This window comes from Curcuma longa, chromosome 3, assembly GCF_044706935.1.
Source record: "Curcuma longa cultivar G26 ecotype Majalengka, Jawa Barat chromosome 3, ITB_CL_G26_1.1, whole genome shotgun sequence".
NCBI lineage: Eukaryota > Viridiplantae > Streptophyta > Magnoliopsida > Zingiberales > Zingiberaceae > Curcuma > Curcuma longa.
This window is the reverse complement of record NC_133863.1, coordinates 6967156-7519758: the sequence shown is the minus strand read 5'-3', so window position 1 is coordinate 7519758 and position 552603 is coordinate 6967156. Positions and strand designations below refer to the sequence as shown.

The 552603-nt window shown below is 38.0% G+C and overlaps 81 protein-coding genes, 2 long non-coding RNA genes, 1 other non-coding gene and 7 pseudogenes across 112 annotated transcripts in view; 41 read left to right on the top strand and 50 right to left on the bottom strand.

Moving 5' to 3' along the window:
- Positions 1-5558: 5558 nt before the first annotated feature.
- On the bottom strand, positions 5559-7210 carry LOC141824651 (alpha-humulene 10-hydroxylase-like). Its single transcript, XM_074711974.1, has 2 exons — positions 6266-7210; positions 5559-6191 (listed from the first exon to the last, which is right to left on the bottom strand). Exons 1-2 carry the CDS (start codon positions 7193-7195, stop codon positions 5571-5573), a joined length of 1551 nt encoding a protein of 516 aa, XP_074568075.1. The 5' UTR covers positions 7196-7210; the 3' UTR covers positions 5559-5570.
- A 7927-nt stretch (positions 7211-15137) lies between these two features.
- On the bottom strand, positions 15138-16872 carry LOC141824528 (alpha-humulene 10-hydroxylase-like). Its single transcript, XM_074711836.1, has 2 exons — positions 15905-16872; positions 15138-15822 (listed from the first exon to the last, which is right to left on the bottom strand). Exons 1-2 carry the CDS (start codon positions 16832-16834, stop codon positions 15199-15201), a joined length of 1554 nt encoding a protein of 517 aa, XP_074567937.1. The 5' UTR covers positions 16835-16872; the 3' UTR covers positions 15138-15198.
- Positions 16873-30129: 13257 nt separating this feature from the next.
- Positions 30130-31788, bottom strand: LOC141824163 (alpha-humulene 10-hydroxylase-like). Its single transcript, XM_074711407.1, has 2 exons — positions 30853-31788; positions 30130-30764 (listed from the first exon to the last, which is right to left on the bottom strand). The coding sequence occupies exons 1-2, from the start codon at positions 31783-31785 to the stop codon at positions 30144-30146; spliced, it is 1554 nt and encodes a 517-aa protein (XP_074567508.1). The 5' UTR covers positions 31786-31788; the 3' UTR covers positions 30130-30143.
- Positions 31789-40499: 8711 nt separating this feature from the next.
- Positions 40500-41382, top strand: LOC141822855 (uncharacterized). Its single transcript, XR_012601371.1, has 3 exons — positions 40500-40637; positions 40789-40959; positions 41053-41382. It is a non-coding gene; the product is annotated as an uncharacterized LOC141822855 (long non-coding RNA).
- A 4332-nt stretch (positions 41383-45714) lies between these two features.
- LOC141823585 (dirigent protein 2-like) lies at positions 45715-46266 on the bottom strand. The gene has a single exon (XM_074710881.1). It carries the CDS (start codon positions 46264-46266, stop codon positions 45715-45717), a length of 552 nt encoding a protein of 183 aa, XP_074566982.1.
- A 3075-nt stretch (positions 46267-49341) lies between these two features.
- LOC141822834 (dirigent protein 22-like) lies at positions 49342-50153 on the bottom strand. The gene is made up of 2 exons (XM_074710147.1): positions 49767-50153; positions 49342-49667 (listed from the first exon to the last, which is right to left on the bottom strand). The coding sequence occupies exons 1-2, from the start codon at positions 50108-50110 to the stop codon at positions 49472-49474; spliced, it is 540 nt and encodes a 179-aa protein (XP_074566248.1). The 5' UTR covers positions 50111-50153; the 3' UTR covers positions 49342-49471.
- A 5638-nt stretch (positions 50154-55791) lies between these two features.
- On the bottom strand, positions 55792-56976 carry LOC141825319 (NAC domain-containing protein 104). Its single transcript, XM_074712708.1, has 4 exons — positions 56959-56976; positions 56617-56775; positions 56251-56525; positions 55792-56141 (listed from the first exon to the last, which is right to left on the bottom strand). Exons 2-4 carry the CDS (start codon positions 56765-56767, stop codon positions 56013-56015), a joined length of 555 nt encoding a protein of 184 aa, XP_074568809.1. The 5' UTR covers positions 56768-56775; positions 56959-56976; the 3' UTR covers positions 55792-56012.
- Positions 56977-58818: 1842 nt separating this feature from the next.
- Positions 58819-60733, bottom strand: LOC141825719 (uncharacterized). The gene has a single exon (XM_074713104.1). It carries the CDS (start codon positions 60731-60733, stop codon positions 59132-59134), a length of 1602 nt encoding a protein of 533 aa, XP_074569205.1. The 3' UTR covers positions 58819-59131.
- A 217-nt stretch (positions 60734-60950) lies between these two features.
- Positions 60951-67501, top strand: LOC141825389 (uncharacterized). Its single transcript, XM_074712773.1, has 10 exons — positions 60951-61243; positions 61319-61431; positions 62311-62518; positions 62593-63148; positions 63223-63474; positions 63584-63775; positions 63861-63935; positions 64055-66490; positions 66895-67207; positions 67309-67501. Exons 1-9 carry the CDS (start codon positions 61095-61097, stop codon positions 67168-67170), a joined length of 4257 nt encoding a protein of 1418 aa, XP_074568874.1. The 5' UTR covers positions 60951-61094; the 3' UTR covers positions 67171-67207; positions 67309-67501.
- Positions 67502-69169: 1668 nt separating this feature from the next.
- On the top strand, positions 69170-73364 carry LOC141823250 (filament-like plant protein 4). The gene is made up of 4 exons (XM_074710511.1): positions 69170-69211; positions 69912-70032; positions 71034-72859; positions 72981-73364. Exons 1-4 carry the CDS (start codon positions 69179-69181, stop codon positions 73257-73259), a joined length of 2259 nt encoding a protein of 752 aa, XP_074566612.1. The 5' UTR covers positions 69170-69178; the 3' UTR covers positions 73260-73364.
- A 106-nt stretch (positions 73365-73470) lies between these two features.
- Positions 73471-80499, bottom strand: LOC141823247 (uncharacterized). The gene is made up of 11 exons (XM_074710508.1): positions 80111-80499; positions 79882-80002; positions 78751-78836; positions 77477-77861; positions 77296-77396; positions 76887-76953; positions 76169-76396; positions 75325-75777; positions 75022-75094; positions 74141-74407; positions 73471-74061 (listed from the first exon to the last, which is right to left on the bottom strand). Exons 1-10 carry the CDS (start codon positions 80497-80499, stop codon positions 74160-74162), a joined length of 2151 nt encoding a protein of 716 aa, XP_074566609.1. The 3' UTR covers positions 73471-74061; positions 74141-74159.
- A 47-nt stretch (positions 80500-80546) lies between these two features.
- Positions 80547-82401, bottom strand: LOC141823249 (pathogenesis-related thaumatin-like protein 3.5). Its single transcript, XM_074710510.1, has 3 exons — positions 82135-82401; positions 81060-81729; positions 80547-80940 (listed from the first exon to the last, which is right to left on the bottom strand). Exons 1-3 carry the CDS (start codon positions 82190-82192, stop codon positions 80793-80795), a joined length of 876 nt encoding a protein of 291 aa, XP_074566611.1. The 5' UTR covers positions 82193-82401; the 3' UTR covers positions 80547-80792.
- A 78-nt stretch (positions 82402-82479) lies between these two features.
- Positions 82480-83891, bottom strand: LOC141823248 (uncharacterized). The gene is made up of 3 exons (XM_074710509.1): positions 83331-83891; positions 83000-83185; positions 82480-82920 (listed from the first exon to the last, which is right to left on the bottom strand). Exons 1-3 carry the CDS (start codon positions 83838-83840, stop codon positions 82630-82632), a joined length of 987 nt encoding a protein of 328 aa, XP_074566610.1. The 5' UTR covers positions 83841-83891; the 3' UTR covers positions 82480-82629.
- A 2672-nt stretch (positions 83892-86563) lies between these two features.
- Positions 86564-91125, top strand: LOC141825041 (ribonucleoside-diphosphate reductase large subunit). The gene is made up of 17 exons (XM_074712409.1): positions 86564-86791; positions 86878-86939; positions 87118-87205; positions 87405-87668; positions 87752-87992; positions 88078-88154; positions 88728-88898; positions 88985-89077; positions 89154-89303; positions 89453-89539; positions 89624-89788; positions 89872-89991; positions 90064-90266; positions 90337-90486; positions 90568-90715; positions 90820-90903; positions 90985-91125. Exons 1-17 carry the CDS (start codon positions 86564-86566, stop codon positions 91081-91083), a joined length of 2430 nt encoding a protein of 809 aa, XP_074568510.1. The 3' UTR covers positions 91084-91125.
- Positions 91126-91483: 358 nt separating this feature from the next.
- LOC141823891 (protein LIKE COV 2-like) lies at positions 91484-94996 on the top strand. Its single transcript, XM_074711091.1, has 7 exons — positions 91484-91701; positions 92870-92922; positions 93001-93110; positions 93693-93860; positions 93999-94096; positions 94238-94364; positions 94719-94996. The coding sequence occupies exons 1-7, from the start codon at positions 91597-91599 to the stop codon at positions 94823-94825; spliced, it is 768 nt and encodes a 255-aa protein (XP_074567192.1). The 5' UTR covers positions 91484-91596; the 3' UTR covers positions 94826-94996.
- Positions 94997-95448: 452 nt separating this feature from the next.
- On the bottom strand, positions 95449-97011 carry LOC141823889 (protein BYPASS1-LIKE-like). Its single transcript, XM_074711090.1, has 2 exons — positions 95654-97011; positions 95449-95562 (listed from the first exon to the last, which is right to left on the bottom strand). Exons 1-2 carry the CDS (start codon positions 96891-96893, stop codon positions 95537-95539), a joined length of 1266 nt encoding a protein of 421 aa, XP_074567191.1. The 5' UTR covers positions 96894-97011; the 3' UTR covers positions 95449-95536.
- Positions 97012-97390: 379 nt separating this feature from the next.
- LOC141823081 (tubby-like F-box protein 8) lies at positions 97391-102482 on the bottom strand. 2 transcript variants are annotated; one of them, XM_074710352.1, is made up of 6 exons: positions 102081-102482; positions 101893-101965; positions 100907-101360; positions 99602-99689; positions 98470-98602; positions 97391-98386 (listed from the first exon to the last, which is right to left on the bottom strand). In XM_074710352.1, exons 3-6 carry the CDS (start codon positions 101261-101263, stop codon positions 97654-97656), a joined length of 1311 nt encoding a protein of 436 aa, XP_074566453.1. In that variant the 5' UTR covers positions 101264-101360; positions 101893-101965; positions 102081-102482; the 3' UTR covers positions 97391-97653. The 2 variants fall into 2 exon arrangements, with proteins under 2 accessions (XP_074566453.1, XP_074566454.1); XM_074710353.1 differs by lacking the exon at positions 102081-102482 and having other exon boundaries at positions 101893-102061.
- A 2741-nt stretch (positions 102483-105223) lies between these two features.
- On the bottom strand, positions 105224-105814 carry LOC141823083 (histone H3.2-like; annotated as a pseudogene).
- Positions 105815-106226: 412 nt separating this feature from the next.
- LOC141825739 (uncharacterized) lies at positions 106227-106822 on the top strand. Its single transcript, XM_074713126.1, has one exon. It carries the CDS (start codon positions 106393-106395, stop codon positions 106639-106641), a length of 249 nt encoding a protein of 82 aa, XP_074569227.1. The 5' UTR covers positions 106227-106392; the 3' UTR covers positions 106642-106822.
- An 87-nt stretch (positions 106823-106909) lies between these two features.
- Positions 106910-108664, bottom strand: LOC141822655 (uncharacterized). Its single transcript, XM_074709989.1, has one exon. It carries the CDS (start codon positions 108632-108634, stop codon positions 106937-106939), a length of 1698 nt encoding a protein of 565 aa, XP_074566090.1. The 5' UTR covers positions 108635-108664; the 3' UTR covers positions 106910-106936.
- Positions 108665-109286: 622 nt separating this feature from the next.
- Positions 109287-111879, bottom strand: LOC141825031 (cyclic nucleotide-gated ion channel 4). The gene is made up of 6 exons (XM_074712396.1): positions 111239-111879; positions 110947-111162; positions 110562-110875; positions 110140-110485; positions 109977-110063; positions 109287-109895 (listed from the first exon to the last, which is right to left on the bottom strand). Exons 1-6 carry the CDS (start codon positions 111695-111697, stop codon positions 109380-109382), a joined length of 1938 nt encoding a protein of 645 aa, XP_074568497.1. The 5' UTR covers positions 111698-111879; the 3' UTR covers positions 109287-109379.
- Positions 111880-113584: 1705 nt separating this feature from the next.
- On the top strand, positions 113585-117408 carry LOC141825331 (uncharacterized). Its single transcript, XM_074712718.1, has 4 exons — positions 113585-113738; positions 115306-115376; positions 116769-116855; positions 117190-117408. Exons 1-4 carry the CDS (start codon positions 113630-113632, stop codon positions 117217-117219), a joined length of 297 nt encoding a protein of 98 aa, XP_074568819.1. The 5' UTR covers positions 113585-113629; the 3' UTR covers positions 117220-117408.
- A 437-nt stretch (positions 117409-117845) lies between these two features.
- LOC141825671 (WD repeat-containing protein ATCSA-1) lies at positions 117846-124191 on the top strand. 2 transcript variants are annotated; one of them, XM_074713056.1, is made up of 9 exons: positions 117846-118159; positions 119711-119968; positions 120043-120202; positions 121453-121628; positions 122775-123021; positions 123172-123320; positions 123432-123521; positions 123612-123683; positions 123901-124191. In XM_074713056.1, the coding sequence occupies exons 1-9, from the start codon at positions 118010-118012 to the stop codon at positions 123958-123960; spliced, it is 1362 nt and encodes a 453-aa protein (XP_074569157.1). In that variant the 5' UTR covers positions 117846-118009; the 3' UTR covers positions 123961-124191. The 2 variants fall into 2 exon arrangements, with proteins under 2 accessions (XP_074569157.1, XP_074569156.1); XM_074713055.1 differs by having other exon boundaries at positions 123172-123326.
- A 376-nt stretch (positions 124192-124567) lies between these two features.
- Positions 124568-128322, top strand: LOC141823940 (vesicle-associated membrane protein 727-like). Of its 2 annotated transcripts, none has more exons than XM_074711148.1 (6): positions 124568-124671; positions 125140-125380; positions 125455-125650; positions 125846-125966; positions 127809-127871; positions 127963-128322. In XM_074711148.1, exons 2-6 carry the CDS (start codon positions 125191-125193, stop codon positions 128104-128106), a joined length of 714 nt encoding a protein of 237 aa, XP_074567249.1. In that variant the 5' UTR covers positions 124568-124671; positions 125140-125190; the 3' UTR covers positions 128107-128322. The 2 variants fall into 2 exon arrangements, with proteins under 2 accessions (XP_074567249.1, XP_074567250.1); XM_074711149.1 differs by lacking the exon at positions 124568-124671 and adding an exon at positions 124727-124806.
- Positions 128323-128500: 178 nt separating this feature from the next.
- Positions 128501-130955, top strand: LOC141825005 (pentatricopeptide repeat-containing protein At4g33990-like). The gene is made up of 2 exons (XM_074712368.1): positions 128501-130438; positions 130813-130955. Exon 1 carries the CDS (start codon positions 128501-128503, stop codon positions 130376-130378), a length of 1878 nt encoding a protein of 625 aa, XP_074568469.1. The 3' UTR covers positions 130379-130438; positions 130813-130955.
- On the bottom strand, positions 130901-138337 carry LOC141825003 (zinc finger CCCH domain-containing protein 45). 2 transcript variants are annotated; one of them, XM_074712367.1, is made up of 8 exons: positions 137936-138337; positions 136801-137244; positions 135342-135504; positions 135068-135178; positions 134082-134150; positions 133166-133252; positions 131358-132235; positions 130901-130979 (listed from the first exon to the last, which is right to left on the bottom strand). In XM_074712367.1, exons 1-7 carry the CDS (start codon positions 138325-138327, stop codon positions 131396-131398), a joined length of 2106 nt encoding a protein of 701 aa, XP_074568468.1. In that variant the 5' UTR covers positions 138328-138337; the 3' UTR covers positions 130901-130979; positions 131358-131395. The 2 variants fall into 2 exon arrangements, with proteins under 2 accessions (XP_074568468.1, XP_074568467.1); XM_074712366.1 differs by lacking the exon at positions 130901-130979 and having other exon boundaries at positions 131120-132235.
- Positions 138338-140772: 2435 nt separating this feature from the next.
- LOC141825233 (uncharacterized) lies at positions 140773-142679 on the top strand. Its single transcript, XM_074712617.1, has 2 exons — positions 140773-141287; positions 141925-142679. The coding sequence occupies exons 1-2, from the start codon at positions 140773-140775 to the stop codon at positions 142472-142474; spliced, it is 1065 nt and encodes a 354-aa protein (XP_074568718.1). The 3' UTR covers positions 142475-142679.
- A 118-nt stretch (positions 142680-142797) lies between these two features.
- LOC141823450 (pentatricopeptide repeat-containing protein At1g08070, chloroplastic) lies at positions 142798-144611 on the bottom strand. The gene has a single exon (XM_074710732.1). It carries the CDS (start codon positions 144388-144390, stop codon positions 142840-142842), a length of 1551 nt encoding a protein of 516 aa, XP_074566833.1. The 5' UTR covers positions 144391-144611; the 3' UTR covers positions 142798-142839.
- A 2000-nt stretch (positions 144612-146611) lies between these two features.
- LOC141823179 (glycolate oxidase 3) lies at positions 146612-149561 on the top strand. Of its 2 annotated transcripts, none has more exons than XM_074710441.1 (12): positions 146612-146735; positions 146855-147021; positions 147417-147541; positions 147704-147750; positions 147915-147992; positions 148103-148227; positions 148296-148362; positions 148458-148520; positions 148658-148727; positions 148803-148903; positions 148983-149087; positions 149172-149561. In XM_074710441.1, the coding sequence occupies exons 2-12, from the start codon at positions 146885-146887 to the stop codon at positions 149346-149348; spliced, it is 1095 nt and encodes a 364-aa protein (XP_074566542.1). In that variant the 5' UTR covers positions 146612-146735; positions 146855-146884; the 3' UTR covers positions 149349-149561. The 2 variants fall into 2 exon arrangements, with proteins under 2 accessions (XP_074566542.1, XP_074566541.1); XM_074710440.1 differs by having other exon boundaries at positions 148983-149096.
- An 806-nt stretch (positions 149562-150367) lies between these two features.
- On the top strand, positions 150368-153893 carry LOC141823451 (putative beta-1,3-galactosyltransferase 2). Its single transcript, XM_074710733.1, has 11 exons — positions 150368-150693; positions 151241-151343; positions 151549-151613; positions 151728-151936; positions 152018-152081; positions 152334-152406; positions 152520-152640; positions 152912-152999; positions 153088-153213; positions 153292-153401; positions 153570-153893. Exons 1-11 carry the CDS (start codon positions 150593-150595, stop codon positions 153716-153718), a joined length of 1209 nt encoding a protein of 402 aa, XP_074566834.1. The 5' UTR covers positions 150368-150592; the 3' UTR covers positions 153719-153893.
- A 157-nt stretch (positions 153894-154050) lies between these two features.
- LOC141824271 (protein transport protein SEC23 E-like) lies at positions 154051-162237 on the top strand. Its single transcript, XM_074711530.1, has 12 exons — positions 154051-154978; positions 155133-155306; positions 155979-156140; positions 157486-157628; positions 158394-158469; positions 158580-158752; positions 158838-158916; positions 159975-160052; positions 160251-160412; positions 160494-160757; positions 161094-161198; positions 161752-162237. Exons 1-12 carry the CDS (start codon positions 154199-154201, stop codon positions 161896-161898), a joined length of 2343 nt encoding a protein of 780 aa, XP_074567631.1. The 5' UTR covers positions 154051-154198; the 3' UTR covers positions 161899-162237.
- An 827-nt stretch (positions 162238-163064) lies between these two features.
- LOC141824505 (uncharacterized) lies at positions 163065-165952 on the bottom strand. 3 transcript variants are annotated; one of them, XM_074711809.1, is made up of 3 exons: positions 165535-165952; positions 164969-165103; positions 163065-164880 (listed from the first exon to the last, which is right to left on the bottom strand). In XM_074711809.1, exons 1-3 carry the CDS (start codon positions 165949-165951, stop codon positions 163261-163263), a joined length of 2172 nt encoding a protein of 723 aa, XP_074567910.1. In that variant the 5' UTR covers position 165952; the 3' UTR covers positions 163065-163260. The 3 variants fall into 3 exon arrangements, with proteins under 3 accessions (XP_074567910.1, XP_074567911.1, XP_074567912.1); XM_074711810.1 differs by lacking the exon at positions 164969-165103 and having other exon boundaries at positions 163065-164883; XM_074711811.1 differs by lacking the exon at positions 164969-165103.
- A 1576-nt stretch (positions 165953-167528) lies between these two features.
- On the top strand, positions 167529-168606 carry LOC141823584 (sm-like protein LSM8; annotated as a pseudogene).
- Positions 168607-169109: 503 nt separating this feature from the next.
- On the top strand, positions 169110-170531 carry LOC141822857 (N-terminal acetyltransferase A complex catalytic subunit NAA10-like). Of its 2 annotated transcripts, XM_074710165.1 has the most exons (3): positions 169110-169247; positions 169336-169398; positions 169694-170531. In XM_074710165.1, exon 3 carries the CDS (start codon positions 169723-169725, stop codon positions 170365-170367), a length of 645 nt encoding a protein of 214 aa, XP_074566266.1. In that variant the 5' UTR covers positions 169110-169247; positions 169336-169398; positions 169694-169722; the 3' UTR covers positions 170368-170531. The 2 variants fall into 2 exon arrangements, with proteins under 2 accessions (XP_074566266.1, XP_074566265.1); XM_074710164.1 differs by lacking the exon at positions 169336-169398.
- Positions 170532-172336: 1805 nt separating this feature from the next.
- Positions 172337-182306, bottom strand: LOC141825336 (uncharacterized). Its single transcript, XM_074712722.1, has 20 exons — positions 182027-182306; positions 181832-181920; positions 181609-181718; positions 181479-181533; positions 179966-180054; positions 178683-178749; positions 178527-178589; positions 178230-178400; positions 178050-178143; positions 177889-177968; positions 177724-177799; positions 177579-177622; positions 177241-177308; positions 176762-176847; positions 176487-176644; positions 175090-176392; positions 174428-174708; positions 173650-173841; positions 173399-173555; positions 172337-172780 (listed from the first exon to the last, which is right to left on the bottom strand). Exons 1-20 carry the CDS (start codon positions 182136-182138, stop codon positions 172485-172487), a joined length of 3591 nt encoding a protein of 1196 aa, XP_074568823.1. The 5' UTR covers positions 182139-182306; the 3' UTR covers positions 172337-172484.
- Positions 182307-185121: 2815 nt separating this feature from the next.
- On the bottom strand, positions 185122-186431 carry LOC141825407 (xyloglucan endotransglucosylase protein 6-like). Its single transcript, XM_074712789.1, has 3 exons — positions 186212-186431; positions 186012-186112; positions 185122-185930 (listed from the first exon to the last, which is right to left on the bottom strand). Exons 1-3 carry the CDS (start codon positions 186381-186383, stop codon positions 185310-185312), a joined length of 894 nt encoding a protein of 297 aa, XP_074568890.1. The 5' UTR covers positions 186384-186431; the 3' UTR covers positions 185122-185309.
- A 944-nt stretch (positions 186432-187375) lies between these two features.
- On the bottom strand, positions 187376-191115 carry LOC141825405 (uncharacterized). The gene is given in 3 exon segments (XM_074712788.1): positions 187376-187862; positions 187952-191031; positions 191033-191115. Coding segments are annotated over 3 exon segments (3483 nt in total). The 5' UTR covers positions 191101-191115; the 3' UTR covers positions 187376-187527.
- A 1888-nt stretch (positions 191116-193003) lies between these two features.
- LOC141825408 (uncharacterized) lies at positions 193004-194118 on the top strand. Its single transcript, XR_012601507.1, has 2 exons — positions 193004-193111; positions 193891-194118. It is a non-coding gene; the product is annotated as an uncharacterized LOC141825408 (long non-coding RNA).
- A 400-nt stretch (positions 194119-194518) lies between these two features.
- On the bottom strand, positions 194519-201134 carry LOC141825406 (protein PAT1 homolog; annotated as a pseudogene).
- A 1495-nt stretch (positions 201135-202629) lies between these two features.
- Positions 202630-209595, top strand: LOC141825724 (nucleolar complex-associated protein 3). 2 transcript variants are annotated; one of them, XM_074713110.1, is made up of 14 exons: positions 202630-202671; positions 202777-202957; positions 203206-203378; positions 204551-204747; positions 204901-205109; positions 205208-205310; positions 205589-205752; positions 206638-206776; positions 206990-207160; positions 207233-207369; positions 207602-207916; positions 208242-208381; positions 208822-208919; positions 208990-209595. In XM_074713110.1, exons 2-14 carry the CDS (start codon positions 202803-202805, stop codon positions 209497-209499), a joined length of 2511 nt encoding a protein of 836 aa, XP_074569211.1. In that variant the 5' UTR covers positions 202630-202671; positions 202777-202802; the 3' UTR covers positions 209500-209595. The 2 variants fall into 2 exon arrangements, with proteins under 2 accessions (XP_074569211.1, XP_074569212.1); XM_074713111.1 differs by having other exon boundaries at positions 202645-202671; positions 202797-202957.
- A 657-nt stretch (positions 209596-210252) lies between these two features.
- LOC141825243 (membralin-like protein At1g60995) lies at positions 210253-220198 on the top strand. Of its 2 annotated transcripts, XM_074712627.1 has the most exons (15): positions 210253-210313; positions 210415-210635; positions 211609-211671; positions 211982-212416; positions 214164-214245; positions 214329-214390; positions 214512-214606; positions 215374-215453; positions 216020-216100; positions 216703-216819; positions 216910-216995; positions 217101-217207; positions 218090-218181; positions 218257-218333; positions 219453-220198. In XM_074712627.1, exons 2-15 carry the CDS (start codon positions 210471-210473, stop codon positions 219894-219896), a joined length of 1986 nt encoding a protein of 661 aa, XP_074568728.1. In that variant the 5' UTR covers positions 210253-210313; positions 210415-210470; the 3' UTR covers positions 219897-220198. The 2 variants fall into 2 exon arrangements, with proteins under 2 accessions (XP_074568728.1, XP_074568729.1); XM_074712628.1 differs by having other exon boundaries at positions 210288-210635; positions 211982-212342; positions 214174-214245.
- Positions 220199-220668: 470 nt separating this feature from the next.
- Positions 220669-224004, top strand: LOC141824288 (uncharacterized protein At4g15545-like). Of its 3 annotated transcripts, none has more exons than XM_074711547.1 (10): positions 220669-220997; positions 221083-221151; positions 222128-222181; positions 222257-222323; positions 222612-222656; positions 222747-222998; positions 223078-223123; positions 223200-223278; positions 223377-223478; positions 223717-224004. In XM_074711547.1, exons 1-9 carry the CDS (start codon positions 220728-220730, stop codon positions 223467-223469), a joined length of 975 nt encoding a protein of 324 aa, XP_074567648.1. In that variant the 5' UTR covers positions 220669-220727; the 3' UTR covers positions 223470-223478; positions 223717-224004. The 3 variants fall into 3 exon arrangements, with proteins under 3 accessions (XP_074567648.1, XP_074567647.1, XP_074567646.1); XM_074711546.1 differs by having other exon boundaries at positions 222582-222656; XM_074711545.1 differs by having other exon boundaries at positions 222582-222998.
- Positions 224005-224492: 488 nt separating this feature from the next.
- Positions 224493-227504, bottom strand: LOC141825135 (uncharacterized). Its single transcript, XM_074712524.1, has 4 exons — positions 227188-227504; positions 225662-225784; positions 225056-225171; positions 224493-224818 (listed from the first exon to the last, which is right to left on the bottom strand). The coding sequence occupies exons 1-4, from the start codon at positions 227482-227484 to the stop codon at positions 224656-224658; spliced, it is 699 nt and encodes a 232-aa protein (XP_074568625.1). The 5' UTR covers positions 227485-227504; the 3' UTR covers positions 224493-224655.
- Positions 227505-227946: 442 nt separating this feature from the next.
- On the bottom strand, positions 227947-245172 carry LOC141823481 (uncharacterized). The gene is made up of 15 exons (XM_074710767.1): positions 245058-245172; positions 241499-244668; positions 239743-240984; positions 238230-239570; positions 236860-238062; positions 235441-236673; positions 234307-235254; positions 233171-234118; positions 231786-233018; positions 230681-231652; positions 230292-230534; positions 230043-230201; positions 229288-229431; positions 228592-228738; positions 227947-228503 (listed from the first exon to the last, which is right to left on the bottom strand). Exons 1-15 carry the CDS (start codon positions 245116-245118, stop codon positions 228264-228266), a joined length of 13284 nt encoding a protein of 4427 aa, XP_074566868.1. The 5' UTR covers positions 245119-245172; the 3' UTR covers positions 227947-228263.
- A 3715-nt stretch (positions 245173-248887) lies between these two features.
- On the top strand, positions 248888-259748 carry LOC141825124 (uncharacterized). Its single transcript, XM_074712515.1, has 13 exons — positions 248888-249265; positions 251691-251741; positions 252696-252826; positions 252911-253027; positions 254210-254332; positions 255376-255428; positions 256163-256338; positions 256985-257038; positions 257536-257645; positions 257781-257894; positions 258153-258281; positions 258584-258651; positions 259544-259748. Exons 1-12 carry the CDS (start codon positions 249089-249091, stop codon positions 258609-258611), a joined length of 1263 nt encoding a protein of 420 aa, XP_074568616.1. The 5' UTR covers positions 248888-249088; the 3' UTR covers positions 258612-258651; positions 259544-259748.
- Positions 259749-262304: 2556 nt separating this feature from the next.
- LOC141824847 (urease accessory protein D) lies at positions 262305-265282 on the top strand. The gene is made up of 8 exons (XM_074712180.1): positions 262305-262463; positions 262570-262635; positions 262739-262813; positions 263114-263158; positions 263343-263576; positions 263936-264018; positions 264620-264788; positions 264862-265282. The coding sequence occupies exons 1-8, from the start codon at positions 262344-262346 to the stop codon at positions 264982-264984; spliced, it is 915 nt and encodes a 304-aa protein (XP_074568281.1). The 5' UTR covers positions 262305-262343; the 3' UTR covers positions 264985-265282.
- Positions 265283-266058: 776 nt separating this feature from the next.
- On the bottom strand, positions 266059-270369 carry LOC141823234 (putative cinnamyl alcohol dehydrogenase 5). Its single transcript, XM_074710497.1, has 5 exons — positions 270195-270369; positions 268186-268299; positions 266977-267490; positions 266494-266647; positions 266059-266401 (listed from the first exon to the last, which is right to left on the bottom strand). The coding sequence occupies exons 1-5, from the start codon at positions 270314-270316 to the stop codon at positions 266199-266201; spliced, it is 1107 nt and encodes a 368-aa protein (XP_074566598.1). The 5' UTR covers positions 270317-270369; the 3' UTR covers positions 266059-266198.
- A 1994-nt stretch (positions 270370-272363) lies between these two features.
- On the bottom strand, positions 272364-275825 carry LOC141823383 (ALA-interacting subunit 3-like). 4 transcript variants are annotated; one of them, XM_074710661.1, is made up of 10 exons: positions 275594-275825; positions 275410-275529; positions 275184-275329; positions 274883-274941; positions 274706-274780; positions 274499-274615; positions 274331-274401; positions 273872-274169; positions 273245-273534; positions 272364-272689 (listed from the first exon to the last, which is right to left on the bottom strand). In XM_074710661.1, exons 3-10 carry the CDS (start codon positions 275269-275271, stop codon positions 272635-272637), a joined length of 1053 nt encoding a protein of 350 aa, XP_074566762.1. In that variant the 5' UTR covers positions 275272-275329; positions 275410-275529; positions 275594-275825; the 3' UTR covers positions 272364-272634. The 4 variants fall into 4 exon arrangements, with proteins under 4 accessions (XP_074566762.1, XP_074566763.1, XP_074566764.1 ...); XM_074710662.1 differs by having other exon boundaries at positions 275410-275503; XM_074710663.1 differs by having other exon boundaries at positions 275410-275521; positions 275594-275607.
- Positions 275826-277092: 1267 nt separating this feature from the next.
- LOC141823382 (DNA mismatch repair protein PMS1) lies at positions 277093-285217 on the bottom strand. The gene is made up of 14 exons (XM_074710660.1): positions 285046-285217; positions 284739-284982; positions 283783-284106; positions 282378-283526; positions 281832-282082; positions 281613-281739; positions 280966-281034; positions 280693-280766; positions 280391-280456; positions 279060-279163; positions 278768-278949; positions 278328-278425; positions 277479-277514; positions 277093-277392 (listed from the first exon to the last, which is right to left on the bottom strand). The coding sequence occupies exons 2-13, from the start codon at positions 284964-284966 to the stop codon at positions 277508-277510; spliced, it is 2679 nt and encodes an 892-aa protein (XP_074566761.1). The 5' UTR covers positions 284967-284982; positions 285046-285217; the 3' UTR covers positions 277093-277392; positions 277479-277507.
- Positions 285218-287615: 2398 nt separating this feature from the next.
- Positions 287616-288676, bottom strand: LOC141822811 (uncharacterized). The gene is made up of 3 exons (XM_074710133.1): positions 288623-288676; positions 288463-288538; positions 287616-288379 (listed from the first exon to the last, which is right to left on the bottom strand). The coding sequence occupies exons 1-3, from the start codon at positions 288662-288664 to the stop codon at positions 287616-287618; spliced, it is 882 nt and encodes a 293-aa protein (XP_074566234.1). The 5' UTR covers positions 288665-288676.
- Positions 288677-292221: 3545 nt separating this feature from the next.
- On the top strand, positions 292222-297041 carry LOC141824254 (vesicle-associated membrane protein 724-like). The gene is made up of 5 exons (XM_074711509.1): positions 292222-292810; positions 294646-294787; positions 294870-294990; positions 296468-296530; positions 296622-297041. Exons 1-5 carry the CDS (start codon positions 292606-292608, stop codon positions 296778-296780), a joined length of 690 nt encoding a protein of 229 aa, XP_074567610.1. The 5' UTR covers positions 292222-292605; the 3' UTR covers positions 296781-297041.
- Positions 297042-299518: 2477 nt separating this feature from the next.
- LOC141824016 (poly [ADP-ribose] polymerase 2-A) lies at positions 299519-308437 on the top strand. Its single transcript, XM_074711237.1, has 18 exons — positions 299519-299754; positions 299837-299987; positions 300067-300188; positions 300787-300868; positions 301553-301785; positions 301885-302014; positions 302558-302613; positions 302742-302815; positions 303825-303871; positions 303975-304024; positions 304732-304794; positions 305673-305753; positions 306258-306368; positions 306519-306594; positions 306796-306938; positions 307017-307090; positions 307968-308073; positions 308168-308437. The coding sequence occupies exons 1-18, from the start codon at positions 299632-299634 to the stop codon at positions 308258-308260; spliced, it is 1815 nt and encodes a 604-aa protein (XP_074567338.1). The 5' UTR covers positions 299519-299631; the 3' UTR covers positions 308261-308437.
- Positions 308438-309353: 916 nt separating this feature from the next.
- Positions 309354-309975, bottom strand: LOC141825570 (late embryogenesis abundant protein Lea5-like). Its single transcript, XM_074712950.1, has 2 exons — positions 309822-309975; positions 309354-309724 (listed from the first exon to the last, which is right to left on the bottom strand). The coding sequence occupies exons 1-2, from the start codon at positions 309872-309874 to the stop codon at positions 309514-309516; spliced, it is 264 nt and encodes an 87-aa protein (XP_074569051.1). The 5' UTR covers positions 309875-309975; the 3' UTR covers positions 309354-309513.
- Positions 309976-311477: 1502 nt separating this feature from the next.
- LOC141823583 (FCS-Like Zinc finger 17-like) lies at positions 311478-311928 on the bottom strand. Its single transcript, XM_074710879.1, has 2 exons — positions 311738-311928; positions 311478-311661 (listed from the first exon to the last, which is right to left on the bottom strand). Exons 1-2 carry the CDS (start codon positions 311926-311928, stop codon positions 311478-311480), a joined length of 375 nt encoding a protein of 124 aa, XP_074566980.1.
- A 5240-nt stretch (positions 311929-317168) lies between these two features.
- LOC141822710 (glycine-rich domain-containing protein 2) lies at positions 317169-322921 on the top strand. Of its 3 annotated transcripts, none has more exons than XM_074710045.1 (8): positions 317169-317423; positions 317505-317628; positions 317705-318103; positions 318205-318468; positions 319016-319533; positions 319614-319738; positions 320008-320153; positions 322366-322921. In XM_074710045.1, the coding sequence occupies exons 1-8, from the start codon at positions 317203-317205 to the stop codon at positions 322852-322854; spliced, it is 2286 nt and encodes a 761-aa protein (XP_074566146.1). In that variant the 5' UTR covers positions 317169-317202; the 3' UTR covers positions 322855-322921. The 3 variants fall into 3 exon arrangements, with proteins under 3 accessions (XP_074566146.1, XP_074566145.1, XP_074566144.1); XM_074710044.1 differs by having other exon boundaries at positions 319605-319738; XM_074710043.1 differs by having other exon boundaries at positions 317705-318115.
- A 1028-nt stretch (positions 322922-323949) lies between these two features.
- On the bottom strand, positions 323950-325898 carry LOC141823582 (flap endonuclease GEN-like 1; annotated as a pseudogene).
- A 6129-nt stretch (positions 325899-332027) lies between these two features.
- LOC141823976 (isochorismate synthase 2, chloroplastic-like) lies at positions 332028-340010 on the bottom strand. Of its 3 annotated transcripts, none has more exons than XM_074711190.1 (15): positions 339741-340010; positions 339045-339313; positions 338050-338167; positions 337785-337901; positions 337530-337676; positions 337012-337086; positions 336866-336934; positions 335913-336031; positions 334927-334984; positions 334723-334833; positions 334286-334370; positions 333320-333417; positions 332839-332931; positions 332679-332756; positions 332028-332326 (listed from the first exon to the last, which is right to left on the bottom strand). In XM_074711190.1, exons 1-14 carry the CDS (start codon positions 340008-340010, stop codon positions 332682-332684), a joined length of 1704 nt encoding a protein of 567 aa, XP_074567291.1. In that variant the 3' UTR covers positions 332028-332326; positions 332679-332681. The 3 variants fall into 3 exon arrangements, 2 of the variants coding, with proteins under 2 accessions (XP_074567291.1, XP_074567292.1); XM_074711191.1 differs by having other exon boundaries at positions 337530-337682; positions 339741-339935; XR_012601421.1 differs by having other exon boundaries at positions 332679-332931.
- Positions 340011-341988: 1978 nt separating this feature from the next.
- LOC141825400 (uncharacterized) lies at positions 341989-345312 on the bottom strand. Its single transcript, XM_074712782.1, has 4 exons — positions 345176-345312; positions 344583-344798; positions 343804-343915; positions 341989-343390 (listed from the first exon to the last, which is right to left on the bottom strand). Exons 3-4 carry the CDS (start codon positions 343804-343806, stop codon positions 342455-342457), a joined length of 939 nt encoding a protein of 312 aa, XP_074568883.1. The 5' UTR covers positions 343807-343915; positions 344583-344798; positions 345176-345312; the 3' UTR covers positions 341989-342454.
- Positions 345313-347752: 2440 nt separating this feature from the next.
- Positions 347753-355597, top strand: LOC141825094 (peptidyl-prolyl cis-trans isomerase FKBP16-4, chloroplastic). Of its 4 annotated transcripts, XM_074712487.1 has the most exons (10): positions 348157-348238; positions 348316-348404; positions 349449-349504; positions 349584-349639; positions 351229-351286; positions 351529-351603; positions 351739-351828; positions 354581-354658; positions 355314-355354; positions 355429-355597. In XM_074712487.1, the coding sequence occupies exons 1-10, from the start codon at positions 348234-348236 to the stop codon at positions 355454-355456; spliced, it is 576 nt and encodes a 191-aa protein (XP_074568588.1). In that variant the 5' UTR covers positions 348157-348233; the 3' UTR covers positions 355457-355597. The 4 variants fall into 4 exon arrangements, with proteins under 4 accessions (XP_074568584.1, XP_074568585.1, XP_074568586.1 ...); XM_074712483.1 differs by lacking the exons at positions 348157-348238; positions 348316-348404 and adding an exon at positions 347753-348011; XM_074712484.1 differs by lacking the exons at positions 348157-348238; positions 348316-348404 and adding an exon at positions 347753-348011 and having other exon boundaries at positions 354581-354663.
- A 1133-nt stretch (positions 355598-356730) lies between these two features.
- Positions 356731-357096, bottom strand: LOC141823580 (LOB domain-containing protein 10-like). Its single transcript, XM_074710878.1, has one exon. The coding sequence runs from the start codon at positions 357094-357096 to the stop codon at positions 356731-356733; it is 366 nt and encodes a 121-aa protein (XP_074566979.1).
- A 2773-nt stretch (positions 357097-359869) lies between these two features.
- LOC141825700 (homeobox protein HOX1A-like) lies at positions 359870-366704 on the top strand. Its single transcript, XM_074713085.1, has 9 exons — positions 359870-360055; positions 360814-361437; positions 361548-361710; positions 361811-361934; positions 362020-362132; positions 362267-362824; positions 363441-363794; positions 365782-365871; positions 365963-366704. Exons 2-9 carry the CDS (start codon positions 360938-360940, stop codon positions 366383-366385), a joined length of 2325 nt encoding a protein of 774 aa, XP_074569186.1. The 5' UTR covers positions 359870-360055; positions 360814-360937; the 3' UTR covers positions 366386-366704.
- A 734-nt stretch (positions 366705-367438) lies between these two features.
- LOC141823323 (tubulin alpha-3 chain-like) lies at positions 367439-370435 on the bottom strand. 2 transcript variants are annotated; one of them, XM_074710595.1, is made up of 6 exons: positions 370254-370435; positions 369314-369528; positions 369037-369236; positions 368029-368537; positions 367814-367934; positions 367439-367728 (listed from the first exon to the last, which is right to left on the bottom strand). In XM_074710595.1, exons 1-6 carry the CDS (start codon positions 370364-370366, stop codon positions 367573-367575), a joined length of 1314 nt encoding a protein of 437 aa, XP_074566696.1. In that variant the 5' UTR covers positions 370367-370435; the 3' UTR covers positions 367439-367572. The 2 variants fall into 2 exon arrangements, with proteins under 2 accessions (XP_074566696.1, XP_074566695.1); XM_074710594.1 differs by having other exon boundaries at positions 367439-367934.
- Positions 370436-371786: 1351 nt separating this feature from the next.
- Positions 371787-377282, top strand: LOC141824923 (putative protein S-acyltransferase 14). The gene is made up of 7 exons (XM_074712271.1): positions 371787-372152; positions 372786-373032; positions 373140-373231; positions 374318-374441; positions 374545-374630; positions 374706-374771; positions 376871-377282. Exons 1-7 carry the CDS (start codon positions 371943-371945, stop codon positions 376988-376990), a joined length of 945 nt encoding a protein of 314 aa, XP_074568372.1. The 5' UTR covers positions 371787-371942; the 3' UTR covers positions 376991-377282.
- Positions 377283-378257: 975 nt separating this feature from the next.
- On the top strand, positions 378258-380137 carry LOC141825591 (polyadenylate-binding protein RBP45-like; annotated as a pseudogene).
- A 3245-nt stretch (positions 380138-383382) lies between these two features.
- LOC141824604 (uncharacterized) lies at positions 383383-388605 on the bottom strand. The gene is made up of 6 exons (XM_074711919.1): positions 388440-388605; positions 386460-387050; positions 385430-385530; positions 384755-384838; positions 384551-384661; positions 383383-383722 (listed from the first exon to the last, which is right to left on the bottom strand). Exons 2-6 carry the CDS (start codon positions 387037-387039, stop codon positions 383672-383674), a joined length of 927 nt encoding a protein of 308 aa, XP_074568020.1. The 5' UTR covers positions 387040-387050; positions 388440-388605; the 3' UTR covers positions 383383-383671.
- A 581-nt stretch (positions 388606-389186) lies between these two features.
- On the bottom strand, positions 389187-391778 carry LOC141824502 (protein BOLA4, chloroplastic/mitochondrial-like). Its single transcript, XM_074711805.1, has 2 exons — positions 391615-391778; positions 389187-389872 (listed from the first exon to the last, which is right to left on the bottom strand). The coding sequence occupies exon 2, from the start codon at positions 389829-389831 to the stop codon at positions 389286-389288; it is 546 nt and encodes a 181-aa protein (XP_074567906.1). The 5' UTR covers positions 389832-389872; positions 391615-391778; the 3' UTR covers positions 389187-389285.
- A 534-nt stretch (positions 391779-392312) lies between these two features.
- On the bottom strand, positions 392313-397548 carry LOC141824065 (tobamovirus multiplication protein 1-like). Its single transcript, XM_074711298.1, has 11 exons — positions 397343-397548; positions 396167-396257; positions 396034-396086; positions 395393-395485; positions 395225-395296; positions 394498-394570; positions 394373-394418; positions 394230-394293; positions 393171-393224; positions 392973-393050; positions 392313-392622 (listed from the first exon to the last, which is right to left on the bottom strand). The coding sequence occupies exons 1-11, from the start codon at positions 397505-397507 to the stop codon at positions 392530-392532; spliced, it is 882 nt and encodes a 293-aa protein (XP_074567399.1). The 5' UTR covers positions 397508-397548; the 3' UTR covers positions 392313-392529.
- Positions 397549-397684: 136 nt separating this feature from the next.
- Positions 397685-398572, top strand: LOC141823579 (small ribosomal subunit protein mL103 (rPPR7)-like; annotated as a pseudogene).
- A 217-nt stretch (positions 398573-398789) lies between these two features.
- LOC141824264 (chitin-inducible gibberellin-responsive protein 1-like) lies at positions 398790-401796 on the bottom strand. Its single transcript, XM_074711520.1, has 2 exons — positions 401705-401796; positions 398790-400640 (listed from the first exon to the last, which is right to left on the bottom strand). The coding sequence occupies exon 2, from the start codon at positions 400605-400607 to the stop codon at positions 398934-398936; it is 1674 nt and encodes a 557-aa protein (XP_074567621.1). The 5' UTR covers positions 400608-400640; positions 401705-401796; the 3' UTR covers positions 398790-398933.
- Positions 401797-404009: 2213 nt separating this feature from the next.
- Positions 404010-405565, top strand: LOC141824265 (putative GPI-anchored protein At4g28100). Its single transcript, XM_074711521.1, has 2 exons — positions 404010-404790; positions 405069-405565. The coding sequence occupies exons 1-2, from the start codon at positions 404218-404220 to the stop codon at positions 405423-405425; spliced, it is 930 nt and encodes a 309-aa protein (XP_074567622.1). The 5' UTR covers positions 404010-404217; the 3' UTR covers positions 405426-405565.
- Positions 405566-407888: 2323 nt separating this feature from the next.
- On the top strand, positions 407889-409603 carry LOC141823578 (putative serine/threonine-protein kinase PBL23). The gene is made up of 5 exons (XM_074710877.1): positions 407889-408264; positions 408340-408521; positions 408613-408802; positions 408885-409276; positions 409370-409603. Exons 1-5 carry the CDS (start codon positions 407889-407891, stop codon positions 409601-409603), a joined length of 1374 nt encoding a protein of 457 aa, XP_074566978.1.
- A 197-nt stretch (positions 409604-409800) lies between these two features.
- Positions 409801-412820, bottom strand: LOC141823577 (microtubule-associated protein TORTIFOLIA1-like; annotated as a pseudogene).
- Positions 412821-414213: 1393 nt separating this feature from the next.
- On the bottom strand, positions 414214-415021 carry LOC141822800 (uncharacterized). Its single transcript, XM_074710124.1, has one exon. It carries the CDS (start codon positions 414999-415001, stop codon positions 414306-414308), a length of 696 nt encoding a protein of 231 aa, XP_074566225.1. The 5' UTR covers positions 415002-415021; the 3' UTR covers positions 414214-414305.
- Positions 415022-429433: 14412 nt separating this feature from the next.
- On the bottom strand, positions 429434-435507 carry LOC141824290 (uncharacterized). 2 transcript variants are annotated; one of them, XM_074711549.1, is made up of 8 exons: positions 435469-435507; positions 434939-435206; positions 432629-432700; positions 431728-431789; positions 431473-431653; positions 431236-431334; positions 431064-431153; positions 429434-429946 (listed from the first exon to the last, which is right to left on the bottom strand). In XM_074711549.1, the coding sequence occupies exons 2-8, from the start codon at positions 435200-435202 to the stop codon at positions 429821-429823; spliced, it is 894 nt and encodes a 297-aa protein (XP_074567650.1). In that variant the 5' UTR covers positions 435203-435206; positions 435469-435507; the 3' UTR covers positions 429434-429820. The 2 variants fall into 2 exon arrangements, with proteins under 2 accessions (XP_074567650.1, XP_074567651.1); XM_074711550.1 differs by having other exon boundaries at positions 431503-431653.
- A 2521-nt stretch (positions 435508-438028) lies between these two features.
- LOC141822871 (pentatricopeptide repeat-containing protein OGR1, mitochondrial-like) lies at positions 438029-439856 on the bottom strand. Its single transcript, XM_074710177.1, has one exon. It carries the CDS (start codon positions 439854-439856, stop codon positions 438096-438098), a length of 1761 nt encoding a protein of 586 aa, XP_074566278.1. The 3' UTR covers positions 438029-438095.
- A 2053-nt stretch (positions 439857-441909) lies between these two features.
- On the bottom strand, positions 441910-446440 carry LOC141824267 (malate dehydrogenase, chloroplastic-like). The gene is made up of 2 exons (XM_074711523.1): positions 446362-446440; positions 441910-443503 (listed from the first exon to the last, which is right to left on the bottom strand). The coding sequence occupies exon 2, from the start codon at positions 443489-443491 to the stop codon at positions 442262-442264; it is 1230 nt and encodes a 409-aa protein (XP_074567624.1). The 5' UTR covers positions 443492-443503; positions 446362-446440; the 3' UTR covers positions 441910-442261.
- Positions 446441-447696: 1256 nt separating this feature from the next.
- On the top strand, positions 447697-454308 carry LOC141824250 (putative serine/threonine-protein kinase At1g54610). Its single transcript, XM_074711500.1, has 7 exons — positions 447697-448175; positions 449247-449531; positions 449783-450100; positions 451851-452072; positions 452619-452713; positions 453058-453160; positions 453827-454308. The coding sequence occupies exons 1-7, from the start codon at positions 447798-447800 to the stop codon at positions 454118-454120; spliced, it is 1695 nt and encodes a 564-aa protein (XP_074567601.1). The 5' UTR covers positions 447697-447797; the 3' UTR covers positions 454121-454308.
- Positions 454309-466916: 12608 nt separating this feature from the next.
- LOC141824932 (uncharacterized) lies at positions 466917-472433 on the top strand. Its single transcript, XM_074712280.1, has 4 exons — positions 466917-467184; positions 470605-470920; positions 471825-471883; positions 472174-472433. The coding sequence occupies exons 1-4, from the start codon at positions 466920-466922 to the stop codon at positions 472212-472214; spliced, it is 681 nt and encodes a 226-aa protein (XP_074568381.1). The 5' UTR covers positions 466917-466919; the 3' UTR covers positions 472215-472433.
- Positions 472434-475182: 2749 nt separating this feature from the next.
- Positions 475183-480805, bottom strand: LOC141822817 (putative E3 ubiquitin-protein ligase RF298). Of its 2 annotated transcripts, none has more exons than XM_074710136.1 (3): positions 480686-480805; positions 478193-480228; positions 475183-476013 (listed from the first exon to the last, which is right to left on the bottom strand). In XM_074710136.1, exons 2-3 carry the CDS (start codon positions 480200-480202, stop codon positions 475498-475500), a joined length of 2526 nt encoding a protein of 841 aa, XP_074566237.1. In that variant the 5' UTR covers positions 480203-480228; positions 480686-480805; the 3' UTR covers positions 475183-475497. The 2 variants fall into 2 exon arrangements, with proteins under 2 accessions (XP_074566237.1, XP_074566238.1); XM_074710137.1 differs by lacking the exon at positions 480686-480805 and adding an exon at positions 480507-480577.
- A 2133-nt stretch (positions 480806-482938) lies between these two features.
- Positions 482939-490532, bottom strand: LOC141824261 (uncharacterized). 2 transcript variants are annotated; one of them, XM_074711516.1, is made up of 3 exons: positions 490256-490532; positions 485650-488690; positions 482939-483167 (listed from the first exon to the last, which is right to left on the bottom strand). In XM_074711516.1, exon 2 carries the CDS (start codon positions 488455-488457, stop codon positions 485725-485727), a length of 2733 nt encoding a protein of 910 aa, XP_074567617.1. In that variant the 5' UTR covers positions 488458-488690; positions 490256-490532; the 3' UTR covers positions 482939-483167; positions 485650-485724. The 2 variants fall into 2 exon arrangements, with proteins under 2 accessions (XP_074567617.1, XP_074567618.1); XM_074711517.1 differs by having other exon boundaries at positions 482939-483127.
- Positions 490533-490697: 165 nt separating this feature from the next.
- LOC141823576 (pentatricopeptide repeat-containing protein At3g58590-like) lies at positions 490698-494823 on the top strand. Its single transcript, XM_074710876.1, has 3 exons — positions 490698-490785; positions 491612-491893; positions 492789-494823. The coding sequence occupies exons 1-3, from the start codon at positions 490698-490700 to the stop codon at positions 494810-494812; spliced, it is 2394 nt and encodes a 797-aa protein (XP_074566977.1). The 3' UTR covers positions 494813-494823.
- Positions 494824-497480: 2657 nt separating this feature from the next.
- Positions 497481-505705, top strand: LOC141824638 (callose synthase 12-like). Its single transcript, XM_074711961.1, has 2 exons — positions 497481-502911; positions 504937-505705. The coding sequence occupies exon 1, from the start codon at positions 497556-497558 to the stop codon at positions 502908-502910; it is 5355 nt and encodes a 1784-aa protein (XP_074568062.1). The 5' UTR covers positions 497481-497555; the 3' UTR covers position 502911; positions 504937-505705.
- LOC141825825 (small nucleolar RNA J33) lies at positions 500539-500618 on the top strand. Its single transcript, XR_012601574.1, has one exon. It is a non-coding gene; the product is annotated as a small nucleolar RNA J33 (small nucleolar RNA).
- A 2707-nt stretch (positions 505706-508412) lies between the features above and the next one.
- On the bottom strand, positions 508413-512902 carry LOC141825759 (ras-related protein Rab11B). 2 transcript variants are annotated; one of them, XM_074713146.1, is made up of 3 exons: positions 512648-512902; positions 512472-512588; positions 508413-509113 (listed from the first exon to the last, which is right to left on the bottom strand). In XM_074713146.1, the coding sequence occupies exons 1-3, from the start codon at positions 512668-512670 to the stop codon at positions 508684-508686; spliced, it is 570 nt and encodes a 189-aa protein (XP_074569247.1). In that variant the 5' UTR covers positions 512671-512902; the 3' UTR covers positions 508413-508683. The 2 variants fall into 2 exon arrangements, with proteins under 2 accessions (XP_074569247.1, XP_074569246.1); XM_074713145.1 differs by having other exon boundaries at positions 512472-512902.
- A 538-nt stretch (positions 512903-513440) lies between these two features.
- On the bottom strand, positions 513441-514530 carry LOC141825505 (putative 3-hydroxyisobutyrate dehydrogenase-like 2, mitochondrial). The gene has a single exon (XM_074712889.1). The coding sequence runs from the start codon at positions 514516-514518 to the stop codon at positions 513544-513546; it is 975 nt and encodes a 324-aa protein (XP_074568990.1). The 5' UTR covers positions 514519-514530; the 3' UTR covers positions 513441-513543.
- A 4886-nt stretch (positions 514531-519416) lies between these two features.
- LOC141824968 (protein RADIALIS-like 6) lies at positions 519417-519963 on the top strand. Of its 2 annotated transcripts, none has more exons than XM_074712319.1 (2): positions 519417-519689; positions 519784-519963. In XM_074712319.1, exons 1-2 carry the CDS (start codon positions 519446-519448, stop codon positions 519786-519788), a joined length of 249 nt encoding a protein of 82 aa, XP_074568420.1. In that variant the 5' UTR covers positions 519417-519445; the 3' UTR covers positions 519789-519963. The 2 variants fall into 2 exon arrangements, with proteins under 2 accessions (XP_074568420.1, XP_074568419.1); XM_074712318.1 differs by having other exon boundaries at positions 519781-519963.
- Positions 519964-525637: 5674 nt separating this feature from the next.
- LOC141824862 (polygalacturonase At1g48100-like) lies at positions 525638-527948 on the top strand. The gene is made up of 7 exons (XM_074712193.1): positions 525638-525694; positions 526001-526132; positions 526349-526504; positions 526647-526682; positions 526789-526996; positions 527150-527340; positions 527556-527948. The coding sequence occupies exons 1-7, from the start codon at positions 525638-525640 to the stop codon at positions 527946-527948; spliced, it is 1173 nt and encodes a 390-aa protein (XP_074568294.1).
- Positions 527949-531254: 3306 nt separating this feature from the next.
- Positions 531255-532541, top strand: LOC141825614 (MYB-like transcription factor EOBII). Its single transcript, XM_074712997.1, has 4 exons — positions 531255-531390; positions 531475-531604; positions 532196-532386; positions 532432-532541. Exons 1-4 carry the CDS (start codon positions 531255-531257, stop codon positions 532539-532541), a joined length of 567 nt encoding a protein of 188 aa, XP_074569098.1.
- A 10380-nt stretch (positions 532542-542921) lies between these two features.
- LOC141825402 (cinnamoyl-CoA reductase-like SNL6) lies at positions 542922-544551 on the bottom strand. Its single transcript, XM_074712785.1, has 5 exons — positions 544272-544551; positions 543855-544021; positions 543567-543770; positions 543319-543472; positions 542922-543220 (listed from the first exon to the last, which is right to left on the bottom strand). Exons 1-5 carry the CDS (start codon positions 544531-544533, stop codon positions 542922-542924), a joined length of 1086 nt encoding a protein of 361 aa, XP_074568886.1. The 5' UTR covers positions 544534-544551.
- Positions 544552-546079: 1528 nt separating this feature from the next.
- Positions 546080-547599, top strand: LOC141823315 (histone H2A variant 1-like). Its single transcript, XM_074710584.1, has 3 exons — positions 546080-546135; positions 546325-546441; positions 547200-547599. Exons 2-3 carry the CDS (start codon positions 546334-546336, stop codon positions 547494-547496), a joined length of 405 nt encoding a protein of 134 aa, XP_074566685.1. The 5' UTR covers positions 546080-546135; positions 546325-546333; the 3' UTR covers positions 547497-547599.
- A 3061-nt stretch (positions 547600-550660) lies between these two features.
- The window catches only part of LOC141823314 (uncharacterized), a 3691-nt gene continuing 1748 nt past the window's right edge, over positions 550661-552603 (bottom strand). Inside the window, exons 2-3 of the mRNA XM_074710583.1 lie at positions 552348-552603; positions 550661-551265 (exon numbers count right to left, since the gene is read on the bottom strand). The exon at positions 552348-552603 is cut by the window's right edge and continues 52 nt beyond it. Coding sequence (XP_074566684.1) covers positions 550916-551265; positions 552348-552603 — 606 coding nt within the window. The 3' untranslated portion in view covers positions 550661-550915. The remainder of the gene's footprint in view (positions 551266-552347) is intronic.

Sequence of the window (552603 nt, the reverse complement as noted above, 5' to 3'; positions counted from 1 at the left end):
AGTGGTCGAGCAAGGAAATTTACTAAATGAAAATCAATAAATTTCATTTAGTAGGTCAACATCTTCTTCACCTCACTTAATGTTTGTCCAATTAAACATTAATAAGAAATTTTGAAGAATCTTAAAAGTCTTTAATTTGCCTTAAATTTCCAGCTATTGGAAACATTATCCATGTTATAGGCAACATTTTTTTACCAATTAAAAAGAACAATGATGATATTTATTTGAGTACATAGAATCAATTCAGTCTTTGGATCAATTACAATTTAAGTTAAGTAATGGTTAGATTAGCTCAACCTCCTTAAATTAATCATGTTAATTTAAGCTATTTTGGCATGTTTAAGATATTCCTCTTTGATATAGAAAAAAGAGCAATGATATGCAGCATGAAAAAATGCAGCATGAAATCAACATGACACACTACATGTATGTGTGCATGTATGTGGGCACTGCATGCAGTGGGTCCCACATACATGCAGTGGGACCCACAACCATGCAGTTGAGTATGTCATGTTGGTTTCATGTTGTATTTTTTCATGTTGCATATAATTTCTCTAGAAAAATCTAGTCAATCCCTCCTCCCCCAAATGTAGCATGAAACTCAACATGACACACTCCATGCAATGGTGCCCACATCCATGCAGTTGGGTCCACATCCATGCAGTTGAATGTGTCATGTAATTAAGTTTCATGCTACATTTTTCATATAGCGTATCATTTTTCTTAAAAAATATATATTTAAGTCGATTACAAATATCTCTAATATATAATTTACTAATTTATCTTATAAAAATCACTATCTTTCATTTTCCATAATTTATAACCATACATAACCGCATAAGTTTCAATGAATTTTTATTTTTATAAAAGAAAAAAATATTGGTGCAATAAAAAAGTCTAATTGGGTCATGATTGAGTAGATGGTTGATGGTTGAAAGTCTAATAAGATATTAACATGAGAGGTGAAGTCTAAGTAAATCATTAAAGATTAAACATTTGGCATGAGATATGAAATTCAAGTAGATCAAGGATAATCGGATACTAGATAAATGAAGTCCTAATAGATTAAGGTCAATTCGATACTAGATAAGATAAATATTTAGCCTTAGTAAGGCTGAAAATAGAGGTATCAGTCGACTGCTGTGAGTAGCAATAGACTGATGTATCTCTAAACCCTGAATTTACGATTTAAGGAAGTTTTGTTGCATGATTAGTCGATTGATAGGTTTGATCAATCAATCTGATAGACACATCAGTCGATTGATAACTTCGAGCAATTGACTGATGCCACTGTAGCAACAAATAAATTTTTGAAACTCGACTGAACAACTCAACTAATGGATATCAATCAATTAATAAACAGTAATAGTTGATTGATGTCACTGTTGTATCTTTCACCATCAAACGGCAGACGATTCCTAAGATAATCCTATATAGTGACATTAATTTGAGTAGTGGCACCAGTATTTGCCCATCAAATGTCATGAGAAACTATAGCTAAATTGACTTTAGAACTAACAAAGTTGAGAAAAATATCTTTCTTTATACGTCAAGTGGCATATTGGGGTAATCCTTTCCATATGACTTTTTTCTTGCAAAAGTAACATGTTGGTTTCTTATCCTGTTTCACTTGCACTTTATGGCTTGAAGCATTAAAATCTGCAAGTTTGCTTACCCTTATTTATTGTCATTTTTATTTTTCTTATTCTTACTCTGAGTAGTTGTTACCATATGAATGAGTAATAAGCTTATTTAATGTCTATTTTTCCTTTTGAGTGTTATAATTGATCTTAAAAAGAGTGAACTGTGCAGAAAGAGTTCTCAAGATGAAGTGCACTAACATTCCTTTAGACATCTCCAATTTTAGTGCCTTCAATTTTGTTATCATATTGGACATTTTCATAATGTACTCTTTGATGTTTTCCTTCCCTTTATATCGCATTGAGACGATGTTCGATAAAATAGTAGACATCTCAACCTTTTCATTTGAGATGAATCGACTTGCAATATCATTCAAAGATTTAGGCCCTTATTGATTTTAAAATTGGCAGTCTCATGATAGTTAGACCTATGTGATTTGATCGCTACCACTTGTCAAAATCAACTTTTTTTCAATAGTGCTAGTACTAAAAAAAATGATAATCCCAGTAGCCACATCTCTGGGGGTGGTCGGCCCGGTCCCACGGAAGTTTCCCATCGACCACCAAGGTAAATCGAGAAGCGCATACGGCGGTCAATCCAGATGCCCAGCATCCTTTGATTGCGTTCCCCATTTGGAGGAAAATTCCTGCAAATACGCCGTAGTTGGGGATCGAACTGCGGGTCCCTAGGTTACAACCTGGATGTCCTACCGTTGCACCATTGCCCCGGTGGACCAATAGTGCTAGTACTAGATAGAGTTACAAGTTGATCATGCCTGAGTACATAGTCTAAGTCTATGTAACACAAGACGCTCTTAATGTGCTCTTTTCATTGGACAAAATTTGTGTCCATGAGCACAGGAATGTTGCTAATATTGGCAGATATTGAGTTTACTAAATTGAAAAGAGAAAAAAATAAAAAACCAAAAGCATACAAAATAGCATGTTAATAGATTTTCTTTTATTGAGATACTTGACATGACATTACAATTTATCTTTGAATTAATTTATAATTTGTTAATTGGTACTGAAAAATAAATTATAGATCATGATTTTCCTTAATCGATCATACAATTGATTTTGGAATTTGAACTAGTTTAATTAGTTATGAATTTTTGTTAATTGGATGATATCATAATTTTAAATAATTAAATAATTTGTGAGAGATCAATTTTTTTATTAATCTTTTGGGTATAAAATTCGTACTTAATGATGCGACCAACAGGATCACCATATCCATGCATCAAAAATAATAGAAATTTAGATGATGTAAGGGTTAGAAATAGGAGAACGAGCATGTTGACTAACTAATTAGTGAACTTAAAGTCCAACTTAGCTTGCTTGATTGATTGACAGGGGAAATTAAAAGGACGTCAATATGTCTTATTATGTGAAAATTAAACTGATTGAGTTCGATTGATGAGAAAAAAGTTTGTCAATAAATTTCTAGATTAATTTAGAAAAAACTGTCCTAATAAAATACATTGAAATTGAAATATTTTGTAGGTATACTATGCAAATAATTGAACCGTGTTGGTTCATAAAACGTCAGAAGCCATCGTACAATTTGGCCTAAATTTCAAGCTATTATTGGAGTTTATAAATTATCAACAATAATTACTTTGACTAATTAAAAAGAGCAATGACTAATATATAATTTTTTAATTTATTTTGTATAAAAATATCTCTTTAACATAGGATATGCATGTTTTTCTTATAATATATATATATATATATATATATATATATATATAGATATATATATATAAAAGACTATATAAGATTCTGCAACATCATATTTGGAGATGAAGTGACTATGACAGAGGAATTATGGGCTCGACAAGCACGATGAGTGGTGATCTCCTTGGTGTACTCGTCTCAAAAATATGGGCTACTATAGCCCAGCCCAAATATATATTTTTTATTATGGTGCATTGAAATCTAATTGATCAAATGGTCGAGGAAGAATATATACCAAACGAAAGATCAATAAATTTCTAGATTATTTTAGCCAAAACTGTCCTAATAAAATATATTGAAATTAAAATATTTTATCGATCAACACTTAATGCAAATTCTTGAACCATATATGTTTATTCGTAATAAGAAATTTTGAGGGAAATCATATTTAGATTCATTGATACAACTTAATTACCCCTGATGACAATCATATTAGATTCCTGACTTCTAGCAACCGGTCCAAATTTTTAAAAATATTCCATAATTAAATCATTTAGATAACTTCAATATGATTCTCAAAAGTATCTTATAGTTCCTGGGGTAATGGTGCAATGGTAGGACATCCTGATTGTAACTCAGGGACCCGTGGTTCGATCCACAGCTACGGCGTATTTGCAGGAATTTTCCTCCAAATGGGGAACACAATCAAAGGATGCTGGACATCTGGATTGGCCGCCGCCGTATGCGCTTCCCGATTTACCCTAGTGGTCGGTGTGAAACTTCCATGGGACCGGACCGACCACCCTCAGAGATGTGGCTAGTGGGATTATCATTTTTTTCAAAAGTATCTTATAAATTATTTACTTTAACAAAATCTACATTTTGTTAATGATATTTATTTTAAAATATAGTTATAAATAATTTTTAATAATCATACTTATTAAAAATAATTAATTTTGAAAATAAAAATATAACCATTTATCATGATAAATTTTATAAATATCATTATATTTATAAATTAATAAACATATTAATTATTTTTTTATCCTAAATTTCTTCACAGCGCCGTCTCCTTCCTTCTTCGCAACAAGCTCAAAGGTAATCTTAAACTTTTTATTTCTTGTTCTGCAAAAATTTTCGTCGTCGATAATTAAAGAGCTTAGGCAGCGAACACCGATCGCTCAAGAGGTGGCGGGCGAGGCAGCGAGCGGCGGTCGCTCGTGAGGCGGCTGCTACCTCGCCAGGCAACGAACGACCGATTCGTGAGCGGCAGTCATGAGCGGCCGCCGCTTTGCGTGTGACAAACTCGCGAGGCAATGAGCGGCCACGTCGATCGTTGCCTCGCCAGGCAGCGCCCGGCCGCTCGCGAGGCGGCTAGCTGCAAATGCCTCTGAATTAAACTCTTATGTGCCTCCTTAATTTGCTCCTGATTAATTTGATCTGATTTACTGATTATCAACAATGAGTGGAGAGTGGAGACTCATCATGCCGCACACAATAATATTATACTATTTTAATTAGTTATTAATAACTATAAGAACTTTTTATAATTTTGTATTGGTTGAATCTGAGAGTAGACTGTGAATACAGAAGAGAAACTCTTTAATTCTGTTTGCTAAACTAAAAAGCTTGCTTTAGTTAAGCTTTGGATAATTATACAACTATATATGTTTGTGATGTATATTTTTTTCCTCAAATTTAGTTAGTTACACAATTCTATCAAGGAGTGGATTTATTATATTTTTTATAGAATTTAATAAAAACAAATGTCTTGTCACATCTTCACTTTGAATTATTAATCTATTATTTATTATTTCATTGAATCTGTGCAGCAAGTCGATTCTTATTATGGCGCATTGAAATTTATGTTGTCGAGCTGAGGACGAAAATTTACTAAATAAAAATTTAATAAATTTATAGATTAATTTAGAAAAAACTGTCGTAATAAAATGCATTGAAATTGAAATATTTTGTAGGTCACTACTATGCAAATTCTTGAACCATGTTTGTTCATAAAACGTCGAAGCCATCATATAATTTGGCTAAATTTCAAGCTATTGGAGTTCATAAATTATCGATAATAATTTCTTTGACTAATTAAAAATAAAAGAGAAATGACTAATATATAATTTATTATTTTATTTTGTATAAAAATATCTCATTAACATAGGATATGCATGTTTTTCTTATTATATATATAGATATATATATAAAAGACTATATAAAGCGTCTCCAATATCATATTGACTCTCACAGAGGAATTATTGGCTTGGCAAGCACGAGGAGAGGTGATCTCCTTGGTGCGGCAATCCCAGAAATCTCCATCATGTCCAAATCTTCCATCTTCATGCCTTGAGGAAGCTTCCAGTCGAAGTGGAAGAGGAGGTTAGCCAGTGCAACTTCCACGGACGACAACCCAAATGTCATGCCGGGGCAGATCCTTCGCCCTGTACCAAATGGAATGAACTCGAAGTTGAAGCCCTTGAAATCCACCGAGCTGCCCTCAAATCTCTCTGGCTTGAAGCTTTCTGCATCAGAGCCCCAGTACTGCTCATCTCTACCCAGTGCAAATGCATTGATGAGCACTCGAGCTCCGACAGGCACTCGATATCCCATGACCTCGCACGTCTCTCTGCATACTCTCGGGATCAACAGTGGAGCAGGAGGGTGGAGCCGCAGCGTCTCCTTGATCACCAAATTTAGATAACTGAATTTGGGGATGTCACTCTCTTCTTCGAGCTTGGTCTTCCCTTGCATAGCCTCCCTCATCTCCTTTTGGACTTTCTCCATTGCCTTGGGGTTCTTGATCAACTCTGACATAGCCCATTCAATAACCGTTGATGATGTTTCCGTCCCTCCCAAGAATATTTCCTAAAGATAATAAGCTATTAGCAATCGAAAGATATATAATAAACATTCTTTATATGTGTATGTGATTCATTTACCATGATGATGGCCTTGACGCAGTTGGATGTGATTGGGAATTCTTGATTTTCTTCATCTTTAAGCTTGAGAAGTACATCGATGATTAGATCCTCCTCCGCTGGCTCGGCGGTCAGTGCAACTTGACGCTGTGCGATGATTTCGTCGAAGACTTTGTCGAGCTTTCCGCGAACTCCCTCTAACTTTGACTTCAATCCCGTGAGAGTGTCGAAGAATTTGATCGAGGGGTACATATCAGCCACTGCAAAGTTGCTTATGTAGCTAAATGCCTCCTTCACCAGGAGCAAGAACTCCGCCTGCTGTTTGCATTTGTCGCCAAACGCGGCTCGGATCACAATCGCATTGATCATGGACATCGCCATCTGGCTTAGATTAATGACAGGTGTTTCAGCAAACGCCTTGCGGGCGATCTCCACCGTGAGCTTACGGACTGCATCCGCGCGGATGGCGGCGTAGGACTTGACGCGCCGGGAGTTGAGCATCTCCATGGCGTAAATCTTCCTCCCCTGCTTCCAGTTGCCACCGTAGGGGACCATGCCGACTCCGTTCCCGCCGTAGAACAATATTCTGGAGAAGGTCAAGTCTGTGGGTCGGTCAGCAAATTTGAGATCATGGCGCTTGATGATCTCCTCCACGGCCTCCACGGACGAGGCGACGACTTGGTCAACTTGTCCGAGTCGGAGACAGATGAGGGGGCCATAAGTTCGGGCGAGTTGGAGGAGGATACGGTGAGGGTTGTCGCCGACGAGTTGGTGGATGTTTCCGATGAGGGGAAGCCTGGGCGGGCCGGGTGGGAGAGGAGCTAATACTACTTGTGCTCGTTGCTTATGCACTCTGCTCCTTGATCTCATTATCAGTATAGTTATGAAGAATCCGAGGAAGAGAGTGATGAAGAAGAAAGGGGAGAAGAGGGAATTAGCTTCCATGGCCATGCAAGTGGATCGAGTAGTAATAAGCACTTAAATGCTACTGTTTGTGATCCGATTGAGTGAGCTCTCTTCCTTGCATTGCATGCATTTATAGAAGATCAAGCTCACTTAGTCATCACTTAGTCATCACCGAATGCTCTTGTACAAGTTAAAATGCATACTTCTTTCACTAGCTAGTGAACCCTCGTGCCCCTCCAAGTCATCACTTAGTCATCTGAATTATTTGTACACACATATATATATATATATATATTGATGTCACTGTATTCCCCCATTTCAATTATTTGTATGATTTTGAATCATTTTGAAATTTGAACTAATTTAATTTGTTATGAATTTTAGTTAATTGTATATATCTTAATTTTAAATAACTAAATAATTGGTGATAGATCAATTTTTCTATTAAGTTTTTGAGTGGCTAGGGATTAAATGAAATTTTCAATTTTTTAATTAAATAATTATAATAAAAATATTATTATGTTAGGATTCACAAAATAAAATATTTTATAAAATTTTGTATTCGAATGATACAGGCGGAGTAAGAAGTTTAGCGAGCTAATTGATGAGTTAGTCTAATTTAAATATATTGTCAAACATTAAAAATGGAGAGATTATTGGTGCAATCAACATAGGTGAAGGTTGTCCATGCTCGAGTTGGATTTTGATATTTAATCAAAATGTTAGTTAAATATCAAGCGGATCATAGTTGATCGGATACTTGACAATCGATCAATATGGTGTATGAGCATGAAGGTGAAGAAGAGTCAAGTAGGTTAAAGTTGACCAGATACTTTATGGAGGATTGAACACTTAGTATCGATGAAATCAACATATCCCCACAATGGTATGATATTATTCACTTTGGACCTAAACTCTCATGATTTTATTTTTAGGTTTTACCCAAAAGACCTTAATCTAATGAAGATATTTTCCATCTTATAAACTCATGATATTTTTCATGTATTTCCAATGTGATACTTTAAGTGTAATCCCAACAACGAGAAGTCCCAATAGATCAAGGTGGATCAGATATTTGGCAACGAAAAATCTCGACAATCAAGGGTGACCAAATGTTAAGCAAGAAAGTCTTTGTAGGGTGAACCCAATTATATACCAAGCAAGACATGATTTAAGCCATGAAAAGGTTGAACTTAGGGTTAGCTAACCGTAAACTTCAAATTCGGGGTTCAAGGGAAGAAAAGGAGGTTTGTTGTGTGATCAAGCAATTGATGAGGTTCATCAAACGATTGGTGAGCATATCAATTGATTACTCGAAGTCAAAAGCTTGCCAAGTGATATTGGTCAGTTCGACTGAGCATTATCAATCCAATTGATTAGGATTTAAATTTCAAGTAACCTCAGCCATCGATCCTGTGTCAGTGATCATTCAACAAACATTCAATAGTCATCAATTGATTGGTGAATAAGGTCTATCAATAGTAGGCGAAAATTAGCTCGAACAACAACCGTATAAATAGGGCTTCGTTTGAAGAAGAAGGTGTTGATTCTTGAAGTTTTGGAGATGAAATGTTGCTACATTTTCCATCATCAAGAGACAATCCAAAGTGATAACAAAGCATTCAAAGCAAAGTTATTCAAATTGTAAAGTGTTTTACTTTTCATTTGTATTTTGTTCTTTGTGTTTGTGTTGCTTGTAAACAATAAATGTTGTAAGAGGGTTCTCCGTCTCCGGAAGATATCTAAAAAAGAGAAGGAATAGTGGGATAGATCCCTAGGACTAGGCTTTGGAATAGTCATCTTGGCGGCAACGAATCAAGTAAAATAGATTTGTTTTGTGCTTGTGCTTTCTTGTATTTGTATTTTATTCCCCTGCGTATTAACTTTTTGTAGACGAACATGAAATTGAGATGAGATAATTGAAGTTATTCACCACCTTTAACTTGCACGGATCCTAACATCTTATTCTTTTCACTAAATCCAGTTTGGAGTATCCAAATTAATCTCACACAAATCCATTTGAAAAAGTGGTCTAGGCAGAAATTTATTAATAAAAAATAATAAATTTCATTAATTTAGTAAGTCAACATCTTCCACACCTCATCTAATGTTTGTCAAATTAAACATTAATAAGAAATTTTGAAAAACTCATTCATTTACCTTAAATTCCAAACTATTTAAAAATAAGATATTCTTCTTCGACTCCAGCTCTGACTGACCTCCTCAACTTCATGACCGAGCTCATGTCCAACTCCTTGACTAACTCTGCCCATAGCTCGGATCAGTACCCAGCTCAGTTCTGCACTCGACTCTTAGACCGTTCGACCGCCTGATTGCTCGAGCTCCCCACTCTAGCCCAATGGTCGACTTCTAAATTTAAGAATAACCTGATTTATCCAAAAAAGAAATAGAAATCAAATTTCATCGAAAAGATAGTATAATAAATGTATCTTCTAAATTCAAATAGATATTATTTCCTAAATAAAGTTGAAAAATACATTATTTCTACTTTGGCCTTCTTTCTGTTTTCCGCATAGATGTATCTTTCACCATCAAGCGGCAGTTGGCTCCTAAGATAATCCTACATAGTGATACTAATGTGAGTAATCGTAACATCAGTATCTACCCACCAAGTGTCATAAGAAACTATAGCTAAATTAACTTTGGAACTAACATAGTTGAGAAAAATACCTTTCTTTATACGTCAAGTGGCATATTGGGGGTAATCTTTTTTCATATGACTTTTCTTTTGCAAAAGTAATGTGTTGATTCTTTATCCTGTTTCACTTGCACTTTATGGTCTGAAGCCCCAAAATCTATAGTTTGCTTATCCTTATTTATTATCTTTTTTTCTTTTTTTATTCTTACTCTAAGTAGTTGTTACCCTATGAACATTTTTAAATAATGTCTCTAGCTTTAATCTCTTCTCCTCCTCTTGCACACATGGAGTACTAAGCTCATTTAATATCCACTTTTCCTTTTGAGTTCAATAAAAAACCAAACTCACGTCAAAATAGAGCACATGTAAAAGTATACAAAATAGCATGTTAATATATTTTCTTTTATTAAGATACCTGACATAACATTACAGTATATCTTTGAATTAATTTATAATTTATTAATTGGTACTCAAAAATTATAGCTCATGATTTTTCTTAATCGATCATACAATAGATTTTCTTTTGAGCCGATATATTGTGTATACAACATACTTCAGCAAAAAATGAAATCCGTCATCCAAGCGGTCTCACACGGTCGGTCCCACGACCAGATGTGATGAGGTAAATCGAGAAGCTGTAGTTGGTCACAACGGGGGAGAGCATTGTCGAGATTTGATCTTTGTCCATTTCAATAAGTCTGTCCTATCGTAACCAACTCAACTATACGCCGAAAGCCACATACAACTATATACAAGCTATATTAATTAATCATTATGTTCACACTACATTAGTCAGCCACACTATATTAGAAAATCTTATGTTGTAAATATATATATTTGACTGTGTTACCTGATTTCGATTATTTCAGTAAGTGGTAAACCTATTTGTATGATTTGAATCATTTTGGAGTTTGAACTAGTTTAATTAGTTATGCATTTTAGTTAACTATAATTTTAAATAATTAAATAATTGGTGATAGATCAATTTTTTTTATTAAATTTTTGGGTATAAAATTCGTACTTAATGATGCGACCAAACCATATCCATGCATCAAAATGGTCTTCCTATATGCGTCTTAATAATTCCAACCTTTTTTCTTCACATGATGTTTGAAAAATAAAAGAATTTTAAAATAATAGAAATTTAGATGATGTAAGGGTTAGAAATAGCTAGGAGAACGAGCATGTTGACTAACTAATTAGTGAACTTAAAGTCCAACTTGCTTGATTGATTGACAGGGTAAATTAAAAGGACGTCAATATGTCTTATTATGTGAAAATTAAACTGATTGAGTTCGATTGATGAGAAAAAAGTTTGTCAATAAATTTCTAGATTAATTTAGAAAAAACTGTCCTAATAAAATACATTGAAATTGAAATATTTTGTAGGTCAATACTATGCAAATTATTCAACCATGTTTGCTCATAAAACGTCAGAAGCCATCATACAATTTGGCCTAAATTTCAAGCTATTGGAGTTTATAAATTACCAACAATAATTACTTTGACTAATTAAAAAGAGCAATGACTAATATATATAATTTTTAATTTATTTTATATATAAATATCTCTTTAACTAACTTAGAATATATTGATGTCGGAGGATTTGAAGATTTTTATTATTAATTTAGATAATTTTATTTTTAATAATTTATAAAAAATTTGGTATTTATAGTAGTTTTGAAAATTTTTATTTTTTTAGTTTAAGATTTTTTAAATTCATTTAGGATTTTTAGGATTGAGTTATTAAGAATTTTTCTTAAGATTTTATATTTGAAGTCCATTTAAGATTTTTAGGATTTCGAGTTTGTTAAAAAAATTTCTTTTTTTATCATGAATCTTTCTTTTCGAATTTGTTAAAATATTTTTCTTTTTATTACAAAACATTCTTGGGGTCTGGGTATATATATATATATATATATACATCTTATGAATTGATGTTTATGAAGAAGAAGTTTTATTTAATAATATTTAATTTTTTACAATATCGTTTATTTTCATATTTCTCGTTATTCTTTCGAATTAACAGATTTTAAAAGATTATTTCTAGTATTCGCAGTCAAACCAATAAATTCAATATTATCCATAAGATAATCACTATCTCGTCCGACGTCAGATATACATATTATATATATATATATATATATATATATATATATATATATATATATATATATATATATATATATATATAAGACTATATAAAGCGTCTGCAATATCATATTTGGAGATGAAGTGACTATGACAGAGGAATTATGGGCTCGACAAGCACGATGAATGGTGATCTCTTTGGTGCACTCGTCTTAGAATATGGGCTATCATGGGCTATAGCCCAGCCCCATTGCCCAGCCCAAATATATATATTTTTTATTATGGTGCATTGAAATCTAATTGATTATACCAAACGAAGGATCAATAAATTTTTAGATTATTTTAGACAAAACCGTCCTAATAAAATATATTGAAATTAAAATATTTTATCGATCAACACTTAATGCAAATTCTTGAACCATGTTTATTCATAATAAGAAATTTTGAGGGAAATCATATTACATTCATTGATACAACTCTATCATTTCAGTACCAACTTAATTATACCGCGCGACAATCATATTAGATTCATGACTTCTTCTGCAAAAGGTGGATCCGCCACCTTAGCGGCTCACATGGTCGGCACCACGACCATCTGTGAGGAGGTAAATCGAGAAAGTGCAGTTAGTTACGACGCAGGAGGGTATTGCCTAGATTCATGACTTCAATTCTAGCAAGCGGGTCCAAATTTTTAAAACTATTCCATAAATAAATCATTTAGATAACTTCATGATTCTCAAAAGTATCTTATAATTATTTACTTTAACACAATCTACATTTTCTTAATGATCTGAGTATGTGCAAATGCCTCTGAAACTCTTATGTGCCTCCTTTGCTCCTGATTAATTTGATCTGATTATCAACAATGGGTGGAGACTCATCATGCACAGAATATTATACTATTTTAGTCATTAATAACTATAAGAATTTTTTATAATTTTGTATTGGTTGAATCTGAGAGTAGACTGTGAATACAGCAGAGAAACTATTTACTTACTAAAAAGCTTTAGTAAAGCTTTGGATAATTATACAATTATGTTTGTGATGTATTTTTTCCCCTAAAATTTAGTTAGTTACACAATTCTATTACACAACTAAGTAGAGTAGGGTTGTAAATAAATCAAGTCGATGAGTTAAGTTTTATGGGTTTTAAGTTTACTTTTTGATAAGGTAATTGAGTGAGTCTAAAATGTCCAAACTATTGAAATGATTGTTTAAGTTTAATTTAGTTTTTTATAAGCTTGAGCTTGATTCAAAATTTAACGGAGTGGGTCAACCGAACGGATCCAACCTAAATTAACAACTTTAACAACGAACATAATACTATAAAATTGATTGGTCAGTTCGACTGTTAATTAGCAATCGATTGGAGACTTCTAGCAATCTATTACAAAGGGAAAAAAAAAAGAGTTGTTTTATAGGTTTAAACGTTTAGATTTGATAGTAATCAATTGGTGAATGTAAGCAATCGATTGCTAAGTGGAAATTAACCAAAATGCAACCTTATAAAAGAGGATTTCGAGGTCATTTGAAGGTGTCAATTTTTTAGAGTTTAAAAATGAATGATGTTACATTTCCTACCATCAAAAGGCAAACTAAAGCGATAATAAAGCATTCAAAGTAAAGATTTGTTTTCATTTGTGTATTATTTTATATACAACAGGTGTTGTAAGAGACTTCTTCGCCTCCGGAAAGTATCTGAGAAAGAGAAGGTTAATGGTAATTATCTGTTAAGACTATGCCTAAGCCGTAATCGCTTTGCAAGGCAATGAACCAAGTAAAATTGATTTATCTTTGTGTGTTTTCTTTTGTTTTGTATTGTTTTATTTCCGCTACGTACTAATGCATTGTAGACGAGTGCACAAAATTGAATTGAAACGAAGTGAAGCTATTTATCCTACTCTAGCTTGTACGAGTCCAAACAGAGTTATCTAAATTTGTTCATTTTATTTTATGTTATGTATATTAATAAACAAACATAAGTTCTGATCAAGTCGGCTACTAATTATAAATTTTTTCATGAGCTTTAATTCATTTACAGTCCTAAACAAAGTAATCTTTAATTTCTACAAAAGGTAAAATCCGCCACTTCAACAGTTCCACACGGTCGGTTCACAATCATTTATGAGGAGATAAATCAAGAAGCTATAGTTAACCATGATAGAAAAAAATATTATCTCAATTTTATTGAGATTCAAACTTTTATCCATTTGTGTAACAAGTAATCTCTAATACTAGTCAGTTTAGTAAGTAAACAATATTGGCGATGAAGGGTGGAGAATACACACTTCTACATTCACGAGAAAGACATGCGACTGCCAATTCCACGTTGGCCTACTCGGTGGAGCTCCACCGTGGCGGCACGGCGGCTGGCTTCGGGAACATCATAGTCTTCGACAACGTCATCCGCGAGGAGGCCGATCGATCCACCCGACCGGAAATCTATTTATTATGAATTTTTAGTCAATTGGATGATAACATAATTTTAAATAACTAAATAATTGGTGATAAATCAATTTTTTCTATTAATTTTTTTGGTATAAAATTCGCACTTGAATGATGCCACCAACAGGACCACCATATCCATGCATCTATTAAAATGGTCTTCCTATATATACTCTTTAGTTTCCAACCATTTATGTCCTTAGGGCATGGTACCGCGGTAGGACATCTAGATTGTCATCTAGACACTCGTGATTCGATCCCCAGCTACGGTGTATTTATAGGAATTTTCTTTCAAATGGACCGTTGCATGCACTTCCTGATTTACCCCTGGTGGCTGTTGGGAAATTTCTATGAGGTTGGACCGATCACCGTCAAAGATAGTCAATGAGGCTAATTGAGATTTATTATCATTAGTTTCCAACCATTTTCTTTACATGATGTTTGAAAAATAAAAGAAATTTACATGATGTAAGGGTTAGAAATAAGAGAACGAGCATCTTGACTAACTAATTAGTGAACTTAAAGTCCAACTTGCTTGATTGAGTTCGATTGATGAGAAAAAAGTTTGTCAATAAATTTCTAGATTAATTTAGAAAAAACTGTCCTAATAAAATACGTTGAAATTGAAATATTTTGAAGGTTGATATATAATATGCAAATTCTTGAACCATGTTTGTTCATAAAACGTCGAAGCCATCATACAATTTGGCCTAAATTTCAAGCTATTGGCGTTCATAAATTATCAACAATAATTTCTTTGACTAATTAAAAAGAGCAATGACTAATATATAATTTATTAATTTATTTTGTATAAAAACATCTCTTCAACATAGGATATGCATGTTTTTCTTATTTACTTTGACAGAGGAATTATTGGCTTGGCAAGCACGAGGAGAGGTGATCTCCTTGGTGCGGCAAACCCAGAACTCTCCATCATGTCCAGATCTTCGATCTTCATGCCTTGAGGAAGCTTCCAGTCGAAGTGGAAGAGGAGGTGAGCCAGTGTAACTTCCACGGACGTCACCCCAAATGTCATACCGGGGCACATCCTTCGCCCTGTACCAAATGGAATGAACTCAAAATTTAAGCCCTTGAAGTCCACCGAGCTACCCTCAAATCTCTCTGGCTTGAAGCTCCCTGCATCAGAGCCCCAATACTGCTCATCTCTACCCAGTGCAAATGCATTGATGAGCACTCGAGCTCCGGCAGGCACTCGATATCCCATGACCTCGCACGTCTCCGAACATACTCTCGGGGCCAACAAAGGGGCAGGAGGGTGGAGCCGCAGCGTCTCCTTGATCACCAAATTCAGATATCTGAATTTGGGGGTGTCACTCTCTTCGAGCTTGGTCTGCCCTTGCATAGCCTCCCTCATCTCCTTTTGGACTTTCTCCATTGCCTTGGGGTTCTTGATCAACTCTGACATAGCCCATTCAATAACAATTGATGATGTTTCCGTCCCTCCCAAGAATATTTCCTAAAGATAAGAAACTATTAGCAATTTAAAGATATATAATTAATAAACATTAATTCTTTATATGTGTATGTAATTCATTTACCATGATGATGGCCTTGAGGCAGTTGGATGTGATTGGGAATTCTTGATTTTCTTCATCTTTAAGCTTGAGAAGTACATCGATGATTAGATCCTCCTCTGCTGCCTCGGCGGCCAGTGCAACTTGACGTTGTGCGATGATTTCGTCGAAGACTTTGTCGAGCTTTCCGTGAACTCCCTCTAACTTTGACTTCAATCCCGTGAGAGTATCGAGGAATTTGAGCGAGGGGTACATATCAGCCACCGAAAAGTTGCTCAGGTAGCTAATTGCCTCCTGCACCAGGTCCAAGAACTCCGCCTGCTGTTTGCATTTGTCGCCAAACGCGACTCGGCTCACAATCGCATTGATCGTGGACATCACCATCTGGCTTAGATTAAGGACAGGTGTTTGAGCAAACGCCTTGCGGGCGATCTCCGCCGTGAGCTTACGGACTGCATCGACGCGGACGGCGGCGTAGGACTTGACGCGCCGGGAGCTGAGCATCTCCATAGCGTAAATCTTCCTCTTCTGCTTCCAGTTTTCACCGTAGGGGGCCATGCCGACTCCGTTCCCGTCGTAGAGCAATATTCTGGAGAAGGTCAAGTCTGTGGGTCGGTCAGCAAATTTGAGATCATGGCGCTTGATGATCTCCTCCACGGCCTCCACGGACGAGGCGACGACTTGGTCGACTTGTCCGAGTCGAAGACAGATGAGGGGGCCATGAGTTCGGGCGAGTTGGAGGAGGATACGGTGAGGGTAGCCGCCGACGAATTGGTGGATGTTTCCGACGAGGGGAAGCCTGGGCGGGCCCGGTGGGAGAGGAGCTAATACTACTTGTGCTCGTTGCTTATGCACTCTGCTCCTTGATCTCACTATCAGTATAGTTATGAAGAATCCGAGGAAGAGAGTGATGAAGAAGAAAGGGGAGAAGAGGGAATTAGCTTCCATGGCCATGCAAGTGGATCGAGTAGTAATAAGCACTTAAATGCTATTGTTTGTGATGGGATTGATTGAGCTCTCTTCCTTGCATGCATTTATAGAAGATCTAAAGCTCACTTAGTCATCACCGTATGCTCTTGTACAATTTAAAATGTATACTTCATTTACTAGTCAACCCTCGTGCCCCTCCAAGTCAACTACATATTTCTTTGGCTGAAGAACCAGTAATTTGAATTATATGCACACTTATATAAATTGATGTGACTGTATTCCCCGATTTCAATTACTTGTATGATTTGAATCATTTTGAAATTTGAACTAATTTAATTAGTTATGAATTTTAGTAGATTGTAGGATATCTTAATTTTATATAACAAAATAATTGGTGATAGATCAATTTTTCTATTAAGTTTTTGGATGGCTAGGGATTAAGTGTTGTAAGAGGCTTCTCCGTTTTCGGAAGATATCCAAAAAGAAAAAGGAATCGTGGGATAGATCCCTAGGACTATGCTTTGGAATCGTCTTGGGTGATAACGAATCAAGTAAAATCGATTTATTTTGTGTTTATATTTTCTTGTATTTGAATTTTATTTCCGCTGTGTATTAATCTTTTGTAGATGAATATGAAAATTGAGATGAGGTAATTAAAGTTATTCACCCCCTTTCACTTGCACCGATCCTAACATCTTGTTCTTTTCACTAAATCCATTTTGGAATATCCAAATTAATCTCACACAAATCCATTTGAAAAAGTGATATAGCAAGAAAAATAATAAATTTCATTAATTTAGTAGGTCAACATCTTCCTTTTCTTCTGCAAGTCCTCACCTAATGTTTGTCCAATTAAACATTAACGGGAAACTTTGAAAAACTCATTAATTTACCTTAAATTTCAAACTATTGGAAAATAAGATATTCCTTTTGACATAGAAAAAATCTAGTCAATCCCCCATCGAAAAAAATCACTAATATCTCTAATATATAATTTAATAACTTATCTTGTAAAAATCACTATCTTTTATTTTCCATAATTTGTAGCCACGCACCACACAAAACCCCACAAGTTTCAATGAATTTTTATTTTAATAGAAGGAACAAAAATAAATTTGTCTTGTTCCTCCTTTTTCAAATTTAATTATGTACGAAAATCAACTTACACAAACTAAATTCATATTAGGCAAATTAATTTTGAGGATTGATTTAGTAGACAAATTAATCAATTTTATAGAAAAGTGTGTTTTGATAGTTGTTATGGGTTACTTTACTTTGGTAAAAAAAAAAGTCAGGATCTGGATCGATTGGTGGTGACACGTCAAATACAATACCTGACTCCGTGCCTAGCTCCGACTCTAGCTCCGACTCACCTCCTCGACTTCATCATCGAGCTCATGACCGACTCCTTGATTGACTCCACCCATAGTTCGGATCAATGCCCAACTCGGTTCAACACCCGACTCCTAGACCGCTCGACCGCCCAAGCTCCCCACTGTAGCCCAGTGGCCAAGCTTCGGTTTGGCTCTATGATCAACTGACGCCGCGACCTACTCAGGTCCGCTCGGGGTCCCACTCGACGCCCCACTCGATGCTCCACTAACTCTGCTCCCGAATGAATTTGTGATCTCCTAACTAGAGATCGATCTCTTAGTCATCTCATCCTCTTTGAATCTGCGCTTCCGCTCAGACCACCGTCAGAAGGACACGTGCAATGATAAACTATTTGATGGTGACTCACCTACCTCATTAGTACAGCATGATTAACGCCAGTATGGTTCTAGACTAACCGACCATGGGTGATAAGACTCTTAACTACCACAGTGATGGGATATTTTCTTTACTAGCGATTAGATATTTCCTCTGATGACCTCATATAATTATTCCGCTTCTCATGGGCACAGGTACACACAGGAAAACACATACCATCTTCTGCTCTATCTTCATCTCCATCCTTCGTCGGAGAGCTGATTTGAATGTCGAAGCGGTCGAGCCAGGACATCCCTTAGCCTCCATTCGCACTCTTCTTCTTCTCTTTGCAGCTGGACAGGAACCCCACTATCGTCTCTCCTCAGGTCCTGGGTCCTACATGAGTCCATCAGCATCAAAGTTCAATGTCCGGTGATTCAGCAGGGGAGATGATCTCAAGCAAGCAGGAACAATAGTTGATTAATTAGTGATTGTGTTTGACGTCAAAGAATTTGAAAGTAGAGATAGACTCGATCGACTTGTCAAATTAAAGAATTTGTCTCGACGTGGAGTCTAATTGATTAAATGACGATGCAGAAGAGATATTCAAAGTTGACGATTGGACTTGTGCATAAATAAATTGACATCTGGACGTGGAGTCCAATTAAATGACGATGCAGAAGAGATATTACGACTGAATTTGTACATAAAGAATCGTATAATTAAGACATTAAGTTGATGTTTTGTAATTACCTCCGATCCTTCTTAATCTCGACGACTACCACCTCTCTTCCAAGTATACATCTTTCAGAAGTCAACATTCATGATCCTCCAAGTCAAATTTGTGGATGTGTGAATATTTAATTATAAGCCCATGATATATGTAAGGATTAGAAATAAGTCTGAATATCTAATGGACCTAATTAAAAGTCCAACTTGAATTGCTTGGTTGATGACTAGGGAAAAGGTCGATATCTCTTAAATTATTAATCTATTATTCTTTTCACTGAATCACTTTGGTGCTTGCAAATTAATCTCACACAAATTCACTTGAAAAGGTGGTCGAGCAATTGGAAATTTACTAAATGAAAAATCAATGAATTTCATTTAGTAGGTCAACATCTTCTTCACCTCACTTAATGTTTGTCCAATTAAGCATTAATAAGACATTTGAAGAACCTTAAAAGTCTTTAATTTGCCTTGAATTTCAAGCTATTGGAAACATTATCCATGTTATAGGCAACATTTTTTTTACCAATTAAAAAGAACAATGATGATATTTATTTGAGTACATAGAATCAATTCAGTCTTGTGGATCAATTACAATTTAAGTTAAGTAATGGTTAGATTAGCTCAACCTCCTTAACTTAATCATGTTATAGGAAATATTATTTTTTTTTAAAAATCATTAAAAATTTTTTGGATAACTTTATAATTCTTAAAAGTATTTTGGTATATATGTTTAAGATATTCCTCTTTGATATAGAAAAAATCTAGCCAATATGACGTCGGACAAAATAGTGATTATTTCATAGGCGAAAGATTGGAGGAGAATTGGGGAGAGAACAAGTTCAAGAAGTTGGAAAAACAGATAGAAGGCCGCGACGGCGCCATTCTAGATTTTTGTCAAAAAAGAAAATTTTTTATTAAACAATCAAACTGATCGTAAACGGCTAAACACGCCTATAAATAGGCTATAAACCAAAACTCTAACTTGACAAAGTCAAAAATACTAAAAAAACTAAAAATAGAAAATTACTATAAATAGTAAAAAATAAGTTCGGAGGTGCATCCGACCATACCTCGTTCTGATTTCCGAGTCAAAAGTTATGACCCGTTGAAGTTCGACTCCTCATGTGTTGCCTCTGCATCACAATCCCTCCCCCAAATTAAAAATATATATATTTAAGTTGATTACAAATATCTCTAATATATAATTTACTAACTTATAAAAATCTCTATCTTTCATTTTCCATAATTTGTAACCATACATAACCACATAAGTTTCAATGAATTTTTATTTTCATAAAAGAAAAAAAATATTAGTGCAATCGACCTCTAAATTGACTAGGTTGATTAAATTTAATTGACAAAGCTTAAGTTGATTCGAATTAAATTTCGATAAATGATCAATATATTTATTGATGCAAGTGAGATGCTTAAGTGAAAGAAAATTAAGATTGTTGGAGGAGGAGATTGTTGATATAATTGACCTTGAAGTAGATTGATCAAGATTGTGAATTGTTGAGTGAAGAGTTAGTAGGTCAAGATTAATCGAATATTTGATAGTGAAAAAGTCCAAGTGGGTTATGATTAATCAGACAATTGACAATTGGAAGTCCATTAAAGAGTTGATAAGGAGAAAGTTTGAGTGGGTCATAGTTGGCCGAATATGTGATGTTCAAAGTCCAATAAAGATTTGACGAGAGAAAAGTCTAACTAGCTATAGGTTATAATTGAGCGGATGCTGGACGGTCGAAAGTTCAATAAGGTATTAACATGAGAGGTAAAGTTTAAATGGATCATTAATTAAGGATTAGACATTTGGCATGAGACCTGAAGTCCAAGTAGGTTAACGGTAATCGGATACTAGATAAATGAAGTCATAATAGATTAAGGTCAATTGGATACTAGGTAAGATAATAAAGGTATCAGTCGATTGCCACTCATTAGCAATCGACTGATGAATCTCTAAACCCTAAATTTACGATTTAAGGGGGTTTATTGCATGATCAGTGGATTGATAGGTTTGATCAATCAACTGATAGACACATTAGTCGATTGATAACTTTGAGCAATTGATTGATGATACTGTAGCAACAAGCAAATTTTTAAAACTCGATTGAACAACTCAACTAATGGATATTAATCAATTAATGAACAGTAATAGTTGATTGATGTCATTGTTGGATCAAGAAAGACTAGAGATGGGGTGAATTTCGTATTTTAAAACTTTTCTTTTCATAATCAAAGATAACAGCGGAATGAAAACACAAAAATAAACAAATCAATTTTTACTGTTCACAGTTCAATGATTGCTACTCCGAGATCCATGACCTTTGGATCATTTTTGATTGGGCAATCTACTAAATTTCTCCTCTCCAAAAACTTTCGAAGAATGAGGAAAACTCGTACAAGAATGAAGAGAATAGTACACACTACTACTCCCTTTAAATGGAAATGGAAGAAATTAAGTTTACTTATAACAAAGAATGTAGCATGTAGGCGAAGGTTGTTGGAGAGCCTCATGGAGTAGCAGTAGATTGTCTTGCACAGGCAAAGCAGCAGGTGAGAAGGACTAATCGTTCAGAATTGATACAGAGCCTCGGATCTCGAAGCTTCTTTTATAATCTTTATCAGATCAATCCTTTCGATCATGCTGAACTTCTTTATTAGGCAACTAGACCTTCGACTTTCCTTGCGTGCTTGTTAGTTCTCATTCGATTTGATCTTACCATATTTTATTGATCGATTAATAGACATACCGGTTGACTGATAAATACTATTTCCTTTCTGAATAGATCTCATCTTATCTGATAATGCTTTCCATATGTGTTTGGTTGATTAATCCTACTAATCGATTGACTGAACATCTATTTTCTTCTTTGCTGGATTCAGTTCTGACTCGTGCATATCTGCATTGATCGATCAACCAAACCACTATATTCGATCAACAGAACCCTTAAATTCTAGACAACTTTATTTTATCTGCAAAACAGAGTTAACACAATATATAATGGTAATCCTGCAAGACAGAGTTAGAACAGTTTATGTATGTATGGATCATCCAGTTTATGTTTGCATGGATCATCTAACAATTTAGACGGTCTAATTTTGATTTAGAAACCTCCGTTAATTTCTTCAGTCGGATCAACGTCTAAGGTTGTTCTAACCGGGACACGTGCTCACCGCCTCTCAATTTGAAAGAAGTAGTAATGAAAAATATTATTCTTTGATTTACCAAATATGCTAGTCCGGTCAACCGTGCGTTGTCGATCGAAAACTTTATTTCGGTCACACTTGATTGGAATTCACTCCTCGACTTCTCATTATATAAAGTTTACTCCTTTAGGATTTTTCTCTTGCAAAGTATCCGGTCACCCTTGACCTAGTTAGATTTTTTTCTTTGCTAGTCATCCGGTCAACCTTGATCTCACTGGACTTCTCTTTTGACTAAGTCGACCTTGACCAAACTCTATTAAATATATTGTCAAACAAACAAAAATCCTAGAGGTCAATTGTACCAACAGTCACTATTGCAGCAAATAAAAGATTTCTGAGTCAGCTACGACACTGACTATTTGTGTATTAATCGACTGATGAACAATAACAATCAACTGCTTATGGTTCAAGCTGAATAGGTAAGAGTCATTCTGTAAGTGTAATGATCGAGTTTAGTGTAACGATCGAAGGATTTCAAGGATATTTTCATCATTGATTCTTAAGGGTTTCGAAGAAGAGTACTGTTTCTGATGCAAGACTGACATAGGAGGAGCTGAACTTCGATGAGTCGTAACTTTTGACTCGGGTATTAAAACTAGCTGCGGTTTACAACAAATCAAAATTCTTTCAGAGATCTATATTTGTTATTAGGTAGAACTTGTAATAGGCTAGTTTCGGGTCTAAAAAACACCATTTAGTACCTTTTCAGAGGCTTCAAATAGTTTTATTACTATTTTTAGTATTTTTCATTTTTAGGGTTCAAGGGTTTTTTTAGTTTTTGCAAGTTGGGAATTTGATCTATTTAAATGTTTGTTTAGTTGTTTTAGGTATTATCTTTTATTTTGAATCAATATTTTTTTGGCTAAACCTAGAGATGACTTCTCTTCGTTTTGGTGATTTCTTGTCTTCTCTAAAATTCCTCTATGAAATTCTGTAGGGTCCCCAAGGATGTATGTATCTCCACAATGGCATGATATTGTCCACTTTGGGCCTAAGCCCTCATGGTTTTGTTCTTGGGCTCTCCCCAAAAGCGCTCATTCTAATAGAGATACTTTCCATCCTTTTTAAACCCATGATCTTTCCCATGTGTTTTAGATGTGGGACTATGTTTGCACCTTTGCAACCCAACAATCCCCCCTCAAACAAAGGACCACAGACCCCCCCCTCAAACGGAAAGTCTCCGTTTGATGTCTGAATGTTCGACCCACCAGGACTTCCTGCCTCTCGATCCACCCTGACCTACTAGGACTTCCTGCCCAGCCGCAACCAGGACTTCCTGCCCAGCCGCAACTAGGACTTCCTGCCCCTCGGTCCACCCGACCTACTAGGACTTTCTGCCCAGTCGCAACCAATGTAACACCCCCCCTCTTTCTTATACTAATAGGGAGACGTCACATACTTTAAACTTTCCTTAACTTTTACTTATTAAATAAAATAACTCAAATAACTTTTCTTTTTCTGTTTAACATGCGGAAGCAAAAGAAATAAATAACTTTTTAGACATAAAATAAATATTTATTTAATTTCTTGATCTTATTCCGCGGTTCCGTCGACACCACACATCAAACACTTTTCCAGCTGCCTCCTCTTTCCTAAAACTTTTCCTTTTATTTATCTGCAATATGAGGAACGCAAACTATAAGCAACGCTTAGTAAGTACATCATCTAACTCACAAAAACCATAGAAAACTTCGTAATAACTGATGCTATTATATGAAAGAAATGCTGGAAATGACATGGGAAAAACTTATATTATATATAAGTGAAAATAAATAAACATCCTTCTTTGGGCCCAGCGAGGTATCACTTAAATTTCTTGTGGGCCTTGTGCCCAGAATTCTTTGTGGGCCTTGTGCCCAGAATTCCTTTTCTTATGGGCCTTGTGCCCAGAATTCTTTGTGAGCCTTGTGCCCAGAATTCCTTTTCTTATGGGCCTTGTGCCCGTGGGCCTTGCGCCCGATACCCGCCTGTCTAAAGTAAAATACTTTTCTTATACTTCTTATATCATGCAATTTGGAAAGAAACAATTTACACATGCTTTAACATAAAATGATGTCATGGAAATAATACTTTATGCATGCTCTACATACTATGGACAGAATAAAGAAAACAACGGAGCAACTCATACTGCAGGTGAGAGATGTACTTACCTTGTCTGCTCACTAGGTTTTAATGCTAAGATTTGTGAAATCGGAGACCTTCTCCGAGGTGCTCTAGCGCCTTCTTCGCGTGACCTAGAAACATTATAACTACAACTTAACCGAAATCATTGACCTAATCTAATTCTTTGATTAATTGCCCATTAATTATTTAAGTCTCAATACTTTAATTAATTATCTAGTAATCCATGATCTAACCAATTCCCTTAAATGTATACTAATTAATCACTAAACTAATCATTAATGATTGATTAACAAATTATCATATTTCATTAATCAAATAACCTTTAATTACCTACTTAATTATCTGATTAATATATTAATCATCTTAATTAATCAGATTATTTATCACATATCATCTAATCACTTTAAACTAACCCTAATTAGCTAATGATCTTAATTAATTAACCTAATTAACCCTTTAATTAACTTACCTTAATTAATTAATCTAGTTAATTAATCGTCTTCTCCACGAACAGGGCAGACGCGGCGTCGGCTGCTCCTCTTCCACGAACGGCGTCAACGGCGGTCAGGGGAGCGCTTGGCGGCGGCGGCGGGTCCGATCTTCTCCACGCGGCAGCCGGCTCACGGCGGCGCTGAGCCTCGTCGGTGATCAGAAACAGAGGAGGTGGCGGCTGCTGCTTCTCCACGCGGCGGGCGGCCAAGCGCGCGGCGGAGGCTTCGCTAGGTTTAGGGATCTCGGCCTCCTCTTATAGCTCTCTCCGTTCCGAGTTTTCCGCCGGCGGAATCGGCCGGTGGCGGCGGGCTGGGCGCGGTTGCGCGGACGGGGTCTCGCGGCGCAGGAGGGAACGAGCGGCGGGCGGTGTTTTAATAGGGAATGCACAGTAATTACCCGATTAAATCTAAACCACCGATTAACTAAATTAAAACCGGTTAAATCCAATTAAAACCTAACCCATTACTATAGCGAACCGGATTTAATTTTGGTTCGCTTGGTTCACTAACCAAACGACTTCCGATTTGACCCAAACTAATTTTGTTGGATTCATCTTTGCAAGACGAATCTTTTCACCTATTTTATCCTATCAAAACCTCTTCCAGTACGAACCAAATCAAGTTAGTTCAATTTGATCCAATCTTGGTTCACTTGGTTCGATAATCAAACGACCTCCGTTTTGGTTCAAATAAATTTTGTTTGATTCGTCTTCGAAAGACGAATATTTTCACCACATATGTATATAACATAATTACTAAATGAAATTCCTCCTATTCTAAATCCAATTAAAGTCTAAAAATTGGGAAAAATAATACGGGTGTTACACAGGACTTCATGCCCCCACAACCAGGTCCACCCAACCTACTAGGACTTCCTGCCCAACCGCAACCAGGACTTCCCGACCTTCCTGCCCGGTGTCTGGTCCTCTTGATTCAAACACGGGAGCCCCTACTTCCTTTGTTTTTAAGGTTCAACCCACATGGTTAGATCCGGATCATGGCTCATCCGGCGGTTAGTCCGGTGAAGAGCGGTCTTGCTCTGATACTAATTGTAGGGTCCCCAAGGATGTCTGTATCTCCACAATGGCATGATATTGTCCACTTTGGGCCTAAGCCCTCATGGTTTTGTTCTTGGGCTCTCCCTAAAAGGCCTCATTCCAATGGAGATACTTTCCATCCTTGTTAAACCCATGATCTTTCCCATGTGTTTTAGATGTGGGACTATGTTTGCACCTTTGTAACCCAACAAATTCTGCTTCTAGAATAATTGATATTCTATCTGATATCAATTGCATTCCTAAACCTCAAAAGATAATTCAAAAGCATTCAACAGCGAGTAAATCAATTTGTAAAGTAGTTTATTTTTATTATTTTACATTTGTACCTTTGTTTTGTATTGTATTATCGGTAAATTTAATCATCAAGTGATGCAGGGGATCCAAGTTTTGAGAGACAATAATTTTTGACTTGGATTGAACCATATAATTTCTAATATATCAAATCAAAATTTATTAAAAAATTTACAAATAATTATCGATGTAATTCGTAACAGCCCAATCTCAGGTCCAAAAAATATCATTTAAAGCCTTTTCAGAGGCACTAAATAAATTTTGTTATTATATTAATTAGGGGTATTTTCATTTTTCGCATCATTAGAGTTTTGTAATTATTTACATCTTTGTTTAGTTGCTACTAGGGTATTATTTTTTATTATTGAATCAATTTTATTTGGTTAAATCTAGAGATGACTTATCTCGTTTGATACGATTATTTGTCGTATCAATATGTTCACTAAAATTTTACTATAAAAATAAGTCATCAGAATAACTATTATTTGTCGTCACATGAGAAAATCAATTGGAGATCATCAAGATGATACGATTGAGGGTTTAATTACTTCATTTAACATTCCCTGTGCATGTTTTTTTATTATATATAAAAGGCTATATAAAGCGCCTTCAATATCATATTTGGAGTTTGAAAATGTTTAGAGCTTGCGACCTTTCATGAATAAGATATAAGTAGTCATATCATAAGTAGTCATCTATGAAACTAATAAAGTATGTTTGATAATTTCAAGAAGTCTTAGGAAATAGTTCGTGTGTATTAGTTCCAAGACCTCACTACATTTCTTTTGTCAGTTTATGCATATTACTGTGTCATCTTTGTCAGTTGTTTTCCCTTTGATGCACTCTATACATACTTAGAAGGACTGTCATATTAAGGAAATCGAGAATTTCTTCTAACATCAACCTCTCTAGATGTGGTTTGGATATATGCCCTAAACACCTATGTCACAATATGAATGAATTCTCGTTAGTCACTTTTCGCTTTGTTCCTATACTATACATTATTTCATTCTTAGTATTAGTAGAAAATATGGTGTTTAATTTATACAACTTATCAATTAAGGAACCACTGCCAAGCAATATTGAATTTTAAAAAATACTAAAATTTTTATTTTCAAATAAACAAGAATAACTTGATTTATCCAAAAAAGAAATAGAAATCAAATTCTGTTGAAAAGATGGTATGATAAATGTATCTTCTAAATTCAAATAGACATTATTTCCTAAATAAAGTTGAAAACACCTATTGTTTCTACTTTGGCTTTCTTTCCGTTTCCCGCATAGATGTATCTTTTAGTATCAAGCGGTAGTCGGCTCCTAAGATAACTCTGCATAGTGACACTAAGTGAGTAGTAACACCAGTATCTACCCACCAAGTGTCATGAGAAACTATAGCTAAATTAACTTCAGAATTAACAAAGTTGAGAAAAATACCTTTCTTTATACGTCAAGTGGCATATTGAGGGCACTTTTTTTTCATATGACTTTTCTTTTACAAAAGTAACATGTTGGTTCTTTATCCTGTTTCACTTGCACTTTATGGTCTCAAGCCCCAAAATCTACAGTTTGCTTACCCTTATTTATTATCTTTTTTCTTTTTTATTCTTACTATGAGTAGTTGTTACCATATGAACGCCTTTAAATATCTCTAGCTTTAGTATCTTCTTCTCTTACACACATTAAGTAATAAGTTCATTGAATATCCACTTTTTCTTTTGAATTTTATAACTGATCTTAAAAAGAGTGATTGCACAGAAAAAGATATCAAGACAAAGTGCACTAACATTCCTCCAGACATCTCCAATTTTAGTGTCTTCAATCTTATTACCATATTGGACATTTTCATAATGTACTCTTTGATGTTTCCCTTCCCTTTATACTGCATTGAGACGATGTTCGACAAAATAGTAGGCGTCTCAACTTTTCCATTTGAAGTGAATCAACTTGCTATATCATTCAGAGATTTAGCCCCTTATTGATTCTAAAATTGGTAGTCTCATGATACTTAGACCTATGTGATTTGATCCCTATCACTTGTCAAAATCAACCCTTTCTTCAATAGTGCTAGCACTAGATAGAGCTATGGGTTGATCATGCCTGAGTGTATAGTCTAAGTCCGTATAACACAAGATGACCTTAATGCCCTTTTTCCATAGGGCAAAATTTGTGCCCATGAGCATAGGAATGTTGCTAATATTGGTAGATATTGAGTTCACTAAATTGGAAAGAGAAAAAAAATTAAAAAAACAAACCCACATCAAAATAGAGCACATGCCAAAGTATACAAAATAGCATGTTAATAGATTTTCTTTTATTGAGATATCTGACACAACATTACCATTTATCTTTAAATTAACTTATAATTTATTAATTGACACTCAAAAATTATAGCTCATGATTTTCCTTAATCGATCACACAATAGATTTTTCTTTGGACCGACATATTATATACACAACATACAACTATATATAAACTATATTAATTAATCATTATATTCACACTACTTTAGTCAGCCACACCATATTCGAAAACCTTATGTTGTATATTTGATTGTGTTGCCTGATTTCAATTATTTCAGTAAGTGGTAAATCTATTTGCATGATTTAATTTGAATCATTTTGGAATTTGAACTAGTTTAATTAGTTATGAAGTTTAGTTAATTATAATTTTAAATAATTGGTGATAAATCAATTTTTTCTATTAAATTTTTGGGTATAAAATTCTTACTAAATGATGCGACCAAACCATATCTATGCATCAAAATGGTCTTCCTATATGAGTCTTAATTTCCAACCTTTTTCTTTACATGATGTTTGAAAAATAAAAGAAAATTAATAAAAATTTACATGATGTAAGAGTTAGAAATAGGAGAACGAGCATGTTGACTAACTAATTAATCAACTTAAAGTCCAACTTAATTTCCAACCCTAAACTTAAAGTCCAACTTTGCTTGCTTGATTGATTGACAGGGGAAAGGACGTCAATATCTCTTATTATGTGAAAATTAAACTGATTGAGTTCGATTGATGAGGGAAAAAAAATTCTTAGTAGGAAGATAAAAATGTATGTGCATCACTACATTATATTGCATTATTTAATACTTTTATCAAATTATACTTTTATCATATTAGAGGGATGACTAGATAAATTGAATGGTTTTATTTTTATTAGAGGGATGACTAGATAAATAGTTTCAAGGAGTGGATTTATTATATTTTTATAGAATTTAAAAAAACAAATGTCTTGCCACATCTTCATTTTGAATTCCAAATCTTAAATTAATTATTAATCTATTGTTTTTTATTTCACTGAATCCGTTCAGCAAGTCTATTGAAATCTATGTTGTCGAGCTGAGGACGAAAATTTACTAAATCAAAAATCAATAAATTTTTAGATTAATTTAGAAAAAACTGTTGTAATAAAATACATCGAAATTGAAATATTTTGTAGGTCAATACTATGCAAATTTTTGAACCATGTTTGTTCATAAAACGTGGAAGCCATCATACAATTTGGCTTAAATTTCAAGCTATTGGCGTTCATAAATTATCAACAATAATTTCTTTGACTAATTAAAAAGAGCAATGACTAATATATATAATTTATTATTTTATTTTGTATAAAAATATCTCTTTAACATAGGATATGCATGTTTTTCTTATTATATATATATATATATATATATATATATATATATAAAAGTACTATATAAAGCGTCTCCAATATCATATTGAGTCTCACAGAGGAATTATTGGCTTGGCAAGCACGAGGAGAGGTGATCTCCTTGGTGCGGCCAACCCAGGAATCTCCATCATGTCCAAATCTTCGATCTTCATGCCTTGAGGAAGCTTCCAGTCGAAGTGGAAGAGGAGGTTAGCCAGTGCAACTTCCACGACCGACAACCCAAATGTCATGCCGGGGCAGATCCTTCGCCCTGTACCAAATGGAATGAACTCGAAGTTGAAGCCCTTGAAATCCACCGAGCTGCCCTCAAATCTCTCTGGCTTGAAGCTTTCTGCATCAGAGCCCCAGTACTGCTCATCTCTACCCAGTGCAAATGCATTGATGAGCACTCGAGCTCCGGCAGGCACTCGATATCCCATGACCTCGCACGTCTCTCTGCATACTCTCGGGATCAACAGTGGAGCAGGAGGGTGGAGCCGCAGCGTCTCCTTGATCACCAAATTTAGATAACTGAATTTGGGGATGTCACTCTCTTCTTCGAGCTTGGTCTTCCCTTGCATAGCCTCCCTCATCTCCTTTTGGACTTTCTCCATTGCCTTGGGGTTCTTGATCAACTCTGACATAGCCCATTCAATAACCGTTGATGATGTTTCCGTCCCTGCCAAGAATATTTCCTAAAGATAAGAAGAAGCTATTAGCTAGCAATTTAAAGATATATAATAATAAACATTAATTCTTTATATGTGTATGTAATTCATTTACCATGATGATGGCCTTGACGTCGTTGGATGTGATTGGGAATTCTTGATTTTCTTCATCTTTAAGCTTGAGAAGTACATCGATGATTAGATCCTCCTCTGCTGGCTGGGCGGCCAGTGCAACTTGACGCTGTGCGATGATTTCGTCGAAGATTTTGTCGAGCTTTCCGCGAACTCCCTCTAACTTTGACTTCAATCCCGTGAGAGTGTCGAAGAATTTGAGCGAGGGGTACATATCAGCCACTGCAAAGCTGCTTATGTAGCTAAATGCCTCCTTCACCAGGAGCAAGAACTCCGCCTGCTGTTTGCATTTGTCGCCAAACGCGACTTGGATCACATTCGCATTGATCATGGACATCGCCATCTGGCTTAGATTAATGACAGGTGTTTCAGCAAATGCCTTGCGGGCGATCTCCGCGGTGAGCTTACGGACTGCATCCACGCGGATGGTGGCGTAGGACTTGACGCGCCGGGAGTTAAGCATCTCCATGGCGTAAATCTTCCTCCCCTGCTTCCATTTGCCACCGTAGGGGACCATGGCGACTCCGCTTCCGTCGTAGTCCAATATTTTGGAGAATGTCAAGTCTGTGGGTCGGTCAGCAAATTTGAGATCATGGCGCTTGATGATCTCCTCCACGGCCTCCACGGACGAGGCGACGACTTGGTAGACTTGTCCGAGTCGGAGACAGATGAGGGGGCCATGAGTTCGGGCGAGTTGGAGGAGGATACGGTGAGGGTAGCCGCCGACGAATTGGTGGATGTTTCCGATGAGGGGAAGCCTGGGCGGGCCGGGTGGGAGAGGAGCTAATAGTACTTGTGCTCGTTGCTTATGCACTCTGCTCCTTGATCTCATTATCAGTATAGTTATGAAGAATCCGAGGAAGAGAGTGATGAAGAAGAAAGGGGAGAAGAGGGAATAATTGGCTTCCATGGCCATGCAAGTGTTTGTGATGGGATTGAGTTAGCTCTCTTCCTTAGCTTGCATGCATTTATAGAAGATCTAAAGCTCACTTAGTCATAAACGATTCCTCTTGTACAATTTAAATTGCATACTTCTTTCACTAGTGAACCCTCGTGCCCTTCCATATTAGAAAACATTATATATATATATATATATATTTGACTATGTTGCTTATTTCAATTATTTCAGTAAGTGTTAAACTTATTTGTATGATTTGAATCATGTTGGAATTTGAACTAGTTTAATTAGTTATGAATTTTAGTTAATTATAATTTTAAATAATTAAATAATTGGTGATAGATCAATTTTTTCTATTAAATTTTATCCATGCATCAAAATGGCCTTCCTATATGAGTCTTAATTTCCAGCCTTTTTCTTTACATGATGTTTGAAAAATAATAGAAATTTACATGATGTGAGGGTTAGAAATAGGAGAACGAGCATGTTGACTAACTAATTAAACAACTTAAAGTCCAACTTTGCTTGCTTGATTGATTGACAGGGGAAATTAAAAGGACGTCAATATGTCTTATTATGTGAAAATTAATTAAACTGATTGAGTTCGATTGATGAGAAAAATAGTTTGTCAATAAATTTATAGATTAATTTAGAAAAAACTGTCCTAATAAAATACATTGAAATTGAAATATTTTGTAGGTATACTATGCAAATAATTGAACCGTGTTGGTTCATAAAACGTCAGAAGCCATCGCACAATTTGGCCTAAATTTCAAGCTATTATTGGAGTTTATAAATTATCAACAATAATTACTTTGACTAATTAAAAAGAGCAATGACTAATATATAATTTTTTAATTTATTTTGTATAAAAATATTTCTTTAACATATTTGGAGATGAAGTGACTATGAGAGAGGAATTATGGGCTCGACGAGCACGATGAGTGGTGATCTCCTTGGTGCACTCGTCTCAGAAACATGGGCTTTCATGGGCTATAGCCCAGCCCCATTACCCAGCCCAAAATATTTTTTTATTATTATTATGGTGCATTGAAATCTAATTGATCAAATGGTCGAGGAAGAATATATACCAAATTAAAGGAAAGATCAATAAATTTATAGATTATTTTAGGCAAAACTGTCCTAATAAAATATATTGAAATTAAAATATTTTATCGATCAACACTTAATGCAAATTCTTGAACCATATATGTTTATTCGTAATAAGAAATTTTGAGGGAAATCAAATTACATTCATTGATACAACTCTATCATTTCAGTACCAACTTAATTATGCGACAATCATATTAGATTCATGACTTCAATTCTAGCAAGCGGGTCCAAATTTTTAAAACTATTCCATAAATAAATAATTTAGATAACTTCATGATTCTCAAAAGTATCTTATAATTATTTACTTTAACAAAATCTACATTTTCTTAATGATCTGAGTATGTGCAAATGCCTCTGTAACTCTTATGTGCCTATCTCCTTTGCTCCTGATTAATTTGATCTGATTATCAACAATGAGTGGAGACTCATCATGCCGCACACAATAATATTATACTATTTTAGTTATTAATAACTATAAGAACTTTTTATAATTTTGTATTGGTTGAATCTGAGAGTAGACTGTGAATACAGATCAAGAGAAACTATTTAATTCTGTTTGCTAAACTAAAAAGCTTTAGTAAAGCTTTGGATAATTATACAACTATGTTTGTGATGTATATTTTTTTTCCTCAAATTTAGTTAGTTACACAATTCTATTATACAACTAAGTAGAGTAGGGTTGCAAATAAATCAAGTTGATGAGTTAAGTTTTATGGTATTCAAGTTTACTTTCTGATAAGGTAATTGTGTTGAGTGAAGTCGAGTCTAAAATGTCTAAATCATTGAAATGATTGTTTAAGCTTAATTTAGTTTTTTATGAGATTGAGCTTGGTTCAAAATTTGACGGAGTGAGCCCAACCCAATAGATGCAACCCAAATTAACGACTTAATTGGTGGCACTATAACAACGAACAGAATGTTATAGAATTGATTGGTCAGTTCGACTATTCATTATATTAGCAATCGATTGGAGACTTCTAACCATCTATTACAAAGGTTAAAAAAAAAGAGCTGTTTTATACGTTTAAGTGTTTAGATTTGATGACAATCAATTGATGAATGTAAGCAATCGATTACTAAGTGGAAATCAACCAGAATGCAATTTTATAAAAGAGTGTCAATTTTTTTAAGATTTAAAAATGAAATGATATTGCATTTCCTACCATCAAAAGGCAAACCAAAGCGATAATAAAACATTCAAAGTAAAGATACATTAATCTTATAACGTTTTGTATTTATATTATTTTTATTTCTATCTTTGTTTTCATTTGTGTATTGTTTTATATACAATAAGTGTTGTAAGAGGTTTCTTTGCCTTCGAAAGGTATTTGAGATTGTAAAAGATTTCTTTACCTCCGAAAGGTATTTGAGAAGGGAAAAATTAATAGTAATTGTCTGTTATGACTAGGTCTTGGATGTAATCGCTGTAAGAATTTTACGATGTTACTTGTTGTTGCATGATTACCCGGTTGGGATAGCTTGTGTCAGAGGTCATTATCGTAACTGTTTACAATTGTTTTGTGAGGCGATGAATCAAGTAAAATTTATTTATCTTTGTGAAGTCAATTAAATAGTAATTTAATTTGAAAGATCAAATTCGAATACGTTTGCTGTTCTCCTCCCCCCTGGTCAATTCGCCGCACCTGAGGGCGGAAAATGAGTGGAAATTAAGGAATATAAGAAGACCATTTTGCATTGCAGTCTTGTTGCCTTGTTGGCATCATTCATCTATGAATTTTATAATATTTCCATAAGTAATAATCTTAATTTATTACAAATAGTTTAATTAAAAATTTCATATATTAATACTCTTATGTAAAAAAGTGGAATCCGTCACCTTAGCGGCCTCACACGAGGTCTCACGACCATTTGTGAGGAGGCATATATTAATACTCAACGTAACCACACTAAAAACTTAATGGAAAAATTGGCCTATCACGGATTTTTTAGTTATTTAAAAATAATATCATCCTATTAACAGTACCAAAAGAAAATTCAAAACTGAGCTAAACTTCAAATTCTGAAATGATTCAAATCATACAAATAGATTCACCTCTAATTGCCGAAATAATTGAAATCAGGCAACACAACGACACAAATACATATTTTTTTTATTAGATTAGTCAAATTAATTCATTGCTTTAGAACTTTAAAAGTAGTAAAAGATATATTAATCCATTGTTTAATCACCTTAACATCACCGATTGACTATATATGTTCAGTGTATTGATAAAGATGGTGGTCTATTAATTCCCCCAATCAGTCCACATTGTCTCTTATTTCTAATCCTTAATTAGATCACGGTCTCTTAATTATTTTCTTTGTGACGATACTTTAATAATTATTTATGGAAAGAAGGCATTAATCACACGATTTAATTTGTTTTACCTAACTATATATATATAATTACTGTGTTCATATAATTGATCAGATTATATTTAGTTGACTTGGAGCAGGATGAGTGTCGATTAGTGAAAAGAAGTAAGCAATTCAAATTTTACAAATATGATCATGAGAAGGCGGCTATGGACTAAGTAAGCATTACGCACGTGGCTTCGGGACATAGCTGAGTTGGTTACGACGCAGCAGAGTTGCAGAAGAGGACAAGAGTTCGAATCCTGACGAAGCCAGGCAATATCCTCCTGCGTCGTAACCAACTACAATTTCTCGATTTACCTCCTCACAAATGGTCGTGTGGGGCCGCTAAGATGACGGATTCTACCTTTTTACAGAAGAAAAGTAAACTTTACGTATTCTATAAAAAAGCAATAATACACTACATGAAAAATGTAGCATGAAAACACAACTTGACACACTCCATTGAGATCCATTGTATAGAGTGTGTCATGTTGTATTTTGATGTTACATTTTTATGTAGCGTATTATTTTTCTTCTATAAATGCATGCAAGCTAAGGAAGAGAGCTCAATCAATCCGAACCTCGAGCACAAATAATTAATAGCATTTTAAATGCATGCTTTGCTACTGCACTAGCATGGCCATGGAAGCTATTTCCCTCTCCTCCCCCTTCTTCTTCATCACTCTCTTCCTTGGCTTCTTCGTAACTTTATCGATAAAAAGATCGAGAAGAAGAGTGCAGAAGCAACGAGCACAAGTAGTATTAGCTCCTTTCCCGCCCGGCCCGCCCAGGCTTCCCCTCATTGGAAACATCCACCAGCTCGTAGGCGGCAACCCTCACCGTATCCTCCGCCAACTCGCCCGAACTTACGACCCCCTCGTCCATCTCCGACTTGGACAGGTCGACCACTACCGTATCCTCCGCCAACTCGCCCGAATTTACAGCCCCCTCGTCCATCTCCGACTTGGACAGGTCGACCAAGTGGTTGCCTCGTCTGTGGAGGCGGTGGAAGAGATCATCAAGCGCCATGATCTCAAATTTGCTGACCGACCCGCCGACTTGACCTTCTCCAAAATATTGACCTATGGTGGTCGTGGAGCCGTCATGTCTCCGTACGGTGGCTACTGGAAGCAGATGAGGAAGATCTTGTTAGAATTAGCTCTTAGTGTCAATTCGGATTGAGTTGGACTCGAGTTAGACTCAAGTCAACTCAGATTGTGTGAGACTCGAGTTGGACTCAAGTCACACAAGTCAAATTCTTCTCAGTTGTCCGACCATGGGATGAACCCTTCAAGTCAAACCTTTTATGTATTTGATACTCGGAGCAGAACACATTACCCATGACAACAAACCGGGCCTGCTTTCATCAAACAGAAATGCAGCATAAAGTCGGAGAATCACCAACGGATGTATAAGTAGAATCGTGTCACCAGTGACTTCTCATGCTGGCATACATGTCGGAAATAACTGGGCAACATCCTGATGAGTACCTGGAGTAGACTAGCCATCAACATTCATGGGAAGATGATCAATTCTACTCAAACACTTCAACTTTAGAGAATGAGTAATGCTCACATGAGAAATACAGAGAGTGTGACATTGATACACAAAGTTATATTCAAAAGGGCAAAAGTTAAACCACGATGCGTTTCCTTGGCATAATTTGATATTTATCTAATGTTTGTTCAAAGTTTATCGATGAGAGTGGAGTCTAGACTAGATACATGCATTTCCTGTAGAATGAATCAGTACGAGCAGACTGGTTACTCGACAGTTCTGGTTAACTCAATCCCTCGTGTACAAAAGTCGGATAATATCTAACCTTCAGTTCTGATTTTTTAACTGCATGTCTTGATCACGAAACGATCATCCTGCGTTAGAAAAAACTAAAAAGAAGCTACCGCTTTTCCCAGGGGATGAAAGCTCCCTCAATGCATCATTTCCACAAATGGCTAGCATGTAATCTGCTGGATCCACTGAAAACAATTTTCTTACGCGCCTGCAATCCAGGAACCAAATCAAATAGAAATTCCCTTATGCTTCGTAAGTGCACGCTGATTAAATCGGTCCACAAAAAAAGTACCTAAGGCCATAGGGCAATAGTCTTTCCAACGGAACTCCGGCGACGGGTGAGGAGGAGTTATCTTCGTGCGACGCCGGTCCTTCCTCGACTGGTCTTTGACCGTGATTTTAATAGAATCCGATCACAATTTAGCCAGAAACGGCGCTATCACTGCCGATTTTGTTTCCGGCCGAATTCCATCGGATTCCAGTCACAATCCGGCCGGAATCCAATGTCGGACGGAGCGCCGGTGAGTCAATAGCGCCCGGGGCGGTGGCCGACGATGGCCGGACGGCACGGCATGGCAAGAGCGGCCGTGGGTCATGAGTGTCGCGCACGGATCACAGATTCATCATCGTACAGCGTAGCGTATATATATATATATATATATATATATATATACCGGCGTCGGATTCCGGCCGGATAGTGGTCGAAATCCGGCGAATTTGATCAGAAACCTCTGATTGCGGTGCCGAGCCATTTGCGGGCGAATTATAGCCGATTTCCGGCCAAATCGCAGTCGAAGCCCGGCCGCGGAAGGACTGTCGGCCGCCGGTGGTCCTTCCTCGGCCGGTCTCCCGCCGCGATTTGGCCGGAAACCGACCACGATTCGCTGGAATCGCGACGAGCAATGGCCGCGTCGGATTCCGGCCGAATTACGGCCGGATTCCGGCCACATCTATGTGCACTCAATTTTTTTTTTTAATTTCCATTTCTTTTCACTTAAATACTCTGTCTTACATTTTAAATCTTAAATTTAAAACATTATACCCTAAATTTAAAAAAAAAAAATCAAAAAATTAATACTAGTTGTGCACAGATGCACATAGCCTGATAAGGCAATTGTTATTTAATTAGCTAGCCAGATTAAGATGAAATTATTAATATGGATTTCTCATGATGCACGTACATAGCTAAGAATGACAGCTATAACATCATCTTATATAAATGATAATAAAGGGAGACTATATATACAAGACAAGCATTGTGTTGTCTGGAAAATATTGAGATGTGCCAAGTTTGAATGGATTATCAATAATAATATTCTAAAATTTTTAAAACAGTTTAAGTACTTTTAACTTATTTATTTGAAAACTAATAATCGAATAAAATGGAATGATGCAATTTTAAATTGGGTAGTTTCCTTTACAAGCTAAATTATTGAATTAAGCTAGACTTCAGCATATATAAGCTAGCGTTGAGTTCCGTTAGTGCCACTGACGCCCCGGCACCGCCCGGTGCCGCCGAAGATCCCGAGCTCCGGCAGTCTGCCCATCGGTCGTATCGCCTCGATCGGCTAGCTGTACCTCCCGGCCGCGTACGCCATCTTCAGCACGGTGAGGCCGGAATCTTGGGGTCAAACTGGAGCCCACCCCCAAGCCCTACTCCCTGCCGATGACCGGCGAGGCCGACGACGTTGCCATGCTGTTGCCGGAGGTGGCGTCGCGGCGAAGCTCCACCACGTACACCATCGGGTCTACGTTTCTCTTGCACGTACAATATATTATATATAGATTTGACTTCCAGCGTAAATATGAAAAGAGTTCTTCCTCAAATTGCTTTATTTTTTTAATATGCTTTTGTTCTATGATCAAGAAGATTCAAATATGAGGCGTATTAGTCAAGAATTTAATGTGAATACTTTATTTCTTGCAGCAAAAAATAATACTTCTATGCACAATTTAGATATCATTTTAGAGCTTACTTGTTTTATTAGAAAAATGTTATTAAATATTATATCAAATTGTACCTGATGCATTATATGATTATATGTGTCATAGGGTATTTGCCACAATATAATGGATGTTGAGATCAATTTTCAACCGATGTAAAATACCTCCTCCTTGCAAAAGAGTCAGTGTATGTTAGGACAAAAGATCTTCCATGATTTATTCCTTTTCAGATTACGTGAGATTAAAAATATATATATATATAATTATAAAATTAGTTAATTAATTTGCTTGGACTAGCCATTTCTATCAAATAAATATAATTGGGCATGTCCAAATCTCCTTTTTCAATAAAGCCATAATGTCCAATAATACTTATAAGTGATCTGCTGGGCGACGAACGGTGGGCTTCGCGTGGGCGACATCCTACGTGGCTTCCACGTGGCTGGGACCGACCGCGCTCGCGTGCAGAGAAAAGCCTCGTCTCCGCGATTCTTCTCAAGTCCTAACAGAGCGCGCGATTCCTTCCTCCAACCCTACGCGATCTCCTCCTTTCTCTTCGCCGCCGCAACCCTAACCGCAGAAAAACCCCGCTCGCGATCTCTTCTCCGCAGAAAAGCCTCCCTCCTCGCGATCTCTTCTCCGCAGAAAAACCCTAACCCTCCGCCTACTCTTCGCCACCGCAAACCTCCCTCCTCCGCCTAAACTCCCGATTCTTCCTCCAAGCCCTAACCTGCCGCCATTGCTCGCCATTCCTTCCTCCAAGCCCTAACCCTCCGCCAGTGCTCGCCATTCCTCTCCTCTCCTCCGTTTCTCTTCGACGTCGAAAACCCTAACCCTCCTCCGCCTTTCTCTTCGCCGCCGCAGTCCTCCGCCTTTCTCTTCGCCGCCGCAGACAGATCGAGCCCTAAGCCCCGCCCCGATTCTTCCTCCGCCGCAGTCCTCCGCCTTGCTCTCTTCTCCTCTGCAGTGCCGCCGGCACTGCTCGCTGCCGCGCAGGTCCCTTGCTCTCTCCTCCTCTGCCGCGCCGCCTGCACTCCTCGCTGCCAGGATCTGCTGGGCGCCTTCTGCTCGCCGCCGCCTGCACTGCTCGCTGCCAGGATCTGCTGGGCGCCTTCTGATCGCCGCCGCCAACCTCTGCTCGCCGCCACTACTCCCTCTGCACTAGGGTATAATTTAGGGTTTAAATTTTATTTAATTTGGAATTATTTCACAGCATTTATTTTAAACTGGTATGGTTTATTTCACAGAATTTGGTCTCGTGCCTTTGGTCTCTTCTCCCTGCACACCTAGGCCATCAAATATTAGCTTCATGTTCATTTTGTTTTACTTTTGAACTTTTGTATGTGTTTAGTCCCTATTGATATTGGAAGTGGTGGTGGGTTTGAAATCTAATCAAGGTTAATAATGAAGATTGAAGAGAATGAAATGCATGCATTACAGGATATGGTTCATCTTTGTGATATTTGATGATCTTGGATAGTTGGATTATTGCTATGAAGTAAATTGAATTTATTTTCATCTATGTAAGAAACATTCCATAATTCAAGAATTAGTTTCTGCACAGTGTTACATTGCAAATTTTGCAAATTGCTAATTGTGGCATTCTTTAGGTCATTGATGAATATGATGAACAATCAGAGGTGGCAGATCGACTGATAATAAGGGTGTGTTTCTTTCATTTTACTTATTAAATTTGACTAATAATATTAGACAGGTTTCACGTTGGGATCAAATGAAAGGCCTACATTCAAATAATGGTAAACAAAGATTACACCTTTAAGCTGCCCAACCAACTCTAGGGTGTGATTTGTGCAGGCAGTGCCACTGTTTCACTTCTATAAAAATGGAGTGCTGCTGGAAGCATTTCCAACCAGACACAAGGAGAGGATTGTAGCTGCCATTCTCAAATACACTTCTTCGGCATAAATGTGCATGTCAAAGATGCTGTGAAGCATGTCAAAGATGCTGCTTCACGAGCTGCAACAGGTTTTGTATTAACATTCATTTTGCCTTACTGATCACTGACCATATAGTAAGTTTAGCTGCTACATTTGTAACCGAGATCTTATTTCTTTCTAGGTAATCAACCTGCAGTGATACAGCATTCCACTTCTTTGTGCATACTTGCCATGGCTATTTCTTCGGAGGCTTGAAACAATGTTGTAGTTTGCCATCTAATGAGCTCCGCCCATGCATACTTGCCATCTTGATGTATTCCGTGATGTTCATCTTAGTTTTTTTCTTCTATAAATGAAACTTTAACTTGTTCCCCATGGCATCTGGGGATCACAGGGAGATAAGCTTGTATATTTGAGGAACATTTGTTAAGCCTGTACCTCACTTGTTTGATTTAAGATTTCCTTGTTGGTAGAACAGGTCAGTGTGTTGTTCAAAGTCTCCTTTGAAGAAGATGTAGGAGAAAAAGATAACTTGAGAAGGAAAATGCTGAACAGTGTGTTTCTAGTATTGTTCAAAATAACTTGAGTTTAAAATAATTTTATAATAGTAAAAAATGATTTTATAAATAATTATAAAATTTTCAAAATGTACTTACTAATTAATCGATTACAAATAAGGATCGATAGCAAATAAGGATGAGATCCCTAATTTTTATTCATGTTATTTAGGAAAACGATCCAAGTTTGAATCTGGAATTCCATATGTGACTGCCCGAGGTCATGCATGCAGCAATTTTAAGCACTTTGTATTCAACTTCACAAACTAAAATTCATCTTTATGTAGCTAGCCATTTGTTTTTTATTTTTTTTGGTGAGATGTGCTACTTCTCTTTGATTCACAGATTCGTACATAAATGTGCTAGAGTTATACTCAAATATCTCTTTGATTCACTGCTGTATATATATATATATATATGATAGGCGGAAGTTGCACTGGCTGATCACCTCCTCTTCCACTTCGACTGGAAGCTTCCTCAAGGCATGAAGATCGAAGATTTGGACATGATGGAGATTCTCCAAACTTGATTTGAAGGAGCTTTATATAGTTTTTTATATATAATAATTAGCTAGAAAAACTCTTAATTAATTGTTGTATTAACGAATATATAAGAATAAAAATTATTCTACACTAAATTCACCACCATTATCAATTCCAAATCACTTTACAAAATAGACTCATGTAAATCTTAAACTATAAAAAGATTTTAAAAATTAATCTTAATATAGTTTCATATTCCAAATAGTCAACTTTAATTTTTAATAAATTATTTCCCAAAACTTATAATTCCAAAATTATTTCCAAAACTTTAGCGAAAAAAATCCTTCCTTGACCACTACATGCATCAAGTGGATTAGCAACATCAGAATTGACATATTTATGGATTCGTTGAAAAGAATAATAGATTAATTATATAATTGCCAACGCAAACACTGTGATTTATTAAACAAATGTTTTATTAATTAACATGAAATTAACTTTGCCAACGCAAACACTGTGATTAATTAAACAAATGTTTTATTAATTAACATGAAATTAACTTTGCCAACGCGCGTCAGACTCCATGATGCAGAACATGAGCGACGAGCTCCCAGACGAGAGTTTCCTGGGTGGCACCGACGACCTTTGACAAGACGTACCCCTCGCAGACCGGAACCGCCCGGTGCCGCCGATGATGCCGCGCTCCGCCTGCTCGCCCGACGTCTTTATCAGCCCAAACACGGAGAGGGAGCTCCCCTGGTACTTCCCGGCGGTGAACACCAGCTCCAACACGGTGAGGCCGGAATCTTGGGCCAAACTCGAGCCGACTCCAAAGCCCTGTTCCCTACCGATGGCCGGCGAGGCCGGGTCAGCCTCGCATCGCGGATGACGTTGTCGAAGACTATGATGTTCCCGAAGCCGGCAGCCGTGCCGCCCTGGTGGAGATTCACCGAGAACGCCAACGTGGAGTTGGCTGTCCCTAGGTTTTTCTCGTGGATGTAGAAGCGTATGTATTCTCCACCTTCGTCGGCCGAGGCAGAGGCGCCGTTCGCCGGAAAGAGGACGAAGAGGAGGAGGAGAAGGAAGGGATATGGAGACGATGAGGCTGCAGCCATTTTGTGATTAAATTGATAATATGAATTAAGGATGGAAAACTACTGAACTACGAGGTGGTTTATATAGTCTCTTTTTTGTCAACCCCACGTAAACCTTCAAAGAAAAAAATAAAATTAATATATATACGTAAATAATTGATATCGTTCATTACTCAAAAGTTACAGCAAAAGCTTTTTTATATCATTCTGAAATATAATTTAACCTCGTCATTGTTATGTAATCATAAAGAAAGTACTCCATGTGAGGTGACAACAGAAATATATAATTGTATATTATAGGCTTTGAGATTCTTAATAATAATAATAAACTGGCAGTTGCAAGTTTCGATAATGACTTCTGATCGAATGCCGATGTGCTATATATATTCAATTATGACAATTGATAAAAAAATAAATTGTGGAATCTGTTTGCATATTTTATTATATATATATACAGTTTTACTCATTCTTGAATAACTCATAAACATCTAGTATTAATTTTTTTCAATTATTAATATCGATAAAATCAAAATATCACCTTAATGTGCAAGGATGCAAGTACTTCACCATTCATTTAAACTCCATATGCTATATATATTCAATTATGACCGTTGATAATAAAATAAATCGTGGAATTTGTTTGAATATTAAAAATATTAAGTAGGATGCCTAAAGGAGATATATATAAAAATAATTGTTGTATCATGATATTTTATTCTTGACCAACTCATATGATATTGTCCACTTTAGATTAAACTATCATGATTTTCTTTTTTCGCTCAACTCAAAAAGTCTCATACCAATAAAGATATTTTCCATTTTATAAATTCATAATTTTTTTTTTAACCTATGTATTTTTAATGTGAAACTTTAATTATATCCCAATAATTTTCATTTTTTAACCTAAATATTAAATTCTAAATCATAAACTTTAAACCCTAAAAAAATTTTAAAAATAATTCTTAAGCGCTCACTGATCGGTGACCGGACGGCGGCGCGACGGCGGTGGAAACGGCGGTGTATATATATATATATATATATATATATATATATATATATATATATATATATATATATATATATATATATATATATATATATATATATATATATATATATATATAGGGGAATAATATGTTGCTCATGTTATCCTGCTTACTCTATCTATGTGCACTCAATATTTTTTTTTTATTTTCACTTCTTTTAACTTAAATAATATATATGTTCTAAATTCTAAATCTTAAATTTAAAATATTATATCTTAAATTAAAAAAAAATAAAACTAAGTGCGCACGGATGCACATAGCTTGATAAGGCAATTGTTATTTAATTAGCTAGTCAGATTAAGATGAAATTATTAATATGGATTTCTCATGCTGCACGCGATGGATAGTATACATAGCTAAGAATGACAGCTATAACATCGTCTTATATAAATGATAATAAAGGGAGACTATATAGACAAGACAAGCATTTGTTGTCTGGCCAGAGAATATTGTGATGTGACCACTTTGACTGGATTATCAATAATAATATTTTAAAATTTTTAAAACAGTTTAAGTACTTTAACTTATTTATTTAAAAATTAATAATTGAATAAAATGGAATGATATAATTTTAAATTTGGTAGTTTCCTTAATTTACAAGCTAAATGATTGCCATTGACGGCCCGGCACCGCCCGGCACCGCCGAAGATCCCGAGCTCCGGCAGTCTGCCCATCGGTCGTATCGCCTCGATCGGCTAGCTGTACCCCTCCCGGCCGCGAACGCCATCTCCAGCACGGTGAGGCCGGAATCTTGGGGTCAAACTGGAGCCCACCCTACTCCCTGCCGATGACCGGCGAGGCCGACGACGTTGCCGTGCTGTTGCCGGAGGTGGCGTCGCGGCGAAGCTCCACCACGTACGTACACCATCGGGTCTACAACATATTATATATAGATTTTGACTTTCGATCCTGCGTAAATATGAAAAGAGTTCTTCGTCAAATTGCTTTATTTTTTTATGCTTTTCTTCTATGATCACAAAGATTCAATTATGAGGCATATTAGTCAAGAATTTAATTAATGTGCAATACTTTATTTCTTGCAGAAAAAAAAAATAATACTTCTACAATTTGATATCATTTTAATTTAGAGCTTACTTGTTTTATTAGAAAAATATTATTAAATATTATATCAAATTGTACTTGATGCATTATACGATTATATGTGTCATATATAGGGGCTGCCACCGTTGCTACTTGCATTAGTATTTGCCACAATATAATGGATGTTGAGATCAATTTTCAACCGATGTAAAATACCTTTTTCAAGCAAAAAGAGTCATTGTATTAGGATAAAAAAATCTTTCGTGATTTATCTCTAGAATAAGTATATATTAACAAATTATAAAATTAGTTAATTAATTTGATTGGACTAGCCATTTCTATCAAATAAATATAATTGTCCAAATATCCTTTTTTTTTCGAGAACCCCATAATGTCCAAATAATACTTATAATTATATGTATTGCACAGAAATATACATACCTGGCACAATTATTTGTATGTTATATATACATACATACATATATATAAAAAAGTTAAACTTAATAATAAGCTACAGAATTTTCATTTTATACTCCAGAGAGTTTTAAAATAAATATATGTGAAGCTAGTGAGACTATAGATTTATTTTGTTTTAATTTCCTGTGATAAATATATTGTGTGTATTACTGATGGTGACGCAAAATATAAGCATCGAGCTCCCAAATGAGTGTTTCGTTTGTGCCGCCGACGACCCTGGACAACACGTAGCCCCTCGCCAGCCTGAACCGGCCGCTTCCGCCGACTATCCCACGCTCCGACGCGCCGCCCGTCGACCTTATTGTCCCGAACAGGGAGAGGGAGCTCCCGTTGTACCTTCCGGCGGTGAACACCAGCTCCAGCATGGTGAGGCCGGAATTCTGGGCCAGACTGGAGCCCACCCCGAAGCCCTGCTCCCTGCCGATGGCCAGCGAGGCCGGGTCCGCCGTCTCGCGCAGCACGTTGTCGAAGACGATGATGTTGCCGAAGCCGTTTCCGTAGGGGGTGTCCCGGCGAAGCTCCACCGCGTACACCATCGTGCCGTTGGGCGCGCCAAGGTTTCTCTCGTGGAGGTACAGGTGCAGGTACTGGTAGTCGTCGCCGGAGGCAATACTTGTGAGGAATGTAGCGTGAATGAGAAAGACGAAGAAGAAGAAGAAGAAGAAGCAGGAGCAGGAGGACGAGGGTGAGGAAGCCATTGATGTGTCCCAGCTATAGCTCAGTGCAACGGACGTACGTGGTTTATATAAGCTGAGGGAAATTTTCTTTTGCCCCTCGAATTTTTGAAAATTTTCACTTTACTTTGCCCCTCGACTATTTAATTTATTGTTTGGTTGGTGATTTGGTATATCCATCAATTATCCTTTTTATTTACTTGTCAAACGCTCAGCCATACACATTTCAAAGGTTGCTATCGACAAATTAATGATGATCATATAATAATATATACGTATGAGCTTAATATATTGTCTAGCTAGTTAGGTGGATCCAATATATGATGTTTACTTACCTTGATCACGCGAAGAGGGATTATCTATGATAGTTTATGGTTCAATTAACCTTAAGTACATCAAATCTAGGATATATTCATGGTGCATGCATTTAACACTGGTTGTAGTTTTGGCCTTGTTCAAGCTCATTTAATTTAAAGTGCGTGGAATAATTAAGTTAAGTCTAATTAGTTTAAACGATAAGGACATATAATTAAGGTCTCTCTTCTCCTTTATCAATTTCTTTCGTAGCAATGATATCTTTTTCTCTCTTTTATTTTTGACATTCATAGGCACTAGAAATTTCTTTTAATTAAAAAGTTAATTATAATGGCTATGAAAAAACATTGTTTAGGGAGTGGAGACGACAACAAGGTCACCTGTGTGTTTGGTTCTCTTTTGTAAACTATATATAAAACTAGATGTAATACTTGAAAACAGATAGGGTGAAAATGAAAAAGGTTAATAAAATATTAGAGGCAAAATGAAATTACGTCGATGGTGGCCTGGGAGTGATATGCATGCAACAGCTATCGTTAATTACAAAACAATGAAAGCAATTAATACAATAAAAAGACAATATTAATGAATAATTACAAGGACAATTTAAAAAATTATCAAGGATGCATACGTGTAAGTAAATGATTCATATACAATAATGTTAAATTAATACAAAAAAAAGGAATTACGATGGTCTTTAACCTGCACCTTCTTAAATAATATTTTACATAGCAATATATGGTTGGTGGATCGGAAGAGATGATATCATTGCTTGCGTATTTAAGAAACGTTCTCGAAGTACCAAAAGGTTGTAGAATTCAAAGTGCAAGAATATCACGACTTGGAGTATTATTATACATTTAAATTCATTATCAAAGTAGACGAGATCACGTTCTATTATAAATAGCCTTAAATTTATTATAAAAAATTCCAACTGTTAAAAAATTAATACAATAAATCAATTGCTTAAATATACTTATGAAACAATTTTAATTAGATATGAGTAATTAAGCCAACAGTAGTCATCCAATTATTATTTTAATTGATTGCTAGCTGCTCCATTAATCTTGATCATAATCATCGATAAATCTATTGATCATAATGATAACTTTTTTGTGTTATAATTGAAAACCAATTGACTGATCCTATTTAAAGTAATCGACTTCTATATATATGTCATTAATCGTCGATTGTTCTCTTGAATATTCTATACATAAATATTAAGTTCGTTGGCTAATTGATTGAGTCACCTATCCACTTAACTCAACCCTCAATTATTTCAGTTGACTAGCCTAAATCACAAACCCTCGAATTTGAGATTTGAGGTTTTACTAGTATACTGAGTTATTAGTATTAATCACTAATCTACTAACCGATTGAAAAGTCTATTTCAATCAACTGAACTTTGATTAATTCTAGTCATTTCTCACTAATCTACTAACCGATTGAAAAGTCTATTTCAATCAACTGAACTTTGATTAATTCTAGTCATTTCCAAGGCTAAGTTTGCATTTAAATCTAATCCTTTCAAGCTTTACATTTTCGCTTAAACCCTTTCTTCTCATAGAGTTTTATCTTTGTAACAAGAGGCTTTTCAATCAAGCCTTTGGGATTTCACCATGTCATGAAGCTTGTTGCCTTTGAAATTTCATTTGCCTAACATCATGTCCTCATCAATTTGCTAAGACTTTGTTGTCATGCCTAGCATTTGATCATTGGCGATATATTAAGACTACATTTGCCAAATCAAAATTTTCATGTGCCAAGTATCCAATCCTTATTAACCTACTTGGGTTTTCATTTGTTGATGTTGCAATACATGATAAGTTTTATGCTTTTGCACACTTGGCTAAGTAGGGTTTGAATCTCAATAAAGACAAATATTTTAGAAGTTAACTTTTGAATGTGCATTGGTCATGCTTCTGATTTACCGGATAAGCAAAGTAGGAGGAAGTTTGTTAATTAACTATTATAAAAAAAATAGTTGTACTCCTAATTTAAACTTTGGTTAAACATCAAAATCATATATCAATCATATACGTAAGGTTTAACACTAACATAACACATAAACTTATAAAACAAAGATAGAAATAAGAACAATGTAATTATTGGAGCTTGTTTTATTATTTAAGGTTTTTTACATTTTAAAACTAGCCAGTGAGTTTGATATTACAAACTTTTTAGTTTGTTTTGAGAGTTTTTTTAATCTATTTACAAATCTAATAAAAAATTTATTAATGAACATCGCTCATGTATAAATTTTATTTATGAATATTATTTATGATCACTATTTATAAACAATTGATCACAATCTTTGTTCATAAATATTAATAGACTAATTATATGTGTTTAAATTTGTTCATTTAATTTAATAAATTATTCAAGTCTTTTCCTTTAATTAATCTTATATATATTAAAGGAACATAAATAAATTTTTAATAAGTCTTTTTATCCCGAATTTAAATGCCTACGGGGTACAATCCAGAGCTACAAATATCATCATGCTATGTCACCCTTAGCTTGAGTATTGACAGTGATTCGTCACCTCAATGATAGTTAGAGATTTATATATGATGGAAAATGTTAATTTTTGTTCTTGATCTCCTCGTATTTCTAATCGATACATATTTTAATTTGAATCCTATGGATAATATATTACACATCCAAATCAATATACTTTTGGAAAGAAACATTTAAAAGCCACAAGCAAATGATTTATTGTCTCTGGCCGACTCAATGCACACAAACAGTGACATTATTATTCATTTGAAAGGGATAAAGGTCGCCCTCAAGGACCCTATAGCTAACAAGCAAACCTTACGATTTCGTCCATGATTAACAATAATATTGAGTAAATGAATAACATTGAGTAACGAATTTATTAATTACGAGGTTGATTAATTAATTAATTATATTAATGTCGAGGACGACGATGGGCAGCAATGTAGGCGTTCATCTCCCAGGTCGTAGTTGTGTTGGTGGTGGCAGCCACGCTTCCCAAAATGTAACCTCTGGCCATCCGAAATCGCCCCGTGCCGCCGATGATGGTCCGGTCCGATATGCCGCCGGCGGGCACCCTCCCGAACACAGCGAACGAACTCCCGTTGTACCTTGTAATTATATATATATATTCGATCGATCGCCTCAAACTGTTAAATTCTTCTAGAAATCATTTGTTTTGTTTTATTAATGTTCTTAACTTTAATTACCTGCCGGTGGTGAAGAAGAACTCCAAGGCCGTCAAGCCGGAGTAGACTTGCAGATTCGAGCCGACGCCGAGGCCCTGCTCCCGGCCGAGCAAGGGGGAGTCCGGCGACACCCCCGCCCGGAAAACGTTGTCGTAGACCACCACATCGCCGAAGCCGTTGCTCCGGTTTTCGTTCACCACGAAGATCATCGTCGAGTTGGGCACGCCGAGGTTGATCTCGTGCAGGTAGAAGTTCAGGTGCAAAAACCGAGTCCGGCGAGCCAGGGCCGCTGGTGGCGACGTGAAGAGGACGAGGAGGAGGAGGAGGAGGAAAATGAAGGAGCATGACGACGACAGGGCAGCCATTTGCAGGCAAAGCTAAATTTATAAGCTTAATGCTGATGATTCAGTAATGCTTACACTTTCTTTGCTTGCATGGCTCATCATGAAGGTGGCTTATATAGCGAGTGATAAATGTTGTCGTTGATTTGAATTGCATTTCCTAATATTCAAACACTTAGCGGTTTTTTTACGTCGCCTAGTACCAAAGCCGGGTCTAACACGATATATATATATTGGAGATGAAACTTGAATCTGTCAACCATAATGAACTTCAATTTGCTTCAGGTGGAGCATATATACAAGAAATTACTAGATCTTGCTCGTTTGAAGTATTCCATGTTTAAAGATGATGAAATGAAAAATATATATATAATTGTTGATGTGATAATTAATGATTAGATATGAAATATCTAAGAGATTTTAATTTTTAATTAATATAATATTATTGGCTAAATTTAGTAGGATGTATATTCTGATTTAATAATTAATAAATTTATATTTACTGATAAAAATAAATTCATCAGGCTATTTAATCTCTTAAAGAACCAAATAAAGTAACGGACTCTTTGTCTTATACTGCAGCATTTACCAAGTCTATATTGTATTATATCAATTCTTTTTACGCTGTGATATTTGTCAAACATATATTTTTTTCTTAGTGAAAATAGATAAAATATTATCATTGCTGCGCGCGTTAGTACGTGATTGCAGGTTTTGATTTATAAATATTAATGTGTTTTGTAAAAGAGTAATATATATATTAAAGCCGGTCTGAAAAGATCTTGTAAAAAAGGTTAATTATTATTATTATTATTATTATTTTAATAATTCAAATATTTAATTTTCATCCGTTCATCAATTAATCAGTGACTAAGGTCAATCGATTGATAGGCGAAAATCAGCTCGAATACTAACTGTATATATAAATAAGGTTTTGCTTGAAGACGAAGATATCGATTCTTGAAAGTTTGGAGATGAAGTATTGCTACATTTTCCACCATCAAAGATAATTCAAAGTGACATCAAAATATCCAAAGCAAAGTTTTCTTCAAATTGTCAAGTGTTTTACTTTTCATTCGTATTTTGTTCCATGTTTGTGTTGCTTGTAAACAATAAGTATTGTAAGAGATTTCTTTGATCTTCGGAATATATCCAAAAAAGAGAAGGAATAGTCAGATAGATCTCTAGAACTAGACTTTGGAATAGTCTTCTTGGATGGTAGCATAAACCAAGTAAAATCGATTTGTTTTGTACAATTGTGCCTTTCTTGTATTTGTATTTTATTTATGCTACATATTAACTTTTTGTAGATGAGCATAAAATTGAAACTAGGCAATCGAAGCTAGTCACCCCTTCAAATTGTCAAGTGTTTTACTTTTCATTCGTATTTTGTTCCATGTTTGTGTTGCTTGTAAACAATAAGTATTGTAAGAGATTTCTTTGGTCTTCGGAATATATCCAAAAAAGAGAAGGAATAGTCAGATCTCTAGAACTAGACTTTGGAATAGTCTTCTTGGATGGTAGCATAAACCAAGTAAAATCGATTTGTTTTGTACTTGTGCCTTTCTTGTATTTGTATTTTATTTATGCTACATATTAATTAACTTTTTGTAGATGAGCATAAAATTAAGACGAGACAATCAAGCTAATCACCCCCTTTAACTTGCACCGATCATACCATCTTATTCTTTTCACTGAATCCATTTTGGATTCCGCAAATTAATCTCACACAAATCCATTTTAAAAAGTGGTCGAGCAAGAAATTTATTAATTAAAAATAATAAATTCCATTAATTTAGTAGGTAAACTTTCTTCCTCGCCTCATAATTTTTGTCCACTTAAACGTAAGAAATTTGAATAACTCATTAATATTCCTTAAATTTCAAACTATATATTGGGGAAAAAAAATCCATCTTAAGATATTCCTCATTGACATAGCAAAAAATATAGTCAATCATATCCCCCATTGAAAAAATCTTTAAATTGAATACAAATATATCTAATATATATAATTTAATAACTTATGTTGTAAATATATATTTGTCTTGTTCCTCCTTTTTCAAATTTAATTATGTACGAAAATCAACTTACACAAACTAAATTCACATTAGGCAAATTAATTTTGAGGATTGATTTAGTAAACAAATCAATTTTTTTATAGAAAAGTGTGTTTTCAAATTTAATTATGTACGAAAATCAACTTACACAAACTAAATTCACAGTAGGCAATTAATTTTGAGGATTGATTTAGTAAACAAATCAATTTTTTTTTTATAGAAAAGTGTGTTTTGATGGTTGATTAATTAGCGATTGAGTTTGTCAAATCAAAGAATTTGAAAGTAGAGATAAATTGAACTTGTCAAATTAATTAAAGAAATTTATGTGGACGTGGAGTCTAATTAAATGACGATGCAGAAGAGATATTACGACTGGACTTGTACATAAATAAAATAACACAAATTCATTAATTGCATCATCGATCAGGAAGCCAAGTAAAAGTTATTAAGGTTACATGTTATATATATATATTCAAGTAACGTATCCAGAAATTTTGACTTAATTTCAAACTGGACGGACGGATCAGAGAGCTGCATGCAGATGCAGATGACATTCGAAGTTGCTGTTTTAAATTAAATTAGTATTTATGATCTTAATTAAGTTTATGTTTTGTAATTACCTCCGATCCTCCTTAACCTCGACGACTACCACCTCTCTTCTGTTGCGGCTTCCAAGTATACATCTTTCAAGTTAAAGTCAACACTCATGACCCTCCAACTCTTCTTCAGTAAAAAAAAATAGTTGATCTTATGATCATCTGTGAGGAGGTAAATCTGAAAGCTGCAGTTGACCACCACGAAGAAGGGCATTACCGAGATTTGACTTTTGTCAATTTCAACAACTTTATTTCATCGTAATCAACTCAATTATACCCCAGAACGATGACCCTCCAACTCTTCTGCAACTTTGCTACCAACTCAAATATGTTGATAAGTGTGTGATGTGTATGCGATGAGTGATGTGGCTTCCTCCTGGATAAGCCACGTGCTGATAATCAAGAATCAAACGGAGATTAAGATTCGTGCTCACTTGGCAGTACGAGTTAAACATATATACTGCGACATTTACCAAATCTATATTGCATTATATCAAATCTTTTTACGTTGCCATATTTAATTTGTCAAATATATTTTATTTTTTCTTAGTGAAAATAGATAAAATATTTTATCAATATTTTTTTTTATTGTAAAAGAAAGTTAATTATTATTATTATTTTGATAATTTAAATATTTAGCTAGGTTCCATCCGTTTATTTTTATCTACGGGATAAATTCAGAATATAATTTAAAAACTAATTAAGCTACAAAATTAAATTTCTTGTGATAATATTTTTATTATAATATTAAAAAATAAAAATAATTCTGAATTTAATTTATTAGCTATTAAATTGCCTTGTTTTAATATGCATGTGTGCGTAGCTCTGAATTCATGCAGCGACATTGAATGTCGACGAGGGTACAGAGCTAGCTGTGAGAAAGCAAAAGCAATAAATATGAGGATTTATCCTGTTTTTAATTAATAGCTACTGTTGCCAAGTCATACAATCTTAATCTCATCTTCCCCAAGCAGACAACGATCTAGGAAACCCGGCACCTGCGGGATTCTCCGAGACTGTTGGAGTTGCCGCGTTGGCGGCGGCGTAAAGATATAGAAAAATTTGACAATGACGTAATAGCATATTGATATATATCATTTATATTTTAAAAATTGATATATTCGATATTATATAATATCATATTACCATTTTTGATATCAAATATAAAATTTATTAAAATATTAAATAATTTTGTTTATAAATTATTTATTTTTCGATTAAGTGATATTGAATTTTGAAATCCACATATTGGTTTTCAAAATCCAATACTAATATGGTGCTGAATTTTAAAATTCAACATCACATGGTATTAGATTTTGAAAATAAACATCAATGTGACGTTGAATTTTAAAAATCAATACTACATATATGTGGTGTTGGATTTCAAAATCAACATCAAGTAATCCAACACCATTATAATTGGGCAAATATTTTATTTCTTTTATAATTTTAGTATATTGAAAATGTCAAAATGCTGAATAAATTTTTGTATGAATGAAATAAAATTTAATCATATCAACAATTTTATATACCGAAGTTTTGATATATCTACAATATTCATATATATTTTTTAAATAACAAAGTTTTTAGTGCGGTATAAATTATGATATAGAATTATCCATACGGTATAGTATATCACTTTTGGGCTTAATTGTCGGACAAGTTTGCAAGTGCAAACAGAAAAAGAAAAAAAAAGATTGAAAGCCCAACTTGCTATAAATATGGTATCCGCATAAGGAGTGAGTATTTGGTCTGGGCCAAAACGCGATCTGGACCAAGGTTTTGAGATTTTCACTTTAATTAATTAAAATACAATGAAATTTGGATATTAATTTTCTAGGTCAAATTGAAAAAATTCTGAGCTAAAAGGAAAATTTTAAGGATGAAATTATAAAGAGAAATATTTGGACTGCAAAACGGTGGCATGGGTTAGGAGTGAAATTAAATATTTTGATAAATTCAGGGAACAAGTGCAAAGTGAATTTATGGGAATTGAAAACTTTAATTTAACAAAGCAAAATTGATAAATGAAATGACCTTGTAAACTTCGTAGTGTATTTGTCTATTCAAATACATTTTAAAAATAATAATAATAATTACACACGACATTTGGACATTTTAGGAAGAATATAAGTAATAGCATTTTGATGATTAAAAAACAAGCTTAGTCAACAAATTCTTCATGATTATACCAAACTTTCAACAATAACACCTAATTAAAAGCATGTGAGTTCAAATTAATTAACATATTTAACCCCAAAGCTAAGGCATTGATGCACGAATTAAGGAGTGATTTAGCTCGTAAGGTGGCATCATCATGTCTACGTACAAAAGCAAATGATTAGGAGTTAGACAAGAGTTACCAATCAATTAAGAAATAATCCACTATTTTTCAAAAAAAAGATACATGCAAGTAATTTTAAATTATTTTTACAATGATTAAATGTGGACTTTATAAGTTAGGCCTAAGCCAAAGCAAAGATAAAGACTTTAACAAGTTTGGCACAAGTCACTTCCATAACACATGCCAATGAATAAGAGGGGAGTCACTTCGATTGTGATATCACAGCACACTTTGTGGAGGAGAAATGATCGATATTGATTTGTTTATTTTCTAATTCCGTGCATTTTATTTCAATTTCAATTTGTTTCTTTAATTTCATTCTTGAAGATAAGAATAATGTATGCTCTTATGATGATAATGATCTCACTTAGAAAAAAAAATATTTATAGACTTACCTGAAAATAAACATTCTAATTAAAAAATATATTAATATAAATATTAATTATTAAATGATAAAAACCAAATATATAATTTAATAGAAAGGTACAAATTTTGTTTCCTCACATCTCATCTTTATTTTCTAATAATTAAAATAGCCAATTTAATTGACACTTAATTCAATCGTTATCATCAAACTCCTTTAATTGACAACCAATTCATTATGATCATGAACTCCTTGGGGATTCAAATTACTTAAGTTGTACTTGTAATATAATTAATCACGTAGTGCTTAAGAAACAATCACGTTTAAACTACACCTTTAATTAAGACACTGGTGCAGAACAAAATTACTTTATAATTGTTCGAGCTATCTTTAATTAAACTTTATTCTAATTCAAACAACTATCATACGATCGATAGCTTTACACCCTACTACAATTACAAATTCAAAAGACCATCTGCAGATTCTTGATATGAGTGTTCAGTTCTTGGTGTTCTAGTAATAATGAACTAGATTGATCGACAACTCGATCGATCGATCGATCATCCTACTTGGGCATGCTGATTTCTTCCAGATCGTCCAACGATAAGAACACCTCGTCCAAGCACGAAAGCTCGTTCTCCTCCACATGGAAGAAGCTCGCCTCGTACACTCGACAGACCACCAAGTTAAGATCCTACAATACATATATAACAAGCACAAGCATCAGTATCGCTACTTCGCTAGTTTGATGATCAGCCCATGGATTGCTAAAGCCAATTAAAGAATTAAATTCCATAGCTTACTCTTCTCTTCTTGCTTCCTCTCTTCATGGATGAGCTGCTCTTGGTGGCGCCGTCTATCAGTTGGTATTCGTGCATCACCCAATTGGTCTTTATGCCCTCAGGGGCTTGGCCTGCGTAGAAGACGAGAGTAGTCTTCATGCCCACAGCCCTGCCTCCGCTGGTCACCGTCTCTTTAGCTCCGACCGGTGTCCAATGCCCGCTCGGAGAGATCCGATTCGGGGCGGCTGCATGGCTGAAGAAGTACCATTGGCAATTGCCTCCTTGCAGGGCTTTACCTGAAGACACATGTGTATTTATATATGATCACAATTATCTAATTAATACTAGCTAGCTAGAAGAATTTTAAGAATTAATGAGATCGACGACCATTGAGTTCCCATGGATCGAAGAGCCGTCGATCGAGGTTGGGGATGATGTCGGGGTGGCACGGGAGGCATGAGGCCTTGCGATGGAGGAAGTGGACGACGAGCTCTTCATCAGTGGGGAAGAACCGGAAACCGGGAGGGAGATCACTCATCTCTCTCTCTAAGAAAGGAAGATATCAATGAATGCCAATGCAAAGTATATAGTAATGCTAGCTGCTGTGGACTTGTGAGTTTATATATACATATATATATAATACGGTAGCTAGGATTGTATGGTGGTGCTAGCAGACGTGATACACAAGGCTAGCTAGCTAGCTGCTGATCGAAAATGGAGGAGTCAGACCTGATGGCAAAGTTGGAGGTGGAGGGGGCCGAGGCCGATCGACATGGGCAAGTAAGAGCAGTTGGCAATTGTGTTGTGGGGGCAATTATACGCCTAAAGCTTATCACAAACCTATCGCTTTCCAGATCCCATGCTCTACTTTGACTGCTGCTGCTGCTGCTGCAATTGCAAACCATGTGTGTACATATAAGCATTAAACAATTAGGGGAGAGTTGTTGCATTTGTTAGTTGAGAGTTGAGAAAAAAATATAGCAACCTCGGGCCATATCTATGACTATGCCAGTTGCTCACCTCCCTTCTCTATCCAAATCTCCGTGGAGTAATTCTTTATCCGCCATTTCTCCACCTTCGCCTGTCCACCTTTCTCGTGGGTGGACAACTGCAGTTCCACTCGACCTGCACATTAAAAACAACCATTCGGATATATACAGTAGTGAGACCACAAGCAGTATGAGGAAAGAAGAACACATGGTGCTATAGATGATTTAACAAATTGCCTGTTGATTTCGTGTGAGAGATCAATTATTGCGAGGCTTGTTAAAGTGGAAGCAGCATGGTCTATTAAGTAACCGTGGATCTAGAGCAACAGGTGCAAAGTAATGAAATGACAGCAATACTTTGCCCTTTTTCTCAGTAATGGCCCATCGTACATGATAGGACAGAGGGCATCAAACGAAGGGGCTACCGCTATACATGATACATTCGAAGCCGAGTAATCTCTCTCCTCCTAATCCTAAATGTTCACTGTATAAAGCAAATTATGTTAATCACACCTGCTGTACTTTTTTATACTGACTGACAGTCAGTAACCATGTCGACTATCATCTGCATGCATACCTCATGACAATGTAATGAGGACGTCATCTGTGATGCCTTTGCTCCATGATATATTATAGAATTGGTCCCGAAGGCTCCAAGAAAGAAGGGATGGATGGTGGTGACAAACTTGAACGGGAAGCCATGATGCAGAATATGATACTCTTGCCTTATGCTGGTGTCAAACCAGGGGAATGATTGCTGCAGCTAATAGTCATCAAACGTAGAAATGGATACACTTTTGGAGGGTCACCTGCAAATTGACATGGTGCACCATGGTGACAAAAGTGAAGAAAAAAACTATGGGCATTGGGGCGTTCTTGTGAGAAAAGGAAAAAAAAAAAAGAAGAAGAAGAAGAAGAATACCGTGGGCATCCTGCGAAGGTGAAGCTGTTCCTCCACTGATCTGTTGACGTAAGTCTGATGCAAGGAACCAAAGTCCACTGTTGTTGAGCCATGGCAAGAATGCCTGTTCTTCTTTTCATCAAATGTGAACAATTTTTCCCTGCAGGTTCTATATGCACGTCATACCATTAATCATTTAACCCAAAATGGGCAAATATGGGAGACATATAGATTGAAGGTTGACTCAGAACTCGACATTCTTCACGGAGAACTTAAAACCAATGGCCTGCTTTCTCATAAGCCTCATGCTACTAATAGATAAGGCAACTAAACTGAATCATTCAATAGCAAAGATTGGTCCAGACAGGTAGATGTGTTTATTAGTTTCTGAGAAAGCATTTGAAAAATTCTATCTATATGGTATCGAGGAATTAGTCAGTTGCAGCATCAATATAGAATTTGTGATTAAGTACAATTCTACTGTATTAACATAATGGAAATTAGTATAATGTCTTTAGTACTCCTCAAGCTAAGCACAAATCATTCCCCATCAGTATTTAGGAAGAACTGCTGAACCATTGAGTTAATCTTTACAAAAGAAACCTTGACTTAGTTTCCATCTTATTGTAGTTGAATCTCAAACAACCAATCCAGTTAGCATAAATTGAAGCTGTATGGTCTCATCATTTTGTTTTTCTAGCCAAAAACATAATTTAATTAGATGAATAGAAAGTTCATTCTAGTGGCATCAAGCTGCTTCTGATACTCATGATGAGGATCATCTCATTTGTGAAAAATTTATCCAATAATGGATTAAAGACACAAATAATAAGGTACAAAATCCTTAGTTTCCTAGATCACCTACTGTGACTGCGAAAACTTATCTTTAGAGCAAGCCTCAAACAGACAAAGAATTAACCTTATGCTTCGTTGGCAAAGCTTTGGCACAACAGTAAAGTTGTTGCCATGTGAATTAGAGGTCACAGATTCAAGTATCGAAAACAACATCTTGCTATTGGGTACGATAGATCCTTCTTTGGGATCTGTATTGACGAGAGCTTCGTGCATCATATTGATGAGAGCTTTGTGCATCGGGATGTCGTTTTTTTTCGTTGGCAAAGTCAACTTTTGCTCTAGCCTCCATTGCAAGTGATAGTTCCTGAATCTTGCAAGAAGTGCTCCTCCTCATCTTGCAAGCAAGCACACCAACCTGTTCTCTTAACCCAATCTGCAACAATTTATCCCTAAGCATCTCACAAGTCTCGGGATATGGAGGAATTCCCTCATCCACCATCTTCTCAAAAAAATGACAAGCCTTCTCAAGCTTCCCCTTCTTCTTGCACAATCCATGGATCATTACGGAATACGATGGTGCTGCAGGGTAAAAACCTCTGCCCTTCATCCCATCCCAAACTTCCATTGCTCGATCTGTTCTACCTACATCAATCAACGTCTTCAACAACATGTTGTATGTATGCCGGTCAGGCAAGCAGGCATCCTTGTCCATTCTCAGAAGCAGCCTTAGTGCTTTATTGATCTCATGTAGTTTGCAATGAACTGCCAGCATTGTGTTATAACTCCAAACATCAGGCTTAGCGCCTCGCTCAATCATCTCGTCGAGCAACTCATAAGCCTCATTCATCTTCTCTTTCTCACATAGAAGTCTAATGACACAATTGTAAGTGAAGACGTTGGGCACAAGGTTATGCCTTCTCATTCTGTCAAGCACTCTGGTGGCAGCAAACTCATCATTGGCTGCACAGGCAGCACGGACGAATGCAGCATAGGTGCCTGCGTCAGGCTCGAGCCCATGAGTCTTCTGCATCTCAACCAAACGCAAATGTGCCTGATCGAGCTCACCTCCTTTGCAGAGGGCTAAAATCAAGGAGTTGTAAGCGACAACGTCAACCAGGCATCCTCTCTGAAGCATTTCATCGAACAGCCGCAGGGCTTCCTTCGGGTTCCGCGAGTCTGCCCATCCATTGATCAAAATGCTAAAAGTTTTTTTATCCACAGGGAAGAGGGACTTGAACTGGTCGAAGAATGACTGTGCGGCTTCGACGAGGCCATTTCGGCAGAGGGAAAAGAGGAGCTGTTGGAAGTCCTCGAGGTCCGGGTGGAGGCCGAACTCAGTCATCCTTCTGAAAGCTCGGACAGCATCGTCGGGGAGGCGGGCACGAGCGTAGAAGCGGAAGAGTAGCCAGAATGTTTCGGGCCGGACGAGGTCGCCGCCACGTCCGTCGTCTCGGAGCTCGGACAACAGGGACCACAGGATAGGGAACTGTCGGGCAGCGCCGAGGGCGCGGACTAGAGCAATGTGGGCGGAAAGAGAGTGGCGGAAGCCAGGGAGCGCGGAGGACCAGAGGAAGAAACGGTGGACGGAGGAGGGGAGGTGGCGGCAACGCCTGAGGACCTCTTCCGCGGCTTCGGGAGTGAGGGAGGACGCAAAAGGACGGAGCGTCGCATGGAGATCGTGGTGGGGGGAGCGGTGATCACTGAGGACACGGCATAGTTCGCCGACGAGAGCTGCGTCGGAGGAGAAGGCGGGGCCGCCGCATCGCGGACGGAGAAAGGCATGGCCTTTGGCGAGCGGAGCGAGTCTCCTCACGGCCATCGTCGTTTCTCAAAGCAGCCTCCTCAAGTGGCAATAACCATTCTCCCCCAACGGGCCAAATATGGGCCTCCTACTGGGTCACATGGACTCGATCATACGGCCCAACCCACTTCAATATTTATTGTTTTTTAAACTCGAATTTAATTTAACTGGAAGTGAATCGCACATAAAGAATTTCGATTTAATCCAATTCGTAGCTGCTCCCGTAGTTCTCGATCATTCTCTTCCGTCTACAAGAAGGCTTCGGAGTTCGCCGTAGCAGATCTCGGCGGAGAAGATTCCTCTCTCAAATCTCGATCCGTCTCTCTTCCTCACGCTTCCGATCCAAACCCTAGACGAGGAGCAGCAGCTGCTGGCGGGGATGGAGGGCGGCTCGGGAGAGCTCCAGTGTGTCGGGAAATTGGAGATCACGAAGCACAAGCCCGTTGGGTTCCTCTGCGGTACCCTCCCCGTCCCCACCGATTCCACCTTCCGTATCTCGCAATCCGCTCTCCTGCCGTCCCCCCAAATGTGCGCTCCTCCTCTACTCCATCTGCTATTCCTTCTCGGTTTCGATCTTGGTTAACGTTTCTTGAATGGGTGCAGAACTGGAGTTCCACGATACCAGATGCTTCCGGCGGAGACCGATCTCAATACCCTGCCTTTGTTGTCTAACCTCCCGGAGAAAGTCTTCCCTTCCTCTGGGAAGACAAGTGAAGGTGCCCCTTTCTTTACTGGATTCCTTCTTTTTGCACGAAATGCTCAGTCTTTTTAGGAGATCGTAACACAAAACTTATGCATAGATGATGCTAGGCTATAGAAGAAAAATTGGGAATTGTTTTTTAAAGGTCGATGTCGTTAATTTTTCAATCTCCCCATTCCTCTTATCTTCTCGAATTGCTTCCGTATGAAGGGAAAACAATGTGGATTATCCCAACTTTGAATGCCTTGTTTTGTTTTTTAATTTGATTTGTTAATTATGATTGTTTCATACTTGTCTCCATCTTTGTTGCGACTGTGGTTTGAAAACTTAGTAGTAGAATAATTTATTTATTGGATATCCGTTATACCTCTTCTTAGTTCAAACTTTATAGTTCCTAAGTAGTTGAACACGATAGAATTCTATATGTTACGGTAATTTACCACAGATGTTAACACTATGAAGTATGAATGGATACGATCCAATTATCAGAAAGGTATGAATGTGTAATTGAATTTTTTTTTGTCTTTTTTGATTTATAGTGCTATTTTCTTAATGCATTTCAAATTTGTTTGAGCTTTAATTTTATTGATTTACAAAATTCAATCTGTTCTAAACTAGCTGCTAATGAGCTTTGGTTATTTTCTACTGCAATTCTCTTTTTTCCTTGTCTGCAATTGTGATTATATTCTGATCCACAAAGCTAGAGTTCTTTTATGAACACAAATATGGTCCTTGAATCGTATTTCTGTAGAAATTTGAACTGACCCTAAACATGCTGCATGTTGTGGATCACCAGTAGGCCAATTGCTTTCCTATAGTGTGTATACATTCTCCTATTTGACCATGCAACTTGAAAATTTGAAAAATTGGACTTCTTTTTTTTTAATGCTTTCAGGGTTTCATATGGAGAGCATCCCAATTATCCAAAATTTATCTCAGAAGTGTGAGGCTCTTGCTGTATCTGGTCTGACTGAGTATGGTGATGAAATAGACGTGGTAGCTCCTGCTGACATTCTTAAGCAGATTTTTAAAATACCTTACTCCAAGGCTCAGTTATCAGTCACTGTTCAACGTATTGGAAACACACTCATCCTTAATACTGGGTAAGCTTTTAAATTAGTCTCTAATAATTCACATTTTATTTAACTATCATAATGTTCAACTTTTATCTCAATAGCCCTGATTTTGAGGAAGGAGAAAAGGTTTTCATAAGACAGAGCAATCATTCTAGAAGTTCTGATCCTTCAATTTTCTTAAACTTTGCTATGCACTCTGTTAGAGTTGAGGCTTGTGACTGCCCACCTAGTCACCAGCCGTCGTCTGCAGAGCAGTCGGATTCTACCATCTTACCAGGACATTTTGGACAACGAGAGGTTCCTTTGGTTTCTTCTGCAGATGCTCATGCTAGTAAGTCTCAATATCTCAACCAAAATGCCAATGGCACTCGAAAGCCTTCTCATGGGAATCGAGATGCATATTTCTGGGATAGAAAGCAGAACAATCAAAAGACTAGAAGACCAGATCCTGTTAAAAAATCTTCAGAAGTTGGTGAGAAGCCCAGATTGCCAATGGAAGACCATGATAAGTTTAAGAGACTGGGAAATAGTGGCTTTCTGAGGGTCTTATTTTGGCAATTTCACAATTTCAGAATGCTTTTGGGTTCTGATTTGCTTCTGTTTAGCAATGAGAAATATGTCGCAGTAAGCCTTCATCTATGGGATGTCTCTAGACAGGTGATGCACAAGCTTCTGTTTGTTTCTTTGAACTTTTTTTTTTGGCTTGTCCTTCACTCTTTTTGTTCTGATAGGTTACTCCTTTGACATGGCTTGAAGCATGGCTTGATAATGTAATGGCTAGTGTGCCTGAGTTAGCTATCTGCTACCATCAAAATGGCGTCGTTCAAGGCTATGAACTTCTAAAGACTGATGATATCTTCCTCCTTAAGGGCATCTCTCCAGATGGAACGCCTGCTTTTCATCCAGAAGTTGTCCAAAAAAATGGGCTTTCAGTGCTTAGGTTTCTTCAGGATAACTGCAAACAAGATCCTGGTGCTTATTGGGTAAATATTATGAAATTTAAGGATATCCTTAATTTTTATTTTTAATCTGTTTGTCACTTGTTTTATGGCATCATGATACTTGCTTAATGTCATTGAATTTCACTGTCAGCTCTATAAGGGTGCAGGAGAAGATGTAATACAACTGTTTGATCTATCTGTCTTACCTAAAAAACATTCAGATGATGGTCATGATAAAAGTTGTAATTCTTTGTCATCATTGATGAGCAAGGGAAGAAGAGATTCATTGTTTTCTCTTGGCAAACTTCTGTATCGTGTTGCTCACAGATTGTCACTTTCAAAGGTAACTGAACTACAATTTTTTAGTCTTTTTGTTTGTTTTTGCTAATTATTTTTCTAAACAGTATATTTTACTTGGTTTTCTTTAGGCATCTGATAACAAAGTGAAGTGTGCACAATTCTTCAAGAAATGCTTGGATTTTCTTAGTGAGCAGGATCATCTAGTATGTTGCTTGTTTTTTTGCATTAAGCTTTGTTTCTGTCTTCAGTTCACTTCAATTGATTTTGATTTGCTGCGGTAACATAATCTTGTATTTGTCTAATCATGCAATTTACATGCTAGGTTGTCCGTGCATATGCTCATGAACAATTTGCAAGACTAATTTTGAAATGCTACGAGGAACTTGAATTTACATCAGAATCTTTTCTTCCAGAGTCAGAAGTTACTGTTACTGACTTGGAGGAAGAATCTTCTGATTTTTCTCTAGAATCAAAATCCGAAAATAAGGGATTGTCTCATGATGCTGGATGTGGCACATTGAACGAATCTGGGATGGTAAAACTCAAAACAAATATTCAGTTATCTGCAACCACTGAAATTGGAACATCAGAAATCAAGGTCAGTTCTAGATCACATGATAGCTTGGTGATGTGCCAGGATGCAAGTTCATCACCTATAGTTAGAACAGTTGCTGATCCAATCTCCTCTAAGTTAGCTGCAATACACCATGTGTCCCAAGCCATCAAATCTCTCAGGTGGAAGCGTCAACTGCAGAACACTCAAGGTGAATTGATAGACCACGGGAACAAAATTCATGACCGATCATCCTCTGTCAGTTTCTCTATATGTGCTTGTGGTGATGCTGACTGTATTGAAATTTGTGATATCCGCGAATGGCTTCCAAAATCTCGAATTGATCGCAAAATGTGGAAACTTATTCTTTTGCTGGGAGAGTCATATCTATCTCTTGGGGAGGCTTATAAGGAGGATGAGCAATTGCATCAGACTCTCAAGGTTGTAGAATTAGCTTGTTTGCTTTATGGTTCAATGCCTAAACATCTGGAGGATGCACAATTTATCTCATCTATCACAAGTAGCTCAGCATGCAAGCTCAAGTTTGACAGAGATACTACATATATAGTAACAGATGCTGTAGCAGATTTGAACACAATGCTCAATGAGGATGCTTGTTTCAATAGTCAACTTTCTCCTACCAGTTTATTCTGGGCTAAAGTATGGACACTTGTTGGGGATGTATATGTGGAATATGATAGAATAAATGGTAGAGATATATCAGTTCAAGCTAAAAATAACACATTGAAAAGTGAAGCGCGAATGCCAAATGAAGTTGTGAAGGAGGTTAAACGTCTGAAGAAGAAGCTGGGACGGTATAATCAAAATTGCAGTACTTGTTCATTGATGAACTGTAGCTGCCAGAGTGATAGGGTGAGCAGTGGAAACAGTGCAAGCAGTAGTTCTGGAGATTCTTCCTCATTTTACTATAGAAAACAGAGCAGAAAATTACCTTTGAGAAACTTTTCATATTCTCTTTCTGGGCAAAATCAAGTTAATAAAAATCCATGTAAGGTAGGTATATCAAAATCGAATGTTTCTGAATCCAATGATTTTCAGGATACTAAATATAATGATGCACCTACTACTGGGTTAAAAGGCAAGGAACTGAAAGAAGGGTTTCCTCAAACAAGTGTTGGTGGTAATAACAGTGATATGGATGTTTGCTTAGGGAATGCTGAAGAAACTGTTAATTATCAACCGTGTAATACAGATTCTTCCAAGGCAAGGAGTGGAGGCATTTTTAAATTTCTTGAAGGTCCTAAGCCTGGAGATGTTGAGTACAATCTATCTGCAGCTGTAGATTGTTACAGTGCTGCCAGTAAAGTGATGGACAGAGCACCTCCTGATTTAGTTGAATTTAGTTCTGTCCTGAAGAGGTGGGGTTGGGTGTCCAATGAACTTGGCCGATACAGACTGGAAAAGAAGAACTTAGTCGATGCTGAAATTGCATTTGCAGATGCTATAAAGGCATTTAAACAAGTTTCCGACCATACCAATATTATATTAATTAACTGTAACTTGGGCCATGGGAGAAGAGCATTGGCTGAAGAGCTAATTGTTAAAATGGAGGAACTCAAGAGACATGACCCACTGCAAACCGCATACAAACAAGCTATGAAATCAGCTAAGTCTGAGTACATAAAATCCTTAGAACACTACAGCGCTGCTTTGGCAGAATTGAACTCCGTTCGGGAGAGGGTCGATGCTTCTATGTATAATGAAGTACAAACCCAGTATGCTAACACTTATCTGAGGTATGGAATGCTTTTGGCAAAGGAAAGTGTAATGAGTGAGGGTTATGATGTGGGACACATGGATCTGCTGCTTGATGATAATAAAAATAAGGAATACCAAAAGTATGCCATTTCTGCGAGTGATGCTTTTAGGGAGGCTTTGGCAACATATGAAGCTCTTGGTGAACTGCGTAAACAAGAGACTGCTTTTGCTCAGTTCCAGCTTGGTTGCTATTACAAGAATCTATGCTTAAAGTTCCTTGATTTGGATCACAAACTAGTCAATGATTCTAAATGTCAGGACAAAAATAAGAAAAAGGCTAAATGGTATGCTTCTTTAGCAGAGAAAAATTGGGAGAAATGCATCACTTTCTATGGTCCAAAGATATATCCTGTTATGTACCTTAATATTCTTGTGGAGCTATCATCCCTTGAGTTGTGCCTTTCAGATTCATTACGCATAAGCTCAGTATGTCACTCTAAACTTATTAATTATTTTATTTTGTTAACCAATAGCTGTGTGGTCTTTGAACTAGCATGACCCCTTGACTTTGCTTTCCTGTTCTAATGGTCAGAAGGCTATTTGCATTTGTTGTTCTATCACAATCATGATGTTTTTCTAAGATCCATCGAAGTCGTATTTGCTTTTTGTCAATATGATTTCTGACTATTAACTAGATTATTTGGCCAGAAGTTGTTTGCTATCTGATTATACAGATAAGTTGCTTTGTGGTAACTGCATTTGCAATTTTCTTTACGCTTTTCATGTTTTTTGCTGGAAGAAGTTCAAAACCACTTTATGTCTGAAATCAATTACAGCAACAAGATTCGTTTACTTTGCAACAAATTTATCACAAAATTTCTATGCATCAGATGATGGAAGCTGCTCTAAGCCACCTGCTCGAAGGTCGCCATGTTGTTGATGCGGACAACAATTGTTCACTCGATGAGACTTCCGAGATCAAAGACAAGCTCTGGAATCAGTTGCAGGCCCTGCTGAAGGGCATGCTGGCCTTTTCCCGCTCAGGTAACGCAAATAAATCCAGAGCAACTGGTCAGGTGGGAAAGCTTAAGAAAATGTATAGAATAGCATTGAGGCCAGCCAGTCTGCATGAGTTGCACGCGATGCACAAGTTATGGGTATCGTAATAACATCATCTTATTTAATCTGTCAGCATTGTGGAAGGTAAGGACGATTGTGATACCAACTGTACCTCTTTGTTACCCTTTTGGATAATTCTTATTCATGCCTGCAATTTTTATTTTATTTTCTTTTTTTTTTTGTAGGAAACCCATCAAGATCATGACACTTCATATGGAATCAAGGCCATCATGTTTAGATGTGGTCATTACCTTGTACTTAGCGAATTAAGCAAACATCATTTGACGTGCTTTGCTTTCTTCTAATCTTAGTTAAACTAATACCAACGTTTGTATTTTCGTTATTGTTAATGAAGCGAATGTTCTATCTTAACGTAAATTTGGGACAAAATTACCTTCTAAATTCGCACTAACGCTATGTTTACTTCACATAAGGGATGAAGAAAAGAAAAGAATCCCTAGGGAAAATAAATCCCTAGGGAAAAGAAAGAAAATCTCAGCACCTCCAGAGTAAACGAAGGAAAGAGGATCCACACACGGAGGAAAGGATCCACACACTGTAGCATTTTCTCTGCCGCGACAAAACAGGCGCAGGGTCTTCTTCCTCCTCGACAAACGGAGGAAAGCATCCCATGCTTCGGCCGAGCACGATCACCGCTGGCAGCGTGGGAGAGAAGTCGCTGGAGGAAGCTTGCTGCCGGAGAGGAAGCTTCCTGCCCCTTTCCCTTTTCCCTTGCATGGAGTCGACTGCCGGAGAGGATGTCGCCGGAGGAAACTTGCTGCCGGAGAGGAAGCTTCCTGCCCCTTCTCCACCTCTACCAGGTGCTTCATCTAGTGTGCCGGCGGCGAGCAGGGGACAGCGACAGAGGAGAAGAAGAAGAACCGGCGGCAGAGGAGGAGAAAATCGATTGCGCCGGAGGAGAAGAAGGGAAGAATCGGGTGTGGTGCGAGAGGGATTTCGCGGAGTAATTTTTATTTTTATTTTTTTCCGTCCGTCCGTAGCTTTCCGCCCGATTTTGGAGTGACCGATTTTGAGGAGAAATTGATCCGCTGATGGATAGAATTTCTATCCTTTCTTAAAAAGTTGTAAAAGTAAACGATGGATGGATACAGGATACATACTGAGGAAAATTTTCCTTTGATTTACTTTCCATCCTCCCAAGTAAACAGAGCGTAAGATTACTCAATGTGAGATATCACGATCATCTATGAGGAAGTAAATTAAGAAATTGTAATTGGTCACAATAAAGGAGAGTATTGTTCTGTTTCGTCAAGATTCAAATTCTTTTTTTTTTTAAATTATTTCATTGTATGCTAGTCAATTCAATTGTGCTAGTTGATCTAGGGGCACAGAGATTTATTCAAATCAAGGTAAATCAACTATTGATTATAGATGACTCGGTTTTATAGAAGCTTCTCATAAATTTTTTAAATTCTTCTGATATAATGAAATTTAAGAGTCCCACCTCTTTCTTTATTGCTCTCTCATGTAACAGTGTTGAAATACTAATCGTTCACTCAACATGCAGGCGAACGAACCCATTCATGGTCGGTGGACCGTGGTCCTGCCCACACAGCAACTGCCTTTTTGTGGGAAGAAGGAAAGGGGGCCAACGCGAATTCAAAATTAAATTAGACATTTCGACTTCCCGAGTCTACTACATCCGCTGTGATATTCGAACAGCCTACAGGAAAAATTCAACCGTCTATTCGCTTCTTGTTTTTGATGTACGATGTAGATGTGGCTGAGCTTCGCTGTGCGGTGTGTGTATATCTGACAGCGGATTCCCTCGCACGGAATCTCCGCTGCCATGTCCCTCCTCAGGGCTCTTCGTCTCCTTCCTCGTTCTCTCTCTTTCGCCTCCTGAAACCACCGTATCGACGCCTCGCGAATGGAGTTCCTTTCCTGCTCTTCTCCCTTATTTTCGCTTCTTTGAATTCGGATTCTTTGTCGATAAATGTTTGCATTCGAGCGTGGATAGGCGAGATTTGATGGGTTTGGGGGCGCATTCTTTCTGCCTCGACGCTGTGTGAGGAGTTACAAATACTGTTGAAGATGAACCATAGCGAGACGGAGAGCTCGGCATCGGTGTGTTTTCTCATTTTTTTTCCCTTTTTTTTGTTCGAGTTTTCATCTTAGAGTACTATTGTTTCAAAGGCGACATTTTTGGAATAGTACTCATCTGGGCGTAGCAAAATATCCATTCATTTGATTCATCTTTGGTTCCGTTTTTACTATTCCCTAATTCTTCCCTCAAATTTCTCTCTTTCTCATTCCTGCGGTATGTAGAGAAGTTATGATCTTGTTTTGCCAGGCTTCTTCGAGCATTATGGTTCAGCAGTCCAGTTTAGTAGAGCAATGTGGTTACAAAAAACTGGCTTTGTTACTTGCTTCTGTAAATGCAAATGTGGTGTGCTTGACAGTTCATGAAAAAGTGCTTTGATTCTCTATGTAGCTATTCACTAGCAAATTTAGAAAAGGGAAAATAATATACAGCTTTTGATGAATTTTTCTGACCAATCTTTCCATACTTGTGTCCATTATTGATCTTGGCAATTGAATGCGAAGAGATGCTTACTGCATTTGCACACTGACGGATATGTGGCTTCTCACTTACTATCAAAAAATTTATACTGTGACAATATAATTGCTCATGTCATAAGATAGTGTTTCTTATCTCTTAGTGTACCCAATTGTTGAAATGGTTTTATCTGGATTTAAGAAATGTGGACAGTTTTTGAATTAAATAATTTGGAAGTTGATTGAATATCTGAAAAATTAATTGCAGGTACAAGTGGATGGAATTCCTGAGAGTCTCACTGAGAGGCTATATGTTGCTCTGGAGAGAGTGTCTGCTAAAGAGGAATTGGTCAAGCAGCATGCAAAAGTTGCTGAAGAAGCCCTTTCAGGTAATTTGTTTTCATTTATCTAAGTACCTTAATGTGCAATCAATTGTGACATTTCAACTGAAACTTGTTTATCTATTTGCACCAATCATGTGAAGTGGATAATCTGGGACTGGAGTAAAGTATGGTTGGGGATTACCATATCATCTTCTTCCTTGTACCACCTCCCAGCTCAAATGTAATGTACATGCTTACTAGCATGGAACGACAGTCATGTGCCAACAATCAGAATTGTTCAACTCTGGTTACTCACATAATGACCTGAATGGCCATTGCGAATTTTAGTCAGCTTATCATGTTCTTACATATCACAGAAGACATGATGCGTGCTATCCATTAAAAGATGTTCTTGTTCCTTTTATTAATTAAGTTTATAGGCTGTAAATTTGCTTAACTTTCTTATATCCCCATACACAATATGATGCTAGAGGCTATAGGCTCCTGATACTCATTTATTTGCATCGATTAAAATTTCCTTCAAAATATAAACTGTCACATTAAGGATCATGCAATTTTGTGATGATGTCTCATAGGTTTGAGTAATCTCCTCTCTCATGTAATATGGGGAAAAAAATCAAAATAATCATGTTTGATACTGAGGAAACTAGTTGAGTAGATATCAAATGGGACGTTTTCATATGATGGGTTTGATGTCTGCTTGACACAGATTATACACTGATGGGCATTTGACAATTGTGTGATAAATTCGTAATGCCATGCTGTTTCTTTTCTTATTAATCAAGTGTTAACAGTTATAAGCAATCTTTTGAATATTGATGCAAAAAAACTACCAGACTGTTAAACAAAACCTCATTTTTGAACAGATCCAACATATTTATCAGGAAAATAACAGGTAAATAGATATTTGAGACCAGAAATTATATGCATTGTTGTCCAAGTTACATACTGTAAGCTGGCTTGTAATGTTCAGCATGGAAGGGCTAATTGAAACATCTATGATACACTTTGTTGCTTAGTGATGAAAATTTCAATTATCTTGCCAGGGTGGGAGAAGTCAAAAAAGGAGGTAATATCAATAAAGCAGCAACTCAAAGCTGCAATACAGAAGAACACCTCCCTTGAGGAAAGACTTGGCCATGTTGATGATGCCCTCAAAGAATGTGTCAGGCAACTTCAACAATCAAGAGAAGCACAAGAGGAGAGAATCCAGGATGCTATCATCAAGAAAGCCTCTGAATGGGTGTCTCAGAAATCTCAACTCGAAACCTGTCTAGCTGAACTCCAAGCCCAGCTGGAAGCTAAAACCAAAAGCTGCACCTTGCTCAATCATGAGCTTTGCTCGAAAATTGAGATTCTAGAAAAGGAAAATGCCTCATTGAAAAGTGAATTAGTGTCTTTACATGAGGATCTCCATACCCGAACACTAGATATGGAACTCAGTATCAGAGCTGCAGAAACTGCTAGTAAACAACATTTGGAAAGCATTAAGAAGATGAGAAAGCTTGAAGCTGAGTGCCGAAGCTTACGTTCTAGAACACATAAATCATCATTGGTTAATGATTCTAAACTCATTTGCAATTCGTTGTATGGTGAGTCTCTTACAGACAGCCAGTCTGATAGTGCTGAAAGGTTGTTTAGTCTGGACAATGACTTCAGCATTCCAGATTCATGGGCGTCAGCTTTAATCACTGAGCTCGATCAGTTCAAAAATGAAAAGAAAACTAGCAAAAATCTTAATAGCCCTGTAGAAATTGACCTGATGGATGACTTCCTCGAGATGGAGAGGTTCGCTGCACTAACAGAAGCTGACTATGGAAGTTCTTCTTTGGAGCACGAAGCTGATTTGGATGTTGGTAATCTTAGACAGATATTACCTAGTAATGTCGACAGTATGCTTCAGCAGATAGCGATGCTGGAAGAGAAGATTGACAAAATGGCAATTGAAAAAGAAGTATTGGAGACAACTTTAGCTGAAACCAACAGCCAACTGGAGATTTCTCATGATGAGCTTGTAGTAGTCAAAAATGAATTGACTGACTTGCATGGGCAACTCAGTTGGGCTAGTGGTGAAAAGAACACTCTAGAGGTAAAACTAGAAATATTAGAGGCAAATAGAAAGAACATGGAACTTGAGCATGAAGCTGCATACAAGGAAATTATGGATCTAAAACATAGAGTTGAACTATTGGAGGGAGAAGTTGAGGTAGAGAAGCCATTGATTGCAAAATTTAGCAGTGGATGTAAGAATGCTGAGGCAGTAGACTTGGAAGACAAGAAAAATGAACTTGAAAATAAATATGCATGCTGGGTAAGTACCATGTCAGACGAGAAGATGAATTTGTTAGAGGAAGCTGAAGAAGTGAAGATAATGTCTGACAGATGTGCATATAAATGCCAGAAAATGGATATCTTTGAACCAAAGAAAAAGGAATTAAACTGTCCGGTCGAATTAGACACAATTGGATCTCCAAAGCTTCATGATAGGTTTGATCTAGCTGAAGGGAAATCTGAAACGTTTTGTGCACAGCTTGCAGCAAATCGTCCAATTAGGAAAGTCATTGATGCAAAGGCAGATTTACCATACCGGGAAGTTGAAGAGGATACATTATTGTCTGGAGAATGCAAGTCCGATACAGATTTTTCAGAGGCTAAGAAAATAGAACTTGTCGTGCAACTCGAATTAGAACACATGGAAATACGGAACCTGCAAGATAAGGTGCTTATTCTGGAAAAACAAATGGAGAAAGAGAAGGCATTGACTGTAGAATTTGCAACAAGGTGTCTTACACTGGAAGAACAATTATCTCGCAAAAAGCAAGATGATTTGCAGCAGTTCACAAACTCAAATGAACGACCGACAATCAGACAAGTAATTTACATTCATTTTATCTTGCATTTCATGATTACTGGTTGAGTTCAAAGTTTTACATCTTTCGAAATATGATCGTACTTCTTCATGGATTCATCTTAACTACTTGATGGTCCAGCAGGAAAATGAGATTGCTCAGGCTGCTGGAAGGCTTGCAGAGTGCCAGAGGACCATGGCTGCCCTTAACTTGCAGCTCAAATCATTAGCTACTTTGGAGGATTTCTTGCCTGAGGCAAAGACACCAGAATCAAATGGTGAGGTAATGGAAGAACTTAAAGGGGAGCCCAAGATATTAGATTTTAGCAGCCCCCTAGAACAAATAGGTGGTCAGTCGGTTGTTTGCAGTGGCACACAGGATTTATCATTGTCGCAGTCGCAGAGTTCATTCCCCCATAGGTGAGATAATCTCACAGAAAAACAATATTGTATTTTCCAATGAGAGATGAGTCTGAGACAATTTTGTGGGAGCTTCTGTAATTTGTTTGACAGATGCACAGTTGCTAGTTCTTCAATGCAAAATCTGTGGAGCTGAAATTAAAACTCTTGTTTTGAATGTTTAACATGCATAGTTGAAGTTTAAAATTCTGAGTCATGTCATCTGCGGAGTGTAGTTTACTTAGTTGGCTCATTGACTGGCATGTGAAACTTTGTCAGTACAAACAATATTAGAGGTCACTGACTCCAGAGCCTTCCAACTTTCACAAGTTAAGCTTTTGTTCCCATCAAGTCAAAAGGTTCGATCTTTGAAATGTCTCAGGTCCATTTTCCGTTCGCTTTTGCAAGCATGGGGGCAGCATTGGCATGGTGTCCATGGGCATGATGCAGCTGGAGCTCGTGATAATTGATTTTGAATGTTCAGGTGCTGCTTCTGATAGAGTTGAGCTGATAAGAGGGAGAGATCTTTTTGAACAAATTCTTGTTGGACCTGGCTCTGAATCGGTTTATGTTACAAATCTAAGACATACTGTTTAACTAGTGTACAATTATACTATTCAAAAGTTACAATTTTACTGACAATTTGCAAGCTTTTGTCACCCATTCTATCAATGGACAATGGCGAGCCTACATTACTCAAAACTCCAATAGAAATATCCAACACTAGTGACGATTTAATCTCTGACATATTTACAGTGATGATATCCGACACGAACACAATGGAGATTGAGAGTTCACGTATAAAAACTTTTAATGGATCTCTCTATCTGCAAATAGAACTGGGCAATGATCAAACTAACAATCAGTAAAAATGCCTTGTGTGGAACAAGAAAATTGTTTCATTACCACACCAAGTGTAGTAGTGCTACTCCACCCAGTTAATGTCCAGGTCTTTCAGTTTCATGAGCCATTTTTGTGTATCTTGAGCAATCAGTGGCTTGCTTGACCTCTTTTCTTGGGTGGTGGGTTCACCGGATGCAGTGATATTGCTCTGCTCATCTTGCTCGACAACGACTGATCTTCTCCTAGGGTATCTCAGTTCGAGCGACAGGAGGCGGGAAACCTCCTGAAGCCCTCCCCATTTTTCTAGAGCTCGAGCTATGTCATAGCGTCCTACCAATGTGTAGACGTAGAAAAATGAGAACCAACCAAAAGAAATGAGCCAGAGTATGGAAATATAAGTCCATTATCTTCCCAGTTAGGACTGTAGGTGAATAACATATTCGTATACAGAATTGATACACAATTGTTTATGTTCATTTGGTATGCAAAAATATACAAAATTTAAGCATAAATGTTAGTGAGCTTAGTTCGCTAATATTCAGCAAACATATTTACAAACTAATCTAAGGCTCAATTAGGATTTTTTTTTTTACTTTTTTAATTCAATTAGAGTAACAATACAATGCACTATGCATTTATGATGCAATTTGTCTATTATTTATTATATCTAGTCCAAGATATATATACGGATGAATATCTACCTATTACAAAGCGAGGCTTATTAAAGCATGCTTAAATGCTGAAAGGTCTATAACCTAAATGTCTTGATATTTGCATTTTGTATTGAATTGGACTCTCTCCAAGAGAATAACAATTAAGAAAGTTTTGTCCTACTCTCTAGTCTGCTCGATTGCTACTATACAAATCAAATTAAAACTTTTATTAATTGACCACATTAACCAATACTCAGGTAAATATTAGTAGGAATGTTCTTTGTTGCTAACCTGCACGCTCCAAAGACCTCCTAGTTGGCATGTAAGCAGGATCCATCCCCCAGTTTTTCTGGAACCAACCGATCTGTAATTTTACAAATAATCAGTAACTAACATGGCTTGCTGGAGATGGTTAAATCTAAAATACAATAGATTCTAGAAGAAAGATTCAGCCTGGTTCCCTTGATGATGATCGAGATTCTTATGCACAAGGAGAAAAGAGTGGGACTGGCAATGATCTACTATCTAGCTTTAACTGGCAAGTGGGGAAAAGGAAAAAGATAACTAAAACTGCTCGAGGAATTTCCATTTTACCTCCTCTTGTAGATTTTCTAGGTTATCCCAGTAACCTCTGGGTTTTCGATGTTTATAGGCAAGGGACAAGTTCATCAAGTTTGCAATCCTCCTAAATCCACCCATGCGAGTTATTGCCTTCTCGATATCCACTCTTCTGTGCATCCGAAGCTGCTTTCTCATTGGCATAAACCCAGCTTGACCATATTTTGAAATAAATGCTGTAAGCTCTGTCTTGAGAATTTCAATATCTCCCTGTAAACCAGGGACTTTTGGTCTTTGCCGAACACTACGCAAAGAATTACCATGAAGGGCAGACTGATCCAATAATGCACCCTCACTGTTGTGCAACGAACTATCATCTGGATCAACATGGTTGTCAGAATGATTCTCTTGGTCACTATTTGCAGATACTTTTTTTTCGACAAAATCACGGATGGAACATAAATTTGATGGTAGATCTTCATAAATAACCTGAAAAATAGAGATCTTTATTATTATTCATCAAAGACAACAAAAAAAGCACTTGCAAAAGACCAACTAAATTACTGCAATTTGTAAGACCAGATTAACAGATCACAAGATGTACAGCCATTTGACAGTAATTACTTCAACAACTTGAGATTTAGTAATATCTAAAATGTCTAATATGATTGATATTGTTATTCTGCTGATAAATAGACCTCATTAGTGGAAGGGAAAAAAAAAGTATTCAAAGAGTCATTTGGCAGATTTTCAATATCTAGTATCATGATCATGAAGGTACAAATGTAGCATCATTGCTTCCTTCCATGAAGTTGTAAAATAAGTATCACAGTGGAAGTATAAATAAGTATCACAATCAAAGTATCAGAAAAGCATAGACCTCCTCCAAGATAGCTTCTGAGAGGAATGTATCTTTGTGCATTCTTGATTCTACAGTATACTTCAACAAAGTATGCTGATCACCCAGCTGTTCCAGAATCCAATTCCCCCGAAATGAATCAAAGTCTCCTTCAACTTGCTCAAATTTGATTTTGTGCTCATAGTCTTCACATAAATCTAAAACCACGCGTGCATGAAGCACCATATACAACAGGCCTTTGCAACCCTCCTGCAAACATAATTTACTGAAATTTTAAGAATGTAAAAGCTACAAAGCTCCCAAAACATTTCAAGACAACTAATTCCATGAAGACAAAAGATGATGGTTTAATCAGAAATCTTTCATCAACAATCAAAGCATTACTACAGCATGACAGACATCAGACATTATTTCCAGGCTGTGTCATATCATGGACATGTTTAACTTTTAGATTGTCAACACGTCATCTCAGTATTGCTCTCGAAGCTCAAAACCATAATGATAGACAAAAAAAAAATGGAATTCTTAACCTTCCTTTTGAAAAGGTTGCAATTTTAACCACTAAGAAGGCCAATGAACAAACAATTAGATTTAGCATCACTGTATCTAAGAAGTGAACATGTAAGATTGTCGAGAACAATATTTTACCTTAAATCATAATACTAAAGACTCAATGAAGTATTGGTCAAAGGCAGTGGCAGTACATGACAACAAAAGCTGCAAGATAGTTTGTTTCTACCTGTAGAATGCGAACCTTGTTCTTATCTCTATATAGAATTTTGCTAATTGCCAAATTCGGAACAATCCTGTCATAAAAAGGTTTAATTAAGTGCAAGATAAAGAAACAAAAGTGACAAAAATGAACTAATGGAATAAGAGATTGTGTAAACAGAGGTTGAGGATAAAAAGAAAAACGAGTTGCTGATCACTACTAAAAATAAATAAGTACGAGAAGCATCACAATATATGTTAAGTTTATCACTTGACATTGAGAAATGCATGGCAGTATATAAATTCTGTTCTGACATCTCAGAATGGACATTGAAAAAAGCCTATTAAAAAAAAATAACTTTGCTACATTGAAGGGGAAAACACTTATGAAGAACAATTCATAGCAACCAATGAAAGTAGAGGATAAAGACCCTTACTCAGGTAACGTCTCGTATGCAGTTAAGACACTCCAAACTTCTTGAACTGGTGCCTTGATGGTAACACTAGCCATAACACATCGATGAGCCCCTCCATTTTCCTTCATACATAGTCATTAAGTAAACTAAGATGTGAATCAATATGTAATAAAAGCAATACTAGTTTAAGGTAAATGATTACCAACAGGCCATCAATTCTACGAAGATGAATTTCATCGACCATGCATTGCCTATCAAGCCTGCATGCATTTCCATAAACACCCCACTTTGCACTTGGCTCAGTCGACGGTGAAGAAAGCACAGAACCTAAAGGCTTGGCAGGTTTCTTTAAGCTATTAGGCAGTCTCTGAGTCTTGGATGATGAATATAAGGCCCTTAAAGTTGTATTCATTCCATTCGTAGACATGATTTCCTTCTGAATTTCTTCAAATATTCTCTCAGCTCTCCAAGCAATTGCTCGCAGATTTACTGGAAGATCAGATCTGATAATTCTCTCAAGAAAAATTGTTGGAAAGTTAAATCTCGGCACAACAGTCACTTCGTAGGATAAAGTTGCCATTGAAGACCTGTAAGACTATGAATTAAATGAAAGCTGCAGCATATAAATTCTTTGAACAATGCATATCAGCAGATGAAGACAGAAACGTTGCTAATCTTTTTAAACGTTGAAATATGTAGATAATATTTCCATCAAATAATTCACAAAGCAAACAACGTCACAGTAATAGTTCATCCATTCCCATTGACAAAAGCATTGTGTATCCAATCAATCAACCAAGCTTTATAGTTCACACATTATCATCAGATCTTTTGTTGCATGCCCCTTGTCTAAGCCTTTCTTACGACTTAGGTAGCTGTCAAACAGATTATCATTAAAAGCAAAGGAAAAAAATTGTAACACATGGAAGGCACGACATGAACTACAACATGACAACTTTGGGATAGTTTGCTGATTTGATCATCAGTTCTAAATCTTTTGGAATGTTGCCAAGATCCCAGGAAAGCTAGCATTGAGGAAAGGGTTCAGTACAAAACATTTAACTCGACAATTGTTTCAACTAAAAAATCAAATATATAGTTGATGATTCACAAGTGTAACCAACAGAGGTAGAGTGTTGCTACCAACCTACCCTGAAAATTCATGAGTCTATACAACTACCCAAATTTAGAGCATAATTCATTGCCATTGGATTAACGAACCCACGTAAGGGAATTCCAATCTACATATACCAAGCAAAGTGAACCTCTTGAATGTGATTGTTGGCAAGTCAATTATAATCTTATGATTATAGTCATGGTGAACTGATTAAAAATTCAAAAATGATTGCAACTTTCATTAGCAAGTTAATAGATAGACAACTCATAAAAAATGTGCAGAAAGAAAAAAAATGATTAATCGCTTTGCAAGAGTAGCATCAATTGGAGTCAGAAGAAAATGGTGCTAGTCAAACATACCTTGGGCCTGCTTTCACAGTCCATTTCCCTTCAAACTTATTAAAATCTCCATCAACCATTGAGAAGTGAAGCTCACTCCCATTAACCTATGCACAAAAAAAAATCGTGGTATGTATGTTGATTCCTAATTCAACAAATTTGAGAAAGTAAAATGGGATCAGCTGTCAAATTGACAAGCCAAATTGATATATTGCAAAATATGTGAGGCAGTTGCCACAGACCAAAAAAATGAAGCATAACTCACATTTTCTGACTAAAATGGATAATATGCAACAAACAGATCCTTCTTGATTGCATAACACCTTTTTGTTATTCTTTGACTTTATAATGAAACTATATCTGCCAAACAAAATGTATAACTACACAATGCATCAAAGACTTTCATTGAAAAGAAATATATAACTTTCTGGATAAAAAGATCCTGTGTCGGTATCTTTATTCAGTTTTCTGACAACATTTTTGCTCAGATGAAAGGATCCTGACAACTTTTGATGACAATGTGAATTAATTTTCTGTGACTATCAATACAGAACACTTACAAACAGTGTCCACACTTCAATATATAGAATCCCAGTGTATGGAGTTGTATCAGGCCTGATGTTTTTACTGTTTAATCAAACAGAAAACTTATGTTTGGCAACATACGTATCTAACAAACCTTGAGAATTGAGATTACTCAGAAAGGAAAACTCTTCTCAACTTACACAACCATCAGCTGCTGGATAAACAAACTATCATGTACCATCTTCATTTCTTGATTAACATCATCACACAGAATTACTCTTTGGCAAATAATAGTATAGTGGAATTATTAGTTTCTACCTTGTGATTAGTGATAATCACGGTTTGACGAATGCATTTAAATTAGAAAGTGTGCTCTAACAATTTGGATCTTAAGTGTGCAGCTAAGGTAATTTGTAGATCTTACTCTGCGTGATGAAATAGGGAGACTCGATATGGATTTGGAGTTGAGCAGAGCTAAGTGGGGCTATCGTTCAATGTGCCAAGGTGTCGATCACAAAAAGTCAATAAAGCATTGAAGGCCATGTGAGCATTGCCTAATTTAAACTAAAAAAAAATGAAGGGAAAAAAAAGCTCTAAACTTGTTACTTTTGTTGATAATGCACATACCGAGTTTGGAAATTCCTGGAGGTCCAAGACCACCCGAGCCTCAATGTGCCAATAGAGCGCACGCTGCAACCCTCTCTGCTCCAACCATATACGCCCCTTATGTGGACAAGGAATCCTCTCACTATATCGCATTTTTTTTTGTATTATTAAAAAAAACAAACAAAGCACCAAAATAGCAACGAAAAATTTACACTTTTTAACCTAACCATCTCAGGAGATCAATGAATACCTATAGATGAGATTGGGGATGAAATCGGCGAGCCGCTCATAATCCGTGAGGACGCTCCACACCGACTCGACGTCGGCATTGATGAGAATCCACGCCTGAACCCGCCTCTCCCGCCAAGAGACAACGTCGACCTCACAGTGCACTTCCTCCGTGCCTCCTGCGGATCTTTCCCCTCTTCTCGCTCCTTGCTCTTTCTTCTTCCCCTTGTGTGGCTGGTTCTTGGGGCTGGGATCGGCTCCGCCGAGCGATCGGGAGAAGAAGGCCCTGCGATCAGGGAGGGAGCTGGGAGGATGAGAGCAGAGGAAGCCTGGGATTCTCCCGGCGGAGAGGTACGGGGAGTGGAGGCGGCGGAAGGCGGCGGGTGGGTGCGGTAAGGCAGAGGCTCTCATGGGAGTGAGGCAGCGAGGCGAGCGCCGGCGCCGGTGCGAACTAAAAAACAAATGAGCTTACTCATTTAATATTTTTAAAAAATATTTATTTAAATTTTGTGGCTGAGATGGATTGGATCAGGAACCAACGCTTACAGCCACTCGTGGCCCTGGAAGTATCATTTCATACTGTTCTTTGTAAAGCAAGCGCGCGCACAAACAAAAAACAAAAAACAGGACTGTGATTGCCAAGGAATATCTTGCATCCCTAATTACTGTGTTTTCGAAAGAAGAAGAAGGTAAAGAATCGGTTGTCACGGCTTCAATGATGGCCACAACAAGCTAGCAGAGCATAAGAGCAGCGGAAGCAGCCATTTCCCTGGGGATGATCTTCCAGGCGATCCACTGCAAATTAGCTTGTTGATGTGGTAGGTGCAGACTCTCTGCTTCCGCTTCTGGATGCTGCGATTAGCAAGTTATGAGTACTAGAGAGAACTTTTACCTTACAATCTAATGACCCAGTAAACAAACAATCGACGATCATTTATTCGTGAAAGATTGATTCGCTGATTCAAGAATACCTTTTGGAGCAGAAAGACACAGTGTAATCGGCGCCGGTGCATGTAAAGATGCTTGTCGGATCGTCGTATGCGTAGCTGTAGGCGGCGGGGCACGCCTTCTTGAAAAGCTTCGAGTAGGTCGTGGGCTGGCAGGAATCCGGGAGGCCGAAGGCGCCTCGGCAGCAGTACTGATCGGCGTTGAACACGTCGCACGCGCTCCGACAGGCCACCGTTTGGCTGTCCGCCTTCACCGCAAGCTCCGCCGGGCAGCTCTCGCGGAGGTCGCCGTCGCAGCCGGCCGCGCTGCAGTTGCCCCCATCTTGTGCGTTCACCGGCGTCACCGTCACGGGCAGGTTGAAGCCGTCGACGAGGCTGACGTCGAAAAAGTCGAGGGAGGCGAGTGTGAACTCGGCGAGAGTGGCCGGAGTCTGGCCGGAGGCGACGCACTTGAGGGCGCTACCGCAGGCGCCGGTCTGGCACGAGCCGGTGCCGTCGCTGTCGAACTTGCAGCCGGTCCGGCCCCAAATGCGACCGATCCACCCCACAGGGGCGATGAACACAGCAGATTCGCCGGGCTTGAGGGCGAACCCACCGCCGTCAAAGTACTCCCCCGGAGTGATTCCCGGCCAAATCGTGGTCTTGCAGTAGTTGACGACGGTGAAAACTCGCGCCCCTTCTGTCCTCCTCGCTCCTGTGCCCAAACACACAATAAACCTCATAGACTGATATCCTCACTCAAAAATTCCATAAAAGAGCAAAAATTAGCTTCTACGGAATCAAATTCCAACTGATTCCGTCCTCAGAGAAAAGGAATACCAGATAAGAAGAACAAGTTCTTTTTTATATAAAAAAAACGCTTTTCGAAACCAACTCCCAAATCAATTGGCGTGAGAACGTAGTTCCTCGCAGTGCTTATTAGAAGAAAGATTCAAAAAAAAAAGTGGAAAAATAAAGGAATTATTTCGGAAAGGGAACAGATCTCAAATCGCGATCATAGGGCATGAATCACACCTGATGAAAAGGGAACAGATCTCAAAAAAATCAAAAAGAAAAAAAGTTAGAAATCAATCCCAAATCTAATGATCGAATCCGATACCTGACAAGAAGAGGAAGGTAAGAAGCCTGAGGAGGAGTTTGCCATGCCGGTGATCCATGTCTCCGTCGTCGACGTCCCACGAGTAGTTTTGTGATAACCGATGATCACAGCGAGGAGAAGAGAAGGAAGAAAAGGGAGGAACGCAACCTTGGGAACGAATCAAAGAGAGGAAGCAGAGAGACACAGCGATTGCTTGCTTGTTCGCTCGATCGAAGAGGAGCGTGTCTTACTCTTCTCTGTGTGCATTCCATCCTTGCTCTGACTCATCTCTCACCTGTTATCTCTCCCACTCCTTTTTGCCCTTTTTGAACTTTTTTTTTTTGGCGTTGGAGGGAAATAAACAAATATTCCTTAAAAAGGAGAATTATCATAGTTCAATATTAAATAAATTGGTTGGCTTACAAAAATAAATATAAAGCAGGGCATTAGTAATATCTTGTAGCTACTACTAAAATAAAAAAAATACAAAATTATAAATATATTGCTTCTCCTTTATCAGTCGTACTGACAGGAGTTCTTCAAGGAGACAGGGGAGCCGAGCTTTGCGGGGTCAAGGCTGACCTGGCACTGAACGTCCACGTGGAACCTGGGCTTAACCAGCTGGCCCAGCACATAAGCCCTGGCCTTGATCACGAAACGGAGGGTTAAAGGGATCGGGTTCGGCTGATTGGGCTTCCCAGATGGGCCGGCGAGGCTCGGCCCGCCTCCGTACAAAGGCACCTTCGTCCCTTCCACCACCGCCACCACGTTTCGCTGACTCTTCCTCGACTGGTAAAAATTCTTCATCTGCAATTTATATATATATATATATGCTTTATTTTTGCAAGTAGAAAAGAGATTGAAAAGGAAGGTTGTGAATTATTACGTCTCCGGTGGCCAGAGTGAGCTGGCTGTAGTCGAGCTGGAGGGACGTGGCGCTGACGTGGACGCCGAAGAATGTGCCGGTGTTGCGGAAGGCGAAGCTGACGGTGGAGTTGAGGGTAGACATGTCGGTGGGGACCAGCGACGCGTCGGTGCCGGCTTGGATTATGAAGTTTTCAAACGTAATGCTCTGCGATTGATGCACGCGATGAATTAGATAACCAAATGAATTCCTGAATTATTGGTTATTGAATATTCATTCATTGATGTTTTAAAAATAATTGGAAAATGCTACCAAAAAGAGGAAAGAAAGGGAAGGGAAAGGGAAAGGGAACCTTCATGGTGACTCGAGGCTTCTGCGATCTGCTGGCGCCCCAGAGAATGAGGGCGAAGAAGGAGAAGAGAACCGCGAATCCGAGGACGAAGGCCAAGTAGTAGCACCGCCGCGGCAGTCCACGTTGCTCGTCTTCCTCCTCCAGCAGCCCCTCCTCCTCGATCGTGGCGCACTGCTTGAGCTTGATCCGTCCCCGCGCCGCCCCTTTCTCGTCCGCTACGACTGCTGCTCCGGTCGCCGCGATCTTCCGCCCTCGTCCGGGCTTGATAGATCCGGAGAAGCGGCTGGAGGAGGAGGAGTCGCGCGAGTGGGGGCCCACCGAGGAGTGGGAGTGGCGCGGCGGTGACGCGGTGGGGCTGAGCGCCGGGGTGGAGTGGAAGGATGTGGCGGTCTTCTCGCCGTCGTGGGAGTCGCGCGATGGGCTCTGGACGTAGTAGACCGGCCGCCGTGGCGAGCGCGGCGGCGACGAGAGGGTGAGGCTAGTCACCTCGGAATCCGTCTTCGCGTGCATCTCGATCGTCGGTGGCTTGATTGGATCGGGATCTGGCGGGGATGTGTCTTATGGAAGAAGAAGCAGAAGAAGAAGAAGAAGAAGAAGAAGAAGCGGTGAATTGGGTGATTGAATTGTATACGCAATGCATGTTGAGTACAGCGAGGTAGCCATGTGAGAGACTGGCGTGATTCCTTGCGACAGGTCAACGACGCCGTTTGCTCTGTAACTTGGCGTTTTCTTTGGGATGACGAGGGATGCCGATGCTTCCATGAACGCGTTGGGCGTCGGTTATTATTTCTCAAGATCAGGGACTTTTTATGGAGCTTTTCCACCGACACACAAAAAAAAAATAACATGCCATTTTTTAAAACAATAATTTGATCCAAAACGTTACAATTTAATAACGATTTTAAAAATATTTTTTCGGTTTCACTAATAACTAAATGTCAATATTTTAAATCCCAAACGAATTTATTTCTACGTAACATTTTTAGTTAAAACTTTTAAATAATTCTCTTACATTTTACATTTTTAGTACGTTGAAATATATTTTATTTATTGTTATGATCAAATACAATAAATGATTCTCTGCATGAAAATCCAGCAAGAAATTATAACAGGACAAACACAGGCGACTGGGTTCGACTTGCATGCAGGTGGGCCCCACTTCCATACCTCTGTCCTGCTACAATTTCCTGCTGGATTTTCATACAGAGAATCATTACTCTTTCCGGAAGTAATCGTCGAAAAGGATGAAAGGGTATAAAAAACACTCAAAAAAAAAATAGAATGGTGCTGGGGTGGATTCTGATGAGCCATTTCGATGCTTGAGTTAGAATTTTGTGAGAGAAAATAAATTAAAAACTAGAGAAATTAGAGTTTTATATGTACATATCTATGTCTGTGAGTATAGATGATTTTTTATAGAGTTATCAATGTATCCAATCTTCGAAATATCAACATATATTTAAAATATATTTTATTGGCGCAACGGTAAAGTTGCTGTCATGTGACCTAGAGGTCATGGGTTCAAATCCTTGGAAACAGCCTCTTGCCAAAGGCAAGGTAAGGCTGCGTACAATGGATCCTTTCCCCGGACCCCGCATGACGGGAGCTTCGTGCACCGGGCTGCCCTTTTTATATTTTGAAATATATGTTACTGTTTATGATATACTCCGATATACACGTTTCAATTTTCTATTTCTTCTTGTATATTTTACTTATTTCCTTGAGAAAAACAGTCTTATTATTTTATGATTTTACGGGTGAATTAGTTTTATGAGCTCAACTTAAAGTTGAAATGAGGTTGAAGCATGAAACTAAGCTGAGGTCAAGACCTAATAGAAGTTGAGATCAAGATCCCAGACCAAGTAGAGGCTAAGGTCGGAATTCGAAACCAAGATGAGGTTGCCGCATGAGACCGAACAAAGGTCACCACATGAGACCGAATAGAGATCGTCGCATAAGGTCGAGGTTGGAACTCAAGACTGAAATAAGGTTGAGCATGAGATCGAGCAGAGGTTGGACCCCGCATGGCGGGAGCTTCGTGTACCGGGCTGCCCTTTTTATATTTTGAAATATATGTTACTGTTTATGGTATACTCCGATATACACGCTTCAATTTTCTATTTCTTCTTGTATATTTTACTTATTTCCTTGAGAAAAACAGTCTTATTATTTTATGATTTTACGGGTGAATTAGTTTTATGAGCTCAACTTAAGGTTGAAATGAGGTTGAAGCATGAAACTAAGCTGAGGTCAAGACCTAATAGAGGTTGAGATCAAGATCCCAGACCAAGTAGAGGCTAAGGTCGGAATTCGAAACCAAGATGAGGTTGCCGCATGAGACCGAACAAAGGTCACCACATGAGACCGAATAGAGATCGTCGCATAAGGTCGAGGTTGGAACTCAAGACTGAAATAAGGTTGAGCATGAGATCGAGCAGAGGTTGGCAGATGAGATCGAGGTTGGAACTTGAGACCGAGATGAGTCAGTGCATGATACCGAGCAGAGGTTGCCGCATGAGGTTGAGGTTGGAATCCGAAACCAAGCAAAAGTCGATGCAAGAGATTAAGGTTGGGACTCGAGATTGGGATGAGGTTGGAGCTTGAAATCGAGCAAAAGTCGCCGCATGAGACGGAGATCGGGACTCAAGACTGAGATGAGGTCGGTGCATGAAACCAAGTGGAGGTTGAGATCGGGACCTTATACTAAGATAAGATTGACGCATGAGACTGAATTGAGCAAAGGTCGATGTATGAGATTGAATTGAAGTCGAGATCCAAGATTTGAGGCTAAGGTCAGACTTAGGGATCTAGGACTGGAGTTGCTAATGGGCTACCTTTCAAAATTTGTCTAATCCTCTTTGATTTTGTCTAATTATATATCAGTCTAAATCTAAAACCACATGGCAACTTTGAACTTCCACCATATTATTTATTAATTTTGTTAAAAACTTATTTTATTATCAAAATAGCCCTTCCTTTCCTTTCCTTTCCTTTCATGACACCCCGACAAAACGAGCCAAAGTTTCGCTGCACGGACAGCACTGACCACCACCTCCTCCTTGCCGCCAAAATTAAAATTCCCACGACTCCCCAAGAACCCTAATTCCAATTTATTTATACCTGCAATTGAGCGACCGCCGACCGCACTCGTTGCAGAGGTCGCAGTGAAATCCAGGTTCTTATCCGCGCGTCTTCCGTCGTCCGACGGAACTCAACGCAGAAGGGATTCGAGGATGTACGTGGTGAAGCGGGATGGGCGACACGAGGTCGTCCACTTTGACAAAATCACGGCACGGCTGAAGAAGCTCAGCTACGGGCTCAGCCAGGAGCATTGCGACCCCGTGCTGGTCGCCCAGAAGGTCTGCGCCGGTGTATACAAGGGCGTCACCACCAGCCAGCTCGACGAGCTCGCCGCTGAGACTGCCGCAGCCCTGACCAGCAACCATCCCGACTACGCCTCGGTACTCCTTCGGATCCATGTTCTTTGGTATTTGTTATGTTCGTCGTTGTTAGAAGATGCCATTTTTGCTTCGGCTCTATCTTGTAGCTTGCTGCGAGGATCGCGGTTTCCAATTTGCACAAGAACACAAAGAAGTCATTCTCTGAAACGTAAGTGCTTTTACTTTCCTAGTCTTTTTTGATTTATCGGAAAGACAATAAATGTATTATAGCTTGTTGATTCATCGAGAGATAGCTCAAAAGCATGCTATTATTGTTATTGTTATTACTACCACTACTACTTCATTACTGTTATGATTTTCTGGGTCGTTGATGGTTATGGATTTAGGATAAAGCTGATGCATCGACATTTCAACGAGAGATCTGGTCAGATTGCCCCCTTGATTGCTGATGATGTACATGAGATAATCATGAAGGTGATCTTTGTGCTAAGCGTTTCGTTACTGTTCATATCTCCTTTTTGTCTGTTCTAGTCCTTTCATTATTACTTTTTGGTTTTTCTTTGACTCTCGTGTGAATTTAATTCCAGTTGTTTGAATTAGATCCCTTTGCGTGCGAAGAGAAATGTTTTATGAAGGTATTTGGTTGCTTGATTCCTCTGGTTGAAAATTTCAGAATGCTGCTCGTCTGGACAGCGAGATAATATATGATCGAGACTTTGACTATGATTACTTTGGCTTCAAAACTCTGGAGAGGTCATATCTCTTGAAACTCTCTGGAAAGGTAGTAGAGAGACCACAGCACATGCTAATGAGAGTTGCTGTTGGAATCCACAAAGATGACGTTGAGTCTGCCATCAAAACATACCAATTGATGTCTCAGCGGTGGTTCACTCATGCTACTCCCACTTTGTTTAATGCAGGCACACCTAGGCCTCAGGTACAGGTTTAGATTTGTTAATTCTTGTGTGAACTACGTATGCTTGTTTTAGTTTGGTTATTCAATCAGTCTGTTTTTGCCAGTTAAGTAGCTGCTTTCTGATATGCATGAAGGAAGATAGCATCGAAGGCATTTATGATACACTCAAGGAGTGTGCAATAATAAGTAAATCAGCTGGGGGAATTGGTGTTTCTGTTCATAACATACGCGCAACAGGTAGTTATATCCGTGGAACAAATGGAACATCCAATGGTATTGTTCCGATGCTGAGGGTGTTCAACAATACCGCTCGCTATGTTGATCAAGGGGGAGGCAAGAGAAAGGGTGATTTGGTTATAATTTACTAACTGTGATATTTAGATGACTAAATTCAAATCTGAGTTTGTTTTCTTGATTTCAAATGTATTAGGTGCATTTGCTGTATATTTGGAACCTTGGCATGCAGATATATACGAGTTACTTGAGCTCAAAAAGAACCATGGGAAGGTATGCTTTCTATTCATAAAATAGATACTGTTTCTTCTGGTTGTCATCTGTGAGGTCAACTAGCAAAATGGGACAAACAATCTCACATGTTGAACAATGATAGTACCTCAAAATTTTCTCTTTCATTGCATCTTGATTTACTACGAACTCATGTTGAGAAAATTTTCTGTCATAAATGTGGAACATGTCTTTGATGGATTACTTTTAGCCTAGTCAATATCCTTCTATATACTTATTTCATGTTTCCTATCAAATTATTTTATTTTTTTCTCTGATGAATTTACTTTGTATAGTTGCTGCATTTTGATGTTATGCATGGTGAGCCTGAGGAAATGTGATTGGCCATCGAATGATTTAATGCATGTTATGCAACTGGAAATCAGAGCTTAAATTTATGAATTATTCTAAATTTTTAAGCTGTAAGCTTTAGTTTTATCCATTACAGTGACAATCTCATGCGATCATGGAGTAACTGACACAAATGTCTCTTGTCCTACAACTGGTTAATAAAGCACTGATTCCCTGTTTCTTTTTCTTGAACAATATTTTTTACCATATTTCTCAAGTCTGCAGGAAGAGCAAAGGGCTAGGGATCTGTTTTATGCCTTATGGATTCCTGATCTCTTCATGGAAAGAGTTCAGAATAACGGTAAATGGTCTTTGTTTTGCCCAAATGAAGCTCCTGGACTAGCGGATTGCTGGGGTGCAGAATTTGAGAAACTCTACCTAAAATATGAGAGCGAGGTAAACTTGTCTAGGGAATTTCAAGTTCTCCCGGATTTGAATTATTACCTCTTATATATATATATATTTTAATTCTGTGAGTTTAGGCGAAGGCCAAGAAGGTTGTTGCAGCACAGAGTCTTTGGTTTGAGGTCCTTAAATCTCAGATTGAAACTGGAACACCTTATATGCTTTTCAAGGTACTAACAAAATATTGTCAATTTATCAAGCTCTTATGAGAGGAACTTCTAACTGATGTTGTCTTTTGCCGTATAGGATTCTTGCAATAGAAAAAGTAATCAACAGAATTTGGGTACCATCAAGTCTTCAAATTTATGCACTGAGGTTATTGAGTTTACTAGTCCTACTGAAACAGCTGTGTGCAATTTGGCATCTATTGCTTTACCTCGGTTTGTCAGGGAGAAGGTGTGTCCTCGTGAATCTTTGTTTATATTTTGTGTGAATATCTTCTGAGTTGCGTTCTGATTATGCTACTGAGTTGTTTTTGAAAAAGTAAAGCAACAAAGACAATGCCACTGAGTTTTGGTGCTCTCTTTTTTGCCATTTCCATTCAGGGTGTCCCTTTAGATTCGCATCCAACCAGGTTGGTTGGTAGTAGTGGCTCCTCAAACAGATACTTTGATTTTGAGAAGCTTGGTGAGGTAATAATTGATTGGCATAATTCATGAAGATGCATCAGATCAACTTAAGATATCTGCCAACAAATTTTTGCTTGATTTTAATAGGTTACAGCTATAATAACAGCAAATCTCAACAAAATAATCGATGTGAACTACTATCCAGTTGAAACTGCAAGGAGATCAAACCTCCGACATAGACCAATAGGAATTGGTGTTCAGGGGTTGGCAGACACTTTCATCTTACTCGGCATGCCTTTTGATGCTCCTGAGGTAGCTGCTGAAATGTAAACATTTCTACTATTATCTTTACTGCTATAGTAAACCTTTGTGTTAATAATCCCCATTGTCCACAGGCACAACAGCTTAACAAAGACATATTTGAAACCATATACTATCACGCACTGAAATCTTCTTCTGAGGCTGCTATTACCGACGGTCCTTACGAAACATACCAAGGAAGTCCAATTAGCAAGGTTGTAATCTTCTTATTTTTCCCATTTGTTTTGGTACTTTCTTTGTTTCAAGAATGTATATTTTTTCCTCAGGGAATTATCCAACCTGACATGTGGAATGTTACACCTTCTAACCGATGGGATTGGTCTGAACTAAGGAAGATGATATCTAAGAACGGCGTTAGGAACTCACTCCTTGTTGCTCCTATGCCAACTGCATCAACTAGCCAGATTCTTGGAAACAATGAGTGTTTTGAGCCATATACATCCAACATCTATCATCGAAGAGTTCTAAGGTATACCTTTTAATTGTGTTCTTCCATTTGCATTATTCATCCTTACATGATCAGCTTACATATATTCCAGTGGGGAATTTGTGGTGGTGAACAAACATCTCCTGCACGACCTAACCGAGATGGGTTTATGGTCATCTGCACTCAAGAACAAGATCATTCACGAGAATGGCTCTGTTGCTAAGCTCTCTGAAATTTCAAATAATTTAAGAGCAATTTACAAGTGAGATTACTCGATCAAATCTTTCTCAGTTTCTGAGCTATTTTTTCCTAAATGCTATTAATGAGACATTTATGATGCTAGAACCGTTTGGGAGATCAAGCAAAGGACTCTAGTTGACATGGCTATCGATCGTGGGTGCTACATTGATCAGAGCCAGAGTCTGAACATCCACATAGACCAGCCAAGTTTTGGAAAGCTAACATCTTTACACTTCTATGCTTGGTCTAAGGTGTGGCAGCAGCTAGTAATCTTCAATTGGTTATTAGAAACCATGTTATTATTTTCTCTCTCAAGTCAACACTAACATCATGTTCTTAATCCTTTCCAACTTAGGGCTTGAAAACGGGAATGTATTACCTGCGAACTCGTGCCGCGGTTGACGCAATCAAGTTCACTATAGATACCTCCACACTGAAGGTTAATTCCAATTCTTGAAATTACTGTTTTTACGATTCTGTTTACATGTTTTGCGTTTTGATTTCTGTTTGCCGAACGCAGAAAACTAAGCCGACGGAGGATGGTGAAGTGGAAGCCAAAATGGCCCAAGTTGCTTGTTCCTTAGAGAACCGGGAAGAGTGCATGGCCTGTGGAAGTTAAACTCGTATATCCCCATCTGCGTATTGAAGCTCCTTCGTCCTTCCGATACCTATCTCCTGATTGAAAATGAAAGCAGCGTTGCATGGTTGTGTATTTGCGATCACATTAAGCCAACTGAATCAGTGCGAGAGAACGAGTTTAGTGTGAGAGATGCAATTCACCCTCTGTCTTTGCCAAAGATTGATTGCTATTTTACAATCTCAGAGAACAATCTGGTCAGCAATTCAAAAAAATATATCATCTTGCGCTGTCATCGACAATTATGTGTTGATAAGGATGATTTTGCTTCGATGAGTCCGCCGTAGAGGAATGATCTGGAACGCCAAGGTCATTTTCGTCCTTTTGACCCTTTTCAGACTGCCGCGGTATAAAATAGCCACCACCCAGACGGCGACACATCACCTGCGTCATGCTCATTGGAGACTGCGGGCGTTAGGTCAAGTCACGCTGTCACGCGTTGCCGTCGAGATCGGGCGAGGAAGGAGGGAGCGGTGAAGAGGAGAGGAGAGGGAGATGGCGGAGGAGAAGGAGTCCACGTCGATTCCGCTAAGCCAGGCGGTGGATTCCGAAAACTCCGCCAAAGCGCCCCCAGCTACGCCGAGTTCCTCCACTCGGAAGGTGCGTGCACTTCGGATAATTATCTTGTTTGTGTCGATGCTTATCAGTGGGTCTGCGTTTTGGAGTCCGTATACCGGAAATTTCGCTTTTTCCTTTTTTTCTGTTGGCTTTCAACTTTGAAACTGTGGATTAGGATTCTAGATCTATAAGAAATGCGGACAAGTTCAGATCGGGAGGGTGTTTGGTTGGATAAGATTGATCGAGTTTGGTGAAATATATTCGTATCATAGTGATGCTGTGACCTACCATGAAAAGTGATACACCGACTTTTTAGTATGGAAAACAAACATGAAATTAGGAAGATAGAGAACGTCTGAAATGATGATAATCTATGGAAGTCATGGATACCATGTTGATGCAGATGCCAATACTTTAATTTACTGGGTGATATGGAAATCAATAAATTACTGACTGATTAGGGTAGGCAGCCGCATAGGCAGGCAATTTTATGATTATGATGTTGTCTCAGGATACAGAAGATAAAGTCTTGGGTGGATTCAATTTGTGTTCTCCAGGATAATATGCACCTCACAGTTTACTATGCTGTTCCCATCTAAAAGCGGCATTCAATTCTGTAGGAGAATTGTACTAACTTCCCTCTCTTCCAGTAAATGGGCTCTCTTTTTTGAACCAGTATGCTTTTTAATAGATATTCTAATTACTTCAGCAAGGATCACACCCATTTTCAAGGAAACTCACTCCAAAAGAACAACAATTGCCAGCTTTATCTAATGGCTATTTTTTCTTGTTTTACTAAAAAAAACAGAGCTTGTATCAAGTTGTGTTGCACATTCTACAAAGAATATGAATCTTGAATCTTATGAACAATAGAATGTGCTAGATTATATCCGGAACCTTTTATTCTCTCTTACAACTTGTATTATAAGTCCATTATGCTTGCTTTGTATCCTGATGGTCTTTCTTATTTTTTGGTCTTATACAAACACTTGCTGATAGTCAGTAGTCCTAAATGATTGGGAATATTTTTCTTCTGTATCTCTTATTTTTACTCGTCTTCAATATTACATGCTGATTTTTTGCATTTCGGTTTGCAATTGGTTAGCACTTGAATATTTTTCAAAATTATATTTTGCATACTCTCATTTCCGTTGCAAGAATGTGACTTCCTCCATAACATCTTGTCTGATTCCTTATCCCCGCTTCACAGGCTTGTTTTGCCGTTCTCCAGAGTTGGGTGTCAAAAAAGTTTGTGACTGGATGGTACAGCTCCTCATATTTATTCCTATGCTTTGATGTTATTGATTTTTTATTCTAACCCTTTTTTCTAATTTCTTCTAGTGTAGTTCTCTTCCCTGTCGCAATCACCTTTTACATTACATGGTGGTTTATTCAGTTCTTTGATGGTTTCTTTAGTCCACTGTATGACAAGCTTGGGGTGGACATCTTTGGTGAGTTATTTCTTGCTTTCCATTTTTAGTTTGTGGTCCATTTCCCCTTTATTTCGGTAGGAAATGGAATTATTTCTTTGGTGAATTTGACTGCATTCTCCAACAGTCAAAATAGGTTCGACTGTTTTCCTATAATAATTCAACTGGTGATCTCTTCCAAAAACTGTAATTAAAAATCATAGTTTAAAAGAAACATAACTTTGAATGTGATGAGCTGTTCATGGAAAATAAGAATCTGTGTTCTTATTCATTTCATTCAGTTGATTTCTGCCTTTACTGCGTGGAGAACAAAAGCATTCATGGTGCTATTGGTTGTATGTTATTCGGCTGGCATTTAACTGGTACTAACTAGATACAACATGTATTTTCACAGCTCATTATGAACAACGTCACGTTCTAAATTGCTTTCAGGAAGGACAACTTTACTAGTAAATTAGTTTACTGCACTTGTGCCACATATACATTTTTTTCAGTGTCCTTAACCCATTAAATTTGTTTGCTATACTTTAAATTCTTTTTTGGCAAAAAAAAAGGAGCTTGGTTTATTAGAAGCATAAATTTGCTTCCTACTCGAAACTGCAGGCCTTGGATTCTTGACGTCTTTGCTATTCATATTCTTGATTGGAATTTTTGCCTCATCATGGCTGGGAGCAACTGTTGTCTGGTTGGGAGAGTGGTTTATCAAAAGAATGCCCTTTGTACGGCACATTTACTCAGCATCAAAGCAAATTAGCACTGCAATTTCTCCAGGTATTGAATTTGTTTGAACATAAAAGTCCATTTTTTGCAGTTTCCTTGAGGCTGTATTTGGATGGAGGAATAAGGGAGGAAAGTACAGTGAGGGATTGGATAAAGAAGCTTATCCTATTTGGCATGACTTTTACGCAGATCAAAACACCACCGCTTTTAAAGAGGTTGCAATTATTCGCCATCCACGTGTTGGGGAGTATGCTTTTGGTTTTATCACATCATCCGTGGTTCTTCAGGTATTTTAATCTCAGTTGTATTATTGCCTACTGATGGTTTTTGAGAATTTTTGGCAGTAAATTGGTTAGTTAGGTTTTAACATGTATATCATCATCTGCAATTTTGAGATATTTTAGTTTGATGATTGATTGACATTGCAGAATGACAAAGGTGATGAAGAGTTGTGCAGTGTTTATGTGCCTACCAACCATCTGTATATTGGAGATATATTCTTGGTCAACTCAGAAGAAATCATCAGACCCAACCTCTCTGTCCGAGAAGGCATAGGTCAGTCTCTAAAACCAGTTTACATCTTTAGGTTTCTTCATTCTTTTAGAAATGTCAACACGCGATCATAGATGAGATAACTAACACGTTGAATTAGATCAATCACTTATCCCCAGATAATATTGATAAAAATTGACTCTAATTTTTTTTTTGAATAAAAGCAATATAACTTTTATGTATTAAAGGTAGAAAAATGGAACCTATTTTACAAACACAATAACGTGACCTTTTGAATCAATGCCCTTTTTGTTGCTTCTGGAATTTGGAGCACCTTCTTAGAGTTTGAGTTCTTTTTCATTATCACTCTATCCAAACATTGCTTAAGATATATGGTGGTGTTTTTGGATGGTGTAGAGATTATCGTTTCCGGTGGTATGACAATGCCGCAGACAATTGCTCCTTTAGAAACGCCTCCCCGCAAAAACCATCAAAGCATCAGATTGAACAGAATACCAAGTTAAGGTAGGTCAAGTACATATCAAGCCATTCGGCTGCTGGTTAATCATGCCAAGCCTTCATAATGCTTGGCTTAATGGTTGAGCTATTAGCCTGCATCTTGTATAATGTGAGACTACATTGACCACGTTTGATTCAACACTACTTAATCTATAACCTCTTGCTTTCTCACTAAACGGGTGCTGCTTAGACTGCAAAAGCCAGATTGGCTACGGGCTGAAAAATTTTATTGAATCACCGATAATTCGATCTAAATTATAACAATCACAAGTAAATCTAGGTTTATCAAGCATTCGTTACTCGGTACGATCAAGAAAAGGAACTCAAAAAATTGAAAGGAAAGTAGAACCTCAAGTGGCCGCCGGTCTCCTTCACAGAGTGCTCGTGGAGCGCTTCACGAGCTCGGCGCAGAAACTCTGCCAATGAAAAGCGACCTAGTGCTTATAACGTTCGTCGAGCGGATTATTATGACCGAAATGCCCTTATTGTTGATGAAGAATTACTAAAGTTTCCATGAGATAATGAAACCAGCAATAAAATCAATAACAATTATGCAAAAGAAGAAGAAGAAGAACTAAGAACCAAGAAAGAAAGAGAAAGTACAATATACAAGAAGAAAAATGGGAGGATTCTTACGATTTACCAAAATGCATAAGCGGCTACACCATTGATAATCGAAGATAGATGATGATGATGATACAAGAAAACTACCTGCTTCATATTTCCATGTCGATCTCCTCACCTGAAGGCCTCACGTTATTGCCAAAATGCAAACAACCAAGATTAAGCATTGTCGAAAGCTGCAATTTTGGAGCTAAGCGTGAATCACTCACAATGGTGAGACTTGCTTAGGCAATCGAGACCTTCGGTTCGGCTGCTCACAATCCTGAGGAAAATGTCACGCACCTGGCGCTCGAGGGTGTTTAAGCCCTCCTTCAAGGCATCGCAGACTTCCGTCAGCTCTCCCACGCCCTGCTGCACCTCCCTCTCTTTCTCCTCTGTCAAAGGAAACTCTGCCTCTGGATCTAGCAGCTCCAACAGCTGGCGGCTACACTTCTCCATCACCAGGATCTCCTTTAGCAGCCCGCAGGAGTTCCTGCGATCCTTCTTCTTCGATTCCTCGACTATTTTCTCGTGGAGTGCAGTGATCGATGCGGCCCATGGGAAGTTCTTGGGGAGAGAGAAATGAGTCTGAAGTCCACGGTCCTGGCAAGGGATTGCTGCCACGAGAGCCCACATCACGAAGAAGAGGACCGAGCTCATAGTGAACACCAAGACGGCCAGGCCGTTGGTGGCGGCAACTTCGTTGCCACGAGGCGCGTTGAGGTTATTTCCGATTGCTTGGAGCTGCCGAGCAGCGGACCACGAGCGGGAGACGCTCCAGGAGAAAGAACGGGAGTGTCCTGCGGAAGAGGCGGATCCTGCGCTGCCGACGCGGCGATGTTGCGGCGTCTCCTTGCCGCCGCGGCTGAATGAACGATTGCGGAGGTTCAAGATGCACGGGGCTTCCTTCTCGTCGAGAAAGAGGATGGTGAGATCGTTCAACGCCTTGCACGCGCGGAGGATCTGGCCCTTGCCGAGCGGTCTGTTGACGCCGGAACCGCGGAGGGCGGCGATGGCAATCTCCAGGTGCTGCCTCCACTGCCGCATCTGGTCGACGCCATCCCGGACAGCATTGCAGACGTCGAGCGCCTTGACGGAGCGTTCGAAGAAGTCAGAGAGGAAGCGGTCAAGGGGCGGACGGGAGAGGTGCACCTGCCGGCCGTCCCTACAGTCGAACAGGATCCCACGGAACTCATCCTGGCAGACGAGTAACCCATCGAGCAACTCGCGGAGCCAGGGAAGGGAAAGCAGCTCATCCCCTGAGGAGGAGGAGGAGGAGGAGGAGGCGAGGTCGAGGAAGATGTCCGCGACGTGCTTCTGAAACGCTTCGATTTCGAGGTCATACGACCCACCCGGCGAATCGTGGTGGTGGCCGCCGTCGACGGAGTTAACCTGCTCACGGCGGAGGCTGAGTATGGAGCGGCCAAACGAGGCGAAGGGGGCGGAGCCCGGGCAATCCATAGCCGGCATGACGACTCACATCACCGGAGAACAAGAAGCGTCGTCGAGTTCATTCAGAAAACTTGGAATCAGAAGGTCGAAAAGAATTGAATATTCGATGCGGAAACGGCGGATCTGGGAAAAAGGCGATGGGGGATGTAGAAATCGAACCAAAGTCGAAGGAGTGGTTTACTTTACTCGTGACCGAGTCGAGCCGCCTTCCGAAACAACAACATAATAATAATAATAATAGAGCAGGAAAAATCAACTTAAATCATACATTAAAAAAAAAACAAACATGGTTGTCAGAAGAAATGTCTTATTGCAGCACATTAGGGCACAAATGTGATGTACAATGTGAGAGAGTTCATACAACACAGTAGAAAATAATAGAGCTTAACCAACTTTGTTAGTTAGCTAAAGCTGTTGGGAGATGGTATGGAATGATGAAATCTGACACCCTAGCAATAGCAGATACTCACTACATGCAATGCAACGGATGCCAGTTCATCAGCAACATCACTGAGTAGTTATAAACAAAATAAAAACAATCAATCCAGCAAGAAATGTTCAAAACATACAGCAAAACGCCTCCTACTAACTCATGTTGTCAGTTTCCATGCTTTGAGCCAGCCAACCAGCCACTTGGTGCAAAACACCATTCCCATTGACAAATAAGCAAGCAGTTCAGAATTACAAGTCCAATCTGTACAACACACACGACACGGCAATGGCAAGAATGAGAAAGCTGAGGCAGGTTGTTGGGGTACCTGGTTTTCCAGTTCTTATTCTATTCACAGGCCAATTTGGTATCGAAACTACTTAAACAGATGGCAAATGCTTGGAATGCAGAGAGCGGATAGCGATAGTCCATTGTGAAAGTGTCTTTTGCAACCTTTCCGAATTGCAGTAGGATCTTGTCGTGCCCTGGTGCAGCAGCTGGCTGTGTTGCGGTTGCCAGGCCAGCAGCAGCCGTGGCGGTGGCTGGCTGTGTTGCTGCGATCAACTGGAAGTTCTTCACTGAGGCAATTGTGACACGGCCCCGGAAGTTGAGGCACCAGCATTGCAGCTGCTCGTGCCACCGAGGTTGCTTGTTGCGGAGTACCAATGGCCTCGCCTTCACATCAGTCTCTGCGAGTTCCTCTTCAGTGATATTGCAGAAACGAGCACTGCCAAATTCAGAGGAGCGATCCATGTAAGACGAAATCGAGGAAAGGCTGCGGAAGGAATCCTCCAAGGAACGTGCAACGAGATTGTCAGGTTGGCCAGGGACTGTACCACCAGGTACCAGTGCTGATGCTGGAATGGAGTGCATAACACACTGCATTCTTCGTGGTCCTCGAGTTCCTAGCACGTTCAATCCGTATGTCACCCGACCCACAGGATAACTACCTGGTGGCACCTTGGGTGAAACTTTCTTTGAGTACCATCTTTGGCTTATTCGGCCAGGAGGAGAAAGAGCAGCCCCATCGTATGGAGGCTGAGTGTCATAGATTCTGAAGTTTGTGCCGACAAAATTTGACCTGTAATGCCAGATGAAAGTAACTAAATTCAGCTTTTTCGCCTCCAGCTACAATTTACAGGAGATCTTTGAAAGAATTAGTACCTCAACTTCCCAATATATGCACTGCTTGACCTTGATATGTTGGCAGCATCTATTGAAATTGTGTATTCTGTACAGGTAGTTCTTCTGTTCTTTTTAGCAGATAAGAGAAACTTCCCATTCCCAACAAGCACAGCTGCACTTCAAAATCCAGTAATGAATGAAAATAGAAACAAGACAATTTATTCAAAAAATAATAATATTACAAGCTAAAAAGAAGAATGAAACAGCATGTGTCATATCTAGAATGGCTATATGAAGAACAGCATCGACCAACTTCTATAGAGAGTTAAATTAAGAGGCAAAAGCGTATTCACTGTAAATTTATCTTGCAAAAGCATCAACTCACTCTTAGGATACATAAGCGATAATAAATGTAAGGAGAAGATATGGAGAATCTGAGGGTTATAATTAACGTCACAAAAACAGAATGTAATACAAAATTTGTCAGTCAAAGAAGAAACAGAATTCTAGATTCATGAATAGGAATGGTTCCATCTTAGAACGCTCAAGAAAAATAACATGCAGAACCTTGTAACTGAATGCGGTACATTAAGTGCATAAAAATTATATATTCACACACACACACACACACACATATATACATGAAGAACCTATTTCACTACCAATTTCTTGATCACCTCTATGATCAGGAAGAGCAGAGTTGCAATGCAAGAGACAAAACACGTAGACTAAAAATTGGTAGTAACAATTGTAAACAACGAAGAGCAGAAACACATGGTAAAAAAAGAGAGCTTGCATTAAGAGGTTGGTTAAAAGCACCAGTGCAAAAAGAGGAGATTGCCATTGAGGGCCTAGAGAACAAATTGTTAAACGTTGTTAGGCAACAATCCTGAATCTCTGAATTAAGGTCAGATACTTTTCTGACTAAAAAATTAAACGTCTGATCAATGAATTTGCCAATTAGACAATTTTCTGGAACTTGATTAAAGGTATCAATTAAGAAAGAAGAATGAATATTTTGTTTAGCAATTTTACTAGGCCATCAATAGAGCAAGAAAACTTGCTAGAAAGAGGTATTAAGTTAGCTCCATTGAATAATTAAATGCAGGCCTTTTGCACATCAAAAAGGACACTACGAATGTAAAATGGGAGTATGATGAAAGAGCAATACCAGGACTAAGGCATAAATAGAGATGATAAGTTGATCTTGACTTATCCCTCTTAATGAAGCACTGGATCATCCCATCTCGAGCTCCAGGCTGTACAAAAGAAAATGGCTAAATCAATAATGTAATGAAATTTTACAAGGAAAATTTAGTTGATTAAATTTGTAATAGCTGAAGTAAACTCTAAGTCTTGGATATACGAGTTTCAACTTTTATAGGTCAGCTACAAGAATCATATCTCACCATTAAAATCTATGCAAGAAGATATTGCTACAAATATCCACATTCTAAGTCACATTTTAATTTTACTAAGTAGAATTTCCATTGATCTTTCTCAACCTATCACACAATCATAATTTGTATAACTAGCATGACAATAGAATCTATTGGCCTTAACTGTGTATCTCTATGTCATGTTAATCTATTTTTCTCATTATTGTTTCTTGTAGTTGCACCTAATTACTCTTCCACACTAGTATTTTTTGAGTATGATGTTTTCCTTTCCATATATGATTAACCAAGAGTCATTTCAATTATCAACTGGTCTGTTGTCACATATGAATTGGATTTAGTAGAACAAATAGGCAATGAATGGCAACAGATCAGTTTGGTTCAACAATTGATTAGAATAGGATTGCAGATCATTCAATTACAGAATTGAGCTTAACAAAATGAAGGCATGCCCTTCACTATTTTTGAATCTTGCCATGGAATTTGTCCAAACCATTGTCTTTTGGTAAAGTGATTGATGTGTGTTAAGCTGATGATTTCATTCTTAATGCTAGTTGGTGGTCTTGTGAGCTTATTGCCCTACTCTTGTAGAATCATCTAGCAACTTATAATTTCCATGTGTGATGTTGAACCTAATGGTGATTGAATTGTTACTGCATGTGAAGGTTGATTAATGTTTGATTTCACAGAGTTTTGATTACATTTATAAGAAGTATTCAGCTTGTAATTTGTTTTGGCATATTCATTTTAGAATTTTGATGTGTGTCGGCCTGTATATTTCTAGCATTTTAACTGATAACAGTAATTTCAGTTTAACCATCATTAATTCCTCAATGCTTACAGAAATGGTTGTAACTAACATTAAACAGTCCAAGTATATGCCTATGCAACTTTTATTTGACAGTCCAAGTATATACATTATAAAGGGCAGTCCGATGCACGAAACTCCCACTAATGCGAGATCTCGAGGAAAGATTGGATCACATTTTGACAGTGATTAATTTCTCAAAGATAACTAAGTGTTCATCTATGTTGTTAAATAATTAAAAGAGATTGATCTTATTTTTCTTAGAGATTACCTGTTTTAAAGATACAGGAAAAGTGAGCTTCCCAGAATGCTCTGGACGTTGAACAATCTCTTTACACTTCTCCCTCCAAGATTTGCAAACAGCTGCACAAGAGATCACACTCTTGCGAGATGGCCATGTTGGTTCACTTTCGTCTAACCTTCTAATTACATCACAAAGTAGTTCAGGAGGAAGGCTAGCCCAGCGGCTTTGTTGGATAACTTGATTGGGTTCATGTATTCCATGACCAGCACCTTGAGACTTTCCCTTATGATGGCCATTAAAGCCTGAGAGTCTTACTTCAAAACTCCGCCTTGATAAACTACCAAAACTATCCCTTACATCACGAACTATGCTTCGAAATGACATCTGGCTTAACTCAATTGTAACAACAGCAACAGAGAATGAAAATGGCCCAAGAGGTATGTAAATGACGGCACAGAGCCACGCACTTATAATTGACTACCTGCATATTGATAACCAGTTATACCAAAAGGTGATACAAACAGAAAGATCGGGAAAAAAATGTTTTGACATTATTACTTTACTTATTTATCTCAACAAATCAATAAAGAAAAATTACATGGTTTTCCCCAATCCAATTACATAACTGTTTTCAGGAAAAAGACCAAAAAAAATAATGACTCTTTCAATTAACTTTCAATAAAGTCAATCAATACTAGCATGGAAGTCCATTTAACCTCTCGAAAAAAACTGCTACCACAAACCAGAAAAAATAGAATAAAGCAGTTGGATTCTGGGATGAGATAATTACAGACATCAAAAAACATGAAGCTTATGAATATGAAAAGAAGCAACCTCCACCAACTACTGATAAAAGCATATGCTAAAACGCACGCTACACAGTTTAAAGTCGGCCAAATTAAGATACATGTATGTAAAAGAAATCATCTATACAAAAAAATTCCACAACGATCGGCCAAGGAGGAAGATCATAGAAACCACAAATTCAAGCTAAAAACGAAGGAGTGAGTTACCAGTACAAATCGTTAAGCTCAAAAAACCTATCTTTGCTGCTTTTCCTCAAACCCTCCAAGCCAAATCCCTAACCTGCTCCCAAAACACATAAAGGCTGATCAAACAGGAGATGGCAGGCAATCATCTCGTACAATAGACAATATCCTCCCAGGGCAAAGAGTTAAGCTTAGCAGAACAGACGATCTACCTTAACTATCTCGACTCGGAAGGCAACCCACTGAGAATCGGCCCGACAAAATAATTTTCTGTACCTGCGGATCCCTTCCTCGTGGCCGCTGCTTCTTCGCTGCCTCGAACCTACCCGAGCACAACGAACAAGTAACTAGAGGCCAGAAATAAAGCGTTAGAGACCAGACCCGATGAGAAGAGTGGGAAAGGAAAAGAGAGCTCTTGTTTGTAGGGGGTGACAAAGACCCCATTTGTAGAATGACTTGCCATCCAATAGAAGAGCAGGTGCAAAGCCGAGGAGGTAAAAGCAGGTAGGAAAGGTTTGGGATTTTATCAGTGTTACCGGAGAGAGACGGTGTCGTAAATTCCAGAAAGAAAAGTGTCATGAGTTGCCTGGAATTAATGCCGGAATCGCGGAGATTGTGTCGATCCTCCCTTCCGGAACAACAACTCGTCAACATCAAAAGCTCACGTCGCTACGTGAACAACGGCCGCAGCACGCTCCCATGGTGAAGAAACATGAAACGGCACGCCACCACGAGTTCACGTACCTGAAGAGGAATCATGGACATGGATCAAAGATCGAAGAATCTGCATCAAAGAATATGCAACCAAATTGATCTCCAAGATCTCATTATCTTCATCCAAATTTACATTCAAAATTGAGTTACTCAGAGCAAGGTGAAATCTAAATAATAATTAACAATAGGAGCAATTCATAGTAATTTTCTTTTGCTCTAAACACTAATAATAATAATCGTCTGAGGTGGTGCTTTCTGAACTGCTCCTATGGTTAACTATTATTTATATAGATTATTACTAAGCATCTAAAATAGCATAATCAATTACCTCAAAAAATGCTATTACATTCAAGGTGAGTGCTTGGTCCTTGGATAATCCTTCTTAAAACCTTTCCACATCATTAAACCAAGTTTCAAAGGTATACCTTCACAGTTCAAATTGAAGTAAATAAAACTGCAAAATTTCAACATGTATCTTTCTTATATATTTTAATAATATTAGAAAATTTTATGGATGAAAGTAACATGTCCATGTGGACCACGAAGCTCCGTGTTATGCATGTCATATTACAAATCAAATCCATCAGTAGTCGAAGTTTACATGTTGAGATAAGATTCTTCTTCGTGGTTGGTCGAACAGAAAATCTGAATCACTATAAGGTTTGGTAAGCATGCAACAAAAAAGAAAAAATAGTGTGCAAAAAAGGTGTTTTTTAAGCATGTATCACGGTGTTGCACAGGGACAGCCAACCTAACACCTTTAATTTAATGGCGTTACCATCCATGAGTAGTGCACAAGATGGACATTCTCTTTCCTAAAGAAGGAAAAAATTGTCTACCAAAATCACGTTTATGTATTGAAAATTACAATCTCCCACAGCAATCTTGATTTATGCTCAAATAAACAACACGTGTTTGTGTAGAAAAATAAGCAATGAATGCTCACCAGTTTGACAAGCAATGAAGACTAATAAGCAATAAGTGTTCTCTAGTTTTATAAGCTAAATAAGAAATTTCATTGTTAGATTCAGAGCTTGAAATGTAATGATCGATTCTGACAGCATTTGGAAACTTAACAGAGAGAACTGTAGCATGCTCATTTTTACAGCTATAAAAACTGGGGTTTCCATGACCTCATCAAACTACAATACATTTTGCACTGACAGTGATATCAAAAATTCCAAGACATTTTAGCCCCCTATGCAAGCAAGAATTATAATCTTATCAGCCATCCTTGGCAATTGCCCAATTTTACAGAGTTGAATGCCACAAAAGGATTTGGGGTTGAGTATAGTTTATGACAATTTAAGGATGGTGTTGGATCGAAATCTAGTGTCTATTATTAACCTTTTGTTTGATCATTTAAATTACATACATATATATGCAGGAGCAAATGCTGAAAGAGTTTCCATTACATTCCAACTTCTCGTTCTCACTTGCAGAACCACATTAGCACAATTTAGAATTCTGCAGTGCCCTAGCTCTAAAGAGAATTTTACTGAAGTACAAATTGAGCTTCAACTTGACATCATTCTCATCTATTTGATAAAACAAAAAATAACTAGCTAGTTACTAGTCTTTCCCTAATACATCCCTTTCCCTTTAGACTATTTGCTTATTTGCACATAAATGACTTGCTTGTTTTTCTTAAAATTAAATCAATTATTGGAGTAGCTATGAACCAAACACCACAGCAATAACTTTTTCAGTCCTCAGCTTATATAATGGCATTTTCCTACATAGTAGTTTAATCATAATTCAACCTTAGGAGTGAGTAAATTAGCCAAATAGCTTAATTTTTTCTAACATATCATCGCTAATCCCCTGCTCCTTGACGGATTAAGATGCCCTAGACAATTTTGCTCAGCCACTAGTTGTGGACAGTGGTGGAAAAATGCCAGGGCATTATGATGGATACATATCGCTGAGGATAATCGTCATTGTGATCCTTGAATCTGTCTAGGGAAGCTTAATATGTTGAGGTATGAAATAAAAATAGATCAAAATCAACATATTAGAACAGTTATTACAATATTTGGTTCAGACTACTGCTATAATTCAATAACAACGCTTCACTACAGTTTAGGTCAACATGTAATGGTTCAAGATCTTTAAAGTGTTGTAGGATTCTGGCAAATGAGAGAAACTTCTAAGCAGCAAAAGAAAGAAAGAGTAGCTACCAGGAGCAAGAACTGGCACAGGAAACAGAACGACAACTAATAGTCAATCAATCAAGGTATAAATTTGCAGGCCATGTAATAACATCTTGAAACTTATTTACTATCAAAAAATGGTCTAGAGGAACCTGATCTTGTTGCCTGGGCCCTGAAGAGTTGCTGCTGAAGTCTGAACGGCCTACATGGCAAGAAGACCACAGCTCCAGCATTTCAATACCTACACGTCTGCGAATGTTACGTTAGTAGCAACTTGTAAAACATTTGTACATACCGTTCATGCCTTACAAACGCCATAATCATACAAATCATTAGCCGATAAAGAGTGCAGAAAGTCAGGAGAATATGCAACAAACAAAATATTCCGTTGGACTATAATAAAACTATGAAGATAAAGCTTATAACAACGGCAGATTAAAGACGCAAAAAAATTGGAAAAGATATCACAGTGGACTATAGATTTTCAAAACATTGATTACCATAAGCATACAGAACTTCCGAAATTCACATTTTCTACATCAAGATACGAAACCAAACTCCACGACTAACAAAAGAGAAGACGAACTACATCTAGACGAGACTTGAACTCGTCAATGCACCAACAAATTGAAGGGCTCTCAAGCCCACCCTCCGCGGATCCGACGGGCAAGTTGGGTGTCTTTGAGCATGATCGTAACCCTCTTAGCGTGGATCGCGCAGAGGTTGGTGTCCTCGAAGAGACCCACAAGGTAAGCCTCGGCGGCCTCCTGGAGAGCGGAAACGGCGGAGCTCTGGAAGCGGAGATCCGTCTTGAAGTCCTGAGCGATCTCGCGGACATGGCGCTGGAACGACAACTTGCGGATGAGAAGCCCGGTGGTCTTCTGATATTTTCAAATCTCCCCCAGCGCCACCGTCCCAGGCCGGAAGCGGTGTGGCTTCTTCACGCCGCCCGTGGCGGGGGCGGACTTCCTCGCGGCCTTCGTCGCCAGATGCTTCCGTGGAGCCTTGCCGCCGGTGGACTTCCTCGCTGTCTGCTTCGCCCTCGCCATCGATCGAAGTGGTTATTAGGTTTTCCAGACGAAGAGTTTGATGGCGAACTCGAAGGAGGGAGAAGGAAAGGGCGGGAAGATAAGAGGAGGAATGTCGACCATTGGATTCATGCATATCGAACGGTGAAAAGAGATTAAATAAGGAGCACGCGGATCAGGGTCCACCGTACTTTTCTCAACCAATTGATATAAGCCACGCCACGGATGACCTCTCACGTGCCTCGCAAATGTTTGCCAATAAGGCTATAAATGTCTTAAAAAACATACTTTCATTTTACTCTAAAATTTACTTAGTTATTTAAAATCGCTCCATAATTTTACAATAGGCAAGAGGCCACGTCAGTCCTGACTGGATAACGTTGCCACGTCAGTCAACTTCATGCGTATCCACGTTTATCCTTTACTGGATAACAACGCCACGTCATCACGCCGCCATTCCTCATCTCCCAATTCCATTAGCAAGCGGCAGATCGCCCACCGTCTCCGATTTGCCGGTAAATTACTCCAGAAAACCGACTGCATCCCGCCCACCAGAAACTCCTCGTCTCTATAAAAACTCGAAATCCAAGTCGACAATCCTCTTCCTTATACGTGTTAGTGTTTTTTACATGAGCCTGCGGTACATGAGCCGGGTGGTGGTGCAGGGCGGCGCGAGGACGGTGCAGAGCATCCGCGACCACGCTTCGAGGTCGATCAAGGACCCTTCGTCGTCGTCGTCGAGCAGGGTGAGGCGGCTGTCCGGGGTGGTGGACTCCTCCGCCGGCGGCCTCACGGCGGCCGCCAGCGCCGAGATGAGGAAGCGAGCTGAGGAGTCGCTGCGCATGGTCATGTTCCTCAGCTGCTGGGGGCCCAATTGAATAGTGCAGACCAAAAATGAAGACAGGGAGATTGAGAAGAAAAAAAGGCTGAACAAAAAAGGGAGTTTGGTTGCGATATGTATGAATAAAAACAATGATTTGTAAAGTGAAATAAAAAATATATATGAAACTACATGTTTCTCTGTTGCTTCTCTGGAATGAGTTCATAGATAATTATGCAGTTGAATGGGTTAATAGAGGTTATAGATCTTAAGATAATTCACTCTTAAATGGAGATCAATCATGCATGGCAATAATTATTGGGGGAAAAACTTAAGATTACAATCGAAGATACTCAGTGACTCCAGATTGCATTCAGTATGTTCCTTAATCGATTGCAGGAAAGCTTCTTCATCACCTTCTTCGCCTCCAATTCATTGGCTTCTGCTAATTTCTCAACGTACTGCACACAACCAGAAGCCATGATCTTCTTCCTCCCGCTGCTGCTCTCGGCCACTGCCTTCAATACGGAGAGCAGATGATTCTTTGTTACTAATTTGTCCTCGAGAGCAAGACACCGCATGATCTGGTTTACATTGTGCTCGTCTTCGATGAATTTTCGCCTGTTTCGATCAATAAATATCAACTTGTCAAGTATCTCTGCTGATTTCTCTCGGATTTCAGATGATTTGGCCCCCGTTAGTCTCGCAAGCTGTGGCATGAAGCCTGCATTGCCAATGGCCTTTCTGTACTCCACAGAGATCTCACAGAGGTGGGAGACGCTCTTCAGAGCCAATTCCTGGATCGTAATCTCACCGTGATTCAGGTAAAAAAGCGATCTTTGTAAGAAACCAGAACTTATCAGTGCATTGATAGAGCTTGCAGAGGAGAAGCACAGTGATTGGGTGGCCATGAGACCCACTTCTCTTGCCTTTGCTGTGTATGGTGAAGCAGAGTCAAGTAACTGAAGCAGTGAATCAATGATCCCTTCTCTGACAACAATTTGTTTGATACTTTGATCGCCAGATGCCAAATCTTGAATCAATTCTATCGCTTGAATCTGATGAGCTTCCTCAATCGACTTTGAGAGCTTCGAAAGAACTGGAATTGCTCCTTCTTCCACCATGAACCTCCTCATCTCTTCCACACTGCTAAGATTTTTCAGAATTTGGCAAGCCAAAACAATCAACTCTTTGCTACTATTTGGATGAACGCATATCTTGAGCAGAGCTGTGATGCCTCCATGAGCAGAAACTGACCACCCATTGTCCGATTTCTCGGTTAGTTTCTGCAGCACTTTTGCTGAACTCTCTTTGCCCAATTCAGTGCTCTTCTCTAAAATTTGTATCAGTAGAGGTATCGCACCTGATGCAACAAGTGCTCCTCTGTAAGAATTCAACTCGACGATCACAGAGAGAACTCCTGCAGCCCCTTCTTGAACACCACCATCTTTATACTCGAGAAAGGTAACTAAGATATCTACGGCATCATCTACCTCGGTCGTCATAATTCTTACATGTTTCTCATCTTTTACAAGAATCTCTTTGAGGGTAACTAAGGTTTGGATCCTCATGTTCGGATCTCCAATCCTTAGCCTCGATAAGAGATCTTTGATATAGAATTTGATGTCCTCTCTACTGGCATTGGCACCTGGCTTTGGTAGGATGATGGCTTGGGAGTCCATCACATTAGTGGAAGAGTTGATTTCAGTGAGGCTCTTGGTGTGGAACTCAAGCTTGGAGATGACAGCATCAAGATCACTCCTCAACTGGAGCTTCCCGCCGTCGTAAGATCCATCACTGCATCGATCCAAGAGCGAACTGACGTCGCCCAAGGTCGACAGAATCGGTTTAGCCAACTCATTGGCTTTGCTGAAGCAGTTGCTGCTCGAAGCCACTGTGAGGCCTGAAACTAGTTGCTCGAATTTGCTGCGGATCAACTGCCATTTACCCCCGAAGCATTGAATTGAGTAGGAGGAGGAGACCAATGAGCTGACTAGTCCAAGTGCTTGTTGCAGCGGAGTCGAAGCTGCTGCTTCTTGTTCTTCCTTCATGTCCAAGTGCTGAAATCCCTAAAAGATGTCTGGAACTTAGAGATCTCACTTCCTAGATGGTTGGTCGGCGTTGCTTTCTAGGAGATGACGAAGTGGTAGTGGTGGTTGTGAAGAGTCGGCAAGTGCTGGAGGGTAGATATTGCTGCAGGTGACGGTGAGCAATGAAGCACCGCAGAGTGAGTAGAGGAGAAGATAAGGAAAAATAATGGCAACTGGAGAACAGAAAGTTGGTAGATTTAAGATGAAGCTTTTCTTCTTTCTTCTTGTTGGTGCCATGATTGCAAGTTGGTGCAACAAGAGTCCTTCTCGTTGGAAGTCACTGAGCCAAATACCAGAAACACTGAGTTTGACAATGAATTTGATCGAAATCAGGTGCTCACATGAAATTCGAAAAAGGTGTGTGTTTGCTTTGCGAGAAAGGAGAACAATTGCTGTCATGGTCCAGTGCCAAAGGCAACGTATCCTAGTTCACATGCAAGAGGAGCCCATTGCAACAACGTGACCACTCTTACTTTGGAATGTACACAGAGGAACAAAATCGCATTTATTCCTCAAGATTCTGGCCATTTACTGGTTTCTCTCCTTTTATTTGCAATTATTGAGTTCATTCCTTGATGAAGAAAAAAGATGTAGATAGATCGGACGAGAAATATGCATAAATCTTAATTTTATTGTGGGAATAAAATAACGGCGAGATTGGACGAGCATGAGCTTCGAATCATCGTCGCCGGCGCCTCTTCGATACTCACACAGCTATATCGTCTTGGTTGGGCTTCGGCGACGTCAACAGAGCTGTGTACAGCCGCAGCTTCTCCTCCTCCATCGACGCGCCGCGCGACGTCGGGCGTCGCGGCCGCATGAAGGACAGCGACGTCAGGGTTCGCCGCTGCTTGCGCTGCCACCACGCCAGCTGGATCGCCACCGCCGCCCACGTGCGCCACCCGGGAGAGTAGTAGCGCACGCTCCGCCGGACCCGCTCGCTGACGAACGTGTGGCGGAAGTGCTGCGTCACGTACTTGAGGTCCTGGGCGTCGAGACCGAAGGCCTCCGTGGACTCCACGGCTACCAGCGTGGCCGAGGACGGCGGCAGGCGGTCGACGAACGGGCGGCGGAGGCACCAGGAGAGGAGCTCGTCGCCGCTGAAGTTGCCGGGGCCGAGCATGCAGTGGCTCCGGACGCGGTCGCGCAGCCGCTGGCTGCTCTGCATGTGGCCGCGCACCACGAACAGCATCCTCTGTACTGGATCGCCTTCTCTTGTGATCTGGATCAAAATCCATCAAAATTACAACTTGGTGGCGATCGAGCACTTGGAATCGAGCATTAGTGATATATATCGACTCACAATTTCGCCTTTCGGAAAGATGAGCGATTTCACTCTGTCGCAGATGTTCTCCAGCACCAGTTCATCCATGTGTTGGAACAAAGGCACCTGCATCCAATCTCCCCTAAATTTCACGCCGATCTACAAAAACAATTAATGCCCATTGAGAAATTTCTACAAACACCTGGCGGACGAGGTCGAGGCAGAGGTGGTACTTGATGTCCCTCCTCATACCATCCGGCAACTCCCGCGTCATCTCGAGCTCGTCGACCCCGCGCATCGCTGCCCAACGCTGCCGCTCGTACTGCCGCACCCGCTGCCGGATCTCGACCGGCATGTTCCGCCGCCGCATCCACCGGTCCAGGCTCCGCATCTTCGAGTGCGAAGCTTGCTTCTTGGACGTCGTCGCGTGGAGGAAAACCTTGATGTTTCCGATCAGCGTCGTCACCAAAAGCAGCGCGCTGGTGACGATGACGATGTTGAAGGCGATCTCGAGCCACTCGGTCGTGCTCTCGATGGTTCCGAATGTGCTGATAAATTCCCAAATTAATCAGCCAAAGTTGCAAAAATCATACCAGATCGATAGAACTGAACTCCAACGCCTACCTCAGAGTCATGAGGCCCCAAAAGATTGGGAACAGGACTTTCTCCACGCGACTAGGGTTCGTTACGAGAGGGACGATCCATTTGTAAGAACCATACTCGAACTTGTCGCTGCTGTCTAGGCATGTCGCCCGAGCGTTTAGGTTCTTGGCCCAAGTCATCCTCTCCCCATCTAAGCTCGCTGCGAAGCCGCCGTAATAGATCGGGTTATTGCACGCCACCGCCTCAATCCTGCATCCGGTCGTTCCCACGCACTGTTTCGTGAGGCACTTGGTGGCTCTTTGAATCCCCAGCAAGTACCAGCAAGCGCCTGCTGCCTGTGCGATTTCTGGAGATGAGAATTGTTGAAACATCGAACCAAACATGCAACTTTTTTATCAATAATTACATGCGAGGCGACGAAGTAAGCGATCAAATTGAGAGCGATTCCGCCCCAAATGGTGCCGAAGACGTAGCCCAACATGCTCTGCAGCCTGCGCAGGAAGCAGACGGAGTGGTAGATCTTTGGAAGGTACTGGAACAGGAAGGTGATAAAGAACACCGTCATCACTTCCGTTGTCATCCCTCGGCGTAACATAGCCGGAGTTACAATCCACAGAACAACCTGCAAAGATACATATCGATCATGTAACCATGAATCGGGCGCAACTGCTTATGAAATTGACGAACTAGATGATGACCTGAGGGACTGGAAGTACGATGAAGAGGTCGAGGAGAAAGCCCGTCTTTGACCTCAAGTATCCTCGAGCCTTCGGAGCTCCTGAATCTCTCGCCTCCGCTCCATCAACTGCGGACGCCGACGACGTGGAATGAGCGTCGCCCGGTCCCGTGGCGAGCTGCAGGTACACGTTGACGAGGTGGACAACGTCGGCCATGCAGCGCAACACGGTGACGGAGACTGCGAACCAGCCGTCGACGAAGAGGCAGAGGCGGCCGGCGCTGATGGAAAGGGAGTAGAAGTAGAGCGGGTCGATGACGAGCCCCGCGGCGCACACGAGGAGGAACGCGCGGTTCCACTCCTGGACCGAATTAAAGTAGTGGAGAAGCGCCATGGGGCGGCGGAAGCGGCGTCGCCGGCGATCGCCGCAGGCGGCCGAGTGCGCGTCGGGAGAGGGGACGAGGGACTCAGGGGCGGACATGGCTACGCAGAAGCAGAATTTGAAGAACGCCGGAGATGACAAATCGTGATAAGCATCTGTGCTGCCGAAATACAACAAAGGAGCATCGAGTGCGGTCGGCTTCAGACGGCGACGGCGCTAGTCGTCGGGCTCGAGCTCGATCTGCGGCAGCACGCAGCTGTGCCCATCTGGTGCGACTCTGATGCAATCTTCTCCTCCTCTTTTCTCCTCTACATATATATAATAATGAATCTAAATTGTCATATATAAGATCATGTGATTATCGATGAGGATCTTTTCCGTACGAAACAATCTTTTATTTCAAAAATGATTTGGATCATTCATAAATACTAGAAATGGATTTGTTTTATTTTATAAAAAAGAAGATATTCAGAGTAGAGGATGAAATATACAATGCAGAAGGTTCGCAGCAGCTTCCTCCGTTTGGTCGTGTTGCCAAAATGGCACTAGTTTTCCAAAAACAAAATCTATGAGCAGGGCAGGATAATGATGCGTCTCTTTTTAAGTCTTTTTGTCTTAATTATTTCACAAAATCTATGAGAAATGCAGGACAATGATGCATCTCTTTTTAAGTCTATTTCTCTTAATTATTTCAACTTCATCCTCCAACTTAAAATTAAAGGTGGATTCCGTAATTAAATTCACGCTCAAACTTATGATTATTTTGGGTTAATAGACATAATTTTTAAATTTAGTTCATTTTGAATTAATTTGAATATAACTAAGTTGATACTTAAATGGTAGATTATTAATCATCCTGATTTACCTCCTCCTTTAGAATTGTTGTGAAGTGGCACCGACATTAAGAGACATTTACGCTCCATTTGGATGGGATGAGAGAAAGTTTATTAATACAATAAAAAGGAGAGAAAAAATGAAAAACATAAAGGAATTAAAGTATTTATACTCCCCTTATTTGGAAGCAATGAAAGGTCATTAACTTAACATGTGTTACCTTATTTGAGAAAAAAAATGAATGTTAAATATATAAAATTACATAAATGCCATCACTTCTTAAAAAAGACAATGCATGTAGAGGCGGATAAGAAATTATAAAATTTTATTCATGTAGAAATAGAGATATAGAAGGTCATAAAATATAATTATCCTCCATTGGAGAAGGAGAAAAAGAATATTAGAGTTATCTGTCTCTATCTTCTTGAGTCTTGTCCTTGAAGAGATTTGTGATGAGGGTTGATGCCAACATCGTAGAGCGCGAGTGGTTGGATACTGGACGATGACGACAAATATTGTGTGAACTGTGAAGAATGGCGATATAAAGACGAAATAACAAAATAAATAAATTAATATTTTGAAATAAAAAAATAGAATAAATATATTTAATTTTTCTCTCTCTTTCCTTACCTCACAAATTAAAGTGTAAAAAATTATAACAATTTATAAACATGTAAAAATTATAACAATTTATTAGCATGTAAAAATAAAGTTGATGTTTCTCTTATCTTTTCCTTCTTAACTCATTCAATCTCAAATAAAAATAAACAATTTTCTTTTTCTCGTTTACTTTTCTTTTTCCTTCCTTCACTTTCTCTGGGACATAGCATGAAGGTGAACATTATCATCTTTTGTCACAATATTTTTTATTCAATTAATAAAAAAAGACGTCCTATTTTAATTTTGTATTAAAAAGAGTTTCCACTTTATTATTTTAATCTATGTAATTACTTAACTTCAACAACCGTTTGAACTGGTTTAGTTAATTTTTATGCAGTTGACTTAGCTTAATTTTTTAACAAATAATTTTAAACGAGATAAAAAAAAATGGTATAACCTGCTCGTTTACGGAGATTACCGATGAAGCCCTGAAAAGAGAAATTGCTATATAAATAACCAGAATGCCACGTCTGATAATTACTCTATCGGGATCTTTCTTCCTCCCGGTGAACCCTAGCGATCTGGTAGTGCACACCAATGGCGGCACGGGCGGTGCTGGCGGCAGCGGCTTCTTCCCTCTCTCGTTCATCATCAGCCAATTCGGCTGCCAGATTCGTTCCCCGCCGGGGTCTAGCTAGCGGCGGAGGTTGGTTTTATACAGCTTTTTTATCCTCTTTATCCCGATCGCTGTGATTCTTAATTGACCCTTAGGTTCCCAATTGATCATTTGATATTTTTTTTTCCTGAGAGCTTGGTTTAATCTTGAGGTGCCGCTTGAATGATCTCTCGATTGGTATGCCTTGGGTATTAGGCAGACCAAAATTGTTTGGCGCCGTATTCGAGAAGAACTCATGATGGTTTTTTTGGTATGATAGTGTGGTCGCAAATGGTTTTCTGAAGTAAAAGTTAGGGTTTGGCCTCCGTGTTGGGAGTTTGATGTGGGGCAGGCTTGTCGATTTATTTGCTCTCTGTCTCAGTGGGTGAAGTTCAATTCCGATGAAACTAAGAAACAAGAGGAAAGAGTGAAAGTCAGATGGATCATTACTTTATGATTGTTGGATAAACGGAAGAAAGATCTAATGTCAGGCAGTCTAATAAGAGTATAGTTCCTAACTAGAACTCATGACCACAGAAAGAGTTTGTACTATCTCAATCCTATTTCTAACTTGCAACAAACTCACAGTTTGGACTAGGATCCAATATTAAAATAGACAAATTATTTCAAGGTTTGAGCTACAAGAAATCAAATGATTTTAATTGCATAATGCCTCAAGTATCAAAAGTTATTTTTTTCTTCTTCTGCTTTACAATATATGTACACCTTAATTTGTGATGCACACAACTTTAAGTTGGCTATAAGTCTCTCAGTCACATCTATGGTTGAAGGATTCATGTCAGCAATCAAAATAGTAAGACAATTATGTTATGGAATTAATTTGAATAAATCTGCTTTATGTTTATTTTAATTAGAGTGGTTTAAGTAAAAAGTTCCATTAAACAAATTTATAATAGTTGGCTATATATCTATATTGTCTTTACAACAATGACATTCTTCAAAGTTTCTCTCATTTAATCCTTTCCCTTTATCTTCTCTTTTCTTTTTTCTATGAACAATTTGATTTCCTAAGGGATCCAAGAAGATCCATATCCTCCTTCATGAAGGAATACTTGAAGTCATACATTCTCTACGATCAACAAATGCTAGTTACTGTCGCATGGTTCTAGTTCTCTGGTGTTCCTAGCAATTGATATCAAGTGCAAATCCAAGTATTGATGAGAAAATAAAAACTAGGATTGATCATGATCATTCAGAGATGAAATCACAGGGCAAGCACTGCCATTGCCTACACTTGATTTGTGACTTGGATGTCTCGTGTCTTTTCCAGATCCAGAGAGAAACCACATCCAAGGCTGAAAATCAACCACTCACCTTAGGTATCCCATCCCATAATATCCACCTACACCTTTGTCCTCTACAACAATCTATATGGACATACTCCTTGATGACTACAACTACTCCAAGACATCCATATATTTGAAGCTGCAGTATGCACAACGCCTTTGCATCTTATTCACTTCAAAAAGTGATATTTATCCAGCAAAATCACCTTTAATTGTTCCTTCTGACTATGAAAACAGGAAAAACAAAAGTCTTTTCATCAGACTGTATGTTTTCATATCCATAGTTTAATGTTCAACCTGAATCTTTGTAGATCATCATGGGCCTCCAAAAATTAACTTCTGGGAAGATCCACTCAGCCCATCCAAGTGGAAGGAAGAACATGTAAGTTTCAAATTCTTTGCTACTTCACAAATCTCGTACTAGATGATTCTGTGTTTATTTCAAGGTAGGAGAATGAACATTAGTTACAAAAATGAGTAGATCAATCTTTCTGTTGTATTTACTTTTTCCTTGACTTGGAAAGCCAACTTATTGCCAGATTTTAGAAGATAAAGTTGGAGGGGTATTTATAGCAGTTCTCTTGGTCATTTTTCATCATTGAGGCAATTAAACAAAAAATTTCATGAGTTCATCATGTTAACCTAAATTTGGTAATCTTATGTGGTTCCTAGTACAGTTTTTAGATTAGAAAAGAGTTATAAGTCATGAATCTGAATTTTGATGTCTTTTTATCTATTATCACTTATATATGTCTGAATTTTCTTGAGAATTGACTATTTGTGTTTGTAGTGATTTGGAATGTGATCGGGGCTTCAAAAGTGATATTTGTATTCATAATAATTAGGAATTGGAATATGTTTCATATCTGGTGATATTTTTACACTACTACGTATTCAAGAATTATCTTGTTAGATATTGATTTATTTAAAGCACTATGAATGAATATTTGCCTTTATTTTTTTGTTTTTCTATATCCGAACCTTGTGTGATTCAATCTTCTCAAATATGTTGATAGTGAATAGTATAAATGAGGAATTGGATTGCATTATTGCCCGAGCTCAAGTTTTCTATGCTCCTCTTTGTAGTTGTATTAAGGTAATTATTTAAAGGAAAAATACTTTTCTCTATCTGAAACCAACCCTCTTTTCTTACTCTTTATTTCGTGTCCTGGGATTTGTAGATGGTCTGGAACAATCAATTGTATTGTCTCTTTGTTATGAATTGAGGAATGATGCTCGAGAAGGGATTATCACTTATGCTTTGAAAATCAATATATTTTGATGCAAAATTTGAACGAGGAATAATTTTTACTTTTGTAATTCCTTTAGGGTGGTAACGTTTTATCTCTACTTGGTCGTAGTAGATTTGGAACTTGTGTATCTATTGGCAAGTATGATCGATGTTATTAGGAATAGGTATCATGGTTTAAGGAGAACTAGTAATGGTTAGGCCTTTCAAAAGAGACCCGTATCCCTGTAGTCATTTCCTCTTTCAATCTAGTAATATTTGCTTGTTAGGTTTGTATGTTTCAATCCTACATCATATTTGTTCTCTGAAATCAAAAAGTGATGGACTGGTGGTGGTACGACAATCCATGAATAAGTTGGGTGTCTGACGTCATTAGTCTTAAGAGGGAATAATTTAATGAAAAATAATCTTAAGTTTGTTTTCCTCAAATGTATATCTAGCTTGCCAGATGCTTGTAGGGCGTGTCGTCCTTTTTTCAATTACTTTCTCTTATCTGATTTGAAGTAACTTTGCATTTTGTTGTAGATTGTGATTCTCAGTCTCTCTGGTTGGGGTTTGATCATTTATGGGGGATACAAGGCTTTCAGTGGAAATAACGAAAACAAGGCAGAGGTACTAATAAATGTTTATCAATTATGTTTGTGATATTGCAACTTGAAAAATTCATATAAAAATATTTTTTAATTAAAAAGAATCTTCTAAGTCTCATCAATGATTTATTTATAGTAGTCGCGTGTAAGAAGACACTTGTTAAGTTCCTTCCAACTGGAACTCAAACGTCAGAATTGTCTTTTTTTTTATTGCTTTAAGCAAGTCCTTGTTCATTGGATATGCAGATTTTTTGTTTCTGTTTTGTTTTTCATTATTTTTGCGCATTCTTTTGCAATAAGTCCCCAAGTTCACCAATTCCATAATTAATTAATGTTTTATACCATTCTTATTGCAGGCGGTTGAAAAATCTGTCCTCCCAGCATAATTCAAAGTCTTCATGTTTCCTTCTGTCTCTCAATTGTAATAAGACACTCTGAAGGATATCTTTCCCTCCTTCAAGCTTCTCTACTTGTGTGTTTGCAACACCTCACCACTATTTACAATGTTAATTAACTTCCCTCTTGGGAGCTTCATTTAGAACTAAATTGCAAAGATCAGTGAGATTTTTGTTTCCTGACACAAGCCTTGCAACTGTTTTGTCAATTAATAAAATCTGTTAAGCATTTCTATTTCATGCTGTGTTTCCTCCATGTGTTTGAGTGGTAACTATGGGCTTGTATCAGTATTTCAATCACATGTAGCTTAATTCAAGATGCCATTGATGATGATGACAAAAATAAAAAAAAAATTTAAAAATTGTTTGTTGAAATTGTCCAGAGGCTTGGTGCCTCGAGGATTATTAATTGTAGGGATCCAAATTTATTTAAATTATAATTTTTTTTATATTTTCACTTTTTTGTTTTTTGAAAATAAAATTTAGATTTTGAAAATTTTGAAGAAAATAAAAGAAATATTTATCATTAATTACACTATTGAATAATAGAATATTGGGACATTAATAAAATAGCGAAACAAAAACACTAAAAATAGCTAAGGAAGAATCGGATCAGGTTCATCGTTTTCAACGCGAGCAAGCTGCTCTCCTCCCGTGCATTCATTCGAGACTTCGAGCGGAGGAGCCGAGAACGGGGACGAGGGATCGAATCGCCGCCTTTCGTTTCGATTGTCTGCGGTCATACGGCGGCGAGATCGCCGACGAAGATGCGAGGTAGAAGATGTGGAAGGAAGTCAGGGACAGGGAAGCAGGTAAGTTGCCAACGAGCGCATTCGCCAGCAGTGTCCGCTCCCGCCGCCTTTCCGCCCTCGCCCTCTGTAACCACAAGGAGATCGTCAGCCCCCACCACGGCGCCGTCAATTCCCTTCAGGTCTCTCTCTTCGACCTTTTCCCCTTGTTCCTTATCAATTTATGTTATATTGTTTGCCGATAATCAAGGGAGGTTCCGTTCACTTTATTCCTTAATGGTCTATTTGGTCTAATGACGACAACTTCAATTTTTTGTGCTCATTAACCATAGGATCTCAAATAGAAACGCTGAAGCCATGGTAAGGTTGCTCCATCACATCCTTGTCTGTCTCTCTACTCGGCTACTTGGGCTGATTAGCTTGCATATATTTTTCAATCGCTCAATTTATCGGTCACAGTTTACTTTGAAGCATAGCCTTGCTTGTTATGTAAAAACAAAGTGAATAGATCGATTCTGTATCTTTTGATCCACATTCCACTTGTATCTTCTTGATCCATGCTTCAAGAAGTAACTGGAGTTACTTATAATACACACTTCTGTTTTGGATGTTTGTATCTCCAAATTATGCTTCCAAGTTTACCACAGTTATATGTATAAGTGGCCTGCAATCATGTCCAGACTGGTCAAAAATTCATTTTCATGCCTTTGCTATATTATCAAACCGGTTCCATTCTAATTCAATATAAAAGGAAATATTATGGGAAAAAGAAACAAGACGATCAGTGTACTTGACCTGTTCCATTTTAATCACATAAGTCATGACGTATATGGATCTGTAATTAATGTACTAGATTGTGAAATACGATCCTATATGCATTTCTAGTTATCTGCTAATTGGTCACTTAAACTTTGATGACATTTTTGCAGAGGGGAGGTAGGACAAGCAGACCACTTACAATTTACATTTGTAACCATATGAAGAGGCTTTCTCTGTTTCCAATTCCATGCCCTAATATATATATCTTTTCTAGTGAACATATATTGCAGTTTACCACTTAAACCTTTGATGTCCCAATGTCATTTGTCCTTTAATATTCTAGCAGATGAAGAAGTAGATACCTGAAGTCTTTGCTGTTCACTATTGGTTTTTCTGGGTATGTGAAGAGGCTTTCTTATGCAAATTAGGAATTTAATTTTTAAAAATTTTGGAATTTGTAAAAGTTTAGTCTGATAGATCCTTTTATTAAGAAGAATAAGTTGATTAAATTAATTTTTCATTGATAATGATATTGTGTAGTGAATATGGATTTATTCCAAGTTTAATCTAATCCTTCTAGGTATAGGATTGTGTTTTTTTGTTTGAATAACTTTGTTTATTTGTAATTTTGTTTGTGTTAGAGTCTTTGAAAAAACTCCAATGACAACATGCTAATGAAATTCATAGCAAAATTTGAGTTAAGAGTGTTCAATTTAGGTGTGGCATTAGCTTTTCTACTTACAATCTGTTGTATTATTTTTTCAATTTTTAAATCTTTCACAGTGGACATATCTTTGTGGAAGACATTTTAGTGTGATTTACATCTGCAGAATTTCAACATCTAAATTTCTTGTGCCATGAATTTAAAATTAAGATACAATTAAATTGATTTCTTCTAAGCTTTAGAGCAATTTGCCTTATCAAGTGAATTTTTAAAGACAGTGGTTTTAGTCATATAAGTACAACATGGTCAGGTTGATTTGACAGAGGGACGATATCTGCTATCTGGAGCATCTGATGGATCAGCTGCCATATATGATATCCAACATGCTACCGAGTATGAGAAAGGATTGATTGCAAAACACAAAAGTCTATTTGTAGTTGACAAGCAACTTGGATATGGGCATAAGTTTGCTATATCAACTGTCAATTGGTATCCTGTGGATACTGGACTGTTCGTCACCGGTTCTTTTGACCACTATGTCAAAGTTTGGGATACAAATATGACTCAGGTATGTTCTTATTATTGATCAAGTTTCTCTTTTTATACATATTTAGTTAATCTTGCCCATCCAATGCTGGTTAGGTAGTCATGGATTTTAAGATGCCTGGAAAGGTTTATGGCACAGCAATGTCTTCAGTAGCTAAGGCACACATGCTTATTGCAGCCGGGAGTGAAGATGTTCAAGTTCGTTTGTGCGACATTGCTTCTGGGGCGTTCACTCATACATTGTCTGGACATCGTGGTAAGATATTTAACCCACAAGATTATGTTTTGAATATGCGTTTATGCATTTTGTATGCTTTGAATTTCTCTCTGTTTTTGCAAATTTCCATACATTGTAAGACCACTGTCTTGTGATGGTTTTCATGAGATTAATTTTTTGTTTTTTTCCTGTGTTTCTTTTTTGATGCATTTCTCAAAAATGTTGCAATCTTGAAATCTTGAATTGTGTGTTGAAATTCTATTTATCATGCACTTGAATATAAAGCTGGAGAGCAGAAGGTCATCCCAAGGTATGAGCTCCTACGGCGTTGCACACTCTCAATTGAACTCCCTGTTATCTGCAAACTGTAATTTATATGCATATTACTAGCATGCTGCAAATCTAGAAGCGTCCAGGAAACTACCTGTGTGGCATAGTTTTGGGTTATTGTTTGCCTTTAAAATTACTGCTATTCGATTGATAGTTTTGGGTTATTGTTTGCCTTTAAAATTACTGCTATTCGATTGATAGTTTTGGGTGTAATTTGCATAGTACATACAATAGCAGTCCAGGAAAAGAAGCGTGTAATTATGACATGGAAGTTTGAATTGTGTGGCAAATAGTTAACTACTTGTGTTTTCCTGGTTGGGGTGGTCCAGGTTGGTATATCTGATAATTTCACATATTTGCCAATTTCATCTGCTTGCATGTTGGAAGATGCACATATTTTTTTGTATCAATACATATTTGTGTGTAGAAAAAAAAAACTTTTACTTATTCAGTGTTTTTCCTAAACCTTGTCCATTTTGATAAAAAGCAAATCAAACAATTATGTGTTTGTTTTGTGAGTGAAAGTAAATGTATCACTCAAAATGTTTTTGTGTAGCTCTTTTCCCCCTTTTTTCCATTTTGCAGTAACATACTGTTTTTGGCATTTTCTGTATTCCCCATTTCTAACAAGTATTGCAACACACATAAGATAAATGTGGCAATCACATTGGTTTTGTACGACTCTTTGTTTTGCCATGTTTCTAGTGCATTGCCATTGTTAACACTCCCCAGATCCCATTATTCCTTCCTGTGTACTGTTCTTGACATTTTCTATGTACCCTTCCCAAATAAGTATCCCAATACACGTAATATAAATGTGACAATCACATTGGTTTTGTATGACTTTTTGGTTTGCCATGTTTCTAGTAAATTGTCATTGTTGATGTTCTGCATACCCCTTATTCTTTCTCTGCGTATTTGTGAATGGCATAGGGATTTTGTTTTGTGTGTAATGTCAGGTGGAATTATGAATGTGGAATGGTCTACTAGTAGTGAGTGGATATTGATGACTGGTGGCTGTGATGGTGCAATACGTTTTTGGGATATCAGACGCGCAGGATGTTTCCGCGTTTTAGATCAGTCACAGTCTCAGTTTGGGAGGCGACCTCCATTACCTGAAAGAAAACCAACAGAAGTATGCTTTGCTTGACAGTCTTATCAAATTTTATGGTTTTTTGTGTCACATGATTATATGTATCATGGCCTCTCTATATAAATCAAAAAATGGTATCTGAACAACAAGATCATATGCCAATGGAAAAATGAACTTTGCGCTTCATGTTCCATAACTTCATAAAAGTTTACATTTGGAAGGCCATTTAACATTTGTAATCTGGTGTGAATGATGTTCTAGCTCGTTTTTGGTCTATTTGCTTGCTTGCGATTTACTCTGTTACTAGTAAGTATTCTGGTGAGATTCTCTTTTGTCTGCTTATAAACATGAGGTTTTATATGGAAATTCACCATAAGTTAAGAAATTTCATGATATAAGTAAACAATTGTCTAGGAAAAATCCTAAAGAAAGTCATCTGGAATTCATGATTATACAATTGCATCTGAATCTTCTCTCTCAGTATCTACTCTGGTTTTGTTGTTTGTTAATCTATTATTGGAATCTTACAAATTTTCACGTTTTCCTCTTCAAGTTCACTTGATTCTTAGAATTAATTTCTCCTATAATTAGAGTCTGTTCCTCGTGTACTTTGTAAATTCTGTACAATCATGCTCATAGCAAATGCAAAAGAAACCATTGCAGTTTGCATCACACTTTTCAATACTGTCGTGCCAAAAATATAGTGGCACCTTTTGAATATGCAAATATGAATGCCAAAGAAGCCATTGCAGTTTGCATCACGCTTAGGGATAGTGGCAGTGGCTGCATATCCTACATATGCAACACAAGACGATGCATATTGCATAGTTTTCATCCTTTTTCAACAATTCATTAATCCAAGGGTAGATTAAAAGATTAGTCTAGCTTTATTCTTCTTCTTGTAGATTACTGATATAGGCTTGTACTTCCATAGGACAGACTGAGTTTGCCTCAACCAATGCAATCCATCTAGACGAAGTTGAACAAACCTATTTCTTTAACGTATACATCTATTGCACACGTGTTATTTTCACATTCAAGGTGTTTAATCTTTCATGCCCTTTTACCTTGTATGTGAAGTTGCGCTAGCTAGCAGTGTAGTATTTTAAGTTTTGTTCTGGAAATCCGTATCTAAGCTCGATAAAATCTTTGTCTCTATTGTTCTTGAAGTGTTTTGATCTTTGCCAGGTTGTTACAAGAACAGTTGCTGGTGGGTCATCTTCTGTTAATAAACTTATATCCAAGAAGAAGGCTACTCTTGGTAATGGGAAGAAGCAATCACAAGCTGTGTGTAAACTTCAAAATCTAACAAGAGGACATACGATGCATAGATCCCATCTGGGTACGTCATCGAGTTACAGTCATGCAACAGCCCATTTTGGTGCTGTGACTGGATTAAGAGCAACCAGAGATGGCTTGTATCTACTTAGCTCAGGTTAGTTTTGATTAACTCAATATTCCAATATATGACCTGAAGCAGATGACAAATTATAGAACACACGTGTGTATATATATACATTTCAAATGTCGGTGTGCTGCTTATGCAGTCATGTTTTTACTGGAACTCAAAGTACTTCCTCTGCAGGTTCAGACTCGCGCTTAAGGCTGTGGGATATTGAATCTGGCTGCAACATCTCAGTCAGTTTTGAAGCAATGCGCCTACAGACAAATAAAGCAATTCAGCTAGCTCTCAGCCAGGATTCATCTACTGTCTTTGTTCCATCCATGTCAAATGTGAAGGTGCTCTCAGCTCTGAAATTTTTCTATTTTGCACCTTTGGGCTTTGAAAAGGAAAAAGGAAAAGGATTTCTAATTATTCCATAATTTTCTTGGTGATATTGCTAGGTGTATGACGTGCTGTCTGGCTTGAACCTACAAACATTTTATGGTCATTACGATTTAGTTAACTGTTGTTACTTAAATATGCAGGATCAGGTAACAGTGCTCTTAAATATAGTCACTTTCGCTATGCAACATTTTATTGGTTTCAAATGCTAATGTTTTCTACAATATATTGCCTAGCAGGAACTGTACACTGGGAGCAACGATCGGCATATTCTTGTTTGGTCTCCTCCAAGTTCTGCATTTAGTGACATGGTATTTCTTAGCTTGAACTTCTACTCGTCTCTTCATTCAAACTATTTCAATGCATTCTCTAGTGTCTGATAAGCCCACATTGAGTCCTCTCAATTACTTCTGAGATGAAGTCAGAAGTGGCCATGATTCTCTGGTCCCCCAAAGGGAACATAGTTGTTTATTATCATGTTTAACTCCATCTGAAACGAAGTGTTTGCAAAATCTTGTATTGGTACAGGATGAAGAAGAAAGAAAGAGACTAAATTTGAAAGCAGATGAAGATAATTGGAGTGAGTAAAGAAAGATTTCATGGAAGTTCTCTCTGTAATCATGGGTTCCTATTTCTCTTTTTTTGATGGTAGTGTAAAATTCAATAAAGTTCACTCGTGCTTATGTTCTCCTATGCTTCTCTATCCTTTGACATGTGGTGTACTCGAACAGGACTAGCATGTAATAGTTGTAACAGACCTTTCAGTATGTTTGTTTGGTTCATGAAAAGGAATGTTGAGTAGGCATATCTATTTCTCAATTGATGTGTAACCCACCCTTTATAATGATCTGCATATCTATAAAAGTGAGTAAATAGGGCCTAAATTAAATGATTAACGCATGAGTGGAAGACAAATTTATAATTTATAAACAACTTTTTTTAAAAAATTCTTATATTTATTAAAGTCGAATAGTTTAAAAGGTTTATAAGAGAACATTAAACAATTTTGCCACAAGTTTTGTCCTTTAGTTTGCAAATCAAGTTGCGCTAAGAAAATTGTGCCGGCCCGGTTCACCAGAACCGCTCGAACCGATTAGACATTAATATAACGTTTGATATGATAACGAACCGGTATATATATCTGAAAACAGTGTGACACCGGGCAGGTGTGATAGCTGGTATCCGCTATGTAAAAGACGACCGGCCGCTTGCTACAGAAGTCCGAGTTCGACGGCTGTTTTTCAAGGAGACTGCGCGAAAAGATCCAATCGCCGACGCTCGTAAATTAGGGCTCACGAGGTTCGATCACTCTTTCTCCGCCCTCTTCTGTTTGATTGCATTCGATATCCCTAGATTTTGTTCCTGTTAGTGACAGGGAAACTATTGCCTCGATGATATTTCCCCCCTCTGGATCGGTTTGCGTTCTATTCTGCGGTATTTCTCGTTTTGAGATCCTTATCAGATCGCAGTTCTGATCTATTTTCTAGTTTATTGTTCCTTTACTGGATCCATGGGCTGTTTGACTTGTACTTCCTTGGAATTATTGCCCTGGAAGACTGTTTTGGGCGATTTTAGCAAAATTATTATTATTCTGTGTGTATTTTCTTTGTTCCTATTTCTGCTGTGATGTTGCCATCCTCAGTTGATTTCCATTGACAGTGCGCAGATCTGTATGTCGCGAACTCTTGAGAAGTCACAATTGCTCCCTAATTCTTGGTTTTATTGCTTGTGAAAGTTGAGTTCTTGTCTTTTGTTTCTCATCTACAGGTGCGAAGATAGAAGTTTGTTACCGAATAGTTGGATAATTTTTTAAGAGACATGAGCCAGCCGCCGTTAATATATAGCTTTGTGGCTAAAGGCAGTGTCGTGCTTGCTGAATACACTCCCTTTTCGGGGAATTTCAGCACTATTGCTGTCCAATGCTTGCAGAATTTGCCTCCGAATAATAAGAAATTCACCTTCTCATCTGATTGCCGCACATTCAACTTCCTGGTTGACAAAGAATTTGGTACAGTAACTGAAATGTTACTTCATTACCGTGTTGGATTTTTTTTTTCATATACCTGCTTGTCTTTTTTGTAGTGTTCCTTGTTGTAGCTGATGAAGCAGCTGGAAGAAGTATTCCATTTGTGTTTCTAGAGCGTGTCAAGGATGATTTCATGCACCGCTATGGACAAAGTATTAATGGTAATGACTCCCATCCACTCACTGATGAGGAAGATGCTGATTTATTTGGGGACAGATTCAGCATTGCTTACAGTCTTGATAGGGAATTTGGGTATGTACACATTGTTGCACTTAAGCTTCCATTTTATCAATTTCTTTGCCCTTGGTATAACATGAGATGACCTTCACAGGGTTGATTGGAATTTTCGGTTAAGAACATTTGCAACTAGAAATAGTGGGATTTTACAGTTTGTTAGTTTAGTTGTAGTTGTTTGGCCATGCTTTAATATGTGACTGTTTTTTGCAGTCCAAGGCTGAAGGAGCACATGGAGTATTGCATAAATCATCCAGAGGAAATGAGCAAACTTTCAAAGCTGAAAGCTCATATAACTGAGGTTAAAGGAATAATGATGGACAATATAGAAAAGGTATGCTGTTGCTATCCTTGTCACTAACAACTTTGCAAGTTGTAATAGCACTCTGTTAACATAAATTCACTGCTTTCAAATGTGGTGGTTTTATGGATTTAGTGCTGAGTATTTGAGCATTACCATATAATGTGACTGATGCCAACATATGTTGCTTAATACAGTAATTCAACTGTCTGAACAAATCCATGTTGTGCAAACAAAGATCTTGATTTTTTCAATTGCATGATTATGACATGTAGTTTGAATTGTTGTACTCATCATATCTTGGAGAATATTGGACACACATGAGAATTATATGAATATAAACTAGCTAGGTAGTGGATATTATTGAATTGGATAGTTGGGAGCAGTGTTTTTAAAGGCACAAGGCGTGACTAGGCACTGAGAGGTTGAAGAGCCTACGTCTGGGTGTGCACCTATGAAAAGTAATGCTATCAGTATCAAAATATGAAGTAAATGATTTATATGCATGTACAAGTATGTCAAATAACAGTTTATATCACATTAATGGAACACGCAAAATCACCCATTAATAAGTAAATCAATCTAAAAGAATTTCAGTCACATAATTTACACATATTTAATACTTAAGATTACCTAATAGAAAACTGTACCAATTTATAAATGCAATCGCATAAATCAAAATCTCTTTGATGGTGTAACTATACTATGTCCACATTATATCATATAACATTATTACTACAAGGCATCAATCTCACCATCAGCAAAATTAGTAGGATACTAACAATTTAAATTATGTAAAGGAGTAATTGTCATTATTATCAGGAAAAAGATCAGAGCTTTACCTTCTATTTTACTCTTCCTATAGTTCTTGATGAATCATAGAGGAAACATTAAATTGCAACTGTGTATCAGAAATATACATATAGAATGCCAAACAACAGATAGATCAAGGTAACAGATATTATTTACATTAGTGGCTTGCGCTTTTTTTGCACCTAAGAAAACTCATCTCTCTTCAATTACTATCACCTTAATTAAAGGTTCATTAGGTGTGGCGTCTAGAGCCTTGGCATGTTGGCTTGCCTTTATAAAACACTGGTTATGGCATGGATATTAAAAGCACGCATGCACACACACACACACACAGTGGCATATGTAAGGATCACCTTTATATTATAGTCAAAGACAAATAATGTGTTTTTCAAGGTTCATGATGTCCTATAAATATAATACAAAAACTAAAGTTTGGTTTATCAAACCATCATATTTAATTCTTTATTGAGATATGTTTGCTTGAATCCACAAGAACATGCATTTTTTTTTCTCTTCCAAGGAAACTTTCCTTGAGAAGGGGCGGAGGGGGGAGGGGGTGTAATTGTTAGCCTTTTGTTGCCGATTGCATGACAAAATTGATAGTATTTTCTATCATCCTCTTTTAATGATGGACCTTCAAGTTTGAAGTTGCTGTCCCTTTATTGTCGAAGACAAATAAAGTGATTTTCAAGGGACAAGATATCCAATGAACAAAACACACACTAAAAACATTGGATTTAGTAAGCCATCCATATATATATTTGCCTCGAGAATCACAAATAGAAACATTATGTTAAGATCAAATTTATGAACCCTGGCTAATCTGTGGCAGTGAATGGAAAATTGTTTTGGATTTAGAAGAGCAGATAGTTTGTAAGCTATTGATGGATTTAATTATGCTAGTACTTTCTTCTTTTTATAACAGTTGAGGAACTTTGCTTGATTAGTGGTTACCAACCCTTGCTGAGCTTGTATAGTGTTTCTAGTTTTTCATTCCGCTTCAAGTTACCCATCCATAAATATGTTACAGTTATAAGCTGAGTGAAGCTTGATTCTGAGCAGGTTCTTGATCGAGGTGAAAAGATTGAATTTCTTGTAGACAAGACTGAAAATTTACAGTTTCAGGTACTGCCTTTTGCAGTTGACATGTCGCACACTTTGAGAAACAAAAAGAAAAAGAAAGATTGACATCCTTTTTGTAATATTGCTTCCTCAGGCAGATAGTTTCCAGAGACAAGGCAGGCAACTCCGGCGAAAGATGTGGCTTCAGAACCTCAGATTTAAACTGATGGTGGCTGGTGTCATCCTTGCAATCATTCTCGTGTTGTGGTTAATGGCATGTGGCGGCTTTAAATGTTAATTCTGCAACCCGTTTAGTATGCAGCTTTGAAGAATTGGTGCACTGCCATTTGCATAATCCTCCTGGTCCTTGATCTTTTTGTCATCTTCCTAGTTATGAATCTTGTGTTCATTCTGCTCTTTGCTCATTGTTGTTCTAAACAAACAATAACACCAGATGCTTCTCGGTTTCTCGTTTTTGTTTGGCAATCACTATCACTAAATTTTAGCAGTGTTATACTTTTAGTTTTGCATATAATCTGCCATTATTTTTCATGAACGACTTAAAGGCACGCCCGATGAAATTTTATTAGAATATTTATGTTTATCATTAGTTATTTTTTAAACACTGTTATTTAAAGTTTTAAATTGGCGAGCGCCGCAAAAAGCTTCGCTGCTGCTTCTTCTTCCATGCTATGCTCCATTTCAGATGCTCTACCTTCTCCTTCCTCGCCCGCCGTCAACCCGAAAGGTGCCTCCTTTCTTCTTCCTTCTCCTCCTGCGGCGCCGCCGTTGACTCATTTTTCGCACCCCACTTCTCCTCTCCCACCACCCCTACCCCCATCGCCCTCGACCCGAGGTCCTTCGTCTCCGCCCTCATCCGATGCCGATATGCGGACGACATCAGAAGGGTCCACGCTTTCGCCACCACCACCGGCATGATGCGCAACCTCGGCGTCGCCAACAAGCACATCTACATCTACGCCCAGCACGGGGCGCTTGCCGACGCCTACGCGCTCTTCCTCCGGATGGGGGAGCGAGACAACGTGTCTTGGAGCGTCGTCATCGGAGCCTTCGCTAAGGTAGGAGATTTCGCTAGCTGCTTCGGTACGTTTCGGGATTTCGTCCGCTCCGGCTCCAGAATCGATAACTTCACTCTGCCTTTCGTTTTAAGGGCGTGCCGGGATACGATGTCTCTCCGACTCGGCGTCGAGGTCCACAACCTTGTTTTCAAGGCCGGCCTTCATTCCGATCTCTTTGTCTCGGCGGCTCTGGTCGATATGTACGCTAGATGTGGCGATGTTGACGACGCACGCAAAGTGTTCGATAAAATGGTTAAGAGGGACATGGTAAACTGGACAGTCATGATATCTGGTTACGCCGAGTGCGGTAATCCTGAGGAATCGCTGATATTGTTTGATCGGATGATGGAGGAAGGTGTTGTACCAGATAAGATAACAACAGTTACTGTCGTCTTTGCTTGCTCAAAGCTAGGGGTGATGCACAAAGCCAAGATGATTCATGACTACATATCGAAGCACAAATTTTCAGTGGATTTAATATTAGGAACCGCAATGATAGACATGTATGCAAAGTGTGGCAGCGTGGATGCTGCCAGAGAGATCTTCGACAATATGAGAGATAAGAATGTGATTACCTGGAGCTCGATGATCTCTGCGTATGGAATTCATGGTCGTGGCAGAGAAGCGCTCGAGTTGTTTCCCCTGATGTTGCAGAGTGGAATTCAGCCAAACCGGATTACATTTGTTTCTATCTTGTCAGCTTGTAGCCATGCAGGTTTAGTCGATGAGGGTCAGCGGGTTTTCCATTCGATGGAGAAGGAATACTTCATCTGTCCTGATGTGAAGCACTATACGTGCGTGGTAGATCTTCTTGGCCGAGCAGGAAAGCTGAAAGAGGCACTTGAGCTATCAGAGAAGATGACTGTCGAAAAAGACGAAGGTTTTTGGGGTGCATTACTGGGAGCTTGTAGGATCCATGGGGCTGTACATTTTGCAGAAAGGGCTGCAAAAAGTCTTCTCGAGTTGAATCCAAGGATTCCGAGCTATTACGTTTTGCTCTCCAATATATATGCCAATGCTGGGAGGTGGGATGATGTGGCCAAGGTTAGGGAGTTGATGTCCAGCAAGGGTCTGAGGAAGACCCCTGGTTGGACACTGATTGAGATCGAGAAGAAGACGCATCGCTTCAGGGCGGGGGACAAATCCAATCCGCTATCGAAGCAGATATACAAGACACTGAAAGTGTTGATCGAGAAGTTGGAGTTGGCTGGCTATATTCCTGATACAAACTTTGTGCTTCATGACATAGATGAGGAACTTAAAGCAGGATTCTTGTCCATCCACAGTGAGAAATTGGCCATTGCTTATGGTATCCTTGCTACACCGGATGGCACGACGCTAAGGATATCTAAGAACCTCAGAGTCTGTGGAGATTGTCATAACTTTACGAAGCTAGCATCGGCAGTCACTCAGAGGGAGATCATAGTTCGAGATGCAAACAGGTTTCACCACTTCAGGGAAGGATCTTGTTCTTGTGGAGACTACTGGTGATCAACGTTACTCGGAGGGATGTGCATCAACTACGCCCCTCACACCACAATAAATAATAAGGTTCCTTGTCTTACTGAATTTTATCTTTTCTGATTTCTAATATTTAGAAAAAGGAAGAAAAAAAATGTTCTATTAATATTTCGGTATTCTCATGTTTAGAATGATCGTGTGACTTATTCAATTCGACCAATTAAGTAGTTAATGGTGATGAAGTGAAGTCATAATGACTTAAGATATAAAGATGCATTTTTATATAAAACAAATAAATGAAGACCATAAACAAACTTCTTCTAGTGTTCAAGCAAAAGGCTTTGCCATTATGTCCAACTGTACATTGACATAGCTAGAGAAGTAGATGAAGTTCTATTGTTGGCTTTTGTACTGACTAGCGATTGATTTCTTCTTCACTTTCTTCTTCTTGCAAATCCATGAAGTTCAACAGGAGGAGGAGGTTCATCCGATGCCAAAATTGCAAATGATATGCGAACAATCTTGCATTGCCTGAAGAGTTTACTGCCATTTTCAACAAGCAAGTTTGGAAATACGACCATCTCAAATGGATGACAAAACTTCAATTATGCTGTAGATGGAGCTTATTATTCTGTAATGGCCAGAATAAAGATCAGAAAGTTAATTTGTTGTTGTGTGCCATTATATCAAATGCCAAAAAGAAAGAAAAAAAATGAAAAAGGAGAGTTGCACCTAACTTTGCATTCGAATGGCAAATCCGTGTCCCTAATTCACTAGTTGCAGTACCAGAAGCTTCAATAATTCAAATGCTTATACAAGCTAAAAATTTCAACAATCCTATACAGAATGAAATGTGGAGAAATGAATGGTTTGAATCATCTAGAAAGGCTTGCGCTTGGTAAGTACTATTTCACGCGAACATTCTCATAAACCAACTCCAAATTTGTAGTACAAATATTACAAAATGCTACAGGGGAAACAAAGGGGAGAAATTATCTTGGGAACTCACTCATTGCTGTTTGTTTGTGTGGATGCTGATGTACTGAACTAGTTTAATGCAGCTTCCCCCTCACATCCACCATGCTTCCTCTTGCCATCGCTGTGTCTAGATCGCCTTGGTGCCATCTCATCCTCGCTCTCACTGTCATCATTTTGGAAACTTTTCCCTGCAGTGTATTTGTCATCAGATGCCTTATCGCCGCCTTGCCAATACCCTGCATCATCATCTACTCCGCTGGGAGTTCCAACCATCTCCTGGCCACGGTTGCCCTGATCAGATCCACTCTCGTATCTATCATTGGCTGGTCTCCTGTGGTCCCTCTTTGCGGCTCGGTTATTCGACAAAGGAGGATGGAGAAATGGTGGAACTCCCACAGGACGATTAGCTCGACCAATCCCACCCATTGGCATGCCACCCATAAATGGTGCTCGACCAGGACCCATCATCATTCCTAGGTTACCCAATGGGAAAACTGCCCCTGGCTGCATGGGTCTGCCAGGAAAGACCATGCCTCCTGAAAAATCACCAGCAAACCGAGGGCCTCCAAATGGTGGGAAAATACGAGGACCATACATATCTGGTGTAGAGAAGCCATCACCAAAACCAAATCCATCAGCCCCCATCATCATTGGAGGGAAACCTCGTACGCCAAGCATAGGCCTTCCTCCTCGTACAAATGGAATCTGTGGCTGCCACATCATCCCTCTTCCTCTTCCTCTCCCTTGTGTAGCTTGGTTGCTGTTATCATCTTCTTCCTCACTTTCGTCCTCTTCCTCCTCCTCGTTGTCCTCGAAGAGGACGATGTCAGGATTTTCTCTTGCCTCCTCAGTACCAACTCCCTTGGCCTTTTCCTCTTCCCGTTTGGACTCTGCAGCCACCAGCATTGCCTGAACAATTCACAATCCAACATTAAGTCACAAACTTGCAGAGAAAATATAACCAGACAAATGATTTTCCATCCTCGAACAGGAATAACCCACATGCTAAAAAAGATGTCAATGCAATATGAGCTATTTGCCAAATCAGAAAAAGTTCAAAAGGAACGGTTGAAGAACAGCCCATATAGACATGAATATATAAGATTACAAAATAGACAAGGTATTAAAATGCTGTAATGTGTATGTCAAATTGCTACTGTTAATCCTATATGAAGCCAGAAAGAAAAATCTGGAAGCATAAGGTTATTCAAGTTTAAAGTCATTGAGAAAGATATGGGCATAGAAAATCAGCGTGTGGCTTAATAATTTTGATTGCAATGGCTAGATTATAGCAAACCAGCTTGAGAAATTCAAATTCACACAGAATTATACATGCTATTTTTAACTTCGGCAGATCTATCTTAATGATATCCTTGTGATGTTTTTTAAAATTAGCTTTGATTTACACAACAATAACCTTCAATATGCAATTCTCAGAATTTGTACAATTCCAAACTCAAGATTATGAACTGAAACTTGAAACATTCTCAAAACTAAGGAGTTAGCTAGCAGCTTCTTCTCTTGTCAAATTCAAAGTAGAATGGCTCATGGCTCATAGGATTATTCTAGAATTGAAAACGGAGCTTGAATGTATGAAAACAAAAGGTTAGCAACTTCTTCTCATCCTTGAAGGTGCAATAGAATTGAAAACAGATCTTAGGGTTTTTAGTGATGATGGTCAACTTTCAGGTCACAGAAGATTGATGATGGGACAGAAAGATTAACTTGAATGTATGAAAAAGCATGATACGTGTAAATCAAACTAGACCTACAGTGAATGTGAATCTACAGCAATAATGATTTAGAGTGGAAAATTTGCTGAAAAGAATAACAGCGCACCATCAGTTCACTATCAGGTTCCAGATAAAGCAGTGAGGCCAACTGATCTCCAATAAAAGGCTCCAGCTCTTGGCAGTCCCGACTTATCTGCAATCACGTGAGAAGTCAAAAGTTTTAATTTTAGATTTTAGTAATATACATTCGTTTAAGAAAAAGTATTCAAAACCGTTCAACATAGAATGGTTATATTGTTATACATTGTCCTTGACATAAATTTTTTCTATTTGGAAATTTGAAGCGGATGGAATGATATATACATAGATATCTTCTAATCATTTTGTTAATATAATTCTTTTTAAATAGTTTTCAAAATACTAACAACATATCGCCTTGCATAAAATGCATATGCAATACGCAGTGCGTTAATCGCCTACCAACTTAAAATTCTTTTTAAAATTTTGGATTGCCTACCAACTTTCAAAATATAAACAAATGCATTCAACATAGAAGAGCAGATACAGGAAAGTAACATCTGGCTCAAAAGGCAAAAAGAGAGAGCAGATAGATATTCCAACAGGAATAAGCCCTTTGGATCAGCATGAAGGAAACAATGGATATCATTTTGCTGCCCATAGTGATATCATTCCCTCCCAAATAAAAAACATAACTTGCAAATTTTGGCAACATTGATAATGGATATATCCTGAATCATAGGCAATGAAGTCATTCACATCTTAATATTGGTATTTGTATAATATCAATTAACATGGGTCTAACCTGAAAGCCACTCTATGGTTTAAATGCATCAACATCAGGTCCATTTCAACTTATGGCACCATGACTATTTCTATTAATATTCATACATGATCACCGAGCGTGTCAATGCCCAACATAAGAATCAGTATCAAACATTGGGCGTCTGACATGAGTACAGAGGGATTGAGACCCCAGAAATTACTAGAGGAAATTGTCATACCTTCACCGGGAGGTTGTCATTATATGGATTCCTGAGATGATGAGTTTTATTGAAGGACAATTCACAGAGCTGCAACATGAAATGGGCTTTTGAGGGCACATTAACTTGGTATAAAACAAAGGGAATAACAAATAATTATTTGGACATAAAAGATTAGTAAATAAAATAAAATATACAAAAGTAGCATCATTTTCTGCAATTTTAAAAATTTAGAAACAGATACAAAATGACTTGGGAACGTATAGCAACTCAAATATTCGATGCCAAATCAACCACATTACCTAAGTCAACGATGTTTGTTATATGATAGAAATAGGATGCATTAAGATTAATTACAATAAACTGGAGACCTGTTTGTTGCTGTTGTACTAGCATGAGTATGCAACAAATGTTCTGTCAGATCTTCAGTAAGATAACTTGGCAGTTAAACGTATATCACTGTTCAAATTGCTCAAAGTGAAACCATAAACCATGATGCTGAATCAGTTTTGGTGGATATGATGTGGGTTTGGCCTTCAGATTGTTTGTGGTGCTCAGGCACTTGGAGTTTCAATCTAGCAGAGCTTCCACAATACTCTGATTACCCACTTAGCTTCCTCTTATATATCAGATCCTTTAAAAAGGATTAGTTATTATCCACATTGGGACCTAATTTCTGCATACAAAGCGCTTAATTTATAAATTGGGCAATCCGTATGCTGATTGTCTAAATGATTACCACAAAACCAAGAACACTTGCTTATGTACAGATACAACTATCACATCCAATATCACAGATAACAATCAAACAAGCATATCCCAGTACAAACAATTGCTAACAGGTGGAAACACACTTGAGTTTGTATTTAACAGAATGGGAGGAAATTTAGTAAAGTCAATAGGGAAAAGAAACATTTAATTGACAAAAGAGTGCAAAGAAATATCACCAGAGAAGAATGAGCAAGAAAAGAAAGCTATAGTACCAAATGATCTCAAATCATTCATACCTTTAGCCATTTAAGTGAAAAGTTTCGACCATAGTGTGCAGTTCCATGAGAATATTTCCAATTCCCACCACCAATATAACCACCAATCCTAGAAGTCATCTTAGCACATCCCTAAGAAAATCATTGACACACATTCTATGTTTCAGCCAGAACCTATTGGATAATGCAAAGCATGGTAAGAAATTGACTAGGTGTCCATTTACATTTAATGACACAAGTTCAAGGTGTACATGATGGATGGAAGGTAGATTTTCAAAATGGCAAACTGCAATACCTGAAAATGGCGAGTTTTATTGATTGAAAATATCAAAATAACATTTTCTGTGGATTCAAATGCCTCATTAAGTTTGGCTTCATTACTTCTTTGAGTTGCCCAAACACCCTGCTGAACAGATATTTCCAGATTTTCTCGATTGCAACTTTTGACAATAAAATACCTAGTTTTAAATAACAAATAATCAGTATACCATTTTTGTGTAAGTAAAATTCATCCCGAGCATAACAATGTATGAACAATGCATAATAGAAGATAAGATCTATATGGAAGGCATTTTAACAACAAAAGCAAAATAGAAATCAAAAGAAAGCATAGAAGTGCATCCACTTGATAACCTTAACTCTGAAAATAAAAAGATGTTTACAGAGTCTATTATGTCAAAACCGATTTGGCCTTTGTCACATTTAACTAAACCTAGGAATCAACATGACAATGAAGTATTAAAAAAACAAGTTCTAGGTTGCTGCATATCACGGAGGGACTGTGTACAAATTTCATCTAAGTCAAAAACAAAAAATGTTGAAGAACCAGTCTAATTAACTCCAACAAATCGTGAATAATCTGGTTCCAGTCCTTGTAATACAATGTCATGGCTCAATTGTTATTGGGTAAAGCAAGATGCCAACTCAACTCAACCATTTGATATGTACTTCATTCGTGAGAATCTAGTTTTCCCTCTTAAACATCACTAAATATAAATGTTTAAATAAGCTGACAAGAAATGAAATTCCAGAGATAGCAGCTACTTTGGTGCACCACACAGCCAAATAAACATGATAAAACAACTCACAAAATTCTTTTCTTTAAAGAGGTATAAATAACCATGTAAATATTCAGATCTATCACTGAGCAATAGAAAATGGCTTTTTCTAAACCACCAAAGCAATCTACATTAAAATAATAGCAATAGATCAGATCCATTTGAGTGACACTACAAAATTACTAGTCAAAACAGAGTACAGTTGTTTTTTCAAAACTGTCAAAGTATCATGCATTCCAGGTCAGTATGGTATAATCATGAACACTTACAGTAAGTAAATAGGTGCAAACCAAAATAGACATAAATCACTAAAACATATTATGAAGATCAATAAATTTGATCTCTTGTCTACTTCTACACTTCATAAAGATGATTGAAGTGAATTGCACAACAATACACCACATTCGTAGATTAATTCTGCTTTCCTCATAATATTGCTTGTTATATGGTCAGCAAAGCGAGCAGGAATAATAAACAGTAAGCTATAATCAACAAACTAACAAAGTATATATGAGAAATCCCAATGAACAATATTAAATAATTATTAGTTGACAAAGTGTATAAGTCCAAAGTGATATTAATACTGTAAGCCTCTTAATACTAAATACAACTTCCTCAGAACATTTAAAAAACATATCACTGTTATATACTACAAATTTTTCACAACGCAGACAAATCTAGAAACTCCAGACACACCTAGATTGTCCCTGAGGGAGTAGAGATGCAGTTCTAATAGGTTGACTTGGCAAGCCATTTGAAGTACCCAGGGCTTGATTCTCTGTTGCTGCTGCTGGAGGCGGAGGTGGTGGCTGCTGCTGCTGTTGCTGCTGCTGCTGTTCCAGTTGCTGCTGAGGTTGTTGTACCAGGGATTCCGGTGCCTTTGCATCTGATGATTCCAGCGGAATCAGTTTAACTGTAGCATTAGCTAACCCACTAGCAGATGACAACTGATTCTTATCTGGCTGTTGGTTATAATTGTTGCTCCTGTGCTGATAAAATCTGTTTGAAGAAGATCCATAACCAAAAGAACTCAGATGTTGTATCTTCTGGAAGACCTCTTCAATGGGAGGCGGTGGCCCAGGCATCTTTAAATGTCGGTATCGACAATCAGGTCCATTGGGGCAGAAACCAAGTTTATACCTACAAAAAAATGAAAATGTAAAAGTTTAAGTTAAATCATCAATAGAACCCAGTCTAAATAAATTGAAAGGCAGCAGAGAAACATTTCACAAAAACAATTATAAATTGCTCATTTCACTAAGACGTCTTGTATCCATGGCAGAATGTATAATCAAACAAACAGAAATGAAATTTTATCATCCAAAACATCAAATATAAGTAGTGAAAATTTTATATTCTTTCATAAACAAACAAATCTGCTTAAATAAAGCGGAAGCATGAATATCATGAAAAAAGTTCTCCTATTACCCTTTTTCTTATCTCTACTGTATAATTCATTCTACTATCTTCCCTGAAACAAAAATTGCAAAAAGATATTCCCATTTTTGCATTTCTAAAGGAGATTTAACTTCCATATGGATACTCAAGAGAACTAATGAAAACAATACAGAGAAAAGAAACATTTGTACTCGAAAACAAGAATTCAGGTGCTATAATAAAATAAGTTACAAGGCCTAAAGAAATGATGTCCTGAAAATGCCATAGATTTGCAAGAGACAAGAGCCTCTTAACAATAAACCATAGGAACTTCAAATCAAAGTATCATACGTACAATTAGAAGGCTACAGAAGTTATCAGGAAGCCAATTTGGCAGAAGCCAAAATACTTCCGACAAGATCAAAGTAAACAGTTAGGTGTTATTGATACCTACATATTACACTCCTTGATGTCCTCATTCGTGTGCTTGTAAACGCAGTCCTGCTCGCGACACTCCCCGTAAAGCCGGAAGAATCGGCATACCGGCATCCGCTCCTTGTCGTACTGGTGCAGGAATCCACATGCCTCTCCCTTCATACACAAGCCACGGAGCCAGTGCCGGCAGACAGTCTGCCGGAAGCTCCGCCTCCCGTGCCCATTTCCAGATGCGCCACCGATCTGATCGGCCGGTCCGGTAGGCGGAGCGACTCCCGCGTTTGCAGCGGCGGCCGTAGGATCTGGTGCCGTCAGCTGTCCAGCGGCCGCCGCCGGAGCGACGGATGCAGGAGCGGCAGAGTCAAGACCGCCCTCAAAGTCGAAGCTGAGGGCTCCATCGGGATCGTCCATCGAGTCACTCGAGTAGGGTTCTGGTGGTGTGTCTTCGAGTTAGGGTTAGGTTTTAAACCTCCATCGACGAGACGACGAGAAAACAAATCAAGCGCGCGATGTTTCCACACCCAACTCTATACCTTATCGGTAATTGCTCTACGGCCGCGTGACAAACTGTAAAAGGCATGCGAAAATATCATGCTCTACAAATAAAATGGCCGATCGGGCCATATAATTTATTTATGAGCAAAAATTTTTAGAAAATGGCCCCTGATTCATATTATCAGTAAAAGTATATAATTTTTTTAAAAAATAATATCTTATATATTTTATCATTAGAAAAATGATAAATCCCAGTGTGTTATGGACTCAATCCCTAGGATGATCGGTTTGGAAAATTTTTGCAAATACGTCGTAGTTGGGGATCGAACCGTGAGTGTCTGGATAACAACCCAGATGTCCTCCCGCGACACTATGGCCCCATGAACTTATATATTTTATCATAAAATATTATAGCAGTTGACTTAATTTTTTTAATTTAATCCCAAATTATATGTAGTGAACTATTATATTAAAATATTTTTATCAATCTTATTAAAATAATGCACATTTAATAAAAATAATTTTAATTAAATTATATTGCAGCGGTTTGAACAAAACTATGTGGTTATGGATAAGTTTATAATAATTTATATTATTTTATTAAAGGATCCACTATCGGACCCCACACCACAAAGCACTACCTGATCCATCAATTAATTAACATATCAAAATTCCTGAGGGCATTGCTTTCAAAGAAATCGATAATTCCTGAGGACAATTATTTTATTTTATCTTTTTTGAATACTTGAAGCATGAAAGTGATCACCAAGAAACAGAATACCAGATCAAATGTATATTTTTCAAGTGTTTGGAAGAAGCAATAATTCTTCTACTTCTTTTGGTTAAACTAAGCAGTTGAAGAACACCGACAGACAAATAAAGGATCACAATGAGAAATGTAGGGAACTCATGATTGAAATTTGAAACCCCCTGGGAATCTCACTAGAAGCAGGCAGGCTGATCAGTGAGCATTTGGAGGTCGAAGAACAAGAACGGAAGCAATCCACCACACCAAACCAAGACATCTATCATTGATCTGCGTCAAAAACAAGGGGGGAAAACATCTTTGATTCAGCAAACTAGCAACTAAAAAAGATGCATGCTGCCTCCCAAAAACTCCAAAATCGAGAGCTTACACAAGTAAATTAAGACGGAGGGAAACCTCGGCTCAGTCGTGATGGTAGCGCGACAAGGAGAAAGCGCACCGGGCTTCAAAAAGCGAGCTGGATCTCGAAGGCGGAGCAAGGAAGGAGATCAAGTACCAGATCGAATCGAGATGAGCTACTTACTTTATATATATATATGTCATTGGCCATGGGAATCCCTCCGGATTGAAAAGGGAAGAGGCGCGAGCTCAAACGCGAACCTGGACGCCTTCGCGGCCGCATTGGAGGAGCAAGATCTGCATCGAGGCGTATTATCATCCATTTAGAAAGAAAGAAAAGAAAGAAAGAAAGAAAAACTCGATCGACCATATTCTTTTTCTGTGAAGAAGAGAAATACATAAAATAAAATAAAATAATAAAAATTTATATATAGATATTTATCTTTCTATCTTTTTCAGGTCGTTGCAGGAGCCTGGAGATGAGATGTACTGAAACACAACGATTCGGCAGGCATTTAATAGCAAAAAACACACACACTCCGCTCGCATTTATCTCCGTCTGCATCTCTGTCTTCCCAATTTGGCGACAACACATGCTCTCCTAATTTCACTAAAACCAACAAGTCAATGCTTTTAGTTCATCATTACTTTCTGATTCAGACTGACTTCATGATCGCTATGGCAAACCAGTAGATGAATAATGAACAGTAGTGTGTTTGATGCACGATATGTTATGAAAGAATTGACATGTATAATTGTTTGTGAGAGGAAAAGTGAGGCATAATCCATCCACCTCCATTATCCTATGTCTCCTTCAGGGTGGGCATTGAAACTTCCTTTTACATCTCCTTTTCCTCTCTTTTTTTCCCCTTGGCTTTGCTTTTGCTTCACTTGTTTCTTCATTCCTCTCTCTCTCATATACAACCAACTTCAACTTAACTTTTCATATTTGATGTAGAGAAAGTTTCAAAAAGCCCCCTAGGATTTTCATTCCTTTCTCAAAACAACCTCGGACTTATTCTTTAGCCTTAAACTTCTATTAAGGATAATTGTTAATTTAATAAAAAAAATGCATGGTTTGAGAAGAGGAACAGAAATTCAAGTATATATTGAAGCCTTAAACTACATATTTTTTGGGAAATTGCAATATGGTAGTTGGATTAAGTTTGAGTTTGATTAATTAACTAATTTATTTACCATAAGCTTTACTCCTCGCCTATAAATAGATCGCCCGCGATTTCATCCGTGCAATAGCAATGGACGAGTCGTGGCGGGCATCGATCGGATCCATGATCCCCCGGCGGCGCTCCACTGAGGAGACGCGGGGGCGACGGGATCGCTGGGCGGACTCCGGCAGCGGCGCCGCCCTCGGGCCGGATGACTTCCGCGACGTCTTCGGTGGGCCGCCGCGGACCGTCCTCCTGCACCGCTTCTCCGGCGAGCTCCATGCGCCAGGGGATCTCAAGACTGGGAACTTCTACGACGAACCCTTCCGACCGGCGGATCTGCAGAGGCGGATCCCTCGGCCGGCGGCGGATGGGCGAGGGATCCAGGGGTTCACGTCCCGTGCGAGGGCCAGGATGGTGAAGACCGAGGAGGGTTTCTACGACGACATATTTGGGTCCGATAGCATCGGCGATCGGTGGTCGAGGTCGAAATCGAAGTCGTCCTCATCGGTGCTGAGCTCGGAGGACGTCGGCCCTCCGATTTGGGCAGCATCGTCCATGGTGGCGGAGGACGCCATCCTCTCTTCCTTCACTTCTAAACTCAGGTACTCAATCAAGCTCTTGGCCTAGAGCAACTACTGCAATATTATATCACTGGAAAGGGGGTTTCTGACCTAAAAGCTTGTCCTTTTCCCCCCAAAACAACTTTTGAAAGAATGAAAGTAAACCAAGTTCAATCTGCAACATATTGCTCCAAATTTTCTGTAAGTTCTAATCTTTCATCGTGTCGGTGTTGAGAATTTCATGCTGATGACAGCTCTGTTCTAAGCTAAAATATTACCAGTTAATCCTGCTTTCTAAAATTTTTTTTAAGCACTATGGTAATCCGCTGCATGCTAAAATGCTATATTATCCCAAAAAGGGGAGAAAGCCATCATGCTTAACAAGATAAAGATCGCAATTGTGAGGCTTTAGCAATGATGGCGTGCATCACGCCTGTCTTTGCTGGAAAAGTGAGACTCATGCAATAAGCCTTATCATGAACATAGATAAAATTTTGTCACCATAATTAATCACTTTGCTTCCACGTTTAATGATGTTATCTGTGATTTTTTTTTTTTTTTGTAGTCACATAGTCCAGAAGACTACATCTTTCCTTCTTTCAAATTGTCATTTTGTTCGAGCAGCTGAAAACTAATTGATGTCTATTTTCATGCATTCCAAACTACGTTTGGGCTTCAGGCCAATCACGATCCCCTCGAAACGATATGTGTCTTCTCCATCAACCACTGCAAGAGAAGAAAGGGGCATTGATGTATACCCTATGAATTCATACTTCTTGGAGTGCAAAGACTATAAGAACAAAGGCCACAATTCTAGTGAACTACTTCGACAAAGATCTCATCTTGGATTCTCCTGCTGCTTCTCTCCGCCTGAGACGATCAGCCTAGAAACCAGCTTCCGCAGGAATCACGATGAGCAAGCGGGGTCTTACAATTCCTATGCTGATTCCCCGTCTTCAGAAATATCTTCTGCGTTTCTTGTTCCCATGCTGTCGCAAGCAGACACAGAAATGGAGGATGTGATACTGGAGCTGGAAGGGGATAGGCAAGGAGCAGGATACAAGATTGAAATCAACGACCATGGCATGGGAGATAGAGAAGGATCTGATGCCATAGATGAAGCAATCGCATGGGCCAAGCAGAAGTTTTGGGATCATCAGGTTACCCAAGGAGATGAAAAACTTGACTCCATGAATCAGATCAAAGAGGATCCAGTTGGTATTTGCTGAGGAAGATTGAAGCTTCACAGCTTTCCCCTTTGTCTTGTAGAAATATACTTTAAGAGGAAGAATCACAAACAAACAGCAGCAGCAGCAGTACATGACTCTCTTGGTTCATGATGTTTTATAGAATCTAAGACTTGTTGATGCGTTATGCGAGTGATTTATAAACTGGTACTAGTGTTCTGCTTGGATTTCTCATATCTATTGATTCCCTTCCTCCTGTACCGAAAGGTTTGCTCAGTTTTACTTACGAGTGTTAGCAAAGCAAATGATCAAGAATCTACAATATTGAATCTCAATAACTCATTTAAACAAAAAATATGGGTGTTAATTATGTCCTAAACAGACAGCTAAAGCAAAATAAGATGATTTCAAGAATCATATGTACCCAGCTCGACCAGCTCTACTTCCACTGCAGGTAACTTTAGTACCTTCGTCAACTCTTCCAATACCTTGTAAATCTTCCATGTTTGTGGATGCCTTGCATCTGTTGAAAAGAACTCGACCACTTGAGAATTCACTTCGATCAAGCTGCAGCCCGGTGTCTTCTCTGCACTCTTCTCTTTTGCGATCTGTTTCATCCTTGCAGCATCTTTCCATCTTCCACTGGCTCCATAAATATTCGACAGAACAATGTAATTAGCAACATCATCTGGCACAAGCCTCGTCAATTGATTCAAAACAAGCTCAGCCAACACCACATTCTTGTGAATTTGGCATGCCCCGAGCAAGGAATTCCAAATAACGTAATCAGGCTCCATGGGCATCTTCCTGATAAAACTTAGGGCCTCGGCGAGCAACCCTGCTCTGCTGAGAAGATCCACTATACACCCACAATGCTCAATCCAAGGAACAATCTTGTAGTCTTCAGTCATCATTCTAAAGAACATCAAACCGTCTTCGACCAACCCCATGTGAACACAGGCCGACAACACTCCGACAAATGTGATGCCATCCGGTCTCTCCCTTGTGCTCTTCACCTTGTTAAACAACTGCAAAGCCTCTACTCCTCGTCCATGCATTGCCAATCCTCCTATCATGGAATTCCAAGTTATAAGATCCCTCGTTGGCATTGCATTGTACACCTCCAAGGCATCGTCTATGCAACCACATTTTGCATACATGTCGATGAGTCCGTTCCCCACATAAACATTGGCATTCAATCCAATAGATTTAGCATGCAAATGAATCCATCTTCCCATTTCCAGTGCCCCTAATCTTGCGCACGCTGATAGAACAGTCACAAGGGTGGCATCATTAGGCTTGACGTCGCCTGAGCATAGCATCTGATTGAAAACATCCAAAACCTTGTGGTACTGTGCATGGTGAGCATATCCTCCGAGCAGACCGTTCCAAGAGAACACATTTCTTTCAGGCATTTCCCCAAACACGCATTCGCAAGCTGTGAGGTTTCCAACATTGGCAAATCCAAGTAAGATGGTGTTCCAAACAATGATGTCTGGATCTGGAACCAGAGCAAAGAGCTCCATGGCCGTGGCCATGTCGCCGCACCTGGCATACCCTGAGACAATGATGTTCCAAAGTATAACATCCCGCTCAACTGTTTGATCAAAGAGCTCTCTCGCAGATTCGACATTGCTAACCGAGAGGTAGGCTGAGATAATTGCGGTCCAAGTCACCACATTTCTCTCCGGCATCGCGTCGAACACCTTTCGCGCAGATCCAATCGCGCCCTCGCTCGAGTACATCTCGATCAACGCGGGCACGACGAACCCACACGCCTCGACCCCGCTCTTGATCGCAAGGCAATGCACCTGTTCCCCCTCCTCCGAAGCTCCAGCGCAGGACTTGATCACGAGGGGGAACGTGAAGCGGTTGTGCGGCACGCCGCGGCGCCGCATCCGGCGGAACAAGGCCAGCGCCGCGCGGCGGAGCCCGGCGGCGTTGTATCCCTTGAACATGACGTTGTGGAGGACGGTCGTTGGTTCGGCAATCTGGTCGAAGGAGCGGTGGGCGATCGCGAGGGCTCCGCATCGGAAGGAGGCGGCAGCGATCCTGGGGGCGAGGAAGGGGTCTCGGTGGAGGCCATGGGCGACGACTCGGGATTGGACCTGGAGGAGGTGATGGGGGGTTCTACATGCCGCCAAGAGGGAGGCGAGGGCGCCTTCGATAAGGCTGCGGGGCGATGAAGGAGAGGGAAGAAGAGGAAGCTTGCCTATCGTTGCAGGATTGAGTTCAATCAAGAGGTCAAGTATTAAAAAAGGCGGTGGGTTGGGTTGTGTAGCCCAGAGCTCCAAATCTCAATTATAACAACTTTGGTAGAAAGACAACCTCTAAAGAAGAAAATCTATCATCTTAGTACTCTTATACGGTTGATCTCACGATCATATATAAAAATGTAAATTAAAAAATTACAGTTGACCATGACGAATAAGAGTACTACGAATTAAGTGGCTTTATGAGAATTGGATATTTCAGTTATATTGGCTAATAGTTAAAACATTGATAATAAGTACACATAATATTCTCCTCTACATTCATCTTCAAGGTGGAATCCGCCACCCCAGCAATTCCACACGGTCGACTTCACAATCATCTGTGAGGAGGTAAATTGAGAAACTGCAGTTGGCTACGACGAAGGAGGATATTGTTCGGCTTCGTCAAGATTCGAACTCTTGCCTTCTTTTGCAACTTTACTCCGTCGTAATCAACTTAGCTAACCTCCACAAAAGTCCACCATCATGATCCATTCTTGGAAACTTGGTCTGTCAAATTTGATTTCTCCTCTATGAATGACTAACCATTTTGAATCAAAGTTTATATAGTTTCATCAGCAATTCTCTTGCTAGATAATTTCTATATATCCTGATACTTTTACTATCACAGCTGGTAGAGGAATACTCATGACACTAGAGACAGGGGCGGAGCCACGAGGGGAGCAGGTAGGGGCCACCGCCCCCTAACTTTTTGATTTTCATTAAGTTTATTTTAAAATTAATAATTAATTATTAAATATTTAAAATATGGCCCTCCCTTGTGGAAATCTACCTCCGCCTTGACTAGAGAGACAATTTGCCCAATACTAGCAAGCAATAACAAACTTCAACCAGAGCAAGCTAAGCAACAGAATGATGATTATCACATTTTGAATTTTGTTCCTTTTTTGAATCTATAAATATAAATAACCAAATCTCTTTAATCACTTATTAAACTAGAGTTCAGAGGTCCCTTTAATTTCCATCCACTCTCTGATCAATTGAACATGAATAATCATAGAATTTACGGTGTCTTATATAACATGTCCATCATTTTTTTTTTCAGATTTATTTGGTTAGTTGTTTTCTCTTATTTTACTATGTAATGGAACTGAGATCTAAATACTCCCAGATAAAGTATTCTTTGCTTTTAATCATGCAGATTTTTTAGTATTATCTATCATTATATTACATTATTTTTTTATATACATGTATCAACTACCTAAAATGGTGCTAAAGCTTGCTGTATATATTTAATGAAAAATCTAAGACATATATTATGAAATTTTTATATGATGCATTGTATTAAAGAATGCTATTACTGGAAATGACACCGAGAGCGAAAGAAAAGTGTGGCTCAATAGATACGACTGAAGTCGCGAAAACATGACATGGACCATGGTGAAGATCGATAAGGTGAGAGGTCACGCCGGGCTGGGTGTTTTGTCGTGACTTAAGTCGTCCTGTGGCAATTTTATTTGTGAAGTGATTAACTTTTTTTTTATAGATATTTTGGCTAAAAATAGGCATTCTTGCAATTTATCTATCAAAAAGTTCATCTTCGAAAAAAACAAACTGTAATTAATGTGTGGCATTAATTAAAGCTTTTCATTTTCTTTCCTTAGCCAGCAACCTCAACCTTAATCAATACTTGGTCCCAATATTGCGATTGCCGAGGCCACCAAACCAAAGAACCCTAGCAAACAAGGAAGAAGGAAGGTGATCCATGATTGCCTAGCTGCTATTCCTTAATGACATTCTAAAATTTTGCTTCTTTGAGTTTTGTTTGTTCCTTACTATTTTTTTTGCATGTTGCTGATGCTTAAGGGCGTTCATGTCTATCCACTATTTGGGATAATTCTTAAATCTTAACTCTCAAAATTTGATCTTTTGATCCGTGTGCCACTTGTTCTCCTCCGTAGAAATAAATTACTTATCTCGCAGGGAAGAGCAGGGATCCGACGATAAAATAATAATCTTACTTGCCAGCGCATGCCTATTTTCTCCTTTTCTTTCTCCGGCGCGAGATTTCTGCTGTATTTCTTTGAATGGTCTGTAGGATTAAGTTTATTTGAGTTTGCTTTCTCCTCTTTTATATGCACGATTGAAGACATCTGAAATGTTTAGTTTTCTCCTCTTCTTTTCTTTGTTTGTTTGTTTGTTTGGACAGGTCGACTAGGCCTTTGGCAGCAATCTGACCATGGAGATCACCAACGTTTCTGAGTACGAGGAGATTGCGAAGCAGAAGTTACCAAAGATGATCTATGATTACTTTGCATCAGGAGCAGAGGACCAGTGGACACTAAGGGAGAACAGGAATGCCTTCTCGAGGATTCTGTAAGCATCTTCTAAAAGATCTATGCCCCTGCACTGCAGATAGTTACTGAGATTTTCTTAGCTCACAAGTTACTGTTTGATTACTTTATGAAAAAGTTTTCCATTTGATCGAAGTAGATAGCCATGCTGGGATTTCTTGCTTCTCCATGGCCCCTCAACTTTCAATTTAACTTGCCAGTGCATGACAAACTTGCAAAAGTTTCATGTTGATGCAGAAATGGGCATTTCATTGATAATTGGTTTTCACTTGATTATATATGTTTAGATGGAAACCTTGTGCTATCCCTATCCTTGCTTGAAGCACGCACAGCACATATCATCATGCTGCACCAAATTACCAATATCTATTATCTGAAAATGATATATAGATTTTAGCAAATCTTATCTTTTCCTAGGTTTCGACCCCGTATACTAGTTGATGTATCCAAGATTGATCTAACCACGACGGTCTTGGGTTTCAATATTTCAATGCCAATCATGATTGCCCCCACGGCTATGCAGAAGATGGCACATCCTCAAGGTTTGCCCTTGCACTATATATATTGGTTTAACAATAATTCTGTGTATTTTTATTTGAAGAGCTACTTAGCTTCCTCATCTTCTTCTTAATTTCCAAATGAAGAACCACCTTGAGATTTTGACAAGAATTACTTCATTTTCTGTATTTTGTGATGTCCTACAGGGGAGTTGGCAACAGCTAGGGCAGCATCAGCAGCTAGAACTATCATGGTTTGTCACTCGTTTTCTGCTGCAATTTATATGTAGATTGCTGGAAATTCTCAAGATGTATTAGCTAGCATTTGCTGGTCGATGACCTTTAATCTGTGTTCTTATCATCTAATGTATTATATCTTGCTTTAATCTCCAACTTCCTGACCTTTTGCCCTTTTCAGACATTGTCTTCATGGTCGACTTCCAGTGTCGAAGAGGTCAACTCAACAGGACCAGGAATTCGCTTCTTCCAACTTTATGTATACATACTTCGATTCTTATTCCAAACTTTGCATTCCTTCTTTATCATCAGCAATGCATCCTGACAGTACTGAGCTTGTTTTTCATATATACCTGACTGGTTGGTTAGGTCTACAAGGACAGAAATGTAGTGCTGCAACTTGTTAGAAGAGCTGAGAGGTCGGGCTTCAAGGCCATCGTACTCACAGTCGATACGCCGAGGCTCGGAAGAAGAGAAGCGGACATTAAGAACAGGTCTTACGTTCATTTCATCCTCTCGATCTGATCCAGACGAAAACTGTGATATACTTCATTGTTTGCAGGTTCACTTTACCACCTTCCCTCACACTCAAGAACTTCGAAGATCTGGACCTGGGAAAAATGGACAAGGTAGGTCGCTGATAATTAAGAAAGTGGTCAGACAATTCACTCTGTTCATTGATGATCGATCTGCTCTTACCCACACTGTGTGCCGGACTTTGCAGACCAACGATTCAGGGCTAGCATCCTACGTCGCCGGCCAAGTCGACCGTTCCCTATCCTGGAAGGTACGTATATACGTGTGTAGCTAAGTTATCAGTCGAACAGATTAATACACGATCCCTAGAAAAAATAGCTAGTCAACAATACATGATTGAGGACTGACTATAGTGTTGATATATCCCTGTATGACGTACGACTGCAGGACGTGAAGTGGTTGCAGGCAATTACTTCCCTCCCGATCGTAGTGAAAGGAGTGATGACTGCAGAGGACAGTAAGTGATCATCAGCAAGTCTCAGCTCATAGACGTTGTGTTCTTGCTTACAAATTAATGCATGCGCGCATGCAGCTAAACTAGCTGTTCAGGCGGGGGTTGCTGGTATCGTCGTCTCCAATCACGGTGCTCGCCAGCTCGACTATGTTCCGGCGACCATTAATTCTCTGGAAGAGGTACGCAAACAGCTGGATGTACTCTAACTACTCAGGAAGAGTAGCTAGTAAGCTAGTGCTGAGAGATTGGCTAATCCAGGTGGTGAAAGCAGCACAAGGGAAAGTACCGGTGTTCTTGGACGGCGGGATTCGTCGAGGCACAGACGTGTTCAAGGCATTGGCCTTGGGAGCTTCTGGGGTGTTTGTAAGCAACGTCCGATCTGACTACTATTCCTTCGTAATTGTGTTTGTTCCATGCGTTCTGATGCTGATCGATCGATCGATGCAGATCGGAAGGCCTGTGATTTTCGCGTTGGCGGCCGACGGCGAGGCTGGCGTGCGGAAGGTGCTTGAAATGCTCCGCGACGAGCTCGAGCTCACCATGGCCTTGAGCGGCTGCACCTCCCTCAAACAGATCACCCGAAATCACATCATCACCGACGCCGACTCGCTCTCCAAGTTATAGAGTTCGTGCCACTTTGATTGAGCTTCGACTTTGAGTTCGATAGTCGAGGATGATCCTTCAATAAAAGTAAAGTGCTATCTATCCATTGTTGACGTTTAATTAGAATCTAAATTAAATGGGCCGGGCCTTGAGAGGTATGGGCCGGGCCTTCAATAAAAGTAAAGTGCATTTTTTCATTATTAATTAATTGATCATGAAAAAAAAAATGTCACGGTGTATGCGCAAGAATGGCTAAGAACGCAGAATTTTTGTATGCGCAAATAATCATCTAAACGGTTGTTGACACGTTAATTATAATGATGTGGACACGTGGTTAGTGTGTCCTGGCAGTTATATTTTTTAAAAATTATTACTATATTTTTTCATCATAATCAAAGAAAAAAGTAATTATGATTCCTAAACTAAATATGATTCACACTATTAAAATTACAAAATGACAAAATTTTATTTATAATTTTAAAATTCTCTCTTTTATTTTGGGGCGAGGGCCTAACTAAATATAAACTTGGTCTAATTATAGTGACTTGATCAATTGGCTTGCTTAGGGCCGTCGCTCATTAGCTTTAATTTTGTTGTCGAGATACAAACGGTTTACCTAAATTGGACCCATTTATGATCGAAGGTCGAACAAAACAATTTAATCTAATAATAGTAAATTGAACATTAATCAATATGTTTACTTGAAATTAACAATTTATTTATTTATTTATTTTGGTCAAATAGGCTTGCTGGCTATTAAACCATGAGCACGGCAATTTCTGTGATCTGAGATAGATCTGCTCGCTGAGACCAGCCACTTGTTACTCCTTAAAATCCACTCACTCTCGCACCAAGATTCTCGTCCAACAACTGATGGGGACCACCTCTATATGACCGATGAAAAAGAAGGTACATTAGAAAGTCTGTCATTGTGGTAATAAAAACAATTCTGTGAAGAAGCACACGTCGTAGATGCTTTGCTTATAAAGTTCATTCATTAAATCCGACAATTATAGATAAAATAAATGAATTCACAGAAACATATATCGAAGTGGAGAAGGAAGAACGTATATCATCATTTTTGGCTGCAATCGGATCTCTGTCTCAGGCGGAAACTCGCAAATTTGCAAGTTCTTCTCCGAGCATTACCCAAAAGAATCCTTTTTGGAGCACTTTTTGGGTTCAAAGTCCAAATCTGAGGTCTCGCGAGGTTGGGAGGAGGGAGAACTGAGAGGGCGAGAAGGAGAGGAGAAGGGAGAAGAGTGATGAGTTGGAGGAGCAGAGGAGGAGGAGAGACCGTGTCTAAAAGATGGACCTTTTTGCTTTGCCTTGGCAGCTTCTTCACTGGCCTCCTCTTCACCAACAGGTACTCGTCTGTTTTCTTCTTCTTCCTGCCTTTGATTTCTCCTTCTGCCAGTGGATTTTAACTTTGTGCTTGCTTTTAGATGGAGGGATATGAGCAGTGGTTTTTGATTTTTATGAGATTGTTTGGATGAAAAAGTTGGTTGAAGTGGGTGGAAAGAAATTAGGATTTGGGAATCTTAAATAAGGGGTTTCAGTTTTTCCCCCTTTCTCTTTATCCATGAAAAGTGATATTATTTCTTCTGTTTCAATCAGTTGTTATAGTCAATGTTTCTGAAACTTGATGCTGTGATGCATGTGTTTGAGATAGATAGACAATAAGAACAGGAGTAGTTTGATTAAGCCACCTTAGCTTCTAAAGCTTAAGCTGCTGTTTATGTATAGGTTTAACAAGCAAAGATCATGATCTAATACTTGTATGTTGCCCTAAATTCTTCTGACAGTAGAGAGTAAGTGGCCGTGAAACAATTTGTTGGCCTAAAAGTGGCATGTAGCATGAGTTACAGCACTCTTGATTTGTTTCTCATTGCTGTTTTGTATCTCGATGACAGAATGTGGACAATGCCCGAAGTGAAAGAGAGCGATATAATTAGAACAAACAGAGCCAGTGTACCAAACAAAGAGCTCATAGCTGAGGGATATTTTTCACAAATGGTAATCTCTCGACACTCTTTTATTGTCCACCAAAGAGTTGCTTTGACTATTAAACTAGATTCCTAGGTCTTATTTTATCCCATTGTGTTTCAAGGACAATTTTTGAATTAATAGTGAGGATATTGTTACTCTTGCCAAACTCTATATGGAGACATTTCATGAAAACAAATCTTTGCCTGTCTTAAATGTTTCCTCATGCTTTTAGATGGATCAGAAGGAAGAGGCGAGACAAATTCTGGGGGAAGGTTCATCAACTGTCGATGACCTTCAGTAAGCAAGCTTATGCCATTGTTATTACATTGCATCCATGTGTTTCATAGATGATCAGCATCTTTAATTAAGTATCTTTCAACTTGACAAGAATTTGGGAAATCATGGGTGCAGAATTATAAATAAAGCAGTTTCAAACTTAGAGATGGAACTAGCAGCAGCAAGAACAACACAAGAATCTATTCTTAGAGGTTATCCAATACGACAAGAAGTAAAGGTTATTAAAACAAGAAGACACAAGTATTTTATGGTTATTGGAATCAATACTGCGTTTAACAGTCGAAAACGAAGAGATTCAATTCGTGCTACGTGGATGCCACAAGGTTTGCAAATATATCTAATTCCCTTCTACTTCAAACAACTGAATCCTTTTGATAGTTGATCGGATTTGAAGCATGGTGTAGGTGACAAAAGAAAGAAGCTAGAAGAAGAAAAGGGGATCGTGATTTGCTTTGTTATCGGTCGTGGGTGAGCACCCTCTGAACTCATTATAAACTAGTAGACCAATAAACGTTCTTCTGTCAGCCCTTTATCCAGGAACTTTTCCTTTGTTGTGGAGTAAATTTCCTCAGTAGTATCATGTTGTTGTGCAAGAGAGGGAATTAAATGTCATTTATATTCTTATTAATATTGTATACAACAAATAGTTTCGATATATTTGAAGTATTATGTTACAAAAAGGAGAATTGTATTTGTCACAACTTGATTGTGTTGCTGCAGTGCTACTTCTGGTGGAATTTTGAATCGAGCCATCGATGCTGAAGAAAAAAAACATGGTGATTTCTTGAGATTGGTAAGATTGATTTCTTTGTTTCATGCTATCATTCCACATACAATTTATATCATCAAAAGGAAATTCTACTATATCGTTGAGCATTAGGGCCTTGATTGTGTATTTCTTTGCAGGATCATGTCGAAGGGTACCTTGAGTTATCAGCCAAAACAAAATCTTACTTTGCAACCGCTTTTTCTTTGTGGGACGCAGAATTTTATGTCAAGGTTGATGATGATGTACATGTGAACATAGGTAAATTCCCTTCGAATAATCTCTGATAGTTCAAGATTAACTCGTAAGTATCTGCATGTGTACAAAGATGTATATTAGGCGAAATGTAAGTGAGTTTAGTACTTCATAGGCTAATGCTCCGAAGACGAAAATCAAATTTCACATAATGCAATATCATGCTTAAATTAACATGAAGCCTTATGAGCATAATGGTGTTTCTTTGCATTCATATGTAAAATTTGACAATGAAAACCTTTAACAAAGCATCTTGATTATATTTCAAACTTTGCAGCAACACTCGGACACACTTTGGTGAAGCATCGAATGAAACCTCGAGTATATATCGGATGCATGAAGTGTGGCCCTGTCCTTGCTAAGAAGTATGTATAAAACAAAATATCCATTGTGTCGATTTGTTTTGCATTTGCTAAATAACCTATAATTCACATGCCTGATTTCATATCACAGGGGAGTGAGATATTATGAACCTGAAAATTGGAAGTTTGGAGGCGACGGAAACAAGTACTTTCGACATGCCACTGGTCAATTGTATGCCATTTCAAATGAATTGGCAGCTTATATCTCCATAAACCAGTGAGCTATAAATCGATACTTTCCACTCTTATTCATTCTCTTAGTGCTACTAGATTAATTCTTTTTGTTTCATTTCAGGCATATACTGCATAAATATGTGAACGAGGATGTGTCATTAGGATCTTGGCTCTTAGGTTTAGATGTTGAGCATATCGATGATCGCAAACTCTGCTGCGGTACTCCACCCGGTAATAATGCTTTCAATTTTTGTTGATCATTGAGTAGAATTGTTTTTGACTGCCTGGAAAACCTTTCACTCAGATTCTGTTTCGAGTAGGCAATCAATAGATGACCAAACTTCAAATTTGCCAACTTCTAGCATCCTAATGTTGCTCTTCGGCATGGTATGCAAACAGATTGTGAGTGGAAGGCGCAAGCCGGCAACACCTGTGTCGCATCGTTCGATTGGAGCTGCAGCGGCATCTGCGATTCGGTTGATCGGATCAAAGAAGTTCATCAACGCTGCAGTGAAAACTCGAGTGCCATATGGAATGCAGTTTTTTAGGATGCATCCCTTCAAACGAGAGTCCACACTGTAAATGTAGGAAAGTTGTATCGTCGAATGCAATATCTCCTCTAACTTTGAGAAGGGAAAAGTGTAGTTTATAGTTTTTTTATAGAGAAAACTCTTGTCTTGTTCAAAAACTTGTGTTGTCGATCAGAATCTGTATAATAATGTTCTTGGGAGGGATTTAATCTGCCATATATATCGAGAATAAACTTCACATTAGTAATTTACACCATGAGCTCAATCGGTTCACAATCCTCGGCCCAAATAAGTATAAAGGCCCAGGAACGGCCCAAATAGTTTTCTGCTCATTATTTCACCCTTTGTATTGGCAAAAATTCTATTTCTATTTATAGACCGAATCGTCGCTGACGGTCTCCTTTCCATCGCAATTCCAAAATTCTTCTCCCAAACTGATCTCTGCTTACCGCCCTCGTCGATTCCGGAACTGCTTCCGCCACCGCATCGGAAGCGCCCATGGCGGAAGACCTCGCTGGAGGCGCCGTTGTCTCCACTGATCCCGACGGCCCCGACGGCGTCCGCATGACCTGGAACGCGTGGCCCCGCTCCAAGGTGGAGTCGAGCAAGTGCGTCGTCCCTGTAGCCGCCTCAATCGCCCCGATCCGCTCCTCCCCCTCCCTCGTCGTGCTCCCTTACCCTCCCCTCCGCTGCAAGCCGCCCTGCGCCGCCGTTCTTAACCCCTTCGCGCGCGTCGATTACGGAGCTAAGATCTGGATCTGCCCCTTCTGCTTCTCTCGCAATCATTTCCCTCCGCACTACGCCGGCATCAGCGAGCACAACTACCCAGCAGAGTTGTACCCACAGTGCACCACCATCGAGTACGCGCCGCCGCCCCTCGATGCCGCCGCGCCACCGCCGCCTCCTGTGTTCCTCTTCGTTATTGACACCTGCCTCATCGAGGAGGAGCTTGGCTATGTCAAATCGGCCATGCGTCGCGCCATCGGCCTTCTGCCGGACCATGCCCTCGTCGGTCTCATCACCTTCGGCACCCAGGTCCACCTCCACGAACTGGGATTTGCTGATATAACGAAGATCTACGTGTTCCGTGGTACGAAGGAGATCACGAAAGAGCAGATCTTGGATCAATTGGGGCTTTCGTCTGCTGGTGTTCGCCACGGTGCTGTTGCTGGGGCGCCAGGTTATCCCAGGGGACCCCAGGCTAATGCGTTGCATCCTTCTACATCCGTCAATAGGTTCCTGCTTCCCGCGTCTGATTGCGACTACACCCTCAATGCTGTGAGATACTCTATCTACATGATTAGACTGAATGATATCTTTTTTCGTTATTTTCACCTGTGAGATACTCTATTTACATGATTAGACTGAATGATATCTTTTTTCGTTATTTTCACATAGCTAAGTTTTTCTTTCGAATTTTCTTTTATTCCAGTTGCTAGATGAGCTCCAGTTAGATCGCTGGCCAGTGGAAACAAGTAGTCGGGCTTTGCGTTGCACTGGAGTTGCCCTTACTGTCGCAGCTGGCTTACTAGGCGCATGTGTTGCAGGAACTGGCGCCCGGATCATAGCTCTAGTTGGGGGACCGTGTACAGTTGGCCCTGGAATGGTAGTATACCCTGCTTCATTTGATATAACTATTTTTGCTTTCTTGTTGGAATAATAAAAGTATATATTTTATGGGATGGACTATTATATTAACATGGATTAACATATCGATTGATGAAGATGAAACAAGATCCATGTGGCCAACCTGAAAAAATTGGGATATACAAGATGTTATTCACTGATGTTGAAAGAATATACTATCAATTGGAATCCTTGGAGACTGTATGACTTCTTAGATAGCTATCTATTTATATCTGTGTCTATCTTTAATTTTTTTACTTTTGGCTAGAACTGGAAGCCGTCTGAGTTTTTTTGTCTCAATTCTAATATGTTCATGTGAGTTTCTTGATGCCTATCAACTAATTGTAGTCCTTTTGCAGTCATAATTGCTTGTTTGGTACAGTGGTAAAAGTAGCACTGTTTGTTTGGTACAGTATGGTAAAAGTAACATTTTGCTTTTCTTTTCCATAATTTTTCACCTACACTGTAATATTTGTTTATCGGATGAAACATCACCAAGATATGTATGCTGCAAAAGTGTTTTTAATATATTTTGAACTAAATGTTTGAACATGCTATTAGCTACCTTCTAAAGCTATTTATTGTTTAAAACCTCTGGTTGTAATCATCATCTTTATTGATTGTTGGTACTGACAGTATATATGACTTGCAGATTGTGTCAAAAGACCTATCTGAGCCTGTGCGTTCACATAAAGACCTTGATAAAGATGCAGCTCCACACTTTCACAAAGCTGTTAAATTTTATGATAACCTCGCAAAACAACTGGTTAACCAGGGCCATGTCCTAGACCTTTTTGCTTCAGCACTTGATCAGGTTTGATTAGTTTGCTTTGATAGTCATTTTACCATTTTAAAGTCAGAGTCACTGCAATCAATTTTTATGATCTTGAAACATGCTGTTTAGTTTGAGATAATTAGAAGATTAGGACACACAAAATAGACATGAAATATGAAAAATTCAGAATGCTTTATGAAAACTTGCACACTATCATTTTGAGAATTAAATGTCTCATTAACGGAGGAAAATTGTTTACTACCAATTTACATGAATGAAGATGACATACAGTCTTGATCTTAATTGTAAAGAGACTAACCAATGAGTCATATATTTGAACTTCTGGAAAGGGTTATTTAGAGAAGAAAAGAGAGGAACAAAAATTTCTGAAAATCAATTTTGTTTTATGTTCAAATTACACCTAATATTGTGTAGAAGTCCAAGGGACTTGTTCCCATCCAAAATGCCAAGACGACTTGAGCATGCCTCACTGGGACTGTAAGGAGGAGGATACTGTGACAATTCGTTTATGCTCCCTCAAACCCAACTCCAGCATTGACAAGCTGAACGATCGACTCTATTACGATTGACTCTATTACTTGGTTAAAGCTCAAGGGTCTTAGGGCGTCCCTTCTTCATATGTGAGCGTACTCAAGCATGCCTCACTTAACCATGTGGGGCTAAGAGAGGAAGTTCTCTCTTATGGCTGTCTTGTCCCCTTGGGCCAAGCATTGCCAAAGGTAATGATTGACTCTGATACGATGTAGAAGCCTAACAAAGCCCATACCTATTCAAAATGGCAGGGCTCTTAGGTTGGGAACCCGTGATACTTGAGAATGCTCAGAGGTAATGACTGACTCTAATATGCATGTTTAAAATAATTAAATAGATTGTTATTTATGTGGCTGTATCTTCTTATATACAAGTTGTATGGTAGACTGATAGCCGTATGTTGTTCACATCCCATTGTACTGAAGAAAGTCACATTCAATATATGTCATGCCTTAGTTATTTAAGATTTGTAGTGTTAAGGCACTCCTAGTTTGTCAGACCAAAAAGTTTCATGCAGATGCTTTATTTATCACTATTTCATGATAATAGCTTATGTCTCTTTGCTTATCAACTGACCAAATTTCAACATCATGATAATTTCACATTTAAGTGTGGTTATTTAGAAGAAACCAGATGTTAATGAACAAGTTCATTGGTTTGTAGTGTCACAATCGGCCTACCATTATTTATTCATCTGTTCTTATAATTTGGAAATCCTCAAGAAGAATGACAGAACTTCTATTAGAGATAAATCTTGCCAACTAAAATTCCACGAGGTCATAAGTTTTGTGAAATATTGAAGTAATTTTCTTGTCCTTGAATATACATCCAGGTTGGGGTCGCAGAGATGAAAGTAGCAGTTGAAAGGACAGGTGGACTGGTTGTTCTTGCCGAAAGTTTTGGACATCCAGTTTTTAAAGATTCCTTTAAACGAATTTTTGAGGATGGCGAGCAGTCTCTTGGGCTTTCTTTTAAGTAAGTTGGCAATCAATCTCTTGGTTTCAATAGTTATATAAGATATGGGTATATTTAGTACATATGTAAATTTGAATCCGTTAATAACACATGATTAGGTAGCTATAATCAATCCTCCCTGCCCAGATTGACAATCTGTGGTGTTAATAGATTATATCCTAGTTAGGTGGGTTCTTATTCACAATCTGTGGTGTTAATAGACCTTTTAGCAGTTGACAGAATTTTCTAGCAGAATCTTCACTAGTAGATATAGTATCAGCTTCTTAACTTCCTCTTCCCAAATTATTCGTTCCCATTCAAATATACTATGTTTTAGTTTGGTTTCACCTTTGGAGTTTCTATATTGAGCCTCAGTCCTTATCTTTTAATTAGATCATGTTATTTGACTATTAAGCACTTACATCCATTTAATGCAACAATAATTGTCTCTTTTTTTGTCCATAGCTTCCAACTTCTTCTCCACTAGTTTCAATCTGATGCTAGTTAACCACATGTGCTTGATCTTTATAGTACACTCATTCCTTTAATCATCCTATTCTGAGCACTCCTATGGCTATAAAATATTCTCTTTCCTTTTACCGTTTCATTCAGAGCAATAGTTGGAAAATTAGGAATATCATAGGCCAAATTATTTCAGGTGTGGGAAGAAGTGGGAAGTTACTTTTGTTTTTCTTCCCTTTTTTTTTTATTTCTTTACTTTGACATTTTCCTCCAAGGCAGCAAATTATGTTCTAAATTTATGAAATCTTCTTGTAATAATCTCAGTGGCACTCTTGAAATCAATTGTTCAAAGGACATCAAAATTCAGGGAATTATTGGAGCGTGTACATCCTTGGACAAGGTTATTCTATTTGAATGCTGAAGTTTCTTCTGTGGTTTGTGATTAGATGCATTTTTGGAATGAAAATTCCCTTTCTAGTGAATGCAATGCTGACTAATGGGGAATTGCAGAAGGGAGCTCTTTGTGCAGACACTATTGTAGGACAAGGGAATACCATTTCATGGAAGATGTGTGGGCTTGATAGGACTACTTGTCTTACAGTTTTCTTTGATATTTCACCCAGTGAGCGATCAGGTCAACAAGGGATTCCAAATCCACAGTTGTATATACAATTCCTCACCAAGTATGGTGTTAAGTTTTACTATTATCTTTATTCCATTTTCAAATGCAACTTTTCTCATTTATTGCAATGCATTGGATTCTTACAGCTATCAGAACCCTGAAGGTCAAATGAGGTTACGTGTTGCAACAATTACGAGGAAATGGGTCGATGGTTCCAATACTGAGGTTAGTTCTAAATGGTTTCCTTCTTTGCTACATGTGAAATTCTAGATAGTTGTTCCTTGTTTACCTTTCCTCTTTGTATGATCTTTTGATAAATTCACCTTCTTTCTTTATTAATAAATTCTAGATTTTGACGTGTGCAATATGTAGACATTATATATTACGATTAAAATAAAAGATTTAGAAGATTTCTCCTAACTCAAAAAATTTCACTTACAACCTCTAGGTTAGTAATATCTCATAAATAAAGAAATTGATCAAAATTAAATCAAGTCCATTTAGAATCAATTGAATTCAAAACTAACACTTAGAAGGATTTTTGTGATGATTAACATTGTCAAATTTAATAATGTTGTTAATCTTGAAATATAATTAACTAAACATTTATTTAAATGAGAACATAATAGAAATTTAAATAATTCAAGAAAGAAAGAAACTCACCCCATTATGTAAGTCAACTATTAGCTCAATTCTGCTCTTTTTGATGCCAACACATTGGGATATGTGCATATAATGACATTCATTGGAATGGATAATGCTTCTTTGATGATTTTGAGAACTAATAGCCCTTTGATGATTTTGCAAACTAAGAGCACCTTTTTACTTTTGCCCATAAGTTTTTGGAAACTGAATTGGCTGTATATTGCTTCTTGAGGATGGATGCTTGGAGATTAGTCATCTGTCCCTATATGACTTCATGAAAAATACAATGCATAATAACTCCAATAGATGAAGTGCCAAATTATTTTGTTGGTGGCTTGACCTGCATTGAGCATATGAAATGTTGAAACTAAAGCGTGGAAGATGGAACTTGGAAGGTAGACTATCTTCTAAGTAATAGATTAAATCATTTGGAATATCTTGTATCTGGAGCAAATAAGCCCATGAGTGATAGCATTGAAAATAATAATAATAATAATTGGAAGTGCTCTTCAGGGAAATTGGAGAGAGCTCTTAGCTCGTCTGTATATTATGTAAAATGAGATATTGTTCATGCTTTATAATCACCATTGTTGATAATTAGACGTGATTACTTATCTGGAGCATTACTCCAAGTGCAGGAACTAGTTGAAGGTTTTGACCAGGAAACTGCAGCTGTTGTATTATCAAGATATGTATCCTTAAAAATGGAGATGGAGGTAAGACTTGTTTTACCCCATTTGTAAAGCTCTCTTCTTTTCTCTTAAATTTGTTGCTGCAGTTCATAAAGCTGTAAGGCCATTATCTCGAGATCCTCACACGTAACTTACTATAATTCTACAATCATGAAATATGCTTTGAGATTACACAATTAGAGAATTAATGAACTAACAAATTGTAAACATTTTATACTTCAGGAAGAATTTGATGCAACTAGATGGTTGGATAGATCACTTATTCGTATCTGCTCACGATTTGGTGATTATCGAAAGGATGATCCTGCTTCATTTACACTACATCCAAATTTCTCAATATTGCCACAGTTCATGTTCAATTTAAGGCGCTCACAATTTGTTCAGGTACCATCTCTCAATCACAAGTATTGCTACTGGTGTGATACAACTCTTGGTTTATCATGTGTGGTGCATTTCTCATTGCAGGTCTTTAACAATAGTCCGGATGAGACTGCCTATTTCCGTATGTTGTTGAATCGTGAGAGTATTACCAACTCGGTCGTCATGATCCAGCCTTCACTGCTTTCTTACTCTTTCAACTCTCCCCCTACACCCGCATTGTTGGATGTGGCATCCATAGCTTTAGAACGTATACTGTTGCTTGATGCGTATTTCAGCATCGTCATTTTTCATGGCACGACCATTGCTCAATGGCGCAATTTGGGGTATCAAAATCAACCAGAGCACCAGGTATTCTTTGGTTTCACAGATGGATTATTTCTCTTCATGCTAAATGCTTTTGCTCCTAGAGATGGATAATGCCTTTTAAGTCTGAATTGCCCGTCATTAATCTCCATATTATTCATTATGCAATATCTTCCTAGAACATCAGCTTGATCGATTCATATCTGTCTGATCCACCCATAAAATGTCTTTATCTAATTTCATATCCATTACCAATTCTGATAGTTGATGTTCCCACAATTAATCTTTCAACATAAAGAAATTTAAAAAAAAAACTCAAGTATGAGGCGTATGAATTCTTGAATGTTTTTATGTACTTGCATTGTTTTTTGTCATTTACAGGCCTTTGCCCAGCTATTACAAGCTCCTCAGGATGATGCTCAAATGATAATAAAAGAACGGTTCCCTGTTCCCAGATTAGTCGTTTGCGATCAACATGGTTCTCAGGTATTTTTAAACTACAACTCTTTGCTTGATACTTAATGTGCATAGTCGTGTCTTAGTTGAAGGAACTGCTGCCCAATAATGCCTTCTGAGTGCAAAACTGATTTATGTTTGGTTCGTAGGAATAAGAATAGCTTGGTCTATTCCCTATTAATTCCCATGGAATAAGTACCTGATTGGAAAAATGAATTCAGATACCATTTTTCATGGGGTTCTATTAACTATTTCTTATTATATTCTATTAACAAAACATTTCATGCAGTAATACTTTTATCATTATGGAAATGATTTCTTATATTACTCCTACAAGGTTATTTCACATTTATTCAGTGCATGAACCAAACTAATGAATAGTTATTTTCATTCTATTCCTTATCTACTATTCCATCCTTAAATAACTTACTATACTTTTTCTACTGCATTCCCTGAGCCAAATGCACCATGAAAGTTCTTGTTAAACACTGTCATATAAAGGAGACTACTCTAATATGTTATATAAAATCTCCAGTCAACTGTTTGATGATTGCTAGACTTTCTTTCTTCATTTCCTCTTCAGGCAAGATTTTTGTTAGCAAAGCTGAACCCATCAGCCACGTACAATTCTGCCCACGAGGTTGTTCCCGGCAGCGACATCATATTCACCGATGATGTCAGCCTTCAAGTTTTTTGCGAGCACCTACAGAGATTGGCTGTTCAGTCATGAGGAGAAGAGGTTCTTTATATCAACTGTTGTTCATAACTTGGACTTTGTTCGTTTCCTCCCTCCCTATTCCCTATTCCCTATTCCCTATTCCATTCCATTCTGATAAGTAAAATGAGTCCCGCAATTAGTTTTTTCATAAACAAATTAAATGCTTGGATTATTTTTTGCTGTTGCGGAATGCCCATGACTATTTAATTTACAAGGATTTTGCTGCTTTGTAGATTGAAAGTCGAGGTGATGTTGTCATTAGTCATATTACTGTATTACAATGTAACGAATCTTGTTTGTGATTTGCTGTAGACTTGGAATCCAAAGCTTTATTTATCAAATATTCATGTATGTATTGCTACTTAGCATAAATTATCAATGGGTTAGTTTTCTTTCTGCCAAAATTTGTCCACATTCAAACTTCCTTACAAGTATTATTATATCAAGTATGGCAGGCAGATTGGACAAAACTCAAGTTGTTTCAATTATTAATGTTTATATAAAATTTTACTATAATTGGATCTTATAAGTTCATAACTAAATATATCTCTTCAAGGTAAACTCATAAGATTTAGCACACTCTTACTGATAATAGGGTATTTTTAAAAAATATATTTTAATTTTGAGGAAATTATATTGCTATATAATTAATCTTTAATTCTGATATGATGTTTCATAATTTATATTTGAGCTCCCGGGACATAGTTGAGTTGGTTACGACGCAGCAGAGTTGCAGAAGAAAGCAAGAGTTCGAATCCTGACAATGTCAGGTAATACCTTTCTGATACGTTTCGTGATCAATTGTAATTTACCGATTTATCTCCTCATAAATGATCGTGGGGCTGATCGTGTGGGGCCATTAAGGTGACGAATTTCACCTTTTTGTTTGTAGCAGAAGATAGGACGAATTAATGATTGCCAAATTTTCTTGCATATTAGTGAAAATCTATTTATGAAAAATCTTAATTTACATAAATCAATGTGTGTATGTTCTGGAATAAGTATCGATAAAGGGTATTTTTAGATTTCTGTTACTATTAGGAGAATAGGCTTAATTATTTTTTAAAAAAAATTATTTCAAATTGAATTACGTGAAAGTGAGGTTTATGGCATTTTAAACGATGATAATACTGACTAAGTTTATGTGGCTCAGACTGCTTTACAGATCAAATGTGTTATTGCAAAATTTAGTTGTCTCTACCACATTTACAACAGACCTAGCTAGAGTACAAGTTGAACATCATCATCTCCATACTAAAGTTCATATGTGAGTACTACAAGTTCTTTCCATAGGAAAGTGGAGCATTCTTCTCCTGACACCCAATTACGCGCTCACCACCTTTGTTATTTGTGCTTCCGTTTCATGGTCGCGAGCTAAATTTTCTGTTTCAGTACATGTCGCAGCTGAACCTTTCCACTCTCCATCCTTGCCTCCATTAGCTTTGCCTTTAAACTGTGCTTCTGACTACCTCGTGGCCATTCAATACATCCTTTCGTTCCTATATGAGAGTTCAGTGAATCAGGTGAGCTCCACTGTCCTATGCTCCCTGGGCTTAAACCAATGTCGCCTGATCCTGTATTGGGAGAGAAAGTTTCATTGGAGATGCTTCCTCCTTTTGTCAGCTTTCCGTTCGGGTGGCTAACCAAATGTTTCTTGTAGTCTTCGCCATTATTGGAAGCAAGTGTACCATTGGAAACCCTTCCATCTGATACTGAGAGTCGCCCGGGTTTTGCCTCTGCAATATCATGTGTCGATGATCTCCACAGCCTACATATTGAAGGCACCTTTTTTCTGGACTTTGAATTTGTAGAGCAAACTTCTGTCACGGTTTCAGCATCTAGTTTGTCATCCCTGCTCTCCTTCCATTCCACTTCGCTAATTGAAGCATCGGCATTGCTTTCCTTACAGTAATCATTGACAGATGGTTCGCTGGCTTGTTCCTCGGCATGACTCATTGTTTCCCAGTCACTTTCATCTTCTGCATCCTCATCGCTATCAATCAAATCGTGTGCCGGCTGCTCTATGTGATGCTCTAGAAAGACATCAGTCTCAGGACTCACTTCATTAATCTTGGAGCCATGGCTTCTAGGACTATTATGACCAGAGCAAGGTTGGCCTTGGATGTCCCTTCCAGTAGGCTGGAGATCTTCGAAGACAGCATAGATGTCTTCTGAATCAGGTGGCGGCTGGTAAGCAAACTCTTTTATATGTTCAACATTAACTAAGTTTACTTTGTCTTTGAGCAACTCAGCTTTTCCCACTAATTCAACATCCATAGGCATGCTCTTTGTTGCAGCCAAAAATGCATCTAGATCTGCTTTGAGCTCCATCATCTGTGAATACCTCTCCTGAAGAGTTAGTTTTGCATCAATTAACTTCATCTGAACCCTCTCTTCTCGCCATACTTCTGCCATCTGCAGCATTCTCTTCTCCATTTCAACTTCTTCTCGTATCTTCATTGCTTCGATCTTCACTGCTTCAATTTCAGCCTTATCTTCCCCAATCTCTTTCACAAGCTCATCACAGACCTCCTCAACAAGCTCACGAGCTTTGCGCTCTTTCTCATAATCCTGCAACAGCTTCTTCGCAGTTAGCCTGGCCTCAGCAAGTTCATTGACAAGCTTGGAATGAATGATCTCTATCTTTTGCCGCTTCTTCCTCTCTCTGTCAAGGTCAGCCTTCATTGCTTCAATGATTGCTCGGACCTTCTCATGCTCTCTGTTGCGCCACAATGCCTTCTCCTCTGCGAGTCTTTTCAAGAACTGATCCAACTTCTTCTTTGCTGATTTCCGTTCTGCCTCAAGTTCGCTAACACGGTCTTGTGCCTTTTCAAGCTCAGTCCTGAGGGAAGAAATGATTGATACAGAGTTCAGCTCCTGGTCTTCAAGAAGCTTCAAGTGACTGTAGAATCTATAAACCTCTTCTGTTGTCATTGAGCTCCCAGGATCCCATTTAGTCGCCTTCTCCAATGCAGAACTTGGAAAACCAGAGAACTGCTAAACATGAAAACGGGCATAGTTAGAGTAATGTTACAAGGAGAAACACACAGCGTCAGGCAAATCTGTAAAACCGAAAGGTAACCTTGTGGATGTCACCATATTTTGGACTTAAGACCGACACTGGACTGGTGAACTCATGCATCTTGCTCTTGTAAGTATGGAGGTCAGTGCTTAGGGAATTGCAAAGCAACTCAACTTGTTCATAGCCAGAGACTGGCTGCAGATAGAAATATATACCAACTCAGGAACAAGATACAGTGACATTGTAGTTTGACATTTACAGACCAGCTCAAGTGCCATTGCACATCAATTGGGTACGAGTACCAAACTTTGCGAACAACCAAATAGATCATAGATTGGAAGTGAATAAGAAACAGCTACATAACAAGAAGAAATCACTAAATTAAGAGCTCAAGTATTCTTATGTGAAAGAGATCACGCATGCCCATTGCAGATTTATACGAGATTATGAAGAGATTTTGAAGGTTTTGAACAATCTGAGCATCAAGTAGCAATTCTAAACACAAGAATGCTGCCAAAATGTTAACTTCATACGAGAACAGTATTTCGATCAAGCTTCGACCAGGGAGCACAAACCCTAGAAACAAAATCACAAAGGGGGCGAGGTTCATAGCATTATCATCATACCTCAAAACCTGTACGAGTTCGCCGGCCTTCTTCCCCGCCACCACAGGCTCCCCCACCGGAGTCCATAGGCCGTAGGCTCCAGATCCCCGCTGCCAGCTTCCTCGCGGAGACCCGAGTGAACTTGGGAGGCGGCGACCGCGGTGAAGCCTCAGTTGCCATGACATCCTCGGCCTTCTGCGGGAGCTTCTCGTTGAACTTCCACCTGAGCAGGGGGGTGTTGGGCCCGCTCCTCCTCCCGCATGAAGCTGCGCCGTCCTTTCTTGGGCGGGTCCCGGCAGCAACGCCGGGGAATACGGGGCCGCGGGTCCGTCGACGGGGGCGGGGCTTGCGTGCAGGACGGAGATCGCAGTGGGGCGGCAGCTCCAGGGCCTTGGAGGGGAGAATCCCAGGGAGGCGGCGTGCGGCGGAGGTCGGCATTGGCCACAACGTTCACTCCGATAGCATCCGAAGGGAAGAGGAGAGCGGATTGCGTGATCCGCTATAAAGTACGGGACACCAACGCAGGATATGGATGGGGAGACAAGCGTTTACCTGAATGTCGCCGGAATTACCGAACTACCCATGCCCAATTTCCACAAAATGATAAATAAAACAGATCGTGGTGCAGGTGGACGTTGCACGATCGTAGCCCATTTTTGCAATTGCATCTGATCTCGCTCGCGTATCCAACTCCGATCCTCAACCGATGCAGTCCCCTCCCCAAGGCAGGAAACGCGCTTCCTTGAGTGAGAAAAAGACGAGATATCCACGAGTTTATTGCTGATTGGTCAGATCAATGTCTGCTGTGCTGTTGCGATGGTCGGATTTGATCCCGGGCCTAGGGGCGGGAAAAAGGAATCCGAGGAAAGAGAGAGAATGCGGTGGCGGTGGCCGGTGGGTGCGGAGACAAGACAGAGTGCACGGGATGCGGCCCCTCGTCGCCGTCACGTGCCATTGTTATTTCATATTACGTCATGGCACGCGTTTCGGGTCAACATATAACGGGCGGGGTTTTTTAAAGATCCGACTCCTCTTCCTTCCTCCCAACCCAAACCCTGCGCCGTCCCACTCTCTTCTTCCTCCTCCTCACGCGTCGCTGCTCTGCCGCCTGCTCGGCTGCTGCTCGGCCGCTTAGGGACCTCCTCCTCTTTCTCCCTCTGGATCCCCTTTTTTCCCGATTGCACTGGACCCTGTTTGCGCCTTCTTAGAACTTTAGGGGTGCTTTGTTGGCTTTAAGACAGTAGAGTTGATGAAAAATTGCCTGAATTCAGCTTGATGATGTGATTTACTTTATCGAAGTGCAAATCTGTTGCAGGGTGGAAGGTTGATGATAATGACAGTGACGCAATGTAGGTGCAGTGGTTTTTTGACTGGCTGATAGTTTGTGTTGTCAGGTCTGGATGTTGCTTATGCCTGTATGTGGGATTATTGTGCATTTATTTGTTGATGATTAGTGTATATGACCATCAATTCATTGGATAGGAATTAGAGGAGGGTCAAGTTTGGTGGGTTTTTATGGAGAAAGTATGGTTGGAAATTTTGTTTTATGGTTTAGGTGTGAACTTGTCTCAGGATTTTGTTTAGAATTGTGTCTGATCTGATAAAGTCATTGAGGATGGTTGGATTAGGATAAGTCTTAATTGTTCATCTGGGCAGGTTTACATTTGGTTAATCACGCTAGTGCTTTGTTGTTGGAATAGTCATGTTTCGTGATGATCATATTATCATGGGTTTTTGTATTGGTAGGACCTACGGTCTGTTATTTACTATGAATTCTATTTTTCAGTTCATCAGACATGAATCACAAATAGAATAGAACGTCGTTTGGGCTATGCATGATGGTAACTACAACATGCTTTTTGTAGCATCTTGGACCTCTTTGCTTGTTACCACGGAAATCCATTACTCCTAATGCGCTCATTACCAAGTAGTTGACACAAGGTAGGTTGCACAGTCAATGTTCCCATATTTGCATTTGTGTTGGTCGTTGATGGGGTGCATGGTTAAATGTTGCTATGGTTGCACTCTTATTTGTAATAGAAATGTTTAATGATGTTGTTGCACTCTGGTTGCTTGTTGATAGGTCTCTGGGTGCGTTCATACTTGTCACAATCCTACTTGCTAAGTATCTTTGGCTGAATTCTTCCCTTTTCCAGATGAATTGCCACACTAAACTTATTGCTTATGCTTATTAAGTTCTTCAGATCTTACATGGTCTCTGCAGATTTTTCTTGCAGTCTTTGAGTATTTTTAAGCTGCCTACAACATTCATTTACAGGGATTCCTGGCAGAGTAGATACATTCAGGAATCTTGTGGCTGTAACAACTGGTCCTGGACCAGAGTCATTGGTAAACCGTATGTACCATATTCATCTTTTGAAACCCAATCGATTCAGATTAATTATTATGAGTGTCATGATGTTGTAATCTCTGGTTTTATTCATGCAAGTTTTATCAAATAATTAACTGAATCTTTGAAGAGACTGGCTAATGATTTTTCCCATGCAGAAACTATCTCAGTCATCACAAATGATGGGCGTATCATTGTTGTGAGTTGCTATAGTTATAGCCTTTATTTATAGCACATTCGGTGTCGATTTAATGACTTGTCTGTTGTTTAGGGAACTTTGAGAGGCTTTGACCAGGCTACGAATATCTTTCTTGATGAATCACATGAGAGAGTTTACAACACTAGGGTTTGTTCCCTTTTTTTTCCCAACCACTATTCTTCTATTTTTTTCCCCCATCTCAATGTTTAATCCCTTGGGCAGAAAGTAAATGGGATTGCCAATGTAGATTATACATTTCAAAATCCACGTGCTCTGTTAATTCTGATTTTTCCATTACTTTGCAGGAAGGGGTACAACAAATTGCCCTGGGGTACTACATGTATGGTTCCTGAGTTTATACTCAAATTCTTCTTTTCCTTTCCTATTTCTTGACGAATTTCAAATATCTGCAGAAGCATCGTTGGAGAGTTCGACGAAGAGCTGGATCTAGTGAATGATCTGTCCAAGATTAAGGCGCATCCTCTTAAACCTGTAATACATTAAACGTAAAGATATTGATGCTGCTTCACACAATAATAGATGCTGAATTATACGGCATTGTAGTCACTGTTTGCGATAAATGCAACAAAAGCTTGATTCTTAAAGGGAATTTGATGCAGCACAAGTCAAGCACAAAGGAGGAGATTGATTGTTCATAGGTTTGTGGAGTAGGAATCCCAAAGAGAGCTTGGTGTTTTGAAGATTTTATGAGTAGAGAAATATGAAATTAGGAGTGAACAAGTATAGAAACTTAGATATCCCACGTATTCTAACAATACAGGTGGTTAAATCATGATTATCATAACTTTATTTACAGGTATTTAAACTTGTTTTGTATATGGAACTGATATAAATCATAACATTATGCTTATTTATAACCATGCTTCATCAAATAAAAAAAACACCTTTTAATGAAAAAATTTATATATAATTGACCCTCTGTCTTTGTGAAACACAGGGGACGGGAGATGCTTAGGAATATGCTTTTGACACGGAAGCAGATTAGTATATATATATATTTCTGGAAACCCTAACGCGATCCTTTATTTCCCGCAACTGTCCGATAACCCACCGTTGCACGCCTCTCGCGGTCTCCCAGTCGTTTCATCGCCGGTCAGTGGTCCTCGACTACTTTCGATCTCGCAGGCCAGTCTCTACTGCCAGCCACCGTCCGTCAGAGTACAGGTTAGTCCTCCCCTCTTCTCGTGACCGCTGTTCCTCCGATCTCACGGGCCGATCCTGCCCCTTAATCTCGATGACCTATCTCTCTCAGTCGCGACCTCTGTTCGACCGATCACTAATTCTTAATTTTGTAGCCCCCTTTCTTCTTGCCAAGGTATGTGTTTTTATTTTCCTCGTTATATTGATGTTTGTAATTTGATCCATCAAAACTTTTTTTTTCTACTTCTGCTGATATTATGTTGATGTGGTTCAAATTCCCTTTTCTGTTTTTCGCGTGTGCGGTGGAAGTGTTTTGTTGGAAATAGATGGCATACGTCAAAATATTTTTTTTTTGCCTTTATCTGTTCTTGTTAGTAATCATCACTGTATATAAATGATTTGCATTTCATTAGTTTAATGTTCATGATTTTTTTTTTTTTTTAGTATGATATATTGACAAATCAATCTAGTTTATCAAGTTCAAGAGAAGGAGAAGAAAATGGTGTGCATTCGACAGGCAACCGTAAATGATCTGTTGGCAATGCAGGCGTGCAACCTGCTATGCCTACCCGAGAACTACCAGATGAAGTACTACCTGTACCACATCCTCTCCTGGCCGCAGCTCCTCTTTGTTGCAGAGGACTATGATGGACGCATTGTCGGTTATGTCCTTGCCAAGATGGAGGAGGATGCTTCGGAGCCTTGCCATGGCCACATCACCTCTCTTGCTGTTCTCCGCACCCACCGTAAGCTTGGTCTTGCCACCAAGCTCATGACTGCTGCACAGAATGCCATGGAGTCTGTTTTTGGAGCTGAGTATGTATCTCTTCATGTCCGCCGCAGCAACCGTGCTGCCTTCACACTCTACACCTCCAGCCTCAGTTATCGCATCCATGATGTGGAGGCCAAGTACTATGCTGATGGGGAGGATGCCTATGACATGAGAAAACAGCTGAATGGGCGTCCGCATGTCCATAGCCACAGCCACAGCCACAGCCACCATCACCACCACCATGGAGGCTGCTGCTCAGGGGAGTCTAAGGCTGCATCTTCTGTAGATGTCAGTGTAGCAGTTGATCCAGCTGCTGGCACATCTGGTTCCAATTCATTAGCTTCAGTTCCAGCTTCAGCTGCTGGGGAGTGAGAAACATGTTGTAGGTACACTTGGTGATTTGGATGCTATGCCCTTTCATGCGTGTTTTCCAGTTTCTTTGTTGTCTGGGATTCATCGTTAAGTCTGAATACTTAACACTATTGGTCATGCTTTATGTTCATGCGGAATATTTAAGTGATCTTATATTGTGGTAACTTACATGCTTTGTTTCTCGTTTGTGTTGATATGTTGTTCAGATTTTGTAATTGTTTATGCCATCAATGGCGTCATGGCATGCATCTTATGATTATGGTTTGTCTTTTACAGAACCTTTTATTGCTTATGTTATATTGTTGAGCTCCCTTCTTAGCTTCTTATTGTTTGGATTTTGTAATTCTTTATGCCATAATAGCTTCTTGGTGTGCCTCACAGAGTAGCAAGTAAAGCAAATGCCTAGAGCATTTTACATAAATAGGAGAAACAGGGGCTGATTGCTGAATGAGATATTTTGAATTGAAAATGACTTATGTTATAGTTTTATCCTCCCAGTATTTCTATTTTGTCTGGTGTTGGCCTTGTCATGTGGTTTGAGCAGCTACTTCGTTCCTCCATAGTCAATACTACTGTTGGATGTATCTTTCTTTGTTCATCTTTTGTTTGCACGATATGTTTCCAAATCCTTAACATTGTTTTTCCTATCTTATTGTTTGAGACATGCTTATTTGTTACTATCTTTGAGAAAGTATTAGAATAGTCAGCACATCAGTTTAGTTACATTTTCTGTAAGTAGATATTGGTATCTATCAGAAGTAGGAAGAAAACTGCTTGTTGGATTACAAAAATGCTATCAGTATCACTTTTCTCATGAATTTAAATAATAGTTCTTAGTTATCTTTGAATTTCTGTATAATCTAGTAAGATAGACATTTGTTAAAGTGAAGAATACTTGAGCATGAGATCTCTATACCTCATTTCATAATCTACCTTTCGTTCAACATGAGTCTGTCGATTCTATGAAACTGAGATGGATGCGCGAACCTTCAAGGATGTCATAATGCTCAGTGTCAAGCTCATCAGCCAACTCTACACCATTAAACACTAGCTTCTGGGCGTCCACAGGGTAACCGACTTGCTTCTGTATGGTCTTTTTTATCTCAAGAACCGTAGCAAAAAACCATATCTCGATGGTTATTTCCTTCTCATCTAATATATCAATTATTACATCCATCTCTCAGAATGATGGATTAGGCTTCTGAAAATGAAGTTGTATTGTTAGCTTCTTATGTTAGTTTCTTATTGTTCTTTCAAGTTTCATGCCATTTGTGCCCTGCAGTAAACTTATTGTGGATGATATCTCATGCAGAAAGGCTTTGCAAAGCTTCACTTAAAACAACAAAGAGGTGGGTGGTTTTTCTGTTTTTCCTTTGGCTTGTGGCAGTCACGTGTTGCAACCCTGGCTTACACATTAAAGATGATGATAATAATAATTATTTTTGGAAAGTAATTGTATATCTGAACATGTGATTTGTTACACCATTTGTTTGATTTATTATATTTTAATGTGTTTATTTGTGCTTGAAATGGTGGGATGGAGTGCTTTGGTTATTGTTGATTGGATAGATGACAATTGAACAGCATGTCCCCAAATACAAACATAAGAAGCTGCAAAAGTGCATATAATCTGAAACAAAAACCCATCTTCAACTAGAAATTATATTGAGTTTTCTTAAGAAATAGAGTGTGAATCTGAGCAATTTCAACGACTAGAAACAGACACTGTTTCGCATTTCAACAAAAGTATGGGGAATGCCAAAATCCCTATACAACTAAACTCTCATCAACTCAGCTCATTGCTTAATTCGAGCTGGTATATGCTTCAACAACGTTATGTACACAATGAATAACTGAATACACTTGTGCCGAGAAAATTTTAATCTCGACAAAACAAAATGAGTACCTGAAGGAAGAAGTGAACGAGAGTGCGTAGCCTGGTTGAGACTGTTTGCTTGTCTGTGAGCTTGTTTGTGATGTATCTTACATCTGAAACATGCATGTTGCTAGTCATCTGAGCTGCATAACTTTGTAAAATGCGCTGGGCGTTTAGACTGTAAACTCCAAATTTTTAAACTTTTAATATGGATGAACAAAATGAGAATCTGACAAAGGTACTAAACAAGAGTTCGCAGCCGAGTCAATAGAGTTTGCATGCTCTCGAGCTTGTCTGTGAGATACTTGATGTCTGAAACGTGTTGTGATTCATCTGAGCTGCTCAACTCAGTCATAAGCGTTGAGCATTTAGCCTGCAAGTCCAAAATTTCAACTTCCAATGAAGTAATGGTGGACTCCAGGTTATCACTTAGCATGGCGTTAGATGCTGGGGTCCTAGGGGTGAAACTGATGCTGCCAAAACTACTTCGGCGACTTAATTTTCCTGGTGTCAAATTTCTGTGCATACTCCCACTTCCTGCAAGGTCAGTAAGATTGTGTGAAGATGGAGGACTGTCACTTGGATCGTGAATCAGGGGATAACATGATCATCAAACAATCACAAAGGCATTTATGAGTTCCAAGTTAACTCAATTAAGTTATTGCTAAATCAACAATGACAACTCAGCAAACAAATAGACATGTAAGCTCCAACCATTTGGGGATGATAAGCTACATGAAATTTATCCACCATTGAATTCCGTGGAAAGTTTTGATGCAACTAATATCCAATCTAGTAATGCACTTTTAATTGTGCTATGTTTTATTTTGTCTACCTCACACATCTTTAATTCTAAGATTCAACGTTATGAAATTCAAACTAATAATCCAATCTATTAATGCACTTTCAATTGTGCTGGGTTTTCTTTTGTCTACCTCACACATCTTTAATCACGATTGATTCAACTTGTCTAATTATAGAATTCAATGATTGTCTTTGAATGCATCCATATCATCAATCATTGAATGCACATCCATATAGTCTGAATTTGTTCTCTTATTATCTATTTGAAACTATACTTAGGCACGCATCAAGTTAACCAATCACAACTTAAAGAAACAAATACGAAGAAACCCCAAACAATTCATTACATACCTAAGTTGGAAAGCTGATCCATAGTACCCTGACCTAGAGATTTATCAAGCTTAAGTAAACGCAGCATCCCTGCAGCAATCCTACCCATTGAATCAACTTCAGATCTGCAAAGAAAAGCAAGGTGCTCCAGTTCCTCTTTTGTAGCAATTGCTTCAATCTGCACAATGTGACAAATCAACAATTTAGCACATGTCAATTTCCACCCTAGGCCTGCATGAAAAAAGAGAAAAACAATAGGTGGACTATTTTACCGGCTGCTTCACTGAAAACTTTATATTTTCCACTACCCACTTTGTTTCCATCTCAATATCATCCTCGGAGGAAACCAAGAAGACTTCAACGTCTACACCATTATTCTTGAAGTTTCCAGTTGTCAAATTTCTCTCTACTCGATCACTGTCCGTTGTACTTGGTTTCAATGCCTGTAGACCTTCTATACCTACCTGCAATCATCACAAGAAAAAAGTAAGTGAACCACAAGAAAATGTAGTTATCAAGCAGTTTTAGCCCCCCCCCCCCCCCCCCCCCCCCCCCCCCAAGATTAAAGTAAAATTATGTTATCTCATCTTAGCACAGTTACTGCAAAAGTTCATCGGTGAAAATTATAGCTCATTCTTGGTTTTCTGCTGAAGGTATTCATGATTAGAAGAATACTTGAAGTTGAGGGTTGAAAAGAATGAAGCAAATGGCAAAAAAATATTCAATTGAGGTCCTAATTCTTGCTAATGCAAAAAAAAAAAAAAAAAAAAAAAGATTAATTTGGCCACTGATGACTAAGGCCATTTTTGACTTCAATTTGTGTGGTTTTAATCATTTTCCCCTCACTGGTTGGTCCAAATGACTATAATGATGTTGACATGCAGCATATCAACCATATGGAACTTGCAAAGAAAAATTGCAATGATCTCTGCATTTCTACAAGGTATAATGATTGCATGCACTTGACTATTTTTTATTGCCTTTTATACAAAGATGAAAATGAATGTGATCTATGAAAATTGAGGAAATTTGATCCCATTAGATGTTTACCGTGATTAATTCTATAGGAAACTTCTTCTTCAAGCCTGATCTCCCCATATTTGATGAATTTGATTCAGTACTTTTTGCTTTTACATTCAAGCTCTGGAAAGTTGTATGCCAACACTTCTCTTCTCTGCTTAGATTATCACTTGCTTCCATCAACCATCCTTCCATCTCTTGGGCTCCTTCAAGTGCAAATAACCAATTGTTGAATGTAACACATACATCAATATCATCTGGCATCCGCACCTCCAAAAGGCTATCATGATCCTCCTCTTTGAGTGTTTCATCTGATATGGAATGATGTTAATCAATCTACCAAAGAATTCTAATCATTTGTGAAATCAAAATGAAGAAGCCTGACATCGAGCATCACCTAATTGTTAAACAGGATACTTCAGCGGCATGACAAGTGAAAATAAATGAAATTTGTCAACAGACATCACCTTCTTATTATCCACTTAAATATTGAAGAAGAAAATTTCCTGAACTAATAGGATACTAATTAGGGTAGGATTATGTGCCTTTTGTTAGGTATATCTGTAAAAGTAGTACCATGTATTATATCATAGAGCATAAAACTAACAAAACTAAAGCATTAGCATACATTTGGCATGGTAATATTTGAATAAAACAAAATAGTGTATGATCTAAATAAGAAAAATGTATACTTTCTTCCTTATCAGCTTCAATGGGAGGTGATGCTCTGAAAAGTTTTGCCAGTGGTCCAGAAGATAAATTCTTCAATCCTTTCAACAATCCCTCTCCTGGACCACCATCTGGCCCAAGTATTCCAAATTGATGCAGCAAAGACTCAGTATAAGTCATACCGCCGCCAAGATGCACACCATTGATGTTGAAAGATGCATTTAGACTATGGGACTCTGTATCTTGAACATCATAAGGGATCACATGTACAATTGTTATGTCAAGAAATGGCACTGATTTCTTTTGATGCTTGCTTTGATTATCAATCCAAAATACTGCTTTCATCTGAGGATTTTCATTGTCATTAACAAGACTGCTTTCGTTTATGCCTTTCTCATGAGCTGCCCCCACTCCATCCAAACAGTAGACAGAAGCCGTCTCCCAGCGTATGCTAGTAGAAACTGCAAAAGCACCACCCAGAGTCCGATGAGAAACTTTTAAGAATAAAGATTGTCCATCAAACTGAACCAGAGTCTTGCTATGGATATCAGCAGATGACGATTCCAGAAATTTGAGATGTAGATTGTCTACTGCTAAGGTTACTGCAGTATCACTCGGCATCTTTCTCATCATCCCATTTCCAAAACGGTCACCCATCCTCTCTTTGTTACCTTTGCTGGCTTTTGTTATCTTTTCAGTAACACGACCAAAATAGGCATACAGATCTAGAACAAAGAATAGCTGCTCAACTGAAGCGTTGGAGATATATTGCTGGCAGGCAACCCCGATTCGGACAACACCTTCGGGTGGAGGTACTTCTAACAAAGGGTGACCATCTGAAGTAGCCATAGCAGCTTCAAAGCGTACTTCATGGAATTCAACACAACTCCATAAACCTTCATACCAGTCGGTAGAATTCATCTGTTTGGTCGAACTGTTGCAGGTTTCTAGTGAAACACTAAGATGTGAAGCTCGGGTAGTCCACTTCTTCTGACTAGCATCAATGGGTTGGTATTCCCAGAGACTAAAACAGGCAGGATCAGTATCCAATTTTAGTAAAGTGCATTTCAGCGATGGTGATTGAGCGAAATACAGATCCTCAACATGAAGCCTTGCTCCAGAAAAGGACGTATGAGAAAAATGGTTTCCATTTCCAGACAAATCATTCGTCTTTTGCATATCTAGAGGAACAACAAGGTCAAACTCTTTTAGGATAAATTCAAAAGAGTTCACTGAAAAATCAGGCCGCACAACACCGGGGTTGACCACAATGCCATCAGCTAAGAAAGACGAAATCCTAAAACACGAATCTTCCTGAAGAATTATCTGCAAAGGCATAAAAAAGTAATGAAAACAAAGGCAAGAAAGTGAAAGAAAAATGAATTCAAATTGAATGAAGTTTTTAGTTGACATTTAATACCATAAGTGGTTGACAGTCAATAACTGTCCGGGAAGCAAACTTTGGAGGGTTTGGAGAAGGATTGATTTGGAGGGAATGGAGAGAAATCAAAGGAACGCCAATACTAAATTGCATGTGATGGTCTTGTAAAGGATAGATTGGAGGGCAAAAATTCTGACCTACATGAAGATGTAATGAATAGTGTCAGTTCCAGATAAACTGACTGAACTCCTAGCTTTAAATACTTAATTTAGTAAACTTAGCAATAAAAAGGATAGTAGAAGTTAGGTAACTACCAAATTCTGGGACATGTCGAGTTCCCTGGGAAGCAGACCTCAAAGAGGGTTGAATTAAGGTGCACGGAGGGTGTGAAAAGGTGTCCCTGCAAACAAACAAATTGTTGGAAGTTTGAAATTGTAATATACCAATCACAAAGGTATTATAAAAACAACAAGTTCTACAAGGTTTGGCAAGAGAACCAATGCAACATGCTACTGTTTCTTATGAATTCAATTATTATTACAGGCCTTCTAAGTTCATGAACAGCTGAGACATCTAAGCATTAAAGCTCATTGAGACTGTTTGCTTATTTATTTGTGCTATGAAGATTATTTGCATCTAATCTCTCTTCCAAGCACATATTTGTTGCCAGATGCTACCTTTTTACCATGATACAGTGATTGTTCACACAACGTAACAAGTATGAGTGATGTTTAAAGGGGATGTGATAATTAGTAAAAGGCAGAGAAATTCCCAAGTAAGGCACAGAAATTACCTCAAAAATAGCCCCCCAAGCAAGATGCGAGATAAGGTCTTTGTAGTTTCTCCATCAGATAGACTAGCCTATTAGATGACATAGCTCCATTGAGTCCAATAGTATTAACAAATCAAAAACAGGTATTACGTATTGAAAAAGATTTTAGGCACAGACAATTCATAACATAATGCCACCTTTACCTTAAATTAAGTTGCAGGAAAGTTGTGTTTATTTTAAGGTGAAAAAGAATTAATCTAGGTTTCATAAACACAAACACAAATGTAGAAAGAGACATTCATTTCTGTTGTTTGCTGTAATATTTTGTAGAACAAAAGATTCCACATAAAACAACTTACCCGTGAGAAAAAGAGTGACTGCATTAGAAGTTCAAGTTGAAAGTCTGACAACAATTGCAATTCGTAAATTCATCACAAAATAAGCTTTCAGATAAAAAGCAAAAGCCAACTTGGCATGCAAATGGGATTTCTGAATGATCCTTACCAGCATCTTTGATACACAGAAATATATGATCAACAATAACAGATACCAGTGAACAACCAGCTGCTTCAGTTGAACGCTGCTCATTTGATTGACAGAAAATTATCACATTTCAATAGTATTTCACCAAGCATAATGATCAAAAAAATTGTCAAGTTGACAGGAAACCTGTTGCGCATTAAGATTAACATCTCCCCTATTCAAGCAAATATGTGCACCCGTCATAAAACGAAGAAGAGCGCGCAGTCCTGTTCAAATATTCACATCACATATATCAACATAAAAGCATACCATAGCAATCATAGTTGAGGTGATTAATCATTTCTCACCTGGTTCACTTAAAGCCGGACAAACAGCTTCAGGAATATGTAACCGAAATTCAAGCCCAAGTGGACTGTTTTGTTCTGTCCTTTGCACAGTGATCTGAAGTTTAACGCACACACAAGAAATCAAGCAGCATATTTTTCAAGTACTGTACTGTTGAAGCTAGAAGATGATATTGTATTTACATAAGCCTCTCCAGATATTCCTTCTAGGAATCTTTCACCGCCAAAAAATAGTCGCTTTGCACCGTCCTCATCTCGCTTACTCCCTTGACTACTAGGAGATTGTAAGTGTGCATCCATGAACATATCTGGATGCGGTAATAGATCAACTGAGAGTGATTCCCACTCCAACTTCTGCCCAGCATATGAAACGTAAGTTTCAGTAGAAATTGAGAACAAGGCCTAACTTTATGTAGATATTCTCACAAGAGAAAATATTTAAAAGAAACAAACTGTAGAAGTGTTAGCAAGATCATGAACCTTGAAAACATATAGGAACTTCTTGTTATTGGAAAAATCCCGTGCTTCCTTGAGATTGACAATCTGTTACAATGAATGGATAGTGATATGGTCATGATGTAGCAGAATCCATATTGATGATGTAGGAATGAATGGATATTTAAACTGAATTGCTACCTGCCAATTTTCATTTGTGGTGTATAGCAAAAGATTGCGGATGGTAATAGATGCTAATGGAGATGACCTGATCAATGAGCAGTGTGATATTAATTATCTAAGGAACGAATTGTGATGCAACATTACATGTAAACTGCATTAGAATGATGATTAATAAGGGCAAGCTTGTATGTAGATAATCATGGATGTACAGCCTGCATATTCCAATGTGGTAAGTATGACTTATGCTATTATTTTGAATTTCTAGAATCACAAGAAACTATGGAAGCAAAAGAACTAGAATAAAGTGATATGGATGAATGGATCTAACCAGCCCATGGGCCTAATCTAGAGCATGTACAATGAATAGTGAAGTTATTTAATTTCAATCCAATTCCATTATAAGTGCATACAATGTAGTTGGCTAAGTTTAGTTATCAGTATTATGAATCTAATTATTATTTATAATTGTGTTATAAAGATGTGGGTGCTGTTATTTAGTACAAGAAATCATATTAGATCTTGGAGTTGTGGTAGAAATTGGTTAAATGTAGTGGGTTATTTACCTTCTGGGTATGCATGTTTAGTACTGGGATAGTTTCAAAATGTCATGGGTTATCAGGGTAACTTGTATTTATACACCTAACATGCAAAGGGAGAAAACTTTACAATTTTCCAAGAAGTATAGTTGTATATCAACATAAAATCTGCTCAGTATAATATCTGTCATTCTCTTACCCAAACATATATATGCTAATTATTATCATAATTTACTAAAACTAAAGTGATGTTCCTATCACTAAAGAACAATATAATTATTCCATATTTAGACCAAAAAAAGATATTCGTTCTTGTAACTCTTGCTGTACAATAATCCGAATGATGAATTGGCTCCTTCAGGAAGCAGAAACTTGACATCAGAGAACTGAATAAAATATTGCAATTTAATAATAACTTAATTTGATATCCTATCTCTTAAACAATTGCAAGAAGAACAGAGAAAAAGAAGCAAGAAGAACAGAGAAAAAACGGAATTGGACTGACCACCACAAGAATTGTGGGACTAAAAGCAGCGAGATTAACAGCGTTACTAAAACAGAGGTCAAAATTAGGAATGTAATCCAATTGGCTATTCCAAGTTAGTTGAAACATTATCTTAATATCTATTTATATCATCAACATTTGAAATCTTATCAAATTGTCAAATGAACCCGTGGAAGGTATTCTTCCACTCAAAGAGCTTTAAGCTGAAGTATAAATGCAAGTTCACAAAAATTACTAGAGAAGATATTTGACAAAATTACCAAATGGTACCTCCCTGCTTCCTATTGCCGCCATGAGTCTCAATCATTAGATTGACAGTACCTACTTCCAGGGTCATCCCATCTGCAATCTGAGGCATAAATTAAACATCAGACCACTTGTCAAAAGACCAAAAGCTATCAGCATATAAAGGGGATGTAACAAAGGCATCACAGTTTCCTGATCTTATTGCCTCTAATCAGCATATTCGTTATAATGACAACTCAGAAATAGACTAACCATATAGTTGCTTCCTTGATGGTCTCATATCATATATGTCCAAGAGATGTAAAATTAAAACAAACAAGGAGGAGCTTTTCAATATCACATCAGAACCCAATTACATTGTGGAACATTAATTTGAAGCAAAAGATAACATTCTAATCTAAAAAGGAACATCAATATGGCATCTAGTTATGTTACATTTGCATAGAGTTACTCGATAATAGATAAACCATCAAACCAATTGCTCTCAAATATAGTTTTGAAACATTATTATTGTTTCAGTTCTCCACCCCTTGGGATAAATAGTTTAGGAAATAGAAGTAGATGATGCAACTAAAATTTAGAAAATTTAAGTGCAACTAAGTTTTGATGTTTATCTATTTTCAAAGCATAGTCAATCTCCAAGAAGAAAATTAAATACAGATTCATAAATTTAAGAGATTCAAAGCATCACACTGATATGTATTGTCATGTATCACCGACTTAAATGACAAAAACTTAAAATGAATAGTATTAGCGTTTTGTTCAGGTACTAATGCTAGTAAAAACATCTAGTGTCATTTTGTCACTAATCGCCATCTGGATCTTAGATTTTTCCAGGATGTGTCCATTTCATCATAAGAGATGGCAGTTTACTGCTCGACACAATTATTTGGAGTCCATAACACCCCAATTTAGTCCCACATAGAGAATTGTGGGCTATTAAAAGGGTATATAATCTTCAATTATTGAGCTACTATTAACTTGAAATTGGATAGTTAATACCCATAAAGATCTCTAAGAGAACCATAATTCATAGAATTCCAGTGTGATTACCTGATGTCATAGGTATATTAGAAACTGCTTCACTGAGATGAAAGAGAAATTGACTCAAGCTAATCACATTGTATATGGTGAATTTATTTCTAAAGCTATGTATGAGAAGTTAAGAAAGTACAAGCTAGGCTTCTGAAAATTTTCTGGTTTGGAAGATGTTTCCATAATTACTGTTCTATCTTTATGGTATAGTCTCCCAAGTTTCAATCCATCATTTGTTGAATCCCAGTTTTTATATTTTGTTTTTCATTCTGCCTTAATGTTGTTCCCTCTAGTATGCGTCCAGGCAAGATATCATGTCATACATAACTGATAAATTTCATCTAAAGTCATATCTGTTGTCTTCAACCTAAAGCACTCACCAACATGAATAGACTTGTTCAAGTCAGTGAACAGGATGCGCGCACACAAATAAATAAAGTAAGAACTGATCAATATAAAACAGAAATAGCACCAATAAGTGACGATATTTACCTTATCTGCGAATCCATATCCACTGCCTTTGGTTGTGCCGGTCGATGTTGACGCACTTCACAAAAACATAAGAATTCAGCTAGGAAACAAAGCACACGGAGAAGCTTGATGCTGAATCAGACACGCTCACCTGGTTGGGCTTTTTGCATTATCAGGGTCCACATTTTCCTCTAGAACCAGATCAAACCTATCAATCTGAACAAGAATTGGCTCGTATTGCACATTCGAAACAGAAGGAAGCTGGGCAAATAAAATCAATAAAAAAAATCAGCAACATATCACAAACTCCGACAAAAAAGAAAACTTTCACCAAATCCCAAAAGATCAAAATTGCTAGGCATGATCCTAGTCACCGTGATCTCGAGCTTGCCGACTTTAGCTGTAGTCACAGTCAGCGTCGCAGGAAATCCAACGCTCGCGTGAAGGGAATCCCCATCGATATCTGGAACACGAGATTTCATCTCAACAAACTCGATCGACAAAGAAAGAGTGGAAATCGGCGATTTTCCAAACTCGAATTTTTTAGGGAGGAGGCATTGGGATCTCACCTAGGTTAGAGAGCTGGGCAGTGCGGCCTTGAAGCTTGAACTGATCACGGGTGAAAGACTTGAGCCAGTACTTGAGGGTATACTCCAGCGCCCGGGCCAAAATCGACTCCATCCCGTCACCGGCGCACCGCCCGCCGGAGAAGAACCTACAAGAATATCTGGAGCCTTCCGGATCTAAAGTTAACCCAAAGAACGAGATCCAAGGAGTAGAATTCACGACGAAGATGAAGAGGAGGAGGAGGAGGAGCAGCAGAAGGGAAAGCGTGGGCCGACGAAGTGAAAAAGAATCCTCCCTTGTTTTTCCTACCTATTCTTTTGTTTTCTTTATTTAATTATTCCCATCTTTATAAGCTTCCCCACTTCATTTTGCAAGCCTTAACGTGCGCCGTCCGCTCTGCCATAAATCGAATCTCGTCCGTCGATGGAGGAATCAGCGAGCCTATAGGGATTTTTATGCGCCGAATCCATGTTGATCCGTCCCGTCGGTTTGTTACTCTTTATGCGGATGCAGATCCGCCGTTGGTCGTTGCGTCCTCACATAAACAGGCGGCCAAGTTTCGAACCGTCGACGACTCGATTACACATGTTAAAACGGCCCGACCGGGCTCCGGTCCAGTCGGTCTAGTTGAGCAATAGGACTTAATTGTCAGACGAAAAATCATTCATATTTTTAAATTTATACTAAGAGAAGATCGGATATTTGAATTATTAAAAAAAATTGAATTTACAGGTGTTGCAAACTGTGGTTGATGTGAGTGACGCTTCGATTCAATGATATGAATAAATAATGACTGAGACATTATTAATGATTTAGATTTTTTTTTCATAAATAAATACTAAAATGTTTTTTTCCTTTTAAAATAATTATAGATAAGGCCACAAAGTTCGCACTGAGTCGTCAGAGAGAGATTGAATAGATACATGCACGTCCGCACGGATGCAGCCATGCATGCATATGTTAACTGCGTGGGGCCCAACGGCCAGCTGGAGTGGCAGTCTTGTCTTCTTTTTAGTTTGTAGATTACATATCATCATGAGCAGAATCTGATTATTTATTGTCAAATCTTTCTTCTTAATTAAAATGAATTTAAAAACCACACAATTATTGGGTAGAAGTGGCTGGAAATTAAATAAAAATTTTGGAAATAAAGGATTTCGGTAAACTATAATTAATATCAATATATGACTCAGCTCAACATCACTGGAAAAACTAGATTATAGTCTTCGGTTTTTGTTTGGAAACCAAATTCCATTTATACACATCGAAATATAGATTTCAGGTTTGCGATCAGTAGTTCATCAAGAACAGGCATCAGAAGAAGATGAAAGATCGAGCATCCATTAAAATGTAATCACGCCTTGGAATTTTCTTCAGTGCTCTGTTTTCTTGTGACTCTGATGTACGCAAAAATGGCTCCAAAGATTGCAGTGGCGAGGCCTCCAAGTATCACCTCGGCCCCGGCAATCGACCTGTCGTGGTGCTGCCTCGCCGAAGACTGGCTGGCCGGCGCAGCGGCGAAGTGCGCCTCCTCTGCCAACTCCGGGGTCTTCGTCGGCGGCGGCCGAGCAGCGGCGAGTGCGACGACGAAGCAGAGGAAGGCTGCGAGGAGAATGAAGTGACGAGCCATTTAATTAATTTGTGTGAGCTCTGAAAATTCTTGGAGGAACTGTGAGGAGGTTGAAGGATTATATAGAGGGGGAAGAGGAAGGAAGGGAATTAATTAATAATGATTTTAGAATTTGGTTAATTGAAGAAAATTATGGGGTTTTGGGTAATGATTGGAATGTGATTAGGATTTGAGGTTTGAGTTAATGAGGACAGTTGGATTTGAAGGCATGAGGGAGAGGGATGTTTGGTCAAATGGATGGAGATTGCAATTTAGAAAATAGCCTTAGAAATGCAAAATATTTTTCTTTTTTTGAATTTGAAGAGATTAAAGAGTCTGTTAAATTAGATTTGGTTGACAAATTGGTTGCATCTTAAACTTTGTTTAGCTGCCATCTTGTCTCATGATGATCAATAACTCGATGCTCCTTCCTTGGGAGCAAACCAAACATATTCTATCTGCTTTCATTATCTTATTCTTCTATGCAAACAAACTATATATTATTCACTTCAAAAATAATGATAATAAAAATACTGTGAAGCATAACCAAGCAGCAGTTTTGCAGATATACAGTCAATCAGTAGGAGACAAGAATCCAAAGCTGTCCTCTGTGAGTCTTTGTCTCTGTTTCATGATCAGAATCAAGCATCTTCAAATTGATTAATCATTTGTATATTTGTATTGTTCTTGCTAATGTTTCAGGCTCAGCAAGCAAGTTATGTACATTGCTCTGCTCTCTGCTAAATGAAACTGAAACTGAAACTGAATAGTGTAAAATGAAGACCTCTCCTGATGGGTGTAAAGGTTCCTTCCATCTTGTTCTTTGTTCACTTCAAATCTTATTATCATGTAAATCTAATTAAATGAAGCTTGTTAGCTCACGATATGCAGTACAATAATTGAGTGTGGCAAAGATCTGCATGTGTTGTTGTTGAGTTATGTGGTCGAAGACTCCACCAATAATAGCTTTGAGCTTCTTTTGGCCTCTCGTTTGATGTGTGATCCAAATTGTGTTTTAGCACTCATTGGAGATCCAACACATCTTCCAATCATGACACCCATAATTAATGACAGTGGATGATAATAAATCTCACTTAGATGTTTCTTTTAAAGATGTTTTTAGATGAAAAATAAAAATGAAACTCTGTGAAGTACTCTTTTATTCTTCTTAGCTTCACATTATCATGGCTGTTTAAGTCTCCATGAAGTGATACGACAGGAGGAGAGACACCCTGAAGACAATGGCATTTAAAAAAAGCAGACTAATAATAAATGAGATGCTTTCAATTGCAGCCAAAAACAATGGCGATTAGCAAATGATGCGTTGCTTACTGTTTCCATACACAAAGAATAAAGACGAGAGATTTCTGCTGCTCCAGCGCACTTTCTGCAATACACCGAACATTGACGACTGAGAAAGAACGAAGAAATGCTGTTAAATGCAGTGCATTTTCACGAGCGTTTGCTAAAGAATCCAATGCCTCAACGTCGAAACAGACAACCTTTCCCAATTCCCTAAACTTTCTTACACATCCATTAGAAGAGATAACGAGTGCACAGTAAGCGACGAACATGAGAGGAGAAGATGATGAAGAAGATGAACCAGCGGTTCGCCAGAGCAGGCGACTGAGAGAGTTTGGGTAGTTACATGAAATTTGACAGTGAACCCGGTTAATTTATTTGCTGCACTCCGGTGGCTGCGCCGGGAAGCGGCCGGGATCGCTGCAGTAGTCGTAGACCAAGTGGTTGGCGCGCGCCCAGATGAGTTGGTGGCTCTGGTGCACCGTGAGCACCTCCATCTCCTTCTCCTTCCACCAATAGCGCCCCTCCTTCCCCCGCTCGCTAGCACTGCACCGCCGCAGCTCCGCCGCACCCTCCGAGCCGGGCGCCCACTCGCAGCCGTCGATGCGGAGGCTGCGGAATGTAGCCACGAAGGGCGCGTGGGACCAGTCGGTCTTCACCCTGCCGCCCTCTGTGGCCCAGTCGTCGGCGTTCCATATAGAGCTGTAGACGCCCATCGGTTGGTCGCCGGGGAACGCGATGCCGCTGCGTGACGCCGCGCGGTTGGAGAGCACGCGGATGGGTGTGTCGTCGACGAGAAACACCACCTGTTGCGGGTTCCAGAGGATGGAATAGGCATGGAAATCGGCGGTGGGATCGAACCACAGGTCCATCCGCTGCTCTCGGTTTCCGACTCCATTGATGTAGAGGTTCGTCTGCACCAGGTACGGTTCCCCTGTTCTGTTCCCCAGGAACTCGAAGTCGAACTCGTGGTGGTTCGCCCCCTCCGATGACATCTGCGAGCCAAAACACCATGAAAATCGAATCTTTTCACAAACTTCACATTAATTACGTGCAATTGAGATCGGAGGCAGTACATAGAAAGCGGTGACAGTTCCGGCGGAGTCCCCTTCCACGAGCTTGAGCTCCGCGGTGACCTTGCCGAAGAGATACTTACTCTTGGACGCGAATCCAGAGCCTGAGACCATGCAAAACAAATCAGAACAACCACCGCTTGCTTCAGCACCAGTACCACAGTAATGGAGTGAAAAGAAACAGAAAAAAATAGAGCCCCAACCAGAAGAGCTGTCAAGCTTGAGCTTGAGAAGCTCGCCGTCGTAGATTACATGGTCAGTCGCCCAGCTCGGCTGCACGAGCTCATCAAACTTGGAGCTTTGCGCTCGCAACGCACTCACCGAGACCCATACTGCCATTACTAACAAACCCAAGCGGCCATTGCGCGCGTCCATCGATCCGATACGAGAATCGAAGACGACGATTACACGAGGCGAGTAAAGCTTCTCGGATGCAATGAGCGTCTGCTGCAGTGGATGCCTACTCTTATAGGAAGTTCCCAATGGCTTGAAGCGGAAGCCATGGGCCACGTAGGACGGGACCCTCTCTAACGCCACGGCGCGGACGCCACACAGGACGAAGTAGCCGTTGCTTGGAAAGCAGATAATTCCAGGTGGGGCCGAGATAGGGGGGCCCGGTTGCGTCCCGTCTCTGTCCCCACTCAAAAGGCCGGAGTCTAAAGAACCTCCAATGCCATGATGGCGCGTGTGGACTCCAGCTGTTCGTCTCTGACGCCTTGCGAGCTGGCAAAGCCAAAGCGTGAGTGGTTTTATGGCCCGTGCCCTTTTGCCGCACCCGTACGCCCTTTTCCACGACTCGCTTCATTACCCACGAATCGAAAACGCTGCTTCTCCCTCGTGGCTTAGCCCCCGGAGGAGGTGAATTTGAGTAGGGTGAGTTTTCGTACGAGCTTTGTCTTGTTGACGTCATCGAACAGCTGTCGTACAGGCAATTATATTCCCCTGCCTTCCAGGAATTCAGATACAGAGCCATCGTCACGGTAAAGACGTTACCAACTTCCAGCGCCTCACCCAGGCAGAGGTGATTATGACCGTCCGATTGTATTTGGACGGTAGTCTGTGGATCCAATTGAGGCGTGTGCAAGAGGGAAGAATATTTTGGTGAGAAATAAATACGAATAAGACAATCGAGGACGAAAACGGGTGGGTTTTTAACGTGTGGTTATTTCTTAGCATTAAACGCGACGAAAGGCGCCACGTGACCACGCTACATGAGTGCTAAGTGCTACGTACAGCGACAGCTGGCGAGCTTTTTGAATTTTGAATTGCTGATGTGTTGCGGCAGTGGTGCCGGGCGATTCAAATGTGTAACGTAACGGCTGCGCTCGTTCATCTGTTATTCATCCATTCCATTTTGGTGAAGAACATAAAAGACTAAAAGCACAAGCAAACCGCATGTTAACCTAATTTATAACGAATCCATGATCAAGATGTTCGAGATTTTATTCGATTAATTTTAGAGGTAGATCTGGAGACATTCGATAAAACTAGTTTGCAGAGATTGATGATCATTCAGACATCATCCTTGAAGCTTCAGCAATGAGGACAACACTTGATTCATGTTCGGCCGATCCTCGGCGCAAAACCTGGTGCAGGACAGCGCCACCTCCAGCACAGCTACGAGCTCTCTTTCTTCTATCTCCGTTGCGAGCTTCATGGCAGCATCTGCAACTCGCACCACGGCGCCGACTCCATCTGCCATTGCCCCCTCCACAAGCTGCGGCAGCGTCAGGCAGTTGCCGCCTTCTTCCATCGCCCCGCTTGTCGGCCTCCTTCCGGTGAACAGCTCCATCATCACCACTCCGAAGCTGAACACATCCACCTTGGTGCTCACTCTCCTCATGTATGCGAATTCTTCACAATAAAACAAACTGCATTAATTCAGTGTCAAAATTCAACAGAATGGACTCACGGTGTAGTTGATCTAAAGAGCTGATCATCACCTGGTGCCATGTAGCCGATGGTGCCTTGGAATGCTGAGGAAGAGGAGGCCTGCTTGCTTCCGTCCTGCAAATGAACTCCCAACATGCGCGCGGTACCGAAATCGCTCACATGGGCCTCCCAATCCTTGTCGAGGAGAATGTTTGATGGTTTGAGATCGCAGTGGACGATTGGGAAGTCGTAGTCGGAGTGCAGGTAGACAAGTCCTTGAGCCACCGAGATGCAGAGCCGCAACCTTTCGTAGATGGTCCATCGCGATCGATCGGCTTCTCGACCGTGTATAATGTTTTCGAGATTCCCATTCTCCATGAACTCCAGCACTAGGGCTTTCATCTTCCTGGTCTCCCAAGCGAACCCTAGCACCTTCACCAAATTTCTGTGCTTCAATCTGCCTAATGTCTTGAGTTCAGTGAAGAAACACTTGTCTGCCTCCTTCGGAAATTGCTCGAGGTTTAGCTTCTTGACGGCTAAGAAACTGCCATCACCTTCAATTCGTCCCCTGTACACAATGCTCAGGTTGCTTCTACCTATAACATTTTCTTCCCGAAAGCACTCGGTTGCAATCTCTAACTCAGTCTCTGTGAACCTTCTCAGACCCGGGATGACTGGGAGATCAGAAGACTCCTTGACGTTAAGCGAAGAGTTCTTTTTGATTTTGTCGCGCTTTCGGTAGCAGACGAGCCCTATGAGAAACACAAGCAGGAAAACAATGACAGAAGATAACGCGATGACAATGATCCATGCCTTTGTCGAGATCTTCCTGTGTCTTCTTTTGCCGCAGGAGGAAGAAAACTTCGATATGCACAGACCAGGATTGCCTTCTAAACTCGAGGAGCTCAAGTTGTTAAAGATACCACCTCGTGGAATGGAACCTTCAAAATGATTGAAAGAAAGGTTCAGGTTCTGAAGCCTCGTAAGATTTGCCAAACTTTCAGGTATCTGACCGGCGAACTCATTGCTCGATACATCGAGCGTGACGAGATTTTGCAGCTCCGATATACTGCTGGGAATCTGGCCATCTAACTCATTCTTCGATAGATTCAAGTTGGCGAGCAAATCAAGCTCCGGGAAAATGGTCGCCGGCAGCTCACCGGAGAACCTATTAGAAGAGAGATCGAGTGAGTATAAATTCTTACAGCCTTTGAGCGCAGCAGGAATGTTCCCTGACAAGTTGTTGCTTGAAAATTCCAAGACTTGAACCATTTCCATGCCACCAATCTCAACAGGAAGAGGCCCTTCAAGCAAATTATTCGACAGATTCAAGTAGAACTGCATGTTTGACATGCCGGCCATTACAGCTCCAGGAATCGATCCGCTTAGCCGGTTGTGCGAAAGATCCAACTTCAGAAGCTGCCTCAGATTCTTCATGCCTTGTGGGATTGAACCATTGATCATGTTGCCATTGAGGTAAAGGTCGGAGAGAAGTTGGAGACGCGTGATAGCCTCTGGAATTGCTCCTACAAATCTATTGAGCTGCAAGTCCAACACAACGATCTGTTCCAATTGGAACACCTCTTCGGGGATCACTCCCTCGAGAGAATTGTTCCCCAGGGAGAGCTCCTGTAGATTTTTAAGCTTCGAAATCTCTCTGGGAACCTGACCTGCAAAATTATTGCTCCCGAGTTGCAACATGAAGAGCGCAGTCAGATTGCCAATTTGCGGCGGGATCGATCCTGACAAGGAATTGTGTTGAAGCTGCAAGATTGTTAAGTTGGCGAGCTTGCCAATACTCGGACTCAGTGAGCCACTGAATTTATTGATGGCCAAGCTCAGAATCTTGAGCTTGCTACAATTGTAAAGGTCTTCAGGAATCCTTCCGGATAACAGATTATTCGGGCTCGAAAAGAATGTGAGGTTAGACAGCTTACCCAATCCAGTGGGCAACTCCCCTGTGAACTTGTTGAAGGCAAAGCTTACATTGACTAAGCGAGAACAGTTGGTGATGCTCGCTGGGATGGAACCATCCAATGAGTTGCCCTGGATGTTGAACGTCTCCAACTTGTAAAGCGATCCGATATTTTCCGGTATCTTCCCTGAAAGCAAGTTCTGGTTCAAGGTCAAGTACCTGAGATTGGTCAAGTTCATCAGTGTTGGAGGGATTTCTCCTGTCAGCTTATTTACTTGGAGAGTCAGTATCTGAAGCGAGCTCAGCTCCCCTAACTCCGGCGGAATGGTGCCGGTGAACGCATTCTCAGAAAGACCGAGATGAATTAACGATTTGCAGCGCGATAAAGAAGCCGGAATGGTGGAACTCAACTTGTTGTCATACACCCTGAAATATGATAATTTGGATAGATCTCCAAACTGAGGAGGAATGCTGCCAGTAAACTGGTTACTGTAAATGTTCAGAGCGCTCAGATTCGAGCACCGGGCGAGCTCGGGAGGGATGTTTCCGACGAAATTGTTGCGGAAAAGTTGAAGAAGCTTTAAGTGAGAGAAGTTGCCGAGTGCAGGGGGGATAATTCCGGACAACTGATTCATGCTGACATCTAGAGTTACCAGACCTGTTAATCTCTCGAGTGAAGGCGGAAGAGGACCGACCAAATTGTTGGTGAACACCATGAAGAATTCGAGATTAATCAAGTTGCCGATGCAGGAAGGAATGGAGCCGGTGAGGTTATTGGAGCTGAGAATCAAAATCAAGAGAGGCGTGCAGTTGCAGAGGCTCTCCGGGATGCTGCCACGGAGAGAGTTGTTGCTCAAATCCAGCAGCTGGAAGCTCTCCGAGTTGCCCAACTGCATCGGTATCTCGCCGGAGAGGAGGTTGTCGTAGAGGACCAGCTGAGAGAGTTGAGTCAGCGAGCCGAGCTCGGGCGGGATGGTGCCATGGAAAGCATTGGAAGTGAGGTCGAGGAGCTGCAGGGTGGAGATGTTGGCGAGGAAGGGCGAGATGGTGCCTTGGAGACGCGTCTCTTGGAGACTGATGGCGACGATGGCGCCATTGGCCAATGGGTCGCATTCGACGCCGCTCCAGTTGCAGTGGTGGACGGCGGTGGTCCAGTCGTCCAGCACGCCGAGGGGGTCGCTGGTGACGGAGGCCTTGAAGGCCAGCAAGGCCTCGAGCTCGACGTCGGACGTCGTCGTCGGACGCCATGAGCGGGCAGAGCAGTAACAGTAACAGGAATGGAATCGAGCTATGAAAAAGCTCCATCAATTTCTGTTGTGGAGTAGTGGAGTTTGATGCCGTTGATGAAAGCTTATAAAAAGACTCAGGGATGCGAATCACAAGCATCAAATGTTTGGTCGAAAGTGGCGGGGGGAAGAAGAGACGACGCCATTAGAGTCAACAATAACGGCATTTTTCTCGAACCGTGCGAGAAAGCAAGTTCAGAATCATCCATTTCATCGTACCTAATTTATATAATTTTAAATATATATATGTATATATCACGTTTAATTTGTTTTCCCATATTTAAATTTTTTTCAATCTATTTAAAAACTTATGAAGATATTAAAAAGACTTTCAAAAGTATATTGATCTCAGTTTAAATTGATATAAAATTTTATAGCTCCACTAATCAATTTTAAATGAAATTAATTAATAGATCTATATCATTTAAAAATTTTAATATTTTTTCAAATCAAAGATTACTAGGAATAATATTGATTAGTGAGTATCATTATTCTAGATTTTATAATAAATTTTATTAAATTTTTATTTTAAATTTATATTATTTTAAATTTATATTATCGAATTCAGATTTAAAGATATAAATGCATTAAGAAGATTTTACAGGATTATATTGATTTAATTTAAAATAATTTAAGAGTTCTTTAAATTCATTGATTAATTTGAAGTAATTGAGAGTTCTTTAAATTTATCAAAAATTTAAAAGTTATGAGAAAGATATATAAGATATATATTGAACCCTCATCTGTTCTAAGAATGAAACCAATTTCTTCTAGGAATGAAACTCTCAACCTTGTCTTTTCTAGGTATGAAACCAATTTCGTCTCCTGCCGACATCATTAAACAGTTAGGAGATAGATATATAGATATATTATGGGACCTTGATCTCCTAGCTAAATCCCACAAACAACCATCATTTGCAACGTAAAGTGGTAACTTTGCCGCAATCTCTTGCAAATTGATGTATAGCAGCACGCCTACCACTTGTTAGTGGCATCGTCGAAGGGGAAGAAGAGGAAGACGACCCTGACAGAAGCAGCCAAAACCCAAAAGTCACGCGGAGTTAGTTTTAATGTGATGAAGTCAAAGAGAAGAGACAGAGAGGACAGCAGCATGGAAAGTAATCATCGACCCTTTTGAAATCAAGGTCCAAGTGGTGATTTGATGGATGCGCTGGATTTGGACTTCCGCATTGACAGCGCGCGAGCCCTTCCAATGCCGCGCACTATCCCACTAACCCAATAGAATCTAATTTTTACAAATTAAAATTAATTAATTAATAAATTTAACATGATATTTTTAATATGTTATAAATTTAATATTTCTTTTTTAATAAAAAATTTAATCCGTCACTCTAACGGTCTCATACGATCGACTCCACGATCATATATGAAGAGATAAATCGAGAAATTATAATTGATCACATGCCTCATCTTTATTGAAATTCGATACTTATCCATTTCAACAATTCTGGTTCATCATAATTAACTCAGTTATATCTTAAATATTATAAATATAACATATTGTGACAGAAGTAATTGATTATATATTTGCATGTCTTAAGATTGATAAATAAAAAATTTGAGGTGGCAAGGGTGGGTGCCACAAAAAACCCTACCGTTGGATATGCTATTGAAGAATAATTCTTTAATTATAATATTTTTTTTCTTATATATTTCTTGATTATTTGTATGACATCTTTATTTACAAAAATGAAAACTAAAAAAAAAGGTTAATCCTGCAAAGCAAATGAAGTATAATGTCAAATTATTTTAAAATTAGTTTTTAATTGATTTTTTCCTACTTAAACATATTAAATTGAATATATAAATAAATTTTCTTTTAATATATATATATCTATATATATTAAATTCGACCATGTTAATTCTTAAATTGTATTTATATACAACGAATATATATTCCTCCAAACCCTAGCATGTTCTTCCAAGATATTGCGAACCTTGAACTCGGCGCCGCAGCTTACCAGTCAAATCGTTGCTAGCTCGTCTTCGTCGACGAGATGAGGGCGAAGGTAGTAATATCTTTATCTGATTGTAGTTCCAAATTGTGTCCTTTCTCGCTTAGGTTTCATGTTCGAAGGGATGCTTTGTACGAGTGTCGTCGTCGTTTAAAATCCTTGAGCAAGGACAAAATTCGAACTTTCTGATGGACTTGTTCGTCGTCGATTGTTTTTGAAGATTTTTCTTTGTGAAAATGCCCTTTTATGATCGTTTCGCTATTGGTTTTGGGTGTTTTTTTTTTGCCACTGTTTTAGATCCCAATCATGTCCCTCTTTTCTTCTCTCGCTTGTGTTTCATGCTCAGCGGTTAAGCGTACGCTTTGCTTCAGTGTCGTTGCTGGCTGTTTAAGAACTGGAGCGGACACAACTCGACCTTGCTGGTGGAAGCCCTTGTTTCTTTTCTTCTTTGTAAAAAAATGACCTTTTCCATGTTCTTTCTTTTATTATTTTGAGAAAACACACACACTATTTCTTATGTTTCTTGAATTTCTCTGTGCTATCGATTTAGATAATCTTTATCTATCGAAACAATATGTGCTTCAGATAGGGTTACGAGCAATGACGTTAGTTTCGATCAAATTTTGCGTTGTTACATGTATAATCATCGCACTTCTTTGCTTAAAACAGCTTCTCAGTATAAATTTATGAAATGTTCTAATGATTGTCGACATTACTGTTTGCTTTTATAAACCAATTTTCTTGTTAAACAGACCTTTTCCCTCCTTAATTTTATACTTTTTTTTCATCTTTTAGATCGTCGTTGATCTCGATCGTTCTTTCTTTTTATGCAGTGGAAGAAGAAGAGAATGAGGCGGCTCAAGAGGAAGCGCCGAAAGATGAGGCAGAGATCAAAGTAGTCCTGGCTGCAGTGGCATTTGATGACTCCGTGGTGATTTTGACTAGTGTCTTGGTAAAGAAATTAGAGCTTCGAGTAGTGTTTTTTTGTTGCTTTAGTTTAATAATTGTTAGGGAAATTGAAGTATTATGCTTGTGGCATTTGATGATTTCGTGGTGATTTAGATCTTTTTGCATTCTTAATATTGGAATCTTTTTCTATATTAAACGAAATAAATAATGTTTTTATTGAACTAAACATCAATTTTGTTTATAAATATAATATTAATCTACAATCCTATTTATAATATTAATCTACAATCCTAATTAATCTTCCCATTGATCGACTATTAGATATAATTAACATGAGTTTCTCTAATAACATCAGAACCCGTAACATACAATCAATCCCGCAGGGAAACACATGATCCAAATAATGTTAATGATATTTCGACTTTGTTATTTGAAATTTAAATTGTAATGTTTTTTTTTAAAGGAATATTAAATGGAGTTTTTTATTTAAAAGGTAGTTTATGACAACATATAAAAAAAATTAAAATATTGGTAAAATGAAGCATATATAAATAAAATCAATAATAGCAAGTATATCATTCTTTTATTACTGCAGTATCGAAAAGCCATACACCACAGATGCTACAAACAAAGCATTTGGAATTGTATCAAAAACAGGAGAAAGGATCAAACACAAGTTGATAGTGAATGAATTATTATCGCATTACAATTAGATAACATGAAGAAGAAGAAGCGTGGAGAATCAGGTCCTGGCTCAAACGGCAACCGATGCAGCTAGAACAAACACCAATCTATCACTGACGATACAAGAAACTAAATGCAGATGGATGCGTTACACCTTCAAAAACACGTACAACTCCTATTCCTATTCATATGGAGTCGTGTTGCAGAGCCACAAAATAAGCTCCCCAGAAGTAAACTTCTGGTCAAACTCCTACGAAGATAATATATAGGACGATCAGGCATGGCTATAGGAAAGCACGAGCCACAAGTTTTATGACGAAAGGATAACAAGATTCATGAACTGTGGGTTTGCTGTGGCACCGCTCGCCATCAACTTAATGGTTTGGTGTCAGAATCAGCAATTTTCTTTCATCATACAACCACTGGGATAGTGCACTAATCAGCCACTGTTGAGCAGTCAATGCCCGTTGCTTCCTCCATTAGAAGGGATTGGGATTGTTCTCTGAGCAAAATCAAGTAACAACTTACGCTGATGCTCATTAGTATGGGGAAGGCTCGCTCGTAACAACTCCACAGGCATCTCCCGATTTATTGCTTTTGCAATTTCTGATCCAACAACAGCAGCTCCTGGAGCTTGCATGTGCAGGGGCTGCATTACACTATCAAATTTACTGTGACAGTACTTTGTGAGAAGCCCGAAGAAGGAATTAAATGATGCCTGCCACAAATTGCGGCTAGAAATGCTATAGTTGCTAGCTGAGTTATGATCTGTTAGAAGCATTGTCGCTTTATCGAGAACAGATTTAATGATAATAGAGGCACCGTCACCAGCAGAACTGCCGAGTGGACGAAGAGGTGGCTGTTCTGAAGAACAAACGACAGCAGCTAGGCATGCGCTGAGAGAGTTCAAGTCCATGAGATGCGTGCATGAAGCAATGGTCTTTGCAAGTTTGGTGGTGCTTTCCGCTGCACTTGTATCCGATGGCATAACACCAAACAGAAACCTCAGACGGCGAAAAAAGGCCATGCAGATGACACGAGTGATCTCACTTCCTGGGGCAAGAAGTTGAAGGTACCTAGAGAGTAGCTTACGTCCTTTTGGAAGAGAAAGTAGGCGAAGAAACACTAGATCATCCTCTAGAGTTACCCCAGATTGGCGAAGAGGATCAACTAAATGAAAAGATGCAGCAACTTCTTGCAGGAGCATCTCTCTTTTTCTCTCAAGTTGGGAGCCATCGTCCTGCAGCTGACTGAATTGTAGTATGCGATTGAGATCATCTACATCAAGGAGCAGGGAAAGACCATCCTCGATGGTGATCCTAGCAGCCAACATAGGCTCCTGCTCTAAGGGCTTTGTGGAAGATTTCTGGTCAGGAGTATTATCCACAGATGCTGATTTTGGTTCAACCTCAAGAAGAGGACGAGGTCTACGGATTGATGAGAAAGAAAGTCTCCCGAGTGCATCCACCTGGAGATACGGATGTGGCTCTTCCTTGGACCTGGGTCTAGAAGACAAATCCTTGGTCACATTAGGGCAGAAATGGTGCTTCAAATTTGATTCTGCGTATTTCTTTGCTAGACAAGCTTGGTGATAGTAATCATCTATGTAGGGATCGTTGGAGTGAGTTGCAGCATGTTGCACCCTCACAATGTTCTCAAGCTCTTCGGTTGTCATGCATTTAGAATAAAACCTCGGCCATGCATTATCCATCCTCTGGATGCCAATGTCAGAAAGGTGCTGAGCAAACCCAAAGTACTCTCCTCCTGTACATTGTTCTAAATCTCTGGTCCCTGAACTCAGGCGGCCTCATCATAGTTTCAAACTTATTCATAGTCTGGGGTGGGGATTGACTAGGGTGGAACTGTTGTGCCTGCATGTGAGGGTAACGTGTAATTGAAGGCAAAATTTGGTGCATTCCATGTTGTTGATGCACCATTCGAGAAGCAATTTGGTTGCTGAAATGCCTTTGATTCTGTGTTGGATCAGCCAACATATTTGATGAAAGGATACTAGGTCGTTCTGACCGATGACCTTGTTGCCTGCTATTAATCAAGAGACCTGGTGGACCAAACTGAGTAAAATTTCCATCCTGATGTGATCCATGGGCTGCTTCTGGCTGGAGTTGGGAAAAAGGGTAGGGATTGGGTGGAGAGAAAGGCACCTGGAGGCCAGAACTAGAAGGTGAGATGATTCCTTGGTGCAAGGGATTCGGATGGAATTGTGAAGTGTCACCACGTAGAGGGAAGGATGTACGAGAAGATATTGGAACATGGATCGGTTCACTCAGTTTGAATTGTTGCTGCTGTTGAGGAGACGATGGTGTTGTGTACAGAGGTCTGGAATCTGGAGCATGGCCTGAAAGAGGGTGAGGATGTGATGACCCTCTTTTGCCATCCTGGCAACCATCAGCATCCAATATATGATGATCTTGCCAAAACCCAGGGTCCGGTACCCACTCAGGAACCAATGAACCTGAAAAGAAATTTTTTCAAGAACACGTAACAAAATAAAATCCATTGAATGAAAATATTGAGAACATGGAATACTTGCTTCATAAACTTCTTAGTAGCAGAACACAAAAGTCTGAAAAGATCTTAAATAAAATGCTGCCCCAGTCCAAAAGACTGAGAACTGCAAATCCAAATAGCATCCCAAAATGTATTCATAAGTAGGTAATTGACTGGTAAAAGGGTAACATAATCAAACACGCAGAAAGCTGGTGGGCATTTGAAGGGAACAGACATATATCATGTAGAGGCTTGTTTCAATATTATGCCACTTCACAAAAGAAGGCACCAAACCCACTTAACTCACGGTGGTGACAATACAGAGAGAATGTTCCAGGCAGGTGGGTGAATTCATGCCAATTGGAATACAAAAAATGTGTGGAATTAGAAAGTCAAGCTATCCCCATGAAATGGCTGATTATGATATACAAACATAAAAGTGGAGATGGATCACAAACAATTAAATATGCCTTTATATTTTATAAAATGTAGTTTTCAGTATATGTGTCCCCAATTTATACAATAATTTAAGCATCAATGAATACAGCATTAACCTCACAGGTCCAACATGTAGTTTTCAGAACAGATTTCCCCATTTGAAGAATAATTGGAGATCATGAATGTATACAACAATACACTCATAGGTCCATGAAATACCAAATGTGAATTTTTCCTATTTCTTCTTTCCTCTATTTCCACAGAATGGAAGTATAATGACTTTGCTTGAAAGCTACATAACATGCTTCTAGATATTCCATTTAACACAAAATGCATAGAAGGGGCTATTTATCGTGCAAGAGATTAGAGTAGAATTATATTACTCACTTTCCCTAGAAAAAGAACATTGGCCACCAAGTACTTCTGTGCTCCTTTGCTCAACAATACCTCTGTCCATCTGAAACAAAAATAATTAAAAAAAACACACAATCAATCGCAGCATAAAATCATGAATATTTTGGACTTCAACAAGTAAATTACCAAGGTACTCAGAATATGTTAATATTCCCAGAAGTTGTTCTACCTATAAGACAGACAAGACTGAAAAAGGACATCAGAGAAAGGAAACAGCTGTAATCGTACATCCAACCATCAAAAAAGTCACATGGTAAAAGACAGAAAATGTTTCTTATTTAGTAAAATATAAGTGCATGTACCACTGCTTATTTATTCATCAATTTGCGTGTTCTAATGTCATATAAACATCAACATTCAAGAGAATATGTTGTTCTGAAAATTTACAGTAGAGAAAATATATGATATCTCATCCTAAAGTAAGTGGAATGTCAGCATATTCCTGTTGTCAATTGCAGATAGCAGTCTAAGAAAGAAGGGATTCTCATGTTCAATAACATTATCAGCCGACATTTATGCATAAAGATCAAATCTGATTGTAATTCCACATTTCAATTTATTTATGCTTTTCAGTTTAGAAATGCCATTTGCAATTTGTGCAACAAATAACTTAGTATCTATGATGGGGGAACATTTCAAAAGAGAAAGATAGGATGGACAAGAATACAGATTTTCAGCTGGAAAACAGTACAATTTCATGACACTACATCGCAAGCTTACCGGGCCTTTTGCTTGCTTTTGCTAAATGCTATCAAGTTCAACTATTGTTAAAAATACCAATTCTCAATCTTAACTGAGACTAAACCTCAAATATTGTCCCTGATTGTCAAGAAGAAAAAATGACAACAAAAGTGATGCTAGAATTGCTAAATAATAAAACAAAATAGTGAAGATAAGTATTAAGGCAAATCATGACAGAGTTCCATATCTGAACAGGATGACCTAAGAAATTTAAGAGAAACTTATTGATGAACCTTGTGAATTGTGATTATTCCTTGCTAAAGGTTTTGTTATCTCGTAGCGTTAGTAATACATAGCAATTTCTATACACAAGGGAAGTCAACATTAACTTGCTGAGTAAGTATCTATGAACATAGATGAAATTCGTGAATAAAAAGATACTAACCTTTGAAAAAGTACTTGCAAGATCATCAACATCAGTTATTGACTCGATTCGTTCTCCCTGAAAATGGACAAATTGTTCCATAAGGAAATAACTTCATATGCCATATCTCTCCTCAATACCAGAGTAAAAGAAGTCCCAGCTGAACCACAGTATAAGTTTAAAAATATAATATACAAAGTGATCTCCCTACTATGTTAGAGTACCACAAATGTTGCAACAAAGTATACTATTGCATATTTACAAATGTTGCAACAAAGTATACTATTGCATCTTTAAGTACATAAAAATATACACAAACTTGTTAAGTACAATAGTAAAATTGCTTTAAAGATCAGTGAATAGGCAACAACACTGCTGAATCAAAACCAGTAAAATGATGCTGATACGATAAATCACGACCTTGATCCAAGTTTATTGTGACTACCTAGCCAACTTTCATCATATTGTAGGGCATTGTTGATATTCCATGTTAATGCAACAGCATAAGAAGCATACAGTAAAAAGTAGGATAAACATCACCATAAGCGATATCAATCAAAGGACAAACTCACTAAGTGAGACATGAGCATGGGCGACTGAAATAAGATTAATGCTAATTCATAAGGAAAACTACTAGAAAGAGATGAGGTTAAATTGATAAACACAGATAGTGAAGCTGACTTCCAATGAAGATTTGTTAAATATAATAAGAGAAACTAGTAAGCATAATCATATCAAAAAAACTTATTCAGATAATCCATTGCAATAAAAAAACATATGGAGTATTTTGATTAGCACTTACCTCTAATCTATCTCCTAGGCCAGAATATTGATAATCATGATCAATCCCAACAAAGCTGGGATCATTAACACTATCTTCATCTTCTAATCCACCTAACTCAACCTCTTCCAATACACTATTTCCAAAAAATGCATATTGTGTAGCATCAAATTGAACTGTATCTGCAGTCAAGGAGCAACATAAACAATCAGTCAATCTATAAGAGAATAACTCATAGCAACGTGAAATGTAAAACTCATTGCAATAATAGCAAGTATAGACATTTGTTTGTGGCAACAATAGAAAGTGCAAAACCTAAATACACCCGGGACCTGACTGTCATGTACCTGCCATCGACCAGGATTTACTCTTCTGAACAAATGTATTTATACTCTCCGGTCCATACACCACCTCTTTTCTATGTTATCATGATACAGGGCAGAATATAGAAAGGCATGTCTATGTATCATCCTCGCTCAGACAACTTAAAAACGAACATCAGATAATACTTGTCCTCGTGATTAATGTTTGGTCCTAGACCCATGCACTGGCCCGGTGGCGTACCTACTGACTACAAAAGCGAAGACCATGAAAATTGGATGTGTCGACTAATTCAGAGCGCATATACTAAAAATAATACCCCATTTGATATATTCATGCATCAGGCATTAGAAGCTCAGATGCATTTGCCACTGAAGAGCCATCTTATCGCCTGTCGGCTCATGCAAAAGAACTAGCAAAGAAGGCAAGCCTAGCTACATGTTACGAGCAACTAAGATTCAATTTTTTTTAATCAATTCAACCCACAACATAAAATTTGCAGCGCTAACCGAAGATAAAAATCCCAAAATAAAGGCGAAAAAAAAGACAAACTAAGGAAAACTCACCTGAAACGCCGTCTCCAGGGCCTCCAATCCGTTCGCCAACGCCTGTGTCTACCAACCCCCCATTTTTCCGATCGATACTCGCCATATAAAAAAAAAATACACAAGCTCCCTTTATCGCGAAACACAGAGAAGCAACCAGCACAAGAACCCTGATTGTAAATCTAACCCCTAGCGTTGTTACGCTAGAGCTAACATCGTGTGTCGACGAAGATCCGAATTTGGTGCCCTCGAACTCTAAAAAACAAAATTCTATAAACAAATCCTAAAATATGACAGAAACAACAATAACAATCATATAGAGAAGATTTTTTTTTTTCTTCTCTCGATAGAACTCGTAGAATCTATCGCTCCTTTCCTTCGTCGTCCGGCCTCCCCGTTTAGGGTTTCCGATTTATAGGAGCGGAGCGATAAAATGATGTCTCGAATAATACGGGGAATATTTCAGTTAGCCTCCCTATTTTTGTTTTAGCTGTTTTGATGAAACGCCCCTTAAGTTTAGTTTCATATTTCTTCATTCAAACTTTATTTTTGTCTATTCGTTTGCTATAAGCAGTTAATTTTTTAATAAAAAATGTAAAAATATAAAAATAAAAGACGAAGGAAGATAAATAAAAAATAATGATATAATAGAAATATATATTTTTCGTTCCCTAATATAAAATTCCTGATTCGACGATAACAAAAAGATCAATATCTGTCATTACTACTATAGCTCGACAATGTAAGTAAATTGGATGTCCCATTTTATAATCTTTTCATCACTAAATTATTATTTTCTAAGTTAATTAGTGTGTGAAATATGAATATTAAGTCTAAAAATTAGTTCCATTGTTTGCGTGATCTCCGCCTTCGGATCCGGATCCAGATCCGATAGTCAAATTGAGTAAACTTCAATTTGGGTTCATTCAGACAGTCACAGTAAAGTTTAAGGGTTTAAATAAAATTTTTGCTTGATTTACGGCCACCCTGCCAATGGGAATGCACCACGTTTCTGTAGCGGAGTGGGAGAGGGCGTGCGGGCCCACACGTGTGGTGGAGAAAGGAAACGAGTGGATATTTTTATCGTATGTTTTTTTTTGCTGTAATTTAGATTCTGGTATTTAAAATATAGTAAATAAAATGTTTGCACTTATTAAATTTGCACATGAAATTAGGTACGAGATAATAATTTTCTTGATATTTTTTAAATTGTTAAATGATTCTTTGAATGAATGTTAGTCGAACTGAATTGAGTTTTGAGTATGTTATAAAATTATTACTATACTAATACTAGATATAATATACAAGTAAGACATCATTAAATCGAGGAACTTTATTTAGGTCCATTGAATCTCAATGTTGCGTTTCGATGACGTGGTGATTGAAATGATGAATACAAAGAAAAAGAGGAAGAGAAAAGTTATAAAGAGAAACCCATTGATAAAAAGGCTCGTTGATGTAGCAGTTCAATTGCCAAGTGTCCTTTGCCAAATTTGTCAGCCCAACAAGTTTATGAATTTAATCATGAACGAATAGTTTTTTTTTAAAAAAAAAAGTTCTCACTAACTTTTTTCCACCCTTTTTTTGTTGATAAAAAATATAATAATATACAAGTCTTCCTTTATTTTTATTATCGTTAAAAAGTATTCCATATTTAAAAATATTAAAAGAATATTCTATTTTATTTTTATCATAAAATACTTTTATTTGATTAATTTTAATAGAAATTGTTCCAATGTCGGTCAAAATATTCGAGCTCGGATTGGATTGGTCGTCACTCGATCCCGATTTGGCCCGACTCGAACCGGATCATCTGTGTTATCCCGCGTCCGCGACAAGATTGCGGCGAGACCTAAACCCTAAAAACCCAGAGATACCGCCGCCGTGGCCCTGGCCGTGGGTGAGCGAGGTAGAGAAGCAAGCTTCCATTTCTTCGTTCTTCCGAATTCGAATCGTCGAAGTTTCTGTATCCACTTCAATTCCATCAATTTGGGGGGTTTTTTTTTTTTTACAGCTACGTTTCTCCACTGCTAGATATCAATGGGGAAGAAGAGGAAGGTAATTCTGCCACCCGACCTTCCGTCGGAGGTCGCGGATGATGATATCGAAGTTTCTGACGAGGATCTCGAGTTCATTGGCCAGAATCGCGAATACGCTGGGTTCCTCACCAATCTCGACACAAAATCGATAGACAGGTTTTGATGCACTCTTGTTCCCTTTGTTGTATATGATGATGGGGAGAAAAAAATCTTTGATGAAAACATGGATCTCATGGCAACGAGCTTTGTTAAAAACTGTTTTTTTTTTTTGTGTGTGCAAGAATGTATTTTCTCTGCTAATAGAGTATCGGTGAAAGTTTATTATGAGAGTTCGGGTTCTGAAGAACAGCATGCGACTTTCGTGACTAGACTAAGATCCATTGTTGTTTGATTTTGTACCGCAGGCATGTTAAACGTGTGGCTGGTCACGAGGATGATGATTTGGAGGCTCTATACGAGCAGCGGAAAAGAAAAGCTTCCTTACTAAAACGAAATGACGACGATGATAAACTTCAGGTGGATCCTGTTGATGCACTTCCAGTGAAGACTCTCGATGGAAAATTGGAGTATAGAACAGGTAACTCGTTAAATCCTACTAAGCCAACATCAACAGTAACCTTCGCAATTGCAAATATTTTAGTACTCAATATAAGTTGATGGTTAATTTTTGAGTGTAAGAAGATGCTCCACATGATATATTTTTCAATTGCTTGGTCAGGGAAGATTTTGTGTGATATAGTTCAGACATGTTTACTTTTAGAGAACATATTTTTTATATGGTGGTCTTTGGAAATACTTATAGGAAGGGAAGCAGCTTCACTCTAATCACTATATCTTCACGGACAAATGAGTATTGTAGTTTATCTATTCAAACTACTTTATACTATCAATAATATTACTATGTTTGGGATGCAACCAGTGCATGCCTTATTGCATATTGCTTACACCTAAATAATTAGTTCCTTCTTTTGATATATGAAAAGATTGCATCAACATAAACTGTTCAAGATTTATTTCTTCTAGAATGTAGAAGCTTGGTATGAGACTCAAGTGTCAAAAATATGCAGTGTCTAAGTTATTTTAAATTATTTGACCAAATAAGGATTTATAATGTTAGCCATTGTTGTTGTGTTGAGAAGGTATACCAATATATTGTTTTGATAAAAGTTCAATACAATTTCCTTTCATAAGATAACAAAGAGAGTCCCTGATTTGTAACTGTTTTGTATTTGATTTATTTGAATGGAAAATAATTATCATGATTCTATTCAGAGTTCTTTTACTTATTTTCATGATTTTGGGAGGAAAGAAATGCCTCTTGTTAGCGACAACGTTTATTTTGTACGCCATGGTGAAATTGCAGATAAGAAATATGACCAGGTTATTTAAACACTGACTACTAAGGTAAACTAGGCATAATTTAGTTTTCTTTAATTCCAAACTCAAATTAGGATTTTCGCTCTGATTAAAATGGAGTGACCATTGATCGAAGACCTGATTCTCAATTCAGCACTCATATACAAATCCAAATCCAAATCCAAATTTAGGTATGATGTGAACTTTGTAACCCTGATTCAACTAGTTTGATCTCATAGACTAGCTTCTATTCCTTCCTTAAAACAGCAAAATGTGTTTATTTCTTTTTTTTTTAAATAAAACGTTCTTTTGCCGTTTCAGTTTGTAACTTTACTTGAAATTACTTCGATAGGTCACATTTTACTGTTTTTATTAATTTTGTATAAATTGCAGCTGATAGAACAAAATCGGAGGCAATAACTAATGAAAAGGATAGCACAGAAGAAAATGAGAAAGATACGAGTGTTGTGAAGCTTACAAAGAAAGAAAAAAGGCTAAAAGTAAAAAAGAGCAGAAAGGAGGCTAAGAAGGAAGCAAAGGTGGAAGAAAAAGGAAATGTTGGTGTAGAAAAGCTACATACTGAAGTCCTGGTATATATATTTTTTCTTATCACTTGGCCATGTATCACTGTAATCTTTTTTTGACATTCCTGTTTTCTTAGAGTTTTAAGTCATGGATCAACATTGTTGCTGCTGTTTTCTCAGGGATCTTATTTCTCTTTTCACCATGGTGGTTATTTTCAGGCAAAGGTTGAGGAAGACCTTTCTGCCGAAGAGTTGTTTAGGAAAAAGAAGATTAAACTTGCAGAAATTGGATTGCAGTTGCTTGAAAATCCTGAGGAAAATATCAAATCTTTGAAGGAACTGCTGAAGAATTGTGACGATGGTAACCAAAATATAGTGAAGCTTGGACTGATGTCCTTGTTGGCTGTTTTCAAGGACATAATTCCTGGGTAATCTTCACTGAGTATTGTTTGACTGCCTTTGTACATACAGTTTGCTCTAGTTATCATTTGATTGACTTTTACCTACTCCATTCCTATTTGTACAGCTATCGTATAAGGTTGCCAACTGAAAAAGAGATGGAGATGACTGTTTCTAAAGCAGTACTCAAGCAGCGCTTCTATGAATCTACACTTTTGAACTCATACAAGGTTTCTGCTTCATCAATATATCTACAATTCATTGGTCTGTTTTGTCCAATTAGTCATTTATACCTACACAATGATGTAATTTATGTTTCTGTTACTGCTTCAATTTTTCACCTGCTTTAGTTCAATAAATCTGAACTTTATGCTCATAAAAGGCTCTCTTTTTATCTATTATTGCCCTTCCTTCCCCCTTGCAATGTGACATATTTGTATGTTTTTTAAGTAACTAATCTTTGTTATTAGATTTTTCAAGTTAACAGTCTTTGAGGTTGACCACACAGGCATACCTTGCGAAGCTGATAGCCATGGAGAAGCAGCCCTCACTACGTCAAGTTGCAGTTCGCTGTCTGGCCAGTTTATTGGATGCTGTTCCACATTTCAACTACCGTGAAAATATTTTAGTCAGTGTTATAAAAAATTTAAGCTCCCCAGACGATACAATAAGGTGTTTGTCTATGACTTTATGTTGTTTCCTTCCATGTTTTGTTTGATCTTACTTAAGTATTATTACAATAAAGAATTGGTTCATAACTGTGGCACTTCTGAATTTATAATTGCTAATTTACTGGAAGTATGGGGTGACGAATTTCCACATAAGACTCACTTATTAATAAATATTGACTAATAATGGGTATGTAAGTCTAAAATAAAATCTAACTGGATTATATTGTTAAATGCAGTGACTTCTAAAAGTATTGATCAGCTTTTTTAACTGTGAGATAATGTTTGAAACAGTTAATGGGGTGTATATAATAGATCTATGATTATTTCCTGCTAGCGAGTAGAGCAAGTTCAAGCAAACTCAACAGGAAGGCATCAAGATCTTATCATCATAAATCATCCTTGGAAGATACTTTGTCAATTTAGTTAATGAAAATGTTTTTTTTCCCTTAAGCTAAAGCTACACAAATGATCTTTGTGAACTCTAGAGTTTAGAATAATTGATATGCTTCACTTGAATTTGTTGATTTGATGTCAGGTAACAACTTTATTTCCACATTTAATAATTAGAGAAATAATTTTTTATTGTTAGATTAGTACACTTGGTTGTTGTTGTTGTTAGATTAATACACAATGTGATATTTAGCTTAGATAATTCATTCTATTTTCACTTGAAGGGGATAATAGCCATGAATGTGAAATTCGATCATTATATCTGCCTATTTCTTTTCATATGTCCTTGTGTAGCAAACTGTTAAATGTTTCTGAATCTTCTTAATTCTTCAACAATTATCATAGAGAAGTTTATAAGGGTCAATTCTTCGTAAAAATAATATAATGAAAAAAATAAAATAGTCCTGTGATTTGTTTCTACTTTCTATCATGGCAGAAAACTGTGTTGCAATGCTACAAAATCAATCTTTTTGAACGAGGGAAAGCATGGGGGTGAAGCTACTTTTGAAGCAGTGCGATTGATTGCCTCTCAGGTCAAGATTCATGAGTGCCAACTACATCCCGACAGTATAGAAGTATGCTTATCCTTTACCTTTTCTCAATGAATGTGCAGATTGTTTAATGTTATTTTATCAAACCAATTATGTTCTTTGTAATTGGATATATTTGTCTTAAGTAACGTATTGACAGCTTCTAAGATTGATAAATTGTTCTTTTTTAAAATTCCACATTTTAATCTGGAACTGTAAGTTTCTTGCACTCATAGTTGGATAATGCATGTTTTCTAGGTCCTTTTGTCTTTGACATTTGATGAGGACATTGGAAAATCAGACACTCAGGAGGAAGCAGTCAAAATAAAGAAAAAGGGGAAGTGGAAAACTCAAGATGGTTCAAACAAAGTACAAGGCAGTGAAAAAAAGAAAACCAGGCAGGAATTGCTGGCAAAAACAAGGGAAGAGGTAGTTTATGGTGGCAATTGTGCGTGTTATGTTTAATGATTGAGGTTTTAAGTGCTTCTATATCTCTTATAGGTTACTGCAGATTTCAAGGCCGTTTCATTTGCCCCAGACTCGAAAGAAAGAAAAAGGATGCAGTCTGAAACTCTCTCTGCTGTATTTGAAATATATTTCCGTATTTTGAAGCATAGCACAGATTCTCATGCTTCAAGGTGAATCTATCATTGTTTTCCTTTCCTTTTTAGTAGGCAACAAAATGTTCCGTATTATGCAGATTTAGCAGACATAACCAGATCAAGCATTATGCGTAGAACCTTTAATTTCCTTTTGTCTCATATAATATTATAGTGGATAGTATGAATATAAAAGTGTACTTTCTGTGTGTGGTGTCAAAAATTGCTCCTATCTATTGAGTTGAACTAACCCTTACCTTGGCATCTGTAGGTCCAAAACTGATGCTGCTTCTTTCTCCCATGGCTCTAGCTCACTCCCTTTGCTTGCTCCATGCTTGAAAGGCTTGGGAAAATTTTCACATTTGATTGATTTGGATTTTATGGGAGATCTTATGCGATGCCTAAAGCAACTTGCTGGTTATAGTGACCATGGCACAATTCAAAATCCCTTGTCAGTTTCAGAACGCCTGCAGTGCTGCATAGTTACTTTCAGGGTGATGAGGAATAATCTTGAGGCATTGAATGTAGATCTGCAAGATTTTTTTGTCCAGCTCTATAACCTTCTTTTAGAGTATAGACCTGACAGGTTTGGAGTTGAACATTCTATTCTGCATCTATTTGCTTCCATGGCCTTTGCATATCCACATCTTCAATTGATTGCTGCCTAATTGCTCTCATAGTTATCTATAAAGTCATATGATCAATTATCCAAATGGAGATACTGTTATAGATTATCAAATTTAACAAAACTCCAATGTGAATCATAATTTCACAATTGCATAGTGTAACTGTAGCATTATGTTGCAATTCATCAGGCTATGCTTAAATATCAATAAAGTATGTTTACTCAATGCTTACAATTCTTTACGTCATGTTTATGCGAATTGTGTAAGTTGGTTTTCTGCTAGCAGAGATCAGGGTGAAGTGTTAGCTGAAGCTTTAAAGATCATGCTTTGGGAGGGAAAACAACACGACATGCAGAGAGCTGCAGCTTTCATAAAACGCCTTGCTACTTTTTCATTGTCCTACGGATCTGCAGAGGCTATGGCAGGTATTTATCTTTCTAAACTTTTGTGTTTCTTTTAAGCTCTTGTGGTATTGTTATCTTGTTCATATTACTCCGTTTTAACTTTGTTTCTGAGATAAGAAAAAAGTATGAAAAAACTACACAAATCCCTTGGAATATATTTTGAATTTAATTTTGCTTTGTATTCTAACTTCAACCAACTTATATACATTGTATTGTTAGGAAATGCTTTAGATACACCAAATGTGAATTTTGTGATCCAAAAAATTTTTAATTTTCTGGTAAAGTGTGATTCACTAGAAAGCTTCATTCCTTTGCCACAAAGTTTTCATCTTTTTTCCTGTTAGCTGTATTTTGGTGATTAAACACTACACGAACTAGGCAAAGTTCGGATATTGAAACAATGATGAATTCATTCAGTAATTCTTTGCTCATTCAATTCTCTACATTCTCAACATGTGTAGCCCTGGTAACACTAAAACATCTGCTGCAAAAGAATAGCAAGTGTCGGAATCTCTTGGAAAATGACGCCGGCGGTGGTTCGCTTTCTGGTTTAGTTTCAGTAAGGATTTTCTTCTACTTTTATAGTGGTTGTCAGCTTGTTCTTGTTCTCATCAAACTTTTATGTACAGAAATACCAATCTGATGCTAAAGATCCCAACCTAAGCGGTGCTCTTGCTTCTGTTCTTTGGGAGCTGAGCCTTCTGACTAAGCATCACAATTCGTCCATCTCATCCATGGCAACGAGCATCATGAGCATGGGAAACGTGAACCCTGCCCAGTCCCAGGTTTTCCTTTCCACTGCTTCCCCCCTGCAAGCATTCAGAGACTCATCAGTCTTATGCGAGCTGTCCAAACCGACCAGCAAATCTGCCATAAGCCGCCAAAAACGAAGAGAATTGCAAAAGGAATACTTCCTTATGGACCCTGAAGAGATGCAGAAGAATGGAAATCTGGTAGATGAGGATGAGGTGAGAAGGAAGTTGGAGGATCGTTTTGCGGTGCACAAAGTTATTACAGAGAACGAGAGATTGAGGAAAGAGTTGAACCACACTTTGTCTTCGATAAGCTTGTACGAAGAATACAATAGACAGAAGAAGCAGAAAAGAAAGGGAATCCCGAAAAGTGTTTTGAAACATTGAGGCAAGAGTTGAACTACACTTCGTCTTCATTAAGCTTGTACGAAGAACACAATAGACAGAAGAAGCAGAAAAGAAACTGAATCGCTTCTTCTGGGTTTTGGGTTTTGAAAATTGCTGTTTGTAACAAAAGCTTTGTTTTTTCCTTCCTCATTCTTACCACCTGTCTCAATCTGCAACTAGGCGAGTTTCTTTCTCCTTATATTTATTCACAAGCGCAGATAAATTAGAATAGTGTCTTATTACACATTTTTAATTAAAAAAAAGATCGACAAAGCTTTTACTGTTCTATATCTTCATTTATTGCAAATGCCAATGATTTATCTTCTGTGTATTTTAAGTATCCTTGTGACTCTGACTGCTCAGAAAATCTTTCTATGTTTTGGAGTTTCTTGGTCTGGTAATTGATTCTTGTGTGTTTTTTTTTTTTTTACATAATCATAAATAATCTGAGATTTTTAAAATAAATATCAAAATCGAGCTATAATTGTTTGCCTTTTGGTTAAGTATCAGAATGAGCTTTTGTATAAAGTTTGCAAAGGAGATTTACATAATCATAAATAATCTGATTGTATTTTAGTACTTGTGCAATGAATTCAGAGATTTGAACCGAGATGGATGGAATACTTAAGACGATCTGAATTAATTAGTATTTAGATCGAAATGATAATTTAAAACGTCCGCATAGGATTAACCACTACCACTGCCTGCTAATTCTATGGGTTCGTCGGTTCTTGATAAATACATGGGTTCGTGGTGCTATGTCTTCTTCGTCCCCCCGACCGCATCCCTTTCGTCCATCACATAGCGAGCCAAGGTTATCTTTCCTTTCCTGTGTTTTCTTGGCGAACAATTTAGCGATCACAAGGTAGAAAACCAGGGGATTGATCTCCTCTTCGTGGCGTCTTCCCCTGCTAGGTAGGAAGAAACCCTAAAGGTTTCGACTTGGGACTGATTTGGAAGTCGAATTGGGGATGGATCCGGAGCAGACGTACCTCCGAGTCCACGCCCGGCTGTCGGGGATGCTCTCGCAGCTGCTCACTCCAGGGATTCGCATGGCGCTCGAGTTCATGTACTTTACCTTCGCCGTCGCAATCTTCGTTCTTCTATTCGTGATGCACGCCAATTTCGTCCAGCAGGTGAGTCTTCTCGGCGTTCGTCCTAGGACTCTCGCTGCTTCTTTTCGCCTGCTCGTCTGTGGGATGAAAACTAAAGATGATCTGTTGGTTTGGGAGTGGTTCATGCCTAAATGATTGCAGTAGTCTCCTCGGCGATTTCTCTTTTCTTGATTTTGAGATCCTCTATTTTTTAATTGCGAGAATGACTGGATACTTTTCTCCTATATACTAACCCATCTTCTGCAATAGTTTTTAGCTTATCTATCGAGTTTCAGTCTACTAAAGATGGGTCCTTGTTAACAAATTTGATTTTTTTATATTCTGCTCTTGGTTACTTCCAACTGGAGCAAAGAAGATAATAAGGCCAAAGTTTGCCTATCAACATACTTGAGAATTCGTGTTCTGTTTTTTTTTTTTTTCACTCGTAGAAAATGATGCCAGAATATGCTTTTTCATAGCCAAAGGAGAAACTATTACCTCTTTGGAAGGCGTTATCTTCATCATAATGTTAGTATTGCAAAAGATAGAAAAGCTTTTAGAGTAATTATCATTGTTAATGCTTGAAGATTCAGTTTATAAAATGGGCCTTAATTACAATGATTTTTCGATGGATGACCGAGTCTGAGCAACTTGATGGCCAATGCCAATTTCTCTGGTTTGAAAATATTCATTTTCGGCGCTCTACCTTTTGCATTGTCATGATGCCATCTAGTTTTTTCTGAAGTTGCAGAATTTATCTTAGACTAGAAGCAACATTTTGAGAAAATTAAGAGTTAACATGATGGGACTTTATTAAAATGAAATAGGATAAACATTTTAATATGCTTGTTGTCGTTTAGGGGATGAGTGGGTTGCTAAAATCCTTGAAAAATTTCTTTAAAATGATTAGCTATCAATGTTTTGAATTCCTTAGGAACCTCAACGATAGATTGAAGAAGATACCTGACTGAATATTTTAACTAACTTGTTCTTTTGTTTGTTTGTTTGTTTTTAGCCTGGTTGTGCAAGTGAGCTATCTGGAGTCAAATTTGGAGAAGCTCAACTAGTACAGATCAAGGTATTCTATTTTTTTTTCTTCTGCTGAATGTCATTTTCCTAGTGTTAATTCAGTCTAACAACTCCAGTACAGTTTTTTTTGGCCTATTGATGTTTAACTCACGAGCTGATTTTACTTGGATACACAAATCAGGATCTTGTTATTTTTCATGGAAAACATGGATATATCCTTGCATCTAGATCTCATATGTAGCCATATGTATATCATTTACAGGACATTCAAATTGTTGAGTTTCTACCTTTTTCTTGTAGTTATTTGCTATGCAAGCTTTCAATTTTGATTTACACCATCGACTCATCGGTTATTTCAGATAACTACTGCAGGTCTTTGGACTCAGACCTCATCTGGATGGAATAGTTTGGAGCTGCAGAATGGAGTTCTTAGGGATAATACTGGCAGTCCAGATATTACTGCAGACGGATTCACTCTTTTATCTGCAAAGTTTTGGTCAAACTGGTTAGGTTCTGGTTCTCGAAGGAGCAAACTGATTTTTAAATCATGGAAGAATGACAAAGAGTTGCTTGTTCCTGCGGTGGAAAAAACATCTGATATTACCATTACTAAGACCATTGAACATGAGACAAATTCCAAAAGTGAGTCACCGAGTCTTCAAATTGGGCGCCCAATCTCTATCAGAGAATTCATCCAAGTAGAAGTGAAAGATTTCTCTAGTAAGTTGAAGATACAATTTATTTCATTTTTGAAAAGAGGAAAGGAGTTCCTGATCTCTGCCAGTCATTTATGGGTGAGAATCAATTTTCATAGCACTTATCCTTTTGCTGCATTTAATTGTCGAGCTCTTTAATTTTATTAAATGTATTAGTATTCTTTCATGACTACATGTTGTGTTTATTGGAATTAACATAAATGAACTCTTAATAAGCTTGATATTGATCTTGTTCATGAACATTATGCTCATTGACAACCATCATTTTGAAGTGTTCATGTCTGCTGGATGTCATTATTTATCTCAACACTAAGTTGCTTTACTCTGCTAAGAGCTTCTTCAATAATTTAGATTTCTCCCAATTCTTGAGGTTGTGATTTTGAATTTTTTTGAAAACCTTTCACCATGTTCTTGGAACTCGAATTCCAGTTCCAAGTTGGTTACAAATGCTGATGGCGTTTGAAAGGTGTTGGTGCCAATTCTATGGCCATAGGCATCTTTAACTTTTTAAAACAAAATAAAAAAATTTCCTAACAGCTAACTGTTACTCATTTTGAAGATTACTGTGTTCTCAAAATACTATTTGATCCTAAGTACTACCTAACAGTTGAAGAAATTTAACTTATATTGCCAGCATCATAAAACCATGTGTTGCCCAATTATATAGGGTGACTACATGAATCTTATTTTTGTTCCAAGCTCTATATACATTTTCTTTGATTTTTTTTTTTAATCTCTTGCACCTTCTGCGATAATCAATTCAAGGTTGCCTTTCAATCTTGACACTATGGTTTGTTAAGTATGGTAGGATGTACCACAAACTTATAAGTTTTAACCCAAGGGGCATGCAATGATGACACAATAGTTTAAAAGTTAGTTTAACTTCCATGTATTTAACTAGTGAACTAAATGATAATATGACCACATAGCTAGGTTGAAAGATTGTTGGGGTGAATGGGAATTTGTCATCAGTAAGTTGGTTGTGTTAGGAACATAGTTTGAGATATTATTTTGTGTTGGTTATCACTTATCACAGCTGAAGCTATAAAATTTATCATCTTCTCCACTGTCCAACATTCGAAACAGGATGAGAACTTGAGATGTTCATGAAAATGAGGAGCAGGTGAGGCAAGCCTTTCTCAGCAATGACAATACTTGTTAACCTTCCTCCGCAAAGAAGATAATTAGCGAGCCTTCTGCGATGCATAGGTCACGAGGTTCCAACGAGGCAGTTAGGTCCTCTTCCTTTTTCTCCTTATCATCATCTTCTTCTCATTCTTCTATTGGGGTTTGACATGTGGGATACCAAGATCAACATGATTGAAGGATGACGACACTTCTCATTCTTGCCAGGGGCCGATACCCTCGCACGGAACGAGATTTCAATCTTTGGGTTGGAACTGTGTTCAAACACATTAAAAACTTATTTACTTAAATGGATGAATACGAGGTGAAGGGAAAGGGTGAGAGGGAGGGAAGGCGAGGAATGCTATGTGAAAATATTTTAGTTGCTTAGAGACCCACCTTCTGTAAATTGGAATTTCTTTTGATCATTTTGGATCTAGATAATTTTGTGTCCACACTGCATAGGCAATTAAACCGAAAATTATGATTATAGACGTTCATCTTTGCTGTATGTGAAGATTCATTTCCTCTGTAAAGTTTTTTAACTATATCTTTTGGATCCAAATATTTTCAAAACAGTTCTGTGCATTTTATATAAACCAAGTACATTCTGAAAATCTTTTAGTTGCTTGGTTTAGTTACTATTATGTCTTCTGTACAATCTCCTTTTCATTTCTGAGGGACAAACTTTGAACTACAGAAACGTGCAGGATGGTATGCATTTCTTGATTTTCTTGAGTGTTTACGGCTACTTCGCTTTGAAGATCTTAAGTCTTTTCCAGGTAGTTTGTTAATAGTCTGTGCACATATTTTAACAAGGGATTATTGTGGTGTACCATTTTGACACTTCTGTTCCATGTGGCAGTCCAATATCTTGAGAAGAAAAGCAGAGCAATTGAGCCAACATATTTATATACAACAGAAAAGGTAATAAAACAATCAATCTTTTCAAGATAGGGCCATTCTTGCATCCATTTGCATATGCAGGAACCTTTTATCAATCCTGTCATAGCTACACACGTTATAGTGTTGCATATTTATTTTGCAGGGATATTTCCTGCTTCCTGAAGTAGCCAAATCTCATCACAACATACAAACTGTCAATATTACAATATCCGCTCAAAGCTCATGCTTTGGGAACAGGTGACTGTACCTCTTATGTTTAAATTATTAGATAATCCATCTACTTTGGAAATACGTTTAAATTGTTGCTAATTCAGTGTGAAAGGATCCATTAAATTATTTAAGCCAAATGTCTGATATTTCAATATTTCAAATATTACTGCATTATGTGGTGTAACATTGTTGATTTTAATTTTATAAATGTTATTGATGTTTTCTTAATGTTTAGTCATGATTCATAATTGACCTTTATACTATTGTAGTTTCTTGTTATAATTATTAACTAGTACTTATATCATTAGTAAATGATGTTAGGAATTTAGGCAAATACTGATTATTAATTACATATTTATTGCTTTGGATATGATATATGGTTGTTTTGAAAATAGAAAGATGCTAGTCAAAAGGGAAAGTGTTAACAAGGATGTTTAATGATGATGGGGAAATGTTTATATCAAATGTTGAAAATTGTTGAATTCAAATAGTATAAGTAATTCATAGTGAAAACATTTTTCTGATCTCTAAGATAAATATATTTTTTATTTTTGCATTTTCCTTGTCAATTCTGATCTTTTTTATTCCACCAAACTGTTTTTTTAAAAATAATTTGGTGCCTTGATTCCAATTCCACAAACTATGCACCCATTAAATTGAGAAACATTGAACTGGGAGCTAAAACAAACATCTAGTCTCATGCCTTGATGAAGCATCATGTGATTGCCATTTTTACCCTTCCCAACAAAAAACAAGTTCTACGATGTATTATTAATGTGTATATCTCTTGATAGGTGGCAGCAACTTCTTATCAACGTTTTTGTTGGTTATGATACTATTTTGATGAACACACTTCTAAATTCTCCTGGGCATGGTGAGGATTTTTTTTGGTTTGTTTCTTTTTATCATGTTCGATTGTTGTCAATGAATCATTGTATTAGATTTATTGCTGGAAAGTTGGAACTTCTTTTATAATAAACAACAATAACAATAACAACTAAGCTTTTGTGCCACTAAGTGGGGTTAGCTATATGAATCCTCTTACGCCATTGGATTTGATCCCCTACTATATCGTCACTTATATTTAATGAATTTTACAATCATTTGTTATATATATGGAACTCCTTTTACAATCATTCAAAAAATTTTAATGCACCTTTTTCTGTTGAACAATGTTGGAAGGTTATTGTTGCCACTTGGAAATCATTGGTTTTTACTGGTTTGCTAACTACTGTTTCTATTTGCATTTGATGTCTGATCTGCCTTGTGCTTCTAGTCCCGTTTCATTAGTTATGCCTCAGAATTAATTTTTTTAGTAGGAGCAAGTCCTTTTTGGTTCACTGTAACTAATGTTTCTTGCATTTTCTAGGGATTAATAAGTCTGAGTATTTTTCTCACAGAAGTTTTTCCTCTTTTATGAGTCTCTCATGAATTTTGCAGGTTATCTTTACAATTATCAAACAAAAGAGTTCTATGATCTTAGTTATGCCCAGGAATCAAATGATCCCACACGTTTTGGAGGTTTGTTGATCTTAAGCTTTTTTCACAAAATAAAAATCTTTCTATTTTGTTTAATATTCAACTCTGGAACAGTTGATCCCGGTAGTCATTCAGTTACATAACTGTGTCTGCATGAAAGTATTTCCAAATTTGAATTTAACCAACAGAGTGTCAAAGTTTGTGTTTATTTTATACCTGACCTAGCTTGGGTTCGGTCTTGTTTTGGCTTGGTTGGTTCGGGTGTTTGGTTCAGGTCAGATACTTGTAGTCTTCTGTACGATTGGTTTGACCCAAATCTAACCCAATCCATGAAGTCCCTACTAAGGATTACCTTGTATGCTATTGACAATGCTTCTATTTTGACTAACATAAAGATGCTCTTCTGACTATGATTCTTAATCCTGTAAGATGTAACACATGCTAGTATCATGAAACCTTATTGCTGGTTAATGAAGATGAGAACGAAAATGTAAGCATGAATTTTAATGTGATTGACTCCTGTATATTGTGATATACCTCAGCCAATTAGATTTAGGTGAAATGAACAACACTTATTTTGCTCTCGAAAACACATCAATTTGCTAATGTTCTTGACCCAAAATTGATTCATTCTGGCTTTGCAGAGTACTTCGTCACCAAATGTGGCGTGCTCATAATGTCTTTGTTTGTATTCTTTACCACTACGATGTCAGTGTCATTTACTTTGAGGGAAACACAATCTCGGATGCTTAGATTTACAGGTTTGTTTTTTTTTGTTAATAGTAATCCTTTGTATTTCCATAGCCTATATATTTAATTTTACATTTTCATTCTCTTGGGACTTGTTTCAGTCCAGCTTCAACACCATGCTCGTAATCACCTTCCGACGTTTCAGTTAATTTTTGTGCATGTAATCGAGTCTTTGGTCTTTGTACCTGTAAGTGAACAAGTGAAATGAATATTTTTTTGGTGATTTGTAATTTGTCAAGTTTGCCAAATCAAGTTGATGGCACTTCTCATCTGATATTTTTTGTTGCTGCAGATTATGATTGGCATCCTCTTTTTCCTATTTGAGTTCTACGATGACCAACTACTAGCAATCCTGGTCTTAACTCTTGTGTGGCTGTGTGAGTTATTTACGATGATCAGGTAATATCTCTGTTTGTCTTGTTGTTCATGACTCTATTGTATTGACTTATGCCAGGTTTGCAACTTTAGGCTATACAGTATTTAGCAAACAGATAGTTCTAATTTGAAGTTGGAGTAGTAGCCATAATCAGTTATGTGTATTAGGTCCTGAACCCTACTGTGCCCCCAATAATGCTAAAGCTAACATCAAAATCAATAACCATACCCCAACTTTATTCTAAACGCCTAATTACCTGTTTGGTACCGTAACTGAAAATTATATCATTTTAATACTCATTCGTAGTAAACAGATATCTTGATTAGGCACCTGAGAGGATTTGACAAAGGTACGTACATGGAGATCTCTTTGCACTTTGGTGGATGACAAGTTTGTTCCTCATAACTGGGGGTTCAGTATGCCAAATAATTGGCCAAAAACTACAGCAATGTTAAAACCATTATAGTAATGGCCTCAAGTCCATCAATAAACAATGTTTTGGAACACCTCTGCAGCCTTGTTTTTCTTCCTCTTTTTCTCTTTTTTTTCTTTGTTTAACTAAAAGTAGAAAGGAGTTGGTGGATTTGTATGCATCACAAACACCTCCCGCAGTTATCCACTAGGGAAGTATGTCACAAACTTTTCTGTTGAGTTCCTTAGGTTGCTTAATGGAGGTACCCCTGGGGTACACTTTGCAGAGATCAAATATTAAAGATGGTACTCTTTTGTTTAGGTACCAATTAACCTTATTGAAAACAACATTTGAGATAATTGTAAGTGCCACTTGGTGTATAATATATCATAAAACTATCTTAATTTTTTTTTTCCAGTTATAGATAACTTCCAATAACCTTTGATTATAATGCAGTTTTTCTATTTAATCATTTTTGTGCTTCATTTTGTAGCGTGCGGACAACTATATCAATGCAGTTCTTTCCTCGTTTTTTCTTGCTATATTTCCTCGTATTTCACATCTACTTCTTCTCTTATCCTCATGGTGAGTATCGTAAAGTTTATTTTTGGAAGATAGATTAAATTTATCTATTTTTAATTTCTTTGCACTTTTGTTCAGGTTTTTCCTATGTGGCCTTTTCTGCAATGGCAGCATTTATGCAACACTTGATTCTTTACTTCTGGAACAGATTTGAGGTGAATGGTTCTTTAGCTACAATATAAACATTATCTTCATGCTTGGCGATAATAATTTGACTTTAGACTTGAAACTTAATTTTTTCTTGCTCACTATGTTATTGTTACACGATTTAATGCACAGCTTTTTTGTAAATGAAATTTCTCGTACAAAGTGCTAAAGCATAAATTTCTTTAAGACAAACTCTATGGAAAACTACAAGTACATAAGAAGTATCGCCGTAAACAAATTTCTTGTTTTTTTTTTGATACACTATAATTCATAATCTTTTGTCTTCCCATACTATTCCTGTTCGATGTTGTTTGCAAACTACAACTAGAAGCCTTTTCAGTTACCACCAAGGCAGCGTGAGGCATACCATTTTCCACTTTGAAAAAGATAGATATGGAGTGTTTGTAATTTTATTTGAGATTTGTATATGTATTTCCGAAATAACAAATATTCACGTACAAAGATCTTTAATGGAGCTTCTGACTTTGCTATTTCTCCTTGTTTCATTATGCTGATTTTTGAGATTTATATGCTATAGTAACTTGTCTAAATTCACTTTATTGCTCAAGCTTCTCTATAGCTCATACACTAGCAATTTGGGTTCATCAAAGCAAGCTAATGGTTGATTAGAGCCAGACTCTGTGGAACACCATGAGTAGATTAAGGAGCATCACCGTAAATAAATTTCTTGTTTGTTTCTAACACTACTTTTCATGATCTTTGTCCTCCAATCCAATTCCTACTTGATGTTGTTTGCAAACTACCAAGTCTTTTCAGTTAACACCAGGCACATTATCTGTCTTAAAAAAAGATTGATATAAAAGATAGGCGTGAATTCTTTGGGATTTATTTGAGATTCATCTGCATGTTTGAAACAATCAAATTTCACAAAAGAAGATCTTCAAAGGTGTTACTGACTTTAGCTATTTCTTCTCGATTCATCATGCTGACATTCTTGAGAGCTGTGTAGTGACTTGACTAAATTTACTTTATTGCTCATGCTATTCCGTAGCTCTTGTACGAACAGTTTGGGATCTTTGTCAAAACAATCTAATGGTTGATGGGAGCTTGAGGAATTGTGATTGTCATTTGACAATGCATTTACATTTTTCTTCATCTTATTTCAGGTCCCTGCCTTACAAAGATTCATGAGAACTCGCACTCAGCTGCAGCAACAAACTGGTGTTCAGATCACATCATCTGCTATTTACACTTCAACATTTCACATTGCAAGAGTAAGCATTCCTAACCGCAATCCATTTGGGAATGAACCCACAATTGCAACAGCCGAAACCTCCGTGAGGTCCGCCGATCAAACCAGAGAGCTCGATCCACCTGTCATGCCCTTTGCAAACAATGAAGCTCAAGAAGTTCCCAACCTTAACCCCCATCAAAGAACTCAACCTCCGCCTAGGCCTGCAAACTCTTTAGGGTCCCTTCTGCTCTCGTTGCTGGGCGGTGCATCGTCCGAAAGCATATTTTCCTTCTTTGCACCATCAAGAGATTCCCAAAACCAGGGCCAAGTATACACAGAGCAGACACCACAAGAGAACCAGCCATTAACGACCTGAATTCTCGATGAATGCCAACAATGGCAAGTCGTGTTGGAATTTTAACACGTCAGGGTTCCCCTTCCTAAGTTGAAAGCATACAAGAAACAGAAGGCGGAAATGATACTCTTTGGCTTTCGAAGGCTTTGATGTTCTTGAGTTATATTCATGTAAATAATACATCGGCTTTGTCCTGTAACTCTTCATTGGGGCTGGTCTACAAGTTAAAAGTTTATTCTTTTTTTTTCTCCCTCCCTCCATATAATCTATTGACCTAATTTGACCTGGAAATTAACTTGTCAATTAAATATTTTGTTATGAATTATTCTATGGACAAGTATTTACTTAGTTGAGTATTATTCTGTTTTACAAGGTTATACACTGATATCTTCTTAAACATGTGGAAAAAATAATTTCTTATGTTATAAAATTGTATGTGGCATGTGACTTACTAAAGACGCGATTGATACTGATTTAATACTACACGATCCAAACAGTCAAGATGCTGTTCTATGTTTTGCACATTGCATATGATCCGTCACAGAGAGTCGAAGCTTCCCAACAGCATCGTTGCCAACCCAGCAAAATCCAAAATTTGTCCTTACGTGGCGCAACAATTGTACAAACATACACGTCTTCTGATTGAAAGTAAACATGGGCCTCCAGGTGGACCCAAAAGGTCAACCTATTGTCCATGAGGTAACACTTTTGGGTACCGACGTAAATCCAAAAGGGAAGGCAAATTACAAATTGAGGATGTTCGTGTTGTCACCCCTCAAGCGATCAAATCGCCCGCCCCGTGATCGAAGCAGTCACGCAAAGGGTTTCGGCGGCTGGTCCACTCGACCAGCGATGGCGCGGGACGCGACCGACTTCCACCTCCCCGACGACCTGCTCGCGGTGATCCCTGTCGACCCCTACGACCAGCTCGACCTCGCGCGGCGGATCGCCTCCCTGGCGATCACCTCCCGCGTCTCCCACCTGGAAGGGGAGGCTGACCGTCTGCGTCAGATGATCACCGACCGTGATCTGGTTATCGAGGACCTCAACAGCAAGATCGCTGGCCTCGATCGCTTGGTCCAAGTGTCCGATGCTCGCCTCAGGGATATAGACGAAGAGAACGTGAGTGGTTTTGATGTTGATTTTTCGGTCTGGACTTGTGGTGTAGTACGTTTGGGATTAATCGTACCTTTGCGCTTGTTTGAAGGCTAAGCTTTCTAGGGAACGGCAGATGCTGACTACGACCTCGAAGAAAATGGCCAGAGAGTTATCGAAGGTTCTTTTTTCTTTTATCAAAACAGAAGTTTCAATCTTTCTGTTATTCTTTTCCTGTTAAATTGTAAATCTTTCTGGCAAAAATAATAAGGAACCATGTGATGCTTCAGATGCAGTTGTGTTTTCTCCTACCATGGACATGAGGAAGAATTGCTTCCTACCAGATATAAGATACTGATCCCAATTGCATTGTCAAAGTTGTGACTAGGGTTGACTAAAAAAATGGTTTTTTTCTAAAATTCTTGACCGGGATTTTGCACACAAGTCATTAATATATGTATATTATCGGAGAAGGGGCAATTTTTGTTCAATTTTCATGTTTCTTCGTGGTGTTTAGTAAAGTTGTGCCTAGATTATAGCAGATGAAGGATATGGTTCATTAAGCTGGAAAATAGCTGACTTTTCATAGACTTTTTCTGAGTTTGTTGTTCAAGCCGCTAGCCGCTAGGGTGTGAATTGCAGGTGCTAGTGGTAATCAAAGTAAGGTCCATAAAATTTGAGCATAAGATCATTGATAACTTCATTCTATGCCATGAAGTTGTGAATTGGATCTTTTTCGCTCTTATTGGGAACCTTGGCGTATGATCTTTATTCTGAACGCTTCTGCATCTACAACTTGAATTATGCTAAATGCACCAATAACATTCATTACTTAATAGTGCTTATTCTGTAACAATTTCAATTTTCGCTCAAGCTAGCATGCCTTCTTTGTTGTCTCAAATCTGTCAGTGTGGCTGTTTCATCTGAATAGTTCTAAGCAACACTGCAATCAATCAACAATCTATGATTTGGTCAATTCTCTAAAAACTGTTGCATATCTTTTGAGTATATGTTTTGGAAAGGAACCTAGTGCATATGCTAGGCAGTCTTTCTTCTTTTCCTTCACAAATAGAAATTGTCTGGAAAGTGGATATATGGTACTCTTGTTATTGTAAAATAATATTTTTTTTACAAAATTAAAAATTTTCTTTTTGTAGTTGGAGATGTTCAAGAGGCAACTGGTGGATTCATTAAGCGGCGACACGTTACCCGTATGTCAAATGTGTACAAGTAGTGTGTAAAATTTTTCTCATTGAGTTATCACTTTTTTCTTTTCCTATGCATAGCAACAATCAGAGTCTGTTGATATTGGAATGCAAAAACCGCCAATCGCTAGAATATCTTCTTGGAGAGGTAGAGTTCTGTCCGACTATTTGTTTCTAATAGTTATTTTCATTATTGATTTTTTGTTCAATTCTAACATAAAAATGTCTATATTGAATGCAAACATAAAACTTCCTAACAGACATTACTCACCACCCATGTAAAAAAAATCTTGTATTTTTGATGCATCTTTTCAGCCCCTCTGTCAAACAATAGAAATTTCTTACTGCAACTTTTTTCATATGTTTACTGATTATTTATTTCTATTTTGTGGATTTGTGAAACGAGATGATGATAATATTAGTCAAGTGGTTGCAAATGAATCAGCTGAAATAAAAGAAACAGGAGAGTCAAGTCAAGATGGTACACTTTTTACAATTAATTTTGATAAAGCACTTAATAGATATAAATATAGATCGATGCTGATGAAATCCAAGCATCTTTTGAAAACAGATCCTGGTATGCATCAGTTCTCAATCACACCATACATCTCGCCAAAGCTGACTCCTTCTACCACACCGAAAGGTTCTTCAACTAATGGTACTCATATAGGATTCTCAACTATCAGATCATCACCTATATTCTTGTCTGGAGCAACATCACCAACAACATCTCAATACGACGAGCATGGTTCTGTGTCACCGTTGTATGCTTCCAGTCAGCAATCTTCTACAGCCAGTTCTCCTCATAGGCAATCATTGCCAGGTTAGTATTAGTTATTATGAGGTTGATCACCAATTAGTTCAGTGTTTGTGGCTAGTTTGAATTAATTGTGATTTTCTAGGATGCACTTCTCGCGCAGATGGAAAGGAACTCTTCCGTCAAGCAAGGTTAGTTTCTTTGCCCATTTACTTTGTACGCTATGAAGAACCAACTTCTGTTGTTCAATTTGTCCATCCTATTCAGGAGCCGCCTCTCGTATGAGCAATTTGCTGCATTTTTGGCCAATGTCAAAGAATTCAATGCTCATAGACAGTCAAGCAAGGTATAATAGTGCCTTCTTTACTGCAAGTTGCTGTTTCCTATATGTTCCTTGCATTGAGTTCAATACGTTATAAGACTATCACTTTGGTTTTTGTGAAGGATACTTTGGCAAAGGCTGACAAGATTTTCGGTACAGAGAACAAAGATCTCTATCTCACCTTCCAGAGCTTGGTAAATCATGCCCGACAATAGATATAAAGGGTAAATAGGTTTAAACACATCGACAGCTATTCAATTTCCAGATTTTTTGCTGATTTTCCTTCCGCTGAATGTTCTCTCTGAAAATAGACTTTTTGGTGTGTTCATTTGGTAGTTAGGGCCTAACTTTCTTCACATTAACTATTTTTGAACATTCTAATTTAATCCAAGGGTAACTAGTTGTAGTTCTGCTTACACATCAAATGCAAAACTCTAAAGTTATCACTATTTGGGCTTGTAGGTGACATGCAAATTCCTCATTGATCACATATTCACATCCCCTCTTATAGTACAGTCACTGAAGACATTGCTGTGTAGAAAAGTAAGATTTTTTTTCTCGAGGGATCATAAATAAGGAAGTTTTGTCACAGATTCTTTTACTTGTAAAAAAAATCTCTATCGAAATGTTCTTGTGAACGACAAGCGCTATAGTTCTTTCTGCAGTAGAAGAGAATAAAAGCATGTCAAAATATCCTTTTTGCTGTGGACCTTCCTTTTTCAATTTATATATTTGACATATGCAATATCATATTTTGGAGCTTATTTTCATTAATTGTTTTTGGTTTGGTTTGATATATGAATCATGTCCAATTATTTATGAATAAGCATAGTTGAAAGAAATTCTAAACATTGTGCTTGGAGGTACATTGCTACTTCTTGTGCCCGTCTCCTGTTCATTGCCAGTATGGTGTCATTTCTTTGCCAATAATAGGTCAGCATTCATGGCTTCAACAATCCTAAACTTCCATTCAACCATTTTAACTGCTCTACTCAGTCGAAGGTCTGGTCAGGGCGTTCAAGAATCCTAGTAGTCTATTTAGTGCCCTTCTCATAATAATCGAAATAGGAGTGTGATTTTGCTGATTTTGGAAATCCAGGGGATCCTTTTGTTTGTTTTTTTTCTTTCAAATTAACAATAACATCAGTTCATGCACGTTCATCATTTTTTTGAGTAATTAGATTCTATTTATCAGTTTGGAATAAAATTTGTGAATCCACTGGACAAGAGCACACCGCCTGAAACCTCTTCTCTTGATTAGACAAAGTGTATACAACTACTCAAGACTTGAAGAATCATTGGAATGAGTTGGTTTCTTTCCTCAACCTATGCATTCAAGAAGCTTACATCCCAAAGATTTTTTCTTAAGATGTCTATCGTCTGAATTGACTTCCTTGTTGATTATTTTGTGATGGACATACATTCTACATTCGACAAACCTTCATGGATGCCTTGCGCTAACAAGTTCGATGTCAAATATAAGCGTGCCAAGAGTTGAACCTTCTCCATTAGCAAGTCGAGTAGGGTTGAAAATGGTGGTAAACAACCTCTGCCGATCAAAGAACTGTACGAACAAGGAAAATGAGATTTTGAAATTATGAGAACAAGAACTGAGAGTTCAAACTTGGGTTGAAAACAATTTACTTAAGCTAGGATGTGGATGCATAAACCTCTGTACACTAATGAGTGTGGAGAACTACCATTAGGCCATGGCCATACGCTATGCTTCTGTAAAACATAGTCATCTACAATGCTATTTTGAAAGATGCGTGAGTTGAAAAGTAAGTGCTTTAATACATACATGGGGGGTATTGGTTCCTGGGATGTGTTCTGGTACCCTTGCGATGGTGGTATAATTACACGTCGAATACCTCCAACTTTCATTGACTTCACGGTCGCTTCAATGCCTGATATCACCTAATAAATCAATATAAAGCATCGGACAATCAGAGTTATATGAGGCTTTGGCTTCGTAAATGACCAGAATTTCTTCAAAGAAAAGGAAAACCTACAACAGCTTTCGCAAATTTTGACTGCCAAAAGAGCACAATGAGCTGTTATATAAATAGTGAGAATAGGACTTCTTTTGAGGTAATCTTTGGCAATGAATTTGATCATAGAACCATTTAGCCAGAAAAGGAGCATTGATTTTGGTTGTCATCTGATTTAATTAGCAAATCTATAGAGATTGTATGGCACAATCCGCGGAACCTACAAAAATGGAGTTCATCTCCAAAGATCCCATTATCGCACCAAGTATATATCATGCAACATAGCAATCTAGCTGACCTAGATAGTTGAGACTAATAGTTGCTGTTTTCATTGTTATGGCTAACAATCTAATACGTGGCTCTTAAAAGTTAAATGAGAAAACATTACAGCTTAATCTAATAAAATCCTAGGGTACCTTTCCAGATCCAAGAACAAATAGAAAGGGAACAGGGTCACCCATCTCATCCTTGTGGTCATAGGTTGAGTCAAAGCGCCATCCCTGTTTTGCTGCCAACCTTCCGTAGTAATGGATTGATACCTTCATAACAAGGATTTAGAACCAGTAAATATGTATGATGAATTCAAGTTCCTAGGATGGAAAATCAACATGTAGTTGTGATTTATGTTCATGATAGCATATGAAAATGAGAATACAAACACTACCGAAATGGATATAATATATACTCGTAGTATTTTAGGAGTTCATTTAGAGAAAAAGAATTAAGATTGTGGGCAAACATTCAGCAAAATACAATTTACAGGCCTCAAAGTATGAATAAAGTTTCATGTGTTACTAAAATAAATTGCAACTTTTGTCTAGATAGTAATTCTCTTAGGTAGCATGGAAAAGAAATATTCATGCAAGCATTTGAGAAACAAACCCAGTTCCAACACCAAAGTCAATGAAATTGTTACTAGAACTTCATTAATATTCTCTTTGAACCTATGACTTAAAACTGCTCATTCATTAAGAAGATCACTTCCATTGTATTATTAGACAATTCTTCATTAGGCTAATAAGAATAAGATTCATGTAGATGATCCATTGCGACAAATACTCAAAACACAATTAGTGTTGTTACTAGAGTACACAATCAAGTGGAATTCTGTCTCTCATTGGTGTTCAAAGTGCCTTCAGTACAATTTGCAATACATATTGTTCTTCATTAATGGTATAATACTTTCTGCCCCTCTCCTCCCATTTATTCACCTTCAAAATCCATCATGTTGTTTCAATTTACACATTAACATTATGCATATTATAGTAGAAAATTCTACCCATTTTTGGTTTCCCCAAAGCATTAACAATATGCACATTATAGAGAAAATTCTATCTTAATGCTGTGGGAAGGCAATGGTAACAGTTCATACTCATGAATTAGCCTCTGTTTTTTAACGGCAGTGCAACTCCAAAATGATTTTATTTTTTCACCCGATGACATGGTTGTCTTCAGATATAAATATTCATCTATATCTTTTCTTTTTCCCTCTCTATATGATCTTAGGATGGCACTCTTGAGATTCAAATATTAATGATCCGTATGACCTTAACCAATAAGCCTATTAGTTCTACTAGCTCCTATGGAATCTGCAATAAAACTATTCCTGTTCTGACCTCAATTCTATTAAATCAAATATATTCAAATTCCTTGCAGAAACCAAGTGTCAAAATCTATATATATACACCAGCGCGAGGAAAAAAAAGGCGCAACTTTGAAGATTACAGAAAAGAATGAAGAAATAGCAGGTCATCAAACAATAACTTTCAATCAGAACCACTTATACTTAGGGAGAGGCCAATGAATCAGCGGAAACGTAATAACATAAGAATTAGAAGGAAAACTCGATCTTTTTGTTGTTATCGGAAATCAAAAAAAAAAAAAAAACCTAAGTTTTTGCGTAAACAATGTCATACTAATAATACTCAATCCAGCGGATTACCTGATCTCCATCGACAGGGATTTCACCGTAACCCCCACGAAGGTCCAGCGCCCTCACTCCGCCGGAGCCAGGGAGCTCGAAGAAGGTCGGGGTCGCCGAAGCAGGAACCAGAGGCGGCGACGGCGGAGTTGCGGAGGAAGGAAGGATAGCGAAGAGGGGCGCAGAAGAGAGGAGGAGGGCGGAGGAGGAGAACAGTGACCTTCTCGTCGTCGGGTGCGGAATTTGGTTGGTTAGGGCTTTGCGAAGCAATTGGGGATTGGAGGAGGAAGACGGCGTCAGCGAGAGGGCCGTCGCCATTTTTCCCCCTTGTTTTTTTCCCGAAATAATTGCCCGTGAATTAAAGACTTTACACTTAAAATCATATAAAATAAAAATTCCCAGTAACTACTATCTATCTAAATATTCAATTAAATAATCAACAAATTTTCTTTTCTTGTATTTTCTTTTTTAAAATTTATTATCTGAAGAAATCCTTAAAATCTATTTAATTTGCCATTAATTAGCTTTTGCATTTTGGTTAAAAAGAGGGAATTTTTTTCACCAAATGTATTAACAAATAGGGCAGTTTTTGGAATGATTTGATTGATGAAGGCGTTTGGATTAGTCGGTCGGATAGTACATCATTCACGATTTGGATTAGTCGGTCGGATAGTCGATCGATTTTAATCCGACACCATTCACGACTATGTTGAGGGACTAACAACATGAGCTGATTAGCTTCTTCAGCCTTCAAAACTTTCTTATTCAGCATAGCAACTATTATCACAAAACAGTAGTATACACAAACACAAACATCTGTTTTACAAGTTAATGTTGTTTACATGATTAAAAATAGAAAATCAAATTGGCATGCAGTCCCCTACTGCACACCTTCGGGCAGGAATCAAACAAAAACAGATTCATAACCCAACACAAAAAGATATCCCCGATCGACCGAGTATGAATCGCCATGAAACCATCAAATGCAGGGAATCAATTGTTGTATTTGATTCCCTAACGAACGACAAGAAATATGATGAAAACAAAAGAGATTATACACACAACAAAGAGATTGAAACTAAATTACCAAAACCATGCTAGTATCTCTTCCCGAGAATAATTCCGATGAATACCGAAACTAACGCCACTCCTAAGATGAACTTGAAGGCCATGACAACTGAAGGATCTGCATCGACGTGAACAATAGGGAATTCACCTTCGGTATCATGGTGCACCCATTTGCTTGTGATCTTGAGTGCTGAGGTGTCCAATCCAGGATCTCTCGATGTCACCTCCATTGCAACTTTCATTTCAGCTGGAGAAGGTATTCTCTTGACCTGAAGAAACATGGAACAAGAATTAACAAGTGTTTTGCACAGATAACGCAGAGAACTTGACCGATTCGACATAGTGGGTTAGAGTTACCTCTCGCACATTTGTTGCGCAAGCCAACTTCAATGCATTCTCAAGATTGATAATCTTCATTTCCATTTCAGCAGTCTTACTGAGTTTGAGTTTTAATTGGTTAAGTTCCGCTTGGAGAAGTCTAACCTTTTTAGCTTCTTCTTTAACCTGCACATTCCAAATAGTATCAAAAATGACATGAGCTCATCTACAAATAAAAAGGAACCTTCCAGGTGCACAACAAATGTCGTGTTGATCAACTTTTTCTACTCTGAAGCAGTTCAGAATGAAGTGATTCTGATACTTATGCTGAGAAATTTTCCAGTAACATACTATTTCATGTTACAATTGAAATGTATTTTCAGGTGCTAAACAGTGAGCACTCAGCAATAACAAACTGTGGAATAGAACTACAAACAGATTAAAGTCAAAAGATATTGCCTGCAGATTTTACTATGAAAAGTTGCCCTATAGAGACCCTATTACAATGTGAATGGGTAAAAGAATTACTACAAGGATCTCCCTATACATCCTTTGGCAGGTTAAATCCATCACAGTTAAAGGTGAGGGATAGAGGGAGACAAAAGAATTTAATGAAGGTAATTAAAAGTGACAATGAATTTGAGATAGACTCGCTAAGAATTCATTGCTAAGTTAAATGAGTCGACCCGAAAATACTAAAGATTAATATGACTTCCTGTTATAGAAAGAACCGACCTTGTCCTTGCACTGGGTTTCGGCTTCTAGCAGCTTCTGCTTAAGCTCCTCAACTTGCTTTTCGGGTTGATTGTTACACTCTAATGAGTCAAATGACCGCTTCAGAGCTTGACTTTTGAACTCCTTTGCTATCAACAATTTCTTCTGTTAAAAGTGATTTACTAGTCAGAAAAATTCGCTACAATTGTTAATCAAGTCACAGATTGATAAATTATAATGCCAATTCAATAACAAAGAAAAAGAATAAACTGTGAAGACTGAAGACAATAACATAAAATTGTTTTATATCACATTATTTTATTAGTTCCACATGATGCTGACCCAGGAGTGACACTTGAAACCATAAAACACTAGCAATCCTGTGCAGGCAGTACACATTTCATTATGTTGTCATCAGATGAGGTATAACTCGATATGTAACACCATATTGATCCATCATAGCACAAAGAGATTTAAGAACCATATCACAAACATTCGTACGCGCAGACCTGTTTTCTCTTCAATTGGCAATATATGAAAACTGCATCATACGAAACCCTGCTACAATTTCATAATAGCCTTTTTATGATTGACCCATATTTAACAACGTCAAATTGCCATATCTAGAACTGTAGTGCATAAATGAACAATCATGACACAACAGGAATGTCAACGTCTGTTGAATATGTGCAATAATTGCACATAGGTTTCATTACTTCATTGAAAATAATAGAATGAAAAGATGATGAATTTGAAAAGACAATTTAATATTTTACCTGTTCGATTATAGTTCTATGAGCCAAATCAAGTTGCCTTAAAATTTGCTTTAACTGTTTGTCTAAGGCATTTTTTTCATGGATCAAGCTTGTATGACCCTTCATTCTTGCAGTTAGTTCAGCATCCTTCTCTGCAACTGCAGAGACCAAACTTTCAACCTGAAATTTCAAGTTCATACGAGATGTTAACAACTAGTGACAAACATAAGTGTTGAAAACCATCCTATGGAATAAGAATTTGTAAAATACCTCTTTCGTATAATTTTCCTTGGATAATAGCATCTTTTGTTCAAGCTCCAAAATGTGTGCTTTCAAAATAGATTTATCAGACAGCTCTGCTTTAAGATTTTCTACAAGAGCATTAAGAGAGAACTCATTTGCTTTATATTGGCCAAATTTTTCTTCATATATTACAATAGTCGCTTCAAGTTCTTCAATTGCCTTCTCATGCATTCTGCTGATCATGATGTTCTCTTCCAAAATAGAGGTTATCTGCAAACGTTCATGTCTCAATTAACAAATTTCTCATCCATCCCATCATGTTTAGTTACAGGATATATGCGCCTAATACAGATCTATATCATAAAACTTAAAGTACTTAATTTACATGGATCAATTGAGGATAGGAATTAACTAACCCGCGAATGAAGTTTCTTATTTTCATGGTCAAGGACTTGAACTGTAGCTTCCATTTCTTCCTTATGAGATGCCAGCTCTTTGAAAGTTCTCAAATGAGTTTCCAGTGAAAGCAGATTCTCTAGCATCTCTCCAGCCTCCAACTCTCTCACCTTTTGTTCATCAGACTCATGGAGCTGGGCTTCATTTTCCTTGAAACAAGATTCAGTTGTAAATTGGAGCTCCAAACCTCGTGAATGTACCTCAGTTGATGTTAATATGCTGCTAACATCAAAGGTGTGTTTCTCAACAGTAGAGTCATCGGAATGTATGGTTTCCAATAATTCATCGACCTCATTGACTCTCTCATGTTGAGCAGCTAACTCTTCCATGGGTTTTGAGTTCGATGTAGACAACTGCTCATTTACAGCCAGTTGTTCCTCGCCAATTAGATTGTTTTCAGATGCCTTTTCCTTAGCCTCCTCAACATTGGCTTCAATAGAAAACACTTCCAATGAATTCACAGCCAACTCTTCTTTAAGTGAAGCAATGATTTTGGTAGCTTCCAAGGCTTGTTTTTTATGAAATGCCAATTGTTCTTCAAGAGAATTAAACTTCTCAAGTAATTCCATTGCTTCAGATTCCTTTTCTTTGAAGCTTGCCATGACTTTCTGGATTTTCAAGTCGGAATTCTTGAGTAGAGATTCAGTTAATGAATTTAACTCCAAATTTCTTGCTGTAGCTTCTGCCGCAGAAAATCTGTGATGCTCCAATTGTTCTTCAGAAAAAGTTAGATTTTGTCTCAGTTCTTCTAGCATAACAGATTTTGCAGATAATTCTGCGTTGAGACTTTCCACCATGGAAGAAAGAGAAAAATCCCTTGCCTTCTGTTCCATTAGTTTGTCTTCCAATTCAACTATAGTTGCTTCATGTTCTTTTTTTGTTTTTTGATATACTTCATCAAGCACAATCTTCTCTTCCATGATAGAAATTATCTGTAAAATGAATTACTTCATTTGTTAGAAAACAAAGTTAAACACTGTATTACAGTTTATAAAAAAATTGTCTTATAGTGTTAATTTCCAATTTTTATAACTAGAATAGAGATTTAAGACTATATTCACTCACCTGGCTCTGGAGCTTCTCCTTTTCAGCATTCAACTCTTGCATAAGATTCTCCATTTCTCTCTTAGAAGAATAAAGGTGCATGGATATATCCTCTTTCTCTCCAACAGCTGCATCACATTCTACTTGCAAATTATTTATTGTTGTCTCTTTTGCAGCAAGTTCGGCAGACAAGCTCGAGTTGTGTCTAATTAAATGTTCATTCTCACTTTTAATTTGGACAATTTTACTTTTTAATTGCTCCACAAGTCCTTCCAGATCCTGTATTTTGAAAAGTGACTCTTTCAGTTTTTCCATTTGAGCTGCGCCAGCAGCAACCAACTCATTCATGTGTTCCTCATATATTCTCAACTGAATTTCTAGCAAAAGAAGCTTCTCATACAAATGTGTAGCTTCCAGATCTCTCTGCTTATGACCCTCAATAGATTCATATAACTGAGATTCCTTTTCTCTAAGACAAGATTCTGTTTGCAGATGGAGCTCCAAGCTCCTTGAATGTTGCTCAGTCAGTTTCTGTATGATGCTTGCCTGAGAGGAAAGTTGCTCAGTTGTAGCCTCCTTTTCGGTGCGGAAAGACACCAACAACTCATTAAGCTTGTTGACCTTATGCTGATTAGCCACCAACTCTTCCTTGAGTGTTGAGTTTGATATGATCAACAAGGCATTTTCTGCTAGTATCTCCTGAACTCTTTGATTATCTTCAGTTAGCTTTTGCTGAAGCTCCTTGACATTGTTTTCAAGAGAAAACACTTTCACTGCATTCTCTGCCAGCTCTGCCTTAACTGAAGATACAGTTTCAGAAGCTTGTAGTGACTGTTTTTTATAGAACACGGTTTGTTCTTCACAGGAATTCAACTTCTCAAGCAACTCTCTCACTTCAGACTCCTTTTGCTTGATCACTGATAATGCTTCCTGGAGTTTCAACTCAGAATTCTTGGTTAAGGATTCGTTTAATGAATTTAACTCCATGTTTTTTGCGGTGAATTCCTCCAAAGATGTTCTATAATGTTCTAACTGCTCTTCTGCGTGACTAAGTTTTTGCCCAATTGCTTCTTGCTTAAGAGATTTCTCAGACAATTCTGCATTGAGACTCTCCACAAGAGAATCAAGAGATAGTTCCCTTGCCTTCTGCGCACTCAGTTTCTCTTCCAATTGGGATATAGTTGATTCAAGCTCTTTTTGTGTGTGTTGGTAAATCTCATTTAGCACAATCTTCTCTTCCATAATAGAAGTTACCTGCAACATCAGTTTATAATTACATAATAAAGTCCATTTCCCAGTATGCATTGGCATATTCTCCTATATAAGAAATTGAACTGTGTTGTAGTTTATGTTTAAGTGACGTTTTTCTGTATGAAGTAAAGACATGTATTTACGTATTCACTTACCTCCAACTGGAATTTCTCTTTATCAGATCTAAGAAGTTGCATGAGATCCTCTATTTGTCTCTTAGCTGAATGAAGTTGCACAGAGATATCTTCTCTCTCTGAGACAACTGCTTCAAAAGCTATTTGCGACTTGTGTATTGTTGCGTCACATACGGCAAGCTCTTCACGCAGACTCAAGGTGTCTCTGGAGAAACCTTCATTCTCAATTCTGTATTGGTCCAACTGGGTATGCAATTGTTCAACATTTTCTTCCAGATGCTGTATCCTGAAAAAGGATTGTTCCAACTTGTCCTCCTGAATAACAATACAAACAGCTGACTCTATAGCATGTTCTTCATATGTTCTCAATAGATTTTCAACCAAAAGCAGCTTCTCTTGTAAATCTCTAGCTTCCACATCTCTCTTCTTGTGTTTTGCGATAGCTTCATGCAACTGTCCTGTACTTTCTTTGAGGCAAGATTCAGTTGCAAACTGTAACTCCAAACCTCTTGAATGTTCCTCAGTCAATTGCTCTATGGTGCTTGCATGAGAGGCAAGTTTCTTGACAATAGCCTCCTTCTCTTCATGGATGGATTTCACCAATTCATCAAGCACGTTGATTCTATGTTGATGAGCCTCCAGCTTTTCCTTAAGTGCCAAGTTTGATGTAGCCAACAACTCATTCTGTGCTACTATCTCTTTGCCTCTTTGATTGGTTTCCAATACCTTGTGCTTAAGCTCTTCAATACTATTTTCAAGAGAAACCACTTCTCTATCATTCACAGCTAAATCTGCTACTTTATCAGACAATTCAGAATTGAGGCTTTCTACAAGAAAAACAAAATAGGTTTCCCTTTCCTTCTGTTCATTTATTTTTTCTTTGAGTTGGTCTGTGCTCGCTTCGAGTTCCTTCTTTGTCTTTTGGTACAACTCAGTGAGCCCTATGTTTTCTTCTATGGCTGAGGTAACCTGCAACATTACAACATATTTAGGAAAGAAATAACAAATTCCATTTCACAAGGATGCTTTATTTCGTACATTAAAATTTTTTAAATGCAGAAAAATTACACACAAAGCATGGTTGCTAATGATTACCAACTGTCTCATGTAGTTAAGTGGCATTTGCAGTATATCATACAGCCTATATATTTATTCACCTGGGACTGGAGCTTCTCTTTATCAGACTTAATAAGGCACATGAATTCCTCCATTTCTCTCTTGGATGAATGAAGCTGTGTGGATATGTACTCTTTCTGTGAAACAACTGCATCAAAATCTCTTAGCAGCTCATTTATTTTTGTTTCATACATGGAAAGCTCAACAGATAGGCTCAAATTTTTTTGGGACAAATCATCATTGTCAATTATGCACTGATCCAACTTCCTTTCAAATAGCACAACAATGTCTTCCAGGTCCTGTATTTTGAGAAGTGATTTTTTCAATTTGTCCTTCTGACTAGCAGCGACAACAGCTGATTCACTGGCCTCTTTTTCATAGGTTCTCAATTGAGTTTCAACCACAAGTAGTTTCTCATGCAACTCTCTGGCTTCTAAATCTCTGTGCTTGTGTTTCTGAATAGCTTCTTGCAAGAGGCTTTCATTTTCTTTGAGACGAGATTCGGTTGCAAGGTAGAGCTCCAAGCCTCTTGAATGTTCCTCAGCCAATTTGTCTATGGTGCTTGCATGAGAGGCAAGTTCTTTAACAATGACCTCCTTCTCAGTGTGAGTAGAGTTCACTAATTCGTTAAGTTCATTGACTTTATGCTGATGAACCTCTAGTTCTTCTTTGAGCATTGAGTTTGATTTAGCCAACAACTTATTTGCTTCTACCATTTCTTCACCTCTATGATTAGCTTCAGATATCTTTTGCTTAAGCTCCTCGATGATGTTTTCAAGAGAAACCACTTTCATTGCATTCGCAGCCAGCTCTGCAACTTTCTCTGATAATTCTGAGTTGAGGCCTTCCATGAGAGAAACAAGAGAGAATTCCCTTTCCATCCGTTCCTTTAGCTTTTTTTCTAATTGTACTATGGATGATTTAAGTTCATTCTCTAATTTTGAGTACAATTCTGTGAGCCTGATGTTCTCTTCTTTGACTAGGTCTATCTGCAATATTAGTTTTTATTCAGTAAGCAAAGCCTCAAGGATTTTTTTTTTCTACATAAATATAACATCTTTAAAGCAACATATATACATATTTAAATGGTCTTTAATGATTATTTAATTGTCTTACATGGTTTCAACTTCCAGTGACATATTGCTTGTAATAATAGAGCCTAAATAGTCACTCACCTGAATCTGTAGTTTCTCTTTTTCAGACATATGAGCTTGTATGACATCTTCCATTTCTTTCTTGGATGAAAGAAGTTGCATGGATATGTATTCTCTCTCTGAAACAGTGGCATCAGAAATTATTTGCAGCTCATTTATTTTACTGCGATATCCAACCAACTCCTCAGATAAACTTATATTATTTCGGAATAAATCATCATTCTCACTTTGACTTTGATCCAACTTACTCTTCAATTGCTGAACAATTCCTTCCAGATCCTGTATTTTTGAAAGTGATTCATCCAATTGGTCCTTCTGAATTGATGCAACAACAGCTGAATCACTAGCTTGTTTTTCATAAATTCTCAACTGATTTTCAAGAACAAGGAGATTCTCATGCAACTGTATGGCATCCAAATCTCTCTGTTTATGTGCCTCAATAGCTTCTCGCAATAGGAATTCATGTTCTTTGAGATGAGATTCAGTTGCAAGGTGAAGCTCCAAGCCTCTTGCATGTTCCTCTGTCAATTTTTCTATGGTGTTTGCATGAGAAGCAAGTTTCTCAACAGTAGACTCCTTCTCAGCTTGAACAAATTTCACTAATTCACTAAGCTCGTTGACTTTATGATGATGACCATCCAAATCTTCCTTGAGCATTAAGTTTGATACAGTCAAGGACTCATTTTCTGCTTCTATCTTTTCAACTATCTGATTGGCTTTGGATAACTTTTTCTGGAGTTTCTCAGTACTCTTTTCAAGTGAAACCACTTTCACTGCATTCACCGACAACTCTGCTTTAAGTGAAGCGATAGTCCCAGAAGCTTCTAATGACTGTTCTCTATAAAATGTCGATTGTACTTCAAGAGAAATTAACTTCTCAAGCAATTCTTGCGCTTCAGACTCCTTCTTCTGGTAACTTAGCTCTGATTGCTGGAGTTTCAACTCTGTAGTCATCAACAAATATTCATTTAACGAATTCAACTCCATGTTTCTTGCAGTGACTTCTTCCAGAATCCTTTTGTGATGCTCCACCAGTCCTTCAGCATAACTAAACTTTTGTTCTAATGCTTCTTGCTTAAGCAGTTTATCAGACAATTGCTCTTTAAGTCTTTCCACAAGAGAACCAAGAGAAAGTTCTCTTGCATTCTGTTCACTTAGTTTTTCTTCTAGTTGGATTGTAGTTGTTTCAAGTTCATTCTTTATTTTTTGGTACATCTCAGTAAGCCTAGTATTTTCTTCTGTAACTGAAGTTACCTGCAATGTTAGTTTGCACTCAGTAAACATAGTCCATCTCCCAAGAATGTTAGAAATTAGATATTTTAAAAGCTAAAAATATACATATGTAGCAAAATGCTCTTCGTAATTTACTATCTAATATTGTTTTTACTTCTAGATGTATACTACAGAAGTACATATAATAATGCCAATATAATCACTCACCTGGGAATGGAGTTTCTCTTTATCAGACATGAGTACGTGCATAAGGTCCTCCATCTCTCTCTTAGATGAATGAATCAGCATGGACAGATTCTCTTTCTCCAAAATAGCTGCATCTACAGATACTTGAAACTCTGCAAGCTCCTCAGATAGACTCATGTTATTTCTGGACAAACCTTCATTCTCACTTTGGCATTGATCCAATTTACATTTAAGTTGCTCGATAAGCCCCTCTAGATCCTGTATTTTAGAAAGTGACTCTTCTAATTTGCCCTTCTGGCTTGCTGCAACAACAGCTGATTCACTAGTCTGTTGCTCATACATTCTCACCTGAGTTTCAAGTGCAAGCAACTTATCATGCAAATCTCTTGCTTCCAATTCTCTCTGCTTTTGTTTCTCAATAGCTTCGTTCAACTGGGCTTCATTTTCTTTCAAACGAGATTCAGTTATAAATTGGACCTCCAAGCCCCTTGCATGCTCATCAGTCAATTCCTTGATGGTTGTTGCATGAGAGGCAAGTTGCTGCACAGTAACGTCCTTCTCAGCATGGATGGATTTCAACAAGTCATGAAGCTCATTGACTTTGTGCTGGTGATCATCCAACTCTTCCTTGAGCTTAGAGTTTGATGTAACCAACAACTGATTTTCAGATATTAATTCCTCATATCTTAGATTTCCTTCCAATTCCTTTTTCTTAAGCTCCTCAATATTGTTTTCGAGAGAAACTACTTTTGTCACATTCTCAGCCAACTCTGCCTTAAGTGAAGAGACACTTTCTGCAGTTTCTAGTGTCTGTTCTTTATAAAATGTCAATAGTTCTTCATAATAACTGATTTTTTCCAGCAATTCTCTAGCTTCAGTCTCCTTTTGCTGATACCTAGCAGCTGCTTCCTGGAATTCCAAATCTCTTGTCTTGATTATGGATTCATTTAAAGAACTTAACTCCATGTTTTTTGCTGTAAATTCCGCCACAGAGTTTCTTTGTTGTTCTAACTGTTTTTCTGCGTAAGTGATATTTTGTTCAAGTATAAGGGATTTCTCAGTCATTTCTTCTTTAAGAGTTTCCACAATAGAATTGAGCGAGAATTCCCTTATCTTCTGCTCACTTAGTTTTTCTTCTAGTTGGGCTATGGTTTCTTCAAGTTTTTTCTTTTCCATTTCATACATTTCACTGAGCACAATATTCTCTTCTCTAACAGAGACTACCTGCAATATTTTGCTTAATATGTCAAAAACAAAGGCCATGTACATGACATGGTTTTCTATACATATAAAGTACAGAAATCATCCTAGTTAGTCATAAATAAACTGTCATAAACTATCAAGTAGCAAATAATAGGCAAGGAACAAGGACTGTATGGGCACGAACTAACCTGTGATTGGAGGTTCTCCTTGTCATAGTTAAGCATTTGCATAACATCCTCCATTTCTTTTCTAGAATGATGAAGTTGCATGGATATATCTTCTCTCTCTTTAACAGAAACATCAAATGCTAATTGCAATTCATTTATTTTTGCCTCGTATGCGGCAAGCTCCTTAAATAGACTCGAGTTATTTCTGGATAAACTTTCATTCTCACTTTTGAATAGATCCAACTTGCTTTCCAGTTGTTCAACAAGACCTTCCAGATACTGCACTTTGTAAAGTGTATCTTCCAGTTTGTCCTTCTGAGTTTCTGCAACAATAGCTGACTCACTAGCCTGTTTTTCGTAAGTTCTCAACTGAGTTTCCAGTGTGAGCAGCTTCTCTTGCAGTTCTCTGGCCTCCAAATCTTTCTGCATATGTTTCTCAATAGCTTCATGTAAAGTAGCCTCCTTTTCAGCATTTAGGGATTCAACTGACTCATGGAGCTCGCTAATTTTATGCTGGTAAGCATCTAACTCTTCCTTGTGTTTCTCATTAACATCATGCAGTTTAGCTTCATATTCTTTGAGACAAGATTCAGCTACAAACTGGAGCTCCACCCCCCTTGAATGGTTGTCAGTGAATTTTTCTGTGGTGCTTGCATGAGACATGAGTAGCTCAATAGTAGCCTCCCTCTCAACATACATTGGCTTCAACAACTCATTAAGTTCATTAACTTTGAGTTTGTTTATTTCCAACTCCTCCTTGAGCTTTAAGTTTGTTGTAGCAAATAACTCATTTTGAGCAAGTGTCTGTCCACATCTTAGATTGGCTTCTGATAACTTTTCCTGAAGGCAACTGACATCATTTTCAAGAGAAGCTAACTTAACTGCATTCAGCTCTACTTGCATCTCAAGTGACGTGATAATTTTAGTTGATTCCCCTGCTTGTTCTTTGTAAAATGAAAGCTGCTCTTTCAGTGATATTAAGTTTCCAAGCAACTCTTGAGATTCTAAATCCTTCTGCTTGATTTTCTCTGCTGCTTCCTGAAGCTTCAGCTCTGAATCCTTGACCAATGATTCATTTAGTGAATTCAAATCAAAGCTCCTTGAAGTAATTTCCTCAACATACTTTTTCTGATATTCCGACTGTTCTTCAGCATATCTAAGTTTATCTTCTAGTTCAGTTTGCAAAAACAATTTCTCAGACAACTCTGCTTTAAGAATTTCCACAAGAGAATCAAGGGCAAATTCTCTGGTCTTCAATTCTTCCAGTTTCCCCTCCAATTGGACTATAGTACCTTCATATTCCTTTTTTTCCTTCTCATATGTTTTCCTCAGCATGTTGTTTTCTTCCATGATAAATGTTATCTGCAAAGTTATTTCTCATTTTAGATAATGAAGTCCCTTTTGCAAGATTCCTAATTGTACAAATGTGAAATGCAAGAAATCAAGCTCTTAACTTGCAACTTATCTGCTTGTAGAATTTTACCTATCTACCTTTACATTCATGTGCATATATGACTGAGTTATTCATGCTAACCTGTAACTGGAGTTTGTCTCTGTCAGAGTAAAGCAATTTCTCAAGGTCCTCTAGTTCTTTCTTAGACTGTTGAAGCTGCATGGATATAACCTCTTTCTCTGTAGTAGCTGCAATAAGTTGTACCTTTAAATGATTCATTTTGTCCTCATGTGTTGCAAGCTCCTCAGAGAGTCTAAGGTTGATTCTGATTGTATCTTCATGCTCACTTTTAAATTGATCAGATTTGCTTTTCAATTGCTCAACAATTCCTTCTAGAACTTGTACTCTGGAAAGTGCTTCTTCCAATTGGTCCCTTTGAGTTGTTACAACAATAGCTGAATCAGTAGCTTCTTTTTGGGTAGCTCCCAGCTGAGTTTCCAGTACAAGTAGCTTTTCATGCAGATCTAAGGCTTCCAAGTCTCTCTGCTTGTGTTTCTCAATAGCTTCATGGAGCAGGGATTCATTTTCTTTAAGACACGATTCAGTCTTGGATTGGAGTTCCAAACCACGTGAGTGTTCCTCTGTCAACTTGGCTATGGTGTCTGCATGAGAAACAAGTTGCTCCATAGTAGCCGCCTTCTCAGCATCAATCAATTTCAATGAATCAGTAAGCTCATTGACTTTGTGCTGGTTAGATTCAAGCTCCTTCTTAAGCTTTGTGTTTGATGTAGCTAACAATTCATTTTCAGCTTGTGTTTCCTGAAGTCTTAGATCAGTTTCTAGGACGTTTTGCTTAAGTTTCTCAACATTGTTTTCAAGGGCAGCCACTTTCATCGTATTTGATGCCAACTCCATCTGAAGTGAAGCAACTGTTTCAGTGGCTTGTAGTGCCTGATCTTTGTAATATGTGAGATTCTCTTCGATATATTTTATGTTCTCAAGCAACTCCCTAGCTTCCAACTCCTTTTGCTTGAAACTTGTTGCTGCTTCTTGCTGTTTCAATTCTGAATCTTTGACTAAATATTCATTTAATGAGTTCAACTCCAAATTTCTTGCAGTAACTTCTTCAACAGATTTTATATGATGTCCAAGCTGCACATCGACATACCTAAGCTTCTCTTCAAGTTCGGAAATGTGTGCTTGCAGAAGAGATTTCTCAGATAAGTCTATTTTTTGACTTTCCACAAGTGAAGTAAGAGAGATTTCCCTCTCCTTCATTTTGCTTAGTTCTTCCTCCAATTTAACTATAGTTGTTTCAAATTCCTCCTTTGACATTTGGTACATTTCGTTGAGTAGGTTCTTCTCATCCATAATGGAGGTTATCTGCAAAATTAATTTTTTAAAAAATAATAAACAACTTTAAACATATAGATGGAAAAACTTGTGATTGTTAGGCAGTTTAGTATAACAAGTACAAAAGCTAGTGTAACAAAGATGAAAATGCAATGATATGTGAAGCATTTATAATTTATCTTAAAAAGATACTACTATCAAGATACAATTAGGTGTAGATTCAACAGATAATAAAATTTTTAAAAATAGATTAAGATAATATGCACATGTTCAAAGACAACCAATATGAATCAATTCAAGTTAGGTGATGCAAGGGTAGAGGGAGAACAAGTAAAATAAAACAGCAATTAAAGTGATTAAGTCATTGAAATAATCAAAGTGATATAGCCTGCCATAGTAGTCACGGGCGGGACCAAATAATAGGGACAGCATAACTTAAACATGATGACTAGAAACCATGCAAGTAACTGGCAAATTATCTACATCAAGAATCCTAAGCATCATATTATCTACAGCAATAAATGTTTTTTAGGTATTTACTGACCTGTGACTGGAGTTCCTCCTTATCACAGTACAAAAGTTTCACGTGATGCTCCATTTCTTGCTTATAAGAGTGAAGTTGCATAAACATGTTCTCTTTTTCTGTAATAGCTTCTTCAAATGCTGATCTTAATTCATTCGTTTTTATCCTGCAATTTGCAAGCTCCTCAGAGAGACTCGTATTATCTTTAGTTAAATGGTCATTCACATTTTTAAACTGATCAGATTCTTGCTTCAACAGCTCAATTTGTCTTTCCAAATCCTGCAATTTGGAAAGTGACTTTTCAAGTTTCCCATTCTGAACTGCTGCAACAACAGCAGACTTACTAGCTTGTTCTTCATAAATCCTCAATTGAGCTTCAAGTTCAAGTATCTTCTCATGAAGTTGTTTGGTTTCCATTTCGTTCTGTTTGTATTTCTCAATGGTTTCACGCAGTTGTTCCTTCTCATCATGAATGGATTTAAACTGATTATCTAGTTCAACGACTTTGAGCTGGTGAGCTTCTAACTCCTCCTTTAGTTTTGACTTAGATGTAGCCAACAGTATATTGTCAGCAAATGTCTGTTCATTTTTTCTGTTAGCTTCTGACACCTCATGCATAAGTTCCTCGACATTGTTTTCAAGAGAATTGATTTTCATTGCTTTCATACTTAACTCTGCATTGAGTAATTTGGCATATTCAGTTACTTCAGCAAACTGTTGTTTAGAAAATGCCAATTCTTCTTCAGTAGCTTTTGACTTGTCAACCAATTCTCTTGCTTCGGACTGCTTTTGATTGAATCTTGCTGCTTCTCTCTGGAGTTTCAACTCTGAATCCTTCATTAAAGATTCATTTAACAAATTCAACTCCAAATTCATTGTTGTAAGTTCCTCCACAGCCTTTATGTGCTGTTTAACTTTGTCTTCAGCATATTTTAGCTTCTCAAGTTGTTCCTTCTCTCGATCACTCGATACTGCTATTTGTTCTTGAACACTTTCTGCTTCATCTCTTAAGTACTTGAGTTCTTTTTGCAAAATTTGAATTTGATTCTTAGATTCATGAAGTTCTTTCTCCTGAGTCTTAGACAAGTTTTCAAAAAACCTTTTTCCTTCAGTAGCTGAATTCAGAACATCTTGTAATGCCCTCTCCTTTTCATTTGTAGCTTGAAGCATAGATTCAAGAGTCACTGATCGCGCTTGACATACTTCAAGTTTTGTGCTAAGCTCATAGACCTTGCTAGTATGTAGATTTAATTCAGCTTCTGCATCTCTCTGTTTTGCTTCTGCATTGCTGAGTAGTTGCCCAAGTTCCTGAGCACGATGATTAGCAGCTTCCAGTGACAATTCCAGTTCTTCTGCTCTCCTTTCAGCATCTTCAGCCCTGGAATGAGATGAATTAATCTTGTATTCCAGCTCAAGACTGCGCTGATGTGTGGCAGTAGTCTGTTCCTCATGTTCTACACATGTTTTGAGGAGATCATTAAGCTCCTTCTCAAGTTCTGAATTTCTCAATGATGACTTGCTCAAAGAAGATTCCAACTGATCAATTCTATCTTCATAATTCTTAAAACGACGCCTCAGTAATGCATTTTCATCATCAACTTCTTTCAACGAAGCAGTAAGGTGTGTTGTTTTCTTTTGGAATTCCTTTTTCTCATTCTCTGCATCAGAACATTTTACCTCAGCGAGATTTATTTGTTGCTCGAGCTCAATATTCTTCTTCTCTATGAGTGCCAATCTCATCTCATTTTCTTTCATCTGTGCTCTAAGACCCTCTTCAGCTTCAACTGATGACTGGACTAGAGCCTCTAGCTCAAGGTTTCTGTTAGTAGAAGCTTCTGTGACTATTCTAGATTCATGATGGAGTTGTTCGAATTTTTTTAATTTTTTCTCCAGATCCTCTCTGTACGACAATGCTTCTGAGAGAACGGAATTTGTTTTTTGGGACTCCCGATTGGCCAGATTTATTTTAGCTTCCAATTGGCTATGTAATTCCTCATGCTCTGACAACTTCTTAGTAAGATCCATAACAGAACACTCCAAAGTTATTTTTTCTTTAGTCAAGTCAGATAAATTATTTTTTAAACTTGATATCTGCACTTCTTGGTTCTTGAAAATAGCTTCCATTGCTTCTCTTTCCTTCATTTGTTCTTCAAGTTCCATTTCCAATTCTTTCAAATGCACAAGCTTTCTCTTGAGATCTTCTTCTGAATTAGAAAGTGCATTCTCTAATTTGGTAACATCTTCTTGCAAATTCTGTTCAGAAATCTTATGAAGATTCAGTTCTTCAGTCAATTTATATATGGAAGCATCTTTATATGCAAGTTTCTGTTCCAGCTCAACTACTTGTGATTGTAAAATTTCCAAATTCTCCTGAGACATTGAAAGTTCTAATGAAGTAATTTGAAGTGCTTCTGGAACTTGTTTCTCTGCAATTTCACTGTGTAGTTCCTTCAATTCCTTTTCTAAGTTGCTAATTTGAACTTCCATGTCCTTCTCATACACATGTGCCTGTTCCAATTTGTTCTCTAACTCCAAAACTTTCATTGACTGCGTCCCTGCTTGTGACATACTATGTCTGCTTAGTTCTTCATATTTATGCATTTCTCCAATTGATGTAGCTAATTCTTCTTCAAGAACTGTTATCCTTTTCCTTGAGCTATCCAGTTCCATGGCCAATTCAACAACTGATTTCCTTGCATCAGAAAGTTGTTTATCCTTCATATCTGTAGCTTCCTGAAGGGAAATAAGCTGCAATTTGTACTTTTGTTCAGCTTCTAAAACTCTATTTTCCATCAACTTCTGTCCAAGTACAAGTTCTTCACAGTGCTTGCTCATGTCCACCAGCTTGTTATTTGTTTCATCAAGGAGAAAGTTTAGTGAAGTGGTTTCAGCTTCCGAATTTCGAAGTTTTCCAAGGACAGTTTCAAGTTCATTCTCAAGTTCTTTGACTTTTTCTCTGGTGATTATAAAATTCGTATCTGCTGCTGAGCTGCCAAACCCATGGACTGTCTGTTGTGAAGTTTCCATTTTGACCATCAGGTTGAGCAGAGATCTTTCTGATTCATCCATCAATATATCCCTCTCTAATTTTACAAATTCCCTGTCTGAGAGAGGTCCCTCCTCTTGAACATCGTTTTCATTTGTAAATAAGTCTGTAAAGCTAGACTGTGGACTTTGGCTTTCATCCTCACCTACCTGCAATTAGAATTATATAAGAAACAACAACCAGGACTTTGTTGAGTAAAATAGCGTTTAGAACAGTTAATCAAGGCAAAAATGTCTGTTTTCTAGATGGACATGGTATTTCCTACTTATTAGCAGTGTTGCTTCAACTGTCAAGATTCTCTAGAAATGCTAAGCCATGAGTTTGTTGAGAAAAATATGTGAGATAGTAATTAGAGCAAAATATGCCTAAGTTTACAAGGAAAAGCCAAACTAATGGACAACATTTCAAAGATTCTATTTCTTAGAAAGTTCAGACATCCAATGAAACCACTCAGAGATGTAAATTGCAGAAAGCACTTCTGCAAACCTTTTAGTGAGAAGTAAAAACTTTAAGGAGGAATCAGTACATGTATACTAGCCTTCTCAGACAACTTCACTTCGGTCCTGGCCGAACTGTCTTTGAAATCTTCAGCCATTTATGTTAAAAGTCGTTGTAAGTAGGCATGCTTTAGCCCTGCCAAACAGAACTAAAACACCTGTGTCTCACAACTTCTTACCAAGTACCCTTGCATTCGTTAAACAAGAAATCATGCTTGAAGGAAGCAATATTTTCAAGGGAGAAAATAAATGTAACCTGTTAAGTCTCCTGTGCATGAAACTGGCAGCTTTGTTTTTTCATATTTCATAAGGAAATAAATGATATTTGGTTACCCGTGGCCACCATTTTCATCTCTGATCAAGTTTAATCCAGTGTGGGAGCAAACAGTTACACAAGATTCCGACAGCCAACTGCTGGAACCAGTTAGACCAGAATACCAATTAGCTGCAAACAAAAGGGAACGAAATCAGTGGACGACAATCATATGTGTGCACCATGGATACAATCTCAACCATTGCAAAAACTAAGCATTATACATCCACATGAGAACAACTGATATCCAAGGAGATAAATGTTTCTGGTTCCTTAATGATAGTATCATGTTTTTATGTTGTAAATGCTTCTATAATAATAATTAAGAAAAACATAAAGATAAACATGGCGCCAGATTGCAAGAAAGATTCAGAATAGTACGCGTTTGAACATTTTAAGAACGGAAAAACAGGAGAGCAGCGGGTACTGTGCATCACACCGAACCGTAATAGAGATTTTTGAGGAATTAGTACATAATAACTTTGCAAAATCGTCTCTTTTTATTGCAAAAACCCGGAGAACAAGTAAGTAATGCAGGACCACTTCGATCGAAGAAGTGAATAATAGAGTTATCAGCAGCGAAAACCACAAAACGAAACCCGACACTTTCATCGCGACCTATGAATAAAAACGAACTTTTACAGAAACCCACTGGTTTTGATTATCGGCCTAAGCCGAATCAGACGATCGCAAGTAGCGATCACGATGAAAGCATAGCGAAAGCAACAACATATGCGTGAATCATTGAAACACTGAAGTAATCAGATGCGGAGGCTTGCCTCGGAACGATCGAGTGATGATCGACGGAGTGGGTGACTTCGAAGGCACTGCGTCCTGTTCTCAATCCGCTGGCAACAACTAGAAAAGGAGAGAGAAGATCAAGAAAGAGAGGGAATCTTCGTTCGAGCGCAGCAAAAAGGAGTTGGTCTGGGACCCGAGTGACTGTGCTCCCCGCTGCCGCCTACCGGTGTGGTTACCATGGCCATCATATGGGAAGACATTGGAGAAGTTGAATTACCATAGTGCCCTCTTCACATGCTCCGTTCCTCCGGGATTTGAATAAGCATGCCCGTTGATTTCTTTCCTTGGTGACGAAAATACCCTTCTAATAAATTGAGTAATACAGATGTAATCATTTAAAAGAAATATACTTGATTTGATTTAAGATTTAATTAAAATTTATAAAAGGTTGAAATGTGTATTAAATTTAATTATTAATCTATGTCATTCATGTAATTTATGCGCACATATGTAATCATATAGTCATATATAAATTCTTATAGAATTTTTAAATGAAAATTTATATAAAAATAAATGATAGATAATACATCATGCATCTCATATAAATATTATATATATATATATATCATCAAAAATTATTATGCATCAATAAACTAAATATAAGGGTGTTTAGTGATTGACTGTATATAACTCATCAAGTGCAACGTAACGTGAATGTAGGTGGAGGAGGGCAGTTTAGTCATTAGGAAGCTCCTGCTCAATGCCCCCACCCTCCTACGTAACTAGTCAAATCGCGGTTGAGTAATATCGAGCAAAGAGGGAGGGCAGATTGGTAATCCAGCAGAGGCGTGGCGGGGCCCAGCGAGGTTTGTGGCATCCAACCAAAACCGCCGACCAAACCGACCTGGCCATGTTTGTGCCGGCGAAGGCGATGGATTGAAAGCTGTTGATGAGGAAGATGAGACGACGACTTACACCTCACGCCTCTCCCTTTTCTCTTCCTTTTCTCCTGCACCACACCACACCACACCACGCCCCAGCTTTAGATTTGCTTTTGCATCAAAAGCTTCGAGTTAACCCTCCCTCCCTTCTACATTTGATCGTTCGTATGAATTCAGCAGTTAAGTTAATTACTACTGTGTCCTTTTTCCTAATACAATTTCACGTGGATAAAAAATATACACGCAGAGAGTTTGTACATGTAACTCATTCAACTTCTTCTGATAGCTCACAGAGTAATTGTAATATGCTATTAAATATATATATATATATATATATATATATTATTCCCGATGAACTGTCTTATCCAAAGCAAAGCTAAGCTTAAATAAAATACAGTCTGTCTTAATCAAATAGGAATGAGAAGAGTGCGAGATAACAACAAAGTGGGGTGGGGCCTCCTCAAAAGACACTTTACAAAATTATTATTTCGGTCTTTATCTGCATTGCGGACAAACACACCAACAAGATCCACCCACCATGGTGGGCCACGCTCAATGACCAAAGCACTCCAGATAAGGCAGACATTTACACGCTTGGATTGGAAGAAAGAGGAGCGAAGCAAGGGCAATTACGTCTCACAAAAAGTTGGTCCTGTCTGTCTGCGCAGTATTGCTCATGTCATTAGTCGGCTTTCCAGCTGTGACCTTGAACGGTGATTAATTAAGTAATTGGTTAACTATTAATTACGTATTTTCATTTACAAATTAATCACCTTGCGGTAATTCTGGACTAGCACAAATAATGAGTCTAATCTCATAAATTTATGATTTTCAAATTAGTTTATTGTAATTCTATTCTATTATAAGATAATGTGAAATTTCATGACACATTTTAGGGAAATTATGAGTTTTCTTGGATTTCTCACTTTAAAAACAAATGTGTGATATGAATTTATCTCTAAAAATTATAGAACTATTAAATTCGTAGGCACAAGTAGCTTTTGCCTTAACATTTCATAGTTGCAAGCTGATATACAAATTAATTGTAGTTAAAATAAAATTAAAAAATGAGTTTTTTTAGCTTCTGACAAGTTGATACGAGTTCATGTATCTGAAAAAGTTTTTAAAATATAAAAATTTATAACAAGTTGATTTCCAAATAAGTTTATAGTTACAATTTTAAAATCATTAAACCTTATCAGGTTCTTAACTTTAAAGTGTAATTTATTTCGAATAAGTTATTTTATAATTCCGTTTATATTTAAAGATAACGGATAATAACAAAATATTTTATCCATCAATTTTGAGATGCAGAATTCAAATATCAATATAAAATTCCACATAATGCACCTCATTCCAAATATGTTTTTGAAATGCAGATATAATGTCAGATTTAGATAATGACTTGAAGTTAAAAGTGGGTACCAGCTTAGTTGATGGTGGGACCCTCGTCAACCTCCAATTGCAAGCTTACTTTTGCAATATTATTTAGTGCGCTCTCTGGGACCTGAATTAAATTATTTTAAATTGGAATTTTTCATATAATTATTTGTTTAGTCATTTTTTTTTAACATTTTCATTTCAAGTGGAATCTGTCTTATGCAATATGAGACGATTATGTATGAAAAAGTAAATTAAAAAATTATAATTAGTGAAGAAGAGTCAGATTCGATCTCACTTTAACTGCTCATTATTTCTAAAACAATAAAATTTATCTACCGATTAAATATTTGATAACTGCCTATGAAATATTGGGAAAATGAAATATTGAAAATTGAAAAATGGATAACCTCCACAAATAAATAAACCCGCGATGCCACCCGACCTTCCGACTCCTACTCTCCTCCTCTCCTTCTTCGGCGTCTACGGCGCCACCGCCTTCGCCTCTCCGCCCGCCGTTTACCTCTTCTAGTCTCCTACTTTCTGGAATCGGCAACGCCACTGCCTGGGCTCACCGACATCGACGCCCGCCGCCTACCGATTGGCGATCTCCGTGTACTCTCCGATCAGGCATCAGCGGCCGCAAAGCCGCCCAGGTCCGCCGGTCGACAGAGTAAGCCGGAAAATTTAGAGATGTCGGTGAGCTACAAGTATTGGGACGATTGTGTTGATCCAGATGAAATGCGACTGCTGTGGAAGTATCCAGAGGTGAGAAAAGAATGGATCGATGCAGGCGAAAACATGGGGCAGAAGGTTCTCCTCTCACGTGATCCGGAAGGGCAACTTTATCTCACTCAAACAGAAATGAGGGTATGTTCAACTCGATATGTTATGCCGTGTTTGTCGTCCTATTTTTGATTTCTTTCCCAATATCACTAAGCTTGAACGTCTACATCTTATCGATCATGTTCCATTAAATTACAGCTGCAGTTTAAGGGATCGTGTGCAATGAGGGTTTTCTTACAATTTAACATTACATTTTTTTTGGGTAGAACATGTTCCTAAAGGATGAACAATGTTCCTAAAGGATGAGCAATTGATTGAATGAAGCAACATACTCCCGATAAATCTACCCCATTACAGAAACCAAAAAATAAGTTATAAATGGTGTTAACGGGTAAAGGAGAATTGCATGTTGATGGTTGATATGAAGATTCTGTCAATGCATAAGACTGGTTCAATACAACAAACAACAATAACAACCAAGTTTTATCCCACTAGATGTAAGATTGTAAATGAACCGAACGTTTGTGAACAAGTTTGGTGTTCGGCTTAGTAAGAGCTTGTTTATGTTCGTTCAATACACACAAAGTCAATTAAATAAGCAAGTTTGAACAACTCGTTAAACCAAATAAACAAGCTTAAACACATATGTGTTCAGTTCGTTAATATTCATGAACAATAGTTGTGAGCAATATTCGTGAATAATATTCATGAACAACATTCGTGGACAACGTTCGTGAACAATATTTGTGAATCATGTTCATCGATAAAACTCTTATCAACATGCTAAATAAAGAAAAAAAGTTTTAAAATGAACAAATAAATTTGGATTATCAAACTCAATAACCAACAAAATACGTTGAAAATGTAAAAATTTCAAACAATCAAATAAGCTTGAATTAAGAGCTCAATAACATCTAAACAAACTAAGCTCAAGCTCATAAAAAAGAAACAAAGCCAAGCTTGAACAATTATTTCAAAAGTTTGGTTCATTTTAAGTTTGGTTTGACTTGGCTTGGTTACCTTATCAAATAAGCTTGAACACCATAAAACTTAGCTCAGCTATGCTTGTTTACAGTCCTAACTAGATAGGGTCAACTATATGGATCATTGTACATCATTGAACTTTATACCATGCTATATCATCATATATATTTAAATAATATTTATCTTATTTTATTATTATTAACTGAGTATTTTTGCTCTTCCTTTTCCTCGTTTAATATGTGTATTTATCATAATTTTATATTATTTAATTAAAGCATTTAATTATTGTGTAAGTATATGTTTATACCATCTTAAATGTGTTTTCTGGGTTTTTTTTTTCAATGGGTGCAACCCCGACTTTCTCTCTAATGTTTTCATTTTTTATCATGTCCATCCTCGTATATCCGCACATCCACATTAACATTCTCATCTCTGTGACTCTTGTCTTCTACTTGTGTGCTCGAGTTATAACCCAACATTTAGCTTCATATAATATAGTAGGCCTTGCCATTGGTTTGTAGAACTTCCCTTTAAATTTTAGAAGTACTTTACGATCACAAAGAACATTTGACAATCTCTTCATCTTAACCATCCTACTTGTATTCTATGTAAGACATCTCTCAATTCCTTCATTCTATTGCAAAAATGATTCTAAATACTCAAAGCTCTCAGTTATAGATAACTCGTCATTTCTTATCTTAACAATTGTCTTATTATGTCCAATAAAACAAAATAATTACAAACTTATGTGGGTTACCCCCCCCCCCCCCCCCCCCCCCCCCCCCCCCCCCCCCCACACTTAAACAACAACGTAGATGCACATGAGACAATTTACATGCTCCCCTCATATTGAAACCTATTAAGGCCCAGGACATGGCGCCTTTGTAAAGCCTGCCATGGCAACCACATATATTCTGGAATCATGTTAAAGTCTTGAGCCATCTAATCCAATTGAAATTCCACTTAGGCAGAAGACCCCACCACACTTAAAGAACTAAACAATTACAAGCTAGTGGTTTGGGATAGTCTTGGGAAAGAGATTGTGAGGGAGATGAACCAACACAAACCTAATTACTAAGATATAAATCTGTAGTTGGTCATTTACAAAACAACCTAAGCTTTGGAGGTAAGTGATCATTGTCAAAATTAAGATGCTATTAGAGGAGGAGGTAATATTGCATTTGGGCCTGTGAGAATCATGCACGTGTTTCCCTTTATTAATCTAGTTAGAGTCTGCTAGTCATGTCAAAAGTGTCAAGAATAAAAATATGCAGATTAGTCCCTTGTTTAATATAAGTAGTTAAGTCTTCACAATAACTATGAAAGTCATAAGAGTGTGCTTAGTATTGTCCTAAGTATCATGTGGTTCCTCTCCATCTGGTTTCATATTCAAATGTTTATCTAATGGTATTGTTCATCTCCTGCTTCATTAAGTTAGTCTTTGGCGATTATTTATGTTGATTTAATTCCTAATTTATGTTTTTTGGGCCATCTTTCCTCCTGATAAAATATGTAATTGTATCAGGCTGTTGCTGAGATTGTTCTCCAGCGACACTTCAATTCACAGATAGAGCCGGTACTGGTTATTTTATTTGCACTTCCCTTTCTAGCCAAATGAGTGGCAATCATTATCCAATTAATTTGCATGATGCTTTCTTTTCTGTTTTGTCATATTGTGTTAGTATCACTTTTTTTGTTTAGTAGAACTGATTTAATTGTGCACGATCCTTCCATTTTATCATAAAGTTCTTATTTAACGGTCTTGTTTCTCTATTAGCAGAATAAAAAGGGCAGCCCGGTGCACGAGGCTCCGGCCTTGCGGGGTCAGGGAAAGGATCCATTGTACGCAGCCTTACCTTGCCTTTGGCAAGAGGCTGTTTCCAGTATTTGAACCCGTGACCTTTAGGTCACAAGGCAGCAACCTTACCGTTGCGCCAAGGCTCCCCTTCTATCATGAACTCATAAATTCTATCATTAGATCCAAGGGGTAGAAGAAGAACAAAATGAACTTAAATAAGTTAGAATATTCTTAATGTTCCTCACCATATTATCTTATTGTTGACAGGACAGAATAAGATCCTTGTAGCCTACTAAGAATAGTTTGTATCTCTGGGTTGTTTATGATTCTGATGTGTGAACTTTTGAATTTCTTGCATGGTTCATTCTGATATCTTCTAGTAAACATGATGACCAAAAGTGTGTCTGCATTACTGGTTCTCTCTGCATGACTCTCCTTTTTTAACACAAAAAAAGTGATAGCAAACACACTTGTTTTGGTCTTTTCACCAAAACATGTTACATCTATGTGCTTGTTAGTTTTCTCTTGGTTTCAAATGCTTTCCAAAGACATGTGATTTGCCTCTGAGCTCTGGATCTACTCTTACGCTTGACTGGACCAGCCATACAACATGGTTAATTATCTAGAAAGAAGAAATATTGCATTTATAGATCAAGTTGAGGATTGATAAAATCTAACACGCAAAGTTAGTCTAAATTTTTTGGTGCACATTTGCCCTTCTTGCTGATGCAGGAAATGATTTGTGTGATTGCTGAAATTGCCAGTGACAGACAACTTTTGGCACAGAAGTACAATAAAAAGACAAAGCAAACAACACTTGGCATTATGCAGATAGAACAAGAAACTGCAGATTGGCTTGTCAGGTTTTATATACAACAATACTTCTGAAGCTGAGGATATATTGGTATTTAACATGTATTTCTTAATCATTGATATTTTTTTCATAGGGAAATTGGCTATCGCTACTATGATATAGAGGAAAATTCCAATCTTCTATTTAGGCCCTTTGTGAATGTCTACTTTGGAGCTGCTTACATAAAGTGGTTGTCTTGTATGGATGGAAAGTATGTCATAGATTGCATTTTTTATAAAATATTGTTTAAATATATAAATGTACCCTAAACTATCACCTAGGTGATCATTGAACTTTCTAAATTGTTCCAATAAGCCCATCCATTAGATTTACTTGATGACAAATGAGGATGTGGTAATGAAGCATCCACATTATTTCCACATCAGCGTAATAATGAAGGATGCTGACATGGCTGGTGTTATGTCTGTTTAAGAAGGTGATTATTATTGACTTGATGTGGATGCTCAGTCAGGGGCCACATCAACTACATATCAGGGATTAAAATGCCGAGCCGAGCCGTCCGATACGGGCGAAATTTACCGTTCCGCCGCGGTATCGACACCGGCACAGCACCGGAACCGTTTTTCCGGCATGAAAACGCCGTCGGAGGCGTCGCTCGGGCGCGGCGACGCCTCCGGAGGCGTCGCTCGGGCGCGGCGACGCCTCCGGAGGCGTCGCGCGGTCTCGGCGACACCTCTGGAGGCGTCGCCCGGGCCCGGCGACGCTGTCGGAGGCGCCGCCGGGGCCCGGCGACGCCACCGGAGGCGACGCCCGGGCCCGGCGATGCCGCCGGAGGCGACGCGCGGGGCCGGGAGTTGCCTCCGCGAGCGGCGAGCAGCGAGCGTGCTGCCAACGCGCGATCTTTTTTTTTTATTTTTTAACTTAGGTTTAATTAAGGTTTAATAATCAACTCCTAGCTATAGTTCAGGATAATTTAAATAGGGTTTAAGGATAATTTAAATAGGCTTTAATAAAATTCATAAAATTAGTTTATTATTTTTAAAAAATATTTTATTTTTTATTTTTAAATATTTAGATTAAATTTTTTATTTTAGTTAATATATTATATATTTTAAAAATACCGAAACTATACCGGCACGGTACGATACGGTACCGAAACCGTATCGTTCCGGTCCGGGACCGAAACTCCGGCACGGCTCGATATTTTAAACCTTGCTACATATTACTCATTGTCAAATGAAACTAATGATGGATTTGGTTAGAGGGTTTTGTAAAGGTTTAATGATCAAATTGAAATAAAGAAAAATAGCAGACTACTTGTAATTTGGGTGATAGTTCAGGGACCATTTACTTACTAATCCAAATCATTGTTATCTATTTCCCCATAGTCCTGCATGTATATTTGCTTATCTCAATAATGCTATTGTTACAGAGAAAGGACTGAAGAATTTATCATTAGAGCTTACAGAGGGAGTATCAAGAAGGCCAATCACAAGTCAACACTAGACCATTATCAACGCTATCTATCTGTGAAAGAGAGTTTGTATACTGTAAGGTAGACTTAATTTGATTGCGGCTGTGTTATTGCACAAATGTTTGAGTGTGAAGCATATATCCATGCATCTTTAACAGTAATCTCTTGCATTCTGAAATATTTACTTAGCTTACTTCTTGGAATTTTGAACATAATGTCATTGTTGGGATAAGTAACACTTAACAGGGAGAAAGTTGGACAACGATGATTGTGAGCATGAACCCTAACTGATTAGTAATATAATGGCATATTAGGACTTCAATGCCCATGGAATGACACTCAGTTCATGCCCACAATTTTATTGTTAATCCCAGTGCCCCAACTTTCCGGCCTGCTTCCTAGTGGAACTATACACGTCCAATAGGCCTTTTGCCTGTACCTCTGTCACTGTTCTATTCTTAATTGTTTCATCCTGATGATGACCATATGATTGATCATAGCCTATTTCATATCGTGCCATCCATCATCCACTTTTAGACAAGAGAACATTTTTTTGTCATTGTTATCTGGAGAAGATTGTTTTTATCACAGTGATTCTAAAGTTTGTGTTATAGTAATCACCAGGAGTTTGTCTTCTTCAGATTTCATGATACTTTTGGGATGTGGTGTTGCCATCATTGCCATTCCTTGTCAATATTATCACGGCCAGAAAAAGTGGCTTGATCTTGGTGGCTGTGACATCAGAAAACTTCTTCCTCCGAGTAGATAATGCAACTTCACATGTATCAGGAACAATTCAAATTGCCATTTCTATTAGAATATTGCAATTTCTTTTTGATATTGAGATCCATACTGGTCATCAGGTTTTAATGCATGTTTGAGACACTTTATTTTCTTTTCAGTTATTGCTAGAGTATATAAGGTAAACCATAGCACCTATATATGATTGAATAGAGCAAGTTATACTACTCAAACTTTTGTATTTATGTCAGTCAGGTTAATTAGATTAAGATCCTTACTATTGGATGGTAGGAAGAAAATTCTATTCTACAATTTTATTAACATTATTTTTTGATAAACTCAAAATAAAAGGTATTGCACTTATGTTCTCATTTCTTTGGCAGGGAGGAGGCACTTGATGCTTTTTGCACTGCTCGACAACTTTCTGTAGCTTCAGGTTATCCACTTAAATGTCATGCAACAATACTATTTTAACATTCTATGCAGTCACATTTAAGGCAAATAATAAACCAATTATTTTTTAGTTACTAAATGAATTGTGTTTATGTATAAATGATAGCAGGAACTAAAAGGATGTGTAGTCAGCTGTGAGTAATGTTACCATCTCTCTGCATTTTTCTTTGTGCTTGTTTTTCCAAGAATATTCATTGATATTCAGAATATTCATTCCTGCTCTCTCATTCTCTATCTCCATAAACCATAATATTATTTTCCAATTAGATGCTCTTATGTGAAATTAGAAGGAATATTGCAAAGAAAGCGATGGAAATATTCCAAGATTTACTAGATGTGAAATGAAATATAGGAATCTTTTGTTTATTTTTTTATTTTATAATGATTATATTCTGATCTGTTCAATTTAAACTTTAAATGGCTTAGTCAAATCACTTGGAATCTTATCAATCAACATACAAGATTAGCCATAAAACATTTCTATTCTCATAATGAACAATAGGAGTGGGAACTAAAACACAAGTTTTTTTATAATGATTAAATTTTAAGGAACTAAAACACAGGTTTTTTTATAATGAATAAATTTTAAGATGTTAAGTTTGTATTCATACCTTAAATTTGAAAGTGCATCAGGCAAATTACTAAGTGAGTGAAGTCATACAAACAACATATGTGCATTCTTTAAATCTGATGGAATGATATTCTCCTACTATATAGGATCAGGTGAAGGGTGGACATACTGGGACATTAGAGTATCTTCAGAAGACATGGGACAGTTATGGAGACATCCTGAAGTTTTAAAGGAGTGGACAGAGTCTGGTGAGAGGCCTGGAAAAGTACGTTTCTCCCATGATTCAGAGAAGAGAATTTATCTTTCTCGCGTTGAAGTGAAGGTAAAATTCGATGGAGTAACTTGATGACCAACTATGCTTGTCTTATTAGGGATTGTTGGTCTCTAGTACGAAGGACATTTGCAGTTACTTGACAGCTGCTCTGAAATATTTCCTAATCATATGTTGGATTGGGACATTGATCATGTTGGTCATCTTAGTAGTTAATTCTGTTTGTTTGTTTTGCATCTTTATTGATTGAATAATGCCTGCCAATTTCCATGATGTCTTATTGGCCAAAATGCTCAGGTCGACCCATGCACAATGATGGGGTTTTCCTTCAGCAATGTTTTCTGCCCTTCATGAAGCTCTCCTCTGAGCAACTTTAGGTTGTCATCAAATCCTAGCTTTATCTGGTGTTGATACATGTATGAACATTCCGAAAGCATATTCCTATTTGGATAGGGAGGAATTCCTCTTTGTCCATAGATCTAAACCTGCATCACTTTCTACCAATCGATCTCACTGGTGTTGTTGCATAGCTCATGCTTGCTACTCTTTTATGAATGATGATTTGTCTCTCTCAGCTGTGAACTTTTTCTGATGATTATATAGTGATTTTGAAAATAATATGGAAACAAATCCCTTCTTTTATATCATCCTTGATGATACACATTATATACCAATTTGTATTTATTCCATTTTGCAGGCCGTTGCTGAAATAATTACTTCAAGGTACTTTGTTTCCAAAGGAATACAACCTGTAAGTTCTTAACAGCACAAAGAAAATTCATGTCCTCGCAAAGAATAATTACTCTTGAATTTTGCACAGTGAATCACATCACATGTAATTGAAAGACAAACAATAGCTGGAGAATCTACCAAATTATCTCTTGAGAATTTATCAAGATGAAAAATTGTGTATATGAACCTCATAAACTTCAATGTGTTGTCCTATTAACTCATGACATCTGGTTTCTTCCCATTAAGCATTATCTTTTCTTGGTCTGCTTGCATGAGGAATTCAGTTTTCTGGTCTTTTATTTTTAGTAGCTCCTGTTTCCTCATGATCTCTCATATCAATTTTTCCCATTTAGCTTATTTGATTCAGTCTTTTGTCAGTGGCGTATGGTTGAAATTTCAATTCTTGATCTCTTTTGTTCTGATCTCTTTAGTTGCTTAATCAGTCTAACTATTTGTTATACGGCCCACATATGTTGTTTCAAATTTCCAGCACTTATGATGGTTGATCTATGACAGACGACTCTAGCTGCTCTCGCCGACGTATGTAGCATGCGATTCGTAAATGGTGTGCGTGCACGCATAGGATTATTGGGAATTGACTATCCTACTGCTGCCTGGTTATACAAGTTAGTTGTTGATTATGAGTATTACTGACTTTATCTAATACTAGCTAAATTAAAAAATAGATCATGTGCACTTTTATTTTTTCTCCCGAACAGTCATAGTCTGAATGTAAATATGTTAACCTTTTTCTGTTGCAGAGATGTTGAATATAGGGCATATAAAGTTGCGTCAGTTGATGATCTCTACAATCCTTTTGTGTCCATGTACTTTGGTGCAGCTTATTTGGCCTGGCTTTCAGTGTACGATGGGAGGTTAGTATGCAATCGCAAAAGTGAACTAGTTCCTTTAGAAATGCAGATTTTTTGCTTCATTTTGATGATAGATAAGTGATGTAGATTAACGGTAAATAAAATGGTACTGTTATCTGTTGCCTGTTGATGACATTGAAACTCAATTAAGTTGGGTCTTGTATTCATTCATCAAAATATCTTTGGTGAGAACATGTCAGTTTGCAACTTTTTGATATCATCAGTTTGTTCTTGCTCTTCTATTTCATCACAATCAAACAGACAAAGAGATCTTCACTTTGTGATTCAAGCTTATCTGGGTGGGCCAGAGAACGTAAGCCTTCAGGAGACTGGGCCGCTCTGGAATAAATTTCAGCAAGCCTTGTGCTATTATGAAGAACCTAAAAAGAAGTAAGTATTGTTGTTAGCATTTTCATATACACGTTTCTATCATCTCCTGAAAAATATATTGTATACGAAAAGTTTGATGTTTAGAGTGTCCACTAGTCAAGAATATAAAATATAAACAACTGCCAACTAGCTTTAGAGATCAAAACATAGCATACTCAACTTTAGTGCGGTCAACTTGACTTCCACTCCTAAAACTGATGACAAACAAACAGTGAGATAAATATGCCAAGTACAACAAATAACAACGTATAAGTTTGTATTTCCAATCAAAATATACCCTAAACTCTTCCTGGCATCTGCAGGGACCGAGGGAGATGCTGTATTTTATAAAGAATCACTCGATAACTTCTTTGTAAGGGAATCGTCAGAGGTAATTAACATTGTCAGATGTCCTACTTATGTTGTTTCTCCATGTACTATGCTAAGTTTGAGATAATATTTCTATTTAATTCATTGTAAACCATCTTCCATATATTTTTTTCTCCAATCCATGTGTTATGCTATGTTTGAGATTATAATTCTATTAGTACCAACAAATGAATGGATTGTTTTATTATGGTGTATTATAAACTCCCTTATAGTTGAAATTATTTTATTGATTTTTTTAACAATATATGAAAATTTTTCTGAATAGAAATGTTGTTTGGTAGTCTCAATCAAACACTACATATTTTTCTTAATACTTCCTAGTGCTAATTGCACCAAGTTCCTTTCACCAAATACTTTCCCAAAACAGGTCATGCATTGAAGTATTGGAATACACATTGTACTTGTGAATTCTCTCATAGCAGTCTGAGAGTGTATATTTGTCCATGGATGTGGTAGAAATAGTTAAATCGTCATATACATCATGAGGTTATGCATTCCAAAAGGTTTTAGGAATTGGTTCTGTTTATTTAATACATATTCATTTCTATTAAACATCTCCATCTCCACTATCTCCAGATGGTTCTTTTCAGAATTTCAAATTTAAATATGAGCCATGAATACCTGACGCTCATAAAGTGAAATGTCAATGCGATGAACTGATGAATATACAAGTACTACATTTTGATTGCAGGTTTTCAGTTTATGTTATCTTTTTTTCTATAGAATGTTTGCGATTGATTGATTCATTCATTAGCACATGTAGAATCTGTCGTCAGGTTTTACAAATGCCATTATGAAAAGAAAAAAAAAAAACCAAGCCTGTCTTCTTTCATTTCTATAAGATACAAGATTATTGTAACAGTGTTTCACTATAATTTTAATTTCATGTTCAGCTGGGAATTGCCATTAGGAATCTGCTAGTGTGGTCCCTGTTAAATGTTCAACACAACTGATGTCGTGCTACATTTGAACAGATTAGAGAGTAATTGTGTCGACTGATGTTGGATGAATTGATGTCCTTCTCCACTAGGAATCTACTAGTGTGATTGCCATCGATGTCTGGATTTGTTTTTTTTTTGTCACCGTTCATTTCACTCATTTCTTCTGTCCATTTAAAGATTCCATTTCTGTTGTTATCATATTACTGATCCATGAAATTGAAGAACATAGAGAGCATCAATCCATTGAATCTACATTCAATTGTTCACCAGAAACAAAAACCATTCTTTGTAGAATCCTCCAGCGATTAACATGATGCAGATTCATTGTCCAAATTTATTTTAGCAGCGGTTTTGAAAATTATTGCTAAAGTTTTGGAGAGTTTTTTTTTAAAAAAAACTATTATATCACCACCTAATTTGTGTGAAACATAAGGTGAAATAATAAAGATAAGAAATTAATATTTTCTTGTATGGTTATGATATGATTTCATATTTCTTTCAAGCGAATAAATTTTTTTATACCTTATTTTAGACAAAAGAAAATAACTAGAGTCAGACCCTGTGTCTTATTGGCTTGTGATGAGCATGAGCCTCGTGATCCATGTGCTATATTCGACCTACACGTTTTAGTACTACAAGGATGTCAACAAGGTTAGACTTGTAGATAGTGTGATAAAGATAATATCTTGTTGAGTACAAAAGCCTTAGAACCCACCAACTATGCTTAACATGACATGAGGACGACCTCTTGATGCACAAATTATGATCGGCATTACACAAAGTTGAATCATGTCGATCCAAGCACAGTCTCACTAGCACTCTTGTTATCTTTTTTTATTATTATTTTCTAATATATTTTCGTATAGCATTATAATAATTTTAATACTCTTAATATTTTTAAAACAAATATTTAAAGATCCTTATTGTAATATTTCAAATTCTTTTGTTTATTATAATTACCATTTTAGGCACGATTATTAAAAAATATTTCTCAATAACATATTACCCTTTTCCATCGATAATTATCAAAAAATAATCTTCTTCCGCGTAATAAAGATACATACAACAAAGAAAATCTTCTGTGGCTAACGATTCCTCTGTTTCGTTCATAATTAATTAGAAATTTTCTTTTTATGTTTGGTCCATGTTTATAATTGGAAAGTTTCATATATCAAATAGGATCCGACTTAATTTTTATCCATAAAAGCTAACCCAATTCTTGATCTTATGTTGGGTTCGTAATTGATTAAAAAAAATTACTCAAATCATTTTTTTTCCATAAAAATTTCACCGGAACTTGTTTCATGTCCGTTTCCTAAATAATCTGAAAATTCCTTAAATCAAATTTATCTAATTCATTACCTTTTCCATAAAAGACAAAACCCAAATCTAGCAAACTGGAATTCTATAGATCTTCTTCCCCTTTACAGCCGTCCGATTCATTCCTTATTAAATTGTGACCCAGCCATCAACAGTCGAGATTCTATCGTGTAGAATCCCACGGACAACTGCATAAGAATCTAGGATTTTTTCCTTCAAATCTAACGAGGTCGGACGGTGGGGGGTTATAAATAACAAACAATGCATGTGTTTGCCGCCACCTCCTCACGTCTGTTTCTCGGCTTCTCCTTCTCCTTCTCCTTCTCCTTCTGCAGACCAAGAAATTGACACAAGTGAGAGATGGCGGACGCCACCCCTCCTCCTCCTTCTTCTTCTCCTTCTTCTTCTTCTTCTTCTTCAGGTCGTCTTTGGTGCGGCGGCTACACCGCTTCGGCCACCTCCCGCTCCGTAATCCAGAAGCTGCTGAGGAAGGTGAAGGGCAACGCGCTGTGCATGACCACAGCAAAGAAGTCTGTCGCCTCCAATTGCCAATACGATCCATTGAGCTACTCCATGAATTTCGAGCCGAGTTTTGGAGAACTCGACGACAGTGTCGAGCATTTTAGATATACCTTTACGTCGAGGTTCGCCCAGCCGGTTCCGCCTCTTCTTCTTGGAGGAGTTCCTGTACATAAGCAGCGAGGAGTTGAAGTAGAGTAGCTAGTGACATACGAGATCGATTTGATGTTAGTTTTTTTTTTCTTTTAATAGTTACGTTGTTTTGTCTATTGATTTATCAAGACCATCAATAATGATCAGAGATCTCATCTTCTTTCATGCAATGGAATTAAGGCCTTCACACACTTACTTGATCTATATATGGATTAAAGTCAAGCAATTAAAATTGGAACTTGTGTCATCAGATTGCCCCCTAAAGGCCTAAATCTAATGGTTATGCCATTGCCATGTCGGTGAATTCCTGAACCATGGAATGAAAATCAATTGCGTTGGTGTTTCAAGTCATCACGATCATCTGAGACATCAATGGAATGGATCGAAGGACGTCGTCAATCATAATTAATGTTCTAGCTAGTATGAAACTACAGGCTAAAAACACGTTCATAAAAGTTATATATTAATTTTTAATTTTGATAAATTAATGATACTTTTGTTTATGAATTCTTTAAGTGTATTGACTTTAACAAACAAGATTAGTGTTCATCTTTTATCCAATAATTTCACGTAGGTCTTCAAATCATCTGGGCCTCTAACGTGGCCTGACGTGACGACTCCAGAGAGTGGAATCGACGGTGGATGGAGTTTATCAAGTTACTGGGCGGTCAGAATTTTGGGGACAGGAAGGAAGCGACTGGAGCGTTCCAAGGCTCGACGCCACGAGAAGGAGAGGAGAGCTAGAGAGGTCGCATCTCGCATGGAGGCGGCGGAGGAGAAGAAGAAGGAGGGAAGGGTGGTGGTGGAGAAGGTGGGAGGGAAGTCAACCGTCACTCGATGCTTCTACTGCTACCCTCTCAAGCTCATCCTGCCCAACAAGGTCTCCATTTTTTTTTTGTTCTTCTTCGATCTGAATCATATCTTCTTCTCTCTTTTTTTTTTCCTTACCATGCTCTCCAACCAATTATCTGTGATCTTAATCGCAGGTCGCCTCCTCCAAATTCGACGCTGTGTGGATCTACGCTCTCACTTATGGCGGCGGCATTGTCTCGGTATGTAAGCATAATTCTGCATTTTTCTCCCCAAATTTTTGGTATACAAGATGACGTTTTTAAGCTTCACGTAATGATGCTTTTGGCCGCTTCTTTTTTCTAGGGAGATCGAGTCTCTTTGGTGATTAACGTCGGCGACAACTGCACTGCAGCCCTCACAACGCAGGCTTCCACTAAGGTTCGTCATTTATTCCACTCACGTTCATTTACCTCAATGATTTTGGAGACATCAAAAGGATCACAAATAATATATGAAAATTTTGGTTAACTGGACTGTATGAGAGCACGATATTACTAAAGATTAACCTTTTTCTTTCTATCCTTATCAATAGATTGTGTTCCCTGGATAAAGTTATGGTGAACTAATTATCTAATGAGTTTTTAGATCGTGGTGTATCTATCAATTTATGATTCTATGTTTTTCTGATGAAGACAATATTTGTCTTCCCTGATCTGTATCGTTTCTTTTCATAGACAGGTATACAAGTCTGTGCATTCGAAGTGTTCTGAGCAAATCCTGGAGGTATATCGATTCCAGAACTTCAAATACCACCAAAAGACTAACCTAGATTTGATGATATTATTCACTTTGGAATTGGATGATTAATATGGGATAAGAACTAAGTTTAATTGAAATCAGCTTATTCTTTCACCTGTCAAATATTGATCATTAGCTTTTTCCAATATCTGTTCTATTTGTGCGACAGGCAATGGTTGGGAAAAATGCACTCCTAGCAGTTATTCCAGATCCTGTGACTTGTTTTTCGACGGCTAGGTATTCACAGAAGCAGCTGTTCAGAGTACATGCTGATTCAAATTTGGTTGTTGTTGATTGGATTACTAGTGGCCGCCATGCGAGCGGAGAGCAGTGGGAATTTGATCTCTATATGAGCAAAAATCACATATACTCGGAAGCTGATCAACCTCTGTTTCTTGACTCAGTAATGATTTACTTGGCCATCTATTTGGAGACGTAGTTTCCGTGATGATTTACTTGACCATGTATTTGCATGCATAGTTTCCATAATTTATAATGCCCTTCAAGTTACTCTTTCATCTTTTACGCCATAATCGAAGTTAACATGAGCAGAAACCAATGTGTTACACTTCCTGTCAAGCCTTGAGAAGTTTCTAAGAACTTGGTGTTTAATGGCCTATTTTATCACATTCTTGCAATATTTGATATTCACTAGTCTATCACTTAAGAGTGCTGACATGGGTTCTTTTGTTTTTTTTATGTGATACTTTGGTATATTTCCTCAAATTCTCGTGCTAACTAATTGACATGGAATATAAACAGGTACTGCTTGACCAGAACTCTTGTACCAGCGTTGCAAAGCGGATGCAGGAATACCAAGTTATGGCAATGATTATACTATTAGGGTAAGCAATCTGTCTAACGATTATCGTACTTTCTGAACCAGCAAAAATGTATCACTTGCATAACCTTAACAACTCTTCTCCCTAAAAACACTTATTACTGAAATGATCAGCAACAAACACATTTGTAGTTTTCTTCTGTGTCATATTGAAGAAGTTGATGGACAAGGGTAAGGCAAGGTTGATAATAATTCAAGGATTTGAAAAATCAGTATAATGGTGATGTCGGGAAGGCTGCAACATTGTTGCTCTCCCTCAAAATAAGGAATAATCTCATGTCCAATGTACGGTAGGAATACCATGTGGTTAAACTAAAAAAAAAATGTTATTTTTTACCTTTGACATATGTGCTCTTCATATGATTTAATTGACTTAAATGTTACTAATAATATAACCTTGTATAAATTTCAATGGAGCAGTAAGATTTAGCTTTCCTCAAATAGATGAGACAAAGGTGGCTTGAGTATAATGCTGATGAAAAACATATGAATTGTCTAACGTAATTGTGAAGGAAATGTTTTGAGGGTACAAGACATCAGTAAGTTTCAGAATCATTCACTGGGCATTGCAGGCAAAGTGAGCTAATGCATCTTTTCATTTCTAGACCAAAGTTGAAGGATCTGCGATGTCAACTGCAGGAGGAAGTCAAGCAAATGATGTCTGTTACTTTTCGTGCTCCTAATACCATCAGAACTCACAACGTCAAATCAGAATCCCCTCAGCGTCCAACTAGGGCTCCTATGATTGCTTCCTGCAGTCCTTTTGGTCCTCAGGTATGCTTTATAATCCTTCATGTGGCTGATTATTCCTACTCTCTGATTTGTGATGTCTTCGTCTTCACGTCAGGGGATAGGAATGGTTGTTCGAATAGTAGCAGTAAGTACGGAGTCAGTCTACAAGTTCTTGAGGCATCACCTCGCCGCATTGGATGCATTCGTGGGAGCATCACCATACTGCCAATCTGGTTGATGACTCCACTCCAATCCTTCTCGTAGGAAACAGATTTGGAATGCGCTTGGCTCCATGTCAGGGACTAGGAATGGTTGGTTGTTCAGGTAGAGCGATAAGTACGAAGCCAGTCTACAGTAGACGTTCTTGAAGCGCCACCTTACTGCATTGGATGCGATCCAGGGATTATCACCATGCTACATATCTGAAACTTGGCTTGAATTTTTTTTCGTGTGTTTATGCAAGTGGCGAGTGGATTCTGAAAGTTTAGAGAGAAGATAGAGGAAACTAAGTTTTTTTAATATATTTATAAATGATGCATTTGTCTCATAAGAGTATCGATTTAAAAATCAGTTCCTAATTAATTCCTATTAGATTGTGATCCTCTAGACACGAATGGATTTTTCTTAATCTATTTGAAGGATAACTTGTCTATCTCATTCTTCAAGATATGTATATTCTTTATTTACAATTTCATCAAATACATATTATTAAATATATTGGAGAGATCATGTAAATTGGCGAAGTGGTTGAGCTAAACCTCTATTATATTGGTTGGGCGCGATGGCTCATAACCGATAAAGTTTGGAGGGTAGGTTGGATAAGTTAAAACAGTAAAGACAACAAATGTAATATCTAAAAATAATTATTTTAACCTATTTCTAATTGAACCAAATGCCTTATGAAATTTCTTATAACATTTAAATGAATTCCTTTTTAGAGGTGTAAAATGGATCGAACCTCTTATTGAGTGACCTAGCTCAGCTCGATATGATTTGAGTCTTGGCACGACAACAATTATATTATATTAGGCTAGGCCTAGGCCTAGATTGTGTCACGGGTCAAGTTGATATACACTACATTATATGAATAAGTCGTGCCATTTTTATATAGTCATTTCTCTGGCAGATCAGCGTCAAACCTGGCTTGTGCCAGGCCGCCAGGAGTGCACAGCACAGCCCGTTACAGACCAAATCAATCCGGCGCAATAAGAAAATGATCGTGTGCGACGCACGGTCCGTCGGACGGCCCCATTGACATGACTATTTCATTGCATTAAAGGAAACACAGTAACACAATCCAAAACAATGCTAATTAAGGTGGATGAATATTCTAATACTACTGATTGCAAGTCATCAGCATTCTTTATTTGACCGAGAAGAAACGAAGATCATATTCTTTATTTTCATTGCATCTGTGACTGTGATACTACTCCAGATCATATCCCAACTCTTTTAGGCTTCAGTTAAGGAGTTGCCAATATCGATAACAAAGCGATATCTCACATCAGCCTTCGCGAGCCGCTCCATCGCCTCGTTCAAGCGGTCGATGGTAATGAGTTCTATGTCCGCAGTGATGTTGTTCTTGGCCGCAAAGTCGATCATCTCCTGTGTCGCCTTGATTCCTCCTATGCAACTCCCCGCCAAACTTTTCCCACCTGGTAAAACGAAAAATAAACCAGAGTGTGACATGAGAAGGAGGCAACCAGACTATATTGCTTGAAATATTTGAAGTGTTTAAATTGCCTACCAAAAATCAAGGAGAAGATTGGAAGCTGCAGTGGCTTCTCGGGTGCTCCCACCATGATCATTTTCCCATGAGTTTTCAACAGAAACATCAATGGCATGATGGAGTGATCAGCTGAAACTGTGTTAATAATACCATCCATGGTGCCCATGGCAGCCTGCAGAGCACACAAGAAAACACGGGCAGGTTAGTGATGGGGTGCTATGATTCAGATTATCTACTTGGTATGAAAATTTGAAACAAAATCAGATAGCCAATGCAATTTAAGTTTAGTTCGTAATTTGAGAACAAATATATGTTAATAAAAATGAGCAAAAAATTAGTTTCTGAGAGATTTTATTGAGAAAAATAATAAAATTTTAATTTAACGGTTTGTTGTTGATTAGTGAACATAACCACCCGTACTTGCTGATATTCTCTTCACAGAAGAGAAGCTTCATTTGTTTGATTTAAAATTAATGCTAAATTTAGGGTTTAGGGTTTTACCTGCATTTGTCCAGCGTTGCTGCTGACCAAGAAAGCATCAGCTCCCAAACGCTCAATGGCTTCCTTCTCCTTCTTAGGAGAAGTACTTATAACAGTGACCTTCATCCCGAAAGCCTTGCCGAACTTAACAGCGACATGGCCGAGACCACCCAGGCCAACGACTCCGAGATGCTTTCCAGGCACGTCGAGGCCGTGTTCCTTCAAGGGGCTGTAGACCGTGATGCCAGCACATAGCAATGGGGCACCTTTATCAAGGGGCATGTTCTCAGGGAAGCGGATGACAAAATGTTGGTTGACGACGACCATGTTGGAGTAGCCTCCATAAGTCATGGTTCCATCGACGTCCAGGGAGTTGTAAGTGAAGATGATGCGAGGGCAGTAGTTCTCGTAGTCCCGGTTGCAGTTTTGGCAGGAGAGACAGGAGTTGACGATGCATCCCACGCCTACTTTGTCTCCTACCTTGAAGTTTTGGACGTTTTGACCCACTTCAGTTATGACACCTGCGATCTCGTGCCTGGAAAGAAATCAATACGGTAAGAAATGAGATGTGACTAGTAAGCATGCATCAATGCTGTTCTGATCACTTCCATATGAATGCCAATGACTACTTGGTTATTTATCAATCTGCACTGATCATTTTAAGTAAACGTAACTGATTATGGGGTTCGTTTGATTTCGATTGCTCTTCCTCAAAAAGATGGTCCGCAGACATCATGGTGGAGCTTGATTGAGTGGAAGCCGCAAAGTTCAAGATTGAGATAAAGGGAGGCAGGGATTGAGACGAAGCTCGATTGGGCAGAACAGAAAATGATTACGCTAGAAGAGTTTCATCAGACAGAGTAGGAATTAGGTAGAGATCGAGCTGGTTGAGGAGGGGTGAGCAAGATGAGATTAGGAGCAAGGAACAATATTTTCCTTTTAACCAGCCAAACACTGAGAAATATTCAATTCCCTTCAAAAAAAAAATCCTCAAAAACCTTATAAAAACAAAGTATTTTATGTGAAACAAAACCTTAAGAAGTTTTTTTGTCATCTGAGGTTCATGTCTTTTAATTGGTGAAGCAATTAGACATTTACACCATGATCACAAACATGTTAATTTGAAGAGTATAAATATAGCCTCTCGAAGCAAGTTTATATAGCCCCAAGAGGGCAACTTCAGAATTAAAAGACAGACATAACTTAGAAGGTTAAAGAAAAGAAACATACCCTGGAACCACTGGGTAAATGGTATTTGACCATTCGTTCTTGGCTGTGTGAAGGTCAGAGTGGCAGATTCCACAATACAAAATTTTTATAGTGACATCATCAGCACCGGTATTCCTGCAGAAATAATATGGCATTAACTAATCGATATTTGATGCAATCATTAATGTGCATAGGTTAATGATCGAATTAACTACGGATTATAGTTAACTCTCAAAAGTTTACAACTATCATCAAGCAATTGTTCACAGCCGTGCATTAAAAGCCAAAACCATTTAGCAATTAAGAACACCGACCTGGATTCATCTAATAGACAACATACAGCATTCAGTGCTCAAAATTTTATCTGTCACTGATATTTAGAATATTTGACCAATCACCACCTACCAAAAAACCCAGATCCAATCCCTTATCCAATAATTCATATCCAATGCTTTCGCTTTACTGTCATAAGCTTGTATTTAATGATTACACCTGTCATGCAACAACCTTATTTATAACAGAACACTCATATTTATTTCAGTTGTATTTTAAAGGGTATGACATTATGTCTGACAAAAGCTTATCAGTTTCTTTCTTCTGTTTAACCATCAGAAGAAGAAAAACTTCAAAAATAATATTTGAGGGGAAAACTCATTGATAATAAAGAGAAATTTGTAAACATCGCAGGTTTATCAAGCATTTCTTGCTGTTAGTTGGCCTCGATGCACATTCCATGTAGGAACACCGAGGTATCTATACAAAATAAACCCACATCAATATATAGTATTCATTCACAAATGTTGTTTACAAAGTAAACTATCCACAAGAACGAACATCAAAGTAAACTATCCACAAGAATGAACATCAAAGTAAACTATCCACAAGAATGAACATCCTGATCAGTATCGCTTTCTATTGGATATCAGAGAGATAAAGTCACGATCATTCATAAACGTTGTCTACACAATAAACTAAATACAACAGTGAATATACTGATAAATATTTCTAATGGGTATCAGATAAAGTTATCCTAAAACATGAAAAGGAAAAGCACCCAAATGCTGGAGTTTATGCAGAGATGTTGTTAGAAGCAATGGTAAACAATAATGCTATATCAAAAAAACTAGATTCAACGAGGTATACAAATGGAAAACTCGTGCGTATCAATTTGCTTTCCAAGCTTTGTGACATGAAAGATAATTGGTAATATTTGTATGGGTGCCTCTACTTTGTGACATTAAAGTAATCAGCTTCGTACAAATTTAGAGAACTTCAGTTGTTAGTAGATTACATCACAATCTTAGGGACTAAATGTTGTCATTTAATTTTCGAAACCACAGATTGACCAGCAATTTTGGACCTCGAGATGTCCGAGTTAAATAAGGGTTGAACCCCACAATATAATATGTGGGAGGCAGCAACGTTTCTCAGGTCTTCAGGACCGATCCATTTAGCACCTCGTCGCAAACAGAACACGATTTCTACCAGACTCAAAAGAATCTCGATCGATTACGAGGCCGGTGAAATGTGCTTTTAGATTACGACAAAAATTGTTGGGTTTGTTGGGGGGGGTCCACTGTCATTAAATGGTTTCTGAAGAATCCGATGAAGCGCAAAGGCATGTTTACACCACAGAAAGCACGCCGACCATGACCATTTGCCAAAAATAGCATTTTGAAAGCATTTTATCATAAAAATATAAATAAATAAACGAACAAATTGGAAACATAGCGAATATCGAAATTGAGAACTCGGAGGCTCGGATCTGAAGTGAAAGAAGCAAAAAAGAAAGATTATTGGTGATCCAAAAAGGAAAGTTATAACGTTACAACAAAAGATATATACCTTTACCTCCAAACTCCTTTGCATTACCAACGATAAACCCATATAAAAAGGGAGCTAGATCTAAGCAAGCGAAAATATCTTATGATTCAAAAGATAATATTCCGATAACACATTCAAGGATAGATTGTCGAAACTCAAGAAAAAAAGTGAACCGAGATCGAGAGATCAATAGACAGATCATTCACCTCCGCGAAAAGGCGAAGGGCGAGAGGACGCCGGATTCGTCCTTGGACGCCCACCCGAAAGCCTTCCGAGGATGCAGCTCTTCTGGGGATGCTTGCTTCTTCCCGTTTCCCAGCTCTGCCATTGCTTACTTCCGATCCGAGTGATGCGAAGAATGCTATCTGTGCGAAGAGCAGGCAACACCTACCATAAACCATAAACGTAGTGGGTTTTAAATAGAACTTCGAGACGGTATCGTTAACTAGAGCACAGCATCTTAACCACACTGACCTGCTTTACGATTCGTGTCGATAAAAATTTGAACGGCGGATCCTTCCATAAACTCTTTTGCTAAACTTGCTCCTCCGGCGCATCCTACTCCGCCATTCGAAAATTCATTTATTGCGACGTTAATGGTAAACACGAGACGTAGGTCTCATAAGGATTCGGATTCTCTGTCACAAGCAAATCAGGAAACATCGTAATCGTTAGAATGTTCTTGCCGCTTCGGCCTTCTTCTGTAGGTAAGTAAGAATAACGCCGGCCAATAAAGGCTGTCAATCTGCGTGCTTACGTGGAATTACAAATTGCCATGCACTATATTTTATAAATTCTATTAAAATAATTTCAATTTGATTGAGACAGACTGTGTTTGAATTCAAATCGTTTAGCTTCGAAAACGATTGATCAGAAACGAGAGGCAAATGAAATTATAAAAATCAGATAAATGGGTTTTATTAAAGAAACCATATGTACCTTCTTAAACTAACAAATAATTATTTTGTTTCATTTTCTCTCTTTCCCTTGTACAGATGTTTGTTGCATTCTGCTTTTTTTTAAAACATCCTTTTCATGTAATTTCAAAGTATTCGTTTGTCATTTCACAAATTAAATAAATATAACACATGTTATAATAATAATAATAATAATAATAATAATAAGATTGTGTGTTATGAGTAACATATCGATTTCTTAGATTAAATTTCTCGTAGTTAAAGATGTGATGTTTCTAAAAGATCACACAAAATTTTATTTACTATAATGAAAAGTATTATCTATTCTTAATTATAATGCTCCAAAAATAAATTTTTAAAAATAACTGTGACTTGAAAAACACGTACGGCTGGTTGGGACATTTTCTGGACTCAAATTCTAGTTTTTTTAATCCAATTGAACGTGAAGTTTTTATATATTTTTCTGGGACAAATAGTTTCTTGCATATGTTTCTTTGTTACTTCAAATTGTCCTTTTTTAACGAGATATTTTCTATCATAATTATAAAAAATATAATAAGCGTTCTACATCTTAAAAATAATTTTCAGACAGATAAGTTCTTAGCAAAAACAGTATAAAAAGAATTGATAGTTGCTAAATTAAAGATGCCATGTGAGAATTTAGATAGGATTAAAATAATTAGAAATTTTAAATATGGTCGTCTAGAAAATGCTAGATATAGTTTTTAAAATACTATATATTATAATAGAGTTTTTTGCTTGCTCTTCAAGAAAAAGAAAGACATGAAGCAGGTAGAAGTGTTAAAGCCACAAAGAAAGAAAGAATATTAGTGTTTTTTTTTAATATATATATACGCTGGAAAAAAGGGTAATGTTTGGTGGATTTGCATTAAATTTCTTTTGCTAAAAAAGAGAAAAGATTTGTTTTTGAATCTTGAAATATATTGTCTCTTTTTTATGGTGCTTTTAATGTTTTTATTATCACTATTTTTAATAAATATGTTCATACTATACTCATTTTGTTTCCTAAAATATTATATTCTATTATTTTCAACTATCCTCCAATTCAACTGCCTATTATTCATCCTTAATTTTTTTACCATATCATTCTTTACTTATATAGTTAAAATTGTATAATTAATTCTTTGATCTAAATTTTAAGTGTATACCTATCTCTGATAGGAGAAAACTACTATGTATAAAATAAAAAATATATAATTTAGTTAAAAATTTAGAGATTTAAAATAATTAAACTTTAATTATTAATCCAGTAATATTATTTTAAATGAACTTCATTTTTGTAATTACATAGTTAATACAAATAAAATATGTTGAAAATAACTTCGAATAACTCTAAATCAACAATTAAAGATGAAGTGATAAAAATTAGATTTAAAGCGGGTGGGCAATTAAATTAAAAATTAAGGGGCAAATAAATTGCCTTATCCAATCTTCAAGTAAAGCTCAATAATAATATCTGTTTCTTTTTCAAAGAAAATAACCCTTAAAACATGTTTATAAATACTAATTTGTCAACATTCAAAATGATATTACTTGTACGATTAAAAGACAGAAAACAATTTTAACAATTGATGAAGTTGTCGACTGACTTATGCACAAACCGAAAGACAACTGATTCATAACGTTTTCTCTGAAAATGGAATTAATAAGATGCGAACAAGCAGAGACAATGAAGGTTGCCAAACGAATTGTAATTCCTTGGGAAAAGTTAGTGGCCGGCAGGGCTTCTATTCCATGACAGGTATGAAGGGTCCCCAAGCTTCCTGCAATGCAGTAGATATTAAACAAATGATCGAAGCTATTAGAACATTACACGAATGCGGGCGTAGAATAATCAAAAAAATCATATTAAACTATTTAATGAAGGAGAAAACTAAATCATATTCAACTATTTAATGAAGGAGAAAACTATGGACAATTTGTGCTTTAAAAAAAATAAAACCATAATATTAATGAATGAATTATAAAATTATTTAAAAAAAACAATAACAAAATAAATATGGAAGAAGTGATTCAGAGGCAAAATAAGAAAGACACGTCATCAAGTAAAACCAATGGAAGTATAACTCTTGATACAACACTAGTTTATTTATAGTTTGCTACTAAGAAAGAGCTTCAAATGTTTAGTTGCCACAGAAATAGCTTTATGCATCACTCATACCAACACCAAGTCAGACACAGCAGACAGGCTGACAATGATAAAATTTGCTTAAACTAGTTCTTTTAGTTTCTGCTTTGAGATTAGAATTATTGCAATATATTGATCTAATCGTGGTAATATACCACGTATTACTAGGTAATCAATCAGCCAAACTCACCTTGGTTTTACCAAGTATACGATGGTGAATGCCACAGCTAAAAAGAAGCATAAGCCTCCAACAGTCAGATAAGCAATGCCAAGAAAGTCATTCTTCCCACCAATCCAACTTGATGTTGATAGCACCAATGTTTTCTTGCCACTGAAGCTGTAAGTGTTGTAGTTATTTTGCAGTTGAACGGTAATAGCATCGTTCATACCCAGGTCCTGCTCAATCCTCCCATACAACTTCCGAAATGTTGGAAGTGCAGCAGTACGCATCCAAACAATCAGGTCTTCCTGTTCGCTCAACTGTACACATAAATAAACAGGCCACATTAGTCTGTTCGTTGAAACAATTCTCAATTTGCAAAACGTGACCATAATGTAAGCATCAGATGAAATAATGAAGAATCACACTAAGCCAACATAAACAATGCTTGCTTTGCATGGGCATCAAGAATTGACTAAATTTGGAGGAATAGCAGAACTAAAATATAACTAAATGCTGATGGCAAATCAATTGAGAGATTCCAACTGGACCAACATAATTGCATTACCAAGTCACTCTTATACCCATCACTGATGGCTTATGTTATTATAGTAGGAAGCTGAAGTTGAGCAAACAGTACAAAGAGAAGATTCTCACTGGTTTTGTTAGGTTGAGTTTCGCACCACCTATGAGAGTGCTGTTTTGGAAATTCCTTGGATAGACATCTTTTCCAAACTTGTGATCCCTATCACTCTTCCAAGAAATATCCTTCTTGTTCACCGTCAAATTTCTGTTTCTGATGGCGAAATTATATGTATCATTGAACAAACTCCATGCTATGAGACCGCACGGAACAATTGGAGCACCGTTTGCTGTCCTTTCTGGATCACAACCACTGGTTTCATTTGCCTCACTAGCTTTCCGCAATTGTGCATCATTTCGGCTCTTCACATACCTGCATTCTTATTGAGATAATAAGTCAAGCTTGCAATAATACCATGATTCATGAGAGATTGGATAGATAATGAAATGTATTAAAACAGGCAGTGACAGCAACTAGCAGTTCCTTCTATGTTCCATGGTATATTTATATTTAGAGGGTATCTGGGTGCTTACCTCCTATGGTTCTGGTAGAAGTTGTCAAGTTGATAATACACATAAATAGGTTGAGTCATGTGTTTTGGCACCTGTAATGACAATATGTATAATATAAGTTAAGATAAATCCTCACTGTTGCTTATTTGTATCTTGAATCTATAATCTAATGAAGGGATTAATCCACACCTTAAGAGTTTTAGTGCAGGTTTTGTCTATCGTATCATTCTGAATGTATGCAACCTTCATGTTAACCATGTTTGATGGAACACAATCATCATCATAACGATACACGATCTCCACAACCTGTTCGAGCATAGACGAAATTTCCATTGCGACATTGATACTTCCAAATCCATGGAACCGGTATTCTGATATAAAAGGAATTTACAATACCTTGTTGGAAGCCGCTAGTGCTGCAAGGCCGATTGGGACAAAGATGATGCCGATGAGAGTAAACACGGAGATAACCTTAAAAAATGATGTGACGATAGTAAGATATGTCTGCCTCTGCCTGCATTTTGATGGTAGCATCAACTTTAATATCTACAAGGGAAAAGATTAAATATTTACCCATCGTGGGGTGAGAATAGGTTTGCATGCTGGAAGCTCCTGCTGTGTAAATCTTGAATCTGAATTTGCAAAAGAAATAATTAGCTTTCAGAGAATTATGAACAATATTTTCATGCATTGGGAACAAAGATCAATTTAAGAACCAAATAAAACCAAAGCAGATGAAGAAACAAAAAGGTCCTAGAAAAACCAAGGAGCACGAAAAGACTTTGCAAACATTACTTCAATTAGGTGTAAGTGGAGGAGAAGAGAAAGAAGAATCGAACAACCAAAAAAGAATAATTTTTTTATGAGGGATTACACTTCGGCCGCTTGGAATTCCTCCGGGGAGCAGATGCTTCACCCGATTCGGAGCTGGAACCAGCAGTAGATCCATTAGCGTTCTGCATCGAGGCGTTCACGAGATAGATCGCCGGAAAGATATCGGAAAAAGCCGGATTCTGAGATCTGGAACGAGATCGACAGCAGTGAAACTAAAAGCCTTTATTAACACCAACGAATTGCAATCTACAGCAAACAATCCTTACCGTTCTTCTCCAGACGCTACCTTTCTGCGTATATAATTTCCTAAGTGCAAGGAAGATCACCGGATAGATTTGGAAAAAGATCAGGCTTTGAGATCTGGAACGAGATCAACTGCTATAAAACTAAAAAAAAAAACCTTTAAGTAAACAAACGGATTACAACCTATAGAAGAAAAAAAATCCTTACTTTCCTACTCCAGAGTCCAGACGCTTCTTCTCTCTGCGTATAGGATCTCCACACCTTGTGGATCTCAGCCTTGGAGTCCTCCTTATTGGACTGAAGTAAACGGAGCGAGGAAGAAGCGGTCCCTTTTCCTCGGCCGGCAGACGAAGTAGACGGAGTAGGATCAAACGGTCAACGTTGCTTCAACGTGATCTCCAATGCTTCGTGTTCTGTGAGCGTCGGGAGCACGAATCTGATCGGAAACGTGTAGATCACGTGGGCATCGTTGTTACGCTATTTGGCATTTCCATCCTACCTATTATTATTATTACAGTTCATTTAATTGTGTTTATTAGAGTTTTGCAAATTATATTAACAAATTTAGATACTTAATTTTCTCCGATATTACATGTAGGGCGGTCAAATCAAGTCAACTTAAAAATTTTAAATTTTAAATTTATTTAATATAAATTTATTTATTTATTTAATACATTGATAAAAATTTTATTGATAAATATAATTCAAAAATATTATTTACGAATATTGTTCATGAACGCTATTCTTCACAAACGTTAATGAACTAACCATATATAAGTTCAAATTTATTTATTTAGTTTAACAAATTATTTAAATTTATTCATTTAATTAATTTATATATATTGAACGAACATAAATAAATTTTTATCAAATATAACATTAAAATTTCTATCAAATTTAACATTAAAATTATTCATGCATATTTAATTCATTTACAACCCTAGATAAATACTATTTTATTAGTATAAACTTGATTCTTCATCAAAATTCTTTTACTCGTAATAAATTAAAGAAGTTAGGTCATTGTTTTCTAAATGTCAAATCAAACTTTATCTTATATTTTCATAAACTTAAATACGATATAAATGTGAATCTCAACTTAGAAGTAAATTTCATATTTTTATTTCAGAATCGAGCCACAATTTCCTTGGTTTATCAAATCGCGTCTCATTGTATTTTAATTTGAGTTTTTATATGCATCTTAAGCCGGTCAAGTTAATTTTGAAATCAATATGTTAGTTCATTTAAGGTGAAAATTGTGTGTAAATTCGCCTACACTTTACACAAAAGAAGCATCCGGTAATTTTGGAAGTCTTTGACGACATTTCAAGGGCTCCATTAGCGCCGTGCTGAACGCAGGCAATGAAGAAAAGTAATGGTCATTGTAGCGAACAAAGTCTCATGTATGTCGACGGCCAAGTAGCTGATGGTGCCATTGAACAGCCAGCCACATGAAGTTTGCCAACCTTCACCCAGACAGCATATATCTAAGGGTGGCTGAGCAGTGTTGTATTTGCAATCATGTAAGCTACGAGCTCTAAAAGGTTTTGAGATGGACCTTCCACGACATCCTTAGCTATACTGCAGATATGGAGCACATCTATTATGTATATAAACTAATTTTTTAATCCAATGAATGATAAAATTCACTCGTACATGATTGCCCCACACATATATATTACAGAAACTTGAAACAGGACCATCGATACAAAATAATACGGTAACAGCAATAAAGTCATAGCCAGGAAGCATATACATATCTTCAAGATCCATATATATATCTGTAAAAGGAGCTTAAGCCATGTCGTGCTGGGGCTAAAGTCCAAAATCCCAAGACAGCAGGATATATGATTGTCAAAAGCAGGACCAACCATGACGTGTCAAAAACAAGGGCAATATTACATGCAGTGCCTTCCTTGCCAAAATGCAACGAATGAGATGCCGAGGGACATCTTCGCAAACTCTCTAACCATTTCATCTTTGGTTTCCAGTTTACATCCATATATCTATAATTGGCATCTAACACTAGTGAGCGTTAACAGTGAAAACAAACTAAATCAAACGGAAATATGGGGCATGAATGATAAATTACCAGTTTGCCACAGGACTACAAAAGTCACTCTACGATCTGAAAAGGGGAAATACATTGAATATCAGATAGGATCAGCATGATAACTTGCTGCCTCCTTGATTAACAAAGAGTTTATTACTTGGAAAACTACTATCTTTGTCTCCTATGTATACAACATTTTGTGTCATTTTAGTAAAAATATGATAGGCAGTCTTTCTGACTTCTTGTCCCTAAAGAACACATAAGTGCTGAAGAAATAAAAATTAGTTATGGTCTGTAAGGCATTCGAAGCAATTCTCACCATGTGTGGTTGGTATGCAACTATTGCCTTTTACTTGCTCTTCTGCCCGTGCAGCACAAATAAATAAAACTTAAGGGAGTCACAAAAGAGGTCCTAAAGGAGCATAAATAATGAAAAGCTAGTGCAAATGATTGGTGCTGGTTTAAATACTGAATCAAGAAACAATTAGAGCAATGGCATTGATATAGCTATCATCTAATAACCAGAATATCATACAATACATTGCACTGATTGTGACAAGATTCACGAACATGTTTTCCTGGGAAAGACATGACCATCCATAATATCTGTTGCTAATGTGGACTCAAATATGTGGCTATTTAAATAAGGACATGCTCGTAAAACTGCAGTACTGCACTAGATGGCTCATGTAGTGGGTCTATCAGATGCAAATATCATATTCATTCTGATGTTAAACAGCGATAAATTGTTTACTCTACCAGTTCACTTATAAGTGCATTGTATTTCAAGAATAACTAGAAAGTAGAAATTGAACAATAGATGGAAGACAAGATAATTATGAAACCAAAAAAAAAAAAAATCTTTCTATACGAGCATAAGATCCACACCTTGGTTGAATAGCAGTCAAGTCTACCAAATGACGCATCGTTGGCCTACCATGTGGACAATTCCATGGTGAATTTAGATCCACCAAGTTCCTCAGAATCTAAAAAGAAAATCAAGAAATAACGTTTAGACATCTACTAGATCAATTAACAGAAGTTAGATTATGATTTTTGGGGCCCAATAGGTAAAACCAATAGAAAATCAAATCAGACATTTGCTGATGACTAGTAAATCGTAAATGAACACCTGATAAATTGTAAAAGTTATCCAATAATTATTTGGGAAATATTTGAAATTCTACACTTTGTTTTAAGAATCTGCTAGAGCATATCTGCCTGATAAATGTAGTTTCAAGCGGACATTCTGCCTCCACCAAGGTAAACTTGTTTCTGTTGGAGCACTAGAGATGCATGAACTTATTTTTATTGGTTTGCTCAGTTACCTTCCGCATCTCAGTTTTAGTCAATGGATCGCCTATCATTACAGATGTTCGGCATGCCCGTGAAGCCAACATAGCACGAACACTTGATGGACAGATGGAATCAGGAGTATCCGTTTTGTAAGAACACCTTACACCAAACTCTCCTTGACTATCAGCAAGAATAGAAATTAGCTCCTTGACATCTGAGTAAAAATAAGAGAAGATATTGTAGGACATCAATTCATGATTTGAATAAAGAAGAAATATTTGAACACGACTTTAGGCATACTTTTGTGAGTAAATACAGACGTACCTTCAGCGCCAAAGACTATGTTTTTACTAAAAGGAACAGCTTTAAGCATGAAACGGCCACCAGGAGGAGCATGTATATCCTCTATCAATCGAAAACCACTTTTTCTGACGACAAATGAAAATGTCTGCAATTAATCTTTTATCGATGAGAAAATTAAGAAACTGTAAATGCAAGCAAAATTTAAGGTCAAATTGCTCACCACCAACAAGCTTTATTTCCCAACATTAAGTGAAATCCAACATCAAGTTAAAAAAGAGAGGGTTCAATAGAATTAAAAAGCCTATTCAAAATTTGTCTAGCTGCAAAGCAGAAAACATCCAAGAAAACCAGTTCTGATCCAATCAAATAACATGTGACATTTAGCCAACATCAATTATGCATCTCACCAACCATAAATACAGTAGGTCTTCAACTAACCTGAAAATTTTTCCATGATCCACTAGAGATCATTTACCTCAGAAGTTCATGTGTTTAAAGTTAATTTATCAAAAAGGGCTTAACAGTGGAAATTTGGAATGACCTTATCGCAGTATCTATCTATACGTATATATTTAGATTTTTTTTACATGAAGAACCCAGGACTTCTCTCACCCATGCAAATTGCCTCATAAATATCTCATTCAACAAGGAGATATTGATAGAGATATCATTCATAGGAGGAATGGGTGGTTGATATGGAGAAAAACTAAAGAAGTCTTTGGTGATCACAGTGGAGAGTGGCCTCTTAAAATAAAAGAGAAACTTATAATTATGATACAATAATTCATGCTTTGGTTCTTTATGTATTGTACAACAATAAAAGAACACTGAGATAAAGTGTGATAGAAATGTGAATGACAAACTGTATGTGTGAGGTCACTGGAAAAATTCAAAAATACCACATTTGTAAGCATTTATGCATAAGCTTCAGCGAGTGATAAAATATAAGAAGTAGATTAAATTGGAATGGATATGCACATAAATGACTAATATATTATATAGTTTCCAAGTTGAATTTCTTTTTTCTGGAAAAGAGATAACAACACCAATTCCATTGTTGCAGCTTGATACTACAAGTTGAATCAATCAGTGTAGAAGAGATGAAGGATAGACAAAGACCAAAAAAACCTATTTAGTGTAATTCATTTAAAAGATTAGAATATCACTAACTATACATTCTAATAAAGTTCAAAGGTGAGACAAAATTTACAAAATCTTCTCCAAATAGTTACGAGTAACATGCCTTGTAATCCAAACATAACACAACATAGCTTCTCAAGTTTTTAATCTATGAGCAATTGTCAGTTAAAATGCACTTCTTTATCCGACAAAGAGATAAAAAAAATCCATACCTAATTGTTTGCATATGCATAGAAGCTACAATTTCCTCCTCCGGCGATAACTCCAACCTCAGTGGCCTAGATGTGTACAAATGAATCAATGAGATAATAGAAATTATTTCAGGAAAAAAAACAAAATCAATTACTATTAACATAGAATGAGACAAAACAGCACTTAAGATTTGAACTGAACAAGGGTTACAAACTAAGAAACACCTTGCTATAACTCATGACTGTAGTATAATTGTATAACAGATCAAAATCCAAAAGAAACCAAGAGTCCAGCTTTACCAGATGCAATATAAAAATCTTACATAAGTAGTGGCTGTAAGTTCAAGATGGTTGAATGCGAGAGCTGCTCAAAATTATATTTTTCATCCGCAGCATGCTGATCAAAAAACAAGGGTCAGTGTCTCAGAAAATTTTGTTGTACAAATATTTATCTTAATGATCAGAGTTATAAATACTAAAGTCGAGATTGTTAAGAATCGAGACCATCAAAGAAATGGTTTCTCTAGCACAAGGCAAGATCAAGGATATTGCAGTGGAACTTAATTCCCTGGAAGTTTAAGAGAAGAAGTGCTAACCTGATCGATGATAAACAAGTCTTGATCCATCTTTCCAATTATAAAACCAAGATTGAATTGCCCAACCACCTGAATCATGGACGGATATCAAATATGTGCAAAGATTATTATAAGTATCCGAATGAAAGTGTAGATAATGCACAGAAACATATTCATCAAAATGTTAATGGATAATACAATAAGAAGCTAAGAGATAGATGGAAAGGAAACAAGTAAATATGATGCTTGCCAAAAGCATATGCTCCTCTCTTGAATGATGCATATCGTGGAAAAATAAAAACAATTTATATTCCCATACAATCATGAATCATTAATTGCTTTGAAAGAAAATTTCACAGAAATAGTTTGGATAAATAAGCCTCGTGTGCTATTTTCTATTTTTAATAATTACCAAGAATTTGAATGTCAAATATTATGGGAACACATAATATCAGTGTTGAGTGTTATAATTTTTCAGCATTTCTGTCGATAGACCAAAAAACTATCCGGCCTCTATTTCCCTGCTATAGCTCCTGTTGGTTTAATCATCACCCATTGAAGAGGTTAGTCAGCAAGGATGGACTGAACTTTTTTAATGTGTTGATGAAGTAAACAATTGTATGCCTGAGTATAGCAAGTAACAGATGAAAAAGGCAACTATACACTACCTGCATTTGCCCAAAATATTCTTTCTTGAAATATCTTTCCAACTCGCTAGTAGCTGCTTCCATACACTGTGCTTTCTCCTTGTCCTCTTCTGGTTGAGAATTCTTTATCACTGCAGCAGTATAGCACCTGAACAGGAGAACGATTAGAGAAAAATATTTAGTTAAACCAAAAATATGAGATCACGTTCTAGTAACTGGCAGATTTAAAACTCAACCTACCATGTCTTTCTGATTTGTCTATGCAATGTTTTCCATTGTGGCAGCTTTGTGAACTTAAATTGTATCTTTCTTCTAAGATCATCCATACTGAATTGCATAACAGAGCATGTTTTTAAATCAGAACAAGGCTTTCGAGTATCATATCTTTCATCAAATGATTCAGTTGCAATTGGGCTTGATATACTTGCAGCCTTCATTTTTATATCTTTGTAAGAACTCATAGTGACATCAGCAGGAGATGAATGCATATCCTGCAAACCTGAAACTTGCTGTAATAACAATATATCCAGTACATTTTGTAATAAGTTGTGACAAATTTCACAAAACTATAGAGCGGCAAAAACTAAAGAAAAAATAAACTTAGCATATTTAAAATTGAGAAGGATCTAAATGACTTAGACACTCCTGGGAATATGGTTTAACATACAAATCAGTAGTGGAATAAGATATATAGCCAACCACAAATATCCATAGTACGTACACGGCTTGTTGTTTTTGTAGAATTAACAAGATATCGAACTTCAACAAATCAACAACAAAGCATACCTCACTAGAACCTCTATCACGAAACTTGCATCCACCAGGAAAGGAGATTTTTTCTCTATCAAAAGGAGCAGGTGGTGATTGGTCCTCTAGCAATTCTTTTTCACTACTTTTAGGTGAACCATCTCCAATACACTGGTCGGATTCGGAGTATTCTGACATTATAGTCTGATTATCAAAACTGCATTTCCTGACCTGGCAGGATCTATTTCTCAATAAAGGTGTCTCAGACAAGATACTGCAACTATCCTCATGTTTCCTTTTGTTTGGAGAAAGAAAATTTGTAAGAGATGACTGAATGAGACCTAGACTTTTATTCCTTGCAAGTTTAGCACAGTTTTTCAGTTTAGCATCAATCTTAGAGCTTATCTTGTGAAAATCATTTAACTGCTTGTAGTGATAGAGAGGAGTTACAGATTTGTCTGTTTCATGTGAACTACTGTCCAATTCTTTTGGCATAGACCTTTTTTCACAAAGAAAAATTCTTTCCTCATTCAACTCTTTGACTTGCACATTTTTTGGAGGATCACATTCCAAAAGTTCCTGATCACCATCTTCACTAAATAATCCTTTGGATGACGCCAAAGGACCCTCTTCACCAGAAGCATTTGATAGTGGCATGTGTTTTTCCTTCTCGAGCTCTTCAATCCTATTAACAGGATAACTGAACCCAGGAGAGATATATATCTTCTCAATCTCAGCCCTAAGGGAGAGCATAAGCGCATCCTCGTCAGAATAGAAAATTTTTCTCTTATCAGGAGTGACATTGACATCATATGATGTTGCTGGTATGGTAAAATTCAAGATCACAATAGGAAATTGTTTGGAACTTGAAGATCTGAATAATTCATTAACAAGTTTGCTGACCTTTGGCATATCAACAGGTCTTCCATTTACGAAGAAGTACTGTTTATATGCTGTTGTGCGACCACTGCCATTTTGAGGCTTTGAAAGAAAACCTTCAACTTTGCAATCTTCAGATAAGCTGAAATTCAGTGAATCTAAGGACTGGAAGGTACTCAGGCCAAATACATTAATAATATTATCTTTCAGTGAACTACTTCCTGATGTTTTCAATACAACAGACTTTGTATTTTTACCAGTTGTATTTGTGCAAAGCAACCGAACGCCCTTGGCAATAAGAGCATATGCCTGAGAAAAAGAAAAAATATATATAGGTAATAAAGTAATTGTACATAAAAATCACAAAAGCTCATAATCACCAAACAGAACATATTTCAAGAAGACTAATCAAGTGCTTATGAAAAATGAGAAATGTGCAGAACATTAAGGACTCTGACACATATTAAAGAAAGAACTAAAAAATAATACAGACTAAACAAGGATATATTTATGGTAAACAAATAAAAAAACTAATATTGTGCAATTAACAGGAATTAAATCTCACATTCAGCAAAGAAATAAGCTTCCCAAATTCTCGCCGTATGTTCCGAGTAAATTCCTTGCATCGCACTGGCAAGGTGGAGAATAACTTCTCAACAATCACAGTAGTTCCAACCTGTCGTGCAATTTTCTTCTCATTTGTCAGAAAACCAGAATGGTCAAAGACCAAATGTGTACCAAGTGGCTCATTTTTTGTTCTTGTCTCAACAATCAAATCTCCTAACATACAAAGAGAGTTCAGTGCTTCTCCTCTGAAGCCAAAAGTTGTCAAACAGTGAAGATCAGAAAAAATGGATATCTTAGACGTATGATGTTTACGAGCAACAACCTGAAACAAAGAAATAACAGCAATTTCTAAGTAAAAATCAAAACAACCTAAGTAATAGAGTAAATGTATGTGGATGCCCTGAACTAGAGAAAACTGAAATACTATGAAACTAAACAGAAAGTGAAATGCAAGATGAAGAGAAATTAGATAATGAGAAAAAAATCCTAACTTTCTTTACACTACTTAATATTGATCCACCTCCGCTAAGCGTGAGCTATCTAACACTTCACTTGTCATACCCCCCCCCCCCCCCCCCCCCCCCCCCCCCCCCCCCCCCCCCCCCCCTCATGCAAAATAAAGTTGAGCGAGATTGGTACAAAGATTCCAGAAGACCTTGAAGTCTTGGACAATATTCAAGCTCAGACCTTGAAGTTATGCGCTAACAAATTGGCAAACCCATCCTTTGTCGCACACCCAAATCTAAGCACTTGGTATCAGCGCATAGACATCATTTCTAAAAAACATGGGCAAGGAGATTTTTTTTCTTGTGTTATGATACAGGAAGTGCATGAACAAGAATTATAAGTAGCAAGTGAACAGGCATTCATTATTTGCAATTTGATTTTTGGGCGTATTCATTCTGGTAATGATGAACCAAAAGTTAACTGATCGATACAGATATCGAAAGCTACCTGAAAATTTTCTGGCGAGATGCCACAGCCATTGTCTACGACTTTGAAGCACTCTTTCCCATATTCTTTCAGATTTATCTCAATGCTGGTCGCACCGGCATCTAAACTATTCTCCAGCAACTCCTTAACTGCTGAACGAAGGTCCAAAATCACTTGCCCCGAAGAAATTCTGTGGACTACCGCCTGGCTAATCGGCTTTATGAGGTGCGGAACATCCTCTTTTTCCATTCTCAGGCGATTCGACCTGACAGGCGATTCGGCCTGTTACTCGACAATAGTTTTATAATAGATCATGAGGAAAGAATACCTGAAGGCGTGCTGCCGTCCTCGACTTTCAATCCACAAAAGAAGATGGAGACCGACGGAGAGTTTCCGGCGACAGAAGCCGCGAATCCAATGCCGACGAGGCCAGCCAGGAGGAAGACAGAGACGGTGGTTCGGTCATCCGAGGGAAGACGGCGAAGAGGAGAGCGAAAAAGATCGGGTTGGAGCGCGAAGAAATGATCGGGAATAGCGATGGAACAAGCCCTGGGAATATTGAGCGTCTGGCGGCAAATAGACACTCTCAACGTCTAGTCGAGTCGAGTTACTTTGCTTGGGGAATACTCACAATCTCACATCTGAATGATGATGCCAGTACTATTATATTTATACCAAACGCATACAAAAAATTAAAATGCTGTTTAAATCTCTTTTAATTTCCTTTTGTATACATGGGTAATAAAATCTAGGAATTTAAAGGAAAAAAAAGAACAAAATTAAGTAGCATTATCTTAATTACTACCATATATTCATCTCTTGTTAACAAATATTCATTTTATTTTTTATTACCTTAAATTTTAATTAATACAAATTTGATAAAGAAAATCTTTTGCAAACCATCCAAAATAACAAACAAAATTGTGTGAAAAACCTTCACATAAATTCGCGTGAAGAAGGTTCTTAATTCTTAATTAATTTAACCGTGAGAATGAGATCTAATCTATTTTAAATTTCTATTATTCACTAGTGAACGACTAAAATTTAAGATGATGTCATAAGAGATAAATACGTACGTTGAAATCTATAACCACTGGGATGGCGGATATGATTCCACTTTTGACTAAATGTATATGAAAAAAATAGATTGATCCAATTTAAGTGACTAGTCATTTTGAAATGTGCGCGGCAGGGGGCTAATTAATTAAGCTGATCCAATACAATAATAATTTCCATTTTCACTCAAATGTTAAGGACAGGAAATTAAAATTAAACAAGTGTTTTGGACAAATTAATTATATATATTTGAGAAAAAAAGATGCAAGCAAGTATAGTCACAGTACATGTAACTACTAACTTGTCATCGACAAAATCACAATTCTGGTTTATATTCTTTCTCTTTTATATATAATCTAGCGCATGCAACTTTTATATATAAAACCAACCAACATAATGGCACTCACAGCAACAATATTTTCAAATCTAGAAGAAAGGCAATCAAGAAGACACATATCTAGATCTAGTCACTGACACACTGCAGCAAGTCCATCATCGCGAGTCACGGCACCTCTTGAAAAGATAATGATTTCGGCGAATATTTTTTGGTTGTGACAGCAGTTGATGTAGCTGAGGGCCCATGGGCCGTGTACAGGCGGATGGTTGCGATTGGAGTTATCCTCCGCGGGGAAGCAACACTGCATGGACCTGGACGTAATGCATGGCCGATTGGATTGTGGCTGCAATATAATTGTCCTTTTACATGACAAAAGATCAAATTCTTTTTAAATTTAAATGTATTGTAAAAGTGAATAGTTTGAATAAAACTAACAGGAAACGATTGATACATTGGAGACATACAACGAGGTTCTCTATTAGTAATAATGCACATTTAAAAATATATAAAAAATACATATTCATCATTAATATATAGTTTGTTTATAGGGTGCTCTTTTAATAATAATTCATCATTAACGATATGAGCTTGTGTTTTTGTGCGGTTTGAATCACCATACTCGGTCAAAGAATAGAGTCGATCAACAAGGACGTACAAAATTATTTAACCGGGACATTATATTAAATTAAACAAAGCCCTGACACATAACAAATTAAGCCCCTATGGCTATACTTGTTATGCATGTTAAATCGCTAGTACACATATGAGACTCATAGTTAAAGTAGCCTCGATCGCTTAACCCGAGACTTAAAGGCCTTTGAGCAGTTTGATGTTTGTCTTCATTCCTCCAAAGAATTTTTTTGACATCCATGGCCATGCAAGGACACTGCCTAAGTTCTTTAGCAAATCTAGGCTTTCAATGCATTACCATCCATGGCGAACGCTAGATTAGGATTCATGGCCAACACTCATAATATTAAGCACGACTTAATAATGGTTCTCTAATTCAATTGGAACTATTATTTATAAGATAAAATTTAGAAACACTAAAATATATCTCAACCATAAAAAATAGGTTTTAAAATAATATAATAATGTAACTTCAATATAAAAATAATGAACAATGTAAATTGTTCTCTTGACCTAACTAAAGTAATTAATAATTACTTAACTTTTAGAATACTTTAATAATTTTGAGCGTGTAAAAATATATAGTTTGATGCCTTTGAGATCGTGATTAGAGAATTGTTATTTCTGAAAATAAACAGAATAAAGAATAATTAAACTAAATAATTAATATCTTAGAAGTATAATTTTATAACCAAACGTACACTACAAAATTATACTTCAACTATATTTGCTTATAATTAACTTCAAAACTTAAGTCCTCAACTGGTAGTATAATTAGCTAAATTTATTAATACTCAAATTACTAAACTACTACGGTTTGAAGTTTTCAACTACAAGCGAATCATAAAATTAAGCGAAACAGAGATCTTGCTCTGTTACATGATGCTGCAAGCGCCGGAGTAATCCTCGCAGGAGTAATAACAACACGAACCCGCCGCCGGCGGAGGCATCGCCGTAGAGTACATGTACCCGCTCTGCAGCACCGGAAACGCAGCGTAGTACGCCCCACCGTAGCTCATGCTCGGTTGCATCGAGCTGTAGCTCACCCCGTACGACGGCATTTGCAGCGGGTAGTCGAACGCCAACGGCAATGGCAGCGCTCCTACCCCTACGGCATCAGAGAATTCTTTCTTATCGTACTCTCGCTGCGCCGGCGCTACTTCAGCTCCGGATTCACTTTTGCTCTTACTCTTGCCGCCGCCGCTGTTAGCGTTGTGGTTACTGTTGTCCTTTTCCGCTTTCTTCGCCTTATTTTTGCCCCCTCCGCCTCCGGAAGAGGCTACCACCGTTGCCGTCTTCTCTCCTTTGTTCTCGTTTTCCTTCGGTGGGGAAGAGTCCTTCCCGCACTTCTTGGCGGCTTCACCATCGTCGACAGATTTCTTGGAAGCAGGCGAAACGACTTCTTTCTTCTCTACAGTAGTACTTCCAGTCTCCGGAGATGGCTCGTTGGGCTTCTTCTTGTTCTTTTTGTCAACGGAAGCCTCTTTCTCTTCGGCGGCGGCAAGCGGCGTCTTCTCCGGCCACACCTCGGCTTGCTTGCCGAGCTTGATGAGGAGGCGCTTGATGAGCACCTCCGCTTCGACGTTGCCAATCACCACCACCTTGTGCTGTTGCGAATCCACCGTCGTCTTGTAAACGCCTGAATCAATCAACACGACCACAACGGGAAATTGTCGGGGGATTTATTTACGTATTAGTTACACTAAGCTTATATATATATACCTTCCATGGTTTGGAGGACCTTCTTGACCTTTTTCTCGCAGCCTTGACAGTGGATGGAGACCTTGAGAATCCAAGTCTGGGACAGGCACCAACAAAATCAAAGACGCAGAGAATGGATTTCTGGATAGAAAGTTAGTGGGGATGGGGAATTAACGAGTACCTGATACTTGAGAGGCTCTGCACACTCTTCGGCTGTTGCCATGGCTAACAACAACAACAACAACAACAACTAGGGCTAAGGCTACGGCTAGGGTTTGGGTTTGGCTTGTAAAAAGAGGTGGTTTTGGGGCATGTCAGTGGCTGCTCATAGCATGATATATAGAGAGCGAGGAAGGACGCTGAGGGGAATTACTCTGCTCGTATGGGTATGTATGGTAGAACAAAGCAATCTGGTACTGGGGTATAAAGATGATGATACATCTGATCATGGTTGGTTCCACCATTTTAATAGGAGACAAAAAAATATTCTGGTGAGTTGCTAAAATTTTGATTTCATTCGGAAAAAAAAGCAGAGAAAAAAAAAAGTCGCGATAAGAGGATAAACGATTGAGATTAAATTATGTACTGATTTTAAAATGATTGGGGTCGACCCTGTCATCGAGGTCATTTAATTTTACTTTAGGGGATAGTAGATTAGACTAAAAGGTTGTTTTGCACATGAGTTTAATTTTTTCGAATTCTCAATCCTAATGTTCTACTAATTAGATTGATTTATAAGGTTGATGCTGCTTAATTTGTTACCTGTCACTCGATCGAGAGGTATAAACACATATAAGTCGGTGATGACCTCTAAAGGAAAGCTTTAAATTTCATATATATGTTTATAGTCATATATGCGTGTCATTGAACAAATGGCTAATTATATTAAGGTGGATATATAGTCTAGGGTACAAGAAACAAATTTAAGAATGATTAGATAGCGAGACCTTAACTTAAAGAGAATGATTGGTAGTATAATAAGTAGTAAACAATTAACAAGATTTATTATGTATATATATATATATATATATATATATATATATATATATATATATATATATATATATATATTAAGCTTCGTTTTAAGATTTATGTATGCCTTAAAAAAACCTCCTTAATTTCCATGCATGATGGAGACACTATAGTTTTTCTCAAGAGTGGTGTGTTACCGGTCTTTTCAATTAGCTAGCTAGCTAGTATTTAATACGTACCTCGAGCATGAAGCATTGGTGGGTAAAGGCGGAGATGATGAGTAATTAACCCGGAATATTATGCTTGTGGGGTAGTGTGGTATCTAGGGTTATGATTAATCATGATGTGTAATCATTCGTGTCATTATCTATCGATTTCATTCAATAATTCTCATAATAACCACCACCACATGCATACATCCAATCCACACATGCACCACACGTGACACGACACATGCCACACACCATGTGTGCCGAGATGCATATACAGTGGGATTCATGTTTCGAAAAGGCTTCCCCAAGAACAGAATCAAATAGTTGCAGTGTGATAATGACCGCTGGCTCCTGCATCTGCCCGCACTCATTTCACTGCAGCCACAAAATAATCTAATAACAATCCAGGACATCAAATTAATTATTCACTCCATTTCGATCGTGTATATATATATATATATATATATATATGTTATCTCAATTCTCAGCCTTTTTCTACGGTGGCCTTGCTAGTTACGTTGCTATGCATCTAATTGGAGGCATATACGCATGAAATCCAGAAAAATTAACAACTCGAATTAATTATTAAACGTTTGACTATGGTGATTAGATTAAGCGGCCGTACGTCGCTTAAATTGGTAGACGAAGAAGGGAAAATATATAGAGAGAGTAATTAATGTTTGTGGAATACAAATTATAATATCAAACAAGAAGAAGAAACAAAAAAGTACAAGAAATAGTAAATCAAAGGCTGACCACCATTAAAATCCATCACCATCACTTTCCCGCCTGGTTCTGAAGCCTGAAATAATATCGCGATCAATGCACTCAATAATTCCAGGACATGGGGTAATTAATTATATTGGTACTCGTTAGCTAGCTACCTACCTACCTACCTAGGGACACGACTAATTAACTCTAACGATATATGCCTTTTATTGCGAGCGAGTTTGAGTTTTTGAAGAATTTTTTAAAACAAATCTGGTAATGAATATACTAGTAAATGCTCGATTCCCTTGCACGGCGAAAACAAACAAACAAACAAACCAAAAAAAAAAAAAAAGAGCTTAAAAGAAAGAGGTATATAGTAGCCAATTAGAATAACAAAGCATGTCGCCAGGTTCATGTTCACAGCAGGCACCGGCCGTATTTGACAAACAAACTACTGTTCTGTTCACGATCAGTCATCAGTTTGCGAACTTTTAGATCTATCGATGTGATTGAGTTGGGCGAGCCACTGAGATTCTTGCTGCGCAAAGCTGTCTATTTTTGAAAAACACTAGTACACTACTACACGGAGTTAATGCATCTCTCTTTCCGCTCCCCGTCTCCTGTTTTGATTTAATTTTACATAAATCATTATTAATCGCTCGGCAGAATTGAAGAGGGACAAAGCCTGCGAGATCCATAAATAATGGGCCCGTAATTGTAGGGGGGCCCTTTTTTTTTTTTTTTTTTAACTGCGAGTGTTCTTTTCGACGATTAAAAACTTTGAAAATTAATTAAAAATAATAATAATAATAATAGGTATTGTCCGCACGTGGATAACGCATGGAGGACAGACAGAATAGATGGGGCGATGCGAGCACAGAAACTAGAGAGGATTATGTAAGTAATGTTTAGTTTAAAATTGACAAACCAAATTGAATTAAATAGAAATTTTCAATTTTTAAAATTGGTTTTGGTTAAAAAGTAGTGAATCTTTTTTTTTAATATATTTTAGTTTATATATCGTGATGAAACTGATAACTATATATATGCATATCAATATATAGATAGTATTTAGTAGAATATTAAAATTTAAACTGAATTAAAATTATGAAACCGAATTAATAACTTTGAATTAATTTTAAGTTAAATTATTTAATTTAATTTATAATGTTCGATCGGGCCATGCATAGAGATGCTTTCCTTCGGCTTGGTTTGGATATTAACGAGCCAGGCAGCCGTTCAACAAGGCATACCTATCCCTCACGATCGAACTACACACGAACTCCATCACATCTAATTAACACAGTAACTGTCACAATTAATTAATATTGGCAAACTTAATTTTTTATTAGGAATTTTCGAAACAACTTCAACAAAAAATATATATATATATATATATATATATATATATATATATATATATATATTATTTTAACACCACATTATGGCCATGAAATGGACTTAGTTTATAATTCGTATCATATTATGACACTGTTCTAATAGATGGTTGAAGTCGGCCAATAATTTAGATTCGGCTCGAATTTGAATTCGAGCTCATAGTGTAATGAGTACTTTTCATAAATCTGGTCGAAGTTGACTGGGTGACGAGCGTGCCTGCCCAAGTAAATGAGTAACAAGCACTTTTCATAGGCCCAGTAGACATTGTTTGATACCTTTTCATTATTTCGTTGCTTTCCAGTTGCTCTCTGAGTCTTAGACCGACGGCCCAATCCAGCAACGTCTCCACATATCAATGATCATAATTAAGTAGTTTTATGAATTTTGTTTCTCCAAGAATTATTACATTTTGATTCCTTTCTTCCACCGTTTGCGCGATAGAAAATAAATAATTCAATAAACGAGGACCAAATTGCAACTACAAATTATAATGTCTACTAGTAAACAAAATCGATCTTTCTAGAACAGGCGGCACCAACTCCGTAATCCGCTGCCTAAATCAATTCATCACGCAGCATCGCCCAGAGATCAAACTGCCCTATCCTCCACATGGTGTCTTATAAATATCTCTGCTCGCTGTTTGCTGCTGGACTTCGTCGAGAATCACTGCAGTTGTGTGGACTGCTGTCGCTCTAAAGACGAGACTTCGGCGTAGCTTCTGGTGGACAAAATTGGCCATCGTCGGAGGCACGATGGCGAAGCAATCCGATCCGGGGGAAAACTGCCGGCGATAGATTGTGGAATTCCGATCTGCTCACTCTCGCTACCTCGTGATCTAGATCGAGCGAGGAGGAGAAGGGCGGAGTGAGCGATGGCGGCGGAGCAAGGGAAGGAAGGGTGGTTTATCTATGGGTTCGTGGCGCGGGGGACGGTGGTTCTAGCCGAGTATACAGAATATACTGGAAACTTCCCTGCCATCGCGGCGCAGTGCCTCCAGAAGCTGCCTTCCTCCGACAAGGTGTCCACCTACGCGTGCGACGGCCACGCCTTCATCTTTCTCGTACACAGTGGCTACGGTAACTCCCTGATTTCGTATCCGTGTACCTTGCTTTTAGTCTTTTGTTTGATTCAAAAGGGAGCTGTTGCCTGCTGGTATTTCGATGTGGTTCTAGATCTTCAGGGTTCGTGCCTCGTGAGCGAACTAAGATGCCACTGGATTGTATCTGCACGTCTGCGCAAGGTGGAGTTACTCGTTGTAGGCTTGTAGCTAGGTTTGCCAATTCCTTTTACTTACTATTCTAAAAGTACATATAAGAAGAGAAGGTCAGCATGTTTAAGTTCCTCAGAGTCTTAGACTGCTGCTACTTATGGACCTCGAAGCCTTCAAATTCCCCTTTGTAGATTGAAAGTAATGTTCTTAAATGTGATCATCCCCACACGAAAGCCATGTGGCGGCATCTTCGTTTAGAGTGGCAGATGAAATAAATCAATACCTTGATTGAATTCGAGAGCAATCTTTTCTAACACAAGATCACGCCCACAAGAACAAGAAAGAGGGTGAAGAGTGATACAATGAGTTGTACCTAAGCCTACCTGATAAAGAGAATCTGAGTTTATATAATATGCAAAAAAGGTATAGAGAAAATATGAGCAAAATATTGTCAAAAATTCACATAAAAACGTCATCTTAATTCCTACATTCATTTGGAAATACCAGTAGAGAAAACAAACATATTTTGCTGAAAGAACTGACTCATTAACTTATTATGTCTAACCATTAGTAAAAAATCCTTAAACAAAATTAACATTCCTCACTTATACACGACTGTAAACCTCATTCGTTAGCCAATAACCCACTGTATAGGACTAAAGTGGCACATCATAATCTCCCCATTTAAGGTTTAACATTTTGCTTAAACTCTAAGTCCAACTTATAGTTCAAATCTTGAATGTTTGTTTTGTCTACTAGGATTAGGTCCACTTCGTTACCAATTGTTGTTACCTGCATGGATGAGAGAATCAACCCATGAACTTGTCAGGGCTAACCATTAGCCCAAAATGCTTAAGCCCAAAAGAAAAGAGTAGCTTACTCATCTAAAATTATAAACTTCTTTCATTAGCCCACAAGTTACACAACTCAGCATGTGGAATTAAATTGGAGTATCACACTACAAGTTCTTCGATATGTGCGATGGCAAGACCTAGATGTGTGCTTGCTTGCCTGCTTCACTGCATTATGGACTGCACCTAGCAACCCCCAATGAAATTCCAACTCGTATTGCATGACTTTGGGATTAGATTACACACCTAAGCAAAGATTGGATGTGCCCATCCACTCTCATTTACCTTTTTTTTACTTTGGTCTCCCATCATACCCTATAAATTTGAATTAAGAAAAGTGGTTGCTGTGTATATTTCCAATATACTTAGCAGCAGATACAGGTTATTCTGTAAGTCTACATGAGTAGCAGTAGTCAATATCGTATTGCCACATTAGTTGTCTAGTGATCGTACTTGACATTGACAATAGAGTGATAAAGACCAAGAATGTTAGATCTAAGGTTAGGGTGGGAGGTTAATCCTTCAGCAATGTTAAAACCATAATATTGATAAAGATTGGAACTTTTGAGGAAATTTGCCCTTTTGTCAAACCATCGCCAAACTCCTGGTGTATTCAAGTGGATTGTGCTAAAGAGAGTAGGCAATAAGAGAAATAGATAAAATTCCACCTCTTAGTTCCACATCTTCAAATGAAGTTCCTTAAATATACTTAAGTACAAAGAGATTCCTACGAAAGTGCCAGGCATTTTGAGTTGGATGGGGTTCCCTCTTGATGAACCATACTTTGTCAATAGATGTATATGTAAATACTTCTAATATAGATGCCTATTTTTCACTTCTACACGTGCAGCCTATTGTGTTGTTACCAAAGACACTGTTACTAGAAACGTCTCTATTGCTTTCCTGGAGCGACTGAAAACAGATTTTATAAAAAGATATGGAGGTGGCAAAGCTGATACAGCAACAGCAAAGAGTCTTAATAAAGATTTCAGGTATTCTTATTAAATTGCTGTTTGATGGACTTATCATCTTTTGTCTTCATCTGTTACAATGAGATTGGTTTCTTTGTCACAGCCCAGTCATAAAGGAGCACATGCGGTATATAATTGATCATCTGGATGAGATTGATAAGCTTATAAAGGTTAAAGTCCAAGTTTCAGAAGTAAAAAATGTTATGTTGGAGAACATCAATAAGGTGCTTGACTTGTGTTATATATTTCAATTGCTTTTCTTCATAGTTTTATGACATTCATAGAATCCTAGTACCCTATAATGTGAGTATTTTCATTATTGTGGATATATAATGACTTTAATTAATTTCGTTCTCAGCATTCAGTGTTTAGGTGCACTAACCACTCATTGCACTGTCCTTGAAATGGATACAATTTCCAAAAGAAGCTTAAGCAGATTAAAATGACATTAAACTATTCCTTCTTTTGTCAATCTTACAAATGTCAATTAGACAACCTCTTATGTGACTCCTAGCCCATCAGTGGTTGTCTTGTAGGTTTATTCAAGTAAACTATCCAGTTGTAGTCCTGTGAACCTTCTTTGTAGCTTGATATCCATATTCATGTAGTAGTAATAGATGTTCATTTAGTGGGCCCCTGAAAGTAGTCATCAAATTCTTCATTAGGTTACGTGTGTAGCAGGCATATATCATATTTCAACGTGTCAATAAGTCTAAATTGAGATAATTTTTTTTTCTCACAAACTCTAACTTATGCAAATGGCAAAACCTTTAGTTAACGTTGCATCTACCAAGATTCAAAATCTCGTTCTGAATTGGGTTTTGGTTCTTGGTTAGCACAAGATAGATTGATGGTGCAGATGATGTGCCGGGGTGCTGTCAGTTAGCAGACAGAGAAAGAGGAGGAAGAAACCACTATTGAGGTGAGGTAATTATTACTGAAGTGAGGCGATTTTTGATCTAGTTAAGATTATAAGGTGAGTTGATCTCAGCTCCTAGTTGAGATTGCTAGTGAAGTATGGTGATTTTGAATCCTGGACGATGCATTTCTCCTCCGTGGTGAGATACGTTTCAAAACTGTGGGAAGAGGAGAGGGGAGATTATAAGGTGAGTTGATCTCAGCTCCTAGTTGAGATTGCTAGTGAAGTATGGTGATTTTGAATCCTGGACGATGCATTTCTCCTCCGTGGTGAGATACGTTTCAAAACTGTGGGAAGAGGAGAGGGAGAAGGAAAGCCTAATTGGAAGCTTGCCAAAATCACCCTGGAAAGTGCCACCGGATTGCTTCCAGTAGCCTTCATTGAAGATTCTCCAGATGTATTGGCTTGTATGTGGAAGGTGACATCTCCCCACCCATATCATGTGAGCCAACATGAGATCTAAAGCCATGGTATCTATTTTCTAGGGGAAAAGAAATAACACTGCTCTTCGTATGAGTACAACTGAGATAATGTGCCCGAGATGGTTGAAGCTAAGTTGTTTCATGAGCATTAGTTGCCCATTAACAAGTAAATTGGTGTATAATCTTTCGACATTAGAAGGATATCTCTGTCTGATAAAATTGGTCATTTTAGAATGAGGTGGGCTTCATCTCAGTTTAACAGAGGCCTGCAACAATTTCTAAGTTGCTAGCTGTGTTATATGTGTTTTGCAATTTGTTCATGTCTTATCCCATCTCTGGTCCAATGCTTGTGCCTTTCAGACCATGGAACGCGGGGAGAAACTGAATGATCTGCAAGACAAGGCCACAGACTTGCACAAAGAGGTACTCCAGTCTCCAAACACACTAAAAACACAAGTCTTAGCCACATATATAACATAGTTGCATGACTATGCTTAACAAGTTCCTGTTGCAGGCGCAAGGCTTCCGGAAACAGGGGACTAAATTACGCAAAAGAATGTGGTTGCAAAACATGAAGATCAAGTTGGTGGTGCTCGCCATCTTGTTGATTTTAGTTCTCATCATTTGGGTCTCTGTATGCCATGGATTTAACTGCACCAAGCAGAATAACTGACCAAAACGATTCCAGGGCCAGAGGCCAGTTATACTACGTCTCATTAGTGACAAAGATCAAACAAAAAAAGAATTTTAAAACGAAAAAGGAATCCAGCTTTGAATATTTACTAGGATGCGTATTTTGGCTTTTTCTTTGCAGTCGTCCTTGATGCATGGTTTATATTGAATTGTATTCTTCATAAGGTGCTGTAACGTATTTGCCTTGCTATGGAATGCTGTTGGCCAGCCATTTTATATATAAAAACAAGGTCTATATGTTTGGAATGAGTCTTATTTAATTAAGAGATACTTGCTTATGTAGTCTGTTTTACCTTTGCAATTAAGCAAGGAATAACCCCCTCCTTTGGGTTGCATAATGTCAACTATTCTTTCACACAAACCTTTCCTAACATATGGATTTAGTCCGCCGCCTCACCCTCCTTGCCGCCCTCTCTTCCTTGAGCTTGATCAGTCTGATCGAGCTTAAGAAATGGCACCGGCGGCATTTGATCGCCGACAAGCTCCGGCATGTCTGGGAGGCACTGGAACAGGCGGAGGAGCGGCTGGTGAGGTTAATTAGTGTTTGACTGAAGCAAAATATGGTTGTTTGTTTCACGTCGAAGAGATATCATTCATTTGAGTGACAATTTGGTAATCCATGCTCACAGAAACTCAAACGAGAAAAGTTGATGCTCCATGAGTACCTAGTACCTCGGAATGAGATTAAATCTAACACGACCTATGTATATAAAAACTTTGTTATTACTAAATATATATATATTTTTCAAATTAATACAAAATCATAGGATTTTATTTTGTTCTTTTTTATTTTTACCAGATCCTTTGTAATTTCTGTTTAGTTGGATTTGATAAAATTAAAAAAGATTCGATGCAATACCGGACCTGAGCAAGGGGCCTCTAGCCATCACCCTTGAATGAAAGACAACGTACCCTACTGAATGCCCCCGTCCTTTATCGTAGATTTGTCAAAATATTATTAATTAATTTATATATTACTATCTATCTATCCATATGCGTAGATTTATTATTATGTGTTTGGTGTTAGAGGATAAGATCAATATAAGAAAATGAACAAAATTTATATTTTCTTATTTGTCATGAAAGAAAAAAATAATTTTTAATCTATGTTTTCATCATATTTAATTTCCAGCCAATCGAAGTTAATAGAAAGAAGAAAAATATATAGATAAGTAGATGGTCTCAATTCTTTCTTTCAAGTTTCAAGTTTCAATTTTCAATTTTCAATTTCATTTAAAGAACCAAGATGAAATTGAATATTAATAGAAATACCCCTAACTTTCTTTTTTATTTGTTACTTGCTTAATTCCATTATCCATACACAACGTAAATATTAAGAAAAAAGCTCGTCCATTTTTTTTCAGTATTCTAGTGTTTTACGTATTTTTAGATTCTTATACTTTTACTCTTGATCATTAATATTATTATTTTCCTTGAAAAAAAAAAGACATAACACACATATACCATACATATTAACATCATTACTCCGCCACCTTAATCAATGATATTAAATGATTAAAAGTTAAAACAATGATTTATAGGATATATTTTAATTAAAATTTTAGAAAGCATATATGTATTAGTTAAAACTTTAAGGGCGCAAACGAAACTTTACCTAAAATTAAATTCTAATACGTCTCAATTTCGAATTAAACGTGATCACAGAGAAACATCAAGCTAGCACAAGTAGATTTTGCCACGCACCAGCATCTTCGTACGTATTTTTATAGTTCCCTTAATTCCCTCCTCTCCCCGTCGCAAACCATCAGAGCGAAGACTTCCGCCGCGCGTCCCAGTTTAATTTCTTCCCGATCTATCTCTAACAATCTATCTACACATCCATAAGTGGAGCTAGGTCTCGACCAATGTTACGTTATTTGGGGTTTTGTACGTGTGTTTTCAGGGGTTATTCGCTGGAAGTGTAATATATATATATATATATATATATATCCTTCTAACCACGAAGGGAAAGTGATTCTCCTCTTCATGATGTTGATCTCATCATCGATTAAGGATCAACATCGATTCGATCTCCTCATCCCTTTAGCCGCACACATCGATCGATCCTAGCTACGTAATAGAGAATTCATCTATATATGAAATTCAAACAATTCGATTCTACGTAGCATGCAGATGTTTGTACATCTATGATCGGTATCGACCAAAACTTGTCTGAATTTGTCAAATAAAGACATTTAATGATTCAACATGCATGTTTCAAGGAGCAGTACAAATTAATATTTGGTTATCAAATTTGATCAATATAGGTAAACGTATTAGCTTTGGTACAACTAGCTAGCATATGGTCCGTAAAGAGATTTAAAAAAAAAATCTCTAATGGGACGGGAGTACATGATTGTGAAAAAAATACAGATAAATGGAGAAAAAAAATGTAGATCGGGGAGTCAAAAAAAGAATTTCAAAATGACATTTGTAATTATTTAGCATAGGGCAAATAATATGAACAATAGTAGCGTGTAGGTGGGTCAAAAGTAGTATTTGATCGAGATGATATTAAAAGGAGGTCCGATCGATGGATCAAGAATTACGCGGTGGGATAAATTGGATAGAAAATAAAAATAAAAAATACGACGGTGAATAGAAGACAAATTTGGTAGGGAATAAATAGTGGAAATTTAATTCCAAAACAAATGCTATAAATGAGTAATCGAGTAGGTCGTCTACTTAATTCCAAAAAAAAAAAAAAAAAAAAATCAAGTCGTGCTACTCACATTTCCTCACCTCGTCTCCTCCCCTTTCTTCCTTCTCCCGCAAGCTTTTTCCGGCTCACCCTCCTTTCTATATATACCTATGATTTCTCGTGGTTTCTCATGAATCTTCTTCTTCTGGGAATTAGAACGAGTAGAAACATGTCCGCCAAGCTCAAGGTCGACGAACTCCGCGCCCAGCTCTCCCTACGTGGCCTCGACACCTCCGGCAGCAAACCCACACTCGTAAGCTCCCTTTTCTACGCTCCCTATCCCTCTCTCTCTCACACACACCCTAACCATCACTCATCTCTTTCTCCTTACCTAGGTCCGGCGCCTCGATGCCGCTCTTCGGAAGGAGAAGAAGGAGGCAGACGCACTGGACAAGGCAGCTGGCGGCGTTGAATCTACTAAGGATGACTCCTCCAAGGGCGGCAGGAAAAGGCGGAGGAATGATGCCCCGGAGGATGCTTCTAAAGGTAGTCTCTCGTCGTCTGCATGACTGCGTGCTTATCTTTGGGGTTTTGATAGTCAATTAAATCGATTGGTTGCGGTTAGATAAAGAGGACGAAGGAAAAAGTAAGAAGGAGAAGCTTGTCACGATGACGAAGAAGAATGGTGCCGTTCTGGATCCCTTCCTCCCGTGTCATATAAAATCGAACTTTCATGTCTTACAAAAGGTACCCAATCGAGCAACATTATCGTCTAAGTGGAACTATGTTTTTTCTTCTCGAGAATGAATGAAATCTGCAATGCGAGAAGAGTGACTGTTATATGACCACAGGAATACGGCCGCAGGGGTTACGTCTTTAGAGATGGCTGAGATGGATTTTACAGTTTTCTTTACTACATTTTTTTTTAATTTTTAAAATTGAATAGAATAGTATCTAATTACAATATTCAGTTTTAACTTCATAAGGAAAACATGCTTCCATGTATGAGACATAAATACTAAGAAGCAAGTTGTACACACAGAATGACATTTAATTCAACCCCTTTTTTCAATATGCATTATGAATTTTCTGCACTTTTAACCAGCCATTACTTACAAGTAGACCTATGAAAGGCGCATCTTATTTGCTAGTTGTTCCTTGAATAAAATTGTTTGACACTTGGAACCTTATGGGTACCCTGTGGTTTGTGCATTTGTTCTGTGGTTAATAAGACAAAAAAACGTGTGTCAGTAATATTACCTTCTTGAAATTGTTATTTTATTTTTATACTTTAGTTTATGGTCAAAGAATTGTAATTAAATTGCTAAATTGTTTATTGTTGCAGGCCGAGGAGATCTATAGTGCTACATTAAATCAAACTAATGTAGGAGATAATAATAACAAGTTTTATGTCATTCAAGCTCTAGGTGAGTAATTCCTATGCTTTTTCCTTGAGTGCGATGTAACAAGCAACTTAACGGCAATTAATTAAGTCCAAGTTCATGCTTGAAACAATATTACTGGTTTAATCATTTTGCTTCTGGACATAAGAAATATAAAAGAAACTAAGGACAATGAAGGTTAGCTAATCAATTTTAGTTAACATGTTTTTCACAGTCCAAATACAAAATATTTATGCTAGTTCTTGATAAACAACATAGTTCTCAACAGATAAGTTATGTGACCTGCAAAGAAATTGGCAGAAAGGTTGAAGGGAATAATGAGCAATTTTTCTTGGGTTGTATGCGTATCAATGTCTTTAGTTCTGAGTTCCATTTATGTGATATTTTCTGTCTCTTCACTAGCTATTTTGGCTAACTATATATACATATATATTTTATGCTGTCACAATGTGCATTCTTATACACTGAGGTTTACAGTTGTGGTTTGTGCTTATTGTTATTCCCAAAACTGAATCATGTCTGCGTCACTGTTTCTCATAATCCATTTGGCATATTAGGCACTAGATCTTCATTTGAATTTTGAAGTCTGATATTCTCAGTGCATTCCTTAATAAATTTTCTTGTGTTCAATGTGATATTATATATTGCAGCATTGTTTTGGGACTTTAATATCATTTTTATGAGTAAACTGACGTGGTGCTGTTGCAGAATCTGATGATGGCAGATCATTCATGGTTTACAATAGATGGGGCAGAGTTGGAGTAAGAGGTCAAGATAAGTTATTAGGACCTTACACTTCTCAAGAAGATGCATTACAAGAATTTGACAAGAAATTTTACGCCAAGACAAAGAATTGGTGGCATCAACGAAAACAATTCAAACTTCATCCGAAATGTTATACTTGGTTGGAAATGGACTATGCAGATTCAGAAAATGAAACAGTTGTGTCATGCCTTACTATGGCTGCCTTGAATACTTTTTTTCTCAGATAGTGCAGTAGATTATGTGTCTGAACACTATTATTTGGTCTAAAATTACAGATACCTAATAGGAAGATTGATGGATCTACTAGTAATCAACTTCGACCCACTAAGCTTGATTCTCGCATTGCAAAGTTTGTATCCCTTATCTGCAATGTCAGCATGATGAAGCAGCAAATGTTGGAAATAGGTAATAAGTTGACTCATTAAAATAATGACAATGTTGATAATCTGTTTAGAAGATTGGGAGAAGGTTCTAACTTCTAACTTATGCTAATGATATTATTTTCAGTTGGATTTTTTTGTTTGGCATAAACTCAACATGTCTATAAAAGCAAACTGCCTTTATTGTAGTGTATGGTAAAGTTTCAATTCACAGGCAGACATACACTAAACATCAGATTTTGATGCAAATGATTATTCTTCCCTGGAAGCTGTAAATGTGTGCCCATCTGTGCGGGCTACAAATTCTTTAGATGGGTGATAGAATGGCTTTTATGTAATGGAATTTTACATAACTACCCAACCAAATTTGTATGGATTATGGGTGCAATTTAATTATATTTTTCCATGCTGTCATTGCATAATTGGCAATGGGTATTCATCATGTATTGATTATTGTGGCTTCTACTCTAGATTTACTCGTGTCTTCAATTTAAATATGATTTTCTTAGAGCTGGTTACTTTCTGTCTTCTCATTATCAGGTTAAACAGTCTATCCTTCTTTATCCAGGTTACAATGCTGAAAAGCTACCACTTGGCAAACTGAGTAAGTCTACCATTTTAAAGGTAAAATTCCCAAATCTCTAGATATTAAAGCAGCTTGTAAAATTTGACAGAGAGTGAATTTCTACAATATTTTGGCAAATTATGTCTTTTTTTGCTATCTTAATTTGGTTTATTCATATTTTACATAGGGTTATGATGTTTTGAGAAGGATCTCAGAGGCGCTTGGACAATCTAACAAGAAAAAATATGAAGAATTAAGTGGGTAGGCAGTCGATCATAAGACATTCTTGTCTTGCACTGTCTTCATGCAGTTTTTTGTTTACTTAATGTGGTAGTCTAACTGTTCTCAGAGATCAGTGCTAGATTTTTGCATATGTAGAGCACATGGTTGTCTGGATAAGCATGCCAGTTTACCATGGCAAAGATTGTCAACAAGATGAGGAGACTGATTACAGTAACATCTAATCACTTTGTTAGATGTTATTAAATTCTTGCCAAAAAAAAGTTCAATCACTCTCCTTTATTGTAGCTAAACATTCTATTTTAATCAATGCATCTATAGAGTTTGGCGTGGTTTGTCATATGATTATTCTGAACATTGAAAGGTAGATACCCATACATATATCAATCATCAAGTTATGTCACCGTTCTTTTCCTTGACTCTTCCTATAATCTTGTTGAGCGATTAAGTTATCAATTTCTTTAAATCTTTCATCATTAAAGTTTGGTAAGCCCTACTTCAGGTCCTTTAACTGCACATCTTGATCAGAAATCAATGTTTTGATTAAAGTGTTTGTATATCATGTCGAACACATTCATTATACTTTTGAATTGAACATAATGCTAACATGTTTGACCAAACTCTTGAACAAGCTATAACCAATTAGCAATCCAGCTTCGATAAGTTTGGCTGATAGTATGCTCTGGTAAAATATGAATCAACTATACAAATTTCTACAATGATGAAAATTGAGTGAATGGACATGTTAGCAAGCTTTGCTGTAGGAAGAAACAAATCTGAAAAAAATTAGCCAATCAGCTAATAAACTTCATGCCATCACCATAACAAAGGACCATACTTCTTCTATTGTTTCCACAGAAAAACTTCTCAGATTTCAGTGTTAGTACTTGAACCTGGAAACTCTAAGGCTATATATGAGTTGCTTTCCTTCTCGCTATGACTACTATTTAGTCAATTTCTGCATTTTATTATTCTTTTTAGTTACAGTGGTAAATATCTGTTCTCTTATTTCTAAGATTTATTTTTGCAGGGAATTCTATACTGTGATTCCTCATGATTTTGGTTTTAAAAAGATGTGTAAGGCCACTGCTCCTGTCTAATACTAGTTCTCCTTTTTTTTTTTTTTTTTACACTGACTATCTACAATGGCCCTATTTCATATCTATAATGTCATTGGCAGGTGAGTTTGTCATTGACACTCCTGGCAAATTAAAGGCAAAGCTAGAAATGGTAAATACTTCTCTCTTTCCCTTTCAAATATCAAGATGCAAGTATCACCACCTTCATATGCTCGTATTCGAGTTAATCGCCTGTTCCATAAAATTTGTTTGGAATTGATGCAAAGGAAATTAGAACACACAGTTGCATGTACATAGGGACGATTCACCAGTTTGCCAACATATTTCACATGATGATGCTTTGTTGTTGTCCAAGGATTCTAAGCTACTTATCTGCACAAAACTATGTAAAAATTGGTACTACTGTGAATCTACTAGTCAGATTCACTTGATTATATTTGCTCAGGACATGAATCATAGAAGAATTCGGTTTTGGGATTTCTTCATGGCTTGCCTGATGTATTTGATATTTTATGTTAACTTACATTTATCTCTACTAATGGCTTGTTTCATTCTACTATTCAGTTCAGGAGTTTTTATGATCTTCACACATATTCTTGTTAATGTATATATTTCTAGTTCTTACTTTTTAGGCTTAATGCAATTTCTTATGTTTGTAATATATTACTGACTATTGGTTAGAAAACACTGACTTCCATATTAAATTTTTGCTGATATTTGCATAGGATTCTTTCTAGTTTCTAATCTACATAAACCAGCATCCAGTTACACCCCTTACTCCTATTTCCTAGAGTTTTATGATTTACTGTGTATACTGTTTTCAGATCTTCCTTTATCTAATAGTGTTTTTTTTTGAAGGTTGAGAGCTTAGCTGAGATTGAGATTGCTACTAAAATTCTAAAGGTTGATGTTGAGGCAGAGGTACTTTTAGACGTCTAAAATAGTTCACAAGTCTTTTATTAGTGCATTAAGATACTGATGGAGAGTTGTGTGTGCTAATAACTAATCACAAGGCTCTTAAGTCTCAGGTTTGCTATAACTAAACAAATTAAATCATAGAACTTCCAGAGTTCCAATACAAACTTCATTTTCTTCTAACTCTCCTTTATGATGTTACAATTTCCAAATTCATACAGCATTTTAAGTTATCATTTGGATTTTTCTTGGTATAGTTATATTTTCCCAGCATAGTATCTTTGAGAAACCACCATTAATCGAACTGGATACTTTCAGATATTGTAGATTTTATTGAGAATCGTTTTCCTTTTTTTTTATTTTTGAATTGCACATGCTAGATGTCTCGCAAGTTATAGTTGTCCTTCCCTCTCCAATAGTGATGAAACCTTTATATTAGTTAAAAACTGTGAAAAAAAAATCTACCTCATTATCCAAATGTATTCACCCCATCTCATATTTGTTTTGGAGCATATATTACAATTAAGATAATTTTGTTCTGGGAAGTAGATAAGCTATGCTTTGTTTTGAGAAATATTGATTGATAATACTTATCTTTTAAATATTATGCATGAGAATAAAGATTGTAACAATAGCAATATCAGGTAAAAGATATATGCCATATTTTGTTGTGCTTAACCAATTGAGTGCAAGCTTTATTGTATAGAATATTCCACTGGAGGTTCTTTTCATGTTGAAGGATAACTCACTAACCCAAAGCACAAGCAACTGGAATTGAAACAGTTCGTGCATGTGTATTTCATTTGGTTTTGATAACAAAACGAAGTGCAGTGCAGGCTTTCTTTTCTGACATATATGGCTGCAATTTTTTTTTAACTTTGAAGGATGACCCTCTAAATTCTCGATACAAGCAACTGCAATGTGAACTATCACCTATCGAAGTTGATACCAAGGAATTCTCTATGGTAATCTCTGTTTTCCTTTTACATGTTAAAACTGATTGATGCTAAATGATTCTACAAAAGCTTATTCCTTTTTGAGTTTGCATTTGTAGAACAGATATTCTACAAACATTCAATAAGTAGTGTCATAAATTGAGTTTTGAAATTAGCAATGCACTGACTTAGGATATCATCAAATGTCTTGGAGCCAAAATCTGTGACTAAAAAGTCTTCCATTATCAGGTTAATTAATATCTTTGTCGTATCTATTGACACGTACATCTAACTAAATCTTTACAATTTGTATGCATTATAGTGCCATCTTTTGTGTTTGTACCAATATAGAGATTTTTCTTTCTATAATAACTACAGAATGATTATTTTACAAGATACAAATTTGAAATAGGATATTGATTTTTAATTTATACAATAAAGTTTGGTTGTAGCCTTGATATTCTTCTTGTCAGATTTGTTATGGTAAGCTATCTCCCCATATGTCAATTGTAACATTGGATGTTTTTTTACCAGATAAAGAAGTACTTGTTGAATACACATGCCAAAACACATTCAGGCTATACTGTTGATATTGTGCAGATATTTAAGGTTTCCAGGAAAGCTGAACTTGAACGATTCAAAAAGGTTAAAATGGATCCATTTGTCTCACATTTTTTATGTTTTATCTATTTGTTTACCATACTGTGTGCCTATACAGAGTTAAAATTATTACACAGTTATGCCATAAATTCTTACTGATTCCTTCTCATTAAAATGATTATTACTCTGTTACAGTACTCTAACACCAAGAATAGGATGCTTCTGTGGCATGGCTCTCGACTCACAAACTGGACCGGGATCCTTTCTCAAGGTGTCCCTTTGTCGAGTGAATGTTGTTTGTCATTGACATTTCATGCTTACTGAAATTAGTTCCATGGAAGTTTATTTTAATTATTTTCTCATTTAGGAAGGTTCTATTCATTGTTGAATTTCTTGAGATTGGATTATTTTATTAAACTGAAAAGACGTTAATAGTTTCTTGATGAATTTATTCGTGATCCTTGAACATCAGGGTTGAGGATTGCACCTCCAGAAGCACCCGTTACTGGTTACATGTTTGGCAAGGGAGTTTATTTTGCCGATATGTTTTCAAAGAGTGCAAATTATTGTTATGCATCAACACAGTCCAGAGAAGGAGTGCTGCTCCTTTGTGAGGTAAATGCCATACGGTAACTAACAACATTTAATTTTCAATTTTTAGCTTTTGTTGATTCAGACTACCTTTTCCCACAGGTTGCACTTGGTGATATGGCTGAGCTACTGTCTGCTAATTATAATGCTGATCAATTACCTGAGGGGAAATTAAGGTTTGCATCAACCTTTGCTAGATTCTGTCATTAGAATTAAATTTGTTTGGCATATGATTATTGGAAAATGAGACACATTAAGGGAGGCATCAAATATATCACAGCTTGTTCTTTCTGGCAATTTTTCAGGTGGATATATTTTTGTCCTAGTTCACTGAATTATGCTACATTTCACGTACTTTTTTTAAAGCCAAATGTGGTTCAGCATTTATGCTTGCCTATTGACGTGATATAAATAAAATGCAATCATTTTTGTTGATCTGAAAATATTATCATCCTTTAACTTGGATATTTAGGACAATGAATTGCCCTTGATAAAACTATTTTGGAGCATGCTTCCACATTTAATCATGCTTGCCCCATTGACTTGCTAACTGACGGAAAGAAAATTAAGGATTAATGTACTATGCCTTGAAGCTTTACTCGTACAATTACACCATGAAGACGACCGGTAAATTTTCATGTAATGCATATTGTGAGATACCCAATTGGAAACCATAGTCTATGTTCCTGTCACCTATCAGATAGAACACAACTCTTATGGAGTAGCCCTTCAAAGGATAGCCTATCAAGGACCCTCTTCTAGTTGTCTGATCTCAGTTAATAATGCACAAATATCAGTGGCTAGGCTTTGATTCAGACCAATGGAGCGGCTAGAAGAGGGCCCTCTATAATATTTACATTCTATTTGGTGCCTTTTTTCTAAGCCTCATCTAGATGATCCCGAGTGATTCTAGAAATGGTAGTGGATCTGTGGCACATGGAGCATCTGCCCATATAGTATAATAGTAAGACTTCTAAACCATGTAGATTTTGTGGAACTCTTTCCTGTTGGAGTAATATATGCAGTATATTGATATTCTATATGATTTTACAGTACAAAAGGGGTTGGATCCACAGCTCCTAACATGTCGGACTCCCAGATTCTCGAAGATGGTGTGATTGTTCCTCTTGGAATACCCAAAAAAAAGAATGGTTTCCAGGTAATATTTAATGTTCTAAAGTATTTGGTTTAACTCTCTAAGATCACAATTTTGCATGAAGCAACAACTACAAACCATCTCATGAATCATGCAGAGTAGCTTGCTGTACAATGAATACATCGTGTACAACGTAGAGCAGATTCGGATGCAGTATGTCATTCATGTGCAGTTCAATTTCAAACATTAACCAACTGCTTCAGTCACATTTAGTTGTGATATCTCAAAACCTAGAGAATTTTGTTGTATTTTGTACATCATTATGGTGGCTGAAGGTTAAATCACTAAAAAAAAAAAAAATCCTGTGGTATGTGGAACATGATTCTTCTTTCATCTGAATGGACAATATAACTTTGGTGACAATCAATCTTATGGTGCAATCTGTTTTTTTGTTTTGTTTTGTTTAGGAATAGCTTCATGTATGTGCAACCCTAGTTTATTTCACTGGGTTTTCTGTTCTGCAGTAAGGTGATTAGTATTTTGAGGTTGAGTTCAGCTGAGGTGGATGTTTCTTAGGGAGAATTTTAGCTCACAAGAAGTAGACTCGTAGTTCCTCCTGAGTGGAAGTTTTCAGGATGTGCCACAGGTGGGCTTGCCTGGTGCGGTGCTTGGTTTCTTAGGACAATGCGAGTTCACCAGAAAATTTGTAGTTCCTCCTGAGAGTTAGTTGAGGATGTGCCGAAGGTGGGCTTGCTCTGTGGCGGTACTCGGCTTAACTAGTCGAGGAGAGATTTAAGAAGCCGCTGAAGTATCCGAATCTACAGAAGCTAGTAGAAACTTGTTAGTGTACTCTGTCCGCCTTTGAAAAAAAAAAAAAAAAAGAAAAAGTTGACACCAAAGTCCACCTAGCTAACTTTTTTCCAATGCAGGCCATTGTGTATGACGGGCCAGAGCCATATATACGTGGCACTATCCACACAGATTGGGTAGGCAGTGCGGCAGTGGATTTTAGTTACCATATTTTCCTCCTTTTGTTTGCACCTGAAAGTTAGAAATATTTCTTCAAAAATCATCCAAGCAATCAGGAGAACAAACACACGTCTTCTAGGTGCATGATTCTTCGTCAGACTTAGTAGGTGAGTCAGCAGACAAATTTTATTTTATTTTTTCAGTAGCTTCTTCTCCACATGTGTCATTTATTGACGACTGTGGTAGATTCGTTTTCCTTTTTTTAAGCTCTTTACTTTTTTTTTCTCTCTTGAAAATTATCTTGGTTGTTTGCTCGTCGTTCACATTCCTGACCCTGATTTATTAATCTTGTTTTCGCATTCTGCTAAAAGATGTACAATTCAAAAACTATAATATATGAGAATATTATTCATCCATCAGTTTCATAGAAGCCAATTGTAATGTTAATCTTCTATCCTCTTTTCTGTTGAAATCAATTAGAAATATAAGGAAACAAAGTCCAGAATTGCAGAACTACGCGTTTTCAATGGTAGTTTATTGTTTGCTGGAGAGAAGCATCGCTCGGAGCTCCGCCGCGTCGACCTGCGCGCCTATATCACTGGGCCTGTAATTTCCAGTCACCGGATCCGGCATCCAAGAATTTGATGAAGACGAAGAAGTGGAAGAAACAACAGAAGAAGTGGTGGTGGAGAGCACTGTGGTCCTCTTCTCCAACATCGCCAAAGCTGCAGCAGAGTATGCCCTTCTGTATCCATCATTCATTAATTAGTTATCATTAGATTGCATATGAAGAGAGAGGCTGCTATATGAGCCTCAGAATCAATTAAAATGCTGCAGCGTACCTGTTAAAAAAGAGGGCGATGCCTCGGGAGAGGGTGGAAAGAGAGCGCACCATTGCTAAATCAATGGGTCTGAAGAAATTAAGGAAGGATTCGTGTCGGTCTTCTGATTCCCTTCCTCTCCTTCTTCTCTTCTCTCGCTCTCTCTGGCCTCCGGGGTTAGGGGTTAGCGAGGAAGAGGGGGAAATGGCAGTGGGGATTTATAGGTAGCGATGTAGGATTTGGATGGAAAAAACAAAAAGGCGGTGGGGGGAGAAAGTCGAATGCGTCTTCCCTTCCCCACGTTGTCATAAATAATAGGAAAAGTCGAAGCCAATTTGAATTCGTAGTCTGCACCGTGGTCCCTTCCTCTCGTGTTCCTCACGCAATGTGTTATCAGGACCAAGTTCCTTGTTTTTGGCTGTGTGTACTCGGACTCGGAGGCAAAGCTAAAAGCGGAGAGGGTTCGCTAAAAAAAATGATCTGGAATCTAGCTTATTGTGTTATGTTAGGATTGTTTATTAACAAAAAAGACAAAAAAAAAAAATACAATATGCTCAATTAGTAACAGATAATGTTTCCAATGAAAATTTATATATATTATTTTGACCTATTTCCAACTAAACATTCGATAGTGCACTGGATCGAATGACATTTAACTTTTCACTAGGATATACAACCCGAGCGTGCACTTCAAAGGTAAATATGCAATTAACAAAAAATAATAATGAGGATCCATCTGATATTTCTTAGTCTACTGTGATTTTTTTTTTAAAAAAAATACCTTTCAAATAATATCATCCTTCTGAACTTCAAATTAATATTATTTTAAACGCTAGACAAATATTTAATAGTCATTTTTATTGATTATATTTAATAACATATTAAAAATATATTAGAAAACAATTAATTTTTAATTTTTTTATAATTAATTTAAATATTTTAAATTCAATTTGAAAAATGTGAACAAATATATGAATGAATATTTGTAAAAAGAACAATTAAAAATTAAAATATATCGTACTGATAAAATGTAATTAGAATTTTTAATTAATTTTGTCATGTGATTTATTTGAAAATCGAAGTACCTAATTTTATAAAATATTTAATCTTTCACATTCTTAAGTTGATTAAGCAACAACAAAATAATCTCGATTTTACACTACACAATTTATGAATTAATATCGAGAAGTAAAAAAAATTAAAAAGTCTTTATTATTAATATTCATCAAGATTGAACATATATAATACTTTTTTTGCGCCTGCGGAGGCATCTTGGGCCTCCCCCTCGGGTCCAGCCCTCATACACGGAATCATGTGAATGCCCTTTGTCAATATCTGATTTTGATTTAATCTCTTCAATCGTGTCAAAAGTGAATAATGAAATTACATCAAATTACTCGTGTGGAGCCTTCGCACAATTCCATTTCCAATTAAGTTTCTTCATTTTGGTCTTAAGCATATATGAAATGCTACAACAAGAGACAAGCTAACAATCAAAATTTTCATTTCAAGACCAGATGAATTCAAATTGAAATTAAAAACAAAAACAAAAATAATAACAAAGGACGGGTATTTTGGAGAAACCCCGGCCCTGAACCAACCCAAATCCTATTACGCTCCCTCTCATCCTGTTCGTACCCATCCATCTCCTACTAATATTGGTACTACTACTGAGCCCTAACAAGTGGAACCCAACACCTCGGCCTGCTTCCCGTACTCCGCCTTCCCCTGTCGGCCGCGCTTCGCCGGAACCACCACACCCCCTGCCAGCGAACTGTACGGCTCGTCCTTCCACCTCCCCTCCTCGTCCATAAATATCCGCCGGCGGCGACACTCCTCGCTGCAGAACCCCTGGTCGCCCCTGGCCAAGTGAGAGAAATGATTTAGCAATAAAAAGAGACAAAGAGAATATTTTGCCGCCCATTACTTCCCCCAACCTGTACATGTAGATGTCGCGCCCTTCTTGGAGTTTTCTCCGGCACAGACCACAGCATTTCAGAAACAAGCCACCGGAGGTGGAGAGAGAGGAGAGGTTCTTGGGGAGCGAGGTTTGGCTTATGATGTGGGTGTGTTTTGGGATGGAAGAAGACTCTTGGGATTCCACGAGGAGAACGCCTAAGCCGGCCATTCCTTTGCCTCTCTCTCGCTTTCTTCTCCTCCCTCTCTCTTTTTGCTGGCTTCCGTGTTTCCAGTTGCGGAGCAGTGAGAGGGGTGATTTAAACGATGGAGAGAGCGGTGCGGTGTGGCTCAGGAACAACTTCTGCTTGACGGGGATTGGGGAACAGGATTATTGAATGCGACGTCTTCCTTTTGGACTTTTGCCTGCATCGTATCAACCCAGACGGAATAATACGCAGTAACAGTGAAAAAAAAATAATGTAATTAAAAAACATAAAAAAAAACATCCGACTTTTACTTGAAATAATAATGGTAATAAATAAATGAACATTTCACTAAATGGAGCTCTTGATAATCAAAATTTTTCTTCTATAATGTTTTAACTAAAACAAGTTCAAAATTTATTTATTCACACAAATTCCTTAGTTGAATTTTTTCCCTTTGAATGATAACAGGTTAATTTTATGATAATGTTTTTTATGAAAAAAATATACATTTTTGCTAAACCAACAGCATAAGGGCTTCTTTCGACTTTTGGTAAATATTTATCATAAAGGGTTTGAAGCTAAGAATCAATCAGGACCGTGTCTATTAGGATGCAAAAGAATCAATCAGGACCGGCTATTAAGGCAAAAGAGTCGTCCTATATATATTTTTTAAGGCCATAATTTTTTAAAAAATCTATTATATAGTAGCGTAAGTTGACTCAATATAATCCCTCGTACTCTAATCCTTCTCGCAAACCGATCAAGGAACTTTTTTTTCTCTTCTTTCCCCTTTTTCGTTCTAAAGTGATGAAAATTGGTAGAATCGTTTTTCAAATAGCTAGCTGAAAGGTTTGCTTTCTTCTTTCTCTTATTTTTTTAATTATTAATCTAAAGTATTTTTTTTTTCAAAAGTAGGAGTAGTAGATTCTTCGACTTGCTTACTATATGAAATGAGATTTGTACCGGGGATGGATCCATTTTGTGAGAGGAAGGTTTTAGATAAAACGGTTATGACAAGGCCATGGTTCAAGCTAAAGAAATGACATATGAGATGTGTATTGAAGTTGTATTTGTTAAATTCAAATGAAATCCATATATATCTCCACAACGGTATGATATTGTCCACTTTGGGCACACACCCTCATGATTTTATTTTTGAACTTTATCCAAAAACCCTCGTACCAATATAGATATCTCTATCTTATAATCTTAATATTTTTTTCATGTATTTTTAATGTAAGACTTTAATTTGATTGTATCCTAATAATATTTAAAGAGAAACATCTTGTTCAAAGAAAGAAGAATTTGATAAAAATAACAACGAAAGTGACACAGTCAGTTACAGAATCTGTTCAATCAATACTTTCTTTTATAATCAATCAAGCTCATTCTTCTATGAAAACTCGATTTGAACAATTTCAAAATATAAAGAAATATTTATTTATTTTTTTAAATCTAGAGAGGTTACAACATGCAGATGAAGCCATGTTGAGGTAGTACAAAAATCTTGAAAATTCTCTGACTTGAAATTAATGGGGATAATTTATTTTCTGAGTTGACATTTTTTAAGTGTTCATTATCAAGAAAAACAAAATCAACAATTGATGTAGTGAATTACTTAAAAAAAATAAAATTTTCAATTTAATACTTTCTTTTATAATCGCTCATTCTTCTATATATGAAAACTCGATTTGAATAATTTCAAAATATTTAGTTTTTTTATTAAATCTAAAGAGGTTACAACATGCGGATGAAGCCTTGTCGAGCTCATGCAAGAATCTTGATATTCCTACATTAATCCCCGCGCCCGGATAAAGAAATATTTATTTATTTTTTTATTGAATCTAGAGAGGTTACAACATGCAGATGAAGCCATGTTGAGGTAGTACAAAAATCTTGAAAATTCTCTGACTTGAAATTAATGGGGATAATTTATTTTCTGAGTTGACATTTTTGAAGTGTTCATTATCAAGAAAAACAAAATCAACAATTGATGTAGTGAATTACTTAAAAAAAATAAAATTTTCAATTTAATACTTTCTTTTATAATCAATCAAGCTCATTCTTCTATATATGAAAACTCGATTTGAATAATTTCAAAATATGAAAAATATTTAGTTTTTTTATTAAATCTAAAGAGGTTACAACATGCGGATGAAGCCTTGTCGAGCTCATGCAAGAATCTTGAAAATTATCTGACTTGTGAAGTGTTCATTACCAATAGAAGCAAAATCAATAATTGATGTAGTGAATTACTTAAAAAAAATAGATGAATATTTTTCAAATGCTCAAATTGCTTATAAAAATCTTATTGACTATCTTGATTATAGTAGCAAGTGTAGAACAAAATTTCTCAATATTAAAGCTCATCAAAAGTTTTCTCCGATCAATTATGTTACAAGAAAAATTAAATGGATCAACTATGTTATCAATGGAGAAAAAAATTATTAAACAATTTGATTATAGCGACTTGATTAGTATTTTTAATTTTAAGATCCTTAGTGATTATTTTGAACATATTTATCTTATTATTCGATTATAATAAAAATATTTTAACTATTATATATTATTTAGTTTTTTATATTGTCTATAGTATATTGATTTAATTTGAAAAAATTATCATGGAACTAAAAGAATATGAATGATTAGAAGTTTTTTTTTAATTAAGTTAGACTTGGACTCAGGATTGGCTCTGGAATCGATGAATGATAATTTAGTGGCGGTGATTGTCTTAAAGAGTCAGACTGACTAAGAGTATTTATTATGGATAATAAAATGTTGTGATTGCAAACTGTGGACATCCGCCATTTGTCTTAAATTATGATATCCGGAACGGAGACGGGGAGTGAGAAGGCAAAAAGCGTAGCATAATAAATAGATTTACAAAATCGGGAAGTCGAAACTCGAACAGATTTGCAAACTGTTTATTTAGCACGTAGGTTTGTAGGTCTTTATAATTTTTTATTTTTCTCCTAGTCGTAATTTCTTTTGTGCAATTTATCATATTTCTTTAAAAAAATACATTTATTTTCTGAAATACTCTTTCCTTTCTTTCGAAAACACTGAGAAAAAAAAAAACTCCCGCACAACGAGTATTCGTGGCCCACGTCGCTACACGGCTGCAAACTTACAGGACGATATCGCAGTCACGTGGTTGCTAAATCGCCGCTACTGAATGACTGCGCGATCGCAGTCAGCCACAAGTCATGGTTGTTGCCGCGAGCTCCGCCTGAGCTCTCGACAGCCGTGTCAAAATCGTCCTTTATAGAGTTGTTTTAAAATTCTTTTATGGACGAGTATTTTAGAAAATAAATACACTTTTTCAGTAGATATGAAAGTTAGGTGTGTATTTTAGATATTTTAAAAACTTGAGTGTGTGATTAGAACACTTCGAAATTACTTTTACAACGTAATTGGGTTCGTTCCGTTCAAGTAAAACGTAGATCTACCCCCTTACCCAAATGTTTGGTTTCCAATTAGTAAGGCAACAAGAAAACTTCAAACACTTCGAAACTCACTCTTACGTTGGAATTGCATTCTGTCAGCTTAAATAAACACAATACGAGCCGGAGGCGGGGAGCTTTGCACACATCGAAACGCACACTTTCCACGGGATTGCATTCTAACTCCGCAAGTAAACACAGCCCCAGTGGGGCCACGCCAATGAGAAAATGGTTGGAAAGCTGGTCGCATTGCCTGGCCCGTAAATGGTGCGCCTTCAACCGTCCATCTGTCCAGCGGAGCATCAGCTAAAAACCCAGAGGTTTTTGTTGACTGCGCCCCAAATGAACCCGCGTAATCTACCCAAAACTTCAACGTGGCGACTCGCGACCGCCGCTCTGCTAGATCCATTTAGGACTTACGAAGTCGCGAAGAAACCGACGCCGGTGGTCTCCGTTAAGGGAGAGGCCGAGAAGGCTGTGGTGGTCCGTACGACTAAGATTCCCTTAACTTATTACGGTGGGCCTCACAGTTTTGTCTTGCCTCCTGAGTCTTGAATCTCGATGACTATACTATATAAATTACTAGTGTTGAAATGTTGGGCCTATTGCCTACACGTTTTTATGGGCTGTGATGGGCCATCGTATACAATAGATTGATATATCTCCCAATTCCCAATACCTATGCAAATTAAATTACTGAGAATGTTGACCCTCTTGCGTAATTTCAATATGGGCCGTAATGGGCTATATCTTATCGATACATTGATCTATCGTCATTTGTAGTCATAAATAAACCAATTTAAAATAACGACCTCAAATTAATGATTTATTATGATAAAATCGAAAAGGTTCTATTTGTATTAAAAATCCCATTATAAAACAGTACATCGAATCATCCATTTAAAATGATAGATCTGGATAGACTTGCCAAGGCTCTACTTTCCTTAATTGACATTACCTAATTGATGGAAGGAATAGGATCTTATCGACCGCCGCCCCAAACCCAAGCACGTTAGTTCGTAGCTTTACAGCTGTGAGATGGGAGGAGCTCATTGCAAAAGTAGATCGGAGATGAATTATGTCTCTTTCGCTGTCTTAAAAATCATTGGCAACCACCACTGCTAATCACTACCACTCCATGCCACAATCAAAAAGCACTCAAGCTGCAAAAGGTTGGAATCCGCCAACCTAGCGGCCCCACACGATCGGCCCCCCTGACCATCTGTGGAGAGGTAAATCACAGTGAATGCGGGACTGACCAGGGCATGGTAGCCGAGGGATTTGGAAACATGGCACAGATTGATGTTATCGCAAATGCAACCATGAGCCCTCGAACCGCCCACCTCATGCTGCAAGCACCCATGCCCTGACCAGCTGACCCCGCCCGTGGGAGCAATCAAAAAGCACTCAAGCGTTCTTCTCAGAATTAAGAAAAATTTCTACCACAAGAGGAACAAGGAACACTTAGGAAACTCTAAATGGGCGCGAAGGAAGTCTATACTTTAGTTTTTCTTTTAGAGAACACTACTCTGCTTTCGCATGTCATTTCCAGCTAGCTAGGTCAAAAAACCATTCTTCTTCCACGCCCTCTCGGTTCTCAAGTCTCATCCATATATCTCATCGTGATTCGTGAAGTGGGGCTGGTCCAATCACATCCGCTCCATTATTATTCTCACCGCCCACTACCTTACAAATAAGAAACATCCCACTAACTCGCACTAACTCGCCGTCTACTTGTATGTAAACAAAACATTGATTGTTGCTGTGACAATACTTCTTCAACAACTACTGCTACAGCTTGTACTCCGAATGAATAGAGAGACTGGACCAGAAGAGGTCCCATTCCATCAGCAAATGTCGAGCAACCACCTTGCCCGAGTCACCTCCGCCGATTCATTCGCCACTAGTAGCCGCCGCCGCTGCCACAGCGGCACCAGCAGCAGGCGCGACTTGGCCACGCCTCGCCTCTCCCTTGACCTGGTCACTGCCGCCCGCCGCCACCTCTCCTTGCTCCGCTCCTTCGCCGCCTCTCCCGTCCTCCACCACGTCCCCACCATCGCCCGCGCCATCCGACGGTTGGACTCGGATTTCTCCTCCTATTTCCCCGGCGTCGCACCAACGACAACTAAAGATTTCACCCTTTTCTTATTGGTCAGGTATGACCGGCTTTGGATGCCGCTGATTTCGGAGCTCACGCAGGCGGCGCCGCCTTCGGCCCCTCCGATGCTCCTCCCTCCTTCAGATGTTCACTGGGTGTGGCACTGCCACTGCCTAGACCCGGTTTGTTTTTCTTCCGCAAACTTCCCTTCTTTTCATCTCTTCTCTGTTCCGATCGATGTGAATATTGTGGCCTCAGTCGGGGAGCTATCTCGAATACTGCATCTCGAGATTCGGGGCTTTGATTGATCGGCCGCTGATAATCGACGACGAAAACGAGGAGTATGCATACTACAGATGCCGGGAGATCTGGGCAGCCCGGTATCCTTCTGAGCAATTTGATTTCGACGTTGACGAAGCCACCGAATACGAGGAAGAAGTCGGCGCCGAAGAGAGCGACAGTGACCTTTTTGCGGTGGTGCAGAGGTATCGCATGCTCCCTTCCTTCTTCTCCGACCCCTTTGTTTCGGAGACTGTTTACCTCGTGGCAGCGCAGCGGAGATACTTTAGCTTCCTCCACCTCTCTCGGGTGCTCGAAGACGGGCCACTCCGATTGGTTCCCACCTCCGATGTCCTTCTCATGCTGCTTAGCCATCAAGTACAAAAAAAAGTCGATTTTGAGGCCAAATTCGACGACATTTTAGTGTGCATCCGCTCAATTCCTCATCAAGTTTCCATGTGGCGTGAATTTTGATGCAGAGCTATCCTAGGAGCTACGCGAATGACAAGGAGGAGATGGCGGATCATGGTAGAGCAATAGTGAGCTTTGGCGAGGGAGCAGCAGCAGAGGAAGTGGAGGAGACCCGCAAAGTGTGGGAGAAGACCTTCGACGAGCCGTACGAGAAGGCCGGAGTGGCGCTTGAGCCGGCGAGGTCGCCCTCGCGGGTCTACTTCAACTGGGCACCGCCGGAGGAGGACGTCAACCGGATTTACAAAGGCCTACAACCAAGATTTCTAATGGAGGTAATGGTGCCATTGTTGTTTTGGGGGCATATCGATTGTGCAGGCTTCCTTCGCAGCTAAACCATACACATACAAATCTTGAAATGAATCTCTTACTTCACTACTCTAAGGTATCATCTATCAATTGTCACTCAACATACAGCTACGGGCCATCAAATAGTTAACCTAATGGCCACCAGTTAATCCGAGGAAATTTTAAACTCTTTATATTTACAATCTTTTAAAAGTGACACCATTGATTGTGCCAGCAAACAATTATCTAAAAGTATTTCAAACAATTTAGGTATGTTTTGAACTCCTTGTGCCCAAACCCTTAGGTACCACCATATTAGCAGATAGCAATAGTTTCAATTACCAATTAATTGGGGAAAAAAATATAGTGGCAGAAATATAAATCTCTATAAGGTTGCTAGTATGGACAAATTGGAAACTAGATTATTAAGTTTTCACCGGCATTATGTCATGTACATGATCATTCTTAAACAAGGTTTTTGTTTCATTTACATATATTTGGTTCATGTGTAGCTTTTGCAATCTATGGTCACAGGTCTCTATCTTCTTAAAAGGAACTTGGGGGCAAATTGAAGACAAGTACCTAAGCGACAAGTTCCTACGGCTACGTATGGGTCGATGTCATATGGGAATGAAGCTAAATGAGCCTCTTTTGAATCTATCTTCTGAAACTTGGCGAAAGATATGGCATCTCTATTGTGAATTTGGAACCAAAGGCATTGTAATTGAGGTTCGGCAAAAAAGAAACAGTTGTTTGGCAAGTCGCAAGTTGATCTCAAAGCTAGTATTCTTGTGGAATGATTTGTTACGAACCACCACTCTTACGGTCAAGAAGCCGCTAGAAGTGCAAGTGAGAGCGTTGACATCAACCACTCCGCCTGTTCAAGCTCCATACTTATTGAAGTGTGTTCCTGACAGAGTAACTGATGATGGTGGTGCAATGATTTCTGATGTCGTACTACGAATGAATAGGTACCATCCACAACAAGGTCGTTGGTTGTCTCGTACGGTTCTTGATCATGCCCGAAGGGAATGCTTTGTGATACGAATTCGGTAACAAATTTCAGCACTTCTCTTTGCTTCTAGCCACTATAAAATTCCAGAAAATAATTGTAATTTGGTAGATCATGTAGAGTAGGCAGAGGCATTTGGAGAAGAGGAGCTGAAACTCCAGAAGTGGTTAAATGGGAGGATAGAATCATAGAAGTAAGGGAAGGACCATGGTCATACATTGCTGGAACAGTTGGTACTGCACCTGGTAAGAACTGTTGTTGCCTTATTATCATCAATTTCACATTATTGATAGAGAGGTAATCAATTTGAATTACCAACATTTAGTAATTTATGAGATATGAAGCATGAATGAAAAGAATCTAAAAAGAATCAGAAATAAAAAAAAATCATGACATTAATATGAAGATTCACAAATACTCCAAGACCAAAAAAGAAGAATCACAAATGAAAAAGATGACCTTGATATGAAGTATGAATGATTTAAGGATACTAATTTCTCCCCCTTTGATATAGTTAAAATAGTGGGAACTGCAGCGCCTAAGAAAGAAGAATCAGAAACAAAAAAGATGACATGGTGTCTGTCGACTGGAGATGTACTGTCAATACACTGGGAAAGTGCACTTGAGATTATACTTGAAAATGAAAATATTGGTGAACAGGTAATGAAAGATCTTGGTTATATTTTACTTTTTTTTTTTTTTTTACTTTGCATCAGTTCAGTTAAGAGGATACACCTAGAGATGGTCAACGTGGTTAGTTTATTACCTTATTGACTAAGGAAAGATTTTTTAGTTATGTTTGATAACAAAATTTGCACAGGGATGACAAAAGTTCATACATGGGATTATGTAAAATTCACCAAATAGTGCACTAGAGGTCCTGGAATCTTCAATGTTTAATATCTATTTTGGTCCTCGTGGATGGAACAAACTGTGTTGGTGGTGCCAATGGCATACCAAAGTGGTGTTGGTTGGCATACAAAGGTGGAAGCCTTATGGTGTTCACATGGAAGCCTTGTAGAGTCCTTTAGTGACAGCCAAGTTGATAGTGTGGGTGCAATTAGCCTTGGTCAGATTGACTAAGACTTGTTTTTGATACTTGAGCAATATATTTGTTAATTATGTAAAATTGACTGATTGACAGTTGAGGAAGACCAAGTGAGTTGAGGTCAATTAAAATCTTGGCAAGTGTTAAAGTGAGGTATTGGCAGATGCAAAAGTGGTACAAGTCCAATAGGGTTGGCAAATAGTAAGGTTGACACTTACTAGATGTTTAGTGGAAGTCTAGAGGTCAAGATATACTGGATGTTTAGCGGACGATGAGAAGTTCAAAAGGTTTTTGAGGATTGGATATTCTAGGTAGGTCAAGGAGGGTTGGATGTCTAGCATGTGACTAAAGTTCTAGCAGGTCAACGATGTTCGAATGTTAGCCAGGAGAAATTCATGTAGGTCAACAAGGACTCAATGCTTGGTAAAAGAAGGCTTAATTGGTCATGGAGGACTAGATATTAGCAAGTGAGAAAGTTTTCACAAGTCAAGTGACCAACATAAGGAAACGTTACGTTCTAGAGGAGTGAATTCTTGACTAGTGAAGTTCCTGCATGCCATGGTTAATCGAATGCTAACGATGAAAGAAGTCCAAAGGATGAAGTGTTGGTGAATGACATCGACAAGTACTAGCCAGATGAGGAAGTTCTGAAAATGTAAGGTCTCTTGGTATGACACCTATTCAGCCTAGGTGTGGCTCGAATTAGAGTATTTATTGACTAATGAAGTCTTATTGATTGATCAATGAGTCTCGAAATAAAAAGTTGTAATTTGAGCAAATTTGGGATATGATAGTTGAGTAGTTGACTAATGCTTGTCTAGTAGTCGACTAATGAACAGTTGACTGGTGCTTGGTTGGGTTGAAATTAGAACAAACACAATGTTTCTGTTCGGTTTTATATAAAGGGTAGTGAGTTGGGTTTGTTGACTAGTGAAGGGCAGTTACCTTGCTGGAATTAGCCGTAAGAGAAAAGGTGCAGCTAAACAATCAATTTCTGATGTGGTGGAGCAATTGACTCGAGGTGGTTCATCAGTCGACTAGGTAGTGTCGTCCACCCCGTGTAGGAGCTTATAGAATATGATTCCAAGGAGGCTTTACACAAATGGGATTTTGACCAATGTTAGGGTGGTGTTGTGTTCCTGAGTCCACGTTGTGCCCAGGAAAACAAGCAACAAAGAAGCAAAAGTTAGTTTCATTCTTATGATTAATTATTGATTTAATTTTTCTATTCGCTTTATTTCTTGTAAAAATAATTTGTAAGAGGATTTTCTATCTTTGGAGAGATTCCGAAAAGAAAGATAGAGGTGATTCTTAGAGTGATCCATTGTAAGCATCATAGATCACGAAATAGGGATTGGAGTTCCGAACCATATAAACAATTTGTGTTCTTGTGTTTGTTTTCGTTTTCAGTTTTGTTTTATATATTCTGCTCCGTATTAAATCATTGTAGGCAAGAATGCAAAAACGAAATTGAAACATCTATTAACACTGATGATCCAACGGATGGAAGCTTTGAAAAAGTAATATTGTTGCTTATGGCAGCTTAAAGAGCCAATGACCTTCCATATCATTTGTATCAATGGTTTTACGTGCCAGTCGACAAGAACTATACATTTTGTCTACGCCAACTAGTATGGAGCAAAATTTCAAACCATATTTCAAAGTCACATCTTCTGGTCCAAGCTCATCAAGATTCTTTATTGTGAATTTATTGTGCTACCTTGAGTTTGATACATGAACCACTTCTCTTGCTTTTGCAATAGTTTCTTTTTGTTAACCTGGATCCATTATAAGGACTTCTAATATAAGTTAGGCACATTGCAGGCAAAATTTATTAGTGGAAGAAAGTTGCAATACGAAATGAAGGGTGTCGACTCATCCAGCATATCCAATGAAGAGGAAGAGCAATACTTGACACTAGTCAGGTTTGCCTCGGAATATCCAGATGGAAGGGCAACTGCACTCCTGAACTGGAAGCTGCTTGCAGTGGAATTCTCACCAGATGAAGATGCTGTGTTAATGTTGCTCCTATGCGTGGCTATTGCTCGTACCCTTTCGGTAATAAAAAAGGAAGATCTGAGTGGCTTGTTAGTGCGTAGAAGAGTTAGAGAAGTCGCAGGAGGGCATAGAGACTGGGGCTCTGTTCTTCTTCCACCAGAGTCTTCTTCATCTGTTCATTTGAAACCATGGTATTGGAATGCTAAAATGGTGTTGACTTCGATGGAGACCAACGTTTCTAGCTTGCCAATCACTAAAAGTTTTCCTGCTGATGGTAAATGTTCAATGTATGAGCATGTAATTTTGTCTGGATGAGACATTACAGTGGCTTTACAGTGTAGAAAAGAAACCTTGAGATGAAAGCTTTTATAGTCTAGTGCAAATTCCAGATATACGGCAGCGGTTTTTCGTTTAATATCGGATTTTTTTGACATTTTGGTGTCGGAAACTTTTATTGACTCTTAATTCACAGCAGTAACATGCGGAAGCTATTGCTGTATGTTTATAATCTATTTTGTCATTTAATCTATTTTGAAACATTGTAGTTTAAGGTTTAGGGTTTTAGGGTTTAGGGGTTTAGGAGTTTGGGGTTTAGGGTTCATGTGGACAGTTGTTTTTTAGAGCGAACTATAGCCTATCCTCTGAATCTGTTGGAGAGATGTGCAACGTCGTTTTCATGTGCACAGTCATTTTTTAGAGCGAACTATAGCCCAATCTCTGAATCCGTTGGGGACATGTGCAACGTCGTTTTCATGTGCACAGTCGTTTATTAAGCAAACTATAACCCAATCTCTGAACCCGTTGGGTTAGGGTTACTGTGAGGGTTCCTGTGAGGATTAGGATTACTGTTAGGGTTACTGTGAGGGTTAGGGTTACTGTTAGGGTTATTGTAAATGTTACTGTTAGGATTACTGTGAGGGTTAGGGTTACTGTGAGGGTTAGAGTTACTGTGAGGGTTAGGGTTATTGTGAGGGTTATGGTTACTGTTAGGGTTACTGTGAGGGTTACTATTAGAGTTACTATAAGGGTTAGGGTTATTGTAAGGGTTAGTGTTAGGGTTACTATTAGGGTTAGGGTTACTGTTAGGGCTACTGTGAGGGTTAGAGTTACTGTTAGGGTTACTATTAGGGTTATTGTTAAGGTTTAGGGTTTAGGGTTTTAGGGTTTATGGTTTAGGATTTAAGGTTTAGGATTTAGGGGTTTTAGGGGTTTTAGGATTTATGTTTTTAGGGTTTAGGGTTTAGTTTTTAGGGTCTACGGTTTCCTTATTTTTTGATTAATTTTAATTTTAATTATAATTATTTATTTTTTTTTCTGAACCAGAAAAGTTTTATCTAAGATAAATCAATAAAGAAATATCCATCTAAACTTCTCAAACTTTTCAACCTCTTCCTAAATATGTCTAGTAACTCATCTATCTATAAGATAATTGACAATTTTGCAACACTTACCATCAAAATGTCCATGGCTATCATTAAATATAATGCAATGATCTCATTGTTTGGGAACTTAGGCATAGCAGCAATAGATTTTCTCATTTTAACTTGCCATCTTTCATGTCTTTGATGCTCCTTGAGTTTGTGCGCCTGCAATTACAAACAAAGTTACATAATTAGTCAAACGAAGGGCGAGGAGGGAGAAACACAACGAGGAGACAGATAAATAGCAATACTTTTCCACTGATATAGTGCTCTTGAAATAAAATTGGCAAATAATTAACAGAACTACATCAAGGTAATAGAAAGATAATAGATAAAATAGAACCAAAACAGCTTCTCATATGTTCAATCAATTAATCAAAGAAAGATAATAGACAAAATATAAAGGAATTCAGATGCTAAAGTACCTCATCACAACTGGAGCATGTCTTTGAAGCGAGATGGCTTCTTCATGCAAGTCTGTGAACCATTCATGACACACTGCTTACCAGCAATCTTTATATGAACACTTTCTGCCTGGACGACCACAATGTGTTCAGTGTGGGGATTTAACAGTCATAGAAAGCATAGTTGAACTGGTTGCAATTCCATTTTCTATAACTAGATCTCCCTTCCCTATCATGGATACCCTATAAAACATGTTGAAATTAGCTTTTAGAAAAATAGCTTGGAACAACAACACCATCCACACAGCTAAATAAAAGCCAAACATCAATCTAGCACCTTCTGATCCAAAATCTCATCATCAAAATACAACTGCAAACAATAAAACACCAAGGAAAAGGAACAGAAGCAACAAGGACGTGAATGAAACAATTATGTTGAGATGAAAAAAATAAATCTGGTCCCTACTTTAGAATTAGAACTTAAGCACTTTATAATGCACTTTGCTCCAAAAAGGAAGGCATCACTGTTGGCAGTAGTGCAAGCATCCACATGACCTTCACGATTTAGTTGTGCAGAAAGAGCTTCAGCTTCACAATGAGCTTCTAAAACAGGCATCCAAAGTAATTTGAGGAGCTCCTGTGAATTAAAAGAATTATGAATATGCGATTACAGTTATTTTATAAGAATTTAAACAAAAATTCAAAGCAACGTAGTATTAATCAAGGAACCTCATTCAAGCTGTAAGATCCAACACTTGTCCTGTCTACAAATAGGTAAAAGTCAATGGACAAGAACAATATACTATAGATAAGACTCTCTCTCTCACTAGGAGGTCTGAAGTGTTTCTCCAAATAATGAACCAGACAAATGTATTAATTTTTTTGAATTCTAATGATTTGAAACCAAAAACATATCAATGCTTAAAATCAAATCTAAAAGTTTGAAGCAGTTTGACCATAAATGCATGCCTAAGATTTATTTATTTATTGTGTGTGCGTTCAACAAATCAGTTTCTTGTATTGGTACCTAAGTCTCTATTAGGTTGCAAAGAGATTAAAAGAAAAGGGCAACTAATGAACAAAGCACAAAATATTTTCATAAAGAATTCACCTTCTACGGGTTTCGGCAGCTCCGAGGGATACGAACCTGACATCCGGAAGAAACGCTATCCTTGCGACTTCAATGGCGACGGATCCCCATCCGCCGCGAATACCGGATACGCCCCGATCTAAACAAAATAACATAACCATGCGACCGATCAAGCCAATGGAGCACAAACCCTAACCGTTCGTTCTCCTCCATTTGCAAGAAAAAAGGGAGGACTGAGTCAAGAAACTCGAACCTTGAAGAAGAGAGCAACGGTGTGGAAGAAGGTATTGCGCGGGCGAGGGCTCCGAGCGTTAGGGTTTCGTCTTCACGGCGACGTGCTGGACGATCCAGATCGACGGCGATGCGCTTGTCGAGGAGGAAGTCGACGCCCTCATTGCGCGCATAGGGCTTCAGAAAGTCCCAGAAGCTTCCGCCGACGCCCATCTCCAGCGATAGACTCGACGGCGACGAAGATAATCGAGCGAAAAAGAGCCGGGAAGGGCCGGAGGGTTTTGAATTTTAGGAATCCGTGTGGAATTCAAATTCTCTTTCTATTTTCGAAAATCAAAAAAATATTTTTTATAAAAAAATTATTATCTTGAATAACGGTATTTTATTTTATATCAGTAATATTTTCAAAATGCACCACTAATTCTTATTTTAATAATTTTCATTAGAGTGTGTGATCCTACATTGATCCCAAAAAATTAAATCTTTGTAATCTAAATTTATTTATATGATATTTGATATAATCTATTATATTTTTATAAACAAAATTTTTTATTAAAATTACTATCTATTAGTGTTCATGTGCTTAGATTAATTTTTTTTTAAATGATATATCAAAAATTATTAAATCATTCTTCTATTTCATAATAAGTTTTTTGCATAAAACAATACATCAAACAATTTTACTACGTATTAGAGGAGCAATGATGTCCCAAATTAGACTTCAATCGTTGAGACATTATAAAATCCATTTAAAAATTTAAATCTCAGCTACAATAAAAAAAATAAATTCAACCCACCTCAACGAACTCCCCCATCAGAGAATTTGTTGTCACATTTTACTATGCTTAATAGTTTTACTATGTTATTTTACACTCACCATACTTAATATTTTTACTATGTTATTTTACCCTTACCATGCTTAATATTTAGTATCCATGAGAACTATATATATATATATGTTCAATATTAACAATTTATATATCATTAATCTTGTCATCTCAAAAATATTTTAAACATCCCTTCGATCAACTTGAACGTGAAGGTAAAACTTTTTATATCTACAGCTAGTCGGGTTTGAATTTATTTTTATGATAATATGCATACATTAAATTAATTGGTAATAGGCTTCAAGCTGAACAACATACTGAATAACCCTTTCATGCATGTATGTTATACTTTTTTGGGACAAACAATAGTATGCACTTGCATGTTTTTAGGTTTTGGGGTTGATTTGATTATTTCTAAAGCAATTAACACGTGTTTCATGTAATGCGTAAGTACAAATCAAGTGACTGTAACTATGTCTATCAATAGCTTGCGATACTTGTTTCAACGGCTTACTATTTTACATGTGGTTTCGGATGTATCCATGTAGTTTAATATTTGTTGTCTAGATAAGAGTTTTGATTAATTAAGTACTATTAATACTTTTTTCAAATTCTCTAATTATTTTTCTAGTTGCAAAAACTACTAGACTGCTATTCCTAAGATCGTAATGATGCAAAAAATATATATGTATTATAGAAAAACCTATCTATGAATACATACTGATCCCAGGCTACTAAAGTATAAAATTATTTTAAAATTTATTCCAAGTCATATTCTATTTTGGGAAACTATTGTTCATGAAGTTTATTTGTTAGGCACGTTAGAAGCTCCTCTTATTTAATTCGTTTTATTGTATCATGTAAGGGGAAAAAGTTAGAATGATTTGAATAGTATAATCGGTGGAATCCATCACTCCAACGGCCCCATACGATCGGCGTCACGATCATCTATGAGGAGGTAAATCGAGAAGCTGCAGTTGGCCACGACAGAGGAGGGTATTGCTTCGACTTCCTCGAGATTCGACTCTTATTCACTTCAGTATTCTTACAGTTTAACATTCTTATTATCCCTATGATCGTATGATTGAGTTACTCTCTACGATCAAAGTGGGTTCAATATTTTGGTATTCTAGTGTTCTGATGGGCTTCTTCATCCAATATCAATCTCGGGTGGGAAGGTCTCTTGATACTGTTGCTTCTAACAACCCCATACTTATTCAATCAGACTTATTTGATTTCGCTCTTCAGTTCAACTCAAAGAGAGACATGAGATGCATCTCGAGTGACCTTGATTGGATCGGTACTTTTTTCCCATCACCAATGTTCTCGCGCAAGCCTACACCCCCTAAGGGTCCCACTGAGCCCCAACCTCTCTAGCTATCCCACTCAACTATAGTGACTCTTGGACATGGACTCCAACAATGTCGAGCGAGCCTTCTTTAGACCTCAACCACCGACAACTCGTGATGTCTACAATGGTTGGAGAAGAGGAGAAGAAAAGGGGAAAGAAGGGAAAGAATATCGCGACTGTAAAGAATCCATGTAAGGGGAAGTCCTCTGTCGATATTCTTTGCAGCCGCGATATTCTTTCCCCTTTTCTTCTCCAACGCGAGTCGTCCTCTGTCGGTGAGCTGTCGACGGTTTTCTTCTCCTCTTCTCCAATGCACACGGGAGCCGCCCTCTGTCGGTGAGCTGCCGACGGTTTAGAGAGATCATTTTTTGGCTACACCGAAGATGGAGGTGATCCCATCGGCTTTTGATAGGTAAGTAGATCAATCAAATCTTTCTTGAACTTTTCCTATTTCCCTGACTTAGATTTTGCATTTTTAATCAATCTTTCTTTTGAAATATCTATTAATGTCCATAATGTTCTCTTCTTTTGAAACATCTATTCGTACTGTTCATAGGTCTTGACTGATGGAGATGATGTTATTGTTGCTGTCAGGCTCCATTGTTGTACTAGGAGCCATCATGCGGCACAACCTATCGCCGACCCTGATCTTGTTGGCCCACCTTAGCTGCCTCCCAACATCTCTGCCTGCACCAATGAAATTTTTCTTGGGCATGTTTTTCCTCAGCGTGCAACAAGAATCCAGAGCGGATCGGGAAAACATTGCGCGAAGCATGATAGTACAGTTCGCCGACAACCTTGTCGGCCCGAAGGATCTACAATTTCTGATCCATGTATTTTGTAATCACATTGAATATGTGCTAAAGAGGTTTTATTTGGATGGCGGCGATGAAATTGACATAATACTATTGCTGAAGATCCCAGCGCCACCGCCAGTTCCGTGGCCGCTACTGCCGTCGTCGTAGCTAATGCCACCACCGCTCATGCTGCGGTCATCGCAGCCGTCACTGCTAATGCCGCAACCAACACCACTAATGTTGCGATCACCACAGCCGCCTCCACATAGCTCCTAGTCTGATGAACTGTCAGGATTGTGACAGATCAAGCAATATTTTTTTTTTCAAATATCACAAATTGATGAGCAAACCATTTGAGCAAATTTTTTTCAAATTAATAGGACTACAGATTTGTCTATTTTTGTTTGGTTTCACTAGATCTTAACCTCAAAGAATGCACATGAATGTTTGGTTTCACTAAATCCTTACCATAAACTGTTCATATTTTGTCTATTTATGCCATAAAATTCCTAATTACAGTACATCAATTATGTCTACAACATAATTCTTGACAAGGTATATATTATACCAACAAACAAATATGCATTGTCATCTAAACAAAAACTACACTAAAAGGTGTTCCTATTCAACTATTGCTATAGCTTTGCTGATTTGCTACTGCTTCAATGCAACTTGGAAAGCATGGATGACAAAAATTAATGCAGGAGATTACAATGTCACTCCCCAATTTATTCCTCCATGCCATCACAAACATTAGCATATAAGACAATAATCTTCACAGTTTGTCGTTCTACTGGATACTAGTTGGAAGGAGTGTCACAGATGCAATTTTGTTAATCTCTCATTGACAACCTTTGAATGATGTTCACTTGAAGTGGAGGTGTAGACATCTAGACCTCCTAGATACAGAATGTATCCTTTCCTTATCAGGTCTGTTCATCAGCAGCGTTTTCTGAATCTGAGGGAAAGTGAGGCAACCATCACAGTAAGATCATTGGCAGGGATTTTACCTATAAAAACACAACTTTTCTTCATAATCCCTCTCCAAATGTTTGAACAACAGTGGGAGGAATTGAACATGTTTATAAATCATATCAGACTTCCTACAAATTTGTCTTCTTTTGATAATTTTTCCATCCTCCCTTGTATAAATTGTCACCAATAGCTTCTCAAAAACTGAGGGTTTCTCACTTTGCCATATCAAAAAAACACGATAGAAAACTATGTTTAAATGAAGGTGTATAAGCAATATAACTACTCTGGTATGCAATTAGAAAATGACATATACCAAAAACTTATAAACTTATGTTTGACTTCTGGGACATATTGCCCTACCCCTTTTCATGGATAATTTTTTGGGGTTTGAGATTCTCCATTTCCCACGTTTGTCAAGAAATCCTCACTAATTTCTGCCCCATCAGAAATGTTTGGATGCTTACATCCTTGTCTTTCTTTTTTGTTGAGACCAACTATTTTGAATCTTGATTTTGCAAACAAACTGTATGGAATAGCCTCAATGGTAGACCTACAAATTTCTATTTTGGTTACATCAACAACGTTCATTAGGTTCAATGCCAAATATCTAACGTTCATTAATTGACTCTTGCTCTGATTTCTTGTCAAACATGTTTATTCAGAGTGGGAGAAAAGTTATTTGTGGAACTCATAGCGGAGCTTTATTATTATATTCGTGGGCCATTTCAAGGATTGCATGTAGATCTCTATCCTAAAGTGAAAGTGATACTATTTTTGTTGATTTCATTCTGTTTGTGCTGATTTTATTCCTTATTATTTGCGACTAACCTAATATTTTTGTATTATCAGGGACCGTTTCCTTGAGCATCCTATGTATATGGATACACTATTGGAGGTGAATTGTTATACACAGATAAATAAACTCTTTTTTTTTTATTTTGTAAATTATTAACCAATCTTAATTTTATAGCACGATGAAGACACTCATTTCTGGATCAGGAGACGGAGTGATTAGGTTTTTGGACGAACCCCTCCATGAATTCATTTGCTAACTTAAGCAGTATTATTCTCCTGCTCGAACTCCCAAACTCGTTGATTTTCTAAAATCAGATTTTGTTTGATAGGTTGGTCAGCATTCTGCCAAATAGGATAATTCAGCCACTCCCAGAGCATTCAGAATACCCAATTGAGCGCCTTGGTATGTCTTCTGCACTATTGTCGTCAATACTTTTAAAAGTTTGTTCGGTTTTGACATCCCATCCCATGTTGGCTTTTGTAGCATTCTCAAGCGATACACGCAACTTCTTGGCAGCATTTCGCATGATCAAATGTTGAAGGTGAAATGATAGTCCTCCTGTATTTGACATTTACTAATTTTGTCTGCTGCTACATGCATTGGTTATGAACTGCTTTCCTATTCTGACTGTCACAATACTTCTCTTCTTATCCCTCGTTATTTTACTTGTATCTCATATGTGTCTTCCATTCCCTCAATACAATACTTAATTGATGAATGTGTACATCGTCTATTTTCCTAGCTCTGAGATTTACAAGAGCTTTTGGATAACCATGAGGGAGCACCAGAAAATCAAATGGTTGAAGTTGACAGCGAAGAAGACGAGGATGGGATGGATGTTGATGTTGAACCTTGGAAAAATATACTAAAGGTGCAACCTACAATTTAAAATATCATGTGTTTAGCAAATATTTATATAGATGTTCAAATGATCTATAAATTATGCCGTCATACTCTTCTAATTGTTTCTGAAGGTTTGTCAAGGAAGCCATCGGACAAGGAACAGAAGCCATCGGACAAGGAACAGCGAAATTCTTTACAGACTTGTAGGTTTTGGTGCGAATTATTGAATCTTTCAGCCAAAACCACATGGAGGAAATTTTGCAATTTGATTAATTTTTTCGACGCATTCCGATGTTTGTGTCAAATGCACTAATTGGGACTTCTTTAAGATCCTTTTTAAAAATTCTGTAGATTGTAAATTAAATTTATATGTATTTATTTCCTTTTTATAAAAAGAAGTTTTTTGCGTCATATATTATAGAGATAAGAATATGTCAATTTGCATTTCAAGGTTTATTGAGTTTTTTTGTTTCATACTTGTATTATAGGAGTGGGTTTGGTTCAAATTTAACGGTTTCATAAGAAAAATTGAAATTAAACCCGAAGATTTCAATTTGAAAGTACATACGGAAAATTGAAACTACAAATGGGAATGCAGTTCAATTTGACTTTATTTGTATTTGATTTCCATTGTATTAATTTGTTTTGAAAAGTTTAATACGTATGAAAATACAAAATACTTGAAAACAAGAATACAGAGCAATGCAAGAGGTCAAAATAACCACCATACTGCAGATAAATATGCGATTGACGGAATTCAATGATAACCTTGTGTATAAAATGTTGATATAGTTATGCAGACTCACCTCGTATGTATTTCAATTTCCAAATAATATCATAAAAGAAATGAAACAGATGCTAGCTACTACAATAGCTCATCGGATTGCACCTGACAAACATTGGATTTCAACTGTCATTGAAGATACTCATCTCTTTGCCCGAGCATGCCGAATCAATCCCCATTCCTAACTATTTTAGATGAATGGGGTAGCCGGCCAATTAATAGTGTAGCGAATATCAATTTCCATGTCTTTACCCATTGTTAGTGAACACTGCAATTGAGAAGGTAAATATTAATTCTCATCATATAACGATCATAATGCATGTATATAAAGTACCAAACACACTGCCATAGCTTCGAACTCAGGCCACTCAGACAGAAACTTATCCGATAGAGTGCAATATGCAAGAATGCCACTATAATTTGTAACGATGTTGGAGAAACAAATACTAATAAATAGTGCATTAACACTTTTACTTGCAGAAAGATTTGACACATATCATTAGCATTTATCACGTAGAGGTCATGCAAACAAGGAAGCAGTAAGAACATATATATATATATATATGCATAAGATGACGATCGAGCAACATATAATCCCAACCAAGGGATAATGAACTTACTGTTCATTTAGCCGTGCTTGTCCTCTTTAATTCTTGAAAGCATGCAACTGTGTCTTCATACTGAAGCAACTTTGTGAACTGAAAGGGGTGGAAAAGAGAGGGAATAACATATCCACACAAGAAAGTGATGGAAAATACTGGGAGGAGCACATGTTTGAACCTGGGATTCCTTCAGATCCAACTCCTCCCACTCTGAAGAAGGATTTGTACCCTCAACTATTCCAGCACCAGCATAAACTAACATGCCAAATCCCTGTAGTTGGATAAGTTAAATGCATGAGAAGATTTAAACTAGCAAAAGAGGTAAAACTGTAGTGGGAAACACTGGAAGTTGTTTTTCTTCTTTGATGATACAAATAGAAGGCAGTGGCCTTCATAGTAAGTTGGAACAAATGAAAATAACACAATAAAAAAACAAACATATGAGTTTGTCCCATCTCAATAGATCATGTACCTAGTAAAAGTCAGGTCCCTTAGAAAAGATGAATGCACGATACTAATTAATAATAGAAGTGCATGAAGATGCTTTATTGAACTACACTCACCCAAAATGTGTCAGGATGTTTCCAACATTGTTTCATTATAATGATCGTAGTGACAAAACAAGAAAGAAAACAATGAAACTGGAACATCTAACTTACATTTCCCACTAAAGCTGATCTGATCCCAACAGCAAATTCACTTTCACTTCCTCCAAACCAACCAACAGGACCGGCATACATTCCTCGATCAAAAGTTTCTAGCAAAGGGTAAACAGTTTCTCATGTCAGAAGAAGAGAGCTACCACATTAGTATATCACTTTTATATATCAAATTAAACAGATTCAACGGAACCCCCAAGGTTTGCTATGCTACAACAGGATTTAGATACAGTGAAGCAAGCAGTTTCTCAGTAGGAACTAACAACTAATGACAAAATATTAAGTTAATCATACAATTGATTCAACAAATTAAAAGCTGGAGTACTGTTCCATTTCTAGTTTCTCCACCTTGTATATATTTGATTTTTTTTTATCAGTTAAGTTTTAGTTTCCCCATCTTGTATACATTTATTTTCTTAGCAGCTCCACCTTGTATTCGTTCAGCTTATGGTCCATAATACATCTAGTATAGTTGCTACATCACTGGAAAATGGCACATTTTTTTTAAAAAAAACAGTCATTTACTATGACCTAAAAGTAGATTATCCCAAAACAATAAATCCAACATTGTTTCAATTTATCAAGCAGCAACCAAAGAATGAACTTATATCCTAATTTCTTATAGATTTTACAGTTTATCCATCAATATAGCTGTTGGGTTCTAGTTGTTTTAATACACAGCGGTAGACAAGGATAGCAGCTTCTCAAGTTCCCCATCAATGGATGCTCAGTGCTGAAATTTACCACAAATGAGAATTTTACAAAAGAGAACAAAAACCCCACCGAAAATCTGCTAGTTTTTCCTTCTTTGAGATGCTATTTCATTCATCCTATTGGTTAGAGCTAGAGTTTGGTTTGACAAGAAAAAAAAGCTTTCAAAACATCAACTGGTTACTAGAGCCGCCAAAGGATGTTTCTGACTTCTTTTCCAAAGAGGCATAATAGAGCAGAAGATAAGACACATGCCATTTTCATTTATAAATCGCCGAGCATCTTCCATAGGCAGTCCACAAACAGCTGGGCTTGGATGGAGGGATGTCAGAATGTCAAACTGCAAAGAATTTAAAATACTATTTCTCAATATGCTAGAGAAAACCAAGATAAACACTTCATCATTAGTTTAGTCCAGTAAAATATCTAAAGGCTTGGACATATTACCCATCAATGGGCAAGAATCATAAGGCATAAACTTCACTGTGGCTATGCAATTAGAAAGTTAATAACATGAATAAAAACATATGAGTGAAAATTAAAATCCATTGGCTAGAATCCGAATGACACAAGTAACTATCAGTAATCCATTGGCTAGAATCTGAATGAAACAAGTAATTATCAGTGTTTATTTAGTTTCAAGTATTGATAGTTATCAAGAAGTTAACCAGACAGAATTATTGGAAATTTACCTCACAAAATTTATCCCTTAACCTCCCTGATAATTGAGCTGATAAATGTTGAATTCTAGGAAGCTTTCGAAGTGCTTTACAGGGCTGAATTATTACGTCATCACAAATAACCTATGTAACAAAATTACAGGTAAGAAAAAAAACTACCAGTTTTATATGGAGAATAAAAATTAAAATACTAGAAGAATTTCACACTTAACATGCCTCTAATTTTCCTCTAATGCTCTCTCGTACTATAACAAACTCAATATTATCTTTAGGGCTGCAAGTCAGGAAAACATCATCAATTTATCAGTACATTACATATTTATGTTTTGTGAGGTAGTAATCACCAAATATCACTCAATCAAATATCCCTGAGCAGTGGTTGGCTAGACAGGAAAATAGGAATTTAAAATTCATAGATGAAATAAGCACATCATAAAACAAGTCAACCTAACAAGACAAAAAATGAATTGAAACTTTTCATTGACATACGCTTGTAAGCCATAACAAGACTTGCACTTGTATACAATATAAGCAGATGATACTTTTGATGGCTTATAGATTGTTTAAATAAGCTTAATGATACAATGATATCATTGTCAATTATTATAATGAAATACAACAAAGTCATATTCTGACCATCCATAATATGTAAATGTCAATGCACAATGGGCATAATAATTCAGGACTACTTTTCGCTAAAGAATTGAAAACGTTTAGGACAAAAACCCCCATCAATTTCTCTGTCTCAAATTCCTATTATGACTACTTCGTTTGTAACTTTCTGCCTTAAATTGTTCGGTTGTGATGGCATGATAGATCTTTATAGTCACCAAATAGTCACCAATTGAAAATAAACTAGTTAACCTAAAAGTTCAATTTCGTAACAAACTACATGAGTATCCTTAAAAAATGAGAGCAAAAAGAGTAAAAGGCAATAATATCCTTCTTGTTAGAGCAAAATACAACTTTGCAAGAAAGAAAAAAAATGTCAAGAGTGAAACCTGATCAAGACAGAAATTTACACTACGATTGCCTAATTAAGCATGAGCAAAAAGTGTGAGGTAACATAAACAATTATGGAAAGAAACACAAAATTTCTCCGGGTACAAATTTGCAGATTTTGTACAAGTATATGTGAAAAAAAAAATCTAGTGTTGATGGAAAATATAAAATATTTCTTAGATAAATAGAAAAAGAGCAACCTGCAAAGTAACTCTCGGCCGATCTGTAGATCCTCTTCCTTAGTTACACCCCTTGCGCGTGTTCCAGCTAAAGCCTCACTTGTAACATGTAAGCATTTCCGATGAAACAACTGTTCTGGCTATTCAGAATAATTTGTAAGGAAGATCTTTAGTCTCATGCAATGTAATTAACAGCAAGGATAGAATTGAGAACCTAAGAATCTACATTGGTTGACTACATTATCATAGAGATCACAGCAAGGATGCATGACAATGGGGGTTATGAACAAAAGAGATCTCAAAATGTCCACAACGTTTACAAACATGAAATCATCTTTAAAGCAAGAAATATTTTGCTTTCTTGTTATTTTCCTTTGTTTTCTTTAAATGATATCTTTAATTGGGAACTGTATACCAAAGACAAACTATAAACAACACTTGACGTTTTGTACATTAAAACTACAGCCAAAAAAATTTATAAAGAAATCAGCAGATTACAGCATTTTTCAGAAAAACCTGTGCATGTTTGTTGAACTTCCATGTGAAAATTACTGATGAGACAATTTCCATGTGAAAGTCTGTAGGGAAAAATAGGAACAAAAACATAATGGTCATAGGTCACTTGACATTAAACAAGTTTAGGAAGTGAAGTGAGATAGTCATTTCCTTCATGAAGGTAATTGCAACTCGTCATATACTAGAACAATCTTAAACCAATCAAGCACTACTACAGGCAGAGGCAGAATAATTTTTAAATGGGTGTAAAGGTTTATTAAAATGTAAAAATATATATTTAAAAATAGTGAAGCATTATCAATTTAGCAAAGTACAATTATAAATCATTGAACCACAATTGAAATTCGTTTAACATACACACACACACACATAAATATCAACAACAGTTGGCATATGTGGCTTCACCACAGGTTACAGACTCAATTGTAGGGTTAGCCATAAAACAAAGTAAAACATACTGTATTTCCAATGAATGCTGGCGAATCTGGTGGCTGTAAATAGAACTGGAAACAATTTTGGCTTTCAACCTGTTGAGGATGCAAATGAAAGAAAGTAAAGCTAGCTAGTAATTGATTAGCGTGCACAAAAATGAAAGATATCATACCTTTAAACTAGCTAACAAAACTAAAGGATCTGTTGTAGTATCAGTTATATATTTACTGCATCGTGCAAGTACAACCTAGACAAATTAATAGTGTCAGTAAAGGACAAAAAATTATATTCTAAAGAATGGCAGAGGAAACAACCTATGTCGCAAGAGAAGGTATAAGTTGCGATACCCATGGGCAATAAAAGGGTTTCTAAGCTTAGATGGGTGAGTTACAAATAGTATGGGCTTAAGCATGTTGGGCCACTGGCTGGGTACAAATTAGTAAGTCAGTTCTCTCGTCTATGCAAATTGTGACATAAGTTTTATTCGATAAGAAAAACTAGTATGCTGGCATGGCCCAGAATTTACAAATACATAGATCTGGTTAAATTGAGAAACAACATTCAATGTGGATAAACTTGTGTAGCATGGATAAATGTCACTCATAAACCAAGAATAATGTCTTATCATGGTTTGAGGTTTTGAGCTAATGATAATGTCATGGTTTTAGTTTCTCAAATAAGGTAATCTACCTTCATCAGTTCTTCTTCTGTTCCATTTATTATCTCAAGAGCTCTTTTAACCGATATATCCCAAGATCCTTGGGATGGAAAATGCTGAAAGTTGAGAGCAACTGATTTTGTGTCTAATTTCCTCAGTCGACCAATACAAGGGGAGATCTGCAACTATCAAGGATGTTAAAGTTTGGTTATGTGATTCTCATTATGTATTGGTAGAGATAGTTTAAATTTTTCAAGAAAGAAAATATTCATCACTCAATAGTATACCTGTCTGAGTGTATCTTTAAGCTCATTTATGGCACTTTGCCATGTCCATAGAAGGTTGTTATCCCATGCAATAGTTAAAGCAAGCATTGAACTTTCTTGAAGCTCATTGAATTCAACCTATTATTGATTTTTTTAAAAAATAACAACTGACTAAGAATTTAAAGTTGGTTACTTCACTCAAGTTCCAAAACAATTGATAGAGAGAAAAAAAAATATGAATTAGTTGCAGCTAAAAATAATGGAATGATAGAAGAAGCTTGTGTACCTGAGGGACAATGAAGTAAAAGGAACCAAAACCCTTCCATTCAGGGGCAATTATAGTCCTTCCCTCAAAACGCATGGCACCATAGGCACGAATAAAAGGACAATCCTCAGAAAGGAATCTAAGCATACCAAGAAAAATATGTGTTTTGATTGATATCAAAATTTTAGTATGACAATTTGACAAGAAACAAAAATAAATCCAAGATAAATTAAGACAAGCAGGCATACAATACTATTATGGGTACCATTTCCCTACAATGGTATTAAGGGCTGTATCTAGAAATAAAATCATGCTAAGTCACTTCTAACTCATGGAATATAAACATGAAAATCATGTGATGAAACACTTTTACATGTTCGATGTGTTGGTTCATTTATTGTTATAAGACAAAGATAAAACAACTTAGTCCATGGTTCTCACAAGGAAAGCTATTTAAGTGTGAAACAACTTAATCCTTCACTGCCCATCACTGATGATGACCATTGTGCTTGTATTGCCTTGGTCAGTAAATTTGTGATTTATCTGTTGCCTAAAAATGTCACTAGTTATTATTGCCATGATTAAACCGTCTATTTAGAATGACAGTAAGAAAGGTAAGGCCATATACACTATAGGGGAGTAAACTAACTACAAAATGAGGCCTAAAAGGCTGAATCTCTCTATAGATCCAAATAAGGGAGTTAGAATTTCAACCGATTTATTTATGTAAATGCAAACGATGTTTCTTCACTTTGTTGGTCGATCAATCTTATGCCGTGTGATCAAAATTTGGCTCATCAATTGATAGCAACAGGTCCGAGGAGACGAGTATGATTAAACGCGCTACATAGAGACTCAAAGATTTCGCCTTTGAGCAAGACAATTGATTTGTAGGTTGGGTAGATTAAGTCAAGAGACAGAGAAGTGAATGATGAAAGGACCAAGTTTCAACATCAATTTAATGAATCCATTGCTTATATTGGAAAAAAAAAAAACAAGAATTGAATGATTACTACCTTCTAATGGATTGCCAGTCATGTAAGGCAAAGGGATCAAAGCCTCGGAAGAAGACTGCAGAGCCAACACCGGCTATGCTAACTAATGCTTGATCAACATCATCATCATCATCGTTCAGCAGCCTCCCTACTCCTTTGCTAGTGACCAAGGGGAGGATTGTAGAAGTCTGATTGAGCGTCCTGGAGGAGAAGAAACAAGAAGGGCTTAAGGAGACTTGATGTTGTGCTTGTAGCCACTCCAGGGCATCCCTCCGCTGACGAATTGGCACCTACACATAGGTTGGGTGTGTTTCATGTCTGGCCCAAGTCAACAATCATTAATAGATATCTAGACGCAGTCACTTAATTTATATATTTTCTTTACCATAACACACTATAATTTTAAAAATCTCAAGGTGCACACTTTAACGCATCTTCTTTTTATTCACATCCAAGATAGTACTATTGAATTGTGTTACTAAAAATAATCAGATGGACCAAATCAAATCTACCTCACAAATTCAGGCAATTTAAATTCATACACATTCCCTATGTTAGTTTGTGATCTGTAATTATTAGCCAAAATTACATAAAACAGCTCAAAATTACTTAAAACATGAAACACTCTCTGCACGAATCGGGGTCGAGATAACGTGGATATAAAAGCAACCAATTAAAAAGATGCAAAGATGATAAGGTGCCGTTTGCTTTTCGTACCTGGAGACGGATAATGCCAGAGGTAGACTCTGGTGGCTGGGACTCCAACGCTGCTACCGCTAACTTAAGCTGTATCACCGCATGCTCCGACTCCGACACTGATGCCAAAGTCCGCGTCTCGCAGACACCCACCGCCGACTTGTCGGTGGCAGTACTACCTCCATAGCAGCCGTTCATACTCATTGATGGCCAACAATGCCGTGTAGAAGAGGTGGTGTTTCGAATGGACGGTAGAGGGATTTGTCCAGTCGAGCGAATTGCTGCTGCCATGGAATTAAGATGTAGAATTGAGAAATTAGCAGGTAAGGAAGTGGCAGAACCTGAGCATATCTGATATGATATGATAAGTGAGGAATTAAGAGATGAAGTGGCAGTCAGTGATTCGCGGGTTTTGCCACGTCAGAAAATCGTGGATCGCAGAGGGAAACCAAGGGCAAGACCCCACTCCCCTGCCCTGAGATTTTCCTCATTCGCCTCCCCAGGGCACACTTCGCTAGTGCCCATGGTCCATGGATCTCGACTCTTCCCTCCCACTGCATCTACTACGCCCTCCCCTCTCAAGGGAATCTTGACCTGGACTTCTCCCTCGCTGATAGGTTTTTGCTGCTACGCTGTCCCTAGCAATTGGCAAACCTCCACTCTGCTACTTTGTAACGCAATATTCGCACCAACTATTTTAACTACTTTATAACAATTAAGCGTATAAATGAGCCAAACTAAATGGATCTTATCTTGTTCAAATTTATTCATTCATTTATTAAAAATCTTATCAAACTCGAGCTTTTTATTGAGTTGCACTAATAACGTTACTCTTATAAATTAGTTAAACATTTTCTTAAATTTATATTATTTTTTTTATTTTTAATGTATTGTGAATAATTTTAGATTCCAAAAAATTATAAATAAACAATTAAGATATAAATGTATAGATTACTAAATATAATTTATTCATGAGCGTTAAGTAACTTACCTTTTTTTAGTGTTTAAAATTATTTTATTTTATATATTATTTTATTATAATGAATATAAACCAGCTTTGTCGAATTGAACATCAAAATTGTTCAATTCATTTAAAGTCTTAATAATAATGTCTCTTCAAATTACACTGAAGTCCCTAGGATATCTAAGATTATAAAAAAAAGGATTGAATAAATTCAAGAGATTTTGAAATTAATTAATAAAAAACAGTAGGGAAAAAATTTTAAAATCTGATTAAGACAACCCATAGCAAAAATAAATCTGGAACAAATTTACTAGAGATAAGATGAACAGAAATTTTTAACAGGATCAGCTGCAAATTCTACGTATATCAACACTAACTTTGAAGATAATTTAAATATATTAGATCAAAGCAGATAAGAAGTTAATGGCACATTTAGAGTGCATGCTTAAGATCTCATAAAAGATAGGGGAAAAATAGCTACAGTTGGCGAGTCCATAAAACCAAAGAGACAAGTATCGAAATTTCATCGATACCATGCATCTCTTTGGACTAGCACCGAACAGGTTAAAAAAGAGAGAGAGATCATTTTAAAGGAGGTTAAAGTAGAGAAGTTTTAACATGTAGTAGTATCTAATTATAAGCATAAAACAATGACAAAGTACCCCGCGAGTTTTGCCTTGTCTAAAGTATTGTTCCGACGGCCAGAATAAATAAAATAACCATTAAAGCAATAGAATCATGATCTGTCCAAGATGCTCGACTAAACAACTTACTGCATATTTGAACCGCATCTTTCCCTCATGCCGCGCAGCCTCCTGTTCCACCTCCTCCGTCTCCAGTCCCTCACCGATGCGGTTCAAATTTGCCACGTCCTCCAACACCATTTCATAGTCGGATTGGTAGAAGGAACTGCCGAAGCCGCCGGCGAGCACCACCAGTGGGAAGGCCTTAATGAAACTCCAGCAGTAGCCGTATATTTTCTGTAAGATTGCAGATGTGCACATAAAGACAATTTCCGGATCTGTCGTCTGTAGAGGCGAGGAAGTCAAAGAGAAAGAGGCGAGGAAGGAAAGAGACAGTAGACCAGCAGTTGATCCGACAAGTTCAAGAATCATCTTTTCCAAACGACAAGATCGAAGATCAATTTTTTCATCTGCGCAAATCAAATCGTTCTAAAGAAAAAGACGTACAATGTCACAATGTTCTATCCTACGTAAGACAGGCAACTTCAACGACGAAGACGTCAAAATTCAGGTATTCAACCATGTGTTTATACAAACATTCAAAGGCAAAATATATCAACGATTATAAAAGTAAAATGAAGATGTCACCTTTGAAGAAACTGCTTTAATTTAAGCCGGGACAAGAAGGGAAAAAAACAAAGGACTACAGCTCACTGCAATTGCCTCAATAGCAATCATCGACATGGTCCTACAGCACACCCTAGATATTGCTCTCAAAGACCAGGACGATAATAGTATCCATTCTGCCCTCTCAATAAATAGTCCTCAATCTGGTAATGATATCCATTGGCATCTCCGTCCCCTAATCTGTGTGTGGACAGATTATTGCTCCCATAAGGCCCATGATTCCGCGTCAACCCATCAAACTGGGTGTACCGATTAGGATATGATGAAAATTCCAACTGCTGAAGAGGTTCATCACTCAGCGCCTGAAGGGGATTACCAGAAGCACCATAGGACTCTGCATACTACTGTTCAAAATGATCAAATTGGCATGAGGCAGTCAAGTTGCCTGGTAAAGAATACTGTCAATCGAAGGCGAGATGGTGACCTCTAGATGTCCATCCAACATCCTGTTCATCCTCCAGCAATTCATTGATGATATCAAGGTGCGGAAACTCCTCTGCAATGGTCGCTTGTGACTGTGAGGGCATAGTTGCAGAGGCAATCCCAGCTCGTTCTTTTTTAGATTTGCCACAAATGCTTAGCTTCTCCATGTTATCTACAAGAACCGATCCGAACCTCAGGGTGCTACTCTGATTATTACTGCAGGTTTCATGGTGGAGTGCTTCTGGGTCAAGGCAACTAAAGGTCAATCCTGGTTGAACTGATGTTTGGTCTTTCCTTAAACGGGTTTGAGGAGGAAGCTTTGATGATGCTGATGGATGCACTGAAGGAGCCTGAAAATGCCGAACACTATGCACTGAGGAAGCAGTATCATAGATGAAACCAGCCATCCTTGCACTTGTGGTTTTACCAATTATCACATTCCTATATGATTGGGGAAGAAAACTTGCAGCAGACGGAGATGGATCAGTTCCCAACCGGCCAGCAGCGCTGACAGAGCGAGAAAGTAGAGGTACTGCTTCGACAATGGGAGAAATAGCAGCGGTCAACCTTAGTGCTGGGGTTAGAGGAGCATTGGACGGCCTTGACATTGCATTGGCTTGCTCAGAACTGCTATGCTTCTGGGTTTCAGACAAGGAAGTTGGTTGAGATCTTGATGTATGAGCAACACCCTTGTCGCCCTGGACTGCACAATCAGCATGTGACTCTTTACAGCACCTTGGCTCCACTTTACTTGTGGAAGTGATGAGGACAGTGTTGGCAACCATTAATGGCAATGTATGCTTTGGCAGAGTAATGATATTTTCCTTTACACCTCGATTCAAGGAAGAGGACTGTCTCTGCGCATCAAACTGATCATCAGCGGTTTGATTGTTTTGCCGAGAAAGCACTTCCTCCTGAGATGGTAAGATAACCCCAGATTAAGTTGCTGTCAGAGAGTAAATAAAATATTAAATAAACAAACAAATATTTTTAAAAAAAAAAAACCTATGCAAATGTACAAACTAAACAAACTGCCTTTGAGGGGGGAAGAATGTTCCTGAAAATCATACTAAAATATAATGTAAGAGAATCATATATTCAATATTTTGTGCTATGTTACAACAAAATCATACTGTTGGCAGTTGACACAAGCTTGGTTACTGAAAAAAATATCCCTTCCATTCTTCTTCTTCTTGTAGAATATGCATGCATTCCAGTTTAGGTAGACCACAACAAACCTAATCAGATATCCAAGAAAAACACAAAGACGAAAACAATGGCAAAAAATAATTAAGGAAATACATGAAATAAAAATTAAATCATATACCATCTGTAACCACCAACTTCAAATGCATTACTTCTCAGTTCTCTTTTATTGATTGTTGAGAAACTTTCAATCTTTCATGTAAATCTTCCATAGAGTTCAGAAGGCTTTGGTCCTGAAAAATGGAGGTACAACATAACTTCAAAATACAATAAAAAACCAAGTGATAATACGAAAGGCATAAATTGAAGGATCAACAAAGGCATCAAGATAAATTAACCGCCTCAAAGAAAGATTGTTAAAAAGGATGGGTTCTATCCATTTCCAGCCAGGAGGTAAACTTACCATTGTTTGATAAACCCACAGGATAGAATCATTTCACAGACAAAATCAGCAAGACCAATTAGAACCATGGAGAATCAATGCTGACGCACCAATAAAGAAAAACAATGAAAATATAAATATATTATTTAAGCTACTTTGTAATACCTGCATATACATCAAATGAATGAATACAGATGCAAATTAATTTCAGTGCTACTTCCCTGTTTTACAACATGTCAATGCAACAGTAAAATTACTCAGAAGACAGGTATGCTTTATGTGTCTCAACAACAACAATAATTTATTAGTTCCAAATGACTACCTTAATTTAGCTATAGATCAATAAGTCAAAGCTGTGACGCAAGCATAGCAAATGGAGATTTGAGTCAGTCCATAAGTGCACTTTTTTCCAAAAATAGACCTATCTATGTTAACCCAGAGAAGAACTTCAAGTTATGCCAACGAGGAAACTTTTTTAAAAAAAATCAGCAAGCAGAAGGGGTTAACATGGCGTGCACCGCAGTCATCATCCTCATCAATATCCCAATAAGGAGGTGAAGTAGAAGTTCCATTCTCAACCTGTTCAGAAGACCGCCATTCTGTGACTGAATCACCAGAGGGGCAACGTTGCTCACTCAACACCCCATCTGAAACGGAAGGCCTAAGGCCAGTTCCAAAATCCTCACTTATAGTTCCAGCCATTGCCAGCTTACAGTAGTCCTGCATTTCTTCCTCTGTGAACACTATATGGTGCAGTTACAAACAGATGAAGATGTATATAAATGCAGGCTATGTGTTTGATAGCTGATTCAGTAAGTAAAACATCCTATTGAAATAAGCCGAGAAGAAACTGAAATATGGAGCAGAGAATCCTTATCGTGCGAATATAAAGCTTCGTACCAATTTATCCTGAAATAGTTCCAAAATCTCATAATTTCACGCTAGTGGAGGAACCATACATCAAGGAAAACAAATCGATCGAAACATCGACCAAACTAGCAGATCAGAGAGCGGAAGCATAAACAACGTAGGGAACTAGAACAATCGAAAACCCAACCATCGTTCCTCGAGGCGCAAATCCCAAAAGGAGGAGCATATCGAAAGTGAGTACCTAATCGAGGGGAGATGTGGTGATGTGGAGAAGGCAGCCGGATGCAGGGAACGCGAGGGGAAGGAGAAGGCGAGTCCTCGCCCGCCGGCCTTCGAGGGGTGGGCGAGGGTGAGGGAGGAGGAGGCGAAGACGAGAGAGATTGGGTAACCCGGAAAACGATGGTAGTGATGAAATGTGCTTGTAAAAATATATAGGAAATGTAAGTCCGTCTAAAGTCTACCTCGTTTTTTAAAATATTTTTTTATTTTTAAATCGTTAATAAGTCTTAACCGATATTCATAGTTTACTTGATGAATAATTTAATGATATAACCGCAATTTTCTAAACCACGAAGTGTGTACCTCATTTTTAGATGGATTAAATCATGAATCCCTTCTCATTTTCATTTTCATTTTCATAATACCCCCTCTGTTTTTTTACTATTCATTCAGGAAAAAACTCTAAATTATTTTATTTTTTCTTTGAAAAAAACCTAATCTCTTCCTTCATCTCCGTTGAAGATTCGCTTTCAGATGGAGTGGACCGACTGTCTCAGTGTGATCATGTCAAGCTCCATGTGACCAAGAAGCTCCTTCATAGCATTTGTTGGCATCATCTTTCCATCCACGTAGTTCTTCTTATCATCAAGATAGATCATGAGCAGCAGTTGAACAAGTTGGAGATGCAACAGTCATCCCTCCTCGGTGCCCCCACCTCCCGACACCCCCTCTACGCCATCATCGTGCCATCCAAGTGAGAAAAATAATGAAATGGTTCTGATCAAATTTCATGCTTAGATAGGTGGTAGTAGTAATTCTTATTTAAAGTAGTAACATTATATTTGATGAGTTAAAAATACTTCGGTATTCTTATTTAATTGAATCTTGGATTTTATGAGGATTGTGGAAGGTTATCCTATTTTAATTATTTTTCAGTCATTCATTTTGATGAGGGTAGAAAAGTATTCAAGAATCAGACAAAATATACTTCTATAAATGATCGATTATGGTTGATGATCTCTTAATAATTTTTAATATTTTATATGCACCCTTTATTAGAAATAGATATCACTTGGTAGTCGGATGTGTTGTGCTTTTTTTCATTTTACATCTTTGATGATAAAAGATAGAAGTTTAAATTTTCATATCTATATATATACATACTATACATGATTAAATCATCATGTCATTCCAATTGTTATATATTGAAGAAAAAAATAAAAAGGGTATTATATGGTATCATAGTTCACATTACATAAGATTGATTGATTGATGAAATTATATATCTTAATCTATAATATTTGCTTATTTGAACTGACCTATAGCTTAGATAGATCTATAATACCTACAGCATTTATAACTCATCAATTTAATGCGACTATCCTAAACAAGAATTACTACCACCATCTATATAAGCATGGTATTAGATTATACTTTTTCGATTTACCTCTTTATATATAATTATGGAGGCGACCGTGCATGTGAGATTGTTAGGTGCAAAAAAAAAAAAAATGATATTAGACCACAACAATTTCATTCCTTTTCTTTTCTCACTTGGATGGGAGGTGGGGTGGTGGGGGCACCGAGCAGGGCCAACTGCTGCATCTCCAATTTGTTCAATTGCTGCTCATGATCCATTTCAATGATAAAGGGAACTACGTGGATGGAAAGATGGTGTCAGTGATCCACGCAACTTTTTTGGTGCAACGAAAGAGTTTATTGGTCACGGTAGTAGCCTCGGTGGCGGCGGCGATGGGCCTACCTCGCACGATGATCATAGACTCTGAGATGGAGCTCAACATGTGGGAGAGCAAGCCATCAGCCCACTCTGGAGGCGAACTCTTTGACATAGACAAAAGAAGAGATTAGATTTTTTTTTTTTTGAAAAAAACAAATGGTTTGAAGTTTTTTTTTTGGGATGAACAATAAAAGAAAGAGGAGTATTATGGAAAAGAGAATGGAAAAGAATATGTGATTTGTTAAATTAAAAAAATGGGGATACACCATTTAGGTAATACGTAAAATCAAGTAGGAAATTGCCAATGATATAACGATATGAAATAAGTATATTATATATTTTTCTGATTAATAAATTAAGGATGTATTTTAATAATTTTAAAAGACATTTTTGGAGAATGTAAAGTAGAAGAAATGGAATAAAATTTCTCCCGAAATTTTAGTATATCAATCAGCTTGCATTAATATCCTCGCTGATTAAAAATGACCAAAAGTATTAAGTTGGTAACTGCTAATGATGAAAATGCAACATTTCAAATCTATAATTGTATTAATATTTTATTTTTTTATAAATAAATAAATAAATAAATACTAAAATCACCGTCAAAATATAGCATTACCACTTCCTTTTCGATATAATTTCATAAATCAATCCCTATTCTTCACAAACCCTTTTTAATATAACACTACATTCGTTTCGCTTAACTAACATTTACATCAATCATCTCAATAAATATTAAATAAATCATTTATCAATTGAATTAAATAAATAAAAAATCAGCTGACTTACCCACCCCAAATTTTCCAGAAATAATATATAAGCAATAAATTAAAAGCAACGCAAATTTCCGGGCCGCTAACTTCTCACCTTCTCCGCGTCCGCCTTTATCCTCCAATGGCAGTGCCATTTCAACTCTCCATTCGACCCTCTACTCCTCTTCCCCCTTCGCTGTTTCCTCGTTCCTCGAGAGTGAAATCCACCACTGTGAGGTTTGCAAACAAGACGAATTCGGTCTCTTTCCGGTGCCGCTGCTCCAACGAGTTGTCTCCGCTTCCCCAGGGGTCGAGAGTCGCCTTTCCCGATGGGAGGAGATGGCTCTTAGGCCTCCTCGTCGCGTCGGGTGAGGTTCAATTTGTTTGTTTGTTTTTTTTTTTGTCTTCTCTGTTGTGTTTGCAATCTATCGCTCATCGGATCATGGTCCTGGACATCCCAAATCATGAACTTTGGCGGGGTTGGCTCGTGATTTAGTATCTTTTGGAAATTTACTTTCTTGAGCAGTGAACTCAACAATCTTACCTCCTCTTTGCTTGATGGAAGATTGCAAGAAATTAAATTGGAAAAAATGCGGTATGAGTGTTGGCCGTCCATTTTTTGCTGCATTGAAATACTAGAAATTACTAACGATAAACATAGCATACTCACAGTTTGATCAAAGAATCGAGGATCTCTTGTGACGCAATACATTGGGTATTGAACTGCCTGCCACCTATTGTTTATCGACTTCACTTTAAAAGTAAGGTGAAAGTGGTTGCAAATCGAATACTTTTTACTACCTTCCGTTATTATTTTTCATTCAAATGCCATTTCAAATATTTGTGTTTTTATGTTTCATTTTGCAAGACTAAGTTTAGGTACTTTCTAAGGGAGATTGTGAGGGTTCTGGGAATGCTGAGTTGGCACTATCGGTGCCATGGTTCACCAGTACATTATCATTCATGCTGATAAGTTCTCTGTACACGTCCAAATTCTTACACGTTCTGAACTGGATATAATTACAAAATATATTTGCCATCTATACCCACCATGCTTTAACAAATTGTTGATGTTCCACTTTCATTCTAAGGAAGGTTAAATTGGATACTTTGACCTATTCTCTTTTGTAAAATATCCTTTCCTTAACATCTAAGTTCCCTCCAAAGCCGGAATCATGTATTAGTGTACCGGCTTTAGCCCGGAGGCCTGCCTAGAGGCCATTTTTAATGTTTTTTTAATGCAACTGTTCATCTCGTCATCCCTATTCCTATCAGCCCAGGAGCTTTTTTTTTTGTTATTTTTCATTAATTTTTTTTTAGCTCAGATTATAATTTTTGGCTCCACCACTGGTTCCTTCAATGATGGAAGTACAAATTTTAAATATGAAATTTCGGGACTCACCACATAGGTTTGCCTTGCATGACTAACTAGCTTGTTTATGTTGGTTGTGTGTGCTTATTGAATAATGAAAACTCATTTAAACTACAGAAATAAGGAACCAAAGCTTGGACAGATGTCGGTAGGGCTTATTAATGCTCATGACTAGGCAATTATTTAATGTTTATGAATGGTCTCATTCAACTTATACATCTTTTGTAACAAATGTGTTGCACCAAGCTATGTTTCTTATATATTAGGAGCTCATTTATAAAATTGTATATCATCTTTAGCACGTGTCTTTTTCAAAAGTTCTTATAAATAATACATACTAGCAAAGATTATGATACACTAAAAAACAAATCTAAATTTGCCCATTTGTCTTATGGCTTTGCCACCTGACTAACCTTCAATTGTGTTATTTCAGCTTCTGGACTCAATTTTTTTGGCAATGCTGAATCTGTTTCCTCTAGCAGGAGAGCTGTAAGAGCTTTGATTTATCGTTTGTGTCATTAAGGACATAGTTGGTGTCTAGTGATATTATCTCTGTAAATCTCTGCAGCTTAGAACGGCAAAAATACCTGAAAGTGAATATACCACTCTACCAAATGGCCTCAAGTTAGTATATACTCTTAACTTATAGTAAATTAGCGTTTTTTTTTTTACTTTCTCTTTGGCTATTGTATGACCATAGTCAGTATTGGATTGCTTATAAAGGAAATCACATATTTCTCTTGGAAGTAGTCTGTATCCACTAGATTTTATTACTTTGATTTCTTGAAGATTTCTTTAACTCATTTTCATTTGTTTTTATTATATTGTATGATATTATAACTGTTGTCCATTACTCATAATTCTTTTCTATTTTGAGCTTTTAAATCTCAAACATGAAACTTTTTTTTTGAGAATTAGCATAATCAGTAGTCGTTGCATATCTTTCTTTAACAATCTTTTGAAGCTGTCATTTTCTTGAACTTTGGATTATCAAGTTTTTTTTGACTTCTCATTTATGACAGATAAGAAGTCTTGATGATATTATAATTAATAAGAAAATAAATCTATCCTAACTACAACAAAGGTGTTGCTCATATATTGACAGGTTGTTTAACAACTAGGAATATTTCATTCCTATGAAAAATTGTAACTTTTTTAATTTGTTCAGTTAATCAAAGGAGTTAGTAAAAGTCAATGTCATAATATACTTTTTCAAATGTTATTGTTATTTTACATTCCTAATTGTTTAATTGGCATATTAAGAAGCAATTTGAATACCTACCGTTGGGTTGCATAAATTCATTTAGAAAAGTATTTTACAAGAAATCCAGAAAGTTTACACGTGCTAAGTGTGTTATTAAACCTAGTGGATTATGCTACTTAGCTTATTGATTGCAAGAGGGATTCATTGAATCAGATTCAATGTTTAAAGTTTCAATCTGATTTAGAGTCAGAGATTGGAAAAATATGTATTGTTCTATTTTAGTCGGGTGTAAGGTGGTTCTTGTAGAGGAGTAAGGTGGTTCTTATAGCCACCTTTTGTGCCTTTTAGCGTTCTAGTCGGTAAGCAGAAAAAAAAAACTGTCACTAAATGAAATTTGAAACGATGATTGGATTACTTTAACTTGTTTTGTTTTTATTTTTTGTTGTTTCCTTTTTTTTTTTTTTTCAAAATGAGTACTAGATCAATCAAGTAATTTTGAACTTGTCAAACAATTAGCCATATATCTAATTGGGTTTAAAATGTACTTTGAAGTCATAACGTGTTTACAGCACTTTGAATGACTACTTCACTTTCTGCTGGCTTTTCCATTGATGTTGTCATTAGTACTGAACTTCCATCGCTCAGTAATTTTCTTTTGCTCTGTACTCCATGAAATGTTTCTTATTAATGAAGGAAATATTTACAATTATTGTGTCATACTATAAGAAATGTAGCAACAATTCCAAGGCGAATTTTATAATAGCTTATGCCACATTTTGGATGGGAATGGTTCTGCATTTAGTCCCTTAAATTATTTATTTGTCTCTTAAATTAATATTTATTTCTTTAAGAACTGAAATATTTAAAATCCTTTATCATAATTGAAATGCTCTTTGGGGCACGTTTGAAGTGATCTTGACCATTTTTATTTCTAGTTTATTTCTCTGTGAAGATAAAATTTTTTTCAGTTTTCTGTCACTGTTTTGTTCTGATTTCCTGATCTTACTAGGTACTATGATATAAAGGTTGGAGGTGGGCTTAAAGCTTTGAAAGGATCACGTGTCACAGTATGATTGTTATCCCAAGCATATTTCAATGGACATTATCTTCCAGAAGTTCAGATATAGATTGGGATTTTGTCCTGCAGTAGCGAGATCACAAAATTTTGTTATGGCAACACTTGAATAATTATATTAGACTTAGATTAACATATTGGTAGATATATATAGTGCACTGAACATAGGATAGTGATAATATCATATTGTATAGTACACCTGAAAGTGAACTTTGATTGGAACATTGATTGCAGTTACATTATGTTGCCAAATGGAAGGGCATAACCTTTATGACAAGCAGGCAAGGGCTTGGTGTCACTGGTGGAACGGTATGATTTTACTATTTGGCCACTTGCCTATTGTGTGTCACTTGACGTTATGTTCTCACTTTTTTGGTTAGTAAGCTGAAAGATACTAGTTATTTATTCTACTTTATTTGGTTACTGATGAATCTGAACTTGCAGCCATATGCTTTTGACGTTGGTCAATCTGAAAGAGGAAATGTCTTAAAAGGATTAGATTTGGGTGTTGAAGGAATGAGAGTTGGGGGCCAGGTTTGTGTTTCCTCTTATTCATTTTTGCCTTAAGAAAAGATGTGCAATGCTATTAGCAGTTCTGTTGCTGGAGTATGGATTGCAAAATTGTTAATGATTAGGGTAAGAAGGTTATATACTATTGATATTTTCATACAATAAATATCTACAGCTCAATTAAAAACATTGCCAATGGTTTTGACTTATCTGTGTAACAAGTCTTTGGTTTCTCTCTTCTACATCCATAGTTGCATGATTTAGCTTGCAACATAGGTTGTGTATTTATTTATAGTAAGCCATCATCATCATGTTCAAGCAAGGTTTGAATCTCGAGTTCAGCTAGGATTTCTGTCTTCGGCTAGCTCAAGACATGTTGAGCGGGCCTAGTGTTGATGCTAGAGGTGTGTCAAATAGAAGACGTGGTGAACAGGGAAGGAGAGGATGAAGAAGAAGAATGCTTGCCCCATTTTGGGAAGTTGCATCAAACCTGAGAGAGGAGACGTTACAAAAGTCTAGCAGACACAAAGCAGGGGGAAACTATTTGTGAATCCCTAGCCGCTGTGCTAAGAAGTCCTCACCATGAAAGCCTCGATGTTGTTGGTGCAACGATGCTCTAAAATGGTCGGGTTCAATCAAGTAGTTTTGATGTGATTGACAGATAGTTTAAAGTAGGTTTTTAGCTGGGTTGATAGCATGTGTATCAAGTGTGATAGGACTTGGAAAAATGACACTGGAGCTTGGAAAGCTTGTGACTCAATGCTGTCAAGTTGTTTGATTGTGAATGGTTAGATGAGTCGATGGTCTAGCATCAATAAAATTAGCGACTTGGGAGTAATGTGAATTATGAGGGAATCTTTGTGTTCTCATTTTTGGACAGTATCATTAGAGATAATGTATGTTACTAAGTAGGGGTTAGACAACCTAATGGCTTATATGAAGCCATCAACCAACGGACAACAGTTTTTGGGTTATAGTTGACAACTCAGCTCGAGGCCGAGATTGGCTCCACATAAGCTTACAAGGAGGTAAACCAAGTGATGGAGGGGGACAATAGAATTGTTGCAGCTTTGATTATAAAAATCTAGATTGTTAGAGTGGAAAATGATGCACAAAATTGTTTGTGTTTGTGTTTTTTGTTTTGTTTTTTGTTTTGTTTTTGTAACCAAGTGGTCAAGTGAAGCAATTTTCCAAAGGTTTCAAATTCGAGGTGAATATTTCATTATACAGACTTTTAATAATCTCCTTTCTTTAGCTTTCATATTCATTTCTATTTGAGGCCAGTGTCACTTAATAAAAAAGGGCAGCCCGGTGCACGAAGCTCATATTCCTTTGGCAAGAGGCTGTTTCCATTTGAACCCGTGACCTCTAGGTCACAGGGCAGCAACCTTTCCAAGATTTGAACCCGTGTCACTTAATCATCCCAAAATATTTGGCACTTATGAGGCTTGCTCTATTAACTTATTTCAAAGAGCAATTGTAGTGCATTTATCCAAAGTTACTCATTTGACGAGCCACAGGTCATGGAATAGGACTATAGGAGTGCAATCTCCAAATATTGTTCATTTTTGTTGCGAACAATAATTGACATGAGCAACCGATTGACACACATGCTAATGATTGATTATCTTTGTATCTTACAAGAAAGTATTATTTTTAGACCACGATTATTCTTTTCTCCTGCAAATGTCATTAGATCTCATGCGGAAGCCCTCACTGCCTTGCAAAAGCTTTGTGGATCTTGCATGGTGACAATATTGGCCTCGCTTCATATTGCTAGAAGAATTATGTGTCTTAGGTGAAGGCTCCGGTGGGTTGTCATTGTGAAAGGATCTTATGTGTTCTAAGCTATTCCGCATACCGATTCGTGGATGGAATAAAATGTTTCTCCTATGTTGAGCGACATAGGATGCAATTTTAAACCGTTTTTGAGTATTATTCCTTGGAGTATGTTGCAAGGTACTAAATGTTATATGATTAATGATGTCAAATCAATTTATTATATCAACTATAAGTTTTCTTTGTTTTCTAATATCCTTTACGCCTTTCTAATCAACTAGGTTATCCTCTGTCACTGGATGTTGTGAGAATTTTAAAATAGACTTTTAATTGTCAATAAATATTGTCTTTGACTTCAAGTGGGAATGTGGCATGAGGAAGCCAAATATGATGAATTTGGACAAGTTCAGTTTGGGTCAAGTGGGGTTTGTCCTAACTATTTGTTGTTTAGCCGTCATGAGGGATAAGGTCTTATTGAGATGATGGATTGAGGTGGTGGTGGTGGAGCTTGGGGTACTAGAGAAATGGGTTGAAGTGGAGCTAACTTGGTCACTACATCAAGATGGTTCAGAATGAGGTTGCTAGAGTGTTTGGCAAGAAAAAGTATTTCCTTGCTAAAATGCCCCGAGCGATGGGAGTCTTCTGCCTTTTGTAGGCTCTGGGAGATAGCCCGTCCAATTATGTTTTGCTAGGTGTTGCTGAGCCATTGGTGAGTCAACATAGGTGTTACTTAGTGAGACAACTAATATTTCATAGCCAATAAAAAAATATTTGTTTGACTTTCTATAAAGGATTTAGCATGCTGAACACGAGCCATGGTACAAAGAGTTTGATTAATAAACTAATAAATAGATCGATCGATTTATTTGATAATTTAAAAATATCTGTTACAAATTGGCACTCTTTTTATGCAAAGGAATCAAAAGAATAGCCTCTAATGATCTTCATACAACCTACTCTTTTACTTCATCACTGATTAATTACTGTGCAATCTCAGAGATTGTTGATAGTTCCTCCTGAACTAGCTTATGGAAAGAAAGGAGTCCAAGAAATCCCTCCCAATGCAACAATTGAGGTGAGGTACAACTTATGCTAGTCTAAAATATGTTGCAGTCAGTCTAATGACCTTTATTTTAACATGAAATCTAGTAATTTCTTTCATATAATAAATAGTTAATACTTTATGTGAGTATTTTTATGTATGATCATTCTTTGTTCTACTCCTGTGACAATATATTTCTTATGCTTAGCCAAGTCAATTCTCAGTCTTGAGACGACATCCAGCATTCATTTCCTTGGACTCATTTTGCTTGGATGGAAAATGTAGGCAAATACTGACAAAATTATATCTGGAGTTCTATCAGTTGTATATATAGTTTTTTCCCCTCTTTCTCTCTTACCCGTTGCCCGCATTATAGTTCCATCTAAGTAAAGACAATTTTTGGTTGTGAGGGAAAGCTGAACTTAATGGCTTAAAGTCATCTAAAAAGGTAATCATTCATATAGATTTATCACACACACACACACACACACACACTGCCAAGGTGGAAAAGTGTGAATAGACAATGTTTCCCCACGCACGATTTGGGCGGATGTGAAATGGCATGAAATTGAGAATGCATTTTGCTAGCTGGCGTGTTTTCTTCCTTCAATCCCTTCATCCTTGAAACCTCACTAGATATCTTAATACTCTTGATCAACTGATTGTTCCAACTTTTGTGTGCTTGCAGATAGATGTTGAGCTACTTGCTATCAAGCAAAGTCCATTTGGGTATGTTCAGCCTCCGGCTTTCTCATCCTACATCTACTTCCTTTCTTTATTTTCATATCTGAATTATTGGGCAGATCGGCCGTGAAGATTATAGAAGGCTGAAACTGAAAGCACATATCCTTGCTGCATCATCTTCCAATTTCACTCTATATTAATTTCCGTTTTCTTTGTTTAACCTTTCCCAAGAAGGTTTAGTATATATATTGTCATTGCTGAATCACAATTTAAGATAAATTCATTTATGGCATGCTTTGTGATCACTTGAAATCATAGAGTTTAGTAATTGGCTATTTCACAGCAAAACTCAAATAATGTCCTACCGAACCAATTACCACCTTCCTTTTACTTTGATATTTATGTTGTTATTATTATTTAACAGTAGACATAAATGTTGAAAATTGGATTTCACTCTAGTTTTTTTTTCTGTTTGTTTTATTTTTTCATTTCATCTTCAATAAAATTGATTAATTACATTTTATCCTTTAAACTTAACAAAAAATGGAATAAATTTTATTGCACCAAGTACTTATCTCTTTGTTTGGGACTGCTCATTAAAATTTAAGAATCGTAAAAATATTCTAGAATTTTTTTTAATTCATTATATTAATAATTTTATTTAATGAAGCACTAGCTTTGAGTAAAATGATAATAGTTTAAAAATTAGTCGGCATATTGAAGATTTTAAAACTTAAAGGATATATATATATCTAAAAGGTAGATAAATTACAAATTACAATGAACAAAATTTTCATTTCGACTAGTTTGAGTTTTGCCATTTCTTTCAAATAAACGAAAAGAGTTATTTAGGAAAAAATAAATAGATAGAGTTGATTAGTTATAACGATGAACGATTAAATCTTTAGTTTGCAGTCTTCGTTCAATGTATCTCATGCACAAAAACAATGGTCATCTTGAGTTCTAATAATAATAAACGAACAGACAATATATAATTAAGAACATGTTAATCAGTCTTCAGCAATTCTTGTTGCATAGATCCGCCAACATAGCAGTATAATCTAGGAGCTCGGTCTCATCCTGTTGCGGCGCCGTCGAAGGGATCTCGCAAAGGAGGGTCTCCTCGAGTTTTGCATAATCCTGGACTTTGGTGTGCGTCATCAACTGTTGATCATAATGCATCGGCGGTGGCGTCGAAGGGATCTCGCAAAGGAGGCTCTCCTCGAGTTGAGCAGCAAAATCCTGGACCTCGGTGTCCGTCATCAACGGTTGATTATGATGCATCGGCGGTGTCGGCTCTACCTGAGGCATCGATTGACAGGCCACCACTGCAGGGCACAACAAATCGTTTGGCTGCTCATAATGCGACGGCACCTTCGTCATCGTCGACGTCAACTGAGGCATCTGATACCAATGTTGTTCTAGCGGTGGAGGCAATGGCGGTGGCTGATAACCGGCAGCATAAATCTGCGTCTCTGCCTCTGAATATCGCGATCGATCTGAGCGAGGTGCTGCTGCAATAAATAAATGTAGCCGACGCATCCAAGAACAGGATCACGGATGCGGGCCTCCGCCTCGAACGCCAACGACTCTGCCGCCATCTTGCGCTGTTCGATCGGTAAGCTCTGTAGGATCTTTCCGACGTTGCTGCACCCGTAGACGCGATAGACGTAGTCAAACGACGGACTGGTGGTCGGAAAATACGGCGCGAATATGCAGTTCGGTGGACATTTGCGGCGCATGTGATTGCAAGCCGCACATGCTGCCGCTTCCTTTTGCTGGTCCATGGCTATCGAAAGGGAACAGCGAAGTCCTGAAAAGAGTGGTGTTAATTTTTCTTTATCAAATCAAACAACGTTGAAAACATAACATGCATTATATTTAACAGAAACACGGATAAGAATAATTAATAATAATAATAATAATAATAAAACTGCTTGTCATATTTCCGTCATAAATTTATGATGGTTCAATTTTAAAGTTAAGATTAAATCCAGGCCGTAGATTGAATGGATGATTACGATGGTTTAGATTTAATCTTCTATTTTAAAATCGAACGGTCTAGATTCTCGTCATAAATTTATGATGGAAATATGTTCCGACAAGGATTCCAATCGTAATTAATAATATGTTCAATCAAGTCGGTTCGGAAATAATGAAACATGCATGCATGTATTTCTATTTCTTCTCTCTCAAAGACCTCTCTCTTACCATTGGAGATCGATATTCTTAAGAATGATTAATATGCTTGCCTTGTCTGTAATTTTATTTAATCCTAACCGCGTTTATCATTTGATTCAACACCCCATCCCATCTAAAACGGAAGGCCTAAGCATGTCTTCCTCTGTGAACACTATATATATAATGGTGCAGTTATAAACAGTGATAGTTGATTCAGTAAGTAAAACATCCTATTGAAATAAGCCGAGAAGAAACTGAAATATGAAGCATGCAGAGAATATATAATCCTTATCGAGCGAATATAATGCTTCGTACCAATTTATCCTGAAATAGTTCGAAAATCTCAAACATCACCATCATCGACCAAACTAGCAGATCAGAGATCAGCGGAAGCATAACCAACGTAGGGAACTAGACTAATCGAAAACCCAACCCAACCATCGTTCTTGATCACGATCATAAACCTCCGAACCCAAATTCAAAACAGGCGCAGCATATATATCGAAAGTGAGTACCTAATCGAGGGGCGATTGGTGATGTGGAGACGGCAGCCAGATGCAGCTGGGAACGCGGGGGGAAGGAGAAGGGGTGGGCGAGAAGACAAGAGGAGGTGAAGACGACAGAGTTGGGGAACTCGGAGCGAGAGGCAGAAATTAAGTGATGGCGCGCGGTAATGAAAGAAAGAATATATATCTATATATATGGGGAATCTAAGCTAGCCCGCCAAAAGTCTACCTCGTTCGTTTTTTAAAATATTTTTTATTTTAAAACCATTGATAAGTCAACCGATATCCTTAAAGAATAATTTAATGATATTGATATAACGGTAATTTTCTAATGTGGACCATGTACTGTATACCTCATTTTTTAGCTGGATGAAATCATGTCATTCTCATTTCCATAATACCCTGTCTTCGAACTTTCTTTTGTGAACGTTCATCCGGTAAAAAACAACTCCTAATTGTTTTATTTTTCAAAAAAAAAAAATCCGCGTAGATCGTTAGCATCATCTTTTTCTAAACCATGTACTGTATACCTCATAGTTCTCTTTATCATCGAGATGGACTATGAGTAGCCGTTGAATGAGTTGGAGATGCAGCAGTTGAATGAGTTGGAGATGCAGCAGTTAACCCTAGCTCCTCTGTACCCCCACCACCTCGGCGCCCCCTCTATATCATTGTCGCGCCATCCAAGTGAGAAAAGGAATGAGATGGTTGTGGTCAAATCTCCTGCTTATACAGGTGGTAGTAGTAATTTTTATTTAAGGTAGTCACATTAAATTTGATGAGTTAAAAATGCTTTGATGTTCTTATTTAATTGAATATAATCTTGAATTTCATGAGGATTGTGGAAGGTTATTCTATTTTAATTATTTTTCAATCATTCTTTCGATGAGAGGGTATAAAAAGTGTTCCAGAATCAAGACAGATGAACTTCTATAACTGATCAACCATGGTGGATAATCTTTTAACAATATCATATATTAGAAATTCAGATATGTGTTGTGCTTTTTTTCATTTTACATCTTTTGGTGATGAAAGATAGATGCTTAAATTTTCATATATATATATATATATATATATATATATACTATACATGACTAAGTTATCTTGTCATTTCAATTATTGTGTATTGAAAAAAAAAAAATACTAGAAGGGTATTATATGGTATCATAATTTTGATTACCTAAGATTAATTGATTACTATTTTTAATTATTGTAATTCACATCTTCAACTAGTTTATTTTTTTTCTACCATAATATTATAGATGAAATTATCTTGATTTATAATATTTGCTTGTTTGAACTGAGATCGTGGTACTGACTTATAGCTTAGATAGATATGTAATATCTACAATATTTTTAACTTATCAAATTTAATGCGGCTATCTTAAATAAGAATTACTACTACCACCTATATAAGTATGGTATTAGACCACAACCATTTTATTCCTATTAAAATAGGGGCAAGACGTGTAATTAAGTAGATCGATTCATCAAGTTCCTATTAAAATAGGAAAAACAGTTGCCATTCATTGATTATTCGGGACATCCTGAAAACGTGTTTTCAGGCTGGAAATATGAAATATGGCTTTCAAATTTAAAAACTAGTCGACGTATTGAAGATTTTAAAACAAAAGGATATATTTAAAAAGTAGATAATTTACAAATTACAATGAACAAAAACGACACAAGTCTAACACGGTAAAAATGCACTCACTCAAATCCAATGGGCAACCAACCCACCCACCCACCCACCGCCACTTTTGGTTCCACAAAAATTTCGAGTTATTGAACTAAATTGGGCTGTAATTGGGCGGCCCTTGTATTTAAGGCTTGAAGCCCAACCTCATCAGGACTCGTCCCTAGGGTTATTCGTTCCCCTCTCTTCCCGGACCTGAACGGCTGAACCCCCCTCGATCCTCAAGCGAGACACAGCTTCCCCGCGTACGCTCGTAGGCACCTCTCTCCGCTTTACTTCCCTCGTCAACTCATTCTCGCTTCGACCGGGCAGAACGGTCCGTACCATCGAGATTTTGAGCGCCCGATTGGTTGTATTTGGGAGGTAACTATCCAAGATCCAAACTTTTTTTTTCCTTCGTATCTTCGGGTCATGTTTCTGTCGGAAAACTTAGTTCTTTTTAATTTTTCATGGATATCGAGTTAAAGAAGTAAAAAGAGGCTCCTTCATTCACTACTAAATGCGCTAAAATTTTATCTTTTTTAGCATTTTATATCTAATTTACTGGATGGGGCAATTTCAGTCCCGGCTGCTACCGTCATCTCTTTTCTTGAATATGTATTCACATCTACTGATTGATTTGCTTTTTCTGTAGAGGTGGTACTTGAACTTTGACATTTAGGGTTCTTTTGGTTGACGGTCACGGCCATTGTTCTGGAAGGGAAATTATGTAATGCGGGCAATTTGTGCAGATTTATTGGAGTGCTGACTCAATGACTAGTTACTAATCAAAATATGGGCTGGCATGTTATACTGAAATTACCAGATACCTTTAACTGTGGACGCATCACAATATATCATGTTTGAAGGTCAATATATATATATATATTTATGTTTCTTCCTCTTCCTCGCCTAAATCTGGCTGTTGATTCTCTCTCTTTTTTTTTTCTCAATTTTTTTTTTGCAGTGATGCTTCTTTTTGTTGTTGGGATGGTTATACAATGTGTTTTCTCACTTTTCTTGTGTTATGCTGCACCCTTGATCAATTTTTTGTCTTAATTCAAGGTGTGATTTCCTGTTTGCCTTAGTTTTTCATGTTAATATTGACATCCCAAATTTGCTTTATGATCTGATAATTGCAGGTAATTTAGTATTCTTTGATTGATGGAATAAGATTCCATGGTTCATAGTCTGGACCTCCTTCCACGTCCCATTCAGCAGCAAATCCTCCTATTCTTTAGATAATTGAAGTTGCTTCCCTTGTATATGGAGCAGTCTTCCTGCGACGTTGATGGCCAGAACACCGATGATTCCTTGTTTAAAGAAAAATCAAATCATCAGGATAAAGATTCCTTAGTTGATGCTATGAAGGATGACTCCAGAGAATTTCACCCTGCAGATTGTGAACTGGATGATAATGAAAATACCATGTCTGCAAGTGATGCACAGAATAACATTGCGAAATCTAATAGGAAGAGGAAAAAAGTTTCTCAAACACCGCGGCCAAGTAGATATCCTCTTAGATCTTCAGTTGCTGGTGTCAGAGTTCTTCGATCATCTAGTAGTGCTGCTAAGATTTCCAATGAGCAGTCCGTTCCTGCCTCAAATTCAATAACAAATAAAAGGAGGAAGAAGAGGAAAGGAAAGAGCATGTTGAATAATGAGTTTTCACTAATTAGAAAACGAATAAGATACTTGTTGAATCGAATTAACTATGAGCAAAGCCTGATTGACGCATATTCGCATGAAGGATGGAAGGGCCAAAAGTATATGCTCTCTGAGAAACCCACTTCAACCAAAAATTTAGATGTTTGCTGTTGCAGGAATATCTAATTCTTTGTTTATTTTTCTTAACTATTCAAATCTGCCCTTGCAGTTTGGAAAAGATCAGACCTGAAAAGGAGCTTGAACGAGCCAAATCTGAAATTCTACGCTGCAAATTAAGGATTCGTGAATCCATTTACCATCTAGATTCATTGCTTTCTGAGGGAAGGCCTGATGAAAATCTGTTTGACAATGATGAAATTGACTATGAAAATGTATGTGCAATTCATGAGTGTCATTCTACTGCAATTTTTTGGAAAAGAATATGAAGCCATGAGTCATACTATTGTCTTGCTTTCTTCTGTCTTACTGCAGATAATTTGTGCAACCTGTGGCTCAAAGGATCTATCAACTGACAATGACATCATCCTGTGTGATGGTAGTTGCGATCGAGGTTTTCACCAAAAGTGTTTGAGTCCACCATTGCTAACTCATGAAAGTAAATATTTGTGATAAGATTTAATGATGTTAGCATTTCTAGCAACCTTAAAATTTGTTGTTGATATGCTCCATCTTTCACCTAGTTCCTCCTGGAGATCAAGGATGGTTGTGCCCTGCATGTGATTGCAAGGTGGATTGCTTTAACTTTCTTAATGAATTTCAAGGAAGTACCCTCACAATAGAAGACACCTGGGAGGTAAATTCATTGAGCAATTAACCTTATCCATCCCAATTGTGAACCAACAGATGGAGCTTTATGCTGATCTGTATCAGAAGCTTTGTGCCAATGCAAATATTCTTATGTCTTGATCCATTGTATTTTACATTCAGAATGTTTTTCCTGAAGCAGCTGTCATTGCAAGTGGTAACAACCAGTTAGATGATTCTAATTGTCCATCTGATGATTCAGAAGATAATGATTATGACCCCGATGCTGAAGTTGCTGCTGAAGAGAAGGAAGAAGGATCCAGTTCTGAAGAAATAGATTCTACTTCATTATCTGAGGAGGATTTAGGGCCTCTAGGATATAACAATGTTGATGTTCTTGGTCTTCCTTCTGATGATTCAGAGGATGATGATTATGATCCTGAGTGTCCGGATCCAAATAAGGACGTTCAAAATGAAGGATCAGCATCAAATGAATCAGACTTTTCATCAGATTCTGATGAATTTTGCTGGGAGCTTAGTAAAAATGTGAATGTTGACGAAGTTACATCGTCTCAACTGGATTCCAGAATGGCTGATTGCTCGCAGGAGGGGAGCAAAGCCACACGAAAAAATACAACAAATACTAGGCATCCACCTATGGTGGAGACTGACTTTGAAAACTCATGTCCCGTGTCAAAGACAAGGCAGCAGGTGCAATCGGATTACAAAAACCTTAATGATGTGAGAACTACCATTGAATTTACTATATGCGCATGATGCTCAATGCATATCATTTGCACGTTAAATAAGCCTTTATATGCTGGTTTATGGTTTGTTTGTCTTGTGGTAGGTGTAATATCCTTAATTTTTTGTGGGTAATTTTGATATCATCTCTATATATGGCATCTAATATTGTATTAGGGTGCAGATTATGATTCATGAATTCAATTCTCTCTTGCCTTTGGATTTTCCTTCTTTGTTCTCTTTTCTTTTCCTCTACTGGTTAGCTCTTTCTTTCTTTTTAGCATGTAGGATATCAAATTGTCTCTCCTATTTCTATGAAGAAAGAAGCAAACACTTTTGGCTGTTTCAAATCCTTTGCTAAATTGCCCCTTGTTTGACCAATCAGGCTAGGCCATTGACTATTAGATTGGTCTGGTCCAGTTGAAGAATGATTTGGACCTACAGGTTATGTCGGCCTCTTGAATGTTGTTGGCTGATGTCAAGATTGGCCTGTAGCTTATTTGTTGCTGGTTTATATCGTTTTCTATACCTTTATAGATTTCAATCTAAATTTATTTCAATAATATGTTTAACTTGTTCTTTCATTCTGATTTTGACATTTTGAATTTGATAGGAGTCTTATGGTAAAGCATCTTCAGATTCAAGTGAAGATGAAGAGTGGAAAGAGAAAGATAAGGCAGAGAAGGTTAAGAAAGGTAAGAACAAAAGGGAATCTGCCGCATTGTCATATGGAAAAAGTTATTCAGTTAATCATCAAAGAAGCTTGAGTATAAAAGGCATAGTTGATGTGGCTCCGTTAGCCATGTTAAATCCAGATCAGCAACAAGTTTTAGAGCCTGCAGAGAAGAGTACGCCTAAAACAAAACAGTACTTGTGTGAACAACATATCGATGATCATTTGCATGCTGAAAATGGAAACAAAACTACTTCCACTGGTAAAAAGAGTTATGCACCACATGTAAACCAGGTATCCTTGTTATTCTCTAAATCTCTTTATGCTTTCTTTTTGCAAACTTCAAAAAGAATTTGTGACTTGCAATCAGATATCCCCATTATTATTTTCTGATTCTTAACATTGTGTAGTTAACTAATGGTCTGTGTTATACACTTATATAGTTTGTCTTTTGGTTGTTTGCACCTAGAGGTTGCAACTCAAGTCAGTGTTTCATAAGCTGGTCATATCACACGTGTTCAGTCACTCTTTTAATTAAAAAAATTCCCAATGTGTTATCTGAACCTTGTAAAGGTGAGGGTGAAACAACATGATTATAAGTGAGTGGCCTGACAGGACACGCCTAGCCCATTTAAGCTACAGGTCACATGTGTTATATTATCTGACCTGACCCAGCTCATTGAGTTGCTTAATGCATGTAGGTAAAATCTGGAGCTACTTTATTTCCATATGCTTGACCCAAAATATTGCTTGACCCAAAATATTGTGCTAATTCATAACTCATTTTTATAAACAATTTGTATAAAAAACTTAAACATAGATAGTTACTTTGCAAATATCATCAAACTTGCACCGAAAGACTTTTGAACAAATGTATTAGTTAAGGTTTGAAGAAATATGAATTATATGAAATTAGATGTGGGAGTTTTAACAGGAACATGACTTGTTCTTAACTGGCTACAAACTGGTTATAAACTGGTCAACCTATTTAGTACGCTAACTTGATTTCAGCAAACACTAACTCTTAAAATTTATGTTAAGTCGTGTTGTGTAAATGAGTCATATCAGATTTTACCTGCCTTTTAATTTTAGTTTCTTGTATCGCCTACATTTTTCTTTTAATCCTGTCTATGCTACATTGCACTCAACTCTGGCCAATTCCTTTGCCTCTGCACCGCACCCACCCTACCATAAGCACCAAAACTATTGTGACCTCACCATCCGGTGCCAGTCATTAATACCATCTTTAACCAACAATGATTTTGCCTGGCACTGCATGCTGCTCCAATCTTCGGAATATCACAACCCTTTCTCCTACTGCTTATTCCCACTATAACCAGTATAAGCTTCTGTTTCAGCTAACTAAGCATGATAAGTCAGTTGCTGCCTACATTGGCAAACCATGCAACTGATTCGATTTGCAGACTTAACATTTTCACTCTACTGAGAAAAACTTGTTTTCAGGAACCAAATATCTCTTTACTGTGCTTAATAAAATAAATAGGCTGTTGCTAGAATTAATGAGTGGAATTGATTGATTTTAGTGGTTCTTAATAAGTGTAGTTCTCTGGAAATAGTCATGTGGTTAACACCAAATAGCTTGCATTCATTAATTTTTGAATATTCGTGGCTTGATGCATTACTAATGCTCAATTTGGTACTAGATGATGATGAGAGTTGCTCATGTTTTTGCAGCACGATGGTAGATCTATTGCGATAATAACTTTGCCATTTCAAGAGCCACATGATTTATTGCATGGTATAAAATACCATACCGTGCTGATCGACACGGATGTAACTTTTTGTTCTGCCCATAGACTAGCTCGGTCTGTGACCTCATAGAGGACGTCGTGAACTCACGGAGGACACCATGTGGTCACGATGTCCTTCGTGAGGTCGCAATGTTTTTTTTTTCTTTTTAAACTTTGACACGATCCGAAATTTTAAACTTTGATTTATTGTGTATTTTTCTGATGGTTATTTAGTCTATATTTGTTCAAAATGCCTATTTAACTAGGGTATCTTTCTTATCTATGCACAAAAGGTTAGTGCATCAACATAATTAGGTTTATGCTCGTTGCTGATTCATTGTTTCGGAAACTACTACCTTTCTATATATGCTGCTATCTCAAATGTATTCATATTATCAGCACACGATTGTGTGACCTACTTTGGTTTCTAATGGCTAGTTGATTTTTATTTATTTTGCAATGTTTTGACTATGTGAAATAATGGTTACAACCTTTGTTGCAAAAGAATGCTAATTATTCTTTGTCCACAGCGGCTTCTGGAAACCTTCGAACAAAATCAGTATCCTAGTCAAGAGGTGAAAAGAAGTCTCTCAAAAGAATTAGGCTTGACAACTAAGCAGGTCTCTCCATCCTTTATTACCTTTCTTACATGTCTCTCTCTCTCTCATCTTAAATCTCAAGTTATGTAAGTTATGGTTGCATCCTATGCAGATTGCTAAATGGTTTGAGAAGACACGGTCTAAACTGAGAATGTCTGCTACAGGTTTGAATCTTTCTGAAACAGTCTATCATGCAGAAACAAAAGTTCAAGTAACCGAAGGGAATGGTTTGGGTAAATCTGGGAGTATGAATACTGTATCTAGTATGAGAAATAATATGAGTTTGACTTCCAGCAAAAACAACAGAAAAACATCAACCATAGTGCCTAACACGCCTAGCAACTCCAGTAGAAAGGACACAACATCAAGTGAGGGGATTGCTGCAAATGCTGCTGCCAATGGAAGCAACGAAAAAACACCTACCAGTGTAAACAAGAACTTAAAAGTGCCATTTGACAGAGAGAAGGCCTTGGCGCGCGAGCTTAAGAGGATAAAGACAGTGCGTGAGCTTAAGAGGATAAAGACAGGCAGATAAAGATACTTCGACCTTGATCTGATAATCATTGGTACTTGTAGGATATTGTTAGACAAGTAAATTCTTCAAAAATTTAGAGCTGTGGAACCAGTTCATACAAATTTCTCCTGCCCAGATTATCTTCCAATCAACATTTGCAAATTGAGTGTTGACCCATCCTTGGCCTTCAACATTTACAATTTTCTCAAAGTGATTGTCTGTTTTCCTTTTATATCTCCACATGGTTACTTTGAGTCACTGAGGCTCAAAGAACTTGAAGTTGTTTGAGATCATTGTAGTCGTAAACCTTTGAGCATATTACCATTTCATGGCAAAGTTATGTACTTCTGGCACGAGAATGCATGGTCTATTGCTCCCTTGCCATCAATGATCTTTTCGTAATTGCTGGATCAGTTGAAGGCCTTGAGGGTGCTAAAGCTATCCTCATCTTTCAATTCCTAGGTAGGCTGGACATTGAACTTGGAACATTTGCTTTATTATACCTTTTCTTTTTCATAGCAAGGTTCCAATGCTAGAGAAAGCCTGTGCATATTTGTAAGGACTATGTTTGAAATCGATTACTGTGTTTCTATCATTTTAGTGGGTAATGTACACTGAACATTTTGTTTGTTAATTCATCAGTGACATGAAGTTTATGTCTTTATCTTGGCTTACTTTGTTTAATGGTGAATAACATATTAGTAGTGTAATGATAATTCTTTTTGAAAAAATGTGGAAAATTATTTTTTTGGTTGTAATACAAGGCAAACACATTAAATCATTTATATTTGGTTATGCAATGCATCCTAAAACTTCTTGTGGTGGTTAACTATAATTAAATACTCCAGCTTAATTTGTATCGTCGAAGACATGCGATCTCCAGTCCTCCAATCATTAATGCATTGTTTATTATGGTATTTAATTTAATTAAACTGATTACGTTATAATATACACTGCCAAAAGTGAGCAAGGCACGTGTCACAGAGGAAGGAAGAGAGAGAGAGAGAGAGAGAGAGAGAGGTGGGCAAAAAGGTAAACATGAAATAAGAGATAAAAATTTGCTTATGGCTAAATTATAGGAATATGAAACGAGGTCGATCAAATTGTACGCACAATAGCTAAACCAGTTCTAGCTTACGGTCTTAAACAATCCAAATGTCCAACACAAAACCATGACAAAGCTTCAACCCGATACAATGATCCACGAATCAGAAGGCAAACAAAGAACAAATCGCACAAAGCAAATAATATAACTTAGTAATCTTCAGGATCTTCACCATCTTCGTCTGCACCCTCAGCACCGACCTCCTCATAGTCCTTCTCGAGAGCAGCCAAATCCTCTCGTGCTTCAGAGAACTCACCTTCTTCCATTCCTTCGCCGACGTACCAGTGGACAAAGGCTCGCTTGGCGTACATGAGGTCAAACTTGTGGTCAATTCTCGAGAACACTTCAGCAACAGCAGTGTTGTTACTGATCATGCATACGGCGCGCTGAACCTTGGCCAGGTCACCTCCAGGCACCACAGTCGGCGGCTGGTAGTTAATACCGCACTTGAAACCAGTAGGGCACCTCCAAAACATAACAGAGATAAAGTAAACAATCAAAAGCACACAAGACGATCAACCTTGCAATTCAAAAACTCACAAGTGGGCATGTCACTCACCAGTCCACAAACTGGACAGTTCTTTTCGTCTTAATGGTCGCGACGGCAGCATTGACATCCTTAGGCACAACATCTCCACGGTACATCAAACAACAAGCCATGTATTTTCCGTGTCTTGGGTCACATTTAGCCATCATACTGGATGGTTCGAACACCGCATTTGTGATTTCAGGAACCGACAATTGCTCATGGTATGCTTTCTCAGCTGAAATAACCGGGGCATACGAGGAGAGCATGAAGTGAATTCTAGGGTATGGGACCAGATTGGTTTGGAACTCTGTGATGTCCACATTAATTGCTCCATCAAATCTTAGAGAGGTGGTTAACGAAGATATGACCTGAGAAATCAATCTGTTGAGGTTGGTATAAGTCGGACGCTCAATATCTAAAGACCTTCGACAGATATCGTAGATGGCCTCATTGTCTAAAAGAACAGCAACATCAGTGTGCTCAAGCAAAGAATGAGTTGAAAGGACACTGTTATATGGTTCCACAACCGCCGTAGACACCTACAAGCAAAACAAGGTAATATGCAAGTGACTTGAGTACCTATATCAATAAAAAAAAAGGATGTTAATGCTAATCACACTACCCTTTATGAGATCACGAATCTGTACGAAGGGCATCACCAATACAAAGACAAACTCAATATACTAAAAGGTTAGCTAGTTGCAACTGATTGAGAATCACAATGCTGATCCTGTGTGTTCTAAGATGAGTATGTTGGCACGCCTAGTTGGTTAAGTAGAACTCCGTAGTTATCAACATTTCGTTAAAAATATTAAACAAATAGGCATTAGGTTCGTGACTGTCAAATTGTAACTCTATACTGACTGTATATGCATTTATCATGTATAATGTAAGGACAGATAAAAGCATCACATAGAGCATTGTTTTGTACAATCAAAAACAAACAAAACGCTGCATCACAAGTATCTGTGCTTCAACAGACACACACCTACTTCACTGTACCAAACAAGAGAGTAACATTGCAGAAGTTGTCAATACCTGAGGAGAAGGATAGATGGTGAACCCAAGCTTCGACTTCTTGCCATAATCAACAGAGAGTCTCTCCAAGAGCAAAGATCCCAAACCAGATCCAGTACCTCCACCAACAGCATTGAAGACTAAAAACCCTTGCAGACCAGTGCAGTTGTCAGCGAGTTTCCTGACGCGATCTAGACAGAGATCTACGATTTCCTTCCCCACTGTATGTCATTAGAAAACACAAGATTAAGTTCCAGGCACAGGGCAGTTTCATATGCATGCTAGTTTGTAAGGCTACCTGTGTAATGACCCCGGGCAAAGTTATTTGCAGCATCTTCCTTCCCAGAGATGAGCTGCTCGGGATGGAAGAGTTGACGATAAGTTCCAGTTCTAACTTCGTCAATGACAGTTGGCTCTAGATCCACAAAGATGGCTCGAGGTACATGCTTGCCTGCACCAGTTTCACTGAAAAACGTATTGAAGGCATCGCAAGCTACTCCAACTGAGCTATCACTGAAGAGAACGAGAAGAACATTAGATCAGAAAATACAGATTATTCTTTCAAAAGTGGAAACAGAACTAAATTCAAAATCTTCATGGGAAGATGGAGCCACAATCCCAGGGACTGGAAGTGAGCTTATGCAGTTACTAAACTCTACTGAGCATCATGAAAAGTACATTTTTTGCTGAGAAAACAAAAACAGAAGAAAGTTGAGATCTTGAACCAGATCTGAAAGCTATGAATGAGATCCGAACTAAACAATCAGTTTGAAAATATCAACAAAATAATTTCGATCACTGGACTATATCTTGGCGCAATAAAAATGTTATCATTCACCGTTGCTTCGCCATTTCACAAATACCTCCCAGCGCTATGCGAATTTAAAACGAACCCTATATTTTTGCCAAGTAAATCCAAAAAACCAAAAATTATGGAAATTAAAAGAAAAATGAGATCGATAACAAATGAGATTGAAGACCAAATCGAATAATCTAGCCAAAGATTGTATAAACTTAATATATATCTCGAAACAGATCTTGCAGATAAATATTTTTTAAATAAAACAATATTCAAATTTCAAAATAAAAACCCGAGATCTCACAACAGCGGATACCAAAATGAATATATTTTTTATCCTAAATCAACGCCATGACCGAATGCGGTAATAAAAAAAAAACAGATCTGGCCAAAACAATACGAGACCATGATTTTGAGAAGCCCAAGTTGAAAATCTCACCTGGGCATTATACCGTCAGGCTGGATGCCATGCTCGAGGCAGTACAGCTCCCAACAGGCATTCCCAACCTGGATCCCTGCCTGTCCAATGTGGATGCTGATGATCTCCCTCATCGTTCCTCTCTGAGTGGAAACCTAGCGGACAGATCTAGAACGGAGGAGTCGCGAAGAAGAAACGAAAGAGAAAGGGATGGAATGGCTGCGGCAGGGCGTGGGCGAGGAGCGGGGTATTTAATTTGGCGGGATAATCGGATTCAATAATTCCCTTCGAGTCCGGGAACCGCTGGGCCCCACGTTCGGGAGACATTGATGGGCCAGCCTGGCAATGTATGTTTATGTTAAAAGGTAAAATATCACCCAGTTATATTTTATATAAAAAAAATAAATTATATGTTAAATCATATATATTATCTATGCCCACCTAATTATATGTTTAAATAAAAATGTAATACTTAATTTTAAAAAATAAACATAAAATAAGATACATCATATGCTACATTATAATATCAATTTCCCCGACTCCATTATTTATTAAGGCATATAATAAAGTTATATTTTGATCAGCCACCCAACTCCATTATGAAAATGGAAGGGAACTTGGCTGTCACTGGCTCCGAGAGTGACTCTTCAATTGAAAATTATTGAGGAACCACCATGAAGTTAATTAAACTTTGGTCCACTCGAACTTAACTAATCATATAACATTGCCCAAATTAGTTTTACTAATTTGGGGGGAAAAAATATGTCCCATGTGATTCGTTAAACTCTTTCTTTCATTTGCTTGCTTTATTGAGAAGGCATTCTGTCATCAATGCCATCACATGTCACTTAGCTTTACTTGTGTAGTGTAGGATGTGTTTGGGAAGTTTGTCTTTTCTTTTCCCCAATTGATATTTTTTTGAGAAGCAATACCTTTTTTGAACATCAAACTGGTCATTAAAGCAATTGCCAGCACCAATACGATATCTTTCTACTATTATTCTAATAAATTTATTCCTTTCTCCTTCAGCCTCTCAATTATCATTTAGAGCTATTAATGCTAACTTTCGAGATATAGTTGAGTTAGTTATGATAGAGTAGACTTGTTGAAGTGGACAAGAATCGAATTTCGACGAAAGCGAGATAATGTCTTCTCCGTTGTGATTAATTATAGTTTTTAAATTTATTTTTTCACAAATAATTATGAAGTCGATTGTGTGAATTGCTGAAATGACGAATTTCACTTTTTGCTAAAGAGCTACTAACACTATAACAATTTGTTAATTATTTTTTTTATAATAATGTTAAATAAGAGGGTTGAGATGAGGGATAATATAATTTGCTTCTTGTTTTTATCATCGCAATTATATAATTTTATAGTTTTTCCCCCCTTCCTTTATTTGTATTCTCTAAAAATATATATTTGTTTTTATTTTATCTAGTAAATTAGTATTTTAGAAAATTGAAACATTTTTCGTGGTAATTGAAACAATTTTTGAGCACGTTTAAAACAAAAGATGCCGTGTTTCTGAGCGAGCTGCCAAATAGTCTGTCCAATTATTCATCATCGTCGCCGGATCGATCGCCTTCCTTCGATTCCTTTTCCATGCTCGTTCAAAACCCTAAAATTGGATCCTTCAATCAAAGCAAAGGGGAGGGGCATTGTCCGGAGAAGAGCGAGTAAACGATCCCCTTCCGATCCATTCGGGCGATGAGATCTGGGGCGGTCGTCATGGCGTGGAACGTCTTCAAGTTCTGTACCGCGCTGCGGGCTCTCGGTTCGCTCATGATCCTCGTCGTCCTCGGCGTCGTAGGCGCAAGCTATTATGCCGTCGTCGTCTCCAACTACGGGCCGGCCTTCTTCGCCGGAGGTTTCAGCTCGCTTCGTTCTCTTGCGGTCTTGGTCCCTTTCCATATCCTGGTACTCGATTCGAGTTCCTCAAATTTAGGTTATATATCTTTAAGGATCCGTGCAAACAAAACTGCGTTTCTATGCTAATTAGGAGCTTCTTACCTTGAACGTTGATGTTGATTCTTGATAACTGGATTATCTTTTCTTTATGTACAATCGATGTACTCAGAATCAAAAGAGCTTTGATTAGAAAGAAAATGGCCCCTAACATATTTAGATCAAGTAAAAGTCCTACGGTCTTCAAAAGAATCGTTAACACTGGATGCACTTAGCTAACACTTTATGGCCTCAGCTCATGTATTGGCATGAACATTTTATTCTATCGGAAGGCTTTGGGCTGCTCATGAAATCCCAACCTTTGTGTGCTCACGAAATTTTACATGAGATAAGATTTTCGAGTTTCTTTAAATTACAACTCCACCTTGCATGGAAATCTGAGTTGATTTTAGCCAATGATACACAAAAATCTATGAATAATCTACCATCACTTTTTGCATATTAAGAGAAAAATCATGGTTGCTTAGTTGGAATTACCAAAAGATAACTGTTGGATGAAAGGGTTTGAAGGGAGAACTTGTTTTCTTCGATCTATGTAGTTATATCTGTGCATTTCATCTCTTACTAAGATATTTGGCTACACAGTTGGGATTACTTCTGTGGGCCTATTTCTCCGTGGTGCTTACAGACCCTGGCAGTGTGCCCTCAAATTGGAAGCCCTCTGTAGATGAGGAGATTGCAGAAACTGCTCCGTTAACTGGCACAGAGTTCAGTGGCAATATTCTAAATTTGCAACAACCTGGACCTCTTACAGACACAGGAAGTCCAAAAATAAGATACTGCAGGAAGTGCAATCAGTTGAAACCACCTCGCTGCCATCACTGTTCTGTTTGTAAGACCATGCACTTAATTTTCTGCTAATGAGAAGTACGCTGAATTTCTCTATCATTCGTTTTTATTGTCTATCTGCATCTTGTTTGATATTAATCCTTATTTTAGGTGGTAGATGTGTACTTAAGATGGATCACCATTGTGTGTGGGTCGTGAATTGTGTGGGGGCTTTAAACTATAAGTTCTTTCTACTTTTTCTTGTAAGTTTATCAGTTCCTGTCTCTTATCTCATTTTGCTAAAATATCTGGGATTCTTGCTGAAAAAATTGCCAGTGCAAAAGCCATAAATTGGATTCCTCCTATGCTTCTAGTGAATATATTACTATATGCTTGCCGCATTGTTGGATGGATCTAAAATGTTAATTTTATAGTTTCCTTTTCCAACTTGCCATCATTACTTGATTGTGTAAGCCATATAAATAAGTTTAGAACTTTGAAGCTCCCAGATAAGTTGATCCTACTTTTAGTTTGGTTTGATCAAATTTATTGCATGACAAATTGGGATTTCTTGCTTGCCATGATTAATTTGCTGGGGGGTCTGTTTTCACCAAGTCTCAGCACTATGGCCAATTCTTCACATGGCTAAATTATCTTTAATTGCTACTATGAATAGTATTTTAATTTGGTAGGAGTAAAAGGATTTCAAGAGCAAGCTTTGGGAAATTTGGATTGGAATAACTATGTTTGTTATCTTAAGCACATGAACATGAAGCTTAGTTACCCTTTTATTATGTCAAGATAGGTAAGCTTATATGCTCCATTTTCCACATCCCTTATTGTATTATTCAAGGTTCTAGATTCCTGATGGGATAGCCATACGTACAAATAGGAAGAGATCAAATTTGACTAATTTATAGACTCACTAAATTATAGGCTTTGCACAGAGTTCAATGTAGAGATACGATCCATATAGGCTTTGCACAGACTCACTAAATTATGATGATTGTAGGCTGATCATGTTCTTACATTTTTTTCCCTATAGAAAATATGAATAGGAAGGGGTTGCAACTAGCGTTGCTTGGAGTTATTCTTGTTCACCTGGTTCTTATGTTTATCTTTATGAGAACCTATTGACATAGGATTAAATATATATACCTTATTTTCCATTTTGTTTTTCATTTATATTCAGCACATGCAAACTAATTGTATTAATTTGCTTGTCAAACAAAGGGAACTTCTTAATGTGGATGCTGTGTGCCTAAATCTAGATACTGACTATTAAGATTTGATTTAATTTGATGACAACATTGGTCCATGGCACTATCCATTTCTTCTTTTGGATGCAGTTTTACACATTTCTTGAGACATCTCTTGTCACCCTTTCACTCTTTCCCCATTTTATTGCTTTCTTTAAAGATGTGGAGATACCCGGGACACCAGGAACACTCGCAACTACTTTTCTTGCATTTGGTATGCATGCTTCATTTTTATTATGAAAATAGTAACTTTTATTTGGGACATCTTTTTGGTTTTTCCACTTTTCAGTGTACTGACAAGGATTGTTTTGTTTCAGTATTGAATCTGGCATTTGCATTAAGTGTCATGGGATTTCTGATCATGCACCTCTCTTTAGTAATGAAGAATACAACAACAATTGAGGTATGTAACTTTGCAAATGCAATGCCAGTTTTGGTGCATTTCCAGCGGCTAACATCATTATGTTATGTATATCAGGCATATGAGAAAAAAACAACTCCAAATTGGGAGTATGATCTTGGCCGAAAGAAGAATTTCGAACAGGTTAGAAGTTCTTTTGCCTGTATCAGCAGCTTCATTGGCACTTTTGGTACCCAACAATTTTCATTAATTTTAGTTTTTCTATCCATCTCATTGGCTTCACCAATTATGTCATGGAAAATATAATTTCTCAAATTACAACCATTAGGGCCATTTCATTTGTTGAACCTAATGGCATATTTCGATTGGATTGGAATAAAGAAGGAATCAGATATGTATTCCTAAGGAATGGCATACATAAGGAATAAAATAGGATTTAATATTTTATTCATGGAATGAAATAGATATAAAATAACTACTTTATATTTGGTTTATTGGAATTTATAAAGAACGTATGAGGAATATTTTTCACTTTTCACAATCGTAAATTGTCTCTGCATGAAATATTTTCCCAGCATGTCTAGCTTGCATTATCTGCCAATCAACATAATGGATTTCCTGAATCGAACCAGTTCGTACAGCCCGGCCATCCTATTTAGCTCATTTGGTCCAAACGGGCTGACCAACATCTCTGAACTTCAGACTAGACTGATTTACCATGATGCAACCCAGTTTGGCTCTGTTTGGCCCAATCAATCTCATGGCTTGATTGACTGATTTCTGGCCTGTCCAGCTCTACTCGACTGTATGGCCCAGCCTGATCATCTCACTTGACCTGCCCATCACATTCAGTTCAATCTGCTCACTTGGCTCGACTAGTCTGCTGACATGTATTCTGCTTGGTATGCCTCCTCTGCCAGACCGATTTTGCTTGCTCAGAGTTCATGTTTTCTGAAGGGTTGAATAAAATAAGACTATGACTTTCTTTATGAGAATAAAGTAAACAAAACTATTCCTAGAATTGTGCAATAAATAGTTATTCCATGTGAATAAAGAATCACAATTTTGTGAATATTAAATTTTCGAATTCTTTTGCAACTAAACAAAGTAATACTTATTCCATAAAAATTTAGGAAATAGAATTAGTTATTCCTAGAAACCAAAGGCACCAAAAGAGTTCTACTACAAGATCTTTGTCCTGATTACTTGTTGCCCAGATATTGGTGATATACATTCCTAATTCAAAATCTTATGGTGGCTCACAAGGCTTTAACACCAATTGGACTGAAATTTGTGTACAAGAAAATGAGTTTAAACTCGCTGATGGCGGAGTGGCTAGCATGGATTTGATTATATCTGGCTGTATGTTTGGGTCAGAACATCTAGAAAATTTGGAAAAAATTTAATTTCTAAAGTATGACCTTATGTATCAGTGTTATGATCCTGTATGCCGTCAGCTTGCCAAAGCCTTATAGGTGCTAGCACAATGCAAGTCACATTCAATGTGGTGTCGATCAACACAGAAAAGCATAAGTCAGAGAGCATCAACCAGAATTGTAGCTGTTAGGGATCGACTTTTTGTTTGACTAGAGATCAGCTAGTCAAACATTGTAATGCATATGGTTGGTAAATACATCTGACGTGCTTATTAGACTCACCTCTCCCTTGTTTTGTATAGGACACTAATATATAAGCATATGGTTGATTGCTTCCTCAACAGGTATAAAAAATCAACAAGAAATACTGGATTATTCCCCATACATGTAGGGCCATCAGATCAGGACTTCTTCAGTAAAATAAAACTTGAATAACTGAGATTTTCTGGAGGCTATTAGGAACTCTATGTCATCGCTGTTGTAATTCTGATGCTGAAGGGTCAGCTGACTGTAATTTTTTTAGAAAAGTTCGTCTTTCTCAATGGTGATCAGTCATGGTATCCATAGTGTTTATCTTTTTTCAGCCAAATCATAATTTCCTTCTGCTTCTCCTGGTTGTTGAACCTGATCAACCCAACTCTTTTCCTTGCCCACCTGGCCTCTCACAACATTCCTCTTCTCTGTCGCCACTTGAATGAAGACCCTCAATCAACCTTTCCTAAATTCACACCACTGGCCTTCTTTTTGGGTCTTGATTTACCAATTGATCTGGATGAAGTATTTTTTTGGTGAGTAATGCATAGGAGTTGGCAAATACATTTGACATGCGCATCAGACCTCATGTCTCTCCCTCTTTTGGTTTACAACATGGATCTATGAACATTTGGTCAATTGCTTCTTTGACAGGTATTTGGAACTGACAAGAAATACTGGTTCATTCCTGCATACTCAGAGGAGGATTTGCGAAGAATGCCAGCTCTGCAAGGATTCGAATACCCCACCAAATCAGATCTTGATACACATTAACTCCCAAAGTTCAACTTTGCAACAAAAACTATTATTCAGGAAGCAAAATTTGGCATGAGAAATAAGTTTGTACATGTTGACTGGAGGCCATGCGTCTAACTTCACCAAGTTTCACTCCAGCATTGATCTCCGCCTTCAAAAATTTTAACATTAAAGGCCAAAGAAACTTACATTAGTGGATGTATGGCATTGAAAAGTTGTTTTCTAGAATTGTTAGTTTTATACTGTTGTGATAATATATATATATGTATGTAGTTAGCGTCAGTTTTTATGTCTTGACAAGTGGTAGGCTTCTATTTTTGTCGTGCTCAAGAAAGTATGAATTTATTTTACCCATCAAAGTTCATCTTCATTTATAAAGTGCCGTCTCCCTATCGCAATCCATCCGAAATAGTGTATTGTATATAAAAGAAGCGAAATCAATAAGCACACTAGGTAGCATGGATGCCTTTTTCCAGAATCTGAGGGCACAAGTCTTATTTCAGACAAATTCCAAACCACAATGGCTTACTGAATCCAAGTTTGGTGATTTCTCTTCGTCCATCCGAAATAGTGTAAATCGGCAGTAAAAACGAAAACTGCAATAGCATCCGCCCAAGAATTTGATTGTTCTCAAGTAATTGTTATCTTGCACAAATATTTAGACTATTTGAGGATATCAAGGAAGATTTGTAGCATTCTTAGGTTATGTTTACCGTTCCTCACTTAATGGGAGGAAGTTTGTGCACCAGATCCTCGTTGGCGTCGATGTCCATCCGGGGAAGACCATCGCAAGATGTGAATGTTCATGCTGAAGCCCTAGGTCGAGTTACTATCTAAGACTGCCACTCTGGTTTTCAAAATCGGACCGGTGATCGATCTGAAAGGAGAACATTTTGATTAGCAATACACGTGGCTGCTCTCGGACCGGTGATCGATCTGAAAGGCTATTCTATGGCTTTCAAATGCGTGCTAGATCGAACTTGAATAATAATTTATCTTTTGAAAAGTTTAAAATGCCGTTGGAGTTTACCAATAGCCGCAAATTATAGACTGTCAGGGGCGCAATAATATTCGACCTTTTGGCTATAAATAATTTTATATACCTAGCTGAACACCGTTTGCACTGCAGTACAAGTGAGATTAAAATCCTACGAGTGGGCCCCAGCATGGAAGGTGCGAAATTGGGTAATCTGGAAAATGTTATCAAGAATTCTGTCAATAAATAGGATCATGCTTGATGGACCCTCTTCTCATTTGAATTTTCTGACACCGTCTGCTTAGGGTTTTCTCCGTTCCGTCCCTCATCCCGTCTGCTTTCGTCTCCAAATCAGCTAAGGAAAGAGCGTCATCGCCAGATCTCTTCACTGCCTTCTACGTCTTCGAGTTCTTTATTCTTGGTTCGAAGACGACGCAGCCGGGCAGCGGAATCGTGTAACCACCTCCGATGGCGCCGCCACCGATGAACCACCACCACATCCACCACCAGCAACCACCGTACCAGTGGTTCGTGATGCTGCAACCTCATCCGCTGTACTACCAGCCAGTCCTCCGCTGATGTGCCGCCGGTTTCTCAATTTCTTGCCGCAGTACCAGCATCTGGCTGTTCCGCCACCCCAGATGTCTTATCAGGCTTTTGTGCCTTCCTCGGTTTCTGTCATGGCGGCGAAGTCATCATCGTCAGATGAGATCCGCACGCTTTGGATCGGCGACATGCAGTACTAGATGGGCGAGTATATATTTAAGCGGCTTTGTTCATACGGCAGTGGTCTCTCTCTCTCTCTCTTGCTTTAGATTAGAATATATGTTAACATTAGCTCACTTTAGTGGGCACGCTGATGGCTAAGCAGCCTATCGTACTCACTAAGTGAAGAAGTAAAGTTGCTGATGAGTTATTTACATTAAGAGAAAAATCTAAACCACAAAGCACGTTGACTAGAAGGTACAATGTCCAAATGCATTTGTGATATTACGAATTCTATAATTAGACTGATGGTTTAAGATCATCCTTGCATTTAGCTTGGGTTCAAGTTCAAATATACTTAACACATGGTAACTGGGAGCAACGATATAAGAAGAGTATTGCACCTGAATTTTTAATGGTTAAAGTTTATGGACTAATGATTGAACAAAGATCTTCGAAGGTCCAAATGAGAAAACAGATCACATTTTCACTGTGACTGATGTGCTTTGCTAGCAAATAAAACACACCTTGTTCTGTAAATCATCACCTGTTTCTCAGCCTCACATTCTTATCAATATTTTTAGTTATATTCTTATGAACGTTGTGTAACTCAGCTATTTTACCATCAAATAGTACATTGTTCCACTTATCCATTTTACCATTAAGTATCTCAGGAAGTTGCTCAGATAGTTGGGACTCATGGCTTCTTGTTGTTGTTGCATCTCATGTAGTTGCCCTCTGAGATTAATGGCACTTCAACACAATGAAATGTAGTAAAATGTTTGGTTGCAATGTGTTTGTTCTTGCAAGTCCCAATTTTTTTCTGATTCATCTTGTGGAATTGGATAATGATTAATGATTGTGCAGGTAACTTGAATTGGATCTTATTTATTTAATCTTTAGATGTGCGCTTTTTCTTCTCTGATTTGTTTAGCTTATATGCAGGTTGTTTGAATCAAACTTATTCGCAACAAGCAGACTGGGCAATTAGAGGGTTATGGTTTTATTGAGTTTGTGTCTCGCCTGTCTGCTGAACGAGTTCTTCAAACTTATGATGGTCAAACAATTGCTATTGCTGAACAAGATTTCCTATTGAATTAGGCATCATGTGGAGTGGGAGAGAGGCATGGAGATGGTGCTGATTATACAATTTTTGTTAGTGACTTGTCTGCAGATGTCACTGATTGTTTGTTGCAAGAGACATTCAAGAGCCACTACCCCTCAGTTAAAGGTGGCAAAATTGTCACTGATAGACTTACTGGGCATTCCAAAGGCTGTGGCTTTGTTAAGTTTGCTGATTTGAATGAATAGACAAGAGCATTGGCTGAGATGAATGGAGTTTACTGCTCAACGTGAAACATGTGAGTTGGTCCTGCTGCTAACAGGAAGGCTTTGGGTAGCCAACAGCAATACCCCTAAAATGGTATGCAGGAACGTGATGTTTCTTAGAACTAATACTATCATGTTACACTTCATATTGTTTCTACAGGACTCTGCAGGGATATTATATCCAATTGGTTTCTTTGTTGATTAGTTGCAAATTTAGTCAGTTCATTTTAAATTACATAAGTTCCATGCTTAGAGTTATATTGGAAGATGCTAAAAAAAAAATTCTTAAGACACTTTGTTTCCTTCATAATGTTGAAGATAAGCATCTTTTATTCTCTTCACGTACAGTCATTTCCTTCTGCACTTTGCTTCTTGAAATTTAGGCTCATCTACACTTAGTTTGCATATGAACACTTGTATAGAAATTCATGTTGTCTCAAAGCAGGATGCTATGCCTCTGAATTCAGGCCTTGGATTTTACTTCAGCTGAGGTGTACCAGTAGGTCAGTGTTTTGATTACCTACTAATTCGATTCTTGGTCCTTTCTTTGGCTTTATGTGAAACAATTTTTAATTGAACCAATGCAAGCTAACTTTAGTCTTTTTCAAGTTCCCATTTGCCTTTCCTTTATAATTCCTTTAGTTTCTTACATCTATCATTAAATTTGTATGCCTTGAATTGTCATTTCCCATTCAGTATGAGCCTTCAAGAATTGCTGATGTAAGCATCTCATAGATCAAGCTTATTATTTCTTTTGCCACATTATATAGGAGAATCTATTTACAATCTTATGTTTACATTTTCTTCTATCTCCTTTTTTGAAGAATCATAAGTTCTGATTTGTCAATCTTATTCTTGAATTCACTGAAAGTTTATGATTTGGCTCATTGTTTAACTGCATGGATGCGATCTTGTAAGTTGTACTCAGGTCAGATAGTCTCAGGTAGCCTTATTTTTACCCTATGCTTCAAGTGTGTTTTAGAATAATTTCCTATCAGAAACATTAGTTACAACAGACACTTGTTACAAGCATTGCCTGGTCAATACTCAATAACTCAGATACATCATTGGCTCCATTTCGTATTGTCGGCACTTTCTTATGGCTACTAGAAAACTTTTATATATAGCAGAGTTATTGAGCAGCTTCCTTTCTGTTGGTTCTAATGGCTGGCAACTGAAGCATCACTGCTATTGGTGAGCCTGTTACTAATTGGATCAGTAATTTCAGTCAACAACTTGTATTTTGTAGGTTGCTACATGTTTGGATACATTTTCCATTAGGTTGCTACATCAATTATTTATTTTATTTATTTACCCTGATGGATGAATTTACAAAGTTTGTTTTCCTTGTTATCTTCAATGATTATTAGTTTCATCTTCATTTATTCTGTATTTTAATCATCTAATGGGACTCAATTAATCTAATTATTCTTCTACCTCTTTATCATCTAGCTGGACTTGTCAACTGTTCTAACTATTCTTCTACAACTTTTTTAATGCGGCTACCATTTTGAATGTGTCCAATACACAAATGAAACTGTGAGATCCAAGTTTACAGGTGTTTGCCAATTTAATAAGAGATGCATTCTTTTTTGTTCTTTTACGACATGATTTACTGTATGAATTAGAATGTTGGTTTGTGTCTTCTGAGACTCTTTCCTCGTAATATTTGCCATTTCCCATAACGTTATACAAGATAAGACTTTGTTTCAAATTTATCAGAAATGATGAGAACGTAAACTAATTGTTAAATAGCGTATGTATCGAAGTAAAATTTCAACATTTATCTGATTTTTGTTTGAGCTTTTGTTTGTTCACCTTTGCAATTATGCATTTCACAAGTGTGGATATGTTAATGAGTTGTGAGAGAAGGCTCATCTTTATGATTAATCATATTTTACATATATAGTCGTCATCATTATTAAGTTGTGCCCAAATATTTAAGGTCAGCTGTGTACTCTAGATTTTAGTTTGATTTGATGTTCCCTTTAAATTCATCATGCAATATATACACGTCATATTCATGGTATATTTTACTTGATGAACAATGGACAAATGGTATAGGTATGCACTAATATCTATAGCTATTTTCTCGCAAAGAAAAGTCTGTAAAAACTACAGTGCATTGTTTGTCAATTGAGTTGCTAAGGACCATTCTAAACACCACTAAGGTCCATCTTCTTGTTAGTTCATGGAATACAATCTTCCATTTATGGGATTGATATCCACTTTAGATTACTCGTGAGGAATATCAAGGAACAATGATTGCCATCGGAAGATTTCTCTGCATTGATATAGATATATTTGAATCTGGAACAATTTGTTGTATATGAGGTTAATTTATGTGATTCAACAATTTGGAAGGTAAAAGTGTTTTCCACCGTGGCCACTCATGTAAAAAGAGTTTGGCCAATTGTGTATTATATTATTTTTATGCATATCTTTGTAGAAGCTGAATTATCCATATCTGAGCCTTAGTCTTTTAACCAGATCTTTTATCCGCTCCTCTAGATATACCACCATTTGACAAGGACCACGCAGAGCAATTTCATTTAAACATCTGAATGTTCACCTGATTCTTTATTCCATATCTAAAAGACCTTATTGTTTTTTTCTGTAAGGCAACTGTACATGGGCTGCGTGTTTATCTGAGAAATTAATAATAAAAATGAAATCAAAAGAGTGGGAGCCGAACATTGAACTGCTAAAATTTTTAATTTTATAAAATAAAATTTTGTTGAAGCAAAAGTATGCCAAACAAGCGACAATATTGTTGTTTATTGGGTGGTTAAACGGTCCAATATTGTTGATTAATTTGTCGCCAGTACGGATCAACCGAGGCCATTGTACATTATAGGCCTGTAGGCGGCCCAAATTTGTCCATTAATGTTCTGGGGAACCAACCCAACCTCCCCAGCTACTGGGCCATTGTTACGCACTATTGGGCCTTCAATTAGCCGAATTTTGCCCACTAATGGTCCATCTCGGCTCAATAGGGGCTGTAGTTAGGCCATATTTCCCACTGATGGACCATACGTTAGCCTGATAATGTCTACTAATGGGTTTTGAATTGTGTTGGCCTAGTGTTGTTTCCTAATGGACGATTGCGGAATATATCCTCTACTGGGCCTTATTTCCGGCCCAATTGTGTTTTCTAATGGGTCGTAAATGATCAGCTACTTTTAATTGATGGGCTCGAAATTAGACATTAGTTGCCTTATGAATGCGGCCTGTTAGTGAGAATATTCGACTGTTTCTGTACGCCCAAACTAATTTGAGTTTTTAAAGGGAAAAAAATAGCAATTAACATACGGCATTTTTGCATCAAGTGCCAACAAAGTAAGAGCAAACGTGGCAAAACAAACCATCGATACGCAACAAGAGAAGAACAAATCAGCCAGAGAATATAAGTTCCCACATTCTTCGGGGAATTCATCATCGTTGGTGCACATTTATTAATGTTACCCCTTATTCTTACATACAAAAGTACGTAATACATAACTAAACCTCCTTCGTACCTGGCTGGCCTTAGGCATCCTTCTATCTTCACGGGCCACAGCGGAATGGATCGCATGGAGGAGCAAATCACAGTACAATAACCTATATTACTGCTTATCCTGAAGGCATAGAAACACATTGTCGTCTTACGCACCTCAAGGATTGAGATTTCTTCAAACAGATTGTGCTAGTTAGAGCCCTATATGCCCCTCTTTCTCACACAAGTCCAACAGCTGCAAAGTCTGATCACAATAATAGGAGAGGAACACAAATCAGTATTCATTGATTTAGCAAATAGCAATAACGTACGTACACTGCCTGATTGCGGAGTGGTTTAGCAAATAGCAATAACGTACATTACATTGATTTAACAAACCAGTATTCTTTTACTGGTAAGTTATGTTAATATATGGTGACTTTGAATAATAGGAATACACATTACTGAGGTAAACATAGCAAGAGGTTGATGGCATTGATTTGACTATTGTCTCTTCACATTTTAAATTAATTGTTCATTCACTTCAATTAGAATTTTGTTGAGAAAAGCAGCGTCCAACTTTTTAACTGTGCATTTAGCTCACCTACCCAACCCGGTCCATCATGTGGCCTTCCAAACCCTATCAACATAATTGACCCAACCAACCCGCTTGGGCCATTAGGATATGGTCTGTCTGCCCAACTAACCCAACTGTCTATATCAGTCCTGACCTGTCCAATTTGCTGACTCTTCCAACTGGTCTGTCTGGCTCAACTAACCTAATTAGCCAATTGAATCCCTCAGCCTAACCAACTCCACCGCTTTGGGTATATTCTTTGAAAGATGCAAGGATGAGGATTAGCCATACCTTATAAATAGGAAATTACAATTTCCTAGGAATTGGCATTTGAATTCATTTCTGCAATAGGAAAAAAAATCTATGGAAATTTATAGGAAATAAAATAACTATTCCTATGAAACAAATGCACCATAATTTTCTTCCACAAGCAAAAAATCACTTCTAGTATGGCAAATAGGGGAAAGAAGAAATATCAACATATATGAAAGCATAACCAATTGAATCAACCATTACCTCAGATATAGAGAGTTCAAGGCGAAACTTTGGGCCATCATAATGATGTAAAACTGGCCGAAATGCATCTTCTTCGAGAGCCTTACAAAGCTTTCTAACATGAATCCTCACCTAATATTTTTCACCAAATAGAGAATTTTAATGTAGAATATGATGCAAGGAAAATGAATACTTTTCATTAGGTAGGTCTCGACCATGATTTACCTGTGCAGGAAACCTAGACACGCCTTTACACTTTTTGTCTTCCCAAGCTGTTGGATCAATGTTAGAGCCGCCAAAACTCGCAGCCTATGGGAAACAAAAAACAACATGAACAAAGCAAACATGACCATGATTTGACTGAAATATTCTTACTAAAACATCCTGATGCAATCAAATCACAACAAATAGTGGAGTCTGCTAATAGGGCTTAGTTTTGGCATGGTTAGATACACAAGGCTAATGAAGGTAGAGCAGTACGTGAGGAGAGATTGTGAGGGGGGTTGAGTTCATGCTGAGAAGGCAAGGCTCCCAGGGTAGATGTAATTTGGCCAAGTTATTAGCTGCTCATCAGAGATGTGTTGGATTTGGTGAATCTAGGTTGCGTTTGAGGCAAGGTGAAATGGTGGTGTATCTGGAACTGATGTGAAGTTTATGTGGAAGGTTTGAGCTGAAGGGATAAAGAGGAAGGTCTGGGTGTAAGTGGGACTGCTGATGATGGATGCTTTCAAGGTTCACCCACATCACCTCCATAGGATAGTATGCTTTGAAGAAATAAAACACGAGGTGTATGGTATACCCTATATCAACTGCTGCATTGCTTCTGCCACAGGCAATAAAACTTACAGTGTACACCTAAAGACATCTTCAATATTGAAGGTTATTTGAAAATATGCAAACCTCAAATATCCCGTGCAATTGGTGAGTGGTATAATTGTAGAGAAAGAGGGGCAATCCTGGAGTAATGGCACGGACTGAGTCACGGTATCTAGGAGGTAATCCTGCAAATGTAATTTCAAAAAGCTGAAATTTTTTTAACTGAATAGAAATATAAATTGCCCATCATGAAGTGGCTACACAAATGTAAAAGTAACTCAAATTTAACAGAAATGAAACCTTCAACACTTAGATAGTAGATAAAAGCATTTACAGGTAATTGATGGGATGGGTATTTACAGGTAATTGATCTAAATATTTAGGAGTAATTGATGGCACACGGTTTTCTAGCTTGACATACAGATTGAAAAATGACCTATAGCAATTGGAAAAATATAGCACGAAAGAAGGTAAGAAAAAGCAGTTCACTAGCTTGACATACAGATTGAAAAATGACCTATAGCAATTGGAAAAATATAGCACGAAAAAAGGTAAGAAAAAGCAGTTCACTATGACCTGGAATCCCGTTGTAATCTTGTACTCGTAAAACCGAAATGCCAGTGGTATAGACTTGATCTTATTTCAAAATAATAAGATACTACAGGACATGTTTATCCCAAAAGGAATAAATTCTGACAAGTTTTACAGTAGGCAAAAAAAAAAAAACCAGAATGACATAACACTAGATATGCAATCAGCCTAAACAGGCAAAAAAAGTATCTTTCCATGTGATATTCACAAGTAACAGATAGCATAAATTAAATTTACATGTCATGGTTCTTAATTCCAAGTAAAATTAATAACATGCAGAAGATAATGTGCCTTATGTAAATATGTAAGGTTATAGGGGTCTACTTGTAATGTTTCATATACTTAATACTATTCATATTTAAGTAGAGGGGGGCTACCTAGGGTTGTATCCAGAATAATTCATCGATTATAGCTGGATGTATCATCAAGCAAATAATACTTTAGCTATGTCATAATGCAAAATAATTGCACAAGTTAGAGCACAACCAAGATTCACAAATTGATCAAAGCTGAAAGATCATACCAAAAAGTTGTCGTTTGAGATCTTCTTGCATAGTATCATTGTTGCAAACAAATATATAACCACCAAGAACTTCGTTTCTAGGGAGCATCTCTGTTGAGGGTAATGTCTTAAACCTCTTGTCAACAATAGCATTGTTGTTGCAGTTGCTGTTGCCATGGATGTTGTTGTAAGTGTTACTATCATTCTTATTGTAGTTGATTTCTTTGTTGGCAGAGTTCTTAGCATACTTGTTAATATAGTCCAACTTGAAGCTATTGAACTCGTTAGCATTGTTTTTCTGGTAAGCATTGCTCATGCCATAAGCACCATGGAAGAGACTCTTTACAGAAGCATCATTTATCTTCAGATCCAGATTCATAAGTCCAAGATTGATGCTATCGAGTTTGTTATCCTCATGGAACTCAACCTTATTGTATGCTTTAGCTTCAATAACATTTTTCGGGTAGTCCAAATTATTTTGGCGGCCAACTTTTGACCTTGTCAGTTCAGCCAGCTTGGAGGTCATAACAGACCATTGATAATCCTCTGAATTTTTTGTTTGACCTCGGAATTCATCTCCCAATTTCCAGAGGCTATCCATCTTTGACAAACCTAACAATTTAGATAAGTAAGGGTGACAACCAATCTAGCTACACAACAAACCAACAAAAACAAAGGAGAACAAACATTCTGTCCATGATTTAACAAACCTTACTGTTAATGTAAGTAAAACAAGCCATCTAATTGTGATGAGCAGTCTAACTACACAACACAATCAACAAAGTAAAAGAGAAAAAAATATCTCTTAAACTGCAGATCAGCTAGTCATCTTCATCTCTATAATGCTCTCCAAACAGCAGAGCTTATGCATAAGAATCAAAGTTGTTATTAACATGTGGATATAAACACCCAAGAAAATTTTTCTGGTTTTAAACATCACCAATCACCAACAAGAATCATCCAAGACAGTGCTACTTCTTGAAAAACCTAGATCATTCGATTAAACAACAGATGCAAATAATGCTTCCCAAATCACCTTCTAAAATTGAAAAAAAAAAATATAACCTCAAGATGTTAGTTACAGAATAGGAAACCGAGTCCATTGTCTAACTGCGTTCAACAACAAAATTAAGCAACAAGAAACAAACAAAATGAACAAGAGAAGAGAATCTGTTTTAGTGAAATTCTAACAAAGAAAATCTAGATCTCGACTAATTCCAAGCTTGATCTGCTCGCAGATCAACATTAGGACGAACAAACAACCGGTAGGGAAAACAAGCACAACGATTCAAATAATGCCCGGAAATCACCTTCTAAAGCTGAAACACACGAATTCGAGAACAAAAATCTGGTCCATACATACTAGAAAATCGACATCCACTGTCTAACCTCTTTGAACAGACAATTTAAACAACAGGAAACAAGTGAAACGAACAGGAGGAGACAACCATTTTCAGTGAAATTCCAACTGAGAAAGCCCAGATCTCGACTAAGTCCAATCTTGAAGATCGATATTGGTGCCAACAAACGACAGGTTGGGCCAAGATTCGCACTAAGATGAAAATAATCCCCTGAAAATCACCTTCTAAAACCTAAACACAACAATCCAATCTCATAAAATTGGTTACGCCGACTAGAAAATCGATACCACTCTCTAACCTCACCAACAAATCTAGACAACCGGAAACGAACGGAACAAACAAGAGACAATGTATTTTAGTGAAATTTCAACTGAGAAAGTCCAGATCTAGACTAAGTTCAAGCTTGCAGATCGAGATTTGTTCAAACAAACAACAAGTACGGGAACTCAACTGAGATCTGCGAAGAACAAATATATAAAAACAAAGGAAACAAACGAGGCGAACAAGAGAAGGCAATCTATTCGATCATTTTAGTGAATTCCAGCTTCGAAAGCCCAGATCTCGACCAAATCGAAACTTGCAGATCACAATGAGGCAAACAAACAACCGGTAGGGCAACGAGATCAGCACTGGAACTCACCCCCGACTCGAAGCACGAAGACGAAATCTGGATCTGGTAGGATTTGCGGAAGCAATAATCGGAAAATCCTAGCTACTTCTAGAGATCGACGGAGAGGAAGCGAACCACCGTCCTATTCGTGTAGTTTCTCCTCTACGAGAAGAAAAAGAGGAAAGCAGAAGTTCCCTTGACGGAGTTCATCATATAGCAAGAGAGATGCTGACCTGTATATCCTTCGCATGGAAGATATTTACTTTGCAACCACTTAAAATTTTCTGTGGCTTCTTTTTTTTTCAAAAGCCCTTTCAATTTTAGAATTAGTAAAATATCTCTAAAATTTTTAGAATATTAAAATGCTCTATCTAGGTTTAACTACTAACACTATTATTTAAGTAAATGGAATGATGATTATTGATCAGAAGTGTGTACTACACACTTTTTTTTGCAAGAAGTGTGTACTACACCCCCATTATTACACCAATGAATGATATTATTGATTAAAAGTGTTTAATCAGCCATTATTCCACCCAGTAATGATATTATTGATCCAAAGATAAAATGATGATAATTTGAGAATTGGCAAAGATATTTTAATAATTCTAAAACTGTAAAAGAAAATACCTCTATTCAATTATTGTTAAATCGTAAAAACTGAACTTGTAATCATAAGAAAGTGGATTTTTTAGCTATCGACCGACCTTTAATCTGGCTCAATAATTACTTTATAAAAAAAATCAATTTTAACTTTCAACAGTGGAACCATTACGATGAAAAAATTGTTGGGCATCCCATTATAATGTCACACAGCTCGAAGTATAACGTAAAAAGCTTTTAAATGTTCATCTGGTCTATAGACTGCCCTAAGTTTCAATTTTCTGCATCAACTTCAGTAGGAGTTTTTGTGGTCATTTGATCAACAGCATGCACAGTGCTCTGAAGCTCCTCCCATATGGCTTTGTACACCATCCTCTGCCTGTTCAAGGAGGACTGCCCTTCAAATGCCTTTGAGACAACATCGATGCTTACATGTCGTCCATCTCCATAGGCATCCTTCACGATGACAACATCTGCATCTAGTTGCTCCTTGATCTTCTTCTCCATGGCTTGCATCATCGGGGAGTCAATGGAGCCGGATTGGGACACTTCTGTGGCTTGCACTACTCCGCTGAACCTCCTCTTGTGAATGTTTCGTTGTTTCCAGCAATCGTCACTGCTCTGAAGCTCGATGGAATGGGCGGAGAGGTACAGCAAGGTCTGGCTCATTGGATGACTGGAGAGGGGAAAAGCTGCTGAGGATCGGAAGAGCATTTTTGGTGATGAAACAGCAGGATTACAATAGAAAGTGATGGGAGATATGCGCTGAAGGAAGTGGGAGCTGACTGAGAAGGTAGAAGAAGAAATTGCTATCACCATGGTTGGACCTGCTCTTATGTTATGGATACCTCTCGCCCAGCCTTGCAAGGTAACACAATGAAGATTATGCCAATAGCACAAGAACAATGCAAAAATGGATAAAAGAAACAAATTCTGGTAATTTCTATTAATCGGTTCATATAATGATGGAAACAAGCCGTTTACCAATTATTTACCTTACTGATGAGTTCATATCAAAAGTTCAGACACGGCACAGGTCCCGATCCGCTCAAATAAGAGAACTATATCATTAACTTGCTAAATCCAACCACTGAGTCAAATGTTTTACTGCAGTCCGCTGATGTAAGCTTATGAAACTTATTTATTAACTTATAACTCATGTGGCACTAAGCTTAGGTGTTACAATCCCCTGTTTGAGTCTTTGACGTCTCAGTCAATTCATAACCTTCAACCATAATAATAATTTGGAGGCTTAATGATGGCTACACCAAGTAGCCCTTTCCAACACCTAACCATTGCAATAAGAATAATACTGCACTAATAGTAATTTTTACAACTAGCTTAGATAAGAGACGTGACTCATCAATTTGTCAAGCTCAACTGCCGGTCCAACATGTTTAACTTAGTCACTCATCTAATTTTATCAAGCTTATTTATTAGCCCACAACTTAACTAAAATGAAATGTCACAACTTGATTTCTAATTATAATCAATGAGTTACAATTTGAGGGACAAGTTAGGGACACAAAGGATTGGTTTAGGCTTTTACACGAATTTCTTTCATATAGAACAACTTCTTGTTTGAAAAAAAAAATGATAGAGGAGAGAAAATAAAAGAAACAAGAGGGGGGAAAATTCCCTTATTTGGAAGTGCTTTTGGATAAAGGAGAAGAAATTAATTCCTCTTGTTTGGTTAGAGCGAGTAAAGAAACCTTAAGAAAGATGATTTTGTTAGAGCAAGTAGAAAGAAGACGAAAATCAATCATATATTAATTATAGTATCCTCAGTACTCATGATTTTAATTTCTCATTCTAAAGTACAAAGAGGGTAACAATGGAATAGTGCTTTTAGTACTTGTGGTGGCTTGAAACAACCGAGCAAGGCTTTTAATTTAGTTCCATGCCCGTTGTCATGGAAGAAACTTATAGTTTCACCTGCCGATTGGCAGAAGGAGCACAATTATCCACCAAAATGTGAATTTAACCCACAAAACCTCCAGAAACTTTCCTACTAGTTCAGCAACCAAGCTCAATAAATCAAAAAGGCTGAAGCATATAATATCACACGTCCCTAAAAAAGGGGAAACCAAATTTCCCAAAACATTGATTGATAAATTTCACTTAAACTGCACAGAGCAGATAGCTAAACCGTGCTATTGATATCTATAGTGATCTCCAAACATCGAAGTCAGTTTGCCAGTAGATTGAGACACTAAAAAAATTCGCATCTAAAACAAGGAAACTATTTGGAGTAAAATCCTGTGAGTATTGTACTCGAAAATCTGACTTTGACCAAAATAAGTTTAAGAAACATGTCTACGAATTCAGCCACCAAGCTTATTCGATCAAAAATCTTGATAAACATGCTACCACATAGATCACCTTTTGACAAATAAAAAAACACCTGATTCCCAGAATTTCGTTTTATGAATATGACTGATTGTAGCAGCAATATAAGCAATAGGAAGGCAATAAAAAGAGAAAGATAGACTACTCAAAATCGAAATATTCAAGGTCTGGACCAAATCTGAGCTAAAGAAATCAACATTAGCGAGAACAAACAACAGTTAGGGCAAAAGAATAAATTCGAACTCGGAATGACCTTGATCTGGAGCGGCGTAGTAGATCTGCGTTTTGCGGGGATTGAAGAAGGTATCCGTAGCTATGATCTGGAAACCCTAGCTTCCTGTGAGATTGAATGGAATGAGGGGAGGAAGGCGGAGTCCAAATGGAAAGATGGAAGTTGACGGTGCCAATCCTACAGGATACAGGGAGACGGACCAGGGTAACCTTCGAGTTGTAGCTATTTACTTTACCGTCATTCTTTAAGAATCAACTATTAGAAAACAACATATGATAGTAATAATAGTAATATAACAAAAAAGAAATTGCAAGTGCATGGATAAAAAAAATTAATATCCAAAATTAAATAAGCATACTTCTAATATTTATTTTAAAAAAAAAAATAGATTAAGATACAATTCTCGTGCTCAAGGCGTAAGTTCGAAGAGTTAAATCTATTAAACTAGAAGAGTTAAAAAAAAAAAAAGAAGAGTTAAATAAATAAAGGAATTCTAACAAATCATTAACTATGTAATAGAACAATTTAATTAATTTAAATATTTATCAAATTGCTTGAAGTGAAATGATTCAGATAATCAGTTTTGAATAGCTGAGACAAACATATATTATGACGATTGAATATGTCAAACCAATAGCAAGAAATTATTGTTTGCATCTAGCCAGCCAAAAATTCAGTAACAACAAATTCATCATTTTCAATTGGTACGCCATCATATCTTCAAAAAATAAAAACATAATTTAATTAAAAAAATTCAAATTGTGGACCTCACCAAATTAGATTGGGCACGCGTTTTGATTCAAGAATCAAGCATCCAGAGATATTATGGGAAAACAATAATAAATCAAATGTTGTTCATCATCCCCATCCTTTCACTGTCTCCGATATAAACAGAAGCCCACAATGCCAAGCTCAGAATGGTATTTGGTTCCCCCACTATTGGATAGGGTGGTATTGTGTCGATACTCGCTTTGGAGGTAGCTTACGAAGTATGTAAAGCACAAGCGCTGAGGGAAGTATCTCGGTCAGCTATCAAAAACAAATCACAGTATTAGATAGATGTGATCATAATCTATTTTTTGAAACGACTGTATCAAACACATCATGTCAAAAAAAAGAATATAGTTTTAGATGGATTTGGTCTTAAGCAAATTTACAAAACAAACGTGTTAAACATACCACGTCAAAGAAGAATCAAATATTAGATGGATTAGGTCAAAAGCAAATTCACAAATGAGTGTTAAACATACCGCGTCAAAAAAGAATCACAGTACTAGATTGATATGAACATAAGCTGAATAAACATACCACATCGAGAATCACAATATCAGAAGGATATCACCATAAGCTAATTTATGAAACTGATAAATTAAACATACCATGTAATATATAAGGTCTAGAATGGGATGATCCAAAACCTCCAGAGAGGCATTTGCGTTGAATGCAGACAGTCCAACCTACAAAGAGAAAAGATGGATAAATTTTTTTCAAATCTGACACTCCAAGCAGCATTATGCATTCATTTTTGGGCATTTTTCAGAACAACGAAATGAAAGGAATAAGGCCCATCAACTCACCACAATGCATCGGATAAGAAAACATGCAAAGCATATGCCGGTGACAGATCCAACCTGCATCAGATTTCACATTCCTGATCAGTGAGAAATCCAAGAATGTAACTAGCTATTCATAATCAGATGTTCATCGTTGGTGCTGATATGAATTGCCGGCGTTAGCATCCAGTAAAGTGAGCTCAGTTCCGGAAAATAAAAAGGCTATCATAAATATCATTTCATTGCTGATCTAAGGCATGTATTCATTCAAAGGAAGACTAGGCAAGACCTAGTGACAATGCTCTTGTCCCAAATTATGGTTGCGCCTTGCTTGAGCCAGTTTTTGATGCCATTGAGCTGATTTGAACAGTTAGGAATCTAAAACACATAACACTAACATATTCAGGCATGGTTGGAAGGCCATTCCTTTTCAGCTGTCATAGATGAAACATATCATTCCACTCATGGACTGAAACTGAAATGGAACTAACACAGGCGATACATAGCACAAGCACAAATTTCTTGCCATCGCTCACTGTCGATTTGCTGCCTGCTGATGTTGGTCTACTTCTCTTCAGGATGCAATGAAACGAGAGAGGTGTGGGACAAAGGCTACGGCCTAAACCTGAAAAGATTAACACCTAACCCAATAACCTTAACATGATTCCCTAGCCATCCAAAATATGCGAGCTCTTCTTCATTCCAATGCTCCATGGTCCCACCCCACCCACCTCCTCATTATGTTCTGACAGAGACTAAATTCAGCTTAGAACAAAACTTTAAACCTTGTATTTAGATAGCAATTATGATTTTCCTCTATGCAGGAAAAAAAAGAGAAAAAAGGTAATTATTTTCCAAAAAAAAATCCAAAAGCTTCTGGATACTATTCCTAGCTGACAGTCCATCTGTTTAACTTCTTATTTTGTATGGTTTGTCAAATAACAATATAAGTAAATAATTTTAGAAAACTGGTTGCTCTTTCTTATGGCGTCTTTCTTATGACTACTGAAAAGATTGACAAAAGGCAATACTTTTCATACATTTTTAGAAATATTCAAACTCAATTTAAGTGTCAATAAATACCTCATGAAGTTTCTTTCTCCTCCCTTTTGATTCAATTGGAAATCGCCGCAGCATGCAAAACAGCCTATCCAGAAACATAAATAATGCACATTGATACTCGCATTGATAAAGATGTTCAAAAGGAAAAAAATATCAGTAATTACCTGCCACCAAAAATCGCAAATCCAAGTGCAGCTATGAATGAAACCACTGAAATTACAGAAGCATAAGCACAATTATAACGATAGAATCAAAGGGAGAAAAATAAAGGATAGCTGGATTAGATTACCTGCTATAAAGATTTTCCCCAATAAATCTACTATGCTGCTGTAACTTAACAACAAGTATACCCAGATACAGACCTGGTCCATTGTAGATAACCATTTAACATTGAGATAAAGTCAGTATATACAAAATGAATTGCAGTAGTAACTTATTTCTGATTAGGTGCTTTGGTTATTTCTTCTCATGAGTCACTTAACTTCCACAACATTTCTTTAAGAGAAACTAATGAAAACTTATCCAATACAAAGTACACACTAAATTATTGCAAAACATAGCAAAGACCACCTAGCCATCATTTGTTTCAATGAAAAATGAAACATTTCTCAAAGAAAGTAGTTTATTTATTTTTGCATTTGATTGGAATATAAAAATGGAGTCAAAAATTATTTCTTGTGTTAAATAGCTATTATAAAAAATATATGACTCGACGTAGAATATGAGTGGTATGTGGGCCAACAACCCATATTTGCATCCAATTTATTTAAAATTTTTAAAGATTTTGTGATTGTTTTACAAGGCACTCTATATAAATTCAGTAAAAGTAAATATAGACATTCTATCATGAGTTTTTTACAATCAGTAAAATTAATATATAAATTCTATTCTCTATAATTCTCCTCAATTATCTTAATAAATAAATAATATTCATAGACCAAAGCAACATGATAAAAAATCAAAATTTTACAAGAAAAATTAAGAAAGGAAATGACTGAAAGAAGGATAAGGCAAACCTGGAAAATATAAATGGCAGTATTGATGCAAATGTACACAATCCTTATTTTGTCCGTTGAAAAATTTCTTGCCTGAAAATTCAAGAAATAAAATCTGATTGATTTTAGCTGCATGCTACCAACACAATGCATTTTCATACAGATGAAGGAGATGCTCCTCTAACTTGCCTGATTGTATATTTCTGCCCAGAACAACACAAGCAGTGTATACGTAGAGAAGAAAAACAGACTGGGAAGATCTAGTAGAGCTATAGTAAATACCTAGATGGACAAAGAAAAATATTAAATTGATTGCCAACCAAAGTAAATATGTTTATCTCTTTTGTTGTATTTACGTTACACAAGTCATAAAACAGCTATGAACTAACAAAGAAAACATACCTGCAAGATGTGATTGTGAATACATAATTATTCGATCATACCCAAAAGAACTAGAGGACTGTAATCGATGTTCAGATATCAAAAGCCCTTGACCATAAGACTTTTCAAAATCAATGTCTATGTTATGACCATATTTTTCTCAAGTAATGAATGTTTTACACCACAGCTAACATTTTTTAAAGGACTTTTTTTTATAATAAACTTGAAGACTCATATAGGGAATTTCAAATTGATAAAATCTTAGGCTGACGATGCTACTGGTGATACTTTCTAGTTAGTTTTATTTGCTTTTTTTTTTTCACCTTCTATTTAGTAGCCAAATTAAACTTACACCATTACCTTGAAGGCTTGGACAAAACAGATACTTATATGAATTGTAGTTGAGCTTATGGTGAATAGAATTCCAGACTATCTTCCAATTCATTTACCTTGGGCCTGAATAGAAATACTTGCGTGTGAAATCCAAACTCAAGTGCACGCACTGTACAAAGATTAATGTATGAGCACTTATACAGTGGCAAGGGCCTCTATGCTAGATAAGTGATCGTGTTGTTTGCTCACCTCCATTCACAATCAAATTCATAAAATGGAAAACCTTCTGTGTTGTCCAACCAAATTGGGGCACACGTAATTGGATTCTAATCAACTGAACCTGAAACCACCAGAAGTTTATGAAATCAGTTCCTAACATAAATTCAAATCTGGTGAATCTTGGACAAAGTTAACTTCATAACAGTTATTTCAAGAGAGAAAATCATATTTACAGGCAACTAAATGAGCAGTGCCAGTTGACACTATAAAAGCATATATTAGTAAACAATACAGTCATCAACCTCAATTAACTAGCACATGTCTACACAAAAAGGTGCTTGTTAGCACTTCTGATGTTAATAAAGGATTTGAAACTTTATGCAGTTTTAGAAATCCATAAAAGTCTCTGAAGTAAAAAGAAGAAATCTTAAGGACTGTTCATTTCATGTAAAATATTATGTCAGTGTAAAATAATTTTCCTCAAAAATTGTTAAACAAAATAAAGGAGCATTTTCTATGTTTGGTGCACCATGGAAAATAATTTCCCCCTTCCTTGGTGCACAGTGGGGAAAAATAAAGGGCGGAGGAGGGGCATGCTGTAAGGAAAAAGGAGACTTCTGATAGATGACGGAGAGAAGATGGGGCTCGTGGAATGAGGGAGGAGGGCAAAGGAGGCTGGAATAGTGCCAGCGTGGGCTTTGACTTCACACAAAATGCTCATATTTTCTGTTGACCAACAGAAAATTTTCCACACCATGATTTACATTACGCCAAACACTGGAAAGTCCGGAAAATATTATTCTACGAAAACATTTTACTGGCCCTTAAATAAATCATTCCTGTGTCTGCTTTTCTGAAATTCTAGTATCAGCAGCGGTGGATTGAGTAACATTAAAACCAACCTTGAACTATTATAGCAATTTCTCAAATCTCCCTAAAATGCATAATATGGTAATAATACAGGCAACCAAACATGTAGACGGTAAGATCAAACTAAACACAAATTAATTTCTTTCAGAAATCATATTTCCGGTCTGTATAGTTCAGCATCAAACTCATATTATATCTAGATGAATCAGCTAAAGTTCAAACACAGAAAGACAGCGAAGATTCAACCAACCAGCGATAAATTACCAACTTAAACATGAAAAACAAAGCAGAAAAAAGTAAATATACGGCGAGCGAGTGAAGGAAAAGGATCGTAACCAGGGCGGCGTAGGAGACGAGTGCGTAGGCGGCGCAGAGGAAGTAGAACACGCCGTCCTGCCACTTGCGCGACTCGTTGATCTCGTCCCACCAACTCGACAAGTTCGACGCCGCTAATCTCGCCGCCGCCGCCGTCGAGAAAATCACTCCGCCTCCGAGATCCATGGGACCAGTATGAATCGAAATCTAGATTCTCGGAACCGAATAGTGGATCCTCCCCAGCGACGAGGGTTTGTCGCGATGAGAGAGGGATAAAAACGGAGTTAAGTGAGGACATGGTTTTTTTTGCCCTCAGGTAGACCCGATATCTACGGAACAACAAAGCATTGGCTGGTGAAATCTATGGCCAATCATAGGGGTATTATAGACATTTAAGTAATCCAGAATCAGTGAGTATTGGCAGATCCGTGTGGGTTTATATTGGAGCCGATAAGCTGTGAGTGAGAATACCCGACTGCCAATACTCTCTTTAACGGATCGACGGCCTCGATCGCCCCCGACCTTGTCTCCTACAAGGTCCTCATCGGCGCTCTCTGCGTAAAGGGCGACCTTGAAGCGGCTCCGCGCACGGTCCACTTAATGAAGGTGAACAGATCACCAGCAGTCCTCTTTACCGATTCTTCAACAACAAGAAGCAACCTTCCGATGCGGAAAAAATTCTGGGCGATGATGCGGGAGAACAACATCGAGCCCGATTCGAGGATCTTCAACATGAAATTGCGTTGGCTGTTCTGCCAAGGCAGAACGCACGGTGCCTGCCATCGAGCTCATCGACCAGATGAAGCGCATCGGGCCGAAGCCTGATGCTTTCGCCTTCAATTCCTTGGTCAAACGCCACATCAAAGATGGGAACTTGATCGAAGAAGCTGATCTTCGATTTCTCGAAGGAGTGCCCACCGAACCAGCAGACGTTTGAGATTCTGATCCCTTACCTTTGTGACGCAGCGAGCTCGATTGAGCAGTGAAATGCCGCTACGATGTACTGAACAGGCGGTGCTTTGTGTTAGCGATGCTGTTGCGGGGGTGGTGCTTTGTGTTAGCGATGCTGTTGCGGGGGTGGTGGATGGGCTGGTGAGCGCGATGCTGTTGCGGGCGGTGGTGGATGGGCTGGTGAGGAGCGCGAGGGTGGAGGAGGCGAAGAAGCTGGTGGTGGCTGGCCGGAGGAACACCAAGGACTACTCCAGGAAGAGCATCCGGTTTAATGTGGTTGTACAAGGTGCGCCTGGATAATTCTACGTTAGAAAAATGAGAATTCAGCACGACCTCGGATATGAATTCTGATGTGAGCGTTCAATATGAAGTCAGGAATGAGAATTTGATATTAAATTTGGATATGAATATTCAATTTGAACTCGGATGGGATGAGTATTTGATATGAACTAAGAAATGAGTATTTAATACGAGTTTCACGCAATTCTTTCATGTGACTTTGAATTGACACATAATATCCTTATCAATTACTCATAAGTTCTAAGATAAGATAATTGTGTCAAGCAGATAGATCCACAGCCGCATCGAATACTTACAAAAAAATGAGTACATATAAACAATTCTCAAGCTCCACACTGCTTCAAATTCTGAATCTTCCTCTTCAGTGCCAAGCAGAAGCTGAGATCAGGTTCCTATTCTTCCACCCCAACAACATTGCCCCGTCTCTCTCCACCAATGTGTAGTTACCTGAGTAATATCCTAGCAAAGTCTTTATCACTGAGTTCACATATGGGCTCAGTGGGTAAGGCTGAAAACCTGCCATGGTAAACCTCGACCTCCACTTACCCAGCAGCTCATGCCTTTCTACCCTCTCCTTCCCTTCACAGGCAATGATGTTCACTATGTCTTTTGCCAAACAATGCTTCTCCAAATTGATCCTTTCCTTGCTATCCCTTGGCAGCGCCACATCGATTGATTCGAGCATCGCAGAATAATAGTCTAGTGTCTCTATGAACCTGGTCAGGAATGGTGTTGTGTTGGTGTTGGACTCCTGCTCCACTAAGGTTGTCACTTTGGGCGACAAGCCCTTGACCATCCTTAGCAATTCATCCCGGGGGTTGCTCACATCTACGCCTTCATCAGGTGTGTGGTGCAGCTGGAGAGTGAAGTTCACTGCCAGTGCTTCACCGGGTCTAATGTCCAGCATCTCCTTTGTAAGTACCACAGAGCTGTGTGCAGCAAACCATTTGAACTCGAGGGGAATGTTAAACTTTCTGGACATGTTAGACAACATCTTCCCAACTAGCTGCAAGCCATCACCATGGGCGTGCCTCGATTCTGGATCGTTGATTCCAGTTATTCTCACATGAGGGGGACCCCCAGGTCTTACGGCTAGTGCCTGTATCAGAGTGATCCATTGGGTTCCTTGCGCGATCTGAAAGTCTATAATGTGGATCTTGTTCTCGTTCTTTAGTGCATCAGCAATTGCTCCATTGGCGGCCATGTATCCATATTTGAAGTATGGGCAGACATCATACATGATATGCATGTATGACAGAAGTTCCTTGCTAGTTGGTTGGTGACACTGTAGTGTTTGGTATATGTTCGAGCCAAAAACCTTTTGCCTTGCAACGAGCCCTTCCAGCACATACACACCGAGACGTTGGATAGGCTCACCACCAATGGAAACAAGGCTCTGGGCTTCTCCTACTAATGATTCAAATGTATCCATCTTATTCTCAGATAATGCTTCGGCACACTTGATCAGAAGCTGTTTCACATCACTTTTTGGTTCTTTGTTGAGAAGCAGCTCTACATAACCATCTGATTGCTTGCTCATCCCTCGAAGACGCTTCTCTGGACGGAGTTCATGATCTGAATTCGCTATAGCAGAGAGATGCTGATCCGGTTGGATCTCACCAGTCAAGAACCACTGCTTTATAAGCTGGGGTTGTTTGTTTTCATTCGTCTCATAAATTGGTTCATCACTATCAGGTGCCATAAGAACCATCTCGATCTCTTGTAAAGCATGCTTGATGCTCTGATGGGAAGCCACATAAAGTGAATCTGATGTCACCATTTTACCTTCTTGAAGATGATCTAGGGAAAGTTCCTGCTCAAATGCACTGATGGAGTCAAACCACAGATCATGACTGTTGGTCGGCCTTGAGAAATTATTGCACTCGAATTGGCAAGAAAGAGGGGAGTCCAATGCATTATCAAGAGCTACTTTGACGGGATCAAATGTCCATTCGGTACACACTATATTTCTCGGTGAAGGCAATTCACAGGAGATATCTGCATTATATAATCCATAGAGCCGACGGAAGTCCATGTCTAGGATGATTGTCGATCATTCATGAATTACCTACATACAATAGAAAACAAGAACAAACTACTTTAGGAATTAGCAGCAAGAAAAGCATGATATTGATGGAAAATGAAAGAGGCCACATCGAATGCTAACAATTGAATGTGTTTCACCATAAAAGAAGATAATCTTCCACATATATAGCAACTAAGTTTAATAATATTCACATTAAATCTCGGAGGAAGGAGGGAGGAGAATTGGGAAAGTGAAGAAAGAGGAGGCAGGAGGCTGAGGGAAGAATTTTGATCAAGCAGAAGCGTCCGAGGCCAAAAACACTCCGCAAAGGGAGATTATAGCCCCTTCCCTCACCTGCTTCTGTGCACACATAATTGGCTGAGAGAGCCCCACGCGGCCTTGACGCTCACATCCTTCCGCAAGAATAAACAGGGGCTTAAACTCTGAAGATGGCCTAGTATGACAAATTCCCTAATCCTAACAAAAATGGTTTCAACTAACATAATCAAGCTTAATTCATGTGTGTTAACTCACAGGTAGCATCGTTCCCTTCCCAATTCTTAACAAAAGGATACAAGACCTTAAGATGTATACAGACCACATGGTAGATGACGATACATTTTGTTTGCACATTAAAAACCCAAATTCATGTGAAATCTAGGAAAACTAGCAGTCAAAATTCAAAACACCAAAAGCCCGAACTGAAACCTTTACCTCCTTCAATCAATCACACTCCAAAACCATAACCAAACCATGACCTGAAAAGCCCTTTGGTTATACGTAGCACAGTAGCTCCTACGACCATTAAACTGCACACTTCAAAGCAATCGAAGCCATCAGAGCTCAACAAATTCCTCAAAAAAACGACAAAAAATCTTTTCACAGATCCGACAGGCAAACACTATATCTCCAGATTCCTCACCAATTTCACCATACAAAAGAAAACCACGAAAACAAACAAGAATCGATAAAGTGACCTCCTAACTCTTCACCAAAAGAAACAGTCGTAGTGACAGAGCAAGATTAAAAAAATTCTATGGTTCAAGGGAATCCACTACACAAAGGGAAAAAAAACACGAGAAATATACAAGAATCGAAAAACTAACCTTCTAACTCTTCCTGAAATTAGCAGCTACTACAAGTCCTTCTGCTACCTGTGTGCTTCCCCGTCGAGGAAGAAGATGAAAAAGGAAGCTCTTTTTTTTTATCTGCTCGAGGACGAGCTTCTGCTGCTTCTTTTATACCCTCACTGCCGCCGCCCTCAACGGCGTCACCGCGGTTGAGCCGTCGAATTATCACCATACGATCGCAATTTCGCGCTCCTGATTGCTCCGCAGCCCGCGGGATTCTTCCCGTAAGACACGTCGAAGCGGACGACGTGGATCTCACTCTATCGATCGGACGGTGGAAGATCGATTACTGGGGGACTTCTTGTCCCTTTTGATCGGGTTGACCGCCTCTCGGCCGTCCGTCGCACGGATCCGAGTCAGAGACGCACTGACGCGAACGCGGGTACCGAATAAACTGGTCCCACTTAAAATGCAATTTAATTTCGTAATGTGCTCTTCCCTCACTTACCCCAGATACCTACCTGCTCTGCAGTTGGGTCAAATCCGGGCCTCACGTAGAAATCGCATCTGAATTAGAATGATGAGGTGATGTATTTATATATACGAAATTGTTATCATGCGTGTTTGTTTATACATGTACAGTAGAAGGATTTGGACATCTGAAAATATTTTGAGTGCCTAAAATAAAAAATAATATCATTTTTTATTTTTTTTTATGATAAATCATTTAAGATTTCATGTTAGAGTTTAGAGGTTAAATTATAATATTAAGTAAAAAAAAATTAATTGTTCATGAGATGTGGAAGATAAAAAATGCAAGATAACCATTCAATACACCTGTGAATAAATAAATTTTTTTATTTTAAAATTTTTTTATACTTAATACTGTAATCCAATCTCTAAATCTTAAAGTAAAATTTTTAAATGACTTAATTATAAATAATAAATAAATAATAGTACTATTCCTATTTCAAATGTTCAGATCTTTTATCGCGCATCACACGCGTACAAATAGATACATAGAATATCAATTTCCTATATATATATATATATATATCATATCCATCTTTTCATGTATAATATTAGTCTGTGACTAGGTGTGTGAAACTCCTATATCACTTTCGGATGTCTTACTCGCCCCAACATCCACTTAGTCTTGGACGTTACATGCGCGGAAAGACTTGTAACATATATACGTGTATATATATCATTGGAAATCTTTAACGTGTTTATATATTTATTTGTTTTATGGTTGTGAAGTTATATTCCTTTTGAATATTAGGTTAGTATGAATGGAATATCAGGTTGTTTACTTGAAAGCGATCTATGGAGGATCAATTGAAATAACGTGTAGATAAGTTTGGTTTGCCAATTGCATCCTCCGGCTAAAATTAGATCAAAATATGATATGAACGAGCGAAAGTGGATAAGACGTGTGGATTCCCTGTCCATTCTTTTTAAGTCGCTAATTCATTATTTTTATCGAGCTTGATATGAGTGTCCATTGAAACTGTAGTTTTCGGCGAGTAACTAACTCGTCAGTAAATTTTTTCTCTCTTTAACTATGTGTTTACTAGAGCAAGAAAGAACTAAAAAGCAAACGAGCAAGAAAACAATTTGAAACAGCTAGCTATTTTTTATCCTTTCACTTTCATTCAAAGGTGTATGAAAACATTTGATAAAGAGAAAAAAAGTTTTAAAATTAATTTAACTATTATAAGTCCAAAATAAGATAAATCACCCGTGAATTAATTTTTTGGCACTGTCTCTTTTTTGTCATTCTTACATTCTGAAGCAGATGAATCCAAGTAAACGCCTCTCTCCTCCTTTCCTTTTCCACTCAAATAAACAAACACACATTGTTTTTTTCTTTCATGGAATCTTACTAATTAGTATTTTATATGGATCGAGGTTGTAGTTAATGATGGATGTAAAAGCATGTGCTTGTGCAATTTAGGATACCCAATTGAAGGGGTAATTACTGTGAACTACCTTTTCCTTCTGTCCTTGGCCATCATGCGCGGTGGGATAATAAAAAACAAAAATACAGCGATGGCAGAAAATAAACATCTTCCACGTGAAGGCCGTCAAATCTCTTTCCCCAGAAATAACCAAGTTGATGATTTGACGGATGCATTGCAGAGGCCAGATCCCACAAGCTTGATCCAAACTCGCTGTTTTTGACGCTGTCAGAAGTTAATTCGCCAAACTCTCTGCAACCAGATGCTCTTGCTGTCATCGTCTGCTGCCTTGTAGTTTACCAGCTTGTCATCTGCTTCTTCTTCTTCCTCTCAGTCGGAGAGGAGGAGGAGGAGGAGGAGGAGGAGGAGGAGGAGGAAGGGTAAAAAGGAAAGGAAAGAGAGAGAACAAAATGGCGAAAGCTGCCAAGGAAGAATGATCCAAATCGAGGACAGCCAATCTCTCTTCCACAAATCGAGCTCATCTTATCTTTTTTCCTTCATTTCCTCCACCTACTCCTCACTTTCGTCTAGAAAGGCGGTGCTTTCTACTTGTGCGTTCTCTTGGTTCATAGAAGAAGAAGAGGAAGAATGAAAGCGAGCTTTGTAGATTTATTTTGTGCCGTGTTGTTTCTTGGGTGGGCCGCAATGGCGGCCGCCGGATATGGGGATGTGCCGGCGTCGCCGTTGCCGAGGGGCAACGAGAGCCAGAGTGGCTGCCGGCTGGATTTGTCGAACGAGCTCTTCGGCGGGGTGGGAGACGCCTGCGTCCGCGGGGGACTCGACAGGAGCCGGTGCTGCCCGGTGCTGGCCGCCTGGCTCTTCGCCGCTCACGCGCGCTCAGCCTTGGAGCTCCCGGAGGAGGCGGAGGAGGACGGAGTCGACCGGCCGATGATGCCGGAGGACAACGAGAAGTGCGTGGAGTCTCTGCAGAGCGCGCTGGAGCGGCGAGACATCCGGCTGCCGCGGCCCAACGCCACCTGCGACACCGTGCTCTGTTTCTGCGGTATCCACCTCCACCACATCGGGACACTCCGGTGCCCTGCTGCCTTCAATCTCAGCGGCGACACTGCTGCGCCCACTGCAGCGGTCCGGCGGCTGGAGAGGGATTGTCGGAACGCGTCCTACGCTGGCTGCTCCCGTTGCCTTCGTTCCCTCGACAAGGTCCGATTTTCCCATGCCGATCTCTTCCCGATCAAGTTTAATTTACAATTTACTCGAGTGCGTCAGATTTTTTTACTCATTTCTTAATATTTTTTGCTCGATCAGTGGCATTTATTGCTCGATTCGCTAATCAATGCTTTGTTCCAAAGCAGAACAGAACATTACAGAGCGCATCACCTTCCTGCCCTACTTAATTAATGAACACCGCAATCATTGATTCATTCCCTTCAATTTAATGTAACAACTCATAGTAAGTACACTTTGATTACTTGTCGCAGGTGAAGAAGGGGAACGGCGGTGGGGGCGACGGCGGCGATCGGGCGGCGAGGATGTTTGCGTGGGACTGCGAGCTGATGAGTCTGACGTGGCTTCTGGCGAGGAACAAGACGGCGTACATCCCCACGGTGTCGGCCGTCCTCCGCGCGTTGCTCTACACCGGCCTCCCGGCGGCCGGCGGCGGAAGGTGCAGCCCAGACCTGGAGAACATGCCGCTCGCCGTCGACTCCCTCCAATTCCAGCACTTGGGTAGCGACGAGGTTAACTCCGCGGCGCTCCCTACTCGTAGGCCCCTTGACCGACTCTTATCCGCTTCATTTTCTCTGGCTGTCGTCTTCGCTGGAGTTCCCTTTTTCTAATCCGGGGCCGGCGACTCACGCCGCCGGTGAATTAATACGTGAGGCTATGGATGTTATTATATACTAGTCTTGAATATTTCTTTATCTAATTATTAATTTTTATTTAAACAAAATTCTGTTCTCGGAGATTACAAAATTTGATAGGATGCAAATGATTTGTTTATTTTCTTTATTATTATTATTATTATTAATAAAAAAAATCATGTCAATCACGATCGAGTACTACGGTGAATACGGGACTCCAGGGCATGGTGGCCGAGGGATTTGGAAACATGGCACAGATTGATGTTATCGCAAATGCAACCATGAGCCCTCGACCGATTCATTTCAAATAATCACGATCGAGTACTACATGTTCATTCTCGTGAGGGAGAGACGAACCACGACACCGATTCATTTCAAATATAGTTTGTTTTTTTACATTTTTTGTATCTTCGTACACGTGGCAAGTAAAAAAATAAACGATTATGATCGACCGAGCATTAAGAAAAATTGAAAAGTAGCGACGATTAATCTATTCTCCGCTTGTTAATTTTAAGAAACAGTCCAGCGGCGACCTTCGCTTGCCCTCTGTGCTTCTCACTTCTTTTCCCCATCAATCGGGGAGGAAAGCGGATCCTTTTGTTTCTCATTTATTCTCAGGTATGAACTTTCATCGCTTTTGTGTAATCATCTTCGATTTTGTAAGGCGATTTCAATCGCATTGTTCATATTTTCCCACTTTCTTGGTTTGCGCTTCGTTCTTCATGTTGATACTGTTAGATTCCTCCGAGTCACGGTGTTGGAGGGGATTTTCTTTTCTTTACTTTTCTTTTTTTGTAATGATTGTGAAGCCAACACAAGGCCTCCTTTGTACGATTAATCAAATTTTCGATTAAAACGAAGGTTGACACGTAAGTCACAAGGAAGATAATGACGAAATAAGTTAAGTTATAGCCTCTTGTTTCTATTTTTCTTACTATATGACCTAATTTGAGGCAACAGCAACCTCCATCGTGTGCTTTTGCTGTTCGAAGCATGGTTAAAGAAAGGTAAACTTGCAACCATCGAGTAGTGAGTTGTTTGACTGGTGTTTATTGCTTCTCAGAATCAAATGGCAAAGTCAGAAATGAGAACAAACACAAGTGAAAGGCACGTGAATTGACTGGCACCTTTATGGATATTTTCCCCCTTTTTGAGGAAAATAGCTATAAAATTTAGAGATGGTTCGGAGCTAACTCCTGTAATTGTTGCTTTTATTTATTTGTAGATTATTATCACCTACTTTCTATGCTAAGTGGTAAATCTTCAACTAGTTCTTTTCTTTAGCATTTGAGTTGGCAATATCTATCTTTTTGTTTGATTTTCGTTTCTCCTTCATGTCATAGTGTTACTCATTCAGGAGTGATCTATAGCCGTGCTCAAGGTTTGCTGTCTTGTAGTCAATTATATCTCCATTTTTTGGTCTAGAAACTATTTTCTCGTTTTTATGTCAAATGGCTTTCCATTGACAAAATAGAATCAGAGTAGGAAGCATCTGATCGGTTCGGTCTAGGAACTATTAAAATCGAACCGAATTAATCCAAAACCAAATTAATCGATTTTTTTGAACCAACCGAACCGACTGAATTTTTTAATAAAAATCGAACAAATCGAATCGATATTTTATTGGTTAATTAAATTTTCGACCGAATTAATCGATTTTTTTAAATATTATAAAAATTTTACTAATGAATTAGAGATTTATAAATTTATTTATTTAAAATTTATAAATTATTTTCCTAGTTTGATTAATTCAATTTAACCGAATAAGGAATTTTAAAACTCCGAATTAACCGAATTAATAGATTTTAAAAAAAAAATAATTGAAATTTTGAAATAATCGAATCGAATTAATCGATTGGTTTATTCGGTTTAACCGAATTTTTGTTCACACCCCTAGCAACTCGTAGTTGCTGTTGCAACAATTGACAAACTGTAAAATGTTTTACTTCTAAATCATTCCACACAGATGTGTTTGGAGGAACCCTATTCATGAAAGCAAAATGTATGAATTCATTGCTTCACGTAAGAGTTTTTTTTTTTCTAATATTAAATGAGTTTCTCTGTCATTTTTGTCTACCAAACTAATTATATTGGATTAACCAAGGATTAGACTCTAATAATCTTCTAACATGATTTCTATTAATATAGGTCGTCTAACATAGCTAGCGTGCGTATACATGATGATGATTCGTAATGCCGTTTGAGGAAGGTTTCACGGCCAGCTCAGTGGTCAAAACGCAAAGGACGAGAGATCCAAATTTAGCTCTTTCGCCCAACAACCAACTCACGATGACATTATGACACCAAAATCCTCGGCGACAGCCAACGACGAAGAAGGAGAAAACAAGGAAGAAGATGGTGAAGGAAGGCAAGCCATTCCACTTCCTTCGTCAATCTTCTTCTTCGTCTCGATCGTGTTCTTGATCCTTTCGTTGCTCGATGGGGTTGCTGAGTTACACTAAAAAGAAAAGCCAAAAGGTCTCCGATTACTTGTGCTGTTGCAAATTGTCCATCGCGAAGAGGAAGAAGGATGACAAGATACCCAAGGAAGAAAGGAAGAGTAAGAGGAGAAAGAAAGCGAAGGACAACGATGTGAAGAAGAAGGAGAGAGAGAAGCTCTTTTTCTGCGTGCAAAAGCCGTCGAATAAGGGCGAGAAGAAAAAGAGAAAGCGACTGCTTTTTGGAAGAAAGAAGGCATCAAAGCTATCCAAGGAGCAGAGGAGGAAGAAGTTTAAGAAGTTTTGGAGGAGGAGGAAGAAGGCGCAAAAGAAGGCGAATCTCATATCGCTCGTTAAAAGCATCTCGTTCAAATCCGGTAAATTTTATTTATATATTTATTGGTTACATTAGATCTGATCGACCTTGAATGGGACATTTGTGTTCCTCGCAGATAGTGGGAAGCAAAGATTTGCAGCTGAGGAAATCCTACGCATAGGAAGCGAAAATATAGCAGCTCGTGTGTTTACATTTAGAGAACTGGCAACGGCCACCAGAAATTTCAATTCTGAAAACTTACTCGGCGAAGGTGGATTCGGCAGGGTGTACAAAGGACAGCTTAAAGGCTCAAATGAGGTGCTTTTTGTTCGATCGTTTACAAAAACAAACAACAAAAACAAAAAAAACAAACAAACAAAAAAATGCTTCTGCCTCCTTCATTGTTCAGATTGTAGCAGTTAAGCAACTCGACAGAAAAGGATTTCAAGGAAACAGGGAATTCCTCGTTGAGGTCCTCATGCTGAGCCTGCTCCATCACCAAAACCTTGTGAAGTTGCTTGGCTATTGCACTGATGGAGATCAAAGAATCCTTGTCTACGAATACATGCCGATGGGTTCACTGGAGGACCATTTATTTGGTTGGTACTATACCTTCAATTCAATTGTTCTTCTTTCAACTGTTTTTTAAGACTAGACTAATTAATATTTCTTACTTTACAGATTTAGAACCAAATAGCAAAGCTCTGGACTGGCACACGAGGATGAAAATCGCGGCGGGAGCAGCCAAAGGACTCGAGTACTTGCACGAGATCGCAACTCCGCCGGTGATCTACCGAGATTTCAAGGCATCGAACATCCTTCTCGACGAGAATTACAACTCCAAGTTGTCGGATTTTGGACTCGCCAAGGTGGGCCCCATGGGGGATAACAGTCATGTCTCCACCAGGGTGATGGGCACCTACGGCTACTGCGCGCCCGAGTACGCTTTGACCGGCAAATTGACGAAGATGTCCGACATTTACAGCTTCGGAGTCGTCTTCTTGGAGCTCATCACCGGAAGGAAAGCCATCGACATCACCAGACCCAAGCACGAGCAGCACTTGATCAACTGGGTAAACTTCGCACATCTTTTCTAGTATATATATATATATATATGTATATAATGTATATGTGATTTGTATGTGCACATACATACATACATACAGGCAGAGCCACTGTTCATGGACAAGAGGAAGTTCGAGGCGATGGCCGATCCACTTCTGAAGGGCAAGTACCCGATTAAGGGTCTGTACCAAGCACTGGCTGTGGCTCAAATGTGCCTACAGGAAGAAGCCACCATTCGACCACTCATTAGCGACGTGGTAACGGCTCTCGAACACCTCGTCAACCCCAAGAACGACGATCCCGCGGTGATCCCCCGTAACGTTCCCAATTTCTAGGCCCTTCGAGTTGCATGCAATCGAATAGTAGTGAACCAGAATTTGGCTCCTCTTCGACTTCAAGCAGAGAAGAGTGTTGGATGAGCTCGATAGGATTCGATTCGATTGGGGCCATCAATGGAATGGAAGCACGAGATGTAAAACTAACACAATCATTTCACTTGTTATTTACCGTGTCTGCAATATTTTGTGTGCATTTATTTGTACCAAACGTATTTTTGTATGTTGCGAGTTCCAGACTCTTTCGCATCCGTCATGTGCATCCAATTACGATTGAACATCTTTTGTATGCAAATGACAAAGAAAAACATTTGATATCATCTCACACAAAGAAACAATGTAATTTATAAGATCTTTTATCAGCAGACAAACCTGTAACATATTCATAAGACTTGATTGTTGCCTCTCTAATTGGGTTAACTGCCTCTGTATCGCAGACCAATTTGCTTTGTTGTTTACAAAGGATCCTTCAACATGCACATCGGATCTTGTAATGTTAACACATCCAGGAGAAGGATCCCCAATGACTTCTGATCTATCAACACCAGAGTTTTTTTTCTTTTGATTCTTTTTTGATGAATCCTCTTTGATCTATCCCAGCATCTTGATCAAGATTGAGCAAGTCTTGTAACTTATTGTGATTCCTTACACGTTTCACAGAATTCTGATAATTTGCTTTGTTATGTTCATTAGCACCTAATTCCTGAAGCACTGCTCCAGCACCATTTGATGTTCCCATTGAATTACTATAAGCTGTTTTTGATCCATCTTCATTTGGTAAATCAGAAGATTGTAAGAACTTCCGAGGTACCACAACTTCTACAGGTAAGTCATTTTGACTCCTTTTCTCAAGCTTCTGGAAGAATTCTGGGTTCAATTCTTTATCGCTTAAAGATGGTGCTTTTTTCTTTAACATTACTGCTGCTTTCTCTGGTATGTTAGTACCTTGTGCTTTTGGATTCTGACCTTTTGCTTGGGCTAAACCTTTTAAGATATGTTGCCCCATATTTATCAGATAAGTCAGAATATTTAGAATCTGCAGCAATGTTCACCACCAAAAAGTAAAATTAGCGTAGTAAGGTAAGGGGATTCAATAAATATGACCAAGTTCAATTACATGCCTTTTGCATTTCCTGATGTTGAATTCTTGTGGTGCCCTGTAATATTCATCCATATCTGTAATGCCTCTGTCACGCTTTCTCTGACAGGTTTTACCTGAAAGATGAACCAATGGATTGACAAACCTAGCAAAAGAAGCACATATCTTTGACAAATTGCTGTGAAATTTCATATTGAGTTGACTCTATTCAGTCATCTGTTTCAACAGATACATGGGTGATGATAATAATAATAATAATAATAATAAAACTCGAATGTTTGAGTGAACTAAGGGAAGTAGTCGTGTGCTATTATCATATACAGGCAGGCAAAAAAAAAAATACAAATTTTAGTGAAATAAGAAAAGTAACCTTATCAAAACAGCAAGGCTCAAGAGCAGCTATTGTTGCTGAAGTTTCATCAGCAATCAAATGGCTTGAGTATGAGGCCAAAACGCCAAGAGTATCAGCAGCAGAGCTTTGCGTGTAGTCCACTCACTACTCTCAAGGCATTCACAAACACTTTGCAGCACTTGTTGCATGCTCTGCGTATTAATTGCTCCTACTTGAGAAAAGCATTGGTAGAATAATTTTTAGAACAAATTTGTACTCAAAGTGAAAGTTACGACTTTTGCTCAGGCCAAAACGTGAAGATTTTCTGCATGTAATTAAGGAAATAAGAATTTGACAACATTCAGACACAATCAACTTGTGTTTCAATAAGATATTTATATTCAGACACAGGACATTATATGTTATAGACCTCAGACAAAAACATTTCTACCAGTATATTCAGATAGAAAAAAAAAATCAAAGGACAGATAGAAGTACATAAGCTTAAATGAGAACCCACTCAAACGACTCTCACCAAGAAAGAAAGAAAGGAAAAAATTCACCATATGATTAACTTGAGAAAATATTCTACTAAAAGTACAAATAGCTGACATAAGCTTGTGGTCATCTACTAAACTATGAATGGAAACAAAACATGGTAGGTTCTGTTAGCTGAACTGAAAGATACATAAGAAACAACTAAAAGATGAAAGTTTTATCATGGATCTGGTCTACATTTTAAATGTCACAGTCATGATTCATCTCCAATAACTATTATATCAATCCACCAAGAAAAAAAAAAATAGAAGCATGTTAAGAAAACCAGGTCCTATAGACTCTCGGAGAGTGATGCCTACTGAAAGTCTGAAACAGAAGAATCTGCAAGAATGTGTTCTGCCGACAAACCAGACCACTCCAAAGACTAACCTTTGCCAAGCTAGAGAGAACTGAAAGCAAGGCTCCTTTGGCTAGAAAGCTTTGACTACTAAACAGCTTACAGATCCTAGGGCACAATCTCTGGAACATCGACCCGCCTGCCGCCGCAGTCCTCCCCTCATCTTCCCCCTCCCCACCACCACCCCCGCCGCCGCCGACGGAGCCGACGCCACACTCGACTACCTTCGCGAGGCACATTGCCGCCCCTCCCTGCACCGCCTTGTTCTGCTCCCCCATTGCTTCGAATAACGGTTTCACAAACAGCGTCACTGCAGGAAACGACCCACCAGTGGCACCACCAGCGGTGCCTTCCTCCTGTGCCGCCAAAGGCCGGAGGTAGAGCGTGGCGAGAGAGCCGGCAACAATCATTCACGGCACACCTCGCGGACGGATGTGTCGGAGGCCGGATCCTTGAGTCGTCGCGCAATGTGGCCGATGATCTTCGGGAGGTGGGCAGACGCCGTGTCGGTGTGGGCGGCGCACAGGAACGCCAGGAGGTGGAGTGTCTCTCTGCGGGCGATGAGGAAAGATGCGTTCTTGGAGCCGGCGGGATCTTGGGAGCCGGGCGAGGGCAAGGAGGAGTCGTGGGCGAGGGCATTGAGCACCATCGGAACGCCGTCGGCGGAGATGGCGCAGATCATCTTTTCGAGGTCCTCCACGGCGATATGGTAGGTGTCTCGGTCGGAGAGCTTGGCGAACGCAGCCAGGATCCGCGACTTGAGCTCCACCATTGGAAGATGGGAAGAGAGGGAAGAGGAAGGTTGAGTTTTGGAGGAAGAGGAGGACGGATTGGAATTGCTTGGGTTTGGGGAAGCAGATTTGGAGAGCTTCAATGGTTTGGAAGTTGCCATTGCTGGCCAAAGATTGGAGAAGATGAAGCAGAAGATCTACAAATGTTTGGGGATCATTGTATGACTTTAATTTTAATTATTAGAAATATATTTTTCTTAGCATTTATTTGCTCTTGTAATTTAGCATTTAGATATTTTTCATTACTTAATTTGCTTTGTTAATCATGTTTTTTTTTGGAGAAACTTCATTTTACCCTTAAGTTATTTACATTTATTTCATTATATCCCTCAGACTCAATATAGATAGTCAAGCTGTGTTAAGTTATTTAATAAAATGATGACGTAATAAATAAATGATCTCGTTTTTGTAAACAATAATTTTTTTTAGAATGATTTACAAGGAGAATTTTTGATATATTTTTTTTTTTTAAAGGATTTTAAAAAGATAAATAAAGTTTAGAAGGTAGAATCCCTATTTTTCACCATATAAAATTTTTTTTTGCCATGCTTCATGCTTGACCTTGTTAAATGTAAAAGGATGTAAACTTCTTGACTATCCTTAAGCATTCTACCTTTCCTTTCACGGTCCAAGATCAAGATGAGAGGAATAATTTCTTCAATCAATTTTACATATCTAATTGCTCATTTATTAACCGAATGAAAAAAAACTGTTTATTTCGACATAATAATAATAATAAATATTTTAAAGTAAGCAACAAAGTTGCATGTGAGGAATTGGTTAGAATTTTTATTTGCACTTTCCATGGAAGTGGGCCGGACACATGGCGTCCAAACCTGTGCCCCTGTGTCAATGCCAATTGCCATGCCATAAACTAAAGGAGGTGTATTATGCTGCAAAAGGTTGGATACAGCAAGGAAGGTGGTGAAGGAATTTGGGCACAGATTGATAGCAAATGCAACCATGAGACCTCCTCTTTTGAAGCTGACCCCGCCCGTGGAGGCTAATGTATTATGATTATACAGAAAGGAAGGCACTACAGAACTCTCCTCTTTTGAAGTTGAAATGAAGCAAACACTTAAAACGTCCGCGGTGGAGAGGCAGATGGAGACTCTGAAATCTTCTACTTCCCACCGTTATTATAGCTAGCTACAAATCAAGCTTCAATCATCTCGCACTGTGTCGGCTATCCTCGTGGCGTCGTAGCAGAGCTCCAACTGTCGCGTTGTTGTCCCTCAACCACCACGGCAGTGCTTTTTTACTTCCTGTACAGCCGCTGGCGTCCCGCGGTTTTCTCCCTCAGATGTTAGGGACTGTGTGTGTCAGTCTTGAGCGGTGCGGACGAAGAGGCGGGCTGAGGATGGGGACGGGAATATCTATCTATCTAGCTTTTTACAGAATAATTAGAAACGACAACTGAAATCCAAGGAAAGCTAAGTTACTATTACAAAATAAAATATTAATTAATTAAAATATAATGAGATTGTAGCTGAATTTGGCAAGCACATTCAAAAAAACCCAAAACCGAAAAGAAAACAAAAAAACAAAAGCCTTCGCCGCCGGCGACAGATACAGATACTTCTACATCACCGCCAACCGGAGATATCTATCTCGATGAGGTTCTCCTCGGCTTCAGCCTTAAGGTCGATCTCGATCATGTCCTCCCCGTCCTCTTCCTCACTTTGTGCATCCCATCGGAGCCATAGCTCCTCCGGCGAGCTCGATTTCTCCGCTGCGTCAATCGGAGATCCTCCATCACTGCCCGAGTCAGAATCAACGTCAGCGAACCGAAGCGATCCTAATCCCCCGCTTCCCGAGTCGCCATTTTGCCGCCATCTCAGGTATTCGCAGAAACGAACGCAGCCGAGCTCGCCTTCCTCCTCGTGCTCTTCGTAAATGACCTCGAGCGGGACGCCCCGGCGGCCGCTGTCGTTGCAAAAGGGTGCCTTTCGATGGTAATTCGAGAAGCATTCCGTGTTGTTCGTGAGGTACGATACCGGGAGCTCCTTCCCCTCCTCCGCCGCCACGGTGGTGGCAGTGGGAGTCTCTGCGGGCGAGGATCCGAGGCGGAGAAGGGCGACGAGGAGTAGCAATGTGGAGATGGGAACGGGAGAGAGAAGGAAAGGGAGGAGCGAGCGGGGGACGTAGAGGGCGACGAGGAGGGAGGCTGCGGCGAGGACGGCGAAGAGGGGGTGGGAGGAGAGGGAGGAGGCAAGAAAGAAGGATCTCGAGAGGAGACCTGGTAGAATAGCAGAGGATTCCTCAGTTTTTGCTTCCGCCATTGTTGGAAAGGAAGAGTTCGCCCTTTGGAAATGAAAGCTGGAGGCAAAGAGAAAAGAACCAGCTGCTCGATTTCGGAGAAGCATGGAAAAGCGAAGGGTGAGAAGAAAGTAAGTTGTTTTTTTGTTGTTTTAACTTGCTGATGATGTCGAAGTTGAAAATTGAAATGACACGAGAAGCCCACCTTCTCCTGTTTTCTTCTCTCAAGGCCTTGTCCACCAGGATGCCTCCACCCGATCCTGATGTGCACTTTGAGGAGGTAATCTACTTCCCATGATCACCTGCGAAACATTTTTATTTTTTGGTTTGGACCAGGCATTTTCACCCGAATCGAGCAGTAGTGTAGTGTCTTCTGTTGAAGTGCGTAGAAAAGATAGCCCTATTCAGAATGAACAATGACAGGGAAGAGAATGAAGATTGAGTGATGACATGGCAACAGTAATCCTAAGCAACTACAAGGGGAATGAGCTCGGTCAGTGTGAAACCAGTGAGTGTGACAAGTTAATCAAGCTAAACAAAGGTTAACGGATGTGACAAGCTAGCTCAAAGTGAACAAAGGTCTAGCTAATGCCACAAACTAAATCAAGGCAAGCGCACATCATTTTGAACAAGTCAAAGGAGTGGGGCAAGGGCGCCGAGCTCAATGCGAGAACGAAATCAAGGTTAGGTTAACAAAGATTGACCCATAGGTCAGCAAAGGTGGTGGAGAAATCAATGGGATCAATCATTAGTGACAATAACAATGAAGATAGAATTTGGATGCAAAGTTGAATGGGGAAAGGGAGAGGATTGTTTGGTAATCTTTTTCCTATACTTTTAGTTCTCTGTCTTCTCCTTTTCACCTGTGTGTGCATACATATAATGATGAGTAAAAAATATCTAGAGCGAAACTAGGAGCTAAATTAGGATAATATGAAAAATATAAATATAATTTCATTAGAACATATACAAGAAACTAAAGCAAATTGAGATAAAATAGTCAAATTGAGATAAAATAGTCTAGTGCATAAAATTTTTAACTCACTCCCTCCCCTTTTTTAATAATCTAAGTATCCAAACTTCTACTAAACCCTAAACCCTAAACCCTAAACCCTAAACCCTAAACCCTAAACCCTAAACCCTAAACCCTAAACCCTAAACCCTAAACCCTAAACCCTAAACCCTAAACCCTAAACCCTAAACCCTAAACCCTAAACCCTAAACCCTAAACCCTAAACCCTAAACCCTAAACCCTAAACCCTAAACCCTAAACCCTAAACCCTAAACCCTAAACCCTAAACCCTAAACCCTAAACCCTAAACCCTAAACCCTAAACCCTAAACCCTAAACCCTAAACCCTAAACCCTAAACCCTAAACCCTAAACCCTAAACCCTAAACCCTAAACCCTAAACCCTAAACCCTAAACCCTAAACCCTAAACCCTAAACCCTAAACCCTAAACCCTAAACCCTAAACCCTAAACCCTAAACCCTAAACCCTAAACCCTAAACCCTAAACCCTAAACCCTAAACCCTAAACCCTAAACCCTAAACCCTAAACCCTAAACCCTAAACCCTAAACCCTAAACCCTAAACCCTAAACCCTAAACCCTAAACCCTAAACCCTAAACCCTAAACCCTAAACCCTAAACCCTAAACCCTAAACCCTAAACCCTAAACCCTAAACCCTAAACCCTAAACCCTAAACCCTAAACCCTAAACCCTAAACCCTAAACCCTAAACCCTAAACCCTAAACCCTAAACCCTAAACCCTAAACCCTAAACCCTAAACCCTAAACCCTAAACCCTAAACCCTAAACCCTAAACCCTAAACCCTAAACCCTAAACCCTAAACCCTAAACCCTAAACCCTAAACCCTAAACCCTAAACCCTAAACCCTAAACCCTAAACCCTAAACCCTAAACCCTAAACCCTAAACCCTAAACCCTAAACCCTAAACCCTAAACCCTAAACCCTAAACCCTAAACCCTAAACCCTAAACCCTAAACCCTAAACCCTAAACCCTAAACCCTAAACCCTAAACCCTAAACCCTAAACCCTAAACCCTAAACCCTAAACCCTAAACCCTAAACCCTAAACCCTAAACCCTAAACCCTAAACCCTAAACCCTAAACCCTAAACCCTAAACCCTAAACCCTAAACCCTAAACCCTAAACCCTAAACCCTAAACCCTAAACCCTAAACCCTAAACCCTAAACCCTAAACCCTAAACCCTAAACCCTAAACCCTAAACCCTAAACCCTAAACCCTAAACCCTAAACCCTAAACCCTAAACCCTAAACCCTAAACCCTAAACCCTAAACCCTAAACCCTAAACCCTAAACCCTAAACCCTAAACCCTAAACCCTAAACCCTAAACCCTAAACCCTAAACCCTAAACCCTAAACCCTAAACCCTAAACCCTAAACCCTAAACCCTAAACCCTAAACCCTAAACCCTAAACCCTAAACCCTAAACCCTAAACCCTAAACCCTAAACCCTAAACCCTAAACCCTAAACCCTAAACCCTAAACCCTAAACCCTAAACCCTAAACCCTAAACCCTAAACCCTAAACCCTAAACCCTAAACCCTAAACCCTAAACCCTAAACCCTAAACCCTAAACCCTAAACCCTAAACCCTAAACCCTAAACCCTAAACCCTAAACCCTAAACCCTAAACCCTAAACCCTAAACCCTAAACCCTAAACCCTAAACCCTAAACCCTAAACCCTAAACCCTAAACCCTAAACCCTAAACCCTAAACCCTAAACCCTAAACCCTAAACCCTAAACCCTAAACCCTAAACCCTAAACCCTAAACCCTAAACCCTAAACCCTAAACCCTAAACCCTAAACCCTAAACCCTAAACCCTAAACCCTAAACCCTAAACCCTAAACCCTAAACCCTAAACCCTAAACCCTAAACCCTAAACCCTAAACCCTAAACCCTAAACCCTAAACCCTAAACCCTAAACCCTAAACCCTAAACCCTAAACCCTAAACCCTAAACCCTAAACCCTAAACCCTAAACCCTAAACCCTAAACCCTAAACCCTAAACCCTAAACCCTAAACCCTAAACCCTAAACCCTAAACCCTAAACCCTAAACCCTAAACCCTAAACCCTAAACCCTAAACCCTAAACCCTAAACCCTAAACCCTAAACCCTAAACCCTAAACCCTAAACCCTAAACCCTAAACCCTAAACCCTAAACCCTAAACCCTAAACCCTAAACCCTAAACCCTAAACCCTAAACCCTAAACCCTAAACCCTAAACCCTAAACCCTAAACCCTAAACCCTAAACCCTAAACCCTAAACCCTAAACCCTAAACCCTAAACCCTAAACCCTAAACCCTAAACCCTAAACCCTAAACCCTAAACCCTAAACCCTAAACCCTAAACCCTAAACCCTAAACCCTAAACCCTAAACCCTAAACCCTAAACCCTAAACCCTAAACCCTAAACCCTAAACCCTAAACCCTAAACCCTAAACCCTAAACCCTAAACCCTAAACCCTAAACCCTAAACCCTAAACCCTAAACCCTAAACCCTAAACCCTAAACCCTAAACCCTAAACCCTAAACCCTCTAAACCCTAAACCCTAAACCCTAAACCCTAAACCCTAAACCCTAAACCCTAAACCCTAAACCCTAAACCCTAAACCCTAAACCCTAAACCCTAAACCCTAAACCCTAAACCCTAAACCCTAAACCCTAAACCCTAAACCCTAAACCCTAAACCCTAAACCCTAAACCCTAAACCCTAAACCCTAAACCCTAAACCCTAAACCCTAAACCCTAAACCCTAAACCCTAAACCCTAAACCCTAAACCCTAAACCCTAAACCCTAAACCCTAAACCCTAAACCCTAAACCCTAAACCCTAAACCCTAAACCCTAAACCCTAAACCCTAAACCCTAAACCCTAAACCCTAAACCCTAAACCCTAAACCCTAAACCCTAAACCCTAAACCCTAAACCCTAAACCCTAAACCCTAAACCCTAAACCCTAAACCCTAAACCCTAAACCCTAAACCCTAAACCCTAAACCCTAAACCCTAAACCCTAAACCCTAAACCCTAAACCCTAAACCCTAAACCCTAAACCCTAAACCCTAAACCCTAAACCCTAAACCCTAAACCCTAAACCCTAAACCCTAAACCCTAAACCCTAAACCCTAAACCCTAAACCCTAAACCCTAAACCCTAAACCCTAAACCCTAAACCCTAAACCCTAAACCCTAAACCCTAAACCCTAAACCCTAAACCCTAAACCCTAAACCCTAAACCCTAAACCCTAAACCCTAAACCCTAAACCCTAAACCCTAAACCCTAAACCCTAAACCCTAAACCCTAAACCCTAAACCCTAAACCCTAAACCCTAAACCCTAAACCCTAAACCCTAAACCCTAAACCCTAAACCCTAAACCCTAAACCCTAAACCCTAAACCCTAAACCCTAAACCCTAAACCCTAAACCCTAAACCCTAAACCCTAAACCCTAAACCCTAAACCCTAAACCCTAAACCCTAAACCCTAAACCCTAAACCCTAAACCCTAAACCCTAAACCCTAAACCCTAAACCCTAAACCCTAAACCCTAAACCCTAAACCCTAAACCCTAAACCCTAAACCCTAAACCCTAAACCCTAAACCCTAAACCCTAAACCCTAAACCCTAAACCCTAAACCCTAAACCCTAAACCCTAAACCCTAAACCCTAAACCCTAAACCCTAAACCCTAAACCCTAAACCCTAAACCCTAAACCCTAAACCCTAAACCCTAAACCCTAAACCCTAAACCCTAAACCCTAAACCCTAAACCCTAAACCCTAAACCCTAAACCCTAAACCCTAAACCCTAAACCCTAAACCCTAAACCCTAAACCCTAAACCCTAAACCCTAAACCCTAAACCCTAAACCCTAAACCCTAAACCCTAAACCCTAAACCCTAAACCCTAAACCCTAAACCCTAAACCCTAAACCCTAAACCCTAAACCCTAAACCCTAAACCCTAAACCCTAAACCCTAAACCCTAAACCCTAAACCCTAAACCCTAAACCCTAAACCCTAAACCCTAAACCCTAAACCCTAAACCCTAAACCCTAAACCCTAAACCCTAAACCCTAAACCCTAAACCCTAAACCCTAAACCCTAAACCCTAAACCCTAAACCCTAAACCCTAAACCCTAAACCCTAAACCCTAAACCCTAAACCCTAAACCCTAAACCCTAAACCCTAAACCCTAAACCCTAAACCCTAAACCCTAAACCCTAAACCCTAAACCCTAAACCCTAAACCCTAAACCCTAAACCCTAAACCCTAAACCCTAAACCCTAAACCCTAAACCCTAAACCCTAAACCCTAAACCCTAAACCCTAAACCCTAAACCCTAAACCCTAAACCCTAAACCCTAAACCCTAAACCCTAAACCCTAAACCCTAAACCCTAAACCCTAAACCCTAAACCCTAAACCCTAAACCCTAAACCCTAAACCCTAAACCCTAAACCCTAAACCCTAAACCCTAAACCCTAAACCCTAAACCCTAAACCCTAAACCCTAAACCCTAAACCCTAAACCCTAAACCCTAAACCCTAAACCCTAAACCCTAAACCCTAAACCCTAAACCCTAAACCCTAAACCCTAAACCCTAAACCCTAAACCCTAAACCCTAAACCCTAAACCCTAAACCCTAAACCCTAAACCCTAAACCCTAAACCCTAAACCCTAAACCCTAAACCCTAAACCCTAAACCCTAAACCCTAAACCCTAAACCCTAAACCCTAAACCCTAAACCCTAAACCCTAAACCCTAAACCCTAAACCCTAAACCCTAAACCCTAAACCCTAAACCCTAAACCCTAAACCCTAAACCCTAAACCCTAAACCCTAAACCCTAAACCCTAAACCCTAAACCCTAAACCCTAAACCCTAAACCCTAAACCCTAAACCCTAAACCCTAAACCCTAAACCCTAAACCCTAAACCCTAAACCCTAAACCCTAAACCCTAAACCCTAAACCCTAAACCCTAAACCCTAAACCCTAAACCCTAAACCCTAAACCCTAAACCCTAAACCCTAAACCCTAAACCCTAAACCCTAAACCCTAAACCCTAAACCCTAAACCCTAAACCCTAAACCCTAAACCCTAAACCCTAAACCCTAAACCCTAAACCCTAAACCCTAAACCCTAAACCCTAAACCCTAAACCCTAAACCCTAAACCCTAAACCCTAAACCCTAAACCCTAAACCCTAAACCCTAAACCCTAAACCCTAAACCCTAAACCCTAAACCCTAAACCCTAAACCCTAAACCCTAAACCCTAAACCCTAAACCCTAAACCCTAAACCCTAAACCCTAAACCCTAAACCCTAAACCCTAAACCCTAAACCCTAAACCCTAAACCCTAAACCCTAAACCCTAAACCCTAAACCCTAAACCCTAAACCCTAAACCCTAAACCCTAAACCCTAAACCCTAAACCCTAAACCCTAAACCCTAAACCCTAAACCCTAAACCCTAAACCCTAAACCCTAAACCCTAAACCCTAAACCCTAAACCCTAAACCCTAAACCCTAAACCCTAAACCCTAAACCCTAAACCCTAAACCCTAAACCCTAAACCCTAAACCCTAAACCCTAAACCCTAAACCCTAAACCCTAAACCCTAAACCCTAAACCCTAAACCCTAAACCCTAAACCCTAAACCCTAAACCCTAAACCCTAAACCCTAAACCCTAAACCCTAAACCCTAAACCCTAAACCCTAAACCCTAAACCCTAAACCCTAAACCCTAAACCCTAAACCCTAAACCCTAAACCCTAAACCCTAAACCCTAAACCCTAAACCCTAAACCCTAAACCCTAAACCCTAAACCCTAAACCCTAAACCCTAAACCCTAAACCCTAAACCCTAAACCCTAAACCCTAAACCCTAAACCCTAAACCCTAAACCCTAAACCCTAAACCCTAAACCCTAAACCCTAAACCCTAAACCCTAAACCCTAAACCCTAAACCCTAAACCCTAAACCCTAAACCCTAAACCCTAAACCCTAAACCCTAAACCCTAAACCCTAAACCCTAAACCCTAAACCCTAAACCCTAAACCCTAAACCCTAAACCCTAAACCCTAAACCCTAAACCCTAAACCCTAAACCCTAAACCCTAAACCCTAAACCCTAAACCCTAAACCCTAAACCCTAAACCCTAAACCCTAAACCCTAAACCCTAAACCCTAAACCCTAAACCCTAAACCCTAAACCCTAAACCCTAAACCCTAAACCCTAAACCCTAAACCCTAAACCCTAAACCCTAAACCCTAAACCCTAAACCCTAAACCCTAAACCCTAAACCCTAAACCCTAAACCCTAAACCCTAAACCCTAAACCCTAAACCCTAAACCCTAAACCCTAAACCCTAAACCCTAAACCCTAAACCCTAAACCCTAAACCCTAAACCCTAAACCCTAAACCCTAAACCCTAAACCCTAAACCCTAAACCCTAAACCCTAAACCCTAAACCCTAAACCCTAAACCCTAAACCCTAAACCCTAAACCCTAAACCCTAAACCCTAAACCCTAAACCCTAAACCCTAAACCCTAAACCCTAAACCCTAAACCCTAAACCCTAAACCCTAAACCCTAAACCCTAAACCCTAAACCCTAAACCCTAAACCCTAAACCCTAAACCCTAAACCCTAAACCCTAAACCCTAAACCCTAAACCCTAAACCCTAAACCCTAAACCCTAAACCCTAAACCCTAAACCCTAAACCCTAAACCCTAAACCCTAAACCCTAAACCCTAAACCCTAAACCCTAAACCCTAAACCCTAAACCCTAAACCCTAAACCCTAAACCCTAAACCCTAAACCCTAAACCCTAAACCCTAAACCCTAAACCCTAAACCCTAAACCCTAAACCCTAAACCCTAAACCCTAAACCCTAAACCCTAAACCCTAAACCCTAAACCCTAAACCCTAAACCCTAAACCCTAAACCCTAAACCCTAAACCCTAAACCCTAAACCCTAAACCCTAAACCCTAAACCCTAAACCCTAAACCCTAAACCCTAAACCCTAAACCCTAAACCCTAAACCCTAAACCCTAAACCCTAAACCCTAAACCCTAAACCCTAAACCCTAAACCCTAAACCCTAAACCCTAAACCCTAAACCCTAAACCCTAAACCCTAAACCCTAAACCCTAAACCCTAAACCCTAAACCCTAAACCCTAAACCCTAAACCCTAAACCCTAAACCCTAAACCCTAAACCCTAAACCCTAAACCCTAAACCCTAAACCCTAAACCCTAAACCCTAAACCCTAAACCCTAAACCCTAAACCCTAAACCCTAAACCCTAAACCCTAAACCCTAAACCCTAAACCCTAAACCCTAAACCCTAAACCCTAAACCCTAAACCCTAAACCCTAAACCCTAAACCCTAAACCCTAAACCCTAAACCCTAAACCCTAAACCCTAAACCCTAAACCCTAAACCCTAAACCCTAAACCCTAAACCCTAAACCCTAAACCCTAAACCCTAAACCCTAAACCCTAAACCCTAAACCCTAAACCCTAAACCCTAAACCCTAAAACCCTAAACCCTAAAAAACCCTAAACCCTAAACCCTAAACCCTAAACCCTAAACCCGAAACCCTAAACCCTAAACCCCCAACCCCCAACCCTAAACCCCCAACCCTAAACCCCAAACCCTAAACCCTAAACCCCAAACCCTAAACCCCAAACCCTAAACCCTAAACCCCAAACCCCAAACCCCAAACCCCAAACCCTAAACCCCAAACCCTAAACCCTAAACCCCAAACCCTAAACCCTAAACCCTAAACCCTAAACCCTAAACCCTAAACCCTAAACCCCAAACCCTAAACATCCCTAAACCCTAAACCCTAAACCCTTGAAAAAACCCTAAACCCTAAACCCTAAACCCAATCAACAGTCCAGTCATCTCTATCTCACTTTCCCTCTCTACCTTTCTCTCTCTATCTCACTTTCTCTCCCTACCTTCTCTCTCTACCTTTCTCTCTCTATCTCACTTTTTTCTCTGCCTTTCTCTTTCTATCTCACTTTCTCTCACATATTTTATCTCTCTACCTCTCTCACTTTCTCTCTCTACCTCTCTCTCACTCTCTCTCTATCTTTCCCTCTCCCTATCTATCTCTCTCACTTTCTCTCTCTGCCTTTCCCTAAAACCCAAGCCTCAATCAACAGTCCAGTCATCTCTATCTCACTTTCTCTCTCACACATTTTATCTCTCTACCTTTCTCTCTCTATCTCACTTTCTCTCCCTACCTTCTCTCTACCTTTCTCTCTCTATCTCACTTTTTCTCTCTACCATTCTCTCTCCCACATTTTATCTCTCTCTTCTCTCTCTACCTTTCTCTCACTATTTCTCCCTCTACCTTTCTCTCTCTATCTCACTTTCTCTCTCTCTCTCTCTACCTATCTCTCTTTCTATCTTTCTCTCTCATTTTCTATCTCTACCTTTCTCTCTCTCTCTCACTTTCTTTCTCTCTCTATCTATTTTTCTCTCTCTCCCCTCACTTGCTCTCATACTTTCTCTCTCTACCTTTCTCTCTCAACCTCTCACTCTTACTTTCTCTCTCTCTCTCTCACTTTCTCTTTATCTCTCTCTCACACTTTCGCTCTCTCACTTCCTCTCTCTCTCCCTCACTTGCTCTTTCTCTCTCTACCTTTCTCTCTCTCTCTCTATCTCACTCTATCTTTCTCTCTCTCTCTCACTTGCTCTTTATCTCTCTCTCACACTTTCTCTCTTCCCACTTCCTCTCTCTATCTCACTTTCTAGCTCTATCTCTCTCACTCTCTCAATTTCTCTCTCTATCTTTCTCCCTCTACATTTCTCTCTCTATCTTTCTCTTCTCTATCTCACTTTCTTTCTCTACCTTTGTCTCTATCTTACTTTCTATCTCTAGCTCTCATTTTCTCTCTCTATCTTTCTCTCTCTCTATCTCACTTTCTCTCTCTACCTTTCTTGATCTATCTTTCTCTCTCTACCTTTCTCTCTCACTCTCATTTCTCTCTACCTTTCTTGATCTATCTTTCTCTCTCTACCTTTCTCTCTCACTCTCATTTCTCTCTACCTTTCTCTCTATCTCACTTTCTCTCTATCTTTCTTTCTCTCATTTTCTCTCTCTATCTCACTTTCTCTATCTACATTTCTCTCTACCTTCTCTCTCTATCTATCTCTCTACCTTTCTCTCTCTACCTTTCTCTCTCTATCTCCCTATCTCTCTCTACCTTTCTCTCTCTATCTCACTTTCTCTCTCACACATTTTATCTCTCTACCTTTCAGCTTCTTGCCATTCGGCTCAATCAGGTTGGCCATCTCGTCGACAGTCTGCTTCGTTCCTCTGGAGTCAAATAACTTTCGATTATCCTCCTCTATTCGTAGCCTCAGGATCAGGTCTTTAAGCTCATCTCCTTTTACTTGTGCTTGAGGTAATTCTTGAAATCCTTCCATGACGGAGGGAGTTTCTCGATTACCGCGGCTACTGCGAACAACTCGTTCAGCTTCATGCCTTCGGCGTCTTGATCATGCAATATTAATTGCATATCTTGGACTTGAGATGTCACGCTCTTGGAATCCACCATCTTAAAATCCAGAAAACCGACCAATGATGAATTTCCTCAATCCAGCATTTTCGGTCTTGTATTTATTTTCAAGTGATTCCCACAGAGATTTTGTCGTCTCCATCAAACAATACACGTTATACAACGTGTTGTCCAATGCGTTGAGGACATAGTTGCGGCACAGAAAATCTCCGTGTGATCATGCATCGCAAGCAGCCTTGCTACCTTTCATAGCGGTTGGCGAGTCTTCACACAAAAATCGTACAAGGTTTAGCGTCGTCAAGTAGAACAGCATCTTCTGCTACCATCTTTTGAAGTCATCTCCATTGAATTTTTTCGGCTTCTCTCCGTGCGGAATTGATGTCGGCGGAATGGCGGTCGGAATGTCGTTGGTTGTCGCCATATCAGTTTACACAATATCGTTTATGACTGTTGGTTCCGGTAGCTCCAGCAGTATACAAACTGATACGGATCGTCGAGGCTAGTGTTCAACACTATCTCCGTAAACGATATTGCTCCGCTACGGTGCTTACGGATAGCAGCAACTCGTTCCCAAGATATAACGACGAACGTCTCAGAATAGTAGCACTTCAAATTCCGAGACCAGCGAACCTTCTCGTATGCTTTTTGGACTCCGAATGTACTAGATGAGATGAATGCACAAGGAATAGTAGAATCGATGAATTCGATAAAATTTTCAGCATCTGGAGGGATCTATTTATACCAAATGAAGAGGTTGATTACCCTTTGGGTGAGAGGATGTGTCCTTTGGGCTGGATCGATCTGGATCGTCCAATCTGAAGGGTTGTAACCCTTCACATAGCCCACTTAATCTTATCCATTAGATCTAAAGGGGTGTGACCCTCAAATCTCTCCTTTGGTCATCAGCCGTCAGATCTAGATCAAATGATCCATTCAAACCGATACAAGTAACAGGCCATTACAATAATATAAATCACAACGAATTCAAATTCTCTTTCTATTTTTGAAAATCAAAAAAATATTTTTATAAAAAAAGTATTATCTTTAATAATGGAATTTAATAATAAAATAAAATATGTTAAATTTATTTTCACATCATTATTATTTTCAAAATGCACCGTTAAATCTTATTTTAATAATTCCCATTACGAGTGTTTGTAAGTTTTCTAAATAAATACTTGTAATTTAAATTTATTTTTATGATATTTGATATAATCTATTTTATTTTTATAAACATAATTTTATATTAAAATTAGCATATATTAGTGTTAAATATATATATATATATATCAAAAATTATTAAATCATCTTTCTATTTCATAATAAATTTTTGCATAAAACAATACATCAAACAATTTTGCTAGAGGAGTAGTGATGCCCCCAAATTAAACTTCAATCGTTGAGACATTATAAAATTCATTTGAAAAATCAAACCTCATCTACAGTAAAAATAAATAAATTTGCATTTCACTTTCTCTACCTCCACAACCATCGAGAAAGCCTCCAGCATGGCCTCCTCCACGAGACCACGACCGCCTCAACAACCTCCTCCATCGGATAATTTTTGCTTAATATTTTTACTATGTTATTTTATCCTCACCATACTTAATATTTAGTGGTTGGATTCCGGCCGACAGTGGCACCAGGCACTGTTGCCTTGTTTCGGCCAGAATTCCGACCGGATTTCGGTCCAATCCGGCCACCGTCGGACCGTCTGCGAGTTGCGGTTCCAACGGGTCCGGTCCGGCGGCCGACGGTGGTCGGACGGTGATGAACGGGCAGCGGAAAGCGGCGAAGGTCTGAGGAGAAATACTGTGCAATCGGACGGCTCACTTTTATCGCGATCGCGGGCGGACGGCCGAGATCTAGGCGCTCACGGGGCGCGCACTGGGTGTCGCTCAGAATAGCGGAACTGATATACAGAAATGCTATTATGAGCGACGGCTTCCTACGCGCCCGTGCGCGCCGACCGCCGACCTCCACCCGCTTCTGCCGTCCGTTCATCGTCGTCCGACCACCGACGACTGCCGGACCGGACCCGTTGGAACCGCAACTCGCCGGCGCACATTCCGGCATCGAATTTCGGTCGGATTGGGCCGGAATTCTGGCCGAAACAAGGCAATAGTGCCTGGCGCCACTGTCGGCCGGAATCCGGTCGGATTCCGGCCGACAGTGGCGCCAGGCACTGTTGCCTTGTTTCGGCCGGAATTCCGGCCGGAATCCGGCCACCGCCGGACCGCCTGTGAGTTGCGGTTCCAACGGATCCGGTCTAGCGGCCGACGGTGGTCGAACGGCGATGAACGAGCGGCGGGAAGCGGCGAAGGTCCTAGGAGAAACACTGTGCAATCGGACGGCTCACTTTTATCGCGATCGCGGGCGGACGGCCGAGATCTAGGCGCTCACGGGGCGCGCACTGGGTGTCGCTCAGAATAGCGGAACTGTGTATATATATATATATATATATATATATATATATATATATATATTCAGTATTAATAATTTATATATCATTAATCTTGTCATCTAAAATATTTTAGACATTCATTCAATCAATTTGAACGTGAAAGTAAAACCTTTTCTTTGGGTTTATCTAAATTATAAGTTAGCACAAGGATAGAAAAGGTAGATCAAAACGGGAAAGCTAGCTCAGAGTGAGGAAGTTAGCATCGGGGCAGTGAAGGTAAATCAAAATAGGAAAGTTAGCTCATGTAACACTGGATGGCAGCAACTGCCTGATACTTAATCGGACTTCTTTCGATTACACTCCTCTGTTTGATTTGAAGGGGAACATGTGATAGTAGCCGGGGCATTTCCCAAGTGATCGGTCAAGAAATCAGAAGTCTCCGACCACCTCGATTGGTCAAGCTCAAAGTCTCCAACCACCTCGACTGACCAGGCTCAATTCTCGAATTAACATCCTCGAGCACTTGTGATGGACATTCCCAAGCACTCATGATGGGCATCCCCCAAACACTCTTGATCAGCATTCCCGAGCACTCCTAATTGATATTCTCAAGTTCCAATTTAGTCGGTAGGTTAACATTCTCAAGCACTCTCGAGGGACTTTCTCGAGGACATATGATTGACGTTTTCAAGCATTCGTAATGAATATTTTCGAGTACCAAATATGATCTTCAAATAAAAATTCTCGAATATTGGAGGCTAATATTCTTGAACATGGAGATGGGCGAACTTGAAGACTAAGTGCTCGGGTAAGGTTGTGTTAGGGTTCTAACTCCTTGTGAGAGAGATTGCATCTGTCAAATCTGGTCTCCTGAGCGCCTTCAATTTTATGTGGAGATGTTCTTTCGCTAGTTATTTAAACTCCACATAGGTGAGATAGAGGTATGATTTTCTTCTCATGCACGGATGCATATCTTCTCCACTAAGCTCTTGTCTATCGCTTCTTCTTCTTCTGGCTTCTTGACCTTCTCTGTAGTATCTTAACTTGCGTCAAAATGGCCTCGCCGATAAAACTGACTAACCCTAATGCTCTTTACGCCTCGGGTCTTAGGGTTTCTGAGAGGCGATCGTAACTTCAAAAAAGGAAGAGCCTAAGTAAATGAAAATGACACCATTAGAAATGATAAAATAAATAGATAAAAATATACAGAATACAACTATCTTGAAAATTAATATTCAAAATTAACCATTAGCACTTAAAATGAATCATTCACATGTCATTTTACTAATTAATAAATAATAAAATAAACCACCTTATTTATTCTATCGATCTATTCTCATTTCAACCCGTTTCCATGCTATTCGCTCCCGTCAATCATATCTGTATCTCTTTGGTTTGACTGTCTCCAAAATGAAATTTACTATAAGCCGCTGCTTCCTGTCCATCTAATAAACAACACTTTTAATCCACATCACAAAGCCAGCGCCGACACATGTTTTCTTTTAGCTAGGAAATGACATACACACGTTGAATTAATGTCATCCTTTTAGCTAGGAAATGACATGCACACGTTGAATTAATGTCATCCTTTACATTACGTTGTTGTGAACAGCCAAACTGAATGCCCAAGGTGTGCCAACTAAAGGACGGGGAATTCTAAGAGCTTTGGCACAGGGGATAGTTTATCTGTAAGGGAAATCTGCAAACGCATGAAACAGATTCCAAGAGTTAGCAAAGCAATGTAGCGCTGGAGCTGTCATAGCAGCCAGTGTCAACTCGCGGCTTCAACTTGTCCCTAAAAATGGACTATAGTTCATCTGCGAACCGACACGAGTCCGACAGATGATTCTCGCACATGACAGCTATGGTTGAAGCTCTTGTTGTGGAGTGGATGGTGAATCTGGTGCTAAACTGACGGGCAAGCTGTCCCTGTGTCGGCCCGACTGCAGTATGAATGCCACTCCAGTTGCTGCTAAGCCAGCTGCTTCCTGAGCATTCGGATTGATTGAGATTGCGTGTCAATAAAAATATAAACCAGAACAAAAGGATCGAAAATACAAGTGAGATGCATAAGCCTCGATTTTCTAGTATGGCCGAGGGAAATACGATTACATATATTCCAAGCTAATATGGGTAAAATCTCTTGCCTGCCCTACATCATATGGAAGGTTGCCATGTGTATGGCCCTCTGCTGGGACCATGTAAACACACTGATCCACAGCGGAAAAGTCGGAGCCAACCAGAGTCTCACACCTAGCATAAAAAAACATTGGGCATTGCTCACTATATATATATATTTTTGATAATTCAAGTATCTAGGCCTTCGATCCAATTAATCCTGACGTTGCTCACTATAATGACCTATAGATAGGCGGTAATATAGTAAAAAAATGATCTTCAGTACTTTCAAACACTAGCAGAGCCACTGAGCCTTTTTTCAGCTTTTACAGTGCCAAGCAACAAGCTAGCTTCCAGAAGCGTGAGAAATAAAAGTAGCCGTGTTCCCCAAAGCTCTCCTCATCTGAATTCTAAGCCCAACACCTCAATCAAGCCATGTCCACCTCGGGCAAGCTCACCTTTGCTCAAATATCAACTCCCACCTCAATTGAGCCAAATTAGTCCACCAAGATGCCACGTCCATGGCTGAATTACATTCCACCTTGGCCGAACTCAACAGTCTCACAAGATATCTCAATAGACCTGTTGTCACCTCAGGCAAACCACCTAAGCACTCACTCGGCCTCAACTGAACTCAATTTGTAATATGTGTTCATATTGTGATATAGACCTAATTAAAAATTTTGATCAATTACTTTTAATAAGTTGTGAACCTGACATAAACACAAGCTTTCACTATATGGATGAATTCTCAATCTAGGTCACTTCATCTAACCTATTTGGAGTCATTTTGTTTGATCAACACATCATCTAGAAACTAGGTAGGAAATGACATGCAGGACCCTGATTGATATCGTTGTTAACTTCTAGCAAAATGGTTGCAAAGGTGAATCTCAATGATATCATCTAGAAACTAGGTAACTTCTAATCAAGTTCACGTCAAATACATAAAATCATGCAAGCGCTAAATCTACAACAGCCTTTTACCTGCCTTTCCCTTTGGCGTTGCATGATGGTTATGACCCAAGCCATAAAGTAGCATGGCAACAGAAATCCGACGACACGTAGCAAAAAAAGCTGAAACATTCAATTATGATGTGTTTGATACAAGAACAAGCTAGACCTGAAAATATTAAAGATGTTTTAAATTTTTACTCACTGAAAAGAATGCAGAAGCATCTTCAACATCATTGTCACTCTCATTACCATCAGCATTGTTGATGATCAATGCATGCCTCAACAACAAAAGAGCCATTAACTACAGAAGTTTGTTCAGGAAAAATGCTTAGTATACATGTATACCATTTATCATTTTAAAACTTTAAGCAATGCCATCTGATTGTTAAATGTTGATATCAAGTTATACACTAAAGGAAACTAGCACATAAATACCCACCTGCGATATATGCAAAAGAAAGGGACTCACTATTAAAGTAACAGATCGGCAAAATACAGAACCACTGTCGTTTGAAGCATATCCATCATAGTCAGCTTCAACAAGGTGGCGATGCGCTGTCATTGCCAATAAGCGACGATCGTGCAAATCCAAAGTAGAACCTGTAACCAACCAACTGCCACTGCAAATGAAAGAAATCTTAAAGTCGGAATTAGCATTAGGGTCTGACAAAGTAGAATTTGTAAATGAACATACTGGATATCAATTGTGGTCTCATCAAGATGGATTTGTGGAGTGGTATACCCAGGCTTATATTGCTGTAATCACAATTGAGACTAAAAAAATTATCATACTTATTTGATATACAACATTATTGTTTTTATGGTGAAATATATGGGAGCACATTGTTCAAGTCAAATAGGATTAGAAGTTAGCACAAGAACTTTAAGATGGATCAGCACATCCAAGATGAATAATGGGGCTATATGCTGCTAAATAAACAATGCCATAAAGCTTCAAGTGTCAACTGAATAGTTGACATCAACAATTAATAAAAAAATGTTATAACTAAAGTAGGAAACTACAAAGCGGTATGTTAAGGTAAGTCTTCCTACTACACTAGAATATGGATGATTCATATATCAAAATACCAATAGATCATCCAAACAATTAAAAGAGAACAAGTTTGTGCAGCTATCATGCTAACTCCTTCCTATCTTTCTGCTTCAGACAAAGCATTTGAACCAGATAAATGCCTAAAAATTATACTTCTTCCTCAGAAGAACTAGCTAGCTGCTTGTATTGCATGAAGAAATGCTATATAAACATACTCTGCATAATAATCCAATGACTTCTGAATGGGTTTCCTCTTTTTGTCCTCTACACTTCATGGCAATGCACAGCTTATGTTGCTTGTAAAATAGAATTCCAAACTTCCTACTTTTTCGTTAGACATTGATATTTGTTCATGGAAGCATGTATATTATGAAGCTTGGAGACTTAGATTACAGAATCAAATACTCTTTTTAAAACAATAGCTATCTTTGTTTACAAAGAAATGAAAACTGTATATTCATTTAAAACAAGGCACATGAATGGCACAAATTTGAGGAGAATGTCCATAAAATATAAAATACAAACAAGACTGTAAATTCACCACATGGCAGATCTCGCAGGTTGTATCACCCTTCTCATTGCACCAATGTTGAATACATGCCCTATGAGCATACTGCAGCACATCAAAAAAACTGTAACTGACTAGGTCAATTGAACAGCAGAAAAGTAAAGAGATACTGTAACTGCAGAAAGAATTCACCGTGCTATATTATCTATATCAATTATGTTGGTTTAAGTTAAGACTGATGAGACAGCTAATCAAATCATTACTGTTGGAAGTTTGTTTGCACCAATGGCTTTAAAAAACTGACAACAAGAAAAGGTTTGCTAAACTCGTGAGATGGAGAAGTTTCAGTAAGCAAATGTTTAAAAAAATGGAGCTGGTTTAACAAAATATCAATAAAATAAGCATTCTTTTTTCACTTTGAAGTTCTAAAAACTTAACCTCCTGAGGTGAAAAACCAATGTGCAGAAGTGACAAAATATATACAGACTCTATTTGTAACGACCCGGCCCCTCGGCCCTTGGGCGGCCCAAACCAGCGGCCCACGGCGGCCGAACTCGTAATCGACGACTCTAGGATACTAGTACTAGAGTTTATGGAATCCTGGTAGCCAAGTGAGAAGTTCTCACTTGGCTACCAGGATTCATAAACTCTAGTACTTATCCTGGAGGTCTAGAGTTCGAATCCTGGGGGAGGCAAAAATCCACTGGCCAGGGGTGGAAGTCCTAGTGAGTAACGACACGGCCGAGAGTCGTCGATTGACGACATAGGGGTCGCCAAGGGGGCCGCTAGTTGGGCCGCCCAAGGGACCGCCAATTGGGCCGCTAGTTGGGCCGCCCAAGGGGCCGAGGGGCCGGGTCGTTACAATAAAAAGGCGGAAAGTCCTAGTGAGTAACGACACGGCCGAGGGTCGTCGATTGACGACATAGGGGTCGCCAAGGGGGCCGCTAGTTGGGCCGCCCAAGGGACCGCCAATTGGGCCGCTAGTTGGGCCGCCCAAGGGGCCGAGGGGCCGGGTCGTTACAATAAAAAGGCGCCTTTTTATTGTAACGACCCGGCCCCTCGGCCCCTTGGGCGGCCCAACTGGCGGCCCCTTGGCGGCCCCTCGGCGGTCTTGGGCGGCCCAACTGGCGACCCCTTATGTCGTCAACCGACGACCCTTGGCCGTGCCGTTACTCACTAGGTCTTTCCACCCCTGGCCAGTGGATTTTTGCCTTCCCCAGGATTCGAACTCTAGACCTCCAGGTTAAGTACTAGAGTTTATGAATCCTGGTAGCCAAGTGAGAGCCGCTCACTTGGCTAACAGGATTCATAAACTCTAGTACTTAACCTGGAGGTCTAGAGTTCGAATCCTGGGGAAGGCAAAAATCTACTGGCCAGGGGTGGAAAGACCTAGTGAGTAACGGCACGGCCAAGGGTCGTCGGTTGACGACATAAGGGGTCGCCAGTTGTGCCGCCCAAGGGGCCGAGGGGCCGGGTCGTTACACTATTTCCAATGTTTTGCATCACTTCATAAATAGACTGGCAAAAGTCATTCTATATTAGTTATTATTTTTACCATCTCGCTTAGACTAATTGTACATTTTCCCTCAGACAATCTAAGACCACAATCAGCTAGTTCTTATTTATGTTTATACATCATCCACTCAAAGAAACTTTGCAATCCATACAATAATAAGGAAGTAGACATACCAGAAAAAGTATAAGCCTACAAGAATCGAACCACTTCTTAAGTAATGTATCAAGCCTAGACATCATCCCAGTTCTGCTAAAGAAAACAATCCATGTAGCAGAGTACAACAGCAACAAATTCAAGAACCCAACTATTTGAGCCAATGCATGGAGCTGTCACACCACTTAACTCATGGTAAGTATACAGAACTAGAAAAATCCAAATCTTTACATCACGTTGTTACAACTAGAGTGGAATTTTTCACCCAACAGAATTATCTCAACTATGTAAAAAATTGACCAATAGATTCATGAAATTCATATCATTTGTTTAATAGATCAGAAGGCAATGTATAACTTAAAATTTTACAATCTATCCATTAGCAAATATGCATGTTTATCAACTCTATCAGAATTTACTATCCATGCATTAGTAAATATGCATGTTCATCAACTCTATCGGAATCTGACCAACCAAGACGCAAGAGTTAGCATACACTGAAAATTCAACTGCACATCGTTGTTTTCCAAGATCAGCAGGCAACATATAATTCGAAAGGTAACGCACAAAGCTACCAGTTCACAATGAATCAATAGTCTAGTGCTAAACCAGGTCAAGGTAGTCTGTATGTTAATAGACCTCCAGACTACCAAAAAGGGGGAAAAGAAAGAGACCTTCAGACTGCCATTGCAAGCGCAAGGGACCTCCAAGTTCTCCATGTGGTCCTCCTCTTGGCATATACGGCAATCCACCACTTGGATCATGGGTATCTCTTCATCACCAATCAAGTTTTCCTCTTCATCGCTAGACTCAGCCACCAGGGAGGAAGAAAAGTCAGGGGCAGAATCCTCTGCCCCACTAATTGTGTTAACCTTTTGAGATTTCCTCAGCCGCTCGACGCGCAATACCACATGATCCCCCATCTTCTCGAATGACATTCTCCTGCGACCAAGTTCCCGACTCATTTTGAAACTCCAATAGGAATTAGATCGCCAAGTTAAAACAGAATCCCGGTTAAAAGATTCAAATTTCTCCAAGCAAACAACTTGAGGGATAATAATCTCAAGGCACAGGTTTTAGTTTGGCCAGAACAAACTGCACTAAATCGAATCGCTTGCCCACCGGAATCCAGAATATCCTTGAGGGAAAGGACCAGGAAAAACAAATTGAGGAGGAGAAGAGATAGAGATGGGGATGGGCGTACCTAGAAGGAGACGGGGGATGGATCGGCTCGGGGCTTATTCCGTCGTGTGTTTGGATCGAGGTGGAGCTAATTTTCGTAGATATATTTAGGAGATTGTTCTAATGTTGGCAGTCATCGTATCAGAAGTCTGTCCACGTCAGGAGTGTTACTATGCATTTTGACGCTGATAAGAACGGTCGAGGATGTGGCTCCGAAAGGTGTTTTGCGAATTAATAGTTAATGAATTTTTAATTTTTTATATTTTGATTTTCTATATAAAAAAGAAAAAGAAAATTTTAAAAATATTTTATTTTATTTTTATTTTTATTTTAAAATATTAATTTTTATATTAACTCATATATTTAGTATTTATTTACGCTATTGTTCCTCGTACAACATGTGCCATCATGGTGGTGTGTTCAATCATTCATATTTCATGATGTTGATGTCCATTCTCATTATAAATGTTTTTGAAGATAAAATTTTATTTTAGGATCTTTCACATTCAACTTTTATAATCAAATTTTATAATTTTTTATTCATCTTCCTCCTATGTTATAGATAATCCATATTATATTAATGAAGGGGAATTGTTGCATACTCGTGATCCTCGTGACTAATGTAATGACTTGGGAGATTGGAAGCTTCGCTACGACATCGCCGCCCTGTCTCCTCGACTATTGAAGCCATGGCACTCCGCCCTCTTCCCCTCGCCGGCGTCTAATGCAGCCATCCTCCGTTCTCTCCCTCTTCCTCCTCCACCTCGTTCTTGTCTGACCTTCGGAGTAAAATGTCGGCAAACATCGTCGACGTATATCTCAAGGAGAAAGCGGAAATTCGCCAACGCTTCGCCACTTTCTTTCCGTTCCCTTTCAGTAGTCGCCGCCTCCGATTCGAAAGTTGATTAATCCTCTGTCTGTCCTCTGTCGTCTTATTTTGATCATCCGTTCCAGCGGAATGTAGATCGAAGACACATCCTTCTCAATTTCACTGCTTTCGCCGTATGATCCGTCTTCGTCTTAAAAATTTAAAATTTTGTTGATAAAAGATGGGGAAATGATACTTCTTGGTAGATTTTTTTTTTTTCCTGTGACGTCAAATTTTCGTCTTTTTCCCTTAGTTCATCTACCGTGCTTATGTTCTCCATGCAGGCTGCGGTTTCTACGGCATGGATATTCTTTTCCGCAATTCCGACACTTTTTGGGATGTCCCTTATAGGAATTTTGTCTTCTCTCTCCCAGAAAATGGTTTTCCACAAATATGCTTTGTTCATATTTGTTTGGATAAAAAAGTAGATTTTCAGAAAGGCTGCCGAATTAATTGAAAAATTGTTGGATGTCACCGCAGAGGATTTTCCTAATATTATGGCTGTTGTTAGATTGTCTAGCTTGGAGATTAGTGACTTAACCATGGAACTTAGTGACTTGGGGTTAGCTTTCCTCTCTCCCACGCTTTGGAATTTAGGTTACAAAAAGATAATCACAGCCGAACATTTGTTCAACAATCTTAGTATCGGAGATAGAGAAGAAATAGTTGAATTGAAATTGAAATTCAATTTTAACTTATTTGTTGAGTGGCTTGAACGGATAATTTTAAATTGTCAAGTAGGCTCTTGGTTCGGCTAAGCTGCTCTGAGCACTTTCTGAATCCATCAAGTGAAAGTTGTTGTGTTGCTCCTATGTTTCCTGAGTGCTGTAAAGTTGGCAGCTCTGATGCTTAGCGAACCCGAGTGGAAAGTCGAGTGCAGCAGAGTAGACACGTTGCTCGACTACCGAGTTGGCCAAATGCTTTTGCTTGAGAGCATAGTCAGGAAAGAGATTATCCAGCTGCTGAGTGGATCGTTGAATGAGAGTGCCGAGAGGACTGAGTACTTTGAGTGCTTAGTCGTAGAGTTGCCCGAGTGTTGACTGTAGAGTACTCAAGGAGTGAGGCAAGAGTGCTTGGAAAGTCAATGTTGAATCAGGAACAAAAGTTGAGTACTCAGATGTATTGTTGAGTATATGTCGCAATCGAGTCGGGAGTGAATCGCCTAACTGTCCGAATTGAAAAGAAGCATTCCCGACTGTCGAATGTTGCTTGAGCTCAAGTGGGTTGTTGTACCCAGTCGAAAAATGATGTCAAGGTCTACGTTTGATGTAGTGTCTTTAAAATAGAGTCGTCCCACATTAGACGGCGTTTCAAGATTGTCATGGATCATGTGTTTCTCAAAATCCAACGATAATTCGTGATCACCATGAAATTTTGAGATAGTCTGCCTGCTACATATAATCTCTACCCTTGACTTGAAGCTCCATTTTCGTAGTAGTTTGTCCTTTTAAAATGGAATTATCTCGGTGAGAACCACTCTGAACTTCTTTTACGGTGATTTGGACACCAAGCATTTGGAAGCGCCATGTAGTCACATTTTCTGGCTTCTTGTGAACCTATATACATGACTGTTGCACTTTTGCCCTATTTAGTCAGGGTAGAGGATTTGAAGGTGAACTAGAAGGAAAATAAATTCGCTTTGCTACAATTTTGAGTCAGGACAATATATACAATTTTGCGATTAACAAACAAGGCACCTTGATATGCAAGTGCAAGCTGAAAAGTAATTGATATGATGTTTGAAGTTAATCAGGAGCAACGGATGAACATAATTAGATGAATCACCAGTAATCGCCACAAGAACATTCTCCATCTTGGAACCGGTGGAATCTTGCTCGATCGCGCACCGTGATCACCCGCCGATAAGCTTTGGAGACGAGTTTGGCCACGGCGTGGCAGTCAACGCAGATGCGCAGGTTCTTTATCACCTGTATCGAGGTCCCCGCCGGCGTCGTCGCCAGCGCGAACGCCATAGCCAGCTTCTCACTGTGTTGGTAGATAGCCCGCTCCTTGTCCTCCTCCTCCACGTCGTGCAACACGTTCCCCTCCGTCGCCGGCACGTGCCCCAGTGCCCTCACTCGTGCCTCCACCTCCTCCAGCTTCGCGTAGATCTCCCTCCACCTCTCGTGATGCGTGTCGCCGTTTAGGAACCGGTGCAGTTCACCGCCCACCTCCGTGTAGCTGAACCCCGGCACCTTCCGCACGTCGTCACCCTGCATCGCGTCCCGCACCCGCCCCACGTCGCCCCACCGCGCCTTCACCGCGTACACGTTCGACAGAAGCACGTAGTCGCCGCACGCCCTGGAGCCTATCGCCACCAGCGCACCCGCCGCGTGCTCCGCAAGCACCACATCCCCGTGGGTTCGCGCCGCCCCCAGCAGCGTCTGCCAAAGCACCGCGTCCGGGGCGAAGGGCATGGCGTCCACGAGCGCGCGCGCCTCCGCCAGACGGCCAGCCCTGCCGAGTAGGTCCACCACCGCGCCGTAGTGTTTGGCCGTCGGGCGGACGCCGCGCATGGAGTGGAACACACGGAGACCGTCGTCCACCAGGCCGGCGTGGACGCACCCACAGAGAACAGCGAGGTAGGTGATGGCGTCGGGAGCGACGCCAGAGGAGGGGAGCATCTCGGTCTCGAAGAGGCGGAGAGCGCGGGCGCCGTGCCCGTGCATCGCGAGAGCCATGAGAGCAGCGTTCCACGAGACGAGCGTCTTACAAGGGGTGGAACGGAAGACGTCGAGCGCGCGGTCCAGGGCGCCGCACTTGGCGTAGGTGTCCACGAGGGCGTTGCGAACGCGTATATCGGCGTCGAGGCCGCGCCGCCGGGCGAATTCGTGGACAGCTTCGGCGTCCGGAGCGGTGCCAAGCTGAGCGCAAGCAGAAGCGGCGGCGATGACGGTGACCTCGTTGGGGGACTCCCGATCAGGAAGCGACGAGGATATCATGCGGCGGAAGAGAGTGAGCGCTGTGTGGGGATGAGGGCCAAGAGCGAGTCCCGCGAGGAGCGCGTTCCAGGCGGCGACGTCTCGGAGCGGCATTTCGTCGAACAACTGAAGGGCAGCATCGGGGAGGGAGCACTTGGCGTAGGCGTCGAGGAGGGTGGTGAGTAACCGCACGTCAGCGGCGACGCCGAGCCGTAGGGCAAGGCCATGGAGCTGGAGGGCGGCGGGTCCGGCAGAAGAGCGGGCCGCGGCGCGGGCGGCGAAAGACAGGGTGAGGGCGTCCGGGCGAGAAGGAGAGATCGAGAGCATATGGGAGAAGAGGACGAAGGAGGAGGCGGGGTCGGGACCAGAAGCGATTCCTCGGATGATGGTATTCCAGTCGTTGGTGGTGGTGTGGGAGGCGGAGCGGAATGCGGCGAGGGCGTGGGTGAGATCGCCGAAAGGGGAAAGGGAACAGAGCTCGAGAAATGCAACGCGCAGCCGAGGAGATCGGCGGAAGAGTCCAGTGGCGAGAAGGTGGGCGTGGAGCTGTTTGACGTGGGGGAAGGTGGCGCACCGCCGTATGAGTTCCTCTAGAAGAGCCTCCGCCGGCGCCCCCGTCATTTTCTTAGTTTCCGTTCTCCCAAAGGCGCGCTTTAGATGTTAGAGGACCCGATTCAATTAGAAGAATCCGAATCTAATTATATTTAAGGATCAAGTTCAACGGATCGAAACTCAAATCTTTAGGTGTTAGAGGACCCGATTCATTTAGAAGAATCCGAATCTAATTATATTTAAGGATCAAGTTTAACGGTTCGAAACTCAAATCCTCCCGACACAATACACATAATCATACTTAAAACCAGGCCTGTGGCACTGTTCTGCACTGAGAAGGATTCCCTGCCCCAGTAGCGGGGCCACAGGCGCCGGGTTCTCTTCCCCGGTGCCCTGTCCCAGACGCCCGGCGCCAGCCCTACCTCCAGCGCAAGGGGCTTCGAAGCTCTCTATGCAGTTTTGCTTTTGTTATATACGGCAATACACTAGATCAGGAGCTCCTCTTCATCACCAATCAAGTTTTCCTCTTCCTAAACTCAGCTACCAGTGCGGAAGGAAAAGTTAGTGGCAGAATCGAATCCAGAATACAAATTGAAGCGCTTGCCCACCAGAATCCAGAATATCCTCGAGGAAAAGAAACAGGAAGAAGAGATAGAGATAGGGCGTACCTAGAAGGAGACGGGGGATGGATCGGCTAGGGTTTCTTCCGTCGTGTGCATGGAACTTTGGTCGACGTGGTGGAGGAGCTACCCACTATCAAATTTTTAATTTTATTTTGTGCCATAACTATGTCAAATTTTTAACATAATTTTGTTTCTGCTGTCGCTAAACTAATCTAAGAACATTTCAAATATTATTAAATTACTATTATTAATATATTTTAATATTCATGTGTTTGATTTTTAAATTTTGACATCTTTTAAAATTTTTAGCCATTGAATAATTCAGGCATGATTAGTCTACAGTTTACTGTAGGCATATTGATGTTTCAAATCATCTATAAGAGACTGAGAAAACTAAGATCAATTGTAGAATAACATCAAATTTAAGAATGAGTCATTTACACCCGTACAGATCGTTTGGAATTATTTTTCTTTTAATTTTTGACTACGATCTATTTTTATTTAAAATAAATTTTCAGTTAGAACAAAATTGCCTTGAAAATTTAAATGATGTTTTATATACATTAGGCATCTCAATTTTTTTCATAACTAATTTATTTATTCCATTACTAACCAATTATTGATTCTTTAAGATTATATTTTACCGATTACATTTGCATTTCAAACATCCGTTTGTAGTAAATCCAAAACGCATTGAAATAATTAACTATTTGATAATCTTTCTCAAATTGCTTTCCTGGTCAAATCGTTGTGTTTTAAAAAGAATACAACAAGCCCTTTTCGTAATAAGATAAACACGATCAGTAACGACAAAATGAAACGTTATTATATTTAAATAGTTAAAATATAAACTATAATTCAACTCTAAAAGAATTTAAGATTTTATTTAGCATTAAAACCTATGACAATAATACTAAACTTTTAAATATTAAAAAACCTAGATATTAAGCACGCCAAAACAAATAAACAATGTTTATAATTTTCCTGTTTTTTAAATAACAGAACATAGTGGTTTATTATTATTTATCATTTTCAGCTACTCCAACACTTTATATTTAGGGCCGTAAATTAAATCGAGTCAAATTTTAAATTTTAAAGTGTTTAAGTTTATTTGATAAGTTAATCAAATCAAAATCAAACTGAGCTTAAAATAAATTAAACTTTTGAAATAGTTGTTCAAGTTTAGCTTGATTTTTTTTTTTTTTTTTACAAGTTTGAACTTGATTAGTTTTGATGTTATTTCAATTATTTAAAATTTTTATATTTTAAATTTATTTGATTAAATATTAAATTTGATAATATAAATTTATTTATTTATTTTAAATTTTTTTTATTTAACATATTAATAAAAATTTTATTCATAAACATAGTTCATAAATATTATTAATGAATATTATTTATGAAAATTAATGAATTAAATACATATATTTTTAAATCTATTTATTTAATTTAATAAGTTATTCACATCTATTTATTTAATTGATCTTATATTATAAGTATTGAACAAATATAAACAAACTTTAAACAGATCAAACACCAAATTTATTCATACAATTGAAAACTAAAATAAGCTCTCAAAACAAAAGATGATCCTTTAATAGCTGAACGAGATAACGTAAATGCCTCTGCAATTGTAATAACTCTGTGGATGCTAGAGAATGCCTTTGCAATTGTAATAACTCAAGCAATGGATTGTTGTTCGACTCTCTCTGCCGATAAAACTCACCAAAAAAACACATTAATAGCCTCTTTCATCAGTCAAAAAACACTTCACAAAATGTTCTGTTTCTACATTGTTCGGAGCTGGAACTTGAGCATCCCTTTTATTCGGTTTCCATATGGCAAACTGATTCAAGCAGAAGCCGCAGTGGCTGCTGTCTTGTGAACAAATGCCATGCCTTTCTCAATGCTAGCTTTCAACTCAGGTTTCAGTGCTTCCAGTGCCTTGGACTCGTACTCGCTCAGACCCTCGAGATCAGTTGATACAAAGGCTTCTATACCTTTCTGACCGAGCTTAACTCTTGAAGCAAAGAAAGGCAGCTCCGTTAGCTCAGACTGAACAAAACTGCACTCATAGACATCCCCATCACCGTCAAGCGCTCGAAGGGAAGATTCTACAAATCGTGCAGCGGCATAAGCCATTGATAAGGTTGCAGATCCAGCGCCAGCTTTTGCCTCAACAACCTCTGTCCCAGCATTCTGTATTCTGACAGTCAGCTCCTTGATTTCTTCATCGCTGAATGTCACCGTTGGCCTTGTCTTTGATAGCAACGGTAAGATGGTAATGCCAGCATGGCCTCCAACAACTGGCACATCCACATCGATAAGCTTTAGTTCCTTCTTTTGAGCAATAAAAGTGTTGGCTCTAACAACATCAAGGGTAGTGACACCAAAAAGCTTCTTGGGATTGTAGACACCCTTTTGCTTGAGCAGCTCAGCAGCTATTGGAACTGTAGAGTTCACTGGGTTGCTAATAATGTGGATGAAAGCGTCAGGGCAATTGTCTGCAACAGCTTCAATCAGCGTCTTCACAATCCCAGCATTGATATTGAATAAGTCATCACGAGTCATGCCTGGCTTCCTTGGAACTCCAGCAGGGATCACCACCACATCTGCACCTTTCAGACAATTAGCCAATTCTGAAGGTCCAGTGAAATCCAAAACTTGAGAGGGAGTATTGCAATGGCTGAGATCAGCAGCAACTCCTTTAACATTTGCAATATCATAGAGATGCAGTGCCGAGACCAAAGGAGACATCTTAATCAAAAGTCCTAGGGGTTGACCAATCCCACCAGCAGCCCCGAGGACAGCCACCTTAAAAGATGCTTGCGGCTTAAGTTGACTTGAGAAAACCTGCTTTTCTTCAGGTTTGGAAACAACAGATGCCCAGAGAGATGAATTGCCAGCCTTGCCCAAAAAGGATGAATCAATTTGAACATTTGATGCAACCTTCAGACCTCTGAAAGCACTGACAGACTTTGAGCAACTCAAATTCAAGCCAAGAGTTTTACATCTTGATTGCAAGGTAGCCTGAACACTAACTAATCCACCAGACAATGTTGTAATTGCAGTGGATGCCATCTTATAAACAATCTATTATGATGATAATAAGTGGCATTAATCAAGAGTCAGTTAAAATCCACATTTCAGTATGAGATTAGCTGAATTAAGTTGTTGTAGCTCATTTGAAAATCACAATAAGAAGACAAGATATCAAACATTACAAGGACCAAACTAAAGTACATGAAAGAAACATTTATATTGAAACCAAGGAGTATAGAATAGAAAGATAAGAGAAATATGATCACACTGGTGTAACAAGGATTCCTGATTTCTAAAATATAAAATATTCATGCAGCACCTTCCAAATGGAACAATGTGCTAAAGAAAACATGGTTTAGTGCTCATAACAAGAAGCAAAAAGTAAGGCACAAAAGGCTCAACAAATTTAAAAAAAAAAATCTTAGGAACTTAGGACTATCCAACGGACGTAAATGGGCACCTTGTATCCTTTCCTTCTGTACTATAATTTATGATAACAATAATCAGAAACTTGTGTGGTGCAGGTTAACATCTAACATCTCAATCTTATATGACGAATAGAACAAAACCATGCCTTATGAAGATAGACTATATATTTCAGTAAAAAAAGGTCAGAAATTACCAAATAACTTCCCATGTATTATTTTGGCATAAAGTTAAAAACTCAATGAAAAATGATTTTCCGATTCAAAATAGCTGGGTTTGTATCATTATTTTTCTCAAGTAGTAGTAATTTAGTAAACGTTGACTTACATGTAACAACAATATATCATATAAGTATCAATACACTCCGTGCAACTTTTAGCAATGGCAATCAAGTCATAGGCCTTTAACTGAGTTTGATTCAGGGTCCATGTCACTTCTTTAGTAATTTAACAATTTAGAAACCAAAGTTACAGAATTTAAGTGGTTAAAACTACATATAAATACATACATACACACACATATTATTTATATATATGGAAATGGGAGCCTCTGCCTTATTTCCTACCTGAGATTATTCTCTGCTTCTTTTAAGTTTTGTGTTGCACAAGCCACAACATCCACGAAACCATTCCTAAGAGAAACTCTGGCACATGAACACTGTTCAAATCTAGCTTGCCATCAAATTCACTAGGTTTTTGCAACTTCTCTGCGGATTGCCCAACCCGTTTCAAATTACATAATTTAGTCTGCATTTTCACTTGCCATTTTCTGAACCACAGATCGTAATGGTCCAAACCACCAGCCCAACCAAGCAACAGTGTCCAGAACAACTCTGGTGCTGAGCTCAGCAGTCTAAGCCCACGCCAGCAACACAAGGATATTGTATGTGAGAATCAGGCTACAAGGATACAGGCTTTACAAGCAAATGTCTACAAAGGCGTCTATAATATATAGGAGATAACTACTATTCTTCTAAAACCACCCCGCCATACAAATATGATAATAAAGACCTAAAGGATAGAATTTACAAGTGTCTAAAAAAGATCCGCGAAAAAATAGGACAAATGGCATCTTTCAGTTTAGACATCTAGTTACAAGTTTATTAGTAAACGTTACAGGTTTGTTGGTAAATAAAGGCTCCAGATATGTAAAGCAAGCCCCGGTCCATTCTTCATACTTTACACATAAAAAACACAAAAACATAATACCTTCAAATCTTATTGGTAATCAGAGTAATGATGATGAAACCACACAGTTTAAAGTATAGAGTAGCTAAGTTAACTTGGAAAATAGATATGAAAAACAAAAAATGTCACGTGCTGCACTTTACAGAATTAAAAGGAAATAATTGATGAAATGGAAGCAAATCGCTGTTGAACCAAGAACCTTCGCAAACACTTCTTCATATAATTATATCAATCAATATCTTACACAGCTACAGCATTTAGAAGTAACTAGACGTCTGTTTTTGTTTTTTTAACTTCCAATTACAAATAAATACTTTCTACTTAGCAGTTCAAAAAAATGGCCTACTAATCCTTTACAACCAAAAACAATATGGCCATACGAAAAATACTTCTTTTTTTTTCTTCCTGAAAAATGAAAATGTCCAAACGTAGTCCATCAGAGGAAAATTATAGCCGATCCTCTTTGGCAGGTGGAAAATGTTTACCTAATAAAGGACGCAAATCTAAACAAAAAAGGGCGCACAATATCAGGCCCAACCTCTTTGACAGGCTATAGACGATCCAATCGAAGGAAAATTATGTCATAATCGGAGAAATATGTTTTTGTTTGAGAAAATCTGGACTCACGAGCCTAGATTCAGGAGCTAAATCAACCAAAAGAAAATAAAGCCAACGAAATATCTAAGAGGGACCGACCACACACCTGACCATCTAAGAAAAGTGATGGAATCAGTATAACCACCGCTTGATACGTATCTCATAGAAAAAAATCACGAATCACAAGTTATCTTCGTTCTTATTTTTTTAAAAAAAATATTTTTTCTTGTCTTACTATAAAATTCTAATCTCCAGGAAGCTTTAAACCAAAATATCGATAGAAGAAAAAGAAGTATCCTAGATATCCGTATCCCAGTCGGTACCAACTCAGAAATCAAAGTAAAACATTCAAAGGAGCAACCTTCTTATATTCGGTCGTAAACAAAACGAAAACAAAATAGCCCAGTACGTTCGATCGCAAATGGTCTCCGCCCTCCTTGATATCAAAGAAAAGGATAGCAAAGTAACCAAAATCTTCGGGAGTAACACCGTTCCAGATCTCAGATCCCACGAATTTAATGGGTAGACCACGCCCCCTCCGCGGATATGCGGTTGACCAAAAAAACATTCATGGTTATTTTGCAAACCAAGTTGAAACATCTAAGATCTAAAGAAGCTGCAAATGAAACGAGCTAGATCCACACGCAAACATGGCAACAAAAAAGAAAGAGAGAGCAAGAGAGCAGAAGAGTATTCCACCTCTCCTCCGGAACCACGAACTCTTCTCCCCTCTCGATTCGATACGGCGGCGACGGAGATTGCGAGGCAGACGAGTGCGGCCCCTCCTCTCGTGGCAATTTATAGTGCTACTTTTGTAAACTAAACCTTGAAAATAAAAGAAGATCCAACTACTACTAGTATTATTATTATTACAATTTTAAAATCAAAAAGAAAGACGAAAATGACTTAAATTAAAGAACACTCAATTCTAAATAAAGTTATATAGAATTATTTATTAATTAATTTTAATAGAAAATTTGAGGGAAAATTATTGTTTAAATACATGAAAATCAGACAAAGGGCAAAAAAATAGTACTGACTTTAATGAAAAAAATTGAAAGATATTTCTTGTTTAAGTATATTGAAAATCAAACAGACACAAAATTAGATGTAAAAAATAATTAGAAGTATTTGAAATTAAGAAAGAAAATTTACTTACTATTTTAAGGGTCTGCTGGTTTGTTTTTCTTTTTCATTTTTCAGATCTAGGAAATAAAAATGCAAAAACAAAATATTTTTATATTTTTTTAAGATTTAAAACCCAAAAATAGGTTTAATAAAATTGAATTATTTATAGATAAAAATATCAAAAATTTATTCATTTGATTATTAATAATTTATTATGATATAATAATCATCATTTTTGCTTATTGTTAAATTTTTATATTGAACTATTATATTAATTTAATAATATTAGTAGCTAATTAAATAACAAATAATATTAAATCCTACTTAATACATTCATATGTGATTTAAAAAGTAACAATAAAAACAATGGAAAACTGTACGGTTTAATAAATACAATCCTACTTAATAATAAAAATAGTAAAATAAATTAAAATATTAATCATATTATAATAGAAAACAATAGATATTATATTATACTTAATTTAGAAAATTAAAAAAGATGATTAGATTTGAAAAAATATTAATATATTAATCTTAATTTTTATAATGAAAATGTGTTTTCAAATGGTAAATAAACATAGACGCGTCACATAATTATCGCCTTCTATTTGCTTCTTCGAGTTGTTGTTCATATTTGATTTGACTCGGCGGCTACGAACTCGAGGTCGTGGTCCCTATGCGGACGGCTGCTGTTTCTTTGAAATATTCTTCCTCGTTTGTTAATTCGGTTCCATTTGGTGCGCGTAAATTGTACGGCGTTCACGACTCCCGATAGCGACCAGCCGCAGTCCAACAAGAGCCATTGATGAGATCAGACAATGTAATGCTAATGCTACATTTTCGTCCTTTATAGTCGGACTCCTCGAGGCGCCGGCCGGCTGATCTCATTAACTTCACCACCCACTGCCTTCGTCTCCTTCCTTCCTCTATGTCTCCGCCCGTTCCGTTCCTCCCCCTTCTCCTCCTCCTCCTCCCCAAACCCACCTCCACCTCCACCTCCACCTCCCATGGGGTGCATCCAGGCCAAGGGTCCCTCCAACGCCTCGCCCTCGCACTCGCAGGCCGGCCTCGACGCCTTGAAGCGCGACCACGGGTACCTCCCCGGCCGCCACACCGTCACGAAACACCAAACCCTCCCCGACCGTGTTGCTGCGGACGGAGGAGGAAAAGCTTCGACGGGGGATGAAGAAGGAAGCGAGGGTGTCGGAGTGCAGTCCCACAAAGCCTCTCTTCCTCAGTCGCAACCCGTGAGGCCATCCTCCGTCGACGGGGGAGAGGATGAATTGGTAGGCGGATGGCCTAAGTGGCTCGTCGCCAATGTTCCGCCGGAGGTTCTAGTTGGTTTTGTCCCGAAGAGCGCTGACTGTTACGAGAAGCTCGACAAGGTGGTTTACACTTACACTTCCTCAGAGTTCTTTTTTTCCCCTTTTGCTGACCAAAAACATTTTTTTGTTCTCTTGCTCTCTTTGATTGTAAAAGGTCACTGGGCAGTGCATAATAGAGGGGAACTTAATACCGCTTTGTCTATGATGCTTCTCGGTTAAGTAGAAATAAACTCTCATGCAAATACTAAAATCGTTTGGTGATAATGCGTGCAAAACAAGATGTATACTTCTGCAATCTTAAAATAATAAATTTGGATTTTAGTTAGGGGCAGTAAACAAAAGAAGCCCCAACCCTCCTGTAGCATTGCGATTCATTTGAAATACGACAAAATTCAGGTTCGTACATATCAAACAGCAAGCGAAAATAGAGAATTCGAGTGCTTTCATTTATCTTGTTTTGTAAGAAAAAACTGTATGGATGATTATATTGTTCCTACCTATCTCTACTTTTAGCATAAAACTGATAAAATATGCTGAATATAAGATGGAGGCTCGTTTGTTTGTTTCTGTACTTAAGTTTTCCTAATTGCAATGCCTAAAGATTGTAGTCCTGTTCTAAAGATTGTAGGCCTCAGGTACAGAATCTCTATCCTTATCTCTTCAGCATGCCTTAACACGAGGAGGAAAGCTAACATAATAAGGAATAGATTATTTACCACAATTGAGAGGGCATAGATTTTTGTTAGAGATGACTATGTCAAGTGCTTTTCACATTGATGATTTTCTCAAACATCATTATCCAGAATTTGACGGTATTTATTACTAAAAAAATCAGTCAATCATGACTATTACTATCAAGGGATAAAAACTTTCGTTTTTTTTACTTGACTTAAAATCTCATTACTAGCTTTTTTTGTAGGAGTTTTTGATTAATCACCTTAAGAAACAAAGCATTCTGAAAGAAACAGAAATATATTTTTGAGTTGAAAAAACAGAACAAGTTAGTAACATGAGAAATTTTAATTGGTAGTCTCAGTGAATTCTTATTTCTTCATGGTGTTATTGCATGACCTTATCATTGGTTTGACAACTGGATAAGTACTCAGTTACAACATTGTTCTGGTATTTTAGATAGGCCAAGGGACTTATAGCAATGTGTATAAGGCCCGAGATCGTGACTCTGGAAAGATTGTTGCTCTGAAGAAGGTTCGCTTTGACACATCTGAATCAGAGAGTGTGAAATTCATGGCCAGAGAAATTATGATGCTGCAAAAGCTCGACCATCCCAATGTTATCAAACTAGAAGGCCTTGCTACTTCGAGAATGCATTATAGCCTATACCTTGTCTTTGATTTCATGCAGTGTGACTTGTCAAGGATTATTTCACGCTCAGATAGAAGACTCACCGAACCACAGGTGCTTCTTTTCTTGGCTTTTTTCCCTTCATTTTGATTGTGATATCTATGTGGACATTTTCATTTTGATCACCATTATGATATTTGGGTACCTTTTGGCTTCTCCCTGAAACACTTTTCACCACCAATGTTATAGTTATGTAGTCAAAATGAAATTTTTGCCTTCATTGCTGTTTAGCCTTCTCATCTATTGTATTCTTCTAATTGCCAAATAAGCTTTTGTTAGTATCATTGGGTTTTCCTTGTTCACAGATAAAGTGTTATATGAAGCAACTTCTCTCTGGTCTACAGCACTGCCATGAGAGAGGAATCTTACATAGAGATATTAAGGGTTCCAATTTACTGATAGACAGGAATGGGATTCTGAAAATTGCTGACTTTGGCCTAGCAAACTTTTACAACCCTAACAGAAAAGTTGCACTTACAAGTAGGGTTGTGACACTGTGGTATAGAGCACCTGAATTACTACTGGGTACCACTGACTATGGAGTCGGCATTGATCTTTGGAGTGCTGGATGCCTTCTTGCTGAGATGTTTGTTGGAAAACCAATTATAGCTGGAAGAAATGAGGTCCAATTCCTAATCCTCTATTCTTGTCTTCTCCTTCAGTCTATGATGAAAATATGATAACATGCAAGATGAATCTTGTGACTTAAAGCATAGAATTAAGTGTTTCTTAAAATTTGCTTCTGCAACTGCTTGTTGACAAGATTGTTCTTGTGTTGTTCAGATTTTTTTTTTTTTAAGCAAAGTCGGAAGACAACCTTACTATCTTTTAGTCATTGCAGGTTTGGAGTACCTTCCTATTTTTGACATCATAGAAATAAGAATACTGAATATTTCTGAATTTATTAGACAAATAACAAGAAATTTGTAGCCTTTTTTTCTTCTGTTTTGAAAAGTCATAACAATAATTTCGTACTAAATTCTCAATCATATTAGTAGAAGTTTCTCAACCAAGTTCCTTTTGTCATCATTAGCATTGCCATCCTAAAATCCTGATCTATTACCATTGTTTAGTTCAACGCTTGTTATTATATTTCTTTCCAAAGAATTAGTGTTCTTGTGATACTTGGTTTTTGCCCCATGTTTTATGATATGAAAATTTATTATTATTATTTTTTAAATCTTCAATTATTTCCCTTATTTCATAAATCATCATTTCCTTTTTTTTCCCTCTTATCCTCTACTTCCTTTTAATTCTCTTTCTTGTAAATAGGGCACACTTTGTCTTTAACACAACCTGAAAAGGGTGTTTGCACCCTTATTTTGCCCTCCATTCCTTATAACCGGTAGAACTGACAATAATTGTGGGGACAGATTATCAACATTATTAATGAAGGAGACCTTTCATCCTTCTTTCCTTGGTTGGCACGAGATCAAAGTCATGAATCTAAGTGTGACCTATAGCAAGTTACGTGATGGTGTTGGTTGTGTAATGATCATTGGCAGCATTAGAGGCAAGCATACCTTCAAACAATGTTTTCCTTCGTTCTTTGAGAACATGTAGTGAGCACCGTTAGATAACATTTATACCTGGTGATGGTAACATGGTACCACTGGGTGATGTTACTATGAAAGTTGAAGGCCACATCCCATCAAGGGGGACTTGGCACAAACCTAATGCAATGAAAATAGTATCCCCTTCCTCCTACTTTGTTATGGGTAAAACTAGTGTAAAGGGTGCTTTCATACAACAACTTTAAGGATCGAAACAAATATGAGAATCATTAATTCTAGTCATTGATCAACTAGATTAATTCCCCTTAAATTTGCTTATATCCAAAGGTTCTTAAAAGGCCTTCAAATATAATACACTGTAAAGACTCCCATCATACTAGTCTTTCCCTTTGTTATGGGCGTTGTTTTGATAAACTTAAGTCAAAGATGATTTCATTAATTGGCTAAGTCTAGATCACTTGTTCTAATTGACCACATGGAATTAGCTCTTCTAGGTAGTAGAACTAGGCTTACACTACTCTTCAAATTTAGATTGGGGTTGAATGGGGGTTCAATTGAGTTTGGTTGATGCTTTGTTATACCTTCAACAATCAATCACCGTTTGGCTTGTGGCTTTTGTGAAGTTATCTCATTTAAGAATATATAGATTATTACAGTTTCTTTTGCCCTAGTCTAATAAGTCTGCAATTTACAAGCTCCAAGATATTCATGCCATATCACTAAGATATTAGATTTTGATCATATGACAGAATTTAATGGTTCATATCTTAATGACAACTGATAGATGTCTGAACAACACAAGTTTTCCCCCTATATTGGTGTCTCATGAATTTAGTCAATATTCTTCTCTCTCATTCAGATTGAACAGCTCCAGAAAATATTTATGCTTTGTGGATCGCCATCCGATGATTTCTGGAAAAAACTGAAGTTGACTAATAACTTCCAACCTCCTCCGCTGTACAAATCGAGTATATTTGAAACATTTAAAGATCTTCCTTCGTCTGCCTTGAATTTATTGATTGTGCTGCTCGCACTAGAGCCTTCAAATCGTGGCACTGCAGTCTCTGCTTTGCAAAGCATTGTAAGATAACTTCTGATATCATGAAATGTATGTTCACTGAATAGCTGTGATTTTGAGAGTTTAGCTACAGCCAAGTAGTATTTTTCTAAGAGCATCACCATTTCATCTTTTTTATTAAAGAAGGAAATAATAAGCTTCTATATCCAAAATGTCATTCCTTATATAATTGTATTTTAGCTAGTTATTAGTTGATTTCCTATACTGTTTCCTTTTCATCACTCATCATCAGAGTACAAGTTTTAGGTAATTCATCTAAACAGCATACTCTGTCAAACAGATAGGCCTATTTTAAAGCAACCCTTGCTGCTGATAATCTTAAAGTCTAGAATATCATAGGTTAGATTACTAGTTTGTGAATTATGAAACTGTTGGATAAATCTCCATCTCTTTGGAAACCAGAGGTTAGATCACTAGTGCCTCCTAGTTTTATTGAATAGAAGTGAGAAATATACTTGATTCGCATGACTTTCTCATCCGGAGGATAGTTGTTTTGCATTTTCACTAACTGTTGTCTAATATCTACTATCACTTACCCTTTAATTGCAGTTTTTCACTACAAGTCCTTTGGCATGTGACTTTTCTGGCCTCCCTCTAATTTGTAAAGAATCAGATGAATCAGTTCAGTCACGTGAAAGACGAAAGTGAGTTCAGTTCAGTATATTCCCCATCATTATAAGGTCCTTGGGGTGCTCACCCTACAATTACAATCAATATTTTCCCTTTTCTCTTTGGTAGTTCAGTATATTCCCCATCATTATAAGGTATATTCCCCAATCATTATTCCCTTTATCAATATATATTTAATTTGCTTTAGTGTAGCTTATTAACTTTTATTACTAATTTTGTTAATATTTCAATGACAACATGCCATGAGTCAAATATATATATATATATATATATATATATATATATATATTATATTTAGTAGGATGGGATCTTTTTGAGAATACTCCCTGGCCATTGTTCTAAATACAAATATTTACAGGAATAAAGCATCAAAGGCGGTTCAACAGTCTCGAAAACATAAAGACATTGAAAGGAAATTGGATACTACAAAAATGAAAAGATATTCTGGATCCTCCAACGAGGTACTGAATCTGTTTGGCTAAGTGTATTGCATCTAGTACCTTCTGCTGTTTCCTTACTTTTTCTTTTGAGTCTATGGTGTATTGTGATTCTTCCAGTATAGTATATAAGATACCTATTCCCAAATGCTTGGTTGGTCCATAACCATAGAGAGTATTTATGTTAATCTTGGCTTTTTATGCTATGGCTGAGATGATATCCTTTGTTTGGGTGGTGTGCTTTTGGTAGTTTCTTATGAAACTAGTATGGTTGTGTCTAGCTTTAAGGTAGAACAAGAATTACCACTCCAGTAAATTAAGGTAGTGCAATGTGGTAGTTGTGGCAGTAGTAGTAGTCGATCGTATTCCAAATCAATTGGATGGTGTCTGCCATACTATGACTAAATAGTCAGTTATCACAAATCTGTCATGCCCAGGATGAAAGGGAGAATGGGGCCTCTGTCATGCATTTATATTGAAGATTGAATCTTTGGAGACAATTGACTGCTATGAGACTACAATTTACTGCGGCATCTCGTTTCTTAAAGCATTTTTCAGGGTAATTAAGTTTCTGGATTGTCGCCCTGTCTTTGTATACTATAGGAGAAGCCAGTAGATCTAAGCAACAATTAAAGCAATTTTCAGGGTAATTAAGATTCTGGGTTGTCGTTCTGTCTTTGTATGCTATAGGAGAAGCCAGTAGATCTAATCAACAATAGCCAAGAGCCGAGTAGCAGCACTGGAAGCACTTCCTCCAGTACAAAGCCCCAGAAGTCGACTCCAGCCCTCGTCGCACTCTCGCAAATCACTGACCCAATCGAAGAAGAATCGCATAGAACAACCGGTGGTGATCTAGCATATGAAGTTGCTGATGAGTACGTGAAAACAGGCATCCACCAGTGTAGATTGATTAACAGATCCGCTTCGACATCGGAAATGAGCAGGCATTATGGAAGGCATACGTCGAAAGTTTCTCCAGACTAACTAATATCGTATCTGTTTACTTCATCGTATTTTGTCGATGTCGATGTCGATGCAATATTATGTCATTAATGGATTACTATTATTGTTATTAATATCTGCCGTGTTATTTGTTTGATTACTTGGCATCTGTAGTGCCCCGAAGAAATTACATGGCTTAATAAGATGTATTAGAATATGTGTTTTTTTATCCCAGCAAGTAAATGCCACTTGTTAGTTATATCAAATTATATATATATGCTAAACCCTAAACCCTAAACCCTAAACCCTAAACCCTAAACCCTAAACCCTAAACCCTAAACCCTAAACCCTAAACCCTAAACCCTAAACCCTAAACCCTAAACCCTAAACCCTAAACCCTAAACCCTAAACCCTAAACCCTAAACCCTAAACCCTAAACCCTAAACCCTAAACCCTAAACCCTAAACCCTAAACCCTAAACCCTAAACCCTAAACCCTAAACCCTAAACCCTAAACCCTAAACCCTAAACCCTAAACCCTAAACCCTAAACCCTAAACCCTAAACCCTAAACCCTAAACCCTAAACCCTAAACCCTAAACCCTAAACCCTAAACCCTAAACCCTAAACCCTAAACCCTAAACCCTAAACCCTAAACCCTAAACCCTAAACCCTAAACCCTAAACCCTAAACCCTAAACCCTAAACCCTAAACCCTAAACCCTAAACCCTAAACCCTAAACCCTAAACCCTAAACCCTAAACCCTAAACCCTAAACCCTAAACCCTAAACCCTAAACCCTAAACCCTAAACCCTAAACCCTAAACCCTAAACCCTAAACCCTAAACCCTAAACCCTAAACCCTAAACCCTAAACCCTAAACCCTAAACCCTAAACCCTAAACCCTAAACCCTAAACCCTAAACCCTAAACCCTAAACCCTAAACCCTAAACCCTAAACCCTAAACCCTAAACCCTAAACCCTAAACCCTAAACCCTAAACCCTAAACCCTAAACCCTAAACCCTAAACCCTAAACCCTAAACCCTAAACCCTAAACCCTAAACCCTAAACCCTAAACCCTAAACCCTAAACCCTAAACCCTAAACCCTAAACCCTAAACCCTAAACCCTAAACCCTAAACCCTAAACCCTAAACCCTAAACCCTAAACCCTAAACCCTAAACCCTAAACCCTAAACCCTAAACCCTAAACCCTAAACCCTAAACCCTAAACCCTAAACCCTAAACCCTAAACCCTAAACCCTAAACCCTAAACCCTAAACCCTAAACCCTAAACCCTAAACCCTAAACCCTAAACCCTAAACCCTAAACCCTAAACCCTAAACCCTAAACCCTAAACCCTAAACCCTAAACCCTAAACCCTAAACCCTAAACCCTAAACCCTAAACCCTAAACCCTAAACCCTAAACCCTAAACCCTAAACCCTAAACCCTAAACCCTAAACCCTAAACCCTAAACCCTAAACCCTAAACCCTAAACCCTAAACCCTAAACCCTAAACCCTAAACCCTAAACCCTAAACCCTAAACCCTAAACCCTAAACCCTAAACCCTAAACCCTAAACCCTAAACCCTAAACCCTAAACCCTAAACCCTAAACCCTAAACCCTAAACCCTAAACCCTAAACCCTAAACCCTAAACCCTAAACCCTAAACCCTAAACCCTAAACCCTAAACCCTAAACCCTAAACCCTAAACCCTAAACCCTAAACCCTAAACCCTAAACCCTAAACCCTAAACCCTAAACCCTAAACCCTAAACCCTAAACCCTAAACCCTAAACCCTAAACCCTAAACCCTAAACCCTAAACCCTAAACCCTAAACCCTAAACCCTAAACCCTAAACCCTAAACCCTAAACCCTAAACCCTAAACCCTAAACCCTAAACCCTAAACCCTAAACCCTAAACCCTAAACCCTAAACCCTAAACCCTAAACCCTAAACCCTAAACCCTAAACCCTAAACCCTAAACCCTAAACCCTAAACCCTAAACCCTAAACCCTAAACCCTAAACCCTAAACCCTAAACCCTAAACCCTAAACCCTAAACCCTAAACCCTAAACCCTAAACCCTAAACCCTAAACCCTAAACCCTAAACCCTAAACCCTAAACCCTAAACCCTAAACCCTAAACCCTAAACCCTAAACCCTAAACCCTAAACCCTAAACCCTAAACCCTAAACCCTAAACCCTAAACCCTAAACCCTAAACCCTAAACCCTAAACCCTAAACCCTAAACCCTAAACCCTAAACCCTAAACCCTAAACCCTAAACCCTAAACCCTAAACCCTAAACCCTAAACCCTAAACCCTAAACCCTAAACCCTAAACCCTAAACCCTAAACCCTAAACCCTAAACCCTAAACCCTAAACCCTAAACCCTAAACCCTAAACCCTAAACCCTAAACCCTAAACCCTAAACCCTAAACCCTAAACCCTAAACCCTAAACCCTAAACCCTAAACCCTAAACCCTAAACCCTAAACCCTAAACCCTAAACCCTAAACCCTAAACCCTAAACCCTAAACCCTAAACCCTAAACCCTAAACCCTAAACCCTAAACCCTAAACCCTAAACCCTAAACCCTAAACCCTAAACCCTAAACCCTAAACCCTAAACCCTAAACCCTAAACCCTAAACCCTAAACCCTAAACCCTAAACCCTAAACCCTAAACCCTAAACCCTAAACCCTAAACCCTAAACCCTAAACCCTAAACCCTAAACCCTAAACCCTAAACCCTAAACCCTAAACCCTAAACCCTAAACCCTAAACCCTAAACCCTAAACCCTAAACCCTAAACCCTAAACCCTAAACCCTAAACCCTAAACCCTAAACCCTAAACCCTAAACCCTAAACCCTAAACCCTAAACCCTAAACCCTAAACCCTAAACCCTAAACCCTAAACCCTAAACCCTAAACCCTAAACCCTAAACCCTAAACCCTAAACCCTAAACCCTAAACCCTAAACCCTAAACCCTAAACCCTAAACCCTAAACCCTAAACCCTAAACCCTAAACCCTAAACCCTAAACCCTAAACCCTAAACCCTAAACCCTAAACCCTAAACCCTAAACCCTAAACCCTAAACCCTAAACCCTAAACCCTAAACCCTAAACCCTAAACCCTAAACCCTAAACCCTAAACCCTAAACCCTAAACCCTAAACCCTAAACCCTAAACCCTAAACCCTAAACCCTAAACCCTAAACCCTAAACCCTAAACCCTAAACCCTAAACCCTAAACCCTAAACCCTAAACCCTAAACCCTAAACCCTAAACCCTAAACCCTAAACCCTAAACCCTAAACCCTAAACCCTAAACCCTAAACCCTAAACCCTAAACCCTAAACCCTAAACCCTAAACCCTAAACCCTAAACCCTAAACCCTAAACCCTAAACCCTAAACCCTAAACCCTAAACCCTAAACCCTAAACCCTAAACCCTAAACCCTAAACCCTAAACCCTAAACCCTAAACCCTAAACCCTAAACCCTAAACCCTAAACCCTAAACCCTAAACCCTAAACCCTAAACCCTAAACCCTAAACCCTAAACCCTAAACCCTAAACCCTAAACCCTAAACCCTAAACCCTAAACCCTAAACCCTAAACCCTAAACCCTAAACCCTAAACCCTAAACCCTAAACCCTAAACCCTAAACCCTAAACCCTAAACCCTAAACCCTAAACCCTAAACCCTAAACCCTAAACCCTAAACCCTAAACCCTAAACCCTAAACCCTAAACCCTAAACCCTAAACCCTAAACCCTAAACCCCCTAAACCCTAAACCCTAAACCCTAAACCCTAAACCCTAAACCCTAAACCCTAAACCCTAAACCCTAAACCCTAAACCCTAAACCCTAAACCCTAAACCCTAAACCCTAAACCCTAAACCCTAAACCCTAAACCCTAAACCCTAAACCCTAAACCCTAAACCCTAAACCCTAAACCCTAAACCCTAAACCCTAAACCCTAAACCCTAAACCCTAAACCCTAAACCCTAAACCCTAAACCCTAAACCCTAAACCCTAAACCCTAAACCCTAAACCCTAAACCCTAAACCCTAAACCCTAAACCCTAAACCCTAAACCCTAAACCCTAAACCCTAAACCCTAAACCCTAAACCCTAAACCCTAAACCCTAAACCCTAAACCCTAAACCCTAAACCCTAAACCCTAAACCCTAAACCCTAAACCCTAAACCCTAAACCCTAAACCCTAAACCCTAAACCCTAAACCCTAAACCCTAAACCCTAAACCCTAAACCCTAAACCCTAAACCCTAAACCCTAAACCCTAAACCCTAAACCCTAAACCCTAAACCCTAAACCCTAAACCCTAAACCCTAAACCCTAAACCCTAAACCCTAAACCCTAAACCCTAAACCCTAAACCCTAAACCCTAAACCCTAAACCCTAAACCCTAAACCCTAAACCCTAAACCCTAAACCCTAAACCCTAAACCCTAAACCCTAAACCCTAAACCCTAAACCCTAAACCCTAAACCCTAAACCCTAAACCCTAAACCCTAAACCCTAAACCCTAAACCCTAAACCCTAAACCCTAAACCCTAAACCCTAAACCCTAAACCCTAAACCCTAAACCCTAAACCCTAAACCCTAAACCCTAAACCCTAAACCCTAAACCCTAAACCCTAAACCCTAAACCCTAAACCCTAAACCCTAAACCCTAAACCCTAAACCCTAAACCCTAAACCCTAAACCCTAAACCCTAAACCCTAAACCCTAAACCCTAAACCCTAAACCCTAAACCCTAAACCCTAAACCCTAAACCCTAAACCCTAAACCCTAAACCCTAAACCCTAAACCCTAAACCCTAAACCCTAAACCCTAAACCCTAAACCCTAAACCCTAAACCCTAAACCCTAAACCCTAAACCCTAAACCCTAAACCCTAAACCCTAAACCCTAAACCCTAAACCCTAAACCCTAAACCCTAAACCCTAAACCCTAAACCCTAAACCCTAAACCCTAAACCCTAAACCCTAAACCCTAAACCCTAAACCCTAAACCCTAAACCCTAAACCCTAAACCCTAAACCCTAAACCCTAAACCCTAAACCCTAAACCCTAAACCCTAAACCCTAAACCCTAAACCCTAAACCCTAAACCCTAAACCCTAAACCCTAAACCCTAAACCCTAAACCCTAAACCCTAAACCCTAAACCCTAAACCCTAAACCCTAAACCCTAAACCCTAAACCCTAAACCCTAAACCCTAAACCCTAAACCCTAAACCCTAAACCCTAAACCCTAAACCCTAAACCCTAAACCCTAAACCCTAAACCCTAAACCCTAAACCCTAAACCCTAAACCCTAAACCCTAAACCCTAAACCCTAAACCCTAAACCCTAAACCCTAAACCCTAAACCCTAAACCCTAAACCCTAAACCCTAAACCCTAAACCCTAAACCCTAAACCCTAAACCCTAAACCCTAAACCCTAAACCCTAAACCCTAAACCCTAAACCCTAAACCCTAAACCCTAAACCCTAAACCCTAAACCCTAAACCCTAAACCCTAAACCCTAAACCCTAAACCCTAAACCCTAAACCCTAAACCCTAAACCCTAAACCCTAAACCCTAAACCCTAAACCCTAAACCCTAAACCCTAAACCCTAAACCCTAAACCCTAAACCCTAAACCCTAAACCCTAAACCCTAAACCCTAAACCCTAAACCCTAAACCCTAAACCCTAAACCCTAAACCCTAAACCCTAAACCCTAAACCCTAAACCCTAAACCCTAAACCCTAAACCCTAAACCCTAAACCCTAAACCCTAAACCCTAAACCCTAAACCCTAAACCCTAAACCCTAAACCCTAAACCCTAAACCCTAAACCCTAAACCCTAAACCCTAAACCCTAAACCCTAAACCCTAAACCCTAAACCCTAAACCCTAAACCCTAAACCCTAAACCCTAAACCCTAAACCCTAAACCCTAAACCCTAAACCCTAAACCCTAAACCCTAAACCCTAAACCCTAAACCCTAAACCCTAAACCCTAAACCCTAAACCCTAAACCCTAAACCCTAAACCCTAAACCCTAAACCCTAAACCCTAAACCCTAAACCCTAAACCCTAAACCCTAAACCCTAAACCCTAAACCCTAAACCCTAAACCCTAAACCCTAAACCCTAAACCCTAAACCCTAAACCCTAAACCCTAAACCCTAAACCCTAAACCCTAAACCCTAAACCCTAAACCCTAAACCCTAAACCCTAAACCCTAAACCCTAAACCCTAAACCCTAAACCCTAAACCCTAAACCCTAAACCCTAAACCCTAAACCCTAAACCCTAAACCCTAAACCCTAAACCCTAAACCCTAAACCCTAAACCCTAAACCCTAAACCCTAAACCCTAAACCCTAAACCCTAAACCCTAAACCCTAAACCCTAAACCCTAAACCCTAAACCCTAAACCCTAAACCCTAAACCCTAAACCCTAAACCCTAAACCCTAAACCCTAAACCCTAAACCCTAAACCCTAAACCCTAAACCCTAAACCCTAAACCCTAAACCCTAAACCCTAAACCCTAAACCCTAAACCCTAAACCCTAAACCCTAAACCCTAAACCCTAAACCCTAAACCCTAAACCCTAAACCCTAAACCCTAAACCCTAAACCCTAAACCCTAAACCCTAAACCCTAAACCCTAAACCCTAAACCCTAAACCCTAAACCCTAAACCCTAAACCCTAAACCCTAAACCCTAAACCCTAAACCCTAAACCCTAAACCCTAAACCCTAAACCCTAAACCCTAAACCCTAAACCCTAAACCCTAAACCCTAAACCCTAAACCCTAAACCCTAAACCCTAAACCCTAAACCCTAAACCCTAAACCCTAAACCCTAAACCCTAAACCCTAAACCCTAAACCCTAAACCCTAAACCCTAAACCCTAAACCCTAAACCCTAAACCCTAAACCCTAAACCCTAAACCCTAAACCCTAAACCCTAAACCCTAAACCCTAAACCCTAAACCCTAAACCCTAAACCCTAAACCCTAAACCCTAAACCCTAAACCCTAAACCCTAAACCCTAAACCCTAAACCCTAAACCCTAAACCCTAAACCCTAAACCCTAAACCCTAAACCCTAAACCCTAAACCCTAAACCCTAAACCCTAAACCCTAAACCCTAAACCCTAAACCCTAAACCCTAAACCCTAAACCCTAAACCCTAAACCCTAAACCCTAAACCCTAAACCCTAAACCCTAAACCCTAAACCCTAAACCCTAAACCCTAAACCCTAAACCCTAAACCCTAAACCCTAAACCCTAAACCCTAAACCCTAAACCCTAAACCCTAAACCCTAAACCCTAAACCCTAAACCCTAAACCCTAAACCCTAAACCCTAAACCCTAAACCCTAAACCCTAAACCCTAAACCCTAAACCCTAAACCCTAAACCCTAAACCCTAAACCCTAAACCCTAAACCCTAAACCCTAAACCCTAAACCCTAAACCCTAAACCCTAAACCCTAAACCCTAAACCCTAAACCCTAAACCCTAAACCCTAAACCCTAAACCCTAAACCCTAAACCCTAAACCCTAAACCCTAAACCCTAAACCCTAAACCCTAAACCCTAAACCCTAAACCCTAAACCCTAAACCCTAAACCCTAAACCCTAAACCCTAAACCCTAAACCCTAAACCCTAAACCCTAAACCCTAAACCCTAAACCCTAAACCCTAAACCCTAAACCCTAAACCCTAAACCCTAAACCCTAAACCCTAAACCCTAAACCCTAAACCCTAAACCCTAAACCCTAAACCCTAAACCCTAAACCCTAAACCCTAAACCCTAAACCCTAAACCCTAAACCCTAAACCCTAAACCCTAAACCCTAAACCCTAAACCCTAAACCCTAAACCCTAAACCCTAAACCCTAAACCCTAAACCCTAAACCCTAAACCCTAAACCCTAAACCCTAAACCCTAAACCCTAAACCCTAAACCCTAAACCCTAAACCCTAAACCCTAAACCCTAAACCCTAAACCCTAAACCCTAAACCCTAAACCCTAAACCCTAAACCCTAAACCCTAAACCCTAAACCCTAAACCCTAAACCCTAAACCCTAAACCCTAAACCCTAAACCCTAAACCCTAAACCCTAAACCCTAAACCCTAAACCCTAAACCCTAAACCCTAAACCCTAAACCCTAAACCCTAAACCCTAAACCCTAAACCCTAAACCCTAAACCCTAAACCCTAAACCCTAAACCCTAAACCCTAAACCCTAAACCCTAAACCCTAAACCCTAAACCCTAAACCCTAAACCCTAAACCCTAAAACCCTAAACCCTAAACCCTAAACCCTAAACCCTAAACCCTAAACCCTAAACCCTAAACCCTAAACCCTAAACCCTAAACCCTAAACCCTAAACCCTAAACCCTAAACCCTAAACCCTAAACCCTAAACCCTAAACCCTAAACCCTAAACCCTAAACCCTAAACCCTAAACCCTAAACCCTAAACCCTAAACCCTAAACCCTAAACCCTAAACCCTAAACCCTAAACCCTAAACCCTAAACCCTAAACCCTAAACCCTAAAACCCTAAACCCTAAACCCTAAACCCTAAACCCTAAACCCTAAACCCTAAACCCTAAACCCTAAACCCTAAACCCTAAACCCTAAACCCTAAACCCTAAACCCTAAACCCTAAACCCTAAACCCTAAACCCTAAACCCTAAACCCTAAACCCTAAACCCTAAACCCTAAACCCTAAACCCTAAACCCTAAACCCTAAACCCTAAACCCCAAACCCCAATCAACAGTCCAGTCATCTCTATCTCACTTTCTCTCTCTCAGATTTTATCTCTCTACTTTTCTCTCTCTAACTCACTTTCCCTCTCTCTACCTTTCTCTCTCATTTTTCTCTCTTTCTCTCCCTACACTTTTCTCTCTACCTATATCTCTCTCTCTACTTTCTCTCTCTCTCTATCTCTCTCTATCTCACTTTCTCTCTCTCTCACTTTCTCTCTCTACTCTTTCTCTCTCTATCTCACTTTCTCTCTCTCTACTCTACCTTTCTCTATCTCACTCTCTACCTTCTCTCTACCTTTCTCTCTATCTCACTTTCTCTCTCTACCTTTCTTTCTCTTATTTTCTCTCTATCCACTTTCTCTCTCTATCTCTCTCTTTCCCTACTCTCTCTCTATCTCTCACTTTCTCTCTCTACCTTTCCCTCTCCCCACTTATATCTATATACCTTTCTCTCTCTTTATCTCACTTTCTCTCTCTCACTTTCTTTTATCTCTCTACCTTTCTCTCTCTATCTCACTTTCTCTCTACCTTTCTCTCTCTCTCTCACCTTTCTCTCTCTATCTCACTTTCTCTCTCTACCTTTCTCTCTCTCTCATTTTCTCTCTCTACCTTTCTCTCTCTCACTTTCTCTCTCTACCTTTCTCTCTCACTTTCTCTCTATACCTTTCTCCTCTCTCTTTCTCTCTCTCTCACTTTCTCTCTCTACCTTTCTCTCTCTCACTTTCTCTCTCTACCTTTCTCTCACTCACTTTCTCTACCTATTTCTCCCTCATCTATCTATCTCACTTTCTCTCTCACTAACTTCTCTCTTTCTCTCTCACTTTCTCTCTCTACCTCACACACTCTCTCTCTCTCACACTCTCTCTCCTCACTTTCTATCTCTCTTCTTTCTCTCTCTCTCACTTGCTCTTTCTCTCTCACACACTTTCTCTCTCTATCCCACTTTCTCTCTCCCACTTCCTCTCTCTACCTTTCTCTCTCTCTATCTCTCTTTCTCTTTCTCTCTCATCTACTCTCTCTTTCACTTTCTCTCTCTACTCACTTTCTCTCTCTCTCTCACTTTCTCTCTCTATCCCACTTTCTCTCTCTACTTTCTCTCTCCCTATCTCACTTTCTCTCTTTCATTTTTTCTCTCTATCTCACTTTCTCTCTCTACCTTTCTCTCTCTATATATATCTTTCTCTCTCTATCTCTCTCTCTCATTTTCTCTCTTTATCTCTTTCTCTCTCTCCTTTTCTCTACTTTCTTTCTCTATCTCACACACTCTCTCTCTACCTTTCTCTCTATCTCACTTTCTCTCTCTACATCTCTCTCACTATCTCTCTACCTTTCTCTCTCTATCTCACTTTCTCTCTCTACATTTCTCTCACTATCTCTCTGCCTTTCTCTCTCTATCTTACTTCCTCTCTCTACTCCCTTTCTCTCTCTATCTTTCACTTCTCTCTCACTTTCTCTCTCCACTCTCTCTATCTCACTTTCTCTCTCTACCTCTCTCTCTATTCTCTCTATCTCTCTCTACCTTTCTCTCTCTATATCTCCTATCTCTCTCTACCTTTCTCTCTCTATCTCACTTTCTCTCTCACACATTTTATCTCTCTACCTTTTGGCTTATTGGCGTTCGACTCAATCAGATTGGACATCTCGTCGACAGTCTGCTTCGTTCCTCTGGAGTCAGATAACTTTCGATTATCCTCCTCTATTCGTAGCCTCAGGATCAGGTCTTCAAGCCCCATCTCCTTTTACTTGTGCTTGAGGTAATTCTTGAAATCCTTCCATGACAGAGGAAATTTCTCGATTACCACGGCTACTGCGAACAACTCGTTCAGCTTCATGCCTTTGGCGTCTAGATCATGCAGTATTAATTGCATATCTTAGACTTGAGATGTCACGCTCTTGGAATCCACCATCTTGAAATCCAGAAACTGACCAACGATGAATTTCTTCAATCCAGTATTTTCGATCTTGTATTTATTTTCAAGTGATTCCCACAGAGATTTTACCGTCTCCATCGAACAATACACGTTATACAACGTGTTGTCCAATGCATTAAGGACATAATTGCGGCACAGAAAATTTCCGTGCGACCACGCATCGCAAGCAGCCTTGCTACCTTCCATAGCGGCTGGCAAGTCTTCACGCAAAAATCGTACAAGGTTTAGCGTCGTCAAATAGAACAGCATCTTCTGCTGCCATCTTTTGAAGTCAGCTCCATTGAATTTTTTCGGCTTCTCTCCATGCGGAATTGATGTCGGCGGAATGGAGGTCGGAACGTCGTTGGTTGTCGCCATATCAGTTTGCACAATATCGTTTACGACTGTTGGTTCCGGTAGCTCCAGGAGTATGCAAACTGATACGGATCGTCGAGGCTAGTGTTCAACACTATCTCCATAAACGATATTGCTCCGCCACGGTGCTTACGGATAACAGTAACTCGTTCCCAAGATACAACGACGAACGTCTCAGAATAGTAGCACTTCAAATTCCGAGACCAGCAAACCTTCTCGTAGGCTTTTTGGACTCCGAATGTACTAGATGAGATGAATGCACAAGGAATAGTAGAATCGATGAATTCGATAAAATTTTCAGCATCTGGAGGGATCTATTTATACCAAATGAAAAGGTTGATTACCCTTTGGGTGAGAGGATGTGTCCTTTGGGCTGGATCGATCTGGATCGTCCAATCTGAAGGGTTGTAACCCTTCACATAGTCCACTTAATCTTATCCATCAGATCTGAAGGGGTGTGACCCTCATATCTCTCCTTTGGTCATCAGCCGTCAGATCTAGATCAAATGATCCATTCAATCTGACGCTTCAAATCAAGTCTCATTTCAAACAGTCAGATCATGTATCTTCACAATCTAACGCTTCAAATCATATCACATGCGATCCATCACATCTCTTTGATCAACGGTTGTCATCCGTTTACCCAATCAACAGTTCAATCATCTCTTCTTGTCCACGTAGATGCCACATAGGCATTGTCATGTCACATACGCACGTTGTGATGGTGCGCACGTTGTGCACGTACGCACGTGCGCGAGTGGCGGGCTCACAGATGCGAGCACTTGCTCGCCCTTGAGAAGAGAGCACATGATCTTTTTGTGTTAACTCTATTAACATAGCATCTTTAATAAGGAAAGAAAATCCATTGAAATTTCCGATATGGGATTATTCCTCATGCATTTCCTTATATAACATTAATTAATGTTATTATCGGCCGACTTTAATCAATTAATTTCTCATTCACCCTTAATCAGTTTTGAGCAAATTAATAGTCTAAATCTATCTATGTGAAACGTAGATTTCGATTTTGAAATCAATTATGACTTTCATCAATTGATGGCATTTCGATTTTTTTACAAAATCGTATTGGTTCATTAAGACCCCAATATCCAACAGATATTTACGGATGAAAATGTTAAAAGAAAGGTGACTCGCAAGAAAGGTACATAGGAGAATAAAAAATATGCTAAAAGGGTTACAAAAAAATTATGGGAGTTGAATTGAGGAAGCTTAAAGTCTCCTATTTCTGCATCTGATTCCTCGTTCCCTTCAAAACAAATGTTTGCTTCTCTTACTATCAATACCACAATCAGACAATTCGATCTTCAAAGTAGACCAACGTTTCACGATGAAAAGAATCGACTGAGTGGTGGCAAATGGGCTCATCTCACCAATTCAATGAATGGATCTGTTTCGATATAAGAAACAGAAACTGGAAACGAATTCTTCTTCAGCAATTTAGACGGATAGCTAGAAAAAAAGGTACCGACACGATCGTGGAGTCGCTAACGCGATGCCTTTGCAACCAAAACTCGTTGCCGAGATCGAGGTCGTTGACGAGACGACTTTCGGAGGCTCGCGCCCTTCGCAACTATATCACCACACACCTGTCGTTGTCGCCGTCGCCAACGACGGCACTCGCTGCCCGAGCGCGTGACGAGCCCGGTCCGGTTTATCTCTTCGGTTCGCTTTAGGATTGTTTGGACCGTCTTTGCCATTGACCGATTGACGTATAAATCGGGTTTCTAACTCCGCCATCCGCTTGCCCCTTAGCCATGGATCGCTTCAGGAGAAGACTCCAAGTGGAGGTGCCACAGGACAACGGCGGTAGCAGAGATGGAAGCGGGGGTGCTATCGAGAAGCCGATGGAGGCGCAGAATGAAGGGGCGCAGGGTGATGAGCTGAAGATCGCAGACGAGGAGCCGGGGCAGTTTGCGGGATTGAAGGTGCGGAGGAGGGCCGCGCTCGCCGGGAATTGCAAGGGAGACTACGTCGGCGTATCTTATGATCCCTTCCTTGATAAGATCTTGCGCAAACAAGGTAAACCTCAATGTCCAATGGTTTCTTGTCCTATCTCTTTTTCCTTGATTGATGTCCCCTTGAAATGCTCCACCACAATTTGTCGATTTTTCAATATGATTCTTCAGTTTTGGAAAGATCTGTTTTTAAAATAAAATGAATCTGGTTGGATTGGAAAGGATATTAAGGATGAATTTGGAGACCTTTGTAGAGATTTGGCATGGCTTTATGATCAAAGATCGAAGCCGTGATAGTTCTCAATTAGGTTAATTTCCAAATCTCACCATTTATGTTGAGTCAAGATGATAAATAGGATTTGTTCAACTGACTCAGTATGTTATTACAAAATTTTGATAAAAGTAAAATGAAAATGAAAATTCATAATTTTGTAACTTGATCCTAAATCACAAACTTAGATGTAAGATGCAAAGTAGATATAACTGATTCTAAAACATAACTGCTTGCTATATAACTTCCTATGTATTAATTCTTTTCAGGCCCCTTTTTGTGTTGTTTCTCCTAGAATATACAAGTCATGTTTTGGGCTTGTTTCCCCCATAATCCAACAAAGTGCTCACATCTAGAACTTGGTTCCTATCATTACCACTTGTTTCAGCTCTAGCCTTGTCCTCAAGGCTAAAATTAGGAAATTGAGTTCTAAGAGTGAAATCATCCTGCCATGTCGTGTCAATCATGCTCTTGCCCTTCCATTTGGTTAGTCATTGACGAACCAGTTCTTCATTTTAAACAATGTCTCTATTAGTAATCACATATTCTGGTTCCACATTATCTTCTAGTGCTACCTCCAGTTTGCTGGCAGATCTGCTTGCACATTGTAATCTCCAATAGCCTTCTTAAGTAATGATACATGAAAGATGGGATGGATCCGAGAATGAGGTGGAAGTTTAAGCTTATATGCAACCTCTCCATATTTTGCAACAATTGGAAAAGGTCCATAATACCTTGCTGCCAATTTTTGATTAATCCTACTAGAAATTGTGAGATGCCTATGGGGGCTTAATTTATGGAACACTCATTCTCCTATTGCAAATTGCAGTAGCTTCCTCTTTTTATTGACATATCTCTTCATTTTTTCTTACACCCTAGAGAGATTATATTTAAGTTGAAGGAGAGCTTTATCCTTGCCAGATAACTCCCTTGCCATTGCCTCAACTTTAGTTTCATGCGTTAAGAAGTGAGTTACAGTAGGAGGTTTTATACCATAAATTCCTTGAAAAGGAATTTTACCAATAGATATCTGAAAAGAAGTATTATATTAGAATTTCTGTCCACAGTATCCAATGAGCCCAATTTTTAGGTTGTTCAGAAGCAAAACAACGTAAATATCCCTCCAAACATCTATTTCATACCTCAGTTTGTCCATTTGTTTTAGGGTGGTAGGAAGAGCTCATCTTAAGCATGGTGCCCTGCAAGCGAAAGATTGTTTTCCAAAAGTGACTAATAAACAATGGATCTCAGTCACTAATAATGGATTTAGGAGTTCCATGGAGCCATATAATTTCTCTAGCAAACACCTCATCTACTATCTTGGCTGTATAGGGATGTTTCAACAAAATAAAATAGGCATATTTAAATAACCGATCCATTACAATAAAAACAACTTCATACCCTTTTGATCGAGGAAGTCCGATGATAAAATTCAAAGACATGTCATCCCCTATAAGATTCCGTATTGGCGTTTCATACCTATCCAATAAAGATTACCTGCCAACCTTCTGAGTTTTTTAGAAACCATAATGCCCTCCTAAAGGGGAAGAATGAAATTCCTTTGAGTAATTGTATTGAAGGAGATGCAGTAGAAATAGCATAACAAGCGTGTCATTGTAGAATAGAACTCCTTGTTGCATCTTAAAACCCGGATGAGAATTTGGATAATTGGTCAAATCAACCATAATTTTTGCAATTGAAGATCATGTTGAGCTTCTTCAATAAGATTTTCACCTTCCTCCCATATAGGGTAAGACACCAAAGCATAATATTTTTCTTCTTCATGTATTTGGGATGGCAAATCAACAACTTTATTTTCCAAACCTAGTTTGTAAATGACTTCAAATTGGTAACCCATTTGCTTGGTCATCCAACACTGTTGATCTATGGTTGTGATCCATTGTTATAGTAAAGGCTTTGAAAAAATCAGGGAGGGTTGAAAAAATCAGAGAGGGCAAGAATCAAGCAATTGGTCAAAAGTTTTTAAGTTTCACTCTAAAGAAGTTGATCAACAACAACAACAACAACAATCAAGTCTTATTCCACTAGGCAGGGTCAGCTATATGAATCCTTTTATGTCATTGAGCTCTATCCCCTACTATATCATTATTTATATTTAAATACATTTTATTTTATTTTAGTGTTGCTAACCAAGTCTTCTTTGACCTTCCTCTTCCTCGTTTGATGTGTACATTTGTTATAATTTTACATCGTCTAATTGGAGCATCTATTGGTCGTCTACATATATATCGGTACCATCTTAAACGTGTCTCTCGAAGTTTTTCCTCAATAGGTATAACCCTGATTTTTTTAAATATTTTCATTTCTTATGTTCTCCATCCTTGTATATCCGCACATTCACCTTAACATCCTCATCTTTGTAACTCTCATCTTCTGCTCATATGCTCGAGTCATAATTCAACATTCAACTTCATATAACATAGTAGGTCTAACTGTTCACCTTTAGATTGAGAAATCATGGCTTCAACACCATTTAGATGAATTTGCATGCCATCAAGTTGTTCCATCACGCGAATAAGTATCTCATCACGTTGATTATTAGTCAAATTTTCCTCTAAAGCTCCTCCTGGATCTTATAGACATGTTAACCTGGCTCTGATACCAAATTGATGTAGCACAAGAGGAGATTGAGTGTTGGATGGTTTCAGAAGTAGAAATCTGGAATAAAGTGGTAAAGGAATGTAGAAACTTAGGTATCACGCCTAAGGGTTCCTAGGCATCACACCATAAGGAGATTGTATCACACAACAAAAGATAACTCTCAAAACATTGATATCTATTCCATATCCCAGCATTACAGCAGTACACATATTCATACTAGGACTCACAAATGACTTAAACAACATAAATGCTAGTAGATGGACTCGTTAAAAACACAGGAAACATAAAAGACTCATAACTATGCTACAATTTTCCAAGCATGGGAAATTAAAGCATATTGGAATTGTTGGACATTTAATGCTGACTTTTGACTTCAATCCTTTGGAATTGATGAATTTTATATCATTTCTCAAGTAGGTTTATCATCTTCCAAGACATGCCAAATTAATAGTGGAGTTTTAGAATCTTTATTTTTGTGTTTATAGACTTTTAATGGAGTTTGCCACTTGTCTCCATCATGTGTCAATAGTTGTATTCTTGGTGTTGACGACCACATTATATCAGTGATAGAACTCTTCATTATCTCTTCAGGTGACAGAACAGTTCTATTTGCTGATAAGGTGATCAAAGTCACTGGATCCGGAAAGATGAAGAAACAGATTATGCTGATTACTGATTTTGCTATATATCTTGTTGACTCTGATGCTGATGCCTTAAAGAGGAGAATAGCACTTGCAGCAGTTGAAAAGATATGTTCAAGCAAATTCAGTGACAATTTTTTTGCGCTGATCATTCCTACTGAGTATGATTGTCTAATGGCTAGCACAAGAAAAACAGAGATTGTGAATGTCTTGGTTGAAGCCACCAAGGGTGCAACTGAGGAACTTGAGGTCATTTTCTCCAACAGGTAAATATTGACAATAGCTTCTTTTTCATTTTGGTAAGTATTGGCACAAAGTCAGATTTTTTTTCTCTTTGTATTACTTTATTATCAAGAGTTCGACCAACAAAGTCACTCCTTTTAACCATGTATTGACAGAAGCCTTGTGCATCCACATCCTTTTTAGCACTGATTTATTAACCAGTTTAATCATTTTTTCCTTTTATCATGTTTACCATACGATATTTCTGCTAATGATCTGTTTTTTTTAGCTTAAACCGGTTTCTAGTATTGGTCAAGGAGAAAATTAAGTTAATTTCTTATCATCTGAATCCATCCTAACATTGTATTCGGTATGTCACCATTTTTCTTGCATACTTTCTTTCATAGTAACCTTCTTATTAGAAAAAACAAAAGAAAAAAGTGAAGGAATGAAAAAGTATAGATAAATAAACTTTGGCTTACCAAACTTCTTTCCAATGATTGTATACTGCAATTCATGGTAGAAATTTGAATTAGCTTATACAGCGAAGCTTCTAACAATTTCATATGCAAATTGAAACCGTCTCTTTAATTTTTCTGCAGAGGATTCCAATCAACTGCTGCACTGCTCTTTTTCTATTTCCTCTTACTTGTTAGCTGATACACATCAACCAATTTAAATTGCAGTCATCCTAAAAAACATTTGCACAGTACGTGCTGAGTCATTATATTTTGTGGAATTGATCAAGCTCTATCTCACATAAACCTCATGTCTGGGTAGATCAAACGTTGGTGGGAAAATCTAACTAAAGCTCTTTTTTTTTGTAAAATTTAATACATTTCTCTAAATCAATAGGCATTATGTACCGTGTAAAGTTGACAAAAAAATATATGGCTGTTTATTTTTCAACTAGAAAGATGAAAGCTGTGGAAATTATGCAAAATGCAGGTTTGAGTATAATGCTGCTGACGACATAGTGAAAGAAGTCGAATTTGTGGAAGTAGAAGGTCTGTTTAACTCTTCCAAAATCTATTTCTCTCGCAGTAAATTTAGCATAATATAATTCCTTGCAGCTCACTGAGATGGTGATAGATTTTGCCTCGTTGATTCTTGCGTGTAAATTTTTTAACATATTTTTCCTTTCCATCTTTATTTCACCATCCATGCCAATGACAAGGTTACAACGTATTGAATCCCATTCACCTGGGTTCTACATCCTACATCATGCTGATGCATCACATCTGCCTTGTTCCAGATTACCTTCAAGTGCGTTAACACTTGCAATGTTTTGCTGCAGGAGCCATTGGAACAAGGATCTCAAGGAAGGCTATCCAATGATGCAGTCCTGGTTTGGCTTTATTGAAGAGCACCTTATGTCGAGGTTCTAATTTCCTTTTGGTTATGATGGCCAATGAACTCTTGAATCATTGTGATAACCCCAACAATCAATTCAATCTTTGTTTTCCATGTCTTTTTTTTTATGTACTTGAGTTTATTGGAGTTGATGATATTGGGAATCGCTGTTGTATGGTACTGTTGAATGCATTTCTTCGAATACTTCCATTTTGTTAAATAGACACTTACAATCAGGATTAGAAGGAACGCACTTCTGTTACAATAATAATAATAATATATTCAAACAAATTTCGTTGCAAAAAACATGCAGTATGGTTATCAGAGTAACAAGTAGTTCCTGTTTTTTCAGGTGAGCGACCGTAATATGATACACTGCTGCCTAAACAAAACGAGCTATGATTAACTTAGGGATAAAAGTTACAGCGGTTTTGCCATCCTATAATTTTGAGGTTTAGTAAGCTGTAGAAGGTTTGGAATAATTTCTACGATTAGTCAACTTCGAAGGAGCCAAGCAAAATTGTTGATGGATCTTAGTGGTTTCAAGGTGGGTCGTAACTTCAGAGTTAGACTGTCCGTATTTATAAAAAATGATAAATCCTAATTAGTCTCCTAGATCCCCTATCCTATTGCCCAGGGTTCTATTTTTAGGCCTTGGGATTTATCTGTCGTTGCTTGCTTAGTCATGATGTCACTTTGCCCCCATGGATTGATGGCGTGCCGTCGTGCTTCCTACAACGATACTCAATTGTTGCGAAGTCGGGTCGTAGTTTAGCCTCTTAATTCATGGGAGCATACCTAGCCTATGTGAGTATCTAATGAATAATATTGTTAGCAAAACTCCTAGGCAAATGGTGCAAAGCCAAGTTTTGACTTGTTTATTTTTTTATCCAATTTATCTATTAAAAATTTTATTGACTTTGAGCTCTCAAGTTTATCGGGTTCAACCAGCTAGTGTTAGCATCTAATGAATAATATAATCAACCTAACTCTAGACTATTAGTTGAATAAGTTAAATGATGTCGACTTTGATTATGTTTAAGCTGAAAGCATTGTGATATATCGAAATTGAACTAACGGATGTATCCACGAGATCTAGTTATCAGTATCTATAAGGCTACAATAGAAAACCAAATGCAATAACAACCGAAGGGTTGACTTGAGTCCAAAGCCAATGTTATTGTTTCTTATTTATCGTCAGAGAAGCTCCTACAAATGTAGCCGAATAGGCGACAATCGGAGTCTCGTCTCAATGGGGAAGAAAAGAGAAAGAAGAAACTCTTGATTTCAGCAAGATGCCCAAATGAAATCAAGATCTCTTCCCTATATACCCAAAAGTCATCTTGCAGAGATCATTTACTTAAAACTCATAACTCGTTAACAACCCACTAATGTCAACGAACTGGATTAACAAATGCCCCCTTAATACAAACAATATTAGATCACTTCATCAAAGTTTAATCTTAATGACAATTATTGTGTTGTTAATTCAAGTATAAGTCTATCAAATGGAGACTTAATCATTGAATCTTCCACTTAGGCTACATTTGATATCGTATACACCATATAACACCTTAGTTGAGTTCGACATGTCAAACTTTATGAGTTAAATACTCCTTAAACAATCTGGTCTATTAATTTCATTAGTATATGACTAAAGAAGTCAGAGTTATTATAATTGCAACAAGACTCAATAATAATCACAATATTAATTTCATTAACGACATAAATATAATATGCATATGTATTATAAGAATGACACGAAATATGATTTGTATACACTCATTCTCAATAAGTCTTGCTTATGACTCAAATCATGTTCAAATCATACTAATACCGTATGTTAAACTGCAGTAGTAAACTATGATTTAACTTTATAACTCAAAATAGAGTCCTATATCATATTTTCAAATATCGTATGTAAAATCGCAATAGTAAATTATGATATTTTTATGTGTTAAAACCTTATACACGTAAAAACTTTAATACATATAATCAGTCAAAAAATATTCATTAATATAGAGCATTACATCAAATATAAATTCCTACCAAATTGGTATTTCATCAAAAGAAGAACCTCATATTCATCACATGCTGATGAAATACCTTAGATGACAAACCCTTGATGAACGGATCCGTTAATATGGAATCTGTCCTTATAGGCTCTATCATAATCTGACTACTTTGAATTCTTCTTTAACCGTTAAAAATTTTATGTCGATGTGTTTAGACTTCGATGAACTATGATTATTTTTGAAATATAATTATGTGATTTTATTATTACAGTCGATCCTCAATGGCCTATCGATGTCCCCAATGTTATGTAATCTTGTGATAAGATTTCGCATCCATATCCCGTGGTTGGATGCTTCATAGCAGATTATAAATTCTACCTCCATCATGAAAGTGACTATTAACATTTATTTGATGTTTTTCCATTATATAGTCGCTCATGCCAATTGAAGACATAACCTGAGGACCTCCTGCTATCTAATCATCCAGCAAAATAAGAGTCTGAATATCTAATGATTTTCAGATAACTTGATTTTTGATAAGTATTAATTCTTAATTCTTTGCAAATACCTCATCATCCTTTTTACAACTTTTCAATGCTATGGTCCAAGATTACTCAAACATTTGCTTAACATCCTCACCATTTATGTAAGATTTGGATGCATACATACTTGAACATACATTAAACTTTTTACTGTCGATGCATAAAGGAATTGCTGCATTTCCTTAATCTTAAGTTCATAGCGTGAACATTGCTACAAGCTAAATCTATCACCCTTTGATACAGGAGTATCGTCAGAAGCACAATTCTACATGCATATCGAATAAATTTATTTTTTATATAAGTCTTTTGTGAAAGTTCAAGTGTGTATCTTGAACGATCACGATAAATCTGTATGCCTAAGACAAAGGATATATCACCAAGATCTTTCATTTTAAATTCACCTGATCGAAATGACTTGGTTTCAAGTAGCTAATCTTTATCATTGTTTGTCAATAAAATAACGTCCACATACAGAACAAATATTCGTACAGTTTGTTCCCTAAGAGGATAGGTTGAAGGTAAGAAAGTCTGGAAATGAAACACACCATGGCAACAGAGATTGGTGTTTGATGTGGGACTTCATGGAGAGGGTAACTCATTGCAAAGTCACTTCATGTCCAACATAAATTGTTCATCATGACTTATTCATTTCCAAGCCGCAGTTTTTATTCTGAAACATTAGCTCAAAGTAAAACATATTGAAGCTAATACTCAGGCCAAGGGGCGAATCAATACTCTGCGGTGAATTGGGGTCCTGCATGAAGGACAATCCTTCATGCCTTGCTTCTCGTGAAGTTCATTGCATTTTACACACAAAACTTGGTGAGCACAGGGAAGGAAAACAACGGACCTCACCTCCGATAGGCACATCACACATTCCCATTCACGCTGGAGCCCATCTGTTTCTGATTCCTGCAAGTCGATAATTGTAGACAAAATGTAGGTATTGATGTTTTTCTGACCATGGGAGAGGCGGGAGGCATAGCTTTTGTCTGCTCCCCACTGTAGACGAGCAATGTTTGAGTCTTTGATAAGCTGCAATTGTGCAATCTGCTGTTCAAGCCTGCAGATTTCATTTTTACACCTTCGCAGATCGTTTTCAGCTTCTAATCTTAATGCATTTTCCACTGACTTTGTTGAAGTCTCTATTTGTTCCCTTTCTTTTCTTTCAGCTTGAGCCACTGCAAATGCCTCGTTTTTAAATTTCTCTTCTTGTTTCCACCTTGCCTGCAAGTGGTTGCCATCAGAGAACAATTCTTAGCTAATATATTTGGATATTTCAGCTTGATAAAGAAATAAGCAATGAGAATAAACTAACAGATTTTTACACCATGAGTGATCTCTTTAACTATTCCATATTGATAACTTAAGCAATGAGAATAAAGTAACAGATTTTTACACCATAAGTGATCTCTTTAACTTTTCCATATTGAATAAGGGATCAAAGTAGCAAAACTTCTACTACTTCCCATTGCTCTTATTTTGTGGCTGTAAATTGGATTCAATATCATTCATTCTCAACTACATAACTATATCCAATCTCAAGATCTCTGAACTCAAAATTTTCAATTTCACATTAGAGTTTCCATTTCACCTTTTTATAATCGATAATCAAAATTCTACGATAAGCACTTTATAACATGGGTTGTAATATAAATGATGTGAGGCTTACTTTTAATGTGACACTGTAGTTATAAGATGACAATGTTTACCTCTTCAAAAGGGACCAACTTGATCTGTAGCTTACCACTTTTGCACAATCAGCTACAATGGCAGTTTCTACCAGAAATTTCTCTTAAAGAATATCCTACTAATGTAGGATAATTTGTAGAGGCATATATTACCATGCAGTTGTTCAGTACTATAGTTGCCATTAGTTGTGTACGAATAAGTTATCCTACAAATTAAAACCAACTATTTGGAGTAAGGAGCGGTTTACATTCCCCACCACTGAATTCTGTTGAGTAAACTTGCACTATCCAATCACCCACCTATGCTCTATTTATTCCTGTGGAAGGGAGCCAAATTTGAGGAAAGGGAAGGGGAAATAGGGCTTTCCTCAGCTTATTGTTGCTGATGCAGCAAGGAAGTGGAGAGATCTTTTGGGTCCTTTTTCTCCTATGAATTCACTCAGTCCACATTGGATGGAAGAGGAGAGAGAAGATGGATGGTGAGGTGCTATGTTTTCCTCCACATGCTACTTCCCTCCCTCCTTTCTTCTTCATTCCCCTATTTCATGTCAACAACATAGAGGATCCCTATTATTCTTCCCTTCTCTCCTTTTCCTCCCTCTCCTTTCCCTCCAAGGAATTAGCAAGCTTTAATGCTTATCCTTGTCTTCTTGTCTTGTTTTTTTTTACTGTTCATGTGATTCCTTTTAAGCATGTAGCCACAATTCAAAAAGCCAGATTCCTATTTCCAACATTTTAATATCAATCAGTATGTTAATTCATAACAACCTCTCAAATTGTATTCAGTTGTAGCTCAAAGTAGCTTGACACCAAGATGAGAGTAGTCCTAGTATCCACTCACTTGGCACATCCTTCATGCCACTTCGCTGATGCTATGCTAACAAACAACTTCCACTACTAACCCCTTTTGCAGTTTGTCCCTTCTTGCAAACAATCCAATTAACTACCTCATTTAGTCACGCATCATCCTTCCTGCCACCTTCCCCTAACCTATCATTGATAAAACTCTTAACTGCGGGCAACAAATTGGAAATTAAAAAAAATATTTCTGTTGTATTTCTCAAGATATTACACTCCTAATTGAGATGGATTAATTCTGATAAACATGAGCCTTAAGACATTATCTAGATCATAAGCACTTTGAATAGCTAGAGAAACCTGAAACAACCTAAAGGCAGGAGCAAAATAGTCAAAGAACTGAACACCTTTTTTTTATATAAGCTATTTTTAATATAAATCTTAGCATGTGGCTATCTTATATCTAAAGAGGAGCCTTGACGTAACGGTAAAGTTGTTGTTTATGGGTTTGAGTCACGGAAATAATTTCTTGTAATATAGGATAAGACTGCGTACAATAGATACTTCCCTGAGACCTCACATTGACAGGAGCTTCATGCACCGAGCTGTCCTTTTTATGTGACTATCTTGTATCTAAAAGTGATACTATTTCCCGGTCTTATTAGGTCAATTATTTCTCTAGAGAAACAACTATAGATGTTTCCCTATAACCAAGTTGTCATCCTTCTTTGCCCAAAAGAGAGAAGTTTTAGTCACTAAGCAATCAATTTTAAAGAACCTAAAAAGTAAATATCTTTTAAGAACTTATAGACAGTATGATCAATTAATTTCACTATTCAAGGAATTTCTCTGAGTGCAACATTTCATGCACCATCCTATCAGTAGAATACAATGACATGGTAGGGCAAAGAAGTTACCTCCGATTGATCCCGAAGCTCCTCCATCTGTTCAAGTTGCTGCTGCAGCTGAAACAGCTGATATTTTTCAGTTGCAAGCTCCTCTTGAAACAAAAGCTGCTGTTTCTCACATGTCTGGAACATTTTGAGTGTTTTTATCTCCCTTCTTGAAGCTTCTTGACAATTTGCTGCTGATTCAGCAGCATGCATTTTTGCAGCTTCCATTCCCAACCTTAGTTGAGTGTTTTCATATTCAAGCCTATGGGCAGCAGCATTAGCCCTTTCAACCTGAACACTTGCTTTGGATATTGCAAGTTCCATCTCAGCAAGCTTCTTCTTCGTATTGTCCACTAAAGCATGCCTCTCTTTTTGTAGCCGTGACACCTCTTCTTTTTCCCGTCTCAAGGAATGGAGTTCAGCTTTATCCTTGCTAAGCCTTCGAGCCGCCTGCATCACCTTTTGCTGGGCCCAATCAGTCCAGTCCTGCAACTGCACCTGGAGTTCATGCATTAGGGGAACCAATAGGAGCAACATCTCATCCTTTTTGTCCTCGGGAACACAATCTCTGCATGTCATACATGAATGGCTTACATCCCTACTGCTGGATTTTGGAGCCTCAGAATTACATTCTGGTGTAATACTAAGACTGTTGCTACTCCCAGACGGTAGTGACAATGTAAGTTCAGTGTTAGTAGTAGGTTTTAGTGATTGACTTGTAGCTTTTTTGTCACTGCATGTTGGACTAGGAGAGTGTCCATTAGCAATGGAAAGATTAAGTTTAACATCTGACAAAGAATTTTCAACTCTTGGTACTTCTGCAATGTTTAATGAGCTCGTCAAATTTATGCTGCCAGAACCAGAAATTGGATTGTGTTTTCTATCAAAGATTAAGTTTCCTAATTCACTTTGTTTGCATGCTCTGGTAACTGTTTTAGATCCCAATGCATGATAACTTTTCTCAAAATGAATTGAATTTTGTCGCACAAGAAATTCTTTTTTGGAACTATTCACATGAACCTTTATACTGCTAACTGACTTTTCTTCTTGGGAAGATTGACAAACTAAAGATTCTTCAATATGATTAGATAAAGAAATCATGCTTTCCTTCAGCTCTTTAGGTGTTGAAATCATGCCATTCTCATTTGAGGAAGAGAATTTTCCTAATTCAAGACTTGGTATCACTGCCACTTTTGAAGTTTCTGATCCCTGAATGCACCTGGGAGAAGGTAAGATATCAAGTAACTTCTTATGTCTTTGATCTTTTATTTCAGGGGCTACCGATGTAGTATTACTAAAGATTGACCCTGGTTCTGACTGAGATTTAGAAGCACTGCAGTCATTTTCGACAACATCTGATGAATTGTCATCCATCGCACAAGCATCCGATATATTTGCATCACACATCAGCAAGCGCCACATTGCATCACCTGTACTAAAGAATGGTCGTGCTTCCTTAAGCACACGAATCATATCAGCCAATATAAGCTTCTCTAAATATCTTAGATGTTCTGAAGCATTCCCTGTGGGAGAAGAATCCAACTCTTGGCCACTCTTTAAAAATGCCAACACATTTTCCACAATATTAGATACAGTGTCTTTATACCCATAGCTAAACCCTGACTTCAACACAGCATTAGTTGCAACTTCCTCAGTATACCCATGAGAGATAATCATCTTGATTGCAGTCTCAAAGACTGTATCCAAATTACTCAACAAGATCTCCTCAAGCTGGGATTCTGTGAGACAACTCCAATCAATGTCCTGGAATCCATCCAACTCCAGCTCCGCTTTCTGAGCAGCCATATGAGTCCTACACATCTCGCAGATACCTGCGTGATGCTGGTGATAGGCTAGCTCACCGGATCTCTCTGCAGAAAACAAATCATGATTGGGCAACTCTGACTGCGGTGCACTCCTAAGTGTGCTCGGGTCTGCTTGGGGTGGTTCTGCTCGGAACTTTCTCTTGTTCCTTTTCCCTATTTCTATTGACGAGTTGAGATAACTACCACCACCAGAAACCACAGTGGCCATTCCGACTATGAATTCCTCAATAAACACTGGAACAGATCACAAAAAAGAATGAAAAGCATCAAGCAATGCAAACTACAGTCAGAATAAACGAAAAAGGGAGGCGATGAGGATCAAACCTTACTGATTTGGGCAAAAGATGATTTTTTATTTTCCCGTGCGACAGATAATTAATTCTTCAAAGGGAAAACAAGTATTTAAACTACTCTAGGTTGGAATTAATAAAGCCGACACCAATCAAATAAAAAAACGGCGACAATCTAATTAAGACCAATCAATAACACTAAATTTCTAAAACAAAACCTACCAAGAAGAATATGTTAGAAGAAACTGAGAGGATCATTGGGAGGCAGGAAAATTCATTCGATAAGGTTCATGGTCGATCGAAGGGGGTAAGACCCGAAAAAGTTGGAAATAAAATGGTGAGTTGAGTAGCAAGAAGAATCTGGTCGGGAAGATGGATTGGGCGATCGATTTGAAGCGCACCTGATTGAAGACGGAGGCAGGTGGATCGATCGCGGGTCTGGCTGGAGGTCGTGCGGCGGATTTGGGGGTGACGACCAGAAGAAGGAATTCAATCGCTGCTGCTTGGGTGGGACGGAGAACAAATCCCCACTTTTTTTATCATCCTTTTCTATATATATTATTTCTAAGGCTCAAAAGGAGTGTGATTTTACCTGGAGGTAGGTAATAAACCCTATTGTGCCGAAATTTTTAATATTTAATACAATAAAAATAGCTTTTTTATAATAATAAATTATTAAATTGATTAAAAAAACTTTCGCTTATATCTAAAAAGAAAGAGTAAGGATATTGAGTATTATAAAAATTAAGTAAAATCTTGAAAGCTGCTTGTGCATTGGGTAAAATGTCGAAGTTAGTAAGTTGCTCATATTTCCATTTTATCTTCAAATTTTATTTATTTATAAAATTAAATACAGTAGTGTGCATATTTTCACTTATATAATCTTAATTTTACAGGTTTTTTTAATCTACCCACCCCCGTACTGACATACATTACGTATTTGTCACTTATATAATTTTAAATGTACATATTTTTGAATTCAAAATTTACAGATGTCCTAACAAATTTATATCGCAGAAAGTAATATTCAATGAATATAATTTAACAACATTACTCTTTAATTTTAAATATTACACTAGGTATCTTTGGATTTGTTCATTTATAAGTATTGTTTTAACTATTTAATATTTAGGCATGACATTTTAATAAAATAAAAGATAGTTAAAAGGAATAAGATGAAGAGTAAATAGAGAACAAGAAAAAAAGAAATATGCCTAAATATCTAATAAAACTTAGAAGGGCATACGTCAGGAATCAGTGAGAAATATATTATTTTATAATTTATGCTGGATAATTATATATCTGCCCTTGTTTTTGCTAAGTCCTATAGTAAATTGTTCATTGTCACAATGTAACTCCTTCATTCTCATCTGCAAAAAAAAATAAAAAAATCTGCCATCTTACGACGCGATCGGTCCCACGACCACCTTAGCGGCCCCACACTCCTCCATTCTCAATGAACTTGATAATTGCATTTGATCGTCGGGAATTGAACGGGGTTGGGCCTGGCATACGACCACAGATAGCCTAACGGTGAGCTCTGTCATTAATGGCCGAGGTAGCGCTCTACGACAGTCTATCAACTGCGCCACCCACCACATCAAAGCTTTGCTAGCATATAGAAAAACAAAAGAGGCGCTGAGGAGTGGTCTTAACTGAGTTTCTAGGATTTTTTATTAACCTTTGTAATTTGGTCGATATAATTTAATTAATTACATTTATACAATTCGATCTGACTGTTCCATTTATACAATGTTTTAAAATATGACTCGTGAAAACCTGATCACGAGGTCATGACATGAGTCGTTGCTATAACATGGTTAACTCTGGCGGTCAGGTTACTGGCCTGGTTTTGGTTGGCCACTCAATCCTAGTGTTCTGCAAATATGAGCGACCAATGATCCTTTCTTCCCTTCCAATAAATTAACATAAAACTAAGCCTCAAATGACTAACAAACATTTTTATTACTGTTTCATAATCTTCTTTTATTTTTACTAAATACATTCTTTATTGGGAAAAAGAAGGGCCTAGAGCGAATAGGACGAATATTAATGCTTAAATGAATCAAAGAACAAGTATACATAAGCAGAAACCGAGCAAAAAAGAGCCATTTGACATCAATTGGTCTGAAAAAAATAAAAATGGAGATGAGCATCATGAACTTGATTCAAAACCAAAGCATTTTCTAATAGACCTTGACATGAATTCAGATGCAGATCAGGGGGAAGATCTGCATATTACTGACAAACAAAGAGATACTTGCATACTTCGATCATTCAATCAGACATGGAATGCACTTTGAGCAAGTAGCAAAAAGTCATTCCTTTGCTTAATCAAAGTAAAATTGCCGAAACAAATGATGTTGGGTGTTGTAGGGAATGAAGATTTCTGAGCACCTAAACAAATGTAAAATACTTTCAACACAGCATTATATAATTGTCAACGCATGTACAATTCAAGAGCTTTGACAATCACATACACAAAACGAAAAAGGAAAAAAAAATATCTATAATTTGTTGGCTTTCAAGAACCATCAAATTTAATGTAGAAAAGAGGTTCCATAGTTACAGAAGTTAGCCTATCTTATATTTCACTAAAGAACTGTTGCAGAAAAAATATCATCCATTTCCAAGTTCAAGCATCTGCTCTAGCATTTCTATATAGCACACAAAATTTAAGTAGCCAGTGTTGTTATCATGGTAAACAAAGGTAGAAAACTAGTTAGATACATACTTTGAAGCATCAAACACATGGCATGTTCCAGAGGACCTGGATAATAATTGGATGTAAAAGACTGATTTCACATTGTTAAAACTTCTTCCCGTTGGATGTTACCTTCATCCTGTCCAGTGAACATCAAATTCAATGAATTGATTGAACGCCTGATAATGTGAAAATTTATGTAGAATTAATTAGATGTAATGAAGGTTCAATAGACCACATAAAGTTAAGTGGAAGTTTTCAGTTATATGAAATGAAGGAAAAATTTTTGGACTGAAACATAATAGCAAAAACAGTTTAGAACACAACTTGAACAAGAACTGTCAAAGTATACCATAACCAAATCAATCACAAAATCACGTGGTTATCCATTCTAAGACAGTGTATTGTGTGCCAATTAACATTTTTTTTTTTTTTGAAGACAAAGGCCTATTAGTAGCCAAAAAAAATTTTAAAAACACACAAGCCAACACCATCCTTCCAAGTAGAAGCTTAATAGTTGTCCCTGACCTAAGGGGCATAGAATGTGACACTGAAAGTTCTTCAGGGCTAAGATCCATCCTGACCACCATGAGCCAGTGAAGGAGACGAAGGGAAGAGGCAAGGCCGATCAGTGGAAGGAGGGGTAGGAGCATCACCCATGTCAAAGGAGCAGTGATGAAGGCCATCAAGGCACTGGCAAAACTTGGCGATGTCCACAATATTGAAAGGGGTCCGACATTGAAGATTTGAGGGCTAGATATGGCAAGCTAAGAAGATGAGAGTCCACGTGTCATGTCTATGATGCAGAAACAAAAGGGGAAGGGATGAATATATTGAATCCTGAAGGGTGAGTGAAGCTAATTTTTTCCTTGCAAAAGCCTATTGATTTCCAAAAATTATAATAAGGCATATGCCCCACAATAATAGCAGAGCCACTCATTAAGCTTGTGAATACTTTAAGAGACGAAATTCAATTTTACAGAAAGGAGATTGGACGGCTCCTTCTGTTAATCACTTTGACGATTAATGGATTGCAACTGGTTCCTAGTAGAGGGGCCATTTTTATTTTACCCACATATGGGCGGAAGCTAAGGAAAAGAGAGGGAATTGTGTAAAAAAAAAACCCTTATTATGCCCTTGCTAGGCTGAGAACCCTGCTCATGTTGACGTTGCAGCGTTGCATCCTGTGCTTCTCTCTAACTACCACCTTGACATCATCCCCACCATGCCCTCCTTTGCTCTCCTCTCTAACCACAGCTGCAGGTAAACACACATTAAAGGTCAAGATACATTGCATATCAAAGCACACAGGGATGACCTAGATGCACAATGGAAGACTGAGTGAGCACATGCGGTGCTGCCAGAGCAACATCATTATCACAATGAAGATTGAGCACTTTGCCCTTAATTCCATCATGAACTCAATCTTCAAGCAGTTGATTCTATCATTGGTGATATTGAACACACAATTGAGGAAGATGAATGGCATGAGATGGCATTGAAGGTGGCATAAGGTGGCATCATAGGCATTGACGTTGAAGGAGATGGAAGAGACATGACTTATCAGAAATTTGGTCCTTTCTCCTCTTCCCACCTCCTTTCCCACTTTTCCTTCCCATTACCTAGTAATCAACCTTGTGTCCTTTCCTCTTCCCTCCCCATTCTCTCCTTTTTGTCCTTTAACACCCCTCTCTCCTCCCCTCTCTCGCCTGAAGTGGTCATCAAAGGTATATGTGAGATTCGCAATCCAATTTGAAACAGTGGGTAGAAAGAATAACTATGACTAAGCTTGAAGTTTCCTAAATGGATACAAAAGGTTGGCCACAAAGGTGAAAAAAAAAACAAAGCGATGAAGAATGAGAGCTGAGGATGTGTAAAGACAGATGAGCAACATCATAGTGGCAATGTGAACAATGAGAGAAGAGCCAATGGCAAATGGAGCAGAGGCAATGACATTGATGAAGAGGGATCAAAGGAGAAGGCGAGGAGATTGATACAAAAATCTGACAAGAATGTATTTTGAAGTTTCATTTATTATTCAATCCACCTCATTTGGGATGATGGACAGAGCAAGTGAAATTAGCTGTTATGGTAGCAGAAATAGAAATTATTTCCCCCAAAAATTGAAACTTACTATACTAAGATGGATAGATGAGATAGACCACAAAGCATACATACCTACTCAGGAAATCAATCATGAACTACTAGACCATGAATGGTAGCAGGCACTGTTGATCATGAGTAAATTCACAGATAACAAACTTGAAGCTAATGCAAAATAAGAGATTGAAGATATCAATCTGAAGAAGCTAGGAAGAGGAATAAAATTGCTAGAGAGAAATTATCAACCTCCACAAAGTTCTGGCAATAAAATCCTCAATTGCGGAGATTACATGGCCAGGTCAAATCACATTTGTGTAATGACAATGAGGCTTATAACATTAATGGTGTAGACCTCATCAGACTTCAAAAATGCATCACTATCATGATATTAGCAAATACCCATGCAAGTGTAAAGGTAGAGCACAACTGGATTATGTTTAACCTCCTCAGTTTAGTATTATGTTGAGACTTGAGACATTGACCAAACTATCCAGCTAACAACCATACACGAGGAATGACATATGTATATGGAAAACAGTCAGAGAGAATGTGTTATACCTTTAAGCATTCATAAGCCCCCCATATAATTCCCGCATTGAATTGAGGAGTCCCAATGAACTGCTGATGAAATATTCAACATTCACTTCCCTGCATTTCTTGGTCTGAAACCAGTAAAACACCCGGCACACAAGCCGGATCAAGCTCCCAATAGCCACAAAGCTCACCACCCCTTTCTTCTGTTAGTCTGAATGCAGGTATTTGGTGGGAGAATCTAATGTATTCACTCACTGGAATCTCCATTGAGGTGACAACTTCTGCATTACCCTCAGGCTTAAAAACAGATCTATAGCCATTCACCTTTGCCAAGATATTGACTTTCACGCCAGAAAGAATATGTTCACAAATCTCTACCAAAATATACTCACAATTTTTTAGATCTGAGATGCTCCACCCGATACTCCAATTTTTGTACACTGCCCAAATTTCACCAACACCAGGTTCTATCAAGTAATGATTTATTTTACCAGCTTGCTTGGCATGTGTACGATGAGAAAATAGATGAGTATCATCAAATGTCTCATATTGACAAACTACCTTAAAAGTCCCACATCCAATTGGCATTCCTTCTTTGTGCCACCTTCTCTCCTCTGCTAGGCATGGGCAGGTGTCAAGCCACGCAATTTTTACTCTGAAATTGTGCAACTCAGTCTCCTTTACCAAACCATAGTACTTGGGGAATGTGTCTACATCACTGTAGAAAGCCCAAATCTGACCACATTGGACAGATGCAATTGTTTTTCCTTGTTCAAAGTTGTAAAATTCTGGATCAGGATACTCATATATAGCAGGAGAAAAAGGTGACTCCGAAAGGGAATCACCCTTGCCATTAACAGTTTCATGGACATGTTCAGACTCTAGATTTTCTTTGACACTAGTGTCGACTTCTGGAAATTTGGCTTCACTTTGAACATTTTCAAAAGGTTTTAAATTCTGACTTCCACTAGAGTGCTCTTTTTTCAAATCATCATCTTTTCTCATCCCATTTGATAACGAATCATGACTTGTGCTCTTCTCTGTTTCCTGAAAAGTATATTTCCCAGTTTGTCTTTCATCCATTGTGGATTTCAAACTTGAACAACTACTTCCACTTACATTTTTAATTGTGCTAATACTGCAGTTAACAGAAGGAAACATCTTTGTGAAGTTAATGGGAAGAGATGCACAATCAAGTTCCAAACAATCTTCAGGAATACCTTCTCTTTCTGTACCCATCAACTTATATGAAGGAACATAATGAGAAAAGCGAAGTATTTCATTGGGTGGAATCACAAATGGGGGCATTTCCTTTTCCTTTGCTCGCACAAACAAACTCACAGTATCTTCTAGCCATACCAAGGGAATGACACAAATTCCAGATCCCGAAGCAAAATCTGAAAGGATTTCTACTATTTCATATTCATATAACTGTGCAATCTCTGTATTTGAGCTCCAAGCAGTACTCCAGCCCTTGTAAATAGCCCAAACATCACCTTTTCTAGGATAAATATCATAGGAGTCTCTGCTTTTCCCTTTTGTCCAGGAAACAACATGGGAGAACAACAGCCTATCTTCAGTAGATTCTGTCTCGCCCAACGTGAAGTTTCCACAAGCAACAGGTAATTCTGCATTTGTCCATGCAACCTCAGCCTCGTTTTTAGGATTATGTTCAAGCCACGTGAAAAACAACATGAAACCAGGTGAACAGACCTTTTTGATTTGAACATAAAACCTAGGCATCCCATCATTACTGTCATATAGTGCCCATATTTGATTGACAAAAAATTGACTTGCATCCCTGAGTTTGTCAAACTTTCCAAATTCAGGATCAGGGTAATCAAAGGAACTTTGGACAGGAGACATCTTGGGGCCAAAATCAGTTTCATCTCCAGACCTGCATGTCCCATATTGACTAGTCCCTTGGTTAATAGGACGACCATTTTGCACAACTACATTGTCACTAACACTGCCATTTGAATGAACACCCTTTCTTTTTCTTCCATTCAGGGTTGTTGTCTTGTCTGCATGTTCACAACCATTGTCTAAACTTGACTTGACAGAAAATGCATCCCTAGATTGGCTTTGTTGGTCATTACTATTAACTTTCTGACTTGGATTGTTCTGCATTCCATAACTACTAGATGGAGGTTGGACTAAAGACACAGGTTTAGCATTCATATCGTATGCAACAAAAGAATGCAAACAGTTGTGACAGCGAAGGGATCTATTTAAAATGCTTCGGTAATACTGATATCGTATTCCACAAACAGGGCATATTGTCCAGAAGGTCTTTCCAAAATTGGAAAAAGAAGACTGCTGCTGCTGAATATTTATCCCACTAAAGTTAACCGTGTTAAAATTATTTTGAGTCTGAGTTTTCACACTTGAACTCTGAGGATGCTGCCTAGTAGGAGGAACTTTACTGGGCTTGTTTCTTTTAGAATCATAATTGCCTCTTTTTGAACGCTCTGATAGTATCATGTGTGCTTCCCCAATTAACTTGAAGGCAGCTTCAGCTCCTGGCAATTGATTCTTATCTGGATGAAGTAAAAGAGCAAGTTTACGGTATTGCTTCTTGATAGACAAGTCATCAGCTCTCAATTCAACCTGGAGAATTCCATACCAATCCATTTGTCCATTCACCTTGCACCCAGCAGAGCAATGGACATCACAGATAGTTAACATCTGAGAGATGTTCTCAATGTTGGGATACAGTTGTTGGGCCTTCAGAGCAAATTTCCGAGCCCCAATGAAATCTTGGTTTTTCATCCTTTTCTCTGCAATATCCTTGGCTCTCATAGCTTCTTCCTTGTTGCACTCCATGATCATGTATAATTGAAATGCAATTCCCGTCTTTCATGCAGTATGAATTGACTTACTATGCTTCATATTCATGCTTGCTTTTATTTTTTTCAGAAAGCAAGGAAATTTTGATGTACATATCTCAACTTTCAAATATTGAATATCTTTTCCGACAGAGCTATAGATTGCTGGAACCAACAGAAGTTTAGGGCACACTACTTGCAATTATGAAACAAACCCATGCCCCACGTCCCATGTCCCTGCATTTGATGGATAAAACAAGAAGTTATTCATATTGCCAAATGCTTAATAAAAGGGCACGTGTCATAATGGGAATTGACAGTATTTACTAATTTTGGCAAACAACATTCATGCACTGGAAGCTTCAAGCTACTAATTTGAGAAGAAAGTGTATAGTTATAGGGAAAATCAATGTGAAAGAATGAATCTTGACATTGCTTTAGCTCATGCAGCCTCAGTGTAGAGGAATCCATATGCATAAAGAAATAGAATCTGTAGGTTATTAGTCTCAATTTTACAGGGCTGTAGCATTCAAAAGTTTAAACATTTTCTTTTTCAAAACACATATATACAAACTAAAAACTCCACTCCTATGACCTATACCTAATAAAGAAAATATGGTAAGGATCCATGCTTAAGAGAAGCCATGGCTACAGTCCAAAACTCTTCCTTTTTCACAAAAGTTGCACAAGAAAGAAAACAATTTTTTTATAAAAAAATACAAAGACATTAAAAAAGGCAAGAAAAAGATAGAAGAAAAGACTAAACAAGGACATTAGGTCAAGCAGTTTTGTGAACTAAGTGTTTGCAGCTCCCACAAATGTCAAAGCAATCATTTGAAGCTCCTTCATGTACAGGAAAGTCCTAAAACAATAGAAGTTTCATGTTTAATCCAATGATGATTAAGATGTAAAAACATAGTATAATGCATGTGTCTAAAAGATTATAGTTGTTCAGCATAACAATTCTACCCCAGCAGCATATACGTCATACAAGGATTGATATAATAATAGTTGTAGCCAAAATATATATTCTCACAAGATCATAAAAAGACAAACTTAATTTCATTAACTTTGATACCTGTGACACTCATTATAATGACATTTCTCTGGTTTCTTTTTTAAGAAAAAAAAATATATTACCAATGGTACGCAAATTACTGTATGAACATGTGCAGAGCTAAAGCTAGTAAATCCTAAAATTTACACAATAACTTCAACAAAAATTTCCAATAACATAGTGGGTACAGTGACAGATTCTCGGGAAAAAATGTTTGGTTATTCCACAATGCCATTTCTGATTCACCTGAGCTAACAAATAAATTTATATAAAAACACATAATAGGCATAACATTATTCAGAAAAGAATGTTGACTCAAGTCACGAGCTGTTCAATTTCATGTCACGACCCACCATATAGCGTGACCAATGCAGGTTATTATCAAATAATCCTGTTTCTTATTTCCCACACATAAGCAAGAACAATATATGTCATCCAAGTTTAAACTGGTAAAACCTTTTCCAATGTTTTTAAGGGACACTGATCTATCTTTCATTTCACCATAATCGAAACTTTAAAAGTGATAACTGAGGATTGAAGATATCAATCTAGCTGTACTTCTGATTGAGACTCAGCTACTGTGTATCAAATACAAACGTATCCACGCCTCAGTTATTCTAGTTAACAAAATTTCGACTGTACAAAGATATTACCAGATTAGGCGGAGCAGGAAGGCATAGGAACAGGGGGGAAAGCAATCGGTGGACAGACGCGAACTAAAGAGAAAATTGAATCAGATCCTTACCAACCAACGAGAGAACTCTCGGACAGGATCCTTGAAACCAGAGGCGGGAAACACTCTCTGACTCGGCAGACAAACTGGAGAGAGTGGAAATAGAGGAGAGAGGGGAAGACAGCGGGAGGATAACTTGCGGGAACTCGAACCGGAGAAGTAGCAGGGGTGCTTCGATTCGAATGCTCGAGGCTAGGCAGAGCCACTGCCGTCCACGGCCGGAACCCTAAAACCGAGTCGCGATCGTGGCAGGCGAGACGGAGCCCGAAAGTGAAGGGTCGGGTTCGAACGCGCCCGGGGTAGGCAGAATGAACGCGCCGCCACGGAAACACGATGAAATAGTCCACCGCTTCCGCACCTTATTGTTTGTGCGGAGTTTTTTGCGCCGTTCAATGAGAGAGGGAACCATGATAGACGTTTGCATCAAGATTCGTGATAAATGAGATGGACGGTGATGGATTCCTTCGACCTCACTTTTGTTTTCCAAAATTGGAATTTGCTCGGTTCACTTATTGACTCCAACTATGCATTTGATTTGAGGGGTAGTTGCATTCAGATGGACAGCTATGATAAAAAATATAACGGATGGACAATTGAGATCGCGCAGGGCCGAGAGGAAGATCTGTGGTATCAAACGAGCCATTCGAATAGGTGAAATGTGCACTACAGGCACCGTTTTTTTATTTTAAAATAAGAAGAAAAAAAAAGAATGATTCGATAACCTCATTTTTTTTCCCAAAATTGGAATTTGCTCGGTTCACTTATTGCCTCCATACTATGCATTTGATTTGAGGGGGTAGTGGCTTTCAGATGGACGACTATGATAAAAAAATATAACGGATGGACGGTTGGAAATTTGAATGGAAATAAAAAAGTGGTGGAAGGAGGAGGCTCCTTTGTAAATAGGAATATAGTTTCACATTGAAAATTTCAAAGCCTAATTATTGGTTTATATTGTATTACAAGCATTGATGTTGTGAACAAATGTATGGGTCACTTCGAAAGGCTCTCTTTCGTGCGTGGGGTGCGCAGGGGGTGCAAATCTAGGACCTAGATTGTACTATCTGTAAGGTAATTTGTGTGTGAGCGTGACCTATGCGCGTCGATACCTGTCGGACCACTCAGGACAAAATTTGTCCAGGCGAATTAATCAATATTTTGCCACTTGAAAATGTTTTAGCTCAAATGATAAGTATACAATTTAATGTTGCATGAACGTTGATGCAATTGAATGCATAAACGTATGGATTCATGAATGCATAAATGTATGGGCATAGTCTTGAGCAAAGAGAAGTAATTCGAAGCAAATTCACCTCTAGTCCCCTCTTTCTTTCTCTCTCTCATGATATCGTTCAAGTACTATCTCAGTTCGCCGCGATCTATTTGTGCTTGGTGGTCAGCGCGGTTCTGTCGTTGTATCCTGGGAACAGACGTCCATCGTGACCTCTAAGCACCGCGGGAGGGGACAAATTTGTTTTAAGGAAACTGCGTTGAACGCAGACCTCGACATCGGCCTCTCGGCACTTGACATCTCGGCTCTCGGCGTCTCGGCACTCGCTGTCTCGGCTCTCAGTGTCTCGACTCTCGCCGTCTCGGCACTCAACGCCTCGCCTCTCGACGTCTCAGCTCTCAGCGTCTTGACCACTCGACGTCTCAGCTCTCGGCATTTGGCCACTCGACGTCTCGTCACTCGGCGTCTCAGCCTCGGCAACTCGACTCTCGGCAGTCGGCCACTCAGCACTTGCCAACTCAGCTCTCGGCAATCAACGACTCGACCATTCGGTTGACTCAGCATCGGTGATCGGGAAAACACCAGCCTCTGCTGGCAACTTGAAGCTATCAGTTCAAATCATCTCTACAAGATAAGTTGATTTGTTTTATAATTTAATTCAGTAAAAAATTAATCTCTCCGATAAAGATTATCCAACATTGACAAGTAAGATCGGGCAAGACCGAAAGGAAGATATGTGGTATCAAACGAGTCGTCTGGATAGGTGAAATGTACACTACAGGCACCGTTTTTTTATTTTAAAATAAGAAAAAATAAATGATTCGATAATATCGAACAATTAGGAGAAATCATTTTTTTTTACCGAAAATACTCCTTTTTCATTCTAACTATCTTTTTTATTTCATTGTTTAAAAAATATAGCTGTGAATATTTGTTTTCTGTATTTTAAAAGTGTTTAGATCAAATGATGTTAAAATATTTGGTTGGGAAAATTTGGTTCTGATTGATTTTAGGATAAATTTATCTCAACAAGTTAGTTCCAAATTGACTTGTGATAAATCCTTAATTTTAAGTTTATTTTCACTTAAAATTAAATTTTGTGTTCAAGTATATCTTTTTTTTTTCTTTTGTTTACAGTTGATCTCTTCAGCATGCCTAAATTGCATGAATAAGCCCCTAGTTATAATTTATTTAATATTTTAATAATTTGAAAAGTTCATAACGGGGTGGGGGAGAATAAAAGAAACCGCTAAAATTCAGCGCATTTGTACGGCACCGAACGCCATCGATGAGCGATCCCGCCATATTTCTGAGCATTTCCCCGGGATGACCTCCGCGCCGCCCGCCAAGTGCTCGATCGAATGCTCCACCGTACCACGGCCTACTACAACTCCCTCATCGCCGCACATGGTCGTAGTGGACGCGGCCGTGTAGCGGCCACGCTCCTTCCCGCGATGCTGGCTGCTGGCCTCAGACCGACCCGCTTCACCTTCACGCCCCTCCTCTCCGCGCCTTCTCTCGGCCTCGACGAAGGCATCCGACTGCACTCCATGATTCTCAAGTTCGGGTTTCTTCATTCAGATGCTTTCTCCGGCACCGCCTTGCTTGGTCTCTATGCTCGATATGGTAGCTTAACACAAGCGTACCGTTTGTTCGATGAAATGCCTGCGAGGACCATCGTCACTTGGAACTCCATGATTGCGGCATTCTCTCGGTTCAGCTGTAACGAGGAGTCCATGTATTTGTTTCGACAGCTCTTGGCAAGTGGAATTGGTCTGACGGAGTGCTCTTTTCTCAGTATTTTGCCAGCGCTTTCCGATAAATTGCAGTCCGTGGAGCTTATTCTAGGGCTGTCTCTTAAGATAGCAATGAATTCTTTCCTTACCGTTGCAAATGCACTGCTCTGCTCACTCTTCACTTGCTTTGGAGTGCACACAGCCGATCGGTTGTTTAACAGTTTGCCAATCCGGGACGTCGTTTCTTGGAACACTATGATAGCAGGACTCGCAAAGAGTGGAATGCCAGAGAAATCTTTGGAGTTCTTTCAGATGATGCTTACCAACAAGGAATCTCCGACTGATACTACAATTGTCAGTGCCATCAATGCTTGTGTTAGCATGAACTCAGCTGAGTACGGAGTGCTCATCCATGCCAAGGCCACCAAGTACGGTCTTGACAACAATGTGTTCGTGGCTAGTTCGCTGATCAACTTCTATGCAAGTTGGAGAAGATTGGAAGATGCACGGAGAATGTTTGATGGAATTCTTGAAAAGAATGTTGTCTGTTGGAATTGCCTAATCTCAGGCTATTCACAAACTGATTCATCTACTTCTGTGCTTATTTTCAAGTCATTGTTGAGATCAGAGGTCAGACCAAATGAGCTATCATTCTCTCCGATGCTTCCGAGAGTACCTTTTCTAGAACTCCAGCAGCTCCATTCATTTATCATAAAGTTAGGGTACAGTAAGAATCACTACATTTCTAGTGCTCTTATTGCCTCATATGACTCTCATGGCATTCCAGGTGATTTATCACTTCACATCAGTGGCATTGACCCAGAAACATCCACTGCCAAAATGAATGCTATAGCCAGTATTTACAACAGGGATGGCCAGTATGAAGAAGCCCAGAAGCTACTATTCCAGCTGCAAAGCCCTGATACCTTCTCCTGGAACATCTTGTTAAATGCTTGTGCGCGCAATAGAGACTATTCTGAAGCCTTCTTGTGGTTCAAGCATATGCAAGCTGCAGGGCATTCATTTGATAGCTATACTGCTATGAGCTTACTGAGCATCTGTTCAAAGATCAACAGCATTGCGCTTGGAGGGTCACTTCATGGCCTCATCGTAAAGACTATCTCTTGTTGTTGCGACACTTTTGTGTGCAATATGTTAATGGACATGTATGCAAAGTGCGGTAGCATTGATGGCTGTGTGAGGGTTTTCAAAGAAATGGGTGACAAGAAGAACCTTATTTCATGGACTGCTCTTGTCTCTGGACTGGGATTGAATGGTCGTCCTCATGAAGCACTTGCAAGCTTCAAGCATATGAAATCGGAGGGCTTCGAGCCAGACCGAGTTGCTCTACTTGCAGCCCTCTCAGCATGCAGGCATGGCGGTCTGATAGAAGCAGGAATGCACTTGTTTGAAAGTATGAAGAATGTTTATGGCATTGAACCAGAGATGGACCACTATGTTTGTGTAGTTGATATGCTATGTAACTGTGGACAGCTAAAGGAAGCTGAGAGGGTGATCAGTGGCATGCCATTTCAGCCAAATGGTGTCATTTGGCGCACCTTCCTTCAAGGTTGCAAGAGATTTGGAGGTCTTCTAACATGAACAAGATAAGGAGATTAAATTCAGGTGAAATGTAGTCTCTAGGTTTATTATATGTTACATCATGTCGTATTATTCATTTATTTTTTTATGTAGTATGATTTATTATATGTTACATCTGTTTATGAATTTAAACTTTATCTAATTGATGAAGAAAACGTCTTCCATGGCTATCCAAAGGAAGCAAATTATATTAGCTTTCGCCAGTTCATGTATCTAATTGGTAAGGGACATAGACGTAACAAATAGAATCACTATATATGTTTCTTTGCTAAATTTGGAAATTGTTGTGACCACAATCTGTTTGTGTAGTAATTTTTTTTGAAAGATTAAGAACTAGTCTTTACAGAGTGTGAAAGTTCGTTTACATCCAAAGTGAATATAATTATACTAGGTATATCGTGGGTCTCCAGTTGGAGCGTCAAAAGTGCTTGTTGTGAATGATAATTGAAACACAATTGTAATTTAGTAAAATATATTTGTCAAAACTAACGAAATTTATAAGAATATAACCAGCAACGTTTTATTAGGTTTTTTATGGGAACATGATGAGTCTACATTGGCTCTTAATTTAGATTCGGATGTTAGACTTGCTCCACAGGTTAAGATAATTAACTTGCTCTGCTCTAGAGATTTTTCTAGCATTGTAATCTCAGAGGATCTTATTTGTCACTAAGGTGAAGGAATGAACGCTAAGGATCTCTCTATTGTTGTGTTCTATGAAGAATTACTTCTCACTGCGAAGACAGGCACTAAGAAATTTATCGAGTCAAAGTAAGAGTTAGAACTTTATGTCTCTTAAAGACAGTGTTGCCCCACTATGATACTCATGGTACAAAGATCTCGTCCGCATAATAGTGACATTTTTAGTTTGTGTACCATCAAATAGTTCACACAATAGAATTTACTAAGAAGAGAGAAATCAAGAGAGAATGAATGTTTGAGATTGAGCGATCCAAAGTCCATTTTATAAGAGTGAAGTAAGCGCTTTAAAAGGTTACTAGGATGAAATGTTTCACAATTTCAACAAGTGTTTGTTTAGCTACCACACATGTAGCTAATGCAGATACATATACGAGTTGTGCAAAAATATTTTTTACCTCTAGTCAAGTTAATCTACGTATTCACGTTGATAGTTACATTCATATACTAGCTTATACTCTTTTTTGATCAAACTAGATCATATGAAAATTACTCACATTTTTTATTTACTTAAAAAATTATTTTTATTATAATTTATTCACAAAATAGAATAACTCTATCCCTAACTGATCTGGGTTTAAATAGATTAATTTTTACTAGTTGGATGGTTTTTGTGACAAAGAATTATACTGTAACAACGACTGATTTATTTAAGAACGAGAAAAAAAATATTTTCAGTCGGTGGTCGATTGATGACTCCAACGAGGTTTTGATGATTTGAGCGGTTCAGCTTCCATGAGATTTCACTGCCAGTGAAATAATAATGAAAAAGAAAAGAATTTATATTTAAAATTAAAGATTGCGAGTCACGTGATCAGCGCGTGCCTATGCTTCAACCAAATTGAAAACGAGACAGTCATTGCTCTGATGGCTACGGCAACGTCGGCTACGGCAACGCCTACGCGACAAAGACTTTGTGTTGCTTGTATATTCTCAATCTCTTGACGGATACATAATTCAAATACACAATTTTCAAACCCAACTATAACTCCGTCAACGACCATATCCACCACGTCCTCCGCCCCTGCTCCTCCACCTGTCATCTCCACCGTCAAATTGTAGGTTTTGATTGCGGACAAAAATAAAAAAAAGTACCCTGTTAAAAAATATTCTATTCTATTTTTTTCATCTTTAACTAAAATACTATAACATGTTTAAAATTATTATAAATAGTTTTAGTTAAAATTATTTTGATATTGATAAAAATTATTTAAACATTATCAACTTATCAACATTAGTTCAATATAATTAAAATTTATTAAATATTATTATAACATGTTAGTAAAGATTATTACAATATAAAATAATTTTAGTATGTTATAATCGTTATAACAGTATTAAATAATAATATTTTTAAAATAAAAACAGACATGAAATGTTTTTTAGTATTTATTAAAATAAATTGTCTTTTAATAATAAAAAAATACAAGCGATCCTGTTAACCTTTTTTATTTCAACCTAGCTGGTTAAAGAAGACACCAAAAATAATTATACGGGGCGGAGGCTTGTAGCCTTGCCTACCTGTCTGCGCAGAAATTGGGTAAGCGGGTATTCCAGTGAGTAAGAAGATGACAACAATTTTAAACAACCAGGCACAACCATCGAAGCATTGAGCAGGAGCCCGCACCAAAGTAGGTCCCACATGCACGCAGATTCTTTATTGCCTTAAGGCTGCGGAGGTGATAGTATACAAATGTCAAAACAATCTCCGCATAGAAAAAAAAAATGGGATGAAAAAATGCAGGAAAATTATGGCACTTTACTCAATCGTGTGAAGTTTGCTTCCCCTAAAGATTTGAGGATGAACTCCTTCTAATTTAATTCCTTTTTTATTTTTAAATATACGATAATTTACTACTTCACAACAAGTTTTTTGCCCTTTTTTTTTTATATTTTAAAAATAAAATATAATATTTTTTCCTTTTATCAGTCTGTGTGTCTTTTGGAGCTTAAAGGATTCCGTGATCAGTGACTATGAGCGAAGGAGAAGATTGAGAAAGAGGGAAAGAAAGAGGGGAAAGCTGCCCGCAGATCCGATGCCCTTATGAGAAATCGCCAACGCGCCGCCCTGCCCGACCCGACCACTAACCATGGCCCCCCTCCGCTGCCTCCCTTCTCCGCCAGTGGCGGCGGCCGTGGTGGGAGCGAGAGCGAGGAAGGCGTCTACAACATCATACCTATCCACGACGTTGTCCCTGACCACCCCTGCCTCCGCTACCCGGAGGTGCGAGTCGCCATGTCTGCGCTGCTGCTCACAGTGGGGGAGCTCCGGACGCCGCCCTTCGTCCCCTGGCACGCTGACCTCGACCTTCTCGATTGGCTTGGGTTCTTCTTCGGGTTCCAGCGCGACAACGTCCGCAACCAGCGGGAGCACCTCGTGCTCCTCCTAGCCAACGCGCAGATGCGCCTTCAGACTCCGCCGCAGAACGGCCTCAACCTCGATGTCCGCGTCGCCCGCAGCCTCCGTAAGAAGCTCCTCCATAACTACACATCCTGGTGCTCCTACCTCGGGCGCAAGTCCAACGTTTGGATCCGCAGCAACTCTGACTCCCGCCGCGAGCTTCTATACGTCGCTCTCTACCTCCTCGTGTGGGGCGAAGCAGCCAACCTCCGTTTTCTTCCTGAGTGCCTCTGCTATATCTACCACAACATGGCTGTTGAACTCGGCCGCATCCTGGAGGGTCACATCGACGACGCCACCGGTCAGCCAGCCCTCCCAGCCATTACCGGCGAGAATGCTTTTCTCAACCGTGTCGTGGTGCCTATCTACCAGACCATCAAGGGAGAAGTCGATGCCAGCCGCAATGGCACCGCCCCCCATTCCGCCTGGCGCAATTACGATGACATCAACGAGTTCTTCTGGAGCAGCAACTGCTTCGAGCACCTCCACTGGCCGCCCGAACGCTCCTCGATTTTCTTCGTCACGCCGCCCAATAAGGATCGCGTTGGGAAGACAGGTTTCGTAGAGCAGCGTTCCTTTTGGAACGTATTCCGCAGCTTCGACCGCTTGTGGGTTATGCTCATCCTTTTTTTCCAGGCTGCTGTCATTGTGGCATGGGGCGGTGAGACGTTCCCGTGGCACAACCTGCAGACCCGGAACGACCAGGTCCATCTCCTTACCATCTTCATCACCTGGGCTGGTCTCCGCCTCCTCCAGTCCATTCTCGACGCTGGCACCCAGTACAGCCTTGTGACTCGCGAGACCAAGCTGCTCGGAGCGCGTATGGTGCTCAAGAGCTTCGTAGCCATCGCGTGGACTGTGGCATTCTCCGTCCTGTACGCTCAAATTTGGGACCAGAGAGACCGAGACCGAGGTTGGTCGCAGGCTTCGAATCAGCGGATTGTGAACTTTCTGGAGGCTGCCATCATGTTCATCCTTCCGGAACTGCTCGCTCTCCTCCTCTTCATCCTCCCCTGGGTCCGGAATTTCATAGAGAAAACTAATTGGAGCATTCTTTATGTGCTCACTTGGTGGTTCCAAAGCCGCATCTTTGTTGGCAGAGGGCTCAGAGAATGTTTGGTCGATAACCTTAAGTATTCATGCTTCTGGATTATGGTGCTCATTGCCAAGTTCACCTTCAGCTACTTCCTTCAGATCAGGCCGATGGTTGCTCCTACAAAAGCATTGATTGACCTCCAAAATGTACAGTATGAATGGCACGAGTTCTTCAGCCGCACCAACCGGTTTGGTGTGGTCATCCTGTGGCTTCCGATAGTTCTAATCTATCTAATGGATATCCAGATATGGTACTCCATCTTCTCTTCCTTTGTTGGAGCACTAGTGGGCCTATTCTCTCACCTTGGAGAGATTCGTGATGTGCATCAATTTAAATTGAGGTTCCAGTTCTTCGCTGGTGCATTGCAGTTCAATCTGATGCACGAGGAACAGCAAAGCCATGGACATAGTTCATTGCAGAGCAGATTCAGAGATGCTGTCAATCGGCTGAAGCTAAGGTATGGGTTAGGACAGCCATACAAAAAGATTGAATCAAATAAAGTGGGTCCAAGCAGTTTTGCACTGATATGGAATGAGATCATTCAGGCATTCAGAGAGGAGGATATTATAAGTGATCATGAGGTTGAGCTTCTTGAGCTACCGCCACACATTTGGAATATCCGGGTGATCAGGTGGCCATGCATTCTACTCTGCAACGAACTTCTTCTTGCACTGAGCCAGGCAAAGGAATGGAAGGTTGATGACAGGCAACATTGGCGCCAGATTAGCAAAAATGAGTACAGACGCTGTGCTGTCATTGAGGCCTATGATAGTGTTAAGTACCTGCTGATGCATATAATCATAGAAGGAACTGAAGAACATGCTATCATTGCCCGATTGTTTGATGAGTTTGATGGCTGGATCCAGGCAGGGGAATTCACAATCCAATTCAATACACTTGTTCTGCAGAATATCTTTGACCAACTGGTCATCCTGCTGGACACATTGGTGAAACAAAATAAGGACAAAGTGGTCATCATATTACAAACCCTCTATGACATAGCTACCCGTGACTTTCCCCAAATAAAGAAGACCAAAGAACAACTTAAAGCATCAGGTTTGGCACCAAAGGGCCCAAGCGGTCTGCTCTTTGAGAATGTGGTTGTATTGCCTGATGAACAAGACGAGAACTTTTACAGGCAGGTGAGAAGGCTGCACACAATTCTTACATCAAAAGATTCCATGAATAATGTCCCAAAGAATCTTGAGGCTCGAAGGCGTATTGCTTTCTTTAGCAACTCATTGTTCATGAACATGCCTCGAGCTCCTCGGGTGGATAAGATGCAGGCATTCAGCGTCTTGACTCCATATTACAATGAGGAAGTTCTGTACAGCAAAGAGCAGCTTCAGTCTGAAACCGAAGATGGCATCTCTATCATTTTCTATTTGCAGAAAGTTTATGAAGATGAGTGGGCGAATTTTTTGGAACGTATGCGTCGGGAAGGTATGGTTGATGAAGAGGAGCTCTGGAATAAAAGGTGTAGAGATCTTCGGCTTTGGGTCTCATATAGGGGTCAAACATTGTCACGCACTGTCCGAGGAATGATGTATTACTACAGAGCTCTTAAAATGCTAGCCTTCCTTGATTCTGCTTCTGAGATTGATTTAGAGAAAGGAGCAACAGGATTAACATCACCAGGTTTCTCAAGGAGGAATAGTAATTTGAATGGTTTGCAGGATGGGGCCGAGTCAAAGCTACAAAAATCTAGCAGAACTGGTAGTAGGGTCAGTTCGTTATTTAAAGGCCATGAACCAGGGACTGCTATGATGAAATATACTTATGTGCTTGCTTGCCAGATTTATGGAAGCCAGAAACATAAGAATGACGCTCGTGCCAGTGATATTTTATATTTAATGAAAAACAATGAAGCTCTCCGAGTAGCCTATGTTGATGAAGTAAAGTCAGGTAGGGATGAAGTAAAGTATTACTCTGTTCTTGTAAAATATGATCAACAACTGGAGAAAGAGGTGGAGATATACCGGGTCAGGTTACCTGGACCACTGAAGCTTGGAGAAGGCAAGCCAGAGAACCAGAACCATGCCCTCATCTTCACAAGGGGTGATGCAGTCCAGACGATTGACATGAACCAAGATAATTACTTTGAGGAGACCCTCAAGATGCGCAACCTGTTGGAGGAGTACTCCCACACCTATGGTGTTCGGAAACCAACAATCTTGGGAGTCCGAGAACATGTATTTACTGGTTCAGTCTCCTCCCTTGCTTGGTTCATGTCTGCACAGGAGACAAGCTTTGTTACACTCGGACAGAGGGTGCTAGCAAACCCATTGAAGATCCGAATGCATTATGGGCATCCTGATGTCTTTGATCGGCTTTGGTTTCTTAGTCGAGGTGGCATTAGTAAAGCTTCTAGGGTCATAAACATCAGTGAGGACATATTTGCAGGTTTTAATTGTACACTCCGTCGTGGCAATGTAACCCATCATGAGTATCTACAGGTAGGTAAAGGACGAGATGTAGGCTTGAACCAGATTTCTATGTTTGAAGCCAAGGTTGCCAGCGGCAATGGTGAACAGACCTTAAGCAGAGATGTTTATAGGTTGGGCCATAGGTTGGACTTCTTCCGAATGCTCTCCTTCTTCTACACAACTGTGGGATTCTACTTCAACACCATGATGGTGGTACTGACTGTCTATGCATTTGTTTGGGGACGTCTTTATATGGCTCTTAGTGGTCTGGAGAATTCCATCCAAAACACTGCTGACTCAACTAATAACGCAGCTCTAGGTACTATTCTAAACCAGCAGTTTGTTATCCAGCTTGGACTTTTCACTGCCCTGCCCATGATTATAGAAAATTCCCTTGAGCACGGATTTCTACCTTCAATTTGGGATTTCCTGAAAATGCAGTCCCAACTTGCATCCATGTTCTACACCTTCTCCATGGGAACGAAGGCTCACTATTATGGGCGGACAATCCTTCATGGTGGTGCAAAATATAGGGCGACAGGACGTGGTTTTGTGGTTGAACACAAGAAATTTGCAGAGAACTATAGACTATATGCACGTAGTCATTTCATCAAAGCAATAGAGCTTGGTGTGATATTGACAACGTATGCTTCATATAGCCCAGTAGCAAAGAACACTTTCGTTTATATATTAATGACAATTTCTAGCTGGTTTCTGGTGGTATCATGGATCATGGCTCCCTTTGTTTTCAACCCTTCTGGCTTTGATTGGTTAAAAACTGTCTATGACTTTGAGGATTTCATGAACTGGATTTGGTATCCTCCTCTGATTTCGACAACATCTGAGCAGTCTTGGGAGAAATGGTGGAGTGAAGAAAATGATCATCTCCGGGCAACTGGCCTCTGGGGAAAGCTGTTGGAGATAGTACTAGATATCCGGTATTTCTTTTTCCAATATGGAATTGTCTATCAGTTAAAAATTTCCAGTGGGAGTCAAAGTGTTGCTGTCTATCTGCTTTCTTGGATATGTGTCATTGCAGCTGTTGGGACTTTTGTCTTAATGGATTATGCTCGAGACAAGTACGCTGCAAAGAAACACATAAAATACCGAACCATCCAAGCCTCAGTTATACTCTTTGTGGTGTTTGTTATAGTTTTGTTGCTGGAGTTTACTTCCTTTGAGATAATTGATATCTTCACAAGCCTATTGGCATTTATTCCAACTGGTTGGGGTTTAATTTCGATTGCTCAAGTGATCAAACCATTCATAGAATCAAGTGTGCTATGGGATAGTGTGGTTGCTATTGCTCGTCTGTATGAAATACTTTTAGGAGTGTTCATAATGGCACCAGTAGCATTCATGTCCTGGATGCCTGGGTTCCAGGAAATGCAGACTAGAATTCTGTTCAATGAAGCATTCAGTCGAGGTCTTGAGATATCACGCATACTCACTGGAAAAAAAGAAAATACTATTTGAGGTGATTTTTTCATTTTACTTTGTGATTTATTTCTTGCATTAATATGCTACTTTTCAGTTTTACTTGAATGACAGAAAAGCCAAATCTAGCTCAGAATTTTATGTATATTTTTGAGTCATTAACACTTCACAGGGATGTTTTTTTTTTTTTTGCAAATTTTGAACAGGCTTGGATTTTCCCCCAAAATCAGAATTTGAATATATATATATATATATATATATATATATATAGTCACAAAACATGACATTTGTTTTGGTCATATTCTTAAGTTTTGCATCATCCACGTGACTTCTGACTACTAACTACTGACTATTGAGTCTAGTAAAATTGATTTTCTAGTTTTTCCTAGAACCCAAAGAAGATATCGGTTATCATACCAATCTTTTCAAACTATTAGGTTCAGCCATCACTGCTTGTAAATGTAGCCATCACTGCTGATAGCATAGTAACTTTTGTTTGATTTATTTAGTAGCATCAGGCCAGTGATTCTGTCCTTGGATTTTATACTATTTGATGAACTTATTTTATTGGTTAGCATATATTAACTAATGAATTTTCATGTGTCTGTTACTGTTATAATTAGATAGAGTAAATTTTATTCTGACCTGTACATTTTTTTGTTTTCCCCAAATTGAATATCGAAATGTTTTTCTTTGCCTCAATTTCCCCAGAAAATATATTTGGCTGCAAATACTCAGAAATAAATACTCTACACCCCATCAATAATATCTCTTTAGTTATTTCCCTTTAACATAATTAAATTAACTAGTTTGTAGTGACTTAATTAATTAAAATCTTACATTTTGTAAAACCCATAAATTAAAGCTTCTTAGCTTAAAACTACCCCTTTTTCTGCATCATTTGCCTTGTATTTTTTTAATACTCAAATTTGATATATTTGTTGCAATGTAATTTTTAGTTATTAATCAAAGTGCCACAAATGCCCATGTATTTTATTATAGAAAAGATTGCCACCATCAATTTGTCGTTGTTTGGGTTAATATTTGACAACTTTCTAAACCATAAAAAGTAAATTGAGACAAAATGATATGGTGAAATTGAATATTTCATGAAACTATATGGCCCAATAAGGTACGCCTAGAGTTCACCCTTTTTGCAGAGTGCTATAAAAATACCCTCTAGATTTTTATTATATTGTAGGATTTCAATTATGCTTCACAAACCTAGTTATCAATGTGTCCTGAAAACGGGCCAACTCAAGTGGAAAAGCAGAAAGATAATCCTTACTAAAGTGCAAAAACAAACCTGGAAATAGAAAAACTAATCCAAGACATGTGTTTTACGATTATATCTAATAAAAATAGTTAAATTGGAACAATAATAAGGATAGGATTTAAAGTTTTAGTATGCCTAACCAGCAAATTGGATCTTTTTGTACATTCGAGTTCAAAAGGACTTTTCTTCCCTATTGGCAGTTTATTTTTTGAGATCATCTTTCATATCAGACTAAAATTGGGTGCTATTCTACCTGATGGTCAAATGTACTCTAGTAAGCTAAGTATGCTTATTGCTTGACACTGGAGTAATGATGCTTTTAGTAGGACTATGTTCTGCTATGTACTTTTCTGAAAATTAGTTCATGGAAGTTCCTTACTTGAGTGGAATTATGGATCATAAAGTTACTCATTGAAAATGACTGAATGATAGCAGTTGATATGCTGACTGTACTCTTAGTACTAGTAGTAACGTTGTTAGTGGTGACATCAATCAAATCTAGATGTGGATTCAGAGATCAGAATTATGATTCAAGTTCCATACTCTGTATTTGGCTGCTTCACAAAATGCTATAACTGTTGTTACCAACAATATAAGATGGAAGTTTGTATAAAGGTTTTTTTGTCCCTACACTTGATCAAAATTGAGCTTCAAAAGAACCATCAGTCTGTTTACCATGCTAGCTTTATATTTTTGTTATTTCGTGCACAAATGTAGCATTATTTATTTAATCACTGATTTTGCATCTGATACTAATACTTATGTTTTCTTGCACGTAAATTATCACAGCGGGTTTGGTTGGTGAAGGTGATCCTGTCCTGTATGGTGCATTTCACATGCAACCTCCAGATGGAAATACATCCTACCAAAATTCTAGTTTTGTTTGGAATCTAGTCAATTCTCATTCCTTTGCAATGGGATGGTATGTAAATATCTCATTTTGAAACTTGATTCTCCTAGCTATCTTAGGTGTTGGCTTCAAATTCGGGAAAGCTTTTTTTTTTTAAAAAAAAAACTCTGAAGTGGTTCTTGATACTTGCATCTTTGATTCTTGGGTTAGCCCTTTAATTTTTCTTCTGAGAAACTTGTTACTAGCAACAGACATCTATGTTTCACGAGGGCTCCTAGATTAGCACCAACCTAGATGGGCAGTACAAAGGGTATGCATTTTGAATATCAACAAGTACCGATTGCAGTGGTGGTACTTTTGCTTCCCCTGTGGCCAACTGTTTCCAGGATATATTTTTGTATAGATCAGATTGGCCTTGCTTGCGAAACACACTACCATCCTGATGATCTTTGAATGTTTGCATTCATGTTGAGTATGATTGCATTCATATTGAATCCGATTCATTAGTCTGAGCTGCTAACCTTCTAATGTAATCGTGTGTAGAAATACAATACTCAGAACTCTCAGTTCATAATGCCATTTACTTTTTGTATGCTTTTGAAACAGGACAATCATGAATTGTTATGCAAGTGTTCCTTTGAACCAACATACTGTATAATTATACAAATATCTTGTAGTACTGCTATTGCTTGTTTGCTAGGCTTGTGAGAGATGACATAAATAAATGGGGAGAAAAAGAGTACAAGCAACAATAAGTCATGCTATATTGGCTTGTGAGAGCAAGCAAATGTTCTAGTCTTCTAGAGATGCACTGGATGAATTGCCTGCCATGTGATTGCATTCTTATCTCCCACGGTAAGTTTGGTTAACAAAATGAAAGTGAACATGAGTGAAACAGTGTTTTATATGTATTGATAAATTATTTGTCAAAAGTTTAAGCCGTTAGGAAAAGAAACACTCATGGATATATATCTTCTAGTTTTATATGTTTGTTCAAGTCTAACATGAATTGAGATAATCATGAACAAAATTGGACCAGTAGTTTGTGCTTATCATGTTATAGTTGATTGATTACGTACTTGTCAAATGCTTGAGTATAAAAAAAAAAAAAAATCAAGCTACATTTTTATATATTTATTAGTGATTTCCAAGGAATGGGATAGAATTATTTAGTACTTTTTTATTGTGGAATGATATAAATAGTTTATTCACATTCTTATCTTTGGATTGCTGGAATGCTGTAATAAGGAATAGTTTCTAAAATATTGATATTCCTGTAATAAATAATTTGCCTACCTTGCTTAGTCTACTTAGTTCACTTGACCAATTTGATCTGTTGACCAACCCCATGTATCGACTCATTTGGTTTGTTTGGGTCAGTTAATCCATTCAGACTTGTTCTTCAACTAGTTAGGTTTTTTTGGCCAATCCATCCTACTTCGTTTGCCCAGCTCACCCATCACTAGTTTATGGCACTTAAATATCCAACTTGCTTAACTCGTTTGATCTACTCATTTCATATTCTTTGCTCTATTGATTCATGCAACCTAGATGACCCACTCAGCCTTCGTGGTTTATTCTGCTCTTGTAGTTTGTCTAGGCTAGTCAGTCCACTCAACTTAGCTAGCTCATCTTGATTTGCTCACTTGGCGTGGCTTATAGACCTGATTGGCCTAGTTACGTCAACCAAGTTCGTACTTTCTGTGCATCAAACCAAATTAATACTCTACCCCACTTTCACATCAAATATTAGTTAGCTTGGTCTACTTGGCTCGCCTGTTCTATCCAAACCGCTAGGTTCACTCATTTGTTCCTGCCCGTTTGATCTATTCATTAGCTTGTTGCATTCAATTCTTCAAATTTGCTTCTTTGTCTACCTGGATGCCTTATTAGCTTAGTTTGCTAGCTTCACTTGCTCAACTCTTCCATAAATTAGGGATTGTTTTGGGCGATGGAATATAATGTTTTTTTTAATTATGAAACAATTAACTAAGAAGGCTTGTGATGGTTACAATTCTATGAAATTGGTTGTCCAAATTCATCTCTTTAGCCGCATAAAAAGGTATTCATTGTCAGAATTTATTGATTGAATAGCTACTCGTCAACCAAAAAGACCATTAGTTTTATTTCGGGATATAATTGAGTTGGTTATGATGGGGCAAAGTTGCAGAAGATGACAAAGGTTCGAATCTCGATGAAGTCGAGATAATATTCTCATCCGTTGTGGTCAATTGTAACTTTTCGATTTATTTTTTTTTATAAATGATCGTAGGGCCGACCGTGTGAGACCATTGGAATGGTGGATTCTATTTTTTGTAAAAAAGAAGACCACTGGTTTCTTTAAAGAGAATTGTTTATTTTTAGCTCGAAGTCTATATTTCTCAACATTTACCTATAGTTACAAACGTATTTCAATTAACTATCTCACAACAAAGGATGAAACATTTCGATAAACTCTGAGGTTTATAAGTAAATAAAGCAGTTGCAGGAAAGGGGGAAAATAAAAAAAGAGTTACAACTAGCTGTATATGTAGTTCATAATCTTTGTTGCTGTTAAAGAAATCTTGATATATACCATACATGTGCTGACTATTCTATGATTGATTGTTGTTGATGGTTCCTTTTTTATATACTTTTGTGTTTCCTATTAATGTTTTCATTGACTGGTTCAACTCGTTAAATCAAGAACCAAAAGACAGCGATTCAAAAATTCTGATTATAAATTAGATATTGATTTGAGCTCAAATAGTCGGGTTATGGGTTATGGCTTTAAAAGATATAAATTTTAAATTTAAGATCCTGACATAAGTAACTTTTGAGACCCTTAGCTTATCATGGTTGACACTCTCATAAAAGATAGGTACTCATATTCTAATTTTTTGACAAACAACTTTCAATTGACGCCTTCTGCACCTCCCTATTCTTTGATTGTTTGCCATGCTTTATTATTTATAATATAAATAGATAGATATTGGTTCCAGCTGCCAACTATGCTATCTTATGACTCAAAGAACTAAAATAAGGTTGCACCCGACGACGATGAAGCTTCAAATTAAAACCATTAGTATCTAATTTGAAGGATAACCAACCAGGTTTACAATAAAAAAGACAGTTTGAGGCTTCAAAACACTGAATCGGTGCTCTAGCCACATCTATCGCGATGATTGTATTGGCGCTCTTTAAATTAAAAGTAGGTTCTTTTGTATTTTAAATTTAATTGAGCGAGGCTAATTAGTAAAAGGCCTTTTTTTTCCGCCTGTACATCGACATTAATGCAGAAACCACGGACCGTTATATAAATCCCAAACAGGAATAGCTTTAAAAACACCACAGTTATTTTACTCTTTAGTTCGTCAGCAAAAAATGCCTATTAGAGAAATTTTTGCAAAATCAACACAGATAAATTGTTTTGAAAGAAAACATTTCACACATTCTACACAATGATATGAGAGACATGCTTGTAGCTACAAAAATTTTATGGAACAAGAATAAGGTTTTCGAAGCAACAATCAAGTTTTAAATCCTAACTTTGAATCATCTTAGGCTGCATCAAACACACAAGACAAAGTTCCAGCAGGAATCACCTCCATTGTATTCATGCAGGTTAGCAACGGAAAGCCAGCCATAAGTGCATAAACCTGTGAACTGTTGCTGTTCCCATAAGTCCAGCGGCTTCCTTTGTAAACCTAAGTTGAGCAACAGCCAACTTTCTTAACAGCTGAAACATCATCCTTACCAACATTGATTGTCTGTCCCTTTGGTAAAGCAGCTGAATCATCGCCAGGTTCAAGTGCCTTCCTACTCACAACATTATAAATCTGAGTGAGCACTTCAGTAAAGGCACCTTCCACGTTCAATGATTCCAGCGCAGATGTCTCCATGAAGAAGGTGTGCTCTCTCTCTGCAAAATCCTTTGCATCCTCAGTACTAACAGCTCTAAGATGAGCCAAATCTGCCTTGTTTCCCACGAGCATGATGACAATGTTGGGATCAGTGTGGTCCCTTAGTTCCTTCAACCACCTTTCTATGCTCTCAAATGTTGCATGACGAGTAATATCGTACACAACTAGTGCTCCAACAGCTCCCCGATAATATGCACTCGTGATTGCTCGGTATCTAGGGCGACAGAGTTATAGTTGCATAAATATTATTTCTGGAAATATATACCATATTTTGTAACTAAGAATCTTCTCTGAGAAAGGACTTAGTTGATGTATCCAAGATGCAATTTGCAATTTTTCCCCAAGGAAAAAAAAAGCCTACTACAAAGTCTCTAAATTCATGGATGAAAAAACAAGGATTTCAAATACAAAATTCATATTTTAATCAAAGACAAAGCATAACTAAAAAAATCTCATATGATCCAAATTTTAAACTTTGATCTTGAAAGACACAAAGTCAACATTGTTCTCTTTTTTAATATCTAAATCCCTCTTCTATCTTTACTCCTTTCTTTCTCACTCTTCTCTTCTTCATTCCTCCACTGATATTCTCCAAAACTTGTGCTACTGTCATTGCCCTATATGGAAAAAGCGAGCAAGGAAAGAAGAGAGAGGAGAAAGAGAAACATAGATGGATAGGACAAAGAGGGAGAGAGATAAAGGAAGAGGAGGGAGAGAGGAGTGAGGCAGGCCAAATAATGTGTTACAATTGTTGAAAAGAGGAAGAGAAAGGAGAAAGTGGGAGGATGAAGAAAGAGGGAGAGGGAGAGGGAGAGGGAGAGGAAGGGAAGGAAGCGCTTGATGATGGTGGATCATAGGCGGCGATGAACCTAGCATTTAAAAAGGCAGTGTAATAGGAAGAATGGACAGAGATAGGTAGGAACAAATAGAGAGACAATAGAAAGAAGAAAAGGAAAAAAAATTAAAATAGTTTCAATAAAAAAAAGCAAATGAGTACATTCCGCTTGCTATCTTTTTTAAAAATAAATAAAAAATAGACAATATATTTGATTGAGACATGTAAATATTTAGTGTATCTGAGTGGAATGAAAAATATATATATACCCGTATCAAAGTGAAATATTTAATAGAATTTATATATAATCTTATAACTAATCTAATAATCATGAATGAAGGTATAACCCCTTCAACAATTAGCCAGTAGCACTACTTAATATTGATTCCTATAACTTGCTGAACAAGTTGCCAGAGTTACTTGGTTACAAATCATGTTATATTGTTGTAATCAAGTAGTTCCAAATGGATCTCGCTTTAGGATTGATGAAGAAGTCACATTGTATCTGGAGATGATTATAGGGTCTCCTATCCTGAATTTACTTGGAATAAAATAAGAGAGAAAAGAAAAGAAATAAAATGATCAATTTCTCTAGTTAATTGAAAGGAAATAGTGAAGATGAAGGAATTTAATTTCATCCACCTCTATTTTATTTCCATCCATATTAGATGAAGATAGAGAAAAATGAAATTCACATGCCACAAACACATAAGTGAGAGAATCTCTTCCTACAACTATGTCTAAGTGAACAATCTAAATAAAATAAAAAGAAAAATAAGATGATATAATTCATTTCTTTCTTTCTCTTCACTTAAATAATTTCATTCCTCTTATTTCCTTCTATCTATACTTTATAGGCACTTAGTTTAGGAATTGTAAAGGGCTTGTCACAACATTTTGATCAACACCCATCAAAAAATTTCAGTAAATATGTATATCATTACCTTTTGCCTCAGGGTTGATCTATAGTTGGATTCTCATTTTTAACTTGTGGGGCTAACCATAGCTGAGATTTTTTTATATATAAAAAAAATGGCTTAGAATTTGGCCCTATGGCCTAAAGAGATCACGCATTCTCATTTCAAAACTAGTATTTAATTTATTATGCTCAACTTTTTACCTAGCATAATAACTAACTAACAAGCCTAGAGTACTTGCAGTTCTACTAATAGAATAAGGGTTAATTTCCAAAAACTATTCTGATCATTCCTTCCCTTGATCTGACATTGGTAATAAGAAGAGAACATTACATCTTTTTGTTTCTTCAGTGGAATTTTGTTGAGTGACATTGATACCTGACTCAAACATCAAATTTGGCTAGACTTGCAAAAAGAATAATTTCAAATTCACCCCTTTTTGGTGAAATTGGAAATTTATGATTCACAAATAAATGTGGCTGAATTAACTTAATTTTTGTTCGACTTTGAGGACAAGGGAATCTGTTGAGACTCTATGCAAATGGCATCTTCCAACTTCATACGACTAGCTTTAAAATTCTACAATTGTATGGCAGAGACTGTCAATCGGTTTGAATTTGGTTTGGTTGACTATAAGTATGTTGTGCAGGGGGAGGAAACCTTGACCATTAAAAAATGGATATGATGGCTACAGAAAGGGTTGGATGCAGATTGTGACTGGGTCACGAGATTTACATGTATGACTTTGGCAGGTCTTCAATAAGAGGGCATGAATCTTGCCTTATCTTTCTGGCGAATGACTATCATATCTAACAATGATACCTCATGTAGGTGGCTTGTTTTCCACATCTCGTTTCTTCATATTTTTTTATGAAAAATATTTAATTTATGAGCTTATAGGTCTCCTCTATCCACATACCAGATCAATAGACCCCATTATAATCTTACATGATATGAATGCACCATTTACTAAATTTGAGAGGTTCATGTTCAGTGATATGGTGCATGCAATGTAAGGAACTTAATTCTTGCATAACCTTTAGCCACTTTTAAATTTTTATTCATAATGAAAAATTTTGTAAGCTAGTATATACCATCTCAAAGACAATTGGAGAAACAGAATTCTTAACATTTTTCATTTTGCAAAGAAATTGTTAAACGCTTTGATGTATAGTAAATAACACAAATATAAAAGTTGAAGTGACAGGACAATTTTTCTGGTTAACCAAAATGTAGCATAAATATACACCCAAGTATCAGGAAAAGATGCATGTTCATGAACCTTTCTAGTTTATGTCAATACAAATGTTGACTATTTAGATGTATGCATCCGCAAAGATTTAAAGATTCAATCAAAAAGTCATAGGCTTCAAATAATATGTCCGTCCAAAACAAAACAAAATAGTTCACTTAAATTTGGGAATGCCCTTTATAGTGATTGTTTCAAACACGGCTCAATAGATAGTTGTCTAGGTAATTAACGACAACTTGAAGGATACAGTTCCAAGACTCCAAACCCTAATATAACCATTTCATTGAAAACCAATAGGTGCCTTTTCAGCTTTACCGAAGGAAATGGAACACAAGCCAAAAGAGCGATTTTAAACAAGATTGTTACATCAAGAACTAGAAGCAGGGCATAGATCTGACAAGTGGAACCACATCCCACGCCAGATCTTAGACCAAAGACGACAGCAGATGATAACTAGTCGAATAAATCGTTGGATCATTTGGAAATATCAGATCCAAATCGAATTTTCGTATAAATCAAGATAGGAGATCTTGCAAAAACAAGAGGGAAAAAGTGGGAGAACGCATACCTCTCCTGGCCCGCGGTGTCCCAAATCTGAGCCTTGATAACCTTGTCATCAACGCGAATGGTTCGGGTGGCGAACTCGACCCCGATAGTGGACTTGGACTCGAGGTTGAACTCGTTCCTGGTAAACCGCGAGAGCAGGTTAGATTTGCCAACGCCAGAATCCCCAATAAGCACAACCTTGAAGAGGTAGTCGTAGTCATCCTCCGCTCTGTATGACATTGCTCCACCGCCTTCGCCACCACTATCGTCGCCGACTGCACCTCCACCGAGAGTTCCTCAGGCGGAAGATCGAGTGCGAACTTAGTCTCGGTCCCTCTCTTCTAATCAGTGAAAAGGGGAAAAAAAAGGCGATTCGTCGTCGTCGCCGCTGCCGTTAGGGTTCGCCGTTGCCGTTATAAGGGCGAATTAGCAAGGAGTGTGGGCAAGCGCCTCATTTAAATTAACTGCAACACAAAAACTAACTGCAGTTTAAAAGTGCACCTCAAAAAATTAAACTTCGCACGATGTGTTTTAGGGGAAAAAAAAGTGTTAAACTTTCGCTCTTCCATTATATCAAAATAGGAAAAAAAATCCTCCTGTTATTTTCCTCTTATTCTTTATTTAAATGCTGTGCTTCAAAAATCATTCAATTTGTATGCATGTTGCCTCGAGAAAATAACATAGATATAAAAAATGAATGAATTTATACAGCACACTGAAACTTTGAATAAAGATAATTTGTCACCAACTAAGCTGTTAAGATGATAATAATTATCATAACCTGTGACTGGCAATTTGATGAGCTGGAATCATGAATTATTAACTTTTTTTTCTTTTTTAATTTCTAAAGATTTGATGTTAATGTCTTCCAGCTGATGTTAATGTCACTTGAGCCCCGAGGTTTATGTCGTTCTTCTTCTTTTAGCCACTGAAGTTTTAAAGAATTGCATTTACTCCTATAATTTGGAAAGTCATTATTTCTTTTCCTCCATTAACTTTGCCAACTTAAAAAGTTCAAACACTGATAAGCCCAACTGATTGAGAATAGAATTTGACATTGACTAAGCAAAATCTTAATAAATGATCGCCAATCCTTAGTTCCCCTCACGCTTTCCGTTCAACCTCTCGAGGACGGTGATGAGGCCGTGCAACCCCATCTTGTGGTCGCCGTTCGCGATCATCCCCAAGTACAGCTGCCGGCACAGCGCCGTCCCCGGCATGGCCGCAGCCACCGACTTCGTCCCCTCTTCCCCTGCCCCTGCCTTCTCGGCCGCGTCCTCCAGCGCCATCCCCAAATCCTTCACGTAGTACTCCGCGAACCCGCCCGGGGCGAAGTCCCTCCTGGCCACCCGCTCCCCGAAGATTTCCATTATGTTGGTCCCCGCCGCGCCGCCCCTCACCGCCTCCACGAACTCCGCCACGCCGAGCCCTGCCCTCTCCGCGAACAGCGCCGCCTCGCTCAGCCCCAGGAGGCTGCCCGCCCCCACCACCTGGTTCGCCAGCTTAGCGCTCTGCCCGCTCCCGGCAGGCCCCAGCCACGTCGCGCGCCCCAGAAGGTCGAATAGGGGAGCAAGCCACTGCACCACGGCCTCCTCGCCGCCGGCGAAGATCGCGAGCCGCCCCTCACGAGCGCCCACGTCGGCGCCAGAAACCGGTGCGTCGACGGACCAGCAGCCCCTGGCGCGTGCGGCGACGGCGACCTCTCGGGCGAGGGCGGGGTCGCAGGTGGTGCAGTCGACGAGGACGCCGCCGGTGGGGAGGGAAGCGAGGGCGCCAGAGGAGGGGTGGAGAAGGACGGAGCGGACGTCGGAGGTGCGGCTGACGATGGTGAAGACGACGTCGGCGGATCGGGCAGCGTCGGCGGGGGAGGGCTCGAGGGCAGCCCCGAGGCGGAGGAGGGGGGCAGCCTTCGAGGGGGTGCGGGCGTAGATGGTGAGGTGGTAGCCGGCGGAGAGGAGGCGTTCGGCCATGGGAGCGCCCATGATACCGGGGCCGATCCAACCGATGCGGGTGTGACCGGGGCGAATAGGATCGGGGTAGCCGCGGCGCTGGTTTTCCTCCATGGCCATTCTCGTGGCCGCCGTTGCTATGCCTGGTTAGTGAATTAATAGCTCTGTGAGCATCTCCAATGGATGCCCTATTCCACCATTTTGATGTAAAAAAAATATCAAAAAATTCCAATGGATACCTTAAATTTGACATCATTTTGGTGCAAGTGGTGCTGCACTGTTCACTTGCACCAAAATGGTGCAAGTAATTATTTATTTTAAATAAATATATTATAATATTTAATCTATATTTAAAATATTCTTAAATATTATAAATTAATATTATTTAATTAAATTAAATTTCTTTTGTAAATTTTATATATTATAAATTTATATTAGTTATTAACTTAAATGAGTAGTATTTAAAATATTTGTTATATTATTAAGATTATAAATATTTTAAAATTTATAATATTGATAATTTCATAACAAACACATAATTAAACATTTAAAATTTCAAAATGCAATGAATATATATGTTGAATAATAAATTATAAGATGGAAAAAATAGAATATTCTAAGGAATATTTCTTTTAATGTAGGAAATGGTGTGTATTGGTTGGAGTTGAAAAAAAATTTGGTGTTGCAATGACACCAAATTGGTGTTGAAAATGCACTAAAATGGATTTTGTGGTTGGAGATGGTCTAAGTCCATGACCTAAGCTAATAATTCTACGAGTCCAAATGCGGATCCATTTTTTGTGAGGAGGCCCACAAAACCAACTGCACAGCACATTGCCATAAAGATAAAAGTATTTGTGCCATTCGATTAATAAATTATTTTTGAATCCTAAATAATTTAACTCTAAACTAAAAGAGCTATATACTAATTCGCCTTACCGTTTTCACATTCAGAAGTATTCCTTTCCTTATTTACATGGCAAACTGATAAGTTTGACATTAAAAATGTCCTTTAGCTTTATAACTATAAATACAAGCTCCAGTTTGAGAGTTTCTTCCAATCTCTCTCCTTGATTCCTAAACATGACTTCTCCTTCTTATTAAAATTAGTGTTAAAATCATGGGTTCATTGCATCGATGACTAATTCTATATAATAATTTGCTAATCAGCGAGATTCCCCGCGATGGTATATCCACCGCTCGAACTTGATCTAACATGCACTACATCGTCCATTCGGTCAACTTCTGCAGGCCTGTACTCGTTGACTAATTGGTCAAGTCGCGTTGTATTCGTGTTGGTATACGCGTTGTATTCGTGTCGGTATGTAACACGTTCAGGGAGAATCCAAGGAACCATATCTGACACATTTGACCGTGGCTTTGTGCCAACGCAACTCGTCGACATATCCTCCTCTCTTCTCGGAGTTCACCTTATCCTCTATCTTTTCCTTTTAACTCCCCGGCCATCGCCATTTTTCTCCATGACGGGAGACGACGGAGAGCCCTTCGGCTACCACGACGACCAACTCGAGTTCTTCCAATCCGTCTCCAATACCCTGCAGGGATTCATGAGTTTTGAGGATTACTGCCTAAACTACCGCCCTGCCGACGTGCCATGGTGGCAGCAGAATGCAGGGTTCGGCTGCCCAGAGGAGGTGGAATTCGATGCGGAGGAGAGTCCTTCCCAGAGGAAGCTCATGCTAACGCAGTCTTCGTTGTCTTCATCATCGCAAGAGGAAGTCGGGGAAGAGGAAGAGGAGGTAGACAGGTAGTGGTGGAGATTGAACTGATGAGCAAATAAGATATATATATATAGAGATAGAGAGAGAGAGAGACAGAGAGAGAGAGAGAGAGAGAGATTTGCTACCCTGCCGAGAGGAGGTGGAATTCGATGCGGAGGAAGGACAACTTGATGATATATGCAGGAAGAAACTTAATAAGAGAGGAGAGAAGCGGCAGACAGAGCCTAGCTAGCTTTGCCTTCATCACCAAGAGCGAGGTTGATCATCTTGAAGATGGATTTAGGTGGAGAAAATATGGCCAAAAATCAGTAAAAAGTAGTCCTTTCCCAAGGTTCAATCTAGATCCTTTTCCGATGACACCACCTCGTGTGATCACAACCTATGAAGGGAAACACACGCATGTTAGCGCCGAGACGACTCCTCGTGTGCAATATTTTCCGATGACACCACCTCCACCGGCGGCGACGGAAGCGCGCCGGGCTTAATCCACCACCACCACCTTCTGATGCAGCAGTAGCATCTACTCGGCGGCATTGAACATGTAAACACCAACACTACTGACATCCAGCTTTTCCAATATAATTCTAATTTGCAGCCATCAGTTCAACTTCCTGACTACGATCTCTTGCAAGATGCTATATTTAATTTCCTGCTCAATATTCATGCAGAGGAATCAACCATGACTACTGTCTAATTAATTAGGTAGCCAGTTATAGATATATAATTGCCATTTTCGATCGTTTTGCATCTCGATTGATCAACTAGTGATTCTTGTACATGCATGTCGCCGCTAAATCAGTTTGATCTGAATGAGATGGACTGATGATGATTAGTTCTGTTATCTATAACATGACTGAATAAATGTATGTTCTTGTTTACTGATGCCTCTAATTTTGATTCAAATTTTATTGGAATTTGATTTTCGCACTAATGAATCCAGTAGGATCTGATTTAGATAATTGCTCATGATAAATAGATAATCGAGATAAGTAAGACCAAAAAAATGTGCATAAATTAATCGATTTCAAATCCCTTACATTGTCTGGATTGTGTTGTGTACATGGAGATCGAATTTGGTAACATAACAGGAATTATTTTGCTATAAATCACTGAAGAAAATAAAACACTAAACTGAAATATATATGCGTGAAAATAAACTTCCAAAAAACCCCTTTCCATCACCCAGTCTTCGATCGATCATTGCCTGCGCTCTTCCATTGGTCTGCGGGAACAAGTTGGGATCACGTACGTCTGCATGAAGCGTCGCTCTGGATGCCTCACCGGTAGGTGGTCAGTAGGCCGATGTTGTAGCTGAGGATGGCGCTGCCGAGGGCGGGACGTACTTTCCCCTGCGTAGCTCTCGCTGGCAACGAAAAAAAGGGCGGGAGAGGAAGGAGGAGTTTTATATATATATATATATATAGTCAAGATCTTCAAGTGATTGATGAATCTAGCCTGTACTTTGATGATTTTAGATGCATACATCATGCTTCATCTCAAAATATACATGTCATTCATCTAAAATATATACCTTTATTTTGCCCATATTAATTATTTACAAATTCACAAAGTGGAACTTAAGTTGCATTAATTTGACCTTTATCTTATTCTACTCGACAGGAAATTAAGGGACTTTTAGAAGCACCGGAGACATATATGCTATATATAGTCCTTTACAGTGCTCTACCAATAATAACTAATTAAATTTCACTTTGGACACACAATTTTCTCTTCGATCTAGCTAGCTAGAGCACCTACTTTATGCCACAATAATCCAACTTAGCCCAAAGTACTCTCTAGCCTAATTTCACCCTGACCATTGCTACCGTACTTTAACCTTGCACGCCCAAGCACCTTAGGCCATCTAACCACTTTCCCATTAATTATATTCCGACCTAGCTATTATACTTTGGTCCAATTCTAGTTGCAGTTCAACCAAACTAAGCCTGACACTCCATTTGCTTCGACCAAACCCCTAGAAATTCTATCAAAAAAATCTGACTGCCCACTCAACTCAATCAGACTGTTTCTAACTTGATCTTCTCTAGTCAATTCCTCTAACCAAGCTAGCAAACTTATATATCTCCAGTATTCACCATGGCATTCCTTATGAATTTTTTGTGCATAAGTCATTTAATATTTGATCAAATCTGATGAGAGATTTATTTTTTTCTTAAAAAAAAAATATCTTCACAAAGTTTCTCTCTTACTAGCATATATTTACTGTTATAGCAAAAGATGATACCCTCGACCCTTCTAATACTGTTTTAAAGGATATGGAAGAGAGGTAAATCACGAAAGTCTTCATTCTGACCTGACCTGACCTAGTAGCCCACTGCATGAGAAGCATATATTTACTATGACTATGAAGATAGATGCAGAGAAGTACCTTTATTTGTAAAGTTCCCTGCAAAAGAAGTTGATGCTGATAACATCTAGAGTAGCTATTCCCTGGAGGCTGAAGGAATTCTACTTCATTATCTTGTTTAAAAACACTTAATAATTTCATGCCATCTGAAACAGTAAAGAATATGATCCTGATTCAATCCTTCCCCTTGTTTGAATTAATCCAAAAGGCATTAGATTCTTCACATATAACCACACTACCACTGCATCGAACAACTTGTAAAACTGAGCTAAAGGACGACCACAGGGTTGAGAATATAATGATGCCAAACGATGAGAATAGTATCTGTTGATATGTGCAATATAACCCTGGAGATGAGGCAAATTATATGGATTCTTACTGTCACTTGGAATCTGTATCACAAGGAAGTCTTTTCTTAAGATTGGTTTCGAGAATCTGATCAGCCTTTTGCTAGGCATAAATGCAAATCTTAGCTGAGTCTCATTCCTGTTTCTGAGCCAAATGCTGAATGTAATATTATGCTGCCAAAAAAACAAGGAACTGACAGGAATTGGGGGTTGAGATCACATTGACTTCATCCATCGAAGTAAATATTAATGAGAAATCTCTTACTGAAAAGAGTTCCCATCCTTTTGGGTCCTTATTCTTCCAGCATCCACCAACTCCTCTGTTGCCAAAGAATCAATGTAGAGATCCAAAATCACTGAAACTTGGTCAAGAGAGGAATCAGAGGTTGTGACAATCAATCAAAAGATTTATTGCTTATTAATTCTAAACCTACCATTTCAGTTTCCTATGTAAATTATTTTTATTCTCCAACTGGTCTGTCTCCGTTGTAACAGTAACGTTTCTTCCCTTTATAAATAGCAGCCATACCATTTCATCCAACTCCAACACCAACCGGTCTCCTTTGCTTACTTCTTACAAAGTAGCTAGTATGGCATCGAGTTCAATCACCTCTTCCTCCTCGCCGTGGACCACGAAGCAGAACAAGATGTTCGAGAAGGCCTTGGCGGTGTACGACAAGGATACGCCCGACCGTTGGCACAACGTCGCTCGTGCCGTCGGTGGGAAGACCATCGATGAAGTGAAGCACCACTATGAGCTGCTCGTTGAGGACATCCGCCTCATCGAGAAAGGCCACTTGCCCTCTGCTCACTACCTTTCTTCAGCAAGAAGAGGTATTTAAATCTCTAAAAATATAAATTACTCTCTTTCTTTCCAAACAACTTAAACCTATATAGCTTTTCCAATAATTTTGCCATTTTGTAGCAGGTTGAAGTTGATCAAAGTATTCGTCTCCTCTTACAGATCAACGATCTTGCCATAAAGATAAGAAATTAGATTATTGTAATACCTTTAGTCATAACTGAAAATTGTATGTGTGTGTGTGTATATATATATATATATATATATGTATATGTATATTGACTATTTAAGGTATGCAGGCTTGCTTCATAGTTTCTACCTGATGTACTTATAGATTACGTTTGGTGAAACATATTATCAAGTTAAACACCAAGATTCCATAATGAGTCCAAAATGAAAAGTCAACTAAAAATCGTTTTTTCTTTTTGCATGTTTTTTTTGCCTAGAGCTGCAGTGAACATGAATAGGGGAAAAAAGTTTGATAGGTAATAATATGCCTTACTGAACAAAGTTATTTTTCTTAATGTATATATATTATCTATTGACCGAAAAGAAAAAACTTATTAAACATTATTAAGTTTCTGTTTGCATAAAATATTAGAAACATGAAAAATGTTTTCAATTCTAGAAAATCTTTTGTGAAATAAATATATTTTTCTCCCTGTTTAATTCCTTCCATTGAATTTTCATGAATAATGTAAGCATTTTCATTTCGATAATGGCATATTTAATTTTTATTTAAAAGAATTTGTGATACTTAACAGTGTATGATTATCTTTAGATTGACTTGATAAATATATATACCACATGGATCATGTTTTTTTTACATTTTAATATAATAAAATTTATTATATAAAAATATTAGAAATGTCTTATTGAGGTGTAATATTAATGATGCAAATATTTAAAGATGAAAGTCAATTGATATTTTTGTGATATTGACATTCATAATTGCTTCTATGAAATTATATATGCATGGCTAAGTGTATTATATTATCTTCGACTAGTTAAATACAACATTTGCTACATCTACTGTGATTTTATATAGGCAATATCTACTTGACAACTGTCTACTTGCTTTGTGACCTCGTCTCAAATCCTACTCCATCTATATACCGCCCTACAACTCCAACCTTTGTTGTCTTTTGTCTTCATTGTCTTCTAGCTAGCCAGCCTTTTCTACAATTTAGTGACATAGCCAGAAAGTCATTCGAGTCTGTTTAAGAAAATTTAAGGGCAAATTTGTTGATGAGAAAACGTTAGATAACAATAGCATATGATATGATGCATGCATTCACACGTATTTCATTAAAAATAAATAGATCTGCTAACTCAACGACCTCCTTAGAGTCTATCCCATAGATATGGAGGGAGGTTCATGCATACAGATACACAGGCGTTAGGCGCATGCATGGTGGAATCGATCCTAGATCATCATCTCCTAGAATAATCGACTCCTGACTATTACGTCAATAATACTATACATCCACCGTCTATGCTATATATGCCCTGAGTTAGCTGGTTGGCTAGCTGTGCTTTATAATTTTGGAATCATTATTTTAAAAACCATATATTTATAATCATCTATTTATTACGTCAGTAATAAAAAATCATCTATTTATTACTGTGGTCAACTGGTTAGCTAGCTGTGCTTTATAATTTTGGAATCATTTTAAAAATGACTAATTAATTAATTGTATATATCGTTTAATATATATATCCTTCTTAATTAAATAACAGTGAGCTCAAATTGATCTTTCAATCAGTTAAGTAGTTCTTCGATCACAATATTTGGAGAGCACTTAGAGTATGAGAGACAACGATGACAAGCACAAGCGATTAGACAGTACAACATAGTGCAGTGGGATGATAAAGTTAATTTTATCGACTGATTTATGGACACTCCAATGGACTGACAATAAGCAATGAACATGTGTGGGTGAATTGATAATCACATAATGTAATTAAGAGCTAGCAGCGTAAATATTAACTAAAAATTAAATAGTGTATACTAACAAATAATTTATATTATATAATATTATTTTAAAAATTGACGAGTGAATTGACCCCCACTAGATTATATTAGAGGTAATTAACTTTGATAGCTATATTCTATTGCAATTTTAGTTTAAAAAAATTAAAATTATTTACAATTTACATGCAGTGATTAGTAATGGTATGATGGAGCTTTCTTCTCCCTCAATGAGTCTCCCAAATCAAGTGAAAAATAGCCCTCTCTGATATTTTGAGTTCGTCGATGAGTTCTAGTAGTCCTTATGTTGTTTACCAATAGGCAGATGGCATGGGATTCAAAAGTAATTTTTTTTAAAAAAAAATGGAGCTTACTGCTAATTTTCTGAAGCAGTACTGTAGTAAATAAACACGTTCTCTTAATTTTCCTTTTAACTGGCTCAAGACGGAGCAGTGCATGCGTTGGCGCATTCTGTTTCCTCGGGAAGTAAGTAAACATATATCAATTGGATTGTTCCATTTACGCCTACGGTGATGGCACAGCAACCAGCTCAACGCATTCATTATTTCATGACGTCCAAAAGGTAATGCAGAAGAGTACCAAGTGTTCATTGCCTGCTAGCTGCTTCATCGATAGTAATATATAATATATATACATTCCCCCAATCAATAATAAGCACGCACGCTGAAGGGCATTAAAAAAAAAAGAAAAAAGATGCAGCCTGTGTCCGTACTCCAGGATTTCATCTCCACTCATGACTCAACACTAGCACACTGTATTGCTGCCGAAACATATATATAGCTAGTAATCAGTATCATTGTGTCGCGAGGCGACGCTGTGGTGCTTATCGTTCAACTTTGAAGTGGCTGCATGCTTCAACTGGTAAAATGTAGCGTACAGAAGCGTTCACTGCACAGCTCTGCCCTCTTAATTGCTTAATTCCTATATTAATTTATATCATATAATTAAAATGGCAGCCCGTGAGTAGACTACTCTCCAGCCATTGCAGACCACAAGTCGCATCCGTCTAATACAAACAAAGTGCCTCAGATCAGAATTGTGACATATATGGTACACTCGTGAGAATTAATAAGTACGGAAAGTAGCCATGTTGCTGCAATGCTTGTCCGTTCGGAATTATATATATATATATATATATAACAGACTCGTGGAATAATTAAATTAATGCTAATCATATATTTTTAGTTTGTTAAAGGTACATCTACTTTTTTTAATGAGTTTTCAATAATATTCCTCTGTCTAATCCCTCGATTTAATTATTTCCATCAGACCGTAAATAAAGTAGATGTAACAGCTGCTAAGCACTTTTAGTTAAAAATATTTGATTTTTAAAAAAATTAATTATGTAATGTTATACACATAATTAATATATATCATGCATGAACGCGCGGATTTATTTTTAAACTTTTCTTTCTTAGAAATATAAAATTTATAAATTAAATATTTTTTCCAATGCGCATGCACATGCACAACTACTATATATATATTATTTTCGTATGCACATTCACTAGCTAGCTAGGCGGAAATGGATCGAACAAAGGAGTTGGGAGAGAGACATTTTGGAAAATCAGTACGTGAAAGTAAATAAGTCTTTTGAGTTATAAATTTGAAAGTAGTAGGGACTGCATTACATCATTTTATGTGCGCCCTTTGCTGATAATGGAGGAAATTGTAGAATGATCTATGGCTATATATATCTATTAATCTGTATAATTTAATTTGTATATTGCAAGCTTTGTTTTTTAATTAAAAAAATAAAATTGAAAACATGTGGATGTTTTCGTGTGTTGTTTGTGGGGTGATGGTTAACTAAGATCCGAATTTAATTAGACGGTGTCAAATCAATCAGTTAGATATATTCCGATTGAAATTATAAGCTATATATATATATATATATATGATTATTTCAATTTAAAAATTTTCACATATATCAATTTAATTAGTTTGATTTGAAAATCTTGTAACGTACGTACTGAACCTCGCCCGCCTGAATTAGTTTGCATTGCATCAAATTTGAGCCATGCATCATCCACGGAAACGAATATATATCCAATTAAGCAAGCTAAGTCCTATATATCGTCGGTCGGCTCTCCTGCTCCCATCAGTACCAGCTCCAAGTTGGAACATTAATTAAGAGTTTTTCTTTGATCGTTAATTGCAAACCCACCTCGATTTTAGATAACAAATATTAATTTTTTGGATCAGTAAACACGTACAGTCGTCACTGAGCTAGAGAGATTAATGAATGCTTTGCAGGGGAAATTAAGAAAAAAAGGTGCGAGAGATTGATTAATTGATGATGCATGGAGGTTCACGAGACTCCCGGCCAGAAATCACGAGCCCAACAGCGATCGCTAAAGGACGCCTCCAGTGGCTTCTTAATCAATAATTAACCTGCTCGATGGATTAAACAAAAATTTTCGTCACATTTTTTCTGGCTTAAATTTATCAGAAAATTAAAGATCAGTGATGTTATCTTGTATGTGTGAATACAATTAGCTAGATAAACCAGCATATATATTATATATATTGTTCCACTACTGGAAAGAATGGCTTCAAGAATTTTTAAAAGAAAGAATGCATGGGTGAAGATCTATAAGCATCCCGGAGAGGAAATCCTAATTTGCATTGCAGTTCACAAGTTTGGGCGATACTGGGAAAAGAAACAGCTCGATCACTTAAAATTGACAACGTAACGCCAAATGAGAGAGTTAATAAGAATGTCCTTAACCAATAAACTTAGGTAATTAATTAACAGATATGCGAAAATTAACTTTCATTTTCTCAGAGCTTCACCATTATATTAATTCGGCATCATTTGAGTAATTCACTAACAAATAACAATCAAAAGGAGGGAGTCTGATTAGCTTATATATATGTTAATTTGTTCTTTCCACAATGCATATTCTCCAATTCGTTCAAAGGCATTTGGACAATAATATGCATAACTATCAGCTATGGTAAATCTTCAAGAATATAATGGACTCGTCATCCACTCACCGGTGATCATGTTTCTTATACACATCAGGTAGTGGCAGTGGCAATGCAGCATCATATCCCTCAATCATTCAGCAAATTAAATGATGTGCTGGAGGAGAGGGATCGGAGGAACCAAAGACAGTGTTAAAGGAGAATGGGCCCTTGTGCTTTTGTTTTGCTCTCCTCTCTATCTGGCAGTTGGAGTGGACAAAGCATGCAGCATACTCGTAGACGCCCGTGAAGAGGCTGCATGAAGCAAGCCGAATGTGATTATATTTTGTCATTGTTCTATATGGTTGGAAGCTCCTGGACAAGCATGAAGTGAACTGTACTTAGGATAAATTTTTATCCCAACTAATGTTGATTCCTTCAGGATCAAATTAAATTATACATAAGAACGGAACAAGGTCGTAACGGAGAGGAAAAAATTGAATCGTCTGGTCCAGCTTAAATGATAGAAGAAACTCGGTCGAACTGGATCTTTGATTAGTCAATTACTGGTGGGAAAGAGTTAGTGTGTGTGTGTGTGTGTTTTGAGAGAGCGAATGCGGTTTGTGGCTATTTAAACACGAACTTCCCTCCTCACCGGCGAGCTCTTTCTTGTTCAAAACCAGCATGAGCTCTTTCTTGTTCTCTTCTTCCCTCCTCAATCACGTTTCTCAAAGCAAAGCAGGTATAAACGAGAAGATGACTGGGGTTAGGATGGGATGCTTTGGGTTGCTCTTCCTGATTTTGATCTGCTCAAACTTTGATGTCTGCGAAGGGAGGAAAGGATGGCATTGGGGGCATAAGAAGTCTCCCTCTTCTGCCCTGCCAAGGAAGAAGGGTAGAGGAAACAATGGCGCCCGGAACGGCAATAGCAGCGGGGGAGGTGGAGGAAGAGGTGGGGGAGGTGGTTATCTGAGTCCACTGCCACCGCCACCGCTCCCATCGCCTCTTAGTCCTAGTCCTAGTCCTAGTCCTAGCCCAAACCTGAAAAATGGGTCTCAGGCAGCCCCAGCTGCGGCCATGTTCGATGTGCTTGATTTTGGAGCGAAGGGAGATGGCGTCACAGATGACACCAAGGTACCTGGCCGGCCACTGTCTTCCTTATCTCCTGCGTTCTGCACACCTGCATTGTTCTGCTTGAAATTTTTATGGCTGAACTGGACCTAGAACTAGAACTAGAACACTAGAACTAGAACTTCAAATATTCAAAAAATTCTTTAGTTTTCAGCTCATTAATTATATTGATATATTCTTAGAAAAAAATTATTTTTCATGAAACTCCAAAGTAATTTTTATTTCAAATCCTCAATTCAAACGATATCTGAAAACTTAAAATTCCTTTGGCTACTTCCTGAGTTGATTGCTAACGATGAAATGATGCAGGCTTTTGAGGCTGCATGGGCTACTGCTTGCAAGGTGCGTGGATCGGTTATGGTTGTTCCAGCAGAATTTGAGTTCCTTGTTGGCCCTATCTCTTTCTCTGGGCCTTATTGTCAGCCCAATATTATTTTCCAGGTAATCTACCTACGTACTGATTAAATTTATTTCTAAACAAACTTGCCAAAACATACATATTATCATCTGGGGATAAACCCAGTGAATTTAGGCACTGCAATGTCTAGCCAATCTATGTTGCGCCTGACCACAACCCAAAAGGATTTTTGGTACAGAGATTCTACAGTCATGAATTAATCCTCCATCTTCAAGTATCAGTCTTTCTCTCTGATGCAGCTGGATGGGATGATTATTGCCCCAACTAATGCCAAGTACTGGGGTTCAGGACTTCTATGGTGGATTGAATTCTCAAAGCTGCAAGGCATAACAATTCGAGGCAGTGGAGTAATAGAAGGGCGAGGCAGTGTCTGGTGGACAAACAATGAGCCTGATGTTGATTCAGTAAGTGACTCACCATCAATTTTGCATTTCCATCATAACCATATGAAATTATGAATAGCTAGGTTTCCCCACCATTTGTCATATATATGGAACTCATGTTCATCACCTAAAAACTCTTCAGCAGATAAATGAGGAGCTAAGTCTGGTGCTGCCAAAGATCAAACCAACGGTGACATTTCTTACTCTGTTGCTTTTCCACATGATAATTAAAGCAATGTCGAAGAGTATGAATAACATTCTGCATTTGTATTCGCCAATTTTGCTTTAATCTGCAGGCATTAAGGTTCTATGGGAGCTACAATGTCACAGTGAGTGGTATCACAATTCAAAACAGTCAACAGTGCCACCTCAAGTTTGACAACTGTGAAACTGTCCAAGTCTACAACATGACAATCGCTTCACCTGGCAATAGCCTCAACACAGATGGAATCCATCTGCAAAATTCAAGAGATGTTATGATCCATCATACCAACATGAGCTGCGGTATTATAGTTCACTACCCTGATCTGCACATTTCTTTTTCTGATGATAAAAAAACAGAAAACGAAGGAATCTTCCATCAAACTGCACATGCAAGTTGTAACTCGGCCCATTTTGCTCACATAGCTAGCTTTGCCTTGCGTTTTGAAAAAATAGGTGATGACTGTGTGTCCATCCAAACGGGGTGCTCAAACATTAACATCCACAGTGTGACCTGCGGGCCTGGTCATGGAATCAGTATTGGTGGCCTGGGAAGAGATAACAGCAAAGCATGTGTTTCCAACATAACTGTGAGGGATGTCAATTTGCACAGCACAATGACTGGTGTCAGAATCAAGACCTGGCAGGTACATGTTTTGGCATTTCCACATAAAATCAAAGTTCAAATTGTTAGAGGATCGTCATCTTTAATTTGCAAAGACTGTACAGTAGAAAAAATTAAAAAAAAAAAAAAAAACCCAAAGTTGTTTAGATCATCCATACATTTCTATGAGTTGCTACCTCGTCTGGTTGGAAACCCAACTGGGAATGCTAATACATAATAGATGTTGTATTGTCCCAGGGCGGATCAGGTTTAGTCCAGAACATAAGATTCTCAAACATAAGAGTGACAGAGGTCCAGACTCCAATTATGATCGACCAATTTTATTGTGATCGAAGCTCTTGCAAGAACCAGACATCAGCAGTAGCTCTGTCAGGCATTGTATATGAGAATATCAAAGGGTCTTACACAGTGAAACCAGTGCACTTTGCTTGCAGTGATGCCTCTCCATGTTCAGACATCACTTTAACCCAGGTTGAGCTTCAACCACTACAAGAGCACTATCATATGTATGAACCCTTCTGCTGGCAGACCTATGGAGAACTGTATACCCCAACCCTTCCTCCAATTGCCTGCTTGCAAAATGGAAAACCAACAAGTAACCATATCTTATCTGACCTTGATTTGTGCTGATTCAACCTTGGTCGAGTATATATGTTGTTGTACATATATGTGTGGTCGCTGTATAATTCTTGCGACCCATTCACCCCATTACTTCAGAATAAATATCTAGGTTTTCCAATTAATAGGCATTGCTTTGTTATAAGCATAATATATAGTATATAGTTCATTCCCTACTTAATGAAGAGTGATCTACCATGAGTGGTTGTACGGATATAAAGCCATGACAAGGTCAGATTTCTGCTAATGAAGAATTTACAGAAATTTAACCATCCATGCTGATTTAAATTTTGAGAATTCATGAAGTAGCCATGATAAAGTCAGGTTTCTGCTAATGACATTTCACGCTAGCAATCCAAGAACAGTTGCAGCACAAAGAAACAAGGAGAAAGAAATTGGGAATGGCTTACATGGAAAGTCGTCATCATTGTCGATGAGAGGAATTAGCACGCCATGGTGGGTCGGATGTATGAAGTCCATCAACTGTAGATCGCAAACTAGGGTTAGAGTTGGTAATGCGAGAAGAGGAAATGAAGGAAGAGGGCATACCCATTCTTAATAAAACTAAACCCGTGTTAATTATATATAATGTCCTATTATAACAAATTTTATTTCCTTTTCTTCATCTTTTGAATTTAAATTTCATTCCAAAATATATAATTAATATAGTGATCATATTCAAATGCGTACTTTATGTAATATATATTGAAAATTAAATTATATGTCCCGGGACAATGCTGCAGTGACATAACACTTTCTCCATTTCTTAGATGATCAAGTTCCAATTTCGATAAATTAACGGATAGATTTCTTTTAATGAACGGTTGATTTAAAAATGTTGAACTGATGGGCCGTTCGCTGTAAGTACTTCCCGATTTACTTTGGTGGCCAGTGAAAAATTTTCATGGAGCCGAGCTAGTCACCCTCAAGATTAGTCGGCATAAGCTGTGCTTTTTAATTTACCTTGGTGGTCAATAAAAATTTTCATGGAGTCAAGTTGGTCACCCTCAAGTGCATGCAAGTCTCCTAGTACCCTTCATGCTCCAACTCAACTCAAGCCTCTCAATACCAAGCCCACCTCAAAAACTAAACTTATCTACAGTAAGCAATCCAGTATTATTCCTACCTCTCTCTCTCTCCCTACAATACGCAAAAAAAGACTTCACATTTCATATCCATATTTGATTAGGGGTGTAATTGAACCGAGCCGAGCCAAACAGTAAGAAGCTCGAGCTTGAGCTCGGTTCGTTTTTCCTAAGCTCGAGTTCGGCTCGAGTTTGATTCGAGCTTTAATTCTTAAGCTCGAGCTCGGTTCGAAAATAGCTCGTTTAAAAGTTAAACGAGCTTAGTTAGAGTTTGGCTCATTAATATATAATATTTATAATTCATGTAATATATATTCGCGAGTCTCTTAACAAACACGTTTGTGAGCCTTTAAACGAACGTGTTCGCGAGCTCACGAACCAAATACTGTTAAGCTCGAGCTCGGCTCGATAATATTTTCGAGCTTGAAATCAGGCTCGAGCTCAGCTCGTTAACTTAATCGAACGAATTCAAACGAATTTTTTTTCGAACCGAGACTCGAATAGCTCATGAGCAGCTTGGCTTGTTTACACCCCTATATTTGATGCATTTAAACAATTGATTGCCAAGTCAAACTCTAGGTACCCATGCTTAAATTATAGATTCAAAATAACTATTTTTAGTACTTAGAAGGCGCCGTAAATTCATTTTGGGTCTCTGAGCTTAGATTCTCGATCACATACCTTAACATAATCAATTGACTGATTCTTTTTGATCCCATAGAGACTCCATTAGTGAAGTGCAAGCTCAATATTAATTGGATATGCTCTTTATTTCTTGGCTTAGTTAGCCTCAAACATTAACATAAATATTGGCAGAATTTGGAGCCAAAAGCTAAGTAATTCATTGAGAATTATTGCTCTTAATTAAGTTGAGGTTGAGTACGAGACGTACACACCTATTTATATATGTTATTCTTCAATCAAAGTGGGTCATGAAGAGGGAAATCTAGATTAAAAAATCAACCCTCTTGTTGTTTTCATCAATTAATTAGTGTTCGTTGTTCTAGCAAGCATTGTCGTACGTCCCACATCTCAAATTCTGCTACTCTCTCCTCTTCTTATGATTTTATTGCGTACGTAGATTTATGTTGATCGTCACATTAGAAATTAAATTCCACCATCTAAATACTTTTCTAGTGAAGATTATTCTTCATTCTAGCGATACAAAACTTGGATCAAAGACAAGCTAGCGTATGGCTTGAGACAACAAAATTTATTACGTACGTAGTGGTAAAGAATTAAGTCTTCAACTCGTCCAATAATATAAAAAACACTTTTGATCACAACAACATACAGATCTAAAAGCAAAAGCCACCTAACTATCGAAGACAAGCATTTAGGTACAGCTCGTCTCCTTCCTAGCAAGAAAGAAACATTCCACTGTGTTTTCAATTTCCATGTTCATCAATTTCTAGAATAAGAATCATGCTGACAACTCTAGGTGATTTGAAGTCGTCGACTTAATAACTAAGAATAACTCAATAGATTTGTTAACATTCAAGCACATATACTTCTTCACATCTACCAATTAATGGACAGCATGGAGTTAGGCATTTTTCACTATCATGGAAGAACCATATGGTACTGGCTCAACAAAATTGGTTAACAAAAAGAAGACACCAAGTACTAGTCAACAAAAGCCACCCATAATCCTTCATTGAAGTAATATTTTCACGTGTTCATGTTCCAACATTACTTTGATGACTACGTCTTTAATATCCACGCTAATTATATGTGTTAATCAAATATAATAGTGTTTGTTTAATTACCTATTTATACATGTATAAAGCTTTAATACTAACTAACCAATAGTCTTTAACACAGTTGCATGTTACATTTACTGATTAAAGTGATCTATTAATATTAGCTTACTTAATTATTAGCTAATCATGTGATAGATGTATATATCGAACGCTAGCTACAAAGCTTCAGCATTTGCTGCCAATGGCAGTGCTGTAGATCTAGCTAGCTAGGCTCAGTGTATATATACATATATATAACAAATAATTAACTCTATCTAATGTCTCTCAGTCTATATTCTAGTTTAACTTCAGCTAGTTTCGATCTATATATATCTCCCTCAACTAACTCTCTCCCTCAACTTACTCTCTCCCTCCCTCTTCATCCACTCACGAACTCTCCTAAAAACCCAACTCCCTGTTAATTACTAGTGTATCACAGATCTCTATCCCTTAAGTTTGATGGTGGAGGCCAGATCAGCTTAAGCAGCAGCATGGACAAGAGAATAAGCAGTAGCCAGGAGGCCGAGGTGAGGAAGGGCCCCTGGACCATGGAGGAAGACCTCATCCTCATCAACTACATCTCCAACCACGGCGAGGGCGTCTGGAACAACATCGCCCGATCTGCCGGTACGTGATATATTATAGTTTCGACCTCACTTGTTTGCCACGTGTAGCGATCTTATCCCATCAGTCATGATCACTTGATACAAGGATTGAACCGGACAGGGAAGAGCTGCCGGCTGCGGTGGCTGAACTACCTCCGACCGGACGTGCGGCGTGGGAACATCACGCCGGAGGAGCAGCAGCTGATCATGGAGCTGCATGCGAGGTGGGGGAACAGGTGAGGTTATGTTTGCTAGGCTTTCACACGATCCGATTGGGACGGGGAGGAGAAGAGAGGAGGGCATCAGTGTGCAAGCTAAGAAGATCGAGCTAGCCAAAGAGTTGGCTAAATAAAACGTGGAGAAAGCTATTCATGTGTGGCTAGAAATCTTTCGCCACGACGTAGGAGAGCCACAAATTTGATTTTCCTGGGGGGAAATAATTTCCTAAGATTTTGGGACGATCTGCGATGGCAAAACGGGTGGCCCTCAATAATCCGCACCAAAGAATTTTATTAACCAATTAAACGGGTGACATCTCTGTTTTTTATTGTTGTTTTTTGCATTAAAACGATGTCCTTTTTTAATTTATTACGAGAGCCAACTTTTATTTTTTATAAAATTAATTTAATAGGGGCAGCAATTACTTGTGTCAGTCAGATTCATCTTTAAAATCCTATTAGTAGAACAATTCTTAATTTTAAATTTATATAAAAATTATATTACATAAAAGCAAAGTTTTGCTGCATATTTATTGTGCAAAGATAATTATTTATTCACTATGTATCATGAAGTTTGTTAACATGTTTTATTTATTTTTAAATGTTGAGGTGGTCGAAAATTGCGAAGCAGCTCCCCGGGAGGACGGACAACGAGATAAAAAATTTTTGGAGGACCCGAGTGCAAAAGAAGCTGAAACACGGCGAATCCCAGAGCATGAACGGGAGTACCTCGCTGACCGACGAAGCCAGCACCAGCGCCGGCGGCCTCCATCCCAACGCCGCTGGCACCGCCGGCGGCAGCACCTTCGACACTGCCGGTATACCTGTTTGCGACGATGTATCAGCCGCCGGCAGCGACCAGCAGCACGCCGACGGCAACTTCTCCACCGAGTCTAGCGACAACTTTTGGACGGTGGACGACTTCTGGTCGATGCCGTCCCTCAACGGAGATTAATTAAGTTAAATAAAATTACAGATAATCGATAGATTATATTATCCTAAAATTCGATCGTTGATTGGACAATCCAATATTATATGTGTTGGATGTGGCCCGTCTGAATCTGATCGACCTTTGTAATTAACCTTTTGGTATATTTATATATATAAATATTAATAAACTTGCTTTTTGTGTCTACAATTTACTTATTGCTATAAATAGAAATAATGAAAACGGAAAATATCATAAAAACATTTAAAATATCAATCACAATATATATTTAAACTTGCATATATCATGCATTATTTTTAAATATATATATTGTCAGTCATTTTTTAGGTTAGTTGTCCATGATTCGTAACCATTGAATTTCGTTGATACACCCCTTTAAATTGACGACACTTCTTTGGATAAGTTATTTTCGATGCACTATCTTTTTGGTAAATTAACTCGTCTTTTTTGGATGATTTTACCAATAACTTTGACAACCAATATCAATATATCACTCTCATAGTTGACACAACATTCTATTGTTGAATTTTATCCTGTTTGATTGATGAGCTTATATATTATTTGTGACATACGGATATGTGTCATTAATTAATAAAATTAAACAAATTAAGTGATCTAATTAATATGAAAGATTTGAGTTATTGGATATAAAAGATTTACATGTGTAGAAGTGAACCGTTATCATTAATGAACTAATAATAAATTAGATTATGGGGGTGTTTGGTTTAAGGTTCCCCAGATGTAAATGTTCCATTGAGTTCTCGAAATTTGTGCAATGGATAGATGATGAGTGTTTGAGTTTAGATGGTGAATGTACATATGGGGTTGGGGTAACTGGAAATTGGGGGTTGGGTTCAAAAAGGACCTATGGAGGTCCTTTTTGCCAACCTGAAAGTTTAAATTACACATCTACCCTTGTGAAAAATATATAAGGATTTTTTAATTTTTTTAGTAAGGATAAATAAGTAAATGGACATCCAAAATACAACTCAACCTCGTATTCACCAAACACTCCATTTACATTTACATTTTCTCAACCTTTTCTCAACCCCAACTATACATTTACATATTTTCAACCCCAACTTTCCGTTGAAAAAATACAACTTAAAACCAAACACCTCCTATATATATATATATATATATATATATATATATATATATATATAGGGCATGGTCCCCGTTGGATTATGTATATCTCTTTGCTCTCTATCGGCGGAGAAATTACAGCGACGTTAACCCCAACTCCTCTTGAAGACCATCCCCTTGCTCTCTCTTCTTCTGTAGGATTCTCAAATTCGTGAATGACACGAAAGAACGATGACTTTTCCACTACAATTAGGTTCATCATCTCCTTTTTGTATTTATTTATTTTTGCTATAGATGTTGACGTAATTAGATCTTGCTTGTTTTGTTTTTCAATATATGAGTTCGTATTATTCTAGAATGCATATGGTTTAGGAAAATAATTTTGCCAACAAGTGTTATCACAGCCATGACTAGTTCATCATTTTCTATAGTAATAAAGTTGGGTGGTTTTGTCAATTTCATTATTTATATGCTAGATTTGGTTTTCTTAGCGCGAAACAATTTGTTTACCAGAAACCTTGATTCTATAACAATAAAGTTGGGATTTCATCGATTTCATTGTTTTTATGTTAGATTAGATTTTCTTAGCACAAAATAATTTTTGTTGATCGGAAAACTTGATATTATAGCAATAAAGAAAAACCTAGAATAGCGATGTTTTCAAGTTTTTCATGTTTTTCGTGAGAAGATGAAGAACAACAATAAATGCTGCCTTTTTCCTCATGAAAATTATCATTTTAAATCGAATTAGGGTTAGAATTTTGGCTAGACATGGTCGTGCAACCTGTCATAGTCAGGTCATGTCAAGCCCTATGAGCACCCAACACGGTCGTATCAGTTGACACGACCATGCCATATTAGGTTATGATGGCTTGGTTGTCTCTCCACTATTTGGGTTTCCACTCAGGACCACTTAGCTTGAGAATCATTAGTGAAGTACGTAGATTGCTTCTATCTAATTCAGATTCCTAGGGTTCTTTCTTGAGTATATCTATACATACGATTCTAAATTAAACTATTGTGTTGGCCCAAAGGAAAGCATCTTAAGTAGGTTTAGTGCACGTCTATTGATAAACGTATATCTATGCTAAAAGTAATTGGTTTAAAGGGAAGTTACTTTTAGACCAGATATTTCTTTAAGGCTAACTTACATTAAAGAACAAATTCTTATTTGTTCAGATAATATATTATATATAATATGTCGGTCCAAAGGATGACATATTAAGTAGTTGATTAAGATTGTTGTGAGCTATGAACTTGTAAATAGCTCATGTAAAGTGTCAATTATTTGCATAATATATTGGCACATTGTGTAACCAACTAATATTTGAACTATAATAGAGAGTATGACTAACAAATTATATTTTAGTTTAAAGATTAAAATTATAATATTGTATTTGATATCTCATTAATAATTCATTCATATTCATATATATTTCTTTTATTGCATAATTTCTTACATATCTTTCAATGTTCTTTGTTTTAATTGTGAGCTTATGATATATTTCTCTTTTCATTTCCAATGCAATCTATAACTGCTAACATGAGTAACATCCTCACATTAACTAGATTAAACTTTGTCTATTAGAAAGAATATATTATTGTATTCTTGGACTGCATAGATTTGGACTATGCATTGAGATACGATCATCCTATACCCCTGACTAATGCTAGCATCGTATAGCAGAGGGCTGATTTTGATAAGTAGGAGCGATTGAATCGCATGAGTCTGAGCATCATGAAGCTTTTAATTCTGGAAGTACTAGAGAGCTCAATAATCGAAGAGGAGGATGTGAGATCTTTCCTAAAGCAATTAGTAGATCAATTCGTATCGAACAAAAGTTCGAGACAACTACACTTCTCTCAAAGTTGGTGTCCATGCGGAATAATAGAAAGGGTAACATACGTGAGTACATTATGAAAATGTCTAATCTCACCACAAAACTAAAGGCACCGCAACTCAAAATGAAGGATAATATGCTATTATACTTTATCTTGATATCTCTACCTGTACAATTCACTCCTTTTAAGATATCTTATAATACTCAAAAAGAACAATGGACATTAAATGAACTTATTGTTCAATGTGTGCAAGAGGAGAAGAGACTGAGACGAGATACACATGAAAGTGCTCATTTTGCATCAACTCATGGTTAGAGCAGCAAAAGAAGAGGACTGATAACAAAACCAAAGGGAAACAAACTATAGATTCTAGGGTTCATGGGCATAAAGAGCAAAAAGAAGCAAGATAAGAATTTTCCTTATTTCTTATGCCAGAAGAAGGATTGTCCCAAATATACCAATTAACATACTAAGAAAGGTAAACTTCTCAACTTTGTTAGTTTAAAAGTTAACTTAGCAATTGCGCCTAATGATACTTGATAGATAGATACCAGTGCTACTATTCACATAAGTATTACTATGTAAAATTATCTTAAAAGTCCATTATTGTTTGACGGTGAAAAATATATCTATATATATAGTGACAAGAAGGTTAAAGAAAGTCTATAGGTGTTTTTAGACTTTATTTAATAATCAATATTTTTTTAAAATTTGGATAATATATTTTATGTCCTGTATTTTAGATGGAACTTCATATTTATTTCTTGTGTGGACAAATCTGGTTATTCTTATTCATTTGAAAATAAAAATTTCAGTATTTTTCTTAATTTAGTGTTGGTTAGTAATTGTTCCTTGATTGATAAGCTATATAAATTAAATACCTCAACTCCTACCAATGACAACATAATTTTACATAGCATAGGTATGAAATATAATTTGATCGATGAGAATTCCTTTACATAATTGTGGTATAGGCATTTAGGACATATATCCAAACAATGTCTAAAAAGGTTAATATCATACGAAATTCTTGATTCTCTCGACATGTCAGACTTTGACATATGCATAGAGTGTGTTAAGGGGCAGACGACTGACAAAAAAATAAAGGTGTAAGTCGATGTAGCGACGTCTTGGAACTTATACATATGGATATTTATGGACCGTTTTCTAAAGTATCTTGGAACGGACACATATATTTTATTAGTTCATAGATACTACTCACAATACGACTATTTATATCTCGACTACTCACAATACGACTATTTATATCTTATTTATAAGAAGTCACAATCCTTAAACATGTTTAAGATTCTCAAGGCTGAAGTTGAAAATCAACTTGACAAGAAAATTAAGGTGGTTAAATTCAATCGTTGTGATGAATATTATATAGACCATTTGCGAACTACCTTAAAAAGTGTTGGATCGTCTCTCAATTTACCATACCTGGTATTCCTTGTCAGAATGATGTGGCTGAGCGATGAAATCATACCCTAACAGGCATTGTGAAAAGTATGATGACTTTTTTACTTCCTTGTCAGAGTCTTTATGGGATGAGACACTCAATATCACAGTTTACATTTAAGATTTTTCCTTTAGAGTTTAGGGCCCTTGGGTTATAATATTAAGCATAAAAAAATTTAAATTAAAAAAAATTAGTTACTCACAGGGTGTGTTGGATAAAAAGTGTGGGATAACAACCTGGCACACCGTGTGAGCAACTAATTTTTTTTTATTTTAAAAATTTTTTGTGCTTAATATTATAACTCAACCCCTAAATTCTAAAACAAAAATCTTAAATGGCTTAATCGTAAGTAAAATAAAAATAATAAAAAATATCGCTATTTATGTTTCGGTGCTTGGAACCCTTCCAGATGCTCTGAATATTCTGTCACGGACGAGTCACGCATTATATAGACGCAGGATATCAAATCCCTATATATATGTAGAATTGATATCCTACATATTTTAAAATACTCGATTGTGCATGACATCAGAATCAGAGCGTTTGAAAAAATTTCAAGCGCCTAAAATAGTAAATAGTGTCATTTTATTTTTTTTTGTTTTAGATTTTTTTTCTTATAGTTAAGTCATTTAAGATTTTTCCTTTAGGGTTTAGGGGTTGAGTTATAGTATTAAACACAAATTTTAAAATGAACTTTATTATTTATTTATTTTTTGACTTACAATCAATTATTTAAGATTTTATCTTTAGGGTTTAGGGGTTGGATTATAATATTAAATTATTCTAGGTGCCTAAAATTCTTTCAAGTGTCCTGATTCCGATATCATGCACAGTCGCGTATTTTAAGGCGCATAAGATATCACTCCTCATATATAGAATTGATATTATGTACGTCTTAAAATACGCGACTGTGTACAACATCAGAATCAAGGCGCTCAAAAAAATTTCAGATGTCTGAAACAATATCATTTTATATTTTTTTTTATTTTTTCTTACAATTAAGTCATTTAAGATTTTTCTTTTAGGATTTAGAGGTTGAGTTATAATATAAAACACACAAAAAAAATTTTAAAATAAAATTTATTATTTATTTATTTTTTGACTTACGATTAAATCATTTAAGATGTCTTCTTTAAGATTTACGGGTTGGATTATAGTATTAAATAAAAAAAATAAAAATAAAAATAATATATACTATTTCAAGCGTCCGAAATTCTTTCAGCCGTTCTAATTTTGATATCGCACACAGTCGCGTGTTTTAAAGTGCGCAGAATATTATTCCTATATATATATATATATATATATATATAGTAAATAATTAATTTATAATATATAATTTATTAGCAAAATGTAGAGTTCTGGTGGCTTTCTTTTTTCTGTTTTGACTAGTTAAAAACAAAATTAATGGCTTAACCATTGGTCTGAATATTAATTTATGGATGGAACCGTTTATCATTTATGACCGAGAGAGTGCATGGATTTTAAGTCTGAGGAAGAAGATTTGGCGTACGTGGTTAGGCCGTTAAAGTTAAGAAACCATGCACGTGGGGTAGCTCGCTAGCCAGCTAGCCACTAGCCATGGAATAATTAATTAATTAATTAATATAATCAATTAATGCACGCAACCAAATCTAATTCCCACCGCACCGTCATTGGATCCAATACCGAACTCGACCATTTAGGGAATACCCGAATCCGACTTTACTACTGAGGCTGCCATTTGGGTGCGTGGGACGTGGACGTGAGCCTAACAATTAGGTTTTCATTACCTTATTGCTCATCCACCACGTGCATAATTTATCACGTGCATGTCACATCTCATTTAATGTGCATGTGTATTTTATATTTACAGCCATCAGGTGAACATTTGAGGAAGAGTTTGGCAGGGCTTTCCCTTGAGATTGAGAGGAAGGCAGAAGGCCTCATGCTTTCTTTCCTTTCTTTCTTCTTTTTCTTTCTTTCTTTAATGCATGACTGCCATGTAGTTGTTGTCCTTGAATGAGATCGGATCAGTGTCCTTTACGTTGAATTAGAGGCCACGTTTTGTTAGCTTAAAGGGAAAAGGTACGTGGAGTCCATCCGATCCATCAATGGCCATATGCATGGAGGGACCTACGAAAGGGAAAATTGTTCAATCGATGTGAAGATGAAAACTAGCTAGGATTAAATCTCTCTCTCTCTCTCTCTTCTCTATCTTTGTCACACATCTAATAGCTAGATGTAGATGTAAAGGAGGAGATTTTAAAATACCAGTAGCCCTTGACTATGACACATATATGCTCTTACTAGACACCTCAAAATACAAAAACCTGTCATCTACTAATACTAGTGGTAAACTACTAGCTAGTAATAAGGTAGCTAATGACACTAAATTAATTATGGCACTTGATTAATTATTATTACTAATTGCAATATTAAACATTAAATTAACATATTGGTAATGCCGACACCTAAGTACCCCCTGACTGTGATACCTAACAATAGGGATGGATATTATTAGTTTGATTTTTTTTTAAAAAAAAATTGACCCGACTTCATTTGGTTCAAATTATAAAACTATATCTTCATGTCCATAAAATTTTTAATCTAGAACATTTAAGTTTTAGTGATTTTGAGTTTTCAAGAATCTTGAATTTTTGTAATCCAAGTCCCCTTGCATATATTATGTAGAGATGGAGGTCCTAATCACTTGTGTTACGGCGTACAATTTGTCATTAATTCAGAGAGACTATTATTCTTGTCCATCTATTTAATTTTCAGTTGGTCTTGTGTATAGCCGTCAATTTAGGTTGAGTCCGTCGGATTGACACACCCCGCTAAGTAATTTAGGCGGATTGGGTTGAAATTTTATCAATTATTCTAAAATGAATTCAGATGGATTGATCCGCCTAAGCTCGGGACCTGCGACCTGCGTGGATTGGCTCGCAGGTTGAGAAAGTTTATTAATTTATTTCAAATTTTAAAATTTAAGTAGAAAACTCAATAAATTAGTGGGTTTTATCCGTCTAAATTACAATTCAAGTTTAAAATTTTTAATTTTATCAATTTAACCTAGCTATAATCCAAACTTAAAATATTTAATATTTTTTATTTTTTTATTTTTTGATAGGCCCGTAGGTTGGTCCGCCTAACCCGCAACCCATCTTAGGTTGGATTAGATTGGAGATTTTCTAACCCGCCAAGTTGATGGGTCGGTCTGTCCCGCCCCGCCATATGATAGATTTTTAATGGATTGTTCGTCCCACCATGAGTTGGCCCGTTTGACAGCTCTATTCTTGTGAATGACTTTTAATAAATGATATTTCTTTTTCGTACCATTTAAATATTTTATTCTAATATGAAACTAAATGAAATTGTTTAAATGTTGGATTCTAATGTGAAAAATAAACACAAGCACAATGGAAAATAGAATCCACCATAGATCCATGCAATTCGAATAAAATATTTATATAGAATATTACCTTTTGATGCACAGAACATTTATGAATCTGGAGAGTAAAGCCAATCTAAGCGTAATTAATGTATGTGCGTCTCTATGGTATTCACACGAACACAACCTTCGTCCATCTCACGAGGAAGATTGGAGTATCACATCACCCACGCCATAGTGCTAGCTACTATTTAAACTGAGATCAAACCCTAATTTTTAAAGTTAACATGATCTTATCGTATAAGATCGTATTTGAAAAACACTCAACTTCTGAGTCTTATCTAATAAGACACTTTCACACATATCCAAAATACAAACATGAGTATTAAAATCGTGGGCTTTATTATGACTCAAACTCATATTAGATTAATTTATTAATTCAATATGTTTTAAGATCAATTTAGATTAACTCATTAATACAACAAACTTAAGCCTACATTATTTTAGTCATACTAAAATAAAATAAACTTCAAAATTGATGTACTCTCTGTATGTGACTCAATAAGCTCTCGTAACATTGGCAGTGACTCTAAAATTTTATTTTAAAAATACAAGTAATGAGTGACATCTAGCAATAAATCATGGTTATCCAAGTGATGAGAATGTCATAGATTCAAATCTGTCTGTGACTATTTTATTATATAACTTAGTCCTTTTGTTCATGATATCTAGATTGATTTACGAGTCATAGAATACAGAGTAAATGACTTTATAATTAACCTTTTTATAGGTAATATTTATCGATGCTAAAGTACACAACTCCTTATATAGGGAATTGTAGTAATTTCAAGTCAGATAACTATTTATATCAATGTCACTATGAAAATATTTATGTCACTCATATAATAATCTATGAAATATTCTCACGGTGGGATATTTAGTATATATTCTCTAATATATACTTACGTGTTACCTTGATATCTCATATCCAATATGACTTGTGAGATTAAGTCATCAATTAATCTACATACTAGTCTCATTGTATTAATATTGCCCTATAATATTAATACTTAATTAAAAATAATTAAGAGTAGTATTTTTATATATTTAGTCTCTCACAATCAATTCAATAATTGATATCCCATAGAAAAAAATATACCACTACATTATTATATTTATAAATTTAAAATAAATATAATATAATAAATTTAAATATGATCTTTTAATAAAATATGATATAAGAGTTTTAAATTAATCATCTCGTTATTGACTCTGACATACACTAACAATAATAGTGGTTTAAGTCTTCAAACAATTACCTTGATCATCATTTTATAATGAGATTAATAGCCAGTATTTACACTAAATCGCGGTAAACTTGTACTAAATCATGGTAAATGGGCCTGATGTGTAACTAGGCCTTCTCTAGTTTCATTTAATGGGCTCGAATTCCTGGGAACTACATTCCAACTGGGAACTAGAAATTCTTATTCTGATCTGGCCATCGCCGCTGCAGCACTTGACGCAGATTCGTTCCTTGCGACCTGTTCCCCTCCGCCGTCTGTCGGCGTACTCCCTGCAGCTGGAGGAGGCCTCCGCCGTCGGTAGCCCCGCCGCCGAAGCTATCGCAACACATGGGGAATTGAACAGCCATATATATATATTATATATGTTGCTCACCATGCATATGACTTCGTCACGCCCGGTTCTACATCCTGCCGTTAAGATGCATGGTCTCCCTCGCTGATCTAATAAATGGATCCTAAATGTCGATTATAACAGTATGTACTACTACTGTTAAATATTATATATATCGACAGTAGGGTGAGGATGAGTGGAGAGCACAGCTAGCGAGGACGAGCGAGGGAGAAGAGGGAAGGAGAAGAGAGGAGGAAAGATTTGCTACGATGGAGAAGACGTACGAGATGAGAGGTTAAAATGTCAAGATTACTCTCACCTCCTTTTCTGGCATCACATGAACATTTTAGTCTATGTGTTTTACTATTAACGTATATATATTTAATTACCAACTTAGCTTGAAATATACAATCACTATTGACATCTAACGATCGACATTTTATGATATGCTATCTGAACCTTAATGAACTTAATTGTGTCCTAATTGAATCAGGATCATGTATGAGCCGAAAATTATATTCCATCATCATAATATCCATTGCAAATGACTAATCCTTTGACAATATATCACATGATGAAATTGCATCCAATGCTAATTATTTCATACATAATAACTCCACACACATGGTCTAATGTAGTAATGACTTACAAACAACTAAATGCAATGAGATCGATGCCCAATTATGTAGCATTTATTTATTACAGCATTTATTGTAGTTCCAGTAAAACCCAGTTTCCTAGCTCTAAGAAAGGTCAAGTGAACTGGGGGCCCATACGATCTATATATCGTGGTTTACTTAAGGTCCAGTTTCCTCGATCTCCGAGACTAGAGGAGAGGAGAGGAGAAGAGCACGGAATGGATCTAACCTGAAAAGAAAACCATGCATATAAAACCGACCATCATTCTAATTGGTTAATTAGGTTTAATTAGATGATTCATATAGCCAATATATATATATATATATATATATATATTCTATCTTTGTCCTCAGGATAGAGATGAGTGCGCTTCATAAGTGCACTTCCGTCCTGAATTCATCAGCTGGAAAAGCTTCCGGTTCGACAGCCCCGACGCCGGCGAAATGCTGGTATTCGTCTTGCTCGCAAGGCTAACCGGAACACTGAGTTGCCGTTCCAGTTCCTTTATCTCTTCGCTTCTTTGAACGATATGGTCATAGCAGATATATCTCCCGCTGGCGGCTGCTTCGTAGACTGATACGTGAGCATCAGCTACCGTTTCCAAATCGACGGTGGCGAGTAATCCTTCTGCAAACATCTCATGAGCTCCTGTTGGTTCAACATGAGCAGATGCAAAGAACTGTTAATTTTTTTATCATCTTCTTCTGAATCAGATTAAGAACTCAAAACTGATTCGTGAAACTGACTTTTGAGGTAAGCAATGGATCCGGTTGAGTTGCGCTGGTGGAATTCGGAGCCGGTGACGAGAGCCGAGCACACAGTCACTAAATGCAAGTTGCTTCTCCGAGCAGCTTCCCAAGCTGCCTTCTCTGCCATCGTCTTCCCCAGAGCAAACCATAGCTGCCATTAATAGTTGGTTTGTGTCAACCAATCGAGTCTTTAATTATGCTACCAAACAGATGGAAAGATTGAATCTTGGTAATCAAACTGCTACCTTTTTATCCTGGCAAAGGCTCTCATCACTCCAGCAACTCTCGTCGACGACGGAAGGACGTTGCTGGCGACCGCGACGGTCACTGTGCCGCCATATACAAGCCGCAAGAGAGGAAGTAAACACGCACTTCCTCACGGACTCAGTTCTAACGCAGGCTTCGATCACTTGTTCCACTGCTCGCACCTCCATGTTAACCATTTGTTTCTACACAATAAATTTTGCTCTTTTACTTCAATAATTCGGACATGTTGTCTCAATTTGTCCAATCTCTAGCATTAAAGAACATACAGAGTAGCCGGAAATGCCGCCGGGGTCAAGGGAAGAGGAGGTATGGAAGACGCCGGCGCAACCGTCGAAAGCCTGGCACAAGCTTTCCGCGTCCATGATTCGGGCCATCACTGGGCGTACGCCGGTGTACCGGACTGCTCCCATATTGCCGAGCTTATCCATGTCCTCTGAAAAAAACCAAAATTACCAATTCAGAAGTTTAACTACTTATAAGATCAAGTGATTCTTTCTTTTCGTCAAAATTATATTGTCGCTAAAGATTGAAGCAGAGAAGACAAAAACAAAAAGGGGGAAAAGTGATCTGATAAAGAACATGTGGAAAATGAGTTAAAAATGACACATTTCTGGCAACAATGAGAAAACCTAGAACGGTGAAGGAAACGAAGGGAAGTAACGGAAACAGCAATTAAACACTACCTTGCCTCTCGACGATAAGGCGAACGGCGTATCCCCGGCGGAGAAGGCGTTGGACGATGGCGGATCCCACGAAGGAGACGCCGCCGGTGACGCAGACCTCGCGTCGCTCTTCCTCATACAACGCCGCTCCGGCGTTCTTCTTCCGCCGGATTCCATCAGGCCCCAGCTTCCTCGCGTCGCCGACGCCGAATGTTCTACGCATTATCTCCTCCTGGAGATCCTCCATCACCACGACCTCCGCCTCGCTTCTCCAAATCCTCATCGCGTCTTCTCCCCTTTCACCACGACCTCCGCCTCGCTTCTCCAAATCCTCATCGCGTCTTTATATCTCTGAACAATTGATATCAGTACTCTTTATTACTGCGAGTCATTCCAAACTGTACACGTGATCGCGAGACGTAAGATCAAGAAACAGGGGTAGTAATAGTAATAGGAAGAGGTTGGGGGATTCCGCTCGGCTCGGCTCGGCTCGGCTCAGCCCAGATTGCTTTATTTTGATCAATCTGATCGTCCAAATTGACTTCCTGTCAATTGATTGATTTACTTTTTTTAGTTCCTATTTTTCCTCATTATTTGAAACCTAGCTCGAATTGTATTAAAAATTAATCGGATCAGATTATGAAAATTTGAATAACCAAAAGTATTTACTTAGATTACACTTTGTTTTTTTCCTTTCTTTTTACAAGTTTTGTTCAGTACATATAATAATGTAAATACAATTTTATAATTTCTGATAATTGTGTTCTTAAAAAGTGTAATCTCAATATCAATGCCATGTCAGCTGTCCACCGAAAGGAGGAAGAGCTCGGAGCTTTCTCGTCTTGTATCCTCTCTCTCTCTCTCTCTCTCTCTTCTTTCTACCCTTTTCTCTCTTATTTTCTCGCCGGAGCCAGGCTGGCTGGCTGCTGGAGCTGGAGACAAACGACTAATGTCGAAAGGTTAATTAGGTTTATCGTCTATTAGTATTAGAGCCAATTAATTAAAGTGACACGTGAAAAACAATGGAACATTGGTGCGTGTTTCGCACGTGTTAAATGTTTAAATTATCATATATGCAAATGACGTATCTTAATTTGGAAAGGAAATCTTGATTTGTTATTATATTAATTAATTTATTTTTTCATAAAAATATCATGGAGTCTATTTTTAATTTGGGAAACTCAGTATTTAACATATCACAAAACCGTATTGCTGTATATGCTAAAGCCAAAAACCTTTTAAAAAACACAAGTTTTCTCACATTTTATTCTTTTAATTTGGAAAGTAAATGCCATGTTTTCCCTTTTTATAATTTTGATTAAAACAATACATACATAGAAAAAGTAACTAGAGAGAGGGGGGGAATAAGCGTGGCCAATTGATTTGGTACAGCTTAAGCCGAAGCCGAAGCCGAAGCCGAAGCTGAAGCCGAGCCGGTAGACTTGTAGGTGCAACCACCGACCAACACGTGCGGAGGATGCTGCCTACCACACTATCCCATCTCAATCTCACGATGGTTGAAATCTACTTAACAACGTGCTTTCTCCTAACTTTCAAACCAATTAATTTTAATTAAATCACACTCTAAACCTAAACTAGAGGCAACGGTAAAGATTTGATTGGATTTTTATGTCATTTTATTAAACACAGGGACAATGCAGAAGAGAAAACCAATCTATTAAATTTTCTTTTGCCCGCCTTGTTGAGTTGCCGAAAAGTATTATCTCCCGCCACTTTTTTTGAAGTTTTGCTTTCAGATTTCCCGCCTTTTCTCCTATAAATTAACTCAATCTTTTGCTTTATCCTCTCTTCCGATCTTTTTTGTTCTCTTCTAATTTTCGAGCCACCAAGCGATCTCGAGAAACCAAAGAGGAAAGACGCGCGGGTACTCCTGTTCTTTCTTTCTTTCTTCTCTCTTCTGATGATTTTTGAATTTTTTTTCCTGTCTATTCCAGTTTTCGTTTGGGATCTATATGTAAATTTGAGAAGTTTGATACGTTTCTTTGGTATCAAGGTACCAGATTTTTTTCCCCCTCCTAATGTGTCTTGCTTTGGTCTTTCAATTTTCTCGTAGAAGAGGGAGATGGCTGGAAAAGGAGGAAAAGGCCTTTTGGCTGCGAAGACGACAGCAGCCAACAAGGACAAAGACAAGAAGAAGCCGGTTTCCAGGTCTTCGAGAGCTGGATTGCAGGTACGATCTATTCTTTCTATGGAGACGAGATCTATGTGCAAGGTGCAATTTTCACTAGGATTTCACATATGAAGGTTGCGTGTTTGTGGTTTGAAGTAACATGCTTGTGCAAGTTGTCATCTTTTTAGTTGTTTGCTTTGATATAGAACAAGATTCACTACTCGTGAAAAATTCTGAGATCTAAAGTTCAATAGTTGGAACGGATACAACTTTTTTGTGGATAATAATATCCGGGAAGGTCATTTTTACGTGCTATATGCAAACTAAAATTTAACCATTCATTCGAGTTTGCCACCATATGCTTGATTTTCTTGTCGTTGTAGAGGTAAAATGCTCACAATAGCTAATTGTTCTACTGCATTAACTTTCTCAGAAAATTGATTTGTTAATTTGACGGCAGATATGTTTCAACTTGTTTATTACCATTTCTGACAATTCCCCTTGGTTCTACAATATGACAACCAAAGTTTGTTGCTTAATTGGATACAACACTTTGCTAACTCGATGTTATTTATAGGTTCTCAATACAAAAATGCAATTAAAGTTTATAAATTGATGCATATTTGTGTACTGAGGGCGCCAACTAGTTCAGTTGATAAGAGCCTTATTAGTGGTTGCTAAGATCCTGAGTTCTAAATTTGTCTTTAGCTAAACGTGAGTGCTTGAGGACTGTCATAGTTATGTTTTCTTTAAAAAGTCACAGTTGTATTCTTTTTCTTTTTCTTTTTAAATTTATTTTGTGGGCATCATCCTTGTAGTTTCCTGTTGGTCGAATCCACCGTCAGCTCAAGTCAAGGATTGCTGCAAATGGACGTGTTGGGGCAACGGCAGCAGTGTATTCTGCTGCAATACTGGAGTATTTGACTGCAGAAGTGTTGGAGCTTGCTGGGAATGCAAGCAAGGATCTCAAGGTGAAGCGCATAACTCCGCGACATCTTCAGTTGGCTATTCGTGGGGACGAAGAGCTCGACACCCTCATCAAGGGTACTATTGCTGGTGGTGGTGTCATTCCGCACATCCATAAGTCTCTCATTAACAAGTCCACTAAGGAATGAAAAAGAAATCTCTGTCTGAATGCTTTTAGGTAGTTGGTGTAGTTTGTGTTATCTCATCTAGTGCTTCTCTACATTATGTTAGTAGCTTTGGTCAATAGAATGTTTGCTTAGCTTTTCTAGTTGTATTAATGTGAAGTTTGAAACATGCTGTTGTTACAAATGATTTCATCAAGTGCTGTTGGTGTTGTAGCACTCCTTAAATCACAAATTATTTCCTTTCTTGCAGTGAAGATGAAAGCCTATTTAATGTGGCAGATCAAGAGGATATTCTCATCTATTTATTTAGTCGTATCATCATAATTCTTGGTGATTAATGTGATTATTGAACCCGCTGTTTATGGATTTTAAGCAAGCTTTTTACAGCAAAAACATGATTTTCTTAATGATTTGGACAGAAAATAAGATGGCTCCAAATGAACCTTTATTCAAGACAGCATCAAGTTCCTTTATGTAAAGATCGTATATAAATGAGTTATATGACATCTATATGAGCATGTACTAAAGCCCTTTTTTTTTTTTTTTGTTTGGATCTTGATGAACTTACAAATCTTGTGGTACATCGTGGGGTATAAGACCAAATAAAAGAAGATTTGCTCTACTGCCATAAAATGGTCAATTAATTTACAAGGATAAAGACAAGCAATTGACTAACTGTATTGATAACTCAAAATGTTTTTTCAATCTCAACCAGTGTGTCAGTTGAGCAGTTCAAATCTAAAACTATAAGAATTGAACAATCAGCAAGAATCTCTCCATGCTGTCAATAATGTATAGAAATTGTTTTTTTTTCCCTTGTGATTGGAGAAGCTTCACACCACTAGGGGACTTTCTGTTCCTATATCTTGATTGAGGATTTAAGATACTGTCTTGTCCAATATGTAAAACAACATGACAGAAAGAAGAGAGAATATATATGTATATATATAACAACTAGACATCAATAGAGTATAGATGAAATCTTCAAACAAACAAAAAGATTGAACGATTAAAGACACTCACATTTCTGCTCTTTTTCCACCTCTCTTGCTTGACGATTAAAAGTAGATACATATTTTGTGCCCAACAAGGAAGAAATGAAGCTACCAAAACATGATCTAGCCAGCAAAGGAAGGAACAAGAAAGCTCTTTTGGATTCACATAGCACTTTCTTTTCTTTCACAAAATGTGTTCAGAAAATTTAACTCTTAGCTAGTTAGATCATGCTGGCAGCTTCACTCCTTCCCTTGGACACTCAACTTCAAGACATCGACAGTTGTTAGGACATAGAGGGAGGATCAAGATGCATTCGTGCATATAAATACAAGAAATCTTGAAGCAATGGAGATGATGGAGACAAAAGACATGGCATGTGATGAACCTTTCTGAATATAATTGATCTAATGGAGTTTACTTTAATAAGAGTGACATGAACTGCTTTGAACAGCTCGCCAAGAGGTTTGACTTTCAGCATGCATTAATGCCAAAGTAAACTCAAGTTTCAAATTAATTAAAAGTGAGATGGGCATATTCAAGCTGTCATGATCTTCAATAATTAGCCCATATGATAATTGTTAGTCTGACTAAATATTTAAAATCCAATTGTTACGTACACCACTTTCCATGTAGCAGTTGAGTATGCACAAGAGCAGCAGGTTAGTTATAATTAATATTAATTCTGCCATTTGGTTAATTGAATAGAGTACGTATATAGTTAATCTTTAATTGCACGGACTCTTTAGCAAGTTGGAAGCTAAGAGATGACCATAAAGTTTAATAAAAGGAGAATAAATTAAACATATCTCCAGCTCCAGTTGGGTTCTTCAATTCACAGCTAGCTAGCTAGCTAGCTAGCGTGCTCTCCGTCCTCACATGCTAAACCCCATCCACTTTCCATTCTCTTAATTTATTTGTATGCATGTTTTGCCTACTAATAGAGGGCAGAAGATCATATATATCCTACAAATTAAATTAAATATAATACTAGCTAGCTAGGACATACCAGTTTTTGAGTTCCTTTCGTTTTAAGACTAAAAATGATTAATTAATTATTTGAATGATAGATGAGAATATATATATATATTTGAGTTAGTTCACCATGAAATTACTAAAGTTTTCTGAAAATGATAATATTTTCTAAAGAAAAACTCTATAAATATTCCCTAGGAGCCTTTATCATTCATTCATTCATCTCCCACCTATAGAGTTTAGCATATGTGTGTATTTTTTCCCTGTGGTGTCGCGGTAAGACATCTAGGTTGTCACCCAGGCACCCGCGGTTGATCCCCAACTACGACGTATTTGCACCTCCAAATAGGGATCAAAATGCTGGGGCATCTGAGTTGGCTGCTGCGTGCGCTTCCTGATTTATCCTGGTGACTGATGGGAAACTTCCGTAGAGCATCACCCCAGGGATTGAGTCAATACGACTAATTGAGATTATCATTTTTTTTTTAGCATATGTGCGTTTTGATCTACGCAAGTCACAATTAAAATATTCTAAATGTTTCTCATATTTTAAATTTTATTTTTCAACAAAACAAGTAGCAACAAATTTTTAAGTTTGTATTTAAAAATATATTGAAGGTATGAAAATAAATTATTTCCATTTTATCCTTTTTTAATATATATATATATATATATATATTGGATTCCAACTAAGTATTGATGATGAAAAAATATTAGATATTGAATATAAAAAACATCTTTCGTCCCCATGACACGCACATGTTCTTGTTCAAGTTGAGCTAGGGCCTAGGGGCAAAGGTCCAAGGCCTAGCTTTCTCATGCAACCCACGAAAAGCATTGGGCCATGCAATAAAATGTTGCGGGCATGTTCTAACAGGCGAGCTAGCCCCAAACACTGTTTGTTCACGCTTTGTGCCTGAGAATGTTTGGCTTCTTTACACGACCATTGGATGGATACCCCTCTACCAGATATTCCTTGGGAAATCAGGCAGGCAGGCAGGCACCTTTTGACACAGTGGCCTACGATCGCATTTTTGCAAGTAAATGAGGTTCACTGTTATGATCCACTTTGGTTTGAATGGGCACGGATGGTCTCCCATGCTTGTAACTCAAGCTCTGTTAAGTAGACAAAGCAAAACATTGCAAGAACCACTCGACGCGGACACAGACAAACAATATCTAGTTCCCAGAAGCAGCAGAATAAACATACACAAAGAATCTAAATAATGAATTTGAAATTGCTCGTTTTGGACAGAAGATTGCACTAACCAGGTCTGCCAAAGTTGTGCATCCAGACAAAAGCAAACCAAGTTACATAATAGGGTATCAGAAGCTAGTCCTAGGAGCAATTTTCTTTTCAGAATCACAATATAATATGTACGAGAATTAAACATAGAAGACTCTCTTCTGCTGCCTTAAACATAATTTAAAAACATAAAAGTCGAAAAGGGAATGCTAGTGTGTTACGCGCAGCACTAGTTAGGTAATTCCAAATCTCTTTTGCTGTTGATGTCAGTCTTTTTCCTCAATTCGTGATCCATTTTCTCGAGGTCTGTTGCGCTTCCAAGATATCCATACAGGATCCGATGCTCAACGTTCTTCCCATCGACCTTAACTAGGGCAGGATTCTTCTCATCGTGGGCGGAGAGAGAACCTTGGACATGTGCCCAGCCTCTACGGCCATGGTTTTCCTTCTCCAAGTGTTCAGCCAGGCGCTCAGCCTCCTTCAAACCAGCTTGACTTTTGGCAAATTTCACAACTGTTATACCCGTGTGTCCTCCCTTCCCATAGATTGATTTGGCCTTGCAGTTAGTGAAACCCATCTCTAAAAGAAAGACAAAACGTCAGAGGAATACACAATGGTTATCCACGTGAAATTAATACACTCGAACAAAAGATATTATTTCGTACAAGGCACTTCATAAAATTTGAGAATAGGTAAAACAATGTCACATAAATAAAAAAACTTGCAAACAAATTAAACCTAAAAGAAAAAACAACATTTATGCCCAATAGTCAACACCACTATACTTGATTTGTCACATACTAAAGCAACATGAGAAAACGGACTCCTTCATTAGCCGAACGACCAATATTGATCTTTGAAGAGTATTGACCGATGAAAAAAAACTAGAAGCAAATAGGAAAATAAGTGGCCTTATGTGAAGATATCTATTTTCTAGAAACGAGACACTAATGATGACCAAATCCATCAGCATGATGTTCCTATGAAGATACATGGAAATTTATGTGATTGAGATAGAATGTCTAAGAAACCACATATATGGCTGCTTTAAACGACAGCAACAAGAAATTACAGATGGAAATCTTAGACTAATTCCCCAATTGCATTAATACATAAACAAGAAGACTTCAAAGAAATGCAGAGAACCTTTAACACCTCAACATCCCTCCAAGCCACAATGATACACTAACAATAGACCCGAAATACACAAAAGGTGGACAATGGACGAGATGCAGGATACTCTACATGGAATAAGGTAACCAAATTTTATAGTTACATAATGATTTAAGGAACAAATATCAAGACAAAAGATAAAAAAACAAACAAGATGTAGCCTACTCAACGACTTGAATAAGGTTATCAACATCTCCAAGAAGGCCAAGAGAAGAAATCAAGATAGGAAAACCAATCGCCAATATCTAATTGAGTACTATCTGAATGTCAGTAACATGAATTACTGAAACACATTCAGACTGACTTCAACATGAGAAAGGTACATAATGCAGATTAGAGCTAGTGGTTATTATTATTTGGAGCAGATAAAACGAAGCTTGACAATCATATATATCCATCCTTACTACCCAGATGCTTGCTAGTAGTTATTATGCTGTTAGTAAATTATTCATTTAAAGAGAAAAATGAAGCTTGGTAATCATATATACCTTTAAGTCTATTATCTATCTCTTTATTACCCATACCATCAACGTGGCCATCTTTTTTCCTTCCTGAACTTGTATTATGAAGTACAACTGTTGGGGGCCATAAAATAAGGTCGTCCCTGTTCGCTTGGGCATCATCAGCAGACAGTAACTGATATGCCTTTGAGTTATCAGGGGCCTTTCTGTAATTCCAGCCCATGAGAACGCACAATGCCTTGTGTAACCCAAGATGATCAACGCGCAAATCAGCATTTTGTGA

Coding starts and splice junctions, on each gene's coding strand:
- LOC141825003 (XM_074712367.1), bottom strand. CDS start 138,327: ATGGACGATCCCGATGGAGCCCTCAGCTTCGACTTTGAGGGCGGTCTT. Junction 135,505..136,800: donor CTCCCTCAGGGACAATCTAG/GTGTGTCTGGAG, acceptor ATTTAAAACTAG/GTATTTTATTGTCAAAAGTT. Junction 135,179..135,341: donor ATAAAACTCGCCATTTTCAG/GTATTGCAGTTT, acceptor TGATTTTCTTAG/GGATGTGCTAAGATGACTTC.
- LOC141823248 (XM_074710509.1), bottom strand. CDS start 83,840: ATGCACGCGAAGACGGATTCCGAGGTGACTAGCCTCACCCTCTCGTCG. Junction 83,186..83,330: donor AGCCTCGAGTCACCATGAAG/GTTCCCTTTCCC, acceptor CATCAATCGCAG/AGCATTACGTTTGAAAACTT. Junction 82,921..82,999: donor TCACTCTGGCCACCGGAGAC/GTAATAATTCAC, acceptor TATAAATTGCAG/ATGAAGAATTTTTACCAGTC.
- LOC141823891 (XM_074711091.1), top strand. CDS start 91,597: ATGGCGGAGGAGAAGGAGTCCACGTCGATTCCGCTAAGCCAGGCGGTG. Junction 92,923..93,000: donor AAAAAGTTTGTGACTGGATG/GTACAGCTCCTC, acceptor AATTTCTTCTAG/TGTAGTTCTCTTCCCTGTCG. Junction 94,097..94,237: donor CATCATCCGTGGTTCTTCAG/GTATTTTAATCT, acceptor TTGACATTGCAG/AATGACAAAGGTGATGAAGA.
- LOC141825671 (XM_074713055.1), top strand. CDS start 118,010: ATGTGGAAGGAAGTCAGGGACAGGGAAGCAGGTAAGTTGCCAACGAGC. Junction 123,022..123,171: donor CTTGTATCTACTTAGCTCAG/GTTAGTTTTGAT, acceptor CTTCCTCTGCAG/GTTCAGACTCGCGCTTAAGG. Junction 123,327..123,431: donor CATCCATGTCAAATGTGAAG/GTGCTCTCAGCT, acceptor TGATATTGCTAG/GTGTATGACGTGCTGTCTGG.
- LOC141825570 (XM_074712950.1), bottom strand. CDS start 309,874: ATGGTGCGCTCTCTTTCCACCCTCTCCCGAGGCATCGCCCTCTTTTTT. Junction 309,725..309,821: donor ATCGCCCTCTTTTTTAACAG/GTACGCTGCAGC, acceptor TGATGGATACAG/AAGGGCATACTCTGCTGCAG.
- LOC141825759 (XM_074713145.1), bottom strand. CDS start 512,689: ATGTCATACAGAGCGGAGGATGACTACGACTACCTCTTCAAGGTTGTG. Junction 509,114..512,471: donor GACACCGCGGGCCAGGAGAG/GTATGCGTTCTC, acceptor CTGTCGCCCTAG/ATACCGAGCAATCACGAGTG.
- LOC141825319 (XM_074712708.1), bottom strand. CDS start 56,767: ATGAGTGATCTCCCTCCCGGTTTCCGGTTCTTCCCCACTGATGAAGAG. Junction 56,526..56,616: donor CGATCCATGGGAACTCAATG/GTCGTCGATCTC, acceptor ATGTGTCTTCAG/GTAAAGCCCTGCAAGGAGGC. Junction 56,142..56,250: donor GAGGAAGCAAGAAGAGAAGA/GTAAGCTATGGA, acceptor TATGTATTGTAG/GATCTTAACTTGGTGGTCTG.
- LOC141823249 (XM_074710510.1), bottom strand. CDS start 82,192: ATGGATCACCGGCATGGCAAACTCCTCCTCAGGCTTCTTACCTTCCTC. Junction 81,730..82,134: donor TACCTTCCTCTTCTTGTCAG/GTATCGGATTCG, acceptor GTTTGGGCACAG/GAGCGAGGAGGACAGAAGGG. Junction 80,941..81,059: donor GTGTCTTTCTGCTCCAAAAG/GTATTCTTGAAT, acceptor TGCTAATCGCAG/CATCCAGAAGCGGAAGCAGA.
- LOC141825407 (XM_074712789.1), bottom strand. CDS start 186,383: ATGGACGCGCGCAATGGCCGCTTGGGTTTGTTAGTAATGGCAGTATGG. Junction 186,113..186,211: donor CAAGCTTGACAGCTCTTCTG/GTTGGGGCTCTA, acceptor GCATGGTCTCAG/GCTCTGGATTCGCGTCCAAG. Junction 185,931..186,011: donor GAACTGTCACCGCTTTCTAT/GTACTGCCTCCG, acceptor TTTGGCTCGCAG/ATGTCATCGGAGGGGGCGAA.
- LOC141824254 (XM_074711509.1), top strand. CDS start 292,606: ATGGCGGCGGAGCAAGGGAAGGAAGGGTGGTTTATCTATGGGTTCGTG. Junction 292,811..294,645: donor TCTCGTACACAGTGGCTACG/GTAACTCCCTGA, acceptor CTACACGTGCAG/CCTATTGTGTTGTTACCAAA. Junction 294,788..294,869: donor AGTCTTAATAAAGATTTCAG/GTATTCTTATTA, acceptor TCTTTGTCACAG/CCCAGTCATAAAGGAGCACA.
- LOC141824290 (XM_074711549.1), bottom strand. CDS start 435,202: ATGTCATTCGAGAAGATGGGGGATCATGTGGTATTGCGCGTCGAGCGG. Junction 431,654..431,727: donor GAGACCACAATTGATATCCA/GTATGTTCATTT, acceptor TTTCATTTGCAG/TGGCAGTTGGTTGGTTACAG. Junction 431,154..431,235: donor ATGCTTCTGCATTCTTTTCA/GTGAGTAAAAAT, acceptor TGAATGTTTCAG/CTTTTTTTGCTACGTGTCGT.
- LOC141823234 (XM_074710497.1), bottom strand. CDS start 270,316: ATGGCAGAGCTGGGAAACGGGAAGAAGCAAGCATCCCCAGAAGAGCTG. Junction 266,648..266,976: donor GCAACGCTGGACAAATGCAG/GTAAAACCCTAA, acceptor TGTGCTCTGCAG/GCTGCCATGGGCACCATGGA. Junction 266,402..266,493: donor AATCTTCTCCTTGATTTTTG/GTAGGCAATTTA, acceptor TCGTTTTACCAG/GTGGGAAAAGTTTGGCGGGG.
- LOC141823179 (XM_074710440.1), top strand. CDS start 146,885: ATGGAGATCACCAACGTTTCTGAGTACGAGGAGATTGCGAAGCAGAAG. Junction 147,022..147,416: donor AATGCCTTCTCGAGGATTCT/GTAAGCATCTTC, acceptor ATCTTTTCCTAG/GTTTCGACCCCGTATACTAG. Junction 148,904..148,982: donor CCATTAATTCTCTGGAAGAG/GTACGCAAACAG, acceptor TGGCTAATCCAG/GTGGTGAAAGCAGCACAAGG.
- LOC141825124 (XM_074712515.1), top strand. CDS start 249,089: ATGTCGGTGAGCTACAAGTATTGGGACGATTGTGTTGATCCAGATGAA. Junction 254,333..255,375: donor GAGAGTTTGTATACTGTAAG/GTAGACTTAATT, acceptor TTTCTTTGGCAG/GGAGGAGGCACTTGATGCTT. Junction 256,339..256,984: donor TTTCTCGCGTTGAAGTGAAG/GTAAAATTCGAT, acceptor TCCATTTTGCAG/GCCGTTGCTGAAATAATTAC.
- LOC141822800 (XM_074710124.1), bottom strand. CDS start 415,001: ATGGCGGAAGCAAAAACTGAGGAATCCTCTGCTATTCTACCAGGTCTC.
- LOC141825094 (XM_074712483.1), top strand. CDS start 347,786: ATGGCAGTGCCATTTCAACTCTCCATTCGACCCTCTACTCCTCTTCCC. Junction 351,287..351,528: donor TGAAAGGATCACGTGTCACA/GTATGATTGTTA, acceptor CATTGATTGCAG/TTACATTATGTTGCCAAATG. Junction 351,829..354,580: donor GAATGAGAGTTGGGGGCCAG/GTTTGTGTTTCC, acceptor GTGCAATCTCAG/AGATTGTTGATAGTTCCTCC.
- LOC141824265 (XM_074711521.1), top strand. CDS start 404,218: ATGAAAGCGAGCTTTGTAGATTTATTTTGTGCCGTGTTGTTTCTTGGG. Junction 404,791..405,068: donor GCCTTCGTTCCCTCGACAAG/GTCCGATTTTCC, acceptor TACTTGTCGCAG/GTGAAGAAGGGGAACGGCGG.
- LOC141825719 (XM_074713104.1), bottom strand. CDS start 60,733: ATGGCCGTGAGGAGACTCGCTCCGCTCGCCAAAGGCCATGCCTTTCTC.
- LOC141824932 (XM_074712280.1), top strand. CDS start 466,920: ATGGATCGCTTCAGGAGAAGACTCCAAGTGGAGGTGCCACAGGACAAC. Junction 467,185..470,604: donor TAAGATCTTGCGCAAACAAG/GTAAACCTCAAT, acceptor TTATCTCTTCAG/GTGACAGAACAGTTCTATTT. Junction 470,921..471,824: donor GAGGTCATTTTCTCCAACAG/GTAAATATTGAC, acceptor TGCAAAATGCAG/GTTTGAGTATAATGCTGCTG.
- LOC141825724 (XM_074713110.1), top strand. CDS start 202,803: ATGGGGAAGAAGAGGAAGGTAATTCTGCCACCCGACCTTCCGTCGGAG. Junction 206,777..206,989: donor TACATCCCGACAGTATAGAA/GTATGCTTATCC, acceptor CATGTTTTCTAG/GTCCTTTTGTCTTTGACATT. Junction 207,917..208,241: donor TTAGAGTATAGACCTGACAG/GTTTGGAGTTGA, acceptor TTCTGCTAGCAG/AGATCAGGGTGAAGTGTTAG.
- LOC141825336 (XM_074712722.1), bottom strand. CDS start 182,138: ATGGAGTCGATTTTGGCCCGGGCGCTGGAGTATACCCTCAAGTACTGG. Junction 181,534..181,608: donor AATGCAAAAAGCCCAACCAG/GTGAGCGTGTCT, acceptor GTTTTTGTGAAG/TGCGTCAACATCGACCGGCA. Junction 177,800..177,888: donor TTAATCTTAATGCGCAACAG/GTTTCCTGTCAA, acceptor TCAAATGAGCAG/CGTTCAACTGAAGCAGCTGG.
- LOC141824847 (XM_074712180.1), top strand. CDS start 262,344: ATGGAGGCGGCGGAGGAGAAGAAGAAGGAGGGAAGGGTGGTGGTGGAG. Junction 262,464..262,569: donor AGCTCATCCTGCCCAACAAG/GTCTCCATTTTT, acceptor TCTTAATCGCAG/GTCGCCTCCTCCAAATTCGA. Junction 263,577..263,935: donor AACCTCTGTTTCTTGACTCA/GTAATGATTTAC, acceptor GAATATAAACAG/GTACTGCTTGACCAGAACTC.
- LOC141824016 (XM_074711237.1), top strand. CDS start 299,632: ATGAATCTTCTTCTTCTGGGAATTAGAACGAGTAGAAACATGTCCGCC. Junction 306,369..306,518: donor AACTTGAACGATTCAAAAAG/GTTAAAATGGAT, acceptor ACTCTGTTACAG/TACTCTAACACCAAGAATAG. Junction 307,091..307,967: donor TTACCTGAGGGGAAATTAAG/GTTTGCATCAAC, acceptor ATGATTTTACAG/TACAAAAGGGGTTGGATCCA.
- LOC141825135 (XM_074712524.1), bottom strand. CDS start 227,484: ATGGCGACGGCCCTCTCGCTGACGCCGTCTTCCTCCTCCAATCCCCAA. Junction 225,785..227,187: donor TCCCTGTCGATGGAGATCAG/GTAATCCGCTGG, acceptor CTTGTTATGAAG/GTATCAATCCATTACTACGG. Junction 225,172..225,661: donor TTGTTCTTGGATCTGGAAAG/GTACCCTAGGAT, acceptor TTGATTTATTAG/GTGATATCAGGCATTGAAGC.
- LOC141823889 (XM_074711090.1), bottom strand. CDS start 96,893: ATGCCGGCTATGGATTGCCCGGGCTCCGCCCCCTTCGCCTCGTTTGGC. Junction 95,563..95,653: donor CCTAAGCAAGTCTCACCATT/GTGAGTGATTCA, acceptor TGAGGCCTTCAG/GTGAGGAGATCGACATGGAA.
- LOC141823250 (XM_074710511.1), top strand. CDS start 69,179: ATGAACCATAGCGAGACGGAGAGCTCGGCATCG. Junction 69,212..69,911: donor AGACGGAGAGCTCGGCATCG/GTGTGTTTTCTC, acceptor AATTAATTGCAG/GTACAAGTGGATGGAATTCC. Junction 72,860..72,980: donor AACGACCGACAATCAGACAA/GTAATTTACATT, acceptor ATGGTCCAGCAG/GAAAATGAGATTGCTCAGGC.
- LOC141822655 (XM_074709989.1), bottom strand. CDS start 108,634: ATGAAGGAAGAACAAGAAGCAGCAGCTTCGACTCCGCTGCAACAAGCA.
- LOC141824528 (XM_074711836.1), bottom strand. CDS start 16,834: ATGGCCATGGAAGCTAATTCCCTCTTCTCCCCTTTCTTCTTCATCACT. Junction 15,823..15,904: donor GCCTCAAGGCCATCATCATG/GTAAATGAATTA, acceptor TCTTATCTTTAG/GAAATATTCTTGGGAGGGAC.
- LOC141822817 (XM_074710136.1), bottom strand. CDS start 480,202: ATGGCCACTGTGGTTTCTGGTGGTGGTAGTTATCTCAACTCGTCAATA. Junction 476,014..478,192: donor AGCTTCGGGATCAATCGGAG/GTAACTTCTTTG, acceptor AACCACTTGCAG/GCAAGGTGGAAACAAGAAGA.
- LOC141823450 (XM_074710732.1), bottom strand. CDS start 144,390: ATGTTCAAGGGATACAACGCCGCCGGGCTCCGCCGCGCGGCGCTGGCC.
- LOC141825331 (XM_074712718.1), top strand. CDS start 113,630: ATGGCGGCACGGGCGGTGCTGGCGGCAGCGGCTTCTTCCCTCTCTCGT. Junction 113,739..115,305: donor GGGTCTAGCTAGCGGCGGAG/GTTGGTTTTATA, acceptor GAATCTTTGTAG/ATCATCATGGGCCTCCAAAA. Junction 115,377..116,768: donor CCAAGTGGAAGGAAGAACAT/GTAAGTTTCAAA, acceptor ATTTTGTTGTAG/ATTGTGATTCTCAGTCTCTC.
- LOC141823247 (XM_074710508.1), bottom strand. CDS start 80,499: ATGAGAGCCTCTGCCTTACCGCACCCACCCGCCGCCTTCCGCCGCCTC. Junction 78,837..79,881: donor TCCAGGAATTTCCAAACTCG/GTATGTGCATTA, acceptor TTTTGTGCATAG/GTTAATGGGAGTGAGCTTCA. Junction 77,397..77,476: donor GTAGAATTGATGGCCTGTTG/GTAATCATTTAC, acceptor CTATGTATGAAG/GAAAATGGAGGGGCTCATCG.
- LOC141823580 (XM_074710878.1), bottom strand. CDS start 357,096: ATGGACCAGCAAAAGGAAGCGGCAGCATGTGCGGCTTGCAATCACATG.
- LOC141824271 (XM_074711530.1), top strand. CDS start 154,199: ATGGCGGAAGACCTCGCTGGAGGCGCCGTTGTCTCCACTGATCCCGAC. Junction 155,307..155,978: donor GTACAGTTGGCCCTGGAATG/GTAGTATACCCT, acceptor TATGACTTGCAG/ATTGTGTCAAAAGACCTATC. Junction 156,141..157,485: donor TTGCTTCAGCACTTGATCAG/GTTTGATTAGTT, acceptor ATATACATCCAG/GTTGGGGTCGCAGAGATGAA.
- LOC141825243 (XM_074712627.1), top strand. CDS start 210,471: ATGGATCCGGAGCAGACGTACCTCCGAGTCCACGCCCGGCTGTCGGGG. Junction 211,672..211,981: donor CTCAACTAGTACAGATCAAG/GTATTCTATTTT, acceptor CGGTTATTTCAG/ATAACTACTGCAGGTCTTTG. Junction 218,334..219,452: donor ACTTCTGGAACAGATTTGAG/GTGAATGGTTCT, acceptor ATCTTATTTCAG/GTCCCTGCCTTACAAAGATT.
- LOC141823976 (XM_074711190.1), bottom strand. CDS start 340,010: ATGGCAGCAGCAATTCGCTCGACTGGACAAATCCCTCTACCGTCCATT. Junction 336,032..336,865: donor CAGCATTCATTGGAAATACA/GTATGTTTTACT, acceptor TATTCTGAATAG/CCAGAACAGTTGTTTCATCG. Junction 332,932..333,319: donor GATCAGCTTTAGTGGGAAAT/GTAAGTTAGATG, acceptor ATCCAACTACAG/GGATTTGGCATGTTAGTTTA.
- LOC141823481 (XM_074710767.1), bottom strand. CDS start 245,118: ATGGCTGAAGATTTCAAAGACAGTTCGGCCAGGACCGAAGTGAAGTTG. Junction 230,535..230,680: donor ATAAGAAACTTCATTCGCGG/GTTAGTTAATTC, acceptor GAACGTTTGCAG/ATAACCTCTATTTTGGAAGA. Junction 228,504..228,591: donor GCGCAACAAATGTGCGAGAG/GTAACTCTAACC, acceptor ATGTTTCTTCAG/GTCAAGAGAATACCTTCTCC.
- LOC141823315 (XM_074710584.1), top strand. CDS start 546,334: ATGGCTGGAAAAGGAGGAAAAGGCCTTTTGGCTGCGAAGACGACAGCA. Junction 546,442..547,199: donor CTTCGAGAGCTGGATTGCAG/GTACGATCTATT, acceptor TCATCCTTGTAG/TTTCCTGTTGGTCGAATCCA.
- LOC141824923 (XM_074712271.1), top strand. CDS start 371,943: ATGAGATCTGGGGCGGTCGTCATGGCGTGGAACGTCTTCAAGTTCTGT. Junction 374,442..374,544: donor AACTACTTTTCTTGCATTTG/GTATGCATGCTT, acceptor GTTTTGTTTCAG/TATTGAATCTGGCATTTGCA. Junction 374,772..376,870: donor GAAAGAAGAATTTCGAACAG/GTTAGAAGTTCT, acceptor CTTCTTTGACAG/GTATTTGGAACTGACAAGAA.
- LOC141823382 (XM_074710660.1), bottom strand. CDS start 284,966: ATGGAAAAAGAGGATGTTCCGCACCTCATAAAGCCGATTAGCCAGGCG. Junction 283,527..283,782: donor AGCTTATTTCTTTGCTGAAT/GTGAGATTTAAT, acceptor TCTTTTTCTCAG/GCATATGCTCTTATTGCCAA. Junction 280,457..280,692: donor AACTTACAGCCACTACTTAT/GTAAGATTTTTA, acceptor GTACACATCTAG/GCCACTGAGGTTGGAGTTAT.
- LOC141824261 (XM_074711516.1), bottom strand. CDS start 488,457: ATGATCATGGAGTGCAACAAGGAAGAAGCTATGAGAGCCAAGGATATT.
- LOC141823940 (XM_074711148.1), top strand. CDS start 125,191: ATGAGCCAGCCGCCGTTAATATATAGCTTTGTGGCTAAAGGCAGTGTC. Junction 125,967..127,808: donor TGATGGACAATATAGAAAAG/GTATGCTGTTGC, acceptor GATTCTGAGCAG/GTTCTTGATCGAGGTGAAAA. Junction 127,872..127,962: donor CTGAAAATTTACAGTTTCAG/GTACTGCCTTTT, acceptor TTGCTTCCTCAG/GCAGATAGTTTCCAGAGACA.
- LOC141824505 (XM_074711809.1), bottom strand. CDS start 165,951: ATGCCGACCTCCGCCGCACGCCGCCTCCCTGGGATTCTCCCCTCCAAG. Junction 165,104..165,534: donor GAACTCGTACAGGTTTTGAG/GTATGATGATAA, acceptor TTCTATCTGCAG/CCAGTCTCTGGCTATGAACA. Junction 164,881..164,968: donor AATATGGTGACATCCACAAG/GTTACCTTTCGG, acceptor CATGTTTAGCAG/TTCTCTGGTTTTCCAAGTTC.
- LOC141825389 (XM_074712773.1), top strand. CDS start 61,095: ATGGAGGGCGGCTCGGGAGAGCTCCAGTGTGTCGGGAAATTGGAGATC. Junction 63,475..63,583: donor AAGATCCTGGTGCTTATTGG/GTAAATATTATG, acceptor TTTCACTGTCAG/CTCTATAAGGGTGCAGGAGA. Junction 63,776..63,860: donor ACAGATTGTCACTTTCAAAG/GTAACTGAACTA, acceptor GGTTTTCTTTAG/GCATCTGATAACAAAGTGAA.
- LOC141822871 (XM_074710177.1), bottom strand. CDS start 439,856: ATGACGGGGGCGCCGGCGGAGGCTCTTCTAGAGGAACTCATACGGCGG.
- LOC141823583 (XM_074710879.1), bottom strand. CDS start 311,928: ATGGCCGGCTTAGGCGTTCTCCTCGTGGAATCCCAAGAGTCTTCTTCC. Junction 311,662..311,737: donor CGCGACATCTACATGTACAG/GTTGGGGGAAGT, acceptor TCACTTGGCCAG/GGGCGACCAGGGGTTCTGCA.
- LOC141823451 (XM_074710733.1), top strand. CDS start 150,593: ATGAGTTGGAGGAGCAGAGGAGGAGGAGAGACCGTGTCTAAAAGATGG. Junction 152,082..152,333: donor TGCTTTGTTATCGGTCGTGG/GTGAGCACCCTC, acceptor GTGTTGCTGCAG/TGCTACTTCTGGTGGAATTT. Junction 153,000..153,087: donor GGCCCTGTCCTTGCTAAGAA/GTATGTATAAAA, acceptor TTCATATCACAG/GGGAGTGAGATATTATGAAC.
- LOC141823576 (XM_074710876.1), top strand. CDS start 490,698: ATGGATTCCTTCGACCTCACTTTTGTTTTCCAAAATTGGAATTTGCTC. Junction 490,786..491,611: donor CTATGCATTTGATTTGAGGG/GTAGTTGCATTC, acceptor GTACTATCTCAG/TTCGCCGCGATCTATTTGTG. Junction 491,894..492,788: donor CAGCGTCTTGACCACTCGAC/GTCTCAGCTCTC, acceptor CATATTTCTGAG/CATTTCCCCGGGATGACCTC.
- LOC141825005 (XM_074712368.1), top strand. CDS start 128,501: ATGCTCCATTTCAGATGCTCTACCTTCTCCTTCCTCGCCCGCCGTCAA.
- LOC141824604 (XM_074711919.1), bottom strand. CDS start 387,039: ATGGATAGCCTCTGGAAATTGGGAGATGAATTCCGAGGTCAAACAAAA. Junction 385,531..386,459: donor TCTCAAACGACAACTTTTTG/GTATGATCTTTC, acceptor TTACATTTGCAG/GATTACCTCCTAGATACCGT. Junction 384,839..385,429: donor AATTGCACGGGATATTTGAG/GTTTGCATATTT, acceptor TGTTTCCCATAG/GCTGCGAGTTTTGGCGGCTC.
- LOC141822834 (XM_074710147.1), bottom strand. CDS start 50,110: ATGGCTGCCCTGTCGTCGTCATGCTCCTTCATTTTCCTCCTCCTCCTC. Junction 49,668..49,766: donor TTCTTCTTCACCACCGGCAG/GTAATTAAAGTT, acceptor TATAATTACAAG/GTACAACGGGAGTTCGTTCG.
- LOC141824250 (XM_074711500.1), top strand. CDS start 447,798: ATGGGGTGCATCCAGGCCAAGGGTCCCTCCAACGCCTCGCCCTCGCAC. Junction 450,101..451,850: donor TTATAGCTGGAAGAAATGAG/GTCCAATTCCTA, acceptor TCTCTCATTCAG/ATTGAACAGCTCCAGAAAAT. Junction 452,073..452,618: donor TCTCTGCTTTGCAAAGCATT/GTAAGATAACTT, acceptor CTTTAATTGCAG/TTTTTCACTACAAGTCCTTT.
- LOC141825031 (XM_074712396.1), bottom strand. CDS start 111,697: ATGTCCGCCCCTGAGTCCCTCGTCCCCTCTCCCGACGCGCACTCGGCC. Junction 111,163..111,238: donor TCGTACTTCCAGTCCCTCAG/GTCATCATCTAG, acceptor GTATCTTTGCAG/GTTGTTCTGTGGATTGTAAC. Junction 110,486..110,561: donor TGGGGCCTCATGACTCTGAG/GTAGGCGTTGGA, acceptor GGAATTTATCAG/CACATTCGGAACCATCGAGA.
- LOC141825505 (XM_074712889.1), bottom strand. CDS start 514,518: ATGGCCATGGAGGAAAACCAGCGCCGCGGCTACCCCGATCCTATTCGC.
- LOC141825233 (XM_074712617.1), top strand. CDS start 140,773: ATGGACGAGTCGTGGCGGGCATCGATCGGATCCATGATCCCCCGGCGG. Junction 141,288..141,924: donor TCCTTCACTTCTAAACTCAG/GTACTCAATCAA, acceptor TTTGGGCTTCAG/GCCAATCACGATCCCCTCGA.
- LOC141823323 (XM_074710594.1), bottom strand. CDS start 370,366: ATGAGGGAGATCATCAGCATCCACATTGGACAGGCAGGGATCCAGGTT. Junction 369,529..370,253: donor CCTGACGGTATAATGCCCAG/GTGAGATTTTCA, acceptor CGTTCTCTTCAG/TGATAGCTCAGTTGGAGTAG. Junction 367,935..368,028: donor ACTGTCCAGTTTGTGGACTG/GTGAGTGACATG, acceptor TATGTTTTGGAG/GTGCCCTACTGGTTTCAAGT.
- LOC141823578 (XM_074710877.1), top strand. CDS start 407,889: ATGGGGTTGCTGAGTTACACTAAAAAGAAAAGCCAAAAGGTCTCCGAT. Junction 408,265..408,339: donor AAGCATCTCGTTCAAATCCG/GTAAATTTTATT, acceptor TGTTCCTCGCAG/ATAGTGGGAAGCAAAGATTT. Junction 409,277..409,369: donor AGCAGCACTTGATCAACTGG/GTAAACTTCGCA, acceptor ACATACATACAG/GCAGAGCCACTGTTCATGGA.
- LOC141824968 (XM_074712318.1), top strand. CDS start 519,446: ATGGCATCGAGTTCAATCACCTCTTCCTCCTCGCCGTGGACCACGAAG.
- LOC141824862 (XM_074712193.1), top strand. CDS start 525,638: ATGTTCGATGTGCTTGATTTTGGAGCGAAGGGAGATGGCGTCACAGAT. Junction 526,683..526,788: donor TGCCAAAGATCAAACCAACG/GTGACATTTCTT, acceptor TTTAATCTGCAG/GCATTAAGGTTCTATGGGAG. Junction 526,997..527,149: donor TCATACCAACATGAGCTGCG/GTATTATAGTTC, acceptor TTGAAAAAATAG/GTGATGACTGTGTGTCCATC.
- LOC141822710 (XM_074710043.1), top strand. CDS start 317,203: ATGTCGAGCAACCACCTTGCCCGAGTCACCTCCGCCGATTCATTCGCC. Junction 317,629..317,704: donor ACTGCCACTGCCTAGACCCG/GTTTGTTTTTCT, acceptor TTGTGGCCTCAG/TCGGGGAGCTATCTCGAATA. Junction 319,739..320,007: donor AACAGTTGGTACTGCACCTG/GTAAGAACTGTT, acceptor CCTTTGATATAG/TTAAAATAGTGGGAACTGCA.
- LOC141822857 (XM_074710164.1), top strand. CDS start 169,723: ATGGTGTGCATTCGACAGGCAACCGTAAATGATCTGTTGGCAATGCAG.
- LOC141824502 (XM_074711805.1), bottom strand. CDS start 389,831: ATGGTGATAGCAATTTCTTCTTCTACCTTCTCAGTCAGCTCCCACTTC.
- LOC141824651 (XM_074711974.1), bottom strand. CDS start 7,195: ATGGCCATGGAAGCTAATTCCCTCTTCTCCCCTTTCTTCTTCATCACT. Junction 6,192..6,265: donor GCGTCAAGGCCATCATCATG/GTAAATGAATCA, acceptor TATTATCTTTAG/GAAATATTCTTGGGAGGGAC.
- LOC141824288 (XM_074711545.1), top strand. CDS start 220,728: ATGGCGCGGGACGCGACCGACTTCCACCTCCCCGACGACCTGCTCGCG. Junction 220,998..221,082: donor GGGATATAGACGAAGAGAAC/GTGAGTGGTTTT, acceptor GCTTGTTTGAAG/GCTAAGCTTTCTAGGGAACG. Junction 222,324..222,581: donor TAGAATATCTTCTTGGAGAG/GTAGAGTTCTGT, acceptor TTGTGAAACGAG/ATGATGATAATATTAGTCAA.
- LOC141824163 (XM_074711407.1), bottom strand. CDS start 31,785: ATGGCCATGGAAGCCAATTATTCCCTCTTCTCCCCTTTCTTCTTCATC. Junction 30,765..30,852: donor ACGTCAAGGCCATCATCATG/GTAAATGAATTA, acceptor TCTTATCTTTAG/GAAATATTCTTGGCAGGGAC.
- LOC141823081 (XM_074710352.1), bottom strand. CDS start 101,263: ATGTCATTTCGAAGCATAGTTCGTGATGTAAGGGATAGTTTTGGTAGT. Junction 99,690..100,906: donor TTCCTGTATCTTTAAAACAG/GTAATCTCTAAG, acceptor TCTTTTGTACAG/CCTGGAGCTCGAGATGGGAT. Junction 98,387..98,469: donor GCATATATTGGGAAGTTGAG/GTACTAATTCTT, acceptor CTGGCATTACAG/GTCAAATTTTGTCGGCACAA.
- LOC141825041 (XM_074712409.1), top strand. CDS start 86,564: ATGTACGTGGTGAAGCGGGATGGGCGACACGAGGTCGTCCACTTTGAC. Junction 89,078..89,153: donor CACCTTATATGCTTTTCAAG/GTACTAACAAAA, acceptor TTTGCCGTATAG/GATTCTTGCAATAGAAAAAG. Junction 90,267..90,336: donor TATCATCGAAGAGTTCTAAG/GTATACCTTTTA, acceptor CATATATTCCAG/TGGGGAATTTGTGGTGGTGA.
- LOC141823383 (XM_074710661.1), bottom strand. CDS start 275,271: ATGCAGAACGCTAATGGATCTACTGCTGGTTCCAGCTCCGAATCGGGT. Junction 274,942..275,183: donor GAATTCCAAGCGGCCGAAGT/GTAATCCCTCAT, acceptor TTGCAAATTCAG/ATTCAAGATTTACACAGCAG. Junction 274,781..274,882: donor CTATTCTCACCCCACGATGG/GTAAATATTTAA, acceptor TCATTTTTTAAG/GTTATCTCCGTGTTTACTCT.
- LOC141825700 (XM_074713085.1), top strand. CDS start 360,938: ATGGAGCAGTCTTCCTGCGACGTTGATGGCCAGAACACCGATGATTCC. Junction 361,711..361,810: donor ATGAAATTGACTATGAAAAT/GTATGTGCAATT, acceptor GTCTTACTGCAG/ATAATTTGTGCAACCTGTGG. Junction 365,872..365,962: donor TAGGCTTGACAACTAAGCAG/GTCTCTCCATCC, acceptor CATCCTATGCAG/ATTGCTAAATGGTTTGAGAA.
- LOC141825614 (XM_074712997.1), top strand. CDS start 531,255: ATGGACAAGAGAATAAGCAGTAGCCAGGAGGCCGAGGTGAGGAAGGGC. Junction 531,391..531,474: donor CAACATCGCCCGATCTGCCG/GTACGTGATATA, acceptor ACTTGATACAAG/GATTGAACCGGACAGGGAAG. Junction 531,605..532,195: donor CATGCGAGGTGGGGGAACAG/GTGAGGTTATGT, acceptor TTAAATGTTGAG/GTGGTCGAAAATTGCGAAGC.
- LOC141824065 (XM_074711298.1), bottom strand. CDS start 397,507: ATGGATCTCGGAGGCGGAGTGATTTTCTCGACGGCGGCGGCGGCGAGA. Junction 395,297..395,392: donor GGGCAGAAATATACAATCAG/GCAAGTTAGAGG, acceptor TTGAATTTTCAG/GCAAGAAATTTTTCAACGGA. Junction 393,051..393,170: donor TTCTTATCCGATGCATTGTG/GTGAGTTGATGG, acceptor TTCTCTTTGTAG/GTTGGACTGTCTGCATTCAA.
- LOC141823585 (XM_074710881.1), bottom strand. CDS start 46,266: ATGGCTTCCTCACCCTCGTCCTCCTGCTCCTGCTTCTTCTTCTTCTTC.
- LOC141825739 (XM_074713126.1), top strand. CDS start 106,393: ATGAGCCTGCGGTACATGAGCCGGGTGGTGGTGCAGGGCGGCGCGAGG.
- LOC141824267 (XM_074711523.1), bottom strand. CDS start 443,491: ATGGCATCCACTGCAATTACAACATTGTCTGGTGGATTAGTTAGTGTT.
- LOC141824638 (XM_074711961.1), top strand. CDS start 497,556: ATGAGAAATCGCCAACGCGCCGCCCTGCCCGACCCGACCACTAACCAT.
- LOC141822811 (XM_074710133.1), bottom strand. CDS start 288,664: ATGGCAACAGCCGAAGAGTGTGCAGAGCCTCTCAAGTATCAG. Junction 288,539..288,622: donor CAGAGCCTCTCAAGTATCAG/GTACTCGTTAAT, acceptor TGCCTGTCCCAG/ACTTGGATTCTCAAGGTCTC. Junction 288,380..288,462: donor GGTCCTCCAAACCATGGAAG/GTATATATATAT, acceptor TGATTGATTCAG/GCGTTTACAAGACGACGGTG.
- LOC141824264 (XM_074711520.1), bottom strand. CDS start 400,607: ATGGACTTCCGTCGGCTCTATGGATTATATAATGCAGATATCTCCTGT.
- LOC141825402 (XM_074712785.1), bottom strand. CDS start 544,533: ATGAGGATTTGGAGAAGCGAGGCGGAGGTCGTGGTGATGGAGGATCTC. Junction 544,022..544,271: donor CCTTATCGTCGAGAGGCAAG/GTAGTGTTTAAT, acceptor GGTTTTTTTCAG/AGGACATGGATAAGCTCGGC. Junction 543,771..543,854: donor GCGGCATTTCCGGCTACTCT/GTATGTTCTTTA, acceptor TTTATTGTGTAG/AAACAAATGGTTAACATGGA.